Raw genomic sequence first — 576716 nt, forward strand, 5'->3', positions numbered from 1 at the left:
ATCGATTCCAATATCATCTTACCATCATAATGGAAACTCAATACAGGAAGACAGCGCAGTTTAGCGCTGTCCACTCACTGCTCGCCAAAGAAAACAAAGGGACGGCTTTGCCAAAGCCATGCTAATGCTGCAAAGGATTTTATGAGAATAGTAGATTGCAAAAGACAACGGTCAGAAGCTTCCCCAGACTGGAACACCATTTAGGAGACACCTGGAGCTGAGATGCTGGCTGAGAAATAAGACCTGGAGCTGTCACACCCCAGCATGTCTACTGTCACCTCTCTGCTTCTTTTCCTAGCCTCAGGTAGGTCTCTGCCTACCTGTAGCTGGTCTTCAGCATAGACACAGTTGTACAGGCATGACTTTGTTCACTGTATTGTTGGGTTCAATTCCAAATAGAGGAAATTGATTTCAAGGATTGACTAATCAATTTCCAACAGGTGGCTTTTCTTTATTGCTATTGGTGGTTTTATAAAGAGGTGGAAAACCCCAGTCCTCAAAAGTAGAAGAAGTTTGCATGTATTGTTCCACCCATGCATTAAACCAATTACTTCCCTTTCTGGTTGAGGAGTTGAGTTGAAAATCCAAGTGATTGGAACAAATATTGGGCTTAATTCTACTTTCTCCACTGGGACTTCTCCACCGCTGGTTTTATATTTGTCCTGCTGTGCATTGTTGGATCTTCCTGGATTTCTCTCTTCTAAAGACATGAAGTGGATTTCTATTTTTTTCAGATTCATTGTCTTTTAGGAATATGTGCAAATTCCCCATCTGTAAATATATACAGGATAAGAATCAATATGAACCAACACAGCATATTTGTGTGTAAGCGTATAAAAACTGCTATTTCTTGGAGACAGTTTTCATTCATGCATAATTTTCATGTGATCTTCAAATATTTGTTTTATCAGAGATTTTCTTTGATTTTGGAATATCATGGGAGAATATCTACTGTACTTCAACAACAAAGTAGTTCTCATTGTGTTATTATCTAACGCATTGTGAGGCAGCCTGGTCAAGAACATCTGTCAAGTAATAATAGTAATAAAATTAATAAAAACAATACTACTATTGCTACTACTACTACTACTACTAGGCTACTACTACTACTACTACTTTTACTATTGATATTAATAATTTGCTGTTTTATGAATTATGTCTCTTTGTTTCTAAATTATCAAATTGTGTATCAAATTTATTTGTATCTCAGCATGGTGCACAATGTATAAATCCATCCATAAAAATGTATGTTCTGTACAATTCTGTGTGTTATGCTGTACTGTAGTTCCTCTTGCTGAGCTTTTGCCAGAAAAACCAAGGAGATCTGCTCTGAACCAGCTCACCAGAACTCTCCTCCGCCAGTACAACTGTGGGGTTCGGCCAGTTCAAAACTGGACTGATCCAACAGTTGTCTACATCGATCTGATCCTCCAGTCTGTGCTCGATGTGGTAAAGACTCTGCAGCTCTTTTTGAATACTGGTGATAAATGTGTGACACAAAACACAAACACGTCATACCATTTGTCATAAGCAAGACTTGGATAGCAACAGGTTCAGATCCAGAGTGGGGCGTTGTTTAACCAAGCTATATAATTGAAGAAATGTGGGTCATGTAGCATGAATCAGAAAATTACACATGGCTTTCTGTTAAGACAGATATATAAGGAACATGAGGACTGTGTTCTTAGTTCATGTTAAAGTGAAATTCTCTCAAAAGACATCTTACTGATGCTAAATATACATTAGAACTGCAAATGCCCCCACCACAGCTTCACAGATGTTGTTCTTCATGATGTTAAAAACAGTGTCAACAGTTCAATTAATGGCTTTTTCTTGCTGACAGATGAAGATGAGGGTTTGTAGTAGCAGGGTACAGTGATACAAATGTACGAATTCACTTAGTGATTCACTTCAGTTTAATTAAATGAGCATTCGTAACCCTTAAAGTTAATTAAACATATAAATACAAAAATGGTCATCAGTAAATATATTTTTTAACATTTTGGTAATTAAACCTTAAGAAACATGGCTGACAAGATTTCACCTTTTCTTAAAGGATGGGCAGACCCAGAAAGTAACCACAAGCATTTGGTATCGTCAGGTTGGTAAATATTAGTGCCATTTTTTATTTTAAAAATAACATACTGGTTTAATAATAAGATCATTATGGGCCAAGCATGCATACTATTACATGAACGTGAATGCAGACAACGTCTTTTCTTGAAGTGATCACACATATTGTGTTCCAAATATACAGGGGTTACTGTTGGGGATCTAACTAAAATATGATGATTAACAATTCAGGTTGATCCAAATTTCATCATTTGTGTAATTGGATAGTGGAGATTTCCATCCGCACTTGCCTATCATGCTTAATAACATTGACTTTTCAATTTGATTAGCATTACATTTCTGCTGTAGACCACCGGCTAATTCCAAACACAGACTGAGCACATATATCTGCATGAATGGGAATATCATTGTGTCAGAAAAGATGTTCTGTCTGTCGATTGGGAAACTGCACAGTTTTGGAGATGGTCTGTGTGTTTGAGGTGTGTTCTTTTCACGTTTCATGAGTGACTTGCAGTAGCATCACTGGACTGTTGAATTACGTCTGGGTGGTTCATCTGCAGATCTGGACTGATGAGTTTCTGGTATGGGACCCTGCGGAGTTCGACGGGATTAATGAGATCTCCCTGTCTTCAGATGCTATCTGGGTGCCTGATATCATCATCAGTGAATTGTGAGCATCATCTTCCAGAATACTGATTTGTTCACACATCTATTATGTACCAGGGCTGAAAGATGAAAAACACTGGTAGCCTTCTTCAGTCAGTGTATAGATCATGACAGTCACACACAACACTACTGTAAAAGCAAACAGCCCATGTCATGGTCAAAGAGGGAAATCATGGCTCCATTCTTTTGACATGTGCCTATAGCGTTGATGTTGGCCGATCCCCGTCCCTCCCCTACATTTATGTGAACTCCTCCGGGATGGTGAAGAACTACAAGCCCATCCAGGTGGTGTCAGCTTGTGATCTAGAGATCTACGCCTTCCCCTTCGACAAGCAGAACTGCACCTTGACCTTCCGTAGCTGGCTCCACACAGGTGATTACAACATACACCAGTACCATATGCTTACACACCCACACAGTGCATACTGTATGTAACAATCATACATACTGCATTAACCGCAATGGCTCATTTTGGACTGCAGCACCAGCAGGTCTGCTAATGACATTTCAAAGGAGGTGTCTCCTCTGTGACCTCATATTTTCTTTCACACCCCACCCCCCTTTCCCTTTTGCACCCCTATCCAGTAAACGAGGTGGACTTGGCCCTGTGGAGGAGCTCCGAAGAAATAGCAAATGACAAGAGAGAGTTCATGAATGACGGCGAATGGGAGCTGCTGTCTGTGCCAGCCCGATATCAGCAGCTCCATCTTGAGAACAGAGACTACGCACAGATCCAGTTTAATGTACGTATCGGATATTTGTCAGAATGAAGGGATGAAACAGTGGGAGGCAGTATAGCATAGTGGTCAAGGAGCACTATATATATATAACCAAAAGGTTGCCAGTTCTATTCTCCACAGGAACACTGCTGCTATACCCTTGGGTAAGGTACTTAACCCAGAATTGCCTCAATAAATATCCAGCTGTATAGATGGATAACATTGTAAAAACCTGTAATTGATATAAGTTGCTCTGGATAGGAGTGTCTGCTAAATGCCGTTAATAATGAAACAGCAGTATCTGTCAATATAATGTACACCATGTGTTTCAGTTATTTCCACCTTCTATTCCATACTTATGTAGTTATGTAGTAATAGTACAGCAGTGTAGTCTGGTGTAGAATTGTATGATTTCACACAATATATGAAAATCTAAAAACTTTTAAATTGTCAATAAGCCTGCCATACATTTCAGAAATCTTCAGTTACTGCCACCTTCAATTTCATAGATTTACTGTAGAATAGTTTACCATGAACCAAATATCCCAGAAGATTCCATTCCACTATATATAAAATTACATACATTTCCTGTGTGAAAGTGACTTTGACAACGGTTCTCAGAGGACACTGAAATGTGCCATACTGTAAATTGTATCATGACAGCCAGCCCTGAGGAGGAACTGACAGATGTTGAAATGTCACTTAGCCAGTCCATGGAGTGCAAAAAGAGTGTTAAACTGATTGCCGGCATTCATGGATTGGAAGGAGCACTAATGTTAACAGATGAGGCTGCACTGCTGACAGGATGCTGAGACATTGATGGTAATGAGATGGTTTCCTCAGTACTTGATCGATGACCATCCCTGTACGGTGGGAAAAATGGGAGTCCACTCCACAGTGGTGCACTGATGGGTAAACCTATCCCTGCTGAGAGCTCCTCACTGAGAGAACAGCTGATGTTGCTCATTAGTACCACTGCAGCTGATTGCTGAAAAGAAAGTTCTGGGGGAACTCAAATTGCATTACATTTTTTGTGGGATAAATGAGGATTTGATCAGTCCCTGTTACATTGATGGCTTTTGGAGTAAAAACAACCCTGGTCCACTAATAGCCCTGGTCAACCCCATCAGCTTTAGCTGGAGAGGGAGAGTGTGGGAGTCTGTCCAAGTATATTTTTGCCCATCAGGGGTGACTGTGACTAGTTCTTAAGCAAATGGAGGCAAATCTTCCATTTTTGTTTGATACTGACAGACATTCAAAAGGGTTTTTATAAAAATATACAGAAACATAAGGCTAACCTCAAGCTGATATTTAAAGTGAATCACAGCCACAGAGCTAAATCCAGGCCTTTCCCTGTCTCCCCAGGTGGTGATCCGTCGGCGCCCCCTGCTGTACGTTGTCAGTCTGTTGATCCCCAGCATCTTCCTCATGGTGGTGGATGTGATCAGTTTTTACCTGCCCCCAAACAGCGGCACTCGCATCACCTTCAAGACTAGCATCCTTTTGGGCTACACTGTCTTTCGAGTCAACATGACCGATGAGCTTCCAGCAACAGCCATCAAAACGCCCCTCATTGGTACACCAGCTCACTGATTCTGTGTCTTTAATTCTCTCCCGTTTCAATGTTTCTGAAGGCAAAAGCGATGCAAGAGTCTTTACAGGTGTACTTTAGTCCACTGGTCCGCAGAGGTATACTTAATTTTGAATGAAGATGTGCTTACAGCTATACAAAATTGCACGTCCAGATTTAAATTTTGTATTTATGCATTACCTTCTCTTCATTCTAGTTACAATGCACTGTTACACTTGACTTTGACTGAAGTATTTCAGCAGTCACTGGTTTAAAAATGTTAATGTTAAGGACAGAGTGCACTGCGGTTCAGACTGACTGGAGGCTTTGGTCTTCATTCTCACAGGCGTTTTCTTTGCGGTCTGCATGGCACTCCTGGTCCTGAGTCTGGCTAAGTCCATCTTGGTAGTGAAACTGCTGCACCATAATGAGGAAGCAGTGAAGGAGATGTCTGTGTCGGCCTGCCTGCTGGACAAATATGGCTCCTCCAGCCACAGTTTCAATGAGAGTTCGTTCACCTCTGTCAAAACCCTGGATGATGTGGATCAATGTGGAGGTAAGAACTTTTTTGTTGAGCTTGCTGAATTTGTAATGTTCACACTGTTCAAGCTAAGTGAACTACACATCTGTCTAAGCTCAGACGAATTGCATCAGCAGTATGGGACTGAAGTGAATACTGCAAGTGTGATACTTCATGTGCATGGTCATAGTGTAAGTTATTGTTTGCCTTGTACAGCATACCATATAATTTTTTGGAATAAGTCAGTAAATATTTGAAAATTGATCCAAGGCTAAGTTTTACAAACCAAGCCAAATCACTAAGTCAATGGCTCATGGAAGACTGGTTTATAAATGAGTGCCCTTCTCTGAGGAGAAGCTAGCCAGCAATTCTCACAAACAAACAGAACACTTACAAAAAACTTACACAAAAAGTTAGGAATCAACCTGGTCAAACAGCCAAACTGTTGAAAACACTGAGCAGGTGTGGGTCATTAACCAACGGCTGGTCAGCTACAATTAAGCAATTACACAGAAAATTACTTACAATTATAAACAACTAAAACAATTAAATAATTGATTGATTTGAAATGAGCTCACCTATTGATAATGCTGAAAGCTGGAAGACAAAGATCCTTAAAAACAATTACACAATTAAACCTAACAATCAACAGTTTGGGGGGACAAGTGAATGTTCTTCTTCAGTCTAACTAAACACCTTTTCTGAGTTTTATTTACTGATGAATAAGCCTTTAATATAACCCTGTGGTTTCAGGCTTTGAACTGGACTTCACTTCAGAGGATGACCTCCTATCTCTCTGTGAGCCCAATGATGGCATTTTGCAGTTGGAGAAGGTACTGCAGGAGATTGTCTCCCTCAGGTGCTACCTGCTCCAGGTGGAGAGCGACGGCGCAACCCAAGCGGACTGGCTGGCACTGTGCTACAAGCTGGACAAATTCCTTTTCCGTCTCTATGTGCTCATCCTGGTCATCTACACCAGTACCCTCCTGTTACTGTGGGTCTCCTGGAGCTTGGTGTAAAAACACAGGCAAACCTCTCGTAAACTAATGTGTAATGCTGGGAGTATCATTTCCAAAGCAGCATAGTACTATATGCAGCAAAGCAAAAGTCAGATTATAGATATTCAGGTATTAAACTGGGCATAACTAGAGAGCAAAAACAATAGCTTGTAGGTGCTTAGCCCCAAAGAAACAATACGTACAAAGTACAAAAATATATAATGTTCAGTGACAACCAAACATTTCTGCTGTTGCTTTTACCTTCTCAAAAAGTGGAAAGATGAAGACATTATGATTTACTGTGTTGATTTATTTTTATGCCAGAAATTAAAGTTTTTTTTAACTGATTAAGACATTTACTCAGTCCAAGGCAAAGTATTGTCTTTGTTTGGCCTTAAAAAATGACAGACATTTTACAGTGTTAATATTTATCATAGTGTAAAATGTGTGTGCAATCTGAAGTAAATGTTTAATGTTTTGTAAATAGTGAAAAGCAGTGATGCTTTTTAAAATGTGATATTAAGCATTGGGGCTACATTTGCACATGCATTTGATTGTCGATTTGAACAGGTAACGGCAAAGCTGGCTGAGTTTAGCACAGGTTTTATGCAGTGAAATGTCTTCACTGTCACATTGGTAAAATGTTTCATTTCACTGAGTCACAGCAACTCAAAAATTACTTCCTTCAGTCACTCCTGAACCACTGTAACACACCAGCAACATATCTATCTTTACTTACTGCATATTGCCTGGAATTGCATCAGTGCCACAGGCAAATGTAGCTGTGATGTGTTTGAAAATCTAGCACTTGCAGGCTGAGCTGAACAGTGAGATTAAAGATTGTTGGGGTGTTTGTATTTCCACAGTATGATGTGATCCTTTCTTCACTTATTTGTGTCAACTTTTCCACTCAACATTTTACTGAAGGAAGGTGTCCAAACAAGAGTAGGTAAATTGATTCACTTGAACTGGTAAAAAAATTATCAAGATCATCAAGGATGCATCACAATGGAAACAATCAATATAAATGGGCTTTTTTCCCTGAATGTGGATGATGGGGCCTGATCTTGTTTCAGCTGGCCACTTAGCCAAATTACATGTTGAAATACAAACCTAAACGTGTGGGTGCAATTGTAGTGGAACCAAACCATTTCTAAAAGATGGAAAAATGAGTGATATATTGAGTGTGTTGGATTTTTCAGCTGGGTGTGACCCAGATCCTAAGCTTTACCTTAGAATAGAAATGGTGTCATTTCCTTCTGAAAGATGTAAAAGATAACAAGATCTGTATAGTGAGAGAGAATGATGTGCTGATGGACTATTGTTTATTTCACTCACAGAAATCTGCCCTGTTGGCAGGGCACATTTGTGTCAACTTTGCCACCCAACATTTATATACAGACCTTATTTACATACAAGCCTATATTTGAAGAGCATGATTTTGACCTTATAATAGCTTTGAAGAGCTATTATTCAGGCCTTACTCAAATCGATTACTTTCTCTTACAACTTACTTTGATTCCCATTATTGTAGATCTTTATGTCCCTGCAGTCGACACCAGCCAAACAAAGGCTCTACAATCTTATCTCTTTCTCATGGAATTAAAGTTCAGGGATTATAAACGTTTATTCCTAAGCTTATCTCTCCAACAAAATAAACTAATTAAAAGTTTTGTTATTGCAGTTGAGAGAGCTTTATCTTGTATTGAAAGTTTCTTGTCCAGTGGAATGGATGTGTACAATTTGCATGTATACAAAGAAAATCACATTTTGTAATATTCAACACCAGTGATTCTCATTAGAGCAATTATTACACAGTGGACAAATAATGTTATTAAGCCTTTCATTTTAATGTAACTTTTGCTCTAGCAGTTTTCTCTGAGTCAACCTGTCTGTAAAGGAGAATTTGAACAGTTTGTACTTTCACTGTACCTAACATGATCACAGAATTATGTTTTTGAAACATTTTTTGCCAGCCAATACAACCAGTTGTCTAGATGTCATTTAAGCACTGCTCGTAAAATCTGTACAATCACTAAAATGGGTGGAATTCCAAAAATTGGTACAAAATTCAAATCCAAAACGTGACCATTTTCAACCAAATTTAGTGTGATGATACTTCCTATGAGTCTACATTATTTTATATTAATTAAATGTTAATACTTTATTTCCATAAATGTATAACTGCTATTTGATTGCCAAATGGCAACCATACTGTTTAATGCATTTTAATGCCTTTTTTGTTTGATGCAATGTTTGATATAATTATGGGTCTCTGGACATAATAGTGTTTTGTGGGGAGATGAACCTATGCGGTCCTCTACAATATACGTGCAATTTTCACATATATTTTTAACTGGCATTTCAACTGACTGTTACAGGACCACCACGTATCTAGCACTTCGTGGCTGGGGCGAGGTATTGGCATGAGTCTCTTCTGTTTTTGCAGTCACCTCTGGAGTTTTGTTTTTTGGTACAAAATGGCAGAAAATCTGAACAAAAGCAGTTAGATTCTTTAGTGCCTGTCAACCTAATTAACCCACAGTACCAAATAATTGCTAAACATCAAGTAAATGTACTCAAAACAATAAAAATGTGAAAAGATAAGTTATGAGTGTTTAGTGGTATTTTGCAATTATTTTAAAATGACTCATTTTGCTTTTTTCCTCATTTTAGCCCTTTACCATTGTCAGGGTCAGTGGGTTGATGAGGAGAAGTGGTCATGACATGTCTTTGTATGGTTTCTCATAATATTTCCCTGAAATCCCTAAAATGTCTTACATTCATATAAATTTAGTCTGCATCATATTCTGGCCAGATGAAATTACATACTGTTGAATGTCAACAGTGTAAATGAAAATTAAACTAGGTGTTTCAAATCAAGTCCTGCAGTTGTCATTCATTACAGTTTTTCTACACATTTTCATATCTGTACACTCTTAAATAAAGCACATCTGCATTGTCAGTTGCTGCAAATTCAGACTCAATTATCTGGAGTGTAGGACATGGTAAATCTGTTTTGATTAGACCTGAATGATACTAGATAGACCACAGAGGGTTAATAAAAGAGGGTGACTGGATAATCAGATAAAGAGTTTTGCTTTAAATTTGAAGCTACAGCTACTGCCATCACTACATTTTGCCATTTTGTTTGCTGGTGCTTGTTCATGAATGCTGAAGTTTAGCTGAAAGTCTCAGCTGAAAGACAGTATGTCTAGACTTTCTGGTTTTATCCACAGTGGGTTCTGAAGGAGCTTTATCCTGAAAAAGCAGGACGTCCAGAGCAGATCAGCTGACCATGATGAAAAACAGAAATGGGCAAACATAGCAAATCTCATTCATTCCAAAAGCATAATGAACATAGTTTCTGAACGCCATCATTCTAGGTGGTGTCTTCTATGCTGCTGAAACACTGCTCTTCCTGCTATGTTACAGCCTGTATACTTTGCATAGTTTGTATTAAATTAACTTTAAAATTTAAACTTTAAAATTAAACTGACTTGACTATCACATATACACTTTTAGACAAATTAGAAATTACATTCCTCTCCTTAATAGGAGAAATTTCATGATGATGAAGAGTCATCACAGTTTCTCCAAATTTAAGCAAGAGTTCGAGTTGTGAATAAGAATGACTAGCAGCACCAATAAATTGTCTTAAACCCTCTCTGAAATATGCTTGAAAAGTAGATCTATTGGAAATTAATGAAATATCAAAAAGTCATATGATATTGCAACTATATTCAATTAAAAAAATTCAACAAAGTGCTACTGTTCAAAATGTGTAGATAGAGCAGGCAAGCAAGACCATTCAGCCACTCCCTTCCCCACTGTGAGATTTCATGATGGACAGAAATGTTTTGGGCACCATCTTGGATTTATATATAACACAAATGTCAATGGCAATCCAATAACTGCTTTGGTGAATTCATAAATAGTTGCTTTAAAGGGCAGTATTTAGGCCTGTTCAGTATGGAATATTGTAGCTCTATTCATGAATGCCTATTAGGCAGGCCCGGTGCTTTGTGGGTGCGTAGCGGATTTCAGTGCATCCCCAGTCTCCTTATATCCCGATGTCTACATTTATGAATTTTTGTGCATCCCGTGGATTGCAGTTGCACCCCCTCTGTATTTTCTCCTGGCACCGAGCCAGCTATTACAGTATACCATATGTGTGACCAACTTGGATGTTACAGCCATAGCCATACAGTGTAGTAATATCCTTATTATTCTTATTCAAATGGTCGTTCTTACAGTTTGCAGTGGTAAGTGAAAGTGGTAATAACAGCTGGAGTGAAGCGTTGGATGTTGACTTCTTAAATTATTAGTACAACGTTAATGGATCGTTGAGAGGTTTTAAGTGTTTGCTTTAAATATCAAGTAGCAGACGTCCTCTTCCCCTAACGTTACTCGCAGTCATTCACAGGTAACTGCGTCTCTTTAACATGTTCGCAGACGTTCTCTTAGGCAATACAACTCAGAAAATTCAATTCCGTCACAATTTCTAATTTTTATTTTCCGGACACAAACGTCAGAGGCATCAAGTGACTCAATCAACAGCCTAACTAAGTCCCGCCCTCAGTACTCACTGTATTATGTCTCAGTCTAATCCAATTATCGATAATGGGGGGCGATCTGGACTTCGAATATTATTGGAGTCTAAAATGCCTCTGCGCACAGCCTTGGCTGTAAAAGATCTCGAACGTTCATGGAAAACCTGATAAATATTTCACTTATGTAATATGTATTGGATGGAGTCTTTTAACTTAATTACTCGTCTACATTGTACGAAAAGTAAGGGAAGAATACTGATTTAATTTTCTATGGCATTTTAAATGCATATCGAATTAAGCAGTCTAATGACACTTAACGTGTATCAAATTGCTGTTGCTCATAAGATCTCATTATTACAATATCAATATGATGAACCAACAAAAGAGGCGTGGGTACGGCTGTACCTGCTTCTTCTACAGCATCTTCTGCTTTCTGTTTTCAAATCTGAGTTACTAAGGTCAATCATAAAACCTGAACACAATGTTTAGGTGTCATGTTTTAATTTTATATTAGGAACATGGACGTGATAGATACTACCATCAAACCAGGCAATATTAAGTTTATGTTTTGAAAACATTTGCTTTACAATAAACTAACCATCCCTTTTCAATCGCGCCAAGCTATTCAATATGAAGACTTTTTGCCATAAAAACATCGACTACTTTGGACATGTGGCTCTTTTGGTAGATTGCAAAAATGCCTAAAAACCTTGCTCCCTATTCATACAGCTGAAATTGATTTTGAATTCAACAAGGTGAAATGCCTCGCTGAGGGCATAAACAGCAACGCCCCCGTTTGGACACACCTATTACATCCATAGTGACATCAGTTCTCTCAGACTGAATGGTGAAAGAGCCAGGACTAATTAATGTCTGTCATAGTGAGTAGCGCACAGAGTGGAATCTGTTAGACAACGTTTTATGAAACGCAAGTTGTCAGCTGTACATAACTACTCAAAACAGCGCAGCCATACGAACTGCGTACAAGAATCCGCCGGTTCCTTGGCGAAATGAAGTTTTCAGCACTTTGGACAGTTCTCGGCATACTTCTGCCGGCCGCACAGGAAGGCTGCTATGGCGGCTGCACCTCAGGCAAGTACTGCTGTATTGTATATACAGGATAAAAACATGATATAAAATTTCCTCAATGCGGTGCTGTAGCGTAGCTGAGTATGTCGTCTCATACAATCAAACGAATCTGGTACTTTACAACCGTTAGCCCATGTTACGCGGTTTCGTTTATGCGATTAAATTTAGATTCTTCTAATTGTTTTTCTGACCATTTTCACGTTTTGACTCTTTCATGTTTAGCATGTTTATTTTTAGTAGTAGCAGCAGCGGCATAACAATTAATAGCGCTATATCGTTACAGTCCCAATGGAACATACTATTGAACTTTCGCTGGTGATTAACGTCATACACAGGACGTGAGCAAAGTCGACTTTGTGTTTACTTGTATGTGTTGTAGTCAGAAGAACAGGCAACACCTCTGGACGTTTTGCCAATGCCACTTTGGTCCGCCTTGCTGAGTATTTGAGTGCCGGGTACAAGAAAGGTGTACGCCCGGTGCGAGACTGGCGGCAATCAACCTTGGTGGCCATCGACCTCATGGTCTATTCCATTCTGAATGTGGTATGTAGTGTAGGCGCTTTTTACAAACAAATTACTGAACAGTAAAATAACCGTGCATAAATTAAACGCTTGGAGTGTCACACTTACATTTGACCTTCAGATTAAGATCTCATGCTGTAGCATCAGATTATGTATCCGACGTATATTGAATAGTCTTGGAGTAAACAAGACATAAATGTGCCTTGATATGGGCCCACTTCACATTATGCGGTCTAAATACCTGTGTGTTGCACAAGCACTGTACCTACACAGATACTACTGTGTACCTGCATAGTAACTGCTGTACACATATGTTGTATGCATATGCACACATTTGTACCTACATATGTACCAAAAAGTACTGGGGCCACTTTAGAAATGTGGGACTGAAAATAATATCTCTTTTATATAGCATGTCATATTTCTCCTTTTTCCTTATGTTGTAATATAGGATGAGAAGAACCAGGTTCTGACTACATACGTGTGGTACAGGCAGGTAAGCAGGGCAGATAGCAAAGCCGTATTCACTGTTCTGCTTCAAAAGCATAGGACCTGTGCAGCAGACCATACTTTATCCAATTTAATAAATGGGTAAATGCTTCCCGCACACACATTCAGCAGCTCTTCCAGCAAGCTTTCAGTTCAGAAACTGAATGAAATAGCCTTTAGCCTACCACTTAAGGAGAAGCAGAACTACTATGAAAAGAAATGTATTTTTTGTTATGAGTGTTTATGAAAAAAATAACCATTCTCAATAATTGCTTTTCTCCAATCAAGCAATGGGTAGATGAGTTCCTTGTGTGGAACCCCGAAGACTTTGACAACGTCAAACAAGTGTCTATTCCCACTGCCAACGTCTGGGTGCCTGATATACTAATCAATGAATTGTGAGTACTATGGGATGTTTTACAAAGATGAGCTGCTCAATCAGAAATAAATGAGATGTTGGGTGCTATAATTTTGCAATACTGTGAAAGGTCCAAATATTTTTAACCAGGTATTCCTTCATTTAAACTCTCAAAGCTACAGTACTAAAATAATAACCCAAACATGGATTGGAGCAGGATCAGGAAGAAATGGAGGGTTTTCAGTGTCTCTAGTAATCCATGATCTCTGCTTTCCCTTATCCACTTTCTGAGCCAGAGATTCAAGATCAAACAATTGACCTTCAGATAGTGTACACCAAAATGAAAGCATCAAAGCACATCTTAACATTCATGTGGATGTTTGTGTGTGTGTGTGTGTGTTTATCGGCAGCGTGGATGTGGGCAAGTCCCCAGATATCCCGTACGTGTATGTAGGGAGCAATGGGCTTGTACGTAACTACAAGCCCATCCAGGTGGTGACTGCGTGCAGCCTGAACATCTACAACTTCCCCTTTGATGTCCAGAATTGCAGCCTCACCTTCCAGAGCTGGCTGCACACCAGTAAGACCATTCTCAGTGTATGACTGTCACTTGTCCAAAAATAACAGAGCTGCCTCCCAGGAACATTGCTCTGACTGTAGAGATTCAATAGATTTGTATTGCTTGCTGTTTATTTTACATGTAGTATTGCAATGTGTTAGGGACACTGTGATCTAGTGACTGTGTTTTATGGTACTGCTAATTTATGGTTTCATGTGTACTTGGCTTCTGATAGTTTCTTGGCTGTGAAGTTTCAGGCCAGCACAAATTAACTTGTGGTAGTGTTTGAATGGTGTTGTGCTCATGCTCACTGGAATTTTGTTAGAATGGTCTGACACTGTTACTCGTTTAAATTGAATGGATACACTTCTGTTTTCTTGTGCTGGAAGTTGCTCTGGTTAAGAGCATCTGCTAAATGAATGTAATGTCATGTAATAGGAGAAATAAAAATACAGTATAGCTTTAACACGTTTAAATTAACTATTTATTATTATTACTTTAAAAAGTACAATAGTACTACTGCTTGTATCACTTACACCACTACTATTACAATAAGTACTAATGGCAGCTGTAAAAAAATAATAATAACAGTTATAATAATATATCATATAAAAAAACAAGTACCTAACTCGAACTCAAAAATGTTCCAAGAAGCTTAGTGGGAGAGCTAGACTGCACTTGAAAACCCCCTTGTACAGTGATGAATGTGCATTAATGGATGTTCTTTATCTCCTGCCCTGTAGTTAATGACATTAACATCTCCCTAATGAGAACTCCAGAGGATGTGAGGGTGGACAAGAGTGTCTTCATGAACCAGGGAGAATGGGAACTTCTGCATGTGCTGTCAAAATATAAGTCCTTCAGCATTGACGAGAATGATCACTATGCAGAAATGAAATTTAATGTAAGCACCACCCTAGCTCTTGCTGAAACATGTAATTCACTTGTTCTTTTATTTTGACATAATAAAAAAATTGGTGGAAGAATATGCCAATCAAAAGCCAGATGACCTCTGAAAATTAAAACTACAGAGAGCTTTTTTCTCCCAGATATCTTTTCTCCCTGATATTCTTCACATTTTTCTTGCCTCACGAAGCAAAGCAGCATAACTTTTGAATACTATGTATTATGTTTATTGCTGAAATTGCCTAGGCACACACACACATGTACATGCACACACACACGCATGAACATCATGCAACACGCACACACACACACACACACACGCATGAACATTATAATTTGTTGTCTTCCAGGTGGTGATACGACGCAGACCTTTGTTCTACACAGTTAATCTTCTCCTGCCCAGCATATTCCTCATGGTGATGGACATCGTAGGGTTCTACCTGCCCCCCGACAGCGGAGAGAGGGTGTCCTTTAAGATCACTCTGCTCCTGGGCTACTCTGTCTTCCTCATCATTGTGTCTGACACACTTCCTGCCACGGCGATCGGCACACCGCTCATAGGTAAAGCTCAGTTTTCCCATGAAATCAGTGGTATTCTAGTTAAAAACCCCTTCTTCTACAGTGATCTTCAACACAGCACATTTAAAGACATAATATTGTGTACTTATGAAACTGTGTACTACAGTGGGAGTCTGGGAGGAGCAAAATGGGGAGGATGAGAAATTACATTTAAAATGATTATGTTCCTGAGCATGTGTGTAACTTTTGTTTCATGATTAACACATACCAATACACATGATTACAGATACAGATTACATACAGCCACAGATTCCTCTTAACCTAATAGTATCTATAGTAACACTCTTACGCATGTTTTAAAAAAAATAACAGACCCTTTCTGGGTCAAAATGTTAACTTGTTCACCTCTATTTCCTGGTTTTGACCTACTGTACCTATACCATAATTTGGACCAAAAAGTAATTGACTCTACATGCTTTATTGTGAGACAGTTGCAGGTTATGGCCTCTAATGCACCTGTCCTGCTGTCTCCTCTTGGGCTGCAGGTGTCTACTTTGTGGTGTGCATGGCCTTGCTGGTGATCAGCCTCACAGAAACTGTTCTTATTGTGCGCCTGGTGCACAAGCAGGACCTTCAGCCACACGTCCCGGAATGGGTCAAACACCTTGTTCTGGAGAGAGCCACTACGTTACTTTGTATCCGGAACAAGCACAAGTTCTGTCCAATACTGTTGCGAGGGTCGACACCATCCCCCTTCATGGAGAGCAGCACAGGCATGGGTAGGAGCTACTCTTACAAAAACATGTCCTACCACACTGTGGCCCAACCGTGTCTGCTCCCTGCTGATATCAGATCAGCTCTCAGAGCCTCGCTTCTACTGATCTGAATTTACTTATTGGAGTCAAGGGCTGGTGTCTCTCTCCTTTGAGAATGAAGTGCATACCTTACTACCCCTATGTCCAACAGAACCAATATAATTGGTTTATTATTATTGGTTAATTATAAAATATTATTGGTTCTGTTTCACATCACTCTTGACATTATTTTTAAGAATAGGATATAATAAATGCCATCAAAGAAAGATATGCCATATTTCTCATTATTATAAGAAAGCCTTGTACAGTAATCTAGATAAGTGGCCACTGTAGCATCTTAATTGCTAATTACTGGTCGGGGGTCAGTAGGCAATGAGGGAGTACTTTTGTTACACAGCTTCTTTTTCGTTTTTTGTTTGCCCCAAGTCAGATGCAATCATCGCACATGCGAGGGCACCAGGGATGCAGAGAGGGGTGTGGTAGGTGCACTCTCCACTAGAGATGGAGGCCCGGTCCTGGACAGCATCCTGCTAGAGCTCTCCTCCATTCGGCAGTACCTGGACAAGCGGGATGAGTGCCGGGTTATTGCCAAGGAGTGGCTGCAGGTGGGCTACGTGTTGGACATACTCCTGTTCAGGGTCTACCTGGTGGCTATGCTGGCCTACAGTGTCACCCTGGGAACCCTGTGGTCTGTGTGGCAGTACGCCTGACACCCAGAGCAAGGGAGGGACATCAGGCTCCTATGCCTCAGCTGGGGATGACCATCCCGGCCACTCTGCACAATACTGCTGCCACCTTTTTCCACTAGCGGTGTGATCTTAAGGGGAAAAAGTGATTGTTCTGTTGAATATGCTGTCATTCTTTGGTCGTGAGGAGTTATCTATCTTGTGTTTTTCCTCATTTCAAACCAAACCAACTCCAGGGTTGCAGCTGAAGGGCATTTACCTCTGTATATAATTTAGTTTTGCATATAGATTTTTCTCTTTGCATAATCTTTTTCTGTATGATATTTTTGAAGGTCTGATTTCTTTTTCAACTTGAGGGCAAATTACTAATACATACAGCTGTATGCAAAGGTTTGGGCACCTCTGGCTAAATTACATATACAGTATATATTGTTTTATTTTTGAAGTGAAAAGAAGTAAACACAACCTCGGCAGGACGCTATTTTAAAAAATATTTTAAAAAATAACATAAGTTTGGACACCCATCCATTTGTAAAGTCTCAGAACTTAATTAACCCATTAGGCCGTAATTGACTCATTAGGACTCACTTGGCAGGTCAAGAATTGTCATTAGGAATTGTCAGCTGATGACAATTCCAGAGCTTAATAAATTCTCTGACTCTTCAAACCTTGTGCCAACACTGAACAACCATGGGCTCCTCTAAGCCTAAGCAACTGACTGACGATCTGAAAATTAAGCTAATTGTTGGCTACAGAGCAGGGGAAGGTTATAAAAAGATATCAAAGCGCTTCCAGCTTGAAATTTCCACTGTCCGAAACGTCATTAAGAAATTGCAGCTAAGGGGAACTCTGGAAGTCAAGATACGATCCGAAGACTAGGAAAACTCTCAAATAGAGCTGCATGTATGCTGGGCAAAAAGGCAAAGCAAAACCCCCATATGACTGCACAGGACCTGAAGGAAGGTTAAGCTGACACAGGAGTGGTGGTGCACTGTTTCACTGTGCAGTGTTGCTTGCACAAACATGATCTGCATGGAAGATCCATCAGAAGGAAAGCTCACCTGCGACCTCATCACATAAGTCAACATCTGAAGTATGCAAACCAACGTCTAGATAAGACAGAGGCATTTTAGAAACAAGTGCTGTGGACTGATGAAGTAAAAATGGAACTCTTTGGCCACATTCACCAAAGGTATGTTTGGACAGAAAAAGGAGCAGCAGTTGATGAAAAGAACACCTTGCCAACTGTTAAGCATGGGGGTGGATCTATTATGCCCTGGGGTTATGTGGCAGCCAGTGGCACAGGAAACATTGCACAGGTAGAGGGAAGAATGGATTCCATTAAATATCAGCAAATTCTTTAAGCAAATGTCACAAAGTCAGTCAAGAAACTGAAGCTGGCTTCTACAACAGGACAATGATCCAAAACATACCTCAAAATCCATCATGAACTACTTCAAGACATGCAAGCTGAAGCTTTTGGAATTGCCGTCACAGTCCCCTGACTTGAACATAATTGAAAATTAATGGGTAGATCTTAAACATGCTGTGCATGCAAAACGGCCCAAGAACAAGTGCTAGAAGTGATCTGCAAGGGAGAGTGGGTGAAAAGTCAAGAACAGAAAGACTCTTAGCTGGCTACAAAAAGCATTTGCAAGCTGTGCAAATATACCCAAGGGGATGTTATACTGACTTAGTAGGCTGTCCAAACTTTTGTGCATGACACAATGACTTTTTTTCTATTTTTTAAGTTCATGAAATCAAAACTAACAGTGCATTAACATTTGCAGAAAATGTCATTTTTTAAACTCTGTTCGCTGCAGAGGTTGTGTTTACTACTTTTCACGTCAAAAATCAACAAAATATGTAATTTGGCCAGGGGTGCCCAAACTTTTGCATACTACTGTGCACAATATTTTAATCCATATGAATGTGTTAATAAATTAACTGTGTGAACTAAAACTATATAAAAACAAGCTTCAGGGCAATCTACTGAGACTACTGAGAAAGACTTTTGCTGTACATTTACAGTACATTACAGTCCATTCATTTAAGTACAGCAGAACTTGTACAGAGAATATTTGATATAGAAAAATCTTAATATAATACCACACAGTCTTAAACACACAGTTTGCTTCTGCAATTCTTTATGCATTCTTAAACGAGCAAAAAAAAAAAAAAAAAAAAAAAAACTCACGACCTCTTTGGAAATGAAGGGTTGTCAGATTACATTTTTCTAAATTGTTTAAATTATTATTTTCAAAATGGTAACAGATGGGAATGGAAATTGAAAACATGGAAAACATTTGTAGCATTAAGTTATGACACATTTCTAAGGGGAAGTCACTTGTCACTTCCTTTCAAAAATAATTTTTATTGCCATCATTTTAATTAAGACATTTATCTGTGAGATAGATTAATAAATGTAATTTTAAACTAAATAGCCTCTGGATATATCCTATCATTATTGTGTATCTATTGTGTATATTTAACCTCCAGTATAAAAGCGTAGATAAGGTATTCATCCTCCTTACAGAATCATTAAATAAACCTTGATCACACTTTAAACAGTGTGGAAGTTGTCATATATGAAGCATTCTGATAGGTGTGTCAAGACTGGAAGATACTTTCAGTCAACATATTTCACACATGACTTTATGTATTACTATTCTTACACACTCCACACATTTAGGAAACATATTATACCATATCCTCTCTCACACAAATTAATTTCTAATATAGACTAATATGATGTGCTTCTGAAATTTACCTTGTCATTTACCCCCCTGGAGAGTAGTTTGTATGTTTCCCCAGCTTTTCCATGTATCCATGTGGAAAATATTATGCTAACTCTTCCACAGACATATACATGAATCAGACTAAACACTGTAGTGGCACATGTAGATATTTTTGATATAAGTTCAAAAACATTTCTATTTTAAAATCCACATTTGAAAAAACAATTGTTACTGACAGAAAACACACATTCAGTCATTCAGTGGTATGTGGGTTTGGAGACTTTGGGAAGCTTTTTAGGATATAGAAACCATCAGAGCGGGTTTGTTGTGCTGATCATTTAACTTTTTGTCCTGCTGTAGATACTGTATGGGCCTGTATTGCTTTTTCATGTTTACTGGCATAAAACATCACTCTACTCTGAAAACCTGTGTGGGTGTTTTGTGGCTACCTTTTATTCAGCAGCACCACTGAAGAGCACTTCATGATCATATTCAATTCTTAAGAAAAACCCTCAGTCTCACACTCTCACACCCACTCAAGAATGCTTCTGAATTACATTCTAACAAAACTGATTGACAATTTTTTGAATGAACAAGAGTTGAATAATCATAAAAAATACACTTTTTTAATTCTTTCAGCACTGAAGGCTAATATGTGAATGTTTGAAGACTAGTGCAGCCCCAAGTACAGTTCAACCTCATGTGTATATTTCTAAGATTGTATTTTTTAAGGTTGGGTGTTCATACATGTTCACTTACATACTCATAAATGTAGTCAGCATGTAGTCAACAGAAATTGAATCCACAGTAGAATTACATACTCAACATTCATTTGTCCAACATCCTTTGTGCTGCAGTGAGGTTTTTAACTGTTCATAACTTCATAAGCAGAATATATAGAAATATGTAAAAACGTGGATGAGACATTTCATTTTTATTGCCAAAAAAAAGAAAGCCCAGAAATACAGAGCATCAACTGTTTGGTGAATGCCCTTAATTGTCTGGGGCATGCCCTTAGTTTATGTGTTAAGATACCATTCATTTATACAGCTGGAAGTATGGCAAAATAATTCAGGTTCAGTGCAAAAGTGGCAGGCAGCGGTAACTGGTGTTGCAGTCCTCTGGTTACAAGCCTGGTTATGCCACACTACCTCCACACAAATTGATTTCACAAAACAGATTGTCCGTGATCCAGGACTACATTTGTATCTGTGTGTGCTCTCATGAAGTGCTTTTTGGTCTCACTGTATATGACATTGACATTTACTTGTTGTTTACATTTAGAAAAGTCAGCATGTGCCATTTCATTGCATATAAGTGCTAGGACCATGCTATGCAGCTCACTCAATTACATAAACTCATTTCTTAAAGGGTTAGGGTATATTTGTGGTTAGGGTTGCTAGGATTGGTGTAAGGTTTAGGGTTTGACCAGCGAAAGGGTTATTCAGATGACTTTGAAAACAAACTACATTTGCTACTATGTTGTTATGTACAATGACTATATTTACTTCTGTGGTAAGTCCTAAATTAATTATTTATTGCTATAAGACCACTTTGAAATAAAATGTGCAGAATTCAGTGAGGTGGAGCTGGGGTCCCTAAAAATGAGACAATCAGGCACCTAGAGGCAGCAGATACTGTATTTATCATGGGTATAATTATTTCTGCCTTCTGACACTAATGTACTAATTTTAAAGATTTTACCATGCTGGAAAACACTCAGCTGGTGTGCAGTGATTGAATAAATGCTATCGACATCGTACATAATTAAAGCAAAAAAATCAGTTAGACAGTAAATGGGACCATTGATCCCAGTGCAATCGATGCGGCTCCACGCTCCGATCTAAAAGGCTGTAAAGTATTAAGAGAGAAACTCTTTGCTCAGTCTGTGAAGACACTCAGAGCCTGGTTTCATTCCCATCATTTAGAGACTAAAAGTTCATTTTTACACTATATGTTGATATGGGGTGGTGATGGGGGAAAAACATGAACAATATATTTCTACTAAATGTCACAAAATGGAATGTATTTTATAACAGCTATTGCCATATATGCACCTTTCAGCATACATTGCAAAATATTATATATTTATGATATATGTAATCGTACAATATATTGTACAATGCATGCATAAGACAATCATCAATAATTGTAGCATATGCTATATGTTATCTCACATATTTAAAATATTGTACTCACATCATAAAGAGCAGTCTTGAGCAGAGAAAGAAATGAGAAGTTACAAAGTACGATATTGCAAATTTAAAACCAGTCTAATTACAAATTTACTAAAACAAAACATTTCAGTGTGTTTGTGCTTGTGTGTGTGCGTGTGTGTGTGTGTATACAGTCTGTACAGAGTGTACAGTTCACAAACAAACACACGGTGCTGGCCTGGATTCTGTGCTGTTTCCTAATCCTACTCCATATTTCCAGCCTCACATTTCCAAATGTATCTATTCATAAAGCTGCAAAGATGATCTAATTAGGGATGTTCTCATTTCAGACATGAATCTTTCTCCTTGAGATAAAAGACGTAAAGTGCTGTGTGCCTGTGCCAACAGCATCGTTCCGAGATAAGAGCCAACATCAGGCTGTGCTTTGAAACTTGTCGGCTCACTGCTCCTCTGTCCTCTATTTTATAAACTTACTGGGGAGAGGAGAATGGCAAGCCTTTAATGCAGAGCTGTGATCTTCCATTACCTTCACTGACACCAACCTATCAAAGTGCTTGCGATCTGAGAAGACCAGTTTACATACAAACCACCTGGCTTACTCACAGAAAACAGACTTGATTCAGTTCACTCAAGAACTGGGAATGCTGCAGTCAGCTTTGACAGAACATTATTCTTTGTTGTCTGAGAAGAACATATTTCTGTTTCTGTGCATTTTCCGCTAAATCTGAGATTAAATGGCATTGAAAAATATGGCCACTAGGAGGCCCCATCACTACAGTTGCAAAATCATCTGCACTGAGGTTCAAGTGCTCAATTCTCTCTTGTAAAAGACTGTTAATGTCTCTCAGTAAACTACTGCTACTACTACCACTGCTAATAATAATAATAATAATAATAATAATAATACTAATAATAATACATTTCCTTCAAAGAAGCATTACTCTGTCTGGAGCCATGACACAAACGACTGTGATACTTTCTGAGTGAAAACATCAAAACCAAGATGTGTTAATCTCTCATTGCTGTATCGCTGCATTGTCTCCAGATCATTTTTGTCTGCTCTGGCTAGTGAGTTAAACAATGTTCATTCACTGTGATATGAGAGTGTGAGGGGTGCTCCATGCTACAAACCCACATAGCCACGTCTTGGTCCTTAGATCCCTATTTTGAAACATCCAGGCTCCCCCACATGATACGTTGATTTTGCCTCAAAACAAACTATGCGTATCCTGTTATTATGTATGAACACAATGCTAAACGCTGTCAGTGGGACTTGTTCTGTTTGCAAATTAGAGCCGTGAGGGCAACATTTTTCTCTGATGAGGATGAAGTGGGTGAGGTGAAGTGTCCATGCTGTGCAATTAAGTTGTGCTGCAATAAATGAATGAATAAATAAACAGAGGAATATATAAACAATGGAAGTAAAGCATTTAGCCTATTATGTACGATTATTCGTTTTGGAGTTTTTCATGAAGTGACTAAAATGGGAGTTTTCTTTCTCAACCAAAGCATTACGAGAGACGACTTGACATCAAGAGATTTGCTGTACTCAAAATGTGTTCCAAAAGGAGTTGGGGGGAGGAAGGAAAGCAATTTACTCATCTCATGTACACAAAAAGAAAAGAATCTTATAGATGATTGTTTTCTCATGGATCATGGATTACCTTGGATTATCATCATAATCATTACATCAAAGTTAAGGTTTTAAAAGTAAAGAGAAAGGAATTCCCCAGCTACTCTGAGATAATTTAATCCACAAGCATAGATGTATGACAGCAAAATATATAAATTATAATCTGTCCTAATGTGTCAGGGTGACAAGCTTCCACGATGACATTAGGATGCTTGGATGAAAGTAGGGGCTCTTTTGTACAAAGGTAAGCTGCTGCATGCGGAACATGGCCATTTTGTTCAGGGAAAGTTTCTCTGCCTGTGTAAGCTCACAGGCCTGGCTAAGCAGTGAATACAATTGTGGGGATTTGGAGAAGACTCCCCCCCCCCACTATTCACAGTGCCACAGTCTGAACCCTTTTCTATCCATGAGATCATATTTGGGTCAAAGAGCACATAATGATGGGACCCCTGACTGTCACACAAAGCCTATTCAAGGCTGAACTCCATTCACCCACCTCCTCGCACCCATCGCCTTGGAGTCACAATTTCTGTGAGCCAGCTTTGCTTTGCTTTGCTGGCCGGGCCTTTTTAAATCTGGAAGCTCCAGCCTTAAGGTACCGAAAGGCATGCAAAACAGCGCTATCACCTTTCCTCCTTCTGCTATCTGCAAAAACCCTGAAGAGCCTCTCAAAGTGCATCCTAACGTCCCCTGACCCACCCCCACCACCCCCACCACACAACTGTCAGCCCAGATTAGAGGAAAAGCAGGCGATGAATAGAATAAGCTGCTTGTTGCTTCCTCACGATGAGGGCATATTCCTGAGGTCAGGACTCGCGCGCATTGAGCGTGTTACCCTCGGCATTGTGGGAAGTGGCTGCTTGCAGACATCAGAGGACACGGAGGGAGCCGCTGCTCCATGGTTTACACTGAACAGAAGGCAGCAGCTCATATCTTAATTAACCCTGTTAGGGCAGCTTGCAGTAACAGCATCAGAGACATCTCTCTTTAAATACTAGGAGGGGAAGTTCTGGGTAAGAAAACCAGAAAATGTGTCTTACGCAATCTATTACATTGATAGTTAGGTATTTTCCACCTCGTACTTACTCTGTTTCCCCCACCACTTCTCTTGAATGAGCAAGGCTATGTGATGTTGAGGCATTGCTCCACAGAGGAAATAGTTTCATTTGTATTTTATTACTTAAGTTCTTGCAGTAAATATTAATATTTAAAACGCATCATCTGCCTTTTGTTGCAGTGCCTTCCACACACTGCTTTCACGTGCCACCCTCTCAAGTCCCATATCGCAATGAATCTGTCCAATATAATATAGCCAGTGCTGCGGGATGCGACATCATCTCTAAGTACCTGCTCTGCCCATTTTTTTGGCAGATGCCTTCCTGGTGAACCTGAGTGAAAAGACTGGAAAATCAATAAAAGACAACAACAAAAATGAATAAACTACACAAATAAAAACAGGGCAGTTTTGTATGCCTGCCTCGTCCCCATTCTCCCACCTGCCCCCCCCACCCCCCTCCTCTGAGCACCAGAAGCTGAGCGCCCTTTGTTTCCTGGGGAATGGTAATCGAGTCGCGCACATCTGAGCCCTGCATATCAAATGATGCTCTTTATCACCTCAGAAATGAGAGCAATGCAACACTAGATCAGTATGGAGGGTCAAACTCAAAATCACTTTGACAAGAGCTTTTTATCGTTTTGTTTTGTTTTCGCTTTGTGCATGTAAACTGACATCATATATTCTTTTCATATTCTAGATTTTGATGGGAATGAACAATGGACACAAGACATCTTAAAACAATTTTGGACCTGCAACGTTGTGCTGAGAGACATCAGCATGATATAACCCAATGTGAGCAGGGGCAGGATGGGTTGCCACTTCATTTAACCTGAAATCTTTAAGTAAGGAATGCTGCAAAGTCATTCAGTCATCCAGATTGAGGAAAACATTTAAAAGATGAAGTGACCACTGCGAGTAGTACAATAAAAATAAAGTTTAAATCAGCTTCTCATTGTATTGTAAACTCTACCTTCTAATTTAATGAGGTCAATGATCATCATGAGCTGCTAATTCACCATTTTAGACATTATGCCTATTCCTGGTTAATGAAGGAATTGCTAATGTACTTACAATATGCAGGCAGGTGAACTGTGCCTCTGCTTGGTACTGCTGTCCACTTACCACAACTCACCAGCATGTTGAACATTTGAGAAGATCCCAAATGTAATGTGTAATCATCAATGGGGCACCAGGGGTGTAAAATTAAATATTATAGGTGCATGCAGCTTGTTGGATTAAATGTGACTAAATCTCCTAGTCTAAGATGAAGCTGGTGGATCAATAAAAGGAGCCACAACATTAAGGCCATCACAGCACACTTAAAACACAGCATCCATGTATTTTGCAGTGAACTCACAGTACTACTAAAATGTAACATGTTCCAGTGGCAGTTTCCAGGTCTGAGGTCTTCCATGGCCATACATTTTGTTGTAAGGCACGGTTGAGATGTGTGGATCAGAGAAATGCTTGTATCCACACACAAAAAACCTTGATCTGGGGGGGGGGGGGGGGGTGCTGAACAGGAGGGGCTGAAACCTGCACAAAGAGGTATAATCCCAGGATGCACCAAGAATCCTCATTACTCATTTTGCACCACATCTCCTCGAAACATGTTCATGGTTGTTACATTTATTTACTGAGCCATATTTTGATGAAATCACCCCAGGTAAAATATAAAGAGTGTACGAAAAGTACCCAGACTCACAAGTACACACAAAATACTACTAGTTCCTTTGGTCTAGGATGAATTGACCTTTTTTAAGGTAATTGAAGGGGAGTTTCTGCCAAGACGGTATTAAACAGGATTAAGAGAGTAGATGTGGAGAAGATAAAAGGATGCTTACAAAATCTTATGAATGCTAAAAGACTATGTGTTCTGCTTGAAACAAAATATCTTGTCAGGCAAGAATATAAAAATTATACACGGAAAGGAGATGAAAAACACATTAGAGAACAGTCAGACAAACTGGAGTCCATTTTTTATTTTTTTTCTAACTGCAGATTTCAGGTATACAACTGAACATTGTTATTTTCTTATGAGACTTATAAATAAAAATACAAAAAAATGTTCACTACAAAACAATCTACTGTTAGTAGGATGTAAAAAATATTTTTTTTCCTGCTATTGAAGGCACAAACTTCACTTAGTGACAACATGGAGAAGAAAACCTGCAGCATTAATCTCTTTTATTTCTTTATTTTTTCACACTCCATCAGAGAACACTGAAATGTTACAAAGAGATGTGTCTGATCCTACACTGAAAGGAAAAAAAAAAAAATCAAACCCAAGAAACCGATGCAGGAATTTGCAGCCTGGGACAGTAAAGCAGTGCTTCAAAAACCGGCATATTGTTTCTGTGCTGGAAAAGACAAAGGACCTTGCAAAAGCTCTAATGCAAATTAAGTTTATACAAATGAGAAAAAGAAGAAAAAATAATAATTGGGCACCTTCTAAGATTATGCTAAGAATAGGTGCTGAGGTAGACGTAACTATAACAATTCAAATAATAATAAACACTATTTTCTTAATACAGAGCAACTGGACTGGCACTTGTGCTGTCACAACAAGAAAAACAAAAATCACAGACAAGCCAAAAAAAATAAAAAAAAGCTAAGAAAAGCTTCGTTACAACAAAAAGCTTAGTTTTACTTGGTCCGACAGGGCAATTGGTCCTCAGTGCTAATATAAAAAAAGACAGAATGTCTCGGTGCTTTGTTACTCAAAAACAGTTTAGTCTAGACCTCGATGGCACATGCATGTCAACACTGCATAAAATGGCTACTCATTCTAGAACACCACATCGGAGCACAGTGGGCCAGCTGCAGGGATGCCATGATGATGATACACACACCACACCTCCTGTCACTTACTCTTCTCTAACACAGTCACAACACACGTAACCTGCAACAGTGGGTATGAACACTGACCAGTAACAACATACTGCTGCAGAACTTCTAAAGACTGAGGTTCTGGGGGACACAAGTGTTCATTTTTGTCAGCAAACCTTTTGCTAATTGTAACATTACCACCAACGGAAAAAAAACTAACCCAAGTTTCTTGCCAAACACACACAGTGCTTCAAAGTCATTCTTTACTACAAATGTATACCTTTTCATGGTCAGGAATGTTACTCACTTAAATTACTGGATAATTCATGTTCTTTTTAGCTCAAGTCTTTATTTTTGAATATTTTCTTATCTACATGCTTAATCAGACAGGGGTGCTGTTTCACTTTGGGTTGCCAGCCACTGTTTATGCAATTTATTGAATCTTTGTTAACCAGGACGATCAACTGAGTGAACCTATTTCTCTTTTACAGGGACGACCTGGGAACAAATGATATGAGAGAGCAAAACATAGCAATAATTGATGGTTTTCTTATTAAAGCTGTTCCATATCTCCCTCAATACTTAAAAATGTGTTTTCTTAAAAAAATACAGAAGGAATGCCTCGTTAGATCAGTTTAACATTCAAAATATAAATTGTATAAACACTGTCAGGCCATCAAGACATCCCCAGCAGACTGGTGACACCATTTATTTTCTTTGAAAATACAGAAACTAAGCAGATATAAATGGACATAATGTCGAACATTTTCATTTTAGGCACAAAGATATTACAGAAACATCAGAGTAACATTGTGGGAAGAACTATATCAATGCCAAAGTGTAAGTCGTCACGCATTTAGAGAAAAGTGGCTTAGAATGCTATGTAGTTTTGTACCTAATTAGTGCATTTGTCACAAACACACACACGTAATCACGCACAGAGACACGTGTACACACTTACACACTCTCACAAGCACACAAAATTAAAGACACAAAAAGTTCAGTGAGTGCGGTGAGTGTTTTAAATGACCACCACTCAAATTAAAAATAAAAATACAAAACAATAAACATGCTGACAGAATCCCTCTTGCTGTCTTAAGTGTCATGTGAATTTTTAAAAATCCTCTTGCTTAGATCTGCAACTTATATAAAAAAAGAAAAAATATCTGCCTTTCAGTATTAGTTATTTGCATTTGATTAATATCTCAAGAGGGAAACCCTCAGTTCACAGTGTTTTCAGTGTTCAGAATACCAAGTTAAGAGATAAGTCTATGCTTTTTTTCCTCAGCCATGTCTTATCATCCCTTCTTTTTTGTCATTTCAAGTAAAAGATGTTTGCAATACATTTGATTAAAAATATTTGTAATGTAATTGATCACTTATGGTGTCCTACCTCCAATTTACTAAACTGAATTTTGTAACATGGTTTTGTGGCATGACAGATTTAGTCCTTCGCCTACAATGCATTGACATCCAGAAAGCAACACTTAGCACTATTTCAACACACATTTATGTCCAACATTACAAAAAGAGGCACAGGGCAAAAAAAGTCAATCCAGAAGAAACAACGTTAAAAAAAATAAACTTTTGCCCTGCTGAAAACTCGACAAATGGAAAGGGACTGACACTTAATACAAAAATATCACAATTTTAATATACCAACCTGCCTCTGTTGGTTCCTGTTCAGGAATATGTTCTCATATCAAGACACTTTTTCAACCAACAGCATCTTACCTTTTCTTTTCATTTTTCTTTGATTACCACTTGCCAATTGTCCAACGCATTCAGCATCACTGCATATATGACTTGCTCTTGGTGGTTCAGTTATAATAAACCTTTTCACATTACAAAACTACAATTCTATTCACATATTTTTCAAGTTTAACATTGTTCTTTTTTTAAACTCTCTTAAAAGTACAATACTTTTACTAACCCACAGACGCCTCCCAGGTCAACCCTTGCCCGCTCTTTAAGGCTTTGAAAATTTCTTTTCCACCCTTAAGTTAAAAGTAAGGAGGAGACATTGAAGGGAAAGAAAAAACACAGGTTTTTAATTTTTTCCTTTTCCCCCCTTACCAACCACTACCTTTTCTAACCAGATCTATATACGTAGCTAACAAACAAACAGACAAATCCCCCCCCCCCCCCCCCCCCCGAAAATAAACACTTGAAGGTAAAGCATGAGATGAAGTTGCAAGACAACAATGCAAAACACAAACACAACAAAATGTGCTTTTGCAAACTAAACAAAACTTAGAGGTAGCTTGTTATAACAATGACCAATGCCCCTGCTCTTCAAAAAAAGCAGGGTAAATAAAAAATACCAATTTTGGTAACAATAATGCACAAAATACAAAAAGAAAAAAAATTCTCACTGCGGCACTTAACTACGTAATTCCCGAGTGTGTATCAACTTTTCACCTCACCCTTTCACAAAACACAGCCTCCAGACATACATTTTAAAAAAATAAAAAAAATAAAAGAAAATAAAAATAAGCACATGAGGTCACAAAAAACGAGGTAATTCAAGTACAATGTGCTGAAATACACCAAGTTTAAAGAAACGTACATGAAGCAACGGAAGAAAACAACAGAAGAATGTTTGTTTCTACTTTCCTATCTGGCCACCAAGGGCTGGGCAGGCCAATGCCTCATGCTGTCAGCCAAATGCTTCCAAACACTGACCATGTAGATGTGGTTACAAGTACTACATGTTAAAGTGCCACAATGTTTCAGAGCAAACATGATATGGCAACCTTAGCCATTTTGGTCTCCATCATATTGGCATCAAGAAATGATTGATTATTGTAATTTACTCATATATGTACATGAAGCCAAAGTATGTAAGTGATATATGTAATGATATATGTAATGATCAGAAGTTCAAATTAACTGTAAGCTATGCGCAGTGCAGAAATAAATGCAAAACACTAATTCAAAATCTAGTGACTGTATTGTACATAATAAAAGGCTATTTCATAACAGTAGCAGTTAGCTACCCTACAGCTTCAGACAGAAACACCAGACTGAGACAGTCAACATTATCCCGACACTGTGCAATTGTGCAATGATCAGTCACATATCCTGTGTAATGACACAGTCAAAGCTGAAGGGAGGAAACTGATATACTATAGTTTAGACTCATCAGAAATCAGGATTTACCCACTGTGGGTGAGCCTTCTTTCCAGAGAAGCCCTTGTCAAGTGTACAGCAACACATACTGTATGGTTAGGTGTATACGGAAGTGGTAAAATGCAGAGATGCCATGGCTTGTTCCATTAATCTCTTACTAAGCAGTTGAGAAAGTGTTTAAATCTCAGTGAACTAGAAATAGAAATAGGATACTGTTGCTGTATCTCCAACAATTCCAAGGATGTGTGACATCTAAGGATGTGCATTTTCCACTTTGATATCTGAATATTCTATGTTTCTTTAAACCTAACTTTTTTCTCTCTTGTAACACTGGGTGAAACTCCAGTGTAACTAATGACTCACTGCAAAGAGGTCTGCATTCACTCAAGTTCAGGCAGGAAAATTAATATCAATGAATTATGCCATTTCATGCAGGGTTCCTGGGGCTCTCCTTCATGAATATTGATGATAAACAACTGGGTTTTTCTTCATTTTTCTCTTAACAAGCATTTGAATACCGATCCAAGCAATCGATTAATGATCTGGTTGGTTATTCAAATCGTGGAACGTTCGGATTCATCACTTATCCCAGAAATGCTCTGCTGCATGTGGCTCCCAGGCCTCGAAATGAATTATTTTGGCTTTTAATCTCTGAGAACATCTGGACCTACACCATCGCCACCACAACAGTTGTAAGTGCTCTGAGAGTCCTTTCCAGGTACAGCTATGGGGAGTGTGGATTTAAACCGTCAGAGGGTGTTAGGGGGAAAGGGGTCTGTGTTTAAATCTGAGGGGAGACAGCAGAGAGGGGTAAGCAGCTAGGAGAGTCCATATCTGACACCCCAGAAGCCCTCCCCCACCCTAAATATACCACCACATAGAGTGAGGGAGGAGATGGTAATCTCATCTCCTTACCATCAATAATCTAATGGTAGAGGTGGTGAGAGAGTGATTCAAGCCAGAAATGCTGGACCTACTCTAAGATGAACCTTAATGCACTGAAGGGTCTGCCCCAATGTGGTGTGTGTATGTATGTGTACATTATATACATCTAAATATACACACACATACACACATCTGTATGGTCACATTTCTCTCCCATCTTTTCTCCTGCTCCCTCTGTCTCTTTGCCTTGCCCAGCCCTTTCACAAATGTGTCTCCCATATATTTCTCCATTCCTCCATTATTCTGTTTGAAGGCAGTCTTTCTGTAGGTTTTTTCCCCACTCCTTTTCTCTCGTAGATTCCATGCTTCTCAACCTAGTCCTTGCATCCTCGCCATCCTGCTCCTCCTACTACACCTCCTCCTCCTCCTCCTCCTCCTCCTCCTCCGCACCCTCTTTGCTGCCTGGGCCCCCCGCTCAGACGTAGCAGAGGTACAGGTAGGTCTTCTCTATCCTCCAGTCAGGTGGGATGTCTTCGGGCTTGTGTCCCTTCATGTGTTTCTGCATGGCCGACAGGCTAGGGCAGTACTCCAGGCAGATAGTGCACTGGTAGGGGGAGGCTCCGTTGTGGGTGCGCAGGTGTTTAATCATGGCCGAGTAGTCCCGGGACCTCTGATGGCACAGCTTGCACTCAAAGGGCTTCTCGCCTGTGCAACAACAACAGTAAGGTCACTCTTGTGAGGTCGGCGCAGTATGCCGCAAATCTTAGGTAATCAATACATGTGTAAATAATGCTGTCAATCAGCAGTGCAGCCACCTCCTCAGCCTGATACATACAGCACTCCATAATACAGGAAAAATCAACTAGGGATGTAGATATGTAAAGAGGGTAAATTTTGTCATATTTGAACTTTGAAACAAACAGCTACAAAATGAAACAAACAATAGTCAATAGTATAAAGGTGTTATCCATCAGAAGTGTGATGGCTGAAAATAAACAGCTGTCAGGACCTTGAAGTTCAGCTTGATGTAATGAGCAAATGCATTTCTCACCACCCATAAAGTGCTGTACACATACAGTGCTACCTCACAGCAAGTCTGTTTAACACCGGGCAGCACTGCTTTCAATTTAACAATTATTACAAAACCAGCAATAAACTGACACCTTCAATTTGATTACTGGAAATTGAACATTCAGATAGTGACCTTTAAATTCATACCTTTAAAAACCAAAACAATTGGTTTGTTGTTTTCTTAAAATAAAATCATCCAAAGGAAGGCTTCTGTCAAAGGTCAAAGGCAGCCCTCTGGCCTAACGTGTCTGAGTGCATCTGCAATGCAGCCAAGCCTTGTCCTGGTGATCAGAGCAGTGTGGTGACCTGTGATTTCCGATTTCCTGTTTTTTTCCCTAATGCAAATTGGTCTGCCGAGTGCAACGCAGTGAGCCCTGGATACACACGGCATCAGCACGCAATCACCTCACTGTAAACAGGGGGGTGCGGGTTCCCGGGCCAGTCACAAAATGCAAATGCAAGTCAAATATTGATCCAGCATTGACAGCTGGCTGCCTATGCCGATGATTCGCCCGCCGGCTCCCCTTTGTGCGTGGTGGCCTTTGACTGCAGGACTGTCACCGCTCCTGTTATCTGCACCCCTGGCCCGACAGTGAGGAGCCAATCATCTGACAGGCTTCCTTGATAGCACGGCTTAGCAGCTGCCTGCATTGAATAGGAGAGGGATGTAGCAATCCGCCCTTGTTCCACTTCACCCCGAGAGGCTGGGTGCGCTGATTCGGAAGGCCCTGCTCTTACCTGCCTAATCCCCCTCATCCAGCCAATGCAAATGGGAGCAAAGCGATATGACGGAGCAGGTGGACCCAGGCCCTGCTGATGGCTCTGTGTCACTGCAAAGGCCTGCGATCTAGGCAGCAGCAGCCAAACTACTCTGCCCAGTGTGGAATATAGTACTCTGCTCAGTGTAACTTCCGTGTCATATAGTACTCTACCCAGTGTAGCGTCAGTGTGCACTCAGTGTAACTTTAATGTAATGCATTACACTGCTCATTTTAATGTCAGTGGAATTAAATATTCTGCCAAATGTAAGTGTAATGGAGCTGTTAGCCCGTTACGGCATGCATCGATAATTGGGTCAATAAAAAATAACAACGTACACGACTGTTCATTACTTACCTGTCTTGTACAAAAACAGCTTGCAGAATTACGGCATGAGTTTGTCAGGATGCAACCGAGCGCACTGCGCATGTTTAGAAACAAAGTTTTAAATTACTGTCAGGCTGCACTGTTGTTGCTGGGGTGGCCAACTAACAAGGCAGTAAAGCGACAGGCTGTTAAAAACATAGCTAAACAGTTTTAACTTTGTTTTAAATGTTTTACAGTACTGTTCGTGTGCTAACTAGCAAACTGCTTACCGCGTGTCTGCTTGTGTCTCAGCAGCCACTGTTTCCGGGGCATCGGGGAAACAAAGGGTGATTCGTTGCGCTGGGACTGTATTTATAATATAATGTATATTGGGTGGTATATTCCAGTTAACACCAGTTTGCATATATGTTTATTTTCGGAATATGGGTAAATCTGAAAATGTGGAAAATGTGTTATAATATTAAGACTTCTTTTAATGTAAATTATTTCAGTTATTTATGGCAATATTAACAGTTTGGGATTGAAAAGAATTAAAATTGTTTTGGATCGTCCCAGCCAGCTAGGAGGGTATTTAAGGGAGTCTTTGCCCTCATTTTTGGGGTTGTTGGTTGGTTGAATGGAAGTGAAGACTGGAGTCTAAGCGTGTACAGTGAGTGGGTATTATTGGACAACCCTGTAAATAGTTTTGTTTACCTGTTTGTTATTTTATTTTTTTGTTTATTGTTGCATCTTTGTTGCTTGAGTTCTGTTTTTGTTTATTTTGATACTTTTGCCACCTGCACTGTATATAGCTGTCACCTTCGCCTGCACGCCAGGGAACCAATAAACACCCTTGCCACTTCATTTGTTGTTTGGCTCCATTTTGGAATTTTTTTTTCTGCCTGGCTGCTGCGGTTGTCCCGTCACAGTAACTTCAGTGTTATGTAGTACTCTGCTCAGGGTAACTTCAGTGGAATACAGTATTCTGATCAGTGTACTTCAGTGTAATGCATTAATCTGCTCAATGTTACATCAGTGCAATACAGAACTCCAGTCACAGTAACTTCATTGTAACTCAACGTTCTGCTCATTGTAACTTCAGTGGAACATCATAGCTTCTCTGTCCAGAGTGATCTTAGTAAATGCAGCACCCTGACCTGTGTGCACTCGGTAATGGGTCTCCAGCTGGTGCTTGAGGCTGAACTTCTTGCCGCAGCCGTTACATTCGTAGGGCTTTTCCCCAGTGTGGATGCGCTTGTGGCCCTTCAGCGTGCTCTCGTCCCGGAAGCAGCTCCCGCAGAACTCGCACTCGAACGGGTGGTCGCCTACGGCACAGGGAAACACATAAACAGTCAGAGCATGACCACGTGGATGACGATCAACAATGTGACACACACTAAGAAAGCACCACAATGATCCACTGTTCTCTGCTGCATATCGTCAAGACTGTGAATGCATTGTGACAATGTTTCATTTTCTTGTGTTAAGACAATAAAGAACCACGTCTGGAAATTGCATTATTTCATGCCATTTATTGCCAGTTGGAATGTCCGACAAAGACAATGGGATTGGAAGAAGAACACACAGGTAATGAATGAAAGATAGTGGATGTATTTATACTAGCAGTGACAGAGTACGAGTGGATGCATTGCGTGATTCCCCTTCCTGAACCTTCCGTCTAACATAACTACATTTCTCTAGAAATATAGTAGACTTATTTTCAAAAGCATTTTGGGGTTATAATACATAAAAAAAATAAATTAACAGAATTAATAGAATCCCTTTTTTCCTTCAGCACAAGATTCCTTTTCTTTTTTTAATAACCACCACCTGAAGAAGGACTTTTACATTTGTTAAACAACATACAAGGCATAAGTCTATCAACCTTACCAAATAATTTTTGTTACATACATAATTTCATGCATAATGCTATAAACATTCATATAAAAATAAATTTTCTTTTTTGCAGAATTGTCGCTAGCGTGGTTAGTGCTGAGGACCTGGTTAGTTACGATCCCTGACCCTAGACTAGGGGTCGTAACAAAGTTTTTACAAAAATAAATAAGCCAACCTAAAATTTCCATGTCCTGGCCAGGTAGACAGAGAGAATTTACCAGTAATTTACAGCAATGAACACCAGTAGACAAAACTGATCTCTTTCGAACCGCATTTCGAAACACACGGCAATGGTACAGTTACAGATCACTGACAAAGTAATGATAGGTCTTTTGCTGCATCCTATTCTTTTCTAGGTCAAGTAAGAGTACTATACTCTCAATCAGGGTAGAACTCTAATGGATATTCAGATGTCAATAATCAGCGATGGGGTGATATGTTGAGGCTCTCTTTCGTTCCTTCTGCTAATTGCTTTCCTGTGTCTGAGCACCAGACGGCCATATATCATTTACTCCCCTGTACAGACGCGAGGTGCTGCCAGGCGTGAAACACTTTCGATATTTAATGCATTTCGCTCTAGCACTGAAGGTTTAAGTCATCAGCAATGACCTACGCGTTTCATTATATGGCTGTCCAAATGGTGTCCATGCTGGGGAATAAATTGCGTTTCTCGTTATGTACTGTCATGCCTGGGCTCCCCGCTCCTCACGTAAAAGAGACAGCGTCAATTTCCTCAGGCACGCACTAATGCTACTCTCATTTGTGTGCACGTCCTGACCGCGATGACCAATGATCTCTGCTGCTCCAGTGGAAGGGACGGACCGAGAGGGGAAAAGGGGAGGAAAGAGCAAGAGGAGAAAGAAAAAAGGGGAGAGTGTTAAAAATCAATAAGAGTGACAGTGTGTATTTGTCTGCATGAAGTTATCAGCGGACCCCTGCTGTAAAGACAACGCACTCTTTCTACTGTTCCAACCACCGCAGGGATCACAATCCATCACTGTATGCGCCACACCGCTGCATGCTGTGGGAATAACAATCCTGCCAAACTCACCTGGCTCAATTTAGGGCCTGCCGCTGCGCTTTAAAACCACACAGATACTTCTGTGAGAAAACACTGACACATCTCTCACAGGGCTGCACGTGACACTCTGATATTCTGTTTACGCCATGTCATCCTCCGAGTCGCAATCTTGATGGCGTGTGCTTAGTAGCATGCTGTAAAAATGTCATATTAACATTAACTGAGCTAAATACGTCACCTCCTTATTCAAATGTAAAGTTTGACTTTTACAAATGTGAAGAGAACCCTATAATTAAATTTCACACTGATATTCAAAAGGGAGGAGAGCCAAATTTGTACTGGAAAAACATTAGTCCTAATGTAATAAAGATACAGTATCGTAAATCAGAGCACCCGTACTGCTCGAGACGGTACACTTCTCTCCCCCGCCTCTTGGCCCCAGCTGGGCGGCGTTAATGGTGGAGGGGCGCAGATGAGCACAGAGCACACAGAGAAGCACTGGGATGGAGGGGGGCTGTAAGACCGTCTAGAGACTGTCACCTGCGTCCCTCTGCTGCTCCCGCCACCTTTTGCCACCCCCCACCCACTCTCCACACACACGTGTGTGCACACAGACACACACACACATACTCTCTCTCTCTCTCTCTCACACACACGCGCACACACAAACACACACGGACACATGCACGCACACAAACACACATGCACACATCCATGCACGCAAACACACATGCGCGCGCACGCACGCACGCATGCACGCACACACACACACACACACACACACGGCTGGCACGGTGTACCTGCTGCACCAGCCCCCGGCACGACCGAGTGGCACTCGGCAGGCGGGTAAGGGATGCTGCTGGCACGCAGAGGGGCCGGGGTTCATTATGCGATAAGCAGCACAAATCAGGGATCCATCAATGCCAGGGCCCACGGCTGGCCTGTGCTATCAAACACAGCTGCGAACACAAAACAGCCGCCGCAGACGGAAAATGGGCGCCGAATAAAACGCGAGTAGGGGACAACAACGGAATATTAAGGAGGCCGGGCTGCCTCGGCGGAATGGGAGAGCGGGGGGCGGGGGGGCTGGCTGGCTGGCTGCAGTGATTATCAGCCCATAATGTATGCTAGTGTTCTCTCTGCTCCCCTGACCGTGTGCCTGTGTGTCTGTGTGAGAGACTGTCAGTGTGTGTGTGTGCGCCAGACACAATCCTCAAAAAGACGGGGCTGTCGGCACAGTTCTCTATTTTATTTAAAACAAAGGCACATCTTCCTCAGACTCACCAAGCTGAGGCAGTCTGTGTGGCAGGATGGCATGTATCAGTGAAATGACTTTCCAAACAGTGAATAGCTTATTCCTACACGCAGCAGTATGAAACATGGTACTGAATGCTGCTGATACCCTCTATTTCTCGCAGTTTCTCCTCCCCCATTAAAGATGATTTCTATTAAAGCCTCTGCACAGACCACGCCGCTAGCCTGCACATGTGATATGCAGGCGCTGAAGCAATACTACCGCAGCTCCATTGTGGTTAAAAGCTGTGACACACAAGTGAGGAGAGAGAACAGATTATGGGTGTGTAATATTATCTGGTGCCCCAGTTCACAGCTGTTATTTTGCCTGAGAGAAGGGAGGTTTTATTTTTGGCACAAAAAAGAGACCAAATTGAGTGCTACTGTATCCACAATGCAATTAATGTAAACGAATTTCAGTATTGGGGATCATTTTTTGATAAATGTGACTCGATCCAAGCTTCCAAAGGTGACCTGCTGTGAGTAAATATATCTGCATACAACACAGTCGCTGAGAGCCAGGCGTGTTTTAAACCACGGTAGCAATGAGCATGGTGCCTGTTGACTTTCAGAGACTTATTTTCAAGCATTGTTTTTTTTCCTTCTTTTCTTAAATCCTTCTATAAAGGCTCGGCACCACGCACACCCAGCCGTTTGCGGTGCTCATTGTAATGTAAGGCACGCCTACAGTAAAGTCAGGCTCAAAGGAGCGCAGCGTGGGGCTTGCCGCCTGTGTCAGCCGCGCCAGGCGTACATGGCATTTACGCAGGCAGCCGGGGACATTGGAGTGTCCTCTCGAATGTTCTGTCCTGAGCAGACAAGCGCGGCGCTTCGGTCCACCCGCCCTCACCATGGCAGACATGCAGAGAGGTCCAGTCTCTGGCTGCAGCAAGCCTCTGCTAAGCACAACAGAGAGCACGCGCACGGCTCAGAGGCTGCGACTCTTTTGGTTGCCGCACCTTTGTGCTGTCTAGTGGTAAAATGAAGTTACTTTTTTATGCTTTCCCCCCCACTATATACAGCCCTTTTTCAGCCCTGTGTCACCACGATAACCTCTGCTCTCATGCAGAAGTGCAGGGGTGTAGTGAATGCAATCCTTCATTACACCTGCATGCTGACTACGCCTGATTTGAAGATGGATGCAGCTTCAGTGATGTGATATGAGCCAACTGCAGGTACCTGACAATCACAGGTTGCCCGACAGTGACGAGACGAATAACTGTCGATACACTCAAGCCTGTCCCTGGCAGAATGCAGAAAATTTGTTCTGCTGCTGTGTGCTTTCAATTATCGGCTGATGACACGGCTGGGATTGAACCTCGCTAAAACTCAGCTTGTGCTCTAGACAAGCGCTTTAAGCACTGAGCTACTTTGAGCCAAGAAGGTACTTCTTTCCTTTTTACATTTGGGGAGCAGGTGACTCATAAGAGTGAGTGAGAGAGAAAGATACTACCATGTCTATGGCTGCTTATTCACAGCCAGAAGCCAAAGTGGAACACCAATGTACAGCCAAATGGGGTTACTTTCTTTTTCCTTCTCAGAAAATTTGATTTTGTCCAGTTGTGGTTTTATAGGGAAAAACCAATGTATTTCATCCATACATCACACAGCATTACAGATGAGGCCTCTACTTGCGCTATGCATGCTTTTTTCACATGTGACTAATCACATGAGTCGGTATGTACAACTACACAACTGCCATTACATGGTTGCCTCATGACTTGGCCTGTTTGTTAGGGACAAAGCTTGTCTTGTCTGACCATCCATTCAAGGGCCAGTGCACAAGAACAGAGTCCAAACACCCCCCCATCATGGTATGGAGGACTGGCTGCCACTTACATGAAACCAAACTGCTCATATGTAAAATACAACATGTTGTTTATACTTAAACTTTTCCTAGTCTTTTATCCTTAAATATTTCCTGGAGTTTATCTTGACTTTCTGTTGTAAGGTGCAGGAATTTTTTCCCCAGTTTTCTCCCATTCAGTCCAACTTCTGTTTTTTTCTAATTTCCTCTGGAAAAAGTGCCCTGTGACAATCAGGATGTAATGGGAGCTATACCAAATCAAGCTGACTGATGACTGAAGTGCATCACTCCCTGCCTCATGTTGTGCAGAAAGGTGCCCCATGCCTGGTTCAGGTATGATACCCGTTCATCTCTAGCATACAGCATGTGTGCTTTCCTGCTGATGTTCATGGACATTGAGCAGCACACAGCAGAGATGTCACACTCAGCCAAGAGCCAAGAGTGAGAGCTGGGATTATGTCTTCAGGAAAATGGCAGGACCTGACCCCCAGACCTCTACTGTCTTGCAGGCCTGGGCCTCTGCCAAAGTCAGAAAAGCTCCATTGTGCAAGACTGTCCAAACCGCAAGCCTTTTTTTTCTCCAAGTGTAAATGAATGTCCAAGGGGGAGGGGTTTAATCACAATTAATTGTTGCAGGCTCCCTCTCACCCCTGCGCCTGAAACTCAGCCAGCAGAAGTCCAAACTGCCAGCCACAGAAAGGGCGTACTCACACTAGGCCCGGTTGCCTTATACCGTGCCCGAGCACCAACTGTTCTGAATAATTGCCGATAAATCAACGTATGTCTGTGTTGGCGAGTGTGTGCAGCAAGTCTCTGCAACTCACCTGAATGGGAGGGCCAAAACGCAGAGAACAGGCTGTCAAAGCTCATCATTAACACCATTAACATCTCAGGCAGTACTCTATATTCCTACACTGTATTAGATTATTATACATGGTATTTCTAACTTTCATTGACCGTGCATATTTTCTGCGAGTGGGCAAGTTGTTTGTCGGAGTGAAGGAGGGAGCAATTTCGGGGTCAGGGGAGAGTGGGACACAGCTGAGGAGGCGGCGGAGGCAGGGTGTGGCCCTCACCGGTGTGGGAGCGCAGATGGCGCTTGAGGGCAGTGTGGCTGGGGAAGGTGCGGTTGCACTCGCTGCAGATGTAGCTGCGCACGCCCGCGTGGACCTCCATGTGCTGCTGCAGGGCCGTCTGCGTCTGGAAGCGCTTCCCGCACAGCAGGCAGAAGATGGCCATGTCCGAGCCTACGGGTCAATGTGCAAACAGAGAGAGAGAGAGAGAGAGAGAGAGAGAGAGAGAGAGTGAGGAAGTGTCGGCACTGGGTCATTAGTTTCTATCAGTCCATGGACCCCAGGCCCACAACAACAACACAGGGATGCTCAAAAGGGATTTTTAACATATAACAACATCAGTCTTCATGCCACTGTGCTGCTGCTAAACCTACTCGGCAATTGCCCTTTTGCAGTTTTTTTTTGGAAGTTATGAATGTTTCTGAAATAACTTTAATGTGTTAGCACTTGATGTGCTTAATTCAAACTTGAAAAATGGCATACTCCACTTCACGACCAAGAATGCCAATTTGGGTGGCTCTTACAGGAAAATGTTTCAATTGTTCTTCAAAGCCTCCGTGAGAAAATAAACAGCATCACAAGGGGGAGGTCATGATCAGCAAAGGCACAAATGCAACAGGATCTTTTTTCCCCCTTTTGATTTAATGTATAATACCTACACATTGGAATTGAAACTATTTTTTCTTTCCTTGGGAATATTGGTATTGATGAAATGAATGTAATGTAAATAGTGTGCATCTGGGAGTAAAGCTGGTTAGGATCCCGTGCCACAAGAGGGCAGTACCAATACAGAACCAATGCCAGCAAAACGGGATTATGCAGGGTACACCAGCTAACTCACCAGCTAAGTGTGAAGCACTTAACAGTCATCCTCAGAGCAATGCTCAATGTGGAAATATAACATACAGTACCATAAGGTGCACATGTTTATTCTGCCTATTCCCCCTCAAAAGGAAAGAAGTACACCAGCCATTTCTTCTGCTCCAGCCACTCTGAAACACACATACACCCACACAAATTCACACTTTTTCAATTACCGGGCTCCTGAAAACTCAGGGGGAGACTGAGTGTTTAGAGCTCGGCTTCTATTTCAGCAGTCAATAGCGCATCTTTCTTGCAAAGCTGCCACTAATTTAAAAATCCATGAGAACCCAGGGCCACATGCTCATAAATGTGAGGCAAAGAGGGAGCCTTTCCCCCCAAATCAATCAGCTCCAGCCTGAGCACAGAGCAGAAAAAAAGAAAAACATCCAAAAAAAAAAAACACAACACTGAGACAAATAAAGCAGGGCCCTCTTCCTTACATCACAAAGTGAGTCAGGAAGGCCCATTTTCCACAATACAAAGTGGCAACCTTCCCTTTTTTGGTATTGCCTTTAGCTTTATTCTTCACTGACTTCTTTCTCTTCCTCTTCATCAATGAAAGGGGGCCATTGATTGGGGGTGATTGCCATGGGAATCCCTTCTGGAGCGGAGGCATTGAAGTGGGCCTGAGTGGCAGCCGCACATCTCTAATGCAACACTGATGCTTTCAAAGTGATGCTTACTGCTCAGCTTTTCACAAAGAAAACCACGCCAAAAATGAAAATGTATTTCACTTAAAGATAGATAAAGAAAATAATCAGAGAATGAAAGTGAGTGAATCAGAAAAGAGCCCTCACCTAAAAGAGTGAGTGAGTGAGTAAGAGAGGGAAAGAAAGGAAAAGGAAAAGAAGAGGTGAAGTACAGATTAAGCGTACTGCGATGGAAACAGTGAACCTTATTTGAATTTGGAATTTTAAAACTGAATGCAGAAAATAACACATATGCAGATATGCAGAAAATAACAGAATAAAGCATTAATACGCATTTCCACAGCTGTCCTATAAATTACCTATGTCCATTACTGTCTCCAACCTTACTTTAACAAATACCCATTCTGTACTTGAAAATGAACTCAAGAAACAAATTACAGTGCACATACAATATATTATACTACCTGTATATTCTTTTGACTGGCTAGCTGAAGCTATAGCTGCAGAACAGTGCAATGGCATAATAGAAAGCTATGGTTTAAAGCATCTTCTGTTGATCTGATGCGAAGTATACCAAAGATCATTCTTTTAATGAGCTTAACAGCATGCCTTATGATTATTATTTAGTGGTAAATACATCCCAACCACACAATAAGTGAATGGCCCAGCAAATACCTGGCCCTGTACGTCTAACTAAATATGTCCCCAGTGTTTCACATTCCTCATTCAGCATTCCTGGGAGCCTGTAAAAAACATTGTTCTGACACCGAATGTTACTACTGGGCAACTCTGGCGATGATGCATGAGGATAAGTGGAAGTCACGTGCCTCTCTCTTCCAGATGGTTCCATGATCTGCCCTTTCACCTTCATTACCTTTGCTCTTCCTGTAATTCTGCAGTAATACAATAATCCATATTTCATTCTTCTGCCCGCATGCTGGATTACATGCGTGGATGCCTTTGGGTACACTGATTGCTGCAGTAAACCAGTGCCATGTCAACACTGTTCTTCAGAGGACTCCATGTGTACCACTTAAAGTCAGCTTTTTGAATCCAGACACCTGGTCACATTAGTATTTTCACTGTCTGTAATGCCTAAGAATAGACACGGACATGACCGCATAAAATACGCAGACACAGTTATTTATGGTGTGCAAGAACAATCAATAAAATGGTACCCAAAATCTCTTAGATCTCATCTACACTGATGTGGCTGAACCTTGACATGTAGCCACAGGCTATTTATCAGACATCAAAAAAGGCAAAATAAAAATGAAATGGATAACAATTACAGTCCAGTCCTGATCATAATATTCTGTTTTCTAGATCTATTAAGACAGAAAACACAGGCAGACATTTTTATGATGATTTTTGTCCTAAGAATGCCTGAGTGCATGAAGGAAACTAAGGCTCTTCTGCAAAAATCAAACCATCAAGGGAAAGTGCTTGGTTTACCATGTAATTAAAAATACATTTCATAACATGTCTCAGCATTTAGATATATCAAATGATACATGTTAATTGTAAGGTATTGCACAGACTTTTGCCAGAAAACAGCTGAAGGTGCCCTTAAAGGAGGCCCAAAAATGTTAACAGCTGTGTGAAAAACAATGCAGGAAGAACAAGCACACTCAGGTGGTGACAACCAGGAGAGCATACCTCCCCCAGGCCTATAGCCAATCCAATCTGACAGAAAAACAGAGTTTGACTGGAGCTCTAGGAATTAAGAACTACATAATGAAGCATCAGTTCTACTGGGAGGTAAACCGGCTCCTGTGAGGCCAAATGGTAGTAAGATTTTTAAGAATGAAAAGGGAGTGTTGAGAAAAAAAAGAAACACGCTCAAGTGCCGACCTCGGAAGCTATTATAGTGTAAAATCGAGTCGGACAGGGTGACACGAGAAGAAGAAAATGGTTAGTCCCGACACCCGCTCCTGTGTTTCGGCATAATTTACCTCTTCTCTCCCGTCTATTTATTATGTTGTCTGCTACTACCGAGGGGGCCCTCTCTCCCCTTGGCTTCCACTTCCAAACATTAACTTAATGGAGCTGAAGTGGCGGACAGCGTTATTTAACCATGCTGAATAGGGCCTGTTAACGGAGAGAGAGGAAGTGCCACTGCAGCACAGTCTATTTCAGGTCGTCACACTAAAAAAGACCCAGAGGAGAGCCATGCAAGGCTGCCACGTATGCCCTTCCCAAAACTCACATCCCGTCAAGACGTTTAGCGATGAGCCAAAGTTACAAACAAGGTGACAGTGGGTCGGGTATAGTGTGTTCTTTTTTTTTTTCCAGCGCCATAGCTACTCCTGCATTGCTTTTGCAACACAATCTTCCCAGCCTTCAAATCACTGTGAATGTTTCAGTATCGATGTCTTCTACATTTTTTGGGGACTTTTCATCCCTCTTTACCCTGACTTTGGAATAACTAATTCAGCTTCTCAAGTCACCTTGGCACCTCCTTCACCCGCACAACACCACTGAAGCTCTAGAGTGAGGTATGTACACTCCTCTGATACACTGGCCCAAAGCACACTACAAGTGCCACAGTGCACATACTGCACATACAAAGGCTGTGAAGGAGCACTTTTCATGCACGTCTTTATTCACCATTAATGTTAGATTCATTTCTGATTCATTTTAAATCTTCATTCATTTTTCCAGGCTGCACATGGTAAACCTCTTTACTAGTTATCTTGAGCATTCGTAAAGACATGATTCTATAATGGAATAAACAACAGTACACTCTATGTAAGACATTTCAAATGATTTCAAAAGACTGCCATCTCAGTAAGGCTGGAAAATTTTCAATCCTCTTTTACAGCAATGGAATATCTTGCTGCAATAATGAGTGCAAAATTATTGGTGGCATAAAATAACAAAAGGAGACAATGCATTAGTGCCAGATTAGAGCATTACTAGAGGAGATTAATGCCTGGACAAGAATAGAAACCTTGAGCTTACAAAAACCAACATTTTAAGTCACCTCAGGGTTCAGCTCTGTTAGTGGATGTTCAGTGAATGACTGCTGCTATACAGTATGACAAGGCAGAGTCGCTAAAATACCATTCTGTAGGAGAACCCATCAATTTCAGCAAATAGCCATATTCTGTGTCACTCATTTCAGTGTGTTATTTCAAGTGAATCAAGAGATGAGCTCAATAAAATGGAGGAGTAAAAAACTGGAAAAAAAATCCTTTGTGAAGCTGTGGAACTTCACTGCAAGGATTAATGTGATAAATCATAAATTTATATAACTTTTATGCATTGTGAAATCTGTACTAACCAATCGTTGTGAAAGTCAACAGAGTATGATCAGCTGTACAACAGAAGTGTTGCTCCACATTTTGTGCAAAATACACACAGGTTACAGTGACAAAGACTTAGCTTGTTATTCAATACTGTCCTGCTGGTGGAGAGCTAACTCCTGCTGGCTGCTCAGTAATTCTGTTGGCAGACTGTGTTCTCACCTGTGGCTTCTTTCCATTGAATAATTAGCAAACTCTTACGGCACTTTGAAATGTCGCAGAGCTAATTCATATTGTGCCTTTCTTACACCTAAAACAAGTAGCCTGATTGTTTGCTTTGCTGCAAAGCCACACTGCTACAGACTAACAGAGCTCTCTGGATTGTATATGTGTGTCTGCGTATGTGTGCACTGCACACACATAAGGTTGCATTTATGCAGATCTTTCTGTCTCATTTCACTCGCACAAAGACAAAGGATATGAGCCTAATACGAAACAGAGTGTCATTCGCTGTCACAAACCCTGCTTTAAAGGACACTGCCACGCAATGCCTAACCCATGCCCCTGTAGCGTATCTACAACAATGATACATCAACTAAGATTACAATAATGATGTCATTATCATCATTTCCCTCATCAACATTGTGATAAAAACAGAAATACAGATCATTGCACCAGCTGCAGTACAGCAGCAGAAGCCAGCCTGTGTATTTTTATTGACTACTTCAAGATGGCTACTTTGAGTTTTAATATAAATGTATAGGGTCTGAAGGATTCTTTTTTTAAAGTGTACATGGAAATGACTAGTGTGGAGATGAAAAAATAAAATGCAGAGATTGAAAGTTGTTTAATTTCATACTGTGAAAAAAGCATATGTGTATGAATCATCAGGAAGACGACATAGTAAGATAGTAAGATGATATGATAGGAGGGCTTAATGTAATTTACCAATAATGTAGCAGTGGGAGTGCAGCTTCAGAACAGTAACGGTGTGCTAGGACACAGCGTTCATTCACTTTACACCCATCAGGAGAAGAAATAGATAGATACATGAAAGGGTATGAGAGGTAGACGAGGGGTGGGAAAGTGCAGAACCTAAGAGCTATGTGCCTGTGTTTGAGAGGTTGAGGTTGACAGCAGGAAGGGGTGAGAGGTCAGGGGGGCTGCAGGGCAGCTGTGGATGGGTGGCGGGGGGTTGGGTGGGGGGTTGAGCTGAGAGGGGGCAGGGCCTTGGCAGCCCTGCTGAGCCAGGGGACAATGGGTGCAAGCGGGGGCTCCGAGGAGTGAAACAATACAGTTCGTCCAGTGCCAGAGCACGACGGGCCCTCTTCACAAACCCTCCGCCTGAATGGCTGGGAAACATGCAGTGCTGCAAGGACACACACACACACAAAACATGCGCTCGGACACACACACAGAGAAAACACATAAATGGAACACACACATACGCGCACACACACACACACACACACACACACACACACACACACACACACACACACACACAGAACACATACACGCATACATGCACATGCATACACAGACACACAGACAGACACACACACACACATAAAATATGCAAACCACAGTTTCAAAAACAAACATTCAGAGAAACTGGAACAGGTGACAACAATGTAAGATCAACACCAACTAATCCAGGAGACCCTGGATAACTGGAGTAATTAAGGGCCCTCATAAAAGTAGTGTATCAGCTATGATTTTAGTCATTATTGCCAACAGTATTTGTATTTGTTTTCTGCAAAACCCATAGGGTTCACAGCTGAGTTTTAACCATGCAAAGTAATTAGTCTGTTTGTGTAAATGAAAGAAACTGCACAAAAAAAAAATCCCCCACCTGAATGTACATGATGCAATGCCACATTGGCCACCCCCATAAGTGAGTATGCCATCAAAGGAGGCCACTGAGCACACATGCCGCATGCCTTCAACAGTGTATGTACACCCGCTGTAGCATACATACATATCCGCAGTGGCACACTGTGTCATGCACTGTATTAATGACAGGCTGTCCGGGGTTCGGAATGGCGCGCCATGCAGAGAGTTAAGTCTAATCTCAGTGTGAGCTGGCAACTCTGTGCCAGTGCCTTTCCATTTGGTGCGTTTGGCCCAGAATACAGAGCACGAGGGCATGGAGTCTGGTGTTTATTCAGTCAGAACTGCATCATGGTTCTCAGCTTAAAAAGCTGAGGGGAAAATGAGCCTTGATCCATTGTTTATTGATCTAACAGAGAGGGAGACACACAAGGAGTGAGAAACAGAGAGGGAGAGAGGGAGAGGGGGAGAGGGAGAGGATGGAAATGCATGGCAAAAAAGGGAAAGAAAAAGATGGACAGAATGGGGGAGTGGATGAGGGGAAGAGTGGGAGAGGTGGAGAAATAATTAGACGCAAGAGGGGAGAGAAAAATACAAGAAACATTTCTTATTTTAGAACAGGTCAAATTTCAAAGTTCACAGCATATTTTTGCACCATCGCTGAAAACCCGAAACTATCATGGAAAAATACATTGCAATATTATGTATAAAGAAAAACAGAAAAACAACTGAAACAAACAGTTGAAACAATTTGAATTCTCCCCATTTTAAAGCTTTAAAACAATGACACAGACCGGTTTCCATAATTCTTTTTCCTTGTCTGACTGTTGTTGCTTAGATGTGTTGTCTGGTATTGATTATGTAAAATATTTGGCAAAAAACATGAGGAAAACAGAATAATCAATATTCTCACACCTAAATGCCTGTGCAAAGAAATGGAGATTGGATAGAGGTTACCACTTAGCACAACACAAGCATCAGAATAATGAAATAACCATGTCTATTTGTGATACTGCCTTAGACCTAGTCCCAATAGAAGCTCCACATATGCCCTGATTCGAAATCAAGGCTCTCACTCCCCTTAATACTGGAGTGCTGTGGTCTGAACATAGCTTGATGTGCTGTTCTTCTCAGTTGGATTAATGCTGCCAGATGCTGTTGTAGGTGCCATATCAATTCCTCCTGGATGATGCAATGGAACCATATGGTTCTCCTCTGTAGATTCACACTTTGTAGTGAGAAATATCTAAATCTCTCACAAATTTCAAATGTAAACATCAATTAGCTATATTAATTCAGAAAAAAGAGGTAAAATCAGAAAATCGCCTATTGTGCTCAGACTTGAGCTGCCAAATGCAAATGGTAACAATCTCAATCTGACAGCTGTATTCTTACTTATGTTTTCAAGTTATTAAACGATTCATTACATATTAGCATCTAAATATGAGGCATATTACTCTAAGCGGGGTTTGGGAAGTGGCCAGCGCAAATCTGGTGCTTTTGATTCATCTGAAGCATGCTGATGGATTGAGGAATGAAAGAACATAAATGTCAAAATGTCAGATTTTTACTGCTGGAGCACAGTGCATCATGCACAGAGAAAAGGAAGTGGTGTCGCTTTAAGAGAGTGTAATTTACAGTGAGCAGCCAGCCTCAGCTTGGCTGAGGATCGTTTACAATGGAGAGAACCCCGGCTCTCTGCTCCCTCTCCCACAAATCCGATTTAATCAGACAACTCTAGCAGTGTGGCTTGAAGTAAGAAAAAGGATAATTAGTAAACAGAGAGGTGCTCCGCTGCTTCATTGGCATTCGAGCGGGGGGTTAGTGTGTCGCATTTAAAATGCGGTCTGATGAAGTCTACAAAATCAAACCATTTGTTACTCCTATTGAAGAGGCTTCAGGCCTCAGGCAATTAAATTGGAATTAGTGCAGGGAATGAGGTACGGCGGATTCATACCAAGGAGGGAACTGTCTGGGCAATGTCTGGAGTTCAGGCTAGTTTACAGTTTCCAATACTCAAATTGTAAATAATTCTTCTGTCCCTGCCTGTTTTTTTTCCCCCTCGCCATGCCAACACCATGCACCTCCTGGTTGTTGTGCTCATTTTCCCTGTGAATAGACTCTACCCGCAGCCGGCCATGCTTACCCTTCTGTCATTTACCTAGCCCTTTTATCATTACTGCCATTATTACTCTGTTCATGTTTCTTCTGTTCGCCTGTGTCTCCAGGGCTCCCGGCGCAAAAACATCCAATAAGGCCCTGAAGCATACTGAGAAAGTCCCATGGACATCTTTGTAATGGTCTCTCCCTTTCCCTCTGTCCATTTACAGGCATGTGTGTTAGCATGTAATCAGACATAAAAATGCACACATAACATGTGCGGGTGCCTGCGTGCACACACACACGCACCTAAAACAGATACATGTAACCCATTCACAAGAGCCAGGAACAGTGTCATGAAGAGTTAGGAACGATCGTCTGGCAGGCTGCAACATTTAAGCCAATGAGCCTGTTGATGCCATGTTAACAGAATTAAAACAAAGTGAGGCTTCCAGACAGGACCCTCCATCTGCTACGTTCCCCTCTCTCCACTTAACTTCTTGTTGGTCTTTCCCTTCGCAGGCCGACACTGCCTATCCACACCGAAATGGGGGTGGTATGAGGGGAATACCTGTGAGATGTGCACCGGCGTGTTACTTTGAATGAATGAAATGCTGAGATGCCATTTTCTTTTCACACTTGATTGGGCACAATGGAGATGGGGTTACCAGTGGGAGATCCTGCGGGCGTGGAAGGGGTGAGGGCGGTGGAGATGGGAGACAAATGAACTGCAAATGAGAAGGAGCAGCTCGCTGCACTACAGCTGCTTCGGAGCTGCTCATTTGGCCATGACAACCCGCAGCAAGCGGTTGCCTAGGGCGCCAGAAATTGCAACGATGCATTTTGTGCAATGTACTCTGGGATCATGCCCAGAAGGGGTCATTGCAATCCCAACGGCATGTGGATTTCAATTTCAGTCCATGTTTTTTGGAATACTCAGAAACACACCTGTCTTGTGTACCCATGTTAGCAAAATCTGGTTACAAATGGCCAAATAAAATGGACACTACTGTGTACAAAAGCACCCCCTTATAAGTATTTTAATGTACTACATTAGTGAAACACTTTACAGCTTTGGAGAAAACCCTTGCAAAATGTAATGCATGGTAATTAGTAACTGAAAATGAGGTTTTAAAAATATATGCATGTCACACATACACTATATGGACAAAAGTACACCTGACCATTACACCAACAGGGACTGTAATGACATTGTATTCAAATACATATACTTTAATATGGAGTTGGTCCCCCTTTTGCAGCTTCCACTCTTCTTGAAAGGCTTTCCACAAGATTTTGGAGTGTTTCTGTGGGAATTTGTGCCCATTCATTCTGCAGAGCATTTATGAGGTCAGGCACTGACGCTGGACGAGAAGGCCTGGCTCGCAATCTCCGTTCCAGTTCATCCCAAAGGTGCCTGATGGGGTTGAGGTCAGGGCTCTGTGCAGGCCAGTCAAGTTCTTCCACACCCAACTCATCAAACCATGTCTTTATAGTCCTTGCTTTGTGCACTGGGGCACAGTCATGTTAGAATAAAAAAGGGCCTTCCCCAAACTGTTGCCACAAAGTTGGTAGCATAACGTTGTCCAAAATGTCATGGTATGCTAAAGCATTAAGATTGCCCTTCACTGGAGATAAGGGGCCTAGCCCAAACCCTGAAAACAGGTGTGGCCAAATCCTTTGTCCATATAGTGTACTAGTTACACATGTATATATCTGACACATATCAGATACACTGTCTCACACACATTGCATATTACTAAACTACATTATGTTCTGAAGTACATACACATTTGGAAGTCTGAGGTTGGACATATATTCGCGTAACCCCATATTCTTTATTTATTGCTATATTTTTTTTTTATTATTATTTTATACTGACAGTACCTTTTCATATCGGAAATGTAAACAAGTCCCTTGCTTATCAGTTAGGCACACAAGCATCCATTTATATGTATATGTGGAAATTGTTTGAGTTATGGATGATGTGAGGGGTGTTTGTGTGTTTTCCTTATTTCTTGTGGAAAAGTTGAAAAGTGCTTTCTAAGCATGCCCTAAATCATAAATAATGAAAACACTGAAATAAAGAACTGTACTATTCACACAAAATAATCAACTGCCACAGTAAGGAGAACTGGCTTTCAAAGGTCTCTTGCTGATCCATAAATTTGATTTTAAAAGACAGCATTGTTCACTGATGGCTCTTCTCCTTCAAGTATTACGGCATGCACTTTACTCACAGAGACTTACAGGTTGTAAGGCTGTTTTTTAAGAACATACAATCACTCAGGAAACAAAGCGGCCAAGATATTATTATTATTGTTACCAGCATCATAGGACAGCAAAAAGCAATGACTGCAAGAATAAAAGACTTTCAGATTCGGACACATAATCCCTGTTCTGCTCTGATCTGCACTGGTGCAGTCTACATCTTATGGGTATTTGGGGATGCATAAAATAGCTAAGCCCACCTTGTTGGCCTGACAGAGCAAAGGGGTGCGGGGGTCACAGAGAGGGGCCGGCATCCTCAGCCCTCCCATTGTGCCTTCAGAAAACAAAGTGGGACCGATCGCATTCTTAATAGCAGGTGACAGATTTATCACTTTGCCTCGAGTGCCGTTGAGTTTGTCTGACTGCGTGTACGAGACATGCGAGCTTGCACCACGCCTCGCCGAGAAACCTCACAAGTATGACACCCCTGCCCTGTGGCTTGCCGTCTCCCACCTTGTTGGCCTTCCCCGCCACCTGCAGGGGAAGCTCAGCTTCGCTTCCTCCTGCAAGACCCCCTTTTGTGGGTCTGTGCTAAAAAGGAAAAATCAAGGAATTTCTGGACTTCTGGGGGATGCGTCTGGCTCTCTCGATAGTTGAAAGCCAGGAAGGGTCCACAAAGTCTCACTTTTATCGCTGTGCTATTGTTGTATGGCAATAAATGAAGATGGAGTGGAATCTTCACACTTATTTTTACCTATGATTTTTGTGGGTTTTCACTCCAAGAGTAAATCTCAAATCAGTGACATGATAAATCAGTTTCTAATTAATCAGATAAATCTATTTACTTATAATCCTTCTTAGCTCAAACATGGGTTATCACTGTTCTGAGTCCCATTTTTCTGCTTTAATTTTTAATTATTTCACTGGTATTGTCACTACATTGTTGAACTTGATTTCCACACTCATTTTAATGTTTCCATGACCGTTTTGCATGACTTCTCTGCAATAGGCACCATTCAGTATTCAGTGGCAATGCTTTTGTTAAGAATGCTAGTCACACAGGCTTGATTTCATCAGATGAATCAGTACAAAAAATATTTATCCAGTTTCCAGCTGGTAATAAATTCCTTACAGATAAAAGGTGTATCTGGTAAACAAAAAATACAACAAAAGCATCCTGAGGAATTTCTGCTGGTTCTGTTCCCTCCTGCACTGCATGGTGGGAAATTTTAACATGACAACAATAGTACTTACAGAAGCTAAAATGTACATTGGATCCTGTCATTGGGTCTCTGTCACAGGGGTTCCAGCATGATCTCTGATCCAAAGCATCAAAAGTACAAAACCTTCCTGATAGACTGCCAACTCAGCAGCTGGAATGGTTAGCATTTTTACTCATTAACAGATTTAAAGTGAAAAAGTAAGGGGGGCGATAATAATCTGGCTATAGCCCTTGTTCTGGAATTCATTGTACTTCTTTTGCCATGATTTATTTGTGCGGCCATCTGGGCTGGGAGCGGACAATGTGGGCTTGGTCCCTGAATGACCAGGCGCATTAGTCATAGGCTCTTAGACCGGACGCCTTACCTACTAATCTTTACACTTTTTGGTCTTTTACTGCGTCCAAATGACCAGTGCCCCTCAACCCCCCCAACCCTCCTACTCTGTGCTGACACGGTTTTTCGCATTGGACAAAGGGCTTTCTTCGCCTCTCTACTCCACGCCGTGCAACTCCTCCCCGCCCAAAAAAAGCCCCATCTGACAGGACAGGGGGTAGAGAGGGTTTGTTTTGTTTTCTGAGACGGGAGGAACGAGATGAGATTCTAAAGCTACCCTGGCTACAAAAACAGGGGCTTGATCCTGATCTGAAAAAAGTAAAGCTAATCATATCTGAATACATAAAAAAGCATGGACAAATTACTGACAAATAAAAGGTATTATGTATAATAGGAATGGCATGCCTTTTTCCAGCTTAATGTAAGCTTTTGTGGGGCTATTAGAGGAAATAGGGGAACAGAACAAGCCTGGAGCCTGCACAATCAGTTTTCCATGCACTGGGACAACTCGGCTTTTGTTGCATTTAGTTAGGGAGATGCATGTTTAGAATTCTGCACTGAAGAAAGCTCTCTCTCCAGGACAACTGAAGTGCAGCCCAGGTGACAGCTGCCTTTGCAATAGGAAGATATTTAAAAACAGCAAATAATGGCAGTCCACATACTCCAGCTAACTGGTAACTGAAAAGTTACAGAGGAACAATCTGTTCCTTGCCACATGCTTTTGATTGTAAATAAAATGATATAATCTAAAAAATTAACAGTGTTGTAATTTTGTCATTACAAATTTCTAAAGGGTTTGGGCTTGCAATTGAAACTGAAATCAAGGTCTTTTGTGATGAGAATGTTGTTATTTGAACCTGTGCCTTCTAACAAACACGCCTCAGAGAGAAACTTACTCTCTCTCCATCACACATTCTGAAGCTCACAACTTATCTACACAACTATCCACGTTTTTGAACATGACAAAATATAAATTTACAGTTCAACATCTGGAAAGGGCGATGGTAAAATTTTATTAGAGGTCAAGAACCTAGGTATTCATTCTCCACTCAAATGTCCTTTTGAGTTTTTTTTTTTTCCAAAGGAATAGAGGGTAAGAGAGTGAGAAGGGAGTTTGCTGTCAAATTTGCTTTCGCTGTTAAAGTTGACAGTTGACAGAAGCTGACCGTCTCAATTCAACTAGTGTCATTTTGCTAATGATCTTTAATGCATGTTTATTTGAAAAAGGGGTCTGTGTGTGACCTTGAAGGCAACTGGCAAACCATAAAGTCTTTATGCAGGAAGAAGAAGAAAAGACTATTTTTAGATCAGCTTGTCTGTCAATCATGTCGTCAGGTTGAGCCCAAGAACACAGGCCTGAGGGGATGCTTCTGAAGGAACTAATGTAGCAACCCTCCTCAATCACTCAATCCAACCCATTTTAATTTCATTAGGAAGAGAATTGACTTAACTTTGCATCAATCACACAAATGCAGACACAATTCACACAAATTTCAAATGGATGCATTTAATGGGGTGAAAAAATCAAACATTTGCAAAGATGATGACATGTGTTCTGTATAGAGGTTCCTTAACCACAGTGAAGACTAGGCAAAAAACCTCAAGTGTTTTCCACTTGAGAAACCTGTAATATCAACAAATGCAAACCATTTGCAAACCACACGACTTACTCTGATAAATATTTGCTTATTAAACTTGAGGTAATTGAACTGACATAATTTATTTCTGACAATTTTATGAGATTTCCTTTAGGTTACTTTATTCATTTTTTTAAAAAATGCACCTGCATTTTTTGTAATTAAATTATGTTCATCTCAAAAATATCCATAATCAATGGTCAGACAAAAACATCAACCTCTTTCATGCATCCTGCAATCAGCGCTGTACTGACTGTGATGTAGAAAGCAAGAGGCGACTCTGCCCTCATTCACATTAAGTGCACATACAGTCAGAATTCAAAGACCAGATTAATTCCATCCAGCTCGCTTTGGTCCTAAGAGCTCTGCTGTTTTGTTTTTGTTTTTTTTTTGTTCTTTTAAACTCAGACTCTCAATGATTCACTTCAAAGGAGCTCCCTTCCACCTGATAAAACTTGGGGGAGCTCACTTCAGGAATGATTCAAACATTGTAAAAAATATTTCTTGATAAAGCAGAAGCAGAAGGACTTTGTTCTTGGCAGAAATAAGGAAATAAATCATTTTTATGCCATTACAGGACTTCTTAATGATGAAACTGATGAGGGTAAAAATGCCTTGTCTTCCTTTTTCCACAGATTCAGCATTCTGTTTTTTGAGGGGTTTTTTTTGGAAGTTTGCTCATTTACTTATTTCTTTTTTGCTTTGGGCGTGCATCAAAAAATGTTTCATCAAAGGTGTGCTCCGACTGCTATGAGCTGTGATTTAAAGGCTAAATCAATGTCATGAATGACATTGTCGTGTTGAGTGCTGATAAAACAGTAAAACCATTAATGGTCTGGAATAATTACATGGCACTCAGCAGTCCCACACTGAGGACCTAAGCCATAAAAATGAAAGGATTTTGCAATGCAACCCTATTTAGATTCCACCATACTAACACCATCCATGCCCCCCAACTCCTTTTGGTTCTGCCATGCATGCATATGTGGAGGTGTACGTTTTAAGGTCTTTATCGGTTGCCCTGGATTCCTCTCCACAATGTGCACCACATCATGAACAGAGAGGACAATAGACATTAGCCAGAGTTTACTCAAGTTTATCCCCTTTTCATGTGGTGGGGTGACGTGTGAGGCCACACTGCCAAAAGGGGCTAAAACAACATGGGGGTTGGGGGGGGGGGGGGTGTTTGGGAGACTTTCTATTCATTTGCGGGCTCACATCAGGAGAAATCCTGGACGGTCCTGCGCCTAGAACTTCAGCAAGCAAGTTCATTCGATTTCATTGTGAGTGCGTGAAACAAAATTCTCGTCCCAGCCACAGAGGATGACTTGCAGAGACAGGGAATAAGGCCCTGTTCGCACCTGGTATTAATGTGTCTTGGGTGATCCGATCACAAGTGGACAGCACTAAGTACACGTGTGAATGCACCAAAGATGCACTTAGGACACATTGAGATCTGATCTCTCAGTCCACGGGCCGCATAAGGCCACATTCTTTTAGCAGTGTGAACGCAAATGCGTCCTGGGCCACATTGAAGGACCGCCTACTCAACTGACGTCCTTAGCTTAAGCGGAAGTACGTACTCATTCGCGCGCCAACGGCGTTCACACCGGTGTGATTACCTGTTTAGCGCGTAAGCTAAAAGCGGTGCGATTAGAACACAAGATTGGAAAAATTATAGCTAATTCTAGCTTTGAGGAAACAGCGATTTAATGTTAAAAAATATAACAAATGCTAGCTGACAACTATGAGAAGCTAAATAACGCTAATGAAAACATAATGAACCACCTGCGCTACATAGCATGAAAAATAAGTTACGTGCGAAAGGGTTTTAAAGTGCGATAACAGGCAACAACAACTAGAGTTCGCAAGCTAGCCTACCTCCAATGCTTCCAAGCCCCAAAGGTGTAATGCAATATATTACATGAAAATGGTATTATGGATAATATGTGAAGTGTTGTGTTCTACAAATAAATGTTAGACTATTGTGGGAGTCAAGATTTACGACATCATGAATATCAAGGGGACATTATAAACCTCTTAACGTGGCTTAATGTTCCAAAACTGCAATCAATCAATGATCACCAAATTTCTCTCGGACATCTCTTGTCAGAAACACCTCCTCCTGTCAAAAAATCAAAACCGAAATCCTAGCAGTTTGGTCGTTATTTCACTATGTTTTCCTCTCTATTGATGCCCATTATAAGGAAAAAGCTTAATGTGGCTTAATGTCCCAAAACAGTGATCAATGATCACCAAATTTGTCTGACATCTCCTATCAAAAAAGCGTCCATACTCATAGAGTTTTGGTTTTGATTTTTTTCACAGGTGGAAGTGTTTATGACAATAGATGTCCGAGAGAAATTTGGTGATCATTGATCGTTGTTTTGGAACATTAAGCCACGTTAAGCCCTTTCACATTAAGCGTTTTAGAATGTCCCTCCTTCCATAACAAGCGCGCTTCAGTTTTATAAAAGTAATCCATAGATGTATTCATAACACTAGCAAACCAGCAAACACCCTTTGATTTTAAACTACATTATGAAACATTTTCATTGCAGTGAATAAGATAAGAAACTTTGGAAACATAATATCTTGCTTAACCTATTTAATTCAACCATACTGGCAAGGAGCCAGACAAATACGGTGTCTAATTAATCTATCGTAATAATAATCTAGCGTTTATGCTAATCTAGCGTTTATGCTTTTTCCAACGATAAACAGAATTTAACAAAAGATCAGCTGCGGTGGCATTAAGGGTATTTAGTGATGAATGCAATCTAGCTTGCAAGTCAACTAGGTTTTCATTTACAGATACAACACACATTATTTCATAGTGACAGTCATAACAAGACTCGTTCAAGCAGACCTTTAAATGATGCGTAAACTTACATTTGCAAATGGAAATAATGTACATGTTTATTTGCATATAGAGCGGGGAAGTGAGATCCGATCACAAGTGGTCACTCGAGACACATGTGGGGACGCATTTTAATGCCAGGTGTGAACAGACGTATTTAGAGCTATCCGCTTGTGATTGGATCACCCAAGACGCATGTTAAGACCAGGTGTGAACAGGGCCTAAGGCTTCAAGAACCCTTAAAAGGGTGGTGTGATGTGTTAATGGGACACATGCATTATCAGTGTCCCATTGATTTGAACCAATCATAGCAGTCTGCTACGGGAAGCATAGCGTTTTGATTGGTTCACATGGGTCAGTAATTGATAAGGCATGTTAACTCCATCCATTATGGGGTTCAAGTACCCTCGCTCTCCCTCTCCAATCATTAGCATTAAACCAATGGCTGAAATCAGCCCATGACTGAACCTCACCCATTACAGTAGGCTGAAATTACAACATGGCAGTGTTCATTCTACAACCTGTAGCACTTTGCTGGGAAACTCATTTTCATACACAGTTTAGTTAGTCACGCTCAGTGGGTGAGTATACTGTTAGGAATGCACTGCACAGAGGCATATATTAAAGGGACATAATATCAAGTGACTCATGATTCACCATCACAACAAGTGAATGGAATATACAGAGGTTTTCAGAAGAGGTGCACATTACCACTTTACCAAGGACTGAAGCTAAGTCACAAAGATACCATTAACCAAATTTACCTCAGTGGTGTGATTGATATGGATTATAACAAATAATGACAATGTAGAATAAGCATTGACAAAATGCTAGGCCCAAGGAGCTATTTAAATATTACAAGCTGCTACTTATGCCTCTCATATTAAAATACAGTTAGGAGAAAGTTCCACAAGAGAAAAACTGTAAAATGCAATAATATTTTTTCTTTGATTTCAAAAAATGGGGAACACAACACTACAGCTAATTTCCAAAGGCCTGCATTTGAATGTATTCATAAACTAAAAATAAATAAAAGTAAATCACCATATGTGCCATTCAATGTTTCTCTTAACAGACTTTCTGCCTTCAATGACCTGCTGCCTTCTGCAACCACCAGCAGGGGGAGCTCTCCCAGTTACATCACACCTCCCTGCACCAGACTCTGGACTGAGGATACAAGCCATAGGTCTGTGAGGACAGCTCAGACCTCAAACAACCCCCAGTGATAAGATGTCCTATTAACATACTTTTTAGTTCAGTGTTCAAGCTATGAAAAAAAAACATTCATATAAAAAGTCCACAAAGACAGTATCCATTTTCAGCTTGGTTTGTATCAGTGAGTATGAGTAGCTTGTTCACATCTTTATTACAAATTATGTTTATAAGTACAGTACAGGAGTGGAAATCACTGCCTCTGAATAGTGAAAACATAAATATCTTTTCTAAGAGAGTGCTCTTTCATGCATACAATTAAAGATGACACACATTCTATCAGAAACAGCATTTTAGTTAAACAGTTCAACCCTTGAACAGATATTTCACACATCCATTCAACACTTACTTCAGCAAGTTTGCCAACTAAATGTTACGTAGCTCTTTCAAGATCACGTTCATTTTAGTTTGATGCAAGGATATTGCTCTTAAGGATACTTCTCAAGCCTGTGATTTTACTGTGTTATTTTGACACTGTTTTCAAGCTTGATGTATTAACTGCAGCCTTGTAAACCGGTGTGGATCAGAGCATCTGCTGAATTAAGTAGTACACAGTGATAGAGGATCGAAACAAAGCGCATGCAACTCCCTGGCGGAACCGTCCCAGTGTTTTCCCCTCTGTCTTCCAGTCGTGACACTCTCCCTCAGTGAAAAGCTGTATCACAGGCAGACAGGCGACACACACTCCAGCTTCCAGCCCCAGCTCCTATTCAGGCTTCATGTGTTCAGCCTGTTATCTGTGTTCCCTCTGCCTCCTGCTCCCCCATTTCTCCCTCTCTTCCTCTCTGCTGTATATCAGCTGCGACAGAGCCCAGGAAATTACCGCTCCAAGAAGGAGTCTGCTATCACAGGACCAAGTGTGTTGTAAATTGTTACACTTTCTGGAGTCTGCCGCTCTCCTTTGCTTGTGGTCATCTCACACACACACACACACACACACACACACACATACATGCATACACACACACACACACACACACACACACACACACACACACACACACACACACACACACACACACCAATAATTCTGAATGGTCCTTTATCAGCAGGTCAGGTTGACATTTACAAGCCTTAAGCTACAGTCATTGAGAGGTGGAATGCACTGTACTACTATAAAATGCTTTAATGAGGACTATGTTCACAACGGGCATTTCTGAATACAAATTAAATAAAAAGGTGTTACAGTCAACTTCTCATGAACTTAGCCTGAAAGGAAGGGCTTGGCCAGTGATACAGAGCACCGATCTCAGTAATGCCATGCTTTTAAAATTAGGGGATTTTTTTAAGACATGCCCTTTCACCCCACCCTTGAAACTACCCTGGGGTTAAAGTCTAATCCTATGACCACCAACCCTCTGCCCCAAGGGGCAAGGATTGGCACATTTTCTGAATTGCACTGTCATCTTGAGCCCTGACTGGCTGCACATCAAAGGACTGAGTCTCCAATGGTGAATTCACTCCACTTGAGTAACGAGGCTGGATCGACAGTGCAAACACATTGCCTAATCAATGGGCTTATCTTGGGCCAATCTGAAGTAAGAATAGACTACAAACAATTATACTTGACAGATTGAGTTTTTATGTTTTCCCCAATTAAAAGAATTACCTTTGTTCCAATACAGTAAAATATTAACCATAAACTTTCTATTTATAGTGTTGGGAAAGTCACTACACATGTTGTAAAGTTCCTACTACATTACAACTACTGGTATCCCATAGTTTTCAGAGCTGGGCATCGCCATTTCTTGCTTCACCTCAGCTAACCCTTTGCTTGTTTTTTCAAGCTGTAGCTGTCTGCTATTGTGTCTGTCAAAAGGAAATGTTCACAGAAACCTTTTTCCTGTTAACTCATAAGGTTTCTTCAATTCATTATCTTAATTTTTTATTTACTTTGTGTTTTGTAGACTGATGAAGGTGGAAAGATGGAAGAGGTAGCTTAAAGGTTTTACTCCCCTTTCCTGCCTGCCCCCTCCCCCATTTTTCCCAGGGAAGAGAGAAAATGCTGGCTTTTGTGTGCCTCCTCTCCAGGCCCTCACTGTACAAAAGGAAGCGGATTTGCAGCTCAGGTGACCCCTCGACCCCTCAGCCGGTGAAAGGTCACCGGTGGCATAAATACCACATAATCAATCACATTCCTGAGGGGCTGGTCAGTGAGGCCATGCGGCCGGAGCTCAGAGAAAGGCACTGTAAGTGGACACCAGGCCTCTAAAAGAAGGGATGGGGGGGGGGGGGGGTGGTTCCTTCAGCATTCCAGGGAAGGGGGGGGGGGGTCTTTTTTACTATGGTGGAGGCATAATGGACATCATTCTCTGAGAACTTGCCAAAAAGTGCAAGTCATGACAGAAAATATCTTATTATATCCACATACACAACAGAGTGCAACACTTTTGGGGTTACTGTTGTCATTTGGTCATGACAATTTAAGATAAAGAAAGGACACAGATGTATATAATGGCATTGTCAGTGAGGCTCAAGTTAAAGACTAAAAATTAATTTAAAAAAAGACTGGTCTTTCAAAGTAAAGATAAGACAAGAGTACAGTACGGGCGATTCTATTTAACGTCAGGGATGGACGCAAATTTGTTCCTGTTTAAGCCATTTGCTTAATATACAGAGCCCTATCCACCATATTCAGGTGTTCAAATACAAGCAGAGCTCGCACATACTTCAATGGAAACCATGGTTAACTCAAAGGAGAAAAATTAACCTACCTCTCCCCACCGTGATGTATACAGTATCTATAGATGTGTATTTATGTGATAGCTTATCTTCCACAGTGTTCCCCCTCATTTCTTTTTGTGACTTGCAAGTCAACAGGTGCCATCTATCAAAACAACCTGGGACCTTGGAAACCCGCTATTAACTGATAAGGCCAGGAGTGGTGGCAATAATGGCTCCCACCTGAGCTCACAGTTCTTCCTGTCATTATCTGCCACAGAGAGAAGCAGGCCCTTTCCTCATGGTGGGGGTGGGGGGTGGTTTCCCCCCATTCTGCAGTGAGTGGACCAGGACCAATCAGAAAGGCTTCATGCAACCAGTACAGCATTAATCAAATGCAGAACCAAGATGAGCACACAATTACCTGGACTCCTTTAAGTTAAAAGAAAAATGCAATTCAAGTTTTTTTTCCAAATTGTGGTTTGAATTGCTCTGACTTGGTAAAGGGAAGTAAATTAATGAATTAGTGAAGTAACCTAGCTTAAGAGCTGATGACATCTTTCATGTCTTCACATTGAAATGACAGAGAAAGACATTTGAACACACATGAACTCCGGACAACTGTCCGGAGAATCAGGTCCTGACATTGTCCGGATTTGCTCTTTCACACATGTAGCACACAACAGGCGTTTGTCCGTATCAAAATCCATTCTCGCCTACTGGAAATACTCCGGTTTGGTTTAGGCGAGGGATAGCACCTGGGTAGAGCGTGCAGGAGACAGGACATGACGCAAAAAGTATGTTGCAGAAATCTCAGTGGCTGTATTCGAAACCGCCTACCGCCTACCGCCTACTATGTACTGCGTACTACACAGGTATATACTGTATACTGCATGCTGTTTTTCAGTGTAGTACATTTACATTTACATTTACATTTATTTATTTAGCAGACGCTTTTATCCAAAGCGACTTACAAAAGTGCATACAGTAAGTACAGCGACAGTACGGGGACAGGATGTGTACAGTTCCACAATGAGACAGTTCTCAGCTGAGAGCAAGGTCTGTTTGAGGACACAGTACTATCAGATTTGTACAATTACAGCCTATAGGGCAACTAATACGATACACTTTCAAACGGCAAACTTCAACAACTTAAAACGGTACAATGAGCGTCAGGGTAAAGGCGGCAACAAGAGACAAATTTAAAAGCAATTTAAAAAGCACAGCGATTTACGACAGCACTGATCGGTGGGGGGGGGGGGGCAGCAATTGTGTGCTGGGTCAGTCCAGGTAGAGTCTGAAGAGGTGCGTCTTCAGGCCCCGTCTGAAGGAATGGGGTGAAGAAGCTGTCCGTAGCGAGACCGGGAGTTCGTTCCACCACTGGGGAGCGATGTAGGTGAAACGCCGATGTCTGGCAGATCGAGCACCTCCTGCCTTGACCATGCAGGGAGCAGGGAGCTCCCAGTACCCAGTATGCGACCATTAATGATTACATTTGTAGTACGTTACATTGTCGTGTGAAATTATTGCGAGTTTAGAAACGTCCAGATTTAGATTTCCTTGTGGTATTTTTCAGTTAGACGCCACTTGCATTCTCATGAGTGAAAAGTATTGACGAGTTCACGAAAAGTATTCTAGAGTTGAAGTATTTTCAGGTTTTTTCTTTTCAATGTCTTACCTTTCAGTGGTACGGGCACATAATGTGGCACGGAGGAGGAGAAGGCGAACATAGCTATTGTACTTTTGGGTAGCCTATGAAAAAATATCACACATAGCCATCCAAATGGTGCTACCGGTACACATAATAAGCGATTTTGGAAGCAGCCTTCGTCTTCGCAACGCTTCTGCTAAGTAAGGTTGCTGGTTTTTAAAATGGCACTTGTATCTTTTCACTGCAACTCTGCATCGAGATTTAGGGAATTATTACTTTAAAAAGTAACAGCGGCAGTAAAACTGTATTTCACACTATTATGGTTAAATTTTGCAATTAATCCGCTGCTCACATGCATGCCGAACCGTGGGGGGGATCCGCACAGATCACGGAACAACTACGGTCCATTACACCACTATTATAATAAATGTATAATTAACAGGAAGGTACGTTTTTGTTGTTCGCTATGTAATGTTAGGTCACCAGTTCACCTATCTCACTATACCTATCACTATTAGCTACAACTTAGCTAGCTACTAACCAGATAATAAACTACTAATCAACGTTATTAATCATTGTAAGAGACAAGTTTTGGCAGTATAGCTATAGCTAACTATCTCTGTAATGATCTTTGGACTCAAAATAACATGTATTTGGATGTATCTGCAATATCAACAAAAGAGTGGAAGGAAATATACAGGCAAGCAGAAAACAGTACGAGGCAGATGTTTGTATTCTTCCAGTTTCACGCCAGTCGCATGACAGAAACGTCATCAACACGCCCACTCGCTCGCTGTGAATTCTCCGGAAAATGACCTGCTCTATTCACACATGGACTCAATCGGACATTAGACAGACTTTGTACTAGGGAGCTGGCAGAGTGAAGTCCGTCTCATGTCCAGTCCAACTGATTCGGACATTTGCGTTCCCAGGTAATGGCTAGATAAGTTCTGGCTTTCAGTGCGTGTCTGAAAGGGGCTATAGAGAAATAAGCAGGAATGGCAGGACAAGCTACGAGGGGTTTAAACAAATTTCCCGAAACACTGAATCTCAGTAAATGCTGCAGACAACAGAATGCAATGAAAACCTTTGCAGTTTAACATGCACATCTACTGCTTACATCAATGTAGGTAAAATTATTTGCATAAATACTCACTTACTCAGACTGTTCAGAAACACCTTTTCTCTTCCCTGTTAACAGTAGCATATCATTCAAACCATACCATCAGACAATTTACGCTCCTTGAATACAAAAGGTTAATGCGTACAGACCGCGTACAAGTATTTTTTTCAGTAATAATTGCTAGAGCTACCAGCAATTTTTTAAAAACGATATGATCATTCCACATGATTATTCATGATGGCAGGTTCAACTTTCTGGGGTGGGGTATTACTAACCTGGAGTAAGGGACTTACCAATTACTTCAATAAAAATTCAGCCGTATAAACGGATAACAGGTAAAAAGTAATGTAAGCATGTAATTTACCCCAAAGCAAAGTCTGGAAGTCTGCCAATCAATAATGTAATAATGTAATCTTTTTTCCCCTCATAAGCAGGGAAAAGGGGAGCCCATGTTGGCCATTTTACCATTTGTCTTCAGATTTTAATAAAATTTCCTGTGAGAAATCCTGTGGTCTGAGATATTATGTAAGACACCCATTAATTGACCACTATGGTGAGAGCCAGTTAACAATTCCACTAAATAGGCTGGTGTGAAAATCATGTCACTAGGCAACCAGACCTGGTCAAGCCTTTTGTTTGGGGTGAAAGGTTTTAAGTGTTGCTGCTAATCCCTGAGTTCACAATTAAGTAACACTAAAGATTTCTTTTCTTTTCAAGAAACAAATGAAAAAAAAATTCCCCTTCACCCCGAATCTATAACTGTTTGCACTGTAAATTAAACAAAAGGTTCAACAATCTGCAGTTTATACAGATCCCAGCCTAAGATGTAGGCAAACAGGCTCAAATCTAATTACTGTGAGTGATTTACTTCGGCCTCTCCTGGACAAAAGAGCCTCTTCCATTGTGCTGCTCTTCCCTCCCACCCCCAGAGAGGGAAGACTTGCAATTCTTACCTCTCCTGTCACAAGGTTAATCTGCAACAGGAAAGTTTCAAGGCTGTGGAACAGAATCCCACAACAAACTGAATGTGTACAAGAGACAGATATAGCTACTGTGTTTACAGATTTTTGTAATATTCGACAATTTCTTCCCCGCTTTCTATATACAGTGTGGAAGCAGACAGGCAGAGATCCATTTCTTCCCCACACATTTAAATCTGGCGGATAATGCTTGTTCAACATGGGCCGGACGGCCTGGGACACATTGTAAAGGACGAAACGGCACATTTGGGAGGGAGATTTCTGGCCAAGTTCTTAAAATTCCTGCTGGCTTCTTTACAGGGGCATGAATCGCAGGGCCTACAGGAGTCCGTAATCTCCTCACAAAACTTTATTTTCCCCTTGGACGTGTACTGCTGTCTCTCTCACAATGGGTTTCAAAGCCACCGGCATGGCCAGATTCTCCCCAACCGTTTTGGCCAAACGGATTTAGATTTCATAATTTACTGCTGCGGGACCTGACCCCAAACAATCGCGGTGGTCACGTCTAAGCTGCGGCGATGCAGAGAAGCATGACACCCAGAGCGCCCGCTAAGCCGCTGTCCTGAAGCACATGAACGGCAGGCACCTAATTAGCCTCCTTATTGACCGCACGGCCACTGGCTTTCCAAACAGAACCACCGAAATCAAAGAACACACGTGGAGTCTCCACAAATAATGCACTGCTGAGTCAATAGAGGACAACTCCTTTGTGGGGAATTTACACTCTGTCTGATAGCTGAACATTCCAGGCGAGTAGATGATTACTTCTGGGTGCCGGCTGCATGCTTGCGCGTGGTATTTATCAGCTAGTGGAGCATCTCTGTGTCTCAGAAACTCATTTAGATCGTATCTTGGAAAAAATAAGCCCGACAAGAATCCTAGCCTGTCCTTTATTTAATTTGGTCACTGATACAGACTTTAGCCACTTAAACTGGTCTAATTTCTACAAAAAAAAAACAGGAACAAAAAGAAACACAGAAATAAGGCTGGATGTGGGGGGGGGGGGGGGGGGGCAACAGGGGAACAACATATTGGTTACAAAAGAAAAGAATGAAAATGACTACAAAGGAAATCCAGGTGACAGATTTGTTAAAAGTGTGTCCTCCTCCACATGCCAGATAAAGACATATAGTACATCTAGAGCTAGAAACCAGTGATCTGAACTCACCTGCTAAAACCACAGAAAAATTATGAGGCAGAGCATTCTACTGCTTCCATACCCTATTTGCATCTCAGTGAAAAATTTTAAAAAAGGAATATGAAGACAAGCAGCCACTGCAAAGAAACAGGAAAGTTTATGGCTGCTACAGAAATTGCACACAGAGATGAATACAGAAATTAACTACCTGTCATTGAAACACCATCATTTCATAAATTTATGCTTTTAATGTAGGTTTGACTCACAGCATTGTTTCTGAAAGAATGCAGTAATTTCTCCGAAAATTAGATTAAACATTTACAATAAAGTATTACTGTTTTCAGATCTGAAAATCCACTCTTTGGGACACATTTAAACCAATTCAAACCAACAGGCTGGGAGTACTTGCCATTGATTGTACAACAGGATCCCAGTGTAAATTAGTCCTGTTTCCTACAGCACATTTTAGTGAGGGAGGACACATTTCCCATAGGTGCAACATCATAAAATGAGCTCTTACACTTTACAATGGGACCTTAAGCTCTCCAACATGTTTTCTTCCATGTTGACCAGTCTGAAGTCCACACTATCTGGTATCGGAGTGCTCTTTCAATGCTGGAAGCTGACCTACAGTGTCCAAAGTCTTGACTTTATTCTTTCTTTTTTTGCTGTGTATTCAGAATATATGCACTCCTGCATCTGTGACCTGCAGCCAGACATGCGACTTCAAAGAGCGCTATCGACCTCTCTCTGGACCCGGCTCAGCTGTCAGAAGGGCCTCATGCGCAGATGCACCTGTAAGCCACCTCAGGTGACCTGTGGCTCTGTCATATGCTTTGCCGTGTCACCTGGGGTGAGGGCCACACCTGTACAGTACCTCAGATGATCCCCCCACCACCACCCCCGCCTGCATACCGACCGCAGTCATTCAGCAGGAAAAGTGCACAGGGTTTGGCAATCTAGCGGAGCAAGGGACAGCTTGCTCAATTATTAATGCGGTGAGAGACATGCTGCTCACATTTAGCCATGCAAAATAATCATCAATTAAACACTCGGGATGGACAGCTTCTAGGAAAACATTTCAGAGTTCTCAGAAGACACGGTTTTCAGTGTCATCACAAATAAGGGTTTACAATCTATAAAAATACATATTAAACAGACACTTGCACATGCTGAACTACACAATGATGTTTTTTTTCCCCAAAGAAGTGAAAGATCATTTACTTTGTTACTTATCTTACATTATTTAACGCCACATATGAGGATCACGTTGCCCCGTTTTGTTCAAGAGGAAGTGATACTGCCACTCCTGTATCAAGCTTTGTTTTTTCTTTTGACAGAGAGGAGATGAGATAAATGTATTGTGTCCTGCAGAAGAACCTCCTGACTAGAGGATGACAATGCTACAGTAAGACAAAAAACCCCATTCCATTCAGAGGACATTCACAGGAGCTCTCTGTGCTAACACACAATTCTCATTGTCTGCAGCCTTAATGCTCTCTGACAACTTAATATTGTTGCGATTAACTAAATGCAAAACAGACGCTCTCATTTTAGATAATGTGATTGAGATAATCGACACTTTTGACATGACCCATGTTTACTGGTGGCCCTGGTGTAATTTGAGAGACAGAGAAAATGGGGTCGGTTATTATGATCCCACCAATGTGAATATTTTCAGATGTGGAAGCTGAGCCCCCCCCCCCCCCCCCCCGACTGCCTTTCCTCCACAACAGCGTGGTGTTGTCCTCCCTTTCTCTCATTCTGTCAAAACTATTTCGGTTTACTCTGTGGCCCAGTTCGCTAGAGTCACGCCGTGTTCCCACCGAGCAAATCCACTGTTCCGTCTCCAAAATGTTTTGCATATTTTCCCCTCTAACACAATCTTTAAAACAGAGAGGGAGGAGGAAAGTGTGTGTGTGTGTGTGAGAAAGAGAGAGTGTGAGAGAGACTGTGATAGAAAAAGACGGAGAGAAAGACAGAGAAAGTGAAAGGGAGCCATGTCCATTATTCCTGGGTTTAAGGGTCTTTTTCCTGCAAAAAATATCCCTCAACTTGCCCATCTTTTTCATTTGGCCATTATATTTATTTCCTTGACAGAAAACACATGACATGGTTTATACACTTTGTTCATTCTGAACATTCCACACGTTCTCACTGCAAATTTGGAAATGTCCATCTTCTTCTTTAATAAAGGCATCAGCAACATCAGCAGGGCTTTTCTTCCCCAAACATTCCCATGATGCCTCCAGAATCCAATGATTTGTTCAGCCAGTATATTTTTACTACGGTCCAGTACAGCTCTTACAAAATGACTAACATTAGATGTTTCAGAGGACCTCTCTGGAGACTTTCAAACCTTTGATGAAGGTCTTATTCCTCCAGGCAAGAGGGCTCACTGGTCAGTTCTGTGCCCCAGTTGTCATTACTGGATTGTCAACAGTGATTTTAGACACAATTCAGGGTGGCCTGAATAAAGCCGGCCAGGATGCTGGGAGCCTAGAACATCCTGCATGTATCAAACCCTTTCTTGTCGCTTTCTGTTAACATGCAGGATCAGTGGCCTCTCTTTCAAACCTTGCTTAATAGCATAATGTAGACGTTGCAGTCATGATACTTTTGAGGCTGCGAGTCAGAAGACAGAGGTGGCTGCATTTTTGTACTTTGCCGCATGTACAAAAATAATATAAGCAAGCACAGGGACGGCACCTTTTAAGGCAACTGTATTTTGTGATCAATTTAAATGTTATTCATGAGCAAATTTTGGTCAATTTCATACAAAAGGCCCAAGTGTAATAATCCAGAGTCACTTTATATCTCTGCAGTTGGGGCTGCCCTTAAAAATAGGTCAGAGCCTGAGACTGTGGCAGCACTGTGGCCATGCGTAAACAGCAGCGCATGATGTTGTTTTTCTCAGAGTCCTGGCACCCAATGCTACCAACTACCCCCGCACCATGACAAAAAAGCTCCTCTCCGCTATCTTCCATCTACACCCCTTCTTGGGAATATTCCACAGTTCACCTTTGACAGGCTCTCCAGTGCCAAAAAAAAAAAAAACAAACAAAAAAAAAAAACAACTGCTGTTGTGTTACAGAAGGCAACTGGCGACTCTAGTTGGCATGTAATGTGTACAGGGGTGCTCTCTGAAAGAGCAACCCTGATTGTATGATTGTCGGCCTGCCGAAGGGGGAAGGGGTGTGAAATTGTCAACACAGTAAAAGTAATCAATTAGTCTGTCCTTTCTTGTGCCCAGCTGTGACTCTGCAGCAGGGACTCTGTGCTGATACAGTGATATTTAAATACATTTGTGCAATTAGAATTAGAAAATACATAACAGAGAGGGGGTTGCTACTTGCTACTGTAAAATTGCAGACCCAGCTGCCAAAGTAGCACCTGATTTTTCAGACGTCATCCAAAAAAAAAAAAAAAAAAAACCTGCTGCCACAATAGCATCCATTGAGGTGGCAGTATTACCCCGAAAAGAGCATGACACACACAACACAGAATATTGTAACATGAGACTGCTTGCTACTGCCAAGCAGCTGCTTAGAATTTGAATTAGAATTTGATAGGCTAACAGCCCTACATATTGTGTTATGCTATTCTGCAAACACTTTCCTCACCCGTTGAACAGAACTACTACTAGTTTGCATCATGTACATTACTTTTAACAAGCAGAAAATGTTCAACAGAATACAAATATACAACAAATGTATCAACAGAAACTACACTAACAACTGTGCAAGCATTAAGCAATTAAGATCACATCTGACAAGTTAATTTAATTAGTATTTTGTCAGTGCGGTATTTTAATTATTTCTCTGTACTGTAGGCCTCCCTCGTCGAGAGACTTCCTCCAGGCTGTAGAATGCAGCAATGTGTTTTTGCGGCAAAAAGCACGAATCTTATAGCTGTGAGTGAACAGGAGGAGACCTGTACTGTCTGGCCTTTTGTGCCCCTCTGCTCAGGGTGGTGCCAGCTTGAAACTGAGAGCTGGATGTTTACAAGTTGGGGAGACGAGGTTGAAAATTCCGGCCATCCTGAATGCCACCTCCATGCCGACAAGCATTAACTATTTATAAAGTATGTGTCACGCCAAGTTACGGTTCCACCCAGCCACTGTTTTCGTGCTCCATATCGTCTTTCCCCTCCTGTGAAGTAGGGCAGCATCTGACGGGCTCTGAGGAGGTCCTCTTTATTTAAAGACCTAAATTATTGAAATTCCTCCACAAATTTTTAAAGAAATGTCTTTTCTTTTTAAAGAGAGAGTCTGGGCCAATCTGATGAGAGTGTTTTTTTTTTAGATATAGTGTACCAGTACATGCCTTAATCCCATATTATATTTGCTATGAAATATGGGGCATTGGTGTGGAGAGGTGCTTCATGCACTGCATCTGGCATATGAAATAACAGTGGAATAAGAGTGGAGACTACGGTTATAACTACTCGTTGCTTGTTCCTTCAGTCAAAATATGTATGTTACAGCCAATATTCACAATTTTTTCATCACAATGAACTGGACAAATTGGGAAAGCTGAAACACCAGACAACCTAAAGCCAGTTGGGGAAAAATAACAGATAATTCTTCTGATCGCATGTAATTATGGTTGAAAGAAACTCCTACGTGAGACATGCCTGTTGTACCTTAAAGCAAGGTGGAATGCTCCTGCTAAAGGAAGACCCTCGTTCAAACCTGTCAGTTTTCTACAAATGACAAACATTGCTTACCTCTCTGTAAAATTCTCTGCTTAACACAGGCAGATGACACACATACATACATACCAGGGTTTCCGCTAGGATTTTTTCTTGCCGATCCAGTGTCTGGAAAGAATTTATTTTACCGGACAAATTTTAAAGGTACCAGTCACGTTTCAATAGCAGTCTATGTTACAAGCACAAATGTACACCTAGGTTGACGAAAGAATGACAACAATCTCAAATCAGTTTGACTATTGATGAACAGTAACAATTAAGCAAAATGAACAGTAACGATTGAGCAAACCCTCATCATTAGCCGCTAAAATGTACGCTATTACGAAACATCTGTAACCTATAACACCTGTAGCCTGTTTAAAAAAAGGCTAGGCCTACATGGCATCAAATGTAGCCTATAGGCTACCATGTAACATTTTATTTTCTCCTTTTTTTCAAGTCCTCTGCTGCCGACTTGAAATCAAACATGTCCAATATGTCTTTGCAGCTTACAATGCGCATAAGCCGTGTCACTCTCTCCTCCTCAAGATGACTTTGCAGCGCCGTCTTAATTCGATTCTGCAGATAGAAGCCCCTCTTTGCTGGCACACTTGACACAGGCAGAACACAGGCAATTTTAGCCAGTGTAGCCCAGTCGGGGTACAGCTCGCTGAACTCATAAATAAGTGAGTTTGTTAAATTGTTAAATTGTTATGGCTAAATAAATAGCCTTTGTTATAGCTATGTTTTGTATGAGCATTATTACTGAACATTTAGACCAGCAAGTTTTTAATTTTTTAGTTTTTTATAAATTTTGCCAGTCAAAAATCGGTAGTTACCGGATAACGGAAACCCTGATACATACACACACATGCACACACAGAGTAGGTAATCATGATTAGCCCCGTTTAACCCCACCCCCCCCCCGTCAAGACTATGTGGCTGTCTGTGTAAGTTTTTCAAAAGCAAAACTGAGAGCACTCATACCCAGCCAGCCAAGCTAGATACTATATTGGTGCCCAAGATACAATTCTCAATGATGGACAATTTCATCACAGCATCCAGACTCCACATTTTCTGAGTGTCTGAAGGTGTTTGAAGCTGCAGGATGCTTTCACAACAGGCCTGTGAAGGTCTTGTTTATGGTACCTTCAGCCAGCAGCCAAAATCTGCCTGAAGAGGTGAGGTAATACATGTAATTCTAGTGCTGTGAGACACAGAGGACGTCATAGGCCCCTAATGTCAATACTATGGTAACAAACTTACTGTCAGACTGTTCATCACTAAGGAGACTACACACTATACATTCCTTCCTGGTCTGGCTAAGGAGTTCATGTTGCTGTTCAAACTGTTGCACCTAGGAGTTCCAGTAATGGAACTTCTGACTCAAGAACACAGGGGTGTAACTCTCCAAGGAAAATATACATTTATATATTTATATGTAGGTAAGAAATTGCAGTGGGACTTATTTGCAGTTAACTGGATTTTTTATATGATGTTCCAAAGGCAGAATGCATCTAACAATTGAGCACAATAAAGTTGGTATCCAACACAACTTTTTTCAAACCACGAGGGTCACTAGGGTCACTTATTTGCATCTTCTAATGACCGCTGAACAAATCACTTTTGACGAGAACACCTTAGTTCAAACATAACGAGGCCACAAAAGTTCACCTCATTTATCTCTGCATCATTTGGTCCTGACAAAACGATCAAATCATTACCACGCTTTTGCTCTGACTGCGTGACCATCAGAAGCTAGAACATTCTTTTGTTCTTTTTGTAGCTTGATGCTGGGTCAGTAGTTATACAGTCAAAAACCAAATATACAAACTATTTGCTGATATTACAGCTAATTTCCACTGCAACAAGTGTGGTGAAGATTTAACCCATTAAACCGTAGGTGACATACAAGCACATTACCTGGTTATACTTTATCAGACCACACACATGCCCAGTATGAGGGCATGGTGTATCCACACTGGAGTACGACATCTCTCCATCATCAATGTCCAACAGGTCTGCTAAACTTAAACCTGGCACATCAACCAGTGCATTAAAAACAGGGACTATGCCAGATAAATACACACACAAACACACACACGCGTACATATACATGTATTCCAGTGGGGTACCAAGAGATGCTAGCGGATGAAATGGGAGCAGGCTCTCTCTTGTTCCTGGCCTAAATTAAGAAGCTAGCTCTTGCGCATGTCTGCTTTTTTTTCCCCCCCAAAGGTTTCATTCGTGCATCATTATCATCCTGGAGACGCTGATAAACAAGCGAGCTAGGCCAAGTACATTCCCCAGTATTCATTACCGCCTTCTGTTTGCTTCCTCTTTTTTTCCAAGGAGATTATGAACTGCGGGACACGAATGACACATTCCTGTCATTCAGCATGGACCTTGTTATGTTCGCCATGACACGCGGTGCTGAGCGAGTCCGAGGCGCTCCCTCTCGTTTCCTGCTGTGTTACCTGCTGCCAGCCTTACAGAAGGTTCTGACTTGCCTGCAAACAGCCCTCCATCTTACACGTGCTCCGCTTGTTTCGCTATACAAGGTTTATGAGTCAAAAGCCCTGCTGAATGAAGCAATGTCAAAGTCGGGAATGAATAGTCGAATACTGTTACAACACAAGTAGTCTCTTTGCCTATTTTCCACCAAATCATCAATGACTTCCTGTGCTTTTACCTATGCTCCAAGTGCAATTTAAGCTCTGTGTAAGGGAGCCTGGATGGCTCTTCATGAAGACATCAACATATGTATACTTAACCCCACAAACACAAAATGACAGCATGTGTTGTGGTCACACACACCAGCTGTAGTGAAACAACCTAGCAGAGACAGAGATACATAAGTGAAAGTGATTTGGACTATTTTGTAACCAACCTACAAATGGGATTTTTAACTCACTTTTGCCAGGTAGCTCTGACACAAAGTAAAGTACTTTTTTCCATTTTGTAACTTCACTGAGAAATACACTGCCATAATAGCACATTAAAATTGATGCAACTACTTGATTAACCAATGAACTGTACTGGAAGTGTATATGAGGGGTTTAGTTTATGGTGTGTGATTATGCCTACACCTACAGAATTACTCATGGGAGACAGAGCAGTTCTCAAATTGACGATAGCAAATCACAATAGATAGGTGTAAATTAACAAATATTCATGATGAATAAAATTACGTAATGGTAATGTAATGGTTTGGTTGTAATGGTTTAATGCACTCGTTAGCTTTACTGCTAGTTTGTACCTTGCCTGGCCAACCTTTGGAACTTTGTCATGCAGTACCTCTAATATTGTTGACTCTGTATGGTTTTTCCACTTGTGTTGTATTGCACCTCACTTGTAAGTTGCTTTGGATAAAAGCATCGGCCAAATGAATAAATGTAATGTAAAATGTAAATTAGCCATTACCCAATTTATCACAAGAACCATCTGAGCACATTACATGTAGCCTTGGAGCAAGGGTATTATCCCTTTAGAGATTACCACTGTACCATATGAGGTGTGTATTTATTAAGGAAAGAAAATGATCAGTAATACATACCATGTCAAAGGCGGAAAGGCATTCCAGAACACAAGAAAACACAAGTGCAAACCGAAGAGTGCTCGCATCATGGCAATGTATACGGCTTTCCCTTGTGAATGGATTCATGTAGTATGCACTTTGTTTATCCCTGACCCAGAGGCGCGCTGGTTTGGGAATCGGTGCATCATGCCAGGGGAGTGGAGGAGAAATTGTACCTGTGTGTATCTGTCTATGGGCCTCCAGGGCATCTTCCTTTGGGAACTGGGCACCGCACTGGTCACAGACAATGGCCTTCGCGTCAGCTGCAACACAAAGGGTTACAGTGGGTTATTTTAAATGCTGGGTCATCTGGATAAGCACTGGCCAATTCAATGATCAAATAACCGGAGGATGGTAGAAAGAATGTATGAATGTATAAATCTGCCTAACCAGTTATGTCCTGTCCCATTTTGCAGGGCATGCCTTGTTCAGTCTACAGATAGAACATGAGACAATAACATAATTCTCATCTGCTATAGTCAAGCTGCATTTAAGTGAACTACTTAATTAATGTAATTTGTGTTTGCAACAACATTAATTTCAACTTTCTTTTGTGTAATAAAAAGAACAGCAGAGAGTGGGTGACACTCAAGATGGAATTATATATTCATGGAATAGATACATGTGTAATTATACAGGTTGGCCCATCTGAGCAGCAACAGTGGTTATCAATCAATGAGATTTTTTTTGTGTTGACTGCTTCACAGTAAGACTGTCATGGAATGCTTACAACAAGAAACAGATGTGACTGTAATTCTGGGTAGTAATAATTACTAGGCAACACTGTAGGGGAGTTCAAATGGAATGATATTCAACAAAACAGGAGGATACTATTAAAAAGATGGGTGCAAAAGAATAAGCTGGATGTAACACAAACGTTGTGAAAAGGGATGCAGTGCTGTATTGGTGATACCTTACATCAGAAAAATCAAGCTAATGGTCATTACCTCCAGTGCATCAGGCTGACATTTTGAATGCATTACACTGTCACATGACAGCTCTGAAATGACCGGGTAAGGATCACATGCTGCAGACAAAGGCTCACGGGGCAAAAATTCAGTGGCGAGAAAGCAGTTTGAAACAACCTGCATTGCTGCAGACCCAGATGATGGCTTAATGCAGGGGTGTCAAACTCTGTTCCCAGAGGGCCACACATGTTAGTTTTTGTTCCAGCCTATTCCGCCAGCTTGATTGGTTCAATTAGTTAATTAGCCAAATACTTTTACGCCTCTGCATGTCCCAAAAATACACTTTCGTAAAATGTTCCTTGAACGGTGGGCCCAAATATGAGATTAAGCGGAGTGGTGATGGAGTGTAGAAAATGCTGCATGTCCCTTGTGATATTTACAATGACAAGGTTGTTATAAATTTGCTTTTCTCTGAAAAACAAACCTGACGTATTCTTGGTATCGTCTCCAAAGGTTACAACAGCATGAGTAAGCAAAACAGGAAGTCATTCTTCAGAAAGAACGCTGAGATCATTACAAATCATGAACAACTGTCATATTACAAAACGCTTCCAAAGCAGAAGAGGAAGAAAGCTGCTTCATTGACTTATTCAATTCACTTGCTTTACACTGCTAACAACTTCAGTATAAGTATACACTGGGGAAAAAAAGAGAAAGAGTTGTATCCTTCTGCTGTCTTTTTGAAACCAATGCTCTTATCAGAGTTAGACATGTTCAAAATGTAAATATTTCATTTATTATGTGGATTCCTTGACACCATGAGACAGTGCAATATTATGAACAATTTGTTTTGTGAGCATTACTTACTGGCCCCATTAATGCTGAATGGTTTCTGCCTGATGACCACCATATAATGGAACATAGAGCATACACATTTAATAAGTTTCCTTTTGATAAAAATTCAGCCTTGTCTTCAAGGTCATCTACAGTAAAGGCAGCTTCCATATTTGATTAATAACTGAAAACCAGGCAATGAAACATTAGGGAGACACAAAGAGGTCAAAACGAAGAATTAACAATTCTAAGGATCCTGCGTTATTTCTTCATTATGTATCTTTCAGGTTAACCTTCAGGAGAGATAAGCTCTGTTCCTGAAAACTGGGGTTTAGGGCTGGGGGGTACAGTCCCCACATATGGCCCTCCTCCTTGACCCTGCCTCAGGACAGCTGCATGTGAACCAGGTACTAAACAACCCACAGGAGTGGTACAAAGCAATAAATTCACATATTAAGCACCAGCAAGACACGGCCTTTTTTTTACCACACAGAACATAAACTCCACCTCATTCTGGGGTCATTATCCTACACTGATGACAACATGCAGCCACCCAGCCGGGGTGTGTTTCAGGCAGCAATAGTAATGAAATTAAAGTGATAAATTTTACTCCTTTGCTTTGATCAGCAGTTGCTGTCTTGTTAGTCAAGGGAAAAAAGGAGAGAACAAACACCTCCTTCAGATCTGGCAGCAGCAGAAGCGACCCCCCACCCCAACACACCAACCCCACAGAAAAGTTTCATGTTAAAAAAGCTGCATATAAAAATTCAATGCTGGAAAGCAATTCAAAGGGTTTTTCTCCAAACCCCCCCCCCCCCCCCCCCCCAGACTTGCACAACAGACTTGCACAACCATCAAATCAAACAGGCAGAGGAGAGGTGCCACGTGCCTTAACCGAGGACTTCCTCTTTCACTTCCCCCATCTGTGAAATATTGCACAACTACAGCTGAGTGACTGGGTTTTCGAACAGAACACCTTGTTTGTTACTGCACTGAGATGAACAGTTTTCATTCACTCAAAAAAAATTGTGATAAGAAATGTGAGACTACTGAGTCATGGGGCTGTAAAGCTGGGGGAAGGGGGGTGCAGGGTCACATTACCCTGAAGTGTAAGAGCGGAGGGAGGAGAGTTTAGTTATTGTTGCCCTGTCCCCTGCAGTGACTTGAGTTAGGGCACCCTTTTCATGTAATACTCAGCAGTAAACAACAGAACGTCTGGTGTGGTCACACAAAATATTAAACCTGTAATTAAATCTGTATCAGCTGCCTCCGAGAGTGCTCCATTTAAAACGGTGGAGGAGGACACACACACACACACACACACACACACACACACAAGATACACACACACTGGTTGCACAAACAAAAACATACCCTCACTAATCGGTGAGACTGCACAAATGTGTTGTTATATAAGAAAGTACACCCAGTACCAAAAACGGAAGAATCCATAAAAAAAACACTCCGTGTCATCAGAACAATGAGTACAGACACCACGCTCTCCCCTCTCTCCTCTGGCTGTAACGAGCTGTGCCTTACAGTTTTATTTACAGTACTTTCTTATCAGTCACAGAACGGTACGCACACAGCCAATTTGAAAGGACAGCCCAGAACTCAGTGTTCTCTCCCCCCTCTCTCCCTTTCAAGCAGAAGTGTACTGCAGGCTGCATATTTTTTATCAACCGAGGCAAAAATCCTGGGTGTCTGCCAAGGCTACTCTCTCATAGACACACTTGAACAGTGAACTGTATTGATTGCGTATGCAAAATACAGTATGTGCAAGTACAGTAGATCGGGGAGGTCAATTTTACTCTTCCAGACAATCATCTAACAGAGGCCAGGGAACAAATTCATGCATGTTTTGGTGTGAGAAAAAAAAATTAAACTAGAATCAAAAGCAAAAGATAAATTTAGCCTTCCTTTTGATCGGATTATGATTTAGTGCACAGAAAAGGGGACGGGGTCTATGAGAATGAAAACCACACACACATGCACGCACACACGAAACACATACGCATGTGCATGCACACACACACATATTAACTTAGAAAACACATATTTTCTTCTTTTTACATCAAAAACATTTTTTAAAATTTAAATTCCTGAAATAAACATGTGAGAGCTCAATGGCTTGTTCTTGTTTTCTGCTATGCTGTCGCTTAATCCATTTTGCCTGCAAACCAATTTGTCTCTCCAGCAGGTCAGACAGACGGAGGAGTCCCCCCCCCCCTCCTCTCTGCACAATGCAGCCGTTTCACTGCTCCCGCCTCAGGGAGATCAGGGGCATTTAAGTCCACATGCTTGCGAACACTGGGCCATCCATGATGCCTTCCGTCAGGAGCGAAACGCCATGCAGTCTATAGCACCCTGGACTTCAGCCTCATAAAACCCTGACCTGACATTAGAGAGGCTGATATCCTTACGCAGGAACAAAACAAACATACATAACCAAAACGGAGCCGGACTGAACCTGTCCCAGTGACACACAGTGCGATGCCTCCCACACTGAAGAAACAAAACGTACAAGTGCACTGCCTTGTTTCTCTTTCTTTTTTTGCCTTGAACTTTTTAAGGCCTAACGTAAGGAGTTTCCTTGGGTCCTCCCTGTGTGAACAAGGGTTCAGAGACTGTAGAGCACAGTCCCCGTTTCCTGTTCTCTCACACCTGATGAATCTGGCGTTTACTCCCAGGCCCAGCTCCTGTTTCCTACAAACTGCCTGTGTGCCATAAACCGCTTCCTAAGTCCCCACTGCGGGTCACGGACACGTCTGTCCAATGCCCCACTACCACCACCACTGAAACTGCACTGCTTCTGAAACCTGCCGTCCTAGGGGGTTTTTCACCAAACAAAGACAGTTATAGAGTGAGGCCTGTTTTTTCAATCCGAATGCAATGAATGACATTCTTAACTTCCAGTACCAAGCAAGAGGTCCTTTAAGTTTTATGCTCCATATCAGTTTGCTAATAACAGAAACCACTCTAATCATAAAACATGCTTCAGAGATGAAAAAAATTGAAGTTAAGGGTACAGCGCAATGTGGTTACACTAATCAGAGGCCTATGTAAGTGTTAAGAGGAAAGTCTTTAAGGAAAATAATTATAAGGTCTGCCTCTGAATGTTGTGTAATGGTTTACTGAACATGTGGCCTAACACTTAACTGGCAGACAGGCACACTGGCATATATGTATACACTTATGCAGATCAGAATCCAAGCTAAATGACTGTAGAAGAACATTTGAACTGGATTTATGTGCACTAGCAGGCTGTGTTTCCTTTATCGGCCTGCATCAAGGGTGGCAAGAGGACACTGCTGCACTGAAAAGCCCTGCCTGACGAGGCTCCCCAATCCATAAAAAAATCTGCCAGAGGACTAGACCCATAGCTATATCACTGGTGGCTCAATCACATGCCCCAAGGCACAGGCACTGACACTGCTGGGCCAAGTGAAACACTTCTGTCAACTTTCAGAGAAGATCAACGACTGCTGGGGTTGCTGTGTAGTGACTGCAGAGTGCCGCACCTCTGTCCTCAAGAACCTGAGGACCTAACCAGGCAGCAAACCCCTCACTCTCCCCTACACACTTCCACAGCATCGCAATTGACATGCCTTTACAGTGCCATAAATGGCTTTATGGCTAATGAGACAGAGTGGGGGGTAGCCAGTCTCCTTTACACTCAGCTGTTTTGGGGAGAGCTAAGCGGAGCAGGAAGAGCTGTCTCACATTCCCAACTGCTCTGACCTTTGGTGACCATCTGATGCCAGGAAGAGACAAAACTTACAAATAAATAAACAAATAAAATATGTTTAAGTTGCAGTACTGAGCTGTTAGTTTTGCATCATTCACCATAATCCAAATGATGAGACTGGAGTTTGCTCAGAAGCTGCCACTACAGCATGTGTGTATGTGTGTGTGCGTGTGTGTGCGCTTTAGAAAATGCTTTATGAAACTTGACATGAAAGGTGAGCTCATGTGATGGCATGGTATTGTTAAATAGAAACTGCAGAGACCCCCCCCCCCCCCCCCCACCTCCCTCTCTCTTACTCTCTCTTTCTCTGTCCAGTCACGGGAGAACTACACAAATTACACTGGGGGCGGCATGTATGCTTTCCCCACAGGTCAATAACCTGTAAAGATTTAGCATTTAGGGCCCATTATTTCCTGCTTTCAAGTCACACACTGTCAAAGGCTGTCCTTGGGTTATTAAGCCCCATGTCTGAGGTGGGGGGAAGGGTGATCAGTCAACACAATGACCTCCAGGAGGCTAAGTGAAACACAGAGATACAGAAAAGGGGAGACAGAGTGAAGGACCCCCACATCCATTTTCACAGACCTCTGGAGAGAAACATTAAAGGTTTTCTATATAGCATTTTTGATTAAGTAAATTCCTGTTTTGGCACTTCCCACTTTGGTAGAAACATCTTGCTTTGGCCAATGGGCCTTTACAGATGCATGTATGCTCATGTGTGTTCTCCCCTCACACTGCTGACATGTCTTTAAAAGGCAGTGAGGTATCCAGCCATCAAAGCCAAATAATTCAAGCCAACAGAAACAAGACAAAAAATGGCAGGACAGAGATAATAGGAAATCCAAAGATGAAAACAACAGGGAATGCTAAAAAAAAAAGCACTTTTAACAGCTCTCAGGTGCAATGATTTACACAGTTGTTTTTGTTTGATTTTTGTTAAATGCCTTTGTTTCCCCCCACTGGGTACATCTATAAAAGACACCACCTACAACTTCAAAAACTGAAACAAGTATCTATTATGGCAATTGCATATTAGTGAACGCTTTGTTAAATACTTTTTATCTAAAACTCACAAAGCCAGAAAAGAAATGGGCGGAACTGTCAATGTTATCTGCCAGATGACACAATCTGGATATACTTGCTGTTTCCATTTTGTCATGTGTTGTGCAGAGAGGGCTAAATTAGGCTTAGTCTTTTCCATGCAAAAAGAAAAACAGGAGAGAGAGAGAGAGAAAGAGATGGAGAAAGAGGGAGAGAGAGAGAAGGAAAAAAGAAAGTCACTTCCATAAACTTCCTTTCCTTACAAAAGTGGACAGTGTGACGGCCCATTAACTTCCTCACTAAAAGTTTTTACAATGTCCTGACAGGCATTCCAGGCCTGCCCTTCTCCTCTTTCCTGCAGGTCGCTCCCTGTTGCTTACCATCCCAACGGAGTGAAGGCCTGGGCCTTACTAAAAAGTCACACTGACCAACTCTGACCAACTGACCAACCCCCACATCCTCAAAGCCCATGACTGCTCAAGGAGCTCTCTGTAAAGCATTTATCTTCTCCATTAAAGAGGCATCCACAGTAAGCACAACCTCTCAGAAATTACAACCTTTACCTTTCAATCATCATTTAACATGTATGTTTCATTATCTCAACAGCAGACAAGTAGGTAGAATGCACAGAGGTGATGTGTTCACCCCTGTGTGTTTATGTCTGTTTGTGTCTGTGTCTGTCTGACTGTGAACAGACAGCTGAAAAAGGCAAAGATGGATTCAGAGGAAGTGTCATCAAATGACTTCATTCGGGATATTACATTACACTTTTGGTATATAGCAGACGCTCTTATCCAGAGCAACATCAGTTATAGTTTATTTACAATGCTTTACAATGTCATCCATTTATACACCTGGATATTTGGGGTTAAGCACCTTGCCCAAGGGTACAGCAGCAGTGCCCCAGCGGGGAATCAAACTGGCAACCTTTCGGTTATGAGTCCTGTTCCTTAACCACTATGCTACACTGCTGGGATATTGAAGAAACTGATTTGAGAAATGAGGGAACTTGTCTTTGAAATTTGAAAAAATGTTCCTTATATGGCTATTTACAATTCACAAATGTCTAGCCAAATGTCCAAATGTACATTTTCCAAGGGTTTAATCTCACAGGCTGATTTACTACATTTACTGACATAAAAATATTCTTAATGTGCATTAACTGCAATCAAAAGTGTTGTGTCTGACTGGCAAGATTAGTATTCTAAGCCAGTGACTTGTTTTTGTGACAATAATAACACAATATCCATGGTCCACTCTGCCACTCCTCCCAGTGGAATTGGTAGCATAAAAGCAGCCCTTGTGTGTCTTGGCTATTTCCAGATGGCTTCAGGATTGCTTTTATCTTTCCTCTTTTTTTTCCTTAACATGAAAGCGCCATCGGCAGATCTTTGCTTGACGCTTTATTCCCTCTTCATCTGAAATATAAAAGTTTCAAAGAGCATTTCATATGGGAGTTCTACCATAAATGGGATTCATGGCTTTTTAATCTGTGCTACAGCAAGAAATTGATCTAAAAGTTTCCCAAAGCTATCATCCAACTTACATAATGCAATAAAAGAAGTGCCTTTGGAGAATATTTACTTTTATTGCTATGACAGGGGAGAGACAGTGGGGGTTTTGCTGGTTATTGCTGTAATGCTTGGCTGATCTGTGGTTGGTCAGAAGAGGAACCAGAGGAAAAAAATGTCCAATGACCTTCGATCCAGCCTTTCCTGAGCAATGTGGTTACCCTGGACCCAGTCAATCAACTGCTAATGACTTCTGAATGAGTAATTGAATAATTGATGTATTAATTAAGCATCATTGAGCAGTTAGAAATGGCGCTTAGCTGATACTATTATAAGAGTAATGCGTGTTTGCTTTGCAACTTGTCTTGAAAGAGGCAGCACAGACGGAAACATCAATGTTTCCCACAGTAAAATTTCAGAGAGAAGTCGGGCACCTGTGGAAGTACATTCAATTTATAGACATTGATCCTCAACATCTTGCTAAGAGAGGTTAAAACACACCACATATATCACATGCTATACTGGGAACCTCCTTGTGGTTCTCTCTGCATACCTGCAGGTTACCCCATTCACCATTTTGGATGACTGGAACAAAATAAACTGCAGGTAGCATTTCACACCACCTTTCAGGATGACAGAGGGTTCATTATCTCATTCTGATGAGCTCCCGCCTAGCTGCAGGAGGATTCAATTCCTGCAAAGCAGATGGGTCAGCCAGTGTGTGGGTCAGACCTTATAGAGTCCACGTTGTCAGTGACATGTTTGAAGTCAATCATTACAGCACACAAAACAGAGCTGAACTTGACTGAACTGCTTTTCCTCAATTTTGCTGGGTCAGAGGAGGAGCTCAGCGGTGACCACAGATACGCTTAAAAACATGTGATTTCTAGAAAAAACACATTATAATTCAGAATAGACTGTGTAATCCATTCAGCAATTGCAGAATAAACCTGTGTGTCAGACAAGGGCCAGAGGCACTGCAGCTTCTTGGTCAACTGGGACCTTGCTGTATAGGCCTAGAATTTCCCAGCAGGCTGAACAATTCACAATGGTATACCATGATAATCAAATAAACCCTGGCATCTTTTGAGACATTATTACATCGCTGAGGCTTCTGCCCCTGTACCTGAAAAACTGAAAAAGAATGTTTTCAAGCACTCCTTACTTTTTCTGAGAAATTACAGCTTAATCTCAGATATGTGTGAGATTGCTCATTGCCCTGTCATTTATTCTCTCTCAGTTCAATTCAGATATCTTAATTGGCATGATATATGTGTATGATATATACTGCCAAAACCAATTAAACAATTAACAGCAAACAGTGAGATCTGAGTTGTATATAAATGAGCTAATTCTCTGATTCTTTTCGCCTTAAACTGTCCTAAAATAAGGATTAGTATCAGCCTCTATCTTCAAGCTGTGCTCTGACTTTGTCAATATTTTAAAAGTGAAAGACCCTCTGAAATCATTCTCTTATGGGGAACAGCAGAGGAATGAGTGAGCCATCTGCCTGCCCTGTGGGCTCCTGTACAGATCCTTCCACTCAGAGCAGCCTGGGGCAGCCATTTGCTCTGAATGGGGTTAGTGAAAGTTTGGAAACACGTTAAAGGGTACCTAAGGTTTTTCTCTGATGAAACCAAGGGAATGTGGGAGAACTAAGAGCAACTGAACCTTAAAAAGAGCACTTAAATATTGTGTACGTCTAGCTTTTCAGGAATTGTACTTTTCAGCATAACAAATAGCAACTCTAATGCCAATGGGGAAAAGTGATGCCTCCAAAAAAATAAAATGACTAACTTTTTTAAAATGTTGGAATTTTTTTTGTTTTGTGCATGTAACTTAAATGTGAATCTGATGTTCCCCGAAGTTTGCATGCCATGGACATTGTGCCTGAGTCCCAAAGACAGCTGGGAGTGAAACGAGAGTGACTGGCAACCAGGATGGGTCAGGCCAGGGCCAAAATGTGCTGATTCTCTCCTACAGCACAGCTCCTGTTCCTGCACTATAAACTACGCTGACACACTAAGGAAGTGAAAGGTTTGTAGACACAAACGCAGACACACACAGAGCACACATATACGCAGACTGATGTTCGTGTATGTGTGTGTGTGTGCTCGCTTGAGCGAGCACGCACACAGGCGCATGCGTGTGTGGCAGGCCACTGGGCCAGACGGAGTGGAGTATGGATGCTCCTGGCCACTGAAAAAGAGTGGGCCTGACAAAAAAATAAATCCATACTGGCCACAGGCTCCACTCCAATCTATTTTCTGCTCAGCTGGTTTTAAATGAAGTTATTATGACTCATTAAAACGCCCGCAAGCTTGTGGAAGTCGGCCAATTACAATTTAAATTTAGTCTGTCTTGCAACCCCCCCCCCCCCCCATTTCCCTCTACCACCACCACCACACCACAGCCGTTTAACAACCATCATACAGCTGCTATCAATTCCTAAATCTGTGAAAACAAACACAACTCAACAAACAATCTCTTTTTTCCTGAAGAGCAATTTTCAGAGAGAACTTTCCCAACATATCAGTGGCGAAAGTCTTTTTTTTTAAACAGTGTTGTAAAACTAAATTCACATAGAAGATTAAACAGGGTTTAAATCCAGTGTTGTATCATGTGGTTTCCTGACACCCCCCAATCTTTGTACCACATGAGATTGTTTATCTATCAGCTCAGTGTCAGTGTCATCATTCCACATGTGTCAAAGAAATTACGAACTCAAATGAGACAATGCAGTCTTTCACTGACAAAGATAAAACTGGGATCATTAGCCTCTTTCTAGGTAATACAATGTTTAAATATGTGCCTACTTTATGAAATTGGCTTTATGACTGATTAACATATACTGCTGATCAGATTATTATTTACCATAATATATCATATTATTTACCATAATGTGATATATTAATGTTTCATGTCCATCTAATACAAACCAGAGGGGACAAGCACTCCTGAACTGACCTCGGCTTCAGACACCATTACATAAAGCTCTCATTTCTAGATGGGGAGTCGCATGCAGATCATCATTGTGATTCAGCAAGACCAGAGCATCTTCAGACATCATGTCATCGCTTAGTCCAAACTGTGAAGCATATGACTCTAGAAGGACAAATCATCCTTTTGATTCATTGATCTGATTCAGAATGACACATGCTAATACACCATTTCAGCAGAGGGCACATCCAATCAGCGCATTCAGAAGACCATACTTTCGATACCTATTCCATTTTTAAACGGGGGGTGACAATAATCTGAAAACCCTGCTGCCAGATAAAAGAGGAACTGCCAAGAAAGGCTAATAAACTGCTCAAAGTGCAGTATATCAGTTGTTGTCCTCACAGCTATCATTAAATATATCTATCGGATTTCAACTTGAGAGAAACATTTTTCTAGAAAAAAGTGAAGTGTACGAGGCTGAACCTTGGGGACAGTGTTTTGCTGGAGGTGCTGAGCACACAACAAGACTCCGGGCATCCAAGCAAACACTTTCCTGAGAACTCCTTTCTTACAGAACCAGCCCTGGCATGTTTTGATGAAGCTAAAACACAACAGTAACATCAAGAAATAGCGCCCCTCAGCTAGACAGTGCCTTTCAGCGTCAGAGAATAGTTTAACAACACTGCACCCTGGTAACTGAGTGCGAAATTAAACATTAAAAAAATAAAAAGGACTGGTGATTCTAAACATCTTTATCTATACAACATATCTGCATAATGTAACCAACCTCTGCTTTATCAGAGGGATAAAGCAACTAACAATGTGAAAGTTGTCATATCCATAGCTTGAGGCGATGGATTGTCAAACCAATTATACATCCTTGACGTTGGCAGTGATTCAGTGGCATCTCCTTGAACCAAAAGCTGAATTTGCGCTGAGAATCAATGCTCATCTTTCACTGTCAGTGATCAATTATGATGGCTTAATCACGGTACTCAGAATGCCTTTTCAACTGCATGATAGGAAACAGTATCGAGACTGATTAAGGACAGACATTAAAAACAAAACAGGCACATCCCTCTCGCATGCTCATCTGCTTTTATTTACCCCTTTGATATAAGCAGTGCAGTCAAGGCCACCACGATTTCCCCCTTCACAGAGAAGCGAAAACTGCAATGATGAGCCACCTTCATCAAACAGGCTCATCTGATGTGTCCACCATAGGGCAGTCAATTTAGAATAACCCTGTCAAAATTCTATGCTTATCATCCACCACTACAGGTGCCTGTCCACTTATACAGCTGCGTGCTTGTATCAGACCTTTCACTACGATATGCCTGACAAAAGGACAGCATGAACAGCAGTGCATTTTACCTTGTTTACTTTTTTGCTGGATGCTCTTATTTAGAGTAACTTACATGACTGTCATGGCTAGATACATATGGTGGATGCCGTAAGACCCTATCTCAAAGGCTACAATATTTCCTAAAACTAGGAGCATGATAATCATTTTAATGCCCTACTCTAAACACATAGGGTCTCTTCTTCACACATGGTTGTGCCATTCATTGCCTTTGTATTGCATGGATTTTGGTGAGGCAATTCCATTTCCGGCAGGAGAGATTAGCCCACACCCTTACAGCAACGTTCTCTCACTCTCCCTCTCCCTGTTTTTTTTTTTTGACAGGAACAGCTCGGAGGGGGAAAAAAATGACAAAGCGAATCCAAATTCAATCGCCTGTGTTCTGTTTTAGAAAGCACACAGTGTACTGTACAGCCCATAAAAGTCCAAAACAGCCTCCAGACGCTGCTGCAATCACCCTCCATCAAAACACTTTGTCTCGCATACAAAAATAAGACCCGGCATTGAGCTGAATACCAAATCAGCCCATTAGAGCACAGGGCACTCGCTACTTAGCAACCAAAGGGGGGATTTAAAGCCGCGATACCCAATGACAAAGAAATAAGATTGAGATCTTTTACAGGGTATTACAGCTTGGGTTTTGGCTTCTGTTTATTTATTTATTTATTTATTGTTTTAACGGAAAATGTTAACAAGATAATGCTTTAAAAAATGAAGAGACCTAATTACAATTGATGCCCTAAAATAACCCATGTTCCAGGCACGATGCTCTGTAACAGTCATCATTAATCATTGAAAATCAATGGCTAGACTTAGAATCTCAGATGGAGGCCACTGAATCTAAGGCAAGGACAGTAAATTCTTTTGTTTATGAGAAAACAGAAAATGTACTACTCTCTAAAATGCCAAAACTGCACATGCTTACGTGTACACGTCACATATAGCGTACACAGTGCAGTACATATACATGTGCATTAAAGATGCGCATTTATTATTGCCTATGGAGAAATTACACATCAATAACTTGATATATTTGCAGTGCATTCATTCTGATGATTCTGAGGCATGAACTAATCCTCACTGTTATAACATCATGAGACATGATCTTTTCCAGGCCGTTTTCATTGAACCTCCAACCTTTTAAAGACAATATCAATGAGCAGACAGCAACTCACACCCAATAATTCCATCAATCTTTCATACGCACGCAAACTATTGTACTGGGTCTGGGTTATTATATTGTTCCAGGCAATCCCTTAATTATTAAAGTGTGATGAGGAAAAGAAACCCTCAGGTTATTATTTAAGGTCACCTTTTATTAGATTATTTGAGGTTACATTATTTGGGCTTTTACTAAGGGAAAACAACTTGAATGTTACTCAGCAAAACTCAGCTTGTGTGTGTGTGTGTGTGTTTAGGGAGGTATGTGGTTCTATTCAGTTTTCTTCCTTAAGGAGGACACAATATTTTTTATTCTCCTACATCAAAGGTTCTTTGCAGAACTCTTAGGAACGGTCTGTAACAAGGTTCATCCATTAGCCCTTGATTTCTTTTGACTTAACGGTCTCTAATGTGGTTGCATTACTTTTTGAGCACAGCACATTAAATATTTCAAATTATCTGACATAATTAGAATTAAAAGGACTTATTTCTCTATATTAATGTTTATTTTCTTGTGTTATGTCCATGGCTCTTTTTAAAGAAATGTTAGCTAGTGAGAGATGCTGAGCCACCAAATGGAGTGTCAGGGTCAGCCCACTTGGGTTTGCAGTCCCCTTGATATGCTTCCAGGACATGTATTGTATTTAGCGTTAGTGCTGGATACATACAGGATTCTCGAAGCTGAGCCTAAGGGCTGTGATCATGAAGCGGAGCTAATAATAAGCCCTTTAGATCTCCCCTGCGGACTGCATGCTTGTTTTAGAAAAGGACTTTCTGTGACGTTGTTTGAAGAGAGTGCTGCAGAGGTGCGGGCAAACTATGATTAGATTACACCTCTTCAAAAAGAGAACAATCATGTTACAGTCAAAATATAACAACCACACACACGGTGGAAACGGTTCACTCTGTGATAATGGTCAGGATTAAAAACAAGCACATCCTAGGCCCCTTAATGGATGAGGGGGAATGAAGCACTAAAAAAATGACAGCCATTCAATGAGGAGAGAAAGCGGCCGACAATTACAAATCCATTTACCATCAGGCATAATCATCTCCTCTGAACCTTATAAAGGAGGAGATTTATGTCCAGCATAATTCAAGCATTGTTTTAAACAGGGGTTTAATGTACATCAGCAGGTCAGAAAAAGTATTACAGGTTTAAACCACAAGAGAGGAGCTGGGGCAGGCAGCCAAACAGAAGCTTGGACAATTCATAAGCCATGTCTGTCACTCCCTTCCTAATAGCCTGGAGGAGGTGAAGGTTTGTGTGTGTGTGTGTGCGCATGTATGTGTCTGAAGGTGTGGGGGGAGAAGGGGGGGGGGGGGGGTTATGTTGCATCTTTCATCAACCTGTGTAAAATTTATAATTGGTATTTATCCTTTAGAGTTGTTTTAGTTTTATTTAAAACCCTCCATCCACAAACACCCCCCCCCCCCACACACACACACACACACACACCCTCACCACTGCACCCCACCCCAAAACCCTCTCAGTCACAGCCTCTCTCCTCCTCTCTATTTTGGAATATGTGGCTTGGAGAGTAGTCAAGTTTCATTAATTTCTGGTCTGGGTACAGTATGTTCCTGGACGCACATCTGCGAGCGATCATAAATGCCCTGGAATGCTGGCAGAACATCCAGACCTGCCGGCAGCAGATGATGTCATCATTCTGAGGGAATCATTGGCATGCAGCCAATCTCTCTGAGAGGGAGCGCAACGGCGGAGGAGTGGAGAGGGAGCGCTTCATCTGGTCACTTGTCCTGCCCCATTTACAAATGCCTTTTTTTCCAAAGCACAGGTATTGTACCCCAGACACAGGGAGAGCACAGGTGTCTCACACAGACACAGAGCTGTCTGCAGATTGTCTCAAAGGGTCAGGAAATGGAGAAACTTTTGTGCCCTGAAAATCTTGGTGCTGTTGTTATCTTAACTATAGTCAGATAAGGTGAATATCTTAGTTAATATTATCTTCCAGGGACCTGTACCCATTACAGGTCCCTGTCTGGGGAGCCTACTGTTTTGTATGCAGTTATTTTGCAATGGGGGGGCTACTGTACTTTGACTACCGATGAGTAACAGAACATTGTTGGAGGGGCAGGAAGGGTGACTAAACTCACTCACCTCAGCTTTGGGGACAGGGTAATGCACAGCACTGGAGCTAAATTCACCTCAGAGGCCTTCATGCAAGAACTGTCACGTACTTATGAAATGCCTGAGAACATCAGTACAGTACATTACTTCAACAAGCAGTTGCCATTTACGACTGGAATTGCTGTATTTGGTAACCTGCATTTAGAGCTGTGTTTTCCTTTCTGCCCTAGAAAACCGAAATGGTAGGGAATGTCTTGTAATTGTGAATTATTGTGTTGATAGTACTGTGCGTGCTGATTTGGTGTTTTCAGTCTGAATCTTCTAATGCTCTGTAAGTACCTTTGGGTATGACTACCTGCCAATTAATTGAGTAATGACAGGACTGTGTATCAACCACTGCTGTGTGTACAGCTCAAAAGAAATGATTTAGGAAATCATCAACACTCAGTAAGGAATCATAGCATCCTGTACTGAGGGAATGACTCAGCAAGGCTCAACAACATGTGCTCGGCATGACATGAATAGTCCCACTGACCTGGTAGCAGGGGCTTGTGTCATCTCTTTACATGAGCACACCAAATGTTAGGCCAGTAGCTTTGTGGTTACTGTGTCTGGCTTGATCCAAGAAAAGTGTGGGGTTAGATTCCCAGCAAGGTCTGGTCAAAGACTTTAAAAATCGTACCCAATGCCTCTGATTATCATTCAGAATGAAAGAGACGAAAGAGACTGATCTGATTTGTACATGGCTTTTGCCATTCTTATGTGTGCATGTGTATTTATACACTCACTTCAATAGGCAGACACAGACATACTTACACAAACACAGCAACGTGCAAACACACAAATAAATCTCCAGAGAGGAAGGCCCTTTGCAGCTGCAACAACTTTCAGGAAACCACAAATAAATGTCTATATCAAGACAAAAGACAGGTAATTGGTGACAACAGCCTTTGTGTTTCCTCCTTCATTCCTTAGGTCATTGCTGTAAAACAAAAGTTCTCAGTCAGGGTTTTTAATGCATTGTCACTATCTTTTATCTTTCCTGTGAGGAAGAATATGGCCGAGTTTTACAGAGGCCCAGGGGTGTCCAGCAAGCTTTCCCTGGCTAAAATCTGGAAATGTTCTTCCCCACAGTGACAAGTCCCGTCATTGGGGGCTGGCTGTTGCCAGAGTGCTGCCGGGCTGTAGACTGCCCAGTTAATGAAGTCAAGTGGGGTCCACTGCCTGAGCCCTCTTGAGAGCAGTCCACAGACTTAATCAGGCTGGGCTATACTCACTGTCTCGGCTGCTAATGAAAGCATTGCAAACTCATGCTTCCACACAGCTCCGTTTTTGTTGGGAGCACTTCAGCCCGCATGGCTAATTCCATCTGAGTGAGCGATGTGCAAAGTCAAAATCTCCTGCAGGTATTTCCCCCCCCTATTTTTGACTAGTAGAACTGCTCAGTTCCTTTCCTAGTTCAGAGAGAGATGTTTAACTGCCCTGTTCTCTTGTGGTCGGAACTGATTTCTGGTAATGGAGATGTCGACATTTGAATTTGGCCACACTGTCAACAGGTACTGACTCCCCCTTTCGATCACAGAGGGATCAATGGAGATGATAAAATTACAGAGAGGCACAAGGGGGAAAGCAGGTCATCCATGCCTGATGACTACAACTGCAGTGTCTTGACTCTGATGACCTATGAACATATACATACTACAGGGTGAACATGATCTACACAAGTATCTTATTTACTACCCAATATGGGAAGGAACTGAATGATTTACAGGAGCTGCATGTGACAGATTATGCTGGGGAGCACTTCAGACATTTTTCTTTCTATTGCAATACGTAAATACTGTACTTTGACTACTGTACTAATGTCAAACTGAACTGTACCCTGATGGGGCGTCAGCTCAGCTTTCAGTGATTCTGTGAGCCTAAACTCTACACAACTCCACTGCTGGGGCAGCAGTGTGGCTCAGTGGTAAGGAACAGTGCTTGTAAACAAAAGGTTGCTGGGCATTGCTGTTGTACCCTTGGGCAAGGTACTTAACCCAAAATTGTCTTAGTACACATCCATCTGTATCTCAGTACATATCCAGCTGTACACATCTGAGTACCATCCTGGTGTTGCTCACATAGGCTGTAGTGTGGCATGGTGGAGAGGGAGCTCAGATAGTGTCATTTACTGAGATGATTTACTGATATGAATTAGAGTGGCATAGGGAGGCTGTGCAGCATGGTGGTTAGGAAAAGACCTCAAACCAGAGAGCTGAAGGCTGTAATGATTATAATGACAGACCTAGGTGAGGCATGCTTGACATAAACCTACTTAGGAAACAAAAGCCTAGCTATTCTAGTCATCCCAGAGAGGGGCACCTGAACAAAGTAATAAAGACGCAAGAATGAGGCTGAGTCACTGTTTCACACCAGGGCCTCACAGTGTCACAGTGCAGCCACCCAGCCATATTGACCTTAACTATGGTGAAAAAGCAGTCCGGACAACCCTCCCTTCCCTCAGCTTCCTCTAAAGTTCTCCATACCCTTCTGTTTGCACTGCTAGACTTCAACAACCCCCCCCCCCATCTATAACTCCCTACAGCCCCCCGGGGATTCGACAACCCGGAGAACGCCACCAAAACCACTACTGTCAGACAATAATAATAATTTTAAAAAAAATTGGCACTCAACTCACTGTACATACTGTACCCAGAACAGTGGCAGGCATCCCAGACTGGCTCACTGCCAACTCCACAAGAAAATAAACACAGAGACAGCCTGAACCAGAAAGAAGGGGGGGCTGAAATGGCACACCACAATACACACTGCATACCAAATCACATTCTTTTCTCCATTTCTCCATCACTTTCTCTCTTTTTCACACTGTCTCCCCCCTCCTCCTGCCCTTCTCATGTTCTTCTCATGACGCAATGTCAGTGCAGTCATAATAAAATAGACAAAAAATACAAAAATATAATCATGGATATTATCAACAGCAAGGGTTGCTATCATAAGGTAATATGGACAAAGGGGCTCATTCGTTATGGAGATTACCATACATCTCTCATCTGTCACGTCTCCCTGTCTCTCTCTATGTCTGTCTGTCTCTCTGTCTCACTTGCAGTCTTTCTTTGTGTCCCTCTTTCTCTGTGTATCTGAATACTTGTTTCAAAATGAGTTTCATTGGAATGACAACCTAACTGCCAAACTGACATATATGTATACGTTTGTTTACACACTGTCCCTCAGGTTATGGTTAGAAGCTACCAGGTAAACAGTATTGTTGTTTTTTTTTCTCTCTCCCCATTTGTCTGTCTTTCTCGACAGTGTGCCAAAAGATAGTTCCCGCTCTCCTATAATTTTCTTTTTGTTTTCAAAAACACACTTCAGTGCTCTGCTGCCGATTTTCACTGATGTACAGAAATCAGGTTGGCTTTATGCGTCACCCTGACACCCAAAGCAAAAACTTTTTCCACTTCTCTTCTCTCCTCTGCTTCTAAAAATACACAGCCCATGTCCTTACATCACTCTTGCCAGGGACCCTTTTCTGGGGTTTACATCATGCAAAAGGAAAATTGGAACAGCAGCACTTTGTCAATGAACCAACAGTTGACAACCTTTCAGACTGCTGTCATGATGCTACGCAAAAATGAAATGCATGCAATGCCCTTCAAGTAAGGTGGAGAACTTGGACTGAATGGGCACATGCTTAATGGATGAGGGAAAATCATTTTGCCACCACAATGAAGGAGCTACAAACCCTTCCCCAGTTATTGGAAAATACTCTAAACATTTCCAGCATCTAATGTCATGTCCCACTGAGTGATTCGGTGGTTTACCTGACCTCACGTAGAGGTTGTCTGCACTTACCAGAGATGGGGAACCTAACGTAATCAGGTCCTATAAATACAGTACACACTGCCAGTCGATTGCCAAGCATCAGAGGGCTGAGAGAGCTGGCTGCGTAACTGTCTTCTGCAGTCGTTTCCTATTTTCCAAAAACAAAGGCGTGACTGACCTGTTGGCTGTCCTTACTGTGCAGTAGCTCTTGTCTTAATTAGCTTTAGCTAATTTTGCATACAATTTTGCATTGCATTTTGCATACAAGACTGTATCTCAGCACAGTAGGCTGTACCATCAAGTCAGTGGGTGCATCACTTCATTTGTACTGACTTGGGTGATCAACAAAATGGGGTTTGGTATAAGTGGGGTAAGTATACCTCTATATCAGAATGTGTTGAGCAGGCAGCAAGTACACGGCCACACTACGCCTGGGTCTGACTGAAAGACGAGAGCACTTTTTGCCCTTTAGAATGCTTTAAGGGGGTAGTTTTTAAACTAAAAAAATGTAAACCTATAAAATCATACTCTTAAATGCTTGGGAGTTTAAGAGGCAGCATTACCTACAACACCTGTGCGGGTCCGTCAACAGTACAGGCAATATGTCTATCCGACTGTATCCCCAATCATTTGAATCATTAACTTTAAAAAGGGCAACAACAGGACTGAACAGATCCTAAAATATGCACAAGAAGAATATTTCCCCAGAATATCTTTCAGCACGCTGAGTTTGGCATACAGCTTGTTCACCACCACAGCATGAGACGCTATTCATCTGTCTGCCATGACATGCTTCAAAATGCCCCAGCAACAAATCAATCCAATGCCCCTTTTCAGAAACTCTGCTGCTTTGTGCCTGAAATATTTCAAAAATAATTTAGAGCAATTAAGCCATTAGCTGTGATTTTTTAAAAAACTGTAATCCAGCAAATATTTTACATATTTCTTGATCAATTTATTCAACATTTACCACAAGAAGGTGGTATCCATACAGTTCTAGATTTCAGCATAATATTGAGATGCCAGCGGCCCCCTGGGTGGATAAGCCAGGTCTGCTTTCTCAGAACCGGTTTACAGAGGAGTTGGTTGGAAGCAAAGGGAAGTTCCCTCCCAGGCAGCACTGGGGCCAGGAGGGACCAGAGCCCCATGGCTTTTACAGGGCTTCTATAAACCATCTGCATTTAGAGCCCTAGGAGAGAAGTTAAGTTCTCCAGTAAAAAAAAAAAAAAAAAAAAAACAGTAAAAATCCGACTTCATAAACAGGCTCCAGAGTCCACAAGATGTTTCTGAACAGAGATGTGTCCATTTGGCCAAATCACTAGCCCGCTGGCATTAAATTACAAGGGTCTTTAAGAACTAATTTCACGGAGGGCTGACTTGAACTTAAATTGATCACTTTCAGCCATCTTATGAATGCATGTATGCGAACATACACACTCATTTGTGTTGTGTACCTCAGTTTAATTAGAGATATAGATATGTGTAAATGTATGAATAGGCAAATGATGGCATTCCTACCCGAATGAGATAGCAAGTGCATCCTTAGGCGTAAACTGTCGAGGAAGTGTTTCCCACACAGATCACATCCGTAGGTCTTCATTCCACTGTGCAGCTTCCTACAGACAAGACAAAGCACAGAACAACTCCATCATTTGGTGCCAGAAGATTGGTTTCTAGTATGGTGTTCAGCTGTAAGCATAGGGAGACCGCTTTTCACACTGACTTTGGGCTTTTCTGCTGCCTATCAGATTACAGCACTAATGAGGAAATTGCAGGCCCTGTTGAAATACTCCAGACCCAAACCATGTTCTTGAATGGAATTCTGAAATTATCTGTTTATAAAAAACACGGTCAATTAAACTGTTTCCAAGGAAGCTTCCCCAATGCAGATATGTATGCTATGGCTAGCTGAGCCAATGGTCCCAGTATCAGGAGAGCAATAGGTGTACTTTGTCCCCTTTTACCCTCAGAGAGATTGGCAAATACTCTGTAAATGTGTATGTGCTTGCGTGCCTTTCTCACGGCAGACAGCAAAGGGACAGCTTGAATGGCATCTGCATCTCCGGTGCGTCGGCTTTAATGCACACTCAACACTGCACTCCTCACTGGAGAGATAAGATGGCCAGAAATGATGACTGGACCAAGCCAAGGACTTCAAACAATGCTGCAATTAGGAGAGCAAGACCAGTAAGTGTGCTAAGCCAGTGACCACCATATATACGTCCCAAATTCAGCCCAAGCAGGTACGCTTTTCCACAGTTTTATTGCCACCTTTGCCTAAGTGGGACACAGTGGAGCGCTCGACTGCTCAAAAGTGAGGACGCTGGCAATTTGTTAAAAGTAGTAAGCCAAATTTCTTTTTATTAGCATGCTTACAGCACACTGTAATTGTTCCCAGAAATGTAATTAGCTCATTGTTTGCACCTCAGTGCCAAATGCATAAACGTCCCAGAACCACTTCAAGTGTTTCTATTTATGTCCCCCCTACCCCAAGAAAAAAAAATATCACTGAAACAATCTACCTCAGTGTATATTTTTCAATATATGCTGAAAAAATACAGACACTATCGTCCTCATAGAGTAGCATAGGGTATGATGCATCGAACCTGATTGAGGTTCTGTAGTAACAGCTGAGACCCACTGCAGCCATGAGCACAGCCATTTTTCAACATTGCTCTCAAATATCCAGCTGTATATATATGGATGACAGACCATGGATAGCGGTGACTGCTGAGCAAAGAAGCAAGTAATGTACAATGTTCAAACATTCATGAATAAGGAGTGATGTGTTATACTGAATAAACCTCTGGAACCATAAAGCTGAGAAGGGGATTTCTGGGGGCAGAGCAAGTGAGAGAAATTTAGTAAATTTCAAAAGGCAAGAGAAACGTGCACTCTTTTCAGATCCTGACAGCTGACTTATAGAAGGGGATCTGACAAACAAAAAAGGGAAGAATGAGGGAAAAAAGGGCAAAGCCCTTTGGCAAGCTGTAAGTGATTAAAAAAGCCTGTAAACTACTCCCAAAATAAAAGGCACTTCAAAAGCAAGCCAGTGCAGTGGTGGGGGAGCTGAGAATGCCAGGGGTCGGCACACCTCTGAGATCCTCCAAGGTGCTGACAAACACGAACACCTCTACTGTAAGGCACACTTCCACTTTTCAACAGGCTGGCCTTCCCTGTGTCTCCTGCCACTGTTCATTAATGGAATTCCCTTCTACAACAGCCTGATTTTGTCAATATTCTCAATTTACTGTACAGAGGCAGAGATCTAAATGGCTAATGGGGGAAATGGTTTTCATCGAGCATACTCGCATCTAATGGATTTATAACATGCTGTCCTGGGTGTAAAGTACACATGCTGTCAAGCAATGATCGCTGACGTCTTCACAGCTGTTAATGCTTTTACATAAAATGTGCGCTTGTTTATTTTTGGGATTTTATTAGCCTCCAGGAGCACTGGCTGGTACCTGAAACCTTACGAACACATCATCAGATGGGTTTTATTCCCCTTTGTAAACACTTCCATATATTCTGCAGCAGGGTGTGTGCTTCATTCAGCACCTGGAACATGGCAGACTGAGCTGAAAAGCCAACAAGTAAACATCTAGAAAGCTGAGACTCCATTTGTAATTTGAAACACGCAATCACCATCATTGAAACTGTCAAGGAAACAGGCTTTTGAGTACTGTTTAAGTTATCGGGGATGCTGCTTTTGGTCACAGGGGCAATCTGAAACCACCTACAGTGCAGCACCCAAACACAAACAAAACCTGGAGAGATTTAAGTGAAATAATGCTTCAGAGCTCCTAAATGAGTCAGACACCTTATGGAAATGAATAATTCTGGAGGGTGCTCTCAATCTGAATGTGTATATTATATATATATATATATATATATATGTATGTGTGTGTGTGTGTGTGTGTGTGTGTATGTATATACATACACACATGTATATACACACACATACATACGTACATACATATATACATATATATCTGTACACACACACATTATACAAATATCTTTCTGATGGCTGCATAGCTCTCCAGGCATATAATGGAAATAGTGTGGTTCACACTACACTGGTGTTTCAGCATTGCTACTCCCTACTTCTCTGAGGAAATGACATTTTTTTATGGCCACTCCTAACTAAAGGTGTCCCTTGCAGTTGATTTGTGCTGTGAAGCTTATGGCCTGCTGTCCCGGTGATTGGTGGCAGACCCATTTAACTGGATAAAAAGCAGACAAACTGGGAAGAAAACCTGATAGGGCTGGGCAATTATTACTGGTTATATTTTCTGACCAAGTAGCCACAACCTTTCCCAGATGTAACAGCAAATAAGCCCCTAGTTTGTGTGAATTGAGGCAGCCCCCCCACAACAGGCCCTACCTCTTCCTCACCCCCACCAACATACACCAGCTGCTTTCAGCTTTCTTGCTTGCTTGCCTTGCTGCAGCAACAGTAGATAGGGTGCTTGCTTTAAGCAGGCTGACTGTAGTCATTAAGGCTGCTGACATAAAACTCTCAAGCCATTTACTCACTTAATAAGCGACTTTGTCCAACAGTCGGTTTTGACAACGGCAATAAATTTCAAATTTATGTCAACAAAGCATATGTTGAACACCTCATTTCAGAGGCGAAGTGGTGTGGAGGCTCATAAATCAGGCCTCTGTTTGAAACGGGAGCAGATTACGGGCCTGCGTTATTGAGCTGTTACGGTTCGGCCTGTATAAATCTCAACTTTTTTCGCTGGAGATCGGACTTATGGCCATACATCATGCACAAGGAGTTTCCCCTGTCCTGACGGGGGCTGAGCACGGTCCCAGCAGGACGTCATTGTTGAAAATTGAATTGAGGCCACTTCCAGCCACCAGAGAAACAACAGCAAGCTAATCAGCTTGAAATATGTGTGCTCTTTTAACAGACTAAAATAAAACATCTTAGGTTGAATTTATGATCAATTTAAAAAGCAAGTCACAAAAAAGTCAAGTTATGCACGGGACGGTGAAATTTCACACTCGATATACAATAACACCTTTGTAGACTGCAAGCTGTCGGTTTTCTGTGTTTATCCTTACCCTTTCAGATGCACTTCCCAGACATGTAAGCAGAGCAACAGTAAATTCTGCTTTGTCTAGAAGCATCCACTTAATGAAACCAATCTGCTTAAAAGGCACCTTGGGTGGCATTATGAGAAAATAAAACTCTGGGAAAATGCTTGGTCTGATGCAGCATGCATTTACTCTAAACAACTTTAAATTTTCAAAACATGTACTCACTAATTTCAGGAAAACCTAAAATATACGTTATGTGGCAACTTTAAGGAGAAGGACCGAGTGTATATCATAGAACAGCCGTCTGTAAAAGAAAATAAAGTTCATTTGTTGACCACTTGCCATAATTCTCCGTCACAAAAAAGAAACCTATTTATATCTGTACCACTACAAATCTCTCTTTCTGTACATTTCCTTAAAAAGCTCCGGTAGTCTCAGCTAAGGTTGGCCCTTTTGCATAGGACATCAAGACGGACAGAGTTACAACCTACAGTACAAAAACAACCAGACAGAGGTCGGAGGCCAGGGCACAGGACAGGAAGGCAGTGTGGATTGTGAGTATGTCCGTTATTGCAGGCGTTTCCATTTCAAACATAACTGAGGAGAGAAAACGTCATGGTTGTGCCATGCTGCAGTGCATGCCCCATTAATTTGCTGTCGAAAGGTCCCCCTTAGTCAAGCGCACCCTGTCCCATGTGCAAAGTCAAATTATGGCATCTGTCGAAAGAGACAAACGGTGTAGGAGGGAGGGAGCCAGGGGCGGGAAGCAACAATCTGCCCATCTATTGCACAGCTCACACTCAATAAAACATTTCACTCAGAGCACTGACACCACCGTGCCAGAACCTTTGCCAAGACGTGTCTTGATCAGCGGAGAGATGTTTGCACTATTTGCTGCGTGCCTTTAAAATATGTACACAAATGAAATAATTCCCTTGATTTTTACTCTTTAATAATACATCAATACAAAAAAAACGCAAATAATGGCACTTATTTTCAACATAGGCTTTGAGAATGGTGCACGTAATCGTGCCATCTGCCTCACAACACAAGCAAAGAAGTGGTCATACTAACAACAGCAGGATCAGAAAGTAAGCAGAAAATGAAGAGGGTGTTTTTTGCTTTTTCTGTCTTTTCATTTGCAGAAATCAGTTGAGGTTTCCTCAAAGATCTAAGAAGCGTTAAGCTTTTTCCCAATTTTATTTTTGTATTCTTTTGCTGCGAGGAGCAGCATGAGTCTTTTTAGCTGCCGTTTCCAGTCCATTAAAAGCCAGTGAGCATCACAATGGTGAATTAAATGGTGAGGGGGGCAGATGGGAGCAAAAAAAAAAAAAAAAAAAAAAAAAAAGGGGGGGGGACAGAACAAAATGGAATTGGCAACATTTCAGAAATCCTATGTTGCATCCCATCAATCTGCATTCAGAAAAATCCATTTAGTGGAGAACTCTTATCATACCTTCTACATATGCACTGTCTGGTCTAGGCCAGCTACGAGCTAAGGTTTTGCCATTCCATTTGGCTGATACTGTTGTTCTTTTATCCCTGAATAAAACACAGAAACACATTACTGTTACATTACAGTGTTCAGATGTGGGCTAGGTGTTGATACATATTGGCTAATTGCCATTTCTACCAGGGGAAAAAAAAAAACCTGCTCCTGTCTTTCCAGCATTCCACTGTAAATCCCTGTTTCACATTCTCTTTTCCGATAACATTTTTAGAAATTGTTTTCAGTCGAAATCTATTAAATACATCCATAATTCTCAGAGGGGCAAGCTTTATCAGAGAGTCATCCAGCACATATCAATGACTCGCTCCTTTCCCCCCGGGGTGGGAAAAAAAAAATCGTATGCATTCCAGCCACACACTCTCACACGATGCAAGCTCATGCCGAGTATATAGGAGCAGCTGGGAGAGTGCTGCCTTAACCTTTTACTCTGTCACAGAGCTGTTATTTATTATATGGAGAGATTACTGCCCCAATTTGCCTGGAGGTGCACAGACACACAGGGACGCAATGTACTACAGTCAAAAAATATTAATAAATCAAATGAATCTGAATGAAACAAACAATGCTTTATAGAAGCGTTCCCTTCACAGAGAGGGATCCTGTGAAAACCAACATACAATTTATTATTATTAACACAACAACAACAATAACAACAATAACAATAATAATAATAATAATAAATCACCATATACTAGATGCTATATGCAGCAGAAGACTAGCAAAACAGTCATAATATTGGACTGTGCCTCTGGGTTCTTCCTCCAGTAAAAGAGGACTTTTTTTTAAACCCAGACAGTGAAGGTGTATCAGGGAGACTGCAGTGTTGAACAAAGCTCAATTATGTCGTCCAGGAGAACAACACAGTGCCCCTTTCATTATACTCCTGAAATCTCTTTTCTGTAGAGTCAACAAGCAGAACTGGTGCACATTAGCCTCATACAAGAGCTCTGTCAGGACCGGGGCTTAAGCCAGCACTCCTAATTGCAATACCCGGCCAGAGGCCATGTCTCCTCCTAATCCACGTTTTATACCTGCTTCCCCCTGTAGGCTTAGAGGATAGGCCTCTCCGCTAATACCCCCCCTTTACCATGGACCATTATACAGGCCATTTTATGATTTACCCTCTAATTTTGTCTTATGCCCGATTCCCTCCATTTATACATGTGTTTAGAGCAGAGCAGACTTACCCAGGAACTTTCTGCCCCCTCAATGTCATTTCACCCCTGCATATTACATGCGTTACACGTCTGCAAATGCGTTGGTGAAAACTGAATTCTGTTATTTCCTCTACGAGTTGACATGTACTGACATGTAAAATAATAGCTGTGCTGTCTAATCAAGGGTTTGGGCACTTAACTGCAAATGGTTGAGACGGGGGGGGGGGGGGGGGGGGGGTTGGAGAGAGTGAGGAAAAAACAAAACACACAAACGAACCAGTCAGGTTAACTGACACCTACAAGCCCACCAGAACTCAAGGTTGAAAACATTAGGCTACACCGTGGCTTCAAATACCAGCTGCTAACCCTTTGCCCCCCCGCTTTACATGAAAATATCAGGCTTTTCCTGCTTCTGAAAATAGCATTTATTTTCATCACAGTAGGCTTTTTTTTGTCTTCTTCCAACCCCATTTGTTGATTCTTAGATCTCTGAGGCGACCACGTGTGCAAGCAGTTGCTCTATAAAAAGATCCAGACAAGTGTTCCCTTTTCTATCCATTATTCATGGGCATCACCTTCCATGAAGAGGCAGAAACCTCAAGGATGTCTAACTTTAGGCTTATTTGAAAAGGAGACAGAAGAAGGAGGAAATATTCTTCTGTGTCTTGTATAATTTATTCCCAGTTCAGTCAACATCAAATATTTGTACCATCTGCGTGTTGCAGTTTAAATCTGAACATGGAATGGGAAAGATATACTTTCTGGCACTAACAAAGAAGCACATGTTATATTAGGGGAAAATACAGAGTAGTAAAAACCTACATCCTGAGCCTTTAGCAAAGGCTAACAAAAACAAAAAAACCCTGTAAGGCAGATTCCACATAAATGCAATGCACTCTGAATAACAAAATTAAGCAAGGCCTACATGTTTCTTTTTAAATCATTTTTATTATTTTACCATTAGCTTTATCATGCATGATAGAGTCATAGCAATCAATTAGCTGGCATACAACTTATTAAAATTACAGACAAAGCACACTGTGGTTTGATTTAATGGGGGACCTAAAACAGCTTTGGAATGACCATGGCCAAACCCTTCCAACGTTGGTACAGTTCCCCCAAACTGGAAAAGAAGTGAATAAGCACGGCTTATCACATAAGGCTGCCAGGCTGTGCACATTCCACTCCCAGTCAGTTACATCTGTTACTCTCATTTTATATCAGTGTTGCTTCCTAATACACAACTCACTGTAAATAGTGGTGTCCATCTACGCATTTATGCAACAAGATGAAGTGTTTGAAAGATCAAAGAACCACACAGCAAATGATGGCAAATGAATCATGACTAATACAATAAATACAAGAAAACTCTGTAGGTCCCATCTGAGAGACTGTAAAAAAAGGCAGAGACAGGTGTAGGGGGAAAAGTTGTAACTGCCACCGAGTTGATTACTTATGCAAACATGCCAAATCAATCCATTCATAGATTCAGTTTACCAAAATGACCTGGTGTTGTTTTGACACTCCAGACATCAGCCGTGTCTGTGGAGAATTTTTTGACGTGCCTGACCTCAGTCAGCGAAAGGGGGGTGGGGGGGGTGGGAAGCAGGAGTGTGACATGAGTCCTGTTTGTGTGCCGGGGGGTTGCAGCGAGGTTCAGGTGTTCCAACAACATTCTGCCACGCCAAGCATCTGTGTGGTCATTCCCCACGTGCCTTTCCCCAAAACATGGGGAGGCCCGAAAATAGCCTGGCTGGAGTCCACGCGGGCTCGTGTAAACAAGCTTCTCGTTTGTCGACCTCACAGGCATAGAATGTGCCGGGCACTGCTAGATGCATCGTCACTCTTCCACCAAAAAAGTCTCCCCTCCGTCAGGAAAACGGACCGTGTGGTCCTGACTGCCAGGGCAAAAAAAGTAATCTGTGACACTAGGAATGTCATCTATATTAAATTGGCATGGAAGAACAGGGCACCACATTGTGTGAAGTCAATGAAATATAATAACTCTGTGTGCAGTGATTTGCCTCTAAATTCTTTATGGCACAAAGCTGCACTTTAGCTTGGCTGAGCCAGAGATAATGCTAAACCTCATGCTCTTAAATTGCGCTAATGAAATGCAGGCCAAATTCTGGCAGTTTCGGTCACTGGACTGGAACTAGCTGTTTAATAGGGGAAAACTGCTGACAGCTTTTTGGCTGCAGGACTGCAGTGCTGTAACACCATGCTGACGGATACAACATGGTTGTTTCCCTCAGACAACAAACTGTCAGGCCAAGGGGACAGAGGTATTGATTCAGAAAGCTTGGCAAAAAACTGTTAAACATAAGACAATGTTGTTTCCTACTTGCTTGTACAAAATTGTTTCAATGTGTCTGTTCTGGACAAAATTAAAAAAAAGGATTTGAAGAAAAAGTAGCTTGATTTTAAATGAGGTTGCACAGTGCTGAATCTGTGAAACCTCCTTTGTATTCCCACTGTTGATCTAGTGGTAAATGACCTGCTCCCAGCGGTATCTGTTCATCCTAACATACAATATGCAAGTAAATGGATGAGGGGGTGATTCAAGTACATCGATGTCGGGGGGGAGGAGAGACTTTGAATGGTTGAGATTCAAATTTTACTGTTTTTTACCAGGTCATTTTTAAGTTTTACCATGTCCTTCACTACAAGTTAGGTGGACATTAAAGTTAAAAACAATAACAAAAAAATGAAAAAAAAATCTCACTAGTGTATACTGTAAGCACTTCAATTTATTTCTCAGAAGAGGCCTTACTCAGGTCTTACTTAGGCCCAATTACAGGTCACCTACTGCCTGAAAAGCCAGCCTTGGACCTGGGTGAAGGCAACAGAGCAGTGGAACAGGAACATAAAGAGAAATCAATACAGCTCCCGTGTACCTTTCGCACTCCACATTTCATAGTGAGGGGAAATCAAAAGAGACGCCGGTACAGCACTAATAACTATCACAGTCACCGGCTGGATGCGCCATTCCGCAGCTCTAACAGGACCTGCTCGCTGAGCACCAGATCTACTTCCTATGTCCCTGCAAGGCCTTTCACTGTGTGGAGCATTCACCATGCCCTGCATATTAAACAGACAGCAGGTTAAAGGAATACAGAAGAGTAGCTCAAAGTGAAAATACCGTTCCAACAATTTCCAACAACGAATCCAAAATTGTACGAAACACAGTTACCCTTTTGGCGTGATGTGTGTGAAAAATAGCTCTATTTATATCACACCAGTCAACCAAATAGGGCAACTATCCAGTCAGCAGATGTGTTCTAAAAATGAACCCATGTATAGCACATTTTTAAGATAAGGCATACTCTAAAGAGTCACTAGTCTGAAATCAAAATACTGTTTTTTTTTTTTCCCACAGCTCCGTATGTTAATAGAAATTCCTGGCTTAAGTTCTATTTATGTGAGGGAAAGCATCCGTTTCATTTTTCCACAACAAAAACAAAGTGTTCTATTTTCACCCATCTGCCATGCTTGGACTACGTTTCATGTGGTAAAAAAAAAAAAAAAGATAAAAAATAGCCAGCTGGAGGATTTTGTTTACATCTCGCCATTGCCGATCTGTGTGGCACTCCACTCCATCACATGTACAATGAATCCAATAAGTGAGGGTGGAGAATGCAGCTGGGCTCTGGGAAGTGCACCACGGGGCCAATTCAATTTGGAATTCTGTCCCTAATAAGTGTCATATCTCTCAGCAGATGCCACACCGCACAAGATTAATTAATAGTGTGTCAGCCAGAGCACGTATCTCATATGGCAGCGCTTCGATACATCTTCATTTGGGCTTCCGTGCTTCCGGGGAGGGTTTTCTGCAGGTAATGTGACAGTCAAACGAGTGACTTCTGAGAATGACACAATCCAGGGGCCTACATGGGAGGGCTTTACCATTGATTTTTATTTATCCACCCCTCACCTATTCCCATTTAGTATTATTTAACACACAGAATAAAAGTTTGAGCCAAAAAAATCTCCCAGCAGCTCCGAGCCCGACATTTTAAAAGATACATCATTTGATTTTTTCTGCACAATTAATTTGCAGCATTCTAACATGCTGGAAATTAAATTTAGCTAGCAGACACTAGGGCTAGCTCACGGAACAATCTAGATAGCAGCTGTCAGCCCCATCTTTACCAGTGCTGTGGTTACACATGGGAGAATAATGTTAGCAAAGCATTAAGCATTGACAGCAAACTATGCTCATGAAATTCCCCTGAATATTATAGCTGTTGTTATACATCTTCTGGTAAGACGTGTGCAGGTTTAAACTGTCAGTTTAGATGAGTGCAATCAGAGCTAAATAAAGATTCCTTCAGGAATTCCTTGTCATCTTCAAGCTAACTTTATACAATGTGTTCAGAAAAGTAGCATGCAAGCCAAATATGACTACTAATTTTCATGTACCTCTATATTTATCCATATCCCCACTGGACCCACACATCCATCCATATCCCCTCAGATCCACAGCTCCACCCACATAGCCCCTCAGATCCATAGCTCCACCCATACACCCCCCACCCCAGGTCCAAAGCTTCATCCACAACCCCCACCCCCATTCCATGGTTTATGCATCCAACCATATCCCCACTGTGTCCATGCCTACACCCTTGTCCCGCCTGGGTGCACAAAATAACACTACGAAAAAGTCATCCCTTGTGAGACATTGTCAAGATCGTGGATGGAAATTTTTGGGGGACTGATGAGGCACAAGTGGCCAGAAAAGTAAGTTGAATAAGGAGCCCCCCATGTTGCTCAAGACAAGCGATTTACCTCTTTTTCTTGTTGTTCGCTTGACCTAGAGAAAACAATTTTAAAAGGGTCTTCCTGTGGTTTTAACAGCTCAGCTGAACTGGTAGGCACCGGACGCCTTCATTCCCCCTTCCCCCCGCCCAGAAGATGAATTGGTAAGCTGTCTGCTTGAGACAGGGCGAGTGGTTGTGTTTCTGTAATGGGACACTGGATGTGTCTTTGATTAATGAAAGAGCGATACTGAGCTGTTAGGGACCCTTCCTACTGAAAGACCGATTGAGGCTTGGATATGTGCGGACAGATGTGAAGAGCGCAGTCGAATTCAGAGGAGAAGGGGGACGAGTCCGGAGGCATTCCCCTGGTGTGGTGTGAAAGTAAACGCATTAGTGGTGTAAGAAAAATAGCATAAGCTTGCTCGAAGGAGTGTGTGTGTGTGTGTGTGTGTGTGCGCGCATACTTTCAATCACAGCCATTACTGAAGCTTTCTGACTGACAAAAAATGATAGGGCATCCTTGAACAATGTCAGAAGTATAAACCAGCATAACATTTTAATGCTGCATTTGAACATAACGCATGAACATAAATGTGGTGTACTGAAAAAAAAGTTTTTTTTTTTTTTTTTTTTTTAAACTTTATTTGGATCTTGATAACAATGGGTTGATGTACTGAAGGACACCAAGCTGAAGAGGACATTTATCTGAGGAAATAAGCGATCTTAGTTAAAAGCATTCAGTTAGTGGTTGTTCATATGCTTTGGTTCTCATTTGTTCCACTGGGCTAGTCTATACTGGTTACATTATCTATACTGTTCACTGCACCTATTTGTTTTGTCCTTGTACATTCAAGTCTATTTCTTAGTTTAAAAAAAAAAAAACGTTTACTTGGCTTAGGTCTGTAACCTCAAAAAACATTCTGTTCAGAACCAACACACCTTCTGATTGAAAACACTCTGGAAACATTTTTGTTTACGCAGTAATAAAATGCCCAACAACACTAAGGTTTGAAAAGAAGAATGCCCATTTAAGCTGTCAGCCCGCCAAATCCTGTCCTCTTAATTTGAAGTCACTTGAGAAAAACTCAGATGCATGTCTTGCCCAAAAAAAACTTACTTGTGGGCACAAATGACATGCTTAGTAGATCTCATTTTCCTTTCAATGATTAAAAAGAAAATAATAGAATTAGGTCATTGGTATAGACTGCATTTTACAAGACAGCTGCAAAATGAGCCTGAAGTACACAGAACACCATTATTGTTCTGTTGTTTCAACTACACATATTTAATGGGCAATCTAATCATTAGGTTTTTAAGGCAGAACATATTTTTAACAAGATGACTAGTGACTTATAGAATGCAGTTGTAGAGAGATGTAATTATCTTTTTATTATTTTTATTTATTTTAAAGGGACATTCCTGTCTTTTACTTTGTATTTGTTCTGACTTTTGTTAAAACTGCAGCAAAGAGATACCTTTAATACAAAGGAAGAATGTGTAAAAAAATTCCAGTCTTTCACAAAGTATATTTTAAAGAAAAACACCTTTTGTGTATGTGTTTTTCCCCTTCCAAGTCCAGGACACTGATTGGATTATTTTTTGATGGGGGGTGGTGGCATGGGGGTGTACGGAAGAAAGGATGTTTATGTTCGCCTTGTTTCCAGGCTGTTACCCCTCCTGAGGGAATGCATTCCTCACCCAAAGCATAGCTAAAGGTATGTGAACCATCTGGACAAAGCCAGTGGCCACAATGGCCCTACAGAGCGAGTCCCTGACCGGCCATGCCTCCTCAACTGAACGCACTCATTCAGTGGCCCCCCGACCTTGATAGGCATCTGCTTGATGGAGGGTCAACCCTAATTTCCAATGTCATCGTGCCTGTTTGTTCCCTCTCTTGTCAGAACAGGGGCCTTTTTGAGCAAAGGGGGCCCGATGCAGACCCCGAGGAGCATGAGTGTTTATCTTGCACAAGTAGCCATGATTTGAGCAACTACTTATGCCATTTCAAAACCGCCATGTCAACTTTACGAAGCATAACGATGATCCTTTTCGCAGACGCGGCAGAGGTGGAGCCGCAGGGGTCCTCCACTGGCTGACGTTTCACATCCTCACTTTACATTACAGAAACATTATGGGAGCTGGGATTGACAGGATCCTTGACTGAAGTTACTGATGAGATGGGAGCTTCAATCAACAATCTTGCCCTCCATTCCAGTCACCAAAAAAGCTACATTTCTCATTTGTAGTTGTTCATATCCTAAAAGAAATAAAACAGATAGCAATATCTATAGCACAATTAGTCATCGCTGCGAGGACTTCGATGTTTAAGAATCTGTGTAGAATGAAGCTTTTTGCAAGTGTGCATTGCCTCTTTAGGTGGCTGTGGCTACTGACTGACGGTCTTGTACCTGCTTAGTTACTGTTGATTATATTCTGTATTGTTCTGTTCTGTTCTGATACTCTGTATGTCATCCTGGGTAAGGATGTTTGCCAAAGACATAAGTAGTAATAATAAGAAACAGCAAATTAATCAGGTGTTTTTTTAAGTGAGCAGTGTAAAGGGATACAGAGACGATCTGTGATCCAACATTTCCTCTCCTCGTTCTTACGGTACAATCACAGAAAGGGGGAAAAAAAAAAAAAAAAAAAAAAAAGAATGGTCTTCCCTCCAAACTCTTTTGTCTGAACTCTCTTCTCTCTGTCATCGTCCTTCAAAACTCTTCTCAATCAGTCTTTTCTTTGAATGTCTTTATCACTCTTCTCTGTAAACCAGCAAACGCTGAGCCTAACTTTCCGGTCAGTGCCCAATGAACTGTTTACAGACACAGAACCCCTTTGAAAAGGCCACGGTTTCACTGTGGGACTTATGCAAAATCTACTGGCACAGTGTGAGCTGTAACGTTCTGACAAGTCAGAGGAGTGCTCTCGCGCTAGCTTGAAATGGCACACAGGGGCATAGCTTGACTAATAGAGAAGCTGAATTTGATAATCAGTGCTGACACTCAATTTGCTAATTAAGGGATTCAAATTAATTAATCAATGTGCATTTCAAAGACAGTATTGTCAAGTGCAGTCAAGTGCAGTTTGCCCCCTCCCTCTGTCTTTTGCCATTTCTTTCAGCTATACGTACACGCCGGCACACATCACAGCCCAGAGGGAATGATAGCAGGAAGATTTTTTTCTGCACTTGCAATACGTAGCTTGCTGTTCTGGGCTCCAATTTTACACAAGTCTCTGCATCAGGGTGAATGTGTAGGGAGGCCGAGAAAGTGAATGAAAAATCAAGCATTTGTTCAAATTAAATGGGCACAGTTCAACCAATATGGGTTTAACAGGACTGGTCCTAAAACAGTTATCTGGGGCCTAGACAGACCAATTAGCTATGGACTGGTCAATATCAATTTTTCATTATTTTGCACAATTTCCTTGAGCTATTGGACAAAAACACTTGCAACATCTGTAAGTAAAGACAAGTGCCACATAGACTGACTGGCATGTTTCCATTGAAGAAATCAATGCAGTGCTGCTGAAGCAGAGACCACAGCCAGCCTAGCTTAGTGGATCGCCAATCAACTTGACTGCTGACAAACCATGCGGATACGACCCATTATAAACACTTTAAAGGAAAACTGATGTATGAGGCTTTCATCAGCATGAACAGAAGCTCCATGAGAAGCATGTCTCCTCAATCGCTAAACCAGCAAGTTTCCATAAAACTTTGCAAAACTAAATTATTGACTCCAGCGCATGTGTATCATATCCAACAGGATGACATCTTCAAAATGATCAGAGTCCATGCAAATTTACACAGAGGTCATTTATACACAGTCAATAACTGTTTTATGAAGTTTCATGGCTTCCATTAACTGGCAAGTAACATTTGCCAAATTTTATGAGCTTTGATGGAAAATTTTTAAACCTATCAGATATTTTGACAATATTCAGACCTTCCCAATCATGACTGTTTCTTTCTAATGTCCAGTTAGTATTCAAATACTGTTAATGTTTAAAATGATTTTAAAGTTAAAGTGCTAAGCTAAAGGTTTTGAATTAATTTATTGTTGCTCAATTATTGTTTTATACTTTTGAGAGCTGTTCTGTTCCTGATCAATCATGGAGCTCTGTAAATGTGGGAAAACGCCAGCTGAAATATTCATTGAAGAGTTTGTAAATTATCTCTGTCATGCTGTCTTTCTGATGATACTTTATTTGATACTAATGAAATGATTTGCTGAACTGTGAAAATGACAGCGGACAAAATTTCATAATGACAGAAAATTTTTAACCCTGCCTGTGTGACAGACAAAAATTCATCCTAGCGGACACCTTCAGTTTATAACCTTTAAACGTAAAATTTGTAATCCCTTGTCATAACACTATGGATATCAAATAACAGAACCAAAGCTGAAAAGGGAAAAATAAAGAGGCTCTTTTCAACATGGTATAACATCATTGCCACTGCATTCAACACAGGCAGGAACATCAGTTTCATTACTGTGACTTTCACTATTCTGTCTCCCTGCAACAATGAATATTAGGAGAACGACTTAAAAAACATCTACATATTATATTCACATGACAGTGGTATGGAGCATTATTAAATTATTTATGGTGTAACTATGCCGAATATGAACATAGGATAAAAATGTACTGAACTGCCTGTCTTTTGAAGCCTAATTGAAACTAATTTGAGGCGATAACAGTTAAATTCTCTGCTTAGCAGTTGCATGGTGCATAGGTGCTTCCATGACATATTGCAACCAGCAGCAGCTTTGCCTCAACAAATGAGCTAGCATTTCACATCCCTTCTCTTTCAAATTACCCAGAATTTATTAATCCACAGTGCTGTCTTTTCGCAACCTGAAAGCTCCCTCTAAAACTGTGAGACATCCAATGTTCATGTCTGGCCAGGATGTACTGATGTGACATGAGTATTCATGAACACAGGAATGCATGCAAGAGGGACAGGTAATCTCATAGTTGTTCCTTCCGTTTATGCATGTTTGGCAATACAGTTTATGTTAGATATTTGGAAAGGTACCTTATATAAGTTTCCCTGCTAAAAACACATGTTTAGAAACCTTCTGACCATTTGTGTAATGGCAGGCTGGAAATACAGAGATTTGGGGTTGCTGTTTCAGAGACAGTGAAAAAAAAGTGGCTTCACGTCACAGCACAGAAACACAATGCAGCTCTAGGTCATCTGCCGTTTGAGGAAACAGTAGAAGCTTGCTGTGTCAGAGGCAGTAGTGCCCTCTAGGCTGAAACCAAGTCCCCCCTCCCCCCTTCCCCTCCTCCCCCTCCCACAGAAAGCTGGCGGGTTAAAGCACCCACGTGGAGGGAGGGAGGCGACTTCACCCGCAGAGGGGGCTAAGTCGGCACAGACTGCGAAGAACTGGCCATTGGCAACTCAGGCTGAAACAAGACCCTTTTAAATCCTGCCTGTCCAGCAAACCAGCAAGCTCCAAACTGGCACAACTCACGGACCAGTCAATCAGCTCCCAGCCTAGGATTTTCTATTGGCAAATGAACATCAAATAAAATGTGATTACTGTTGCACTGTAGGTTGGATATGGCTAAACACTGCCCCATTCACTCCTATGAACACATCAGTGCGGCGGGATTATTCACCACTAAATAACAGTTTGTCCATATTGATCTGAAGTTGGGGTATGAAAGGAAGGTTTCAGCTAGGCAGAGAGGAGATGGAATTTGGAGGTGGAGGGGGGAGGAAGGGTTAGGTCAAAGGTCAGACCTTGCTCTCAGCAGTCAGCCTAAAAGCCCAGATAAGACCTGAAAGGGCCCTGTTAGGTTTGCTGATACAAGCCTCTAGGCAAACAGATACTGTAAAGCTTAGGAGTCCTGGACAACTCCTTTCATTACCTGTGTCTCAGAAGAGAGGGCACTGAGGAACTCCAGCCGGACAGGACTGCAGGGCCATCAGTCAGGAACTGGACAGCCATTCATCAGTTCTGATGGCAGGTTTTTATGCCATTAGTATAAAATGACCTTCACCACAAAACCCCTGCTGCTGAACAATGCAATTTTTCCCTTCTATCCTTTTTTCTTTTTCCCCAAACACAAATATATTCCAGATATGTCAATTGCATCTCAGCAAGAGGTCAAAGGGGCATTTGGGCAGTCACTAGGCACTGAAAGGTGCTTAAGTGTGCTATTTGTATATTAACTCCATGTTTGCTTAACTTCCACATGCAAGTCAGTCAGACACATAGGTCTTTATCAATGGGACGCATTCACGTGCACAAAGAGAAATACCCGTATGAATTTCTGCCTCAGGGAGGAAGTATTAAAATTTTAAGTTTGTTCATTTTTCAAATAAAATACTGAGAACAGTACAATGAAAAGAAACAGTGCAATGTCCTTAGTCCTCATTTTATTCCAAGAAAATTAAACAAGTTTGTCCTTTATTGTCCCTTAGAACTTACAAAACATTAAATGACAGAAGCTGTCAAACACAATCACAAACACCATAAGTAAAGAGTAATACTCGCTGGAATTTGTTAGAATTCAGGACAAACTGTCCAGGAGGTAGAGTGTGTAGCCCTCCCCAAATTAAGTGTAGCATCATCTTGGGAAGAGCATTCATTTCAAAAAAATGGCTGAGGCTGTGTCTGGTTCACTATAACCACTTCTTGTGGCAAAGGGAAATATATATTGTTGTTTCCTTTTTATGCAACCCATCATTAAAATCGCTCACAACTGTGCACCAGTGCTGGTCACAATTATCATTTTTCATTGTCTTTCTCTGACTGTGCTTCCTCATTTTGAAGTTGACGCAAGTCTGTCAGCAACTACGCACGTTCTAAGCCTGCGTCTCTCCACCCAATACAGGAAGCGGTCAGTTAGTATTGCACCAACCAGCACAAACACGAAAAAATGCACAAGCGGACACCGCAAAAGGGAAAAAAAAAAAAAAAAAAAAACTTGTTCATCATCAGGCACTTCTCTTTCTGAAGCTGGCCTTCTTTAAAGATATGTAAGTCAATAAAACCTCACAAGGAAACAGGCTACGCACTGTACACAACCGCACATTACACCATGTGAAACTTATCACTTTCATAATCTTAATAAGAGGGTGTCGTGTTATACATGCTCCTCTCAGGAACAGAGTGTGACTTCCAAGTGTTCTGGCTATCTGCAAAGCAGAGAGCCAGACAGGGAAACCAGAACCGATTTTGCAATTAACTTTGGCCTTATCGTACTCTTTTACTAATCATCTGAAGTACATAATGCAGTGTGTGAGTGGGTGGGATAAATATGGCCATATCAGTTTTAAGTTACAGATCCAAATCATCAAAAAAACAGCGCAGTCACAAAAGGCATTCTGCAGCTTATTCATTCTGTTTTTTTGATCTCTCTCTGCTGTTATGATGACAAATGCAGCAATAATTATTTTGATGTCTTTTAGCACCATGAAAACTGGATTCTTTTAAGAATGCTGGCATGTGTCCTATTGGCGAAATCTTTGGCGGCTTACAAAAGCAACGGAGGAGCATAATCGTGGCGGGTGTTTTAACGCTGAAACAATAGCCCTGATCTAATGGGCTTTATTCCTAATGGGGGCCTTTGTTGTTGTTGTGAAGGTAAGGGTTTAATGAGCCATAGCAGTCTGCCATCATCCCATCACTCATACATGCTCTCTGTGGCAGAGAATTCAATCAGCTAACACCTCAAACACAATGCACGTTCCTACCTTGGATACAGATCAAAAAACAAGACAAATGCATGCATTCTATGATCAGGTAGAACAATCTCTTCTGATATTAACACAATGTGTCCACATGTTAACAGATGCACATGTGCACACATACAGTACATACTGAAAAACACTCAGGTGTCCTTTCAGCTCTTACCAGGGCACATTAAACTTTTACATGTGAATAAATGCCAATCTATCTTAAATGTGACCTTTTGGGTCATGTTTGCATGAAACAGAACAAAAAATGAAACTTTTAGATCTTTGCCCATTGGTATAATGTCATTCAGGGAGGCCTGGAGACTGTAAGCTATGGCCATAACACATGCTCATTACACTAGAATGATAAACCTCCATTTTCATTCACATTAAAGTGTACATATCTGCTGTTTATATTAACCAAAGCCATGAGCTTTTTACTTAAGCATAAAATATAAGCAGAGAGTTAAGACATCCCTCCAAGGGTTTTATATCCAAATTATTTTTGATTTGGTTGGTTGTCTCCGGGTGGCTTTCCTGGAGATTGTGGGATGCATCTACCACTAATGACGTGCACAGGAGGGAAAAAAAAAAAGAGTACTTTTTGAGTGCCTTTCAGGAATTTATGCTTTGAAAGTGCTTATGCAACTCCCCAGCTGCAGGCCAGAGTGTCTCAAACACATTGATTTGCCGGTCCTCACACCAAACAACCAATAGCCACTCACCAAGGCACTGCCATATCATTCACTCCAAGTTAGGGTATATGTTATGGTGGCACCAACATGTAGTGAAACAACAGAAACCAAATATACCTTTTTGTTCATACCTCACATGACCTTATCTAAAGGGCTCGCAAAGCTAAATTGAAGATGGTAGTCTAGGAGGCCATCTACAACATATGCCTTTTGCTACAACAGGCATGATTTAGTTTGAAAAATTCCATTAAAATACCATTAAAATTCAATCTATGGATTAACAACAAAGGAGATAAATAAAGTCATTATGCATATTATTAATGTCTTGCAGGAGGATCACAAAACTATTTTTTCAGCACCCAGTTGCATCCACACCAATAGTAACATTTTCATCAATCTAAAGTCTGGCAAAAGTGTGAGTGTAACAAACCTTGACACCTGTATGCTACAGAAATTTAAGCACTGAGGGACCAAATCTCATTGATTCTATTTCTATTCATGATTGCTATTATCTATTGCACAAGGTGATTCATTTTCTGCCAACAGCAAAGGATCACTGATACTCCTTTTAGTTATACGCACTATAATGAATTGTTGATGAAATGCAACCATTCCTTTTTAATGAGCACAATATCCAATTAAATTTGATTGTTACAAATCCTGTTTACTTCAGTCACAATGCAGCCGTTTCAAACATGAATCATGCCAGCCAAAGAGTGATGAGGAATGACAACTCCATGAAACACAGATTAACTGAAACGCACAGGGTCACACTTTCACATGGCAAAACTCACAGATGGTGTAGTGTCTACCTTAATCTATTCGAAATAAACATGAGTACATTTTCATGCACATAAAGGGTATTTTGAAGGAACCACACCACAAAAAGTCTAAATATCCATGAGTGGCAGCTGTATGGCATATTGGTTTAGGAGCTGGGCTTGTAAACCCAAGGTTTCTGGTTGAGTTCTGGGTGGGATGCTGCTATTGAATCCTTGGGCAAGGTGCTTAACCCAAATTTCTTCAGTAAATATCTGGCTGTATAAATGGATAACATGTGAAAAGTGTAAGCTACACAAGTTGATCTGGATAAGAGCATCCACTAAGCAACTGTAATGTAACTTAGTTAAGCCAATGTTTTAGCAATATAATCAAATTAGGTGAATTATTTTTTAAAATGTTCATGTATTAAATTAAGAGACTCAAAATTAATACCTCAGAAGGTACTGATGACTATCCTACATAACAAAACAATAGACAATATGTTATAATGTCTACACCCCAAACTAGCTGGATCATATTTTTAAAAATAAAATGACACTTAAAATAAATTGACACTCAAAATAAATGACACTTACTGTACAGGTATTAGAAACATGCCATTTCCAGTTTTATGGGTATGATCAAAAGCATACACATTGGAACATACTGGAGAGTTCCGTTTAATGCACACATACACACAGAATGGGAGCCAAGTGCAATCTCAACACACCTCCATCACCAAGGTTTTAAAACCATACCATCATTTACAGGTCTCTGCTCTCTGCTCTCTGCCTTTGCAAGAGAAGCCAAGAGCACCATATTCAAATTGCTTCCAGCTTCACAGCCCTCACCCTGTCTAATTTTTGGAAACTTTGTTCTGCTCATAATTGCATGAAAATAAAAACAGAAGGAATGGAGCTCATGGAGTGGAAGGGAGAGAGAGAGTGTGTGTGTGTGTGTGTGTGTGTGTGTGTGTGTGTGTTGGGGGGGGGGGGGGGGGGGGGGGGTGGCGGATCAAGCTAGCAAGCTTGTGTTAATGAACAACGATAGGGGGCGGGGGTTATATGATACATTAGCCTTTTAAATGAAGTAATGTAACTATGTGGGTCAAACACAAAATATGACCAAATGATCATAACACATTTGTTGTTATGCTTCTACCCATTAAAATTTAGGCAAAACACATCATAAATAGGTCTGCACAAAGCACGGATAAGAGAAGGCATGAATATGATCACGTGACATACTGAAAAATTATTATCAATATTTCATTAAAATGGGTGCAGTCAACGACTGACCTTTGATTAAAAAAAAAAAAAAAGTGTGCCTTTCTACCCTCTGATTGTTCTGTCCAAACGCGTTAATAATGCACTCAGTTTAGATACATCCACTTCTGCCACTTGGCGGTATTCAACAGAAAATTAATGCATTTCACTGAGTTGCACATTTGTATGTGTATGTGCAGCATCAACAATAATACACTGAAGGAAACTTGCTGAATGTCCTGAGTGGGAGACATCACCTGGTAGATCAAGCTGAACAACTGGCAAAGCAAAGTTGGCAAGAGATTAGAGACTCCCTCCTCCTGATAGCATATCATCTCAAAGACAGGAGACATCATGAGGAAAACACCTTATATCGACATGTAACAGACTTAGGTAGTGTTGGAATGTTCATTAAACCATCCTATAAATTCCACATTTGAGGACTGAACAATGTTCCACAAACAGCAGGGCTTCTATATTAAGCTTAAAAAAAGCTACAGAGCTACCAACAGAGCTCATGCAAGCTTTGCATGAAATTAAAGTTACTGACCACTTTGAGCAAGACTCATACTTGAATGGAGTATCTTTTTTTCTGTATGCTTATCTAGAAAATTAAACAGCTTTCAGCTTTAATTATGAGCCTCATATAATCAGTATTCTGGATAAGAAATCTCATATAAACTTCTCTGCTTGATGCTTTGTTCAATGTTGAATTTGTGTGCACTGCAAGTTTGAGCCAGTTCATGGAGTCCTCTTACCCTGAAATAGTCAGCTGTACATTTATTTTAACAATGATAGTGTAACAAATGAACAACAATTCATAAAAAAAAATTTTTAGTGATATCATTTTTCAAAATTGTGGTTGGACAGTAAACCGTGAGTGAAGACATCAACACCCCAACAAATCCAACGCACCTGGTGCTTCACTGGTAAACTGGGATAAATTCACCACATATCTGGGTTATGAGGACTAGAAATGGGATCCAATACATCCAAAAAGATGACACTACATTTTGGTTAACAGAGGACACGACCACAGTGTGCCATTTCCCTGCACTTTAGGAGTTCAGAATAACGTCTTCGTCCTGTTCTACGCATCGGGTTTAGCTCCAGTTCCACACCTACAATGCCACTGCAGCTCCCACACTGTGGATGTGTTTGCAAACTTCACTGCACAGCTCTGTCTTCAGCCAAAAGCAGAGAAACAGAGAAGGAGTCAAAACAATAAAAAAGCCAACAAGTCAAATGGAGGGCTTTTGTGGGAAGGCTGCTTAACAAATCAGCAAAAAACAGTACATCATTACTGATAAATTGCAAGTGCCATGCTGTTGTGGGTAGGCGGGGGAACCATTTCATCTTTTATGAATAAACAGAAAAATCTCTTGGAAGGAAATCTGTGTGTGCGCTTAAGAACTTACAACTGGGCCCGAGAGGAAAAAGTGAGATTTTCAGAAACATACAGAGAAGCACTGAATGGTTCAAAATGAGGACGCAATTTGTGTCAATCAGATTAAATCAAACAGTTTCACTGGGGTCAAAATGATATGTTCTACTTTTAGGCCAGGTTTAGAGCAGATACATCACTGATTTTTATACTCAGTACAAAGGACATCACCCCAAGCATATCTATGTCTGACAGCCTTTATCAAACCTATTATTGCACCACTCGGTATTCCCTTTGTCATTCGACTTCTTACAAGGCTCATTCCAACATTGCAACAGAAATCTTGGAACCCTGTGTTGGTTTTCAACAAGATTAGATATGAACTAAAGTAATAATACTGTTCATTTAAACCAAATTCAGAGTCAAGTCTACTTAATTTATTCTAATTGCACCATGAAGAGGGAGAGCACGGCACTCTAACACCGGTGATGATTGTATTGTGTTGCAGTGTGTGATATTCCAAAGTCTGAGCCCTTGGTGAGATGGGTTTTGAGGCCATCGTCACCATTGTCGCAATCACCCCCCCCCCCCCCCCCCTCATTCTTCCTGTCCTCTCTTTTCTTGGTGTGATTTACAGACACGGGTGCAGACGGATCCTGGAGTGTTTCTCCTGGGAGAGGGGTCCGTATGTGGTGTTTATTTTTAGTGTGGCTCGACAGCACCAAAGGCCCTCTGGTTAGATTCTCTGAATGTTTTCAGACTGCCATAAATTTAATATTGACCTCCTCTCTCTCATGCTTTTCCTCATGTTTTGTCTGCCATCAGAGGATTTTTAATTTCGCCCGCTGGGTGCTTGAGGCGGAGAGGGCCGCTGTCCCTATTCACGCACTGCCCGTTTTCATGGGAAACATGCTTTCTCGGCTGCGCCAACGCCACAGGAGCCGTAGAATGCTCGCCATGACCAGCTGGATGTTCAGCCTGTAATTTAGTACCTTACGAGCACGCCACCTGGCTGGATTGCCACCTTCTTGCGAGGGTGGTGTGGCCCAGCAGCTTTCACACATGGGGAGTGAAGATAACAATCGGGGGCGTCTACCGCTACAATGTGTGCACCGCTGTCAAATAGATGCCACATCAGTGTGCACACACATATACAGGTGTGAGACAGGGAGAGACAGAAAGACAGATCCAACATCAGTGTGCGCACACGCACACACCTGTATGTATTTGTGTGTGTGTGTAAGACAGGCAGAGACAGAAACAGCCAGCCATATATAATAATATCAGATAATATTAGATCTGACCATGATATTAGAGAAGAAAAAAATAAATCGACACAGTACATTTGTTAAAATATTTAGTTTAGGAACATTTACTTTTATTTTTTCTCTCCTGTTTATATCATCTTTGATGACATGTTTGATTCAGAAGGAGGGAGGAGAGGAAGACTTTTACATCCAAGCCCTAAAATGCTCTGGGAGCTTTGCATAACTCCTGTCATGCTAATAAAGCCAGCTTGAAACCTTCACTCCTTGAGACAGAGGGAGAAATCCCAGTGTGTTGTAAAGCATACTGCATTGCTCCAATAAAATCATAAAAAGGTTCCACTTCACTTTGCAATGGCATGTTTAATAGACCTGAGAGAAAGAATCAAAGAGACCAGCTGCTGGTGACTGAATCTTCATACACCTCACTCACACTTCCGTATACTCCAGTCTACACATCATGGATGGTGACAAAACAAAACACAGGGAACATATCTGGGTGGACGTGCATATATAAATCAATCACCATGAACCAGTATGTGTTTGGATCTGCTCCAATTAGATTACAATTCCACTTTTAGAATGTATAAGTAAACTATTCCTAATTTTTCTTAGGACAGCCCGAGGAGTGCTTCAAACACAATACTCTGCTTGTGTGAGAACACAGAAAAGACACTGACAGCAGAGTTTCCAAAAGCTTCTGTCAAGTGGCCTGGTAGTCCCAAGCAAATTTCACACACAACACACAAGAACTAGCATTGCATGCATGCATTACAAAAGCAGGGTATGACAGCATGCATCCAATCAGCATTGAATGCAGCATTCTAACCCAATCTTCTTCTGGGCAGAAAGAAAAGGAGCTTTGCAAAAAAAAAAAAAAAATTGCAAAATTCATCAGTAAATATATTCTGCTCAAACATGTTTAACTTTTCTCCTTCAGGAATACATTGAAATATGAATATGCGCTACCCAAAGCTGCAAGCATGGGGCTCACAATTCAGATTTGTTTTTGTTCAGGACACAATTGGGGGGAGTGGTGAGGGGGAGCTCAGAACATCTAAGGTCTGTGATTAGTTCCAGTGCCACTATTAACGTCGTGAAGCAGAGGGCGCAGAGGGGGGTCGATCGTGCTCAAAGGACCCTCTTCTCGGCAAGAAAAAGGGAACACATTGAACAAAGGACGAGGTCGAGACCTGGAGGCCATGTGAAAGCTGTACCATCTCCCAGGTCTGAATAGTTCTGCAGACTCTGATACTGGCCTTTGGGTTCAGAGACAGTCTCTTCTGCATTTAATATGGTTCGCTGGTAAGGAAATGTCAGTATATCAAATTGCCTGGAGACTCAGACGGTAACACGCCACGGCTTCTTGACAATCATCCTTGACTTTCTTTTCTGCCCGTGGGTCCTTTCAGTGATATTTCAAGGATGTTTGGAGAGTGAAAGAAATCGGAAGCTGGGAATCTTTCGGGCTCATGCCACTTCCATGACGCTGGACTATCTGCATTTTGTATAATACATATCCTTATTGGCTAAAATTATTACTGATGATCTGGCCCACAGGTGATCTGAGAGGTGCGGTGTGTTGTGACATTCACTCGCTTTTAACTTGACAACCATGAAGATTCTTTTGGGTCACGCCATGGGAAATCAACACACTCAAACTCATCCGGCCCTCTCAGATTCTTTGTGCAAGTGGTGCACAGGTAGCTCCTGTCAAAGGCACAGGTCAAGCAAACTTCAAAATTCAACCCATGGGTAATTTCTGACAAGATCAGCTGGAGTTGTGTTTTGGAAATTTTGTGCCTACCCAGGTTTCCTAAAACACAGTGGATTATTATCACAGATATGATGAGCCTGTTATCAAGATATACATAATCCTGGTGTCACACTGTTCAGTGTGATCAGTAATACAGGTGATGTCACACTTATAGCTAGATCCTATAGCTGATCTTTTTATTTGTTTTTCTTTGAAATGACATGGATCAACCTGCTGCTGGTCTTTAAGTACATTTCAGAATGTGTTCTCCGATGATGCAAAATAAACCAGATTGATCACCATTTCCTACCTGTAAATATGCAATAAAACCAAGTTTAATTTAAAAATTGTCTGCATATCACCTTAAGACATAAATCCATTGTGTGTGATCTTCAAATGACTACTGTTGAAAAGAACATCAAACAAGTCATATGAACCACTGCCCAGTACCCTTAGATGCTTTCAGAGGGAAAGGACCCTCTGAACATTCTCCATTTTTTTGACTAAATGTTCTTGAGAATAATAATGTCATGAGTGCTAAGTTTGTTGGCAGATATTGTATTACTTTGACAAGACCCCTGTTGAAGCTCTCTTAATACATTCAAAGAGTGTACTGCCGTGGCCACAAGAATTTCAGGTGTCACTCAAGGATAGCGGCCATCCTCACACAGAAAGACTTTTAAAAATGATGTCCAGGTCAAATGCACAGATTGTACAAAAGCTTATATTCAAAACAATAAATATAAGAGCCATAGGACCACACAGGCGTGGAGTGAAAGTGTGGAGTGAAAATCATCACATTGTTTTTTTCCCTCTCCTGACTCGCAAACCTACCTACGTGCGTGGTCTCTCCGATAACCAGCCGACACATCAATTAGAACCAATGAACCAAAAACAATCCGCAGTCTGTACCATTCATGGCAAACACAGAAACACTAATACTATTGTCAGTCATGTATCTGATAATTAGCAGGCTAAGAAACTGGACAGATCGAAGTGACTGATCATTAGTAAAGTGTTAAAAACGCAAATACAGAACTTTCAAGCCCCTGCAAAATATCATGCCTTACTTGTCTGTTTCTCGTCCTCGTTTTATTTGAATGGAAAGATTGGCATGTAAAACTGTCTGAGTCCAAAACTTAATGAAGGCTACATCATACAATCCCATTACATTCCAAGCAGATCCATCACTATCTCATGGTTGCGCACACATGCGCATACATTGCTTGGCTGTTTCTAACACTCCGTGCTTCATTTCGCATCCTTTTCCTTTCCCATGGCAGAAGAATTTACTCACCCACAAGTTCCAGGGTGTTAATAACCAACTCACCAAGATGATTTAAGCTCTGTGAATTTGCCCCCACCCATGTACACACAAGTTTATTTTTAACCTTCCAACACATTAGACAACAAAACAAAAGCAACAGGTCCAGAATGACAGAGCTATTACTGCATCACAGGGGTGGGCGATCTTCTCAAAAAAATCATATCACGATCTTTTTAACATGATCTGAATTGCAATCTTTCTTATCAATTTTGAAATGTACTGTTGAGAATATCCAGACTCGAACAAGCCTATGGACGTATCTATTTGCACCATTTAAAACACAATATTGCATTAAAGACAGTTGTCAAAATGGTCATTAAAACCTGAGTTATACTTTATTTTAAATATTAAAGAAAACTAATCAGCAGTCAATACATCACAACCATTAAATAACACAGATATTTCAAGAACTCAGAACTCAAGTAGAAAAAATTGTAGTAGTAAAATGTAAACTAAAAAGGGCATAGTAAAATGTAAACAGCACAAAAGTGCACCTTTCAAATTCTGACACTTTCACACTTGAACATTCTAAGAAAAATAAACATTCAGACAGTTTCACAGTTTCAACTTCAAGTTGTAATCAGCAGCCAATAGACAACATCATAACCATAAAATAACAGACTTTTCAAGTACTCAGAACTCAAATAGAAAAACTAGTTAAATGTATATAACACAGAAGTCACTCGTCGTTGCAAAAAAATTGCCATGCTTTATCTGTGCAGCAATCATCTGTCGGCATTCTCTATCCATATGGGGAATGGTGGTACTAGAAAACTATTTGCGACTTGGCAGATCATACCGTGCATTAGTGTCTTAAATCCCACGTTGTCCACAGCTTTGAACGGCACCATATCCTTAGCCAGACAGAATGTGACTGCCTCAGTCACCTCTTTCCATCGTTTGCCACTTTTATCATATTTTTTCTACTGCTCTAATGCGTCGGTCAATGATAACTGTCTATGTTTCGGGACATATAGATGAGTGGGGTTGTATTGACCTGAGTGAAACACTCTTGGCATGTTCCTTCGGATGCTTCCTTTTAAGGTTGTTGAATAGATTTGTCGTACAGCCATGCATCGCTTAACGTCCACGATACGTTGTGTGAAATAGGACGTTATGTGATTTGGACGTTATGTGAACACCATACTATATACAGTATATGGTATACTATGTACTGTACTATTATACGCCTGGCAGCACAATCGCTTTATTTCCATGAGACATGAGATACACATGTTGTGTGCGGGAAGCGTTGCCTTCACTGCGTCCGGTTATGTCTGTTACGTCCCGTTCTGCGATCGGGATTTTTAAACTTTATTATAACCTTATGGGACTACAGACGTATATGCAAACAGACATTGTCCGAATGGACGTTAAGCGGCACATGACTGTATTACCTCTGGAAGTGCCAACTGTTGCCCGACACAGTTTACAGGTAACTTTGCTTTGAGAAATATCTGACTGCATAGCTGAATCACTGCCACACTACTGACGTTGAGTCCCTCATCTGCCATGCTGCTAGCTCACGTTGAATTGTTTTTCAAATATTGTACCTCACGCATGAAAGACACCCTAATAATAGAGACACATGATATAATCTGGCCAATCAGCACAGCCATCTAGTAGGCAATCATTCTGTTGGTTTGTGAACGTAGTGTGGATCCACAATTATTACTGGCCATCAAAGTTTTATGTGAAGTTTGGAAACATTAGTAGGAGGACATAAAAGGTCACGATCTCTACGATTCGCTTGAAAAGTAGATCGTGGACGTCTTCAAGATCGATCACGATATAAAATCGTCACATTGCCCACCCCTACTTCATCACATCATTGACAGAAAGAGAGAGGGAGCTGGGTGTTTGTCCGGAAACAAGAGAGGAAGAACAAGGGGGGATGGGGGGCACAAAAGTAGAAATAGAAGTAGCAAAGGAGGAGATACAAAGAGAAAGAGAGGGGGATGGGGAAAGAGAGGTTGAAGAGAGGGAAGGATGGAAAGAGACACAGAAAGGTAGGAGGATAGGTGCTGTTACAGCCTCACATGCCAGGTTGACTCTCTCTGGCACATCTCCATTTCCCCTACACAGAATGAAATAGTATTCCTCCAGCAAGACCTTACCACAGCGTTTTGTGTGGATATTGAGAATGATGTACTCCATATTTAAGAGTCGGAGAACAGGCAAAGTTACAGAGTTCGTTTTAAAACTGTTTAAAGAGCTGGAGCAATATGTACTACTGTCACTCCCCTCCCCCAATTCTCCTACCCCACTGAATATCTTCAGCAAACGAAGAGCAAGATAAACGTACAATAACCTGAGTTACTCAGCTCCACACTATGGGTCACTATTAATGAACACTTATACTTCTTCATATATACTGAAATTGCTGTTACTTTCCTACTTTCTTATTTAACTCAGCTGAGAGTCAGAGAGATGGCTCTTGGAACACCATTGTAAATGACTTCTTTTCTATTCTATTGGTCACTGTGCAGTCAGCCAAATTCAAAGCCTCTGTCAAGCCGGGTCTGAGAGCACGCTGGCCAGAGGATGGCGGGTCTTTGTGTCCTTCAGGACAATGGTCTCAAAGGTGGGGTCAAACTGGACCCCAAGACCTTACCACCCTGCTCAATGCTTAGCTCTCTGTCCCATGAACTTTAACCCCACTGTCATTGTCTACCCCTAAAAAATAATAAAATCTGTTCCTGCAGGCTATTGGGTTATTCTCAACATATGTAGGAATCCCGCTTCCCCTCCACCCCCCCCCCCCCCCCCACAATGTCCTCCTCATACCAAACGTTTAAGTGAAGATTACGCCAGGATTATGCAGGACTAATGACAGATGGTGCATTTTTTTCTTCTCCGCACTACCAAGAGTCTCCAATCTTTCTATTTCTTAACGAAAAAAGCAAATACAGCTGACTTGAAAAAGTATTTTTTTAAAAGGCGGTTTGTGCATGCAGAGTGACCCATAATGTTAAATGTAATTCCAACATCACAAATAAAAATGCAAACTCCTTTAAATGAATAATCAGACCATATTTAGAATTAGACTGTGATGTTAGCAAAACATTTTCCCACCAAATGGTTCAAAAATGTAGTCCATTTTTTGTTTAGGTCCTATAAGACATTTTAGGCAAAATTTTCTGAATCTCCAAATTCTGCTAAGGGCACAACAGTTGAAAGTCTCACACTCATCGATACTGAATCCCATGCCACACTGAATTACTACATGGAATCCAACCAGATTGTCACTTTCCACTGTAATCTGAGAAAATACAACCATTACTGTAGACCTTTTCATACAAAGAATGCACAGACATTTTGGAAAATTTGGTCATGCAGATCTACAGGAACAAAAAAGTTGGTAGAAACAAAGCCATTCTACCACACTGCCTGCCATTTCTTTTGTCCTTTGTGTCCCTGTGTGGTATGGGCAAACACAACAGGCTTCACCTCTGCAGCCCATTAGATGCGCTCATTCCAGTTGTGTGAGTTGTGTGACGTTGTTTTTCTTTAAACTTTGCCTATACAACAGAATCCTTTGCTGATCAATAAAGACCCCCTCTATGAAACCACTGGAAGTCACCTACCCCCACCCACCATGCACTTTGACCTTATTGAAGGCCTGACTGAGCAAAAACACTGGTCTTCCCATGAGGCCCCTGGAGGCTCCTGTTTCACTCGGGCAATGAAAGGGACTACTGTAAATAATGGGGGCCTGTTTGACCCCTGTCTTTGTCTACAGCAAGACCCCTGCATCCACTCTACTGTAACAGAGCCGACCTTTCACAATGGAGGCTCTCATGGCTCTTAGACCCCCAGTCTCCCAGCCCTACACCCAATGACGGCGGATTTAGAAAGGCACCGTCAGATTCTCAACCCTGGCTCCGGGGGGGGTTGCCCTGCTTTTAAAAGACACTCTCCCCTTTGTCCTCCCCCCCTCCCCCCACCACACACTGTTGTTTTTGCACAAGCTGTGTGAGCATGTGTGTTTTTGGAGGTGGGGCAGAAAAAAAATAATTGACCATTTTTTATTTAATTAAACTTTTTTGATACTAAGTTTAAAGTTAGTTCTTTGTTACTGTTCAGGAGAACCTGCAGTAAAACTGCATAAGGAAAATTACAGAGTGATGGTAAAACCAAAGACAGACTTTCTATCCCTACACATATGGGGAAATGTAACTTTTTGTTTTATGGTCGTAACAGCCGTGCCCAGACTAGGAAGCTTAGAAAGAAAGAGAAGCACAGCATTTTGGAATACTGTTGATGGCAAATTTCCTTTTTTTCTACCACAGCCAGCCTGCCTCTCTGGTTGGACATAGTAAACAGGGGTCAGAGGCTAAGTGAAGTATTTCCCCACTCTAAGACCTGTGAGAGGACGCAGGAAGCTGAACTTCACAGATAAGCCGTGATGCCATGATAAGCACACAAACACCTGTTGGAGATTCCAGGCCTGTGTGGGCCCGATGCCGCTGCAGAAAAACCCCGCTGAAATAACCTCCAAACCCATCCAGGAGCTGACAATCGATGTGCTTTTCCCTTCCCCGGAAGGTCAAACCGCGAGCATTAGGTGTAAAATTGCTTGCGAGGAGAGTAAACTCCGATTTGGGGAAAATGCAATCCCATTTTATACTATGTTTAATGGTCTACGGCTGATCTTGACAGCATCATCAGTATCTCCCAGCAATGGAAAAAAAAACAACAGAAATGACGCCATTTGAGTCATGGAGTGTCAAGGCAGCAAGCTCCAGTGATCAATCCAGGTAAGGAAATGTTTTCCTGTTTTTCTATAAACCGCTTGCACACACAAAACATGCCAGATGTTTATAAAAGAAAAAGCCGCACAGTAACCCAAATTACAGGGTTTACTGCAGAACATCTGAAATGAAGTGATGTCTGAAAAAAGTACAACTTTCCTGGAAGTACATGGGCATCAGCACAAATATTTAAAGAATTTGAAATATGGCCTACATTATTTTTATCAGATCATTGCTGATAATAACCTCAGAAATGAACAGGTCTAAATCATAAAAACTGTTAGTCTTCTGTAAATACGGGGTTTCAATTTTTAAAGTATAAAAAAAGAATTTCTGGGAGGGGGAGGGATGTCTGAGTGTGGTTACTTTAGAAGAAAGCTCTGCTGTCAGACAGTTCTTTGAAGACGCTGTAGTCACAGACACACTTCCTAATTCCTCAACTCAACAAGAGATACTGTGCCCTGCAAAATAATCTGCCTGTCAATAGAATGGAACACCCTGTGATGTATTTTGTAACATAAGAGGGCTGATGCCATTGCCTTCATATGCTGCTTCTGTTAGGGGTACATACTATCAATCACTCATCCCCTCCTGCTACTAATCCTTTAGGAGCTTTTGGTCAACAGATACATAAATCAATTATGGTTTTAAGCTTTATTCCAAGATTTACTCAACTGATCCCCCTGGATTTAAAAAAAGCTTAGAAAGCACATGTCTAGAACGACTGTCCAAAAGTGACGGCAGCTATCTGGGTCCCCCCGATACCAGTCTTCCCATCGGACAGCAATCATATCCCTCGAAGATTTCATTGTGGGGAAATTCTACCATGCGCACGGGTCTTCAGTCACAACAAACCCTGAGAAAGCAAGGGCAAAGACTAGTTTATGCAAGCAGAGGTGGATCATTTGTGGGACATTAGTGGGACATTACCCACAGCCAGCAAAGACGTCTGCAGGCTTCAGAAGCACTCCCTGATGACCCTGTTGGATTTACACTTACATGTTAGTAGGGATGGGCGATATATCGAATATACCCAATGTATCGTGGCTTGTTCTACGTGGGATATAGTAAATGTCTATATCGCGAACGTCGAGTACAAATTGTCACGTATTTTTTTTAAGCCGCTGGCATGAGACTCGCTTTGGCGTTTCAGTTCTCTAGCTGTCTCCTATGGCTGTCTCCCTCTCACAGACACAAAAAGAAAAAAACTCACATACATACGTCACACACACTCACCCGCCCATCCAGACCACTCTCCTGGGCGAGTGTGTGAGACGTGTATAGGTGAAACGTGTGTTTTTGTATTTGGAGGGAACAGGGAAAGAGCCTGGCGAGAGGGAAAGAAGTGAAGCGCCAAAGCGAGTTTTTACGTGCTGAGTTCGGAAACAGTAATAGAAGATGGAGGCAGACGAACTGGTTCCAAAAAGAAACTGCACTGGATCCATCGTCTGGCAGTGGTTGTGATTTTCCCCCATTTTGTATGCAAGTTTAAAATTGTTCCAATAGAAACCACTAATGAATATAAACAATAATGTTTCAGGGCTCCAGACTGCGACCATTTTTGGGGACAGCGCGACTAAATTTACAACTAGGCGCACCAGTGCGACTTGCAAATATACCCACATATGCAACCATTTTTTGAGAGTGTACGAGTTAAGATTACACGTGGTCACATTTGCATGAATGCATGATGATCATTAGGCTGTTTTGGTGCCCCTCCAGCATGAGTACTGCATTAGCCATTGTGGTTGAAAGTAGTACTTTTCCTTCTTCACTGGCTCAGTCAGCCTCTCCCTACCTGCACACGCACACTGATGATGAAATGCGCAAAACAATCCATTTAGCTGTTACCATGTTCCAAAGATGAAGCAGTCTATAGCTGATTATTTTAACCCTTTTGCACGTAACTTTTTTTATGCTATGTAGCGCGCCTTACATTACATGGTTCGTTAGGTTTTTATTAGTGTTATTAAGCTTCTCATAGTTTTCACCACCGTATTTGCTATATTTTTAATGTTAAATCGTTGTTTCCTCAAAGCTAGAATTAGCTAGAATTTTTCCAATTTCGTGTTCTAAGCGCACCGGTTTTAGCATACACACTAAACGGCTAGTCACACCGGTATGACCACACACACAAAGGGTTAAAAAACAAAATGAGGAGAGAGGAGGAGGCTGGTGGAGAGGGAGAGCCAACGAAAGGTCTCGACTCAGACACAACTGATGATGAGAGTGCAGGCTGCATAAGGAGTGCAGGCACAGGCAGGGAGAGATCGACTGAGCCAGTGAAGAAGAAAAAGTACTCCTTTCAACCACAATGGCTAACACAGTACCTGTGGTTGCGGTACGAGGGAATGTTCAGATTAAAATATTTTGCAAATTTCAAGTCTCAAGTCACTGTCAATCTTTACATCAATGCAAAACAAGGGTATGCAGATTAAGACAACTATTCATCAGCATGCAAGGTCATTGATTAATACCATGCTGTACCCAAAAAAAGGGTGCGGCCAAATCACGTGCTGGTGCAACCAACTGAGAAAGTTGGTAGGATCAGTGCTACCAGTGGAAAGGTTAGTCTGGAGCCCTGATGTTTTTAATGCAGACATATGTTGCAGGGACTACTAGAATCGTCATACTGGTGTGATTGTATGCATCAAGGGTTAAATCGAGCATTTATGAAATGCTTTAGAGGAGATTTCAAAATATCAAGATATATATCATGTATCGCAATATTATTTATAGGCCATATCTCCCAGCCCTACATGTTAGTGGTTCCTCTTATGATCAAAGTCAGTATGTGTAAAAGGGGGGTACTTCAATACAATCCACTAAGGACATTCAGACATTCAAAATGGACAGATCTATTAAAATCCATTTTCCAATTTCAAGATGTGCTCACAAAAGCATTAAACAACTTACCAAGAGAACACAGGTGATTAAGCAAAAGACAGTAACGGGGACAGAAAATACATGTTCCAAAGGCATTTGGACTGTATTGTAAATGCCTAACTATGACATCAAACATTTCTGGACCAAAGCACACAGGACTGCACAAACCATGCACGTTCCCTATCAGTGCTCGGGCACCTTGTCTAACATGGTCTTTCACAGCACAGAAATCTAACTCTTCCACCGACAACAGGGGAATTTGTGACCTGCTCCCTGAAGGAACTGGCAATCGCTCCTCGCCATTGGTGGGGGCCTGGTGGTTGGAAGTGCACTCACGGCTTTCCATGAACATAACTGGATGGGGAAGCCCTAACTGGGCACCGCTGCGCACAGAAGGGGGTTTACAAAGGGTCATTTTATGACCCTCCCACCCCTTCCCCACCCTTGCACATTCGTATCACTCCATTGGGGCCCCTGCCACTCTCTCACACTCCATTCACCAGGCAACAAAAGAGCTAATTAGAGCCCCTCTCGGTGGAAGGCAGCAGGAAAGGTGCCAACGTGACACTTCCACGGGCTCCAGAGCCGCAGCATCACAGTCACACCGCCTCTAGCAGGCTTGGCTTGGCCCTTTGCACCTGGGCTCTTTATTGTTGGGCGGCCCATAGGCAAGCACCTTAGAAGTGCTGAGGGGGGACCAACACACCTTCTTTCATGTTGCAAGACCAGAAACTGGATGCTAATGGTATAAGGACAGGATTAAAACACACCTTGCTAAGAAGGAAAAGGGTTTTATGAAGACTTTCAATATATAGTTATAACTGTTGTATCTTTACAAAAAATGTATACTTGAATGAAAAATATCGCATATTCCTATATGATGTGATAGCATACATCCATTCACTAAGATTTCTCAAGGCATTAGGTGCATTATATGGTGGGCTGCAGAATCAAAGATCGGAACATTGTGATCTGAACCATTCAAGACTTCCATGAAATTCACTGAGATGCAGGGATCTCTACAATGTACCTAACAAGCTGTCTACTTCGATTCAGAAGTAGTTACATGGAAGTAAAATATTCTCCACAAAAACCAAATGGGAATAAAAATGACAGAACACAAAGCAAAGACATGCAGAAGTGAAGTGTAAGTGACAAGCAAGGAACGTGAATACATAAATAACAAAAAAGACAGGAATTATGTAAGGAATGGTTGAGGTACAGGGAGAATTATTTCACAGTCCTCACCCTAGCATTCTTCAGGAGTTTCACTGTGAAGAATGCTATAGCACTAAAAAAAACAGGAACATTGCTGATGAAAGAGCACTCAAAACTAACTGCAACAACAGATTGGCGAACTGATAACATATCCTTCATCAAAGTCCACCACAGTTAGGAATCAGGAAGGTAACAGAGGCAAGAATTAGCAGGTTATATGATTACTGAACACTAACAGCTACTCACACTGGTGTTTCACTCTTCACTCACTTACCCCCGTCCCTCTTCCTTGACCAATGAAGTCCTAACAGGGCACACACCAGGCCTCAGGCAGCAAGTTTTGTAACCGTGTATATGACGACGAGGGTAAGGTCAGCGGCACACCAATAACACCAATAGCAAAAACAAAAAAAGAAATTTTTGATGCAGGGGGATGCAGCCATGAAAACACGATACACTGTGTTACACAACACAACCATTCTTACACTCTCCATGTGGATTCAGTTCATCTACTCTGCACAGTAGCGCCAAAGCCAGGGCCATTACATTTTGTCTTTTTTGAAATGGGGGAAAGTGATGCAAAAAAAAGCAAGGGACTTGCATGTGTATCAGGCAAACGACAAGCCACCTGGCACCACAAAGATTTCCCTCACCACCCTCCACTACCTGTAATCTAGCCATCTCACATTGCAAGGAGGAGATAAAGAGGCCTAGAATGAAAACCACTTTAAAAAGAGATTTGTGCAACGGCTGCTTCATTTTACGCAAATGCTGCCAATTCCTATCTATTTAATACCCTGCAACTGTGCCTCCTGTGTTTCAAACATTGCCCTCAATCCAAGCAAAAAGACGTGTTCACGTAACTGCAGTCTGTCTCTGGGTTTCTATGTATGGTATTGCACGTCACTCAGACCTACACAGACAGGGATTATGTCCATCTGAGGCCAGATATCAATTTATTCTGCCGCATAGAAATGTTTCAGCAACCCTCTGGCGTCTTAGTCAAGGTGTGGGGCTCCTTCCCGAAATGTGTAACCCCGTGTTAAGCATTTAATCAATATGTACTGGTGTCTTGACAGCGAGCAGGAAGCCTAGATCTACAATCAGAGGAATGGTGGTGTAAATCTTTACAGTTCAGCCCGGGCCTTTTAAAGGCTGTCTATAACTGGGAAGTCAGCCAGCGAGTGCTGCTAGCGAAAGACTGCCACTGAAATGGACGGCACACAAAACCAGCCTCAGACACACATGCGCTGAGGGTGAATGTGCTGAGGACCACGATGGGATGAGCCGTAGCAAGGGAGCGTGGAGTATGGGGACAACGTGGATTAATTAAATCCCACCCCAATTTGATCTCATTCAGGATCCTGATGCTCCGACAAGTGTCATTTTCTCACCGTGATGAATCTTTTGTCCGACTGTTATAGTGCTATGCCCATATGAATCCTCGAGTGGTCTCCGTCTGATTTCGCCCTAATTTTTTTCTGCACCTTAATGACTGTTCTCGTACCTGTCTGACTATGGGAAGGAGGGGAAGCAATCAGAGTAGTTCAGAGAGAATGGGGTAGTGCATCTCCTCCACTCTCCATCATGCTCATTACTTTAATGACCCAAATCAGCAACTGCGATAACGACCAGATCAGAACACATAATCACAACATGCTGAAAAAAGGCATATGAAGCCTTCTCAACATAATTTAGCACTATCAAGATTCTCTTCATTAAAAAGTATAACCTTAAAAGTAAACAGTACACAAAGTAGTTCATAAAGGCCTACATGGAAACACAGTTTTGTTTCCTAAAGGTCATAAAAATTCATTTATTGCAATTTAAAAGTTGCTTCCTCCATTACAGATTTAAGTTCATAAAACAAATGTAGTAGTAGATGGATGAGTCAGTAGTAGAATTGGAATGAATTTGACCCATATAGAAAGAAGCAGTTCAGGACCTTTTCTTTAGAAAACCTTCCCAATCAATACTGGAGTGGCCTGTCTCATTTTCTTCGTTTAATTCCCACGCCCACTTTTAACGATTCAATGGCATCATACTCTATGCAAACAAAACACTGCAGAGTGAAGGTTTCGGTCCTCCCCAGCCTAAAATCGAAAAACTTTACAGACTACAAAATTACTTAGAAACAGTACCTTTTATAGGTGCTTGTGATTTCTAAAGCACTTTTTACACAGTGGTCGAGTGGCTCGTTAAGTTAAATCGTGTATAACCGGTGGAGCGAGAGGGTAAGAAAGAACTAACGAGAGTCTCTAACGAGTCATCACCAAACAAACGCATGTCTGCAGCTATTTGGTGAATCAAGCAGTGTTAAGTGTGTTACTGAAACAGGCTAAGCAAGCAGTGCAGTGGTTACAGGCATCAGATACATATTTCCCATTCCCAGTCAACATTTAATACTAGTGAAAAACCAAACCATGGCAAGAAAAAAACAATTACAGTTTTCTAGATTCAGCTGTGACACTTCACACCCAATCCTCACCTTAGTGGTAATATATTGTAAACACTCCTCTGCAATGAACAGATATACACAACTGGATTAATAAACACATCAACAGAGGTCCACTGTGAACTGAGAGAGGGTGTTATGTTGAAACATGGTCAGAGTATTCAGCCAAGGAGAGGGAGAGCCAAGCCTTCACCTGAGCAGCCATAAAGAAACACAGTATGGCATGGTGGTTAGAGACCTGGCATAAAGAATATATATGTATTTAACATTAATGGATTAAATAAAATAATTAATCATTTGTGATTTTGAGTGTCTATAGTGAGAGCTGCTCGGGTTACACTAGCATCCGATGGGGGGGGGTGTTCCCTCAAGGCTTACAGGCTTCACTGAAATTGGGGTTTGGGCCCAGGACAGGCCACATGAGGTATCAGGTGCAGCACAGCACACTCCACCACAACACAGAGCTAAAAGGTGCGCATGTCACCTTATCTCATCCAGCAGCTACGTAGTGGCTATCACCCGATCTGCTCTTTGTATGCTGCAGAGAATACCGCAGGGGTTATCAGTCCTCCTGATATGCACAGATAAACGCCTGAGCTTTCTGTTAAACACGCCTGGACTCAGGGACTAACACAGCACAGACACTGCTCCACTCCAACACCTCTCCCACTTAACAGAGGATGGATGGCAGAACTTGAGGAAAGAAGAGCTCACCAGTCCACCAGCCTACAAGAATACATGTGGATTCTAGTCATGAGCATGGCTTGGAGGGCAATTATTAGTAGCCCCTCTCATGAAGCCCTTTGATGTCATGAGGAAAAAGAAAACATTTCAAGATTTAGGTTCCCCCCCCAAACCTTTTTTCTTCCATAAAACTAGAGGCTTTAGCATAAAGGTAGCTACTGTACAGGGTTCTGCTCAATCTGCTCAAGGCAATGTACATTAAGCAGACAGTTATCTGCATAACAGTGCTCTGGAACTGCATTACAGATAAACCTGAGGTCGATCCCCTTGACTTGCAGTCTGTGTTTAGCACGGGGTCCTCCACTTGCATCACCAAGGCTTCATCTGTTTATTTATTAGCAATTACTGTGCTTTGCAACACTGATTATTTTCCTTTCAAGAGGTTAGTAACACGCTGCTGTAATCCTGTCTCTCCAAAGTCACAGTGCACAAATGCCGAGTTCCGAACAGAAATAAATAAAGCCTGTCAACCACGTCGCCAGTTGCGAGTTGCTGTGAAAGTAAGATAGAGCTTTGATTTAGCCCCTGTAGGAAACCTTGGGCGATCAAAAAACAAACAAACCCATTCGTTTATGAATCCCTCAGTCATAAATCTCCCCAAAAGATATCAACATATTACTCCTGAGGGCTACTTCAAGGAAGGAAACCCCCTGCCTCCCTCCCCCTCATTCTGGAGCCAATCCACATCTCATTGAACCATTCTGAGCTTTATGACATAACCCAGGGCACAGACTGAATGGAGTGGGCCAAATTCGCACAGGAAGCAAGTACTTACCAACGCATTCATTCTAATAGAGACACACAAAGATAAAGACGGAAATACACAGGCACACACACACAAGTACACACAGACACAGAAACCTGCACACATGCAGACACAAGCAAGCACACAAACACATGGACACAGACACAGGCACAGACATACACAGCTACAAGCACACAGTTACACACACTGACACAAACACACAAACACAGGCTCCGTGCCATGTCTGGAAACAATTACAGCCGGTTAACCTGACCTGTTTGCACCAAATGAACTCCATGCAGAAATATTTTTCACATTTGTAACAGGAAACTGTGTGGCTCTGGCTCAGGGATGCTGGCAAATATTTGGTAATTAGTCACAAGAAGCATCACCTTTTGTGTGGTGAGCTTTCAGGGCCTGGCATTTCAAAACCCTCTGAAAAAAATTCAGACAATTAGCACATCTTCAGTCGTGGCCTGTGCCTAATTCAACAAAAAGGGGGAAACTGACCCTTCTAATTTCACAAAACTTTGACTTGACAGCATCCTTGTTATCCACTAGTTTCTCTGATAATTTACAATTTGTGAAGACCTAGATTTGCCCGAGTGTGCTGGGATTTCATTTGTGCCACACCCCAGGACTAGCCCAATGAAAATGTATAAGATTAAACTGTTTATCCTTAGAAAACTTTAAAGGAAACGCAGGCAATACCATCAGAAAAATCCAGTCAAAACAGGACATTTTATTCATCAAATATCATTTAAAGCAACCAAGCCCTGCCAAACAACAAGACAATTAACACTTATTGATTGAATCTGTGCTTTACCATTCACTTCTTCTTAAAAAGTGGCTCAAGTCTCTTTAAATCCTGATAAATCTCAGAGACTGGCCATAAGACATTCCCCTTAATGGATCCAACTTAAAAGCGCAGACTGTTCTTACCTCAGCCTCCTTCACATCTCTAAATAAGCCCTGCATGTACATGATGTGTGGGAGCCAGGTCTTTAATACTAAAAATGCTTTCCATTTTAACAACCAGACATCCCCTGAAAAACAAGATAAAGTCCTGAACAGCTAACCTCTTCCACAAAGGAATGCCAATTAAATCAAATTTAATATGAGACTGGAGTGCAAGGCTGCATTCACCATAATGTATACATAATCATACACATTTTATGTGCATAGTCTCTGTCCATTCTAGGTGTACTAACGCTTCTTAGAAAACAAGTGTACTACAGTTGTCCTTAGTTCCTTCTTACGAAATACTGTAAGACATGTTTAAAGACAAAGAACCACTGATGGAGACATTAGCGACACTTCACCCTATGAATTAGGAGGAGGTATTTATTTAATCAACCTCATTTTCCTACACGCTGCCGTGACATTTTGGAGAAGGAGCGAAACAGAATCCTTGTCTGAACTTTAACCGTTGTGCATTCCAATAGATTAGGGGCAGAGCTGGATCACCAAATGTCAAAATGCCAAGGGTTCTGAACCTGTGCTCTCTACAACCAGTCAGTGTGTTATTACACCCACGATTAAAAGATGCAATTAAGCTATGCAAATACACGTGGCTGTGGTCACATTACATGCTGGAAAATACACACTTGGAGTCAGAGAACTGGACTACTTCCCGGGGGATTGCGGATTCAGCTCCTTGCTGGGACAAAGCTGTCATATGCTCGCATTAGGTACTTGACCTAAACCCACTTCTGGTAAACATCTCGCAGGACAAATAGGTAATGCAAAAAATGTAAGCCACATAAATTACCCTTGGTGGAGGCATCTGGAAACCAAATAAATGAAGACCACTTTAAGATCAGCGCTTACAGAACAAGCAAAATATTGTTGTTCTCTGCAATCACACTGCTCAAAGAGCCAGTGGGTTCCACGGGCATATGACTGGGCCATCAGATTAATGCTGCTTTTCAGTCAGAATGAGACAGGAGCTAGAGTAGCAAGGCTGGAGACACAATATAGCACTTATCAGAGCAAAGAGGGACCACAGGCTGCTCTTTTAGGACAATTAGACATCGTTGCTCTGCCTGCTCAACAGCAAGGAAATCCTGAGCTCAAAATGTTTTACAGCTCCACATTATGCCCTCCTGTTTCAGCGCATAGGGGGCTCCCCTTTTGTTTGGTTTCTTTTTACCAAAGAAAATAAACCTGTCAATCAGTCAGACAGGCAGCTCTTTAGTGTCGCACACCTTGGCTGTTGCTGTTATATTCGGCTTTACTGGGCTCCATGCACCAGTACTACTGTACTGGACATATCTATTTTAGCACCAGTATTTTACAAAAAAGATGCTGGTCCCTTTCCCATCAATCTAACTCATCTCAACCCGTTTTTGAAAATGGTCATTTTGAGACATTTTTGCAGTGTTTAAAAGAAGTGCTGTCAGCTCAGCAAGCTCCCTGGTCACAAATTCTCCCCAAAGCAATCTGCTACAGTACCGGCCTGAAAGGGCACCTATAGTGGCTCTCCAAACATAAACCCAGTAAAAGTGTTTTGTTGGATGTACAAGCTTTAATGAGAACACCATTGCAAGGACCATCAACTTTGTGCACACTGTGTCCACCTAAAAACACTTCTCCTGCATTAGTTTCATTTATCTTAACTAGATTAATTAATTTTATTTTAAAACAAATGTGTGATACACACCAATTAGACATTATGCAACAATGATGAAATCAATGCTGGATGCCTTATACAGGCCTGAAGTCCACCCCCTACCTGCCAACCACTCCACTGACGAGAACCAGAGGACAACCTGGCAGCCCAGAGGTTACCCTGTGGAGGTCAGGGCCAGGGTCCCTGGTGCAGTGCTCATTTCCTGAGGAGGGCAGTCCATTTGGCTCATAAAGCTAATAAAGGGCTTCCTTGGCCTGGACAGCGGGGGGCCCTGGCTGACCCCCTCATCACTGGCCACGCCACAGGGGCAGGGGCAGCGGTGGAGGGGGTGGCAAGCTGCTTCCCATTAGCCACCCACCCCGCCTCATCCCAATCCACTGCCTGCCATTTGCCAGGTGCCCCTAATAGGCTCGGCCAGTGGCCATTGGTCGCAAGTCACAGTGATCTGGAACTGATCAGCTCACCAAGCCTGCTGCATCAAAAGCTACCACACTACCTGCCCATCGACTAGGGGGTGCTGATTTTCACTACTGATAAAGTGCAAGAATGACCATTTACAGCAAATATAAGCACTATGTCACTGTTTAAATTAATCAGTTGAACATTCATTTTAGTGTCGGTGCACTTCACCATATACAATAGTCAGCATTTCATCCTGGATGCTTGTTCTACACTTTCTAACCAAGAGAAAGTGATCACTCAGCTAACATCCTCCCAAGCATCAGAGACCAGAGGTATAATCTCATTCAGCAGCTGGATGAATAAAAGCCTCAAAAATTCACTGTCATAATTTTTCATGTTTTCAATAATTCATATAAAACATACTTCTGGCAATTGCTTATGATAAGCAATGGTTTTTGCAAATTCAAAAAATTCAATTGTAAAAATTCAACTTCTAAAATTCAATCATGGCCTCAGCATGTGATTCTGGTAATTAATGCTCAGGTAGTCTGTACTGACCCCACTGACCACAACGGGAATGTCCATTTATGAGAATCTGCACTGATCCACAGTCACTGAACTGTGTGCTTTGAATGATATTTATTGGATGTATCATTTTTAGGAGTGTACAACATAATATCATCAACCAAAACTACAGCTGTATGGACAGCTGATCTCAATTTGCACAAATACTAATGCATATCACAACAAAATCACTAACCAAGCCAAACAACTAAGACACTTCATTAAAAAAGCATTATTCTTGTCCAAAGTATGGGAAGGCACAAGACACCTGATTTCTTTGCACATTCGAAGTGATAGTTAGCTAGATACATTATCAAGAAACATAATGGGGGAAAGCATTAGAAGGACCATGGACTGATAAAGCATTCAATCATTCATACAGCTAGCAAATAACTTCCACCTGAATTTTCAAATCCATTTGAAAGGTACCACAATAACAATGGCTAATAGACTAGGTTAATACATGTATGCATAACACAAAGTAACCATGTGACTCTGTTCGCAGTATTATAGTGGGTGTATATCACTTGCTCTTTGATCAACCCTGAATTCCATACCCTTAAAGTGAGAATTCAATGTGAAAACAAGGAACAAGGTCACAGCTGGTTCTGCTTCAAACTCTTTTGTGCCTAGAGCTGGTTTGAGTGTAAATGCCACTTAAGGAATCTGTCACAGATTGTGAAACATTAAAGTGATCACAAAACCCAGCCTGTGCAGTACAATAAACCCCTCACCACCAAATGTCACAAAGAATCATTTGAGAAACTCCAGAGTAAGTGTAAGGTGCAGTCGAAGATGCTTTTCAAATACTTTAGGCTCTTGTGTGTGGTTGCATTTCACATCAAGGCTTCACAAAATTACAGTAAATCTTTTAATAGTGCTTCCTTCCATGAAACCAGAGGAGAAAGTGATTGGGTCTCTTCCACCATAGATTAAAAAACATTTATCACGATGATACACATGCGTATGTGTGAATGGTAATGATGCTCCACTTACCTGTGTTGCTCCACGGCGTCGTTGTCCGGCAGCTCGATCCCACACACGTTGCATCGCTCATTCTGGCTCCTGCTGTCCGGCTTGATTCCAGTGGCCAGCTCCCCGAGCTTGCTGAAGAACTCTCTCTGCATGAAGCTCTGTGGCAGGAGCCCCCCGTATGCGCTGAAGTCCATGGACATGGCCAGGGCGGGGGACATATGGAGGGATGAGGCCACCGAGCTGGGCATGGACAGCACTGTCTCGCTTTTGTGGTTGGGAGGCACAGAGTACAAAGAGGCCAGGTGTTTCTCGGTCAGGCCGGCCACACCCTCCAGGCCTGTCTGGACGGCGTCGCCCTGCAGGTCCACGGCCCCACCCTCTTCCCGGACATAGTGTAGCTCGCGTGCACTTGTGATCACACTGCTCCTGGTGGGCGTTCCCGGGCCATCCCTGTTTTTGTCAGGCTCTCCGCTCTTCTCCCCATTGCTGGAGGACCCTGACTCCATCACCCTGGGGCTCTCACAGCCCCCGCCCTCATCCACCTGCATCATTTCAGTCTTTACCTCAGCCAGCAGCGGCTGAGAGTTTCCCTGGGCCAGCAGGTCCCCGCTGGTGTTCTGTTGCATGCTGCTCTGCAGCAGAGACTGCCCAATGCTCATGAGGCTGTCCACTGCGGCCTTGGTGGGGCTCATGGTGGAGAGGCCGAAGGATGTCGAGACTGAAGGGCTCTGGTCAACCATGTTAGCCAGACCCAAGCCCTGCTGCGCGGAGGCAATGTAGCCGCCCTCTTCCATGGAATGCTTCTTTGACATCAATGCGTTCTTCCCATGCCTCACCTTGCGGTCCTCGTCCTCTTCCCCACCACCGTCGTGCATGGTGACCTCTGCTTCATTCTCGTCTGAGGACTGGATGGTCTCCAGGATCTTCAGACACTGCTCCTCCAGGTACTCTATCTCTAGGATCTCTGCCGCATACAGTAGGTCATCCAAGTCCTCTACTTTGGCCTGGAGGGTGGCGGTGTAGGCATACTCCAGGATCTGCTGGAAGGTCTTTGGCGAGAGGAAGTCCAGGGTGTAATGTTGGCTGTTGCGGTGGAACAGGATCTCAAACATCTTGCTGGTGCAGGCCAGCACTGTCCGGTGAGCGTGGAACTCATGGTTGTCCACCATAATAACCACGTCACACAGTGTCCCTGCCAGACGCATCTGGTTAGCCTTCTGCAGGAGCGCTGTGGGATGGGTTGGGTTCTGGAGCTGGATCATACCCATTTTAGTCAAATCCATAACTTAGCCGAAATCCACTGAACCAACACATGAGGCTGTCCACCCCCCTCCGGTGTTTGTTCAGTTATCTTTGTAAACAAGATAAAATATAATCTGGGAAGAACAAAAAAGAGCCAAAAAAAAAAAAAAAAAACAGATTAAACACGGAAGAACGTAAACCCAGCAAATAACATTTGTTTTTCAGTAACTCTCAGATGAAATTAGTATTTAGAGATTTATGAGAAAAAATTATGATGACAGAAATACTACTGCCTGCAAAATGAGCTGTCCTGTCAGTTTTTAGCATGAATGGAAATCTACTTCTGCTCATACAAAGATAGTTTAGAACTGTCTAATGTTCTGGGGCAATTTTAAATTTTACCCACTGCCAGTGGTTAAAAATAGTAAAAAAAAAAAAAAAAAAAAAAGTTTCCCTGTGATTGACACATACATGCTTTTAAAACACTATTTGCATTTGTTGCAGCAATAAAAAAATGGAGAAAACATAGCATACATAAATATTGATATGGAAATCCATGGAAATGGATAATTAAATAAGTATAAAAAGCTGCGCTGATATTTTCATTTATGAAGGAATAAATCCTCATTTTACATCGAAAATATGCATAATTTATTCATGAAAACAATATAATTAATATTACGAAAATACTGAAGACGGAATACTTGCCGATAGATGGTAATATACTAAGCTTTATTAGTAGAAAGGAACAAAATAAAGATGATCAGTAACCCTCTTCAACGCCACCCTTTCAATTTGTTTCGAAAATGAGAGCATGGACCGCTGTAAGATCACCGCACACATTTTAACGTAAAGAAGAATGCAAAAAAAAAAATGCCGGCTAAATATTATACGGTGCCACTCGATTTCCACCTCCCCAAAAACACCTTTAGCAACAATTATTTAATATATAAGGGAAGGTCTTGAAGACCTACAATGAGCGAGAAAACCTGGCAATCTCGTGGCCTTTGTTTGAACGTGTTAGTGCTCGGTTCACAAAGACCATCAACACCCATTCTAAAATGGAATGGCAATCTTATTCCGTATTCTCATCACAGACTGGAATACTGGGCAGCGCATGGAGTACACAGTGAACGGTGCCAGGAATACCCGGAACGGAGGACGTCGCAAAGGCGCCGCGCCTGTGCACTAACAAGCTAACATCACGTCCACATGTGTAGGAGAAAGCTATGCCCTGCAATACTGAATTCAAACTGAAATAGGCTACACAGAGTATCACAATGCATTGTGTTTTAATAACCCGCCGAATTGACCAATACTCTAAAACTTGCACGCGAGTAGTAATTTGCGCGGGGGACTTCGATATGTTCAATTGCCCAACTTCTTACTTGTTTTAAAGTACGATTATTTATTCCAATAGGCGAGACTGACAAGGCACACGTGAGGAAATATCACCTGGATGGTGATTTTGAATCGTTAGTTCAGGATACATTTAAAGAGCGTTTATAAATAATATAATGCGACTGCAGAACGGTAAAAAATAAAAATTAGCAAACAGAAATAGACAACTGATTCTTCTAATTTCAGTATACGTAGAAAGCAAGTCGAGACGTTCCCCGATAGCTGAATTATCAACATAGACAGGTTTGGGTAAAAAAACAAGCTTCAAATACACAAAATATCATAATTTCGGTGCGATCCACTCGCTACATTTTACACGTTGCTGTAATATGAACATAATTCTTCACAGCTAAATGAAATCAGTGCCTTTGTGCAGACTGAATCAACTTGTAAATTGACTGAGTGTAAAAAAAATCTGGTTCATAGAAAGAATGGTCTTGTATCGGATACTCTGGGCATAGATGAGGTCTTGGAACAAACGTATAAAATGAAGCACGCTAAAAATACGTTGACTTGATGAACCCACTAAGACGTTTTATGACTTGAATTTCAATTGGCTCTCATTTACAGTAACCTATGGCCCTGTAAAAATAAGACTGTTACCCATCGACTGTGATGTGCAATTTACTTAATGCCTCAAAAATAGAACCGAAAGTTATAAATGAACATGAACAGTCAAAGAATACATAACTACATAAAGAAACGACCAAACCTTCTGCCCAATGCATCCTAAAATTAAGGATAAAAGCGCCAAATCAATAATATATAATAGCAGACATTTAGCTCGGCTATACACCTATACGTAACCTTTATATCCAAATACATCATCGAAAGTCATCCTACTGTCCGTTTCGATACAAAACGCAATGACGCCGACAAAAGGCAATTAATTGAAGCCCCGACTAAAAATCCACTGTACTCTGCCATAAGCTCAGACTGAAGTGTGCCGTTCCACGGAATGCGTTCCGATGTTGTGATATAAAGAGCACTAGGCTACTACAAATTATTATAAATACATTTGACGCCAAAGTAGGCTATATTTTCTTCAATCGCCACAAATACACTTACACCACGGTACCTTCACCTCACGAACACGTCGAACAAATACAACTAAAAGTATAAGATTTCGGCAGATACCCAACAAGATTAACTCCAACTGTTTGAAAAGCTATTTCAATTGGTGACTTACAGAAGGCACTAATTAACCCACGTGAATCGTTTATAGTAAATGCCCACAGCTTGAGGGCGTCATACTTTAACATATTGACATCCTCTGGCTTGAAGAAAAGGAAAAGAAACACTTCGCTACATAACAATTCACCGCCGGTGTATCTGTATTCAGTGATTTAAATTCCCTAGTGATAGTATAGTCTTCGTAAACAATGGATGCTTCCCAAATCAAAGGATTAGAAATCGTCATTAGAGAATCAAATGGTCTCTTCTATGAACATAATGGTCCTTTAGGTGGACATATTATCAGGTTGCTAACCCCTGTTCGTGATGATTTGACGGCACGGTTTCACAAATGCATCAAGTGTATGAAGATTCAGGCGTAAAATTTAAATAGCCATGAAAGTACCTTCAGAAATCACAATGGGTTGATTGAATGGTACACAGACATACCTAAACAAGACTTCGCAAACATTTAAATAATAGATTTAAGAATAAACCAATGCATTTGGCAGCACGTCATCCTGTCTGGTGTGCAACGAACTGTGTGACCAGACCTCACGTTCCTCCTGTTGTGATCTCTAGAATACTAAAACAGGCGGCTACGTCAACGTAACATCTTTACATACTCTCTGCATTTATAAACACGTTAAGTTCATCATCTCTTGCAGTGGGCAATACTTTTTGACGGATTAGATAAAACAATCCACACGAAATTGAGGCACAGAATACTTTATGACACTCAACGAGACCATCAAAAGGCTCTATCAACTTCACTACACAGCAGAGTACTGGAAAACACCGTATGTTGTGGTTGTTTGAAGTGAAGGAGATTAAACATACATTTACTATTCATACTAATGAACACTTCCACTGTACCAAGACAACAGTCAGCATGCAGAGAGACGGGTCTGTTTAAACGCTGGATCTGTTTATTAGCTGCGCGCCCGTCAGCAACGTGTACTTACCTAGTTTGCGCGTTTAGTTCCCCAATGTGTAGTTATTAGGGCAACAGCATAGTAACGCAGTTCACAGTACCCGCTCTCTCACGCACTAACTCGCCTTCGCTTTCGGGTTAGCAAATCAACACAATGGTGACGTCAACGCACTGACTCACTCTTCTTTCTCTCTGATCCATGCAAACACTGCGAAAGTGAGACACCTAGGGGGCTGCCATCTTTAATGCTAAATGTTGAACGTGTGTGAATTAATTAGCTGGCATTGACACCTCGGCTACCGCCCAGGAAAAAAGACAGCACATTATTATTATTATTATTATTATTATCATCATCAATTATTATTATTGTTGTTGTTGTTACTATTATAAATCGCATTGCTTAGGAAATGTTATATCGGCCAGTAATGTTTTAAGACAAAAGTTAAAGTGACATCGGGTCTCTTGTACATATTCAGTATTGTAACCAATGACACTATAATAACAGAAGAATACCATTTGGATAACTTCAAACATGCATAACTTAATCGTATGCCATTATTTCATACAGTCTGCTACAGTAAGAAATCGGAAAAATTTTGTTTGACACAGCATTGCACGGTGCCTGACTCTGGGGCATCACTTTAACGATGCTGCAAACGTAATACGCAGAGAAATTTCAGGTGCTTGTTTAGCTAAATTTTAGAAATTACATAAGATTTCTGCTGTTGCGCAGGTCCATCAAGACTGCTTACATTTAAAATATGTAAGTAGTCTATAAATTTTCTCATCGTACGGTGTTTAACCTTTCAGAAACGCTGTGTTTTATACTGTGCGTCGTGATCTCATTTCCGTGGAAGAAAGGAAAACACTTCACACACTAGTTTGTGGACTCAACTACGCGGCAACATGTGGCTGTTTCAGTAGTTTTACTCGCTGTCCTTAGCATAAGACATAGTACCTCTCTCTGTAAAATTGCACGCTGCTGTGAGTATGATTACTTTAGTTCAGATTCTTATTCTGTCGCTCTCCCTTGAAATGCTGCAATTAATTTTATTTAATTAGGCGAATATACTGCCGTTATTAACAACTGTAACCACTGACATCTAATTAGCCAGGTGTAGGGCGAGTAGCGTTTGACTGTGCCAAGGCATGGCTGTTACCAGAGTTAAACACTGGCTTGAGTTTTAAATCTAATTTAAACACGAGACAATGGTTACTGGTTATTACGTTAAAATGTGCGCATGCCCAGCATTCTGTTTTATGTTAACTGCAGTTGTTGCTCGTCTACTTTTAAAATGGGTGTGAGAATTCTGCAGCACAGTCGTTATTAACCTATGATGTTCTTTACAGGAAACAAATACTACCTCACAATTAAAGATTGAATAATATAAATTGACATGTCTCATGATACATTACTGTGTCTCTCCCTGGGTCACAGAGGTATTTTATCAAAGGTAATAGCAACCTTGTTGTGGCCCATAGCAGGATTGATGGTTGATTGATTGACTCAATCAAGTCATTTTAGTAAAACATATTCTTCAAGAATCCCATTCAGCTTAAGTATATCATACCAATGACATGTCCTGCTAAAATGTGCAAAACCTGCAAAGAATGATTTAATGTAAAAGATGCCTGAAGTGTCTTGTCCTCTGCATTTGCAATGACTGTATGGACAATAGTTTCTGACCAACACATGAATGTCTAAGAGCAAATGATGTCCTATTCATGGTTCACAAGACAAGACAAACCTAAAAAGACTCAAACGAAAGTGGAACATTCTATCTCAATGTACATTTTCAACTCTCAGATGAAGAAAGAATGGTGTTGTGGAAATGTAAATGTAAATGACTCAGAGGATTAGAAAAGAAATGAAAAAAGTGCTCAGGTGAAAGGTGTAATGGCACATTTCAAATGTAAGTGAATTTAAAGTGAAAGTGAAGAGATGCCAAAAAGCGATAACATGTTCCCTGTACCATATACTGTACAAGCAGATCATTGGAGTAAAAGTTGTATATCAGAAAGTAAACATTTGACATTGGTGTGATAATGGACAAAATGGAGGCAACTGAGCATTGTCAGTATTTATGATGATGAAGATATTGATGTGATAGTGGACAAGGTTTTCAAAACTAACAATGTAATTGCAGAGGTGGTTTCTCTTAGAGGCCCTTACTCTGGTGGGAAATGATCCAATAGTTGCAGTTGAAAAAACCATTGTGAAAAACTAATAAGAGCTGTCCATACTGGAGTAAGATGAATTGACCTGGAAGCTGGAATGAAGAGGACATGCTTTAAGACACATACTGTTGCAAATGAAATGAAGCTATACGACTGAATCATCTTGGACTGTTTGTGTGGTAAAAATGTTTACAACAAGCAAGAATTCTTTGGTTTTTTGTATTAATACTGACAATTCCACATGACAAGTTTACTAAGCAAGTCCAAAATTTGCAAGTCTTCCAGTAACAGTTACCATGTTTAGCTTAGGCAAAAGCTCCTACAGGTAATATTCTGTGATGGTATTGAAATACATTAAACTGGCAAAAAAGAGGAAACATATTACACAGTCTTGTTGAAAATATGCAGTGTGAAATGATTGCAAAATACTGAAATACTGTATGTGCAGTCTGTCAGCACCAAGCATGCACCCTGTCAGATTTAGTAAGTCATCCCTGAGAACTCTGTAGACATCATTATCACAAACTCTAAAATCCACAACAACACTATCTGAGGAAATGTTGATTTCAAGTGGGGCATGTGCTGTTGTTGGTGTATGTGTCAGTTTTGGTGGTAAAGATATCCTGTGGCTGCTCTGCTGGGATAATGTTTTCCAATCTGGAGACAGCTGCTGTTAGTCTCTCATATACAATAGCAGACTTGACAGGAACAAACTGCATGTCTGTTTCTCACTGGCACTCCCATGAGGAGACTGCTGTATTACATCGATTGACTTACCAGATTCTAATGAGTACCAGACTCAGGCAGAAAGAAGTACCAATAAAAGCAGTGAGGCTTTCCTTTATTTACATTTGAAATTCATCAATAGAATGTTAGAACATAAATACTCTTGTGCCATCCATATCGTTTGGCCCAGAATTCTTAAATATGACCAATGGCTCTATGCTCCTGACTTTACATCTCTCACCCGGAGTCAGCTACAGAGGAGCTATCAGCTTCACCTGGGCATTGAATGAAACCTTTTTATTCTCCTTGCTTAATGATCCCTCTGTATTTCAGCAGTGATCAGAAACCGTGTGTACATGAATGTGCTACAGTCCAAGCATTTCCTGAGTGTTTCAGGTGAATAAGAATGATATAAGAATTACCTGTATTGTCTGTGGAGGGGGTATGTGTGTGGGGGAGGGAAAGGTATGCAGAAACCAGCACTAGATCTGTGTGAATATCCGTCTGTATGTGGGGCTGAATGGAGTCTTTTCACTTGTGTAGTCCTGGGGGCGTCCCATGTGCTGGGGCCTGCTTCAGTGACCTCTCACCCCTACCTTTGACCCCGGGTGGATTTGGTCCTGTACACAACACCCTCCCCTGTGCACTCACCAAGGACTCTTTCACTGGCTTTTATCTCCTTAAGTGGTCATACCATCGTACATTCCAACCCAAAAAGGCCATCATATTGACCCACAGAATTCACAGGTTGTGCAGTTATCTTGGAAGTTAAAACAGAATCACAAGTTTGTCTTGTTAAAATTAACATTGATATACCTGATATCTGATGTTTTTCCTTTAAGGTGAAATGTAATATCAGATGTTAATTTTCCAGGCAGAATGTTAAGCTGGAAATTTGTTTTAGTAATGATCACAGCGACTGCAACAGTATTGGGCCTTGGACTAGCTCCAACAAGACCAGCCACAGATGGCTTATGTTTTACAAATGAAATCATGCAAGTTTACAATCTTATTTTATATTCACCCCTAAATATTTTTCAATGAACAAAAATGCTATCAACAATAAAGTTGAGGAGTTGGCCTGTTAATTACAACAGCTCAGCCATATCTGTTGTATTTTTGTATTTCAAACTTGTCCCCTTGAATTTCATGAAGTAAACACCACTATAATAGCTAGCACTATTGTGGACACAGCTGCAGACAAAAGAGAGTATGAAATGTTGTCCATTTTTTGGGAGATAAATATTCAATCACTTTTATGAGCGGAATATGACACAAAGATAAATGCACCATTACAGGAGGTCATTGTGGACATTTTTATTTACACAGTAATGTAATTTTACTTCACAGCATTACAAAAAATGATTTATGTCCTGAACTAAAGCAGTGTTATATGTGGCCTCTTGTGGTTATGTGTGATGTCTAATTCATGCTAATTTATTTAGAAATCAAATCAGGAAAAGGTACCGATCCTGCAGCCCACATGTTTTGGCCACTCAGTTTGTCTTTACATGCATTAAGAGTTTTTCACAATATTCCACCACTTTCTCAGTTAATAACATGAGATACAAAGGATATTCAAATGAGAATAGAGAACTTTTTTCATATAACCATCCTTGTACCTGACTCACTATGATCATTAAAGAGCCCATTGCACTCATTACAAAAAGCAGGGGGTTCATAATTGCCTTAGCCAAATTCCAAACGTGGTTCCCTAAACGTGCCATCTTTCTCAGCTGACAGTACCCTGAAAGTGGCACAAGGAAATGAGTTAATTGCGGAGCTGTCAGTGAAGGTGGGTATCCGGTAGTTTCAATTTCAATTTCAATTTCAATTTCATTTTTATTTGTATAGCGCTTTTTACAACACAAGTTGTCACAAAGCAGCTTTACATTGTTCCCAGGCCTGAGACCCCCTGAGAGCAAGCCAACAAGGCAACAGTGGCAAGGAAAAACTCCCTATCAGGAAGAAACCTTGAGCAGAACCGGGCTCATGGGGGGGCCCATCTGCTTCTGGCCGGCACTGGGCAGATAGAGTTAGACACAATATTATGCAATGTACATTTGTGATTGACAAACAATAGCAGTTAACAGTAGAGTGATTATAAGAATGTCTCCTAGGATGTCCGGGTCTTGGAATGCAGTTGGCTTTGATGGGCAGGGCAGCGAGGTAGCAGGACTGGAAAACAAGATGAGACGCTTGGGCTACAGCTCCGGACAGGAGCCCGGAGCAGGGAATAGGAAGCAAACATAGTTGCCAGCAGAAACAGGGTGGAAAATGCTTTTTGTCTTTTTTTCAAATTCAAATTTACTTGAAATAAAATGTCCACAATTTCAATGAAATGTGAAGTGCTTTCGCTGCACTCTGTTAGGTTTATGTACTGTAAATCACCAAAGTATAGCCTAGTTTTCATTTAGTATTGGAAAGCTGAAAGCTTATATTAACTACTAAAACTTGTATTGTTTGTATCCTTGTGCTCTTCAACAAATTTTTCATGTAAGAACACATGATAATCACTCTTGGAGGATAATGGAATGTGTAGTATCCACATATATAACATAATACACTCCATAAACTTGAAAGAGTTTCCCTGAAAAATCTTATGACAAACACTGATACTGTGAATGTCATAGTAATATGGTATATTTCCTAATCAAAGTTCATAATTAAAGCCAAGGAAAAAGTCATAGCCTACATACATTTCTACACAAGGAAGCTAACATAGGCTTCTGTTTTTCTTTAATTTTAATGATAAACATATACTTAAATAGCAATCATGACCATGATTTATCATTTTAATCATTTCTTTCTCACCTTTGCTGATGTGTGGTGAGCGCTCTGGCACAAAGTGTTTGGTGCATTAGCCAGATGGGTGCTGATGGTGGTGGATGAGGTGAGTAATGATTTGCTTCTAGATCTTTGAAAAGAGATGAAATATGCCATGTAGATACAAATCATTTCTTCATTATTAGAATTTAAATAGCAAATATTACTAGCGAAGTTGGTGCTACAGAGCAGTATCTGTTTTTGCACAGCATGCACACTCAAGCTGCAGTTTTTCCTCTTTATAGATTTCATGTCCCTGTTCATACCATTTCAGTAACAGTTTTCCTGTGGGTGTAAAACATTCATGAGAAACCAAAGAGATTATGTGATAAAAAAAAAAATCTGTTTGAACACAAACTGTCCTGATACAACTTGATTTGGACCCTAAATAAATTCTTTTCAACCTTGTATTCATTCACTATGCTGTAGATTATCCCTGCTTGGACTGACTGTCACTTTTAATGAATGGGCTCTCTCCCTGCTATTATTGGGTGAACTGGTCATGTTGACTTGAGGTGTTCTGTTTACTAAAGGCATGTTTACCCCACCAAGTCTGGGGCCCACACCTATTTAGTCAGGTGATGAGCTGATCTTGTCAGGAGGGCTTTCAGTCAATACCAGTCTCCCCTGGACCAAAGACTGGGAGTGGTGCCAGCTTCTTGCTCAGTTTCAGGTGACAAATTATGGCCATAGGAGCCTGATTTTATGGTTACCACAGACCTGTCCTGTCCAGTCATACAGAATCAAACCCAGGAGAAAGGGGAAATAGAAGAACAAACTAAGAAGATGCTATTTTTATTTACAGGAGGCCAAACTTAAAAAAAGAAAAAAATTAATCTCACCACTGTTCTCCATGCAGGGGGAACTATAATACACAACTGGAGCAGAATGTTCTCTTGTTAGCACATAAAAAGTAAATATATCTGCAAAGAATAATACTACACATGAACTGATACTGGTGCTGTTGCCAGGTGCTGTGAATTAGTCCCATAATTGTACACCTCCTAACTCACAATACCCCTCAAGGCGCAACTTCAAATCTTTCCTTAGCCCATCTTCTTAACAATGCCCCCCCCCCCCCCCCCCGACTCTATACAAATGAAACACATGAAATATGAAAACTGATAAAAATACTGCATTCAACAGGTGCTCACATCAAGAGTGACTTACAAGGTTAAAACAGCAGGGCACCAAACTAACACAGCAGTGACAAGGATAACAATAAAACTGGCACAGAACAGCTAGAATTAGAGTAAATTGGCATTCAGATAAAAAAGGATAAAATAAAAACACAATAGAATCACCATGCCTAGCAATTTTCTCTGAACAATATTCTAACATTATAACATTACAGCAAAGTGAACATAGAGCCTAACAATGAACTATAAAAGCAAAATTACCTTAGGTCGTACAGTTTACTTGGTGCCAAAACAATGAGTCATAACAGCGACACTATACTGCCATACTTACAGTGAATTACATTTGAAATGAAAGAGCCACACTAAACCAAATCAGAAGTGATTTAAAGAAGTGAAATTTATGCATAGGACAGGTCCAGTAAAAAAAGATGAGAACAGTTGTATCTTAGGCAGTGGGAGGTGGTGAATATGGTGAATAAAGTGAATATTGTATTTGCAGGTGCCAATAGGTATGACCCCATTACTACTTTGTCTGAGATTCCTACACTCTGAGTCTGAGGCTTGGAGAATTAATCTCTCAATATCAATCAAAGCTGAAGCTAATGTCTACTCTGTGTTACTTGAGGTGAGGATTCATTTATGACAGTTGTGATTGCTGCATTACATTTCCATACCATGAGATACAACATTTACTGTATTCTGCTTGTAAACAGATTAATGTAGACTGTAATATTGTAAACAGATTTTTGCTTATCGTGTGCCATTTCACTCAGTTTAGTATCAAATGACATGTTGTCAGTGAGCATAAAATTATGCATAAGTGGATTGCTTCTATTTATTGCGATGTTTGCAATATTTAAAGGGGATGAATGCTTCTGACCCAATGTATTTAATTTCTGTATGTGGTAGATTCTTATATCAGTAAATTTTTTAAAAGCTATCCTATACGTGTCTTCAAGCACATGAGGATGTGTGTGAGCAGTATTTTGGGCACAGTGCAGCAGCAATGCAGCAATGCTATACTATATACTGATGAGCCAAAACATTATGACCACCTGCCTAATACACACACACATACGTATATGTGTAACTATATATATACAGTATATAATGTTATGGCCAGACGACTGGGTCAGAGCATCTCTGAAACAACAAGGCTTGTGGGGTGCTCCCGTTCAGCAGTGGTGAGTACCTACTGACAGTGGTCCGAGGAGGGACAAATCACAAACCGGCGACAGGGTGTTGGACACCCAAGGCTCATCAATGCGCATGGGCAACGAAGGCTATCCCGTCTGGTCTGAACTGACAGAAGGTCTACTGTGGCACAAGTAATTATGGGAGGAATCTGTCACAACACACAGTGCATCGCACACTGCTGCGTATGGGGCTGCGTAGCCGCAGACCGGTCAGAGTGCCCATGATGACCCCTGTCCACAGTCAAAAGCGCCTACAATAGGCAAGCGAGCGTCGGAACTGGACCTTGGAGCAGTGGAAGAAGGTCGCCTGGTCCCATGAGTCCCGTTTTCTTTTAGATCACGTGGATGGGCGTGTACATGTGCACCGTTTACCTGGGGAACTGATGGCACCAAGATGCACTGTGGGAAGATGACAAGTCGGCGGAGGGAGTGTGATGCTCTGGGCAATGTTCTGCTGGGAAACCGTGGTTCCGACCATGCATGTGGATGTCAATTTGACACATGCCGCGTACCTAAACATCGTTGCAGACCAGGTACACCCCTTCATAGCAATGGTATTCCCTGATGGCACACGGCACGGAGGACCAACAGCATATTAGGCAGGTGGTCATAATGATTTGGCTCATCAGTGTATGTGCGTGATTTATTAATTAATTTATTTAATGCAGAAATATTATATATTGCTGCATTGCTGTTGCACTGTGCCCGAAATACTGCTATTGCTCAGATAAACACCAGCTAAACAGTTTGTTTAAACTGGTTGGCTACCTTTCATCAACCCCTCACACTGGACAAAGCACTAGCAACATTAGGACAAAAATTGCAATGTGCTGCAATGTCTGCACTGTTGTAATTTTTGCAGACGTTGAATTACTAAAAACAACTGCAAGACTGGCATTGGCCAAATGTGCTGCATTTTTCCAGCATTACAGTCAGCTCTGTAGTCTGTAAATGTCTTCAAAGCCACTTACAGGAATAGTATGACAACCAAACAATGGCTACTGTAGTCCTGCTCTCATTATCTCCTAATATTATACTCTGAAAGAGTGTTTTAATCTGTGCTTTTGAAAAATCCCCACAGAAAACAGCCACACAACATCTGATGCGCTGTGTGATTTTTAAAAAGAAATGAAACTTCTACAAGCATTGTGAAGGAGAGCTCTCCCCACCTCTCTCTAGAAACTAATTGTTAATTGTGTGCACATGTTGCTAATTTGTATGGGACGCAGCCTATTGGCTAACAAGCTACACCTGACTAATTGTAGGCTGATTAAATACAGGTGTGGCTAGAGACCAGGGAGGGGGCTCATTTTGTTCCTGCTTTTGGTTTGTATAGGCTGGTTTCTTTGATTGGCTTTTAAAATAATTAAAAAAAAAAAAAAAAAAAACCCTTTGCATTTTTGGCTTGTTTTATGGGACAAGTATAGACCAGCTTCTCTACAAGCATGAAGAGAGAATGGGTTATTATGAGAAAGGGGGATTGGTAGTGTTATTGAATTTGTGAATAACATGACTTTAAGTGTGCAGTGTCTCTGAAAGTGACTCAAAAGCTAAGAAATGCATGTGAACTTGTAGCCATGCAAATTTTTATCCATAGAGATTATCCTTGTGAAGGCTTGTATCCACAAGTGGGTCGAAATATGATTAAAACCTTCTAGTAAGATGTGAAATTGATGTTCAGGGTGGCCTTAAGGTGTGTGAGAGAGAGAGAGACAGAGAGAGAGACAGCCATTGTTGGCTACTAACCCATGCATCAGTGGTCATGTCGAGACACAGTGATGACAGGGTACCACTGGGATTCCGGCAGCTGTACCCAGCATCCCATCTGCTTCCCAGGGATCAGCCACACTTGAGCAAGGCCAAATGATGCACACAAGCTCTATTGTCTGACAAAAATTCATGCAAAAGACCCTCTAAAGACTGGATATGGAAAGTATCATTTTTATAGGATAAAGAATGAATTGTTAGGTACAAAATTCCATGAAAGGCCTTTCAGTTCATCCACTGTAAAATCAATCATGTTTCATCTGAATGCAATAGGCTCTTCAAGGACACTATACCTTTTCACTGTGTTACATGTATGCCACTGTGACTATCCATAATAAAGTTTACACACTGATTGTAGTCATCCAATCCACACGCTGATGCACAAAGAAATGATCTGATACGAAGGAAACAGCAATAATATGTATAGTACCAGCTCGGATGCAAACATGTAACCATCTGGTTGGCCTTACTGAGGAGATATACATCTTAAACTGCAGTCCTAGAGAATTTTCCAGCCAATAGTGAGATAATGATATGGAATATTCAACAAATAAATTAAGCAAATACATCTCTTAGTCCACCCCATGCTGGTGACCCTTGTTTTTCTCAGATAAAACTAATTATTTGTGAACAACACAACTTTGCTTTGTGTAATGTTAAAACTAAAGAATATCATAAAAAAACAGAAAAAAATGATACATTCAGTACATTATTTCTGCAGTATCATGTTTTTGTTTCTTTTTAATTGAGGGTATGAATAAATACAGAAGGCACTGTATATAAAAAAACAAAACAAAACATGATTTCATGTTTCATTATTTAACATTAATTGAAAAAAATCATGTATGATTTTTTCTTTTTGCTTGGTATATTGGTCAATATATGTAGCAATATATTTTTATAATGAGCACACATTTTAAAATGACAATATGCAATATATTTCATTATATATTCATTTTTGAAGTTGACTTCACAAGAGTCATTATTGACTTTGGCATGTTCTGTATTGCCAGTATTGAGTGAATGAAAACAGAGCTGTCAGCAATGCAGTTATTTCTGGTAATTTGACTTCAGCAAAGTCAGCAAACATGGCAAACATAACTGACGTTACAATCTTATACCAGCACTTGTGTCTTGTCCAGTGTAGGAGGGAACAGGCCAGAGTGTGGTTGGAGTAGAGTGGTATTTTGTGGAAAATGCCAGTTTGAGCTGGTATTGTACTAGAACATTTGAAAAGGGATGCTTGATTAAAATAATGGTAAACTAAGACGGATATGGGAAAGTCATCTGCTGATGGACGCCATAGTTATATTTCAATTTCAATTACCTACTGTACATCAATCATTTCAATAAGAGATTTGGTTATTTAAAATCAAAACAAAATGCAGTGCTAGTGTGTTTTGAGACACTGTGTAATTTATTCCACTTTATAATACTCAATCTAGCAAATAGTCTTCATTTGTAAAATACTAAAATACTAAAACAGTGACTGCGCTAACTGGCTACATGGTAAGCAAGCTAAGCTGTCCCAAAGGAAATGAAGCCAGCAACCACAGAGACTACATTAGATCTATGGCTATCTGGCTTACTGGCAAAGTGTTCTTTGAATTTGTTACATATTAAGTTGCACATAATGTTAATAATGTCATGTTAATATAATACAGATTGCTTTCCATCTAATTAATCAGATAACTTGGCTCCCTGCATTTTCTTATAACCTCTCCTTGTATATCACTAAACTTGTTTATTTTATAAACTTGTTTATTTTATTAACTTGGTTATTTCACTATACATCACTACATGGCTATTTCCTTTATTCTTCTGAGGACTACATATTTCATTCAAGATGAAAATTATAAGAATATTCAAACTAGAGAAAAGTCAAAGTCTTTGACTTCTCTTCAGTTTGTGATGTCCAGAGTGTTTTATGTGTAAATGTACAGCAGTAAGCTACACCTCTCAAATATGTGCACCTCATGTTTCTTTTGGCATCCTTTCTTTTAAATCTCTTGAATGTCAGATAATCAGATAACATTGATGACGAATGAATGATTTGCAAGATAAACTCATATTTTGTTGGCCAGTGAGCCAATATGCTGGTGAGTCAGCTGCTAACATGTTTTCAGTTGGAATTGCCACCTTCTATTTTGCAGTGAAGTGTGCACCATGTACACTGTTTATCACGGGGAATACATGTTGATCATTTGATGCCATATTATCAACTGGTTTCACTTTCCCAGCATGCCTTTTTTCTTGTCCATGCAATTGGGCAACTGTCTTATTGTCAAGAATTTTTAATTAGAGCCGCTGCACACAATTTAATTTGCAATGGAAAACTGTGCACCATGATTGTTGAGCTCAGCGGATTAACGTTAGCATAGGCTATATGCCATAGACTGAATAGTTTATGACTATTGTGCTGGACAGTTGGCTGGCTAGTTTTCAGGCTAGTCAACTTTTCAAATGGAGAAACAGGTGTGCACAATAACTAATCAACACAAGTGAAAGGCATTAACCAAATGAGACATAGAGAACACAGGAAATTATGTGGCTGACCTGGTGGCCAACCTGGGAAGCAGCAGCTACATTCCTGACAAATTCAGAATACAAAGTGGAAAGCAACATTGCTCAAATATCAATTTGGCATCAAAAGGATGTAAGTCCCATATTGTTATATTTATTGTACTAGATAATTGTACTTTCCATGGAACAAATTATTTGAAATTTTAAACTGTTCACTGAATTGTTCAGTATCTGAGAGCAAAGTTTGAACTGATGAAAATTCTAACTCATGAGTGTGGTCTTGTTTTTGGACAGATGGCACATATTGCATTTAAATATTCTTTCCTTGGAATGTAAGCTTAGAACACATAGAATAAATTACCTGTAGGAAACACTGCTATCATAGTCATCATACAGTACCCACTGAGATATATATATATATATATATATATATATATATATATATATACACACATAATATTTCTGTCAGTAGAAATATACCTCTGTCCACAGCACCCCCTGCCTGTCCTGCAAAGCCCCACAATCCATCATGGGACACATCCTCCACTAACAAGGTTTTGCTCCTGCGATTTCGGAAAGGTTGGCTGGCTGCCTTTCAAAGCTCTCGGCAGGTCCATGGGCTGACGAACGTTATAATGAATACTAAATCTTTAAAAGCCGGCTCCCTGCGGCTCCCATTCAGCTCAAAATTTTATAAACTTTCTTTCATGTGTGTCCCAGCTTGAAGTGGCCATTGTTGCTCCAGCGACCAACAGATTGTTCAGTTAAAACTACGGCAATGATGATGAATGAACAGGGTAATCAAACAAACAGACAGAGTGCGTTTCTCTCACTCCTGCATCGTGGCGCTCCAAAAATACTCTTCAGGCAAAATGAGGGCGTAACCTTCCAAGAACAGGAGCTCAGTTTAACATGTCAACCCCAAGGCAATGTTTTCACCCTCTCAATTGTGTCTATTTTCTTTCTCAACATCCACACTGAGTGGCACATTGAGTGAGAGAAACTTCTTACTGTTTTTCTTGGAACATAAAACTTTTCATGTACTGATGTCCCAAAATTCTAAGCATGCAGAATATACTATATAGCAGCAAAGTTACTGTCTTTCAGAGATGAATATATAATTTGTATGTGTTTTTGATGAATTGACTGAAATGGAAGTGAGACATCTCAAAGGCATTTAGTCAGTCTCTCAGTGGAATGAGAAATTATTATTGTAACAAAAAGCGTACACTAAAAAAAGCGTCTTTTTATTATGGTTCTCAAACCACATGAGACAATGGCTTTGGGCTTTTTTCAAAGGCCCTTGGTATTGCAGGCCTACAGGAGGATTCAGCCATGAGCACTAACTTCTCATTAGCAAATGAGTGCCAATAAGGAGACGAGCATGCAGCCTGAACTAAATGCATGCTGCCTGGTGGCACCTAGGCAGAATTTGAGTTACAGCAGTTATGTTACAGAGGGATTTGGGCTCTGTTCCATGGAGCGTGTTCAATCGCACTCCCGTCTGCTTTTTGGCCCACCTCTGTCAGACTGCGGTGTTACTGAGCACAGCTGCCTTCCCATTGAGGTGCAGAGAAGAAAGGGATTTTTTTCCTCCCCCCCCCATGAGTGTAAGAACCCAGCTGTACCCAGTGAAGCAGAATTCCAAAACTTCTCTCTGAATCTCTCTCCCCTCTCTCTCTCTGCCCCCATTGTCCACCTTGGAAGGTAGTCAAGCCCACTTCACCATAGTGTTTGACCAGTGGACCGATCACAAACAACAGAGTAATCATATTACAGTGTCCCTGGGAAAAGGGACGGATATCCACGGGGAATCTCTCTTTGCTAATCCCTGCAAGGCCACAGCTCATTTTTTTTATCTGAACCCACCTTGCAGTGCCGCTCGGGAGGCGGAAGCTTCCTTTAACCGTTCAAGGGTAGCGACCCCTTTCTCATGCATTCGATTCAAACATAAATTTGTAATGAAAGAGCAGCAAATTCTACAGGAGTGACAGAGTATGAGAAGACGTCTAGGTGAACCACGGCATCAGAGGCTATTATCCAGAGAAGTTTGGAGTACAGTCAGAGTCAGCGGTGGTTTGTTTTAGCGTGAGGGAGCTGATCTCACTTTTCTCATTCATTCTGTTTTATTTTGGTTTTTTCATTATTGCTGTCACGTTCCTCAGAACCTCATTTTCTGTACTCGTACGCAATCGCCCTCTTTATCAATAATTAATATACAGTGATAAATCACTTCTAATTAAACACATTAGTTGGGGTGAGCGTGTAGATTTACTGCTCCCAAACCTTGTCCAGCAGTATTAAAATGAGGTTGATGCTCATCAAACATGCATGAAGATGCCCAAGACTGGCAAAATCAACCATGCTGTCTTTACAGTTTCTGTTTTAATATGGAAGCTTTGGAGAGTGTAGCTGGTGCTGAATGTCCCTGTTCATAAGCTTGCTAACATTCCCTTACTAGACAAAATATCCAAAATACAAAACAGCTATGATGTCAGGCCGTAAACAGCTATTTCAGAATACAACATTTAGATTAAAACCAGATTTTTAATGCAATCCTTAACCAAAGGATTTATGAATGTTTCATTGACATTTTAGTCATGAAAATGTTGTATTTTGTAAAGTAGCCAATTCTGAAGAATGACTGATCTGATGTGAACATGAATGTTCTATGGAAATACGTTCACATCCATAACTACCATCAGTATAAATATTGCAGTTCTCACTTCATCTCATTTGTGCTGCTGTCATGTGATCATCTTCTCATGTAATCATCTTCTTTATTTATTTTGAATTTGCAACATGTGGAATTCTCCGGTAGTTCTGGCACTGGCACTGTGAACATGGACAGTGATTTCACAGTTACTTACACAATACTGTCCTCCCTTTTTTCCTGTTCTCCTTTCACACACTAGAAAATCATTTTTTAGTTTTTAGGTTTTCTTGAAGTCTACTCAAAATGCACAAAAAAACAGTCTAACAATGCTTCCCATGAAACACTTCCTGTCACTAAAGCAATTGTAGGTACCAGATGATTACATTCGATATGAATAATGATATTCTCAATCCATTAACACCTAACAGGTATATTGTGAGGAGAGCAATACATGCAAATGGTGGAATTAATTTTATATCATTAATCAGTCATTAGCATGGCAGGATAAAGGAGAAAAAATATATGGATATAATATATGGATAAGCAACGAAAGTGTCATAGTATCTCCAAAGCTTTAGGAGAAATTTTGCAATATCTTTGGAACATGTTCAAAAGGCAGAGCAGAATGATTCCCCAGGGGTGCTGACTGGAGGTGAAGTCCAGACCTATAGATGGTGGTGTACATATACATTTGCTGTAGTCTTTACTTCCCATGAGCAACTCTGTTATAATGTTCTGCTTCTAATCTTGAGTGATGTGCCAGGACTAATACTGCTTTTACAGTACATGTTGTATATCATCTCAGGCCTCACAGATAACCGTGATGCAAATGTCTGTAGTCACCATAGAGATGGATAAACTGTCCCATTCACAGTTATTAATGCTGGATTTGGTCTCTTTCAAGGTTTTGTTCATCACAAAACATTTACATTTACATTTATTTATTTAGCAGATGCTTTTATCCAAAGCGACTTACAAAAGTGCATACAGTACGTATAGCGACAGTACGGGGACAGGATGTGTACAGTTCCACAATGAGACAGTTCTCATCTGAGAGCAGGGTCTGTTTGAGGACACAGTACTACTAGATTTGTACAACTACAGCGTATAGGGCAACTAATACGATACACTTTCAAACAGCAAACTTCAACAACTTCAAACTTCAAAACCTCACTTAAACCTCAAAAGTTTAAGTGTGGATCATGCTACTGTACTGTGAGTCTATTTAGAGCTTAAGTGTTTTAATAATATGCAGAGCCATATATTTGGAAATAAACAAATTTGGCAGTACTGCACGTATACAAGCTCCACTTCAATGTGATTAGTAATGTGATACATTGGACATCACTTCCCATTAGCTTTCTATAGTGCGTTCTACACACTGGATTGTTAAAGGGGGGTGAATGGTAGAGATGGGTTTAGTTGACATCAGCTAGTCATGAATAGATGGTTAATTTGAGGTGCATTTTGAAATCCACTATTGACAGTAGTTGCAGAACCTTTGTGAGAAAGTCACTCACTAGAGCATGGATTTCGGTCATGCTAATGTTGGGAATCGACTGGATGGTAGCAATGTCTGTATCTCCCCAAAATAATAATAAAGAAGATTTATTGTATGTGGTGCCCCAGTGTTCAAATGAAACCTATGTCCTCAAAAGACATGTGTGTTCACGTTTATGGTCAATTAGTTGGGTTTGTGAGGAGGTGAAGGTATATTGGTGAACGAGGAGGATGACAGAACATCTACGCCTGATCAAGTTCAGGACTTCCAGACAAACTGTCTATGTAAAGGACTAAATCACATTTAATGACAGATTCACACTACAGGAAACACTGGAGAACAACAGAAGGTTAAACATTCTTTTACTGCAGTTTAAACTGTGACAGACCCTCCAGTGTCTTTATTGCTGCAGCACAATATGAATAAATCCTTCAAGGCCTATGAATGGGTTTCTGTGTCTCACCCAGGGAACCAATGCTCTCTGCTCCAGAGGCAGGAAGAAGCACTTCCTATGGGACAAGGGTCAGCTACCCTTTCAGGTCTCCCCCCGAACAGACAGACAGACAGACAGACACACACACACACACTGCAAAGACACACACACACACTCACACACAAAGTGATATGAAGTGATACCAATTCTGCATGGCTTGATGTTGACACAAGAATTGAAATGTTACCAGTAATGTAACTGTGGGATTCATAGATTTACAAAGCAGGAGACTTTAAGTAGGTTTGCATCGGGAATGCTGACTGGCTTTAAGAACCAGTTTAAGAAACCAGTTTAAGAAATGATGGAATGATGAAAACAAACATGCTGAGTCACCAACAATAGAAAATCGTGGTATTGCTGTTCTCACAAAAGGTAAATATGTACATTCTGTACATTCTTTACTAAATATGATATGAGCAATAAAATAGAATTTTCCTTAATTATATTATAGCTCTGATATAAAATGAGTGCACTAAGCAGGCCATGCTGTCTATTGTATATTTAGAATGGTAAATTTCAAGTGCCATGACAGCCTTGTATGTAGGTAGCTACAGTGCTTGGATAAGAGCATTCAACAAACAAATAAATAAACAACTATTGTCATTATTTGTATTTATGTATTTACCTCCCTATAATTGCATATCAGATAATTGAATACACTGCTATGTGTAAATAGTCATGTTTTAATCTTAATGTTTTACACACGTCCACATTTTGTAATATTGCAGATAGTCTTCGAGAGACCTTTTTACAAAGAGAACAAAGTGCATCTAAGAAAATGGTGTGAAAGATGGCATGTCCAAATGACCATGCATCAGACCAAAACAGCGCTGTGATAACTAGCGATAACCGAAAGATTAATAACATACATGCTTCAATAAATTTGAAGTGCAATACGTAAGTGTAATATGGCAACACAATGTACCCTACCAGTGATTCTCAAGGACAGTGCCATGACACACTAGTGCACCACCATAGCATAAAATTGAAGTAGATCCACAATACACTAAAAAAACAGACCACTTTTACAGCCATAATAATGAACAATGTGAGGGTGTAGTTGTGGTGGTTGGGGGAGATGCTTGTGTACCATAGTCATTTATGGACAGTGTGCTGCTACAGAAAAAAGGTTGAAAAACACTCAACAATAAACAAAAAAGACATAAATAAGAGAAGACAACTTATGCTTAGGTTGAGGAGAGAAGATGCAGTCTGTGATGGAAGACTTGTTCCAACACACTGGGGCCAGAGCAGACAGAAGCTTCAAGCAGGAGGACTTACATTTACATTTATTTATTTAGCAGATACTTTTATCCAAAGCAACTTACAAAAGTGCATACAGTAAGTATAGCGACAGTACGGGGACAGGACGTGTACAGTTCCACAATGAGACAGTTCTCAGCTGAGAGCAAGGTCTGTTTGAGGACACAGTACTATCAGATTTGTACAATTACAGCCTATAGGGCAACTAATACGATACACTTTCAAACAGCAAACTTCAACAACTTCAAATAGCACAATGAGCGTCATTTGCTCCTGTTATGTTTATACTCTGGCTAAGTGCATAAGGTCACAAGTATCCTGAGCATATGCAGTTATCAGGAGTTGACTCTATCTCTTTGTGAGCCCCAGCCACACCCATTGTTGTGAACAGTTTCTAGCAGGGAGGGGTGAAACTAATGAAAGACTCCTAATCTGGTGGTATGTGTTTGTGTTTTTTTTTTTCAAACCTCTGCAGCTCTGCAGTCTTGTTTCTACCACAGCTAGGCTGGGTCTGAGGGTCACGGGTGAATCGTAGTGGATTTAGTTTAGGGAAATGCAGTTTATTTATATATTCATTCTTTAAATGGCCTGTTTAACAGAGGAACGGGATTGATCTGGCTCTGGCACTGAATGGGTGTCTCTCTCTGGCTATTAGTCTCAGCCTCTCTTAAGGCATGGTGTCACAAATGCTAGGAAGTCATGATGTACATATAATATATACTTATCTCTCAAATTAATGTGTTTCAAATGAGCAGCCCAACTTTCAAAACTCATTCATGCTTGTGAAAATACATTAACAAATAAAAATAATCTCACATCCTAGTAATAATTCAGTATTTGGCTGGTACCACTGGTAGATTGCAGAGTGGCCACCTAACTAAGGCAAAGGCAATTTCATTTTTGGATCAATAAAGTATTATCTACTGTATGTATCTCTATCTAACATGAAGTATCTTCTCTGTTGAGATGACTTACATTAAAAGATTGTTGGGTAGAAATGTTTTGTGTCTTGTTATTTTGTCCTAAAAGACAGAAGGTAATGTATTACACCATATATTTGGTGAGACATAAACACCTAATAAACCTGACAATTAAGTTATATCCAACCAGAACAATAATGTTACAATAGACCCAATAGCTTAAGTCAGGTCTCTTCAGCTAATGACCCAGATAGGCTTCTTCCTGGCACTTAGAGATAAGGTAATTAAGGGAAAAAAATGAATTCATCAATGAAATTATTAGAGATCACCAGAGCAACTGACCCTGGTGCAATGTTAGATGCAGATCTGCACCTGATGTGTTATTTCTAGTGCAGTAATGGATTAAAAAAGTACACACCTTTATGAAATTGCACATTTTTGAAATGTAAAGACAGAAATAACAACAATGTAAATGTCAGACTTTTTCCATCTGTAATGTGACCTTCCAACAAACAAAAATCCAGAGAAAGAAAGAGGAGTTAATTATTAGGAAAAATAAATTAAAAAACTACAACACCTTGATTGCATACGTCTGCACACCCCACCCAACTAATACTTTGTGGAAGCACCTTTTGCATTTATTACAGCAGCAAGTCTTTCTGAATAAGTCTCTGTAACTTTGCACATCTAGACTTTGGAATTTTATTCCACTCTTCTTTGCAAAAAAGTTCAAGATCCTTCAGATTGTGAGGGGATCTCCTGTGTACAGCTCTCTTTAGGTCATTCCACAGGTTTTCGGTGGGATTGAGGTCTGGGCTCTGACTGGGCCATTCCAAGTCTTTGATTTTCCTTTTCTGAAGCCATGCCTTGGTCAATTTGGATGTGTGATTTGGGTCAATGTCATGTTGGAATGTGAAATTCCTCTTCATCTTCAGCTTTCTGACAAAGGTCAGCAGGTTTTGTGCCAAAATATCTTGATATTTGGAGCTATTCATTACCCCATCTATTTTGACAAGAGCCCCTGACCCAGCTGAAGAGAAGAAGCCCCAGAGCATGATGCTACCACCACCATGCCTCAAAGTCGGTATGGTGTTCCTTGGATGATGAGCTTTATTGGCTTTGCGCCAAACATATCTTTTACAATTTAAGCCGAAAAGTTCAACCTTTGTCTCGTCAGACCATAGCACATTTTCACACATGGTTTGGGGTGATTGAATGAATCTTTTGGCATAATTTAGACGGGCTTGGATGTTCCTTTTTGTAAGAAAGGGTAGCTCCCTCAGTCTTGCTGTTGGCCTCTTGGTAGCCTCCCTGATCATTTTTCCCCTCATCCTCTCATCAACTTTGGAGGGTCGTCCTGTCCTTTGGAAGGCCTCTGTGGTACCACATTTTCTCCACTTATTGATGATGGTTTTGACAGTGCTCCATGGTACATCCAGTGCCTTTGATATTCTTTTATATCCCTCTCCTGATTGGTACTTTTCAACAATTAGCTCTCGCAGTTTCTTTGGCAACTCTTTGCAGACCATGGCTCTCCCAGTAGGACACAACCCCAAACATTCAAGCAAATCTTACAACAACAGCTGACTTTAATCTGGGTTTAATCAGAGTCACTTTCATTGATGGCAGACATATGCTATTTACCTACAGGCATGATTTTGAATGTGATTGGTTAACTTTGAACACAGCTAGAGCTCCCATTATGAAGGGGTGTGCAGACTTATGCAATCAGTGTTGTAGTTTTTGTTTAAAATGTTCCTTATAAGTAACTATTTGTTAAAAAGTCTGACATTTACATTGTTGTTATTTCTGTCTTTACATTTCAAAAACCTGCAATTTCATAAGGTTGTGTAGACTTTTTATATCCACTGTAAAATCCCTTTTGTTGTGTGCACCATTATTACACATATTTTGGAAATAGTTTTCAAAATATATTTCTTTTGCTGAAAATGTCTTGTCCATCTGTTTCATCTTTGCTCAAAATCAGCTCCCTCTGAAAAAGTAACTGTAAAGCCCTGTAATAAGCCTCTATCCAGCATTACACTAGGCCAGTGTTTTTCAATCCTACTTCTGGAGCCTCCCTGTCCTGCATATCTTCTATCTATCCTTGCTCCAAACACACCTGATTGAAACTCTTGATTAAATCAGGTGTGCTCAGCTAATCAAAAATGCCACTGATGAGTTCAGTCAGGTAGGTAGAGCAGGGAAAGATGGAAAACATGTGGAGCAGGGGGCCCCAGGAGCAGGACTGAGAATCAGTGCACTAGGTTAATAGGCACAGATCACCCAAAACCGATTCAGTTCAGTGGTACAAACGTAGTAGCACCGTCTATAACAGTGTTTCTCAACCCTCTCCTGGAGTACCCCCTGCCCTGCATGTTTTAGATCTCTCCCTGCTCCAACACAGCTGACTCAAATGATCAGTTTGTTATTAAGCAGCTTCAGGAGGTCATAACGAGTTGATCATTTAAATCAGCTGTGTTGGAGCAGGGAGAGATCTATAACATGCAGGGCAGGGAGTACTCCAGGAGAGGGTTGAGAAACACTGGTCTATAATACTATCCCTCCCCCTGGTGGAGAAGACTAATAATGCCTTGTTCATTTTTCCAAGTCACATTGGTCATTCCACAAATATTTGATGTGAACTACTTTCTGTGACCATGCAGCTGGTTGTTTGCTTTTCTGTTAAGAGCATTTCATGAAGATGTACGGCAGCTTGTGCCATCTTCGCAACTAGCAGTACCAGCAAATTGGTGGCTTCCCTTTCGTTATTAATTTAAATCATATTCACACTATCTGCTTCCACGGCAAACAGCTAGTTCACATAGTGTCATAGGTGTCATTTATGCTGGGGACGCTGGGGACATGTCCCCACCACTTTTTGTCGTGGCCCATTTCGTCCCCACCACTTTAAAAAGGTGTGAACACGTATAACCCGTTGTTGTCCCCAGCACTTTTCAAAACAAACTGATGCCTATGCATAGTGTACAAAATATTTCACATCGAAGAACAATTATATTTTGGATCATGATTTTATACATTGAATCAAATACTGGCTGTAAATATCGGCATTAAAAACAGATCCAAAGATTATACTAGGTGGATAAGCAGTTCTGTCACTTGTGTTTCTTACCAGAGAGACGGTAAAGTAGGTCTTTTTTGGAATTGCAGACCAGCTTCTTGCCTTTGTGAAAGTAATTATCATGGCATAAAATATCAGTTGGTGACCACTTTCCAGCTGAGGTTAGCTCGTACAATGTGTGTGTTGTTTGGCATTTCAAAACAAGTCATATAAACAAACCATATGAAATGTGCCTGAACAGTATAGCATTTCCTGTGCAACGCTGCCTATTCATGGATAAACGGAAGGTTAAAGTGAAGGCTAGCCAGTTTGCAGCTAGCTAAAATGTCTTCCAAATGTTTTGCTGTTATGGTGAAACCATGGTATTACGTTTAAAGTTTTGCTGCTGCTGTTGACTCTAGAGTTTGGGTCAGTTGGTGCAATGGTCTCATTGGACAGACGACACTGTCTGGAATGCACTCAGCTATAGATCTTCCATTGGGAGTAAAGCTCCCTGCTTCAGATTCCTGGCTTGATGTCACCTAAGCCTATTTCTGGCATCACTGTAGCTGTAAAAATAAAGAAATGGCTTTAGCGTATTTTATATATTTTTACTAGAAATGATCTGATCACAAGCGGACAGCTCTTAAATATGTCTGTTCACACCTGGCATTAAAATGCATCCCCACATGCGTCTCGAGTGACCACTTGTGATCGGATCTCACTTCCCCGCTCTATATGCAAATAAACACGTACAGCATTTCCGTTTGCAAATGTAAGTTTACGCATCATTTAAAGGTCTGCTTGAACAAATCTTGTTATGACTGTCACTATGAAATAATGCGTGTTGTATCTGTAAATGAAAACCTAGTTGACTAGCAAGCTAGATTCCGTTCATCACTAAAATTAACTACCCTTGACTCAGCCGCAGCTGATCTTTTGTTAAATTCTGTTTATCATTGGAAAAAACATAGACGCTAGATTAGAACATTTTGAACTTCACCGTATTTGTCTGGCACCTTGCCAGTATGGTTGAATTAAATAGGCTAAGCAAGATATTATGTTTCCAAAGTTTCTTATCTTATTCACTGCAATGAAAATATTACATAATGTAGTTTAATATCAAAGGGTGTTTGCTGGTTTGCTAGTGTTATGAATACATCTATGGATTACTTTTATAAAACTGAAGCGTGCTTGTTATGGAAGAAGGGACATTCTAAAATGCTTAACGTGAAAGGGCTTAATGTGGCTTAATGTTCCAAAACAGCGATCAATGATCACCTGTTATGACCCTCAGCCCTGCTGATTTGGTTTTTGGGCACACTGTTCGTGGTCCTCTGAAATTGCTAAAAGAGAGGTGGATGTCTGGAAAAATGTAAGCCTAGTTATAATATAGTGGATTATGTGAGTTCGTTTCGGGAACACTTTCATCATGCTTGAGATGTAGTCCATCAGTTGTTGTCGCATTCGCAAGACAAAATGAAATCGCATTTCGACAAAAATGCGGTGTCTCGAGATTTTAAACCCGGTGATAGTTTTAGTTTTACTTCCTGTTGTCAGTTCTGTGCTGCAAGCAACGTTTTCTGGCCTATATGTCATAGACCTTAAGCTTAGTGACACTGATTATGTAATTCGTACTCCTGACCGAAGGAGGAAAACTCGCATTTGTCACATTAATATGCTGAAGGCCTATGTGTCCAGAGACACAGCTGAAACTTTGCCGTCCATTAGGTCTGCTGATGCCCTCGTCATTTCAGTGTCAGTGGTTCCTCCCTCATACAGTCCTGAGGAGGATGGTCTTCGTTTATTGAATGGGGTTATTGCTCTGCACACGTCTGCAAAATTCAGAGATGTTGGAGACTCTAGAGCAGTGGTTCTCAACCTTTTTTGAACAAACGCCCCCTGACGTCATCACGATCATCTTGCCCCCCCCGCCCCCCCCCCCCCCACTACCACACACACGCACACACACAGACTCATATTATTACACTCATTCATGGAGAACTGTTTTTGGTCAAAATTAATGTCAAATGTTGAAAACACTGTAGTCACCTTGGAGTGATGTATTCAGGTTTTGAAAAGGCCTCGAATGGTTGATGTTTTGAATATGAGTTGGGAAATATTGTCTTTTGGGGAAAAAAAAAACACTTTTGAATTGATTGAAAAAATATTGTAAAGTCAGCTTGAGCCTGAGTGCAATGGAGCTAACCAAATTGAGACGGTTACGGTATTTGGTCTGCATGTGCAGAGCTTGGCTGAATCCCTGCTCAACCAGGTATGATGTGGGGAAAGCAAGGAGCAGAAGTCGTGTCTTCTCCCACAACAGCTATACTGTATTACAGTTTTAGCTAATAGCCTACGTAATTGTGCTTGTGTGCATTTTGATTGGTCATGGAATCTTAACCCGTGAAGCTGGACTGCTGGCAGAGCCATCAGAAGTTTATAGGCGTTGCTATGGAGATCATTTGCCGGTATGCGGAGAAGTCAGAGCACCGGCAGCATGAAAATATTATAATTGTACCCGAGCGTTCTGTTGTAAGCCTATACTTTTAATAATAATATAAACAAGGAGAGGGGAGCTCTGAACCGATCGACAAGCTTTATTAACTTCTTCATTCATCAGTCAAAACTGCGCAACTCATCACCATCATTTCCAGTGTGACCTTTCAAAATAAAAGCACTGAAAAATCGCTTACATAGCCTAATCATTCGCACAAAGACATCAGAATATCTTTTATTTAAAATTCAAATGAACACTGTTTGTACTGACAGAAGCTTAAAAGTTGTGATGAATAACTGTCACTAACACCCCCATTTATGCCTGAGCGCCCCCTTTTCAGCTACCTTGTTCACAACGCCCCCCAGCATTGCCCGAACACCCCCTGGGGGGGGGTACCGCCCCCGTTGAGAAACTCTACTCAAGAGTCTCATTCATCTCATTTAAATGTTTCCGCCTGTAAAGATATTGTCCAGTTAATTCAAAGTCACTTGCCTTTGTTCTCCGACCATCCCACACAAACCACTGTCCTCCAACACGATATCGAGATAAATGACCATAGCCTAATTAAACAACATCGATATCAGATGAATGCCACTAAGAAATCTGTCATGCATAAAGAGGTTCAGTATCTCTTAGAAAATGGTCTCACTACACTTAGTTCCAGTGCCTGGAGTTCACCGTGTCTCCTTGTCCCAAAAGAGGATGGTACATTTAGATTCTGTATGGATTACTGAAAACTAAATACCATCACAAAACCAGACTTGTTTCCTCTCCCCAGAATGGAGGACTGTGTGGATAAAGTGGGTTCTGCTCGATTTGTTTAACACCTTTAACACCTCGCGCCTCTGAAATATCCGCTTTTGTTACTCCTGACCACTTTATGCAATGTACGGTCATGCCCTTCAGACTTCGAAACGTTCCTGTGACTTTTCAGCATTTGATGAATAAGGTCCTAGCTGGTGTCAGTAACTGTGAAGCATACCTAGACAATGCGGTCATATATTCGTTGTCACGGTCAGAGCACTTGTCTTCACTTAAGTCGGCCTTTGATCACTTGCAGGACACTTGTCTTACACCGAATTTAGCGAATTGAATTTGGAATGGCCATAGTTACCTATCTCAGCAAACAAGTGGGCCAAGGTCATGTATGCCCCGTTACAGATAAGGTACAGGCCACTGCAGAGTTTCCGATACCTCGGACCAAAAAGGAGTTACACCATTCACCATAAACTGCGAAACCAGGAGTAAACCAAACGCTTATCTGCTTAAATTAAAGGCAGTTGGACTCGACAGTGATCCTTACAACTTACCAAAGAACCAGTGGTCCATGGACATTGACATGTGGCTAGGACAGGTTTCCTGACATTTATATGTAGGCCTGGACGCCGGGGAAATACACAGAGCAAAGCCTGAAGGCATACAAAAGCCGGGACATTCTAAAACACTTAACGTGGCTTAATGTTCCAAAACTGCGATCAATGATCACCAATGTACAATATTTGTACAAACCTGTCCACATACAACCTGTCAGGGAGCACAGGCTAGGACTCAATCGCAGACCCAAAAGAGCGTGGGTTACCGGGCAGATTAATGATAACACACGGCAGATCGAAAAACCAGTACACAGGCAGGGTCAAAACCAGAGAGGCAGTCCAAGGGAAAATCCAGAAACGGGAAAGTCAGAACAGGCAGGGTCGGTAAACGGGCAGGCACAATCGGGCGAACAAAACAAAGCGGCAGGCAAAAAACGGATCAAAAAACAGGCAGGTCGAAATCGGCAAACAGCAAAAGACGATAAACGGCGGGGACGAAACAGAGGGAAACTACTGCTATGAACTAGCAACGACTGCACAACAAACAGGGTATATAAAGGGACAGTCTGATGAGGGGATGAGATGCAGGTGTGCAGGTAATCAGGCGGAGACAGGGCGGAGAGCAGGGCAGGGCAGAAACACAAGGGAAAAAAAACAAAAGCACATGGAAAAAAAAAGAAAAGAAAAAAAAAAACCAAAACACAAGGGCTAGGGGGCGGGAGCACTGACAACAACCAGAATATCCATTAGTGTCCTCGTAACTTTAATTTCACCAACAAATCCCGCCTTGAAGTAGGTATGTGAAATGTGAGATGTCGGACAAATTTGGTGATCATTGATCACTGTTTTGGGACATTAAGCCACGTTAAGCTTTTTCCTTATAATGGGCCTCAATGGAGAGGAAAACGTAGTGAGATAATGACCATACTCCTAGGATTTCGGTTTTGATTTTTGACAGGAGGAAGTGTTTCTGACAAGAGATGTCTGAGAGAAATTTGGTGATCATTGATCGCGGCTTTGGAACATTAAGCCACGTTAAGCGTTTTAGAATGTCCCCTTGATATTCATGATATCTTAAATCTTGACTCCCACAATAGTCTAACATTTATATGTAGAACTACAACACTTCACATATAATATAATACCATTTTTCATGTAATATATTGCATTACACCTTTGGGGCTTGGAAGCATCTGAGGTAGCTTGCGAAGTCTAGTTGTTGTTATTGCCTGTTATCGCACTTTAAAACCCTTTCGCACATAACTTATTTTTCATTCTATGTAGCGCACATGGTTCGTTATGTTTTCATTAGTGTTATTTAGCTTCTCATAGTTTTCAGTTAGCATTTGCTATATTTTTTAACGTTAAATCACTGTTACGCCGTGGTTTTATCTTACGCGCTAAACAGCTATTCACACCGGTGTGAACGCCGTTGGCGCACGAATGAGTACGTACTTCCGCTTAAGCAGAGGACATCAGTTGAGTAGGCGGTCCTTCAATGTGGCCCAGGATGCATTTGCGTTCACACTGCTAAAAGAATGTGGCTTTATGTGGCCCAGACCACCTCCGAATGTGGTCTGAGAGATCAGATCTCAGTACGTCCTAAATGCGTCTTTGGTGCATTCACATCTGTACTTAGCACTGTCCAGTTGTGATCGGATCACCCAAGACGCATGTTAATACCAGGTGTGAACAGGGCGTTAGTGATTTTAATGGGGCAGAGGAACTTGGAAATTGGAGACATCATATGTTGTAGAAACGAAATTAGTTGCAAAAGTTATTCTGTTGTGGTGGCAAGAAAGCCATCTGCCAAATTATGGATTGGCAAGGCATATTCCATTCCTATACGGCATTAAGAGTTTGGCCCATTTTTGAGATTACCTACACAATGACCCTGACATCTAACTTTTCAATCTTGCAAATGACTACTTCTTTATCAGCTAGCCTCATTCAATGAAAAACAGAATTTAGATACAATCTCACATGGCCAGAAAATAAATGCCCAGACATGGACAGTGTAAAATTCCTTTAATATATTCTACTTCTGATCAGAAGTCACTTTCTGCCCTGGGTAGATGACAGCCATTTTGGTTGTGCATGAAAGCAAGCTGCAACCTCCTAATCAAAACACTAGGTGGCTAACTTGCAAAGATAAGATAATTATCATTCTAATTAAAAATGTCACTTGGGTAAGGACAATCTACACATATAAGTAGCAAATTTAATTATATTTGTCACCCACTGTACTACTTAGTGGTCAAAGTGTCTGGAAACAGGAGTTTTAATCCCATATAAAATTTAAAAACCACATCATCTAGCATAACAATGCCATTCACAGCACTCCCATGGAATTCTGAGAAATAAAGTTGTTGAATTTGGAGATGTAGGGAATTCTAGCCTATGGAAGGTGAGAGGATTGTCACTGTAAATCCCCGCTTGTAACAAAAAAATGTTCATTCTGATTGGATCAAACTATTCATTTTCAAATATTTACAGATTTTTCTGACTAACCAATAAAGACTTCAAAGTGAAACCCAGACAGTACACGATATCATCTAAACACAGAAATGCACCAAGGGCTGTCTTTATAAATTTCAGTGTAACCTGTGCACCACCTTCTGGTCATATGTGGTTAGGGCATCTGCACAGAAAAAAAGCAGAGGGACAAGAGCCTTGAAATCATGGAATGAATGCTTCAAAACAACGTAACCTGAGATGGATGAGATGTAACATATAACAATATGTTATCAGCACCCCTATCACGTTTATCAATCAAATTCATTGTTTCCCTAAATTATGAAGGATCCAATGTATATTTTAGGTCAGATTAAAAAAGGTTAACAGTAGTTATGTTGTGTACTTTAGGTTACTCAAAAAGTCAACACATTAATTACACAGAAACAGGACAGCGACTTTACCAATGTATATGAAATCATTAGTGGATGTAGTGATCACTTTCATCTTTTTAAACAATTCTTCAACTTACATTGGCTAGTTTAAGCACAGAATTGTGATCTTGAAACATAAGCACATATTATGATGAGAACAAGCCATTTGGCCCAACTAAGCTCGCCATTACAATTAAAGAGAATCCAAAACTGCATCAAGTCTGGACTTGAACACAGCAAGGGTCTCTGCCTCAACTACATGACCTGGTAACCTATTCCATGTATTGATAACTCTTTCTGTAAAAGACTACTTCCTTATATCAGTGCGGAACTTACTCTTCACTAGTTTCCATTTATGTACCCTTGTTCTACAGACTGAACTCACCCTAAAATGTATTATAGTTAATCTTATTGAGTCCTTTTATGAATTTAAAAACCTCTGTTAGATCACCCCTAAGTCTCCTCTCGCTAAGTCTAAATAGGTTAAGTAACTTGAGTCTTTTCTCGTAGCTTTTATATTTCATTCCAGGAACTAATTTAGTTGCCCTTCTTTGAACTTTTTCAAGAGCCTCAATATCTTTCTTATAGTGCAGTGCCCAGAACCGCACACAATATTCCAAATGAGGTCTGACTAAAAGCATTGTATAATTTCAATATAACCTCTTTAGATTTATAATCAATACTTTTGGCTATATATCCCAGCATCCTGTTGGCCTTTTTTTACTGTTACAGCACACTGCCTAGATCCTGTTAAGCTTGGGTCGACTATTACTCCCAAGACTTTTTCAAATTGAGCACATCTAGTCCCCCCTGAAGTAGTCTTGTCTAAGGTTCTTATTTCACACATGCAAGACTTTACATATAGCTAAATTGAATGTCATCTGCCAGGTATCTGCCCACTTTTGGATGCTGTTTAGGTCTTGTCCTGTATTACCTTAGTTGATTTTATACTGTTGGCTAGACCCCCTAGTTTTGTATCATCTGCAGATTTTACTATTTTACTACTAACCTCTGCATCAAGATCATTTATGTATATTAGGAATAGCAAAGGCCCCAACACCGATACCTGCGGGACTCCACTTCGTACAGGACCCTGCTCTGATAAAATACCTCCCACAGTTACAGTCTGCTTTCTATTAGACAACCAACTTCCAAACCACTCAGCAATAGCTCCTGTAATTCCTGCAGATTTCATTTTCACTATCAGCCTCTCATGCGGTACTTTGTACTTTGTCTTTTGAAAGTCCAAATAGATAATATCAAAAGCTTGGTTTGGGTCTAAACACACTGTAGCTTCCTCAAAAAAGTCCAGGAGGTTTGTTAAGCATGACCTCCCTCTGTGAAAACCATGCTGGCTATCATTTAAGATACCATTTTGTTCAAGGAATAATTCCAAATTGTCTCTAATGATGGTTTCCAGTAATTTACTTGTGATACATGTTAGGCAGACGGGCCTATAATTTCCTGGATCAGTCCGGTCACCTTTCTTGTAGATAGGTACTACACTGCCATGTTTCCAGTCATCTGGTATTTCTCCAGTATTGAGAGATTGTTTAAAAATAACTGTCAGAGGCTTGTAATCCACTTCCGCTAATTCTTTGAGAACTCTTAGATATATTCCGGGGAATATATACTCGTGGCTATATTGGGGCCTACTGCCTTATTTGTTTTAAGTTTTTGGAGTTTATCTAGTACTTCTGCATCATTTAAATCGATTTCCTCCGTAAGACTGCGAATTGAATGCACCTGAAGGCATATGTGAAAACACTTCACTAGTGAAACTCTCCACAAAGTAGCTACTTAGGGTATCAGCAATAGTTTTGTTATCATAAACCATAACTCCATCCTTATTTTTTATACCTCTTATCTCATCCTTAACTACCCTTTTATGTCTGTAGTATTGAAAAAAGCGTTTAGAGTTGCTCTTTGCATCTAGTGCAATCTATCTTTCAAAACTCCTTTTAGCTTCCCTTATTTCTTTTTTAACTTGAGCTCGCATATTACTGTATTCAATCTTATTACTCTCTGAGCTGTCCAACTTGTATTTTCTAAATAATTTCCTTTTTTCCTTTTTTGTTACTGTCCTGTAACAACTTATTCATCCACTGTGGATGCTTCTTTTTCAGCTTCCCTTTTCTCATTTGTGGAATGAATTACGCTGTACATCCAGAATAATCGTTTTAAATATGCACCACATTTCTTTCACAGTTTTGCCATCTAGATCTAACTTGGCAAAAAACCTCAAATGTAACTGCACTATGGTCGCTTGTTCCGAGTGGCTCCCCTACCTCAGTACTGCAAATTCGATCAGGATTATTACACAGAACCAGATCTAGAACTGTGTTCTCTCTTGTAGGTTGAGTAACAGACTGTATCAAAAAGCAGTCATTTACAACATCTAAAAACTCTTCCTCACATTTACCTTGTCTGGACACAGCTTCCCAATTAATTGAAGGGTAACTGAAGCCCCCCATTACTATTGTCTCACCCTCCTGACATGCTAGCTTAATATTATCAAAGAGCATGCTGTTAACACTGCTGTCTGAGGCTGGTGGCCTATAACATACTCTGACATTCAGACCCTTTATATTTTCCCCCAATATTTTAATCCACATGTCTTCACTAACACCAAGGGGCTCCATTCCTGGAATTTCCTGAATATTAAGATTACCTGAAACGGATTATCTGAGTGACAGTTTTACATAATGTTGCAACCATTTTTGCAATTCACATGGTAATTGCAGTCATAAACTATCTGTTCTATCTAAGGTTAAGACCATTCTCAAATCTTCTGTCATCAAAAATTGTTTCACACAACCCAATCTCTTTGTTATAATAATTTCATGTGAAGTGCTAAAAGGCAGGTAGAAGAATCAAATTAGCTGCAACAAAGTAAACATGAATGAGCTGCAACTGGGTTTTCATTATGTAAACCAGCATTTATGTCATTTCTTGCTAATGAATGCTCATGATACTCATGTAATAGAAGTAAGTTCTATGCTTCCCTTACATGTAGCTCACAGGCTGCTTCTGATGTCAGACAGTGTCACACCCAAGGACGTATGAAGAACAGTCTTCTTGGTCACAGGGCATACTATAAATGCATCACAATACCATCATATAATACAGTACAGTACAGGAGTCATTACAAGACATTGAAGTTGCAGCTTTCTTCCATGAAGAGTTGAAGCTATTGGGTCAGGGCTGTCTTCTCTTCTGACCATGCTTTTGTTCCCTGATATGTATGCATAAAGCTTGTGTGGTCTTTTCTGCATTTGAGAAGAGAATAATCAAAAGCATGAGCAGCACCTTCTTACTCGTATCTCATTAGAATGTTTCTGTGCAGTTTCTCATGCTGTTGGGAATGCTGGGTTTTGGGACTGTAGCTAGTACGTGTAGCACACATACGGACAGACTTAAAGTACTTGAAGTGTCCTCTCGAAAATCTGAAATTCATTGAACACTTTCTTACCTTGAGTATAGTTCATGGTGGAGAACGTTTTCTGAAATGCCCACTTTTCCAACAAAAGCATGTGAAATTGGAGGTTCAGTCTGGGTATCAATTCAGGATTGCAAATTATTTGTTGTTTATGTACATACAGCTGGGCCCAGGATCCAGTTCAAACATCTCTTTTGCTAAATGACTTCTATTCAGTCCACCAAAATGAATCCTTGCGATTACATGCATATACATTGTGATTCTATTGACAGTTTCAAAACATGGAGTGAAAGCATGCAAATGGCCATTGAAACCATGCCCCAGGTGTTGCACCTGAAACAGTGGAAATTCAAATAAGTAGCCTCAGCAAAAACCCCACATGCTTGACAGTTGTCCGGGGGGAGCAGTCCAAGGAGAGGAAGCACTTCACTCTGATCTGTTTTTTTTCTGTATACTCAGAATGGGTAAAATGCTCACAAATTAGATAAGACGTAAGATTTCCTGATTTCACAGCACATTAAAATTAATAACATTTTCTTCCTTTATTTGCACAAATACAAATTATCAGCCTTCAATTGAACAAAAGACACCTCATAGTTGTATAACACTTTATAGTGCATATCTACTTTAATAGCATCTTCTTTTTAACTTCTATTGAATACATATGCATCCTCATAGAATTAAGCTCCAATTGAATAATGCATAACCATTTTTAAAAAGGAAGCATAAACCAAAATTTTTTTTTACTTTTATTGAACACAAGTATTTCTGACAGAATGCAAAGTCAAATTGTCTTCGGTTAGTACTCAGTATTTACACCAGTGACAGTGGAAAGAGACGTGGTACCAATGCTTCACTTAGTAAAAATCTGTATACAAGAGAGAAGGCCCCGAAAGCTGGGAATGCTGGGATAGGAAGGACAATGGAGGTCTCCAGGAAATGTGACATGCCCTTTTTAAGAGGAATAGGGCCCCTCCCCCAACAAAGATCTGCATCTTAGAGAGACAGAATCTCAACAGGAATCTTTTTTGGCTTACAATCATAAGTGATTTACCCTTTCAAAAACATCTGACGCAACTGACTTCCTTCTTCATAAAAAAAAAAAAAAAATGATGGCACCATACACTGGTTTCAGAGTTTCATGTAAACTCACAAAGAACTTGGTCCCATATTAAATGGCAGTTGAAACACAAGGATCAAAAGCCACAGCAATCTCCAGTTTTTTTTTTTCTTTTTTTACGACAACAGAAATGCACAGGTGTCAGTGTTAATTCTCTACATCACAAGGAATGTTTTGTAATCCTTTCAGAACATGAGTCAGACTACGCTTATCTTCCCCCTTTCATTGTCCATTACACCACCTCGATGAGTAAATGCACTTGATGCCTATGTTCTGAAGAGACAACAGTATACAGAACACTTAAAAAGATCAATATACAACAAACAAAGCCTCTCTCAAAGACCTTGTTTTTCATGGACAACATATCATTCTGAACCTCTACACCAATAGTATCAAACGTAAATCCAAAATTCAGTTAGAGTACGTTTGCATGCTTGTTCCAAAAAAAAAAAAAACAGGATTTAGTATTCCTCTAACTGGTCATTTTACAATTTGGATCAGGAGCAATGCGTATGAGGTTGCTAGCGTGTGCGGCCTGAAAAGTCAGTTCTGATGAATGCAGAACTGGTTGTCCAGCTCTCCGCATCCGCTCCGCATCTCTATGTGAATTTCCTTGCAGTCATTTCAACCTCAAGATAAAAACTGGGATGAGCAATGATCTCATTTAGGCTGTTAGGGAAGGACGTGTTACGTGCGTGGTAGATGTACTGTAATCAACAATCCCCCTGTAATGAAACGCAGACAGTATTGAACACCTCCATTTTCATCCCCAGAGCCTCAAATATTCAAATGACAAGACCAGTCTTTTATATATTTATTGTTTTTTTTTTCTTCACAGTTTGAAATCACAAACCAGCAACCAGCCTTGGTGACCTCCCCCTGATCGGTACCCTCTGATACTGGACTGAAAATTGCTGGATGGCCTGTAGGCTGACCTGGGCTCTAGGCCACAGGCCCCTACCAGCACCTCCCCTCTGTGTTATTGGCTGACATGCATGCCAGAGTAAGAAGATTTTTGAAGGCACCGGTTCTTCTATTTCACTTCTTTTTGTTTGCTGCTGTGGTTGTTTTTCATTGAACTCTTTTGTCTGAACTATTTGCTAAACCTTTCACAACCAAACTATGCATTTTTTAAATCTATGACAAAGAACACATTTTATTCACACGAGGATATTCACGCATTCACAGTGCACAAGCTTGCTGTCTAAAGAATGAGAAACGTACTGTACAAAAAAGATCTGACTGAATAATTTGACTTCCCAAATTCACACCAGAGCACTATGGCTTAAATAATGTATTCATTCAGGCATTATTTTCTCTGTAGGCATAAGAGACCAAAATCAAAACAAGTATTTCAGCTCTTTAAAATCACTTTCAAGATGGGGTAAAGTGGCTGATGAATGCAACATTCATAATGTTTCCAAACAATCTAGGAAAATACCAGTAAACTGTAGAACAAAGGGGTAATTTTGTACTTCCCAGACATCATTACCTTGACAGCCAGATCTTTGATGGCATCTTTCTGACTAAGCCGTGCTGTGATTGGCTGCAGCTCAGTTGTGGACAGTGCTACAGTAGTTGTCCATGTCTACTTGCCAGCCAATAAACATGCTGCCCTGAGCTCCTTCCATTCCATCTATGTTGTGGGGGTCAAAGGTCAAGCTTTACATGCTGACTTTCCCCCACATCTAATGCAGTGCTGAGGTGCAGGTCAAATCAAAGGATTATTAGAGGAGAGAATGTAGAGACACATTTTTTATACATTTTTTTGAAGACAAAAAAATAATATGGATTTAAGCTGTGTAAACCCAACTGCCAGCCTTGACTTCCTTCAAATCTGTTGGATATATCTATCCTTTCTGCTGTCTTAATTCCTTTTTGTGATGTTTACATACAAGCACACTGTGTTTATAAAATGGAAATTACAGCAAAAGTGTAAAACAAACAAACAAAAAGCATGGAAAAATCCTTTTGCAAAGCAAGCACGCTAATGCTCTATGCTATAACTCTAGCCCTCAAAATAACAATAAAAAAAATAGATAACATAAAAGGCAGTTACTTTTCCAAATAATCTTTAAACACAAGGAAACATTAAAACAAAATGTACCCATAACCCATTAGCAGTGGACATAAAAATGACAATACTGCATTACAATAAATGACATAACTGGAAAAACTAGACTGTAAGTAATGTCATGGTACTGTGTGTGCACAACGTAAAGGCATTGTTGTTGAGTAAAGCTAAAATTTCCATGGGTTTTCTACTACAACTGATATTGAGATTTCTTTTCTTGCTTTTACTACGAGTAACTGATGTCACAGGATTTCCATGGACAGCTTGCTTTTGGTTCCCTCAAACCACTTAAGATAAAAAAACAAATCTTAAAACCAAATATCTCGCTTTTTCCCTTGAACACTGAGAATATGCTGAAAACAATGAAATGAGAAAAAATAAAACAAAAAAGCCTGTACATAAAGATCTTGTTCCGTTCTACGAATCTATAAACTCATTTCCTGATCTGAAAACTCAACAAAAGACACCGATGAAAGAAACATTTTGTAGAATGACTTTTTTTGTTGTTTGTTTCAATGTTGTGGTGTGACGTTCTGTGGGTCCCCTGGGTGCTGAATCACGCTTTGCTCTCCTGGCCGTTTGTCTGGGCGGCTTCATTGGGGACTGTCTTCACTTCCGATAGGGTCTTCTTCACCTCTGTCTCGTCGGGCTTACTGTTACCATCTACAGGGAGCTTACTGTTTAGAAGAAGAAAAAAGATGTGCACAAGCATACAGACATAGATTAATGATTTCAAAAGGACTGGTGCTCTGATAAATGGTTCTTCTGAGATTTGAGTCCTTGTTTTTTGTGCCAAGAACAACAACATAATGTAATGGCGAGCTTAGTTGGGCCGAATGGCCTGTTCTTGTCATAATATGTTCTTATGTTCTAACATGATACATTTTGCATAGAGCATGTCTATTTAACATCAAAGATGATCACAATGCCCTGATTTCCTTCAATGGAAAAATGGACTGTACCTTGCAGAGGTGGAAAACCCCGGCTTCAGAGAGTAAAAGTCCTACCATGTATTTGTTCTAGCCATTCACAAAACAAGGTGATTTCACTAATTAGCTCCTCTACCTGGCTGAAGAGTTGTGCTAATTAAATTCAGCTGGTGTAGTGCATGGGTGGAACAAATACGTGGCAGGACTTTTACTTTCTGAAGCTGGGGTTTTCCACCTCTGGTACCTTGAGAGAGCAAGAGAATGAGATGAAAGTATGTAACACCATTACAAAACAAACATGCCCAAGGACACACACCACCCAGACCGGAGAAAAATGACATGAGCATGGAAGAGGAGCCCTGGAAATCAGTATAACAAATGAGCATTTATGAGCACTCTAATCACACTGCCTGGCAGTGGCCCAGAATGGCTCCACAGTGACCACTTGAGCTACCAGACATAGACTGTTTTACTTTGCTGCTAACATGGAAGCCACCACTGTTTTGCTTAGACTACCTGACCTTGGATTTAAGAGCTGCAGGTGTCAGATAGGACAATGTTGCTTGATTGTTATGCAAGGTAATGTCGTTCAACCGCTTTGAGCAAGGCCCTGTTAAGTTATGTATAAAATAGGTAAACTGTAACCTGTCCTCAGATAAAAGCAGCCGCTAGGTTAAAAAGTTAAATATTAAATGAAGTGAAATGGTTATTGATTGTTCCGTGCTTTGTGTGTCAACAGTGGGATCAGCACCTGGACAGTAAATTTAATCCAATGATGTAATGAAAATTTGTGTTGTGTCCTCTCCAATAGGCACTTTGCTTATGCACCACTTCACTGCCTCTTAGTGAGCCCAGGGAATTCCTGCAAAGCTACAGTTCCCACACAAAGCACATTTGTATTTTCGATGACATTTCAGTGAGAAAAATGATATTTGCTTTTAGTAATGTAATACTCGGACTCCCATGACACGAAGCTTCTTTGAAGACGGCACTGGTTAGGGAAGCCTTTCTGCTTCCAAAATATATTGTGGATGCTCTTGGCAGTGAGCACCTGCCCCAAATGACTTTATCTAGTGGGCTTACTGCACAAGCCACAGACCTAGCAAATCAGATAGCAATTCCAACACACTGAGAATACTCGACTTGAGAATAACACTTAAGCAGTGAACAAAAACACTGGATGCATTTTGTTCCCTGGGAAAGAGCAAAAGTAGTACGGAAGTAAAAACAAACATTTTTTTAAATTTCTTATGAGAAATTTAAGTTTTTTTTAATTTCTTCCATTGGCATGCTCATTGTGTACATTGCTTTGCATAGGAGTGTCTGTTAAGTGACAAAAATGTAAATGCAATGACTTGCTGAGGACAATGAGATATATGACTGCTTTCCGTTATTTGTCCAAGACTTTCTAAGGAGAAAATATTGTCAGGGGTTTTCAAGGACTGAGGACACTTGAGAAACATACAATCCCAGCGAGACAGGAGAATGTTCACTCCCTGTGAACAAAGGTTTACTGCTGAGAGGAAGATCCAGCGGAGTGTACCGTACATAGCTCACACTACCATCACCTTACAGCACAATCCTTCCACACGCTCCCCTTTGTTCTCATCCACAGGGATCTCACTGCTCTTGTCGGAATGATGGCGCTCTCAAAACCAATCACGTAAGCGGCTAGCACTCATTCCCTTAATGATACTAAAGCATGCCGTCAGCCCCCCGTATCAGCGTGAGGTGAGCACCATTAGGCGCCCCTGATCCAGGCAACACTGAAAAATCACTTCCCAAAGTAAACCACTCACTTCTCAAATAAAAGAAAAGCTCTTTCTTTTTTGGTGCCACAGGCAGTGGCACTCCACAAGACGTCTTGAAAGCAGGCAGCAATACAGTGGGGGGCTGCCTGAGCACACCAGGGTGTGGAACCTGAAAGTAGATATCAGCAAGAACCTTATTTTCCAGAAACCATCCTCATCACCAGACTGATGGCTGAAAAGACGGCTGTAATTCCTAGTTCTGCTCAGCACGTCTTCCTTATAAGCACCATTGGAAGGATTGGTACAGGCTGCATACTATGTGCGTGAAACGAACTCTATGGCAATCAGCATGGACTAGTGGAAAACAATCCTCTACACCTATTGTGAATTTTGGACTGAACAGGCATTTTTCTGCATTTCTGCAATCCCTGACACAATGCTATCGCTGTACGAGCCTCCATTAAGTGATTCGATCAATGACTGAGGGACAGAGTGCTAACTCTAGCACAGCTTCATCCAGTCACAGTGAAAAACCTCTTAATGATGCAGTATATTTAACATGCCTAACACTGAAAAGGTGCTGGGGCAGGTCGATCAGCATGACAAGCTTACATAAAAACTCTCTCTATTACCCCTTTTCCACCAAGGCAGTTCGAGGACCGGTTTGGAGCCGGTGCCTAATCTCGAACCAGTTCTTTGCGTTTCGACAGCCAAAGAACCGGCTCTCGGCCAGGAAAACTGGTTCGAGAGCGGCACCAACACTTTACTGGTCTAGAACAAAGAACCGCTACGTCAGGGGCTGGGGGCGGGATTATCGTGACCAATAAAACCAACTAAAACTTTGTGACCGCCATTTTTAAATTTTTTAAAAAAATTTGTTTTAAACTTTTTTAAAATCAGAGCTAGTGTAGTTTCTAGTCTGCCTAAAAAGAATAATAAGAAGAAAAACCAGAGTTTTATTTTTCAAATGTGTCGCCTAGTTGCCAGCCAGCTATGTATTTCTTAGTTTCTTAGCTGTTTAGCGAGCTACTAATTTCTCACATCAATGTTACGAATGTAACATTGATGGCTAGCTAGCTGTTGGTCACTGTTGGTCACCTAACATTAACCACCTAACAAGCATAGCTACTAATTTCTCACATCAATGTTACGCTCAACATTCGTATCATTGATGTGAGAAATTAGTAGGTATGCTTGCTTGGGTAATGTTAGGTGACCAACAGCTAGCTAGCCAATTACCGTAACCTTGGTAACAGTAGCTAACATTAGCATGCTACTTTCTAACATTGCCATTGACTCACCTACCAATGTCACTGAACATTTGGCTTCACAAAAGGCTAACATTGTATAAAGTGTAGTGGACAAGTTTGTTTTTTAAAGCACTGTTCTCTTGTTTTTGTTGTTGTTGTTTGTTCCCGCTAGCTTGCACTATGCTTGCGAAACACCACAGATTGTCTGAAATTTGTGTGCTATTGCAAAAGCTACAGCATGAGATCGTTTAATTAACAAGGATGGCAATTTGAATAATTAAGTGGCAAGTAATCCCAAAGCTTTCTCTTAAATGTGTCACATTATAGCTTTCATGTGTTACAAAATTCAAATTACAGAACGGAGCTAAATTTATTTTAATCAATTTAAATTACTGAGAATAAACTTTTAGGTTAGATTGTGTGCAATGAACAATAACGTTTAGAACACAGACCTCACAAAAGCCGTGATGTGTCATGAGCATTTAATGTAATTTCAATCGATAGATGCCATCCTTGTTAATTAAACAATCTTACTTTGTAGCTTTTGGAAGCACACAAACTACAGACAATCTGCGTTGTTTTGCGAGCATAATCATTTACTCTATTTATGCGATTGGTGTTGATTATTCTGTGAATTATTTGTTTTATTGTAAATCAATGAGGATAAAGGGGAAAGGTTTGAAAGTAATGATGGATTTAAAGGTAGTGTTTGGGCTTCCCCTGTTTCCAGCTCATCAGCCACCACTGCTAGCTTGGCGCTAGCGGGAAAGCGGAGACGTATACAGTGACGTAATGACGTGGCTCTATGGTGGCTCTCTAGCCCGGTTCTTAGAAGGTTTGCAAGTTGAACCTACTCCAAACTAGCACTTGCACCAGCCGAGAACTAGCACCTAGTTCGCGTTGGTGGAAAAAAGGCCTATCTGAGTTTGGTTGCTGTAGGTATGATGGGGTAGATGGAACGCAGATGGAGAGAGATGCTGACACCAGAGAAGATGCCGTCAGAGGCCTGTGGTGAAAAGCAGCAGCTGGCTCTGGCTCAACATGAAAGGACAAGAGTCATCTAGATTGTTTGCCTTGACCTAATTATGGCCCAATGAGTGAGCCAGGGACACAGATGCCTCAGAGAGGGAAGATTTTGCTCGGATTCTTCACACATGGACCAGACAGTCAGTGTGGTGCCAGTAACATTAACAACACTCTGCCATTGTTGAAGCTATAAGTGTTCTGATTTGCTGGGTTGTTATCAACATTTGTGAAGACACGTGGTCTATAACACAGTGTCCACAGTCAGCATAGAAATTCAGACAGTACTGAAATCTCCTGTTGCCAAATGGAGCCTCCTAGAGAGAGGACAGAAGGAACACTGGGGCTGAATATCTGCTCATAATAAAACATCTTGAGATTTAGTTAGTGAATTTCCAATTGTCAATTTGTCTCATCATGGTGACATCCATAGTCATGCAGGGGCACAGGGTGATGTGACTGCAAATCTCTGGCTGATATTGATCTCAGGCTGTAGCGTTCTGCCTTGCACTCTTATGAGTGAATGTCTTGATGACTGAGCTATCAAGACATTCTAAGGAAATATCCTGAATTGTGATTGTGAGATAGAGGTGGAAGGTAGAAGGGAGGGACATGCCTTCCACCGAACCAAATGTGGGCTTTTAAGTGCCCCCCACCTTGGGACCTATGCTAAACAAGAGGTATCAATTTTATCAACCTGGACCAGACTGCCTGAAGACATTAAGCTCAATATATAACATTTAACCAAAAAATTCAATGGCCAGGAGACAGTCAATGTCCAAAGGCTTCAGTAATCAAGCGAAGTTTACATTGACATTTCCATTTACTCATGTGGCAGATGTTTTCATCCGAAGCCACTTACAAGGCAGAGTACAACTCAAGCAAAAGCCATACGAGGAGTCACAATATTAGAAGTGCTGCATGACCAAGATTCAATAGCTGGCAAGACGAGGTGCAAGCTAGCTGGTAGAGACACAAGTACATGATTAAAGTGATTCAAGTGATCAAGTGAGCGCGGACCAAGTTAGATACAGAGCATCTGAAGATACCGGAGGTTACTTGACAAGAGGAGAAACATAAGAGGAGAGAGGCTAAAAAGAGAGGCTAAAATCTCAGGCTCAGACAAGGGGATGAATGGTTCCCATTTTGTGTAGAAGACTGCAGGCTGTAAAATCCGGCAGCTGCCATATGAGCACAAACCATCCAGGGAGAGCTGTAATGTATTCAAGTGAAGCACAGAGATGAGACGTTCACCTACTCCAGGTGAAATAAAAAGGGGGCAGATGTGGGTGGGATAGGAAAGATGCCCACCCCCCTATTTCTTTGATGAATGATTAAAGCAATTCACAAAGGACCTTCTCCATGGTCCTCTTCTGTCAAGCCAATAAGTTAACTGCCACTGATGTTCAAGGGAGAGGGATGACACGGTAAAACAGAGGGAGAGAGAGAAAAAAATGCTGAGCCTTTTGTTCAGAGCAAAAAAAGAGGAAGGGAAACAACCAATGCTGGTAAATATTCAGAAGCTTCCCATTTTCTCCTCCTACAGAAATCTTTAGGAGTCTGTTGACATGAGTCCTCAGTACTGTATGACTTTGTCCTGGGGCAGGACATTAAAGACCTGCCATAAATGCCTTTCTGTGCAGCTGGCACGCAAAAGAACCATCAAGGATCCGACAGAATTTAAAAGTTTAGTAGCTGAAATTTACATTTACATTTATTCATTTGGCAGACACTTTTATCCAAAGCGACTTACATAGGTTACAGTTCTTTACAATGTTATCCATTTATACAGCTGGATATTTACTGAGGCAACTGTGGGTTAAGTACCTTGCCCAAGGGTACAGCAACAGTGTCCCAGCGGGGATTGAACCGGAAACCTTTCGGTTACAAGTCCTGCTCCTTAACCACTATGCTACACTGCCGAAATAGTCTCACATTTTCAGCAGGGGAATGAGAGTACAGATACATTTTCAATTTCTGCTTTTGTGGCAGGCAACTTTACACTGTCCCTAAACAGATGATAACTTTCAGTTAGTCAGGGATCCAACGGAAAACTTATACCCTGTCTTAAATCATGCCCAGACAATAACCTATTTGCCATTACATTGTTGTGTTGCCATTACACCACTGCCTCAGAAATATGATGATGCAAAATACATGACAACACGGCACATGATATATTTCCAGTACAGTGCAGGTATCCATATTCTTCAGGAGAGAAAATTGATTGGCTGTATTTCAGGGAGGGACTAGCAATCCAGGAATCCATCAACAGTAAATCTCTTAAAGATGTCTTTGCCAGATATCTGTTAGAATGAATCGTCACACTCAGCAGTCATTTACCACTTTTCAATCCTCTCACACCAAATCAGGTCAAATTCTAGATAAAGTTTCTAGTAAATGGCCCTTTTTTACTACTACTTTTTAATGACATCTGTTTAAAGTGAGATATTAAATTAAGTCCCATCATTTCTTTTTTTTTTTTTTTACCACTAATGACCTAATGGCATTTTTCTAGTTAAACATAGAGCACAGCAGGCAATTTATTTATCAACCAGTCACTCCTAGAAATCCTATCCATTGCAGTAGCTATAAGGTCTGGAGCTGTAACACAAATTCATTAGCACCTTCTGAAAATATGTTACAGCTAAAATGATTTCAAACGGCCCCATTCTATGTCTATTCTGCCAAAGATGATGCTTATCTTTCTTGTTTTTTGAGAAAGACAGATGCAGATTTTTAGAAGTAAATTCAGTCAGATCTTTAAAAATGGCAGAAAAAAGAATTTCTAGCAGTTGGAGAACAAAGACCAGGAACTCTTTGTACTCTGAAAGAACAAACACCAAACAAACTGCCTTAAGGCACTGCTTTGCATATTAGGAGAGGAAAATCTTAGCTGGTAAGCATTACCTTTGTGTCCTACTCATATGTATACCTTACCCTCTTGAAAAATTGGGTGCCTAATTACAGTACCTGAAATGTTCACATCAAACAGCTCCCATAAGGAACTCCAGCCCCTGCTTTCCTTCAAAGTGGGGGTTATATTTCGTGAGACAGGGTCTGGGGGGGGGGTGACGACACTTGGTGCATGAGTCGCCAGTGTGGTACATTAAGGTCAAGGTCTTTCCAGGTGTAACTACACGGTTAGGCCTACCCAAAAAATCTGATTTGGGCACATCATTGTTACACACGACAGTGTATAATGTATGCATGCCTGTCATTATGTTAGGTTTCAGTGCATTTGCGGGTCCACATGAATACAGTTTATAGTTTATAGTTTTTACACATCTCTGTATATATTAATTTATTAATTATCATCCACTAATCCTCTGCAGCTTCTTCTAATTAGACAGCTTACCACTTGCCTCTAGTTATTAACGAGACTCTAATGCTGACCAAACTGTTGAGATTCAGTTTTGAGCTTCGTTAAGCCACATGTCTTAAGTTAAAATCTGAAAGTTCGCTCAGAAATTCTTCAGAAGACAAAGCTGAACAACTTCAGCCTGTACTCCTTCTCTTTAACCTATGCCTGATGGCTGATCTCTGCTTAATTAAAGCTGCATGGAGCCTCTCAACAGCCAATGAATCTTGCCATTTGGCAACAAACCCCAAGCACTTCCATTTCAGCGACAGACCATTGTCAAGTTACCTCTTAATATGAACATTAAGTGAGCCTTTCAACCATGGAAAACTAAACATGTGTCTACATGCCAAAATTCACCAAAATACTTGAAAACAGAGAAAGAGTATCCAAAGGGAAAGCTTCATGGTCTAATATTGCTCATCCTTGTTCTTCAAAAACAACTGACAAGCTAACAAATGCATCTGTCACTTGTGCAAACAATCACAGAAAGCCACCACAGTAGTCAGAGTCGCAGTAGAAGAAGAGATGACCATGAATGAGTTATGCCCTTTCTGACATGATACAAAGCTTCAGTCTACGTAAGAGAAGGAGGACCTACATATCCCACTATCCGTTCTACCTGGCTTTGGTAAGTACCACAGAGATACACCATGCACCCCCGTGCCAAAGACTGCGTAGCAACAAAAAGATCCCCACGTAACCCTATATCTCCAGAAGGTGGTTGTAGATAGACAAAGCTGAACCTGGCTGAAGTGTGCTTTTGCAGATCTCTAGAACACAGATTTTGCAGATTCACTAGAACGCAGCAGTGCTGTGGATGAACCTTGATGGTCTTCCATTGACGGCAACATGGGAAAGGCACTACTTCCTCTGCTTAACCTTCCTCTGAATCCACTCTCAATACAGCTCAGATGTAAGAGTGAATTTGGACTCTGTCAATGCTCTTTGCCCAAGGTGACCGACTACAGGAGTGACAAGTGGCTTGGTGCTGATGCTAAAGCGATGGCATTAGTGAAAGAGTGCGCCCACTCAACAGAGAACACAGACAGGAAAGAACACACGTGAGGTGGGAGGTGGGGGGCTGGGATTTGTGTGTAACAGCATAGTGATGGAGGATGCCACAGACACAGAGGTGATTGACATGGAGAAAAAACCATACTCGTCCTGGGCTGGCATGGGCGGAGCAGTGGAGTCTGCAGGGGTCTCAGAGGGCTGCTTGCCCAGGGCCTCAAAAACATCCTTAGCCAGATCAATGTCTGAGCTCTGGAAGGGTCCTCCGTCTATCTGAAAGTCCTGGTTTTGGGAGGGCTTGGCCGCACTGTCAGGGGCTGTGGGGGCTTTGGTGGGCTCAGGCAGGACCGTCGCCGTGTTGGTCTGCGGCACCTCCTTCCCGGGGCCCTTGGTGGTGTCAGCTTTGGGGGGCTCGGGGGCGGAGGTGGGAGCGAGCGGGGACATAGCATCAGACACGGGCACCGATGGGGGGAGGCTGCTTGGAGCGTTAGGAGCTTCCATGGTATTGGTGGTGGGGGTGTCGCTCAGGTCAACCAGTGGGGCCACTTTAGGGGTGGATTCGGAGGGGGCGGTGGGAGGGGAGCTCGGGGAGGTGATGCTGGCTTTGGGGGTGCTGGACTGTGGGATGGGGGCAGTTTTAGCATCTGTGGCTGGTGCGCCTGTGCTGGAGGCAAGGGTGGTGGTTTCACTAGTGGGGCTGTTCTGGGCAGTGGCAAAAGTCTCAGTGACAGTGTCAGAGTTAGTGGTAACAGAAGGGAGCAAGTCCACCACTGTGGCAGTGGTGTCAGCAGCGTGCCTGTGAGGACAGGAAGCAGAAGAGAGAGAAGACAATACAGTGACAGAGAGAGAGAGAGAAAGAGAGAGAGAGAGAGAGAGAAAGGAGAGGGGAAGCCAAGGCACAAACATACAGAAAGTGAGTGTGTACAACATGCAGTTATCAAACACAGAACTACAGCAGTGATTTTTTTTCCAAATGTTAGCCAAAACTGAAGTGCACACATAGAGAAAGGAGCTGTTAGCTTGAGAGAGATCAAGCAGAAATATAAATATCTGGAAAAAAATGTAAATGTGTGTAATGCTGTGCTTTTATGTAAATGTTCTCAGGACTCACTTCTCAAATACTTTATGTTTTCACTATTACGATAATACTACATTCTTCATTAAGAATACACTGAAGAAAACCCCCACAAGCCCCAAACTGAAGCTAAGGATAATCTCCTGTCTGTCAAGTTATTCACTTGAAATAAAACTTGACATCTCAGAAACCCTTATATGAGCATAAATTGGATACAACTATGATCCATAATTTTCCACGTAAGCAAATACTAACAATCGTATGACAGACATGCACATTTCAAGCAAGATAAAACACATGTAAAGCTCTTATTCTGCCCAACTAGATCCCAGGTATACTCATCAAAGACTATGTTTTTATTATACATGGATGCACTGATTTCCTATCCTGCCAGTGTAGCTGATGTTTTCAAGGTTTTTGTTTCTTTCCTGTGGCTATGTGCTTTCCTTTCCAGCATCTCACAGCACCACTCTCACACTGTATATTGCTCCATTATGATGAGCGATGAATTGCGACTGCTCACATGACTTCCTTCTGAAATTCCTTCATGCTGATTCTCCACTCAAATCTGTCACTGACAGCAACAAAATCCCTCTCCCCATGTCCATATCCCAATTTCAGCTTCATTTCATTTCACCATTAGTATCATTTCATTTCCCAATCATTATCATTTCATTTTACTGTTGTAGTCATTTTATTTCTCCATCCAGAGACTTGGCCCAGTTCAGCTGCTGACAGTGAACCAATCTCGCCTGAGCAGACCAGCACTGAATGTCCTCAGCTCGCCTTGGTGGCATTGCTCTTTTTCCCCAGCAGGCTTTGTGCTTCTTACAGGGACATGACCTCTGTAACCCAGACAGAAAGAAGGAGAAAGAGAGATAGAGAGAAAGAGAGAGGGACAAACAGGCAGAAGAAGAGAGAGGAAAAGTAGGGACAAAGGGAAGGAACAAGAAAGGCAGAAACTAGAGAGATAGAGGAGGAGAGGGACAGAGAAAGAGAAAGAGCGAAAAAGTGATAGGCAGTGCAAAGGAGAGAGGGAGAAGGAGAGAAAGAAAGAGATGTACTTACTCAGGCTCTGTGAGAGGGGTAGTTTCATTGGGCTCTGTCTGGCCCCCTCCCTCATGGTTTGGAGTACGTTCTTCCTCTGTCCGCACCTCCACAATGGGTTCTTTGGATTCATCCTTTCTGTGGGCAGGCAGCATGACAGTGAGGTCACTCAGGAGGTGCATACAGCTAGGTGAGAAGTGAACAGTGCCGAAAGTTCCTCATAGCAAACCCAATCCACCTGTAGGCTGGCTCATCCTTACCGCATAGCGTATTTCTACAATAACATGGTGAAAGCATTAATCAAGATCCTCACGCTGGCAGGAGTATCACGCTGCATTCGACCCTTCCCATTCTCTACTTTGTTGGGCTATGAGCTATGATCTGCCTGCTGTCTCAGATACAGAACTGTGAAGACTGGAGACTTTGACTCCATATGGGGCCAAACGGCTGACATCAGCAGTGAGACAATTTAGATTAACCCACTAAATTCAGTTTAAATTTTAATATTGCAAGTGTTCACACTCCAAAAAATCCAAATCTCACCAAGCATGTTTGTCTTTTCAAGTCAAAATATCTCTTTACACTTAATATAAGACACAGTCACCAAACAAGCAAAATTTCCTTGAGCTACAAGGACTTGTTTTTAGACGGTGCATCTTGAATATCTTGTCTGGTGAAACTGTCTTGAAAACATTTGAGTTGTATATCAAATTAAGCAAGCCTTTTTGAAAAGTCAGAAGGTTTTTAAACTGCATGACACAAAAACATTTCCTAATACCAGTTAAAAATGGATCAAAATTTGTTTTTTTCCACCTAATTTTAAGATCCCTTATCTTAAAAATGCTTAACTATAACACCTTATTTCAAGAAATCTTAACAAGTGTATTTCCACTAGTTCCATTGGCAGATTTTTTCACTTATTACTAGCAAAAAACACCTCGTATTAATTATTTTATTTCTTATTTTTGAAGGGCTATTTTTTGCAGTGCACAGAAATTGTCTTTGTCTGGAACAGTGTCACAGAGCCCTTTGGAGATCACTGCATAAATGTGATGTGAGTTTTACTGGTCACGACAACAAAGCAAAGTATAAGTCACAGAGTGTTACAGTATTAGTGGTTATGAGATGTTAGTGGCTATCAGGGCAATAACTTGTTTGCTGCCCTGTTCCATTCTGAACTACAGTGAATTTGTGCAAATGTTATAAACCAGTGAGTCCCTAAGGAGTCTTGAATGGTGCTTGTGACTCACGTGAACGCTGCCTTGCCCTCCTCTATGTCCTTGCTCTTGGCGCCAGGCCCAGACTTGCCACAGAAGTTGACAGCGATGCACATGAGGAGGCCGCACTTGTTGAGGAAATAGCAGGTGACGTCCACGCCCACCAGCAGCAGGACAAAGATGATGATGAGGATCCCCACGATAGCTCCTGTTCCCAGTCCCGAACTGCTGGTGGCAGAATCTTTAAGAGGGGTGGGGTGGAGTGGGGGGAGGATGTTAGACAGAAAAAGGAGAGCGATCAGTCAAGCACATTTCAGGATCCTTTCCTCAACAGCAATCAAACATGTAGGAGAGAATGCATGTATTAACCATGTAGGTTATCAGACTAAGTGCGAACAAGCAGAATGAAAACAAACAAATAAAAGGGTCATTTTATACTTTCCATCAAACATTTATTTACTCAAAAGATCACACTTACAAACTGCTGATTGAACTGATTAGCCTTGTAGCTAACTGATTTTCATAGCACAAATGATAGCTTTAAAAAGTTGTGTTATTTGTCTTTTGGAATTACAACCCATGTCTATAGAAAAGTATTCTAAAAGAACAACTGAGAGAGAAAATTCACAGTTGTAATAATGCATGAAATCATGAAGTCAAAACAAACGAAAAATTTGTTTTCAGTCAGTGAAAACACAAACTACTTACCAGAAATGAACAAGTTTACATCCAGGAAAAGATTTTAATTCCTACACAGGTTCTAGTTATTGCTACTGCATAGAGAATGAGCATGCACCCATTTTAGTCCTTTTCTCAACACACAACCACTTACATACACCTGTAAACATTCATAAACAAAAACAGCCAGTAAGCCTTACAAATGAAACTGTAAAAACCCAACTAAACCGACTCTATTCTGACCATTTCAAACCGATCAATCCATCTCAAATCACCTCAGCATTTTGCACCAAGAGCCAGGATCTGCAGTTTCTTTAGGGTCCTTATTCTATTCTCATCAATACTCAATGGTTTACACATCAGGCATAGTTGCAAAATATACCTTTGCTCTTGACGCGGCTAACTTTAGAGAAAATAGGAACATTACTTGGAAATACTACAGATTACAGGATGACCCCAAAAATGAGGTCACTTACTGTAGGATTAATTAATTTTATCACAGACCATTAAAATCTACAAATTAAACTACAAATACACTGAAATTATGATAAACAAACTTACATTTATATGCATGAGTTTAAGATGATAAAACCAGATTATGCAGTTTATTGTCATTATTTTTCATATGTTAAGACTAATACTAAGAATTTGTGGGTAAGTCTGTGCACAATACCAACCTTTTAACTGAAATGCATGTTAAATCCCTTTCATATTAAGATTATTTCAGTGACTGATCCATTTGTTTCAAATTCCTTTTCAAAAATGGACAGTATCAAACCTTGTTCACACACATGCATTGAGTTTGACATTCAGTATGATACACAAAGTGCTCAGCACAAAGATCTTGAGGCGGAGCAGGCACTGTACAGGTAATGGGGCTCGTCAAATAAAATGCTTTCTGTATGACAGTGCAAATCAGGCTGCGCTTTGAACATAGTGGAATTGGAATAAAACACACAAAAACAAAACAAAAAACTTTAAGACATAAAGACTGGGCCAATTATTTTTCTCCCAGCCCCACTCCTCACAGAAAGTATGTCCATCTTTTTCAAGACAAATAAAGCTGGGGTCGTTGGGGTTATTAGTGCAAATTTCTGTGTTGCCTGTGATAGGAGCAATATTTGCTGAAAATGAAACAAAACAAAAAGGAAGCAAACAAAGTAGCATCCTGCATGAGCAGTGGTATTCATTATGTTTAACAAAGACAATTGAAAACAAAACTATTGGGACATCTTGAAGAGAGACTTTACCAGATACTTCCAATGGTTGACCATATCACAGTAAATATTTCACTTCTGCGCCCAATGAACAGGTGAACACATAACTAAGGGTATGACTGGCTTGCAAAGCAAACGGGCCCCTGAGCAAACACAGGTTAGTACCAAAAGTACCAGAATGCCAGGACTTTCCCTGTTACAGCAAATTAAACCACATCTGGGAAAAACACACAAAATACAAACAAAATACAGAATTGACAGAAAAAATATATGTAATATTTTACAATATACTACATACATATGAAATATATTAATTACTGACACTTTCACATATTTAAAGCACACAGGCCTCTTTTGTTAAATACACTGTCAATTTCAGTATTTTAATCATATAGCTACTCGACAATATGCAAAATGCATACAAGCACCTGCTTTAAAAGTGGCTATAATTCATATATTTTTACATGTATGATGTATACTGAGACAAATAATTAAAAATATAACATACATATTTTGCATTTCATACTCTACCATATGGTGAAATATACTTCTTTTTCATGAAAGGCAAGGGGAGAATGCCAAAATGAGAGATACGTGTACCAGGGGGAGGTTTGTAGCAGGCAATGACTAAATGAGGTGAAGAATGATGACCATGTGAGGCCAGACTGATGGGAACAAAGTGGGTAATTTGCTGAGTGGGCATTCAAGAAGATGAGCAAAGACACTACGGCTCTGTCATCTCAACAGTCCTCCAGGCAGCTGATGAAATGTATAATTATGTGTGATCTTTGTTATACATGTTTCAGCAAACAGCAAGCACACCAACCCCATCTAAGAGAACTTGACACTTAATAACTAGCAGCAACCAAAAAGTTTTGTAAAAAATGGCTCTAGAAACAGTATTTTTAGACATTTTTTCTTTCTTTTTTTAAATTGATTTGCACCACAAAATTGAGAATTGTGAACAGAAACAAATTCATATTCTATGTCCACATTCACTGTTCCCTCACCCAACACGGTGCCATCTGTAACAGCTGGCTTTAAAAGCCAGCAGTAGCAAATTTAAGATTGTTTTTATTCCAAGATCAAAATACTGACAGCTGTAAAGACCTAGACTGATTAAAAAGGAAACAGTTGTGCCTTCAGGCACTACATTGGTCCATGAGGAGTGGCCCCGACCTTCTTTTTATTGAGGCCCTGCTGGTGACGACACAAACATAGCTAATTAGGCTGGTCACAGCCTCTGCAGCTGAGCTGCCTTATTTTCTAAAGGTCGTAATATCACAGAGGCAGCTTCAGTGACACGAGGCAGACTGACAGCTTGTATCTATTATGGTCACAGCAAGGAAACTCAGAATAGCAGTATGCCATATGCCTGTGGGGCACCACCGCCACACTTGTCCTTCACTGTTTTTGTCTGCATTTTAACCACAGGTTCAACCAAATCAACTAAATAAAACAACACCATGCTTACTGTACACAGCTGCTGCAAATCATCCTATCATATATATATATATATATATATATATATATATATATATATATATATATATACACATATATATATATATAGACAAAAGTATTTGGCCACACCTGTTTTTCAGGGTTTGGGCTGGGCCCCTTATCTCCAGTGAAGGGCAATCTTAATACTTCAGCATACCAAGACATTTTGGACAATGCTATGCTTCCAACTTCGTGGCAACAGTTTGGGGAAGGCCCTTTTCTATTCCAACACAACTGTGCCCCAGTGCACAAAGCAAGGACTATAAAGACATGGTTTGACGAGTTGGGTGTGGAAGAACTTGACTGGCCCGCACAGAGCCCTGACCTCAACCCCATCGAGCACCTTTGGGATGAACTGGAACGGAGATTGCGAGCCAGGCCTTCTCGTTCAACATCAGTGCCTGACCTCATAAATGCTCTACAAAATGAATGGGCACAAATTCCCACAGAAACACTCTAAAATCTTGTGGAAAGCCTTCCAAGAAGAAGCTTGGAAGCTGTTACAACTGCAAAAGGGGGACCAACTCCATATTAAAGTATTTGCATTTGAATACAATGTCATTACAATGTAATGGTCAGGCATCTGAATACTTTTGTCCATATAGTGTGTGTATATATATATAAGAATTAATTATATAAGTTAATAACAACTATAATAATAATTAAATATAATAATTATATACATTTCTTATAATATATTAAAAAAAACACCAAAACAGATCAGAATGAGTAGAATACCTGTAACAATGGTTACTATTGTCATTTCAGAAATGGTGAAATTGTTTATTTTTACCAATTTAGGAATAGTTGGTTCTTTTAACAGTTATTTCAAGCACATGTGCAAAGGACAACAGAGCTTAAGTACAGGGACAGCAATTTTGTTTGTAGTCTAAAATGAGAATGAGCCAACTCTACAGATCCTTACAAACTGTAGAAGTGAATGTGAGAACCCCCATTATAGATGTACAGCAACCTAAACAACTAAGTAAAACAATGTTAAAACAACAGTTCAATACACAATGATAATTTGCTGATAGTTTGTGTCAATGTGAGGTTCAAAAGTAACACACTAGCTGACAAACAGTAGCTACACAAAATAACCACCTGGCTTACTGTCAGTACATGTAACTTTTCTGCTTTATGCTTATCAAAACTGGTTGACTCTCTTGTTTCCTCAAATATATGAAACAGGTAATATTTTAGATCATGTCTATATTGTATTTGATCTTTTTGCAGAATTAGCAAATTATACATTTATTTGTATATATTTATAAATCTTCTTATTTCCATGTGTTGACGTGCAGTGAAAACCAAGGCCTCTGTTTAATTTAAGTGCAATGCACCTAGAGAGCCAGCCAATTTTCTTGTACATTTTTATTAACAGCTATTGACAAACTCATGGGTATCATGAGTAAGGAAAAAACAGCCACCAGTGGTAAAACGTCAGGAGAAAGTCCATGGCAGTTAGAACGAAGCCAGTACACAGCATGCGATCTTGAGAATGATTTTGGGTTACCTGATAAAAAGTCAAACTCAATTTCTTTTAATTACCAGAATTCTATGTCAAAGAGCAATATTGACCCTTCAGTGCTGGTAATAGTTTCCTTATCTGGATCTGGACTTCAGATTACAGCAGCTTTCACTGTCATGGCCTTTATAAATAAAACGCAACTACAAAATGGTTTCACTGTCTAAACAAAACAAATACCGCTTACAGAAAATTACAGTTGGAGAGACCGTAATAATACAATGAAATTAAAAGCGAAATACTTTAAAGAGAATCCAAGCAATCTGATTGGCACATGCAAATCCAGGAGCAGGACTCCAGGTGCATCTCTTTATTACAGGACCTTCATAGTCAATCTAAAAATGTGAGCAGAGCAAATTTACCAGGGAACTCTTAACAGACACCAATCTGACTTTTATTTCTTTTTTTACATAGGTCTTCCATCACCCCTCAGGAGTCAGACTTTGGAACTCTCGCACCCCTCTTTAAATCCATTATTGAAGGGGGCGTCCAAAACATAAGACACTTTAATCCTTGAATTTACCAAGAAACAAACCGGAGTGACAATTCATCTTTGTGTGTACATTCCAGAGGCTGAATAGCCAACAGAAACAGGTTTCATATACCCGCTTTTTTAAATGTTAATGTCTCTACAGTTCTAGGTATTATTCTGTCCAAACAAACAAAGCAAAACATATCACTAAATCATGTTCTCTTAAAACCCACAATATCTACCATAAAGGGACATACTTGCACTGTATTTGCTTACAAAAATGATGTTACATAATCATAGTACAATATTGAAAATGATACTTTCAACATGTATCCTTTTGTTAATGAGTTGTAGCATTTCCATTAGAATACAGTTCATCTTCAGGTAAAAAGCAATGAAAAATAAGAAAAAAAGCCTGTTTTTAGTGTTGGGGGGAAACCCTTCAAAATAATTCTATACAGTACATTTGCCACAAAACATGATTTGAACCATTATTCCTTTTGTGTCAGCTGACAAGATTGTCCTTGCCCTTCATATACAGTTTAGTTAAAACAGTAGGCTGTGACACAGGACCATTAAAAGTCAAGATGAGGTGAGGAACATCAGACTCTCAACCAGAATTTAATCTAGAAGTAATCAAGACCCTGTCTTCTTTTTTTGTAACCCCTTCACTGAAAAAAACAAACAAAAAAAAGAAATAAGAAGAAATGATCATTTGCTCAGTGGAAACGGAAGACTAGAGAAAGTTGTGTCGAAACACACAGCTCTTTTTTCCTGTTCCCGAAGCTCTGCAGTGCATGGTTTAAGAGACATAATCAGACCATGTAACAGCATAATTTTACTTTTCTCTCTGAAAACAGCAGAACAAACTGGACTCTCAAATGCAGAAAAAAATAGCAAAAAAAAACATTCAGAATGACAACTACAGTACCACACACTTCACCTTCCCCCCACCCTCCCCACCCCTCGTTACAAGAAACTGGTATTTTGCTCCTTTTTGTCAGCACAAAGATCGAAAGGTGTACAAAAGAAACTGGCCGGCCACGGTATGAAAGGGCGGGCAGGCAGGCTCTCCTCTGTGTCTGACCGAGACCCAGTTTATGAGAGCAAGATTACAGTCAGCATAGAGAGGATGAGAGACACTACAGTGGACGTCACAGAGGAGCAGCCAAGGGTTGCTGATGACACAGATAATACAGCATAAAAACAGTCCACACAGCACAGGAGATACACAGTGATATTTCAAAGGAAAGGAAACATTTTAAACAATGACACAGAAAAAATAAATGCAAATTTGTGCGCATGGGTAATGTGATGGTCCAGTGGCATCCGAGATCACACATGAGGACAACACAAGGAGACACGGGGGGAGAGAGGGAGAGAAAAAGGGAGGACAGGGAGAGAGAAAAAAGAGAAGATAGAAAAATAGGTCATAAACACAGAAACATAAGTTTAGAAAAGGTAAATTGAAAGCAAAAAAATAAGTAAAGGAAAGTAGATTCAGGCTCAAGTTAGAGGAACGTAAGTTGTTTTTCAATGAAAGTATAAAGAAGAAAACAAAGTATAGTAAGTATAGCGAGTTAGAGGTGCAGCGAATGACACTGGGAGGACAGCAGGCCAAAGGTAAAAGGTCAGAAAAAAGGCCAAAGGTGTTATGGGAAATGTGAAGTTGGGAGATGCCAAAAATAGTAAAACAATTTTAAAAAGTAAATGAATTAAACTAAAGTAAATGAAAACATACAGGTCAACTTCCCTGATGGATCAATTGAAAAATTGATTAATTAAGATAATATGAAATGTAGACATTGATGTGGAGTAACAATTAACATCCAGGTGAAAACAGTGTGGTTTATTTAGGTCATATTTTTTCAAATGCTTAATACTTTTTAATAGGGTGCTATCTGGCTCATCTAGCTAATTGTCCACAGCAGGGAAGTTTGCCAAAGCAATCACAAACAATCCAAATGGGGGTAACAATATGCTGATGATCAAATGAATGAAGGAATGAATAAATGAATGGATGGATGAATTGCCCTGTATTGCTAAATACTGCATCAAAGTTAATTGCATGTTTTTAGAATAGCTTATCTCCATGTCACTCTTAGCTGGGGAGATCTGGACAGTAGAATTTAGTTGGAACTTGGAAGAATACTCAAGTCATGAGAGTACAGCAACTAATCTAAATGCCTGAAATTGTGATGTCAGGTGACTGAACACTCTTGTATGAGATTTTTTTTACTCTTGTTAAACCTTCCTTTAAAGATGCTGTAATATTAGTCATGCCCACCAGATTACAAAAAAACTTTACATCATTTGTACATGCTCATGTCTTGCTTATGAAAATGCTGCAGCTCCATAAAAGGACAATAAAAACTTTACAAGAGAATAGTTGTTTTTAGCCATCTTTACAGGGAACAGCTGTTGACGGCTTGTCAGTACAGATGTTACAGTAAAAGCTAGTGTGATATATATTTTAAGCAGGTCGACAGCTGTTGCTGCATTACTCAAGAAGCCAAATGATACAAGAAGAATACAGCTGCTCAAGGTGCATGGAAGTATTAAAAAAGGAAAAGGAACAGAAAAATTTGGATAACATCCATTTAAAGCTGCTGTGCCAGAATGATCATTGATCCAAACCTCCCACTGCTACAGTATGTGGCTGGTTCCCACCAAGCATATGAGAAAGCAGGTTCCTGTGCCATGCACTGGCAGAAGCCTGTTAAGTTTCAGTAGAGCATTAACACATAAACCCTGTACAAGCATTACCATGCAAGACCAGCGCGCTGCCTCCCTACTCGAGTGACCTGGATTCAGGTTGCTGCCATGTTTCAGGGAGCCTCTTGACTGCCTTTACAAGGGGCAGAGAGGCACCTATTGGTGCTTTTATCGGTAAGGAGGCAGCCCGTGTTCGAGTGCAAACTCTTTCAAGCACAAAACTGCCAACAGGACAGGGCATGAGGTGACTGTGGTGGCTGCAGAGGGAGGTAAAAGGTGTTTAGAGGGTGTGATAACCATGTGAAGTGGTATAGAACCCCACAGGATATAATACAGAGCACCACACTGTCAGCTATGCAACCCCACACAGTGTGGTGCATGACCAGGGCCCTGTGTTTTCAGTGACCGGGTATGCAATTCTGTTGAAATCTGCTCTAGATACATCAGTTGAAAACATAACAAAGTAAATGACCGAAAGGATTAGTTAAATAAGGACAGACCAATCAGAATGTATTGTGTACAATCCAGCACATTATTGCATTAACTGATTTGAATACAGAATTCTCACAATGTTAAGTCAGCATTTTAATGCATACAGCAATATCCACTTTGTGCAGAGTATTCAGATGTATATAACTTGAATTTGAACAAATGGTAATTTATCTTAAGACCATGATCAAAGATTGAGAATAGTTGAGCATTTTAAATCTATATGAAATTCCAAACAGAGGAAAAAATATATAAAAAGCCGTTGTCAATTTTCAATACAACTCAGTGGCACCAAGAGAGGCTTAACATGCTTAAATTTTCACTGCACAACATCAGCTTCAGAGATAAGAGCTGGTTAACTTATAAATTTGTACTCCATGGATCAGTGTGTAATTGTGTGTAATTAGTAATCATTTAATGACTAATTGAGATGAATTAGGTTCTGCAATGGGAAGATTGTTAATGATAACAGGTGGCTGCATGCAGAGGCTGTATAAACACCCTACCCCTGGGGGACTGGACCGCAGGCTATAAAACCCCACTCTAAAAATGCATGGCCCCACGTATAAACTCACAGGATGTGGTGCATAAGCCTGTATGCTGTGGCATGTAACCTCAAAAGGGGGAAAAATTCCTTAATTTCCAGCTCTGACGCTGAGAAAGTGCCTCATGGCCAGAGCCTGGAGAGAGAGGCTCAGAGATTGCAGACTGCAGCCGAGGCCTATGCAGACCTGCTTGTGCACCCCAATTAAAATACAATACAGCTGCAATAGGGTTCGCCTCATTCCTGCATAGTGTTCTGAGTTTGTCAATTCTGGTCCTTCCGGCTCTAAAACTCTCCATCAATCAGTCAATCAAATTTTATTTACAGTAGCACCCTTCGTAACAGGTTGATCACAGAGTGCTCGGTCTCGTTTACCAAGGATTGCTAGTATCAGCTTTTTGCGGAATGAAGGACGCTAAAATTTTGTAGAGGAGTATTCTGCTGGGGTGTCTGTTTGAGAGGAAGGGAAAATGGAGGAGTGTGTGTGTGTGTGTGTGTGTGTGTTTGGGGGGGGGGGGGGGTTGTGTCAGTGGCCCTGTTCTGTTGGCAGCATCTGTGTCTGCAGTGTTTGGGGGTTGGGTACCTGGGATGGTGGTGGGCTCAGGCGAAGTCCTTAAGGAGATGATGCCGGGCTGGGACTTCCCTTGCATGTTCTCCGCCACCACGTACACCTCGTACTCAGTGTTCCAGGCCAGGCCGCTCAGCACCACATACTCACTGCTGCTGGGCAGGCGGATCTCGGGCTTCCAGTCACGCACATGCTTCTGCGGGACACATGGAGCGGTGAGGGGCACTTAGTGCTAGCATCTCCCCACAGCTCCCTGATGGCACTGGAGTGTTTATCAGACCTTTTTTACTCTCATATATAAATCATCTACAAGACATTTGTTATCTCAAAAAGGGGGCAATCTAATTTAAAGGAAAATGTGGTCTGAGGCTGTTATGGTTTGATGCCAGCCCTCATACTCACAGCCTTGTATCTGACTAGGTAGTGTCGGATGGGTGATCCCCCATCATCCTGCTTGATCCAGTTGACTTTGAGAGCATTTCCTGTAGACTGCAACTTGGCCTCTAGTTTAGGGGGGCTGGGTTCCCCTGAGAAGAACACACCAGTGACAGAACGTTAGAACCTTTGGAGATCATTCATTTCCAACAACAGTTTCTGAACCTACACTCCTGTCATTAAAGAAATAGTTTTCAAACATTCTCTGAATTACCTGTACTTGTCCTTACCTTCAAATGCTGTAATACTAGTCTTACTGTTTTTTTAAACAGTTTCTTTGCCAGATTTGCTCTTGGTAATCTTACACAGATTATATAAAATCATACTCAACAGTGTTATAGTTTGACTGATGTCAGCAGTTAACTTCATCACAATCTGTTTTTGGTCTAGTAATATTTGTGTAGACTGTGTTCTGAAATGAGCAGAAGCCTTGTGAGGGATCCTACTGTTGTTTCCTAATCTGTCAGGTGGTCTTTCGAAGAAATGGAATCAACATCTGTTGTGCAGCTAAAAGTGTGAGGGTTTTGGGGTTGTGTTCTGCACGCCGTTTCTGTCCATCAGAGACATTGCTGCCCCCCCTGTCAGCGGAAGGGCTGAGGCTGCAAAAAAGCAAACCAGTCCTCCGGGAGGACCTCGTTATCGACTCTGACATGCTGATGAGAAGGCGCTAGAGCTAATTAGCTTCAGCATGCTCCTCGGACATGTCACTGAGTTACATTTAATCACATTACGGCGGCCGAGGGGGAACTAGCGGGGGGACAACAGGGGGGGTCTGGGTTTTAGCCATGTGTGGCTAGCACATTTACCGCTAGATGACGAATTAGTGCAGTAATTAGGTGTGCCTGGAGAGGCGACTTCCGCCCTTATCCACCCTAATCACAGAAAAGCCTACTGGAGGATAAGATGCTGGGAAGCCAAGGTTGCCACGCACCTCACTTCATCCACCAGTCTTTTCTGACTAATGAGCAAGCAGGCAACACATGTAACAGAAACAAATATAATTCTCTATGTCTGACTTCTAATGATCTGATCCCTCAGTAATGCTACATGCTACAAGTCTGAGAGGTGAAGAGGTTTTTGTTTTCTGCTCCTTATCTCTTCCACTATAAGTTAACACAATAGGCAATGTCCATATGCTTCTTTACAATGTATCCTGTTCTGTTGTTCCTAAAGGCAGTAAATAATACAACTGTGAAAAAAAGCCTTCATTAAATTCTGACACCATCAGAAAGCATTAGTATTAGCAACATGGTGAAACAACAACAAAAAAGCAATAGCCTCTGACAGTATTTCAGTGTTATCAATTATATTAAGTTTAACTTAATCATATAATTAACAACTGTTATGATCAATTTAACAAAAACATTTTTTAAAGATAATTATTAGAAGTTATTTCTGCCAATGCATCAGCTAAGCAATCTTGAGATGTAGCTAGTGCTGGAATAAAAAAAAAAGAGTTAGTGAAAAGGAAAGTGACAGTAAAACAGTATAAATAAATCTCTACATATAATTTTAGTCCAGTCATAAGCATCATTCCCAGTTAGGTGATGATTTCCCAGATACTGAGAGGGGGAAAAAAGCTATTAGGGTTATATATAAATTAGCGAGAGATACTAAAGAAGACATGCAGTGCTCTAACATGCAACATCATGATTATTCAATATGTAATGATTTTTTCCTGCTTAGTATAAATCCCACATATTTGAAATTTCTTTAATTAGCTTAATACATATGTTGAGTCCCATTTAGACCTGATTTTACCAATTTCAAGAAATTATCTGTCCCTGATTTTGGAACTATCAGACCAAGACAGGTTCATATGGAGGACCAATGTTACCTTCAGTTAGTTCAGCGCTTAACAACCGTTATTTACACTCTTAGTACTGTTGCTACAGATGTCATACATACAGTATACTTATTGAGACAAAAGGGGAATGGTTGAAGTCAATAGGCCCTGTAACAATGTCTGCTTCTCCTGACCTACGCTCTTTATTAGGTTTGGATGATATAAGGGTTATATGAAAACTCCCTGACAGGGAAACCTCTGTTCATTTTAACTCTTTGTTCTGTTTGGACATTCTGACTGAGTGTTGACTGTGCATGTTTATAGGCTTAAAGTGAGCTTTGTTATTGCTTACATTGATAAATATCCAGCTGTATAAATGGATAACATTGTAAAGAACTGTAACCTATGTAAGTCGCTTTGGATAAAAGCGTCTGCTAAATGAATAAATGTAAATGTAAATGTAAATTGATAGCCATATCCCTGTTGTCCTCAGCATTAGTTATAGCAGCTGGTTTGCTGGCTAAATTTATCAATGAAACTTGTAGATAGCCAACTGGCTGTTGGTTAAGCAGCCAGCATGAGTAAACTGATAATGTTAGTAAGCGAGCTAAATGACAAATAAAGAGTTTAAATTATAGTTTTTATCTATCTGTAAAGTTGGTGGGTGGGGAGCTGAATTCACTGTACGTCATCATTGGCTTGAGCATAGCATAATCATATACTTTTTGTCTGATGAAGGAGAAGGAGTTAATATCTCCTACTGGAATATTCATTCCATTCCATTACATTACATGCATTTAGCAGATGCTCTTATCCAGAGAGACTTCCATCACAATAGAACATAAGTGTATCCATTCAGTTTAAATGAGCAACAGTATCAGACCAGGCTAACAACACTCCCAGACCAGTCAGTGTGAGCATAACACTATTCAAGTCCTACAACAAACTAACTTCTGCACTCTGACAAAAGCCAAAATATTCAAGTACCCTTTGTGAAGTGAGTCTGTTTAAGGAATGTTCACCAAAACAAACTTGTTGTCCCCTTTTGAAATGGGCCTGTCCTGTTCTAGAACAGCCAATTAATTCAAAAGCAGGTGTAAAAGGGACTCCTTTTGGACCTTCAGCCAGGTTGACACAATTTTTTTGTGTCCACATCAATACATGTGAATAAGAGACATTTAAGGTGAAGAGGCAGGCATGCAAGACATGACACCAATAAAACACACATGCAGATACAGGAGAGAACCTTTCAGCCTGGACAGAGAAAGAAAGGGAGGAGTAAACAGGAAAAGGAAGTGAGAGAGAAAGAGCGCTAACTTGCATGCATGCTGTGTAAATACCACTGTTAGTCCGTAATAGCGGTCAAGGGTCCTGTAACGTCATACTTAAATGTATGTGGGTAAGAATTTTGCAAAATGAACAGAAGAACAAGGGAGCTGAAAACGTGATATGTGGATTGCTGATACTGATGGTCAGTGGTTTTGTCCCTCTAAAGGCTCTCTTTAAATGCTGACTGAAGGGGGTCCCACCACTGTGCTGGATCTGTCGGTGTGTGATGGTGGAAATAAGGGAAAATTCAGATAACCTTAACGTAATGTACAAAACAAAAAAAGACAAAGTAAATAATAGGAAAACACAGTAACTGAATCTAGAGGGCAACCACTTGCTTTGTTTGCAATTACTGTTCATTTTAACCTCTTGAAGAGTGGCTGCTTTTGTCATTTTTTTTTCACTCGTGTTATTACACACGGACCAAATGACAAGGTATTGAAGAAAACACACCTCTCAAAATGAGCTCGCTGAAATGTAAAGCATGCAGAAACAAGTCAAGTCAGGATTAAAGGTCATCTGTGAAGTGCTTCTGACTGTTTTGTTTTCTCTGCAATGCATGTAGCTTATTGCTACAGGATATACTCCCACATGTCCCTCTGTGACACACTACTACAAGAGAGGGAGACACATAAACTTATTTTCAATGTAATTAGTAATCATAATGACAGAATGCTGTCCACTGACAATGTTTAAAGCAATCCACACACAACAGCTGATTGTAATGGGAAATACTCAAGTGATGATTTCCTTAAAAAATCCATTTACATGAACAGCGGACAGTGAAATGAAATGGAAAATCAAAAGGGAATTTGTTAGGTGTGTTCTTCAGTGAGACATCGGCAACTATAATATATGATTATTAACTGTGTTGCTATGTCCTTTTTATGTCTTATGTTCTTATGTGATCTGGACTAATCAGAACAAAGAGTTTACCTTCTGTTCACCAGCGCGGACGACATCATCAGCACCATGCAAGAGCCACATGACAAAGTCACATGATACGCACGCACATGATTGGTTGAAAGGAAAGTGGAGTAGGTCACATGGAAAATACAAAAACAAAATAATAAAGAAATGATGAAAACATGGGCAAGGAACAAAATGACAAGAGAGTTAAACACCAAATCATCCAAACACATAAACAGAACAAAAACAAAACAAAGATAAATACACAACATAAATACTTTAAACACATTAAATACAACTGTAACATGGACAGCAGGGTAGATTCAATTAACATTTCAGATTTTCAGTCCATATTAGAAACTGCAACTACTAATAAAATTCAAAGACATTTTGAACAGGGAAACTGTATTGTCAGTTAGCCAGTAATGAATGAACCCCATCATTTCTAATTTACATTTATTCATTCTGTAACGTTCAGCATTTGTTAAAAACATCTTCACTAGAGTAACTTGAACTTTCATGAATGAAAAAAAATACTGCATACAATTGTGTTTGTGCTTTATACACCTTATTTTTGTGTGATTAAAATAATCACAGTATGACACTATTAATTTCCATTAATTACTGAGCTAAAATCTGAGTGCCATGGGACTTCCAAATGCTCCAGCCCATGGAGGCACAGGATAAGCAGATCACAGTATTTATGACTTCAAGGTAGAGCTTATGGCTACTAATGCACCACAAGACTACAGTGTGAGTGCAAAGGGAAAACAAATCTCAATCATGAGTCAAACTACTCTAATATGTGCAAGCATGGAAATGAATGGTGAACAAATATTCTGAACTGCAGTACTATCTCTGTAGTTTTGTGTGTGCTGACATAAACATATCAAGCAAGCTAGCTAAATAAATAAAACAATACAATTTAATTCAGCCTACTGTTCTGATACTTTGCCATATCATATTAAATTCCCTTTATTATCTTTTAACAAAATGCTTGGATAAAGGTCACTTAAGCATGGGGTTAAATAATGGAGTTCACCATTTAAGGCTTAATTTGGTTTTGTGAGTAGGTAAAATTTAAATAAGTAAATACGAAAATAAAATGGACTGCTCTGAAATTTCACAATGAATCCAACCCCATTTAAAACAGCATTTCCTCTGGCTGCAACTGACAAACCTGTTACAATTTTAAATGCCAGGGTGGTTAAAATGGAATGAGTAACCAGCTAAAATTACAAACCACAATAATAATAATAATAATAATAATAATAATAATAATAATAATAATAATAAACAGAGGAAACTCTGCAGTATTTACAATACTGATCATCGGAACGCTTAAGATAATGGCACACACATGCATTACCTAAGCATGGCATGTGAACATCAAACTACACTCACAACAAGCCCCGGCTGAAGAAAGCATTGACAAGCAGTTGCACATGTGTACATGTGATATATTTACAGTCCATTAACACACACCACCCTTGGAATAAAGGTCATTACAACATGTGATTTTATCCTGTAACTGTCAGTCTGTGGCACGCTGTACCACCATAGTGCCTGCAGAAAAAGTTAAACCCCCCCACACACCCAAGCTAAGGACATTTTGTAGGACGCCAACAAAACCACATTTACTCTGTGAGTGGCCTTCACTTGCAAATTCTGTTGTCTCTGACACATGAGAAATAGTATGTTGTAACATCAGAATAGTCAATTGTCACTGCTAAGTAATATTACTAGGCATGCATGATGATATCGGCACGACTTCTGGAGGGGCGTGAGACCATTTTTAAAAAACGTTTAAAATAAAGAAGACAGTCTGCGATTGCCGAGCTCGTGCTTTGGGACTTGAACGGAGGTCCTAATGGTTTCCATCGACCCCTAGCTAAGTTTCTGACCCTGGGAGGATGCTAGCTGTGTGCTGCTAAGCTTTTCTCTGCTTTTAGAGGGGACGTGAGAAAAATTTTAAATAACGCGGCTCCGGAAGCAGAGACGGCAATGGGAAATAAGACAGCCCGCGATCGCCTAGTTCCTGCTTTGCGACTCAAACAGAGGGCATAATTTTTGTATTTGTACACTTACACAATGACACTGGACAGCGAATAACGTTTTCTGTAACTTTACTGTGTCTCTGCTCATTCAAAAAAAAAAATACACACATATATATATATATATATATATATATATATATATATATATATATCACTCGGTATCGGCAATCGGACAAAATGAGTTTGAAAATATTGGCATATCGAATATTGACAAAAATCCAATATTGTGCATCCCTAAATATTACTATTACTATTATAACAGATTATTTGATAGCCAAAAGGAAATGCATTAACTTGCTCCTACATGTACTATCACCTTGATAAGAGAATGTATGATTGTGACTAGATGTAAAACAGCATACTTACTCCTGTTGCTCTGTAAATAAAGACACAATTGTACACCACTCCTATCACACTATTCAGCCATACTTCACAACTAAAGGTATGATAAGAAACAATTACAACTTTGTTGCACTTCACAAAATAAACCTAAAAAGTAGCAACACCAAATATTAACATCAGAGAAACTGTAACAGAATTCATGTCATTTTTTTCATTCAACCATTTTTTTTTCATTTAGTATGACTTATTTTACTTGCAGTTTACAAACAGGTAACCCACTTGCAGTTTGTATAACATCTAGGTCAGAAAGTAAATTGTGTGAGACACTGTGGACACATATTCAAACATTAAACAATAAATCAGAATTATTTTTAAAGTAAACCATTTTAAACTACTAATTTAACTGTTATCATATTTGAGAACCTAACTGCTATATTTTCAAAATAAGTCACACTTACTTAACTCAAAAACTTAACTCAAAAACAGTGTAACATCACGAAATGATAGTTTACAGGCGACTTTAATGTGCATATGGAATAATGAACATGGCCCTTTCAGAACAGCATTTTTGTCCATCATTGAACCTATTGGACTCTATCAAGCTGTGGATAAAACCACACATTACCGTAACCATACTCTAAATCTGGTCCTCACATATGGAGCTGATATTAACCAGGTAGAAATTATGGCACACAATCCCGTGTTATCAGACCACTATCTCATCTCTTTCAAGTTACCACTAACGTGCTTCACATACTTGGAGCCCAAATCCTCTTCTAGGCGCACATTTTCTTCATTTACAGCTAATGCTTTTATCGATGAGCTCCCTAGATCATACAACCTGTACAATGAAACCTCCTCTAGTCTATGTTCAAACCCTAGTGTAACTGAAATAAATCTACTCACAGACAGTATGGACTCTACTTAAAACTCTCGACGACGTTGCTCCTCTCAAAAGGAATAAAATCATAGAAAAAAAGCTGGCACCTTGGTACAATGATAATACGTGTACTTTCAAACAAGCTACGTGAAAACTCAAAAGAAAATGGCGCTCCACCAAATTACAAGTTTTTTTTCCCTGGCACGGAAGGTAAGTCTCATAACCTATAAGCATCCTCTCATAGCTGCCAGATCCAAATATTTCTCTACCCTTATTGAGAAAAATAAGGACAATCCTAAGTATCTGTATCGCCAGATTAACTAAGAGTCCTGCATCAGTTAACCCTAACATGCCAGCTATTTATAGTAGCAATGACTTCATGAACTTCTTTGATAGTAAAATCATAAAGATAAGAGAGACAATACAAACATTTTCATCGACTTCTGCCTCCTGCCTGGCCAGTCCCGTCCCAGACAACATAGGTACGTCTATTAGGCCTGCCTCGTGCTTTGACTCTTTTATACCCATTGAACTTAGTGACTTTCTTTTATCAATTCGTCTAAAAACTCTACCAGCCAACTAGACCCCATACCAACCAGCTTCCTAAAACAGCTACTACCTGCAATTGGCACACCGCTATTAAATCTGATCAACTCCTCCCTTACGTCTGGACACGTACCTCAGTCTTTCAAAGTAGCAGTTATCAAGCCTATTCTTTAGAAGCCCAATCTAGATCCCAATGACCTGTCAAACTGTAGGCCCATCTCGAATCTTCCATTCCTCTCAAAAATCCTGGAAAAAGCAGTATCAAAGCAACTGTGCCTTTTTACACTCTAACAACATTTTTGAAGTCTTTCAGTCCGGGTTTAGACCTCATCATAGTACAGAAACCGCTCTCCTGAAAGTGCTCAACGATCTTCTACTCTCCTGCGACAATGGCTGTATCTCTCTTCTTGTGCTACTAGACCTGAGTACAGCCTTTGATACCATCGATCATCGTTTCCTCCTCGACCACCTTGAAAACCTGGTTGGCATAAGTGGACAGGCTCTATCCTGGTTTAGGTCCTATCTATCAGAACGATATCAGTTTGTCTCCATTAGCAATGAATCTTCTGCTCGTTCCAGGGTAAGATATGGTATACCACAAGGATCTGTGCTTGGGCCTCTGCTCTTCTCGTTATACATGTTGCCTCTTGGCGATATCATCCGTAAACATGACATTAGCTTCCACAGTTATGCGGATGACACTCAATCAGTCAAACCTGATGTCCCTCTGAATATCTCAAACATGGAGGCCTGCCTAACAGATGTAAAGAACTGGATGGCCCAAAATTTTCTCCTCCTTAACTCAGACAAAACCGAAATATTAGTCATTGGCCAAAATTCAATCAGGAGCAAATTCACTCACTTTACACTGGACTTTGATGGTGTCTCCCTCTCGAGTGCAGCTATCAAAGACCTTGGTGTCGTTATTGATCCTGAACTTTCTTTTGAAACTCACATAACTAACACGTTTAGGACAGCCTTCTTCCATTTGAGAAATATAGCCAAAATCAGGAAAATTGTATCAATTAATGATGCTGCAAAATTAATCCATGCCTTTGTAACATCCAGATTAGACTACTGTAATGCCCTCTTGTCAGGATGTGCAAATTTCTCACTAAAACCCCTTCAGCTGGTTAAAATGCAGCTGCTCGAATCTTAACTAGAACTACATGTTTTGAGCACATTACCCCAATTCTAGCTTCTCTCCATTGGTTACCCATTAAATACCGGATCGATTTTAACATACTCTTACTGACATTTAAGGCTTTAAATGGGCTTGCCCCTCCCTATCTTAAGGACCTTCTTCATCCATACCTTCCACAAAGAGCCCTTCGTTCCCAAAATGCCGGGCTTCTCATTATTTCAAGAGTGGGCAAAACTACTATAGGTGGTAGAGCCTTTTCCTGTTGAGCCCCTCTCCTGTGTAACAGCTTACCTACCGAAGTTCAGGGAGCAGATTCTCTCTCCACCTTTAAGTCTAGGCTCAAAACATATCTATACAGTAAATCCTTTAGCTGAGGGACATGGCCTGGTGCTGGCATGGATGATACCGAGTCTCTGGTGGACTAAGTGGTCATTGCTGACATGACATGGACTCTGTGCCGTGAGCTGGTGTTGACTGCCTTAGGGTCTGCCTTAGGGACTATGCCATGTTCCTTGCCTCCCGTCCCCTAGTTATGATGCCATAATGTTGCCAGGGTTTTTCCTTGTTGCACACTGGCACCTTTTTCCCTGCCTCTCCTCTCCTTCTTCTCTGCTGTACATCCCTGCCATTCTTACCATCCACTAATCATTGTTCTCTATTTGTTTCCTTTCCCAGCTTCGGGCTCCTGCCCGGAGCTGTAGTCCAAGCATCACACCCCAATCTCCAGTCCTGCTACTTCGCTGCCCTACCTTTGAAGCTAACTGCGTGCCAAGAACCGGACATTCTCTAGGATACATTTTATAATTGCTCTGTTATCTACTACTGCCTATCAAAACTCAAATATCTTAAAGTACATTGTACAATTTTAAGTATTCTATGTAACTCTATCTGCCCAGTGGCAGCCAGAAGCATATGGGCTCCCCCTCTGAGCCGGGTTCTGCTCAAGGTTTCTTCCTGTAAATCAGGGAGTTTTTCCTTGCCACCTGTTGCCTTAGGCATGCTCTCTAGGGGGTCTCTGGCCTGGGAACAATGTAAAGCTGCTTTGTGACAACTTGTGTTGTAAAAAGCGTTATACAAATAAAGTTGAATTGAACTGAATTGAAATGAGACCAATTACAAAAATCTAAAATCAAAAATATATTCCACACACAGAAAAAAGTTGTAGGATAAACAACAAGCTAACCTTTTTGGCAACATTATGAATCTAAAAACATTCAAACAGGGAAAATGTGTGTACATTTGACTGCCCTCTAGCTATCCTGAATTCTAGATACCCTATGTCTAACTCACATACCACCTGAACACCCTGAAAACTGCAATTGCAGATAAGGTAATACCTTTCCTAATAACGTACCTGTTACATTTTACATTTACACTGGATAAAACTGTTCAGACATCATCCTTGACTGATTCCACATGCAAGCAGTTCTTCTTCTGTCTGCAGTTTTTTGAAAAATTTAATTCTATAAAGGTAAAGGTATATGTATAAATATTTATGTATAAATGTAAATGTCTATAGACTGCCTAAGGAGTTCAACTCTGGCAACTTAGGCCTCAGTACGAGACTACATGGAGCATAAAAGCTTTAATTAGAGCAATAGAAAGTTCAGGAATGATGGTTACAGGGTTCTAACACCTAAGTGACACCTAAGTGTCTGTGGGGGAAATAATAAAACAAAAATGAAAATAATGACCAAGAGTAATCAAATCAAGCAAACCATGACATATAAAAATGACTGCCAGGACACCAATCACTTTTGGGAAATGAAACACCACTGGCACTCATATCATCACAAATTAATACTGTTTTATTTTTCCAAAAATGCTGTTCAGCCACATTGGCATGTGCCTGACCACGGATTGAGGATAGGTCCTAACTACATATGTAATATATTCAGTTTCTACAATTATTAAAATGTTTCAATATGCATTCTGGGAGTGTATTTGTCCCCATAAAAATCTGCCTTCTGAACAGGAGGCCTGTGTCCAAGGGCAAGCTCTGAACTGAGACATCTTTAGCAAGATAATGGTCAATTTCGATCAGATGAGAGTCTTTCAACCACCCGACTCCAACTTCATTTCGACTTCATAGAGGTCACACATCAACAAAGACAACTTCTTCACCATGTCAGACGCAAAATGAACAGCCTTTCATCTCTCTTTCATCTCTGCTAAGGAGAAAACTCACTTAAAGCTGCAATCCCACAAAACCCTTAAACGTTAATGCTCAAAAACTAAAACTATACTGGGATTCATCTGTGAGCACACAAGCACACTCCCACTCGTTCTCAGCCTGCCAACTGACCTTGCAGACACAATTAATTAAGACATAAGTAAGCACAAATAGTTTTGTCTACATATCAAACATCCTTCTAATTTGAACTCTTTCTAGTTTGATAGTTTTTGCAGACATTTACTGATAGAATGATCCCTTCTTTATGCACAAGAACTGAGAAATCAAGCTGCCAAGCTGTGCTTGACTTTTTCTTGCATGGCTCAGAAACATGAAACACTGAGGCCACAAAGCACATCTTCAGCACTGCCAGAAATGTAAGTCATTGTGGAAAAGGGCAGAAAAAAAACAAGCGAGAGAAGAGAAGAACAAAGCATGTGTGTCTACTTCACAGAACCTGCCAAGACGAGTGCTCTAAGTTGTATGGGAGACTGTCAATGGTGATTGGGAGAACGTTGAGATCGGAACTGTTCTCTCTCAAATGAGACGCAATCCTTATGGCGTCTCTGTCAGGGAAAATCTCGCCCTCGTTTCCTAATCTGACAAGTCAGGTCCTCCTTAGATGGAGAGGGTGGAATCAATGCTGCCATGGACACCCACAGAGAAGGAGCTTCACTAGGGGTCGCTCTAAGGACTGAGGACAGGGGGACAGGCCAGTCAGGACAGGAAAATGGAAAAGGGGCTAATCCCAACAGTAACAATAACCAGCACATACATGCATCTAAGCTGTACTAATTTCTTTTGTTTTACAGATGAACAAAAGAAAAACAAACAGGTGAAAAAAGCAGAGATGTACACTTATTCACATAATGATCTCTGAGGGGTGCTGAGTGCTGACCGGAACTCTGTTGAGTGTGCTCATTCAGTTCAATTCTGAAAGGTATCTCTGCTTTTGACTTCTTGGTGAGGCATGCAACCCTGTTTGTTAAATTCAACACATAATAGGCTACAAACTGCATGCTGTGCAGTGCTGCAAAATGATTTTCAGATTTACTAAAACAAATTTCCATACTCAAATCATAAGTTCTAACGTCTACTTCAAAATCAAAAATCAAACGGCCTTGTCTTCAAAGGGAAGTTGTATGTGTGCCCTCTTAAACACAGCACGTCAGTAAGTTTGAGGACTGCACTGTCCTATAAAAATACACACGTGAAATGTGGAACTGTTAATGTCAAACCACATCCTCACTGCAGAGAAACGGTATGGAGGAAACAGTTAGTCAAATGGTGGACTCTGCAGGACTGGAGATGTGAGATCAGTTATTTACTTTCACTCACTCCCTCCACTAGTGTCCAAAACCAGGTTTATCTTTTTTCCTCTTCATTTCAGATCACCTCCAGTGTCATAGAAGCATTGAGTAGAGCAGGATTGAGTTTAGTGAGACAAAGGAGGGAAAAGAAGGATAAACCGCATGACACTGCACACTGCTGGCATACTCACTAATGGATGTACTGCTTGGAGCAATGGGGGTTGATGTCACGGTGGGAACTGGAACGCGACGAAAACACAGTGAGATGCAAATTCACTTGTAGCAATCCACCAATGAGAGACAAAAACCTGCCTTCAGCAAGACTGCCTGAAGAATGGGCAGTGCAAAAACTGACGCCCCGCCCCCACCCCCGTGGCAATAAAAAAGCAGTGCATTATATCACTAATTAAAAAAAATAAGCTACATGCAATCTTCTAGATGCTCTAGATGTTCGTCTATAGTAAATATGAAATGTAAGTTGTTTGCTGTGAATAGTAGACTCAAAAGATTAACTAAAAAGAAATTGCGCTTTGCCTCAGCAATTTATTACATCGTACACTACAACAGATCAAACTTCATCTTGCTAAATTCTGTGATTCCTCACAATAGACACACACACACACGACCTACTGTAATCACAACAGAAAACGGGTGTCAAGTGTATTATTACGTTTTCTAGACAAATGGCGTCTTTTTTTTCTGTTTATGTTACAGAACATTCTCAAGTATGAATCCATACTAAAAAGCAAATAACCTATAAAATCTTAAAAAATCTTATAAATCTATCACTTATTGCCTTCAGTTGTTTCCAAATTACAGTCTTAGCCCATTAAAAACCCCCTGGGAAAATAAAACTCCTACTTTCGTGAGCTATACAATTTGATTTTACATGCAAATACCATATGCTTACCAACATATTTTAGAATAGCAAAAATAATTATACAAATTAGCAACTTAACTACTTCAACTATTAAAAATGCACTATAAGTTGAGAAGGCAAATGCAAAGCGTAAATAATCAGTATAAGCAAATTCCATTGCCTTGAATTTATTTAGTATTAATTCCATTTTCACTTTGGTCCTATTCATTCAAATGTAACTTTCTTTAATGAGAGATTTTATTTAATATTGCACCTGTTGTCATAGCCATCTCCTGTAATTTGTCCCGTACAAGACAGTCTAATTGACAGTGATATTAACTACAAAAAAGAGATCTAATTAAATCACTTACGAAGAATCACATATGAAAGTGGTATGGTTAGGGTTGTTCTCTATTTTCTATTTCCATAAAGGAAAAAATAGGACACATAACTAAAGCACAATTAGCAGCAGAATATCATTTACTTTAATGACGTGAGAGAAGGCAAAGTCAGAGTACTATAGTAACTTACCGGGCTCTGTGCGTATATCACAGACTGCATGGCTAAGGGAGGAGGTTGTTTTAAATAGTCCTTTGGCCATGTCTCCATTGTGACTGAGAGGTAAAGGGAGTTATTGGTGGTATAGGACATGTAAGAGCAGGACCTACAGCACCATTGGGGGAAAGCAGCCAGTATCTATTGCCAAACGCTTCTGTTGCGTCAGCCTGACTCTGCATCAAAAGACAGCTTTTTGCTTTAAACATCACACATTCTCTAAAAGCAATTTTGCCAGTTCCACCAATAATGGACGAAAGCATTCAAAAATAAAATTTCTTTAGCTACATATGCGACTGCATGAAGCACAAACAAGCCATGCATTTTAATTTAACTGAGAAGCTACACTTTGCCAGACTCCATTTAAAATGTCATTTTAGTTATAATCACAACAAAAAAAAGAACTCACCACAAAAGTTGTTTCACTTGTGAAGAGTTCAATCATATTCTGTTTTATAGGCACAAGCCAGCATATACATCTACACTACATGGCCAAAAGTATGTGGACACCTGACCATCACACCTATATGAGCTTTTTGGACATCCCATTCCAAAACCATGGGCATTAATATGGAGTTGCCCCCAAACACCAAACTCGTCAAACCATGTCTTTATGGATGTTGCTTTGTGCACAGGGGCACATTCATGCTGGAACAGGAAAGGGCCTTCCCCAAATTGTTGCCACAAAGTTGGAAGCACACAATTGTCTAAAATGTCTTTGTATGCTGTAGCATAAATGTTACCCTTCACTGGAACTAAGGGGCCTAGCCCAAACCCTGAAAGCCAGCCCCAGACCATTATCCCTCCTCCACCAAACTTTACAGTAGGCACTGTGCATTCCAGTAGGTAGCACTCTCCTGGCATCCGCCAAACCCAGATTTGTCCATCAGACTGCCAGATAGTGAAGTGTGATACATCACTCCAGACAATGTGTTTCCACTGCTCCAGAGTCCAGTGGTGGCGTGCTTTGCACCACTCCAGCGGTCGCTTGGCATTGCACATAGTGATGTTGGGCTTGTGTGCAGCTGCTCGGCCATGTAAACCCATTTCATGAAGCTCCCGATGCACAGTTCTTGTGCTGATGCTGCAGCCAGAGACAGTCTGTAACTCTGTAGTGAGTGATTCAACAGAGGATAGGTGGTTTTATGTGCTACGTGCTTCAGCACTCTGAGGCCCTGCTCTGTAAGTTTGCGTGGTCTACCGCTTCGTGGCTGAGCTGTTGTTGCTCCTAGACGCTTCCACTTAACAATAATAGCACTTACAGTTGACCGGGGCAGATCTAGAAGGGCAGAAATTTCACGAACTGACTTGTGGCAAAGATGGCATCCTATGACAGTACCACGTTTAAAGTCATTGAGCACTCCAGTACTACCCATTCTACTTCCAAGGTTTGTCTATGAAGACTGCATGGCTATGTGCTTGATTATATGCACCTGTTAACAATTGGTGTGGCTGAAACACCTGAATTCAATAATTAGGAGGGGTGTCCACATACTTTTGACCATATAGTGTACTATTTCAGCTTGCAGGTGTTGGAAAATACACGTACAAGCCATGAACAAGCTAGGGAAAATATCTTTTGGGGAAAAAACCTTCTTCTTGAGGCAGAAAAACAAAATGTAGCCCCACATATAGCTTCTTCTGAACCTTCTGCGGGTCATTAACTTTTATGCAGTCTAAGCTTGCTGTGATTGTAGGAGGGCCTCCAAAGGGTGCTGATTATTCGGCATCTTTGGAAACCTAAAGTTCATGGAAGAATCTGTACAGTAACTTGGCACTGTACCTGTACACAGCAACAAAGCAGCAAAGCTCTTGCTGAGAGCAGCTCAGCAAGCTGCCAATGTGACCAGAGACACCTTGTGTGTGTCACACCTATAGTGTCTCTCAAAACTCTAACGAAACTTAAAGGCTACACCATAAAAAAGGCAAAAAATCAGCATGAGTTTAGAGGCACCATTCCCGCAATATCTTTTACTCACTGTCTGTTTCTCTGAGCATGTCATCCAGTTTGCTTGAAGAAACATAGCTGGAGGTTGTCACCTTGCAGTGGGTTGTGGCTATAGTCACAGCAGCAGCTGTTGTTGTGTCTACATTCTGTGGAATGGTTTCTATTGTGCTTACTTTTACAGTTGTAGCTGTCTTTGTGGCTACATTCAAAAGCGTGGCTGCTGTTATGGCTGTACTCTGTAGCAGAGCTGCCATCGTCTCTATGTTTAAAGGTGTGGCTGCCGTTGTAGCCACATCTACATGTGTGGTGGCCACTGCACCTATATCCACTGGAGTAAATGATGTTGAAATTACATTCAAAGGTGTAGTTGTTGCTAAATCTACAGATGTAGTTGCTGTTGCATCTACATCCACAGGTGTAGTTTCCTTTATTGCTACATCCACAGGTGTGGTTGCTGTTGTGACCACACTCATGAGTGTAGTTCCTGTTGTGGCCAGATCAACAGGCATAGTTGCTGTTGTGGGCACACTCACAGGTGTAGTTGCTGTTGTAGTCACAGCAACAGGTGTATTTCCTGTTGTGGGCTCATTAACAGGCGTAGTTGCTGTTGTGGCCATTATCACAGGTGTATCTCCTGTTGTGGGCACATTCACAGTAGTTGTACTTGCTGTTGTGACCACATCCACAGGTGTTGTTGCCACTGTGGTTACACTTTCAGGTGCATCTGTAGTTTCGTTCATGGGTAACAGCATGTTAATTTCCTCCGCAGAAAGGGGTGGATCGGTCTGGAAGGCAGCTCGGGACTCAATAGATCCAACAGCTTCCACAGTGACCTCCTCCTCCTCTGAGAGAACCACAGGGGCTTCTGTCAGATACCCCAACAAGGGAGCTACTCCTGTGGTTCCCACATGTCCCTCTCGCACCAACCAGACTGACTTGGTGGCACCCTCTTCTTCCTCACTGAGTGGAACTGCGGCCACATCTGTGGCATCCTCAGCAGCTGTAGGGATTTGTGACATTACTGGGATATCGACAGGCCCTTCTGTGAGTATGGTGGTGGTGGTCATCGCTCCTACAGGACCTTCCTCCTCCACAACAGACACACTTGTAGTGCTGGTAGTGGCAGCCCCCTGTAGATCTGAGGCCACATCGCCATCTGTGGCTGCTGACACCCCCTCACTTGTTTGGGCTTCCTCTGATACTGCCACGTACATCTGAGGCTCCCACATTCTGGGAGAGGGAGTTTCCATGAACCCGACTGTTGAGAGGACCTCCCCAGTTGCACCTCCCCTGGATGACGGCTCGAGGCTTCGCTCCTCTGAGTCCTCTACACTGTCTCCATCCTCAACCGTCTCCATGTATCCTACAAGGGTGGAGTCGATGCTCTGCTGTGACACGTCTCTGGGGGCTGTGGTGGTCTCCACTGCCACACTATCTTCAGTGGCAGTCCCAATCTCCCCCGTGGTGCTTGTCAATGCCCCGAGAAGCTCCAAATCCTTGTTCTCCTCACCACCCTCCTCTCTGCTGACCGATCTGAACATCCTCTGCGCAAGGCCTGTCTTCAGCCGGCCTCTCATCATATGACCCGAATGAGTATCTCTACTTGCCCTTCTAAACCTCCTGATTTCAGGGTCACGGTAGGTCAAAATAAAGGTATGTCTTCCTTCCACAATCAGTGGAGATTTGGAGGTCGCTGTACAGAGCAACGGACATGGACGTTTATGACACCTCTTAAGTATTTAGATTTGAACTTACACTTTGGAAGTTCTTTGTACTTTGCTTAAATGTTAAGTGTTCACTTTTCATGCAAAATGTGACAGTTTACAACAGGAAATGAAACTGAAACAGCACAAATCTCTATGCAACCTCCAGCAAGCACTCCACATGATTTGCCAACCCTATGTATAGTGTCCTTCAAAATTATCAGGAAACCATGCCTTTGTCTGAAAACTCATGCAAAAATGCAACAGGAAGCTCAGCTCAGACATCGCTCCCTCTTAGACTCATGTCACTACAACATGACCACCTATTGCAGTAAACTAGACCAGAGCTCCCATCAGCGCTCCCCCAATCACCTCTCATATTCAGACAACTGCTAAACCAAAAGAAAAAAAAAGATGATGCCTTTCATGCATCTTTAAAACATTTTACAAATGTTTTATTACAGAGAATGATATTGCCTTTGCTACACTTAGCTTCTTTTTGCTAACATGACAGACAAGGAAAGGAAACAAGCGCCTATTTACCCCATAGGTGCTTAATGACTAACTAACCAACAACAAAAGCAGTACATCACAGTACTAAACTAATGCTCAGCACAGTCTGTTCCAATCCATTTAATGACAGTAACTTGCATTTGAATGTGTGTAAATCTTTCTCTACTTTGGTGCTTGTTGTTATGCAGTGTGGCCACAACTAGAATACCCAACGTCTAAATAACATAACTAAAAAACTTCAAACCAGGGCCCCAAGATAATCAATCACTCTTAGGAAAAAATAAAAAAAAAGGAGGGGGGGGGGAGGAGAGACATATCTAGACTGAGCACTAAAAAGAGGTCTGGAAAGCACAGCTATGCTACTTCATGTCCATAAGTTAAATATCCTTCACTAAAACATTAGAAGTTGTTTAACAAACCTGTGTCCATCGTAAAATAATGAAACGGTATGCCCTCTAAAAAGTGTATAAAACAAGAAATAGCCAGTGAGCTCTCACGGGCCCGTGAGTATTTTACATGAGATACCAATTACTCTCAATGCTTCTGGGGAACAGGTAAGTATTAGCTTAACTGTGACCAAACAATAATGTTTCAGATCCATTTTACAAAGAGAACAAAACGATACAGTTTTCAGACCATAATTATTTAGGGTAAGCTCTAATTCCATTGCAGTACAGTCACTGCATCTCGATTAAAGTAAATATGTGAAAATGAGTAAACTAAATGGATAAATGGAAAAATAAAATGAAACAAGATACAGAGGAAGATGAGGCACTTACTTGTGAAAGAATAGCCTGTTGTCCAACGGAACAAAAAAAGATGGGAAACACAAAGAGAAAATGCAAGAAAAAAACATATCAAAATGAGAACAGAAATGCAAGAGAGGACGTTTGATTAAGAACACTGTTCGGGAGGAGTGTATGGGGCAAAGGGTGCCACTATGGAAGCAAAAAGCTCTAGTGTACTGGTGCACACGGAAGCATGGTACTCCAAGCACAACCAAAACCACAATCCGAGAGCTATGATTTATGGCAGGCCTTAGAGTAAAAATCTCCTTTATGCGCATGCAAATAATTAAAGCACTGTGTAATGAACAAGAGGTTGGAAACTTAGAACCTGTTCTCTGATTGCGATACTTCCCTTTGCTTTATCTCCTTTCTGCTCCAGCCAATGTATTACAATGTAATACATATTTTTAGTAATTCCACAAGCCAGTTTGACTGAAACTGCTGTGACAGAATAACAGTATATATACACTCTTCATTTTAAAAAGTCAAAATACAGGGAAATATATGGTTGCCAGTAAGTTGCTTTATCTCTTACTAAAGGGGACAGAACCAATAATGACACAGCATTAATCTGTTGTGCCACTGCCGCAATATTTTGCCAGCTTCGGTTTAAAAGGTGCCTCTGTAGGCTTAACTGCCATACCCAACCGTTCCATTTAACAGCTATTCCACAGTAATTACTCTGAGGGTCTCCCCATGACTGCATCCAAGTAAACTATTAAAAGTTCAATCCTTTGAGAAGGCTGCGCCTCTTAATGCATACTGTGCTTCCCTGTGTATTCACAGCCATCTTAAGAAGAATCAGTCTGCACACAATAACACCGGTTTTACATACAAATATACCCAGTTGTGACTGAAACACTCTAAACATCTATTCAACTGGCAAGAGGATTTTGCCGAACCAACAATGCTACACTTCAAATTCTGATGCACCATTAAACCTTAAACAAACATAAATTATATGCTGCTAGTCAAATAAAAAAGGCATACCTCCAACGACTAATTTTAATTGGTGCCGTAACTTGAAATAAGAGTTTTATTCCTTCTCTGAGTGTTACTCATCTGAGCCCATCCAAGCCAGATGAGGCATGTCAGAATGACCGAGCGCGCAGCAGTAGCAGGGTGCAGCGTTTAGAGTGCTGAGGGGCACAGAGGCTGTGTTGTCTCCAGCAGACTTTCTGCTCCAGTCCTTGCAGATGCAGATGAGTCGAGCAGCTCTGATTGGCCTTCCGTCCCAGCTAGAAGCAAACTATTAGCACAGACACACCACCGGCGAGGAGAGACGCACCCAGCACATGGTACACATCACAAGTGCGCAGAGGCCACCAGGGGGAGGATTGAGGGGCTGAAGAGGGCAGGGTAAAAGGCATAGGGGTAAGGGGTGGAGGGTAAGCGGGAGATAACCAAGTGGAGCCCCTGCTTGGTGGGAAGGGGTAACCAGACGTTAATTAGATAGCTGGCAGAAGCACCTTCCCTACAATCTAGGCTTGCTGATGGGGGCATGAATGCATTTCTCCCCCACGGCCCCCTCTAGATGCTGGCAGGGTCCAGGAGTGGGGTCATGCATTGAGAACGCTGAGAGCTTCTGCGCTGAGGAAAGGGTTGCAGGAGGGGGGGGAAGCACCGGGGGTCAGTTGTCATGGTTACATCTGCGAAGGAGCAGCATGGAACTTACGGACTGGCTCAGTCTTGAAGACCTCGGGGGCGCTGCTGTCCCCCTCTCCCTTGCCATTGATGGCGGACATCTTCACCTCATAACTGGTCTCGGGCCTCAGGCCCACGATGGTGATCCTTTCCATACCTGCAAGAAAAGATTTTAGTTAAGAAACAATGTAGTTACAGTATTCAATATACAAAAGATCTTGTAACTTTATCATGGTGAGTCCCTTCAATGTGATGTCGAAATGGAGTGTGAGAAGTGAGCCCTCAGAAGGCGACATCATGTTTTCACTGCTGGAGAGGACACTATGGCAAAGGGGTGAGGGGGGTTAGTATTTTGACTGCCTCTCAGTCACTCATGCGGGATGTGTTGGGACAATGTATGAGAGGAGAGTGTGATGAGAAGGTGTGTGGACCTGTGACAGAGCGCTGTCACTATGGTTGAGTATGTGCTCTGACTACCACAGCAATGAGCCTGGCTCTTTGTGGTGAAAGCTGCAGTTTGGTACCCCGTAGACCCGGGTTCGAGGCCGGGTGGGGTGACTGCTCTCACCCTTTGCTACATATGGTGTTAGAAGTAAGATGGCTTGCCGTGAGGTCATCGGAGGCGTGCCCAGTGTGTGAGCCTATGAGGGACCCCTAGGTTAGGTTGACCATGGTGTGAGGGACCATAGAGATGGGTGAAGCACCAGTGGGGCACCCTGGGGTGGGGAAATGCGCAAGGGACGCCTTGGTGCGTGAAGCGCATGGGCACTCTTCCCAAAGGGGAGAGCAGTGTGACAGAGTGCTGTCACTATGGTTATGCGCTCTGACTGCCATAGGAATGGACAAAAGTATTCGGACGCCTGACCATTACACCAACAGGGACTGTAATGACATTGTATTCAAATACATATACTTTAATATGGAGTTGGTCCCCCTTTTGCAGCTTCCACTCTTCTTGAAAGGCTTTCCACAAGATTTTGGAGTGTTTCTGTGGGAATTTGTGCCCGTTCATTCTGTAGAGCATTTATGAGGTCAGGCACTGATGTTGGACGAGAAGGCCTGGCTCGCAATCTCCGTTCCAGTTCATCCCAAAGGTGCTCGATGGGGTTGAGGTCAGGGCTCTGTGCGGGCCAGTCAAGTTCTTCCACACCCAACTCATCAAACCATGTCTTTATAGTCCTTGCTTTGTGCACTGGGGCACAGTTGTGTTGGAATAGAAAAGGACCTTCCCCAAACTGTTGCCACAAAGTTGGAAGCATAGCATTGTCCAAAATGTCTTGGTATGCTGAAGCATTAAGATTGCCCTTCACTGGAGATAAGGGGCCTAGCCCAATCCCTGAAAAACAGGTGTGGCCAAATACTGTTGTCCATATAGTGTATGTTAGGGACAGATTTTTCACTCAAACACTCCAAAGGGAAGGAAACTGTAGAAACTGTATTAAAAATATTCTGAACAATGTTGAGGTCGTATTAAACCGTTATTATTTGCCCCACTACTATTAGTCTGTCCACTAGCTGTTATACATGCATTCACAGCAAGCAGATAATCTTTCATACGTGTGCTTTATGTAATTTAACTCCCCTAGAATGTAAACATTTCCTATTTAACTACATCTGTTAAACAGATAAATAAAAAATGCTTACTAATGTTAACTCTAAGGAGTTTTTTGAACTAGAAAGCAAGCTATAAATATTTACTTGTATCAATTTAACTATCTTACCTATATTTGTATAAATAAATCTCTCTGCCTGTCTGTCTGCCTGCATACAACCACATATGGATGCATGTAGGAAGGATGAGGGTGGGTAAGACAATGGGGCACAAACTATTACACGTGAAACAGCCTTCTTTTAAAGGGACCATGTAACAGCCCAGAGTACATGTCTCTGATTCTGTGAAAGAGGAGTACTCACGTTATGTAATTAATATAGCAGTGTCTTGAGCAGTGAACTTAAGCAGAACTGAGCACAACTGAGCTTAAATGTGTAGCTGTGCAATCAATTACCCAAGCCCCTCTCCATAACCAGTACATACAGTGCTCCTAGAATCATCTATAACCCTGATTTAATAGGAACAAAAACATGATATAATAAAATATATGTGCAGGGAAATTTTTCTGATTATTATTATTTTACTTTTCTTTATCTTTTACATGACAACAAGCAAATTCACATATACACATTTTTCACACCTTTGAGGTATCTTTTAAATAAAATACAAGAAAACTAATCTGCATCAACATTCTGCTTTTTTAGAGGTTCAATGAAAGTTTATGCAACAATATAGGGGTATTAAAAGGTTTCCTGTTTCCCTGGGGAATAAAAGGAGAGAATGTATTAGTAGGACACATCATCATGGTTAAGGTCAGAGTGCTCTGAAAAGACTGCAGGCAAACGGTCAGCTTCACATGAATCTACCACTTTTCATTATTAATAATTTTATGACTACTGGTACAGTGAAAATCCTGCCCAAGATGGAGCAAATGTATCTGGCCACCACAGGCTGTGAGACAAGAGGTGCATGGGGCACACATAAATCCACACTCAGGCTACATTCAGACATCTCCAAAAGAGACTGGCATCTTAATGATCAAGTTAATGTGTCAAGCAGTGCCATTCAAAGTTGTCTGCATGAATGTGCCATTCCTGGCTGCACTGCAAGAAAGAATCCTTTTTTGAAGGAAAACCACAAACTGTATCTGTCTAACAAATGGGAGCATTTCTTGTGATCAGAAGATACCACATTGAGCTGTGTGGGCATGTTCATCATCATTATGTTTGTTAATAAAAGTTTAATCTTATGTTGAAAAAAAACATGCCCACTGTGTAATATAGTGGGGGTTTGTTATGTTTTGGGGTTGCTGTTATATATATATATATATACACACATATATATACACTCACTATATGGACAAAAGTATTAATCTATCTAAAGTATCTTAATGCTTCAGCATATCAAGACATTTTGCTTCCAACTTTGTAGTTTTTTTTTTTTTTCACAAAAAACCTGGTTCCCCCTACCAAGAAGCTCAAACTTGGCAGGAAATGGACATCCCAACATGAAAAGCATTGACTACGACCAAAAATAATCACAAAAAATTGTTAATGGTTTACTGAGCACAAAATAGGTTCTCAAAAAAGGTTCTCAACTAAGGCCATATCCACACATACACGGGTATTTTTAAAAACGGGGGTTTTCCTCCTTCATTCTTAAAAAAATATCTCCGACCACACGAGCACCGTTTTAAAAAAATCTCCGTCCACATGGAAACGCAAAAACACACTGTCAAGCGATGTCAAGAGCATGCCAAACCAAAAGGCGGCGATATAACCCTAACCGTAAAGCCATGTTGGCCAATCAGAAGCCTGAAAAAAAAGTTATTAATGGTTCTGGTAGGCTAACAACAATGGCGCATTGAGGAAGGGGGGAATCGTATGTATGGATGTATGTAACTGTGCATGTATGTGTAAACGTAAAAAGTCCTGTTAGAAAGGTTAAAACCAAAAGTATTTGGGTTACATCCGCCATTGCACAAAATCATGTAAACATAAAAGATAACGGTGCACACTCTGACGTCAAACAAAGGAGACAACGGCGCACACTTTGACGATACAAACCAAAAACTCAGTTTTCCCTGTCTACACGTCAACACTGAAAACGGAGTTTCTGAAAATCTTCACCCTGGGAGGCGTTTTACAAAAGCTCCGTTTTCAGTGACCTAAAACGCCATTTGCTAGGGACGAAAGGCCAAAACGCATAGAAAAAGCTATATTTTTTCAAATACCCGTGTACGTGTGGACAGGGCCTAAATCTCAATCAACAGACCATCCAATTTAACATGTTCATGAAAGCAGTTCACAAATGAAAACTGAAAGATATGAAGGACCTAGAACCATTCTGATGGGAGGAATGGTCAAAAATCCAAATGAACAAATTTTAATTACAGGCATGTCAACAAATGTGAACCTTGTGTTTTCTGGAAGAAAGTTATTATTTTTGATACAATTTTAAATTCATTTTGAAATGATTTAATACATACATGTTTTTGTTCATAATTAATCAAGGCAACGCACACACATGCACACACACACACACACACACACACAAACCTAAACATATACAGAAAATAAACGTGCAGGAAAATCCGCAGAAAACTGACGCTTGCCAGTTGGTAAACAGAGTTAACATAACATCTATGCTGTTGTTGTTTGTTTTATTATCTATTAAATCTCCATACTCCATGGAATTATCCTGGCAGTTCTAACAGGAGTGAGGCATGTGGGACTTGCAACTGCTGACACAGGGAACAAGAGAGAGTTATCCTTTCAAAATCGGAAATAATCTCAACGTCACCAGCTTCTGAGCTAGACCAGTCCCGATGGCCTGTTAATTTCATGGTTTTCGGCACAGTGCATTGGAAAACTGGCCTCTGCGTATCCTTTTGAACATCCTTTCCTGAACCCCATTCACCATTGCGTTTTTCAGCTCATCCTAAAATGGCGTGATGCCATTTGAAAGTGTTGACACCCCACAGAGAGCATGTCTGGCCTGCCTCGCTCCCCTGGGCCCTCCTCCGGTTCTATAATCACATATTTCTCCATGGCCACTCACCGTCCTCGGCCTCGTACTCCCTGCTGGTCCACTCCCCCTGGCCAGCCACACGCCACTCTGCCTTGTACTTGAGGATGGGCACACCACCGCTGGCGTCCGGCTCATCAAACTCCACATGTGCTGAGCTGGAGTATGGCTCCACATGCTCAATGGAAGGGGCTGATGGGACATCTAGAGGGTCCAGAAACAACACAACAATCTGACTGACAGTAGAGCACCTTGAATTCTATAGACCTTGAAAGCTGGTGAGCTAGCAAAACCGTTGTGAAGTTCCACATCCTATCAATTACTGAGTATACAGTAAACTACAAACAGTTCATTCATATTGTACATGGATGGCTTGTCAATTTAATATAAATCTCACTGAGGCTCCAGAGTGACTCAGTCAATGTAGGTGCTTGTTCCCAGTGTTAACTGGCTCCTACAGCTTAGATATATGTCCAAGTCTCATTCTTCTATCTGATTTCAAAACTGGCACAAATCATTTACTCAGATTGTAACAACACCAAACAATTGTTGCCATTGACTCTGATACATTCCAATATCATACTGTTTCACATTGTGTTCTTCATTGAATTCTTTCCTATGCAACTGATTAAATGTTTAGCAAAACGTGATGCAGAAACAGGAAAATAAAAATAAAAAGAAAGGCATAGAGGATAAAAGCTAATGACTGGGAAGGTTACTGACCTGCCTGAATCAGGAGGAACTCCTTGGACTCGGTGCCAATCACGTTGGTAGCCGTGCAGTTGTAGCTCCCAAATTCAGTCTGTGTCTCCGGGGTGACCTGATTGAAATTTAAATAACAATAAATAACATGTACACAACCTTGTTTCCTACCACAACAACCTACTGTGACTCTTTCCTTAACTCTGGCTGCTTTGTGGGGCTGCCATTCCAACGGGGTGTCTTTGATCCTCAGTGCTGGCACTCATCTCACCCAGTAATTACAGTCAGCCTGCTGTGGACCTGCTGGATTCCAGGCCTTGGGAAACTGTGCCATACAGCTACTGAGCCCCTCTGTCATGCTCATTGACCCATATTTAAATGTAATCTGGGGTCAAGTGAAGACCGGCCCCACAGTGCAACCATGCAAACTTAATTTCAAGAACACAATCCCACTGTGGAGCCAAACCCCATAAATAGTCCATTGAAGAATAGTGCGGTTGAATGAAATTATGGATTGACATAACACAACTATTGATATTTCGCCTAAAGCCAATACAGTTCTTACCAGCTTCTGGCACATGCAAATACCCGCCACCAAGTACAAGCAATCCAAGTTTAAGTGTATAAGCTCCTTATTAGAAGTGTGGCGCTCTGCCAGCATATCTTAAAAAGGTCCAGTCGTAAACGTGAGTTAAATTAAACTGCTGTATAACAGACTGTTGGATTTAACATTCTGTTCAGTCAAAGTCACTATCTGTGGAAGTGCACTTGTTCTGGGAGGTGGGCTGGCTGGTAGGTGTGTCAGACAAGCGACCACGCCATACCTCGAGGTAGCTCACAGCAGGGGTGTTGAAGATTTTGACGCTCGTGATGTTGGGGCTGGGCAGCTGCTGGCCCTCACGGAACCAGACCACAGTAGCTCCCGGGTGGGCCAGAACCTCGCAGCTGATGTTGGCCGGGTTCCCCTCCCAGGTGTAAACTGCCACAGAGCCCTGAATCTTGGGAGCATCTGCAATGGCAGAGAACCATCAGGCTGGGTCTGTTATTGCACCTCACCCTAACAGTTATCTTTACCAACACTAAGATAACCATGCTATCTTTATTTAACCAAAGAGGCCTGGAAAGCAAGCTCAGCATAGACAATCAACAACAACTGTGCAGACAAATCATGAGACATACAACAATGAAATGATAGCAGCAGACATCCTGTGACATGAGGGTAGTGCACACATATTGGCAACCAGCTTAAAAAAGAGAAATACAGCATACAGTTTTCTCCATCTACATGCATCATGTGTATCATTTAAAAGGGATTTACATTAATACGCTAATATACTAGTATATAATATACTCAATATATCTGTACTGTTACTACAAAAACATCTTTCATATAGAACATTCAGTGTGAAATTAAAAATATACTACTACATATATTATATAAAACATATATAATAAAACCTCTTTTAAATAAACATGTATTACTTTTTGTGAGGCACTTTTTGGCAATTTGTGATTGGCATGTAGGACATGTAAAACTATAAAACAGGAACAATGTCAAGGCAAACAATAAAAAAACTTAATTGCCCTTCGGGCAACCACACTACTGTTCTCGTGTGGGTTATCATATTAGTGTGGTTACCCAAAGATAGGATTTTAGAGCGTGGGCTGAAGGCGTAGCGTATGTTACGAATGCTATCTCTGCGAATTCTGGCCCTACACGCATAATACATAATAATACTTCAGAATAGAGGTACACTTCTGTAGATTTTCACGTCTTCGATTCATGATGATGAGCGATTTTTGAACTATGAGCTGAAATTGTTGCCAAGTTCAGCCTCTGCTCTAAGTCATGTAAACACATTCCTTTGTCAAAGGGAGCTCACAGCCTCAGACACAGAGAGAGGACGGAGACGGCACATGGTAACTCGAATAGCACGTATGCTCAATAATGCACACAGGCAACATCACATCACATTTTCTTCAAAAAATACACACAAAGCTAGTTATTATTATTTATTCTTTTAGGTTTAATGCAGCCTAAACTGCTCTACAGACACCAAACCAACGCCAAATCGACCGGTTCATTCATGTTTGTACTTTGATAAATTTGTAGTTGTAGCAATATTTAAAAAAAAAAACAAAAAACTGCCATTTCTCCCTCTTTTCTGGGACTACAGGCATAAATTATACATAAAAATAGAGGAAAATTTGTTCAGATTCTCACAATGTCTTCATCTAAGAGCTCTGGTATCCCCTCACTCTGACCAAATTTGACAATTGACATTTAAATTGCTGCAACAGAGCCAATCAGAGACAGCTGGTGTCAAATGACAGTTGGTTTTGAATTTTGGTTTCTTGGCAACATTCCAAATGTTCTCGTGTTCCTGTGTGGAGTAGTGTTATGAGGCAGACAGCAACTCCTCTTTCACAAACTTTTCAAACTACCATTTCTCCCTCATTTCTGGAACTATAGGCATAAATTATACACTAAACATCTCCACTCTAAGTCACGTGTACACACTGCTCACATTCCAACATTTACATATCTATCAATGGAGCCAATCAGAGACAGCTGGTGTGAAGTTACAGTGCCAGAAACAGAGGGAGGGGGGAGGGAGACAGCAAGTCCAATGCACACAAATTTGCAATTTCACTCCACATTTGACAAAAAAAAGTTTTTTAAACAACCATATCTCTGTGAATTCTGGCTCTACAGGCATAAATTATACGTCAAAATCTAAGTCAGAATCTGAAAACCTGTACAGATTCAGGTTTTTGAGTTATGAGCCAAAATAGTTGCGGAGTTCAGTCGCCGCTTTAACTCACGTGTACACATTCCTTTGTCTCACGGAGCTAGCAGCACCAGGCACAGAGGGAGGGGGAGGGAAACAGCAACTCGAATAGTGCGTATGCTCAATAATGCAAACAAGCAACCACACATCGCATTTCTTCAGGAAATGCACAAAAATCTAGATATGAGATCATTAGAACTCATGAGATTAATACTGTTTTACTGTTCCAGTGCCTGGTATAGTCTCCATCCAGACAACAGAGAAAATTGTTCTTCAACTGTTACACATAACGATGCTTATTTTTCTTACCCATGACTTCACCATTTTCGCACTATGAAGATAAAATGATAATGTAGATTGCTGGAAGCTCTACATCACTTTGAAGAACACTTTGCAATTGCAATCTTCCACTGAGATAAGAGTGGATTTATTTTTTAAGTGCAGTAAAATGAAGTGGTATCTATGAAAGAATGTGCTTTGACAGTACTGTGTAAAAGACTCTGCATACAGGCACCATTCAGTGTTGGAGATCAAAAGGATCCCAAGCGTTCCCACGAACACCTGGAACAAAAGATAGTGCTGTGCCTGTAAGGGATCGATGCTTGATCTGTGTGAAACACTCATGCCATTCCGAGATCCTCCCCTTATCTGGTAGCCACACAGCTTCCAGTCTTTAGGACGCTGTAGAGCTAGCTATCGCTCCATGTGGCCCGGGGTGTGATGCTGCACGGCCTTTGGCAACAGGCGCAGAAAGCCAGGCACTGGATTGATGGCCCCTCCTGAGTCAGAACTTTTTTTGGAGTGCTCTGAAACACCCCCCCCGATAAAGGCACGCTCTGCCTTGAATCTCATCATGAGCTTGCTCTCCGCCATTCCTCTGGGGAAGCCCACATTGAGCCAGTATCACCGCCATTCAATTACGGCCATTCATGGGACGTGCACAATGTTGCATTGATCTCGCTGATGGATTTTCCATTAAGACTAAAAGCCGTGTTGTCATTTGGCTATACAAGTTCGCCTGCTTTGGAACATAAAACACGCTCATGGAAACTCACAACATAGTGGGATTCTGCAGAATTGCACTATACAGTTAATCTGACTGTCTTTCATCTTTTCATTTTGCACCTGAACTAAGGTCAGTGCGATGTAATCATCTCATTTGGATTTATCCACGGCGGACTAGCAGCTCTGCTGAAAACAAAACTCCCTTTATTATTCTAATTACTCAATCTCTTTCCAAGCACTGAACTCATAACCTGATTACTCATAACCCAGACTCCTTCTAATTGCAAGTCTAAACAATTTTATCAAATGTTGCATTATGATGTTATCTAGTGTTACATTGCAGATTGCTCGTTTTGGGGGAAAAGCAAATTAATCTAATTACGCTTTTGCTCGTTTTGGGGGAAAAGTAAATTAATCCAATTACGCTTTTGTTATCTGACGTATGCACCCCTCCCACTCCATTTTCAAAGTATGTTTTCTGCAGAACATGATTAAATACAAGCTTATTCTAAATTCACTATGGATCTTGCTGATGGTAATGTTGCATGCACAGTGCTATACAAGCACACAGAAGGGTGTATAATCTAGTAAAACAAAGGCTTGTGGTCAGAAATTTGTTTCTCTTTCAACTCAATCACAACAATCACCATCTCTTCTCTTTGGGCAGGAAATTCAGTTCTTTTCATCAAACATCATAGCATTTTCAGTGAGAATTAAAAATCTGGAATGATCACAGCAATAACATCTAGCCATATCTGAAGCCTGCGGTTAGTGAGCTCCTAATGGCTGTGGCTGTGTTATTGAATTATCTTAGAGGAGGTGAGTTTTTGTCCACTGTAAAAAGCTTTATTTTTCACTGAATGAACACTTCAAGGTGCTTTTGTGGAATCAGACATTTACAAGACGTAGATCTGCTTCCGTAAGAGGTTTCAGAGTACAGATCATGTATGTATCACTCGCCACAGTTGACCAGCCCCAAATCCAGTGGGATGAGGGTTCATGCTCCTTGAATTTTAGTTTTGCTGAAGCCCATGATAAATCTGATCCACAAGGATGGAACAAATGACCCTATCTTTATACACATAAGGCTGTTCTCTGAAATAAGATCATCAGTTTTGTCAGTATTCCACCCCCCTAGCTGTGGTTTTTTTGCTTTTCCCTGTTCATGTGCTTTTGTTTTTCTTGTGTTCTAGCCCTCCCCCGCTCCCCACCCGGTCTCCACCCACCTGATTGCCTACACACCTGCTTCCCATCCCGTCGTCACCCCTGCCCTATATCTTCCCTACGTATCTCTGGCTTGTTGCTAGTCCGTAGCAGTGTGTGTTCTCACCTGTTTTGTCCCCGCCATTTCTCGTTCTCTGTGCTGTTCCTGTATTTCCGACCTTGCCAGTACTTTGACCTGATTCCTGCCTGCCGCTCTGCCCTGATTGCCCGATATTCTGCTTGCCCGGTTCTCGACCCTGCCTGCTCCTGTTCCTGATCCTGGATCTGCCAACAGACTGCTTTTCTGGTTTCGACCCTGCCTGTTTAGTGTTTACGATCTTCCCTATAAATAAACCCATCTGGAACCCGAAGCTCCTGTGGTCTGCGACTGAGTCCTTGCCTGAGCCGTGACAAGTTTACCCTGCACTTTTTTTTTTCATTTTCCCCCTTCACTAAACTTTAGTAGTTCCCAAATCTGTGTTTAACCTTGTCACCACAACTACTGAGCCCACATAGAGGCACAGAGCAAGGTGCATCCAATTCTACGGTACACATGCCCTCCTACCAGGCCTATGGTTTACACACATCTGGAGGATGGCATCCTCCTCAGAAGGCCAAGCGAGTCCCAGGATTTCCATTGAGCAATGAGGGAACACTGGCTGACCCACCCGCCCCTATCCCTGGTGGAATGAGGCTAATTTGTTCGAAGTGGGCTCCTGGTCATTGTTGGCTAACGATGTGGTCGATTTTGAGCCTAGCCCATAGGGCTTGGCGACCTTGTGATAATTTAATATACATCAAATTGAAACCTGATCTGATTTTTTTGGAGAAAGATTGGCAGTTGTTAAAATAACCCCCTGGGGGGAAGTGTTTAGTTGGTCGTATGAAGCACACACCAAACCAAGGCTGACCTATAAATGCAGTGTGTGTTTGTGCAGCCGAAATGCTTGTTTCCTTCCAGAACTGTCCCTTAAAGGTGCTTTTTAAGTCAGCTATGAGATGAAGAAAGGGTGTGTTGGGGGGGAACCTTACAGCGTACTTCCAGGTACATGGCCTGAGAGTCAAATCCGATGGAGTTGCGGGCGGTGCAGAGGTACTGGCCGGCATCAGTGAACTGGACGTACTTCAGCGTGAGCGAGGACACACGGGCATCGCTCCGCACCACCACATTTCCGTCCAAACTCTGGAGGGAGGGAGGGAGAGACAGAGGGGGATGAGAAAGCTGGCAACATCCTCACTTGAGATAAATAACAAAATCATAACATATTCGGTAACACGCTATATAAAACTAGTGACTCGAGGTAAAGTCGGACACTCAACTGAAGACACATCACAAAGTGTTCTAATTTATCTCCACTACGGAATTCTACACGTTTCGTCCCAGCTGGCATAAAGTAGCCAAGCCAGAGAGTGCACTGCAGACACCAACACATAAAACAGAGGATAAGAGAATAACTGAACAATGGACTGAACAAAGGAAATATCACAGTTCCTAAACAGACAAACAGCTACAGGGAACACAACAAAGAAGCACATATCACACAATTATCTTCACAAAGAGAAGAACTGAGCCAGTGAACTGTTACATAACAACCATGTACAATAATATGGAGATTTTGTGTTTGTGTTAGTAATTACATAAATATAACTCCATTCCCAATTAACTACATTAAGATCAATTAATTTACCACATATTTTACAGGTACATACATTAACAATGGGATTTTATCATAATAATTCTTACTATTATAATACAGATCATTTTGAATGTAAAGTTAACTTACTAAGAAAATTGCCAACTACAGTTTTCACAAGAGCCTCAAATCAGAGGAGGTGACATTTGATTGTGGTATGGAATGCTGTTAGAAGTATTCCCTACCTTCTGATACTCTATAGTTTGTCATGCTTGAATAATGCATGCCAATCAAAGGTTTCTAAAGTCAAAGTCATTTGTTATGTAAGCCTGCCCACTCTGTCTCCCAGTCTTATGGACATTTTTGTATTTGCCCTACATGTGTAAAGTGCACTGAATTTTTAAAGAGGAATTCAAACTGCTCAATCCCATATCTTGTTTCTATTGCTCTGGGTCTGGCAGTCTCTGCAGAGGAGCATGGCATATCAAGCCCTTTGGGATTATTATTGTTATTATTATTTAGCTTCTTACCCATAGACAGGGCAAATGACATACCTTTCACATATTATGCTATTGTTTAACACAGCTTTAATAAATTTACTGATGGAATTCAGACCACCTTACTCAAGGGCAAAGCAACAGTTTCCTATGACAGAACAAAACCTGTCATCTTTATGATCACAACCCTACATCTGTAACCACCCTGCCATGCTACCTCCTACTGTACAAGAGACAGCCCCAGCCTACTAACCTTGGCTTGTGCACATGGCTTGTTCATTGCTGGAAAAACAATAGAAAACCTAAAGTAAGGAGGAAAAATGCTAGTCTTCCTTTTCTCCACTGTCTACCTCTTACGGCAGTCTTCTACCCAAGCACACTGTAACTCACTTTCCCCTTTTTTGTAGTTTTACTGTAGGGTTTATTGTGGTACATGTATGTGTGGCACTTGTGTATTTCTTGAAACATGTATGCATTAGTTAGCACAGCACTGTTTAAGGAAATGATTCTGGATGTAGTCAGTTGTGTCCTGTATGTAAAGACCAAAAAGGTTTCATGCAACATTGCCAGATGTGCTTTGTAGCTGTTTTGTGAAGTCACTCAGGATCAGAGTGCTTCGCAAATGACAACATGTTAATGTATGACAGAGACAATTATTTTTTATTATTTCTTTATAGCATACTAAAATTAATTATTATTGCTGAGTAACTGAGGGGTAAATTGGTCCCTTGTGATCCCACATGCAAACATACACACACATACAATACACCCACACAACTAATAATCCAGCACAATTTATTTATCTGAAAGCCCTGCCTCTCAAACAACAGGAGATTAAAGCATCTTTGAAGCTTCTTTAGGAGTGAATCTGAATTGAAACTATGCAGGAAAATTATTCTTAACCAGAACATTAGACCTTTGATGATTCGTGTACATACTGTTCTGAGGTCAAAGAGGTAGTTTAGGAAAGTCTTGTAATTTTCAAAGAATCAAAAGACAAGAAAGGGAAATATTTGATTCTTAAACATGAAAGCAAATACATAAATATTTTATATATTGGTAATGCAATGTCCCTTGCAATTAGCAATATGAGCACACTAGCACAAATGCTTTAAGCTGACGAGGGGCCAGACAGGCAAGAATTAAACAGTAATAACAGTGATAATAACAAAGGCTGTCCTCAGAGACCTCACCAAAACCCTGAGCTCAATCTCACTAATGACACTTTGATGTCCTGATAAACAGTGAGATTAATTACGTGTGCAGGACTCAATGGGTTATCGCAACCTATTTTAATCATTACACATTGCCTCTTCCCTGATACATCTGATGGATTTATCAGTCAGGCCAGCTGACAGCCTATTTTTCAGCATATTAAAGAATAAATATGTCAACATCAGACATGGGATTCTTACACGTTAAACATGCTGAATATAATTACAAGCATTCACCTGCATGCAGACAACTTGTGATTAGCCAATGCATTGTTGGAGAAACTACTGTCTGTATGTAAACCCTATTGCCACCCCTTGCATTCACATACATAAACAGAGCTGAATACTGACAGAGATTACATTGACTACTTAAATGTGTGGACTCTGTAACTCATGGGGTGTTGACCCCCAGACAACTGCTGTGGGTTAGTGGTTCTACACTGTTTGAAGTTCAGATCCAAGATGATTAAAGATGATGATCGAAGATTTGGATCAGTGGCTCCGTGCTGTATGGGATGTAAGACTCCCTGATTACAGAGGTGGACTGATGACTGTGGGCTGTTTTTATGTTTACGAAAAAGCTTAAAATGTTCTTAGTAATTGAGATAAACACCACGCCTAGCTTTGTTTGCTGCTGTGTCTTTGTTATTTGCGATCTAGGCCACCAGCCTTGACCTGTGTGTGCGTGTGTGTGAGCATGTGCTTGCCTCCACACTAGTTCATTAGAGGGTCGATTTATGACAGTTTAAAATGCTGAGTCAGAGAACTGTGGGGGAGTGTCGGCATTACCACACATCTCCATCATCCTTGTCATTCACGCAGACAGCGCTCAGAGCCCTATCTCCTTGCTTTTGTTCTTTAGCCCAAGGTCTTATGAATAGCTCTGCAGTGACCCTCATTAGCTGGTGTTCCGAGTTCACCAGAATGGCATGTCTAATGCAGGCAAATCAGGACTTTGTGAAGTACATGCTTACATAATTCAGAGCCCATTCACTCACTTATTCAAGGCCATTTATCACAGCTCCCACTGTTCAGGGACATAGAACTGCCCGTCTCCACAATGAATATATTATAGGGCTATTCCACTTCACTGCCACATCAATGCTGCATACCTAATGTATCTACAGGATGTTTAGTGGTAGAGCTTGTTTCATTTTTTTCATCTGAAAATGAATGAAGAGGTCTGGATTGGTCACCGATGGTGAAAAGCCATAGCAGCTCAATTCACTCCACGCAACTAATGAACTGTTTCACTAAACCTAGTCTGGCAGGAATTATGCTGATGCCAATGTTCAGTTAAATTCCACTCAGTCCAGATCACACCCAAAATTATAATGCGTGGATTCACTCCACTTCCCCTCTCTGCATGCTGTCCTGTTCTGGGCACTGGGCCTTTTTGTTCAAGGGTGAGTGCACCATCCATTGATCAGCTGGACTTGCCTACTTCTCCCCTCTATAAAAAAAGACACTACGTAGCATCTTCGACAGCACTTAATCTGTGTTGTACTTGACGGTCAATGAGAATTTTGTTTATTGCAGGAAAGAAGGTGTGGAGCTTTGAAATGAAATCAATCCGGTAACTCAATTTAGGGCGCGAGGGCTTAGTCACGACCCGTGAAGCTGCGAGTGCTAAATAACAGTCAGGCTCCCAGACTGTAAATTCCATTCCGATAGCGACTCCCACTATCGGTCGAGCGTTAGTATGCAGCACCAGTCCTCCGCCTGTTCCTCTCCTCCGCATGGTAATTGACATTAAGCTGCACATTCAGGGCCAGTCTCATTACATGTGCTCCTGAGAGGAAGAGAAATGTCACATATACACACCCCTGTTTGCTGGAGCATCTTTCAAAGTTTAATGCAAAGCCGAGCCACAGCTCATGTCAAAGACACCTCAGCCCACATCTTCCGCTATTGTTAAATATTGAGCAAGGGACAGAGAGCAGGAGAGCGGGAGAGCGAGAGAACAAGATAGAGAGAGAGAGAGAGAGAGAAAGAGAGAGAGAGAGAGAGAGAGAGAGAGAGAGAGAGAGAGAGAGAGAGAGAGAGAGAGAGAGAGAGAGAGAGATGGCAACAGAGATATAACGGAGAGCTCTTTGCGAGAGGATGATGACGGCATTCAGCGATATTGCAACTGTGTATTTGTGCATCTTATCTTCTCTGTAAAAAACAGTAAAGAAAAGCGGAGGTGTCTTGTTCTGCCAGGCCGTTTCCTGCTCTGTTTGCTGCGAGGTGAGGGCTGACTTGCTGAGCCAGAGAGGAGGACAGACGTGTAGCCATCTATGGCCATCTAAGACAGGCTGCTGCTCCTCCATCTCCTCCTCCAACCCCAAGCCCAGAATTCCAGACATGAGTATCACATTATGGTACTGATGCTACTCTTATGGTGCAATGGCCAACACATTACTTCAAACCCACAAGCAGTCCTGACATGTGATGTTCAAAAACCAGAGAAAGCCCAAGAACCAACTCCTACAGCTCAGGTCCTGAATCACAGACATTTACAAACGCCAGACCAAAGTTCCAAAGGTATAACTGAGACCTAGGTCAATACATCCAGTTCTCTACCACAGCCCTGCACTAACTGTTATCATAAGGGGTATGAAGAATGAATGTACAGATGGCCCCAGGCCAACGTGTGCATGTAGACTGGATTCACGCCATCTGTTTTCTGAAGAAGAAATTGCAAACCGTGCGGCTGTGTGAGAAACTCACAATTCCTTTCATTCCATTTGCCATAATTACAGATTCAAATGGGAAAGTATGTAGGGATTGCATTTATAAACACTGAATGGACAGCATGTGCTGCACAGAACTGTACTGTATGGTACAGTGTAGTGAGGTCACCATCTGCAATACATCTTTTTAAAGGCTCAAAATCCTCTACATTTTCCAAATTTTGCTCTTAAATGAATGTGAGTGCACAATCATCTGGCATGAGGAATGCATCATGGCGTTGTTTTAATTCAGCAACCTGAAAATCTACTGAGAAACCCAACAGTCTATTTTACAGACTTCCATAATTTATCCCGTAGGAATGTAGGCATATGTACCATCTCACATATGCTACATCCTGTTCACTTTGTTGCAGTTAGAAGGTTACACACTTCATAACTACACTTGTTACAACTGTAATTTTACAGTAGACTTAGAACAATGTTTATCTTATTGACACTGCATGAACACATGTGTAGATGTATGCATACATCTCAACAACATCCTATAAAATTAATATATTGATAACACTGTAGCAGCATCCATTTTAATCAATGGCAAAGTAACTTGAGATGTGATTTCATGTCTAAACAAGCACAAATCCTTTGCCATCATAACTGTAATCAATCCTGATATTATTGCTTATTGCAATTTAATTTGATTCTACTGGCTAAACAGACAGAAGCGTGTTAACACAAATGATAGCCTCAAAGCAGAGTTCCAGTTTGGCCATCTACAGTTTGTCTGATTATGTTAGTCTTCTCCTGGGGTACAGCTATGCTGGCCTGGGTGGTTCCAAAGCAGAGCTACAATGGGAGTGCTGGCTCTCTCCTGCTCCAGGGGTGCTGAGTCCAATCCTCTGAGACACCACCTTCACCTTACACTCACCCTCAGACAACAGATCTAGCAAACACACAATCCAAATTCAAAATATCTGCAATGCAGATGTCCTTAACTGTACATAGCACAATTAAACAAGCAGCATTTTTCAAATTACCTACACAATATCATGAATTCAATGATCACTGAATGTCATCAGTGACATTAGCCATGATGACAATCTTGTGTAAATCATAAAACAGTGCAACACGTAATATTAACACTGCTAATATTTTTACATTGAAAATGAACAATATAGCACATTGCTGTTAGAGTTCAACTTAGCCTGACATTAATCTAACTGAAATGTGTTTTGCTGTTAAGTAACAAATTAAAACATGATTGTCAGGACTGCGGCTTCTTAGCCGGGTTTGTTTTTGTTTTTGTTTTTCCTGTCCATGTGCTTTTGTTTTTCCCTGTGTTCCTGCCCTGCCCTGCTCCCTGCCCTGTCTCCACCTGCCTACCTGCACACCTGAATCCCTGTCATCTGCCTTGCCCTATATATTCCCCGTTTGTTTCATGTCTCGTCGCTAGTTTGTCTTAGTTCATCTGTTGCGCTACAAGCCATTTGTCCTGTTTTGCCTGCCTGCCTGTTTTGTTGAATCTTTGCCCGTTTTCTTGACTTCGACTTTGGATCTGTTTTTGGTTTTGTTTGCTGTGCTCTTCTGGATTGTGACTTCGCCTGTTTTTTGACCTTGATTCCTGGACTGCGTTTGGCTTTATTAAACTACCTTGTGCATCCTGCCTCCCTGTCTGCGCCTGACTCCCTGCCTGAGCCCTGACAATGATTTACATGTTTCTTGGTTTCATAAGCAACATATTTCATAGAGTTAATCCTATGAAATGTTGTTTCATGATGTTGTTTACATGTATTGAAAATTATTTTCAACAGACCTAACATAACTGACAATGTTGCCTGCAAAAGTAATATTATTGAACTTACTTAAAAGTAAGGGAAACTTGCATTGCTGGCAGTCTGAACAGAGGTCTAACTATTAGGGTAGGCCCTTTGCACCATGGCACCCGGGCAAGAGGAAGCTAGCACTCCCCCTCTACCTTCCACACGGATGTTCTAACATTAGTAACTACAGTCTGGCTACGTGTTTAGTAGCCATACCTTGTGTTTCTCGGGTCGAGTCCAAGAAGCCTGGAGAAAACAGAAAAACAAAACACAACAGAAAAGAATAACAAAAAAAACAACAAAAAACAACTCTTAAAATGAATCCAATGTCACACAGTTAAGACATGCAGTGTACTGACACCCTCATGCATACAATCCACAAACAATGCAGCCTGCTTTTTACCTGGTACAGTCCAGTGACATGAATTCATGTAAAACAGATGCATGAGTTTTTTTGTTTTAAAAAATATGTTAACACTTATAAATACATTTAAGGTTTGCACTGAGACTTAGTTTAAATGTATTGTTTTAACAAAGGAGCTCTTTTTGTTATAATAAACCTGCCATATTATTTCCATTATAAAATATTCCAGTAAAGAGGTTAATGACATTCCATGTAGTGGAAAACAGCTTTGTATTTAAGCGACAAACATGCCTTCAAAAGAGCTTATCCAATTGCCATGTTTCAAGAATGGAGTTACTTATAGTAATATAAGTCTACATTTCATTATGTGTCAGTAATTACTTTCAAATAATATTATCTGTCTGTTTGTATTCTTTTGCATTAGAAAACCATTACTATTACTATTGCTGCAGTTACTGTATAGCATTTTTGAATGTATTATTTCTTCTTTGTTTTATTGCTCAGTCAAAGGGGCATGATGGGGTGACAGGATGTGACAGGGCATGACAGGGCATCTGTTTCCCTCAAATGACAGCTTAGATCATAGAGTAGCATTTGTCTTATGAAACTGAATATTTAACATCTATTGCTGGCCCTAAATTTAGGCTGACTGTGGACTGACACATTTTCTGCAAGTTTAAATGAAACCTGATTCATAACAAACAGCAAACATATAAAAATATAACTGGGGAAGCAAGAACTTAATTTGCTTTCATACATTTATGCACTGGTACTGGTGTTCAGAGCAATGTAGAGTGCAAGACTATCCCGCATCTTCCTCACCCCACAACCTTCTTACTTGTACACAGCAAATTGTTTTTAGTTTACTTAAGACTTCTATAGCTGTGATAGCTGAGATGCACAATCCACAATTTATAAATGTAGAGCTCTCAGCATTACTCCACACCGGTGCTCTTGCTATTGAAAATACATCTATGGGTACACTTTAGTCACAAATTTGATAGGGAACGTGGTTCTCTGTTTGAATTCTGTGGCATTTCAGCACAGCTGCATCTCAGATGACAAGTTGCTACACGGGGAATGGCTCTGCCAAGCAGGCCAAGCTGACAGGTGATTGAAACACCAAATTATACTTTCATTTTCTGTGCACAATGGGAGCCATTTACTAATTTGTCATTAAAGATAACCGATGTTTCATGGAGGAGCAGTGCACTCTCCATGCAGTCTTGGTTCATTAAAAGGTGGGGGGAATGAGCTCTGATCTTTCTATTCTATACTATGTTCTGAAATGGGCACATGGGACTGGACAAGTCATTAGTTTTACAATGTACAACCTTATAACCCAAATTCAATTTGAATATACATTTGAATTCATGCATATTTAAAATATTCCTTGAGATTCATTGCACAAAGTTCCTTTTCCCCACAAATTAACACCTTACTAGTGAAAGGTTTTATTTTTGTCAGAAAATTGTTAATTATACACCTACATTAAAAACGCTCACTTATCAAATGTGATAACCACTGAGAACCATTACTACTTTTGCAGTGACTAGGCACTGATCTACATACTGCTACCTCCTTCAGCCGATTCTGTGTCTAAACATTGCATATTTTCTCATCTTGTCTTTTCAGGTATCATGGGTATGCATACTTATGTGTGTATTTCCAACATTTATCCATAAAACATGGCTGAACACGGAAAATATATTTTTTGAAGTAGTACCAGACATGACTGCATGAAAATCAAGTTCATGACAGTTTTCTTACTAAGGTAATATGCTTTCCAGTTGTGATTTTAATGAAGTAGTGGTGACTTTAATGAAGTCCCCTTTGGAAACAGACACAGTCAGATAAAGGACAGATGACACGCTGTGACAACACAATGTGATGCTAATGTGCAGCTAAAGGGCAGTGACTTTATGTTAGTGCTGGTGGGTTATTCAAGTTAATGCTATCCCCTCTGACTGTTATTGAAGTACACATTCTACACAATGGATCATTCTAACACACTGTATGTTTGATCTTGATGGATTTAATGAATCTGCTGTTGTATCAATTTGAAAAAGAAACAACATCACCTGTAACCGTCTAACATCGGGACTCATATATAAATCTTAAACATTACATTTTAGTGTCTCTAATGTGTGCCCGATTACAGATCACACTGCATTACAAAGTGACATAGTGATCTGGTTTAATTTCACCATGCTGAATGATATGACCTGTCCAACACAGTCAGTGCAAGGTTATTACACCTATATATGCTGTGTTATGTCCATTATATAGTGGATCATTACTGCACAAATTGTGCATTCACAAAGAGCATTTCTTAAACGCATATACAATAAAATATCTATTGTTGAAAGTACAAGGCTGTTTTTCTGCCAGACTGAGATGAAATGAAAGGAACCAATGAGGTCACTGTCATATTTCAGAGCTCATTAAAAACCCCTGCGGTTTTTACACATATACACACATGTACAGCTTGTGAAAGAAAGGGGCTTGAGTTCCAATCATTATGTCTATATATATAAGTACTTATGGACCGCATACCATAAAGACAACAATTACTTGACATAACTGCTTTGATTTGCACTTTCTTTGTTTCTGTAAAAATTACAATGACAAAATTACAAATTACACAAATTAAAAACTTATGAACTGGTAATGAATTTGCTTGGTGTGGTTCAAAGATGTTCTTACTGTTGATGACTATAGCATTATTTTGTAGTAGACTTATTTCAACAGTCTCAAGGCAAATCCAGTCTCAATTATTCTAGAGAAATTTTTCTGGGCACCGTACAATTTAATCCACTTTGTCAGTTTTTGTTAAACAAACCAAAATAAATCTCTAGCTATGGCCTCAATTCAAAATTGCACATCCTCTGAATCCCCATCAACACACTGACCTGCCTAGTGCTGACAGGGGAACTACCCACTCTGTTAGCAAAGCAGGGTGTGCAGGAAGGCCTTGTCAGAACTCCCAGGTAAACGTCTATGACACTGTTTTCAGTTTCCTGTCTTTGTGGGATTTTGCCTTTGTTAACATTTTTGTAAAGTTATTGATACACAGAGCAGGACATCACATTTTAGCTGAAAAATGCACTCCATTTGTCTTAAAGCAATGGAAGCTACTACTTTGTTGAACCACTAAATGCCCATACAGAGATAGGATGAAACAAGGCAGGCATGAGAATGTAATATATCAGCTACTAACTAAGTAAAAATGTAACAAAACATTATTTTTGGTTACATCTGATTACATGACCAAAGTTTTTTACACCCTGATAAGGCAAAGCACCTGTCCGCTTCTTTTAAAGGGCAGCTTCACATAAAGTTACACATTTCGGTTTCTAAGCTTGAAATGTACTGAAGCACGTTGAGATGACATTCACTGCTTATTTTCTGTCGACTGGTTTGTGTTATGCAACACTGCCCTTTACCGATTCCGAGTCCAATTTGACCTTTCGCAGGGGAATGCTGCGGCACTTCAGCACAAATTATAACTACGTGAAAAACACAAATGATGTTGAGAGGGGTGACGAAGCCTACGGCGCGGCTCAGACTCCAGGCTAACTGAGGAAATCGTGGTGGGGGGGAAGCTCAGCGCCAGTGTGTTGTATGTCTGCAGAGTCCACTGTGGGTGATTTAGAGTTTAAACCCCAGGAACATATCAGCCCATAAAAACTCCCTGGGGGGGGGTGTCTTTAATGACTTTATTACTCATATACATGTACTATCTCCTCTCACATATTTCCATAGGCTCATTTTTATTGCCTTTTGCATGGTGTCAGGACATACATTTTCATTTTCTATATCTCACGTTTTTGTGTTTATATGATTCCCTCTGGAAATAATTCTGTGTAAAGAACTCTGTGACATCTAACTGTAAAGGGTGCTGCACCAAATAAAAGTTGACTGATTGATAGATGCATTCCCACTGACAGGAACTGCAGGATGGATGTTCACCCTTCTCTGAGCTCTGCCTGAGAAGGGGCCTTATGTGACTTAGCATCAATCCCCCATCATAGAGATATGGGGGGACCGGGGAACGCCATGGTGCCGGGAACCATTCCCCTTGCCCTGTCTAATACCAGATCCAAACATAAAAGGAATGATGACATAAAAATGCAGCTACTTGCGCACACGATATGAGAGAATGAGACAAGAGTGATGAAAGAAGGGGATGAAGACAACCCTAAAAACCCAAAACTACTTAAGAAATAAAAATATCCTTAAATCAAAAAAGTGTGCATATATATTTTTTCTTTCATCGGCACTATGTGCTGAGCCATGCATTCTAGACATGCTTGGGAGCAGCGAGTACAGGTGATGGGGCTACAGTACTTCAACAGTAAAAGGACACACAACTGTAAAGGGTAAGTAGGAGCTGGTGAGAATGTTCTAATCTGTTTCTTTCCACCATCAGCCCCCACTGTCGCCGCTATTGCTCCTGAAGTAAACCCCCATTGGCTCCCAATTCTAATTCTGGCCCTGGATGCAGAGTGAGCTCCTCTCCACACTGCCAGTTAAATCCCCTCTACATGGTGCGACAGACGTCAGAGTCACGGAAGGGTGGGGTAGCGGGTGGCTTCAGAAAACAGGCCTTTCTCGACCGCCGGTCCTGAAACACTTGCCCCCAAACTAGGCATTCGCTGTGACATCCCTCTTCACACTGGAGTGGGAGCCCCAACACCTCATCTGCATTTCTGCAAATATGCTTGAGGACACTCCCACCTTTAGCTCGCCTCCCCTCGGACAGTTTCCAGCCTGTCTGTGTGAGTGACGGCCTGACCCTAATTTGGCATGCTCATTTCGCTGGGTCTGCTCCGACACACATCGATAATGCCGGCGGTGAGAGCACAGGGCATGGTCCGGTTCAGAGGAGCGGAATACTAAAGACCGCCGCGCCTCAAAACAAAGCGCACTGAGACCATGGTCCACTCCCAGCAAATTGATCCTGCTTCAAATACATTGTTATGATAGGTGTTTATATCATTTTACATTCAATGCATGCTCTTTTATAATGACATCCTCCAGTCAGACAGCTGAAATGTGCCCTGATGCCGAAAACAGATCTGTTTTCTGACTTTCACAAAGGTCAGAGCTGTGCCATCTTTAAATGAGCAACTGTTCTTTTTCTGTAAGCAGCCAGACCTTGCGTCAAGTAGTAGACGGAGAGACAATGGATATTACACCACCGCAGCTGCGAGACTGTTTCCAGTGAACCAGCACACCTCTTTTCCATATAAATAGTCTTCCTCCCCCATTCCATCTATTCCACTCATTTCCAATCAGAGCCCTGCTAGTGCTGATGGCAGGTGTATCAAGGTTTCTGATCGAGTGGTCACACAGAGAAATAAAGGGTACAGTGGCATACTCAGGTAGGTGTCAGCAACACATCACACTAAAAACCACATGCAAGATGCAAAGAGTGATAGATTTTTTGAAGAAAAACAGAGCAGTACTTTCTTGACCCTACTCAGAACATACTCCCACATTTTGGAAAATACCAGAGTGCATTTCACATTTATAAAGTGTCCGTGCATTTATCCAAACCAGTTCCTCAAATCATATCCATTGGCAGATTTAAAAAACCCAGAACAGAATAAATACTACCAAGGGCCTTACTGGGCGGGGACATACAGTGGGCAAGTGTCTACTTTTATAGGGTCAGAATTATTTGCTAAAAACTACTTGCATTTCTGTTTCACAGAAACCTTTGCACACTAAGCAGGGAGGGTTAGTATACATGCTGTTAGCAAGATGGAGAACCAGAGGAGTGTAATCAAAAACAGTTAGCAGGGGATGAACTAGAAGTGCCTGAGTCTGGGCGGAGTTTGGTTTTTGTGACCATCTTTTAATTTCTCTCCTTTTTGTGGGAGAGAGGAGATCCAAGATGGCTGAATATTGATCATGGGTGTTGGCAGTTGCCAAAGGCAGCCTCCACTCAAAACACCTTTTGATGAGAGGCAGTGTACTCTGATGGACTCCCAGATTTCGGATTGTCCCTGTGACTTTCAGCTGAACAATGCAGGTACAATTATATCAGGATGCACCCGTGCTGCTGGCATGGTGTTTTCAATATGCTTCATCCCAATCCTCTCGTAACAAAAATGTATGAGATGGGAGAGGTGGGTGCCAGTCGTGTGTTCCAGAGGGACATGGTGACGGTGGCATCATGGGGCTGGAACGTGACAGACCCTGGTGCTGATGGGTTTTCTTTTCACCCCGACCAAAAAAACAGCCTGGTTTCATCTGTACACTTGGGGGAGATGTGTTGTAAGGGTCTGGGCTTTCTTAGTTATCATGCCACATCATTATCACACTAAACTCATGAACCCAGATAAGATCACTACTTTCAAGTCCTTACAGGCTATTGATTTTTTTTTCCTGTACAGTATCATCTCTCTCTTTTGATTCGTTATTGATTGAAAGGTCACGGGAAGCATCTTAATGCAAAACCATGTAATCTCTAGATCACTTACTTAGATTCTATCAGGGTTTTTGTTCAATCTGAATGGATATTTAGGATAAACCAACATAAATATCTTGAAAATGATTTCATTACTGTACCTGTAGACCTGATTTCATACCTGATATATCCTGCTATGAAGCTCCTGTGGAAGGAGAAGCCATGGTATGAAATGATCCTGGAGAGACCACATGGCCGTCTGCAGGATTGATGTCTTAAATTTTTTATATGACTCCACAGCAAACTGTCAGCGTGGGAGTGACTGTACTGCGCAACCCTTCAACAGCGCGACAGAAGCGCTTACACTGACCAGAGCCCCCATCCGCCACAGTGCACCCCAAACCTGCAGCCTGGCGTACCTGCTCTCCCTCGGTGAAGACATGGCGGCCAAAGCTCCAGACGATGCTTGGGGTGGGGTCTCCCGTGGCCTCACACGTAAGGGTGATCAGCTCCTCCAGCTCAGATGCAGTCTGGTTCTCCAGGAAAGTAATTTTGGGTTGCACTGTGAGAACAGACAATTGCAAAAAAAAAAAATACCTCTCACAAGGGGAAATCATATTTTAATTATGGATAATTACTATGTAAATTCACTGTTTATATGTTGTGCAACACTAAATCTCTGCATTTCTTATAAAATCATGTATGCTAAATAATATAACGACACTGTATGTAATGTGTCTTGACAAACATGAAATGAACAGCTGATACATCCTTTTAAAAATAACCAAAAGATGACTACATTTATATTACAATAGAAGAACCCCAAAATCAAAAATACTTTGATGACAAAAAAACAAAAACACTTAAACACTCCCTACGAAAAAACAAAAATGCTGTTTTCGTTTTGTGTTACTGCTTTTACTTGTAGTCTTACCAAATACATTGAGGCTGACTTCCTGCTCCTTCGTCCCTGCCTTGTTCTTGGCAATGCATATGTACTCTCCTGCATCCACTTTCTTCACGTCTTTTATTATCAGCTCAGAGCCATCTTCATTGAGGCTGTACTTATCATTACTTTCAAGGACGACATTATTACTGGAGGACGAGGGAGACAGAGCGAGGGTGGGAGACAGAGAGAGGGGGGGGGTGAAAAACAAGACAAGTAGATGAATTCTGCTGCTTTCACCTTTTTCTTTGCCTTTTTTCTCACCTATTAATCCATTTTTAAAAAGAACAAAAGTCATCACTACTGTACAAAAAGAACTCCTTAACTCATAGGTAATGATTTATATCTGGTATGACAAGCAAAGAAGATCAGAAAATATCATATATTACATAAAATGCATATGAATAGAGGGTATGCACTGACGTCACTTTCCCGCCGGAATATGCCCCCTCAGTCGGACTGAGTGGCAAAACATCCTGCAACATATCTGCCTTTAGTAGGGGAAACTGCGAAAGCGGGAGTAAAACAAACGATTATCTGCTTAAATTAAAGGCAGTTGGACTCGACAGTGATCCTTACAATTTACCAAGGAACCAGTGGTCCATGGACATTGACATGTGGCCAGGACAGGTTTCCTGACATTTATATGTACCTGATTTCGATGCCAGGGAAATAGGCTACTCAAAGCAAACCCTGAAGGCATACAAAAGCCGGGACATTCTAAAACGCTTAACGTGGCTTAATGTTCCAAAACTGCGATCAATGATCACCAAATTTCTCTCGGACATCTCGGATATTGTTAGAAACACGTCCGCCTGTCAAAAAATCAAAACTGAAATCCTAGGAGTTTGGTCGTTATCTCACGTTAAGTGTTTTCCTCTCCATTGACGCCCATTATAAGGAAAAAACTTTATGTGGTTTAATGTCCCAAAACAGCAATCAATGATCACCAAATCTGTCTGACATCTGACATGTCATAAACACTACCTCCTATCAAAAAAGCAAAACTCTCCATAGATTATTAAGGAAAAACGCTTCGTAGCTTAATTTTGCAAAAAGCGATCAACTAACACAAAAGCAAAACTGAGAGGACAGCGCTTAAAGAGTCCTTTAAGAGGACGTCGGCCTGACAACCATATTCCTTGAATTTTAGTTTTGCTTTTTTGATAGGAGATGGTGTTTATGACATGTGAGATGTCAGACAAATTTGGTGATCATTGATCACTGTTTTGGAACATTAAGACACGTTAAAAGCTGTTTCACGTTAAGGGGTTTAGAATGTCTCCAAAAGCCTTGACGCTTGGTCATAGGCTACTTCAAGGCGGGATTTGTTGGCGAAATTAAAGTGACAAGGACACCAATGGATATTCTGGTTGCATGTGGACAGGTTTGCACAAATATTTTTATTTTATTACAACTTTTATTTGGAAAACTGTAAGCTACACATTTCGGTGCCTGGATTCCAGTTGTTTCTGTGAATTGCAGTGATCCATTAGCTTCTTTTTTGTTTAGCTTTCAGCAGTCTGTAAAAAGATAGCTCCGATTTCTTGTTGAATCTATTTGTACAGTCAATGGCACAAGTCTTTCCCATTTTAGATGTGTTTTTTGTGTTTTTGTGGCATTCAGGCTGAGCGCTAACGCTGCCACTCAGTAAGTCTTTCTGCTACTCAGTGGGTGTAACCCGCGGTGACCCCGCCTACTATGACATCACGTGCATAACCTCTACACAGGTAAATAAATGGAAACATGCTAAAGGTGCACGCACCTTAACACCTAATCCAAAGGAAAATGCTACGTTGAATGTATCAAGCATTAACCAAATTGTCTGAGTCATATTTGAAGATACTGGCATATACAAACAAGCCACACAAACATTTACCCAGGTTTCATTTTCCAATGCTTTTTGGTTTTTTTTAATGAGAAAATTAAATAGTCAAAATCAATGATAAACTACAACCAGATTGAACGGGTGAAGCAAATGTCACAATATATGAGCACATGTTTCATAAAATGAAGAAACAGAAAATCTGCAATTCATTACATCTCATACGTTATGTCTTTTTCATCTTTCCTGGAAAAACTATGGGAACCTAAATCTGTATTAATAAATACAATAAATATAAGAGAAAACAGAAGAGATGACAAAATAAAGACCAAATTGACAACAGAAACATCTATTAAAATGAAATGTATTTATTTATTTATGAATAGTATAGTTAGTTGCCTCATCCTTGTCAAAACCTTCCAAACAACAGAAAGGTAAAGGGGATTCAGGTTAGCTGAACATAGGGAGATGATGCTATAAACAATTTTCTAAACATAATGTTGGTAGGAATCATATACCTATGCACTACTACAATAACATATCCAATTTACCACTTTGTTAGCCGTAGCAGTGGAAATGTCACTCCTACAGACTCTGAATCATCTGCACAACAGCACATGCAATTTCCAGGGGTCTTGGGCAGCTATCGAGGAGAGCTACTCAAAAAAACCTCTTGGCCCTGAATGCAAATGACAAATGATCACTCTTACTGCTTGCTGTCCCCTCGGGCTAAGCCGAGATGTGTCTGACCCACCTATTTGCCCACGAAAGGCTACCTCTCTCCCCCCTCTGCCCCAAAAGAGAAATCACAGGCTAGCTCAGCAGCTGAAGTTTGATTTTTGCTGCAGCATATGAAAGAGCTGTCAGAGTCACGGTGGAGCCGAGTGGGTTTGCAGGATTCATATGTGATTGGATACAATTGTACCGACCTTGTGGGTCATTTACAAAATCTCCCCTTTGGCCTTTGAGAACAAAGATGGTTCGGTCTCTTATTTCTACAGTTTAGCATACTAGGGTAAAACCTATCAGCGCTTTCAGCTCAGTGTTGTGTTGTCTCCTTGTGACCTGCTGTACGGAAGAAAGAGTGCGGGTTCCCACGCTCCATGCTTACCGTGCCCAGGTCACGTTGGGCTCTGGGTAGCCATCTGCATCACAGGCCAGCATGACAGAGTGCCCCATGTCTGCAGTAGCATTTTGTTCAGAATGCCTGGGCCTGATGCTCGGGAACACTGAAACATTGAGAGGATTCATTTAGCTGAACCTGAACACACGCACAGCCACACACCTACACAGGCACATAGTGTACTATCAGCCTTTACACAAGGACAAAAAATGAGCCCATGCATCAATTCAATGCATTCTTAACCTAGGCCATGCTTCCAAAACTCCATTTCCATTTTTTCAGCTAGGTAACACATAGTCACACTGCAGCATGAATAAAGCAGTACTTCTGACCCTTAAGAACCTCCTGTTGTTACATGTTTCAGATTGTGGAGGTATACAGAGAAGAGAGAGAATACAACACAAAGAGTGAGAAAGGGAGTGACAGACAGAAAATGGAAGATGAAAATGACTGTTTCAAAGCAGGTGACAATGAGAGAGAGAGAGAGAGAGAGAGAGAGAGAGAGAGAGAAAGGGGTAGAAAGAGATAAAGAGGCAGAGAGCGAGGAAAAAAGAGAAAGAGAGATGGGGCAGAGAGAAAGGGGTAGAAAGTGATAAAGAGACAGAGAGTGGGAGAGAGAGAAGGTGCTTACCATTGACGATAACCTTGATGATCCTGTAGTCGATCTCTCCCCTGGCCAGGATGCGGCCCTCACAGGTGTAGTCCCCTTCATCTGTCTTCTTTATGCCTCGGATCTGCAGGTGGTTGTTGCTGAGGATTTTGAAACGAACTACAAAGGAGGAGATGTGCCGCACTTGTAAGAAGATTCAAATAACATTTTCATCATTTCATACACTTTTGTTTACATGTTCAGTGACTGCCAAATTCTTGATGCTGCGCACACACTGAATTTGCTGCTGACATTAAATTCAAGAGTTACTTTTCATTTTAATATTTGTATTTTACTTTCTGTTTACGTCAAAAGAAAATGTCAGCTGTGTAGTATGTGTGCACACCTACATGCACACCATGTTGCCTCACTTCTTTTCTTTGTAGGTAATCATGCTGACCGACAAAACAGCCGTTTCTATACTAAATTGGAAGTGGACACACAGTCTCCTTGTCACTGAGGCAAAGCCAAGTTAGTGCCATCGGTATCCCCTTGGTTAGCCTCACAAGGTCAGACACCAAAGAGCAGCTGGCAGGAGCCAGCAGGTGATGCTAGTGCACTTTTCACCTGCCTCTGCAGCGGCGTCCATTTAAGCAAATAGATTCCAAAGACAAATAAAGATGTTGGGCATTCCTCAGTCCCACTCATTACCGTGCTGTTGGAAGAAATAAGTGAGTGCACGCTATGTCCTTCCGTCTGCCTATTGAGCAGGCCTTGGACTGACTGATCTTCCTGAGGCTCGGACCCACTTCAGCCCGACACTGCTGCAGGACCGTCCGCTTCGCTTTCATCACAACATCTTAAAAGCTTGCTCTGACAGCAACAACAGATCAATATCTAATAGAATAATTCTACACTGTAAGTTCAGTTTTCAATTTATGCACAGATAGAGATCTGTGGTTGATAGGTTTCTCAGGAATCTGACCTTTCAAAAAGCATATTGCAGCAGTGCTGCCCTGAGAAATGATTAGTTTAGTGATTAGCTAATGGTATGTGGGGCTCTGTACAGAAGAGGTTAACTGAAGCAATGTTGAAAATGTATTATTTACATAAGCAGTTCTACAATTAGTGGTTTCTCCAGTGAAAAACACATCTACAAACAGAGTGCTTGAAAATGCCAAACGCCAGAAAGCTGTGGTCACTTCTAGTGGTTGAAAAGGGAGAGGCTCTAAGGTTAAAGCAGTTCATTCTGAGCAAAGACTAAAAACAAAAACAGCTGAGTTACAAGACTGCCTTTCTAGAGCGGCAGTTTCAGAAAGTCACAAAAATTTCCCTAAAACTCTAAACAGTCAATATATACTTATTTACCTGAGTGCAAAAAAGATAAAAAAGCTGAAAAAATCCATTTTCATTCTGCCGTTTCCTGTTCACACACAGTTTCACCATAGTACACACATTACAAAACTGCGTGGCTGGGTTTATGAGATCAACAGTGATGCAAGGTAAGATGAACAGCATCGTGCTGCGAGATTAACAGTAACTCCTGGCTCAGTGCATGCATCTTACCATCCTTCTCCACCTGAATCTTGGAGCCTTTGTGCTTCCAGATAATGGTGGGGGGAGGAGAGCTGACAACGTCGCACACAATGTCAGCATCATCTCCCTCGGTGAATTCCTGAGGGGATGGCGCGTTTTTGAAGGTGAGCTTTTCTGCAAGGAAAAACAGAAAAGAAAAAGTACTTATTTGTCACTGCTGATGACCTTTTGTCAAAGTAGAACACAACCTTGCTGCCCCTAAGCAAACCTGATTCAGTCTAAGCCATGTTAAGGGAAGTGCAATTAATATGACAACAACAAAACTTTCCAGACAAGTATTTTTGATATGCACCATTGAGAATCATAGCTTGACCATCTGCTGGTTCACATATCTAATCAGACTCTTAAAAAGATATAACCAGATTAACAATAATAACAGGAGACAGACAATCAGCCTCAACCTCCTTCTTCTTGAAAGGGATGTATATAAATGCAACTCATCACTGTAAACCACCATCATAGAACGAGTACTTACGGAAAATTTTTACGTTGACAGTGGCCTGAGCCTCTTTGTCACCATTCTTGGCCACACACTTGTAGGTGCCAGCTTGGTCGACATCAGCATTATAGATGGTGAGTGTGGAGGACATCTCGTCATTGCGGGTGACAATGATGTCTTGTCCGTTTGGCAGAATCTTATCGCCATTTGGGGCAAACCAATCAATGTCCTTGGCATCAACATCCGCTGAGAACAAAGAGTGGAGCAGGCAAGACAGTGTAATACATGCGGCAGCCAGATATTTTAATATAGTGCCAATGCATGAAGTGGATATATAAATCCACTTTTACACTTCGTGAATTATATGTATGGAGACTGCCACAGCCAAGTACCTTTTACCCTATCATGGGATCCAGACAAGAACTTCCTGCTCAAAACCAGAGTTCTAACAGAGATGATGTTGGTGTGTTACAGAGGCCTTCTTCCCTCTTCTCCCAGGGAAACCCAATGCCTCCAGTCCATTGAAGGGGACAATGTACTGTAGATGGTGCCACTCCAGATGAATTATAGTGAGTTCTTGAACCTAACTCTCTGTGGCCAACAGTACGTGGCAAAGGGGTTCATCTTAGACATATAATTGTATAAACTGGATAAATGATCTCTCTACCATAAAGTGGTGGTGTGTGTTCTGTTCCAAAATGGCTGCTGTGCATCATTCAGTTAGCTACAGCATATCAGAGGTGAGTGAAGTGAGGTAACCTCTGTCAACACTTTCATACCCATAGATGTACCTAGTTATAAAAACAGCAATAGAAAAAACACTACTGAAATGTACACCAAATGTATATTTTTGTTTGGATAATATACTGCCAAAGACACCAAATGTACAATAATAACAGAGACACCAATTGCCCAGTAATTTCAAACCATGTACGATATATGATATAATTTTATTCTACCTGATACCATTTGTACCTCCTGTAAAAATAAATGAAATAACTTTGATGATCTGTCACATCTAACCCTTTGATGTTTCTGGGAAGGGCATGAGGCAATATTGTTCGCAATATTTTAGGTGCATGTACCTCCACATTCATAATACATTAAAAGCAGTGTTTCAATATTAGATAAAACACATTCATCATTGAGGTTTCCTATAAATCCAACTTGGCAATTTCAAGTATCAACGCTTTTAAATAACTGGAACTCGCTAGCTGTGATAAATGATTCACTTTGAAAACAACAGCTTTTTTTTTTTTTCTTTGACCAGTATGTTTAGCATTGTTGCCCTCTTTAGACTACTGCTGGTAATAGAAAAGACAGTCCCACTGATACATTTGAGGTTTTAATTTACAATTATATTAAAATTACAATTATAGTATACAAGCCTGTGATAAAAGAATTCTGAAAACCAATTCAAGTTTCTGTCAACTTACATTATTTTTGTCATCTTATTTAACCTTAGTAGATGTACTCATGGTCTGCATTTATTTAAACTGATTGAGAGGCAGACATTGCAAACATGAAAGACGACAACAATTATTTATTTACAGAATATGGACAGTATACAGTATACATAAGAATCTTGACGATTTTAAAAAGTGAGTGGGACCACATAATTTATTTATGAGTAATCTGGCTGTTTGGGATATAGCTATGCAGTATCATGTATTATTGATGCACATCAACTGGAACACCTCTCTAGCAAAGCAAGGCATGTTCTCAGGTGTGCTCATGTTCCATAGCACTAAGAGGGAAAAGGCCCTGCATCAGGACTGAAGGATTATGGCCATCTTCTAGGGATGTCCTGATCAAGTTTTTTTGCCCCCGATCCGAGTCATTTAATATTGACTATCTGCTGATACCGAGTCCAGTTTCGATACTTGTATTTTCCTAGATAATACAGCTGCACAGTGCACACTTCAAGTACATTAAAGTTATTAAAATCAATCCAATATATATGCTTGACAACTGAATAGCTCTGCAATGGATTAAGAAAAAAACTGCCTGCATCCATTTTTTTTTTTTACAAAATAGCAAAGTAAACAAACCAAATGATGTAGAGTAGAACTGTGCTGACCTGTTTGTTGTATTGTTAGAAACATTGGTCAGCCAATTTTACAGTGTTGCCAGTGCACAGGTAAATTTTGTCTTTTTGTTCCATATGTTTACACAGATTTAAAAAGGAAAAAGAGAAAACATCTGAAAACATGAATTTTCTTCTGCTTTATTAGTATCTTTCAGATGTTAGTATTTCGGTTTTAAATATGTGTATTAATGAAATTGACATTAACAGTTGGTAAAGCTGTAGTCATTCGGAACCAATGTTCCATATTTTGCAGACCTGTGATGTTTTTTATTTGCTGTCCTACCTTGTGGACAAAAATACATTGTTTGACACACAGTGTCATGTCAGTATTCATATATAATTTGACGTGTGTGTGTGTGTGTGTGTGTGTGTGTGTGTGTGTGTGTATCTATCGATTGATCTGTCTGTCTGTCATATAGATAGATAATAATGCAGTATGGTTGGAAAATATATTTGTTTCATACAACATACAATTATATTGAATTAACTTTGTTTGCACTAATTAATCAGGCTTTTCTAGCAAGTGTTACAAGTAACCCTGTCTGTTACAATTAATCCCACCCATGGGGTAAGTTGTAACACCACACACCGTTGGTAGAATTGTATATGGATGGTAGGTGCTAGAAACAAAGTTCAAGTGTTCTTTTGTAGCAGAGATGTATATGTTGCTTGTATAAAAACATGATTATTCCAACGTAAATATTTTTAAAATTATTTCGCAAAAACTGAAATGTGTTGTGTGCTGTGCCCCGCTCTCCTCTATTGAACACAGCTCTGTTACTACCGCCTCGCAAAATGCTCGCATTGCAGACATTACAAGTGGCTGTTGGACTGCTTTCGTTTTCCAATTTAAAATATTTCCACACTGCAGACATTTTAGCCACGTCCTGCCACAAATTGTGCTCTCCATTTATGACCCCTGTGTGACAGCTGATATAAAACAAAGGATCGGGCTTAGGTTGGTGCTCAATAAAGCCTATACCAATCAGTTAAAAAATGCCTTGATCGGCCCCAATACCGATCTTTGAGATCGCATCAGGACATTATTACCATTTTCACATAATGCACATTGTTTTACATATACTTCTCTTTTTATTTTTAAAACTGACTTCTGCTTTTTTGCAGTCAGGGTGATTTAGGGCCAGCATTTCTTTTGTAACTACAACAATAAACTAGAGGGATCTGTGGCCAGTTTAAAGGTCTTGCCTCTACAGCATGGTAATAGCAATTTTTCCTTCCGGCCTCTGTGGTAAAATGTTATGTCTTGCGACTTTGACATTTTCAGTACAGACCGAGGTTGACCGTTTTCCAATGGCTTCCGAATATGTAGCAGACTGATCATAGACTACTGATTAAAAAATGCTTGTGTGGTCTGTGTCTGAAATCATGTGCAGGAGCAACACCCCCCCCAGACCCACAGGGGAAGATTATTCACAGGTGGCACTGAGGGATTATTTACCTTTAGCTCCACACCTTTGAAAGAACAGCCAAAAAAACTCAAAACAACACAGTAATTTAAATGAAACAAAAAATTATCTTATATGTGACACATAAAAGACTGTATTAAAAGGTTTAAATGAGTGCAGTAATGATGCAACACGTACCTGAGCAGAGAAAGAACTTGGACTCCCCCATGCTGATCTCCCCCTGTTTCGGGGTGATTTCCACTTGCAGGGAGGCTGGAAAAGAAAAAGGAAGCGAGTGTCTCAAACTGCTGTCATGTACGCTCTCACGAACACAGCACATACTCCAGCAGTGGCTTCAACACCAAGAGACAAAACTAAAAATAGTGTGTTAGTTTTTATATGAATATTTAATAAAGGTTTTTTCTGAAAAAGGACAGACTACTGAAAGCGAAACAAAGCATCTAGGATATAGGATATGAACTTTGCATATATGTCTGAGTTTAATTAATAAAGTGCAGAGGGGACGGTGAAATAAGCTTTTTACAGCTAACAATTACAGCTAAAGGTTATTCGTCCTCATTCCAAATGGACTGTCTTCTGAACTGGACAGAAGATATCAGGGAGAAAGCATTATTGACAGTGTGTTAAGTGCTTTTAATTTATTCTTCTGAGGTGACCAACTTCATCACCCACTTGTTCTACACACTGCCTTGTCTTCTGAGTTCTTCTGGATGTCGTTTTGTTTTTATGGAGCCTTATATTTGTTGACTGAGGCTGGCAGGATATGCATGGATTCTACGGTCAGTCAGGCGTGTACATATTCTAAATGGTGGGCCTCATTTTAACCCATTAACAACACAAGAACCGTCCACAAAATACACAGCCTACAAAAACACCTTCTGGCACTTTCTGAATGATTTGAAGGGCTACTGGTCACACCATCTAATCATACTACACCCCATTCATTCATTTCAAAATCTTCTCACCATCGCGTCAACATTTGCTTCAGCATTTAATGTCAACATAACATATTGAAATTAGATTTGATTTCAAACAATACAGTAAATGAGGAAAAATGTTGAAAACAAAGGCAATGACAAGCACTGGTTGTAAAATTCCAGTTGAAAGCCGCTCAATGCTTTTCCCTGGATCTGTGCTGTTTAGGTTGATGTTCTTTACAGCAAGTCAGAGAAATGGCTGGAGAAAGCACACGCAGCGGAGCTGATGGGCTATGCTGAGCAGGGTGTTAATTACTCAGTGCCGGCAAAGCATGTCTTTCCAAATGAGTCTGAAACCACCCCCTTCCAGCCCCAAATGTAACTGATTAGGTCTCCATTTTCTTCCTCTTGACAGATCTTCTTAGCGTTCTGCTGAATGGGCAGAAAGATAAGGCCATACAAATCCCGAAAGACACAACTTTGTTTTCCCTTTTTTGTTTGTAGATAATGCCCTTGCCACAGGTTCTCCTCTCTTCTTTTTGGCAGATTTAAAAACAGAAATCACCTTTTCCACTCTGCACACACCTTCACCATAAAATGGGGGAAACAATGACTGAGGACTACAATTTAAACGTGATTCAGCTTCAGTCTCAGTCGAGTTAAAATTCTGAGAATTAAGGCCATTCTATCCATTGTAAAAACCAGCCCCCCTCCTTCCCAGCCCCCACCTGCTCTCCACAACAAAACCAACCAGAAATACACTAATGCTTTTCACTCCTATCTTACTCCATAGGGATGGAAACAATACTGTGATGGATTGATGCATCAAATTGTATTGAACTGCACTGAATTTTTTTGAGTCTGAAACAAAGTGAACTTATTGAAAAGCATAAAATGTTTGAAAGTGGCCTAAAATGCAAATCACAGCAAGTGAACTTTGTTTGTTCAGTGCCCTTAGAAAATGCCTGCATGGAAAACACCAACAGAATACTATTTTTATGAACTCATTCTTGCACTGAACATTTGAACGTCTGCTGCTGACTAATAATATCTAAATACATCCACAACAGCGCCATTCTGTTTACAGGACATGGAAGGAATTGCAAATCAAGCAAGCCACTAAAGTGGGTTACATCCCTCATTTTTTCATATAGGCGTCCCTATAGTACATTACAATGTCTGTGGTATTTATTGACCTTGACCTTGACCTTGAAACTGTGTACTTAAAAAAGCCCACAATAAAATGCAAACCTTGTAAAACAGATCATTCACTGCACAAACCACAACACTCCCATGATGTGATAATACTGCAGTGAAAATAACTGCAGTATCACAGTTCTTACAGGCCAATTATTTTTATTTGCTCTAAAAATAAACATTTCACATATGCAGATGACACACAAATGACAACAAATTAATGCATGTTAGGCCTGGATTCATCATTCATTCATCATTTGTCTTTAATTAGCCAAACAATACAAGTGTAACATTTATTTCAATCCACATGCAATTCTTTTGCACAAAAAAATTTTGTGATTAATTTGGCCAAACTGCGATTTGTTTAAGTGATGTATGCATTCAATTGTGAGTCAAAGCTATGGACAAGTGCTGACTGGTTTCAGGCCTTGGTCCAATCTGGAGTGAAAGTATGCCAGTACAGTCAAGTATGCTGAATCATTGTGAAAACTTTGTAAGGTTCAGAAGAAACAAGAGCACCTGGCAGAAGTGTCTACAGTAATGCAACCCCAACCACAATGCAAACTGAAATGCTAGACAATGCATTGCATTAATCCAAATTTTCTATTAATTATGCCAATAGAATAAGTAATTGATTAGAGTACAATAGACTTGTGTTATAAGTCAGTACTACCTGAGCTCTCTATAGGCAGAGGTGGTGCTCATTGCACCTAAGAACCTAAATTCCTGCTTCCATCACTGGTCTAGCACCTCCTGCTCCTACTGAAAGGTACAGACAGCACTAGATGGGGGGAGCGAGGAGAGGGATGGAGGGAGGTGAATCGCTGTGCAATGCAGTGGAGCAACCCGTAGCCATGGAAACCTGTAGTGCTGTCATAACCACTTACTGGGAGACCTGGTGCCAGACGAGCTGCCTCTCTGACTGGTGCTCTATGCTATCTAAAAGATCACAAATTATAAGCCTCTCGTAAACTTAATTTCCACTCACGACCACCCAGAGGTCTTCCATTACAACGATGGCCCACCAGTACCCTAACCCTCAGCCTTTGAGAGAGTTCAGAGAAAGCCACCTGTTCACAAGCAATGGTGAGGCTCTCTCTCTCTGTCTCCATGTGCAGCAGCAAAGTGCAAAGCCATAAATCAAACTAAATTAGCTTCTTGAGATGCACCTAATGCATTTCATCTTTCTGCATCAACTAAACTGAGTGGCAGAGAGGAGATTTAAATTCTATCTTAATGAAACAGCTGGTGTTTTTTCCATTATGCACTACTGGCTAAATTAAAGGAAATCAAACCGCAACTAAAAAAGAGAGGGGAAGAGAGAAAAGACAAGTAGAAACAACTCTTTCATAGCAAGGACTGAAGAGCCTTAAAAAAAAATCTGCCCACACTATACTGTCCAGATATAAATCTTGGTGCAGATGGCTAATGTGCCAAATCATTGAGCTCTTGGATATGAAATTAAATTAATTTACCAAATTAATACGATTACACATGGTTTCATGTATCAATCCCAACGTAATCAAAGCAAATGTTGAGTCCGCCTGACTAAATCTATCAAAGTGAGGTGATTCAGAAGCTCAGCCCTGCTTCCTTAGCCTTTAAATGTTCTCATATTCTAAAAGCTAGTCTGCCACTGGTGAGAGCTGCAGAACGTGTGTCAAGGGCCATTTGTTATTGTTAAAACTGAGGTATATCCATCAGAAGGCTGTGAACCTGTGCAGACACGGCGTGCAGAAAAGGATGTTCCTGCACCACTCACAGCCTGAGACAAGTCTGCTGAGCTGCCTCCGCCTCGTGTCACCAAACCACCAAACACACTCTGTCCTTAAGGCTGGAGGAGAGCATTTATTAACGACATTTTTCAATGACGCTCACATGATACTTCTTAGTTAATTTCAACCACTGGCAAGCTTGTTATAAAATGTAATTGTGGGAAAAAAGAAACTCTTAATGAACACAAAAATGAAACATAACATAATGAATCTGTTGTTGTGCTCAGGAATATACTGCAAATACATTTAAATATATTTAAAATATATTGATGGAAAGCAGAAATATATTGCAATATATACATCAATATGACAATGATTTACATATTTTCAACATGACTGACCTAAAAAAATAAATTCTCTAAAAAACATGTTCTCTAAAATATATTCTCTATAAATGTTTTTCGTATGGGATAGGTGTCACTCAGACACAGATGAAGTGTTACAGAGGTCAGACTGAATTTGTTCCCTTCAAGAGTGCTTATTTCTTATAACTAACAATTTGCAGTATTTTCTAAAGCTACCAAGAGCTGAAACTGCTGTATTTGCTGGCGCTCAGGTTTTCACCATGGTGCTTTCAGCCCTGATGCTCTAAAGCTTTGGAGCTCGGCCGTGACACTCAGCAGCCCACTTTCCATGTACAGGCCCTGGTGAGTCCTTGTAGCCTTTTGTATGGAACAAAAAAGCCATCAAGGCTGAGGCATTAATGACAAATCTGCAGCCCGCAAGAATGGGAGTCGACTGATATTGCTTACACAACACTTTCTGATGCTTGTCAAAGTAATGAAAAAAGTTACGCAGCCTTTACTTTGTTGATTTTTTTGTGGTATGGAAAAGGCTAAAAGCTTTATAGGAGATTAACCCCTCCCTCCCCCAAAAAACCCCAAAAAATCAAGTTTAATTAGGTGAGAATTTTTGGCAAACAGGAGTAGTTTACCGTTAAATTGCTTTCTCCATTTACATCATTTACTGGCTGCTGATGCCAGGCTCCAAAACTGATGACACTTTCTTGAGTACTTAATTTAATGACTAGACATTCAAACAATGATTCAGAAGTCATCTGCATGGCAAAGATTTACCAAAATCCACACAAAATCTGTCGGATCAACAGGAACATATTCCCAAAAAATCCAAGTGTTGTAAGCATGTCATCTGGAGATTCCTCTAAAGAGAGCTATTCCAACAACCTATGACAAGCCACTTGCTTTGTGCAGTCTTTTTGTGTTTTATGTTGCATGTATCACAGTTACTCCTTTTTCTGCACCAAAAGAAACACCATTAGGGTAAAACACCACCACAACTCTGTGCACATATTAGTGTCAGTAAACAATGCTGAAGTTCTGAAATCCTACAGGGCAAAAACACAGATAATGCAGTTTTGATCTTATGGGTGAATACAGCAAAAATTCTGGGTCTCATATGACATTGACCGGTTGTGTTCTCCCTGAGAGCACAAATCAAGAGCAAACAAATAACAGAAACAGGAGGCAAATCGATAGGTTTAATTGCAAAACAAATTCCAGACAGCTCTCCCTTTTCAGAGGCACTTCATTTCCTCCCCAGCAGATTCTTGGCAAGCAGGCCAAACAAAATCCCTGTGCATGAAGTGGTTCAGTTTTAATTTTCCATTTTAATGAAAGATAACTACAGTGTTTATTGGGACTTCTGACTGCTGGACACATTACAAAATATGCGTCACAGGGGACGTCTGGCTCACTGTGGGGGCTGGTGGGGTGTGTCTGTGTGTGTGTGAGGTTGGGGGGTCAAAAACACAATATTTCCCAGCTCTACCACTGATCAGTGATTCACTGACTTGCATGTAGTGTCACTGGAAGAAGCTGACCACACGCAGAGCAGTCCGCCCAGCTACTTGGCAGTTAAACACACTTTAAACTGTTCTTAAATCAGGTCTTCAATGAGTGATGTCATTGGCTGTGTTCTTGGTCTTTCCTCATTCACATGGAAGTCAAACTTAAGACCTGGCCACACTCATCTGCAAATCAACACGTAGTAATAGGGAAGATGTTTGTTACTGTGGTTTCCAAGTTACTTCAGCTGATGACACCCTGGGCAATCAATGGAAACATGTCTTATAAGAAAAAAGCATTTTATAAGTTTAAGTTCCTTATAATGATTTGTTGCTGAGCTAAATTAGAACTAAATGGCTACTTTAAAAACAATGTTTCACTACCTGCAATGTAATATATTCTTAATTGTAAAATCTATTTGTCAATGACATAGCCTTCAACACAAATTGAACACAGATCAGCCTTCTAATTTACATAGCAATATTGTGAATATGATTTGCCATACCATATGAAATGCCTGTCACAAAAAATTGTCATTTGCCACATGGTTTTTCCCAATGGTTTTCTATGTACCATACGAATATGATGATATTCTGTTACACAAGCGGTGGAATCTGCATGAGACATCGCTGGATCATATATATCTTCTGTTTTGTTCCATTTATATGGGATGTGAAGTCTTCCCATCTGAGAGTGCGCATTAATCTTTAGGTGCGAATGGAAACAGGACTGTTGTAAAAATGCAGATTCACCGAGATTACTGAGCTCCCAGCTATACATCATGGCTCTAGAACCATTTCAACTGGCAACCCAGCAGCTGCAGACACAAAATGGCTTTCTTTTTTTTCTTTTTAGTTCAATAAGAAAGACGGGAATATTTTAATTATATCGATGACGTCAAACATCATTCAGTGAACATTATTGCATGAGGTTTCAACAAACTTTGGGTGGTGGTGGTGGTGGGGTGGGAGGCTCATTTCCTAATTAGTCAATGCATGTGCCATTATAATATACCCTCCTCTTTCAGGCGACTACAAGTTTAATGGCCCCATACGGGAGTGGCTGGCACCTACCATGATTACAATTGCACATAAATTTTTTTAATTTATTTTGGGCATCGCTGAACACTGGAGACATTTTGTCAAGACCCATTAGGAAATTGAAAGTAGCATGTGTTAATTGTATTCAGGGTAGAGACATCAAAACATCACAGCACTGGAGAGAGAAGCAAGATGGACAAGGTGACTTTCAGTGGGAGGGTGGAGGAAATGCACGTGTCCTGGATTTTTTCAGCTGTTCCTTATCAATTATGTGTGTCAACAGTTTGCTATTAACTTCCACTGGTGCTCTTGAAATAATGCATCAACTGAAATAGTGTGTTTGTGACAGTTTATTTTTCCCAGTATCTTCGGGGGAATAAACTGCTTAAAATGCCACAGCAGACAGGATGTGATGTGCTGATCAAAGTGCAGGAAAGCTTTCTTGTATGTTAGCATTGGCTTGTTTTTGACAGATTATAACACAAATTCACACCTGGGTAAGATAAGGACACGAGGGTGGGTGGGGTCTTTCCAGTAGCTTCCCCAAATGCCTGTGCCAGACACGCAGATCTTTCCCGTGTTTTGAAAAGGCTGGCAAGTTATGCGCAATAAGATTCTAAAATATGCTAAACCTAATGCATTCAAATGGCGCATTTCAGTTTTATCCCTGAAGCACTCAGAGCTAAATGGACTGGCACCGCACTTTATCTGAATTGGTAATCTTCATTAATTACGGGTAAACATTGCTTGCTGTCCGATTTAGCCCAGGAGAGTGCCCTTACTTCACCAATAGTACCCTGCACACCTCTAAACCTGCAGGATCACTTCCAGTTTCACAGTATATGCTTCAGACTCTACCATTTTATCTGGGATAGTGTTTCCCCCTGAGAGTGATGGAAGTAGTTGTGCATGTGTGTGAGATGATGGAGGAGAATTATCCTATCACTGTCCAGTGTTAACTCTTGGGACATCTGAGGGTAGCAGTATTCTTACTTGTAGAATAATATGAGCTCATCTACTATAAATGGTTATAAAAGATCATGTTTATACCACTTTAAAACTACCCCTTTATTATTCATTAAGTTCATTAAGCAGCCCTCTAACCCCCAGTCACTGGCAGATTATAATAAAAGTACAGAAATTTAAGCAATGTAACCTTGACCATAAATGACCACTACCCAGCAACAGAGTAGGCAGCTTCAGAAATACAAATGAGTAGGGCCATATTTAAAGGGCTGGTATATCTGGCTCCATGTAGAGGATGGCAGGAGACACCACAGGCAGGTGAAGTATTATTGGTTTGTAGAGGGATTTTGACTGTTGGCTGAAATGCCAGCATTCCATGTCCTCCTGTAATGAACCACAGTAGAAGGTAATTACTGTTTTTCACCTATCCCATTTTAAATTATGCATGTCTAATTTTAGGGTTGTCAGTAAATGAGACAGGCCACATTAAAAAAGGCAAAAGAACAAAATCAGTGTAAAAGAGAGCAGCTGTTTTGACTTAATATTTCAGACATGCTCCTCGCTGTCGAGCTAGTCCGCCCTCTGACACAGCAGACCGCAGCAGGTGTGTATGTCGACACAGCCCTAAAACTGCAACCGACCGTGGGCGGCAGGGGGTGCCGGTGCAAGGTTACCACCACCAGGCAAGAGAAGCGCCCCTCAGGGTGAATTTTACCCAGATGGAAAGAAGTTATTAGGGCTGCGGGAACAAAGGGCAAATGAGGTGAAAGGGGTGAACCCATTGAAGGTTCGGTGTCCTTAAAAGTTCACATAATGATGTCTCTGCCAACTGCGTCTGGCCATACACTGTTTCTGTCAAGCCAGGCGGATGGATGTCACCACTCTCGTTCCAGCTTCGTAATGGTCTCGTCGTGCTGCAGTACAATGGCTCATCATAAGCATGCCAAATGTTCAGCAAGAATGCCAAATTACTGAGAACCAACTTTTTTCCCAAGGCTTTTTCTGTGCTCAGTCATGGTACAGCAGCCCTGCAGTCACCTTGAATTAGACACTAAATCCGAGCATGAAAAAACAATACAAAAAAGCAGGTCATCGCACAGCATGGAGAAGCCAGACATGGAGCAGCATGAACAGCACTACAGCCATAATGACAGAGCAGACCCTGATAAACTCTGTGGGTGCACCATTAGAATATATATATTTTCCCTTATTTTCTAGATGCTTAGTCACCACTCCACTTATAAGAAATACTAATGTAAGGATCAACCCCGTATAAAGACAATACTGGGGCAGCGACGGGCTCCCAAGAGGCTCATCCAGTAAAGGTGACTGTCCTGGCAGCAGACTCTGGGACTTGGAGTGTGAAAAGCAGTTGTACTGGCTTGCCTATGTATCGGCTGATTGCATGTGCCTTGCCCTGTGCTCCCACTCAGGTGCAGAGGTTATCCTGTTGGGATGAGCTTCACGTTCAATTTGCATTCATGATTATTTGGTAAGAAAAAAAGGGAAAAAGCTAGGCAGAATCATGCCTTTATCAACATTGCTTTAAAAAAATAAAACAACTTAAACACTCAAAAATTATTAATGTGAGTCAAATTATTCTTGTGATTACAATAACTAACCTGATTTATGTTATTTCTATTTTAATCCATAAAGGATTACACAAAAATACTGAACAATTCAAAAATATTTTGTTTGAGGTTTGAAGATTTTAGCTTAAGGACACTTCTCAATTAATTTAGAGAAAATATTGTTTAAAGAAAATTCATCCATTTTATCCTTCACTTTGCCTTGAACTTTAAGAATCAGCCTAAAGAATCCACGTATCCTAAATGCATGCGATTCTTAAAAGTGGAGTGCGCTACATTACATATACCGCATGAATTACATTACACTTCTATAGGAATAAACAAGCAACATGCCCTAAATGAGATCTGCTACCCTTGGGTACTCTCTAGAACATCATGACTGTTGTGAAGTACATTACAGAGTTGTCTGAATGCATTTTTGTTTTCACTTTTTGCCATTAAGCTCTTCACAATAAAGCTCCAGCCGTAGGCATGAAAACAGCTGTACATACAACTTTTGTGTGTTCTCCTTGCTCCATCCAAACTCTGAAATCATTTCATCCCTGACTAATTGCATCAAAGAGGAAGACTGAGGGACAATTAAACTATGAGAGATGGAGAGAAATCAATGGGGAACTGTGAAAGACTGTCATTAAGTATTATTACACTTTTTAAAAATTCCAACAGATGAAAGGGTAAAGCTTCTAAATGAGATTATCAAGGTGGATGTTTTGGTTTTCATTTACATCATTTTGGTTTTCTATTAGGGAACATTTAGCTACACTGCAAATCATGCATAATGATGCAATTTCAAAAGGTTATATTCCCTGCAATCCAGAAACTTCAAAACCATCACGTGCAGCATGAGAGAAAAGAAAATCCAACACGGCTCTCAAGGTACTGCTCAAAAGAAATGTAAAGCTTCAATTACAGGACAGTAACTCTGAGAGCCTATCAAAATGATCAGAAATCTTCCTCTTCCCAGTCTCACTGAATATACCTTTGGTCAATATACTCCGACAGGCCAAATCCAAAGCAATCTCCACTGGAAGACATAAAAAACTAAATAAAAACAATGATTCAGTGATGAGGAGCTAAGAGGTTTAAAATCATCTCTTGAAAATTGTTTTTATGCTCCTAATATCTCTGGGCAGTTCTGAGTGAAACAGGGAACATCATGTTGAAATGGCAATGATGAGCATCGAGTTAAATGATTTTTTCAGTGGTGTTTTTAACTACTATTTGATTTTTTATGTGTTTTTGTTTTGCGTTTTTGCTTTTTCAACATTTGCTGTTTAACCAGCAATCAAGTGCACGTCTTACCGGGGGGAGGGGGGGGGGGGGGGGTCAAACAAATCCTACAGCGATCTGAAATGGAGGCCGCTGACCTTATCTTCCCGTCGCTAAATGTTCCCTGCACACAGAAGATGCGCTTGGTGCACTCTGTGGAGCAGCCAGCACAAGGCCCTGGGGGGCCAGAGTCTGGATGCATCAGCAACCTTGAGATAAGGGCTCTCTGCGAAGCCAAAAGCTCCCTCTCACATGCCTGCAGATAGGCTTTCCGCCACATTGGAGTTTCACAGAGATAAAGCAGCCAGAGGCATAGTTTTAGATGTTTGCTGTTGAAAGGAGTCATTCGGGCTGAGGAATGTGTGGGAGACTGAGTGTTTGGGGGTTTGGGGGAGGGGCGGTGGATAGGGCAGGGGCTGAAATAAATGTCTGCTGATGAAAAATGACACATCAGTCTGTCTGAGTGCACATCAATCTTCTGTCTCGCCCTCAGATGTTCTGGTGGGGAATACTGAAGTAGCGGAGCAACTGAAGGCTTTCAAACATGATACAGGTCTTGCCCGGACCCCCCCCAAGATGCCTTCCCTTGTTTGACTGCTCGTAGTTTGACTGGCCTAGTGAGTGACTGCTGAAGAGGACTGCTAATCACTTCCAAAATGTGCTTCAACTTCAGTTCTCATTTACAGTGCAACAATAATTAAAATGGATAAAAAAAAACTGAATAGGAGAAATTGCTCAGAGAGAACAGTGACATCCTACTTTGTTCATTCAACCATAATGGATGCAGCACTTCTCACTAAGGGTCAATGACTTGTCTCATTATAGCTAATAGTCATTGCGCTACCTTTTCAAAACAGCAATTATGGATGACAATTGTTCTCCTCCTCCACAAGCGTGCGATATCATCATGTCATTAGCACTTCTGAGATGGAAGTTATGTCTTTCAGCCCCCAGGAAGCATTCTGTTTGACCAAACCAGAGTCTATGCTCCCTCTCTGCCCAAATAAGATGCCCCCTATGTAGGCCATCAACATGAGCGTTATGGAAAGGCACCTAAAATACAACACTGGGTAAATGTTTAGCTGGACATACTGAAAATTTTCATCAATTCCAGCTGCCTCCTGCCAATGAGGCAGTGCGTGTGTACAGTGATGTAAACTGAATTACACTAGTGTAAATTCCCAAAGACACTTTGCAAACTGTGGTGCCCTACAATTACTCCTATTGTAAAACTGTGTTTCACCTGTGATTGGGAGAATCTTTCAGGAACTCCTCCCTGGAACAGTATAAACTGAGAAATGACAATTGGAGAAGAGCTAATTAAGCAGGTGTTGGGAAAGTTTACCTACTGTAGGTAAGGGGAGGCTGATTAATTTGCGAGGCTTACTATATGCCCCGCAGAGCTGGCTATGCTGAGCACCCCACCACAGGGTCTGTAACTGAGTCGTAATTAGGGTTAATTGACCTGCCGCTGAAAATGAGGACTGGCAGCTTCACTGCACAGTCAGCAGAGGGGGGAGAGGGGTTAAATAAACCCTGTCATATTTTCCCCCGGGGAGAACTAAAATAACATGCGCCCACCCCCACGGCAATTTTCAAAACCTTGCACTACTTGGCATTCAGCATTAGGAGTGCTTTGTGCCTTAATCTTAAACTTAATTCGGGCAGCTTTGATGCTAAGAATCGAGGAAGAGGGAAGAACATCCCTGGTGGGGAAGCGGGGCTTTTGATCTCCGGGAGACGCAAGCGGGTGGCATCGCCGTGGCTGCATGAGTTTATCGTTTTTTACCCGCACAGAGACATTGTCGTGGAACGGCACATTTGGTTCACCGCAGTTTTAATCTCAGCTGCTAAACAATGTGGCAGTCCTTCAAAGGGGTCTGCTTTCTATCTATCTTACAGTTCTAAGAATTTAATGCTTCCCACAGACAGATAACTAATACAAGGTGGATGTGGATAAATCGAGTTTTTTGAGTGCTGACGAAACACATCTCTGATGGTTCTCAAGAACAGATGATTTTATATTCATGTTGATGAAAAAAATGTAATTACTCAATCTCTATCTGAGGAAGGATTCCAGAACGTTTTTCCCATGTGGAGGTGAATAATTCAGCTATAAGTACAATGTTGGGGGGTGTTGGGAATGGCATCAAGTGAAATGTGCACATTGCCAACTGTGGTCCTCTGTAGTCTCTTTGAATAAGATCTTCTGGCTGCCTCAAAGTTTAGATGGTTGGTGAACTACTGTCCTTAGCGTTTTGACTTACATCTCATTACTGAGTCAGTCTAAGGAGTCCCTTATCCAAGGCAACCTACATACTGTACATTACAACTTAAACTCTGCCAGTTTATGCAGCTCGATATGCACTGAGCCACTTCAGGTGAAGTACCTTGCTTCAGGGCATGATGACAGTGTCCTACCCCAGAACCCAACCTGTAGCCCCCTGCTTACAAACCCAGCTCCCTAACCGTCACACCAGTCTGCAGTGTATCATAAATCACACTTAATGGCCCTCTGTGCGCTTCCAGGCTGACAGCTTACAAAGCCAGACATATTAATTGCACACAGCCGTATCCACACTAAGCCCAGGCCATGGATGAGTGAAGGGCACTGATGTTGCTCCATGGGCTTATGTTTAACACAGGACTACTGCCATGATAAATGTCCTGACACCCAGCCCATTGGCGGAAATGAGGAAACAATGGTGAGCACTGTACCTTCCTCCTAGATACACCATATAGTGCACAATGAATGGGGATGGTTATCTATGCTATTCAGATTATGTTTATGTTATTTAGGGCATATCAAATATTTTTGGAATTGTGACAACACACATACAGAGTGAGATTCACACAAAATCATATACAATGTTTTTTATTGATCTTACAGCTTGGAGACAGAACTTTCTGTCATCAAGTCCATTTTTTATGTGTCCACGTGAGCCTTCACAGCATGTAGAGCTAGCTTTCCTCAAAATGAGGACATTTTTTAGCTGACACTGAACACTAGCATAAGTCTTCTCATTCAGTCCTACTTTGCCTCCAAACACCAGAGCGTACTGCAAATCTGATTGCATCATCCCTGTCAGACAGCATGTGACTGGCCATTTTCAAAGATGGACAATCAAATTCCTCATAGTAAAACACATTTAACCAGTTTAGCTGTTTTTATGAGCATTATTTATCTGCAACTTACATACGTAATTGAGTCTGTGGCTATGCCCTTAAGTGACTGAAAACATCTGCAAATAAAGTTCATACATTGTAGGGGACAATGGATTCTGGGTGTTGTATGAAGGTCAGACAGCATGAATTTGGGTAACAAAGCACTAAAATATATTACATTATTTTGTCTATTTAGTTAGTGAAACAAATGGAGACACTTTCAATATGTATACCTTCCACAGAGGGAAGGAACAGCATATGACATTTGATTTCTCAGTGATGTTGCTGTATAATGCAAGCTGCTTGCTTGCTCTGTAACATCTGTCCCAACACACATATTATTAAATCCTGTATCATTTTTACTGGCCTCATTTAATGAATGTGTTACTGCGTGCTAACTGCAGTGGTCATAATTTGAGTTAGGCCTTCCAAACACATCCCAGGGTGGAGTGATGGGGGAGGATGCTCTAAAATCTGGGCCACTCTATTAACTCTGTGTTGCTTCCTGATACCATTAATGACTATGGTTAGCCAGGGCTATCGATTCTTCCTCCAAAATACCTCGAAGGCCATTATTTATCTGTGGGGACACTTTCTGTCCAGACCTCAGAAAATCAAGTCACAGTTCAGTAATCAAACTGATCTGAAAACTCGTGATGTCTTACCAAAAAAAAAGCTACACCTTTAGCAAGAAGAACTCCCCATTTAGAGAATGTAAGCAACACTGCATACAGAATTATGTCCTTATATCAACACTATTCTTCAAAACTCAGGCTGTATGTATCCCCCACAATGTACCCCAACTACACAGCTGCCACAAGAAATCTCTGACAACCACATTAACCCTCACAAGTGCTCACTGTCCTCACATCAGTCACGTAGACAAGTACGCACCAACACACAACCACAAACCAGCACAAATGCACACCATATGTGTGTATACAGTATACTTTCATTTTTACAATTTGCAGAACCAATTAATTTGATGTTTTTTTTGTTTTTTGCTGCAAAAGTGAACTAATGTTGATGTATCTTGCTTCAGAACACCATGACAATGGCAAATATGAAAAAATAACCCCCTGGACAGAGGTCTGTACCCCCAAGCTTGTGTTTGGCATGTGTGCTATGTGTCAGCAGCATGAAAAACACTATAATATGGATGGGAGTGGGGAAAAGGTCATAACCTGGGTTTTTTCACAGATGCATTCACTCAGGAAACGCTCAAAAGGGCACAAAAAGAAAAGAAAACAGAAACACAGCTTGGGGTTACACATAATTTGTGTTTGCAGAGGGAGATAACTGCCACTGAGTTAGTTTTGTAAGTTTCAGCTGGGGGACTCTGGAGTCCTGGTGAAGCTACCTGTCTCCAACTAACCAACTCTGGTACATTCTGTGTTGTACTGCTCATTTTCCAAGTTCCAAGCTCAAAGAATCAATGTGTATGACACCATGGTGTGTATGACTCTTACAGTTAAGAGGTTCAGCTTTTCAGGCAACGAACATCAAATCGAAGGAAAGCATAAACACTGGACTCTTGAGCAGAAGCATTAAAGACTGTGTTACGACCCCGTCTAGGGTGGGGGTGAACATAAACTCGACGTCCTCCGACCCCTGCTACCTGAACAACACACGCACACACCGTGTGCTTCTTTGTCATAGGCCCCACACTTGCAGTGACTGGGTTTTATAGCCTGCAGTCCAACTCCCTAGAGGCAGGGTGCCAATACAACCAGCCACCTGTTTTCATTAACAATCTTCCCATTGCAAGACCTGAATCATCTCAATTAGTCATTAAAATCATTACAAATTGTGCACAACTGCATGTTGATTCACAGAATGGTGCTCATATTTATTCATTTTATCCAGAAGTAGTCACAATTATGTACAATAACATATATGTTTGTCATTAACAGGATGTGATATGAAATTTGTGATTTTGGGCTTTTTACTTATTACTTAGAGTAAATGAACACAGTAAATTGCAATGTGTGCAAAATAAGTTCCTTCTGAATAATATCTAATTAAATTCTATGCATGGATATTGCTAAATGTGTTTGTTAATCTAAAAGATATAAGTAATTTCCTTTTGTCAGAATTCAATAGTCTAATCCACTCAAATAATGCAAGAATTTGTTGGGGGATTTCACCAAAACCATTATCTTGTTTTATGTAATTTATCACTTAATTATTTATCTTAATCACAGTCAATTACCTTGTTATAATGACATCAGCTCTGTACAGACTACAAGACCTGTTCACCAAAAGTTCAGACCCCTATTCATATATCCTTACTTCCTGCAAATAACAATTTCAGTACATTTTTGTATATCATATCACTTTTCACAACATTCCAAGAACATAACATGACTGAAATCAACTTGTGGTGAGCTTCAAATTCTTGCATATGAAAATCAGAAAGATAATTTGTGTGCTCTTTTTAGCTTCATGCTTACAAGTCAAAAGTATTTTATAGTCTGGTGCTATGACAGTCTGTGACTTACCTCTGGACTTTGGGTTTTATCCTTTGGTAAATACTTGCATTTAAGATCTGGGGCCTATAATCTCAATTAGAACAATGTGAAAGAGTTCAAAAAATGCATTTCATAAAACAAATTGGTAACTGAACCACACGGTGTCCAAAGCCTTGCTGTAGCTGAGCCAAGCAGACAGATTCCTGTGAAAGCGCTTTTCCTTTGATGTCATTCATCGAAAAATCAGCACACTTCTCTTTTATCAGCTGCAACCGGCCAGTTCAAAGACCCTAACCAGACTAAGTCTTTTATTACTACGAGACATATTTTTCCAAGCTGTGTGTCTGCCTCATTATTTCATTTGCGGGTTTAAAAGGATATACCATGTATCTGTGTGAAATCCCGGAAGCCTCTTTATTCTGAGGTTTTTGGGAGGTGCTATTTTTTGGTGTGTTATTGACAGGCAGAGATTCACACTTCTGTTCAATGGCCTGATATGTGGCACGTTTTGGTTACACACACGCTGAGCTGCTGTTGAGACAAAATCCAGACAGTTAAAAAAGCACTGCTGAAACTGAAAAACAGGCATTAACGTAAGCACTGCGTGATTCAGAGGGCTTCACACTAAAGCCAGTCTGTCTGTCCCTCAAGTATTTAAGCTTGAGAGAGGTGTATAAAGCCATGGTCCTGGGTAAGTATGTTCAATAGCGAAGATGCGAGTTGGATGATCATTTCAAAGTTGTTTCCATGGCAGTGGCACATACAATTCACAGGGAAATCAGAAGTGTGAAAATTCTGTCCATCTTGTCCCCGGCTGCCATCGCCTATGAAATGTCTTGTGATTTTATCTTCTTAAGCTTCTAGTAAGTATTTATGCCTGTTAGGGGTGCAACGAATAATCGACGTAGTCGACTAAAATCGATGACCAATTAGATGCCAACAAATTTAATTGTCGATTAGTTGGTGACGTCATTGTGTGTTTTTCGTGCTGACTCGGAATGCTCAGACATGTAGCCTAAGATACGCTGCTTTACTGGAGTGAACAAGACAGATGGCAACACCTTCACGACCAAAGACCTCAAAAGTGTGGCAGCATTTCACTCTTAACCCTTTCGTACGTAACTTATTTTTTATGCTATGTAGCGCGCATGTTATGTTACATAGTTTATGTTTTCATTAGCGTTATTAAGCTTCTCATAGTTTTCAGTTAGCATTTTCTATATTTTTAATGGTAAATCGCTGTTTCCTCAAAGCTAAAATTAGCTAGAATTTAAATTTAATTAATTTATTAGAAAATCTAGTTTTCTAATCGCACCGGTTTTAGCATACGTGCTAAACAGCTAATCACACCACTGTGACCGTAGGCACGAAAGGGTTAACTCTGCCAAGAAGGTTGTGAACGGTAACATTTGCAAACCTGACCTTGCCTGGCATGGGAGCACATCAGTTATGCTTGAGCATATGGCTCTCTGGATGATGAAGACTCGTCTCGTTAAGTTAGTTAGCTAGCTAGCATAGCCAATGTTAATGTTAAAAGCCATGTTACTTCACATTATAAGCTGTAACTTTTTCTATTTTGAAATACATTTTCTCTTGATCAATAAATTATTAATGACGTTGAACATACAGTGTAGCAAATAATAACCTCTTATTCACAACGATCCTGTTCACATTCCGAGAGAGAGAGAGAGAGATTTTTTTTCCCCACCCCAATTGTTTTAATATTGATAAATAATTAAACTGATAAATAATTTATTTTTAGATCGGTAAAATAAAACAGCCTAATGATATTAAAGTAATAATAATAATAATTATATACAATTATAGGCTATTTGTGCAGTAATTACATTGAACTTGGTGCAGTCTGTTGGTCCTCTTCTCACCACTCCAATATCACTGTCACGCGCCCACAACAGTTTACAGATTTTGAACTTGAGTAACGCGCGCGCCGCAAGTTCATCACTTAGGCTACTACAGTCTGCGTGAGCTGTGGTGCCCGCAATCTTTGTACTAGCTAGCTGACATAAATAAAAAAATAATTAAAATCAAGGCTGAATATCCTGAGACAGCCACAAAAGCACTGAAAACGTTGCTTCCATTTCCAACATCCTAGCTCTGCGAAGCGGGGTTTTCTGCAATGACAGCAACAAAAATGAAATTACGGAGTAAACTGGGCATCAGGTACACACTTCGGGTGTCACTGTCTCCCATCACCCCTAGATGAAACCGTTTGTATGGAAACAAGCTCAGGGCTACTACTTATTCAGCGACATGGTGAGTTGCTATGCTTTTATTATAGGGCCATCCGGGAAAAATATGCACTTTATGTTTTTATATCATCACGTTAGACCTACTTTAACTAAAATGTTATGAGAAAGCAGCTATACTAAATTTAAAGGCCTAATCGATATTATAGTCGTTTCATGACCGCCCCCGCCCCCGACGGCCGGTCCAGGAAAATATTGTGTATATGAAACCGGTCCATGGTGCAGAAAAGGTTGGGGACCGCTGTTATAGCACAAATACACAATGACATCAGGTCTTAATTCGAACGAGTTATGGGTTTGTTGGATCTCCATGGATGGCTTTCTTCAAAGGAAGCAGTACTTGTACTCCCCAGCAAGCAAGTGCCCTCACTGAGTTAGACCAACCTCAAGCTAAATTTAAAAGCCGATAGATAAATAAGAGCCATTGAGTAATTGTGTGCTTTATAATCCGAATAGTTGATTATTCGTTTCAATAATCTATAGATTATTCGACTATCAAAATAGTCGTTAGTTGCAGCCCTAATACCTGTAATGATTTTGTTTTTAATCCAAAAACAAAAAAAAAGTTTGTCTGAATTTTTATTATGAAGCATGTTAATCTCAGTCTGCTTGAACTGCTGCCACATTCAGGTTCACGTTACACTTTGTTAATTAATATTCACTGTCCAGTATTCTTGTTACAGATTGATTTCAGCAGTTATACGGAGTTAGAGGATTCAATGGTTCAGAGGTTTAGTCTAGAGTGACAGAGGCCCAAACCTTATGAAAATGTAAAATTTGTGTTAGAGTACAAAATTGAAATGTATGAATTTTTAGAGATCGTGCTACAAAACTCGATCAAATGGGTGCCCTCATGTCTTTATGCCTCAGCAAGTGAATATTTTCTTCATCATTTACGTCTAAGAATATATGTATGGAAAAAATTAACAAAGGTATTGCACAGATCAGAAATATACTGTTTCCAGTGCTTGGAACTGCAGAGTTACATAAACTGTAAATAGGCTTTCCAGAATTCAATGTATTTCTTTTTCAAGTTTGGTATGCAATACTGACATTTACATTTCTTTTCATATTCCCACATTTAATCATTTATTTAAAGTATATCGTACAAACAGATGTCATTGATTAATCAGTCAAAAATAGGATAGTGGAACAAAGATCTGTAAACCTGTGGGGGCTTTATTAACAGTGGTATCCTTTTTAGTAGCCAGATTATGTCAATATGAAAATATTACCATCTAACCCAACAGAGTGCCAGTACATATCTATATTTCCATTTTAGGTACTGATGTGAAAGATTGACAAGAAAAATGTAGAAATATGTATGTGGATGTGCAAGTTGCTAATAATTATAATCTGAAGTGCACTCCATATTTTTTGGCGCACACTACAAATTACATTAACATATTAGGCCTATCTCGCATATTATAATGCATGTTTATCTCAATTCCTTTTTACAGGGGTTAACCATACATTTCTACTCTTCAAAGGCCAAACAGTAAAGGGGTTAAAGATCAGACAGGATGAATCCCACTTCTGTGTGTGAGTCCACTCTCCCTGCTCTCCCCCTTGGCGATGTGAAAGCTGGTACAAACTAGCATGTCTGAGCAGTCTCCAGCTCTGCTCTCCTAATTAATTGGGAATAAAAAAGGCCTGCCTTACTCTGGCCTGATATACACTGTACTATCATGTAACACTACTCAGAAAAGATCAGCAGACAGCCCCACTACAGCCCAGCAGCCTCTGTGTCTTTTAAAATGCCTGCCTTTGATCAGCTCCAGCCATGCTTGCTCTTTTTTGGGTCATGTACTTGTCAAAGTCTGAGAACATTTCTGCTCTACTAAAGCTATCCTGGATGTCCTTGTTTAAACTGAAAACAGAATTTCAGTAGCCTGTTTTTTCTCTATTATTGAATAAAAAACTCTCATATAATACTGAGATTGGCTAACAAATCCATTTTAATGTTTCTTTAAAAAAATGAGGCACAGTTGATTCCAGTACATGTTGTGTCACATCTGGCTGAAAGACAATCTGCTGTCAGCTTGTGTCCTATGACCGGTGTGAAACGGGATGAAGTATTTTGTCTATACACAAAAAATGAAAATTTGAAGACTACAAAACTAACAGACCCTTAACTGTAGCAAAGATAGCACTTACTGAAAACTTGCCTTTAAAATTTCTGGTGTGAATACTCAGAGACCCAAAAGAGTCTGAGACTCTAAAGACCCAAGTCAAATACACTGAGGGTGTACTTCAAAGAGAAGCAAATTACCCGTACTATCCTAATCCAACTGTGAATAGCCAGCATGAACTGGCACCATTTGTTCCAGCATTCCAATGATATCCTATTGAGCACAATTGATATGTAAGACAAGATGCCATTTTGTCACCATTAGTGCTAAACAAGACAAATTACAAAGAAACCAGTATATTCCAGATGTATAACTCTTAAACCATTTAGGCCCGTGCTCTATCAATACATATAAACTGCTGGGTTTTCTTCTCTAGCTTTGACTTAATTAACTGCAAGTTAAGACATTACTTATTTTCTTAACAAACACAGTCCAGCTACAACCAACATGAATAAGATAGTATTTCTCCTGAAAAAAAAACATGACTTATTTGCTTTTGAAGGCCTATATGTGGGCAAGTTAAATGAGCAAGTCAGTGATTCCCAGAGGCAACACCTCCCACAGCCTATGCTAGGCCTGTGAAAGACTTCACAATCAATGTTCCCTCACCTTGATTGGTGAAATGCAGAGAGGAGGAGGCCAGGCAACATAGAAAATAAAAAGAAAAGAGGACTGTTAGTATAGTATTCAAGGAGGTCATGCTAAATCCTCCGTGTCTGTTACTGAGTACTGGGAAGTGCTGGGAGTTCTATCAGAGATCACCTAAGTATTACCAGGTCCTCACCCTGTAAAACTGCTCAGATGGCCTGTGACTAGAGGAACACTGTTGGGAGTCAGACGCTCACTGTGAGATGCTCACCGTTCAAACCCAAAGGGTTATAGTAAAATACTCATCCTCAGACATCAAGAGGATTAACTTTGTACTGAGGATTGCATGGTATTTTGTTGCATTTCTACAAAGACCTTAAGAGGACATGGTCAAAACAGAAAACAGAAGAAAATTCCCCCCATACTTTGTGCCCAGAAATTGCTGATCTGAAGCTTCTATTTAATCATTGAACAGTAAATTTAACAATTGGTACCCTTGTATGACTAATTGGAGCCATAAAATGACAATTTCAAACCCTCAATTTTATAATTTGAACCCTTAATTTACTAACTTGAGCCATCAATCTCATAATTCATACCTTCAAACAACTAATTGGAACCCTCATTTGAATGAGCAATTCAAGGGTACAAAATAAATTGAAGGTTCCAGTTTGAAATCCCAGGGTGCAAATTATGAAACTGAAAGATCAAATTAGTACTTTGAAGGTTTGAAATACAACAAATTGGAGGTGACGTTTGTTTTACATGTTTTGTTTTCACTCTTAAGTGAATCCATACCATATTGTTTCCTGTATATTGTTTTTTACTCGTTTAGAAAATATTCTCAAGCACCCCCTGTGAATATTCGCAAAAGTCTTTGTGGAACTGTTTAAGTTCTCTTTTGCAGCAAATCAGACAGACATCCCCATGTGTAAGTGTTAACAGAAGGCCCAAGCCAGGGCAGGGCATGCGTACCATCAGTGTTTGCCTGCTCTCTTTATTTTCTGCCAAATCTGTCTCAGGGAAGTCTCCAGGCAACCATTAGTATACAATGAGCAGTTCTGCTGACTCACAGAACAAGCACATTATGTATGAAAACTTCCTATGACACATGAACATTGCCTTTGTCAATTTTATTGACAGCAAGTAACCCTGGCCTCACAAGACACAACCCATTGTTACACAACGCCGCCATAGTAATTTATCTGGAACAAGGTTGTGTCGTCTGTAAAGCGTAACATGCCCAAGTGCACAACCTTCTTCCCCACTGGTAAGCAAGAATATGTTCTTTAGCAATGTGTCATTACATACTGCTTCCTGCGACAACTTCAATATTATGACACTTGAAAAAACAGACACAAATTTAAAGCATAAAAGTATTTATTTCCTCTTTCGTCTCACTCATATATTCCTCTGGGGTCAGAAGACTTCTCCATTAGAGAGAAGAGGACAGATTTCTACCCCAGCTAGCCCGCTCAGAAGAGGATGGTCCCCAAACCATTTTTCTTTCCTCCGTTACCTAGTAACGTGCAGCACAACACAGCAGGGGCTGTGTAGTGGGTTTGTACAGGGCCTGTATTGATGATGGTGTCCACAGCCTCCAGGGGTCTTAACAGTGGACACATGCCCCTCCGGGGAGGGAGACATGGGCAGAACCAATGAACACTTAAGATGCTCTCTGCGTCCCCATTACAGACGGCAAAAAGGCTCTACTTTGCATACTGACATTTTAAGAACTGCTCCTGATTCGCCTCCTCAAGAGATATCACCTTATGGGGAGAAGTGCTCTACTTCTGCCTGTGCTGCTCCACTGAATTGAGAAATCGTTGAGAGCTTGTGTTTCTCCTATATAACACACAGACACACACACACACACACACACACAGACACAGACACACACAACACAATCATAAATACACACACAGTATACTGTATATTTGAATAAACAGTATATATATTCAACAGCATCTTGTATGTAAAGATAAAGACTGAGGAAATATAACCCTGCTTTGCTTTCATTTTTATGTCTCAAAGCCTATTCACAAAGTCCTAGGAAGAAAAAGCTAAAAGCCAGGCGATCGGACAATGATGTGACTCAAAGCGCAGACTCAGGGAACATTTCTCCTGCTGTTGCAGACTTATCTGAAAGAATTTCTATCATATCTCACCAGGCTGGCATAAAGCTGCAGCAAACAGCATTGTGGCTTAATTTGTGCACACAATGATTGCGGATGTCATAAGCCCACTATAAGGACTTGCCTGATCAGTTTAATACCACTCCTCTACAGCATATGCGCAGGGCTCTCTGTGCGCCTTTCCACAAGGGGGAATTGACAAAAGCAGGGCTGTCAGCAATGTGCCTTCAAGAAGAGAAGCAGGCCCACGATGAGGGTTGAATGTGCTGGATAGAATGCAGAAAAGTACATGATGGTTGAAAATCCATAATGAATGATTGTTATAGCAGAAACCATTAAACAAATTGTTCTTGACTGGATAATGCTCTACTTTAAATCTCTGGCCGCGGACCACAAAACACAGCGAGTGGGTTCGGTCTCCCAGCGATGCCATGGAAAGCCAGTCCCTACACTCCCAATCATTGATGCACTAGCCCATTTTAAAGCAGCCTCCTGTTCTTCTTCTTTGTTTCCTACCACAACCCAAAGTTTCAGAGAGGATGGCCCAGAAAACTATGAAAGGCATTCTGTTGAAGTCGCTACCAAAGAGACAACATCGATATCACTCGCGAACAGCCTCACGCCTGATGTCCCTTGGCTGTCCGATGCACTCTTAATCCCTGTCCCTTTGCTACAATCACATCAATGTTTCTGGCATGACTGCCAATGCATGTGAAGACAAAGAGCACTCTTAAAGCCCTGCTTCAAAGAACAGACGACAACATTTTTTATATAAAATCTTTGTGAGAGATCCCAATGTCTATAAATGCAGTTGTTCAGTTAACACACTGGAAAATTATTTTTGTTGACTGCATACCACTCCTTTAACTCTGATGAAATTTTATTTCTTCACAACCAACAAGGAGTTGATCAATCAACACACAAAAAGGCTTTTAGCTTACAGCCTGAAAAGCAGACAAACACTAAAAATGTCACAGGTGGCATGTCATTGAAAGGAACACTCTGGAAGGCTGATCTGCCTCAGAGCTGGACTCATTAGGAACACTGGCCTATACTGGTAAGAAGCTGTGGGGACCAGGAGGAGAGAGCATGTGACAAACAGCAGGTAGTCTGCTTTCATTCTGGAAGATGAAAACTAACACAGCAACTTCCCTGTGTCGTGGCAGGAGTTCGGACCAGCACCCCTCTCGACTACAATGCATGGCGAGAAAGGGATCTTTCAACACTCCCCATAAACCCAAGTGGAAGACACAGATTAGCAGATGATCTATGCGAGGCAAAATAAAAGTATTTCCCTGAGTGCACAGCATGCAGGAGACAAACTGTATTCAAGTGCATATAAATATATATAAAACCAGTGCTTTGCCTACATTCCATCATGACTCACTTCCATACCACCACCTTATGTAAACAACATTATCATGATGAACTCAGAGTAATTTAGGATGTCCCCAAGGGAGTGGCTCTTGACTTTTTTGAGTAGATAAATCAGGAATGGTGACATGCCAACAAGTTAGTATCAGAAAACACTTGTATGTTATTTTTTCCCCTGCAGTGAGAGATTTGTGGCCTCAGCTGCAGCTGATCTCCATACAGCCCCTGCCTCCTCTATGGTGATTTCCAGCATGATTTGCAGGACTGTTCTTTAGAATGATAGCTTCCCTTAATCCTACCCACATGTCATCAATCAGCACCCCTGAATGCTGGAGATCAAGCGCCTGGCCAAAGTCCAGGTAATTAAAGCACCAGGGCTTTGAGAAAGAATAGGCTAGGTGTGTGCAATGTTTTCTTAAGGGCTCACTTGAAGTCTGTATTAATGCTACGCTGTGGTCTGCTACATTCCAGTGCTTCTAAGCACCTCTAGCAAAACCACTTACCCCTTGGTAAAAAAAAAAGATGCAGTCAATAAAAGGGCACTTTATGTTTGACGCTTTCATGTCATCATGACAGCTTTAGCCCTCTGCCTTCCAAGTACATGGGAAATCAAACGTGCCAACTTTGATTTACGGGCAAGGTTAAACAGGATTCCAAGTGGCTCAGCTGACAAAGGCGCAAGCTGAACCTTCCAACCCAGACATCACAAGTTAAAATTCGAATGTGCCAGGGTTCCAGGGTGCTTTGGCAAAAATTCCCCAAGCTGCACCGCTATCAGCGCCTCCTAGTGTTGTTGTCAGTGACAGATTCACGAGTGGTGCTAATTCTCCACAGCATACTGCATGGCCTGTAGTGTGAAATAGTTGTTGTCATTGCAGGTGAGTATATCTGAAGAGTGCATGCAGTTTGCTTCAACTCCTGCACAGGTGCAGGGAGGCCTATATGAACTGATCTGGACCAACATGAATTGACCAACTGCTAGCTCCAAAGCTGAGACAAAAAGAGGGATGGGGGTTAAAAATCAAGTGGCACAGAAGGGACATCAAATTTTGGTATGAAAAGCAGAGACAAGCCCTGAAGCCAATCTTCTTTATTGTTCATTGAGCTGGACTTCAGCAAAATGAGACAAAAGACATTCTCGCTAAAACCAATTCAATCTGACAAACGCATCACTGGGCAATGCACCCACTGCAATGCAATGTGCTCAGAGATATGGGCATGGGAAATGTAAGTCATTTGTGGGTGCCCTGTTGTGTGCTCTTTGTTTTCATATTGGTCCACTTCTGAGCATTGCACAGTGATTCAGAACAAAGAGGGCATATTAGCATCGTACCTATTACTCTGTTTCACTGTTGAACTTGGTTCTCCTTACCGCAGGTATATTAATCTTAAAACTTCCGGTTAATAACTGGGGTTCTGCTCTTGTTGTCAGTTCTAATGTACCTGAACTCATGTCATAATCAAGCCTGATTGAATACTCAAATCCACAGTGTTGTATATTCTGACCACATGCATATACAGTATGTATGTATACATACACACATCCACACACACAGTCCACTCTGCAAACATGAATCAAATCTTTCCAAGAAGACTTCATTCTTGTAAGCAACTGACTTTTAAAAGCAGAGCTCCAAATGAACAGATAAAAGCCATGTTTATGTTTTAAACTTTTTTCCCCTAGTTAATTTAGAATTGTCCTTAGTTAAATCCTTCTATTACGGAAAAATGTCCTTTTTGATTATTTGAATATTTGAATGTCATCATGCAAATTTCTAACATTGTGTGGTTTCAAATGCCATGGTACAGTCAATGTCTTCAACTAAATTCAAGAATGAAGTAATAATTTGACTTAATTTTTGAGTGTCTGTAATAGCTGGAGCTATGTAAGCTAAAAAGTATCTTCCCAGTTCACATTTATTGTCCTTCACTCTTTAAGACACAGGGCACTAGAGTCTCAGACAGTGTAGGCTATGGAATAGCCATGGGTGCATCTTGTCAGTAACTCATCTTAAGACTTAAGCTTCATTGATCTGTAGAAGGTGTCTCCTCTTGTATTCTCTTGTCAACTGGCACCAAGAGACATTGCTAAACAAAACAGGCAATTAGCCAAATGCATCCCCGTGCTTAGTAACACTAATTGTTTTCTCACAGTATTTTACATGCTAGGTGCTGAAGTTATTATGGTAAGAAACAAATTTGAAATACATATGTATTTCAATTTTAGTCTAACTCGATCGACCATCGGATTATGTTTGTGTGTGTGTATGTGTATGTGTGTGTGTGTGTGTGTGTATTATAAATATTATATATTATATATTATTATTATTATTATTATATTAATATTGTATATTATAAAAAGCATTATTTCTATTTTCTAAAGACAGTGATGAATGGGCTGAGGCTGTGTTCGGTTTGTGTATACCCACGTCTTGTTGCCTGCCTCGTTTTGAAAAGGTGCTTATTCACAAATCACAACAAATACTCTGTGGGCAGCTAATAAGAAAAACATCAGTTTCTTAGGGTGCTGGAGGTTACTGCCAACTCTTTGTGAAAATCAGACTGCTTCAATAGCCCATCTTTAATAACTTGATGGGGAAATTTCACTCTGCTTGACTGGGATTACCACATCCCTCCCTCTCCTCCATAAGCATGCACACACACGATATGGCCAAAAGTATATGGACACCTGACCATCACACTTATATGAGCTTCTTGGACATCCCATTCCAAAACCATGGACATTAATATGGAGTTCCTCCCCCCTTTGCAGCTATAACAGCCTCCACCCTTTTGGAAGGCTTTCCACAAGATTTTGGAGTGTGTCTGTGGGAATTTGTGCCCATTCAGCATTTGTAAGGTCAGGTACTGATGTTGTACGAGAAGGCCTGGCTCGCAATCGGCGTTCTAATTCATCCCAATTAGAGTGTTCAATGGGGCTGAGCTCAGGGCTCTGTGCAAGGCCACTGGAGTTCCTCCACACCAAACTCGTCAAACCATGTTTTTATGGACGGTGCTTTATGCACACGGGCGCAGTCATGCTGGAACAGGAAAGGGCCTTCCCCAAACTATTGCCACAAAGTTGGAAGCATACAATTGTCTAAAATGTCTTTGTATGCTGTACCATTAATGTTACCCTTCACTGGAACAAAGGGGCCTAGTGGTTTTTGGGTCACGGTAACGGTATGGTTTCGGTATCTTTATATTTAAGAAAAAAATAAAAACACATCACCCTTTAAACAATGAACTCTCTATTTAGCCTACAAACAAATAAAACTTTCCATTCAAAAATGGCAGCATGACTAACTAATAGGGCTCCTTGATTATGGCAAAAATAATAATCACATTTATTTTGGTCAATATTGAGATCACGATTATTTAACACGATTACTCACTGACTTTGGAAACATCATGTATTTATTGAACTGTTAACCCTTTCGCATAGTAACTTATGTTTATGCCATGTAGCGCGACTGTTACGTTACATGGTTTGTAATGTTTTCATTAACGTTATTAAGCTTCTCATTGGGCGGGTTTCCATTACCCTGCTTAATTCACAATTTTAAATTGCTAACTAAAAAACGAGTAATGGAAACACGTGAATTTCGAAAAAAACTCAAATATTGCAAAAAAGTTTATACGCTTGCATGAGGTGGTTTTTCAGACGATTCGACAAAGCAATATTTCGCAAAATTGTAAAGGAAACACATTTTTTCGCATTTGAAGTCACAGGACATGACATGAATTAGGTATTTTGTGTACCTCAGAATTGCGCTGTGTGTACGTATATCACTTAAATTATTCAATGTAATTATACTAAACCTTATAATTTCCAGAATACCATTATTTTACATTATGTTTGGTATAAAAACATTAATGTAAAAACATCAAACACTATCACACGTGTACTGAACGTTTTATTTATATTGAACGTTGTGAATTAGCGTTTCGCTACAAACACTAAACACAGTGCATCTGTCCCTTGTGCATAAATGTATGTTACAATGCTAACTTTCAGTCAGTGCATGGAATACCTGTGGCCGAGCAGTGTGGCGAAAAGATCATCCTAATATCCTATCTTGTATTAATTAACAAGAAAGAAAAAAGAAATCGGCTCTCAAACGGGAGCCGGCTCCCATCGTTCACGTAAAGAAGCCGGCTCGAGCAGACTCGTTCGCGACCGACACGATGTACTGCCTCATCAGTTTTGAGCATATGGCCTGACTCACCCCATATACACATCTGTGAACGGTGGTTTTGCTCACACTAAAAGTCTCAGCTACCACCCTGTACTCTGCACAGGTAGCAAGTTTATAGCCTAAAGACCGATGGCTATGCGCTTCTCGGTTGGAACGGGCTCCCTCGGGCATGATACAGCAGGGGGGTCATTCTGAAGTTTTGGATCCACAGGACCTCTGTAAAATCATTGCGGACAATGACCTCCCAGAATACGTGACTGCTGCCAGATATAAGGGGTTTGCATTTTATTGCATGCATCACATGCCCTCGTCGCCTTCGATTAAACAGCTATTGCGGTGGATGCAATCGAAATCACCGTGCCACACTTATCAGGTCTTCGAGATCTGTGGCCGCTATCGCGAGAGGAGGAAACCCATCTTAAATCACATAATATCACTCAATGGAAACACAGACCATTCGCAATTGTGTTTTGTTGACTTTTTTAAAAAATCGCGGAAAATTTATACCGTTGAAAAATCTCCAGAGCGCTATCACTGCCTTCCGCCATGTTTTCACTGACGCAAAACAAACCCACGTTGCATGCTGCGCCTGCGCCCCTGCGTCTGGGAGACTTGCTAACTTTGGTTGATGCTAGGCAGTATTTACATTTACATTTACATTTATTTATTTAGCAGACGCTTTTATCCAAAGCGACTTACAAAAGTGCATACAGCAAGTATAGCGACATGTGAGTAATGTGAGTTTTTCAAAGCACGGTAATCAACCACGGTTTTAATGACAATTAAAATTTGAAACGGTAATACTAACCGTCAGGAATTTTACCGGCAACCATTGCGTCCCTAAATCGCACCGGTTTTAGCAGACACGCTAAACGGCAAATCACACCGGTGTGACCGTACGCGATAATGTTTGTTTTTAGTTTCCCCTCTCTCCTCCAGCTCGTATTTGCATACAGAGCGCTGATAGTCTCCAGGGAAATTCTGACTGGCTCCTGAGATGTTCTGTGGATCTGAATGTACAACGTGCGTGTAGTCTGCAGCGCAATAAGCAGGCATATAAATGTAAATGTAAATGTAAATGCATATCGCATTACCGCGGTTCACGTGTGCGTATTGAACTGTAGGGGGGCGACAAAATACCGTGTACCGTTGCATCCCTACTGTCAATCTTTATATCAACGCAAAACTAGGGTATGCAAATTAAGACAACTATTCATCAGTATGCAAGGTCATTGATTAATACCATGCTGTACCAAAAAAAGAAAGGGTGCGACCAAATGAGAAAGTGGAAAAGTTAGTCTGGAGCCCTGGTATGGCAAGGAAGACATTACGGTTATCTGCAAAATATGCAGCAAAACCATTGCCTGGTTTGAATACTGTTTTGTTAAATTTAACTTGGTTGTGATTTCCCCCTTTTTGCATGAAAGTTTAAAATTGTTCCAATAGCAACCACTAAGGAATATAAACAAAATGTTTTAATGCAGACATATGTTACAGGGACTACTAGAATCATCATACTGGTGTGATTGTATGCATCAAAGGGTTAAATTGAGCATTTATGAAGTACTTTAGAGGAGATTTCAAAATATTGAGATATATATTGTGTATCGCGATATCGCCTAAAAATATCGCAATATTAATTATGGGCCATATCGCCCAGCCCTAGTGACAGCTGTCTTCTTAAATATCTACATTTTATCACCATTATTATTTGATGTCTACAATTACAATTGATGTTTACAGTACAATTTAAAACAATATCTACAATTAAATTACAGACACCTACAATTAAAGGGTTATATCTACAACTAGGTTGTACACATATCTGTAACTCAGCTGATGATATCTTGCGAGCCATAATCTGTTTTATAGAGGCCATGGTCATTTTAGAGGGATAAAATTAAGTTGTGGATACAGTATCTGTAATTTAACTAATAATATCTGTGACTAACTTGAAGATATAAACCCTAATATAAATATATATGTAATTCAAGTGAAAATATCAACTAAATATAGATGTCTATAATCAATGGTGGATATCTAATAAAAATATAATAAGAAAACAGTGTAAACATCTAGGGAAAGTAGGTGTTAATGTAAACTCAGCATTACATGTACAGGACTTGTGAGCTTGTTCACAGGCAGGACAGCACTATAACGATCGATTATCAGGAAAAGAGTGACCAAGGCAGGAGCTTTTCAGGAAGTAACCCAGCACCCGTGTCAGGTGTAATTGAGCCTGGAGAGCGGGGTGTCCCGCCCTCTGCACTGACTGGATATGACAGGTAATAATATACCTGGCACTATATCAATATTGATGTGGAGCTGAGCGGTCGCTCAAGTGGAATGTGTCCCCCCTGGGTGTTTAGCGGTTCTCCCATGACTGCCTTCGATCTCTCACAATTCCTCACAAGCAAACGTTCCGACGATCGGATTATTGCTCACGATGGCTTCGTTTGTCCTCTGTCAACAAGGTTGAATTGGTTTGAGCACGGATGGGAACAGAATCTAAATTTCACATCTAAAGCCTGCTGCAGAATTCACCAAGAGAATCAACAGGAATTTCCTCTGAAGAACAGAGTAGAGTGCAGTGCTATTTAATGTGTCCTGAGGGGTTGTTAGAATAGCCATACAATATGCTCATGTGAAACTTTAATTTCTTTCAAAACGGAATAAAACCGCAATTTTTTTCATTTTGTTTGGCTGTAGCCTGTGACAATAGTCATAACAATAGTGTCATCTGTCTCAAAGTATGATCTACATAAACAGTTCCAATGTTCAAACTGATGTCATGTCCATTTTGCAACAGTTATCTGGTAAGATTAAGAGCATACCAGTTCTACATTAATCAATGAAAGTAATGATACTAATGTTCTTGTAACCTTTGCTGAAAACACTGCCATTTTCCACTGTACACTGATTCAGAAGCATCTCTTTTAAATGAATCTCCATCTTAAACACTACTTCTCCACGTGTGTTCTCAACTCACACACACTCACACAAACAGTGAAAATGGCACAAGGTAGCTAAAGATTAAACACTGGTACGTAAAATGTAAAGGCAGTTTATACATTTACATACAAGAAAACTGTAGGCCAGGCTTTTAGTAAAGGCAGGTATGGCCTCCCAGATTCTTTAGTGTCTCTCCTTTAGTCTCTGCCATTGTTCTTGAGCGTAAAAATTTAACTGGATAAGAGCACCTGGAGGAGCATAATTACTTTAATTTTACTTGCTGGTCCAAACCCTGACTGATTTGAAAAGCAAGAACAGCACACCAAAAGCAATATTTCTTTTTCTTTTTATGAGGCAGTCACTAAATTACGGCCTACTCTGAACAGGAAATGACCAGCAATATGAGATCTAAACTCTTTAATCTCAATCTTTAGTATTCTACTGTCTGTCTTGCTGACTCCAATCTTTGATTGCTGAGGTCATCAAAAGATTTTTCATGAATTTTTTTTCCATACAGTTCAGGTAAGCCGGCAGTGTAATCCCAGCTGATTGAAGGAAACATATTTCCCATTCAATTATTAGTGGACGAATACTCCTTGCCATCTAGTCATTAAAAATGATCTTTTTGATGATTATAAAATTTTCATCACTTTACAGCATATTATTTAGGCTTCTTCCCAGGACACAGGCAAGTTACACTTTGTGCCTTCTGACAATTCCTATTGTGAATCTCACTGTACAGAAATAAATTTGAAAAATCCAAATAACCACACTTCCCGACTCCAGCATAAGAGGCATGCTGCTGCTTCAGCTCCTACTCTTCAGTGCAGTGAAACAGCTGATGCAGAAATAAAGCACCACCAGTGTGCAAGCTCTCCCCATACTGCCCTGTGCGTTCGGCCTATATAGCCATGGGCACTGGAAATGTATTGAAATAACTCGCTGAAACCAATCGTGACCTACTTCCTGGATCGCTCGGACGCTCTGCTATGTTTCTGTCCTTGTTGGTGATCGTCGCTGCAGATGCGACCTCTGTGGATGCAAAGCAGCTGCAGTGAAGGGCATTTTATAATTTTAATCATTAATTTAAGAAAGACTGATACATCATCAATGGGAGAAACTTTTTTTTCCAGGGAAAATCAAAATCTAAAGCTAGTTCTGACCAGCTAAATTTGACCATCTTAGTGAACCAGCACTCTCTTTCCACGCTTCCATTAAGGTCTGTTTATAACCTGGCATATTGTTTAACTGTTGGAAAGTTGTTTCTACATGAACACATCAACCACCACCTGTCGCCAAGCACTGGATCGGGGGGCACCTACAAGCCTGACTCATAAGGCATCTGGAGCCCTCCCTCAAGATAATTAACCCAGGGAAAGTATTTAGCTTTCATGGACGTACAATGTAATGCCCCTCACAAAGCAAGTTAAGCCTTACATTATATAAGAGGCCATTTAACATGGATTATCTGTATGTCAAAGTCCAATTAGATATACATTTTACATGATCACTGCAAAGTAAACTACTTCATTTTTTTCCAGAGAACAGTCCTTACAACCTTTTGAGAGGCCCATGGGACAGTAAGCTACAGAAAATCATGTTCAAGTCCAAAAACACCTAGTTAGCATCACGTGGATGATTACTAACTGTACACATGGGGGATTATCTCCATGTTGATATTAGGCTATATTTATGCAATTGAGAAAGCTGTCAACAGTAGTGCACTCTAGTCAACACTCGCTGCAGTTTGCAGAAATGTCAGTCCATGTATATATACACAAACACCTCCCCAGACAGCAAGCCAGTAACAACCACCCAGCCAATTTCCCCTTTGTTTTTTTCCTACTCTGTCACCTGAGGGCGGTTTTATATAAACATTCTTGAAAGACTATGCAGTACATTATTAATTTCAGCCAATTGTTCTTACAGTGCCATGATGCATTTCAGCACCTCACAGGTCAAAGTGCCCTTAGGTAATTATCTACAGATATGCAACATACTGCCATAACAGATTATTCTTCACATTACTTGAGAGTTAGAGCTGCCAGTTGCTGAGCAGTGAAGATGCTCTCACATGTTAAATAATGTATGACATGAAAATGTCAGAGAAACAACAGTGTGGTGACTGGAAAGGGCCCGGGCGGGGCTGGCAGTGTGTGTGCGACATGCTGTTTACTGAGCGCTTCGCCCCTGCAAAAGGAGGCTGAGGAGTATCGCATCAGTCAACTGAGCATGTGCAGCAGAGAGCTGTTATTTGTCCAATTACCCATTCGTTCGTTACTTATTCATCTTAGAGCCATGACATCAGACTACCGTTCTATGTTAGTTTTAGAGCTTGAACAGTTGTTGAATGTGACTAAATACAAAATAAATCAAATTCGGCTCTGCCTCAATTCCACGATTGATGTTTTCAACATGATTCATACACCTCACAACACTTACAACTCAAGTCATGTAGTGAATAACAAATGTTTGTTTTCCTAACTCTAAAATCCATAAAGGAGTCTTTAGTTAAGAAAACAACTGAGAAATTAAGTACACATAAAGTGTGACAGGTTTTGCTTATTTCACAATACTCACTCTGTGTTCAACAGAGTCTAAGGCACTACCAACAGAGATACAGCATGGCTACAAATCAACTCTGCTGCAAACAGCGCATGAAATTAGATCTGGTGCTACCCACTGGTGCTTCATCCATTTCCAGGTAGAATTTAGATACATAGAAGAATTCGAATAAACAAAAGACTCACATTGTTATCATTCAATACCCCCAGTACCGAAAGATACTTTCGAAAAACACAGAACACACAACTATTTCTGCGGCCTTGAGGTCAGAGAAGATGCTGGATCAAGTCTGTGAGCATAAACCAAAGACACATAAGAACAGGCTCACTGGCTCTGTGCTTGCCTTTCTGCCTTTAAATAATAAGCTGGGGGGTAGTGACCCTGCAGTGGACTGATCTCCTCTCCAGGGGGCGTACTTGCACACAAAGCTCCTGCTCCATGCCACAGAAACTGGGATAAGCTTTGGCTGAGCCGCCCAGGCTTAAACACAGCTTTCTGCTTCCAGGCATCAGCTTACAGTACATATATAATCATCAATGGTTTATGTGGCAATTGCCACTGACAATAGATTTTCAACAACAAAAAAAATGCTGAATTTATTTTGAAAAATCAGTGCTAAATTTCTCTTTGGGTAGGAAAAAAAACCTCTGTGGTTGCACCCTTTTTCCACCTCCTCCCCAACCCCATAAACTGCAATGTGACTGGTCGGTTTTATGTTCCTCTCAGATCCCAGTGGGTGACCTAGGCAGAAGCATGTATAGGGAATAACAACACTGAAACTTTTACATTTTTATTAACAAAGCAGCTTGCGTCACAGCTGGGGGTAATCTTTCGTCCCCAAAAGGTTGTCTTGCCAAATGAACCAGTTAGCATGCTTTAAGCTTTAGCTTGCAGCACCTAGAGTGGGAGTGCTTCATTACCAAGAAAGAAACCACAGGGAAAACTATTTATCACATGGTACTACATCAAAGATAGCAGCAGATGGCACAGTAGAGAGTGTAACAGGGAAAGCCTTTTCTATGGTCTTCCACATCCCTAACTCCTTAGTGACCAGAGTCACATGTAACAAGATGTCATTCATGGCTGTCGTATATAATAAATGAAATATTCAATGAAAGTGTTTATGGTACAATTAATATATGTAATCTATGTAAACATTAATATCTGAAATTGCAGAATTTACTATATCACTGAACAAACTCTTTAACCGCAACCCCACTGACTGCAGTAAATTTTTTACACTTGAACTTCCTTGGATCACCATGTTAATATTCTGCCCATGAATGTGCTGCTAATGGATCTGCACTGAGGTCACAACATGAGCGAATACAGTCAGCTAGCTGTGTGTTTGAAACCGTGTGTTAACGCCGTGAGGCCTGGAGCGTTGCACTGGCTGAGTGCAAAAGTGAGCAAATGCAGTAGTAGCTCAGTAGATTAAGTGTGTCCATCAAGTGGCTGACACCAAGATGGCGCAAACCAGACTCACACAAGGAGTCCTCAACTGTAATTACTTCTGAAGGCTTACTCACTGGAGGCTTGGATGTTAGTCCAATGTTACTGTCATGTAATTCCAATGTTAGACAAGCTTTTGGACATTGCCTCTATCAATATCTGCTCCTGTTGCTTTTGCTTTTTTACTTTTTTCTTGTGTCTTTTGAGGTAAAGTGCAAACAGTAATACTTCCATAAAGAAAAGACAGATGGCTGTATCAGAAAACCACAGGCCTCTGCTTAAGCTAAGCACAATTTTCTTTGTGCCTAACTTTGAGCAACAGGGTTAACCAAGTGTTGGGCAGTAGTGCTTCCAACACAGCATTTTCAGCTGAGAATGACAAAACGCTGTGTAAGAAAAATAGCTGAGCTAAACTTGAGGTCTCCCTCTCCGAGCTGAGGCTGAGGTTGAGGCGCACCACACAGTGCTCCCCCGGATGCTGGGGAAGAGAGGCAGATGAATGAGGCCGGCTGCCTCCATGCAGCCACAGCGGAGCTGGCACTGAGAGCAAGAGCGGCAAAAATAACAAAAAAGAAAGAGGCAGGGAATGCTCAGTGACATAAGTTAATTTTCTCCATTCATTTTCAAGCCGAACGCATTTGGCGACGTGCATCATCGATACTGTGCTAGTGAATTAGAGGACGCACGTCAGCTGAATGAAAAGAATCAGTGAATCAGATTGAGCAAAAAGGGCCTGACAAAATCAGGCATCACTGCTCCCCATCCTGCAGGAAAAAAAATGACACAAAACAAAAAAATCCATCATGAAAATGTACTGCAGCTCCACGTCTGTCTTAGTGTGGCTGTTTTAACAATTAAAGAGGAAATGCAACAGACTATTTGTCCTACCGCATCTGTTATCAATCTCATACAAAAAAATTTCAAATGTTTTTTATTGAATGCTTTCAATTCAGTTGAATGTGAAATATCTGTGGTTGCTGATTCTGCCATTTTTCCTTCATGTTGAAAGGGGGATTCTTACTGCTGTGATAAAGATGAGAGGAGAGGGGAGAAGGGGAGGGTTCTGTTACGACCTCTTCCTGCCCTACCTTTGTCATGTTAAAGAATGTGCCCAGGGAACAGGCTGTATCAAACTGCCATTGTTTCTTGCAGCTGGAGGCAAAAAGGAAGGCCAATCCAGATGTACACAAGAAACGCTAAGGACAAAAGCTGACCTTAAGCTCTATTCAGATCTGGATTTGAAAGCCTCTTGTCTTTTCAGAGAATAAACAACCAGACATACGTAACTAAATCAGATGCATTGAAACAGTCCACACTAGCTGCTGACTCCTAATGCATGTGACTAACAACTCCCTCTACCCTATAAGATACCACACCTAACTGCAACATGTGCTATGGATATGGATACACTGTGAAGTTTCTTATATACTGTATTACCATGAAATAGTAAAGTAAGAAAAATTCAAACTTAATCATAATATTCTTGGCATTGAGGCATTATCAAAGCCATTTCCCTCACACTGTGCTGAGAGGATGAATTGGGTCTAATTAAGTGGCCAGTGCAATGCAACAGGCCCTGTTATGGCCAGTTGAAAATGACGACTGCTGATGGATAAAAGCAGGACAATAACAACAACAGCAGTACTGCTGTACTGCTGCAGCTGTGAGCTTATGAGCAAACACTGACTGTAATGCGTCATCATACCTGGATCAATCACATCCAGGACTTTGCCTGGGTCATAATGGCCATTCCCACACTGTGTGCATGTGTGCACGTGCCTGTGTGCGTGTGTGTGTGTGTGTGTGTGTGTGTGTGTGCGTGTGTGTGTATAGTTGCATGTGTGAGGCTGTCCATATGTATGTGTTTGTGTGTGTGTGAGAGATAGAGAGAGAGAGAGAAATTGCCTGAATATATGAGTTTGCGTGCTCGTATGCATGTATATGTGTGTGCATAAATGTATGCGTGCATATACATGCATGTGTATGTCACAAGATTAGTCCAAAATCAGACAGAGATGCTTGTGCCCACAAGGGAGTGTTTGGGTTGTCCTTTCTTCATAGAGTCTCCTATCTAGTAAACAGACAGTAAACTAATTTTTCTAGCAAAGCCCTTTGTACCATGTGCTGTCCCCCCCCCCGTTCAGTCTGTGGTATTGGCTACCCTTCCTACCTCTGTGTTCTAAATTTACCACTTTCTGTGGATATGTGAAGCACTCCCTAAATCCCAAAGCCATTTATTCAACTTGCTGCTGTCAGAAATTACTCCAGGTCATAGCAGTTGCCATGGCAACCCTCTGCACCAATTAAATATGTGTACATTTATAAGAAGAAAACAGTTTTTTTCTGCACCTAAACTGTATTCCCAGGATGGAAATACCATGCCAATAAGAATGTGAGCATTTCAAAAGGACCCTGTAAGGAGTGCAGCACTTTTAGCGATTTTATTCACACTTTTTTTTTTTGCTTCTTTTTTCTTCCTCATTTTGTTCAGACCTTTATACTGCTGCCAAGTTGCTGTTCACCCATTAATCCATAGGATAAATCTTTTTGCAAAATTAAATGATTAGCAAATGGAAGTCTATGCAATATTTCTAGAATAAGCAACGTTAAGGGGTTGATGCCAACCCTGTGGCTTGGACCTGGGAGTTGTGTTCACTCTGATAGTAAATGTAATCCATTTTGTAGGTCATAAATTCAAATAAGCTCATTGTGAGGCTTGGAACTGACGCACTGGGAGTGCAAATTAAGGCAGACATGTCTCCTGCATTTCTATTAGTTTATTAAGAGAGCTGGCCTTCCTGAGCTCAAGTGCATTTCAAGGGAAGCTCGGATGTTAACATGAAGAAATATCTGTAATAAAGGTAAAGGGGATCTTGCTTGTTCTTTTTTCATTCTTTGCACTTCTTTTTTCTCCAGGTATCTGACTGTTGATTATCAAAGGAAAATAAGAAAAAGCAGCTGTTTTCCTGACTGAGGTTAGTCAGACAGATGCACCTCTCCCATCTCTCATTATTGAATGCTGGACGTTGCACATATATACACACATTGCAGATTGGTAGATTGTGTTTTTTCTGGGGCTTTTTACTGAATGAATATATAAATAAAAGGTGTTTATGGAGCATAACAGGGATATACAACTATTTTCAGCATGCAACACCCTGTTGTATTCTTATGAAAAGACACCACATGCCAATTACAAATGATAGAAACACACTTGTTCTCAGTTTTCAGTAATAATTCAATAATTCTTTTTTTTATATTTAATGAACCAGCACCACCAGTTGTTGACTCTGTATTTCTGCATTCAGAAACAATTCAGAAAGAACCTTTTCAGAGGGCAAAGCATGGTGCAGAGTTTACACAGAGTATTGCTTGTGTTCCCAGAAGAACACAAGCCCAGTCAGGCGTCAGCAGACTACCACCAGGGGTTAGGAAGTGCTATTCTCATTACCCGTGTATAAGGCAGCTTCTCTTTTAGCTCTAACAGAATGTTAGCTAACTAACATTCTGCAACTCAAAAAACCTGCAATATTTCACACTTCTTTCAAACTTACTGTAGTAGTTGTCTCATTTCATGGCACCTAGCAACAGCTACTTTCTTTGTTAAATTGCCAAATTCCTTCAAAAGAAATTATTTTATTGTAAATGTTCTTTTTTCAATACATAATTGTGTGACTTAAAATTTGAGCCATGTTTATTTCATAGCTACTGGCATTAAATCATCCACCTCAAAAGATATACGATGCCATTTTCATCCATATTGAAAATCTGAAATCCATTTAAAAACTTTCCTCAATTTATGACTGTACTGTATTTCATAATGTCTTGTCTAAACCTGGGCTTAATGAAGACAGAGGACCGGATGAAGAAGAATAAGAATAAGAAAATAAATAGTGATTCAGCAGAATTCCGTAAGTTCCACAGAAAGGAAAAACTGGCACGTGTGCCTGCCCTGTGTCTGCCTGATAAGCGTGTATGGTGTACATGGTACCCTCCTCCAGGGAAAGCAAAGGACATTATGTTTTCACATTAAAAAACTGACATAAGCTTCACTGCAAATTCACCTGAACTCACTCCCATGTTAACTTCATCTCCTGTTCAAGAAAAGATTCAACACCAACAGACACAGCAGTGGACATTAAGTCAAGACTCTGCTAAGCTATATTTACAAAAAATGACATTACAGCACAAATAAACAATATGCCTATGCATATAAGATCCTCCATAAAGTATATAAGAAGCTTCTTTTGCATACTGCTATAGCATATCAAAGGTTTTACTTTGGACAGGAACAGCAATGTATTTTTGTTTTAAAGAAAGTGTGATAAATAGGAGACAGAGAGATGACGATAAGGGGATTTTGGTAAAGGGATGTGGATTCATTGTAAGGACACACGTACGCACACACACGTAAACTGCATCGATTCAAAGCACAGGTGTGTGGACTGCATGCACAACAACAGAACGTTAGTAATGCTGCCCGCTTGTTGGGAACACTAATTCTTGTGCTGCTGGAGGGGCACCCTCAGGATAGAGTTCTTTTCCCCTCTGACATTGATCTGGGAATCACCCCTCTTATGGCATGCTGCGCAAATCTAAGACGATTATCCAAGTATGTCTGCTGGAAGTGAGTGACCCACATCCCAGCCAATGAGGTGTCCATCAGGAGTCACATGACAGTGAGCAGGGCACATGGCTCCACACAGGAAGAAGGGGACAAGATTGAAGGAAAAAATTTGCATGTGACAAACAACAACCAGCACTTTGTAACCAGGGGCTGAACGAAGACAGTGCCACACATGATCATTAAAGTTAATGTATTATTAAAGTTAAACTGATACACAACAAACCAACCAAAACAAGCAAGTCAGTTTTCTCAGAGTGCTGCAGACACTAACTGCAGCAATAACATTTTTTCAACATTATCAAAACGTGGCCCTATCATTTCTGTCACACCCGCTCCCAGTCAGCCAGCTCAGCCACGCCCAGTTCAAACCGGCTCAACTACACCCACTCATCAAGCGCACCTGTGACTCATTCCTCAATCAAGCCATGGCTACATAAGGACTCAGTTTCAGTTGCCTCATTGTGAGGTATAGTTCCTGCAACTTTACCAAGCCAGCTCTCTGCTATCCTGTGATTCCTGTGTTCTGACCCATCGTCTGTTCTTTGGACCTTGCCTGTGCTTTTTTGGATATGGTTTTGTACTGCTTCTTCCCGTTGCCGACCTGTTTTGTCCCTGACTACGTCATGGCTTCAGTGATTAAAAACCTTGACTGCACTTGGATCCCTGTCTGTTTCATTACAATTTCACTGTCTCTCTGTGTTTCATTATTAAAATTATTAGACTATACAAGCTTCCTGTTGTTCATTCCTTTTAATTTTGCTTCCCTGCAATTAAAAGAGCACTCTCGAAGAGAGAGAGAGCGAGCATGAGATGGAGAAAGAAGAATTGAAAACAAGAACAAGGGAGCATGGGGGGAGAGAGCAGGAGGAAGACCTGAATAAAGAGACAGAGAAAGAGAAAGAGAGAGAGAACACTTTCCTCCAGCTGCAGGGCTGACACTAACATTGGCAGTGGTTGCTAAGACAGGCCCTCTGTTCCTTCCCGATGCTGTCAAAACCGCAGTCATGCTCCCTACTATCAGTTGCTATGGGAACCCCCCACCATCCCCCCCCAGCCGCTCCCTGGTCACCCGCCTCCTTGCTCGTAATCCTACTATGAATAGGATGCGAGCATGCAGCTTTAGGGAAAAACAGCTTAACATGGCGGAAGGCGGAGGCAGAGAGCTGAAGCGTGTCATATTCTCGGGAGGCGCCCCCATCACAAGGCGCTGTAATTTCTTTTTTTTACTGTAAAATGTTCAACAAGCCATCAAAATACAAACGCTAAAGAGCAAGGAGGTGGAGAGAGAAGGTTTGAGGATGTGTGATTATACAGAATAATGTCTAAAAAGGCTTTTTTTAATACTTGCGTCTTTTTCCTTTTTTTGCCATGGAGCTAGTCTTCCAGTGGCTTTGTACGATGGTGTTATGTATTGTGCAGTAAACGTAATTCAAACAGAGCATTTTAAGGAAAAAAAAATAAGCCTTCCTGTTTCTTGGAACTGAGGTTCTAATGAAATATAGCTGAGATTCCATACAAGCATTATGGATAGCTTTAAGGGCTGTATTTGCATTGATTGCCTAAATCTTGAGTGTCTACATTCACTGTAGCTGATAATGTCATTAGTAAATCAGCAAAATAGTTTTTTAAGGAATGCCCTCCATCCACACATGGGCTATACCACAAAGGCTGTGAAGACCTATCTGTAACAGAACTGCAGAAATCTTTCAGAATATTGACAAGTAACAATCAGGTTGTTCTTAATCCTGGTGAAGTTAACTGGCCACTTCACCTGTGTGTAAAGTGTGTGCAGCAGAGTACTGTAAAAACATGCATAAATGTACACACACACACTCACTCACTCACTCACTCACTTGCATACATACACTTAGTTGTGTGCATTCTTGATAACTTCTTGATAACATTTTTGATTAATAGGAAAACATAATTACTACTTTGAACCAGTAACAGGGCTCTGTCCAATTCACAGAGCCCTGTTAACAGTTCATTAATGCGTCTATCCCCTCAAGTCTAGCTTGCAGTTACAGGCACTTCTGAATCAATAACTCCCACTCCAAAACTGTTTTTGCATTCAGTGATGTTATTACTCTGTGCTTAAATATTTTCATAACACCATAAAGTAGAGAAGACACAATGAAGAGGTTTTCCTGGAAACACAGTGCCAAAAGCATCTAAACACTACATAAAGACCTCACTTTGTTTACATGTGGAAAATCACATTGATATCAATGATACACCACATCACTCCAAAATATTCCACATATTTACAGCGTGACCAGTACCTCTAACTTCATCTTATGTAGCGATTATCCAATTTATCAAGACATTTCAAAACATTCTCTAAGATCCTGTTGCATGTATTTGAACGAAGTGATGGAAAATTTGTTGTAGGAGCAACTGTGAAAGTGTGATGCCTCAGTAACATCCATACAACGTTGCTGAGAGCCAACAGCACACACCAAGATTGAGAGGTAAACCGCCAAGTGCAAGGGAGTTTTCTGCTGTAATGAAACGCTGGCGGCAGATAAAGAGCACCTACAACTGTATTATATGGGCTTGATGTTACCACCGGAAAGGGCCCTGGTTAGACAACTCCTTTCCAGCACAATACCAGCCAGGCCAATAAGCTTTGGGGAGGGCTGCAGCAGCCTCTTTACTCGACTTGACAAAAATACACACCCTCTCCACTGCAAATGTTCTGAACAGCGGGTAAAAGGAATGTGACTGTCCCTGTGGGTACATGCTGGCTTTGCTGAAATTTTGTACTCTCAATGTGCTATTTTGTTTTGTGCAGATTTCCCTAAATCGCAGACAGAAACAAAAACCAAACAAAAAGCGGATTAAGGCTGAACTGCCACACTGAACATGGGGAAGGTAAGGTACAAAAGAAGACAGAATCTTCTCTTCCCACTGGCATCAACGTCAATGAGGCGTCCATTTGCTTTTTCATTATGTCGTCTATATTGACAAGAGAAAAAAAAAAATGCTGACAACCATGTGACAACCATGTGGCCCTGCCAAGTGTGAGTAACTGCTTGTGGTTTGTTGTTTTCATTTTTTTAATTATTGCTATTCATTTCCAGTCAATGGCAGTTTGGAAAAGGCAGTGAGGTTTAGGATTTAATTATAAATTCCTGACATTCTTCATTGCAATATAGATGAACACAGTGTAAATAGTAAACAAGCAAAAAGACGCCTGAGAAGTATACTACTTTAAAAAGCCGTTTTTGCCTTCACAAACACAGGAAATTTAAAAGCAACTCTGCTTTGAACTTTATTGTTTTTGGAATAGTATCTACCTAGCAAATGACATAATTCTTTTACACCAAAAGACTGAGGAGAAAACATCAAGTAGTATGCTCTATCCAGCTTCCTGCCTCTTTCCCAGTGTTACCAGTCTCCTTCTCAGTCAACCCCCACACACAGTCCACACACTTTCACCTGTAATGTCACATTCTGTGTCAATAAGTTCATGTTCTTACCTTTATGTGGTGAACAGGTCAGGACCAGAGGATGAGGTAAGGATGATGGTTCAAAAAAGAGGGGAGGTGTGCATGGCAGGTCATCCAAAACAGAACATGAGAAAGAAAGAACAATCATTATATACTGTATAAGATATGTAGTTCTTACAGCTGGATCAATATCATCATCTTACCAAAAATGCCTGAATTCCAAGGGCTGATTTCTCAGATAAATCCTCTGAGGATCAGTCCTCATGCCCACGAAGAGTTTGCAACAAACAACTGATGATTAGTGGTTCAACGAATAATCGACGTAGTTGACTAAAATCGATGACCAAATTAGTTGCCAAAGAATTTAATTGTGGATTAGTTGGTGACGTCATCGCGTGTGTTTTTCCTGCTGACTCGGAATGCTCAGACATGTAGCCTAAGATATGCTGCTTTACTGGAGTGAACAATAGAGATGGCAACACCTTCACGACCAAAGACCTCAAAAGTGTGGCAGCATTTCACTCTGCACGTAACTTATTTTTTATGCTATGTAGCACGCGTGTTATGTTATGTGGTTTGTTATGTTTTCATTAGTGTTATTAAGCTTCTCATAGTTTTCAGTTAGCATTTGCTATATTTTTTAATGTTAAATCGCTGTTTCCTCAAAGCTAAAATTAGCTAGAATTTTTCCAGTCTAGTTTTCTAATCGCACTGGTTTCAGCATACACGCTAAATGGCTAATCACACTGGTGTGACTGTAAGCGCGAAAGGGTTAACTCTGCCAAGAAGGTTGTGAACTGCAACATTTGCAGACCTGACCTTGCCTGGCATGGGAGCACATCAGTTATGCTTGAGCATCTGAAGAGGTGGCACGCTGGCTCTCTGGATGATGAAGACTCGTCTCGTTAGTTAGTTAGTTAGCTAGCATAGCCAATATTGATGTTAAAAGCCATGTTACTTCACATTATGAGCTGTAATGTTTTCTTTTTTGAAATACATTTTCTTGATCAATTATTAATGACGTTGAACATACAGTGTAGCAAATAATAACCTATTATTCACAACGATCCTGTTAACGTTCCAAATGCGCCCTAACTTTACAATGTTAAACCAGAGTCTGTCTGCTATTTAGAAATTCTCTGCTTAAACGTTGCATCGTTGTCATGGCAACATTTATGGCTGGAGATATTGTTGCTGCCGAGTGCACAAGTTTAGAGAACACCAGAGAATCTGATACTTTGTAAATCGCGAAAGATTTCTACAACTCATGTCTATGCGTGCGTGCCCAATGTGGGTTGCATTCAAATTAACTCGAACAAGTAATGGGTTTGTTGGGTCTCGTAATGCTACCACTGAGGGCTTTCTTCAAAGGAAGCAGACTTGTACTCCCCAGCAAGCAACTGCCCTCACTGAATTAGTCCTAGTAACCATTCATTAAAAGAAGTATTTTTGAATGAAGTTCTCATCTTTATTGTTTTTATTGTTAGTTAGCACATGCCTAAAACAACCTGAAGCTAAATTTAAAAGCCAACAGATAAATAAGAGCCATTGAGTAATTGTGTGATTCATAATCCGAAGTCGATTTTTCGTTTCAATAATCGATAGATTATTCGACTATCGAAATAGTTGTTAGTTGCAGCCCTACTGATGATACACAGCCATTACTACTTAATTGGTGCATATGCCAAACGTTATTGCTCTGTAGGGGCATAGCTGTCTTACAGAACCTGCTAACACGTTTATAAATGAAAACATTATGACATATATCTGTACATATGCCATTATTTTTGCGATTCACGGTTCTTAAAATGGCTCCCAAGTCTAAACAGATAAGACCCATGTCACATTACTGATGCTCTCATTTACAGAACAGGAGCTCAGCTGGTGGCCTCTCTAGCCCATGGTGCACTAACATTAAGTGTTATAAAAAGAAGAACATGCTTGTTGTTTTATTTGTGGCAAATTAATAACTGTGTCAGAGTACAAGCTTGTGAGGATTTATTCTGTTTGCTCAAAACTACTTTTACTATACAACTCCATTCATTTCACTCCCCACTCTCCCTTAACAATAAATAGATGAGGTTCCCAGGAAAGACATTATTGCATACCTTTCCAATAGCGTTTTCATAATGATCTTGTTTTCATACATTCAAAAACATTCTCCTCTCCAAGGAATGTAATGCTTTCAATTTCACATATTACATTACAGAACATCTAAAACCCAAGGGCTACTTAATTTGTTGTTCTGAGAATACAACAATTTGTTCACCATCAGAAAAATAATTTTAGAATTTAAGTCCTGGGAAAAAACAACAGAGACAAAAAACACTTTTCAGTAAATTCCCAGACACTGAAATACAAATCAAGTGATCTGATGGAGCGTTTTCGCAGGTTTGCAGTCAGTATATAGAACACTGTGTGCCTGACTCCAGTTGTGTGTGGGCTCCTCAGTTATAACAAACACAGAAGAGGACAAAGTGAAGACGTCCCCTGTCATATTTGAGTGACATTATCTAGAGGAGCTGTCCTTGTGATTGTGGCACTACTTAACAGAATGTATAACATCAAACTGGAATGCGTTAGAAGCCCCTCCCCTCTCACCTGTTGAAAACCTGACAGGCGAAAAGCTGCTTGACATAACTGCACTATTTATACAGAAGGGGGTTTAGGAAAACAACTGCAAAGCAATACTAGTAATCCAGCAGAAATCCAATTTATAGTTATGTAATCTACACATGGCCTCATCGGACAGAGCACAGAATTAACAGCTTGCATCAAGAGCATTTCCCAACAAAGATTATATATCAGCTTAGCGTATATCTCTTTCATGCGGCAGAGTCAAATTAACAACAAAGGAACATCTCAACTGAGAGGTGAAGTTCTACAGAAACAAAATGAATAAATAAATATATGAGCCATTCAAGGCTATTAAAGGAGAGTCTTGCAACTGGGATAGTTGACATACTGATCTATGACACTATGAACAATTCATTTAAATGAAGAGGCAACACAACTCCCAGTTTTTCCCCTACTGTATGAAAAGAAGTTGTTAGTATTTTTGAGAAAAATACTTATAAATACTTATGCATGAACGGGGTCATCTTTTCTGAACAATACAGGTCTGGTACTTGAACCCCTGAACATACTGCACTTCTATCAAATGCCAATGACAGTCATAATGAAGATCTCCTTTTGCAGGCAGTGCCCACTCATGTCTTAGCCTTTATTTATTTGTCCAAACCAGACACCATATTTCAAAAAAGCTTTAAAGGTCACCAAGAGCTGTTTCAACTTGATCAGTTGTTAATCTTACCGCTGTCATTGAGCACCCATATCTGAGTAAAATCTTAATTTGAATGTTTCAAGAAAAAAAGAAGAAGGTATTTGAAGGTGAAGTTCAGAGAAAACATTTAGTTTCATACCCTGTACCAAGTGTAAACTTCACACAGGCTTCATATGTCCAGCCAGATGCTTGTATTGTTGTATTTTACAGCCTTTCATCTTTGGTATCTCCTACTTTAACCTCTTTGGTTAAAAGGCCACTGTCATTTGTTGAGCTCCCATACAGACCAAAATGAATACAGCAGAGTAGTAAGAGGAAGTCGATACACAGCATAGTGCATGTTGTGTGAAATGGCCTTGATTTACCTCCAGGCGATGCACATGGGGTGGAGAGGAGCATTACATCACTGACCTCTATCTGCACATGACAGATGACACACTGAGTGGGGGAGGTGTAAGACATTGATTTTTGGGTGTAAAAAACGATTCCATTACCCTCAGAAAAAACCTTCCACAACCTTCTCACTTTCACACACTCATTTTTTAAATCTGCAAAAAATTGCAATGAAAAACACTCTTCCAATTGTGCGCTACAGTAAAATTACTTTTACTTCAGCAAGGAGACAGATAGACTGCATGTGTAGAGTAGATGGTAGAGAAATCAACTAAGGGTTTGAGCTAAATCATAGATTAACTTCACTGCTTCTCCATTTTTTCACCTATTTCAGCAAATAGCAATGTTACATAATAATATGTAACTGGACATGTTGTTTTTATTACAGTAAGTAGGTGGTATAACATTAGCCATTAAATGTGCTTATAGACAAACCAGCTCATTCTAATATATTGCATTTAGCTTGACAAATAACACTATGTATATTGTATCTTGTCCCGAACTGCAGAAGTGCACATGCACATTGTCACATGTGGAAACTTGATTTTGACATTCCCATGAAATGGTGAAGTAGAGCTGGGCGGTAAATCCGGTTTTAATTTCCCGTACGGTATGAATTTTTCATATACCGCCATACCGTAGCATAGCTGAAACAAGTGTGCATCTGTGAATCTGTAACGCTTCAATAGGCAGCAAATTATATAATATTGGTCGCCGCTAGAAGCGGTACGGAGCGCTGTGCAGAGTGTATTGAGGGGAGAACCCTCTTACTAACGGTTATAACTTTATAACACAATGATCAATTACCCACAATTTACTCTCTTTAACAGGGCAAAACACCATGGCACACAACAATTTGTGACACATAAACAATTTGTAACACCAGTGGCGGCTGGTGAGCTGGAAACAGGGGAAGCGGAAACGCTATCTTTAAATCTATCATTAGGCTACTTTCAACCTGTTCCCCTTTATCCTCCTTGATTAACAGTAAAACAAATAATTCACAGAATAATCGACACCAATCGCTTAAATAGAGTAAATGAATATGCTCACGAAACAGTGCAGATTGTCTGCAGTTTGTGTGCTTGATAAAACCACAACGTGAGATTGTTTAATTAACAAGGATGGCATTTATCGATTTAAACTACATTAAATGCTCATGACACATCACAGCTTTTGTGAGGTTTGTGTTCTAAACGCTATCGTTCATTGCACTCAACCTGACCTAAAAGTTTATTCTCAGTAATTTAAATCGATTTAACTAAATTTAGCTCCGTTTTGTAATTTGAATTTTGTAACAAAAGAAAGCTATAATGTGAAACATTTAGGAGAAAGCTTTGGGATTACTTGCCACTTAATCATTCAAATTGTTAATTAAACAATACTTGTTTAAATCCTTGTTAATTAAACATTCTCATGCTGTAGATTTCGCAATAGCACACAAACTACAGACAATCTGCGCTGTTTCGCAAGCATATTCATTTACTCTAGTTACAAGATTGGTGTCGATTATTCTGTGAATTATTTGTTTTATTGTTAATCAAGGAGGATGAAGGGGAACAGGTTGAAAGTAGCCTAATGATAGATTTAAAGGCACTGTTTCCGCTTCCCCCGTTTCCAGCTCACCAGCCGCCACTGTGTAACACTAATTGTGCGTTTACACAATTACACCGCCTAACGGCATACTGGGTACAGCTCGCTAGCTAGCCAGGTAGCATAGCAGAGGATGAAGCAAGTGAGACCGGAGTTGGAATGTTTTATTTGTTAAATGGAGAACCAAGGGAATTGTGACTGATCGACAGCCATTTTACTACCTGAATATCTTGTCTTGAAGGATAACATATTGTGAACTAATATTAAGCTTGTTTCTTTCTTATGCAATAGAAAGTTTGAGAAATATCTCTTGGAATACTTAAACACTGAGTATTTTAGGTCAGTTTATAGTGTTTATAGAAAAGTTGTTAAAGTTGTTGGCATATCTATTTTTTCTGTTTTTACTACGTTGCAGTGTGCACAATAAAAATTGTTAACATTCTGCAAATGTTTCATGCATACTGATTCCTTCACATATTGTGTCATTTTGTGGGACCAAGCAAACCCTATAGTAGTCAAAGCCTTCATTATTATACATGATGAAATTAAAATGTTTTTATATTCTATGTCTCCTGACAGTAGAATAAGCCACAAACCTATATAAGGGTGCAGTCATGCAAAAAATAAATAAATAAATAAAACCGTGATATACCGTGAAATGCCAGAATCTTAAAAAATACCGTGATACAAATTTTTGGACATACCACCCAGCACTATGCTGAAGTGATGTTTTTAGTACACTGATTATTCAAGATTTGTTACTTTCTTTATTGTGAACTAGCAGAGTGCACAGCCATAAGAGTAAATGCTAAAAAACAACCTGTCCTGCCTTGCCTTCCCATTGTGCGCTCAAAATGTATAGAATAACCTCAAAAGGATTCAATTCACAGAACTGCCTCTTCACAGAAATCAAGTATTAGTACCCACTGGTCAGTACCCAGTATCTGTACCATTATGTTCCTGCAAGCACCTTGTCCATCTTAAATCTTTGTGCAGTACCATTCAGAATTTCTGCTGTCATTGTAAGATACTGTACAGATGCTGTTGATAATGAAGATACTGTACAGGCACTGCATACAAAGAATGATGCTTTCTTTGAGGATTTCAGTGTTTTGATTACCTGGGTGTGTTAACCTTCCTGGTCTTTTTGCAGATTTGTCTGTGAAGTTTCAGCTGAGCTGGGATTAAGTAAAAACTCCTGAACTACCGTATAACAGACCATCCCCCCCCCCCCTTTAAATTCCAGCAAGACAGCAGACACAAGGAGAGAGCGTGACCACCGAAATCAAGCCCTTGACTGAAACTCTATTAGCACAGATGTTATATTAATCATCTTAACCACCTCGCTGAATGCAGATGGTAGATCTTTGGAGTCATAATACCCTGCATTATTCAGATTCACTTCACAGCATAAATGTCCCTCTAAATTATTGAATTTGGCAATTCTGAGATCTACATCCTCATTCATCACTGAAAGGATAAGCCTACTTTAAAGTCTTATATGCCATTAGAAACAAGTCACTTTAAAAACCAAAGAGCCATTACCAGGCTTGCAGCAGTCGTCAAAAACGTGCATTACTTATTACCCTTTATTAAACATATAATTAGGTATTTCACACAACTAAGATCCCTGTATAGCATTAAATTAACAGTTACTTTTACTATTAATCTTGTGGTTGATTCAGGAGATGAAAATCTTAGCATTTTCATAATTTCAGTGCTACACTTACTGACTGCAGTTGCCATGGATATCTTTGCTGGTCTGGTCTGTACTGGATATAAGCACACTACTGTCTTGTGTTTCAGTGTCCTTCACTACATCGAGGGTGGAATAATAAGGGTAGTACTTTGTTTTCACAGGAGGCATGTGAGCATGTAAATGATTGGGAAATTGCGCAGTAATTATAGTTATAATGTTAAAATACCATTATGTCTGCAAATAGCTGTGTAATTACCATACTGTAATAATCAGCTGTTTACATTGAAAATGACAGCTCATTCACTATTGCAAATAAAACCCATCAATTTATTTATTTTATTTTAATTAATTTTTCACTCCTTCCTTTGTTTCAACATATGTAGTTTGTTAGTTGCTCAGTCTACAGTTTTCTTGCATGCTTTCTCCTTCCTTACCTCATGTGCAGCATGAGTATGATACTGCATAAAACAGCAGTGTTGTGAAAAAGAAACCACTGTATTCCACAGCAAGCGGGGGGGGTTGGTCATCTATGAAGTCACCTAACAAATGAGGGGCACTCGGACTGGATGTCCTCAGAGAAACAAATGGATTCTGTCTTTTCACCAGGAAAGATATGGGAAAGGAGAGCTAGAGAGAAAAAACCCATTGCTCTATGAATGCTTTTACTGCTAATTTACAGCACAGGATCCCCTTGGATCCCCAAGTTCCTGGTTAGTCAATGAACGATGGTGGTTCTGATGCTCATCCAGAACCAGCACATTCTGACTGTACTCAAATCGACTGTTCACTGGCGTCTGCCGCAGCCACACGGTTAGCTGTGAGGAAATGCTCCTGTCGGGAGAAGATCTGAGGGATACCACGTTCCTCCTGTGGAGCAGCACAGAATGCTGAGGCAAAGGAGGCCACAGGCAGGAGGCTGCATGTGCAACTCCTCCATAAACAGCCCTGGAGCCACACCGCTTTCTGAGCGTGGGGAGGGGACGGCACTCAGTGTTAATTAGGCTCCATTTCCCTCCACCTCCTATTTTTCTTTAGCCTGCAAATTCCTCTGTTCTTAAGTACACCTTTCAGAGCAATAATTAATGAATCAGGCTGATTAGAAACAGTAAAGTCCTCTCACATGCTTCCAATTAATTTTCCATCTCGTGAACACCTTTCCAAGACAACAAGTGAGGTGCGCTGTCAGTCGCCCTTTTCCTCGCCCCGCTGGCCCGCTCAGCTGTGGTTTCAACCCCTGTTAAACCATAGCAGCAGTCTAGACATTGTGTTGTTTTGGGTTGGGTTATTCTTGGTGGATTAACCCTTCCTTTGCTAGTGCACTTGTGCTTCTGGAGTGTAACTGTTCTCCCCGCTGTGCGTCTACCACATCCCGCTGTCTCACACACACATTTTGCCTTGTGCTAGATTCACAGAATCATTACGTCAGGGTTTGATTGTTGTGATTACTGACTAGACGCCCCATCATTCAGGAGGTTGCTCCCCCCATCCCTACTCAAATGCCTCTATTAACTCTGATATCTGTGATTCTTTTCTCTCCAGGGTATAAAATTAGTTTTTATTTCACGTTCCCTCAAAAAAGTGTGTTGTGTGTGTTATACTGACCTATTTGGTTTTACAAGCCCCATGATGGGTGGAGCTCAATGTGCTATCAATCACAGACTCATGTGCACCAATCATAAAGTTTAGTGAGTCTGACAGCACATGACGGCTTCACCCATTTGGGGGTTCATGAAGCCTTACTTTGACGTGACTTCTCATCACTGCTCAAACCTCTTGTGGTGTGCCTCCATCTTCTGAAACATCCTGTTTGGAAAACAGGATTTTACAGTCTGTTGGAGGTTTGTGGCTCTGCTTCAATAATTCATAGCAAATGAAACATCTATTAAATGAATTATTTGCTGCTTCAGGCATTGTTTCAGTAGCTGCCATTTTTGTACTGATGATGTTTACGCTTTTTTTCTTAAGATAAGATCTTTAACACAATATCACCCCTTTAGTCTGTGATATGCTCAGAGGACAGCTGTGGTCCTCAAGGATAATAGTCCACATGTAGACAGTGCTTGTATCCCTATCTGTTTTTGTTCCTCAATATGTCTCAAAATAGTCACATCCTTGTTTAGCCTTTTTTACGTCATTCTGCAGGAAAGTGCGTAAGTGGAAGTAATGCTGTTAGTGGAAGCACTCTAAAAGACGATATGCAATCTAATTCAAATTTAAAATTCAAATAACACATATTTGTGCTGAAGTGGGCACATACACAGCGTCCACATTAAGTTATGGGGGACACAAAGGCAGGACAGCAGCTAAGCAGAACCTTTTGTATACAGCTTTCATTCAGACAGAAAGTGAAAGACAAATGATTGGACTGACATTCTTTATTTAAAGAACAGCTAGCCATCTTGCCATTAAAACAATAAAAATAGTGCAGTGCCAAACCATGCACTACTGAATATGAATTGGGTGGGCTCTGCACATTTGCTTGACACTGCAGAGCATGTTTTCTTGTGTCACATCCTGAAGCCCAACTCCAGCTTCACACAGTGAGCCCATGCTTCACCAATTTTTCAACGCTAACTGTGAACACTATGGGGCCTTGAACTGTGGCCTTCGTGCTGTGGTCCCATGCCAAAAACCAAAGGCGAAGGAGCCACGACATCTCATGTTTACAATCCGGTCATCTGTGAATACATGGGCAAACATGTTTAAAATGCCAATGCTTTCTGCACAATACACACTCTCCACCTCTGTGTGGGGAACATCTCTCATCTCGTAGTGTACCCATCTTTGCCCACACCTCCCAGAACATGGCCAAGCATGTATGCCTTTTGCATGAAAAAGATTTTTTTTTTTTGTTTATCACACTAATATTTTAACACTGGTTGATCAGAATCCTGCTCAACATGTCAAGATAGCTGCACATGCAGCTGCAGTCTACAACAAATAGCAGAAACACAGTGTTAAAGTATTAAATGTAATATCCATTTTGTAGTCTGTCTATTTGAATTCAATCAACCACCAGGTGATATCACCATCAATCTGACATAAACCATCCAACAAGACCATTCCTGTCAGACTATTGTGTTTCCCCTGAGTTCTTCAGAAATCCCCTCTACCTTTCAGAAATCTGTAAGACTGAAATCTAGGAATGCTCCATTTTCTTCTGTTTTCTTTACCTGGTCCAGACCCACACTAAACTTGTCCTTTCTAATTTTCAGGGGTAAAATCTTCTTGGTGCATCTGTTTGTAAATTACAGAAAAAAATACATAAAAAAAGAACAGAATAACAACACTCACAGATTGCCCCTGCTCTGGCTAAAGCTGTTCTCGCTAAACCTGGGCTTTTCCTCGGTGCTAGCAAATAAAATAATGCTAGGATTGTGTCCCGTTGATAGGCAACAAGCGGGCAGAATATGCTGAGGCGGGAGTGGGATAAGCCGTGCTGGAAACCTGACAGCGGAGAGGATCAGCAGGAGAGAAACCCCATTCCAAACCTCTGAGAGGAACATTAAGCTCAAACGTGCCCTTGGTTGAGCGGTCATGATGGAGACTGCCAAAATGCATCACTGCCCAAACAGACTGTATTAACACTATAATAACCAAGACTGTTCTGATAATGCTCATTCTTAAAATTTGCTGCTGTGAAAAGCACACCCACTTGTAACTTTTCTGAAATACATGCAGCATGCCACTTGACATGGTAAAATCACACACAAAGTTTTAATTGTCTCAAACTTAAACTGCCAAAACACCAGTTAAGCGATGGCTGCTACTTCAGTGGTTGTCTGGCAAAGCTAACCCAATTCACTGTGTGAAATAACAGCGTACCTTTTTTGGTCAATTGTACTATTTCACAGCACCTGGCATCCTTCAATTGCTTTGTTGTAACATCTGAAAACAGCCTGCCTGTCAGCACACAGTAATCCTGTGCCATTCACCCCATTTGCCAGATTTCACATTTTATTCGGCAATTGCGGTGTTTTGAAAAGCACAGCCACCTCTTTGGGAATTTCATTTGAATAATCACAGGTGTAATCATCAACATTTCTCTGGTTTGTTTACATTGATCCCTGATTATGAAATGCTGACACATACCGTGCTTGTCAGACCTAGCCAATGAAATCCAATCCTTTTGAATAGCAGTACTTACTGGAGAGCGTCAGGCTGTGCGTAAGACAAAGAGACACAGTCTGGTAGGAAGGTGAAGCAGAAACACAACTGCAGATGCGTGCACTAAAAAGACATCTGCAGATATGCAGTGGAAGTGCAGAACCTTGTCACCTGTGTTATATTGGAAACCTAAAAAATAAATTAATGTTTTTGTTAATTATTCATTTTAATTTACAATAAACAGACTACATACTAGGGTTGGGCTGATCGCTGATGGCTGACAGACATCACAATGTTGAGCCGGCATCATGATTTAACCCCCACCCTGCCACACACACACTATAATTCCAGTGTCTCTGCTACAACATAGAAAAATATATTTACTACTTATTTGCGGGGATTTCCCAGGGGATCAACTTCAGCCGTAGAGCTGATGAATATGTATTTCAAGGAGTGTCAGCCAGAGAATGCAAAAATGAAGGATGGGTTTATTCTAATTACTATATTAGTTCCTTCCACCTGATTTAAAGGAAAAACAGCTTATTTAACCCTTTCGCACGAAACGTATTTTATGCGACAGTGCGCATGTTACGTTATGTGGTTTGTTATGTTTCCATCAGTGGCGGCTGGTGGTTGTAAAAGTAGGGGAGGAAGGAAGGTGCGCTTAGTGAAGTTTGGTGGTGCTGGTGGTGGGGTTAGTGAGGGCATATGCAGGCATGTAAAACCCAGACACATTTAAAGCAGCAGTAAGGAGTTTTGGTCTACAACTGGTGAGCTAACTACCTAAAAGACACAAAATACAACAACAGCACAGTAAGCACTGACAAAAGCTTACTAGCATTCTGATTGGTGTCTTTTTGGGATATAGTTGGCAATGTTGTGCTGTGAAAGCAGTTATTACATTTTCAAGGGGTGGTCTGACCACAGAACTACATAGTGCATAGCCTGGGCGGCTAGTGGGAATGACAGTTGTGTTCTGTCCTTCACATGACCATATAGTATAAAAATGAATTTGAAGATGACACCATAACTAGTTGCCAATAAAAATATACCTAAAAAGTGGTAAATTGCTGTGTTCTGTTGTTTTAAAGCCAAATTGCTAGAATTTAAAAACAGATTGTTATACTGATTGAAACAGATAAATTGTAGTCTTAGAGTGAACGGGACATGCCAGGTATAAACTAATTACTGAGGGTACATGGGCATTCATTTGAAAAAGAAATCGACAACCTTGACCAACGACTGTGCATCTTGCCCCCTCAGAACGTCGAAAACACCCAGAAAATGGTCCTGAATAGTTCCCTGATGGTCTACATATTTGACAATGACTGAGAGCTGTGAATGACAGCTTATGTCTGCCGTTTCATCAATCTGCCAAGAGAAGAATGGAGCCTCCTCTAATTCCTGCTTGATTTCGCTTTTAAATGAGGTGGCTATTGCTGAAATCAAATCGTTTTGGATGGTTTTAGACATGCCGGTAAACACTAATGAAGACTGTAAATGCTCTGCAAGTAAATCGTCATAGCGTGCAATCACCTCCGCTAGCTCTCTATAGTTTCCCTTGTCTGAACTGGCCCCCTCCATATGCCCCCTGAATGCCAATTCTTGCATGCCCAGATAAGCAGTGGCATCAACGAGACACTTAAGAGTATCTCTGTGACGATGCACTTTTGCATTGTGCTGCACCGTTTGCAACCGTACACCCTCATCCACAACTTGATTGATTGGCATCCTGCCCAGCAATTTCAATCTAACTGCAGCACCAACGTGGTCTTTACATTTATTGTGGCGTTTTGTTGCCCCACCCAAATTCTTTCTATCACTAAATCCCTGAATAGACCATGTTTGAGATTTCCCCATTAGCAGGCAAGGCCTGCAATACAGACGGTTGCTCGTTAGGCTGCCAGTGAGCCATCGGTATTTCTCATACCAAGTGATGTTGAATCCACTGACTATTACGGATAGGGATGCACCTTAGCTTAGACACCACACTTCCAGTATCACACCTCATGCACTGGGGAGGCAGGGTGAAGTTTGCCTCCTGGAAGGAAATGGATAAAGAGGGTAGTGGTGTCAAACGGCAAAGGGGGTGGAGTCCCGAGGAGAAGCTGAGACAGGTGTTCGGGGGAAGGACTCCTCAGTTGTTTGACCCGTTTGTTTTTTTTTTCCCGTTTGTCACCGTGATTAAACTATCGTCTAAACGACATTAATAATAATAATAATAATAAATAAATAAATAACCTGAACGACCCACAACAATTCAAGTCCTACCTGACTGGTAGATCCTCCCAGATCTACTGGAAAGGCTCCACCTCTGCACCCACCCCCCTCACTACAGGAGTTCCACAGGGTTCAGTACTGGGACCCCTACTCTTCTCAATTTATATCAACTCTCTTGGCTCAGTCATCAAATCACATGGCTTCTCCTATCACTGTTACGCTGACGACATCCAACTCTTTTTCTCTTTCCCTCCCTCTACCTCCCAGGTCAACGAAAGAATCTCTGCATGCCTGGCTGACATCTCCAAATGGATGTCATCCCACCATCTAAAGCTGAACCTCAGAAAAACAGAACTGCTCTTCATCCCAGCCGGCCCTTCCCCCCCTGCATGACCTCTCCATCACCGTCGATGGCACCACAATACCATCCTCTCAGTCAGCAAAGAGCTTGGGCGTCGTCCTCGACAGCAACCTGGACTTCAAGGAGTACACTGCCCCTCAAACAGACCTTGCTCTCAGCTGAGAACTGTCTCATTGTGGAACTGTACACATCCTGTCCCCGTACTGTCGCTATACTTTCTGTATGCACTTTTGTAAGTCGCTTTGGATAAAAGCGTCTGCTAAATAAATAAATGTAAATGTAAATGTAAACAAGGAGAGAGGGCTGGCCGACTCTGGCGTCACACCAAGGAGCAGGCCCAGTGTTTGCCCAGGTGGAGGTAAGCTCACCTTTTCCCCTCAGTGCTACACCTTCAACATTAGATTCGTACATACTGACGTCCATGTTAAAGCACACATTAGCTTAGGTTACAACCGAAGCTCAGGCAGGGCGGCTACCGCATCCCCTAGACCAGCGTTTCTCAAACCTCTCCTGGAGTACCCCCTGCCCTGCATGTTTTAGATCTCTCCCTGCTCCAACACAGCTGATTCAAATGATCCACTCGTTATGAACTCCTGAAGCTGCTTAATAACAAACTGATCATTTGAATCAGCTGTGTTGGAGCAGGGAGAGATCTAAAACCTGCAGGGCAGGGGGTACTCCAGGAGAGGTTTGAGAAACGCTGCCCTAGACTAATGGAGTGCAGGCTAGCAAGAGTCCATCTAGGCCTGTGAATTTTCTGCCCTTGGGTCTTGGGTTGTAACACTGACCTTTACCATTTGGTTTGGTAATCTCCATTAATGGAACTGGTCTCTCTGCTGCTTTGACCCTAACCTTCTCACTGTAGTCCAGTGAGTGAAATGGTGTATTTAATAAAACATGGACAATGTCCGCTGTTTCCATTGGGGCTTTATTAGCAATCAACTAAGCTAGCTTCCGGCAGAAAAAAAAAAAAAAACTTCTCGACTAAACACGACAATTGTTATTCTTGCTGTATGACTAATGACACAAGACAAGATTCTTGCATGATATAATTGATAACGTCCTCCCTCAAAACTCTGATTGGGTATTAACCAGCGCAGTCAGCTCTGCTGATGGGTTCACTGATGTTAGGCGCTAAATCCAGAGCCTCTGGCTAGACCCGCCCAAAGGGAGGTTCGTCCTCCCTTACTGCCATTCACCCTCATGTTAAAAGCTAGGACTCATGAGCCGCTGGGGTAACAACCGTTTAAAATGGACATCATATAATGGCTTGGGGAGGTCGGACCTCTGTACAGTAATAGTTTTCACCGCCGCATTTGCTGTATTTTTTAATGTTTAATCGTTGTTTCCTCAAAGCTAAAATTAGCTAGAATTTTTCCAACCTCATGCTCGAATCGCACCGGTGTTAGCATACGCTTTAAACGGCTAATCACACCGGTGTGACCGTACGTGCGAAAGGGTTCATCACACTATACCGCCCAGTGAAAGCATGTTTTAATTTAGGCGCAAACATAAAAATTATTTTTAAATCTACCTGGTTTGCACCTACCTCAGTAAATCAGGGGGCAAATCTTTATTTGTATCGCAAAATTGACACAAAATTGGATTAAAACTTACATACAGAGCAAACTCTCCCGTTCTCTGCTATACATGTCTTAAACAAATAATTCCTAATCGTTATATTGTTACTAACCCCTGTACCACCATGTCTAGCCCTGCACATTTAACTATATTTTATATTTAGGAAAAATATAATCAATGAATTAGCTATTAATATCGTAATGACTAGAGAAAACTCTTGCTGATTTATTGTCACATCCTTGCTGTTATAATCCTAATTTTCCACACTGCATTTGAAGCAGCCCTATTTTAGGCTAATTACCTGGCCGGACTTCAAATAATTAATTACTTGTTTTCTGATTATGTAATAATAGCCATGAAAGACAAATAAAATGTTACTATAAATCGAAATAAAAGAATGAAGTTGTTCCCGATCACACCTTTATTTGGAAAAGGAAAAAAAAAAAAAAAACAGAACAAGAGCACCCTTTATAGGCGAAAACTCGGGATTTCCATTTTACATCCAAAAGGTTAAATTAACACAATTTAAACAGTCACGACTTTACTGTGCAAAAAATGCAAAAAGAGAATTACGCAATTACCTTAAACGAATTATACTAGATCTTACACGAACGAAACATGCAAAAACAATTCAAAATTCAAAATAATTTGAATGGACCTGGTTAAATTAGATTAAATAGGCTACACCAATGCTTTTAGATAGGCCTACTTGCTTCATGGTTTTACATTTATAAGACTGGCGGATTCCCCCGCCAATTTGACTTACCAGAGTCACTACTTCATGACTCCTCGTGTTGGCGCTTATCCATTGAATGAGGGTAAACTTGCGGTGAAGAAATGCGCACATCTTCTCTTTCTCAGTCCTCCCTGGAAATGAGACCTGTCCAACTCAATTTCAGTAAGTAACGCTGACTCAATGCTTTGGATGGCAGAGACTGATGTTTTATATAAGTAGCTAGCTTCAGTTAAGTAGTTAGCCAACTTAGCTAGGTAGCTCCTACTTACAAAATTGTCTAAAATGGAAGGTATTTTACAATTATATCGCTAGTATTCTGCGTGATTTAGCATTTAAACAAAAGCTTATCTACTTCATTATCCAAAAAACATAGAGTGGTTAAAGTATCACAGTTTCACCTCGAATTCGTCGTTGGTTCCCGTTAGCAATTATTTAACTAACAATACCTGGTCTTTTCCCTGACCACCCTGAACGTAGCTCCAGACCCTCACCCCAGTGGTAAGAGCTAGCTAACGGCTAGCTCGTGAATTTACACCGTTACGTTGTGTAACCGGTGGAATGGAATGACCATCGCAGCCACCGTAGTGCTTGTTTGCGATCACGCCCCCTGCTATGCTGCTGCGGAAGTTAGCCGGCAAACAATTAACTTGCCACACAAGGCAGGTATATATAGGCCAGGTAAGAGGCACGGAGCTGAACTGCTCCTCTGCATCCCTTTGGTGTCTGTGCCATCATATTCCTGATCTGAGGTAGGTTCCTGACTTGACGTGTGTTTGTCGATCGGGTGTTGTGGGCAGGCTTCCATTACTTTCACAGTAACAATATACTGCACTCAACAGGTCGTTGCTGGTATCCTGAGGTTGAAGAGTTTTGCGGTGGCTGTTCTCCTTTTCCTACCCCGGTTCATTGCCTCTCTCCATAGGAGCAGCTAAGCCCATCGGGCAGGTAAAACTTCAATTTTATGAGTGGTTCAACAGGTAGCCGTTAGAGCAGTAGTACCATGAGTTGTTTGGCGCCTCCTGTTTTTACCTCCTGTGTAAGTGATGTTGGTGTCTTAACAGGAAGACTGCCACTGCTGCTTTGCCTTCTGTTAGTTTTCATGCCCTGAATATTGCCCTTGCTGTTAGTGTTCGTTGCTATTAGACTGTGTCCTTTAAACAAACTGCCTTTGTGGGTCGGTCGGTGTATTGTTTTGTTTGCGTTTGTTCGTATTATTTTTTCCCATTTTCGTATATGTGCCTGTGGGGTCGTTTTGTGTTTTGTTGTGCTTATTGGTTAAACCCAATTGGGCTGGTGTGTTCGGCAGCTCGTCTCCTCCGTGTCGCAGCGAGTGCATGGGGGGGAGAACTCTTTCATCGGAGCAGCTAGTATTTCGGTACTGGTGATCGCAACTGTCGGCACCTAAAGAAAAAAAGGGGTAACGATAATTACCTTGGTTAGCTGGGTCGGACTGTGTGGGTACCCCCCCCCCCCCCCTAACAACATTCTTGACCTTATGAAATGGTAACTCCCGCAAACACGGAGCTGTGAGCTGATTGGTATTTTTTTTTGGAGTTTCTGTTTGAGTTGTATTATGTTGGGTTTGTTCTTGATTTGGTTTTTGTTTCTTTCTTTTGAGTAGGTGCTGAGGTTCTCCTGTGGGGGAGGCTAGGCACTCGGTGGTGAGATCCTGGCACTGCATGGTTTGCTTATAGGTTGCACTGGAGTTCACAGAAGGTACACCTGTTTTTTTTCTCTTTGAAGCACTGGCGTGAGTATTTCACTTCTGGATACACACTACTGTAGTCTGCCTCCCCGTGGTTGACCGAGGCCCTCTCCGCATTGGCATTTTAATGTACTCTTTTAATAAAGTAAAATTTTAACCTTGTACCATAGCACGAACAAATAAAAGTGTTGTATTTTGGAAACACGTCTCTGTCCTCTCTCAGTGAGCGAACTTGTGTGTCTGGTATGTCCTCCTAGGATTGGTTGAACTGGTGTCGACCCCGGTGTATATTCCCTGGGTAGTAGTCCCAGGGTGGCGTAGTTGGTACCTCCCTGGTCATACTATTAAATCCCCCCCCCCCCTTTGTACTCGCCACAGTTGCATAATCCTTAAACTTGCAGACGTTCATTTTAATAACTTGCTTTGTGGCTAATTTAATGACCTACTTATCTTATTATCGGACAACTGACCACCATCAAGACGTAACAACTGTAGGTCAACTAGCTAGCCAGCTAGTTGGCTAGCTGTAATGTCATTGGTTAATGAAAACAGGGCATCGACTTAACTGAGATAAGTTAGCTAACGTTTCTTCGCTGGCAAAGTAGTAACATTATGCAATTTAAAGAGGAAAAATATATCTCCCTTTATGGCTGTCAAGTCGGCCAACTGGTCCCTCATCACACTTCTTTTTTTCTACCAAAGTTGGTGCTAGCTAACGTTAACGCCCTTTACGATGTAATCCAATGTCTTGGTACTATTTCCCAGAATAGTTGAAAGTTGAAAATGTATCCACACACATCGGTTGTTGTATACGGTGATTGTCACGTTGAATTTTGCTGTTAACTTTTCACTATGTAAGGATGAAAAGCAATGCTTTGGGCTTTCAGTGGTTTGTGACTTCTCAACTCCTCAAAACTAATTTGAACTGCGGCCTGGCCTCGGAAACGCCTCTTCACACTCACGATCGTCCACACCCACCATCACCACATTAGTGGAGAACGGAGAAAGTGGGTATTCAGTAAAAACAGTTTCGTACCGATGGTGTGGGGTTGTGTAGCGCTCTAATACGGAAACTAGACTGAACGATGTAACCATTACAAGCCGAAAGAAAAAATCCCCAAGTCCAGGTGTGTAAAGCTTGTCGCATCATATCCAAGAAGACTCGAGGCTGTAATCACTGCCAAACATGCTTCAACTAAGTACTGACATATACATATATACTTATGCCAATATGTTATTTCAGTTTTTTATTTTTAATAGATTTGCAAAAATTTCTATAATCTTGTATTTGCTTTGTCATTATGGGGTATTGAGTGTAGATTGATGAGGGAAAAGTTGAATTTAAACGATTTTAGAACAAGGCTGCAACATAAAATGTGAAAAAGTGAAGGGTTCTGAATACTTTCTGAATGCACTGTATCCACTGACAAAAAGAAACAAACACCCGGATCATAGCTTGAATTTTACATGCTGTGCATGCTCTGCTCCCGCTGAGATTTCCGTTTCCACATTAAATTTTCATGAAAGCATGCACTGTCCCAATAGAGAGGAGTCCAGTAAACATCTTCACTGCATCATATGTTCCCTGATTACTGACAGCGCTCCATCAGAGAAATGTGGACATTTCTGCTCCCCAAAGGCCTTAAACCTGTTGAGTTTGTATTATTCTGAGCAGTCAAATGCTTTCAATCTAAAATAACATGCAATTTGACTGTCACTGTAAATACTGACTTCAGTTAGGGTAAACAGGTCTTTGCTGTCTTACAGGATTAGAAAGGCCTAACCACCAGCAACAGTTTTTACAGTAAAAAATACATTGTCACACTTCAAACTTTTCAATTTTGTAGTATGTATTAAATTATTCAATTAGCCTACTAAATGAAAGGTTATATCCGGTAGAGTACAGTTTAATTACAATGATGACATTTCAGAAATCCTTCAAATGCAATTATTATAACTCACATTATATAGTGCCTGGGAGGCTTCAAGGGAGAGAAAATGAAGATCTGAGCCAAGGATGAGATTTTTAAATGAAAGGTTTTTAATTTGAAACAACAGCATGAATTTTCATCCAAAAGAAACATTGTGAATCCAATGTGTGAAATTTTCGTAACTGCTTAATCAAGCCAGTTTGTAATTTATAATACTGTTACCAATAAATATACGAACACTGTGATTGGAGTGGCCAACACAACTGTGATCTCCTTGCTTCTGTGCTGTGTATCACTCTTCACTTGCACTCTTCAACAAGATGCTGCTCTGCTGACCAGCTTATAGTTTTCAGCCTTGTCATCAAGTGAATAAAAGGTTCTTGTCACCTACACATGAAAATCTTGTATATTTTACTGTATCAAATCTATTTAATTAGAAGAAGAGTACAGTATCGACTGCTTTGCGTTAGTAGCTCTGAGGCTGAACTGTGGCATTAAGTCAACCATGATTCTGGCAATAGCAAGCAAGCTAGCTGGCAAATGTGCATATTGTTTGCTGCCTCTCCAAGACAGAGGCAGCAGGTAATTATTTAGCGTATTGGCACTGTGACAAAACAAACTTGTTTTATTTAGCTCGCTAACCTGATTCTAGCTAGCTGGCTAGTTAGCTACCTTTCATTCAACTTCATTCACACTTTGTAGATCTTTGAGAAGTACGTGCATATACAGATGAAGTTATTTGCAGTGGAATGACGTCTCCGACAGGGAAAGCACTACATACATATTTTTTGTTTCTTTTTTCACAAAGGCCTATATAGGCTAATACCTAGGGAATAGCCAAAATATACAGGATTCCTTTTACAATGTTTTAAGCAACTGCCACCTTGTGACCTTGCTTTGTATGATTTTAAACCACGTTTCAAAGTAAGCACTGAGCTTTCAATTCCATTTTACATATCACCTCTTTATAAAGCGAGGCATCAAAGCTCTGCTAAGGTTACATATGTTGCTAATGGTATAACAGCCCATATGGAATTTGAAACTGCAACCCCCAGAGCCCTCATAACTAAATCATAGTACAATCCCAAGTTTAAAGATAACTGGTGCATCCATCTGGATGAATTTACTGTTTAGCTGGAGGATCTGTCTGCAGCAGAGACTACTGCACATATATTGTATTTACAAACAAGGGGAAGCACACTGAGCCTTCAGGGGTAGTAGCCTCACAGGTTTTCATTGTCTTTTAGTAGATGTAGCAGCAGTGGACATGAAGAAATTACTTAAAATGAACTATAAAGAGAATTGCTGCAAAAACAGTCAACCCTTCAGCCCAAGAACAAGAACTGCACATCTCTGAAGTTAGTGACAGGATGAATCACCTCCACTCCAGAAACACCACTGTATAAACAAGCCAAGATGTCCTGGCAGTGGTTTGTGTTCTGTTTTAGATCCAGGAACAATTGAAAACTAATGAACGTTAAAATACCTTATCAATCACTGTGTAAGTAGTGTTCTGGCACTGTAATTTAACACAGATGCTCCCCACTATTTCCACAAAAGTTCAAAAAATCTGAGAAGAAAAAAAGAACTTGAAAAACAGAATCCAAGCTGAAAGTTAAGACTCGTTCATCTGGGGGGAAGTTCAATTAGAAGCCTTGCATAAAAAGTCAGGACTGACATGTGTACTCATAAAAGTGATCCATAATTCATAGTGACAAAAAACATGCCCTGGAACTTGGGTGCCATACATTTCATTTAGCTCTTTAAATATCTTAATCTTTGAGGATTTATTACCGTTTTGATAAAACATATTTCTTTCATTTGAAATATGAGGGGGGAAGGAGTTGAGAGACACTTTACGACTATTGAGGGACAGCAAGTCTCATGGCTGGGTGGTTCTATCTGTTCCAAATACTGCTTCCTCCGCATACGCTTTAAAACTCCACTCCAGCAGCAGTGCGCACCCGGCCAGCCTCATCTGTATCTAATTAACCTCACAATGCCGAGGATACTACTTTTCGGGAGTGAGATTTCCATCAGCCATAAACAAGAAATGGATACACCGAAGCTTATTGGCTTTCCATTCTCCCATGTGTTAACAGAATACAGGTCAGGTCAGGTCCGGATACAGATCAGCCCAGGTCCAGACCCACCCCGACACCCATACATACACACACACGCCCAACCTCCTGTATACTCACACACTTGTATACGCAGGCACGCACGCACGCACACACATCCCCACACCCCTATTCTCACATAAATAATCACACACACACACACACACACACACACACACACACAAGCAGATATAGGCAGATGCACATAAATACACATACACACAAATACTCAAATCAATCTATGATACAACACATACACACACGCACATGCAGTGGTGACAAATTCACTACTGACAAAGCGGCAATGTAGCATAGTGGTTAAAGAGCAGGACTCATAACCGAAAGTTTGCCGGTTCGATCCCTGCTGCGACACTGTACCTTGGGCAAGGTACTCAACCCACAATTGCCTCAGTAAAATATCCAGCTGTATAAATGGATAACAAAATGAACAAATGTAAATAAATAAATGTAAATGTAAAGCAAATAGAACTCAGACACATATACACACTTAAGACATTTGCATGCATGACCCACACACACACGACAAGATCACATGTACCAATGACAGACACTATTGTCATTTCACATGTCAGACATGCACATATACACTCTTCACTGACACACATACACACGAACATACACACAAAGCATGTTCCTGGACGCTGGTGACACTGCTATCAACCATCTCCTGCTCCCACATTGAGCCTCTACAGTTAGCTACTGGAACATCCTGTTAATGACTGCTTGCCTAGCCACAGCTCTCCATTAGCAGATTCCCTGAACTGCAACTCCCCCTCCTCCTGTGCCACCCCAGGATGTCGCAATAGCCTCTCAGTGTTTGGCATCTCTTTGTCTTACCCTCAGTGTGCTGCGTTTCCTCATTGGCTCTCAGGGAACAATGGGAGGCGGGTATGTCTCCACCCATTTGACACACATGCAATAAAGGTTAACACAATAATGTTCGGGCTGCCGGCACGATTCTGCCTTGCCTGAGCCAGAAGACGAGAAATCTGAAACTAACATCAACGGCAGCAATTTCCATATGGTTTTGCTGCACAAGAAAGCTACTTAAGTATCCACTGTTTTATTTTATATTAAAGAAAAAAAATACCATATGAGTAGGAGTTATGCTTGAGACATGGTAAAGATGTAGTCCATAGTCGAACAATGATTTATGACTTTCGGGAAGCATACGGGTGTATACAAATTAACACACACATGCACGCACATCAGGTCACAAATCACATTAGCACAATTGCCAACTATTTATAAGTACAGTCTACGGTTGCAACATTCCCTCTCAGCAGACACAGAAAAATGTGTAAGGGCTTAGATCTGCTGGCATGCTGCCACCACACATTCCCTACATCTTGGTTGTTACAGGCAACCAGAGCGTTACATTTAAGGCCATCATTATTCTAATCGTAATTATTTTCAAGTGCTGCGAGGGCTAGCATGCTAAAGGAAACCCATCAGGGCGCTGTGTTCATCCGTCACAACAGCGATACTGCCAGCCCTTCAGGGATCTCGAAAGTGGCCCACCGCACTAATGAACACAGGGAAAACAAAGGCCTTTCATTGGACCCAGGTCCCCCCTGGGACACGGGAGCCGAAGTCATTGTGTGGATTCTGTCACTACGGCAGGGCCTCACAATGCGCCATGGCAACAGAGCTAATTATGCCAGCTAAATTAAGGAAGAGTTGTTTGAGCAAATACACCGGCATTTTGGGCACTTCCTGGTCACGTGCCCCCCCCCCCCCCCCCCCGAGGACAGCAACACCACTGAGTGCTCTCCTGTGTTAGACTGGAACTGACATACGCAAATCAAGGCACTGTCACTTCAAAACCTTTAAAATATCTGCTGTTATGGTTTCAGGGCTTATTCCACATGTCTTTGAAACCCTTACACTAAAAAGGTAGTGTTTTTCTGCTTATATGGGAGAATATTAGTGGTGCCTGGTCTAGGGGTTATCCAGAGTGCTAAGTGAACGGGTGTGACCTTTTCAGCTCAACAGTAATTCCAGTAATGTTGTAATGTTGGCCCTCTGTGAATGCACAGGGGATGATAACTGTCAGTGAAGGGCCATTCAGTATGACACCAATCAATTCTCTGCCACTTAATATGCACTATATGGACAAAAGTATTCGGACACCTGACCATTACATTGTAATGACATTGTATTCAAATACATATACTTTAATATGGAGTTGGCCCCCTTTTGCAGCTATAACAGCTTCCACTCTTCTTGGAAGGCTTTCCACAAGATTTTGGAGTGTTTCTGAGGGAATTTGTGCCCATTCATTTTGTAGAGCATTTATGAGGTCAGGCACTGATGTTGGACGGGAAGGCCTGGCTCGCAATCTCCGTTCCAGTTCATCCCAAAGGTGCTCGATGGGGTTGAGGTCAGGGCTCTGTGCGGACCAGTCAAGTTCTTCCACACCCAGCTCATCAAACCATGTCTTTATAGTCCTTGCTTTGTGCACTGGGTCACAGTCGTGTTGGAATAGAAAAGGGCCTTCCCCAAACTGTTGCCACAAAGTTGGAAGAATAGCATTGTCCAAAATGTCTTGGTATGCTGAAGCATTAAGATTGCCCTTCACTGGAGATAAGGGGCCCAGCCCAAACCCTGAAAAACAGGTGTGGCCAAATACTTTTGTCCATATAGTGTAGTTTGACAGCTGTGGGGAAGGCGCACTCGGTATGCAAAACCTTAACTGTTAATTCTTATTGAACAACACTGTCATCATCAGTCTACATAATTTAGAACAGAGATAAGGCTGACGCCTTACTGTTACCATACTGTTACTTTTACCGTACTGTTGTTTATGTGACGTAAAAACTGCAAAAAATAACTACTTGAATCAATACAAAAATATTGGGCCAATATTAGATAAATGTGTATCAACATTAGTACTAGTGCAACAACTGAGGCATTTCATAAGAAATCATCACAGTTCAATGATCATAAAGTTCCGTAGTAAAAAGCTTCCACCCACCACACACCTATCAAGGACAGAACACGGACATAACTAAGATGGACGACCCTCCGAGGAACAGCTCTCACGAGGGGAGCCAAATGCCTCCCCCTCCGCGTCTCACTCCCCGCCACTGATGCTGACAGGGCAGAGGACGCACTTCCCACAGGCACAGGCTTTTCATTTACCCAAAAGCCCGGTCAAACTTTCCCTGTGTTAATCGTTTTCTCCATGTCCTCTAGGGCAGTCTTATAAGCCGGCTTTTTTGGCTTCGGTACAGAGCTTGTGAAGAAAGAAAAAGAAACAAAACGGGCAACTCAATAGTAGAACCAGCTAAGGAGTTCCAGCAATGAAACTGTGCACACAATGCAGTGCAGTACTACAAACCTGCTCTTCAATTATATATTTAAACCCCCTATAAACTGTCAGCTTCCATCACAACAAAGCCTCTACCTACAAAACACTTCTGTTTTCATCTAAACCGATTCCACATGTGAAGGTGAATGCCTTGGGAAACCTCCACAGGCGCTGAGGCTAGACCATGGCATCAACTCTGGAACCCTCTGACGTGAAGCTCCTGAAGAACTGGCCTCAGTCAAACACAAGCACATTCAACAGAAGACAAAAGAACTATGGTACTCCTCCAGTATGTAGGATTGACTGAAACCTGACAAGAGTTGTATGTGTTGTGTGTGTTGCATTGTTAATACACAGGCTGCAGAGTCTGCCTTCATTATGGTATGGACATTTCATATCTTCATTATTCTAATCAGGTGAATAATTAAGAGTAATGAAGCAGCAGTGTGATGGCGGTCTGCTTTCCATAGTCTGCTGCCTTGTGCATCTTTATCTCACCAATCGGAGCTTCCACATGTATGGCTGCAAACAGAAAGGCAACCACTTATCATGAGATTAGAGGGCCCATCCAGTGGCATTCAGGTCTGGGTTCTTAGCTGTGAGTAATGAATTTAAGTACATTGTCCTTTTTTCCTTTTTTCCCCTGATAAATGCAGTGTCATGAGCTGGATGCTGAACAATTGTGAAAAACGTGCGAGTGATAAAAAACCAGTATTCTATTTTGGTGAACTCAACTGTGGACCTTAGGCTTGGACCTAAGTGATCCTGCTGGTTTGTGGAATGAGGAAAGAGATAAAGTCGTGTTCCTAACATCTGATTTTGCAATCATGTTTTCCTGTTCCCCAGAGTTGAGCAGACAATAACAGCCTGTCTCGACCACTCATATAAATCCTGTTGGGTGGGTGACAAGCAATAACTCAGGAACATTTTTCAATCACTCTCCATCAGGTTGTGGTTATTTTTACAGCACCCCTCCCCCAACACACACATACACCTTGTCCCCTCATAAAATAAATACACTGAAAAACCAACCCACTCTCCTTTAATGACAGCTGGCAGTCAATTTTTTTTCTTCTGTTCACTTTTGCTTTATGTTTTCACATTTTTTTTCTCTTTCTTACCAGGATGGGATGAGCATTTAGCTTTTTATGTTTGTGGTCCTTGGGAGCTGGAAAGAAAGTGACATCTGATGAATGAAGACAGTGCAGATTATTGCTTAAGTGCACACTCCACAGCTGCAAAGACAGAGCAGAATGGGAAAATACGTTCATATATCATGATTCTTCTGATGACTAGGCAATATGTCTGAAAGTAAATTCAGCCTTTCGGCAACTGCAAACACAATGGGTGACAAATCGCACATGCCACACAGTTCATAAATAAATGCACAAACTAATTGGGTAACAACTTGCAGTGCACTACTTAACAGCCCCTGACTCTTTTAACAGTAGAGTGAACATTCTCTGTCTTTCTCTGATCTGATATGAGGCCTATGTTGCAATCCAGGAGAACTTCTACTCCTGGATCCAAAACGGGACACTTCCAGCCAACCTGTGTCAACAGTGTGCGGCATATCATACAGTGTGCCCTGTGCTTACAGATTAGTGTTGACTGTGCTGAACAGCTCATCTTTCCAATATGAGGTTTATTGCATGGCCAGGTTTTAAGAATTTTACTGCACAGCCTATGTTTACAGATTGCTTTGTAAAGAATACTCCATGCTTACAGTGTTTATTGTACAGCCCATATGCACAGTATGTTTATTATATAGCCCATGCTTACAGTATTTGCATTTACATTTATTCATTTGGCAGACGCTTTTATCCAAAGCGACTTATAAGTGAGGTACAATACAACACAAGCAAAAAACCATACAGAGTCAACAATATTAGAAGCACTGCATGACCAGGTTTCAAAGGTTAGCCAGGCAAGGTACAAACTAGCAGGTAAAGCTAACAAGTGTGGTAAACCAGTTAAACCATTAGTTTATTTTTTGGGTTTTTTATCATTTTATTTTATAGTTTAGTAGGAGACAGTCTGAGTCATGAGATGTTCCTTTAGGGGGGAAGTGTTTCAGGTGCTCAGGTGAGAGCGGAAGAACTGCGTCTTCAGAAAACAGAGAGGGACTCAGAGTGGATGACGTGTGAAAGTTCATTCCACCATAAGGGAACAGCAGCAGAAAAAGTCCTGGATAGTGATTTTACGCCGTGATGCAATGGGACCACCAGGCGCCGTTCAGTGGCAGAGCATAGCGGTTGGGAGGGAACATAGGGTTGCCACCAGGGTTTTCCCTAGGTTTTCAGATTAGTATTAGTATAAGTTATGGTAACAAAGGACACTCTCAACTGCATTTTGGAACAGCGTTTTTTTTTTTATATGAAAAAACGCACTGACCAGCGGTTTTCATCAGAAAAAGATGTTCCCTGTGAACACAGCCTAACTTTGTTTAGCTACCAAGCCACGTTAGATACTAACGTTAGTCCAGTCAAGGTATCTTTATGTAACGTCAACTAACAAACTTTGCTGGCTAATGTAACTTAATTCAGTACATGAATATCTATGTAAGTTAGCTAGGTTAGCATTTTCTTTAGTTGTAAAATAGGCTACATTAGTTATATCTTCTCTCTATCTGCTATCATTATTGTTAACATCCAAAGTAATTACTCCCTAACAAAAAAAGTTAATACTTCATTTATTTGTTAAGGCTTACTTTATAGATGGCTTGCAACTTGCTTATCCAAGTCGATGGTTGTAACTACCATCACGAGTTGATAGTACAGGGAAATATCCAATCAGCTGTTTGATTACCTTGGGGATGAGCATCTGTGACACACCAAGCACACAAACGTTCGTCCAAACATTGATTGTTGATTGGGAGGTCATTCCTGTTGCCAGCTTACCTTTCCGTTTGAGATCAAGCCACCTCTCCATTTTTTTTTTTTTGTCAGCACATACAACTCTCACCGTTGTCTTTACATTCATCCTGATATGTCGCCGAAATGCCTTTTTACGTTCGTAAGGCGCTTCGCAAAAACACTAAACCTTTCTATGGTAGCAAAAACCCTGGCAGCAGTGAGTTCAGGTAGGTAGGTGCACCTTGTTGTTGTTGGTCACCCTGTGTGCAAGCATCAAGGCCTTGAACATGATGCGGGCAGCTACATGAAGCCAGTGGAGTGAGCCGTTTTCACATATGAACTCTGGACAATGTCTGGAGAATCAGGTCCAGACATTGTCTGGAGTTGCCCTTTCACACATGTAGCGCACAACAGGAGATTGTCCATGTTAGACACGTTCTCACCTACTGGAAATACTCCGTTTGGTTTAGGCGAGGGGTGGCGCCTGGGAAGAACGTGCAGGGGGCAGGACAAAAACTACGCTGCAGAAATCGCAGTGGCTCTATTTGAAACTACTGCATACTGTGTACTGCGTACTACACAAGTATATACTGTATACCGCATGCTGTTTTTCAGTGTAGTACCCAGTATGCGACCATTAATGATTACATTTGTAGTATGTTACATTGTTGCGTGAAATGACTGCGAGTTTAGAAACGTCCAGATTTCCTCATGGTATTTTCCAGTTAGATGCCACTTGCATTCTCACAGGTGAAAAGTATTAACGAGTTCACTAAAAGTATTCGCGAGTTGAGTATTGAGTATTTTCAGGTTTTTTCTTTTCAATGTCTTACCTTTTGGTGGTACGGGCACATAATGTGGCATGGAGGAGGAGAAGGCGAACATAGCTATTGTACTTTTCGGTAGCCTATAAAAAATATCACACATAGCCATCCAAATGGTGCTACCGGTACACATTTTATTATTAATTATACATTTATTATAACAGGAAGGTAATTTTTTGTTGTGCACTATGTAATGTTAGGTCACCAGTTCACATATCTCACTATACCTATCACTATTACTGAGCTACTACTTCTCCTACTCAGCTTAGCTAGCTACTAACCAGATAACTGACATTTATGATGATTAATAGACACAAGTTTTGGCGGTATAGCTATAGCTAACTATCTCTTTAATGATCATTGGACTCAAAATAATATATTTGAACGTATCTGCAATATCAATATAAGAGTGGAAAGCAATTTACAGGCAAGCAGAAAACAGTACGAAGCAGATGGTTGTATTCTTCCAGTTTCACGCCAGTCGCATGATAGAAACGTCATCAACACGCCCACTCGCTCACTGTGCATTCTGCGGACAATGACCTGCTGTATTCACACATGGACTCAATCGGACATTACACAGACTTTGTACTAGGGAGCTGGCAGGGTAAAGTCCGTGTAATGTCCGGTCCAACTGATTCGGACATTTGCGTTCTCACATACAGCTCCTCCAGGTAATGTCTAGATAAGTTCAGGGTTGCAGTGCATGTCTGAAAGGGGCTCAAGAGAGGTGTAATATGAGCCCTTTTTGGTTGGTTGAAAACCAGACGTGCAGCCGCATTCTGTATCAACTGCAGAGGCTTAATAGTGCATGCAGGTAGGCCAGCCAAGAAAGCATTGCAATAGTCCAGTCTTGAGATGACCAGTGCCTGGACAAGGAGGAGCACAGCATACTCAGATGTGCTAATTGTATGGTCCATACTTACAAAATACCTGTATAGCTAACATTTACAGTATGTTCAAAGTAAAGCCACATTTTCAGTATGTTATTGTAGAGCTGATGGTTAAAGTGTGTTTACTTGTATGTTTACAGTACAGCTATGTTTACAGAATGTTGTATAGTTACAGAATGTATTGTATAGTCCATGTGTATGGTATGTTTGTGGGGCGTGGACTATGCAATACATGTTTGCATTTGTCCCAGCCTTTTATGGTTTTATACAATAAACTCTCAGAAGATTTGAAAAGAATGAAGTCGTGTGAATGTTTTCAATGTAAGGTAAATGTATTTGCTCTAAAGTCTTCTTTGCAGAAAGCGCTGACTGCAGACAAGTGAGACAACATCAAAGGCACAGTGACCAGAGACGGCCGCCATGCATCCCACTTGCTGAATTAATAGGCCTAGACCCGATTTCTGAAGTCAAAAACGAGCGAAAATAGGCTGGATGTGCTTCCAATTTGAAGTCAAACAGAAGCAAGCTGGAAATCCAGACTTCCCTCAGATGAGGTCATTTCCCTTGTATGAAACTCAATCCCACTGGGCTCTTGCATGCAGTAGCCCAATATTTTGCTGTCTGAAATTACTCCTTTTAGTGGAAGCCCCTGACAGAACTCGTTTATACGACTTTGCATTTCTTAAGGATGAGAGAATAGTTTCACTGAGTATTTTCCCAGATCTGTCCACAAGTCGACCCACTCGAGTTTCACTCTTCTGCCAGCCACACTGGCCTACACAGCTGCAAAAAGAGAGAGAGCTTTTTCCATGAGTCGAAGTGTTTAAAGGTCAACAATGATTCCAGTTCATGTGTTCTATCCTGTTCACATCTACAATAAGGATGAAAAATGCCAGCACTGCAGGGCACTTAAAGTGTTTCTTTGAGAAAATAAGCCTCAGTGGCAGTGTATAGTGATATACCGAGCTGCTATAAATTAGAATTTTAAGGGTCATTCCCTTGAGGTGGGCAAGGTACAGTACGGTCAACTAAATACTTTCCCTGGGGTTGGTTTTCAATTATTTTTTAAGAAAACCTTGACCTGACTCTATGATGCTGATGGACACGTTCAAAGATATTTTCAAGATAAAGTTGCAACCTTTTTAATGAACAGCTGTGGCTGCCTCCTCTCTGAGATAATCCCAGTGCAGTGCATGCACTACAAACTCATACCCTACACTAAAAGGACCATGTCAAGCTCTTTGATACAGCTTAGGTTTCTTCTAAATTGCACTATGCCTGGGTTTTTGGTGAAGGAGAGCCCATCAGTTTTTGTGTACTCAGATACTAGGAAATGACTCTGACCTATTTCAGACTTTCTCCCAACTCTTTAATAAACCTAGGATATCGACTTTTCCCTGATCAAATAAAGGAACAGAGGAACTACAAACCGCAGAACAGCAGTATCTGTGGCTAGTCAAACATCCATGACAAGTAACTTGTTGCAAACAAGATGGACAAAACTAAGGAGAAAGAAGGGAAACTATTGCTACTTTCCATTTATCCCTGTCCTTACACGACCAAACCACCAAACCTCACATCTTGTAAGGATCCTATGTGAGAATCAAACATGGAATATGTACCTGCTATTGTTAAATTTGTTTCTTAATGTAATGAATAAAGCATTCTGCACATCAGCAGTCTGCGTCCGATGGCTGGAAAACCCAGTTTATTGCCCAGATGGTCCATGCCAATCTTGTGTCTGGGATCAGCGCTGCCTGATATGCTTTCAGCAGAGTTTATCTCTAAAATCTGATGGTGTCATCCCTGTGACAACATCAGCCACCAAATTATTCCTACTATTCAAATTTGAGACATGATTTGATACCAATTTGCATAAATGGAGGGAACTAAAATCAGCTCTTTTATTTATTGGTCCTACACTATGGGACCTATTTCCAGGGAAATTAAGTAACAATCTGAAACATGGACAGGACCTGTGACACGCTCAGTTTCCAAACCAAAAGAGTACTTAAAATGTAAGTGAAACTGGCATGTGAAATATGGATAACAGAGGGAGTTATGTGACTTATGTGCAGCATATAAAATACAAGGCCAAACACAAAAAAGTAAAATCTCTACATCTCCAGATGTTACAAATAAACACAATACCTCATATGGACTCCATGTGGGCCTCAAGCAGGAAACAAAGAAAATCCTCCTCAGTTTAAAAAATAAATGGAATGGGGAGTCACAGTAGAAGGCCTTTATTTCTCGACAGACGTGCAGCAAACATAAACAAACAGAATACATTATCCCTCACTTATCCTCGCTGATAAAAGGCATTCTTTGTTTCGGGATTAGGTTCTCTCAGCCTTCTGGATTATGTTCCCGCAACTCACCAATTCGCGGGGTTTGTTTTTAATTAACCACAGCTGCTTTCTATATACAGAAATTTATATCAACAAAAGCTGGAGCAAAAACAAAACTCACCGAGCGGTATTTTAACAGATGGAGGTATTAGCTGCGTGGCAGCTCACCCGAGCATATCACCGACAGGGAGCGGAGGGGCATGCGTTTTCACACATGGCTGACTGGAGGGGTCCCGTTACTCACACAATACCACTGTAGCTGCAGACGCTTGTGGGGCTGATGTGAGCAGAGCACCGGGATCCAGTGAATGAGGAGATGAAGTCATCAGTACATTTTTGCACTAACTTAATGACATCTCTCATTTGTTTCTGCCACTGCCAATAGCAGTGATGTTATGTTACAACAGAGAAGATCTGGCAGCTGTCTAATTAAAGGACAAAGCACAACAGTTAGATCAACTCTAGATCTGAGTCTTTAAAATCAGAGTTTTAGTGGAAATCCTTGTAACTCAGCTTTATGAAATTTGTAACCTTCACAAAATGACAGCAGGAGCTGTCACAAAGAATCTGCTATTCTACTGCATGTTTTTTTCCCCTTTCAAATTACAAGATCAAAATTGATCCTTTCTCAGGACAGCCCATGTAGCCTCCATTAGGTGAAGCATTTCCCCATTGTCATCAAATGCCAACACTCATCTACATCAGCACACTGGTTTTCAAAAGGGACCAGAATTCATTCACTGTGGCCATTCCCTGCAAAGATATTTTAATGACTGCACTTCTCTTGTTCTGTCTTTTCACAGACAGAGTGTCTATTGTCAGATACCAGCAGTTCTGAGACATCTACTCCTTCAATCAATACGAAAGGCCAGGAGATGAACTATTTTAAGGAAGGGTTTCTGCATTATCTTACGAAGAATAATATAAAACAAAAAACCTTAAGACAACAGAGCCAGAATGTTACATTACATGCTGAAAAAAGCAACTGCAAGGTTTTGCTCAGCAAAAGCTATTAGGCTTAAAGTCACATTAAATCAAGACAAAGTGGAACAATAGGATATAACAATCAATACAGTAATGATTAGCACAACAGCCTCTGCTCTCTAAGGTTCCCCAGGTAAAAGGGTCACTACAGCTGAAGATTAATATAAACTTTATGAGCCATCAAAAAACTAATTAAATTATCACACCAGTCAGAATCAGTCCATACCAGGAAAGAGACAGTTTACACACAAACACTGAAATCTAAGTAAATATCATATTTTGATTTAATCTCAGAAATTGGTATTTTCTCCAGAGGAAGGTATGTGATTTTCTCCTGTTCATGTTTTTCAGTAAAGAAAAAACTCTAGAATGAAATATTGTTTTTTTTATTTTAAAGTACTTTTATGCTGCTCACAACAATACATTACTGGTGCCTAGTGGGTGGCATTTGTGGACTATGGACTCATTTGCTTGACTGACTCAAGGCAAAAGAAGAAATAAAAACATGTTCAATAAGGTTTTGGCTCCTGTGGGCCATTAAGTTTAGACAGCATCCCCAACCCATCTCTCCTACTGCTGAAAAGCACGCCACGCCTTCACCACTACGCACTGCTAATTCATAGGCATTGTCAAAGTATACAACTGAAGAGACAGTTTACTACCTTCATTACTGCAGATGGCTGATTCAGAGAATAATACAGAAATCCTGATGCATTGTGTAATTTTATTTTGTAATTGTTCATATTAAGGGTCAGCGACTGCTTTCATCTTGCCCTGCTCGTTGCTCACTCTTTTTCAGACCTTCAGACTGCGGTTTAACTAGTTCGTTTCAAGCATCAGTCCTTTTGCAGAGCACTATTTTGTCAGCTACCTTCTCTACGCTCCGTTTATGTCTGCATAGGGAGGGGAAGGCCATGGAGCCAGGTATGACCCCTAAGACCCCCTGCTGGTACAGGGGTACTGACTCTACTTTGGCTCAGGGCACTTCTTGATTACTTTGTTCTCCCCTGCGCAGAATATTGTTCTGTGGGAATGAATTAGTGGCAAGATAGCATTTTAGTAGGAGGCAGTGATTCCGGGCACTTACCTCCATGGTAAAACAGGGAACATAAAATTGAACTTGGAGAGAAATGATAATTATGGTTAGCATTAACAAAATGTTTTTAAGGTATTACAAAAGTTGCAACTAATTTCAAGGTCACTCAATCATTATTATTGAATTAAAAAAAACATTGTCATCAGATACATTTACATTTACATTTATTCATTTGGCAGACGCTTTTATCCAAAGCGACTTACATAGGTGACAGTTCTTTACAATGTTATCCATTTATACAGCTGGATATTTACTGAGGCAACTGTGGGTTAAGTACCTTGCCCAAGGGTACAGCAGCAGTGTCCCAGCGGGGATTGAACCGGCAACCTTTCGGTTACGAGTCCTGCTCCTTAACCACTATGCTACACTGCCGCCCAGATATATAGGACCATTCACCAAAATGATGTCTACACAACCTCAACAGTCTTTTCACACAAGTAAGGTTTTCAGGGGATAAAAGACAACAATGCAGGGTTAGTTTTCCTACCACTACTGGTTTGTTAGCATCCATTCTGAATTTTTGTGTAACATCCCTTCTGGCATTTCTGTGTTTATTCTGGAGAATGCCTCCATGGAGCTCACACTTTTATCCATGATTTAATAAGTTCATCGATTCATGGGCCCACCGGACAGAACTGACCTGCCCCGGTTGCACACAGCACCCAGCAGGCCTTTGAGACTTAACAGTTGCAAAAGCAAAACAAAAAGCCATCACTTCAAAGTCCAGGTTAAGGTATCTTTATCTCAGACAGCCTGACAGTTTTATAAAAACAAGGCATTTAAAGTCATTCCATTTGGGTGTCAGAGCTGTCCATCAGTGGCCGAGCTCTCCACACAATACCAATGTCGATGCTAATGGAAAGTATTGATCTTCCCCTCTCCATATTTAAACTGGGAAAAGAGAATAGGAGGCAACTGTCCTTGCATTTATTGTGTGTTTTTAATAAAGTGATAACTGCTTAACTCTGAGACTGACATTAGGCTACTGTCACACAACTTTTAATGGTCTTGCTTTCAGTGTAGCCAAGAAAAAGTAAGAGCTTATTCGCCTCAATCATCGCTGTTATCTAGCTCAGCACTTGACGAGACCTGTAATACTTAGGTTTGGAGTGGTTTTAAATAGAGTTGATATCATGCTCTGCTTGTTTAAATAAAACTGTTATATTTTCCATAAATGGGGTGCAAATTCAGAGGTGTAATTAATCAATAAATTTTGCAATCCCTTACTTTTCATTAACCACTTGCCTATCAGCTGTCTCTTCTCAGCTGCCTGATAAATAAATAAAAGATCACACCCCTGAGTTATTGCTGAAATGATCTGGCTTTTGGTGCTGGAAATGTGGAACACACCGTTAGGGAGCTCAGTGCCTTTGCAGGGATAGAGAGAGAGAGAGAGAGAGACCAAGAGAGAGAAGAGAGACAGAGAGAGAGGAGAGACTGTCAGAGAGAAAGGGGGAGAGGAAACCAAGGAAAAGAGTTTCACTCTAGAGGTGGGGCGTGTAACATCAGAGTCAATCACGGCATTCCTGCTCATGCTCCTCCGCTCTAAAAGAACTAAAAATCAGTGCATGCCAGTGTCAGCATCTGACACAGCTCAGCTTCTGTTTGGCAAAAACACACACATACCAAACAATAGAAAATATACAAATGGAAACCAGCTCTCACTGTGCTTTCTTTCAAAGACACATGAAGTCACTACATGCGGAAGGAGGAAACCTCATTCCTTCCTCTCTGCCCTGCCTTCTTATGTGTTGCTTTTCCTCTCTCATCACTTCAAAAGGGAACATCATAGGATCCATTCAGTATAAGTAGTATAAACTGTTATTATATATGGTCAGACTGAATGCCACTCCCCCTCTCCCATTCTCCCCACCCAGGGTCAGAGCCTCTGCTAATCGGGTGGGCATGACTCCACATAGATGCTTTCCAAGGGCAGGGGGATGTAAGAAGACTGACACAGAGGTAAATAAACATCATTAACTATTCCTGCAAACCCTCCATGTTGTTTCAGGTGTCCTGGCTAAAACCACAATCCTTTTGGTCCTTAATGGAGACAACAACTAAGAAACGCTGCTTTCAACTCCCAAAAGGGTGCCCTGTGTGATGCTGGTTTCATGAAAAAGGAAAAAAGATCTTTTAAAGCTAGGAGTATTATGTATCTTTTTTTTTTCTTTTTTATTGGGGGGGGGGGGGGGGGGGGGGGGGGGTATGACCTTCACACAAACAAAGGAGGCATTCCTCCACAGGGAGCAGATAAGGTCTCTCCCACGCTTTCATTGCAAGGCGGACCAATTGTCGAGGGGAGACACCATGGAGGCAAATGAGCACACATGCAGCTGTTTCTTGTAGCCTGCAGAATTTAACCTTGAACGTGTTCTTGGCCCACTGTTTAATCTCTTCAAACAGATGCCAGCATGTTTTCTGTGTGTCTTAAGTTTCAGTGTAGCTTTTTTTCTGGTTGTCATAGCCTGCTAACCCTTTCAAATGACTGGAAAAGCACAATGGAGAGCCCTGATCAATAAGGGGTTGAAGTCTTTAGCAAAACACATTTATCTACTTCCCACAAAATGCCTGATTGGCAACAAAGGTGTCCATGCATGTATACACACACACGGTTTTCACTGACAGATCACATGCTGATGTTGACTTTTACTCTTTACTGTCAATCGCAACGCAATTTGCATTTTAAATTAAATTTTTTTTTTAAACATTTCCTTCAAATGCATCAGGATCTGTACTTTTGCCAATGTGGTCATATTACATGCACTATTGTTCCTTACCTTATCATGCTTTAACTTTGGAAAAGAAGATCTAAATGAGTAAACATAAACGTGTACAAAAATGTCATGGAAAATGCTTTTAAAAACACCTGCAGGCTTTTCAGCTTAAAGGTACTACAAGCCCGCTAAAAATGACCTTGGGTTAGTTTTTTCTGTGGTAGTTTTCTGTTTGTTCTTCTATTGAAAATGTGGCCCATATGTTTGTCCTATTTTCAGAAAGCTAATCTCCCATTTTGCCATGCATTAGCAGTCTGGAAATCTGGCCTGATTGACCATTATGTTTCCCAGTGATGGCGCTGATGACTGGCTGACAGATGGTGCAGGGCGGCAGCAGGTACCCCGGGTGGCGTGGATGCCCCTACGCCGCTGCTTCCCATTCTGTGTAAACATTACTGTGACGTCTTGGCTCTCTCAGGGTGATACATTATGCAGTGACATGGGGTTCCTCATATGCAGGAGGAAAAGGGGTAGAAGTGCCATTGCATTTCACTCACCCTACGATCCACTCATACCAATGGGCACAGGAGAACAGTTAAATCAACATTTCCCAACATTGCAAAACGTGTGTAACACAGATAAATACAACATTTACAGGAATTAAAACAATGAATTAAAAACCCACTACGCCGGCAAATTATCAGGGCAAATGTTTTTACACAAAGTATAAATGTTGCATCTAGAGTACTCCGATTTGCAAATGTTCTGAAAAAGAAAGAGAGAGGACAACTGTGTAGCCCACTTCTCTTTACCATGAAATCATTGGCTATCGATTGTGCCGACGGATACAAATACATAAATGAATCAAATGGACAGACTGAGCTTTAATGAGAGAAAGGAGCCACTGGAGATCCATTAATGGACAGTACTCCCCTATTTGCATTGATTTCAACAGGGAGCCAGCAAATGGTAGCCCTCAGGCCACATCCTATGCCAGACATGGCCGTATATGCCCGTCCAACAAAGGGAATTGTCTGCAAAATGTTTCACATACATGCATTTCCCCTACAGTGATATTATAGCTAGCAAGATGTTTGAGTTCTTTATGTATATATAACCCTGATTCAGTATATCCCCATCAAGTTTGCTGAATCACCCTTTGAAACAGCTTTAGTTAACTTCTGGGACTAGACTGAGAAAATGAGCCTTTGCATTTTCTCTTAGCTACACTAAAATCACAGAGGGACTGGCAGGGCTTTACATGCTTTTTGTTAGTTCATCACCTGAACATTCCCTTGTAACATGTGGCTGTTCTATCTATTCACAGTGAAACAGGCTTGAAGGAGCTGAGAGGATGACGTCTTCGGCTCAGTTACTGTCATTATACATCAGCTCCATGAAAATGTGATAAGACTCATTTGAAAACTCTCCCCCAGCAGAGTTTGTGAAATTTGGCACCCCATCCTTGTTTCCAAGCACTGCTCTGGACAGTATCAGCCACATACAGCAGTAAAGATGTTGAAATCCCAGCATGCATAGCACTCATCAAAAGCATCTCTCTGGTTCTCTCTATCTTGCATATTTTCTGGTGATAGATCGGGCCTCTGCATTCATTCAGTGCTCCTACGATCCTCCTCTTTTAATCGCTGGCGGGGGAAAAAGTTATCTGGATGTAAACAGGCTGCGGCTCAGCATGCCTTTCTTTTATCTGTTATTTACTGCATGTTTGTTGAAATAGGTGGATGAGTGCGAGGCTGTGTCCTCGAACAGAGCCAGGCAGTACCACTCTCTCCCAAACAGCACAAATCACAGAGCAGAGGAAAGAAAGGACATGAAAGCACTCACCCTGAGGAGAGCCTGTTCATCCAGACAGAATGTCATGAACCATTATAATTTGTAGTGGAAATCTTACCAAACTGTAATGAACATCACTTTCGACCTCTTTAAAACTGGATGTAAAAACGCAAGGTTGGGAGAAACATGTCGTTCCAGTTCCAGTGAGTGAGAACATCTTGAATAAACAGACACAGCAGGGAGGATGTTGATTGCTTAAATCTGAACCTACACCAAATCAGCGTCGCTATTTCAAGATATTCAAATGTGTTTACTTGAATTTATGTATGAATAAAAAAGTCTGACTTTGACCACAAAAGGCCCCATTTGTGAATGTCTCTCCTAACTTTAGGCTAATAGTCTTCCACAAGAAATGGTCCTTGCAAATGACTAAATACATAAGGAAGACGTACCAGAGGTAAATAAAGTGGATTAATGGTGACCAGTCGGCAGTGAAACAGGCTTCCCCACAGAGATAAACCCAGAACAGAGGGCTATTCCCCAGGCACAACATGGCTGCTCTAGTTTTATTGGGTTAAAAGGGCATAAATCAGACTGATCTGCTCTTATTAGCTGATTCTGATACAAAACTACAACCCTGTAAAACCCTCAGATGGGGCCAGCTTTCACAATAGCCAATTCAGGATAAAAAGTGAAAAAAGCAAATACAAAAAATCTGCATACAAGTCTTCATACAAGTCGTGAAAATGAAATGTGTAATTTACAATGCAAAACATCAAATGCACTGTCGACATCCTAACTTGCCCCTTGCCAATAAGTCAAAGGCTGCCAGCCACTGCCAGAGTCAATAGGTTTTTTCTCTCCCTCTTTCTCTCTCTCTGTCTCTCTCTCTCCAGATTCTGTGTGTTTCTTTCCAGTGTTAATGATCCGACTCGCCCACACCCTGCACCATTCTTTTTCTTATCCTTTTTTTTTGTTGGAGGAACCTAATCCGACATTGGTGAAGACATCAATCGTCTTAGATCATTGACAATCAAAGTGGTTTCGATGGCCCTCCCACTGGCTTCCACTGGCTGCATGGAATAAATCCCTCACCTCTCGCTCACACAGACGGGTCTTGATCAACATCAGCAACAGGAGGCTCACTGGTTGCCATGACAACACGTTCTGCAGCCAAGAGAGCTGGGAACACACTCCCTGAATAACAATGGCATGGCAAAGACTTCAGAGCAAAGTGGACATTTTTTTCAGAGGGGCTATTTTTCTGCTAATAATCCTGGGAATTTGCAGGATGATCTCCCAATGCTCCCTCCCGCTTCATCACAATATAAGAGTACATCACAAATATGTGAGATCACACTTAGCTTATCAGGTGCAAAAATATACTGTATGATGCACTTACAAGCCCAACACGTCATACCTTCGCCTTTTACGATAGCAGTGTGTTCTCGGATGCACTGTGATATGAATTAATAAAAATGTGGAATTCCATTATACCACACAAGTGGAGCAGGTGATTACATTGCTAGCAACTCTCACTTCAAACAGGGCTATAGTCAGCTGAAAGCACACCTGCAAAATGATCTAACAGCCATTGTGTAGCATTGTGTCTCACTGCATCGAAGATTATCCTTTGGAACATACACTTGCCTTAAATGTACACAAAATAATATTACGTCTCATTTGAACAATGACTATGAGGATCTAGAAGTTGCTGGACCTTGGACTTAGCCTCTGAAGTGAATACATTTTAATAGCGGTAGGGGAGGAGGAGAGAGCACTAAAGCAGGCCTTTTCAAATAAAACCAGGTAAGTGAAGTGTATAAATGAGAAGAAAATTGTACTGTGCAATTTCAAAGGCTACAGATTCAAGAGCCACTGTGCGGTAACACAGAAAAAAAGTAGGTAGGCGATGCAGGGTTTATAACTCCACAAAGTGCTTTGGCAGACGTGGTGACAGGGACAGTGTCAGGTAGCACTTAGGTTAATAAGATTTTTAGAAGGTGGAAAAGCCAAGCTCTGATTTAGCGCACCAGTGAATTACCAGTACATGTCCTTACACCTTGTTTGAACAAGCGGGATATTACCCTTAATTTTTGTGGACACCACTTTACCCAGCACCTCCAATGAATACACCATCTTCATTCGTACACAAGTACCTATTTTACCCAGGTTTTTTGTCTGTTTGTTTGCTTGCTTGAAATTATTGCGACGTGAGCTAAAGAGGGATGCTCATTTTCAAACTGAAAGGATTCTGGAATGTAGATAGCAGAAAATTCCATTTCCTCCAAATATTTGCATTGAGGCATACGCTTTGATCGACGCTGGTTGCTGTACCACTAAAGATATGGCCTGAAAATAATTCTCCCATGTCTTTCCAACCTTGAACTGAATCCATCCAGCTAATGCACACGTAATAAATAATGAAGAGGCTTTGTAAACCCATGATGCATAAGCAAGTCTGTAACTGAGAGATAATTTATCACCTTGCTCTGACAGAGAAACTGGAACTACTATGATTGGAAGGTGGAGAGAAACCAACATAGCCACGGTGAAAACACAGGTGTGGACACTGATGTTTAATCTGTCAAAACGTGCTAACTGCATTAGGAAGCCGATAAATGACTGTCACTCAGTGTACTTGTATGCATGTTTTCTAAAGAATATTGTAAAATTACAACACACTGTAAAATGTAATCTACATGCATAAAACTGCATGCACAAAGAAATTCATTGATACATGCATATTTTATGGTGTGTGTTCTGTCACTCATTAAAAATGGATTGGCGTTACCCAACCCCTTCCATAGATGCATGGCAGCGCTGGCTCTTCCACTACGCATATCACGCACTGTGCCACCACCACCAGATATGTCATAAGGCACTCACGGTGTCATAAGGCACTCATGATTGCTGCCAAGACACTTGTGACTGACTGTACACTACACCCCTCGAAGTGGGTCCTTTAGAACAGAAAATAACAAAATGGCATCCAAATCACCCAAATAGGAGCGAAAAAAGAAAACTTGAAAGTGAGAAATGCGCCAAAGATAAAGGTAGTAATGTAAATGTAGTAGTTTTTTTGCTATAAAATAACTTGCTCCATGCATGCAGGGCATTCTGCATACAGCAGAATATTGTATTCATTTCGAGTGAGCTGTAATCCAGCTGTATGATAGCCAGCTAGCTAAAGGCACTGGTAGCTAGTTAACGTTTGAGCAGTGGATCAGTAAAGCTGCACAAAACAGAAGGACTGTCAGTCATATTCTGCAGGAAAACAGCTCACAAACTAGGGCCAGTTTATTTGTCTTGTGACTAATGTTAGATACATTGCTACACTATCATATTATCATTAATTAGTCAGGTCGTAGGCTTGACAAGCAACAGCCTTATTATTATTAGCCAATCATGGCTAGGAGCAACCAGTTGATGTGCAATGTTGCAGCCAGCAAAGCTGTGATACCAAACAGACTTTCAATCATATTTCGTAGCTACAACTAATGCACCAACTGGGGCTTGTTGTGTTTTTTTAGAGGGAATATTCGAATGTCTTTTTTGGCAAATTTTGACAGCACTAGTGTATATCAGGGCAGATGATCTGTGATATGTGATTTTCTGAGCCAGTTTAGCAGACGTATATATACAATTTAAGGCAGCAAGCTTCATAAGCACTGGGTCTCTGTGCTTCATGAATTTGACCTTGTATAGCTAACATGACCTACCTATATGGCTTGCTGTAAATTAGCTTAACATTTTACTTCAACAAACGTCATCCTCATATATAGCCTACAGGAAGCTCAGAATCTCTGCACTCCAACCATGACTGTCTGTAATATAATTTTTTATACAGATCTATGTAATTTGCTCTTTAATCAGTAGTTTGTAATTTGCCTTACAATATTTTATAAATTGTACATGGTTTAAAATGCTTTAAAATTGTACCTTAAACTTAAAATGTATTTAAACATTTCATACATATTCAACCAACTACACTGAGCAGTGAATAGATGGTTAGATGGTATCCCTTGTGTTTTAAGTTTTACATGAAACATTCATTAGCATATATTTCTTCTTCATTAGAGAAGGCAGGCATCAAGAACAGCACAGAGACTTGGGAACTTGGTGTGTAGGTATTTCAGCCATGTAGAGCCTTAGTGCAGACATCAGACACAGCCCCTGCTCTCACCTCACCCTTTAATGAAGTTAGACCTTTTTTAACATGTATGCTGCAGTCCTGCGGAAGACAGCAGGGCAAAAAGAAATGTACTGGTACCCAACCCAATTTCAGCACTCAACACATCCCTTGGCAGCTATGGGAACTAGGGCAAGATTTTTTTTTTCCAATTTCATCACTGAGCCATGATGAGAATGTCTTGTTTATGGTTAAGCAGTCCGAATTAGCCGCCCACATTTTGAGATGGCCTGCTGTGTAGGAGGGAGACTAATAGGGTGAGCTTCTCTCCTTTGGGTTGAAGCAATTGGGCACAGTGCAGGAAGAAGTGTGTGGGAAGGAGACCACAGTTCAAAGCAAGCATTGGCAACAACTTAAGACTGTATCCAATATCCTTAAACATACAAAAAGTCCTTGTTTCAATATCAAAGAACCGGGTAAAGCCCGCCTTGGCGAACTTGCACAGGACTGACCTAACCCTTGTTTTTAAGTCTCAGATTGTAAATCCATCATAGAGTAATTGGATCGTATTAGCAATACCCAACCCAGAGTCAAAAACACTATCATGAAAGGGGACCTTAATAAATCATTGATTATTGCCTTCTTGGGGGACGTCAGTGTACTTTGTTCTTCTGGGTCACTCCCACGCAGTTCCTGACCCCCGAGGAGACGCAGGGAAGAAGAGATGACATTAAAATGGACAGGCCATTTCCGGCATGGTCCCTACTGTCTGTCCAACGGCCCTTTTAACAAATGAAGTATGGCTCAAGTCTAGCCACCAGGCTGCATTCCCCCAACCCCCGCTGGAGGAGCAGAACAGCCAGACTCATCCCACTCTGGCCTACCTCATCACCAGATCCATCAAAAATGGATTTAAGGGTTTACACGTGTGTGCTTCACACTGGCCTTCGCAGGCAGTGAAGGATGTCAGCTGCTCTGTTGCCGCTGGCCTTTCATTTATGACCAGATTGAGGCTTTCCTTTCTGAGATGCCCATAAAAAGAGATGGGGTAGTCAGTATATTAGTATAGTAGCAGTATAACGGTTGTTGCAGTGACATGAACACTGCTAGATTCTTTGCGGCTTTAATTTCAGCGCAATGCCTATAAATGACTGTAGTACACACTCGCGGCGATGGCAAATGCAGTCTCAGAACACTCCAGTGGCCATTTAGCAGTCAAACAATGTTCCGTGCCTTCCCCAAAAGGGTCAATGACTGTTAAAGAAACACGATTCTTTTTCTTTTCACCCTCCACTCTGCATGTATTTTTCATGGGAGTTTGGATCTAGGGCACCACCAAGAGAGAGAGAGAGAGTACAAAAGAAAGAGACGGAGAAAGCTCCTTTGTGTAATTCCCTCTTGAAGAAGTTTGCCAGCTCACTCGCCATTCAGTTTGACTAAGCATGTGTTGTCAGAGGCATGTCCAGGAAGCAGGACACCGATAATTAATCCAGCCAGCTCTGATCCCAGACATCCATTTTATGAGCTGTCCATTACCAACCAGTAAACATGTCATCTAGGTCTGCTCAATGGCTGTATCACACCCAGCTGCCATGGAAATTATCACTGACCTCATTTTTCAAAAAAGTATGAACTTTTTTCATTTCTGTCCTGAGTGACAGGGGCTGTGTCAGCTTCTAGAAAGGTTCAACAGGAAATACCTTGATGTAGTCTGTGTGAACTGAGGTTTGGTCATCCCCTAATGCGGTCTGTGTAAAGTGAGATATTGAAATACCCTACACTACCATGGTCTCCATATATATCCATATATATATTCATTAAGAAAAGTTTCAAACTTTTCATCAAAATTTAAAGGGCTTTTGATCTCAATGCCATCAATACTTCAAAAGAGAGTGAAATAATAACAACTGCCTATAACTGTAGATCCCTGCTACAAATTTCAGCAACTCCTGGACCTACATTAATTTCTTTTGGGCCAGATGACCCAGCCATGTGTGACCCAATCTGAGGACTGTGTTGAGTAATGGAAGCCAGTGGTGACAGCAGTGGCTCTTCATGGGTTAAAGTACTCTCCCCTGGTATTACAACTCTAACCAGCCGGCAGCTTTTTATAGTTGAACGTGCATGTTCACTTCCTGTTTACCATGATTCAGTACAGTTACCCATAACCAGTTAACAGTGACAGGGGTCACAGCATAATGACTGTCCCCTGAAGGAAAAAAGGAATGTCTCCTATCCCCGTAGCATAGCTTCTCCTGGACCCAAGTCCTTCAGTTAGCTGCTGAGGGATACAGCATCAGCATCCACTGCAGAGGAGACTAGCTCTGACACTCCGATCCTGGGAGGGGTTAAGACTCTGCTGCATCTGCCATTCCATCCATCCCTCTTTTTCCAGCAAACAATTCTGAAGCCTGAGACTTCACTTTAATTGTTGATAATAAAAAAATTGAGTCGACTCCCCAGGAGCCTGATTACGTGCAGATTGTTGAGCAGGAGGGGTGGGGAGAGGAGTCCCCCGCTTTATAAAGTGCCTTAATTTGCTGGTATTGCATTACGAATGTCTTTGTTCTACACCTCATGTTGCTGCGTTAATGGATTCTGCCTTACTGGTTTTCTTACACACCCTGGGGGGAGGGGGGGTGTCTGAGTGCCCGGGGGCTGCAGAGGGGAAAGATGAGGTAATGCCATCTCCATCATCTCCTGGGGGTTGAGGGTGTTTACCAGCCATCTACCTCCTCCCCTCCCTCCCTGTGTCTGACTAGGCCCGTTCCCCAGATAACTCCACCCCACCCCACCTCAACGAGCTGCCTTCATGATAAACTCGCACTGTGGCACAAGACCATAATACAGAGGGGCACAACATCTGCATCCGGGCCCAGCCCAGCCCACTGGGTCGCCGCCCACCTCCTGTTCACAGGGACAGCGGCGGAAAGGTGACTCCTCTGTGGAGAGACAAAGCCGGCACGTATGGTCACACAATCTTTGTGCCTTTGTGCTTCCCAGACTGGAAGACAAAGACCTGCCACAGGTTCTGAGATGTTTGCATCTCTGCTTCAGGCTCCTCTGAGAGATGCACACAGGCAACCCCGTTCCAGTAACACACAGACAAGGCTCATTTTCATAATACAAGCATGTGAAGGGCAAAAGAATTGGAAGGGCTTTCATTTTCATCATTTGTGTGCAAACTTGGAATGCGGTTCCATACTTCCAAATGGACTGATCATGTCTGCTGCGCCTACAACACTGCCTCCCTTTCAGCGGCATCAAGTGGCTTACCTTTAGCCGTTTAATAGCTATCTAATTGGCTCAAGATGAACTGGGCTGCCACCAAACCCCATGGCCTGGCCTTGCCCGTGCACTCTCTGCCCCTCTCGCAACGGGATCAGTGCCGGCTCCCCCCCCCCCCCCCCCACCCCCCCCCGCCTGCCCCTGATTACTCAGTCCCTGGAGGTGACCCCCTCAGACACCTCCCCACTTCTAATCGTCTTTATCATTCGGAAATAATGAGAAAACCCGCTGCCTCTCAGCACCGACATCATCTCTTAAACCCCCGCACCGGTCTGTGTAAACACCCTTGCTAATGTAGCAAATGTTCTGTCATAAATCTTAGGGCTGAGAGAGGGGGTAAATAAATAAATCAGCTTCTGCCGGAGTTCATGCACTAACCGTGGTCTCCGCATGCCTTGCATGGCAAGCAGGCTCAGCCTGGAGCAATAAAAACAGACAGTCGAAGACAGTGTCCTTTGACAATTGCCAATCAGGTCAGGCCAACCAATCAGGGCAGGCCAGAGAGACACTGATCCCTAGGCCTCTCTTTCGATTCAGCTCCTCCACGTTGCATCTCGTTCTCTCCAACAGCGAACCTGACCTTTTCCAAGTGTCAGAAATGACAGGATTTTCAGTAAGAAACTTCAAAGTAACAGAGGTCAGTCTGACAGCCACAAATGTCACTCTGACAGACAAATCAAGACAACCTCATCTTAGCATAAGTGACATGAGTTACATGACAGTCCAGATTAAGACGACCTATATGGCAATATCTATGTATAAGTACTGCTGTAATATAGTTGAAAGTCAGAACAAGCAGTACTGTTGACATTCTAATAACCAATGGCAACATGTTCTTTTAGGACTAACAATACCAGTATGTTTGACTGCCTAATCTTGGGATAGGTTCAGATATGTCAGAGTAGTGTGGAGGGGAGAAGGGGTTTCCTACATCTTTCCCTCCAAGCTAAGAATGGTTTAAGACTTACCAAGGAGAAATTAAAATGTGGAAAGATTCATACTAAAGCAATAAATCCTAAATACAGATAGATGAACAGTAAGAACATTATCCCCTTGAAAACTATTATCTTTGAGCCCCTCATCAGAAGGAAACAAAAAGAATCTGTAGATTAATGCAAGTAATGAAAGCCAGTGGTGATAGCAGTGGTTCCTCATGGGTCAAAGTACTCTCCCCTGGCTCTACAGTATTACAACTCTAACCAGATCTGTCCACAATGTTAACTATCAATTAGTTCCCCTGTCAGATCTCAGTGAATAGCCTAATCCTTTCTCTGATAAGACTAACATTTGGTAAATGTAGTCATGAATGAATGCTGTGAACAGCTGTGTGAAGGGAAATCTCACTGAATATGTTTTGAACCCCCACATAAACAGGCACATGCACACATAACACAAACACATCCACACTAATGAGTTTTTCTGTTGAATTATCCTCGCTGAAATAACCATATAACCACTGCCTCAGAAGGAAATCCATCTTCTTGCAGCAGACAGCACTAATAGGAATGACCACGCTCCCTTATAAAAAGGTGTATTGAATTTACACCTTACATGTATCTATACTAACCCCCCCACCCACTCAAAACAACTAATGCATCACCTTTCCACCCACTGGAAATAGGCTGCATTGCAGTTCAGCATTAAAGGAAGTCAGGTAGTAATTGGAAGGCTCCAGGTTTGATTTCTAGGTGGGTCAATGCCAGTCCATCCTTGAGAATGGTACATAATTTGCATCACTCTGATAAACAGAGCTATATAAATAAAGTGCAAATGTACCCAATGTACATCACTCTGCATAAACACATCTGCTGAGGATGCAAATAACGATGATGATAAAATGACATGACATAAAACGATAAACCCATCACTGTGGATCAGAGCTCTGCATGTGACCTGAGCTGCAACAGCCTTATTGGAGAAGCAGATGTAGAGCCTCCCCTTTTCCACTAGCAGCAATCTCAAAGTCACAGTAGCAGCTGAATGAAACGGAATTAGAAAACACTCACACTGTAGAAGGAAGCCAATTCCATGATAATTTTATCAAGTAAGAGGGGAGAATCTCTCTGTGCATGAAAGAGTCCTACATCTGTGAGACCTTGACTTTTGAAAAAGACCTTGAAAACTAATCCACCATGCTACTCTCATTACACAAGGGCCTTTGGGGAAGAGATGAGTGAAGGGAGTGGACAATCTACAGGCATCCACAAATTAAATCTGAAGTCTCAGCATAGTTATTTTTGTTGTTTATGTCATTCTTTCCAATTTTGCATATTGTAATTGTAACATTAATGATAATATAGGTAAAATGATGCTTAACTTTAATAACACTCAACTATACTGTAAGGTGTCTTACCTTTAGAGATGTGCAGATACACAGACAAAGTTCAATCAACACCAGATCAACAGGAATCCGAGGGGCAAAAACAGGAAAAAAGGACAAAAAATATTATTAGTTTCAGGGATCATTACCAGGTTTTTTTGTGAAAGCAAGGAAGTATGCACATAACAGATTTTCTTTAAAATGACTTGGCACTTGGCCTTGTACTCCTCCTTCTTTTCACCCTTCACCCATCTTGACAGTTTCCTTAACAAAATACAGAATGATCTCATGACTCACTCACACAACCTCAAAAATACCTTTTCCAAAGACCCTGTACCACAAGCCTCTCACAAAACACACAAACACACACACATACACACACACACATATAGGCACGCACACACAGCTCAAAATACCTGACATTAAGTTGGGTGGATTAGGCCACCCGATACAAAGGTATGCGATCAAGTGTGAAATTAAACAAGACCAACGGGGTGAGAGTCCAGGTCTATTCAATTTATCTTCTAGGTCTGCTGGGGGATTTTCCATGATTTGCTTTGTCTTTGGGGCCATTTTGTCTTGCTACGTTCTGACACCACACCGCAGCGACCCCGCAAGGTATGAGCTTCAAACCTGCTGCCATTCCGTCAGCTCTCATCCGAAATGTCCAATGAACAAAGGCCTTTGTTACAGAAGTAATGACTACATTAGCATTAGCACTGTTCCTTTCCTCAGCATACAACCTCCAACTACTACGTTTTACACACTTCCCATGTACACTGTATAACTAGATATTTACAGAAGCAATTTGGGTTAAGTACCTTGCTCAAGGATACAGCAACAATGTCCCACCTGGGAATAAAACCTGCAGCCATTTGGTTGTGAGCCCACTTTCTTTCAGGGTGCTCTACACCACTCCCCATAAACTTAACTGTTAGGCATATGAGTCACATGGCGCTTAGCTTGCAGTTTATGAACTAGCACACAGAGCACGAGTCAGCAGTGTAAAGAGTACAGTAAGGATCTGTGTGTAATGCAATGTAGTGTATGAGTCTTGTCCACAGGTAATTTGGAGCAGCTGGATATTAACACACATACATTAGCACTACAAATAAACACATATTATTAGCAATCATTATGGTACCTATTGACTGTGTGAGAATAAATACACACAGTCCTGAAAATACCTGAAAATATGTACAAATGTGATTGCTAAAAATCTTTAAAAATTGCATTATTTTTCTCTGAGCAAGAGAATCTGGAGATAACACCAGCTTCAAAGGGCATTTTTATCCAACCTGCTCAGTTTGCAAATTCCTTGGCAAGTCATATGCATATTCCATTAATACATTGCATATGTGTTTGTGTTGGGGGTGCAATAAATTTTCATTATTAATACACATATACACACACACACACACACACACACACACACACACACACACAAATTACAATAACAATGTCAAAGCAAAAACTGCTTCATTAGCATTCTGTCTTAACAAACAAAAACGACTATGTCCTGAAATTCTGTCCTGTCTGACCCTCAGAAAGATTTCATAGCCCCCATTAGTTGTACAAATCTGATAGTACTGTGTCCTCAAACAGACCCTGCTCTCAGCTGAGAACTGTCTCATTGTGGAACTGTACACATCCTGTCCCCGTACTGTCGTTATACTTACTGTATGCACTATTGTACGTCGCTTTGGATAAAAGCGTCTGCTAAATAAATAAATGTAAATGTAAATGTAGTGGGGATACACAATCTATCAAGCAGAATGACATCAAAGAAGCTCCCCCCACCCCACAAACTGAGACAAACGCAGCCAAAGAGAGGGAGAGGAACACAGAAACCATCTTTTGTCTCTTCCTTTGGTGTCTTTTCTCCCAAGTCTCCAAGCAACTAACTAGCCCTATAGTTTTCCTCAAATGAAATGATCTACATTATTTTCCTTTCCTATCATTTTTTTAAACAGCACTGATGCTTTATGATTTTTGAAGAAGGTGCAAAATGGATGGGGCCTCTTATGCAAAAAACGCACTTTAGGCACTTTAAGCCCTTAAAGAAAGTGCTCAGTTTATCCTTAGTGCAACAAGATCGGAAAGAGAAGAATAAAAGAGAAAGGCAGTGGTATTCATAAAAGCAACAGGCTGTCATTCACCCCTCCCTTTAAAAATGTGAAGCCTATTAGGCCTCATTTCTTATTGAAAGACAGGCAAAATGCAGGGGAATAAAAGGATATGTTGAATAAATTTGATTTAGTACGGCTACTACCCTGGAAGCGCCATGAAAGGGCAATTATTAGCACTCACATGAGCATGCACAATGACTCCCAGCCCTAAATCGTAGGGAGATACACAGCGGGTCTTTGGAGTGGAATCCTCAGTGTCTGGTTCACTCTGAGTAACAGATTATATGAAAATAAAATACACTTCAAAAGTAGGTCTAAGCTTTCTGCTGAATTTGTACGTATTTATTGTATAAGGTTTATACAGATTTTTTTTTTTGCTCTGCAGGGAAATACCCTTCAAACACGTCCACTATAAAGTAATTTACAAATGATTCAGCAATGTTTTTAGCATGCTCCACTATGTCCCTTTCTCACTTCCTATGTGGGTCCTAGAGACTGGCTTTATATTTAGGCTTACACCCACTTTCACACCACAGCAGCAGGTAAAGAAACCACAACAAAAAAGAATGCATCTTTCACCACTTCTTCCCAAACAAAATGTTTATTAACTCTGGCATGAATTAAATTTTACATAATAACTGTTGTCTCTCCTGTCTAAATAAATCAGTTATTCTTTAATGAATCAATATTCATATGTATGCATTCTGTCTTAAGGTAAACACAAGCTGCCAAAAAATTGCCAACAGTGTGTCTGATATGATAGAAATCACAATGAACTGAGGCCTTCCACAGATGATTATGGGAACTGTGGTTCTGTATATGTCTTTCTGTTCAGTGATGGCTAAGATGGATAGTCCACAAATCACCTAAGTGTCAATGAGGCAAGGAAAATCACAAAGCAGGGACATGTGCCCTGACCTCAACAGCGTATGTGTAGCAAAAACAAAAAAAAAAAACATCCTATGTTTTCTTTGAATGATTAAACCACTCATGAATGAAAAGAGCCCTTTCAACATTTTTTAACAGTGGAGTTCAGCAGTGTAATCCATAAGGACAAACAGAAGCATCTGAATGCACTGCTCAGTGGAGCAGATTCAGGAATGAAGGCAGTGAAATTCTGACAGTCTGGGCTTAGCAAACTTAGCAAAAACCTTTACAGAAAACAAACAAAGGCTGAAAAATAATGTCAGTAAAAGTCTGTTTAGAAAGGAAATCATTTTTCTTCCAAGTCTGTTTGACTTTTTACTCTGGGATTCTGAAACTTATCCCACTCTGAGAATGGGCATTGGCCTGCTGTATAATCTTCACAAATAAATAATTTCAAGTTCAATATGAGAGTCTGGGGTTTGACATAATTACAGAACTCACTCAGTTAAAAACCTGTGCATTATGAAAGACAATAGGAGCCATGCAATGACTGTACATTCATCCAAAAAAATGTTTATACAGTCAATGAACTTTCTTTGGCTATAGCCGTTATACCCTACAGGTAGAATTTGGCGTTGTCTAAAGGTTATCCAGTGTGATTAGAATCAGAACATTTTGCTGCTGTGGTGTTTCTAAGCTGAGGAATGCACCAGCAAGGGAAAAAAAGAAAATGATTAGCTTTATTATTTTCAGGAAAAATATTATAAGCAGGGTCAAAATTGTTACCAGAAAGCAAACAAAAAAAGCACCTGATTTTATCAAATGCACCAAAAATGTAGATGCAGGGTGGGTCATTAATAATAATAAATAAATGCGTACAGTACATTTACTGTTATTAATGTATGCACTGTTCTGCTGGATCAGTGTCCAGTCCAAACAGTGATTCAAATACCACACACCAAAGTCACACCAACATTTAAAATTCTGCCCCTGCTGCCTGTCTGCTTGGCTCTCAGCATTAAAACACATGGGATAATGGCTCCATGACAGACCTGTATCTTGTCCAGAGGTACACATTAACCATTTAACACCACAGAAATCTGAAATTTTTCAACTGTTGTAGCCATTTAGCTTCGACACAGCTCTGTAATGAGCTGCTTAATTGTGATTACAAAATGAGATGCAAAGAGGTGTTGATTTACAGCTGCTCCAACATTTACATGCTCCACCCCCTCATTTTAACCTTTAGCTCTCAGTCTTTTATCTCTGTCCTTCTATTACATATACAGTGCATACACAATACACCATTTGATATAATGCCAATGTCAGTTTGTACTGGGTTACACATTGGGGCACTGTTACCGAAATGTCGATATGAAAACAAGTAAGAGACTGAGCATTGCTTCATTTGAGAACTACATCACATGTAATGTTATGATTACCTATCACTATATAAAACAAATCTTCCAAAGGGTACTTAGTCAATGAACATAAAACATCAACAGCTACCAAGCTACTTTATGTAAGCACAGACCAATAATGGAAAACACTCAGAAACTAAAATTTAATTACATGAAACATCTATATAAAAGAGCAAAACAACAGAAGCTTGTCTATACACTATAAAGTATCTCTTTATTAATGATTACTGGGACAGAACTTCCATTTCAACCTATTCAAGCTTGAGCTGGAACCAGGCAGTGTGAGTCTGCAACAGTTTTGCAGCAGGGGGCTTGGCCTCATCACTGCTCACCCATCCAGAACCTTCCTGTCACTAGAGACAGATCTGCCTCCAGGTTGTGTGTACATGCCACTGATGGCGAGTAACAGACTATATGACTCCCCGATACGCTGAAATATACTGCTGGTATCCAACTTGCTGCATCATTCAGTAGGCCAAAGTTCCAATATATAAACTGGCTGGGCATAACCCATTCCTGGGTGCTGCAAAGGCAGGTCAAGCAGCTACATGACAGGCACCATAACACCAAGAAAACCAAAGTTCTACTAAATTGTCTCTTCTTTTTCCCCTCTCTCACAGGTGCTAGAGTTGTGTGCATGCCTAATGGGAAGCCAGTGATGTCACACCTTTGCCGCCAATTTTCTGAACAATGCGAACGGTGATCCTGATGCACCAGCTGGGATCAGATCATAAAATCTGCCCTCCTGACCATCTAAAACCTGGAGCCAGGGAGATGGGGGAAGAGAAACAGAGAGGGAGGTGCTTCAGAGCGTCAGAGCTTCGGGATTAAGTTCAGTCGCACAGAACCTCTTTAGAGTTCAAGTAATTACAACTGGGCCTCAGATTGGGATAAGAGCCATCATAAACACAGTGACTGGGAGTTCATGCTTACCCATCACGCAATGTGGAATCATTCAGGATGAAATACGACTGGCAGTCACAAGTGGTCAGATCAACACATCCCACAGGTATTAGGTGAACAGGGGAACTGTACCATCGAATAAACATGCAGACCAGCAACCCTACTGACGCCATGCAGGAATAAAGGAGAGAACCTCAGCTGCTTAAAGTAGATGTTTTTTGTTCTTTGTCCGGCTCACATTGTGCTACATAACCATGTCCATCCAGTTGTGATATGGGTAAAAAACAGTCAAAGAAAAGATGTGAAAAAAACACAAAACATAATTTACTGTAACCTACACCACATGTTTCTTTAATTTCCATATATCACAGTGTGTGCTGCTGTATAACAGCCAATAAGCTTCATGTTCTATTACAGGGATTCTGGGCTATTTGGTCTTCTGGGTTTTGGTCTATTTCAGCACTGTGATTAACTTGGTGTGAATCAATGTCTAATTGAAAGGCAACTCTAAAACTTGCAAGATCCCTGGCCCTCCAGGACTGGAGTTACTGTCTAATAAGTTAGAAAACAGACTGCCTCGACTGAAAAATTGCACTGAAGTAGCCACAGACCAGCCCACCAGATTCCAGGGGGGCGCTTTTTGCACTGAATTTTGGTTTTGGACTGAAGTAGTTTCTCTGCTGGGCTGAAATGCTGTTGAAGCTTCAATTGGTCCTTAAACAAAATCTGTATTCATCTAAAAGCCATTCATGTGATCATTCATACACTCCAATTATCACTGAGATCATTTAAGCACATCAAGTCCATTCACGAAGAGCATCACAAGTATTGATCCCCTGGATTATGTTTTTAGCCAGACACAAAAACTATTGACAATAATAGGGACATGAAATCCTCACAGACCAGGGTCCCTTCATAAAAGTGGCCCCTACATTCAATCAAATCTCCTACGTCATCTTACTGAACAGTGCTATTCAATTCAAAAAACAACCCTTCACAAACGAATGCATCCTCGTATTACAGCAGTCACTTTACAGTCATATTATGAGCAGGCCCGGTTCTAGATTTCCCCAGTGGGGGGGGGGGGGGGGGGGCAATTATAGTTTTGGGGTGGGCAATTTTTATTCACCAATGCATAATTTTCTTTTTACAGCATATCAAAAAATGCATAGTACAGCCTATAGGCTACCAACAGCCTATAACTTGACAGAAATGTAAGATATAAGGGGTGGCAGTATCTCAGATAGGGAATTGAATGGTTTCTGGTTCAAATCCCGCTTCATGTTGCATCCTACTAAGGGTGTTTGAACATGGCTTGTCTGCCAATATTTGTTGATGATAGGTAATCTGCTACAGCCATTCATTTAGATTAAAAAATGTTGGAATGTCGATGTGTTATTACAGTTTTTCTCAATTACTTTGGCTTAACCTTCAAAAAGTGAGTTTTGCACTTGTTGTTTTGAAAGTATTAAATATCATTAGCCAGAGCAATTGATAAAAACTGTAAATACCAGGCTACCTGAAGTAATTATGAACTAACTATATATACGTGAACTATGAACATCATGTGTCAATACGGAGTGGGCATGGAAAATGCACTACTTCAACTCGGCACTTCATGCGAAGGCGCCGGACCCAGTGCCTTTGATTCTGGAACAGCTGCTGTATTAGCAGAAAGTTGTTTAGTAGGACCCAGAAATCGCTGCTTGGCTGTTCGACTGTAACTATGCAGGATATCAGAAGTTCTCCACGTAATTTAGTCAGGTAAGAAATTATTTAAATTGAAAGCAGACTAGCTCAGAAAGCAAACATTAGGCAATAATCTCTAGTGAACTACGTCATCTAATTATCTTTGACACTATTCACACCTTGGAATTATGACCAGACACTTTCTAGGTAAGGAATAAAGCACGACTGGCGGTGCAGTTCTATGGAAATAAACCACGACAGGGTGGTGTGATGCGGCCCCACAGGGCCAAGGGGCTGTTAACCACCCTGAAGTGAAATAATGAGGAAGGGAATAATGCACACCCCTCCAGCCAATCAGCAACAAGTATTTAACCGTCTTAAAGCCGTGGTATAAACCTGTTTAAATAAAGCCATTTGAACCTGCAACTGTGTGTCCCGTCTCTACAGACAAGTTCACAAAATATAACGTTAAAGGGTTAAAAATGATTTCAGAAAATACTAATAAGTTATATTATTATTATTATTATTATTAGGGGTGCTGTGATGAAATTTAGGTGTCCTAAATTAGGTGTCGCCAATGTCCTAAACCCCACCAGAAACGCCCCTTATACTGTACAACACAAAACCAATAATAGTAAAACTGTCAAAAAATAAATGTACAATGATTTTTTTAATATGTCAATTTTAAATTACATATATGAGAAAAATGTTGCTATGATCTAGTCTTCAATCAGAGCCATGTAGAACTGTCAGTTAATTTTTCCGTCTCCAAGTTTTGTAGTGTCCATCCAACCAATCAGAAATCGGAGCAGTTTGAAGTGAAAAAAGTGATTCGTCTACAGGATTCCAAACGAGCGTAAGTACTCTGACAGATATAGCCTACACATGCTTCTGGCCAGAAAATCTGGGTGGGCAATGCCCACCCCTGCCCACCTCTAGATCCGGCCATGATTATGAGTGACTTTTTCCTTCAGCTTGGAGGTCTGGATTTGAACCAGGATCCGTGCTCTGCTATGTGGCGTTTCGATGGCTGTGCATGCAAGACCACGGGTGTGGCTGAGCATCAGAGCAGATGAGTGTCATGCAGTAGCTGACAGCGCTGGCTGCATTCAGGGTGTCTTTTCATCAATGTGGCAAAAAGCTAGCTACCAGTCATGAATCACTGTAATATTCGCCTCCATTCTGCGCCGCAGTCTGGATCTGCTCACCAACACCCTGTTACAGTGGCTGCCACAAACATGAAAGTGTCGTCCCCTGAAACATGTGATGCCCCTTGAATTATGTGCCTTTAAGCCTTTCTGCAACTGATAGGACTCACCAAAGCCAAACCAAACAGTTTTATGAACTTATGAACATCCACAATTTGTTTCTGTTCCCTTTAAAAATGAAATCACAATTTACTTCCTGAATAACAAAATCCTACCTCTCTATTTTACCACCTTTCAGTCACTTTTTACATGATTTTTTATACTTGATTTTCTTGCCGTAACACAAAAAACAGCTCTAAAACCAACTAGGTTTAACACCTAACTGCTCTGGATTGCATTCTTTCCATGTGGGATATAACCAGTGATGACTAGGACAATGAACATGAGAAAAGTCATTAAATATTTTGGTTGGCAGCCTAATCCCCGGGGCTCTGAAATATGCTGACTAACCTGGCCATGTTTCTCCCACATAGCCAATGAGTCACTGCAACATGCCACGCAAGTTTAGACTTACACTTGTTTGGAGCAGTCACCTTTTGAGTGCCTCATTTCCCAGAAACTGTCGAAAAGAGGCCCCTAAAAGTTTTCCACAGATAACAACTTCTTTTTTTAATAACCTGGTTAATCAGTTTCCATGGTTTTCTGGGCACTTCACAAACCAAAACAGAAGAGCTTCCAGCAAGTAAAAGTATTACAGTAGGAGTACAGAGGTGACTTTTGTACACAATTTTTTTGTGATTTCATATGACACACAGTCACTATTGTAAGCTGTCTGTTTGGGTATCAGCTGGACAGCTCTTCCTATGGGATTTCCATTCTGACCTTTTGGTAACCCCTCCTCCTTTCTCCTTCTCCTCCTCCTCTTCATTGCTCAGAGATTTTTTATAGATGACAGCTCCTTTTCCAGCACCAGGAGGCAAAAGGGAAAGGAGAGGGGGAGAAGCAGGGCAAGTGCAGTCCAAATGCAGCCTGTTTTAGTTTCTGCTGGCAAATTGAAGGGGGTCAAAGGTTAAGTGTGACACCACTAATGTTCCTAGGAACTCTTTAACTTCTCAAAGTGTCCTATTTGCTACCATTCCATAAATGCTTAAGGACACAAAACCTCAATAATCTGCCGCAAAGGGATACTTTAAAACCGCCCCAAGATCCCAGCCTGAAATTACTGTGATCTACCATTGGATGGAAAAAAAACATTAAGGTCAAATTCAAGTCTATATGAGATAGAGAATTTTTTATTTAAATTCAGTTTTAGAATTAGATCTCTCTTAGTCTCATTCCACTGGCTCCCTGTAGCTGCTTGCATCATGTTCAAGGCCTTGATGCTTGCATACAGGGCGACCGACAAAACTGAACCTAAGTACTCACCGCTGCAACCCTATGTTCCTTCCTGCTCGCTACACTCTACCGAACTGCCACCGAACGGAGCCTGGTGGTCCTGTCACATAGCGATGTAAAATCACTATCCAGGACTTTCTCTGCCGTTGTCCCCTGATGGTGTAATGAACTTCCACACTTCATCTGTTCTGCCAAGTCCCTCTCTGTCTTCCAGAAACATCCAAAGACACAGCTCTTCCGCTCTCACCTGAGCACCTGAAACATATCCCCCCTAAACTTTTCATGTCACAAACTGTCTCCTACTAAACTATAAAAAAACTTAATCTAATGGTTTAACACACTTGTTAGCTTTACCTGCTAGTTTGTACCTTGCCTGGCCAACCAGTCATGCAGTGCTTCTAATATTGTTGACTCCATATGGTTTTTTTGCTTATGTTGTATTGTACCTCACTTGTAAGTTGCTTTGGATAGAAGCATCTGCCAAATGAATAAATGTAATGTAAATGTAGATGAATACGATTTGGTTTTTTTTTGTTTTTCTTGACTTACGTGTGATGTCCAGAGTGTACTCCTGATCGTTATGTCAACAGAGCAAATCCAGCTGCAGGTTAAAGACAAATCAAATCCAAGAGCACAGCAAGAATGTGTAGAATCACAACTCTTGTCCTTCTGTTCAAATCAAGTGCACATTCCTATTTAAACAGCCAGCCTGTATCTAATAGGGTAACAAAGTCATGTAACAACTCTCAACATGATCACAAGCACACGTATATTCCAGATGACACTCTTGCATCAGCAACTTTGATTCTGTCTAGACAGAGGTTAGAGAAGGAGCAGTTGTTAGCCAAACTCTCCCTCTGAACTGCACAGCTCCCTGTTCCCCTATTGCTGGTCTCTATTCTTTATGAAGCATGAGAGCCAGGCCTGTATTTGCAGATGGGGGCAGGGCCCATGCAGTCCAGCAGCCAGTCGCCATACTCTGTGAATCTGGAGAAAAGATTACAGGGCCCTCCTTTTGAAGTCCCTGCGCCACTGCACCCAGACACATACTTTATTTCCTTGTCATCTTTTAGGGTCTTCATGTCATTATGACCTTGACACATTTATTTCAGTTGGGATATTCCATGATCCGTGATATAAAATAAACCACGTCTGTATCGTCCGGTGACACCAAAACCCAGTACGTCTGCACAGCTTTTGGAATCTTTTTTAATAAGAAAAGCTCTGCAAACAATACCCCCATCACTAAAGATAAAACAGGCTAGTCTTTTTTTGGTACTGTGTCTGTCGTAACGTTGTTGGACCCAACAGCACTTGAGCAGCCATTAACTTTAGCCAGTGCGTACCCAAACAAAGCATTATTGAAAGCCCATGACTTACATCTGAGGGAAAAAAGATAAAATCACTGACAGATGGAATCTCTACAGAGACAAATTACTGTACAGTGCAGATAATTTCAGAAGTGAGTACCTCTCAGCTTAGCTCTATAGAAAACACATATGCAAGATCCTGCCTGCTCAGTCAGCCCTTCTGATGAAAGCACTTTTATTTTATGGATACAAGCTTGTCAGCAGTGCAGAATATAACAAGCAAGAAGGAGTGAACAAATGGCAGGATTTATTCCCAAAAAACCCCTGACAGATTTGGTCCCAAGAAATGACATGGTGGCCTGAGAAGCTCTTGTAAGAGTGCAGTGGCATAAGAGTGGTGTAAGAGTGCATGATTATGCTCTTGAAACACCGCAGATTGTCTGTAGTTTGTGTGCTATTATAAAAGCTACAGCATGAGATCGTTTAAATAACAAGGATGGCAATTTGAATAATTAAGTGGCAAGTAATCCCAAAGCTGTCTCTTAAATGTCTCACATTATAGTTTTCATGAGTTACAATATTCAAATTACAAAACGGAGCTAAATTTAGTTAGATCGATTTACATTACTGAGAATGAACTTTTAGGTTAGGTTGAGTGCAATAAACAATAACGTTTAGAATACAGACCTCACAAAAGCTGTGATGTGTCATGAGCATTTGATGTAATTTTAATCGATAAATGCCATCCTTGTTAATTAAACAATCTCACGTTGTGGTTTTATCAAGCACACAAACTACAAACAATCTGTGCTGTTTCGCGAACATAATCATTTACTCCATTTACGCGATTGGTGTCAATTATTCTGTGAATTACTTGTTTTATTGTTAATCAAGGAGGATAAGGAGGAACAAGTTGAAAGTAATGATAGATTTAAAAGTAGTGTTCTGTTTCCAGCTCACCCACCGCCACTGTAAGAGTGTAAACAACTGCAGTGCTACTATGTCTAATGGCCCACAGATATGCAAACAGTCGGCCCTTTTGAATGATGTCTTTTGTCATTTGTCAGTGATGCCCAATTTGAGGGCGACAGAACATTGCTTCAATGCAATTTTCCACTTCAAAATTCTAACTAGATGTACAAGTGGATGGAAATAACCCTTTTGCCAGAATTTGTTAGAAAACACTATCGCTGAAAGTGTGTGTGTGTGTGCACGTGTGTGTGTGTGTGTGTGTGTGTGTGTGTGTGTGTGTGTGTGTGTGTTTGAGTGGAGAGGGCCGTATGTGTATTGGATACTGGATAAGAATGTCTGCCTTGAAAGCATATCGTATCAAATGGAAGTGCCAGAGTGAGGAGTGTTGACAGTAAGTGTGTCCTTCATCCACCTACAGAAAGTATAGGAAGGGCATGTATAGTACACTGAATTAAAACAGGCCGCACTGCACCCATAGGGAAAGCTGCTCTCTTAGGCAAGAGCTGGTATAGCCACACAACCCATAATATCAGTCTTTCTCACTGTATTCCAAGAAGCCATAGAATTTTCCCACAAAAAAAGTCAGGACTGGAATTATGAAATTATCTGCATTACATCAGACTGGTCTTAAACTGTGCAGAAGTGACTGTAATGGTTTGGGCCTTGGTTTATATCAACACAGAGAGCACGGTATTTGAGTGAATTTAACTGTATGGTCTACTTTTTACACAAGGGCAAATGAGGCCAGCTTGAACCTCAGAGGCTGAACTGGCAAGAAGTACCAGAAGAAAACCAATGAAACCATGAAATATGCAGAGAAATAGCTGTAACCAAGCAGCTGCTGAGGGGGGGAGGGATAGTGAGCCATGCTGGGGATATGAATAATGCGTATCTTTCAACGCAAAATGGTCACAGAAAACCTCAAGCTCTCAGAGGAACGCATTTCCAGTTAAGCTGCAACTCCATGGTGTCTTTCCCTCATAAAATACTTAAAAAGTCTGAATGGAGCCCCATGAAAGAGGACAAGTCTTTTATTGTAAACATCCTCTTCAGAAGGTCAAGATCAAGGTTTCTGCTGAAAGATAAACTGTCCAGGTGTGTTGCCAACCACATCCTTCCTTAAATCAACAAGTTGCAAACTTCAAACTGTCTCACACACAAGCTCTAAAAAATGTTTTACATCATTCCATTTCTATTGGGTAAAAATGAACAGATACGAAAACAGAGAGCAACAATATAGTCTTCTGTCTACTCATGCTAAAGAAATAAATTAAAAGTAACACTGATAACATGCATACTACTCAAATTCATGCTAGTCTGTTTTCATGGTGCCCTAACCAAAGCCAGGCAGGTCAGTGTGAAATACAATCTCATAACCCAACCTTAATTGTAAATCATTAGGCCTCCTGGGTCTTGATTGCAGGGTATGTTGGTTTTATTACTGAGAGCTTGGTCTCTGGTAATAATTCACCATGGAGGAAGACAATGCATCTGACAACTGTTTGAGTCAGGAGGTCAGTCTCCTGTCTGTTAATGTATGGTACTCAAGAATTGAGCACAAAGGGATGTGCTTTAGACAGCTGTCTAGACAATGGCTCACAAAATGGAGGGAAAAGCACATACAGTGAACCAGACATCAGCCTAATGCTGTGCAAAGAGAACATTACCTCACTCTAAACATGTAGCATAATATTCTGAAAGGGCCACACTTGAATTATTCACTTGGAAAGAAAAATACAATTCTACCTTGATAATGCCCTCAAGTTTTAATTTTTGAGATTCCTACAGAAAAATGTACTAAAACTCATTTTTTTAGGCTCTAAATCCAACAGTCGGCTTTACAGTTCCTTTAACTACCACTGTTTGTAATGCAAACTTAGCAAATGTAAGTAATCAAGCTAAGCATGGTACCGATTTGTTTTGGTAATAAGCATTTCAAATCTGAAAAGGTAAACACACTGGCAAAACCATAACGAAAAGCAGACTGGGCTTAACTACATCTACAATACGGAGCTGAACATGATATGAGAACTTCTTAACCTTGACTGTGGGTATGTTCCTGGTGAAACAATAACTGAAAAACCCTTATATTTGAACATCGTGTCCTTTGTCAAGTAACAACACATTGTATTCTGAAGATGCCAAAAAAACTATTTTCATTCTTCCAATTGAGGTATAAGAAACAACATGTTCTCTCGAGTGAAAAATGCTATCACGAACTCTGAGAGAAAACCATAGCAATGGTGCGGTCATAGCAAGCCACGTCTATGTGGGCATTAGCTCTCTCAAATGTTCACTAAAGACAAATTTGATAAAACTCGAATCTGAAGACACAGACTGTTAGACAAAGTGCATGGTAAAATGAATTAAAATACACCAGACAGGTCAGACGTAATTTAATTTAGTGCCCTGGGCATCCAGATGCATCTATATTAGCCATTATGGACTACAACTGAATGCATTAACAAATCCCCCGGTGTATGTCCATTACCTACATGCAGTCTACTGGCCAGATAACTCTAACAAATGACAAGAGCAGCACAAAAAGAACCACGCCAGACATTTAATTTTATAAAGTAATCCCCCACCTCCCTGCATTTGAGTGCCTGTTATACGGCAATTTCTACGAATTATCAAACATTTGTTTGTCTCTTGGCAACAAATCATACATTTTATTTTTGTATTACCAAAATCGCTCATTTTGGCGGAACAGCTCAAGCGCCTTGTCCCTAAGTCAGTTACACTTGAAAGACAGCTGACACTGAAAGTGACCATTCAAGAAAAAAAATGACGAAATGAGTCGAAATAAAGTGAATTTAGAGATACCACCCCCCCCCCCCCATAAGCATTCACATGCTTCTTTTGTAATTACTTACATTTCCTGGAGGTAAGCAAAAAAATTTAAAAGAACCTAACGACTGAGCCCCACATCAATTAAGCGCCTAAAATGAGTGTTATCACTTTTGCATTTGTTTTCCTCTCCACATGAAAGCATTCTCTGATGCTCTGCTGAAATTATTCAGTAGTGTTCTTCACTGTGCACTTTCAGAGTCAAACTACCGGGCTATTGAGGTTTTTGAAACACAGCTTTTATTGTCTTTGTTCACAGAGCCAAAAAAGAAAAAAGACTGTTTCTCTACTGGAGCACACAGAGAAGTCTCTGCGCAGGAGAGTTTGAGACCACAGCTGGTTGAAACACAGCACACATGAAAACATCTCCACCTGTCTTCTGAAAAGACAGGTAACTCATGACAAAGGAATTTTAGTCTTGATCTGACATATGCTTTATGTGCACAGTTCTTTCAGTTGGTGCCCAACCTTACTAAAATGCCAAAAAATATAATAGTAATATAACCTAAAATATGAGGAATACATTTTTAATTTGCCAAAATAAATCACACATCGGGAAATATATCATTTATGACTGCTTCATATGTGTAATTGCATGCATATATTGCACTTTAACATTCACTGTAAAATGTACTGGAAATATAGGTGATAATTCGTATAGCTTAAAATGCGATGTACACAAAATGCATTTTTACCATGTAGACTGTGTAGACTGTGTACTGTGTAGACAAATTACTTTATCAAAGCTCTCTGGTCCTGTCCACCCTGACCCAGTCACATTATGTGTCCAAGGACAAATGAGACCCTCATTAATAAATCTGTTTCAGATAACAAGCAGGGGTTGGCTTACATCTGAGCACATATTTTCCATGTTAAGCTGCCCTTACTAAGTGTGTAAACCTACAGCGTACTGTGTCGAAGTCTACTACCATATCAACTATCTTTAAAGAGCTGAATAAGTTAAAACATGACTACTTTAGCAAATTAGCAGCATTTTCCAACAGTCAAAGAGGCTGTTAGACTTGTTAGGGCATTCCTCATACGAATGGGTTCAGGGAGTGCTGACAAGGCTCTGAGGACTGACTTTCATGGATCACAGGGACTAATCAGACTCATTAAAAACAGAATTTCTCAATGTGGCCTCCTGTAGTGTAGACAGTGTGGAACAGAATTAAAGGAAGACCAAAAACTGCCTCGCTTTGGCGTCACCGCTCAGACAGAATGTATCCACGCTACAAAGCTGCCACTCTCAGGGGATCTTCTAAAGGGAGCCGGTGTTATTCTCTCCCCCTTGCCCAATGTTATTTTATTTACTCTTCAAGGACTCTTAACCCTCTGAACACTGTGTGCTACTTTGTCTGGTATTCAAAATATTGATACACGAGCACTTTAAATAGATGTGTATAGTGGTATTTTACATGCATGGTGTGGGTGTTTGGCAAACTATGGGAGCTAACTTACCCATGCTGTTCATCTAAAAAACTGTCCCGGATGTTAAGTCAGCCAAATTCCCTTTATTCGTTTGTAACCGCTTAAAGAATCACAATCAAAACTGAATACAGAGCGTTAGTATGAAAATTACATGGCTAACAAACTCTGGTGGGAATTCAGTCTGCTTTGTCTTTTTTGAAGAATAATGCTTTCATTTCTCATATCTCTCCCTGCATAGATAACACCAGCCAGATATTCTCTTCCATCTCATCACTGTTTTATTGATGAAAGAAATACTGATATCAGCAGAAACCACACATATTCTCCATCTAATCCCACTGGGGAAAGAAGACCAATACTTTCAGATCTTCAGTTTCCAGCAAACCTTGTGTTGCTAGGTAACCGTGATGAGTTATCATAACCGCTAGTGCTCCGTTTCCTGAAAGTGCCACCCCTCACCCACCTTGCCCCTCACTAGCAGACAGTTACAGCCACTCTAATGGGGGCACCTTTCAACGCTTTTTGTTGCTGAATGTATATTCCCTTTACTAGGCACCGTAACTATAACTGCCAGCATTTGCAGTTACCTCAGGCTTCCCAGCATGAAGTGTAAGATCAGGAGAGGGAATCCAAACAACTCTCATCCAAACAGATCTCTCACACAACAGTCAGGCAGTACTCAGTGAGCCAAAATGTACCCCTTTTAAAAGCAGGGAAAAATATACTAAATTACATTAGATACCTCAGAGGTCAAACATAAGGTTAGATGGCTGACAGGTGGTGGCCACCCAATCAGAGCTCATTATCTTAGAGTTTGCCATTAGGTCAGGCAAACGAGGCATTGCAACCCATTCATCTAAAGCTGGAAGTGTCAAATTTAGTTCCTAGGGGGGGGGGGCATGTGTGTATTGGTTTATGTTCCAACCCATTTCACTGCCTTAACTTCACCAAGGATTTTCAGCTCCATACATCTATATTGGTGCATTTTTTTCAAAATACATGGCAGTAATATATGGGGTACTAGGGCTGTGATGGTAATGATTTTTTTCTTCCCGCGGTAATAAAGCAACAAATTACCGCGATTTTGCGGTGTACCTTTCGCGTGTACGGTCACACCGGTGTGATCAGCCGTTTAGCGCATATGCTAAAACTGGTGCGATTAGAACACTAGATTGGAGAAATTCTAGCTAATTTTAGCTTTGAGGAAACAGCGATTTAACTCTAAAAACATAGCAAATGCTAATTGAAATCTATAAGAAATCTATAAGAAACTTAATAACACAAATGAAAACATAACGAACCATATAAGGTAACATGCACGCTACATACCATAACAAATAAGTTGCATGCGAAAGCGTTAAAACGAAATTTGCCGTTCAGCACATCTGCCACGCCTTTCAGTAATTCAGCCAGGTAAATATCTGCGCTGGAATTAGAAAAGAAGTTGCAGTCAAACTTGATAATATGATTAATTTGCGTTAAAACATTAACGCGTTAAAGTTTCCAGATTAATTGCGTCAACGCGTTAACGTTGACAGCCCTAAAATAAATAAATAATTGTGGTGATGCGGTAATGAGCTCAACCCGGCGGTAGGCATCTCATGACCGCGGTATTGCGGTGATGCGGTTATCATCACAGCCCTATGGGGTACAACTATTAACATACAGATTATCTGTCTACACCAACATGCAGAAATGTAATGAGTAACAACTTGTCTAATTAAGTAATTTAGAGCAGAGCACCGATACCGATACCGATACCAGAGCTCTTTTTCTTGAATATTGTTATCATTATTATTGTTGTTGTTGTTGGTATTATGTGTAAAGTTACATGAGGCTGTAGTAAACCACACAGCACTTCTTATTAAAAGAGCCACGAATACAATGCAAAAATGCATTAAATTTAAATATATTCCAAAGCAATTTATTTTTAACTGTAGTTTAACCCTTTCGCACGTTCTTATGCTATGTAGCACTAGCGCGCGTGTTAGGATACATGGTTCATTATGTTTTCATTATCATTATTAAGCTTCTCATAGTTTTCAGTTAGCATTTGCTAATTTTTTTAATGTTAAATCGCTGTTTCCTCAAAGCTAAAATTAGCTAGAATTTTTCCAATCTAGTTTTCTAATTGCAGTGGTTTTAGCATAGGTACGTGCTAAACGGCTAATCACACGGTGTGACTGTACGCCCGAAAGGGTTAAATGCTCAAAAATATGTTCCCACGACTCTGTTGCATTTGACTATGTTAATGTGGTCGAAATCATCACTGAAACTCATGCTAATGGATTTTCTGATTGCCAGATAGTCTATATAAAAAAAGGAACGAATAGTTGAATCTTCATATTGAGCAGCCAAATCCGATTGGACTGACAAAATTCTAAGTCGGGTACAGCCCTAGAAGCCTATTATACGATGCAACACAACTTCCACCTCTCAGACTGTTGGCTTTACACACATTACAAGTTTCGGTCTTGCTTTTCTGTGTTTTGGGACTAAAATATCTCCAAATTAAGGACACGTTGAGTTGATAGCCAACAGTTAACGTTACTAGCTCACTCAGTTGGAGACTAATGGTCCAGCGCTCTGCCTGTACTTCTAACTCATAGAATTCTGGAGGACAAAAAAAAAATATGGACTACTGGACTACTGGATCTTTGTAGAACTGTTTCATTACTAATTAATTAATTTGTGCTACAACATTTTGGCTGTGGGCTTACAATTGCATTATTAGGCTACATATTTTCAATTCATAAAAACATCAGACTTTGGAATCTGGATCGGTATATGGATCGGTAACGTCAGTCCGATATCCGACGCGTGAATTACGTCAGTATCATCACCCAATACCGATATTGGATCGGATCGGTCCCAACTCTAACACACACTGCCCTCCAAGAACTGGTTACTGATTGATAATGTGACCATTATGTGGTAGCCAAAGATCAACATCAGCAGATGGACATTTAAGCTCCATTTGCAAATGGTAAATATGGCACATATCAATAAAAACCACAAGAATCAGGGCATTAGCTCTTCTTTATTTACATTAACCTTTTTTTTACTGATTCTTGGCCCTCTGACATTTTTATCCCGCACCATAGGCCTCTTGAGATATCAGTACAATTCATTTTAGGCTTTATCTATGAGCCCATTACATCTAACTGCCTGAAACAGCTTTGTAATTCTTGCTGTGAGCCAAACTTCTGACAGCAAATCGATAAATGTGGCATTTTCCACTATTATAGCCATCCAGGGAGGCTGAATATTTTAATACACACTGCAGTTCATATCCTGTAAGTATCAAACTTATCAGCCGAACAAATGTCTGCAGCCACAATGCAGCCAGAGGTGCCAGAACTACCATCTGACACAGGCAACCGCCGGGCCTCAACCTCTCGCTCCTAGTAAAGAGGCTGAAAAAACCTAACATAATTGGTCTATTGGAGTCCATTTGCCACCTAAGATTATTATAACACTGGGGAAAACCATACATTTTGTCCATCGTGATATGTGCGAACTGAATGTAGTTCACCCACAAAAATGACTCCATGTGTTCTTTATACTGTGCTCTACAGACCAGACACTAGTTGGTTTTCGTAAGGGCCCACAAATGCGGGGCTCAACTGAGAGGACTGGAACATTTCAGACATGCTTCCACTGGGATGGAGGAGGGGTGGAGTTCCCACACATGATGGTACAGCCGCCAATGCCCAAGTGTTTGTCACTGGCTTATGCACAAGGAAAGTTATCCTGCTGTAACAAAGATAGCAGCTCCCATGAACTAGACACGTAGCTAAGCAACTGCCAAATATTCCATTACAAAAAACAAAGTTTTCAAATGTACCCCAATTCAGCATACCGATAATACTGTACACATCGTAAATCATGAACATTATTACTACATAACCCACATTTGTTAAAATTTAATTAAAGATTTTCTTGTAAAGTGAACTGTTTTGATGTGTCACAGTAGTAACTAAGTATACATAGCATAGAATTGTGGTTCATTGTGATTTATGGATCAATGAGACATCACCTTAGATGCAAACACATGCTGTCCACACAGACAGTAGATAGATAGTACTTCCCATACACACTGCTGTCATGAACACAGAAGGCCCATCAGTGAATTCTGGTTTCCTGCCAAAAACCTCACCTGCAAAGCACAGCCCACCAGAGGGAACACTCTCCAAAAACAACCTAAAAAGCCAACAACCACCAGCTAATCAACGCCCTCCTCTAAGCACAGTTATTATAAATCTTTCTGGTTTCATTAAAGAGAAGATAGTATGTGGATCTGACACAAAATTAATTACATTCTCATTGACTGTGTGTGATCCGGTTTGGCTGACAAAACTTGTGTTGGCTGTCAATGTCCTTCAAATAATTAGGTAAAACTACGTGTCCCCAAGAGCATCTTTCCTACATCCTGTAAGGCAGCCAACTTGATCTTGTTTGTTTGTGCGCTGTTGTTTGAACTCTCCATCGGCACCAACTGCTTCCGAACAGAAAAATCTTCAGGCTCTTGCATTAATTGTGGCCCTTACACCCCCTCTAATCCATAATTACTGCAAATCTAAAACAGCGAGCCCCGGCAGGCTCCAAAACATCTTCTGCACGTACCTGGAGAATATTTTCATGGCATCCACCCACAATCCCACACCACCACCAGCATCTCTGTCAGTTCCCATCTTACCTGTCTACTCACAGATGGGGAGAACAATTTCAAAAAGTATCGATCTGTGTGAGTGTGTTTATGGTGGTGGGGGGGATTTATTGGATCAAAACAATAATAAATACATAAACAAATGTTGTGGCATGGACATTTTCTAGAGGCTGCCCGAGAGTAGTGTGGTAAGAGCCAGAGACAAAGGGAGGGAGACAGAGAGCGACAGAGAGGGAGAGGGAGAGCCTATAAACGCCCATGTCAAACCTTTAATCAACTTTCCGTAGCACTTTGGAGGAGATCTGATTAGATGCAGTGGGAGCGGCGTGATGGATGAGACCCGCTACTCCGGCTCCCCTTTGGGAGAACGTAAGATGGCAGCATGTCGCACCTCAGCTCATTGATCTATCCCTCTGCTGCTCCCGCCCGGTCGCACCATATGGTTTCTGCTCCCCAGTTCATCTGTAAACCGGCACGCTTCCTCTGGAAAAATCTGCCCACACCTCGGTGGCAGGTTTTTGCATTCATGAGTTGTTGATTTTTTTCAGCTTATTATTTGTTTTGTTAATTATTCATTTTGAGCAGAGCAGCAGGAGTGACAGCGAGCCAAATTAGAGGACTGCTTGAGTGAATGTAGCAGACATCTTTAGACTGTCAATGGCCACTCCATGCAAAGCATAATGAAGCAGTCCTTATTTTTGTAGATAAATTGACATTATGAATAAAATCTTGAATTGCTTTTGCTCCCAAGTGTCTATCTATTCAATGCCATATCTTATCTTATGAAATATTTTATATCTGTTAGAGTTCATATCCTTTTAAAAAGATACTTATGTACCAGCTGGAATGCAATTTATTGAAATTTATGAATCTATATATGCACCAGACCATTTCAAATATGTGACTACAGACACTGTTTTGCGAGCATAATCATTTACTCTATATACGCATTGGTGTCAATTATTCTGTGAATTATTTGTTTTATTGTTAATCAAGGAGGATAAAGGGGAACAGGTTGAAAGTAATGATAGATTTAAAGGTAATGTTTCAGCCTCCCCTGTTTCCAGCTCACCAGCCGCCACTGCACCACACGCTAAGCCATTTGAGTGCTTGTGTTTTCCGCCTGATGGGAGAGAGTTCTCCATATGTCTACTCATCGGGACGCGGTTCTTTGCCAGCAGTCAAAATAGAAACTGAACACCATTTTACAAGACAGCCGGCCAGAGACAGGCAGAGGATACAGTTCAGCCAGTCCTGTGGTCTTTAGGGTTGGGTATCGTTTGAATTTTATCGATTCCAATTCCTTATCAATTCCGATTCTTATCGATTCCCCGTTTCGATTCCAAAATGGTCAAAAAAGGGGTCAAATGTAACAAAAAATAACAAAAATATCATTATGCTTTTAAGCATTAACTGAACATTTACAAAGTAAACAGTATGTACTATTTACTAGTATTTACTAAATACATACAATACAAACGTATGATCCACAGACATGTGCATTAAAAAGAAATCTTAAATAATAGATAAAGATCAATCAAGAGCAGTTAATTAAACTAACTGCTAGTTGTTTCGGAGAGACTATTTTAGTGTTCTGGTGACAAACACATGCATCTTTATTTGTCCTATATTTTACTAGTCAAGTACATTACACACTATCCCCACTATCAACAAATAAACACCTCATCCAGAGGTAATTTTAACCGTCAAAACAAGCAAATGTAAAAGGGATTATACTTAGGGTTGGGTATCATTCAAATTTTATCCATTCTGATTCCGATTCTGCTTATTCTTGCTTATCGCAACACTGTACAGTCTTTCAGATCAGCACCGTGCTGCCTTAAATGTTTGGTCAGATTTGATGTGCAACCTGACTTGCAGTTAATAAGCTTCCCACACGCACTGCACTTTGCCTTGTCTTCGTTTTCTTTTCTAAAGCGAAGCCACACTTTTGACCGTTTACTGCAGTCCATATTTCACACTCTTGTGACGTTAGCCATGCATGCTAGCTCGTATTTACCTCTTTCGCACGTAACTTATTATGCTATGTAGCGCGTGCTACGTTACATGGTCCATTATGTATTTGTCAGCGTTATTAAGCTTCTCATAGTTTTCAGTTAGCATTTGCTATATTTTTAACGTTAAATCGTTGTTTCCTCAAAGCTAAAATTAGCTAGAATTTTTCCAATGCAGTGTTCTAATCGCACCGGTTTTAGGCATACGCACTAAACGGCTAATCACACCGGTGTGACCGTACACGTGAAAGGGCTAAACAAATGGACACGCTGTTGCGTTGATGCGTGACATAGTCATGTAGACAAGTCCTTGCAGATATGTAGCCTTTGTTTGCAGTAATAAAGGGATATAGTGTTTAGGAACTGATAAGCAGAACCAAAATTCATTTTTTTTTTACAGGTACTCGGTACTTGGCATTTTGGATTTGGTTCTAATTTGGAACCAAGTTTCAGTTTCCAGCCCTGGTGGTCTTTTCAGTTTTTTCTTTTTTTTTCCACAGACAGTTGCTACATCCATTCTAGAGAGGGGGATCTTCCAAAAACTGGTTGAGTGAGACAGGCCACACACAAGTTAGGCTTCAGCTGAGGACTGCATCTGACGGTGTCACAAGGGTGAGGGGTTAATGTCATCCCACTGCACACCCCTTGGCTCTGGGCAGCTGCTCCCAAGTAGAGTGGCATCAGCCTCGAAACTGATCTGAACCCGCACCATGCTCAGCCCAACCTCTCACCAAACACAAACGCACACACCACTTGCTTCATTGTGATGCTACAGCAAGTGCACAAAGACTAAATGCTTCACTTTGTGTGGGAAACTGCATGCGCACCTAAATGAAGCTAATAAAAGGCACTTCCCTGGAGCCAATTAACTAATCTTCCCCTTCCCCAACATCACTAAGTCTTAAAGAAAAAAAAAGGAAAAAATATGTTGCTGGGTACAATTGTTAAAAAAATTTCACAGACTTCTATTTAATCGCTCATTTATCCTTGGAAATGAAAATACGCAGAGTAATGCCATCCCATTAAGTGACAGAGAGGACTTTCACTGCTCCGGTGGAAACCTGGAGGTGACAGCGACCCTTCTTTCACAGCATATCCACAGCGGCAGCCTGGTAGACATGTCAGAGCTGAGTGCAGCTGCAATCTATTCAGAGAGACAGGAACAAACAGAAACAAGTCTCCCACTCCGACTCCATCCTGATCAGAGCCAGCTCACTAAATAATTCTATCAAACGTATAATATGAACATCCATAAACATACCATAAACATCTCTAAACGTGTAAGTATAGGGTTCTGCATTACAAAAACCAAGCTGACCTGCTAACTCTTATTATTATATCGTATTATTACATTGCATTGTCGTTACATCGCACGCGTATCATCAAAAGCCTCTTCCCCTTCTGTAACCTGTGGTACAGCACATTCACATGACAAAATAAAGTGGAACAATTCCTTAACATTGCTCAGGCCAGAACAGGTTCCTCTCATGTTATGGTTTGTTACTGTTGTTGGTATGTTGGCCCTCTTGGAATTTCTTTCTGTTAAACAATTTAGGTTATTGAGGAAAAAGAAAATTTTAATAGTGAGAGTCTGAGGCAGTATACTTTTACATCAAGAGAAAGCAAACAAAAAAAAATTAAGGTCCTAAAAAATGGAATTTCTCAAAGTTTATTTTTCACACAAATTACTCAATGTCCAGTCAAAAAACTATTGTGCTGAGATGTGTTTAAGATATTTTGTGTTGAACCTAATCCTGTCCATTTTCATGAAGTATACAAATGAGAAGCAAGGTTGCATTGGATGTGTAAATTAGGTGTTTGAAATGCCCACAGCAAATGAGTTATGTAAAAACAATTACAACGCTATTAAAATTCCTTGTACTGACTAAGGTCAATTTCCCATCATCAATACATCATCTCTTTTCTCTATTTACTCTTTACGCTGAATTATTTATTTTGGCGCGAAGTTTGATAAATATTTAGCCTGAACATGAAGCCCACAGACATGAGGTTATGAAATACAATTTTGGTGGAAATGTCACTGAAAACGACAGCTGGATAAGAAGGCTCTCAGTCAAATGGATCCCTGATACAGACACACTGTGCGTTTTTGGTCATGTTAGTTCAGTCTCCTTGCCCTTTTTAAAACCCAGTTTTGCTGAGGCTGTAATTGTGGTCGGATGGAGTCATTTCAAGGGCCACGGTCTATGTTCCTTTTTGCCCGAGAGTGTGGGTAAGCCTTGAACCAAGCTCCACCCACTGACTGTCACTAAAATTATGCACCCCAGATGCCACAAGGTCTTTCTGCATTTGACCTCCATTTTGGATCTCTGTCTGCGAGCCATCATGCTACATCACAGAAAATGCCAGACAGTCTTTTGGTTACATGAGTCCTGCCTAAATCTGCTGTTCAAGGGGTCAAAGCCTTCTCATAGCAGGTCAGTGCAGGGTAACAGATGGCTTGTGGAAGGCTGACCAGTGGCCAGTGACCTCCAGTTTCTGCCCAATCAGGAGCTGGCTTGTGAAAGCAGAGAACACTGGGAACACTGGAGTCAGGTAGGCAGCCTTGTGGTAAACAGCATCACTGGCATACTGGCGCCAGAAACCACATGTGAGGGGTCTAGCAGCACCACCAGTGCCGGCACACTGTTAGAGCAGGCGAATCCTGTGTGGCATTCAGCCTTTGCAGTCCACTTGCATTCTCCCTCCTTGCAATTTCAGCTGGCTCATATTACCACCTCATGTAATGCAATGTATTGACAAAATTTTATTGTAATGATACTATGCACTGCCACAGACCTAGACAGAAACAACAAAACAACACCCAAGGAAATAACTCAGAAGGGCCAACAACATGGTGTGTGCTTGGGCCATCCAGCTAAACATTAGCTCTGGAGTTTATTTTCAAATATTTATTAGCTTTTCCAAGAAAACCTGATATAAATTCAGGCTCCACTTAGATCCACATGGTGTTTAATGATAGCTGTAAAGTATACAACTTATTCTTTGCAGAGCACATCTCTGGATATCCTTCAACACAGACATCCACAGATTGCCAAGATGCAGAAACCACTCATGCATTCCTAACACTTTAAACTGTGTATCTAAACTGAACTGATTACCAGCACATAAATGGGACTGAGTGAGAGAAACAATGCCCTTTTTGTACTAGTTCACGGTGTGCTATCGTCCTTTTGTTTTGAACAGGGGTCTGGCAGAATATTGAGGAAAAGACATAGACACTTAATTCTGACTGCCAATGCCATCAACTCAAGTTTTCCAGCGTTGGTCTAATTGAAATGTCATCCATAATTAAAAAAGCTTTTCAGACTACAAATTACAATAAACCTGCATGTAAGCCCAGAGCTGTGCCTCAGCTACTCCGCTGTTGATTGCTTTTACCTTCAGTGCAATACACCGTGCTTTTTTCACAACAGCATTCTGAAACTCAGCCAGTGGCCATATTAAACTACAGTGCACCACCATGCTAGGTGTGCAATGATGCAATCATGCATGAAGGCTATCAAAACATGGTGACTGACCCCATAAACAAGGAGCCAGCTGAGTATCACACTGTACTGTATGGTCAGTGAGGCAGGGCTGATGTTGTAATAATCGACCAATCAGACAGGGTCACCACATCTCCCGGGACCAGTTCACCAGGCCCTGCGCATGGTGACGGTGCTCGGCTGGATGCGCCTGTACTGCATGGCGGGACACCTGACATGGGGGGCGCCGTTCTGAAATTTGCCTCCACACGTTCTGCTGATGATGAACGTCACGCTGGCTCTGGGCCACTGCTGCCTAACAGCCAAGAGCCTGCGGTTAAGAAAGGCATTCTCTCGGATAAGCGCCGCACCAAGTGTGGGATATCGGACCCCTCCCTGTGGCCGGACTTCCAGGAGACAATTTCAATCGATGAGGGAAGGGAACAAGACGCAACAACAGAGGGAGATGAAGAGGGAGAGGGCAAGGGAGGGAGGGAGACAGCAGAAGTGTGTTTGCAAAGGAAGATTAATTGAGAATAACTGGTGAGGCTGAGTGTGTCTCAGCTCAGTGTCTGCAATGGGACCATTCTCTCATTCTCTACTTGCTTCTTCCATGCGAGCCCTCCATCTCTCCACCCCCCTCTCTCTCTGTCTCCCTGTGCCTGCTATCATCCCAGCACAAGCTCTGACGCACTCTCCTTGGCCGGAGAGTCCCGCCTCGCTCTCATGTGAGGTTTAGTCACTGATCAAATTTAATGGAACCCAATAGAAAAGATATCCTTGCGTCTTTGTTGCTCCAAAAAGAATCACCACTCTCCTCCTGGCTCCTGAAGATGTCCTCATTTTGCAGCAACAGCCTCTATTATCGCGTGGGTCCTTCAATGGAGTGATGAAGGTGAAGCACTTTCAGTTACTACAGCAGCAGCAGCAGCAGCTTTAAACATGGACCTAGCTCAGGGATGCTGCAAGGGCCCTGACTGCCACACCGCCTCCTGACAGACGTCCACTTTGCTCACTCTGACTGTGGTGCTGTGTGGCGTGTTGCTTCATATGGTGACTGAATTAGGAGAATGATGTAAAGCAATTATGTGCAGACCAAACGTGATCCGGAGCAGCATACAATCAATGGGTTTTAGAGAGCACGGCCCCCTCCCCAAACCTCCCTCCCCTCGTCCATCATTCACAGCCTCTGGGCCGCAGCCCAAGGGCTTAGCACAGAAGACAGAGGCTCTCTGGAGGACTGTGCAATAGCCAGGCAACAAAGCACGCTGATAGTAGCTTTTAAACAGACAAGCAGCACATGGAAGACCTCCAGAGATCCTCACTGTGACGGTTTAATCAGAACCAGATCTGGAAACATGGAGATGCGAACAAACTCCAAAGCTTGCAAAGTTTAACGGGCTTTAGATGTGCGTATACATCGTCTGTGATTGGTATTCACTCTAAGCTTTGGCCAGACATGAGAAAGTTGCAGTTTCAACTGAAAACTGAAAACTTTCAAAATTCACATTGATGTTTTTGTGTGTTTTTTGGCAGAGAATTCACCCATGCTTATTTTCATTTGCCACTCTCATGTAGCATGTGACTAATTAAATATGTTGGCTACACGTCTTGGTTTTATTCAGCTACAATCATAATGCTAAAACTAAATACACATCACGGTGAAACACAGTGACTGCTATATTTAGCAAAGATTTTCTCTACTCTTAACTAACTTCCAAGAAAAACTGCAACTACAAAAATCTTTTGGCATTCATTTATATGGAGAATTGATCGAAACTCATGCAAATGATTAGCAGGATGAAAATATCTATTCTCTCCTATCATCATTACATAATTCTCTTTCATCATGTCATTTTGCTTTACTTGTAACACAGCTTTTTTTCTGAAGGCCTTGATTACTTTTGCAAAATCGTGATAAAACTGCTAATATTATTTATTCATACGAATATGCTCTTTGGCCTTCAAAAAACATCATCCGTAACCTGACCTGCACACTTATGATTAACTTTCAACCCACTACTATTACCATTTTTGTTTTTTATCCAGAGGACTGGCTTCCAAATGTTCTCAAGAAGGAATAACCTGTTCCCTTATTTTCCAAATGTATCCACACATTAAATCCCTCTGTTACATAGAAGATCAAGTAGAGGTGGATGACATAAGTAACCCCCCAACACTGTAAAGCCAATGACCTCAAAAAGAAGGATAAGCTATATAAATGCAATTTTTTGTCACAGTAATTTATTCATGTATTAGATTCATTTTTACAAACACTATGGTTTAGAAACAGATGTTTTGATATCAATTAATGCAATCTCTTACCTTTAAGAGAAACACAAAAGGCAATGAAGAGAATCCATTTTGAATTCAGAAAGAATGGCAGCAACAGTAGGAGCAAAGGAAAAAAGAAAAAAACACTGGATTAGTCTTCATGAATTTACATGTGAATGAAAAATCACATTGTTCTTATTCTGTCTGAATGTGACACCTTACCGGCCATCTTAGACTGTATTGTCACACATTTAAACCCAGGGAGCGAAGCTGCTTAGATAGAACCAGCTAAAAAATATCCACCACCAACATTTAACAGTCTCCCTTTTTTAACAAACCCCCAGCTTCAGTTGACACTGGTGCATCATTTAGCCTAATAAGTAAATGAAAGATTTGTCTCTTGATACAGATTCAATTTTTTTTTCCATTTTGGTGGTAGATGCACTTCCCAAACTGTATCTCTGAACAAAAAAGAAAAACCTGCATTTCTAGGAGAAATGCTGGAAAGATTTGATGAATTCAATGGTTCAGTTATGGCTGATGACTACATGAAACACAAATGATGTATTACCCATCCTTCTTTGAAACGGAGAAAATACTGTGTTTACTGAAAGACGTTTACCAGTTACTGTTACAAGAATTTGTCAGCGTCTGCCTTTTCATGGAGCCCTACTGAGGAGTTTCAATGATGCCATGAGTAATGGCATGTGAAATGAAAAAAGGCTTGAAAGCCATTCTCCTCTGGTGAAACGAAAAGTAAATTTATTGCAGCTAATCTGACAGACTGTCATCTTTACTTGTTAATGTAAAATAGAATGGAAATCATTCCATGGAGTATGAACTGATATCACGCACCCATTCACATTTTCATTATGTGAATAAGATTGACTATAAAGCCTGCACACTGCAATCAATCCTATAATTTTTACTTCTATTATATTTAATACGGCCGTATTTTCACCCAAATCTCACTGATGTCTAGAAACAATGCCTTTAATTAAGTTAACTTTTCTACCGAAAGACAATAGCAGTCAAGTTTTCTGGCTATTCTATGCCTCGGTTTCTTAGCATGTACTATGCATTTTGCTAGTCTACTGACATGCTCTTCCTGCATATAAATCAGGCATAAACAAACATCATATGGAGCATTCAAATCACTCTGCAGGCCTTTTTTTTGCTCTGAGATAATATGATGCTTCAAATAAATAAACAGATCCTCCAATTCCTTGTGAAGCAATCTGAACCTCTTCATTACAAAGAGCAGTGTAAGAAAATACAGCATTCTGCCCCAGAATGTGTATTCCACCAGGCATGATCTAATTTGAATAGCCACGTTATCTCAAAGGGCTTGAGACCCCAACAGGATAGTCCTTACCTCTGCCAACACCCTAACAATTGGGTTAAGCGAGACGGCCAACAATTATAGATTGGGACCAGGAGCGGGCGATCGAGAACCTTCTCAGACAAAGGGTATTCGGACTTGCTCAAACAAATGGTATCCTGTCTTACTCAAAACCAGCATTCCAATTTCATTATCATACAGGCGACAGATCCGGTTCATTTACATCAAGAACAACCTAAACTGTATATACTGGAATTGGTCTGAACGATCAGGGCTCACTCCGACACCGCTGAATGCAAAGTCAGTGCTTTTCATGTGCTTCGATACCGTTTTCTTACTGAATTAAAGACAGACTTTTACATCAACAGGCATTGTTCTTCTTCATCCTCTTTTTTTCTTATAGCAGTCTAATCATACAAGGATACGAGCACACAAAACTGAGTTCGTTTTATTCTCCTTGAGATATCCTCCATCACACTGATGGGTCTGCTGCGGCTGTAATCCACTAAAGTGACAAACACTGGAGGTGGTGCAAAAATGACTTTCTGTGCACCAAAGCGGTTATATAATCCCATTTACTGCTATGCCGAGAACAGAAGAGACAATGAAAACAAGTTCGGCAGGATTACAGTGGTGCAACTTTTTGAAAACTCTAAAGGGTGTTTTCGTGCCTTTGCTGGCTAAGATGCTAATGACGGTAGATGGAATGCTATTGTGTTTGCCTGTCAGTAATTGAATTTGAGTTGGATTAAAAGATTAATCATATCTGTGATTACATCTTTAGTAGGGTCATGACATAATCCAGGTTGCAAGCATTAAACAAATCAGGACATTTAGTCTACATATGAAATCATGTGCTCTGTGCTTCACTCATTTTTTCTACATTCAATAGTATTCACAGTGACCTGATTTTAGGAATGTTTCTCATTTTCCCATGAGGAGGAAAGGGTCCTTCTCATGTCATTGAATTGCCAATTTCATAAATCCAAAGAATGAACGGCCTTTTTTTTTTAACTGTAGGGCAGTGTGGGTTCCCTCTTCCTCATTTGTCCTTTTGTTTATTGATTGATTCATGAAAATAATTCAGATGGCCCTGGGGGTCAGCCTGGCTGTACATGAGAGAACACAGTGTGTCTCTGTTAGACCAGGGAAGGGAAAGAGCAGGGGTGAATATGGAGCCGGCAGCCAACAACTTTGGCCCCCTCTGCCTGCACTCAGAATTCCAGCCGACATCGCCACAAAACCCTTGCTCATTCATCCTTCTAATGAAGTTCAAATCCACAATGGGGTGGAGAGGGGAGGGCTCCAGTGAGAGAGGCACCAGCAGGACACAGCCAGCAAACAAACAGGTGAGCACCACTGAAGTGGCATTGATCTACGCAATACTTAGGTAAAACAAAAAATATTAAAATGTAAACAGTGCCATTCTGAATTCTCAAGTTAACATGTGGTGTACCAAGGCAGTAATGTCTGCATAGCTCAAGTGCCTGAGCTGGCCTTTCGTCCTCAGCATTGCAGTTTTGGTTGGCTTTGGGTTTGCCAATAGGCCAGCACAAAAGGTAGGAAAGACATGCTGTGAATCCACAAAGCTGACTAAGCATATCCCGCTCAGTCAGAGTGCAGCAGGTATTCACAATAAAAGCACTTTGAGGACTTCCTGCCATCCTGATTGCACAGTGCAAGCCACAACCTTGCAGCCCTACAAGACAAGCTTTTAAAGCGAACTTTCAAGAACTTTTAAGAGTCCTCATACAATGGGTCCTTGATGCTGTTATGCAGTTATTTTTTTGGCAGCTTACTTTTTCAGTGGAGCCCACCCCCAACAGCCTGAAGAGAGTGTAAGTGCAGCCAACTGAGTAATGCAAACCCCCAGGAGGGATTCAGCCCAAACTCCAGCCTCCATCGTGTTCCAGTAGTTTATGACATCTGATTGTGCTACAGGCAGAGTCCACATGTTGTACACAACAGTCAACACTTTTGAACTTATTAAATCAGTCATCATTCTGACTGCAGTTATCAGTAAATATTTGACTTGTTCTGGTATTATTAGCAGTGTTATTACTATTGTTGTCATTGTTTTTTTCATGCTTTATTATGTATTTACTAGACAATTTACCTAAGCGTTTTGGGTAAGGTGGAATACCTTGCTCAAGGGTACATCTGCAGTATAATTGTAGTGTATTATCTGGGCTTCAAACCTGACCCCTTCTGGTTTAAATTCTCTGAGCAGTATTCCATACATTCGGTGGGGATATCATTGAATGGTGTTTCTAGAGAGCAGCTCGGCCTTCAGGGAGTGGGCTTTGACAGTGCTGAGTGCGTGCTACGCTCCTTGGACAGGGAATGAAGGTCCGGGAGGTACAGAGAGGCTCCCTGTGAGCCAGTGTTTTGCAGAGGGCTGTCTGGGTATGAACCCAGTCCCTCTGAGGAACACAATGCACACCGCTCTGTCTTTTCCACTTTGCTTCCTCTCAGTCCTCACATCCATCACGCTCTGACGTCGGATCGCGGCAGCAGAAAGCCTCATTCGATGCCTCGCCACTTCCCTTCGAATCACTTCAGGCCAGGCTAACACTCCCAAAATGTGCAGGGAAAACCAATTACTTCATGACGTTTGACAGTTTAATGTAGCAGAACTGCACAGACAGAGTGACACACAGGCACATATAAATGGCACTTGTTTAATATACACCCGTATCTCTTAAGACTCAAAGAGACGAATTAGGCCGATATCTGGGTGAGTAAGTAGGTCTCTCGGTGTGAGCACTGCTGCAGCGGCGGTTCGGATCCAACCAATGAGAGCCGTCAGACAGGGTGGGTGGGCTCGGCGCTGCCCATTTGTACCTGGGGACCGCTCCATCATTGAGCTCACGTTACCAAGGAGGAAGGAACAGGACACAAGCCCAGCACGTTCCCATGTGCCTCAATTCGCACAATCCCGCATGGCGGCAACAGCGGCAGCGCTACCAACGTGCCGCATGACCGGAATTTAAATGTAGGCTTGGGACAAAAACAACAACTCCCCCTTTCAGAATCAGAGCCTGCCACGCCTTACACCAAGCCCTGGATCTGACATACAGTCTGCTGATGTGCCATATTTCTCTCTCTCTCTATCTCTATCTCACTCCCCCTCCCTCCCTCTCTCAGAGTGTTTTTCTGTTTTCCACGCAGCCATAGAACACTGACGCCTTCTGACACCCAGTGCTTCTGGATGCAGTGAATGTCATTGGGCTAACACATTCAGGGGGTGCCGGGCGCATAAAAGACAAGGACGAGACAGTGGGAGTCAGGACACGTCCCACATCATTGACTCCTCTCTGTAGATGGATGACGGGGGAGGCATGGAGGGGGGGGGACCCAGACACTGGGGGTCAGTGAGTAACACATAGCTTTTTTATCCCTCTGAATGGTGTGGACGGAGGGACCAACCAAAGCAAACAATTGGGTGCTCAAGTTACATCTAAATAAGGAAAAAAGGAAATCTGTAAGATATACACCAGTCTATGACAGAGGGATGGATACAAGAATTACATAAATAAAAAAATCAATAAACTGGATCCTGTAAGTGACAGCACCCACTCAAAGTTGCCTCTCAGATGTCTTATTCAGTCTGTTGTCAGCTGTTGTTCCGGCTCAAAAGGAGGCCACTGCCCTCTTTTACAAATAGATTAGAGGTGAAAACAAAATAGCACTTCAAAGGTTTGATTTCAAAAGAATTCAGGGAGCCATTTTGTCTGGCTTCCAAAGGCCATAAGCAGACAAGTTTTGAAGACCTCGGCTGTGAAGATAACTGCCACAAAATACAGTCTGTTCTAGGCGATGAAAATTATTTGGACACAATGCAATTTTACTATGCCAACCAATAATCATTGGAAATGTTGAAAGAGAAAAACTTTAAAGCCAGATTAAATATCACAGTGCCGTTAAAGCAATATTAAATGGTGTCATTGTGGTGGCCTGACGATCCTGAACAAACAGATAAGTTTGACACCTTCCACTTAATTTAAAAAGGCATCCCGAGCTTTCAAGTAAAGACTGTTCCATGCCAGCACTGGCAACCTGTCAACTCAGCACTGGCAACCCCATCAGCTTTCAGTGAACCAGCCCTTTCTTGCCACTCAGTACCTCCCCATGAAAATCCCCCCACCACAGTCGTGCCAACAACTGAACCTGTGCAAGACATGACACAGTCCGTGCAGCACTGCCTGTAAGATAAGAACCCTTTCATCCCATCAGACAACTCATACAATTGTGCACTGTGCACAAAGACAAAATCAACATTTAGAGGCAGGGGCTGTGCTCAGAGATGGTGGATCTCCCGCCCACAGCAGCCTCTGTGTATTCAGCACATGCTGTCAGATTTAATTCGGCGCAGGATATGGTAGGAGAACAGAGCAGGCAACGGCATTACGGGGAACAGTAACATGCTCTGTCTGACCTTCACAGTCATCCGTCCACTGGGGTTCTATGAGGAGCTGCCACTGCATGGCATGGCTCGGCCCGGCCCACCATGCGTGGGTTATCACCTTTCAGATCGCATCAGTATTTAACACCCACTCGTTTCAAAGACACTGATACTCAACAGAAGGTGGATCACTGACACATCCAACACGTAAAAATTTCATGTTTAACCCTTCGATGTCTACCCGAGTAATAACGACATAAGCTCGTACCGAGCTGTGTTATTGCTAGTGACACAACATAATGTTGATCCTGAAAATGGAACACTGTAGTGAATATTAACACCCTGAAATCCTGCCTGATACAGCAGACGTGGAATATTTCAGCAAGCTGTCCCTGCAAGCTGTCCCTTCCATCCCTTCTGCAAGCAATGGTTCTCACCACATTCCAATACCACTCCAATGTGGGCTTCAATATGTTCCAGTGGTCAATGAGTCTTGTCCGCATCCAAAACACAGGTTATAGCAGCCAGCCTTGGCTCCCTGTTCACTGTTTCCCTCTATTCTTACTTTGCTTACCCTTTACTTTTATTTCATTATTTATCGCTGGCTATACACATGCACCTCACACAGTTTCTCTCCTCTGCTCATGGGAGAAGCTCAATCTCGTCTCCCCTATGAATACTGCCGAGATGAACAAGGACCGCGCTATGCACAGGACTTCATAGCGCAGTCCTTGTTCATCTCAGTTTTTGAGATGGAAAGCTATGCATTTTGAAAGGTCACATTTTACAGAATTCCTGAAATTAAATAGGTAGGTAATACTGAGGGGTGGAGAGAGCACTTTTTTCATCTCAAGCTGCCCCCACCTCTGCCTGCCCCACAGCATTCTGGCCTCACAAATGAGCAGCTAATGACGAGCCTTGGAAGAGATAAGGCAGAATTAAAAGCAAATATATTAGACGCATTGATTACTGGCCACCAACAGTGCAGTACGTCAGTAAGCACAGCTCCAGTGAGGCAGTATTTCAGCAAGCACGGCTTCAGTGGGGCAGTATTTCAGCAAGCACGGCTTCAGTGAGGCAGTATTTCAGTAAGCACAGCTTCAGTGGGGCAGTGTTTCAGTAAACACGGCTTTAGTGAGGCAGTACTTCAATAAGCAAAGCTTCAGTGTGGCAGTATTTCAGTAAGCACAGCTTCAGTGAGGCAGTATTTCAGTAAGCACAGCTTCAGTGGGGCAGTGTTTCAGTAAGCATAGCTTCAGTGAGGCAGTATTTCAGTAAGCACAGCTTCAGTGGGGCAGTATTTCAGTAAGCGCAGCTTCAGTGCTGCAGTATTTCAGTAAGCGCAGCTTCAGTGAGGCAGTATTTCAGTAAGCACAGCTTCAGTGGGGCAGTATTTCAGTAAGCACAGCTTCAGTGCTGCAGTATTTCAGTAAGCACAGCTTCAGTGAGGTAGTATTTCAGTAAGCACAGCTTCAGTGGGGCAGTATTTCAGTAAGCACAGCTTCAATGAAGCAATATTTCATATGGGTGGTATAAATAGGTGATATGTAAAACGAAAACTGTGTAATTCCTCCCGGAGAAGGGAATCTGCTCAGTGAATAAATAATGTAATGTTATGTGTCATCCCAGAGAGCAAAAATCAATATGGAATTGATAGTTCAGAGCCAGCCAAAGGCATGGACAGTTTTGTTTTCTGTTTAAAGGTGTGGGGGGAGCGAGGGGGGTGGCAAGATGAGGCTATCCTGTTTTCCAGAGTACATTTCTTTTGTAGTCTGGGGCATCACTCTGAAAGGGTTTTTCTATGCATTCTTTTAACCAAAGTCAGAGCACTTCCTCTTGATATAACTGCCCAAAACTCACTGGAGCATGAATAATTTATGAAGTCTGGAAGCCAAATGAAAGTTAAAGTCTGGCAGGCACGGGAGTCATGCACAGAAATATGAAATATGAACACTTTATCAACTCTAAAAGATCCCCTTTCTCTGGGACGAGACTATGGTAGGTCAGCGCATGTGTGTGTGCATGTGTGTGTGTGAGCCTGTCTTCTCTTCTCTCTGTACAAAGGGATGTACTGTTCCCAACACACAAAGAGTGGTAAAACAGACAACTATGACAGATGTGTTTTAATGCACAGTACGTTATGACAATGAACACAGGGAGCATTAACAGACATCATATAAAAGGATGCCGTCTTCATCTAACTTTTCCATGTTCAGGCTATTTTCATGGTCCTTCAAGACAGAGGACCCATCAAAACCATCCCTGATTCAGTGACCTATTTTCAACTCTCACAATTTGTCAGAACAGAACATGAGTTGTAACCAAGTTAATGTTTCAAATCTGAGAACTGGGTTCTTAAGGTAGATCAACATATCACATGTACCATATCTGCGGTACGGTGGGTTATACATTGAGAGGGGGAAGTAAAGATCTTATTTGATTGACCCAGAGTAATTCTGCCAGGAGGAATCACAAAAAATCCAGCCCCTCTCCCCAATATTCTGAAAAATTACTAACTACAGGCATGTGCATGCATGCGATCATGTTTTCTGGAACAAAATTCATTACTTTTGAATTTTTGAAAGATTTTGCAATATGCAATACTGTTACAAATAAGATAAGAAAGAACTTTTAAAAACAGTATTAAAATACAATTTCACATTCCTGTTTCTCCTGTTGCATTAAATTTTACATTCCTCTTTCTCCATAATTTTTTCAATCACCTGAGACCAATGCATATGCCCACCATAGTTCTTAAGTTAAAAAAGAGAAAGTGGAGCTCTACCTGAAAAACAGCTCCACACTGAAAGAGGTTTGTTTAAATGTCTCAGAAATTACCGTTCACTTGGACGCCACACTATTTAAAACCTCCCAGAGATTACTGGACAATTGCGCCCACTTTTATCAATTCAGCAGTGAGTTTTAGCCTGCAGCTCAGATGCAGACAAGCGTTACTGCAACGCACTGCCAGCCACCTAACGAAGAAGGTCTATCTCCTGGTCCATCTGTTGTTTCAGCTGCCTTTGAATTGAATTATGACCATCATCACGTCCTCTTATCTGTGGTTCTTTCATGGTCCCGGTCCACTTCTGCCATGGCACCAGACACCATGTGTACAGTACACTATGTTTTGCCCTGAGGTCCAGATCATATTCCTGTCAATGTTTTCTTCTCAAAGATAAGGTGGGCTTTGATTTTATTAGATATGTTCATAAGTACCTGGAGGCCCATCATACATTTTGGCTTGAACTGGACACTGAATAATTCTGTCTGCAGTTCTGTCTGAGACAAAATTTATTCCACATTTCAAAAACTGGTTCACCTGCACACTGTCATAGAGTGTGTAGCCTATGGTGTGTAGCCTATGTCATGTTATTGCATTATTTTAGGAAGGAGGCCCACTGCTAAAATTGTACAGAATAAAAGGTAGCCAGTTTCATTGCACAGACACACACACATACACATAGACACCACCCCCAACTGTGCGCAATTTGTAAAATTCTACTGTCAAGACCCACTCCTCTAGCCTAACCAAACTGATTTCCTTTAAAACTGTATTTACAAGTCCCCTTCCACATGCAAGTTTACATTTCTTTAAACAGTATTTAATGAACAAATCTGTCAAATACATACATGTTGGCAGGTCCTCAACGGTATTCTTTCTTCCCTAAATTGCTCACTCTTTCATAAGGAAAAATCAAGCACTGAATCCTTTTTCTGGTAAAATAGTAAAATGATCCCACAGTAAACAGTCCCAGACACTTGACTGACAGCAATTCTATTCTTCAGTCACTCGGGAAAAAGAAATTCATGGTGTTCATTATATTGTCACAAACATATTCATAGGACAATAATAACGGAATTACGGAATTACTTACTGTAGTAATTACTAGACTATCGTCACTGTAAAAAGACAACAGCTAACATTAGAATTTGTCCCATCACTGATTATTTGTGTCACAGATAGGGTCATTGGTCTAGATGAGCACAAAAAATGGAGAGAGGAGAGATATAGATACAAGTGTTGCACCACAAGGGACCAAACGCCCTGATTTTCTTCTCATTATATTTTCACACTTGTATTAGAGAACTTTGGGATTTTTGCTGGACTTTGTACAAAATGTGCAGGAATTGAGAAAAGAAGGAAAACAAATAATAGCAGTTTCGAATTTGCCAAATATTTGGAGGGCAAAACGAAACCCCTGTTTCCCTGATGGATAAAAGCAAACTCTTGACTCTGCTCTCCTATGGTTTGTTTTGCCAAGGAGCTTGGCTTATGGAGATAGAAGTAATATAAACACTACACAAATACCATGTTACAAAATCAAGGAGTGCCAATGCTCAAGGCCCCACTGCTAAGGCCACATTGAGGACAGCAGATTCTGATTCAGTGTGGTTACAATAGGTGCTTTCTCACACTGTGAACAGCATTATCCAAATACCTGTCTGAAGCAAACCCAGTCAGAGAGGTGACTCCTTCACTCTAGGCCGTGTTTTTGCACTTTGAACACAACAGTTTTTGGTGTGGTTTTTGGCTGCTGATTGGTTCTCACCAGCATGGTACTCATGACCTCATGTTGCGGTCAGGCCTCAAAAACAGCACTCCGGCTTCTTTTGCTCTCACATTGATTGTGCACAGGAGGTAGCCGACTCCATGTGGATTTGAAAGACAGAGTGACAGGCAGAGATAAATTTGTGAGCTCACAGCTTTGTTCAACTTAGAGTTGTTATGTGGTTGAGGTTTTTTATAGCACACTTTTGCTAGCTGTACATCTATCAACACCACCAACAATCTCCAAAAAGGATGTCCTGTGTTCAGAGTTCACAGTTCAGAGTGCAGTAAGTTTGATAAAAAATATATTCTCAGACCACCTGCCAGAGGTATTTCCATCTTACATGTTAACACCTGGATCAACACACCCACACACTTGCACTGTGAACTGGATTGAGAGAGGTCAACCTGGTATTCATTTATTTTCAAGCACGAGGTAAATGCCTAGTGTTTACCATTGTGAAAGTCTCATTTAACAAAAGCTCTCCTTTCACGACTCCTCAAGGAATAAAAAAAAATAGGAATGCATCTTTTTTATCATGTTCACACCAAAGGAAAGCACTGTGCTCTTTTTCCAGGCTCCAAAATGTCTTTCCTCCGGTCGACTGGGAGATTGCTGTGATTCGCATCCGTCAGCTGTCATGTAAAATAAAGAGAGCAGCTCAGAGAACCTTGTGCGATAGCATCACCTTCCCCAGCACGGCTGTCACAATAACCCTTCTATTGCTTTCAAAGTGCACAGTTTATACTCCCTGTTTTAACAAGTTTTTTTCCTGTGACAAACGCTCTGTTGTCTCACAGGAAGATGGCGTGGCAAACAGGCAATATCTGCCCAACGCAATTGCTGGCCTCTCTGATTTAGTGCTATCATCACCCAGTAACTGTTGTTCAGCAAAGCAATTTCAGCCTGACTGCGCTGAGTGCCCACATAATACTTTATTAGGAAAATCTTAAACCCAGCAAAGTTTCCTATCCAGGAGGGGAGAACAGGATTATGAATGAGAAAAGCAGACGGCAGGACCTGAACCGCGAGGGAAATACTGCCAGCTGGGTATTCACCCGAGTGCCTTCACACCCTTTGTGCAAAATATCTCTCAGATCTCACAATTCTGCTTGCACAGAGCACTCTGACTTGCCGAAACACTTCCTACAAGGCCTTTTCTATTCAAATCCAGCTTTTGTAGGACTGCCCAAACCATTCCCTTGGGACACCACTCTCACAGCTTCTATGCTTCTTTAAAATCCATCATGGGGTTAATTCTCACAGTCTTATGCTCACCCTTCTCTATCCAACAACTTTCTCATAATCAATTCATCTTCCTCACCTTGTGTGAGCCTTGTCCTCTATCTCTGTCGCTTACAGTAAACAGTTTCTCAATCTGCCTCCCTTGGTTAATCTTGCCAAAACTCTTCAATTCATACTTTCCTTACTTGCTTTACCTTGTTGTCTCCCAGGTCGGTCTACTCTCTGCTGTTCAAGTCAGAAATTTTTCCAAATATCATCAAAGGTGGTAATTAGCACCTAGGTCAGTTAAACTATGAAAAACTGCCAAGCGTCATCAAATAAACACTGATAGTAAAAGAAAAAAAACAGATGACGTGAACTCAAATACTCAAATACTCAAAACTGCTTATAAGAAAGTGTTGGGGTCACTGGCATTAGACTGAGAAGAGGTTTATTTATATCCACTTTCTCCTTCATTCTGAAAAAAAGCCACAGCATGAAATGTTTGAGTCAAACTCTCAAGAACCCTCTTGTCTTTGTCTCAATGGCTCACAGATGTCTGATTCCCCTCTCAGGATATTGTAAATAAAAAAGCCGGCTGAACTTCAGCCAGTAAAACAGAAATGCAGTGCCGCCTACTCTGCGACAATCGCGTAGCTTTTTTTGTTTTATTTCAATCCGTGACGCCAAGGAAAACATCTCATTTGATTCAATAACACATTCGACATGGTTTTTGTAGCTTGCAGCTGAAGAAAGCAATCAATTGTACCATTCAACTCCTTTTGCACTCACATATTTCTGAAGGCACATCCAATGATGAAGAAAATATATATGAGGGTTTCCAGATGTTGATGTTGAAGTTTGAAGTTCCACAGTGAAAGGAAACACCAGACAGTAAACACCCCAGCATCGGTTTGTGTCCTCTGTAAGTACCATCATTCACATCTCATTACATCCTTCTCCTGATGCATTCTAACAAGGTCACAGATGAGAGCATCAAGGAGGTGGAATGACTCTTCTAAACCCCACAGGACTTGCATCTCATCAGCTGAGGTCACTGGAGGTGGATACTGGCACCTGTAATTGGATCTTGGACTTCCTGACACAAAGGCAACAGTCAGTCAGAGTCGGCAGCCACACATCACGCACCATCTCAGTGAGCACAGGCTCACCCCAGGGATGTGTCCTGAGCCTGCTGCTGTTCACCCTGCTGACCCACAACTGTACAGCCCAATTCAGCAACAACCACATCATCAAGTAATGGTAATATGGTAAAATGGTGAAAATGGTAATAGAATAACACATACCAATTTCAGTGGTATGAGGGGACTTTTTCATTAGTTATGATAAGAAACTGTTACTTAATGGATTTACAATCAAGGCAACTACCAGCTTGACTAACATCACAATCATGACTTTCCTCTAATAGAAAGGATGTCACACAGCACCGCAATTAAAGATCTCAATGGAATGGGTGGTCCAGAAACCACCTGTGCCCCAATTACAACTAAGAAACAAAATCTTGCCCCACAATGGACAATCCTGTAGGCCACCAGTGCCCTTTTTCCACCAACGTATTTCGAGGGCCGGTTCGGAGCCGGTGCCTAATCTCGAGCCAAAGAACCGGCTCTCGGCCAAGAAAACTGGTTCGAGAGCAGCACCAACACTTTGCTGGTCAAGAACAAAGAACCGCTACATCAGGGGCTGGGGGCGGGATTATCGTGACCAATAGTTCAACTAAAACTTTGTGACCGCCATTTTCAAAAAACCGGAGCTAGTATAGCGTCTAGTCTGCCTACAAAGAAGAAGAAGAAAACCCAGAGTTTTATTTTTCAACCATAGCTAGCCAGCTATGTATTTCTTAGCTGCTTAGCGAGCTACTAATTTCTCACATCAATGTAACATTGATGGCTAGCTAGCTGTTGGTCACCTAACATTACCCAAGCAAGCATAGCTACTAATTTCTCACATCAATGTTACGTGCGACGTTCATATCATCAACAGCTAGCTAGCCAGCTACCGTAACCTTGGTAACAGTAGCTAACATTAGGATGCTACTTTCTAACATTGCCATTGACTCACCTACCAATGTCACTTAACATTTGGCTTCACAAAAGGCTAACATTGTATAAAGTGTAGTGGACAAGTTTGTTTTTTAAAGCACTGTTCTCTTGTTTTTATTGTTGTTGTTTCTTCCCGCTAGCTTGCAGTGGCAGCTGCAACCACACAAACTACAGACAATCTGCCATTGTTTTGCGAGCATAATCATTTACTCTATTCATGCGATTGGTGTCGACTATTCTGTGAATTATTTGCTTTATTGTTAATCAAGGAGGACAAAGGGGAACAAGTTGAAAGTAATGAGAGATTTAAGGGTAGTGACTGGGCTTCCCCTGTTTCCAGCTCACCAGCCACCACTGTTAGCTTGGCTCTAGCGGGAAAGTGGAGAAGTATACAGACGTATACAGTGACATAATGACGTGGCTCTATGGTGGCTCTCTAGCCCTTGGAAAAGCAAACCCGTTCTTAGAAGGTTTGCAAATTGAAGCAACTCCAAACTGGCACTAGCAGCAGCCCAGAACTAGCACGTAGTTTGTGTTGGTGGAAAGGGGGTACAAGAGAGAGGGAGACAAGACATAATGGTCTTCCCACTCCATGTCTTCAAGCCTTTCTTGCAAATGGGGTTACTAATGAGGCAGACACTTTAAGTGACATGACTTAATGCATTTCCTTATTAAGCTCTGCAAATTAAGCATTCAGTTGAAGCGACACTTCTTCAAAGATAAGTCAGCTTAAATTTTTAATGTGCAGTGGGCATCTCCCTCAGTTATGAAGGCCTATAACTTTAAGGGGTGTGTGTGTGTGTGTGTCTATGTGTGTGCGTGTGTTCATGTGTATAATCAACTCATGCATTTTGGACCACTTTTTGAATTCCGTTAAAGAAATTCTGTTCTACTGTGGCTGCCAAACAAAAGTTCTGAGAGCACTTGGGTTACAACAGAGAGAAAAGTGCTGAAAATTGATAAGAAAAGGACTAAGCCTTAGAGCACACCTCTCTGCTGATTAATTAAGAGTTGCAGAATTGGAAAAAACTAGAGCTTAACTGTCCTGCCCTATAATCTTCCCACAATGCATTCACTGTCTTCTTCCGCACTGCAAAACGCTCACGACCGGGTTTTGGAGGATGACATTGATGGTTTGATCCTGTAAAACTGGTGATATGTTCAAACAAGAGCTGAGACCAAAAGTTTCTCTCAATTGTGTCCACAGCAAATAGATTTTAATGGCAATACTGCAAAGCCAAGCATTTTAATAGAACCAGACTCAATGTCAAAATTATGATCTCCCTGTTGCGGGTTGCATGAGGGTTTGATGTCTTACAAAGGACAAAGAGATAGAAATGCTGCACTATAGGTGAGGCCAGTGTCACCTGAGTCAGCATGCAACACTACAGCATTAAGACTAGAAGTTCGCAACCTATTTGTCTGTGACGGGCTGCCTCTGAGCCACTGTCCTGTGATGTGCCGTTGCACACAGGGCAACACAGCTGTAACAGAAAACTGTCTTTTTGTCCTCTGATCAACGCTGCAATGCTGCAACGTTGCACCAAGTAGGCTGAGCCTCTGTGCTGACCAGGCAGCAGGTCATTTGGGTACCTTCCAATTATGCTTATCACCACAAAACAATGTCATTGTTTGGAAGACATGCAATAGCCTGTGACAGGCACTCTGCATGGCAAGACTACCCCTGTGTACAATGAGTCTGTGCCAGGAGTTTTGAAAGCCAAAGTCAAGAACCTACAACCCAGTCACCAGCTGTCAATCACGGGGGTAGAGACTGCCCACGGAACGGGTCAGGGGCACAGGCCAGGAAAGCCCTTGCACTGTGATAAAGCATATGCATTGACACCACAATGTGTTTATATGGACTGACACAACTTCATTCTAGAAAGACACTTTTTGTGTGGGAATGCTTCAGAAACAGCCTCTGCTGCTTACAACCTGTAGTCTGTAATATCAATAGGCCAGCTTCACGCCTCAGAACTTTACACATCATATCTCTGAGGAGATCAAGGCATCAAAGAAACTCATCCATATGAAAATTAAATATATTCCCTAAAATATATTCTCAATATATTATTCTGCTTGTATGGGACTTAGTGCTGAGCTTTCTGAAGTAGAACAGAAGCACAAAAACTTACCAAGCTTACCAAGTATCTCCCCTCTATTGCAATTTGCCATCTAGGCCATTCTGTTGAGATGCTAAGAAGTTAGCACATAGTATTCAGTGTAATCATTACAATGGTTTGTCCTCAGGTGTGAGCCACAAAATTAGGCAATGCTACAACCCAAGACCCAAGTGCAGAAAATACACAGGCCTAGATGGACTCTTACTAACCTGCACTCCGTTGGTCTAGGGCTCTGATTCTCAGTCCTGCCCCTGGGACCCCCCTGCTCCGCATGGTTTCCATCTTTCCCTGCTCTACCTACTAACTCATCAGTGGCACTTTGATTAGCTGAGCACACCTGATTTAATCAAGAGCATGTTTGGAGCAAGGATAGATAGAAGATATGCAGGACAGGGGGGCCCCAGGAGTAGGATTGAGAAACACTGGTCTAGGGGATTCGGTAACCGCCCTGCCTGAGCTTCGGTTGTAACCTAAGCTAACGTGTGCTTTAACGTGGACGTCAGTATGTGCGAATCTAATGTTGAAGGTGTAGCACTGAAGGGAAAAGGTGAGCTTACCTCCACCTGGGCAAACACCGGGCCTGCTCCTTGGTGTGACGCCAGAGTCGGCCAGCCCTCGCTCCTTGTCGTGGTTCATTCAGTTTTTTTATCTTTCAATAAAATGGGCTAAGGTTGTTTAGCCGATAGTTTTAATTAAGGTGACAAACAAAAAAAAAACGGTTCAAACAACTGAGGAGTTCTCCACGCAAACACACCATCTCAGCTTCTCCTCGGGACTCCACCCCCTTGTCCTTTGACACCACTGCCCTTTTTATCCATTTTTTTTCCAGGAGGCAAACTTCACCCTGCCCTCCAGTGCATGAGGTGTGGTACTGGAAGTGTGGTGTGTAAGCTAAGGTGCATCCCTATCCGTAATAGGCAAACACTCCAAAAAAAGAGGAAGCACAATATTAGTAGCCAATGAAATTAAGAGATAAATACTATGACAGGAGAAGAAAGCCACTAGTTCCTTTATGTTGTGAGTCAAAGTTACAGGCAAAGCACAATGTGTTTACAATGAATGCCTCCCTGGAGGATGCTTTCACTGTCAGGAGAAAACAATGCTGTGTCTGTAATTTTCTATTTATCTTCTATGACTTTAACTAGGGCTGGGCGATATGACCTATAAGTAATATTGCGATATTTTTAGGCTATATCACAATACACGATATATATCTCGATATTTTGAGAATTTCCTCTAAAGCACTTCATAAATGCTCAATTTAACCTTTTGATGCATACAATCACACCAGTATGATGATTCTAATAGTCCCTGCAACGTATGCATTAAAACATTCTTGTTTATATTCATTAGTGGTTTCTATTGGAACAATTTTAAACAAAAAGGGGGAAATTACAAACAAGTTAAATTTTTTTTTTTTGGTACAGCATGGTATTAATCAATGACCTTGCATGCTGATGAACAGTTGTCTTAATTTGCATACCCTTGTTTTGCATTGGTGTAAAGATTGACAGTGACTTGAGACTTGAAGTTTGCAAAATATTTTAATCTGGACATTAAGTTTCCCTCGTACCACAACCACGGGTACTGCATTAGCCATTGTGGTTGAAAGTAGTACTTTTTCTTCTTCACTGGCTCAGTCGGTCTCTCCCTGCACTCTCATCATCAGAGTCGGGACCTCTCGTTGGCTCTTCCTCTCCACCAGCCTCCTTCTCTCTCCTCATTTTGTTTTTTTCAAGGTTATAATAGTTTTATATTTTCAAATTTGTTTTTATTTTGATAATATGTTTGTATTCAGTCTGAATTTCCATTTAGTTTTAGTTAGTTTCACCAGTATTTTCATTAGTTTCAGTTTAGTTTTTATTTCATGGACTCATTTCTATTTCGTTTTAGTTTATTATAGTTTCAGTTTTAGTTTTAGTAATTTTAGTTAAGGACAAAAAATTGTCTAAGATTAGTGAAGCGTGAAAAATATTCTGTTTATCATTGAGGATATCAACATTTCAAGACTAAACTTAACTAACATATGCGATACATTTGTTTCAGACTACACAGAATTTTGGGAGTGTGACCAGTGGCAGCTCCTGCCAAATCTCTCGGGGGGAGGGGGCAATTGTTATGATGATGGCTAAGCGGTGACCCATTCAATGGGTAAATTAACAGCTAGCTAACTTGACACTGTCACATTGAATTGAACAGGGGTAGCAGAACAAAACGTTACCTACTTCGCAGCCTGCTAGCCACGTTTTCCGCTCATACTAGCTCCACAAAAATCCCCAGTTATACGATTACCCCCCCGCCCTTTGTAGATACTTGCGTGATGTTCTGACTGAACTGTACTTTTTTAATGCCACAATCGAGTTGCTCTGAGTTGAGGTAACATTAGCCATGTTGACCTTGAATGTGACAAGATCGCTGGCTGCCCCAGCGATCCCTACACCAGGTTCCGTATGACGAAAGCACATTAGTGCAAGCCCACCCGGAACCCATACAGATTGCATTGCAGCGCCTGCAGTTCGAAAAAATTGCCTCAACATGAGAGTCTATCAAAGCGATCTGTGCGATTTTCAACCAGACTGAAAACGCCCGAAAGGGGCGGTACTCCACGGAACATGACTTGACGCTGATTGGACTATGATATTCAGCGTAGCACTGTGGTAGGATGTGTGATGTGAAAAATTCCCTCCCTTTCCTCCTTTGGTGGTGCGTCACCCGATCACCCTAAGGAACAAACCGCCCCTGAGTGTGACACCCGCCGCCTTGAATGGATACGACCTCTGCCGTCTTGAAACGATAACGACAATTATTTTTTGTCTTTTCTTATTTTATTTTTATTAGTTTTTTCGCAATCATTATTAGTTTCGTTTAGTTTTAGTTTTACATTTTCTTCGGGTAAATTATTTTATTTCAGTTTACGAAAATGTCTAAAAACCATTACTTTTCGTCTTAGTTTTAGTTTTAGTATACGATAATAACCCTTGTTTTTTTAACCCTTTTGCGCATATGATCACACCGGTGTGATTAGCCGTTTAGCGTGTATGCTAAAACCGATGCGATTAGAACACGAGGTTGGAAAAAAATCTAGCTAATTCTAGCTTTGAGGAAACAGCGATTTAACATAAAAAAATATAGCAAATGCAACGGTGAAAACTATGAGAAGCTTAATAACGCTAACGAAAACATAACGAACAATGTAATGTAATGTGCACTATATAGCAATAATAATAATAAGTTGCGAAAGGGTTAAAATAATCAGCTATAGACAGCTTAATCTTTGGAACACAGTAACAGCTAAATGGATTGTTTTGCGCGTTTCATCATCAGTGCGCGTGTACAGGCAGGGAGAGTGCAGGTAGGGAGAGACCAACTGAGCCAGTGAAGAAGAAAAAGTACTACTTTCAACCACAAAGGCTAACGCAGTACCCGTGCTGGAGGGGCACCAAAACAGCCTAATGATCATCATGCACTCACGCAAATGTGACCACATGAAATCTTAACTCTCAAAAAATGGTCGCAGTCTGGAGCCCTGGATACCCAAACCACTGCCTGACAATGGATGCAGTGCTGTTTCTTTTCGGAACCAATTCATCCACCTCCATCTTCTATCACCTTTTCCGAACTCAGCGCGTAAAAACTCGCTTTGGCGCTTCACTTCTTTCACTCTCTCCAGGCTCTTTCCCTTTTCCCTCCAGATACAAAAACACATGTCTCGCCTATACACGTCACACACACTCGCCCAGGAGAGTGGTCTGGATGGGCGGGTGAGTGTGTGTGACGTATGTATGTGAGTTTTTTTCTTTTTGTGTCTGTGAGAGGGAGACAGCCATAGGAAAGAGCGAGAGAACTGAAACGCCAAAGCGAGTCTCATGGCAGCGGCTTAAAAAAAATGTGACAATTTCTACTCGATGTTCGCGATATAGTCATTTACTACATCTCACATGTTCAAGCCACAATATATTGAGTATATTCGATATATCGCCCACCCCTAACTTCAACGATTGAAATAAATACAGGATAAATATGCCATGTTATACTACTGCTACAAATGAGTGTGGCCAACATTTGCAACTCAACCTCAGGGTCTGAACTGGTCACTGCTGGCAACATGTAAAAAACCCCTTTCTTTCAGTGTTCCATGAGAACATAATACCTCAGTTTGACTGGTTGGCAAGCACTTGAGACGACTTGTTTATTGTGCTCGGTGCATCCTACTAAACACTTTCCCAAGGCTTGAACACTTCATGCTTTTTTCCTCAAACCTTTCAGTTAATTCCAAGCTTCTATTAGATACACACAGCAAATAATAATTGTAAGGTGAACTACTGATAATTTTTCAAAGGACGGCCCTAGGTGCTGTTTAAACTTAATTTCACTCAGGCTGTATGCATTACTCAAAATAACTTGCAATTAATAGCTGCCTTTAATGAGAATTAGGACTGCAGGGGAGAGGAGCACTTAGCTGAGACTGTCCTCTGTAAGGCTCTGGTCAGAGCCTTGGCACATTCTTCGAGTTTTTGGAGGGGCGTTTGGTCACAGGATGGGGCACAGGGGTCAGGTGGCTCCGATTCCCTCTTGCAGTGACAGCTTGGCATACATAGCAGATTACAGGCAGATCAACATGGACAACCCCATGATCGTTAATTAAAACTAGGGAGAGAATAACCCTGCAATGCAATGCCAACCCCCCCCCCCCCCACATCACCCCACTCCCAAGGCCCAGTTTAAAAATAGGTCAATGCTCTAAATCCAGAGGATCCTTAGAGTATGTGTGTGCTTGCGTATGTGTGTGTTTGGAGGGGGCATGAGGGTTGTAAAAAAATTATTTTTCTATTCCCAGTCTATTGCTAGCTCTGTCACCTGAAGAGAACCAAGCAAAAAACACAGTGGCCAAGGGAACCAAAATGTGTGTTTGAGGGTGTGTGTCTGTGCTCACAGAAATCATGGTGGCAAATACACACCTATCTGTCTGAGCTGTCTACCTGGGAGGATGTGGGGGGTTATTGGTTGTCAGTGGGTTGCCCATGGGACCATGTACGCTGTTGCTGGGCCTGACCACTAACAGGTTCCATGCCAGCGCTGCACAGTTCACACTCTGCCTCTGAGGTCCAAACTCCGGTCACACTGATTTGCGGGGGAGTAGGGGGAGTTCAGGTCGACTTCCCTCTTTCTCCCCCAATAAATCCTGCTGCACCGAGCAACCACTGCGGCTTTTAGAGGTGTCGTCAATCCCACTCTGAACCCCGAGACAGAGGACATTGGAGAAACGCACCGAGTGAAGTGTACTATTTCAGTCTCTGAAGTCAGAAAATAAGCATTAAACTCTTTTACAGCCTCAGCAAACCAAACTCAGCTGTCACCTATGACTCGACATCATTCCGAGGGAACAGAGCGCTGTGCGGGGGCTTGTCAGACTCATGACATGAGTCATGGAGAGAGTGCGCTGAGAGAGAGGCCAGGCTCCATCAGTGCGCTTTGATATCTGCACTGTAAAATATCACAGCCAGAGACTGGTGGTCTGAATCGTGAGGGACATCTCCTGATACCCTCCATGTGTCTAATGGAGTTTTCCATGTGTCTGTAATGTAAGGTTATGTTATGTCCAACTTGCCTCTCTGCCAGGGGCTGCTAGCCTCATGGTATCAGTATGTTAGTGACATTGGTCACCAGGGCAATGAACACTGCTGCACACTCATTCCCCTGCTCAGATGCCAGTGTCAAGCCCCACTGCTCAGAAAAGGTTCTCATATAAAAGAGTAATGTGGTGAATTCTCTGTTCAGAATATAGGCTAGTATCCAAAATGTGCGCTTGAAATTTGTCAAAATATACTGCATAGTCATTCCTTCTTTAGATAATGTTATTGCACTTTGCAAATTACAAAAAATAAAGTAAAATTGGACATATTATTAGATCCCATATCTTATGTGTTAGATCCCATCCCATCAGATTGTATCAACACATTAAATATATGCCATGTATTTTCACAAACATTTTCAGGTTTAGTTCTTACATTTTGTACTTCATATTGTGCAAAGTATTGCCTCCTTTCATAAAATACCTGAAAACACATAAAGACAAGAATCCAAGTAGGACAGCTGTGTTCACCCATAGTCCTGTTGACAAATCAGTTTTATAACTGCCCTCCTTGTGTGACACATCTGATCACATCCGATCATGGGTACAGCAATAAGCTATAATGGTGCTGTGTGAATTCGTGTTCCTCCCCATTAAGCCTGATTTATGCTGCGTACCCCTCCGCCGTCGCCTAACGTGCACCTCCAAAAAATTGTAACTTCACGTCGAGGCGACGCAGACCGCAAGGGCTGTGATTGGTCCGCTCAGTACATCATTTCCGGTATTTAGCTTTTCCGGTTTCTCCCTCGCCATTTTTAAAGTGCTCGTATCGGAGTTGTTTTCTGCGCGATAACCATGGATCAAGTTGAGCGTTTAACCGAAGAAGTTTGAAAATACTAATAATAAACATTTGCAATAAAAGCATTTGTTGTTCTACATCAATCATCTCCAGCTCCAACAACACTCTTTCCCTTTCGGTCGCCATTGTTCACTGTGAGCGGAAAAACAAAGCAGGAAGCTAAACAATCAACGAGTTTCGTGATTGACTCTTCAGAAACCACACATCCCCTAGCGTTATGGCGGTGAATTGCACAGCGACGCAGAGCAACGCATTCAACCCCGAACACAGACCTTCGAAAGGTTCACGACGGCGTCGAAGCGACGGCGGGGGTATGATGCAGAAGCTTAAACCAAGCTTTAAACTGCCCTCAGTAGCAAGTGCACAATGTTTTTACCCTTCCCCAAGTGATTCATAAGGGCTCTGTGTTGACAAATAAATGTATAAAATGATCAGCTGTCGGTGCATGAAATGCTTGGCCGAGGAAACAAGCCAATGTAATGTGAGTTTTAAAGATGACATAGAATGGATGAACGTGGAGTATTTTACCTTGTTCTCTGATGTTAACATAGAAGGTATGCAGCTTTGGTTTGTCACAAAACAGCTCAGGTGATAAATTAAAAGCCCATTTACAACCCTATGCCTTGGAATAAAACGGCCCATTTTCTCCAGTATCTGGCACCCATATTAATAATTAAGTTCCCTTTACGCTGATTGGCTGCCTTTCATGCATCTTTCGTGCTGATCTGGCATCCACATGAATAATTAAGTACGCTTTACGCTGATTGGCTGTCTAGCAGCCAATGACCGCTCACAACACGCTCTAGCAACTTCAACCTGAATCTCCAACTCCAAGTGGTAACATAGGATAATTTTATGCTATACTGGAGTGATAGAAGCATGGAGCGCGCACACATTGACCCATACAAGTTTGAGCCAGAGTCAGAGGAGGAATCAGAGACTGAAGAAGAACCCTTACACACCCTTGCACAGCACATCGAGGAGGAGCGCGATCCGCCATTTCGCCTGAAAAATAACAAAACTGCTACTTCGGAGATTTGCTCCTCTCTTTACCTCAGTGCGTGAAAGTGGGCAGGCATATGCAAATTACTTTGGAGGTGGAGGTGTAGAAGGGGCGGTGATGAGAGCTAACAGTCTGCGTCACAGTCTGTATCAACGTCACAGTCTGTTGATGTCTCGTCTCGCCCATTTTTTACCCCTCGTTTCAAAGTACAAAATTTTCATATGAAGGAGGAAGCAACATTGTTTCAGGTTCACGTAGTGTTGTGGCCATGCACCAAACTCTCCTTATTCAACAAAGCCAAGGTAAAAACGGATTTCCATTCTAGGTCCCCTTTAAATAATATTAATGTGAATTAATTCATCATAGTTTTCATGAAAAAAATTAATTTTTCCATTTCTTTCGTCTGATTCTAAACACGTGTTGCCATGGCAGCCATACATCACACCCTCCCCTTCCTTATTTCCTGTCTGTGCACTTGAATTGTTTGTGATGCAACTTAGAGTATAGCTAACAATACACCACAGACAACACAAAAATGTGTTTATCCAATAAATCCAACAGATCCTTCTGCTATAGCTTTAGCATGCTGATAACTGTATTAATTTATCTTCTCCGAAATGTACTTCCTCTTTTTCTGCATTCATCATTGAGACAATATTGACAAAATAACTACAACAGTACAACAGACCCACAGTGGCTGTACCAAGCAGAAATACTGGAGGCATTTCAATTGTATGCATGATTAATTACTGCTGGCAGGAACTGTAAGGATTACAAACCAAATCCAAACTCGTTTAGCTTCAGTAAACTCAAGACAAGGAAGAGCACTTAATTCACGCTCGACTGTTCAGTGTTTTGGGGGCAACAATATTCTGGTGTTATCTTCAGTCAGCAACACTGCTGGGAACTTAAAACTTACATTATTATTATTTGTTTAGCAGACACCTTCATCCAAAGGGACTTGCAGGGCTTGCATATGGGCGAACATTATCCATTTAGCAAGATATTCACGGAGGCAATTCTGCCTCAGAATCAGACCTGCAACAGTTAGAAGGTTCATTCCCGTTCCACCACAGCACAATGCCACACTTTCCAATGAAGAAGAACATTTTAAGCAAGCATGCACGAATGACACACAACCTCCCCCTTCAAGCCCCTTCCACCCACTGAAAGCCCACTGTGGCCTTTTCAGCAGCTACAAGAGACTGCCCTTCTCTCCAAGTCACATTTTCCACAGGGGAATCCTATCATTGCCCACAAGGGAAAGCAGGGCTGAGGACGTAGGCAAGCACACCCTCCAAAAAACAACCATTCCAAAAGACTATCAGCACAATGCAAAGTCAACAAAAATGCCAAAAAAGGACTAGGCTGAATTTACCACACAGAGATGTTCCTATCTAAAATCTTTTGGATTGCCAAGGTCTGATTTTCTGATTGGTGTGCAATTAAATTCTCATTAGGATTCCTATCAGCTTTGAGTATAGATCTACTGTATATTTTTACTGCTACCAAGGACTGGCCCAAAGACAGGTGAGGGGATGGAAGGTGGTGGGGGGGGGGGGGGGGTACTGTACCGATTCTCTAGCTGTCAGGGAATACTCTCCAGGCCTCAGAAAATTTCAGAATCCTATCGCGTGACTGCATCTGAGTTGAGGCGGTACCTATGGATGCATTTCTGTGACATCTCTCTGCACTGCCCTGATAGACAATCTCATCAGATGGACAGTTTTTGCAATCTGCAGCAGGCAAAGAATGGGTTTTGTGGATGTGTGGAATGGATTGTGGATTCTACTGGAATGAATCCAGGCAAATTGGAGAGCAGATTCCTATGAATAAAACATGTCTATAGAATATCACTATGATGAATATGACATGTGGTTTCAAGCGCTGATAGACAGAACTCCAAGAATCTATAGCATACCGTAACTATGACGCCAACTCTACACATTGTCATACCATGAATGATCAAAACATACGTGGGGATGTGCTGAGTAATTGCACATCCAAAACCCAAGCTGACTACCACAACTCACACCACCCTTCTCCCAGCAGACCATTATGGCCCCCCCATTCAGGGATTTTTACAGCCAGACCACCAACAGTGACCCTGTCTCTCCATACAGTTGTCCCACAGACAGTTGTTCAAATGTACCAGACACTTTTTTTGGGTGACATTTTTGTAATATCAAACCCCCCCCCCAATATCAACCCCCACTGGACTTTTTGCAGCCTAACACAGGCAAGCCTTTTCTGACTGAGTAATTCCCAAACAACTGCAGTTCAGTTTGAGGCCAACTTCTGACCAGTTGGCTTTGGGCCACAAGAAGTAAAGGGCTCTTTTGGGCGATTACTAAATTAACTGGAAAAAAAGTACAATAAGTCAGCAATGGGTGATAGATCACCCATAAAATCAGGGGTGATTAGTGACAGGATTGTGTGCCATTTCCAAACTGGAAGTCCCTGTAGAAAATAAAGAAGTGCACAAGTAGATGGAGCACTTATGTTCCCATGCACTGTGTACAGCTGGAACAAACACTGGGTTCAGTAGAGCATGGCCTTTTTCCAACACACTCTGCTTGGGGACCAAGCAGCTTCTGTCCAGATGAAAGCAACAGAGGTGCACGACAGTCAGTATTAATGGTGTCACCGGTACTAGTGACTCGCCAAAGAAACAGATCCCTGCAGAGCCACGGAGGGCAACTGCCATAAGCAGCAGGGAAAACCACAGTACAGAACTCCACACTGGCTTATGCTTTAAAACAGTTAAGAAGATCTTTTTGAGCAGACTGATGACAGATTGAGTAAATAAATAATGTTCCGCGTTATTTCCATTTTATGACTGGGAAAACTCAAATGGGAAGTGCTCCTTTCAGTGGAGAAAGAGGGGAGCTACTGTGTATTCCCCGGCCCTGCCGTAAAGGTCGAAATCCCACAGCCTGGGACTTCCCAATACATCTGGCCATAAAGAATAACATCCATAAAAACATCATTAGAAATATGCTAGAGGCAGCAGTTCGGCATGGCGCAGTAACAATGTCATCAACAGTTTACGGTTTAGTGTCAGCGTCCAAAAACACTCTCCTCCTTGTTGTCAGCGATTTCCTGTAACAGTGTTTTGAGAGCTACCCCTAAAGTCTCAAAAAATCCTTGAGGCACATTCAAGTTTACTCAGAATTATTGCCAGTCTCTCTGTTGTCTGCTCCAGCTGCCATCAAAAGTAATTCAATCAAGCTAGAGCATCCCATAGGACCACACCAGTAAACTATCTCAACTATTGCTGTCTTCAAAATGTGTCGTACACAGCCATTCCATGAAACACAATCAGGGGGTCAAAGTGAAAATAAATACAGCCGACAGCTGCTACCTTAACACATTGTCCAGCAACTCAGACGGAGTAGCATATGTTGCCCTGGGGTATGGCGGGCAAACTGTAAAAAAAACTGTGCAGAAAAGTTGCCAAACGACGCAGCGGCGTATGCTTGCAGGCAGCAATCCGTAAAAATGCAGAGAGCTGGATTTTTATAAATAGTCATTGTCTTATTCACCACTTGACCATGAATATACCACTACTGCTGCAGGCGGGCTAATGAGGAATGACAATGATTATTTTAAAAAAAGATAGGAATAATTTGCAGGACAATTGATGATGTGTATGTATATGGGCTTCATTTGGCAGAGTGCTGGCGCTTCTGAGAATGAGCAATAAGTCACTTTTTTCATTACAACCTGGCGAGCAGATGCTCACTTAGGCCCACGCAAACGCTCCACTGCCGTACTGAGCTCCCACATGATTCATTGCCTCTCCTAGGAAGGGAGGGAAAAAAAAGAGTCACGTTTATTAATCTCAGAGGGATGACACCGTTTCGGTTTATAACCTTGACACATTTTTTGTTTTCCCTTTCACGCTATTTTAAGCTCAAGGAGTAACGCTGCAACACAGAAGTGCCCTTGACAACCAAGGACTCAGAAGGATTGAGGAACCGCGCCTTCTTTATCATGCCTGGGGACAGCAGCTGATAGGAGATGAAGTCCAGATCTAGGTTAAGAATTCTCAAAAACCTTTAGCTCTGGAGGAGTCTTCTTATATCTATTCAGCACACACACTTCTTGGTCCTGATCCAGGCTACAGGCTAAACCAGCCTGAGTATGCAGAATTGGCATGAAATTAACATGCTCACTTTGACATTCTTGACCCCAGTAGTGACCAGAGGTCATTTTGAAAAGTTTACTATAAGCTGTCGGAGGACCCTCCTTATGGTACAATGTCACTGTCCTTTTCGGATCATGCAAAGATGACCCTCACAAGGTTCCCTTAATTCTCCTCACTATAATCAATCATTATCTGCATTACTGGAAGAAAACTATCCATGAAAAGGTGGTGTCTCTATAAAAATGGTATTGTGAGCATTTTTCCCCTTTCAGAACAGAAATGGAGTATGTTTTTACGATTACTTAAGTAGATATGGCACATTTTTAAACAGAAGCTGACATTAATGCCAGAGGAACAGTCCTGTAGACTGATTCACGACACTCTCCTACTGATAACAAGCACCAAGTGCCGCCGTAACAAACAAGGTGGAAAAAACCCACAAAAACATGTCTGACTCTGAGATTCATTACGGTGCCAGTGTCTCATTCCAAAAATACACAGCATACCCCAGGTGAAAAGGCTCCTATCCTGAAAAATGGTATAACCATTTGCTGTCAGAACAACTGACAAATCTGGGACTTACAATGTAAGAGACTATTATCCAGGTCTCTTAAACTTCCCTAAACTTTGAATTAAAGACATCAACATTTTCACTTGGAGAGGCTTTCCATCTTTGTCTTCACCCATGTCAAACATTGTCATTTATAACTTTTTGAGTTGCAGCCTCCAATGCAATGCATGTGTGGCTGTACAAAGGTGTGTATATGAATGTGTACACATCTGAGAGATAGAGTAGGAGTGAGAATAACAGAGAGAGAAAGAGTGAGAGAGTGAGAGAGAGAGAAAATGAGAGGGGGGGGGCTTTGTTGTGCTTGCTTTCCTCCTATTTGGCTCTGTATCACTTCCAGCATCTTCCAGGCCTGAATCTGCCAGTCTGGCTCAGCATCGCAGGTGAGTCCAGACAGAAGAACTCTTCCACCTTCCGCCTGTCTGGAGGCAGGTCCCCTCCAAACACACCCCCCACGCAAGAGCCTGGCGCCGTGCCATATTCCTCCCTCCTGAGATAACTCTCACCAGACCAAAAGCCACCCTCGCACCCAGCAGCCCCACCCCTCCTCACAGAACACTTACATCTGCCCCTGCAGAGTGCCCCCCGTCACCCCATTTACACCCACCCTATCCCCCCCAGCCACCAAACCAAAACCACCAACACCCGCCCCCTTAATGAAAGCAACCTTTGGCAAAGGGAACATTGAGCGAATTATTTATTATTTAGTTATTTGCTTAATTATTCATTGAAATGAGGCTTTTCCTGAGCTGCTCCGGACAGGCCCACACACAGGCACCGCCTGGTGTCTCAGCGGGTTTCCAGGCACCAGCTTCACAACCGCCCCACCCGCCCCCTGGGAGCTGCTACACCTCATGGTGTCATTTTTTAAAACTGTTTGTTATTATTATTTGTGTTTGCCATTTTCTACCCTCTACAGTTTTTCTTTTCTACTTTTTTTCCTTTCCTGAAATGTCAAGTCTGCCTCCGTATGTTTATTTAGGCTGGCATCTGTTTGCTTTAACAATGATTTTACAACTTTCTGAGCTTTCTCTCTCACAAACATACAAACACATACAAAGGAAAGAGATTAATGAAAATGTTTGTCTGCTCCTTTTTCTTCACCATCACATGCAATCTGAAGTTCTTGTGGCTGAGGGGGCTGTTCAACAAGATCTTATCTGCTTTGGACAGATGGCTCCATAGCCACACAAGGTTAAACCATGCATACAAAACTCTGTCCGTGAAGACAGAGCTTCACAGTTGCATTTGCTGAGGAGAGAGGAGCATGTGTTTGTTTTGCCGTGTATTTAAATGACCATGGATGCTTCTGAATTAAATGAGACCTTATTTTGGTCAGAAGGTCAATAATAATTAATAAAGCCAGAGCATATGCATTTTCCATTTCAATGTCTATTGATTTGTTTGTTTGGGGTGCAAAGCAACAAACATGTTTCAATTCATATAAATATATACAGAAAGAAAGAGAAAAAAAGATTGATAATTTCTTTTTATTACTCTTTTGTTTTTATTTTTCGTTGGCTTATGTTTAAAATTCAGTATAATAATTCATATACTTGTAATGTACATCACTTTTGGATGTAATTAAAAATGTATTTCTTCTTCTTTTCATATTTAGCATATCAATAGACTTCAGCCAGAACGCTCATCAGAGCAGACACTCAGACTGAGTGGCTGACCCACGGGGCCACGCCCTTCGGGGAAACAGTGCATGGATGTGGCCAGATGGGCAGCACCAGAGAGGCTGGCGATCACTTGATCCTGATTGGACTGAGCAGGGTAGCTGTGCTTAATGGAGTTGTCAAACAAAAGCCAGATGTGATCCACTCAGTATGGGGTTACTCCTGCACACTCCTTACAGGGCGTCCCGCACATGAGCGGGCTGAAGGTCAGCCATTAACAAGCTCTTCTTCCTGGATTGGAGCGTGCCTGTGTGCTCTTTGCCACTGTAACAAGACAGTTCTGTTCCAGTACAAAGCAGACGCAGCGCTCCACCAGGACAAATGCTTACTATCGACAAAATAGTGAGGATGAGACTATGTGACTGGAATGAGACCCAGGTCCCCAGAAAGAAGCTCAGGACCCAGACAGGATGGGCCAAGATGGGCTGGTTGCAGCCGGTTTGCACTCTGGGGACGTCCTCCCCAGTGACTGCGACAGGGTGCTGCCTTCGTGATTAATGGTACTATTACCCAGTGCACAACTCGTCATATGAGCTGGGAGAGGGACTGAGGGAAAACTGCATCCAAGTAAACTTGAGGCAAAACATGTTCATTGACTCCTCTCTTAAAATCATTTATAAGTTCATTAATCAATGCCCTCTGATACATACAGGGCATTTTCTAGAAATTGGGAGTAGAGGTGCAACAAGAAGGGCTACAGCCACCACTCAAAGCTGCAAATGCATGTTTGTTTTTACTTTACTCTGAAGAAACCAAGAAGTCTGACACAATCCTTAAGTTTACACATAAATTATATGTATAAACACTTGTATGTGTCTCAGACTCATAATTCCACCATCCCTTAGATTCTCATCAAATTGAAGTTAGCTGGACTGAATTCCTGGCCGTGGTTCCCTTGGGCTCCAGTACTTTTGTTCAGCCATCACCCAGCCACAGAGACAAACTCTGCTGGCTCTCCTTGTTGCTGGGAAACTGAGAATCAATACTTCATTTCAAGGAAATTTCAGAATTACAGTTCAATTCCATCCAGTGATCCGATTCCACCCACCTCTCCTGCATACAGTGTGCACCCTTGCCACACTCCCCTTCCTCCTCATCTTGAAGATTCTGAATTCCTCCATTCAAGCACCAAGACAATTGTCATGAATCATGAAGTCCCATGAGATTTTTCATGCACAATCCTCGACACATTTCACAACACTAATTACTGTACTTTTCTTGTAGTGTCTTGCAGCGTATTAAGGGACATAAACCTGTTTACGTTAGTTAGTTAACCCTATTCCACACTACCGTGCTAACCTTAGAATGACGGTCTGTGTAAGTGAATGTAATCATTTTTGTAGGAGCTTCCACATCATGTTGCAATGTTTTGGGCACCATTTCAGTTTATGTGATTCTGACTTTGAGTAACCCAAGAGGCATTACAATTACTCAGTAAACAATTAATAAATCATAAATACTCACTGCTCATTAATAATGCACTGCAGTAACTCCGAAAGAACAAAAAATAGCAATGAGAAATATCTCTCCAAGATCATTAACGAGCAATGATCTTCTGACCCAGGAGGCACTTTCATACAAACATGGAAGGGTTGGTTTCTGGGCATTTCCAATAAAAAGCAGTGTTATTTCCAAATAGGCACCTGTGTTTTCCGCTTCAACTCCTCTCGGTTTTTTTTTTTTTATTTCACCCTGATCACGGAGAAGCTGCTCATTAGGATTCCCAAACAATGGAACCGTGACTCTCTAATGAGAACGCCTCAAAACGGACTGTCCTTGAGAACCCAGCCATGTCTGCTCATCTCACTGTCATTTACTTTAATAATCATTGTGTTCACACAGGAGAGGATGAGCTGCATACATCCATGCCCCCATACGATTTTCTTATTTCTCACAGACACCTTCAAAAAACTTTTGGGGGTAGATTCAGATAGATTAATTCAAGGCAAATTATTAGCCTGACAGAATGATTTACGAAGACAGGATTTTCAGATGGCCCTGAGAGAAGGGGGCCACTCGGTGGTGGGGTCGAGGGCAAGCTCTACGGTTTCTGTGGGCCCATGGTGCTCTGTATCTGAGGCCCTTGCTGAGGAATTCATCTCAGGACCAGTGAGCACACACTCCGAGACCTCTGCAGCCAACTCGCAGGCACTGTGTGTTTGAAGAGAACTCCTGAGGATTCTCACACCACAGTTTGTTTTAGCTGATGAAATATTTAATGAATCAGCATGTGGAATTCTGAGTCTCTGTATCTGTAAACTAATAGCTGCCTTCCGAAAACATGTAAGTAGATTGTTTTTCTAACTTTTTTTTTTGTTGTTTGTCATTCAAACACTTTTAACACTTTGAATGTTTAACCTTGTGCACACAGGCTTCCAAGTAAGCTCGATACATTTTTACTGTTGAACTGTAAACGGAACAATCACTCAACTCAATGCGTGTCACAGCACGCATCAACGTATACATGTGCCAGTAACACAAAGTAGTGCCATTCAATTGTACAGTACATAACAACTCCTCCCCACCAGCATTGATGTCCAAAAACACAACAGGTATTTCAGATATAAACAAGTACTTCAGCTATGGCCATAAGGTGACAAACTGTAACACAAATATGGCACTATTACAACAGTTTTTAACTTTTTTTTTTCTTAAGTGAACTGAAGTCTTTCTGGAGGTTTCCTAACTCTCACAGGATAACGCGGGGCAGGGGTACTAACAGAACCCTGACTCACAGGCCCAACAGTCTCTGGGGCACCAACACCCTCAGTACCACTGGTAATGTCTTGTGTCGTGGTGTCAACTGTGACGCTCAGGCATGTCAATGCTTTCAGTCTTACATGTCTGCGCAGGTCAGGCTTCAGCAAATCCAGGCCGGATCTCAGGAGACGTCCCATGAAAAGCACTGCTGGTGTCTGACCTGTTGTGGAATGTGCACTGTTCCAATATGCCAGTGAGAATTTTGCGATTTTGTGTTGCAGAGACGTTCAATCCTTTCCCATAGCTCTGATAGCCTGCTTGAAGGACTGAATGAACTGTTCAGCAAGACCATTTGTAGCAGGATGAAAGGGAGCGGAAGTGATGTGCTTTATGCCGTTCTTCCTGATGAAAAATTGAAACTCCTCTGAAGTGAACTGACTTCCGTTATCACTGACTATTTGTTCTGGTAGATCTGTATGGGAGAACAGGCTGTGAAGGAGGACAATGGTCTTTGTGGAGGTTGCTGTTTTGGTACAGAAGTCCTCCGGCCACTTGGAGTAGGCATCAACCACCACCAGATACATCTTGCCAAGGAAAGGTCCAGCATAGTCAATGTGAACACGCTGCCATAGTATAGTGGGACACTCCCATGTGTGTAAAGGTGCAGTCAGTGGTTGCTTTAGTGTCTGTTGACATCCGCTGCATGTCATGGCCAAGTCTTTCAGTTGATGGTCAATGCTGGGCCACCAGACATAGATGTGAGCCAGGCTCATCATCTTTACCACCCCCAAGTGCCCTTCGTGGAGCACTTCCAGCATCTTGGAGCAAAGCTTGGGAGGGATGACAACCCCTGTGCCCTACATGACACAGCCGTGGCTAACTGAAAGCTGGTCACGGCGAGCAGAGTAAGCTGGCAGAAGTGGGTCACCTTTGGTCGGCCAGCCTTTCACCGTCAGTTCACGCACCTTAGACAAAGTGGGGTCCCAACCTGTCTCTCGTTGGATTTCGGCACTGGTGAAAGGTAATGGCTCCATCTGAGACACGTGGAACATGTCCACTGGCTCCTCTGCTTCCTCTGGATTGGATGACTCTAGCGGGAGTCGCAAAAGACCATCAGCGTTTCCATGCTGTTTCGTTCCCCTGAACTCAATGGTGTATGTATGAGCACCAAGGAACAATGCCCATCTCTGCAAGCGTGCAGCAGCCATGGATGGAACACACTTTTGTGGGTTAAAGATGGACACAAGGGGATGGTGATCAGTGAGTAGGGTAAAGTGTTTACCATAAAGGTACTGATTAAACTTTTTAACTCCCCATACCAGATGTAGGCCCTCTCTATTTGTGCATAGTTACGCTCTGCTGGCGTTAAAGAGCTAGATGTGAAAGTGATTGGATGCTCTGTGCCATCAGGCATCTGGTGAGACAACACTGCTCCGATTCCATATGGTGAAGTGTCACAGGCAAGCTTGAGAGGTAAATTGGGGGTTATAACGAGTGAGAACACTGTCCGATGTGACCAGTAACTTTGCCTCTTTGAACTCACAGTCACAGTCTTTGGACAAGCACCATTTGCTTCCCTGCTGTAGCAAACTGTTCAAAGCGTGCAGAACAGTTCAGAGGTTTGGAAAAAAACTTGTGGTAATAGTTTACCAGACCCAGAAAAGAGCGCAACTGGGGTACATTCTGTGGCTTTGGCACTGTCAGAACTGCCTCAATTTTGTCTTTGGACTTATGCAATCCCTGTTTGTTGATTGTGTGGCCACAGTACTCAATAGAGTCTCCGAAGAACTCACATTTGCTTTTGTTTGCTCTTAATCCAAGCTCAGCTAATCTGGTGAGAACCTTCTCAAGGTTTGCGAGGTGTTCCTCATCATCAGCTCCAGTGGCAATGATATCATCAAGATAACACTGTGTGCCAGGAATGCCCTGTAGAACATAATCCATTGTCCTCTGCCATATTGCTGGTGCGGACGCGACACCAAAGACCAGGCAACTGTATTGGAACAAACCCTTATGAGTATTGATTGTAAGATACTTCCTGGACGACTCTTCCATTTCCATCTGGAGGTAAGATCAATCTTGGAAAACCGCTCACCACGTGCTAATGATGCTAAGATGTCCTCTATGCGCGGTGAGGGGTACAGCTCTGCACACAGCACAGGGTTCACTGTCACCTTGAAGTCGCCACAGATGCGTATATCGCCACCGCTGTTCACTATCAGCACTATGGGAGTTGCCCAGTAAGACCAGTCTACTTTTGAAAGGATACCTTCATTTTCCAACCATTGGAGCTCCGTCTCCATCTTGGGGCGGAGGGCGCACGGTACCTGACGAGCCTTGTGAAACTTAGGTGTGGCATCCTCCTTCAGTACAATCTGCGCCTTCAGATGCGTTAGGGTACCAATGCCCTTCTGGAAAATCTTTGCTGACTGAGAGAGCAGGTGATTCAGTCTTTCAGTTGTAGAGCCACGGCTCTGTCTCAATGTGGCTTGCATGGCTTTGATGGATTGCCAAGTTGCACATTTCTCAGCCACTCCCGTCCAAACAAGGATGCACCTCCCCGTCGAATGACATAAAGAGACAACACATGTGCTTTCCCCTCATATTTAACATTGACTGTGAGTTTTCCCACTGGAGCCATTTTCTCACCTGTATATGTTTTTAACATCACAGGGGTAGAGTGCAGCTTTAAGTGAGAAAAATACTCATCGTAGTCTTTGTGGGATATCACTGATAAGGCAGACCCAGTGTCCAGCTCCATTTTAAATAACACCCCCTCTACCTCAAGTGTAACCCAGATAATTCTCCTGTCAGCCTTTTGAGTGAGAAAAGCTCAATGCAAGCCAAATCCCCTTCATTAGAAACTGAATCAGAGTCAGTTGTATTCACTTCATGAACATTCGTGGTTCTCTTTTTGTATTTTTGAAACTTTTTGTCAAGTGGTTTGGCTCTGCACACATTCTGTATGTGGCCTGATTTGTGACACTGTCGACACGCCTTGTCTTTGAACCAACAATCAGCCGGATTGTGGGACTCCTTTCCACAGCAAAAACAAGCTGCAGTTTTCTCATGTTTCCTCACTAACTTGTGAACGGCACAGTCCACTGTCATTTTATACTGCAATTCAACTGCGTCTTTAGCAGCAGTATCCATTGAGATAGCGATCTCCATCGCACGAGTTAGAGTTAAGGCTTTCTGTTAGAAGCCGCTTCCGTATGCTCTCGTTCTGCAACCCACAGACCAGCCAATCTCTAAGTGAATCTGTCAAATTCAGACCAAATTCACAATGCTCCGCAAGCCTTCTGAGCTCCGCTACGTAATCCATTATTCTCTCGTTCTTTTGTTGACTATGCTTATGGAAGCAAAAACGTTCGCCAATGACCAGAAGCTTCGGATTCAAATGGTTTTGTAGCACATCGACAATTTTATTGAACGTCTTTTCTGCTGGCTTTGCTGGTGTCGTCAAACTACGTAACAAGTTGTAGGTTTTAGCCCCCATTAAGCTAAGCAACTTTTTTTTTGTCTCTGATGTCATTAGCCAATCAATACTGTTCAAGTCTCTCAATATACGTAGCCCAATATCCACCGAGCTGTCAAAACTGTCCATTTGTCCAACACATCCAGCCATTTCCAATGAGTTTTCCATTCGTTTGTTCAATTATTTTAAAGTCTCTTTCATTTCTTGTACTCACATCCCTTTTTGTTAGTGGCTAGCATGGATGCTCCTCTCGCTCATCCAATCCTTTTTTTTCCAGACGAAAGTCCACTTTTCTCCCCTCATTGGTGAAATGATGCACACTAGGGTTATTTCCTACTATTGCTGCCAATTGTTGTGTTTTTCATTCAAACACTTTTAACACTTTGAATGTTCAACCTTATGGACACAAGAATCAGCCATCCGAGTAAGCTACTGTTGAACTTGAAGTAAACGGAGCAATCACTCAACTCAAGCATGCATCAACGTATACATGCACCAGTAACACAAAGTATATTCAATTATACAGTACATAACATTTTTGTTGTCACTTAATTGTAATTACCCTGTTTATAAATGATGTATCTATGTAAATACCTTAAATGAAGATATAAATAAAATAAGGAAAATATCAGAGATAAATGAAAACATTACATTTACAAAAGTTTTAGTGTATTACGACTGGTTGCCACTGCATTCATGACTGGAAATGTACATGTTATTCCTCAAATACAACATAAACAACAAACAAACAAAAATGTAATATTCCCAACTGCTAACTGATCAGGCATTCAAACGAATATCATCAACATTTCCACTTAAATGTAAAAGCACTTAGGTCTGAAGAGATTTAAAGTTGCAAAGCTTTGGTCACAACCCTCAAAATACTTCTTCAAATATTTGGCTAGCATGACTTCATTTTAGAATCTACAGGAGTGCCACAACTGTCCTCCTGCCTTGCTGTGTAATAAGTCATGCTTCATCATTATGAACAATCCAACCGAACAATGCCTTCCGTAGCTATGACGACAACTGACCCCCAAAACAAATAACAATTCACTACCTTTTACAATGAAATAAATTTCACATTGTAATAACAGTAAATTATTTTAATTTGTATATCAGCACTGTCATCTGTGTTTTCTTTTAGAGGACATTTCCTTTATTACTTCCTTTAGAGGTCTTTTCCCTTATAGCAGGAAACTGTGTTCACATCCTGGACCTGGTTACAAATGAATCAACTGTTGCACAATACTGTTGATCGTATGCATTCAAATCTACTTTAAGTTGATCAGCATCTACTGCATGTAATTATAGTGTAGCCAGATTCATGTGCCTGTCACTTAATGTGGGAACATTTAGATAATTCAGTGAAGCTTGTTTGCTTCATTTCATTGCTTTCTATTTTCTTTTTTCCCTAAAAGCTAGCTTACCCTTGTGCTCACAAAAAACATGACAATAGTCAATATTATTGATTCATTTAAAAACACAAATCCTTTAACAAGGACAAAAACAAACAATGTAGACAGATTTAAGTACAGTGCAATAACACTAATAACACATGCCTGAAACATACAATGATTCTGGTTTTACAGAACACGCAACTTCTGACTGGGTCAATATTAATTATTTTAATGTTAATTAATGAGATGAGTCCAATACTTTCAGTTACATAAAAAGCACAATTCCTTAACTGTGCAATAAGGCTAGTCCAGTTAATTGGCCTACATGGAAATGAAATATATTATACTGTAATATTCTAAAAAAAATGTTGATCAGCCCAAAGGTATATTCAAAATACAATGAAAACATATTGATGCAAATCATAATGCAATAGGCTATACCAAAATAGCAACATTTTTCATATTTTAAATATTAAGCGAATATTGAACATTTTCTCTAAAATGCATTGTCAACATGCAGTCTTTGTATTGGCCAGACTATTGTATTTTAATGGAAAATTGCCCAAGTAAAGGAGGTCATTACCCTGATTTGAGGAATACTGGTGAAAATGTGACTTTGTTGAAATGCTGAATGTTGAAAAAAAAAAAACACTGGTAACAATTCCTGCATGTAACTGAAAAATGCAGTACGTCAGAAGTTGAAAATGCAGTAAGAAAGTCAGTAGTTTATTGACATTGTAAATGTTAAGAATTTACAGTTTACAAAACAAATGTATTATGTGATCATTTCCACCTGTGTTGTATGCTAATTACACTAACCACTTTTGTGAAAGTATTTAGAGTGGTATGGTTGTACTTGCCCACACAATGTTACAGTACATTATGAATGAATGGGAATATCATAGAGTAGTAAAGAATCAATGGCATGCTAGAGAATAACAGATAACATTGCTAATCATGATAACGTTCTGCATATTTTGTTCAGTAAAATTTATCTTCAGTGAACACTCCAAGAAATTCCATATAGGAGACACTAATTAATATTAATATTAATTTGTTATTATTAATTAATATTAATATTTCTTAATATTAAAGAACAATTCATTGCTTTCAGCCAGTGATTAGCTTCATATTCAATTTGGTTGACTGATTGATTTCAATCTGAGTATCAATTAGATACTAGAATTATTTAGCAATATCTGACACATAGATCTATGTATCATAAATAAACATAATAAATAATCAACTATCAGACATCACTCATTAGAAACAGCAGTGGTCCAAGAACTGAACTTTGTGGAGCAGCCCACGTTATGTCAATGAGTGCTGATTTCATTTTTCCACACAATGAAATATTTCTTCCAGATTAGTTGCTTTCATTTTGCCTCTATAATGCCACAGAGGTGTTATTTGTTTACAAGTATTTCATTATTTACCATGTGAAATTACACCAATGAAGAAATATGCCAACTTTAAATGTGTCAGAAAAATTACTGATCAATTCTGAATTGCCACCAAAGCCACAGGAGAAAATAATACCAAATTTGACCCCTACAAATATGTTTCTTTAACACATAGTCACTTGGGATTCAAATTTACACTTAAATGAACACACCTACAGTAATAAAAACCTTACACTGCATGGAGGATGTGAAAGAAATTGCAGACTGGTGGCGCTTAAACAAAAGCCCAGATTCAACATAACCACAGTACACTCAGTTCTTCAGCTGTAATAAAATTAAGCAAATATTACTTCACAGCATACACAGAGTTCTCTGCCAATCTGATGTTTACGTAAAGAGGAAAAGCAACACTTGCTTAATTTAATTCTTATTCACTGTTAAGGACACCGTTCTTTCACAGACTGAAAGCAATTCCTGCTTAGGCCGCTCTTAAAGTAGCATTCAGTGCTGAGAATGGATGTCTGTGCATTAGTGTACAGTGCCAGTGTTTGCAAATGAGGCAAAAGCGGACTTCAGATGAAACAACATAGGACTGTCCTGTTAACATCACTGTGCTCAGAGAGGGTGACTAACAAAACAATCATAGTCATTACTCGACTGACACAGCCTACATTTACTACGCAGCATCTATCCCCCTAGAGAGATAGATTAACAAATTAACAGCCTCTGCCAGGCTAAAGAAAAACAAACCCCTATGGCCTTTTACTGCTTTCTGCTCCAGATTCATTGGCTTTGCCTTAAATAGCTGTCGATCTTGATTGATTTTCCTCAAGTGGACCAAGCCAGGCACACTCACTCCTCATTAAAACCTCAATAACACAGCACATATGGACATACTATGTCATTTTCATTAAAATGATCCACGTCCAGGATGCAGTCAATTACTTTCGTGACTATTAAACTTCTGTTAAGCCCACTTAAATCTTTTTTTTTTCTATTCAGTTTGAGGATCACAATTTTATCACTTGGGAAAACATTCCTTAAAATTCTCCTTTCCAAATTGAGCCTGCCTTTCCAGCCCAGTGGTTTCAAAGCGTACCTTTAGTACTGTTCAAATAAGCAAATGATTGTGCTCCTGCTTGCCAGCTATTCCTCTCTTTTTAGACAACTTTTCCCACAATTAATTTTAATCTTCCTCAGCAAGTTAAACCAGATTTTATACTCCAACATCTTCACATTAACTGAAGACTTTGTGAGATTTCTTCCATGCCAATGTTTATGTACCCCCTGGCCTGGGGGTTAACGTTCTTTAAAAAGGTCTTAAAGACATAATTGCAAGTGTTTCACTCATATTAAGTTGAGGATGGGGAAAACAGCACCACTCTCATCATTATCAATCACCACCCAACCCCACTGGGTACACAAAAATGCCTTTAACCACATAGTTTGCATGGTTATATGTTGCCAAGAATTCTGCATACAGTTGAAAATTCAATAACCATCCAGCCAAATCCAATCAAGAAAAAAAACACTGTGTGATGTGGCCTTGTGCCTTCTGCTCTTTGGGGATGGTGCTGTATGATCAAGCTCAAGTCATGTGATGCAGAGATTCACCACAAGGCCACTGAATCGTGCCAAGAATATTTGCGTCTTTGGCTTGGGGTCCATTTGGCTGGATAATGCATGCAGACCTTTTCGAAAATGAGGAGATGTCAGCCCCCCATAACCCCAGCATTGACTCCACTGAGTGCAGCAACTAGGTGTCCATATTGAGGGACTCTTATCAATCACACCCAGTTTACATTCCTTTTCTTCCCTCAATGTAAACAGATGTCCTTGTTAAGGGGTTTCATTTGTGCAATTATCTTATTGATGTTTTCTCTGCTACCATTTGGTAATGTTTGCTGCTAATGTACATATGAAATTTATGGCCCTGTGAGTATTTTTTTGAAACCTTCCCCCAGTACTAGCAGTTTTGCATGCATGTCTTCAGACATCAACAGTTGCCAACATATTAAAGAGCCAAAAGCGAGGGAGACATCAGAAAAATGATGAGAAAAAAGTGTATCATTTTTCCCAAACCTCTGCTCCTATCATTTTTGTGTAGTTGTAGCATTTCACAGTAAAGGCACTGCCAACGATTTTTATTCCTAATCCATTTAAACCGTTAAACTCCTGGGGAATGATACCTCCTTGAGGTATGTGACACTCACTCATCTGCAGCACACCTCCACCAAAGCCTCCCACCAAAAAAAATATGGAATAAGATACAAAAAGATGATAAAGGAACAGATAAAGAATGCTTGTTTTGGCTTGAGGCAAGATTAATGCCCTGAACGTTATTCAGACTGTGAGGCACATGTGTTGGGGGGTCATCACCTCAGTAGTCCTTTAATCTCTTTCAAATGCATACACGGGCCCAGATCATTAAGAGGCAGTCACAATTACTCTGCAGTCAAGAGTTCAGTCTTAATTTTTGAAAACAAACAGAAACATGTAGTCAGGCTGAAAGCTCATGCTACAGCATTCCCTGGACTCAACCAATACCACCAAGCAAGGGAAGTGCTACGCAATCAAAAAAAAATTAAAGACCCTCCCAGATGAATCTGACACCTAGAAAAAAAATAAGCATTGGACTCAATCAACACTGATAGCAATCTTAAGGAAAAAAGTAATCACTGTCTTGTAATACGGAACCAGATATATCGGGAAGTATGTTATTGCTCATCGAATCACACTTTTGGTTGGTTTGGCAGTTTTGACTGAATCCAGCAGTATGACCCTTTATATAACAACAAAGAAATTTGGGAAGACAGATATTAGATTAGATTAGATTCAACTTTATTGTCATTGTGCAGACTACAGGTACAAAAGAATATTCTTTTGCACTTCTGGTTAGATGCTAACTGCATTTCATTGGCTTTGCTGGAGTAAAGATATGTCTTTGTTGGAGTAGAGCACGCACAGTGACAGTGCAGAAGTACAAGAGGAGCTATCAGAAAAAAGATTTTTGTTCCAAATTGATGTTTGCTGAAGAGAAGGCTGATGAAGTCAATATAACAAAATAACATTTTAAAAACTCTGGCAAAAGGAACACTAGAGTGCTAAAATAACTGTTCAGTCCTCAGACCTCATTCCCTCATTTCAAACAAAAGTAGCAAACGTCGGGTTTGTCTCTAGGCATGAAGCCCTTGACATGAAAGAGATACTGACATTAAACTAAAAGAGATCTTGGTCCTTGTAGAGGATTCAGACGAAATGAGTCAGAGTACCTTAAAAGTGAAGTGATTGTGGTCGCTTACCAGATTGCCATTATAAAAATAACTATGGATAACTATGGGGAATTGTTGAGAGCAGGTTATGTTACACATCCATACCGGTATGTCTCTATGGCCATTACATATATTCAAAGCTGCATGACAACAATACACTCTACTCAACACCCTGTTGAAATTACTCACAGGACCTACAACTACTTCACAGGGACAAAAATGACTCGAGCAAGGGAAGTTTGAATGATTGACACTACTCTCAAAATTAAAGGACTAAAAAGCTAAAATGAGATCATCTCCATGCAGTTTCTTTATCTATTAAAAGCATCACTTTGGTGTGTGTGTGTGTGTGTGTGTGTGTGTGTGTGTGTGTGTGTGCGCGCACAAGATTCCGATGCTTTTTCCCATTATTAGATGTAAAACCTACTTAATAGGCACACATATACTCTCTTAACCTCCAATGGGAGTGAGAATGAGATGGTAATGAAGAAAATATTCGCTCTGTGAAGAGACAGAATGATGATGTGTTTGATCAGCAAATGCCACCCTGCTCTACTGCCAACACGGATTAAATGAGGGACTTGTCACTCATTCCATGGTTTCCAAACCCCTGTGCTGTGACCAGAATGGATGAAGCAGCTTTGGAGTGCAGGAAAATCCATCATCCATCAAACCATAGCATGACTGATGACTGATGATAATAGATAATAAACGTTTTTTTTATTCAATTATTCCTGAGCAAGCCAGTAAGCTATGTTTTTTTTATCTCTTGTCACATTCAACTGGCAAGTGCACTACTAAAAAAATCTGATCTTGAAAACTAATTATAGAATACACAATGTAGAATTGATCATAGAATATAAAACAGATTTCTTTAATTCATAACAAAATATACTACAGATATAATATACTGATTGCCGCTTTCATACATATACATAGGCTGTGCGATATGACCAAAATCTCATATCCCGATATAGGTCATTTCATATCCCCATAACGCTACATATCACGACATAGCACATTTTCTGTAAATTCAATGAATAAATAGTTTACATAAAATGACCACATGGAAAGGCCTATTTCTTATTACATTTTGAATTATATACTTGACAAATAAAAGGTACTTACTCACATTTCATTATTATTCTCCTTTTATTTCGAACCTTTGTGCAAATTTTCAATTTACGCCTCGTTTCCATATAGCTCTGTGTACGTATGCAAGTCAACCGGAAGTCCATTCATTCCTATGGGAACCTCCGTGATCTCCGACGTGTTTTCGAAACTCCTTCTTGCATTTTTTAGGTCCAGAATTTGCCTTCCAGTGCGTTGGAAAAAAAAAAAAAGAACTTTTGCGGCGGATTTCGGAGACCGCATACACTGTGTGCCAGGTAGTTAATGGCACTGGAAAAACAAATTAGCTAACGGGCTATTTCTTTCAATTCAGTTGCTTGACTAGTGGTCGAAGTTAAATAGAAGTGAGAGTTCCTTAAACATATTTTGAAGAAAGAATTTGCGTAATCAGGCAACCTTTTGCATCGACATAAACACTGTGCTTTAACCAATAATCTTAAGAAATACAGATCATCTTTATCACAATCATGAGGCGTTAAACCCTTTCCTGCGTACGGTCACGCCGGTGTGATTTGCCGTTTAGCACGTATGCTAAAACACTAGATTGGGAAAATTCTAGCTAATTTTAGCTTTGAGGAAACAGAGATTTAACGTTAAAAATATACGAAATGCTAACTGAAAACTATGAGAAACTTAATAACGCTAAGGAAAACATACCGAACAATGTAATGTAACCCACGCACTACACAGCATAAAAATAAGTTACATTCAAATAAGCATGTAACAAAATATAAAAATATTGATGTATAAAATATAAAAAGGTAAACAGAAAACACATTTCAACTACAGTTCTGTATCGTGTTCACTCTCCACGTTTGTTTGTGTTGCCTTAATGGAAATTTCCTGCCTGCATCTGTGCAGTGTGGAAGAATGCAAAGCGTCGACCAAATGACGAAAAATATTGCCGTAAAGTGTGTGATTTGCGACACAACGAAATAAACGATAGAGCATACTATGAAACGATAGACATTTTTCTGTCATCACACGATATGTATCGTCATATCGCACAGCCCTACATATACATATATTTTTGTGTGCTGGCTGTGCTGTACAACACAACATAGTGTTGTTAGTAAATGTCCCAAATACCAAAATGTGTTTCGTTCCGATAAAGAAGCAGATTCGATGTTCGTAGCAAAGTCAGGAAGGTTTATTTGCACAGCCGGCCATGGGAACATCAGCATGGAACAGAAGTTGAAGTTCAACAAGTATAACATTTCGTTCTTTTTTTACAGTTACATTTACATATGAGTTATAATGACAAGGGGGGGTGCTGTTTCTGATTGGTTTTGTGGAGCTGTGCATAGCGAAACAGCTCCCTCTCTAATTGGATCTTTTCCTGAGCCTTGTAACCTAATTGGTTCCGTAGGGTTCAAACTCAAACTTCAGACGGAAATGAGGTCCATATATGGTCATGGGGAACCCCGTGTTCCCGCAGACTGTTATCGTCATGAGGCGCCTGTTTTCAAGCTCACCAGCCGCCACTGATGTATGTGTGTATATATATACAGAGAGGTACACCTCTCTAATACTGGGTGACCCCCCTTTTCCCCCAGAATTCCCGCCTGAATTCTTTGTGGCATGGATTCAACAAGGTGCTGGAAACATTCCTTAGAGATTCTGCTCCAGGCTGACATGACATAACCAATTTCCCCACGGGGACGAATAAAGTTTCTGTTCTAATCTATTCTATGATAGCATCACAGCTATCACTGCAGAGTTGTCGGCTGCACATTCACGCTGCGAATGTCCCATCGCACCACATCCCAAAGATGCTCTTGGATTGAGATATGGTACTGTGGAGGCCACTGGAGTAAACTGAACTCATTGTCACGTTCCTGGAACCAATTTGAGATGACGTGTGCTTTGTGGCATGGCGCGTTATCCTGCTGGAAGTAGCCATTAGAAGATATAGATAGACAGGGTAGACCGTGGTCATAAAGGGATGCACATGGTCTGCAACAATACTCAGGTAGGCTGTGGCATTTAAACAATGCTGAATTGGTATTAAGGTGCCTGATGTGTGCCAAGAAAATATTCTCCACACCATTACACCACCACCTCCAGCCTGAACCGTTCACACAAGGCAAGATGGATCCATGGATTCATGTTGTTTACGCCAAATTCTGACTCCGCCATCTGCATGCTGCAGCAGAAATCAAGATTCATCAGACCAGACGATGTTTTTCCAATTATCTACTGTCCAGTTTTGGTGAGCCTGTGCCCACTGTAGCCTCAGTAGCCCATCCACCTCAATGTTCGACGTGTTGTATGTTCAGACATGCTTTTCTGCATAGCACTGTGTGGTTATTTGGGTCACCTTTCTGTCAGCATGGACCAGTCTGGCCATTCTCTTCTGACCTCTGTTATTAACAAGGCATTTTCGCCCACAGAACTGCTGCTTGCTGGATGTTTTATGTTTTTCGCACCATTCTCTATACACTCTAGTGACTGTTGTGCGTGAAAATCCCAGGAGATCAGCAGTTTCTGAGATACTCAAACCACCCCATCTGGCACCAACAATCATCCCACAGTCAAAGTCACTTACATCAGATTTCCTACCCATTCTGATGCTTGGTCTGAACAGCAACTGTACCTCTTGACTATGTCTTCATGATTTTTTGCATTGAGTTGCTGCCAGATAATTGGCTGATTAGATATTTGCATCAACGAGCAAGTGTAAAGGTGTACCTTATAAAGTGAGTCACTGAGTGTGTGTATACTACTTGTGACCTTAACAACAGGTCTACCTTGTCCTGTTCTTACCTCAGATTGCATGTTGTCACTCTCCTCCAATTTAAGGGATTTTTGTATATATATATGTGTGTGTGTGTGTGTGTGTGTGTGTGTGTGTGTGTATTCAATGGGTTAAACATACAAATACAGTATATTTGATATGTTTAGAAAAATATTCCTTTTTAGGAATATGCAGCCAACATGACCTCCTGCAAACAGTCTGCCACACTGAACAAATAAAAAATACAGTAGCTAACAGTGTTCAAAGCGGGATTATCCAACCAGTGGTTTCCTTTCCAGATATTTTAGGGAAGAAATTGCTGTATAAATGAATAACTTGTAAAATGTATAACATGTCAAATTGTAACCTATATAAGTTGCCCTGGATAAGAGTGTCTGCTAAATGACAATAATGTAAAGAAATTAAGTGACTACACAGTACACTAGACCATTTTATCAGTGAAAACATCTGCCTGGCTATCGTAATGGGCGTTTTCAAGATCAAATCTTCCTCCAAAAAACACTATTAAAACCATGTGACACTTGTTGGCTGGTTAGCAGATTTTATCTCCAGAACAGCTGAAAAAAGAAAATACATTTATTAATAGGTCGGTATGTTTCTTTGTGTGACGTAACAACCATAACAGCATTAGTTTGGATTTTCTGTTTTACCAGCAGAGTGGATGAAAGAGGCATGTGCTGTGTGTGCCGGTTTGTACCTGATGTAATCCATAGCTCCTGCTTAAGACGTGCCAGGGGGCTTGGAACACTGGAGTGAGAGCTCTAACACCTGCCACCTCATACACCACACATCCCATCACTTGCCAACTTTCTCTCATCTGACACACTATACTCACAAAAACAGCTCTATGAAGCTGTCTACTAAGTCCACAACACTTGTGCTTCATAGAGGGGGGAGTATGTCTGTTCACGAGAACGACATGATGGCAATCATTCGTATCACTGAACAATTTTTTAACCTGTTGAGCGGATGCTGTTACTTTGGTCGGCCTACAGTACCAAGGTAATGCACTGGTATATCCGATGCTCTAATCTATGGTGGCTTCCAGTGCTCACATTTTTTTCAGTGTTATCAATTTATCATCTGGATGTTTAGGCTACTTAAATAGCAGTCTGGGAATTAAACCTGCAACCTTTGCATTACAGTTCTTGAAACAAAACACCATGCTGCATCTATGCTCTACCTTGTATATTCTGTGATCCCATTTTTACATTCTGATGGATTCTTCTCAGAATTAAGACCTTTGTAAAGTACCTTGCTTAGATGTACAGAAGCAGGAAATGTACTATCCAGGATCTGAACCCATAACCTACCCCAAAGTAGAGTCCACTTGTCTCTGAGCTCTCCTACATATCACCCCTGTACCCCTTTGTCCTTTATCCATTCAAGCTTTTATTCCAATGCCATCATCATAACTGCATTACCATCAGTCTTAAGAATTAAACCATCCCTACTACAAAATGACAAGGGTAACAACAGAATCAAAATCTCACTCCAAATGAAACAAAATAAATAAGTAACTTACTATGATTCTCACATGCATACACAGCTTCAACACAATCTATTTTGTTTAAACTCCTCCTTCACCTCCTTGGCTATCCACTGCAAAAAATAAAATTAAAATCTAACAGAAAAACAAATGGAAACACTGGCTACGGGTGCTCAGTTTTTAGCACAGTAATGAGTCCCACGAGTCAAAGTCACAGGAGAGCAGTTGGCCCATATTTGTAATAATCTGTATTTGCTTCAGAGACTGTCTGTAAAGCAGCCTTCAAGATGGATATTTCATAACTGTGAGCTACCTGTTTTCAACAGCTTTACTTCTAGAAACAGCCTTCACTCTGCATGTACTTAACCATGTACTGTAACCATAAATACACAGCTGAAAAACAAACAGAATTTTTCCTCTACGAATCTCTCCTCACACACACCACTGAGAGTGAGTAAACTGAATATTCAACCATTATATGCCACATGTCTGTTCACTACCTGACTGTTGTTTAAAGGGTGATCCCTTTCACAGAGGACAGTTACTATCAATGACTGGTTCTCCAACAACTAGGCCTGCATGATATGAGGAAAATCTGCGATGTGCAATAATATTGTTCAATATTGCGATGACGATATGACTCGCAATAAATTAGCAAATATTGAAGTATGCATATTAGCTATACAGTTCCTATGTCTTTCTGCTTTAATAGGTACACTGCTAACATAGACCCCAAACATTGACTAGCCTATGCCCACTGAATAAAGAAATGAAATAGATTATTTCGAACATGGTTTTATTGAACAAATTGCACATGAATACCCAGCCAATTAAAAAGAACATTAATTTAAATAAGACATTATAACTATAAGAAATTAAAGGTTAATTTCCCCTGCTCCTGTTAAAATATTTTCTTCTAAACCAGTGTATGTGTATGTCTTTTGCAATGTGTTTATTGCACATGTTCATATCGCGATGACGATGAAAATGCGATTTATCGGTCAGCACTACCAACAACCCTCTGTCATCTTATTCAGAAATTAAGTTCAAAATAGTTTGAAATTTCCACTGGGAACAGCCAGCCCCATGGTACTACAAAATACCATGATGTAGAGTAAATAAAACATAAAAACTCTCATTCAAATGCAGCACTTTTGTTTTGGTTAGGAAGCCATTTAGCCCTTACAGACTGACCCCTGATAATTCTGGCTTTCAACAACTGCTGCTGTCTTTGAAATTCATTTATTTTCATTAAGCTGATTCCAATAAAAGTGTTTGCATTGGCAGTGGTGAAACATCTTCATTGCCATAACATGGTTTTCATGGTAGAATGTGAGTCTCAAAGTGCCTGTAGTCCTTCTCTCATGTTCTTTCTTTGTCCCAGTCTCTCTCTTTCTTTCTCTTATTCTCTTTGTCTTTTCCTCCCTTGCCCTTGTTCTGCAGATTAAGAGCAATGTCAGAAGGGCATTTTTAGAGCTCTTCTTAGTCTGAGTTAGGTGCTTAACCCCAATAAATCACATACTCTCCCATTCTGGGGCAATACAAAGGTCTTCACCTAAAGTGGCATAATAATGAACCCATGTCAGAATTATTTTTGCTGTAAGCGGTCAGATGAAATAGCTTGTTGCTCAAACCACCTCAAAGTGTGCATTAGAAAAATAATAATAATATAATTTCATTCAACACTAAATGTGTCAAATTACAGTCTAAAAGTCAACCCTGTTTTTAACTCTAAGAGCTTTTTTTCTGCAGTATTAGGTCTGGATGTATAAAATATAAGGGCATGCAAAGACCATATTTAAATGTGGTTTTCCACTAACTGAAATCCTTAGCGAATTTTCCACAGCTTGACAGTCTCAAAAGCAGCAGTTAACCCAATAAGTAGAAAGCACCAAGTCATCTTTCAAACCATCCTCAGCAGAGAGAAGCTCACCTCACATGCATAAATGTCAGCTATTCAACAATAACAAATGCAAATAAGCACTGTAAAAACTGCATTCTAACTGTCTTACACTTTCACTGTGTACTGTGCAGCTGACCAACATTACAACATTGTTTATGGATGCAGCTAGCTACCTTGCCTTTTCACCATATTCTTATATTTAACAAAGCTCATTTCAGCCAAACTCCAAAATGTATGTATTGTAACTTTATCATTGGGCTACCATTTGATCCAGAACAGTGCAAAAAGAGCTGGAGTCAGGTGACTCTTTTATGTTATAAATATCCAGTTTAACATCATGCATAAATCCCACACTGTTTGGCCTACCCACTTTACCTAAACACCAGCCCTAACATCTGGAAGTTGAAAGACTTGCTCCTAATATGTTGGTATCCACAAGACTTGCCTGAGGCCTTTAAAAACACAACATTTGCTCGCTGTTCTTCTAATAATGGGTCATGTTTAGCAAAAGACGTGTACTGTTGTTCGATAGAAAATGTTTACTCTCTTGACACAAGTAAGGCATTGAGAGCAAAATCAACCTGCATCCAAGGTTTTGCAAAACAGAATGATATAAAAGTGCTACTCTGCCAGAGACCAATTAAAGAGCATGAGTTGTTCTCTGAAATGTTATCAGACAGCTTCCAGTTATCATGTAGCCTGTTTATGTGACTGGATGCTGAAGCTCATTTTTAAGAAAATTTTGAAAAGTCAGTTAACAGTTCAAATGAACCCCAGGTTAACTGCTTAGTTGGGTAATCCAAGAAAGCAACCAAGTCAAGTGACTGATTTATAACTGTTTTGTAGGACCAATCATTTTTGCCTTTTAAGACACATATATTTTACGCTGTTTTAGCACTCATTTTCTGACACCTATGTACTTCACCTTTGCACAGGTGCTAGGCGCAAACATTACAAACTCACTTCACATCTCCATACTAGATTAATAAACAAAACAACTGTGGCTACTTCATTGGTCTAGCAAGCTGCATGAAAAAAAAATGTTCAGAATTCTTAAAAACACAGCATAAAAAATCTAACTGAATAAAATGTTACTTTCAATGGATAAACACAGACTTAAAACACACAAAGGTGCATGTATTTTGCTATAGTGCTTTGATAAAAATAGAAAGGGATGAGTTCCCTGAAAATATTCATTGTGTGTGTGATTCTGTGTGTGTGTGTGTGTGTGTGTGTGTGTGTGTGTGTGTAATCCCTATACTGTTGCCAACAATGTTTGCGTAACCACCCTACAGTGTTGATTTCATCAACAAAAGATATGACTAAAACTATTCACCAACAACTTGACAATAACTAGACAGAAAACCTTAAAAAAGAAAAATAACTAAACATCTTTTCATTTTCTCAGATGAATATGTAATAAGATGAAAATTATAATTATATACTTTGAAAAAAGTATATAATTCTCAATGTTCTTCCTTAGTGCTGTTCTTCCCCACTCAGCTAGCTCAATGACACTGGCTGAAGAAACTATAACCTGAGTTATACTCTGCTGCTGAGATGCTGTTCTCTAGCATATATTTACATAGACTGCAAACACATCTAAATTTATACGGTTATGGGGGGGTGTTGAAAGTACAATATGATCATTGTAACAACACAATACATAATTTGGAGGGGAAACGTGCAGCAGTGTTAACGGAGTACAGCGAGTGTTGTCATAGTCTGCTAGCAAACCATCCAAGTTACATGCTTTCCTCCATGGTTGAACTTCCTTGCATTCAGTCTAGCATGCTGTAGCTCAATATATTCATTTTAGAGGCCAAGTCACCTGTTAGCGTCAGAGGCTAGATGCAATACAGTATACTATAGCAACTCCCTAAACTTGCAACAAAATCAAAACTTGAAGAAGACAAAACAAAAAAGAAGACAAAAAATTTACTAAGAAAGGTGTGACTAAATATAGACTAAAATGTCTAGAGTTTTCGTCATCTCAAACTAATATGTATTTAAGTGAAAAGACTAAGGCCAAAACTAATTACTAAAACAGCTAACAAAACCAATACTGCCACCCTATATAGGTTAAAAAACAGCTCAATTTCCTCCAGGCAAGAGACATCGATGTTGCTGTTTATCTTTTCCCTCATGAATGAATGGGTACAGTGTGGGTCACTGTCCATGTTCCATCCTAGGTGTTTTTAAATGCCATTCCTCCTCTCCAAAGTTCAGATCAAGATCTGCTGGAATTCAGATGCTAACAGAATTTTGGTAATAGTGAACAACACGACACCCATGTTCCACCCTCCCCAACTGAGTCAGCAGACAAGCCCAATCTCAATATGTCCTGGCATCAGCAGGAGATATAACCAGTGGTAGGGAACAATCAAAATGAGCCAACATTAAGCAGTGTTTTAGTGAGGAAAAACAGTTTTAATATGCTACTCAATGTCATTTAATAAAAAATACACAGCACTGTTTGGAAAAGGCTAACCTCCGTGGCATGTTGTCCTTAACTTTAACCCAGAGATTTCAGCAAATATTAACTTTTTAATGCTTACACAATATTTTTCATTCATTTCTGTAGCCACCACACTTGTGGTAGTATGTTAGAATCTATATGCCTAAATGTGTTATTCAAAGTGAAGGAAACATGCCAATGGCTACACTAACACAAATCCCTTACTTATGATGGACAGCATGGAGCCCTTTTTCACACCACAGTTCCACTGCATGGCAAGCCAAGTATTTTTACCATGATTCTGTTTTGTGTACAAAGCTGTTCCATCTCATATGGTATTATAGAATGTCATATGCCTACATTCATATCTAGGGGTGAATGCTGAATCACAGATGTCACCGCAAGGAGCACAACTGAGTGTGTTTCCAAAACACATTTTCCGGACTAGTCCTCTGATTGATATTATATAACATGTTTGTGACTACTGAAGAACATAACAAAATCTCCCCCAAGGTATAGCTACATTGTGTCCAACCAATTCTGCAGCATGACATTTCTAGTTTACCATTACTGTCTCTTGCCAGAAGTGTATTTCTAAGCCCTAAATATCTATCAACAATCTCTGGCTCCCAGTAATAAAATTTGAGCTGCTATGCCTTGTTTCCCAGGAGTAGGGCTGTTTTTACAATACAAATGCTGCAAATACCCTGGGCACCTGCCACCAAAAGGATGTACAGAGACAACTAATCAACTGGAGGGCCTCCCAGCCCCAAGATGAGCTAAGCACCATTGCTGGGGATTACATCATAGGGTGATGAGTCACTCCAACAGTTGGAGGGGGGGTGACAATAATGCACTTGCCCAACCTGCCCCTCCCATCCACCACACACACACACACACACACACACACACACACACACACACACACACACACACACACACAGTGAGGGATCAGTGTTGGGCGCAATCTCTGCACTATACATGGCCACCCTCAGCCCCTTCCATTCAGATGCCTTCCACTTGAATTGAGAGAAATCCTTTCTTTTACAGAAAGAGAGGTGGGGGTGGAGAGGTTGGGGTGGGGTGAGAGTTTTGCTTTTCAGCGTGACAAACCCAGTTCCCTCCTTTTTTTCTCAGGCACTCTCTGTATGGGAGGCCTACGGCACTCACAAAATACAAATCAACCCAGTGTCCATTCACACTTTGATTAATATGCAAAGACACCACATGGTTATCAAACAGACCCTAGGAAACTATGGTACATGTTGAAATATGAACAAATACAGTGAAATGGCCAATGTCAAGTTATTTACCTGCTAGCAGTAGTGCTAGCATGGTGTTAACTTCATTGCTGAAAATCTTACATCACACTATCCTATTCAGTCATTTTGTCTTGCATTACAGTGGATGTAACATATGACAAAGAGAACCAACAAGTAAATCTTTCTTTTCAAATGGAAAACTTCATCATATGAAATATTTGGCAATAGAAGGTATAATATAACTGGACATAACATCTATGGAAAAGATTTGTAAAAGAACCTCAGAATAACCCTAAGTAACTGAATCATACCAGATCAACCACCATACATAGACATAACACCAGAAAAATGTTCCCTGATTTTCTTACACTGTGTAGTTCACTGACCCAGTTACAGTAAATCCATAATTCCGTAAGGTTGTCCAGTTCAAAAATCTATGAATTTCACATAGGTCTATAAGGATAATACCAACACATTTCTTCTTTACCCTCAGTTATTTGAAAACCTTAAAAACCCACTATTTAGAACAACGATTGGGCAAAGAAATGGAACAAACGGCATTCTTCAAACAAAGTAGTGCCAGCTAAGAGAATCCATGAGAGAGAATCAGCCTGAGGAATTATTTAAACAGGACGGTTTCGAATCAGTAAAAGTGCTATCCCTGAAAAACCCTTCAGATAAAACCTGTAGAAATTTAATCAGTGCTCAGTCTTCACTAGTGATATTGAAATGTTCACACTAACAACATTTTAAATGACAAACTCACAGGTTGTTATAACCCATGAGAAACAGAATACATGAATGGTGTATTTACATCACAGGAGAATACATAGGTGAGAAGTCATGTTTGGTGGGTACATCCACTCCATTTTTGTTTTCTGACAACCAATGCTAACAGTTTTGAAGAGCAGTAACAGCAGGCTTAAGGTACATCCTATAAGGCACACTCAATGGCATTGCCAGCACAGCAAACAACACACAGTGTTGATGCCAAAAAAAACATGTATTCCCCATTACACACCACTCCTACACCACCATCTCCCTTTCCCAGTAAATAGCAATGTCAGACCAGTATTGCGAAAAACACAGTCTCAGTCACTGATTTTCAATTGAATTACTCTGAATGAAACTTCACACAGGCCTGTGCCCTCAAACATTTGTAATTACCAGCATTACAAATGCAATGCAAGTGATCTGCAAGCAATATGTAGTAAATATAAACAAATAGCATACGAACAGCTTACCCTAAAGTTTAAGCTGTTCTCAAGCAACCAGTGTAGTTTGACTCCACTGAGCAGCCTACGTGGAATAGTATCACTTTAAATCCTGCCTTCTGAACCAGGACAAAGTTTGCAGCATCCAACAGCTGGATCTTTTATTCATATTCTTTCCAAGCAAAGGACTCAAAACCTTATAATTTTCTCCTGTTAGGTCTTTACAATTTCTCCTTCTTAAAAATAGGCTATTTTATTTTCACTGTGGCTTTGAACTTCCCACAGAAGTTGAAATCCCAGATGTTATCCATCCTGGATGTGTTTGTTTTTTTCCAATTGTTGACGATTCTAAAACTCCTGCCCTACACCGAAGCAAGCATAAACTGCACACTCAACACTTATAAACAGCCACCCCCCCCCCCCCCCCCCCGAGCATTCTTCTCTATGTCAGTTCTACAGAAGACGTGGCTTTCTGAATCACCATGTTTACTTCTGAGTGTTTACTGAACCACTTTGATTTCCCTTGATTTTTTTGTACTGTAACCTCCCTGACAATTATAACAACATCCACCTTATGCCATCAGGCATACTCTAGCCAGAAGAATGTAACCGCGCAGCGCCAGGAATCCTATGAATGCGACGCCTGTGGAACACCAGTCCCGCATTCATCTGTCATTCATGCATCTAATGTCAAGTGCATGGCCCAACAGCTGCATGGAGACATTACATGTCAGCACTGAACAGCCACATTTGCCACACTCCATATTCTGCCACACTTCTCGGAAACAAATCATAGACAAAAAATTCAATACATCTCAATGAATAAATGTGCAGCCCTTAAGAGAAACAAAACAACACCTGCATGAGATTAATCACACTGCAACTGAGTGTGTCCAGGCTACTTGTCAGAACAACATGATAAAACATTAAATGAGCCAACAAACCAGAGGCTCCTTCCTCACTCCAGTACTTCAACACCTCACTACCAAAAAGCAAGCAGCTTTGCATACCGACAATTAATATGGACACTAACAGAACTGCAAGAATTCATACTATTTTGAAATATCCAAGCCTAAATCAAGTACAAAAATGTGATGAAGGCTAGTATCCATAACTATGACATGACTTTCCCGTTGATTCATTATTGTATTTGTTAACAGCTGAACTGAATCTGACTAGCTCTACTATATCTGCTTGGCTCCTCAGTATCCATTATGTCAGTTTGAGACTGATGGTGGCAGGTGTGGAATGTTTTCCTCGGATAGAGCTGCAGGCCCTTCAAGCACAATATTGTCTGTGTTCACCAAACCCATCAAAGCTTTTGTCTTCCTCTAGAGATGAATAAAACAGGTCTATTTTCTGATTTGTTCAGGAACAGTCAGTGTTTCATTGTAAATGAATTAAATGCCTCCTATTAGCAAACAATTTGAGATATACAGAGACTGTCTGGTTTTGGAGCCATGTTCATTTTAAAGCTGCAATTCGTTAGTACTGGTTTATTTTGAATTTCCAGTGAACAGACACCAGAAATTAATGGATGTAATTAGATTCATTGTTAACAATTATATAAAATAGCTTTCTTAAGGCAGAGTACTGGCATCACATAATATTAGTGTCATTACATTATATTAATAAGGTATACCGTGTTCTTCATCTCATTCTACAGGGTACATTAAGAATTGTTCTATTGGTCTGTATAAATACATCTAATTGTATTGAAGACTTATTGCTATGTGTGTTTGTGTATACATACGTATCCATATCCATATACGTATACATATACAGAAAGTGAGAGAGAGCGGTCACGATTAAGTCACTTCTAAATGCAGGATTCATATGCAGGTTCGCCAACCCTACGGACATGTGATTCCTCGGAATAAAACTAACGGGTCATTCCCGCCCGATCTCCCTGCGCTCTGACTGGACGGAATCCTCTCCACCTTGTACATAGGAACATAAATCTCTATACCAGATGGCTTTACCTTCAAATGCTTTGCTCCAGGTCTACTACAGCCAGCGCGCTTTACGTTAACAATAGCATTTTTGCTACCAATGCTTGATTCAGAACTGGTCGCCGCTCGTGATCATAAATAACTGTTATTGTTCTTCGTGATTTTTCCCACCAAGATACGTAGTAGCTTACCCTAGGCTAACCTATTCTACAAATCTGGGTCGGCTATTAGCCGAGCAGCAGTCATAATAAGACCCATAGCTATAATAATTGCCAAAATAAAATCATGAAATGATATTCACCGTTGGTTTGCTAGAACTGCAGTTTACCAGCCACAATAAATAAACTGAACGACAGCCAGGAAGCTAGCATTCCTCATGACTTAGATGCACCAGCTAGTGCACACCCGGGGAGTAACTTTATTCCCTGTCGAGCAATGCAGCTAGACAGCGCGATTTTTTGAAAATCTAAAATACCGATTTTTGTTTTATGATGAAGACGGAAACGATGCTCTGTTCGCTTTCGATGGCAACCCACTAGAAGCCATCTGAATTTTCAAGCGCGCCGAAGCGTACGAGAGACATGCAAAATGAACCACTAAAATTAAAACAAACGGTGCACAGTCGACTGTGCAAATCGAAGTTTATTTCAAACAGTGCCTTTTGATGTAGATAACGAGCGCGCAAGCTATCTCAAGACATATGCAGCCATAGCTGGATAACTAGGTTGCCATCGTCCGCTAGCTAGCTCTCTGTTAATCTGATCTGTTCCAAGATTATGAAACCCTATTTCAATTTGCCCTGGTCGATGTCTAGCGAGCTCCCTGGCTAGCTACTCTGGCAACTGATGCCTTCTAAATTAAGAGCATGCATTTATTTGCTGATAATGGTGAAAGATCAGCCATGCTTTTCGGTAACTCCAACAAAAGCCAAATCCATTTTAACACAGCAAAGCTCAGTGTTGGCATATACTTGTGTTTTGGCATTCACGGTCTCTATCGCACACTGTGCGTCTCACGAACTCGTGCAATTCAAGGAGATAATATCGCTTCGAGCGCAGATCTCTCCTGCTGGCTAGTGACTTCAACTCAATTCGCGAACTAGTTCTTACAGAATACCTTGCAAAATGTCACACAGAATGATAGTGAGTGCTAACAGTATGATCGTCCAACTCCTCGAATGACAATGTGGCAGGCGCATCATGCACCCATGTTCGCATCGCAGATAGGATGGCTTGGAAACTGGTAAACCAAGGCATGATAGGCAGTGTGCGTAATCTAAGAGGAACGTGATGGTTTGCGAGAAAAAAAGAATATATACAGCGTTTCCATTCATTATAGTATATTCGGAAAGGACAGCTCCCGTCTGATTAACCAAGCAGATGGCTGATACAGCGCGCAATAGCCTACAATCAAAGGATGCTATGCAATACTCCACAGTTAACTATTAGAACATGCGATGAAATCTACTTGTTTTCACCATTTATTTAAAACGAACAGCTTGTTTAAAAAAACCGATCTTACCTGCAGTGCTAAAGAAAAGCAATGCCCAGATCAGGACCCTGGTTTGAAGCATCGCAATCTCTTACAGAGGTATGTTCCTTGAAGAATGCAGAGAGAGGTTTCAGTGGGTGACTCTTTTCGTGAATTTCAGTTTTTTTTTTCCTCTGTTATTTTTAAATTAATTTTCAGAAAGGCTCCTCAGTCGCTTTCCGGGGACGCTCACAGGCTGCTGAGAGAATGACTGACAAGAAACAGCCGTAGCACACACACAACGCGAATTAATCCGCCCGGGCGAAATCACTGGCGCTCGGTACACCTCCACAAACTAGTGCGCCGAGCTTTCAGCAGCTCAAGTCGACCCCCGATGTTGCTGTAGCCTACCTCAGAAAGAGAACACGTGCCTTTGGAAAACCTTGACATGGATCCTCGCTCGAATTCGGATTTGGAATCACACACGCTGGTCATAGTTATTGCTCTCAAATTAAAAACTGCATTTCAAAATGATTGTTAACTATGCTGAGATACAAATAAAGTGCTGCCCAAAAGCTTTGTTTTGAAGATTTGCTGTTGTTATACACAGAAATATCATCGGTAGGCCTACAGTGTATGCAGCGACATATCAGCACCTAATGTGAGATTGTGTGAACCGTGTATAGCCTATAGTTAACTGTTGTTAACCGTGAAAGATGTGTGTCGAAGTGTCTTAGAAGAAATACAATTCATAGTAACGGTTTTGGATTAATACTATAAACTGCAGAATCTCAAATGGTGTGTGAAGTCATCAGCTTTTTAGGTTGTGTGTGTGTGTTTTTTCTTTTTTTTTTTTTGCATTTATGTCATGCACATTATGAATGGCCTTTTGGTATCTTCCCATTGGTACATTCAGACTGATGCGATACAACTTACTTTCAAACTACATGCAAGCAGGAATTACATTCGTGAAAAGTAAGGTCTGAAAAGGGACAGCACGCAATGTATATGTCAATTTCATCCAAATATATATGTTAAATCAAGGTCTGCTGATCCTCCTACAGTAAAGTGAAAAACAAAATGCCAGTACTTGGCGATGGTCTGTATTCCCAGTTAATTGCAAACTGGCTCATAGTTATAAAAGCACAAGAGCTTGGCTTACCTTGGATAAACGCTTCACTAGGAAATTAATAAATTCACATAGTATTTTCAATAAAAATCGCAAATATAGATACAGAATTTCCCTAGGTGTAGAATTCTTAATAAACTTCGAATTTATTAATGAACGAACCACAAAGCTACACTGCCTCATTTTGATACAGCTTGTAATAACACGGTGTTTAAATAAAACACCAGTGAGAGAAATGAAAACAGGAAACCATAATGTTCCTTTAGGAACATACATATTGATGCCTTTCCAGGTGAACTTTTTGAACGATTACTTAACTGTGTAATATTTACAGTATATTTTCAAGAAAGTATGCCGATATTCTTCCTATTTCCAGGTGTTTTTTTATAACTGTTTTTAATTTCACTGTGATCTTTTCTGTTGTACGTGTTAAATATATTTAGATATTCCAGGGACGACTGGGTTTATAAGCCGTTCCGTATTTTATGGGGAACAAACTAAATGCTCTCATCATCTAGCCTGGACAGCGAGACCTTCATACCATCCTAATTAATAAATTGTTCCCCGGGAAAGTAGGGCAGCCCCGAGCATGCGCACCAAAAGGAAAGGCCCACGCTAACGACAAACATACAGTAACTGTTCCAGACTTAATTTCAGGGGAGTGAAAGAGAATTTTTATAGTTTTTATGAAGAAAGGTTTTTTTTTTATCTGATGAGTAGGCTACTGCCTGTGTGACAAATAAATGGACAGCGACAGAACTTATTCACGCTTCTGCTGAGTAAATACTGATTGTGCGCGAATTGTAAGCCTTCACTGAAGTGATAATTGTCTTGCATTACAGCACATAATTGATTAATAAGATCTGTCTTGGAAACGAAATTCTTTCGAGAGAAACAGGTTAATGCTTCTTCGGGTGAAAAAGTCTGTGGAAACGTGCTCTTTTTTAATAACTGAGGCATTCCTGTAATGTACTATAATATTTATTCACATTTTAGTGCAGGAAAGATCAAATTCTATTTCTTCTATTTTTTAGATGACTAGAGAAAAAAATATTGTTGCGTATTTAGGACAGGAAGTAATTTCCATTGTAATGGATGAAAAATCAAAAAGAATGTTTCACATCTTTGAAAATTACAGTGGATATTGCTATGATGATCAAGAATCTTTCTGCTGTTGCCTCAGTTAAAATGTTCAGGTTGTAACAGTCAATTTCAGATATTCAAAGCCTTTTCAAAGCTATGTTTGCCTTTATTCACTCATAATTAAGAAAACAAGGTAATGTCAAATTAACATAGATATAACATCATACTGTATTCGAAAAACATGGCATCCACTTTGCCTACTTTAATGCACACACGCACATTTAGTCACCATTCAGATTAGACTACCAGTTTTGAAAATATACATGATGAACTTATTTGTTTCATCCGCAAAGCCAGTTCTTTGAAGAGGCCTGAAAACTGGAGAACCTTTTGGTAGCAATGCTTATTTCAAAGTTCTCTGCTTCTCTTAAATCTATCATACCAAACAAAGGGACATATTCATGTATTTGACATCTTGTGCAGTACTGAACAGCCCACAGGTGGAGGTAACAGGAAGAGGAAAATCTTTGTTCCAGATGCTGTTTTTTTCAGGTAGTTGACAAGACTTGCACCGAAGTAAAAGATTTGTGTTTGATTTTGTGATCAAAATAAAAACTGATGTCCCTGTAATTAGTAAAACAGTTATCATTTTGTCTCACTGGTGACAGAGGATATTTGTAATAGCTGTGCATGGGAGTTAATAACATGCCCACCTATCCCCTTACATTATATTCTGTTTTGAAACTCCTGACTATGTAGGTTGTAGCTCTCATTTGGGGGACTGTGAAGAAGAAGAGGTTTTGGTAAAGGTGAAGGTAAATGTAACACATGAAACACATTATGCTCATTCTTGCATTGAGCACATTTCTTCATGACAGTGTTTCACTCTGAAAAGTTTATTTGAGATATGACAAGGATAAAACATTCTGTGCTCTGTGCAATATATACACAGGAAGCATATAATGAAAATCAGAAATGCATACCACAGTTTCAGTTCAAACAGTTGAAATGCATCACAAATGTACTTAAAATGAATACAGCAAATGTTACTTATACGTGATAACAAAATCTGCAGAATACACAGCACACACACATAATTCTCAGCTGTAGATCTGAAGTGCATGGTAGTGTATTTCAAGGTAGAGTTAGAATTATGGTGAAATATGGGATAATTTAGTTCATACAACTTTTGAGACTATTCCTGCTTATGTTGTGTGTAACTTGTTAGTATTGTTATGTTAGTATTTGATATGCACACCAGCTGGATGACTTTATGAGCAGTGCTTTTTCCCTCATAATGCGAATGGCAGTTTATCATTTCTCCAAACAGGGGCTTTTCCTCATAGCCAGCATAAGCCTGTACACTAAAAAGATGTAACAGCTAACAGTAAGCCGACAGACCCATGGCACTTCTCTACCACTCTAAACTATGCCATTTCATTTGAAATATTTGACTTTTTTACATCATGATTTTTTTTAGATTTATACCCTGTTAGATAATCCAACATACATATGTTCCATCCATTTCTCCGACTGTTTGACATAATACTTAAATGTCAGGTAACAGAAAGTTTGCTTCAGTATGTTCACTTGTTTACTGTCTGCTAAATTTACAAAGTAATAAAAATATTGAGGACACCCTTAATGTGTACCATATAACGTATTGGAAGTGCCGTGCTGCATTAATAACTTAGTGGGTGCCTTTGTACAGGGTGACTTATACAGTTTACATTATATCCATTTATATAGCTATATATTTACTGAAGATAATTTAGGCTATATATACACCTTTACTCAAAAACACAGCTGTGGTGGTTCACCTGGGTTTGTAATCTGCCTTTACCAAGTTACGAGTGCAGTTCTTGTGGCCATGGTGTTGGTTCGGTGGTCACAAAAAATAAACAGACATTACACCACATAACATGGTTGATTCAAATATTGTTGCATCTTGTTAACAATTGAATGGTTGAAAAAGACCTGAAGAAGGAAGTTTATTAATTGGAAATGGTTAACAGACAGAGGACCATTGCCAATGAATAAACTTCCTTCTTCAGGTCTTTTTCTAATTTCCTGAAATAACAAAGCAAAACATACATAATTTTTATTTGCACATTTTTTCTCATTGTCATCAAGTTACTGTATCCCAAACTTGTGTTTTTCTTAAAGCTAGTATTACATTATTTTCAATTTTTAAACAGTCATTTCTGTGAATAATCATTAAAGTTGTGAAGATGAGACTAGTAAAATGTATTACTTGCTTCAATTTGTAAGTAAAAATAAAGGTAAAGACACCATAACAAATACATTTTATGGTATTAGGTCAACATTTCCAAACATTTCATGCAGGGTACAAGTCTCACACTGCATGAGTATGTCCTCAAGTGCATTTTTTGCCTCAGTAAAAGATAAAGCATGGACTATTTTCAGAAGCCTTCAATCCCACAGAGGGGTGCTATGTACAAACATTGAAAGTGGCTAAACACAAACCAGAAATATAAAATGCCCATTGTTGTACAAGAGAAATGTGTGACAGTAATTGTTTGATTCTGTGCACTGGTGGAGCGACCCCTGCCCTCTAGCTGTACCAGCAAGCTTTTTGTGATATGGTGAATGTAATTTGTATGATGATGAGGATATAGCAGTTGTTCCCACAGAGATTGGGAATAAACTCTGAATAAAGGATCAAAGTGAATGTGCTGCGGGATTGGAGGATTGTCTTCCCTTAAATATTATGATTTAAACACTTCTCATTTTCTTCAATCATGGTACAAATTGTCTCTTGACCCACCACATAAATTGCACCTCATTTAGTGGAACTCAAGATCAGTTTCATAATTCATAAATGATGGAAATGAATCTGTCAGTAATGTTACATTTGTTCCTTTTTGGTTCAGTATGAGGATACCTCACTATTTTTATCTGTCTCTTCCTGGAGAAAAAAACATTTCCACATTCCTCCCTCAAATGTCTTGAAGAATTTGGTCTCTTGGGGTCCATTGAAGGTTATTTGAGGAACCGTCTTCCTGATATAACTTGGCACAATGTACAAGTTACAGTATATGTGAAAATGGCAAAGTGTACCATTGGCAAACACATGAGACACAGACATCTTTTGCCATTTTCAAGTTTGGTTTGAACTGAAATCCACCTCTCAGACATCTGTAAAAGAAATCAACAAAAGCAGCAAAAAACAACAGGAAGACACAAATAAACCCCAACAGGATATTGACTGATGTGTTACTCTATAGCCATGGCAAAGTCTGTGTGCTTTTGTCTGTGATGTTTACTAAACCAGCCACAGGAAAGTCGCATGAAGTCTCTGCAATATGAGCCAATCTAAACTAAATGAAGCATGCCTTCAGAAAAACGTGCTTCCTGACTCAGTCCATCTCAATGGTAAATTTATCTGTCATTGTCTTTGCTTATATGATATCTCTCTTAGGGAGTATTTGATGTAACAGTGCTATTGTGCTTAACAGTGTTCATAAAATGAACACATTTTTCATCAATTACGTGACCAGCGAAATCATGATGATGTGCAAGTATTGAAAAAATTTAGTACATACTCACAAAGCACCAGTTTCTTTGAATTCCTTTCTACCCTTGAAAGTATGAAAACAAGCCATCAACAGAAGAAATGCAATCATTGAAAACGTAAGGCTGTTCATGTTATAGCGGAATTATGAGGGGATTTTCTCTCTACATTTGCTTAGATTAACACTGATTGCATTGTAATTGCTAATATTGTGAATATTCACATGCCTCCTTGCATTTTGTTTTGGAATTTAATATGTCTCCTAGATTGTACTTTAAAATAAGCATGCACTTGAAAGGAAAGACTAGAATGTGTTAACAATTCTGACTGACCTAACCTGTCAGATACCTGTAAAATACAGATGGTGGACTCCCTGTGATTTACTTTGCAATTTCAGTCCCTGAATTGTTGAAATAAAAGCTCCATCACTGGAACTCCTCGAGTCCATTTCACACAAAGCAACTTACAGACAACTTGTATCACCTGTAACCAGATCCACCCTGCCATGCCTCATTTAACACCCAATGTGTTCTGTTGGCAATGCACTTCAAAGTCTGTTCTGCCTCATCATAGGGTGGATAGACATCATTCCTGTTTCATGCAGCTGGTGTTGGACAATATCCAGTGAGTTTACTTTTGTCTAAATGTATTTGGCACCCATTTTTCTCTCACTAATTTCTAGGAGATATAAAGAAACTAAAGCATTTAACACCTACTTTTCAGCTGTCACCATTATGTGAAACTGAAAACTGACAGCAACATATCTAACTATCTTCATTTCTATTTTAGACATTACATTACATGCCTTTAGCAGATGCTTTTATCCAGAGCAACTTCCAGCACAATAGAATACATAATATTTTTGGTATGCTCAAGTGTAACAAGGTCACAACCTTTCAGAAGAAAATGTCGTATTTCTCCCTTGCAATTGGATATTGCATTGGTATTTTTTGTGCTTCAAACTGCATATGAACTGCTGAAAAATCATATTGTGTGACAACAGAATTGTATGTGATCACACTGCATAGTCTATTTATGCTGTTTTCAGCATGGAAACTGTTGTCTGTAACGAGAGCTTTATATTTAGAAAATTTAATAGAAAGCAGAAACCTCTTAGCTGGACCAGGAAGGAACATTGCTGAGTCTCCATAGTGATAAGCAGTCTCTGCAGCAATTGACAGACAGGTAATGTCTCCTTCTTTGTACAGCTCTGGAATTTTGATAGTGAGAATGCGACGAAGCAAAGAAATGGTACAGAATGATTCTAGTTTAAAGGAAATTGAGTTGTTAATGCAGGTATTCATTTTCTGTCAAACATATTGGCTGGTAGGTTTTTCATTTTTAATTTCAATAGTGAATTATGTAGAGCAAAAATCACTGCAACATTCATGAAAGAAATCTGAAACAAAGGAAGAATAATAATCTAGAAGAGCCATCATTGATTCAGTGACAGAGCATTAACTCACTGTTGAACATCCATTAATCATTACCACTTAATTATTTACAGTCAAAAGCTGCAGTTTTTCTTCTTGTGATGTTTTCATCCCTCCCTCGTAGACTGTTGGAAATGAGTGGCACTGGTGTTGTGAGTGAAATCAGATAACAGGACCCTTAATCTGACAGGGTCACATGTCACCCATTATCTCCTGGCAGGACCATGGGGCCTCTCTGGTGCCTACCCCTCACTGGAACCCGACCAAGTCTAGCCTGTCCTCTCTGACAGTCCAGAAGCATCTGCTTCTCTGAGGTAGAGGTCCTTGCAAGGGTTTCCCATGATTAATTTCAGGATTTGCACCCATATACAAAGTCAGAAGAAGCCGTCTTGAGACTGTCTGTACGTGTGTGTGCGTAAATATATACACACACATTAAATACCAATTTATTGATACAATACTAGGTGTGCTGGTGTAATCTGATGTGTTGTGTTATTCCACTAGTTTAAACAATCTTAGATTACTGTCTGTCTGTAGCCTCAGTGCTGTCCCAAAGTAATCATGTGACAAAGCAGAGTAAGGCTGGATTTACCCATAGGAATTGCTCATCTATTTGATTGAGAGAAATGCAGTTCTTGTAGCCTTACAGGGAACATCTTGGAGATATTAACCTTGAAAGCATGTTGATTTGGCTCTGCCTTATGTTGAATAATGAAATGCAGGGTAGAGTGAAACAAGCCATTCTAGTATACTGGAGACAGCTATAAAGATGTCCCATGTCTGATTTAACAAATGAGGGTGGTTTCATCTTTTCAAGAATGCCATTTCTGAGTATTGGGGTTGAGGTGAGAGTTAATGGATCAACTTACAATCATGGAGATGTTTCCTTTCCGGCTGCACATATCAAAGCAAGACAGAGCTCATAACGAGACAGCATTGCCATTAAATGATTCTGTTTGATCAAAACAATTTTACATAGTTCACTTCACATTCCAGTAAACTTTACATAGCTTGCTTCACATTCCAATCATATCACCCTATTGGATAATACAGTGAACGAGGTGGCAGGTGTGTAGATATTTTTCATAACAAAGGAATCTAAACTATTACCACATCTATGTGTATGTCAGTTAAAAGTGCTGTACAACTTATTTCTGTGCACTTCCTGATCTACTTTAACTGGTAGTGCACTTAATTTAGATGCTGAAACCAATTACATATTTGTTTTGTCAATAATGTCAATTTGTCAGTTGTTTCTGTCAATTTACTGTCAGAGCTCTAGATTACACAGACCATAAGTCTATTGGGGGGGAAGCCTGTTTTGGTTGTCATGGCGACTAGCACTTACACTATAGTAACTCACAGGAGTGGCCTGCAGTCCACAACAAACTGTGAGGGCTGCACTCTAATGCAACATCTCCAGCTTCCGCGGAGGCGAAATAAGGGCTCTGATTTCATTACCCATGCCTGGGGGTGGTAGGGGGAGGTGGGGTGTCTCTCCTCCTTCTTAGGCCGTGTACTCAGCACTGCACAGTGTGTTACAGAGACGTGCGGTCAACGTCAGCATTTAGCCTTTCGCTTGTTTGTTTCAGCCAGTCCCCGCTGGTTGCACTGAGTGACTAAGAGTGCATGTTGGCCCGCGCGGGCCCCGGCTCCTATTATGAAAACAGAAGCCCAGAATGTCTTGGATCCAACAGGCCAGGAGAATTTTGGAGAGCAGAGCCAGCTGGGCCGTGTCGATGAGGGGCTATTGATGAGCGATGGCGTCTGTCCATATCTCTGCAGCACGTGCCTCTCTACTGTCTCCCGACTGGGCTGCACTGCTCTCCCTGCCACACGGCAGAGAACAATTCAGCAGGAAAAGCCCCTGTGCCGTGGGGCTTGCTGCTGTTACAGCAAAGGGAGGCATAATACTGTCTTGACCCCGTGTCTCCAGTCAGCCCAAAGTGGAGTTATTCCAGTCACATTGAGCACAGGGTCTCCATCTGCTCCCTTTCATCCCGTTGTACTTTTGAACCCACTCTTCATGTGTTCCTCTCCTCAGTATGCTTCCATAATAAATGACAGAGAGAGAAGAAACAGAACAAATGACACAAATTTGGTTGTGAAATAGAGAGTTGCAATTTGTGTTTGACAAATATACACTGTTGAACGAAAGTTAATGAATCAAACAGCAAGCTTCTTATTGTGACTGCTTGTAGAAAAGTATGCCACTCCATACACAGCTGCACTACAGCAGCTACTTCCCCCACAATAGTGTGGTTCTGACAGAAAAGTTTTGATTACGTGTCCACTCTGTTAAAACAAAACCTCCTTTGTCCATTAGATCATATAACAGATTGCCAAGGGATCAAGGGCTAACATAGTAACTAGACTAAGGCGAGTGAGAGCATTACAGCTGATGAGTAGATTGTTAATACTGGGTAAGGCAGCATCCTACTCATCAGTAACTAACTGACACATACCTGAAAAATATGTTTAAATTGCTTCCGTGTGGTATGTACTTGTTTCCAGCCTCATTGTACACTATATAAAATGTTCCATCCATTGAAATATCCCAAGGATCTGCAGAGAATTTTCACCTGGCACAATCCAAGAAACAAAAGCTGAATTAAGCCTATATTCACATCTGACTGCTTTTGAAACATGCAGTGTGAGCGCACTACAACACCTACTGGGTGGTAACTATAAATGTATCAATCATTCAACCAACTGGTCAACCACACAATGAGCCAGCCAATTAGTCAGTCAACAAACATACCAATCATCACACTGCAAAATATAGTTTAAATGACATTTTCTTTCACAATGAGGTTGTCCTATACATTTTTTGGTTTCAGAGAGCTCCTTGAATGTCACAACACACCTTACTGTAATAAATAACTTTTATTTGCAATGTCCTAAATGGGTACCCATAGTGTTTCTCAACTTTGAGCACAATGTCATTGCTGTCCATCCTGACGGTGTACACACAAGGCAAACAGCTTGTGCAGATGCAAATAAAACATCTTGAAATGATTATAAAAGCAACAGTGAGAGCTGTCAACATGCATCCACGTGAACATTCAGTGATCTGAAGCAGTTCTATACAGAACATGCTTCTGGGCTGACGCAATAATTGCACTACATGAATGATCATGGGCAGAGGCAAATAAGAGGCAGAACATTTGAGAACCGGCGATTAGAAGGCCATGCTGCCACCATGCCCTTCTTCTACATGTGGCCTTGTGCGTCTGTTGACATCACACCATACAAACTGCTGAGAGCCGATGTGGAAGGCCATAAAAGTAATTGCTATGATACAGAGCTGTGAGGCCAGGGCACATCAGCAGAAAAGGTTTTTTATTACAGAAGAGGGAGGCACGGTAGTGGGGGACTCACACTGCTCTTCATACATTTAAATGGCATGGCTATAGGAAGAGAAGGGAAACAGCATTTAAGAGAGATCTACTGTACTGTGTTATTTCTCTGCAAGTCACATAACCCTTTCCTGGGGAAAAAAGCCCTCAATTGGCCAACTGGTACTTTATCTCCCTGCTGGGGAAACAAACATGTTGTGAATACCTGAGAAACAGAGGTATCTTTTTTATGGTGCCAGGCTCCTAAGTATACAGAATGAGGTGGAGAGAAGATGATGTACCACAAAGTAAAAGAAGCCATCATTTTGACTCGGAAACCTTCCTCCAAACATCATGGTAGGATTATTAATAAGATAAATCTGAGGTTATTTCGGAGCAAATTCATGCACTGTAGAAATCTCCAGTGATTCAGTTAAGTATTTTGTCAAAGAAAAGTCACTATATACAATATACAGTATTAGATACAACAGGATGTTATCAATACATACAAGAAGTGTATTTACTGTGTGCTCTAATGACACTTTCAGATTTCAGAAACCAATGGACTATACTAAAAATGAACACTGCTAGAAGGATTATAGGGTCTTAAAAGCAATTAGCTACTGCCTTATAAAAGCCTGTGTGGAGTATCATTGTGTCAATGCTATATTATAATGCCACATTTTTATCGTTAGCCATTACTGTTAACAACATAAGCAAGATGGAAATGATTTTGTCATGACCTGATTAATTATAATGGACTATCCCACATTGAGACATTTTATTTTTCCTCCATATGTTTACAACTTGGTGTTGAACTAATTGGCTTTTAAAATGTATTTCCACTCTCAAGGACACATGATTAAACCTGCAATGTTTCAAGTACAAACAATGACTACCAGCAGCATATACCTGTAAGTGAGGCTGGTTTATTTACTCTGATGACAGAATTAATGACTTTTCTGTCAACATGTCCCTGACAGAGAGGGAATGCTGTTGAGACACTGATAGAAATGAATGAAATTGTTTTAAAATTTACAAATGACACCCTTAGGCCAGCCAGTGTCTCAATTAAATAAAAAGGTGTTCCCCCGTTCCACTTCACACCACATCCACTTAAACCGTCCAATAATGGATGTGGGTTTGCCCCACTCTCCTTCAACAGCAAATGCAGTTTCAGCTTTTAAATGCCACATTTGAAATTTAAGTCCACACAGACATAGTCACAGACAGCATTCGTGTCAACAGCCACGGTATTGCCATCTGTGAGTAAAAAATATGTGGACATGAATTGCAAACTAGAAAGGGTCACAGTAGTTTTTTATCACAAGGCACCACATCTGACAGAAATTGAGAAAAGCTGTAATACAATGCTGTTCTCACACTATGTCCTAAGAAAATAATGCTGCAAAAAAGAGGGCAGCTGTGCTGATGCTTTTATTGCAGAGCGGAACAGGTTTTACTGTGGCGATAATATGATGTAACAGTGGCAAACTGGAACAAAGGAAATACATAAACAATGCAACAGGCTGGATGAATTAAAAAACAGCTTTGCGTTTCAGCACACATACAGTACATCTCTCTTGATGTGACCGAATGATCAACAAAAAGGCGAGGTACTGACATTCAGCACACAAGAGCAAAAATGAATGACAACCTAAGAATAATTACATGTAAAACCATTTGGTTCAAGTTACATTTTGTAGACAGTAAAGCCATCATGGAGCAGTATATGTTAGTACAACAATCCCAGACAATCCCCAGTCCCTCTACAAACCTCACATTATGACATGAATAGTATATGCATAACTTGAGAGCAGATGAAGAACTAGCTACTGAAAATAAATGAGAAATCATTTAAGCATTTTTCAGAACTGCAGGAAGAAAAGGGATAAAGTAAATTCACTCCAATATTTTATGAATATTTGTCCTTGACTGATTCAAAATTAAATGCAAATGTTTTTTCACAAACTGCCATATAATTTTATATATAATATATATAGCAGTATGTATATGTACAGTGGGGTCCAAAAGTCTGAGACCACTAGTCAAAGTACCTCTATTTTGCATTTGTTTCAAATGTAATACTAATAAAAATAATACTAATAATAAAATAATAATATAATAATAATAAAATAATACTAATAATAAAATACTAATAATAAAATAATAAAATAAAATAATAAATAACAGCTTGATTTGAGTGAAAAAGTTGAATCTTTGAAAATTTACATGAATTTCAGAATCTTAGCATTTGGTGTGTCCCCCTTTTGCTTTAACGACAGCATGCACTCGAGCTGGCATGGACTCCACAAGTTTGTGCAAAACCTGATGACCCATGTTATCCCAGCAAGATTTGACAATGTTCCAAAGAGCTTCTGGTGATGCCACAGAATGCTTGGCTTTCTCAGTCTTCAAGTGCCCCCATAAATGTTCAATGGGGTTGAGTTCAGGTGACTGGAGGAAAGTCCATGACAGTCAGGACTCCTTGGTCTTCTTTGGTCTTCAAGTAGTTCTTACAAAGCTTTGAAGTATGTTTGGGAGACAATTCTGGCACTCCCTATTTCAAGTCTAGTGGAGGAATTCAAATGTACCAAGGCAAGGTTAGTAATGTCATGAACTGAATCCACTGATGCAGCATCAGGAGTGGTGGTACCCTGTTTGTCATCAGGAAGGAAGTGGACTCCATCTGTGGGGGTAGAGAGTACAATATCTGCTCTGACAGAATCATAGGGTGTGTGTAGTATGGAACAGCTGGCTTTGGACTTGGCACAACACCCCCCTCACAGCATAAAGCAACACCTGAACTGTGTTTCCTCAAATGCAGTATAGCTGTATTAAACTACATCTGAGTATACTGTGAAAAATGGCAAATCAGGATGGAAGTTTCTATGGCCTTGACCTCCAAGGTAGTTATAAATACAATTTTTAGACGGTTATCAATTGCCCGACTATGCCACCTAAGGACTTGCACTTTAGGAATCTAATACCACCAAACCAATAACAGTCTTAGAGGTTCCCAGTACAAGGGTACGTTTTCTAATAAATGACAGACAAGCATTCATGTTGGATGGGCAATTTTATTGATAAATATTGAAGTAAAAGCTTAAGTGGATGAAGCAGTAAAAAGTCACCTTATTTAACTAAGCAATCATTAAAAGCTACAATAAAACAGGACTAAAAGTGACTAGAATGGGATAGGGTATGCGGTCAACAAGGGAATGAATGAATACAAATGGAGTGGTTACCTGGACTGGCTGACACACCCAATTCACACATCTATGCTCCCAGTGCCTAGAATCACACAACAAATTTGCAAAGTAAATGAACACAAGCTGAAAAACAAAGCCAAGTAGAGCAAAAAACAGGCAGAACAAATAGCAAAATAAGAAAAACATCAAAAACAAGCTAACAAACAGGCTGTACAAGGCAAACAGGTAGAACAGTACAACACGCTAAACCAAAAAAGTCAAAACCGAAGCAGGTCGCACAAGGCAAAACAGCAGTGGGAAACCCCTGCAAATACAAACAATTACTGTTACAATCGATGCAGTTACAATGAGTTCTCCACACATCTGCTCCAACCTTGTGGGCTGTAACCTACGTGCAGTGCAAGTTGAGAAAAGGCATCATGCTCCCTACCTGCAAGGTGGAGTAATTGCCTGCACACCAAAGTCTGTTGCGCTCATGAAACTGCATCAGTCTTTCTGCAGCAAGACCCTCTCCAGTGAGGACCAAACAAACCAACCAGAAATGAGCATACTGCCTAGGGCCACTACCTTAGGGGTTTAAATATGCTGCCATCCAATCAGCTGATTGTGTGTCAGCCAGGAAGTAAAGGTGGCTGAGAAGGCACAAGTAACGCAGACAGAAGGCAAAGCCTACTTCTGGCCAGTTACATAGCCAAATGCAAGAAAAGTCAAACCAAGTAAATGGGGCTACTATTAAGGCCACACACAGGGGATTGAATAACCTGTATATTACATTCCCATGCAGATTTCACATTACTTTTTGGACAGGAAAAAGTCCAAACAAAATCTCCAAATTCAAAAGGTATTGCAATTGGGAACACTGATATGCAAGTGCTCAGCCTCATTTAATCCCAGTTTCCTCTAGGCTGGGGCATAACAATGACTTGATTATTGACCATTTGATCTTCGGCTCAACTTTTGTATTGCATATGTTAATGTCATACAAATTAGATTTGATATTACCAAAGAGAATCTTTTTACTCATTTTACTGCATATTGTATTGACATCATTTCAGACAGAGCAAATGCAATGAGTGATCCTCATTAATACAGAACAAAAAGGGGCACATGCTTATTTTTCCTTCATTTGTACCAAAACACTTTGATATCCTATTTTGAGAGCCAGTGAGGTTTGAAAAATATTTGAAAGTTCATGACCCATATCAGCATAATTAAAATGACCTTCCCCTTTACATGTTAGAAAACTAGTGCACTAGTGTGAAATTTGATATTTTAATGCAATTACATATAATACAGTATATTTGTCAGGAGTGGACAGTATGCCCAGCCCCACCCCAACCAGTTCATTCCCTCCAAGGGATCCGCCTGCCACAAGGACACCAGGACAAGGCGAGTAGGATAAGCACCATTTTTCAGATTAACGAAGAAAGAAAAGTTTAGTCATAAAAACAGACACTATACTTCCTGCCCGCAGCTGTTCCTTCCCCCACCCTGCTACCCACTCTTGTTCTCCCCTTCCTGGATCCAGATAAGAAGGACAACCCCCCCCCCCCACACACACACACACACACACACACACACACACACAAAATATCCTCCCGCACACGTGCCCCACTGCAGTACAGTCTGATGTGGCACCCCTGCCACCCAGGCACGGGTAGAGAGAACCGTTCTCATCCATACCGGGGGGGGGGAGTCCTACCGCCGTGGGGGAGGCTCCACACTCGCACGCGCACACACCATGTAAGACACACACAAAACAAAAAGGAAATGGGGGGGGGGGAGAACATAGCGCCACCGTGCCAGGCCTCACCTACGTCCTAAAATAAACAAAAGACAAGCCCTCCACGTCGCTCTTGTGGACGGGCTGGCGGCTCCGGCGGTGACCCACGTCATCCTCTCACTAGCTGCTTGTACCGGCTCCGTGGGGTCTCACTGAGGGAAACAGTTCTGCAGTCGGTCCGCCCTCTTCCACCTCGTGCCGGGGACTCACGCACACAGTCGCCGATTGGCGGCGTTGCTCCTCTCTCCCTCTCCCGGGAACGCACTTTCGCGGGGTGGGGGCTCTCCTCGGACCCGGCTGCGTCAGGGACTCACCGCGGTACTCTCCTCTGGTCGCCGCTTCTTCATGGAGCCGCCTAAAACAAACAAAAAAAAAAAAAACACACAGACAAACTTGCATCCGCTCACTCCCAAAAGAAAAGAATTTACTAAAAATCCCCAAAATCCACCCAGGTCGCGACTCCCGGGGCTCAAACCAAAAAAGAATGAACAACCCAAACCGAAAATAAGCAACTCAAAAACCGCCGTGCCGGCACGCTCAACGAAAAATAAACTAAAAAATAATTCCCACAATAAAACCCATGCGCTCGGCCTCCCAGCATCTCTGCCTTACAGCTCCCAATCACTTACCTAAATAGTCCTGGCGTCCCCTTAACCAGATAGGCAGCAGGTGCGGAGCATGCACTAGGCAGCGAATCCCGTCACACAACACATAATTCAATTATTGAATTATCCCTGCCGCACGCCCGAGCCCCCTTGCTCTCCTAAGGAGTACAACGCGACCGATTACTGCTGTCAGGAGAAACTCCTGACATACTAACTATTGCGCCATAATGTGTTTTATAACTATCAGATATATTTTATTGTACAATATTTGCACATTTCTGATGAAGTCACAGGCTGTTTTGCCATACTAAAATGCACTTTCACTACATACTGTATGTGCCTGACATACGCCATTTATCCAGTGATAGCTGGTGCTGGTCCTGCCACAGGAGCTGGGAGAACTCTGTTCTACATTCTCATTAAACAATGTTTTCAGAGGGAATGTGGACAGGTAATGATGCACCTTGATTTCAGTTCTTCCCCATATGAAAGTACAGTGCACTACTTACTAATGTATAATGTATATGAACTGTAGATCTGTAAATTGAGGTAAGGGACTCAGCATGCATGAAAAAAAGGAAAACAAGGAAATTTTTATCGAAGGTGATAATATCAGATCCTGGATTGAAACTTTTACAGAAGTCCTTGAATCACCAGCGAGTACCACTGCTGTGCTCTGAGGCCATGCCAGCATTTATGAGTTAAAGCATTGGAATCATTTAGTGTGCCTCGTGCTTTGAAGGACACTGAAATAAGTACGTAGAGGATATGGCAGCTCAGGCATGTTTTGAAATGGTAATGTGGAGGTTATGGAAGGGACATGTTTCGGAATGTAATTAAAGTGCAGACCTAGAAAACGCTCCCGGCCCATAAGATGTTACAATTCCCAGAGTGCATTGCGCTTTTTTAAACATGTGGGTAGCTTTGAACAGGGTGAAAGCTTTGTTTACAAATTTAAAATCTAAATAGAAAAAATGCAAAGCAAACAAGATTATGGAAAATTGATTAAATATGTTTCATACTACTGTGCTTTTAATGTTAGCATGTAAGAAAGGGAATATGCTCTTTTTACATAACCTCCTGCGATGTAAGACGGACCTCAATGACATGAACAAAAAAAGAATTAACACGGATAAATCTCCAAAAATGCAATGTGGTGAAAGATGATAATGCAAAGGACCTGCAAGAATATCAGGACATGTGTTGTTTTCCATTTCTACATTTTTTTTTGTTTGCTGAGGCACTCTATTCTGAAAAAAAAACATCATAACAAACTGTTAAATTTTGTCATGTTAAGAAAATATAATGATGCTTCATTGACTAACTGGTCTTGAGCTCCCACCTGAAACTGGATGTTTTTGTGTTTGTGTCTGAAATTAATCCAAATAATAATAGCAAGGGTCTCAGACATGGTGCCCACAGCGTCACTGCCTTGGCGGCTGATACAAATTGGGGTTATGGCCCTGTGATGGTATTATGTCTGGGGATTGTCGCTGTGTAGCGTGCCCACCATGTAAAAAAATCTCAGACTGCGGCAAACTTCTTAATTAGCACATTCTTTGTAGTATATCTGGTCTCAAGACGATTTGGTCCTGTTTTATTCACTGTCATAAAGATCCCCCCAGCCTTCATGGTTTTGATTAGCTGAGGCCTGGTCAAAGGAGAGGCCTTTATTTTGTTTGGGAATTTTTTTTCCTGTCTCAGGCCCTGCCGTCTGCCGCTGTTTGAAAAACCAAATGTCAAAGGCGCCTCTGATGGACACATGGGTGTGTGTGCAGAAGGCATTCTCTGACTGAAGTGTGTCTACCTTGTTACGGATGCACAAATCCTTGGCAAACACCCCTGGGTCTCTGCCAAGCATGTCTCAGACTCTGAATCCATCCCGGTGCGCTTCTGCACCAGAGTCTGTTTGCCTGCTCTGGAGGGCCCCGTTATTTGTGTGATACCCACGTACTCCTGAGTGCAACTTCCCCCTCATACGTCACTCAAAAAGTATTAACAGAAAAGGAAAAAAAAAGGAAAGTGGAGAGATCATTTTCTTCTCCTGCAGTTTGTCCTGATTGAGAGGCAGAGGACTCATTATGTCAGACAGGTCGACCCTCACTTCTAATAAAAGTTTGTACCAACATGAAATGAAAGGCTGTTTTCTGAGAAGTGAAAATAAATCACACTGAAAAATGTTCATTGGTTGAGCACTGAGTGGCTGTCTCACACATTTGTATTGCCACATTTTGTAAATTGCAGTTTCATCAGGAAGCGGCATATACCCTAATCTTTGATGTACAAATTTTTGAGTGTTACTTTGTCTGTAACATTGAATTTATCTTACAGCAATTCATAAGATCACAATTGCTTTGCAGACACTCTTCTCTAAAGCAAGAAACTTAACTTGAACTTTACATGGTGTTATTCATTTTATACAGCTGTATATTTACAGGGGCAATTTGGGTTAGACACAAGAGAACGACGTTAGCAGCCCCCCTGGGAATAGAACTGACAGCCTCTGGGTTACAGGTCTTGCTCTTAACTACTACTGTTAACCAGCTGAAAACAAGGCCAGATTCAGTGTTGAAGTCGTCATCCCACAGATATTGGTGTGGCGGTTTAGTCGGCTGTGGGCATAATTTCTCCTCCATTTCAATAAGAAGCCATGTGCTTTGTATCTGCACAGATTGCTCCTCTGATGAAGTCTGTATCACTCATTGTGCAACATCTGTACTGCTATCATGAGTCTTGAAGGCTGGCCACACCACACAGGTACAGCATGTCGAAGAGAAAAAAAACTGAGACTGACAACACCACTGCAGTGACAAAATAAGGCAATATGTCCATATGTAGACCTTACACTAGTGTAAGAGCATTATAGTAATTTGGAGCCTGAGTGTAGTAACGCATTGCTATGTAACAACTTATAAACTAATGGAGAACAGAGGGTGGGTTGTGGAATATCATAATACTTACAAACTCTGAACTCCATTAGTTATTATGTGGTTGTTATGTAACAATATGTTATAACATACTTGTTCCTAAGGTGATTAAAATATACTTGAATTGGTATAAGGGCAACTTACTATAAAATGTAACAAAAAGGAATTAAAAGAAACACTGCTAAAGTGAGGAGGTACATAACACAGAGGCTATTGAAATACAAATGAGGTCAGTCTTTCTTTAGAAAGTTTTAAATGAAATGACTAATTATGGCAGGAAACCAACATTGTAATGCCAGTGGTAGAATAAAAAACAGAAGTATTTTGCTCTTTTTTAACACAATGTAATTACACACCTCTACAAATTGTGATTAGCACTAAACATCTTACTTAGTTCTTCTCAATCGCCTTTCCCAGAGATGAGAACTTCACACAAGATTTATGACAGTCATTTATTTCTGGGACAATTAAGAGGCTGGATTTTGCATGTCTATTTCCTGTTTTCTCACACTGTTTTCTCACATTTAAATACATGATCCGGAGTGGTGCCTCCTTGGTTCTTAAAATTGTGCATGAATAAAACAATAAAACAGTCTGCAAATGGTGTTGACTAATATGTGCGATAGTAATAGTGTTCCAGAATAGTAAATTGATTCATTTTTTCGAATTAAAGAACACATTTTAGAAGCCAGCGCACCCCTTCCTGCAATTAAGTGTTTAAATATTAATTACTTGTCAGATGACACTAACTTCCCCTGAAAGCAGACAGAAAGACGGTGAGTACTATGGTATAAAAATGTTAAAGTGTGCATTATTGAGCTGGGAAACAGGATAAGTTAGAATAACGCTGGATAATAAGCTTTCAGCATCCTGGTGAAAAACCATCCATGACAGGATGGTAATTACAATGAATTAGAGGGATTGTTATTTTTCACTACCTTTGCTCACAGTGGATCTGCTCTGTGTTTGTGGAAGACCTGCTCACTGGGCTGTGAGATTGGGTCCATCTGACAATGTTCCCACATGGAGATTCCCCTGCACATGCCCACACACACACACCCACACACTCACACACACACACACACACACACACACACACACACACACACACACACACACACACACACACACACAAATGCATCTACATACATGTTTCAGTACAATTGAGATATGTTTCCTGCATGTTTCATCAGGTACAGGTACCTTGGTGAGCTAATGGCCAATGTCCCTACCCCCACCCTTGTTCTGTCTCAAGGGAACAATGTCATTGTCTATAGTAAATACTCACAGGCACACACAAGAACAGGGGCCCTTGCATTAGCACACATGCACAAACATACATAGGTACATAAACCTACACTTCTGCACTTTGTGATGAAGTATGCAATCCCTTGAATTGTGTAGATTTATGCAAAGGGATGCTACCAAACATTCAGTCAGAATGTCAAGTGGTTTGATTGGAGAGACCACTTTTAAACCTTATTGATGTATGGCAGCAGAAAAGCCAATTTCTAGGTCAAGTAATTCAGCACTGTTTAATAGCCATTAAATGAGTTTTTCTATGAGCTGTAGGAGTGGAGCTGCCTCCTTGTGTGTTCCTTCATGGTACACTAAAATAGTTGTCTTTACAGTGATATATAACCATATGACCATAATGGTCATATTTATCATGTTGCATGCACATTTTTTGTTTCTTTTTTGTTACGATAAAACAGATAACCTTTACCAGTAACACTATAAAATACCATGTGGAAGATAAAACAATATGCATACTGTATACAAAAGCTCCCATATCTTTAATCAGAATATTGTCTGAAAACATCCTGTTAGCTTCTGCAGCCAGTCGAAAGTTCAATCCCAAAGAGTTACACAATGAAGCAGTGTTGGATATGACAAAGGGCACATTGTCTCCCTGCTATTACTAATACAGGAGCAGCAAGTTGTTTGATTAATGGCTGCAATAAAGCATGCTTGTTTAACCCCATGTGAAACTCAATGCTCTTTTGGAGACTATTTAAGCATGGCTGGTGTTTTTTTCCACAAAATAATTGATGCCACAGCCATGAGGAAATACCACATTCTTTTCATGTAGTCATACATTCAAAAACCCAAAACAGAGGCAAAGCATTTTATATGTTAGAAGCTTTGTGAGGGGAACATATATTCACATAAGTATATATGTGAGGGGATTGCATATATACTACAATGGCACTGTGAATTCAAAGGGAGGTCAAATCAAAAGGGAGAAGAGGACAGTAGACATAGTCATTAATCATTTTAAATTCTTCATGTCACTATGCCATTTGTAGAGGTAATGGTGGAAATGCTAGTTGCATCTCCATCGTAGTGGGGTGTGAGGTCACAGGATATGAGCACACAGACACTGTACTGTCCCTGTTTCTTCATGGATAAAACAAACGGTTGTAGTCAGTACAGTGTGTAGAGTTCATATTGAACAAGCACAGAATATTCTACACAAAAGTGCCTGTACATCCTATAGATACAGTAAAACACATATAACCTCAATCAAATCATATCCTATTGAAATAATCATATAAATTTGAATCATTCAAAAACATCTGATCTGAATCAATCAGTCATAATGAATTTGTGCCTCAATGGATTATATATACTTCTCAGAAGAAACTGATTGAGTGTTCACGTTCCTGAAATCTAAACCCAACATCTTCACTGAGATCCTGACCACATCCGGTCCTCTGAAAAAACTTCATGATGAAACCCTGTTAAGAGTGGCAGGGCTGCTCTTATGAACCCCAACTAAAACCATCACAGTAATTTTTCATATTGAATGTGCTGTGCATATTTAATCAGCCCTTACTTTAAAAGAAAGACCAAAACTCAACATATATTGTCACTTCTGATAACAAAAAGCAAGCTAGCTAACTTAAAAAATGGTAGCTACCAGGTAGTAGCTACGACACTATCCAGACATCTTTATCCAGTCAGACAGCTAAGCTCTTGCTAATGCAAAAAACTAATTTTATGAGTTGACCTAATTTTATTAAGGCTAATTAAATGAGAACAAATACTATTGAATATCTTCACAAATATAAACCCACCCTTGCAGAAAGCTAGCCAGCTTTGCAAAAAAATATATAGTTTATCAAACTTAGACTCTTGTGCTCATGATCGATGTAATACTTTGCAATAGGTATAACACATTAATCTTCCCCTGTCTTATTCTATGGTATTCACTCCCTGAGTAGATGTAGTCAGAATTAAGATGACAGACAGGATGGCCAACTCATCAAATCTTGAAAACAAATATGCAAAGAAGCACAGCGCTAACTACAACGAGATTAAACATGTCACATACCTCGAAACAACTTAATATTGGTAGTGCTATAGAATGATTACTGACATAATCTAATTGGAAATTTAATTTCAATAAAGTGGGTGATTAAAGAAATCATTAATTGCAATTTTTACTGCATGTTAGCATTACATTCTACATGAATGAATGAAAACGAATACAAAACAAAGAGATTGTGTATCTCTAACTTTTGTTTAATAACACATTCACTTTGCCAACATAAGTGCTTTTCATGAAGATTTCAATGTCATGATTTTATACATATTCATTACTACTTATAATGCTTTCATAAATCCATTATCTAGCAGTTGAGGCAATTTTTTCATTAGACTCATTCATAACTATAGACAAATCCTCCAAAATCCAATGGAACATCCTTTAAAGTATGAGTTTGAAGCAACATTGAATAACAAAAACTGTTGTAATATTCAAATTTTAGGAGTTAAGAACCAGCCTTCTGAATAAGCTAGAAAATGCTCACTGCTGAACTTTGAGGAAAAGAATAACCTCCTGACTCAATGCACATCACAGTACTCATCAATCTATTCATGTGCCTGTGTGTAACACAAAGTAGTACTATTAGATTATGCAGTGCATAACAAAAACTCTGATGAAACTGACTACATTCCAGATCACTAGCATTGCTGGCATTCTGATGATCAACTAATGTATGTTTGGCTCTGAGGTGGCACTGCTGAATGAAAATACTTTTATGATACTGAAATTTGACCAGTACAGTCAAGAACAATAGATGCAAAGGACCTTGCCCTTATCTAAAGAACCACGTACCATTTTCAAGCCTGCTATGTGATGTGCAGACTGATTCTTCCCTGTGGCAGTGGTTGCTTAGTCTCCTATTAGTCTGTGGACTCATTAGTGGTCATCACTGATGGTAATTGCATCTGTGGGGCATTGTTATGCTCAAAATACAGGAGCACAATTTATTGTGTTCAAAACACATATGATAATCCATTTTAAGTTAATTGCACAAGTGGACATGTTAATGTTGACAACCCTAATCATTAATACAGTATGTATAGATGTTAGCTCTGGATCAGCCATAGTCCCCATAGCTTAGGTTTCTTTGCAGCATGGGCTTAAGAGGAAAAGTGTTATCATTTAATTATGCTGAGTATGGGGTCTATACAATTTGCCAATTTGTTGAAATGGGCCCCATATTTCTATCTCAGAATGTGAAATTTGAATTAAAAGAAATACTACACACAGCAGCAAAGACTTCAAGAAATTCAATGGTGCCATTGCCTTCAAACAAAGTGTAGGAATTTACGGTGGGTTCCGAGGTGATTAATGTACTCGCAAATAAGATGGATGCAGAGAGCTGCCCGCCACACTTGAAAAATAGCACTCTGTAGGCCTGTGACTGAGAAAGGAATGAATCAGGGACTCAAATGTGACATACAGGAATTGCTGAGCAGAAAGGGAAAAGGGACCATTTTGCATAATACATAAATTAACTCTGGGCTGCTGGTTCCAGCTTGCTCTCAAGTGCAGTGCAGTGCTAAGCAATTAAAAAGGGACCATTGGGCAGCTGCTTTCACTTAAATCGTTATCTATCTATCTATCCATATATATATATATATATATATATATATATATGTATATATATAAATATGTATATCAAAAAACCATGAAGAATTAAGGCAAACAAAATCATGTATCATGTAATCATCAATCAAAAATGTATTTCACTGACTTTGTTTGTGACGGTGAACAATTATAATGACGACACTGTACCTGGGATAGTGAAGCCTTTGGTAGGATATTAAATAATATGAGCCTGTCAAGGGGACAGTGAAACCTTTAGTTTAAATGTAAGTCTTTGTAAACGTGTTCATAAGATTAAAAATGATGAAGGGTGTCAGGAATGCTGTATGAGGTTGAGGCAGACTACCGTGTGCATGGAATAGGCTGTGGCTACTCCAGGTGGCTCACAGGAGATGACCTGAAAATGAGGTCCGGGAGGCCATGAATAAATCAGGAGGAATGCTGGGAATCCAGGCAGTTGGGACCTGATAGAGTACTGGGGCTCCGGCACTGCAGCCTGCATGTGCAACAGTAGCTCAGGGCCAGCAGGGAGCCCTCACAGCAGCTGCGGCCTGTCAATACAGCGGGTTGGAAACTGCCAGCCCCCCCACCTCCCCACCTCCACACTCACACAAAGCAACCCCCCGCATTTCTTCCTGCAGATGTCTCAGGTCCTGTCCCCCCCTGGGGTTCCCTCCATCAGCATGCGAAGTAACCCCAACACCAACGCTGGGGTGGGGGGTGGGGGTGGGGCACTGCTTGGAACTGTACAGCAGAGTAGCCCAGGTCATTTATGAGACAGCGCTCCAAAATAAATTGCTGTTCAGTTTACTTATGTCTCTCTGCGGGATACAATTTTTTTTTCTCCCATTTTGTTCCCATTTCTCATATTGCAAAGTCAATGCTTTGCACCCCCACCTCGATCCCTCTAATATAACTTCCATCTGCTCTGACCAGAGTGGAGGAGAAAGTAAAACACGAACAGCTATTACAGTATCTAACTAATGTATACAACAATTTTTATACACACATTAGCCTTATTTCTTCTTATTGTTTTCTATTTCAGTAGGTTATCAGTAGGTTAAAATAGTTCCAGGATGATTAATTGGCATATTTTAATAATAATGAGACTGAATCTCTGAGTTTTGCATTAATTGCAGATGGACCACGGTGTATAATTAAGAGCAAAAATAAAACTCATCTATTATGCACGCAAACATATCTAAAAAAAAATAAAAAAAATCAAACTGAATGCAAGAAGTGGAGGACCATGGAAATGACTTACAGGTCATGTTTGGCTTGGCAGAAATAAACAGAATTTAAATATAATGTGTTCTTACTTCAGAATAGAAGTTCTGTATGGACAATCATGTTAAGGAGAAAGTCAGATTGTTGACAACTGGTTTCAATGTACTAAATATATAATCTAACAGTGTAGTGTTGAAAGAACCAGGTCTTGTAACCAGAGGTTGCTTGTTTGAATCCTAAGTTGACGCTCTGCCGTTCACTTTTAAAAGTACTTGACCTCAATTGCTTCAGTATAAATATCCAGCTATACAGGCTTCCCTGTATAACACAATCCTTAGAATAAATCAACAATAACTATGTACCACCTGATCAGAACTGCATACTATCAAATTTCAGGCGCAGTTTGGATTTGGGTTGATTTCCAAAAACATGATTTTAGGTGGTATAAACACAAACATTTTTTGGAAATAGTCATCTCTAAACTATTCATATCACTTTATTTTGTGAACTGGAAGGTCAAATGAAAGTGACAAAAAAAAAAACATATTCCATCTGTATTTTATCAAGGATAAGTACACTAAGAGGAATTTGTGAAGTTAAAGCTCAATGTTTTACAATGTACTGTGATGCCAATATCATTTTATCAACATTAACAATATTACCAGTTTTAGACGACCTACCATGCCTACATAGAAGATTAAAATTGCTGCTTATAGTATCGTGTTACTGTATTGCGACAATGTCAATGATAAACATCACCATTAAAGGATTTGGTGTCACTCTTTAGGAAACTATTATCCTTTATGTGCAAGTTCATTAAAGATTCATTCCTGCCTATCCCTATGTCCTAATAGGTTCATTATAGTCTAGAATAACACACCAGAGGAAGCATTCTTCCAGCCGCCCTGGCAACAAGTGAGACCCTAGGTACAGCACCTGAGGAGATTGAAGAGCATTGAAGGGATGTGGAGGACTAATTAGCCCCTCGAGAGAAATCAGGGAGGAAGAGAACACTGTACATCTCTGCCTGCCTTACCAGCTCTTCTTGTTGCTGTCTGCCTATTTCACCTCGCAGTTTCTTTCTTGGTTTACAATGGGAAGTTATATGGCAACATCTGTTATTTTTACATACTCTCTGTTTCTAGCCTGCCACAAAATGTAAAATAAATCAACCAGATTGCACTGAAAATCATACTGCAGGTCTCCTCAACCCTGAACATTTCCACTCTTAACGTCTGTGATACTGAGCGCGAAGTCCATATTATTGCTTTTGATCTGGAGTCCCTCCCATCATACCGTTTTTGAAAAATTGCCCTTAAGGTGTTGGAAAAGTGGCTCAACTGCTGTCAGAGAGTGTGCATCCCAGTTGAGTTAAGTGCTCCAGATGATGGTTGCTATTTTTCAATGTGAATATGGATGTTCCACAATGTTATACCATTGAATGCACTGTTTGATCAACCATGTCATTTAAACTACAACCAGCGCTATCTTTATATTTTCTTGGTGTATGAGGAGTAGAAGTGAATCTCACCTCATCTCACCTCAGATGCCAAAGAGCTCTGAGATCTGACAGATCTGACTTGGCCTGGATGTGTGATGGCGGTGGTCATTGCTGGAAAACCATTGAAATACTGACTGAAAAAACCTGTTGCCAGTTTTCTCTCTGTTTATGTATAAGTCAACTTGAATCTGAAAACAGGAGAGTAGATCTAGATCCATGATTGACTTTTTTGCATTAATGAATTGAACTACATTACATGTAAGGCTATAGGATTTGCACCAAATCAGCAATGTATCTATGCATTTTTGTTCATAGTTAGCAATTCTATTTAAAACAAAACCTCCAATATCTGCCAAATCTCATACCAAAGATGAACCTCTAAATGGGGTTCAGACATGCTTGTATGAAACAATGAACATGGTGACAGCGAGTCATCATTCTTCCAATACAAGCAAAAGAGTAGCTTATATTACTTTGAGTTTGATTCTGTAGCAGCCAGCTTCCAAAATTTGTTGTTTGTGGCATAACATCAACAACTAGTATCACTAGTAGGAAGACCACAATCCTATGAGGTGCCAAATGTGACATAAAATGAAGACATCTTGGACCCTTTTCCACCATCTATGTTACATATAGCATTTTATCCTGCATTCAACAGATATGTGAGACAGAATTCTTGTATGAAATGCACCAGAACCTTTCAGCAGAGATCTTTAGGCATGCATGCTTGGTGTAAATGGATTCATTAAAAAAAATCATGGACAGTATATACAGCAAGTTGCCCAACCACCAGCATCTATGAGTGCATAAATATATATTTGGAGTGTGTGTATGTTGGGGAGCATTTTCAATTGATTTAATATAGAGGTTTTATTATCATGTCATTTGTTTGCTACAGAGAGAAACTGATGGCTTCCCATGCAATATCAATTATAAAAAAATTAAAAGGATTGTAAATGTTATGGAAAAAATGAATATACCATAAAATTTATTTAAACTTGCCAAGAGGTGCTGTATAGCTGAGCTCTTAAACAGAACTTTTCCACTGGCATGCAGCAGCTTTCCTGATGGTCTTAATTCAGCACTTAATGACAGTTCTGAGGTATTCCATCTGTCTTTGTTCTTTTGAATTCCATTTAATCACTTACAGCCATTATATATAATTGGTGTTGAAAGGCTGTCTGGAGGGAGAGTGTAGGGAGCCTTGGATTAGGTCCCAATTAATATGGTATCTACAGATTTATGAGAATAAGTGTGCAAGGTACATCAATTTGGTAATTGATTTGTTTCTTGTGTGGCCAAGAAGAAGATGCTGCCTGCATACGGCATTAGCTCTTGCTGTGCTCTGAGATGGTTGAGTGGGCCTTTAGTGGAGAGGTTTTAAACTGATGGATGAAGGGAATTTAATTTTACTCTTTCATTAACAAGGAGTAATATTCTCTGAGCAAGTGATGACCCATTCCAATGAAGAAAAAAAAAAACACAAAAAAATCTTTTTGATGATGCAGAATTGTGTGGACATTATCACAAATGTCATGCATTACAGAGAGATCATGTCCAAATTTAAATGTGCAGTGGTACTAGCACTTGTTGTTCTCATCCAACAGCAAGGATAGGCAATTCCAGTCCTTGGAGACTACAGGGTCTACTGAATACCGTATTTAAATGTGTTTAAATGAAGTAATTTCAATTTGCTCGGGTATGTCCAGAACAAATCAGTAGCTAATTGATATGCGGCTCCAAAACCCACAGGACTGCAGCCCTGGAGGTCAGGGACTGACCACTTCTGTTATTGAGAAAGGCCATGCATGATAGGCTGGGGCCAGTGCCAGCCCGGTAATGGTTCAAATGGTGACCACAATTCAAATCCAATTTTCACCCAGGAGTAATTTGCACTTAAGTGATGTTGGGTCAGACTTGAGAGCTTCCTTGGCAAGGAGAGAGGAATCCTCTTCTGCAACTGTCTACATTAACCAAACTGCCACTCTGTGCAGTGTTCTGATATTTTAGAGTACTCTAAATATGTTATAAAAATGTAACTTAGGCGTTTCTGTAAAACGGAAGCCTTTAGAATTGCTGCAGCAAAATATTCTATGTGTCCTAATGGTTAAACACTTTGTTTATAATGGCACTTACCAAAAAAGCAATTCATAAATCATTAATAACTGCACTGTAGTATTAGAGTAGTATTGTAAAATTCAGTATATACCAACTGTACTTATACCTGGACCATATTAGAAAGTGTTACCAAAAGTTTTCGCTTCCTGTACATGGACGTGGTCCAACAGTAATGCAGTGATTCCACGCAAGCTGAATATCCAAAGTGCAAATAGGATAATGCACTGCAAGCCACCAACCCCCCTTGCAAACATCCTCAGGTCAGGATTCATCCTGAAGGCAATAAATAATACATCATTAATCTTATTCAATTAGAATTTCATACCTGTGATTATAGGTGTACGGAGAAAGTGAGGTTCTGTATTGACATTTAGCCTCCTGCTCCAACTGACATTCTGAGATTTATCCCAGCCTTTCCTCCCATATTCTTTATACCTTTCTGATGAATTATGAAGGAGACATGAAAAAGTAAATATTTAAAATAAAATGACTACAGTGTGTGTGTGCATAGCCTTTCCTTTGCCTCATCCTTTGCACATATATGTCTGGATACAATTTGAGGTTGCTCTGCATTAGTTTGCCTCTGGATCTTTGTGGTGGAGATGGTTTTCTTTGGAGCTAATGTGAATATTGACTAGTTGCCCGTTTTAGTCCTCATTATTAATGATTCCAAAATAATGAGTTCAGAATTACCACCATTTTCCAAAACAACACAAACAAATAAAAAGTTCACAATTTAAGATATTGAATTGCAGTTAATAAAATACATTTAATGATAGTATTTGCATTTTTATAGATAAGAAAAACAATCTGGGGGGGGGGGGGGGGGGGGGGGGGGATACAAACCACTTTAATGATTAATTGTGCATTTTTTCTGTTAAAAATGTTCCTCCAGACATGTGGCTGAATGATTATTGCAGTTCTAGATGCCAAAACTAGAGTGTTTCCATGGAATCCTACACTTATGTGAGATGAATGCACACCATCATTGAAAACACATTTATAGGCTTGTAATTTCAACTGGTTATTAAATTACTTGAAAAAAAAAAACTAGAGAGCGACATACATGATTGAACAAAATGACCAATATGCAAATCGTATGCCACATACAGGTAGCTATTACCCTCCAGCACTGACAGAATTACAATCAACCTCATGAGGGTCTTTCACTATTAAATAAGCAAGGCAACAAGAAAGGCAATAAAACCATTGGTTGTTAAAATTGTCATAATGACTTTTTTCCATTGCTACTGTTGTTAATTTAACTAGGAAGCTGAAATGAGAACTCTTTTGTTTTATTTATAGTGATGACCTGGGGACACAGGGCTGGTGGGGAATGCAAGGGACATATAAACTGCTGTGGGGTTACTAGGCAACAAAATATGAAGAGTCAGTCTGGAAATATATCAGGGCACATGTATTAACCACACTGCTCTTTCTGTAAGTGCTATGGAATCATTACTGACTACAGTGTTTCCTGCTACACGGTGCCCTCATGACAGTATTTTGGCATTGAATTTAATTAGCTCACCGCTTTCAGCAGGAATCTGGCTTTTCACAGGAGGTCTCCCATCCAAGTAAAGACTAAACCAGTCCACTTAGCTGCCGCCACCAGGCAAAAGAAGGCTATAGGGCAGCATGCCTGCTGGCAAAACACCTTCTCTATGTGGAAGACAAGGTATATTGCTGCCTATTCATTTACAAATGCATTTATCCAGTTTAAGACTACACCATGCAAGTGAGCAATATGAGGCAGGGCTATTTCATTTATCTAAGAACCCATGTGATTTCATTTATTCATTCACAATTTAGTCTCAGGAACTAAATAAAGAAATTCATAATGACCATGGAAATCTGTTGAAGTGGGAAAATATCAACAAACAACACTGTAAACAAATATATTACATAGGTTTGCAAGTGATTTATTCCACAATTGCTAACTGCGAGGGAATCATATAACTGGGCATCTTCATTTGAAGAAAAAAGCCTGCAGTCTGATCATTCATAATGTATCATCTTATAGACTTCATCAAATTCTCTCCTGCATCCACTTTGACTCTCAACACAATGCTGTATGTTTATTAGTGGGTCCTACATGTGCTGTCACTGATTTACCTCTGATCGGGAAATGACCCTATTCTTCCCTTAACGTTTTTGTATGTTTTTTTGTAAATTACACTGTATAAGAGCATCTGCTAAATGACTAAATATAAATGTTTCAGTGTTTGCAAACTTCAGCCAGCTTCAGCAAGCTTCCTCACTCCCTCAACATGTGCCATATTTCTAGGTGTTAATGGATGATATCACTGAGCCCTCCTGTAACAGAAAGGGCTCCTTTGGCTCCTCATTTCTTTTAACTTACGTACCTCCATGATTTGCACAATCTGTCAGCCATTCATTATTATTTGCAATATTAGAATTGAAATATTGTAATTATATGCAATAGTACAGTAATATAGCCTACAGATGGCAATTTTCATTGAAAAAGGATGAAGGCAGGACTTATGGCTTTAAAACTACATTGAGAAGTGAAATAAATTTCAAAAATAAATATTACTGGTTTGAAGATCTTTTGTTATGAAACACAGTTTTTACTTTTTAACTTTTTATGTATCATTGCATGATTTCATTAATTATTTTACTTATGTTTCAGAAAATGTAGACCTTCAAAATGTAAAAAATCTGTTTACATTTGTCTGTAAATTAGTTTGCATCTCTAATACATTATTATTCATTTCAAACTATGGGATGCATTCATTACATTATTTATTCAACACGCAATTTTTATCATAGCATCAGTCATATTTTAAAAGTAAGGCCAAAAAGTATGTCTACCCCGTAAGGGAGACATTCACAATTGAGTAGGGTTGAACATTTTAATGGAGCTGAACTGTAAAATGTCTGTAGAACAAGAAAGATAGCCTCTGGTGGCTCATAAGAGCATCACAGATGTCACTGATGTCTTCAATGGCACGAGAAGTCCTTACCTGTATTTCGATATACATCAACATTTGAACTTTCACAAATGTAGGGCAGGGACTAAAATCTGCATGAGCTTTTATATTTTTCATTTCTGTCAGAATTAAAAAGTGTAATAATTGCCTAAGATAGCTACACAAAATTAGCAATAGCATACCACTTAGGCTGTATGCCCCTATCAGTGTGAGGATTCAAACTAGATAAAATCATGAAATTCAGTTTGATAACCAATTAAAAGTGAGAGGGCTCTGAAGGTCCAGAAGAGCTTGCTCCCTCATGGTGGCTCCCCATCTTCAGCACTATTCCCAGATTAGAGGTTAACACAGACCAGTAAGGGGGAAAGAATGCTGCACTGCTGGAATATTAAGGTGTAAACTCAAATGAAAATGTGATATATAGTGTGTAAATAAATGATAGAATGTGAAATCCATAACGTAAGGTATGCCTTTTGTGACAGGAAATACTAATATTTCAATGTAGAGAGAAAGAGGAGAGGAATTTCCCATGTGAACTTGAGCTTTCTTATGCACAAAATTTATAGCCTGCATCTGGCTTGCACATATCCCCCAAGCAAGGGTATGGTTATGCCCTCCTAACCTTTTCAGGTTAGATCTTCTGTCTAAATAGTTCACTGTGAAAATTAAACCCAAGGAAAGTATTTGGTTGTGCATACTAAGTAGTTAGAAATCAACCTTGTAAGGACCATAAAATTTGTGTGTGCTTGGTACTGCATGTCAAATTAAGCACTGTCCCAGGGGTTCAGTTTTAAAAACTCATTGAGATTCTCCAGAAGGCCTACAGTGAATGAATTATACGTACAGAGAGCAGCGGTAGTTGTCCTTTAAGTAACAAATGAACATGCATACACCTGGCTCAATGAATGTCCTAATGTGACGGTGCAATCTGTCTTAATAACTGTATTATACCACTATAATTCTTATGGATCCTGGGAAGTATGAATTAAGAGAAAATGATTATCTCCTTGTACAGGTCAGGAGTCCCATACTCATGTATAAAAGTATATACTGATAGTATTATAAAAAATATTTTATAATAAACCTAAACCTGTTTTACTTGCTTTGAACAATTAACAATTATGCCACTTTAAATGAAAATCATCCATTAACAGCTGTTTACCAGTCTATCAAGCTGATTACTGATTACGTTTACATTACGTGCATTAAAGTTACCTTGCATCACATCTATATCACAAACAATAACAACTGGTTGTGAGGCTGAAAACAGATCGTTGATCTCTGGGTTCTATTCTTGTTTTATCAACGTTTTCAATTCATTTTGGGAGAAATGCTCAAAGGCACTGTGATTAATGTAGTTCACACAGTTAACAATAGAGATAGATAGATAATACTTTATTGATCCAAAGGGGAAAGTTCCTTGCCAATAGTCAAGCATGTTGGGAACAGAGGTACAAATTTTACAACATAAAATAAAATAAACATAAAACAATAAGGACAATAAACAGATAAATAGAATTAAATAAATAGAACAATAAATACTGCAACTGCAAATGGCACCATGAAAGTGACATCAGTGCTTATTGCATGTATTATACTTAATGTATTGCACATGAAGGGTTTCATACTTGTTTGCAATGAGTTGTTGCACTGAGGAGAATCAAATCTCCCCACAGCAGAAGGGGGAGAAGTTCAACAGTTTTTTCGCTGCTGGTAGGAATGATTGCCTGTGATGCTCCGTGGAGCATTTTGGAGGGATGAGTCTATTGCTGAAGGTGCTCCTTTGGAGAGCCAGTGTGCCACAGAGGGGGTCATCAGGATTGTCTATGATACTCAGCAGCTTGTGGAGCATCCTCCTCTCTGAGACCTCCACTAGGGAATCCAGCCCTGCTCCCAGGATGGCACCAGCCCTCTAGGAGCTTGTTGACCCTGTTGACATCAGCTGTTGTCACACTGCTGCCCCAGCACACCATAGCATAGAAGATTGCACTGGCCACCACAGTCTGATAGAAAATGTGCATCATTTTCTTGCAGACATTAAAGGAGTGGAGCCATTGGAAGAAATACAGGCAACTCTGTCCCTTCTTGTACAATGCCTCTGCGCTTCTGGACCTGTCCAACTTGTTGTCCAGGTACACACCAAGGTATTTGTACTCTTCTACTTCCTCCATGTTCACCCCTTGGATGGAGACAGGGGTCAGGGGTGATCTGAGTCTCCTGAAGTCCACCACCAACTCCTTTATCTTTTTCATGTTGAGCTGTAGGTGATTCAGCCCACACCACTCAACAAAGTTATTTACAACACTCCTGTACTCTGCTTCCTCCCCTTTGCTGATGCAGCCCACAATTACAGAGACATCTAAGAATTTCTGTAGGTGGCAGCTTCCAGAGTTGTAACAAAAGTCAGAAACAGGTACTGATGGGTGATCGTAAGTTATAGTGCCTTGAAAAAGTATTCAGACCCTTAATCAATTCTCTTAGTTTACTGAATTACAAATGATACATTCTGTGTGATATTTTATTTAAAAAACACTGAAACCCAGAATTAATTATTTTAAGGCGATATGGTTTTATGTTAGAACATGTTTCTAAGAAAAACTGAAGCATTCAACCCCTGTGCTCTGGGAGCTCCGCATTTGCACAGATTTAAAAAAAAAAAAAAAAAAAAAGATGAGGGCACAGCTGCCTTACCATTTGCTTCTACCTCTGAACCATTAAAGTAACTCAATGTCTGAATAAAACCCTCACACTGTTGAAGGATCATCATTCAGGCTGTGAATCTAAAGAAAAGGTGTGGAAATGAAGACTAAATGGCATTCTACAGAAGCTAGAGGTAAAGTAATACGAATGCATAAACAAGGGAAAAGGTTACAAAACAATATTAGTGTTTGGATATTCTAGTGAGCACTGTTGGATCAATAATCAGGAAGTGGAAGCATCACACCAGCCAGACACTGCCTAGAAAAGGCCATCCCTCAAAACTCAGCATCCAAGCAAGAAGACTTGTGAGAAGCCACAGGGAGGCCAACAATGACTACAAAGTTCAGTGGCTGAGAGTGGAGTAAAGGTGCATCAGTCAACAATATGAAGAGCTCTGCATAAAACTGGCCTGTATGCAAGAGTGGGAAAAAAGGAGCCATTACTCAAAAAGATCCCAAAGCGCATTTGGAATTTGCCTGAAAGCATGAGAGTGACCCAGCTAATGTGTGGGAAAATATTTTGTGGTCAGATGAGACCAAAACACAGCTTTTTGGCCAAAATTCAAAGAGCTATGTGTGGCACAAACCTAACACTGCCAATGCCTCAGTACCATCCCTACAATATGGTGGCTATAGCATCAAGTTGTGGGGATACTTTTCATCAGCAGGGACTGTGTGTCTTGTTAAAACTGAGGGAAGAATGGATGGAACAAAATAAAGAGAAATACTACAGGTGAACCTGGTTCAGTCTGCTAAAAAGCAGAAGCTTGGGATTAAATTTTCCTTTCAGCAAACCACTGATCCCAAGCACAAGGCCAAAGTAGCACTGGAGTGGCTCAAGAACAAAAAGGTGAATGTGCTGTTGAATGTTGAAATCCCGATCTCCATCCCATTGAGAATCTGTGGCATAGATTGAAAATTGTGGTCTACAAGCATCATTCAATTAACCTGAACAACCTGGAGCAAATCTGTTCCAGACAACTGAGCAATCATCATTCCCAAACAGTGTACAAAACTGGTAGATGCTTACCCCAAAATACTTAAAGTTGTTACTGTAGCAATAAAAGCATAAAAACAATGTCACCTTAATTTAATTTTGAGTTTCAGTGTTTTATAATAGAATACTATACAGAACGAAATTTCAATGTGTCATTTGTAATTCAGTAAAACGTGAGAACTGTTCAGCGATGTGAACACTTTTGCAAAGCACTGTACATGTGCTAGCTTGCTAATTATAAAAATCAGTCAAAAACAGGCTCAGGAGAGTTATTAATTTAAAGGTAGGTTCTTTTCTTCTTTGCTTATTTATTACTTGTGGGCCCCCACCTCCGCTACACTCCTTGATGTAGATGTATAAAGGAAAGAAAAGAAGTCTTTCATTTCGCTCTCCTAGTTATTTGCACTTTTACCAGAAATTCAATTCCACAGTACAGTTTGCACATCATCTTCCATCTTTCCCTTTTACGGGTTGATGTGTTCTGACACCTTAAGCCATATACTTATTTCATCACATGAGTTCTCTGTGGTGCAGTGGACCTTAATGATGAAAGACACAAAATGTGTTTCACTTGGCAGCTGCCTTGGGCCTATGTACTGTCTATATGTACATTGAAATTGGAAATCTTTATGATTACACAGAACACAAGTTCTCGGGGCCAGCTCAAGCCGCCGCTCCGCTGGCGAAGAGCTCCACGTCTTTGGTGTTCAACTGTAGTTTAATTTGTATGAGGTAGTTTTCTAAAAGCACGGCAGTCGCAAACGGAAGCAAAACAAAAAACAGCTAGCCTAGACGAAGAAAGGGGGGTAGGTGAGCTTCTCTGACGAATAGGCAGGTCCCAGGTGCATCCCAACACAGCCCTGTTTCCCTCTGTTCTGGCTTTTTAAAAAGAAAAGCCCTCCCCCACGACTGACCAGCGCCCAATCAGGAGACAAGGCGTCGTCCCAATTTCCTGTACCAGCCATCATTCCAAGAGCACAGCTGCCATGCCACTAAATGAGTGTTATATATTTGAATATTCTATTAATAAAGGGCATTAGGAGTTCTTATGCCCCGCTCACTAATGCGTGGTCATAACGATATGGAAAGGAAAACAATCAAAATTTAGGTTTTTCTGTGGGTCTGGGTGCAGAATGAATTTGAATCTGTATAAAACCAAATTATTTTCCCCCAGTTTTTATTCAGGTGACCACTCAACAGGTTTAACAGGTCACTGCTCAATAGATTCTGACTGATGAGCAGTATGCAAATTCACAAAACTAAGCAAATATAACATATTATACATAGAGATTTGCTTTTTATTTCCCTCTTTATGTAGAGGGAATTTGATAAAGACCAGTTTTTCCCAACAAGTGATGCTGGCAAACATGAGAATGGAAACTGGGTTATGTTTTATTTATCCTTGCTGTGTGTTTAGCAAATATGGCCTCCACTTGGCATTAAACATAGGAGTGTGTGGGCAGAGGAGTGGAGATCATACCACATGTGCAGTGCTAATATGGAGGGAAAAAAGAAAAAAGGAATCAATGGTTGTTACAGCCATCTCTTCTCAGCATTGATATATACAATGAATATTCAGTATGATATCCTACTGTATGCTGCATCTTTACTTGGACTTTTTGCACAGGGTATTTGAGCTTCTTGATCTCTGTCAAACCTGAGACTGAATTCTACTGATCTGGGCACAGTGTACTGTACATGCAGTGAGAAGCCCCACACTACATGGACATCCTTTATGCCTTTATGTCTTTATGCCTTTATGCCTTATCTTCAGCAACTCCCATGTCATGTCATTTGCATCTTAAATGGACCAAAATACTACCTTCAAATATCAGAGCCCATCTCTTGCTGATAGACTGATAATGACAGGTTCCTCTGGACTCTAATGATGAGATGTGAGAGTCATCAGTATATCATAATTTTGACACCATTATTCATCATTATACATCATTCAACAATTTGCATGAACATTGGTCTATGCCTCCTGAGACATTCACAGGTCCAGAAAGCTTATTTTCTCTAATGTACTCATCAGGTTATTATATATTTATATTTATTAAGTATTCTAATTTTATCATAGTTTGCTTTATTCCAGCAGTGGATACATGTCACTAACAGCTAAGCTAAGTCACCTTTCCTTGCCTTTTTAGTATTTTCTCCTGTCAGAATCATGTCTCTTGCTTTATCCCCTAGGACATATGCCAACATCACAATATATGAGGAAAGCATTATCTTTAGAAATACTGTGTAGTACGTAACTTTCCCATGCCCCCAAGTGCAATTTGAGTGCCAGGAATAGGCCACACCAAATCTAACTCCCACAATGAATCCTTCTAATGCCTTTTAATGCCCTGAAGTTTGATTTTTGGCTTTCCCTCCAGCAATGTGTGACAGCACAGTGAAATCAAAGAAGTTGCCATCTGTCTCATTACACTAATCAAAGAAAATGTATTCATTATAAAGCATATTATGCAGCCCTCTCTGGTGGAGTAAAAAAAAAGAAAACAAGCTCACTCTCACCACTGAAAAATCACAGCAATTTAAAAACCATCAGCCGTAATATAAACAGCAATGTCCAAGAGGGACTGTTCTGGCCCTGTTAAAGTGCCCAAGAGAAGGCATATTTCTTGGTGATGTTATTTTGTTTACCCCCCTGTTCACAATCCTCCTCCTCTGGTGTGATGTTGGGTGCTGGTTGTGGTGGTTGGGGCTTAAAGGGACAGCAGCGCCTATAACGGGAGTCTCGACGGGTGGGCAAGTTGCCGTAAACAGCACACTTTGAGGGGAATAGCTGTGTGAGCGAGAGGCAGTGCGAAACCTGGGAAGCATCTCTGAAGCCCTAGGGAGCCGTAGGAATTGTCCCGATAGCAGTTAAGGGGGGGATGGGGGGTTGGGGAAGAGGAGGGGGGTGACACAACTGTGCGCTGCCTATCTATACTGTGCCAGCCATTTAGATACGGTCATCTTGGTTCCTATCTCACTGAGTGTCCTTGTTAATCAAAGGCAAGGCACAGACAAAGGGATCTATAAGGCTAGTGGGGTGAGGAAAGATGCTCTCTCTGTTTACTATTACAATTCTAAAATAGAGAGTCTCAACAAGCCGGCCAATTGTATAATAATCTACAAATGTATAATTATCTATCATTTATTTTTCAGTAGAGGTTCATGCCTTTCTTTGCAATGCAATCACTTCTGCATCCAACAACTATATGTGGCAGGTTGGTAGTTAGTTAGCTATGTTCGACAATGTACACATTTTTGTTCCTGTGCAATGATGCTTACATAGGCTAAACACCACTGATGAAAAGTCACTCACATACCATTAAATATATTTTTATTATTTGTTTGTATCTAGCTTACAAGCTAGTGTAATTGTCATCAACTAGTTAGGTCAGTTACTTGCTAGTTAAGTGACTTGCTAAGTAAGCTGCAAGCTACTGCGTTTAGTGAAACAACATATTACATGATTAGCTGTGAGATACCTTGACTGCTATCATCCACTATTCTAACTATCTGTATCTTGCGTTGTGTTTAATATGATGTTAAGTGGGTCGGCGAGCGAGCGAGTTTCGAGCCGAGGTTCTCACTGCTCACTGCCAACCCCTTACAGCCAGCATCGTTACCAGTTGAGCTGAAGGCAAATTGCCCTTAGCCTGTCGGCAACAATGCTACTTAACCAGGTCTGGGGGAGTGACGTAGCCGCTGCAACTGCTCGGCTACATGCTACCTGCTACCTAAAGCTTTACGCAGGACTCACACAAGCTAATCACTTCAGCTCTGCTACATATCCATTGATCCATCCAACCATTCTGCAATTCTGTTCTTGCCAGATGCAGCACAATAATATACCTGTTACTATTCTTTGATGGGTAGGCACAAAGTAATATTTTTAATCCATTATTTCAACACTTTTCAAATGATTAATAAATTCGATAAATTCGACCCCCCCCCCCCCAAAAAAAAATCCTGATCCTGTTTTTAATAAAATACATTTTTGTTAAAACTGAAAGTTTACATAAATGATTCATGAAACATTTAAAATTAAAATGTTATTGACTGTTCAAATTATGTTATTCTGTTCTATATAAACTTACTTATGATATTCAACTATCTAGAGGGCTATGGCTCAACAAGAAATATAAAGTTAATGGTCTGAATGTTACAGTCTAGTTGGAAATAAATGGGATAACGAAGCTGTTAAAAAAAAGCATAAAAAATCTTCGGGGTTACTTCATGGAATGCATAAAACCTTTTATTCTTCAGATCCATCTAAGACTTTTAAAGGTAGACATCTCACATCTGTGAATCATTAAGTCGATTAAGTGTGTACCTTTTATTATAAAAGATCTTTGCTCACAAAATATATCATCGGAACAAATGTACCGGGAGCTGATTTAAGTCTGGAAGACTTGGTGAGTTGTGTGGTTAAATGATCAATCTGTTTTAGCAGGGCTGCAACAGCACAATATCAAATTATGGGAGTGTATTTGCTCAAACTACAATGGTGCTCTGACCTTAACTTTAACGAACAAATATTTGAGAATTCGGAATTATGTTTTTTCTGTCTTTGCACAACATCCTTTCCCCACTAATTTCAATGACCTCCAAATGTTTGATTATTAAGCACAGTTTCAAAGAAAAAACGCAAAATTAAGTATTCAGACTTGTAAACAACAGAAGTTCATTTGAATCTGGGCCTATTGAACAGTTCAGGCAGTCCCTTCTGGTCCAATGCAGATCTGGTTTACAACTGCATTGATTGTGTTTCAATTAACGATTCCCAAGAGGGGCTGGGTTGTGAGGAAAAGAGCAGGAAAAAGGGAAAATACAATAAAAAAATAGAAAATCCATCTGAAGTAATAACATTTCTTCATTGGGGGGTTTTACTTTGTTGTGCCTAGTTTCTTGCTTTCAGTGAACCCTTAAGGGGGGCTGAAGGAGGTTTATTCATTTTATCCTCAGAGTTGGTGTTCCATGTTGCTCGCCTGATCAATAAACATTGGTCCAAAGACCATCTGCTTGGTCACAAGATCTGCCTTAGAGCATATGCTGCACAGGTAAACAAATCTGTATATAGCCAGGATGAGCTAAAACAGGCAAATACATTACAGCATTCATATAATATAGGAAATCCGGGGCCCTTAATTAGGCATTCATACTTCAATAAATTAAAAACACTGAGGGAAAAGTCACAAGCTGTGCCCCTACAAGGCCACCTCTCCCCTGCCACAGGAAGGTCCACCCCAGCCCAGCATGCAGTCATGCAAGTGAATAGATGTGATAATCCAATAATCATTATTAATTCATAGAATGGTACACACCAATCATTCAGTCTTATGCTCTTTGTCTTTTTGCCACGCTGCAATGGCTGTCCAACACCACCCAGATCCCTCTTGACCCAAGAGCGCCCAGGCGTACACACTACACGCATATTTAATAGGAACCACTCCCATGCAGCCCCTTCTGGCTAAAGTAACACACACTCCATGCTTAGCTTCCCACCATGCACAGCATGACGGAATAAAATACATCTCGCCCACCTTTAAGCCTAAATGAGGCCCAATTTCATAGGCTGCTCAGAGATCTTACCCCCTGCTTCTTCTGTGGGAGACCTTGGTCCAGGTAACTCTGCTCCTTGTCTTGCTTCCCCCACGCTTCAACCTGCCTCAAGATTCTGTTATGACAGATAAAAAAACACCAATAATAATCCCCTGTCAATAATAAACAATCTGGTTAGTGAGTCAGCTGCCCTACTAATCCCTTTTGTTTCCCTGGACAATTAAATTAAATTATTCCTCACCGGTTTCTGTGGCCAGCCATATGTACCTTGTTAGTAGTCAGTGCATCCCAAGACCCGCCCCATTCCTCTCTTCCCCTGGTAACCTCCCAGGTTCTCACAGAAACACTACACTTTCAGTGAAGCTTATGTCATCTACACAACAGGATAGGAAGATCTGTGCAATGCCTGCTGAAAACTGATGCTTGTGAAGATGCAGCATAATTTGTACGGTTTGCTATTGTAATTCTGATGCATCATCCAGTACCTGTCACAATAATAAATATTTATATTGTACTATATCTATTTAGTATTAATATCTTATGAATATTTAATCCCTTAGCTAGGTTGCCTTTTGTAGAAAAAAAATCTGGTTGCTACACAGTAACACAACCGCTGCTTATATCTGTGTGGCGGCTGAAATGAGAGAGTATCAACTGTGACTCGCAATAAAAAGCACAGCCGGTTTTACAAGCTTACTGCCCCTTGCAGGGATAGTGAGAGACCCTCATGTCATTTGTCACTCAACACAACCCTCACTGCAATCACTACATGGCCTGTAACTCCCGTCTGTGAATAAGGAATTTAAGAAGACATTGCATTTTTGTCTTGCGCAATGTTTTTCCTTTAGTTTTTGGTAATTTCAACACACCTGAAAATAACTTTAAAGGGATTTTGAATTTTTCATGGTTATGGTTAGCAACACAGCATTATGATTAACAACACTTTCACTGATTAAAAAAAAACAATAAGGATGGCAAATTGATCTCAGCAAATCATGTTGTAATTTCCTTAATGTCAATGCAAACCAGATTTTATTTTATTATTTTGTTATATATGCTATATGCTATGTTTATAGTCAAGAAAAGAAAAAACCTGCTTAAATATGTTTTTCTATGTTACCAATTATAGTGCTACTTCTGAAAAGTAGGAAACATTGTGATTCTGGTTGTGAGTTGTTGATGACAAAAGGATTACATATGTTGTGCTTTGTATGAACGTCAGTGCACCGGACGTGCATACTCCAAATTCTTTCTCTTGAATAAGGAAAGTGGAAGATATTATCTTTGAATTAGTCATGACTGCCTTCAGAGTCAGTCTTTAGTCTTCATGTGGCAAATGTGTTTTGTCACTTCATTCAGTTCAGAGTGAGAAGCAAGTCTCAAGCAACCTGCAATATTAAATGTGCACCATGGGCATGAATCACAATAAGGAGTAACAAAAAACCCAACAATTAAAGAACACCTGGGGCTGTTGTCTAAAACAGAAGAACATTTCCTCTTTTTCGTTTCCGATGAATACAAAAACTTTCATAGATGAATTGAGGATCCCTGATGAAGGTCAACGACTGTTTGAAAATGAACCCAAAGGAAAATTATCATTCTTCCAAAATATGTTAGTCATGTGTGAAGTTAACAAATTGTTTGAGTGCTTTTTGTTTTTATTGATATCTTCAAATGTGTTAACAGTGATTGGGCCATAACTAAGTGAGAGAACAGTAAGCCAGTTGAGCAGGATAAATAGCTAGAATTCCATTACCTGTTAAATGGGACAAGATCACAAAGAGGTCACTGCCATTTTTGGAGTATACATGAATTCAGTGAGTGTCTTCAATGCATATTACTTGATTAGTGAAATACAAAACCAATAAACTCTGGTGCCTACCTGCACAAAGCATTTTCCCAAAACACAGTCATAATTCATAATTAACAGAAAAAGTTAATTGCTGAAGTCAGTGGTCAAATTGATGTTAAAATAATGAACCAATGTGTTTACAGTTTAAAAGGAAACTTGTAACCACAACTTTTTGCTTTTGCTTTGTTTTCACAGTTGTTTAATGTGTGTGTGTGTGTCTGGAAGCTGTTTTGCTTCTCCATTCTTTAGCTATGATCAGGATTCCACTGTGAGTAAGTCCCTCCTTGGTGCATTCACTTTTCAATACAATAATCATGCTATGCAAATGTCTCACAACTCACTCAGAATTCCTCTATCTCATTCAAAGTCCTGTGTGCTCCGATTGTTAAACAGTGTGCTGTTAAGCTGCTAGACCCAATAATGGTGAATTTCCTGTTCTGCTCCTACAAAACACTCTTTAGGGGACACTAATTACCGTCATGCTACCCTGAAAAACCTCCTGGCTGACTTCATCTGGGTGAATGAAAATATTTTACTGATGCTTCCTTATTGCCACATATTTATATAAGTGCTGACAGAGATCTAACTTAATGTGGAAAAACTCAATTCTCTGCTCAATCTTCATTTCATTGGCTGCAGTGTTTGGCCTTTTGACACACCAGCATGGTTTAAGATTTCATCCCCTTGGGCCTGACACCATGGTGGGTATGGTTTAAATAATTCAAAATGGAGTATGAAAATTGCTTTCTTCTCATAATTTCTCATAATTTAAATGCTGCCACTACAGAGAGGCCCTTGTCCAGTTTATTAGCATTGATTATTCCCTATGATAGTGTGGCCACAGAAAAAGTATTATATACAGACCTGAATCCTTTTCAATATTCAAAATTAAATTCAATTTTCAATACACCCATGAGGCCCATCCATTGAATTAAAGCCAACAGCTGTATAATACCATTTATTGACTTCTTTTTGTCTTCGGACCTGACTTGGCTTGTTTAATTGTTGTGGGCATGTCTATGCCTGGTCACGTCTCTGAACAGAAATGCACATTTAAATAACGTTCTGGTCAATTCTGCATTTGATTTTAAACTTAGGCATCAAAGAAACAGCATAAAGCCTAATTATGTTGATAACATGTATATCTTTGCAGTATTGTTGGACTGCATTTGCACTTTTGACACCATTTCATAATTTGGTCAGAATGTAGTTGTAAGTAGTAAGTAGTAAGAAGTAAGATCATAATTAGACAAATGCAGTTGTCTCTCCTATGTTATTGTAATACACCATTTTCGTGTGAGTGACTTTAAACATGTATGACTACAACAAATATTTTTCCAACATGATTGTTCTATTTCCATACACAATTATTCTATCCATGTAAAAGTACAGGATGGCCAAAACACATACTGTGTGGGAAAAAAAAGTGAAAAAAAAAATTCTTCACAAGTAAGTGATGACTGCAAAATTAATACAAGAAGAAAGTGAAGAGTGAGTCTAGTTCTTATGTATGAAGGAGAGGGTGCTTCACATCAATCTGTTGCTGTAGAAATCAATGAACGCAATCCAAGAAAGCCACCAATTCATCACTGAACCATACAAAGAAAAATTACTTTGTTTGATAAACAGGAACATTCAGGCATTATGCATTCTTTGAAAACAGGTTAGGAAGTTACAGTATTCATTGACTGCATTTTGCATTTTTCATTCTGACTTCATTTTTTTCTTTTATGTTTTAAAATCCCTACTTGATGTGACTTTCTGGGTCATTCTTTATACCATTGCTCATATAATTACAGATTATATTTGTAATGAAACATACATTTCCAGGTCATTCATTGTGTACCACAATATGATAAAGTTCATATGAATCTATGTCAATGAATTCGAAGGCTGACTTGAAAAAGTTTTTTTTAGAGCGAAAGATTTGTTATTTCTTGTAATTTTCAATTGCAAGTGCAAGAATGTTTGTTTACATGTGTATTGATGATCCTCATTTCCCATTTGTTTGAGTTCTGCCCACCAAATCATAACAACCTGAATAGCAGTGTGTGGTTAGTGAGCAGTTAGTTTTACTGTGGCTCTGCCAATCCTAATTCCGAGTGTTGAATTGTCAGATAAATTATTTGCTTTTGTAAATGTCAAATTTCTGTGTTTTTCTGGCCGGTGCATCAGCCAGTACATATAATGTCAGCATATCCCTTGCAACCTTGGGGTGACATGCATTTCCCTTTGGTAAATAGCAGGGTAATGGATGGATAGAGAATACTCAAACCAGATGAGCTGTTGAAAATATGGCAACTGCTGAGGACTTGAAGGGGACTGCTCTAGTTGCCTTTGCTGGCCTGTGGTGCCTGGGAGAGGGAATGGCTCTGGGGGCGTTGGAGGCTAGCAAAGTCAGGAGACAGATCTGGTGTTAAGGTGCAGCTGGAGGGGAGCAGTTCATGGGACTGGAGAAGAAAGGCCCAGAGTCCAATGAGAAATCTGACCTCTAGCCTGGAGTGGAGGATAGATCAAGAGCCCCAAGGTTAGAGCCATGGAGGAAAGTTATTACTGGCTCAAAGTAGCAATAGGGGGGACTGGCTGTTCAATTGGCTACAGGATAGAATTCCTGGTGTCAGGTGGTCCAGTATTTGGAAGCCACAGTGGAGTTGCTAGTGACATCTCTGGGTCTGTGCCATGGATGAGCCTCCATGTGTGAGTAAAATAACTGAGCTGACTGTGAAAAAATGCTCAAGTCAAGCAGCATGTGTTGATCACATTTTAAACTGACTGAATATGGTCATGTTTGTTTAAATGCTTGAACTGAAGATCATTATTTTCCACTTGCCAAATTAAACAATAATAGATCTTTGAGTCATTTTATTTTTACACCAGATAATTGTAATTGTCATTGAATTTGTGAAAGGAAGCCATTAGCATGACTTAAAAACAGGTTTGCATGGCTGTGAGTGGAGCAGTTATTTTGCTGTGGCCCTGTCAAGGCTGTGTCCCTGTTTTGGGTTGGATTTTAAAATGTGCTTATTTTTGTAAATGTTTCTCACTCTGCTGTATTTTAGGGGTGGTGCATCAGTCAGCACTGTCAGTACTTCGCCCCCCTAGCTGGTGTTTCTCCCTGTCTGTCAGTGCCTTCCATGTGCTTTTCTTTACAGTTCCCGTGTGTTCCGGCCCTGCCCCGCTCTCTGCCCTGTCCCCGCCCAACTGATTTCATGATTGTCTCCACCTGCCTGCCTGCCCACCTTCATTCTATCTCCTCATCAGCCCAGCCCTTTATATACCCTGCTTGTCTCTGTCTCGTTGCCAGTTTGTCTCAGTTTTGTCTGTTGCTTATATGCCTGATTACTTGTTGTGTTGATCCTGTGCTGACATCTGACTTCGTCCCTGCCCGCTGCCCTGCCTTGGTTGCCTGATCTGACTGCCTGCCCGGTTTGACCCAGCCTGTTCCTGTTTTTTGACCCCTGGGCCTTGTTTATTCTGCCTCGGACTGCCTTCCTGGTTTTTGACCCTGCCTGTTCTGCCACTATGAACCTGCACTGCAATTTCAATAAAGCCTCTTGGAACCTGAGTACGTCTGGTCTTTGTTTGAGTCTGTGCCTGTGCCCTGACAAGCACTATTACGTACGCATAAAACTACCAAGTAAAAGAAATAAATGGAAGCAATGTTGAACCCTACTGGACTTCAATTTAAAAAAATTGCACAATCTGGATCTGGTCTGTATCTGAAAATGCATATCTACTATAGAAAATGTGTTGTCGGTACTGAGTACCAGAGAGTACCACCTTACTTGCAACACTGTGTTAAAGTAAATGTAATGTTAAACCTTTGTGTTTTTCTGCATTCATTGTGAGCAAATGCTTTTCCTTTAATGGTGAATTGCTCCCATAAATTTAACTATTGTTTTAGTTCAGACTCATACTTTTTGTTGAGCTTGTATCTACATCTGAAATGTACTGAACCAATTTGTCTGTCCCACCCATGATAGTATGATGAAATGTGCTTGAATTCATTTGAATTTTACTCATGAATAAATATGGATCTTTGAGATTACATGAGCCACTAAATTTGCTTTATATTTCTGTTTGACTGCAGCTGATTTCCCACCTAAAGTCTAGTTGCTTATTATAATTGTGTCACATGGCCAGGCAATGCAGAACTCTTAATAAGATTGCTGAGGATGCACACACCCATGACACTGCAGCTAAGGAGCTTAACAATACCATCAGAGTTAGATTACTGTCCTAAATAATAATTTGGGGGGGGGGGGGGGGGGGGGTTTAATTTTTAAAATCAGTTTAATCTTTGACAAGTAGCTCAGATTGCACCTCACGAATGGCTTCATCTGCTCATTTGAGGTAATGATGAAAGCTAGAGCTTGCCTCGCCACATTCACCCTACTGTGGCTGTCAGGTGCTATGTGTGGCTGGTATACCAGCACACAATGTCCTAATTGGTTTTGTATACAGGAGAGAAGCAGCGTAAGTGCACAGCTGGGTTAAGGGTTACAAGTATCTTGAACCAATGTCATATCGGTATAAGGCACTTTCAAAAGAAAATTCTCACCCTTATAACTAATGATGTTTTTTTTTTAAATACCGGTGCAACAAATTAAATCCCTGCAATAAATGCAATATTAGCAAGTCAGAAGGTGCGTTATGCACTATATGGCAAATGGATTTATGAATGAATATACTCATTAATCTATGACTGGGGAATGTTCATCAACATTTTTTCATCAAAGTTTTTGTAGCGTATTAACCAGTCTGAAGTACTATAGGAGTAAGAATGGGCTTTTATTTTCCTATTTTTCATCTCATAGTTTCCTATTTTTCATATTATATTTAAGTTTGATTTCTTAGGCTTGCCTTTAGAATGTAGCCTTATCACGTTCAGGAAGTATCATCGGTTCAGCGGTGTCGAAGTGAACCCTGATCATTCAGACTATTTCCCTATATACAGTTTAGATTGTTCTTGATGTAAATGAACCAGACCTGTATGACAATGAAATCAAAATGACATGTTTTTTTAGGTAATGCTTTTGATGTAAATGAAGTGTACCTGTCACCTGTCTGATAATGAAATCAGAATGCCAGTTTTGAGTAAGCCAGGATACCATTGTTTGGGTAAGCCCAGACACCCCTTTGTCTGAGAAGGTTCTTGATTGCCCACTCCCTGTCCCATTCTATAATTGATTGCCATCTCACTTGACCAAATTGTTAAGGTGTCGGCAGAGGTGTGGACCATCCTTTCGGAGTCTCTATGATCTCAAGCCCTTTGGGATGCTGTGGCTATTCAAATTAGATCATGCCTGGTGGAATACACATTCTGGGGCAGAATGCTGTAATTTCTTACATTTTTTATTTTACATACATTAGGCACAGCTGTTCTAACAACGTTGAGATGTTCAGCAGTCCAGTGATTTAAGCTTAGGATTAAACTGCTGTTAAGGTCACTGTAATTGGCACCATGTGTGTTCCCTTCATTCTAGTGTCACCAATGTACTATTGAAAAACATGGCTAATGTATCATATTATAAGCATTATTACAAGCTTTATAAGCAGGACGACTGTGACTTACCTCACTTACCACTCTGGTCACTTTAATTGTATACATAACACACTCTACTTGAAGAAGAAAGGTTGGATATTTGTACACACACACATACACTCACAATTAAATTAGGCAGGAAGTAGACAAAACTGCCACAATGAATTCTATACAATGTTTCAACATCTGCTTGCCATTTTTTCTGTATTCACTTCACTGAACCCCAACTTCAACCCTGCCAACAATCTTTTACTTGTCTATTTTCACTGCCCTGTGAATGGTAGCCTCATTTGGTAAGAGCCTTGAAGGATGAAAACAACCACAGCGAGGTTTTTATTCATTTGAAACATTCAATAGTTTCATCATTTATTTAGTCTCTGACTTGGAGCTCTGTCTCACTGCATTGACACAGGCTGTCATTTTAGAAAAACTTAATTCTTGAGTACAAATGCAAGGGCTTGATATGAATCAGAAATTTAGGGACATTTATGCATCTTCTTATTCGAGATGAACTGCTGTTTCATATTTTAATACGTTTTCGAGAACCACTTTCTGTGTTAATTGCTGAATCATCAGGAATGTCAGCAGGATAAGCTCCAAGACCCTGTGTGTCTTTAAGAGTACAGTATTATGCTTCTTACACATCATTTTCATCAGCAGTTATGCCTTAACATACAGACATGTGTACGTATTAACTATACAACTCCTCCCCTCTCCGCTGCAACATGGGATTGACTGGCACCTGATGCCCTGTGCTGTCCCCCCCCACATAATCATTGCACATGGGACAATAACTGTTCTCTAGCCATCTGGTCAGGATTTGCACTATACAGTTATCATTGTTTTGCATATTGTACAACAATAACTGTTTTTCTACTGCACTTCATACTGTATAACAGCAATAACCTTACCCTTGTTTATTCTTGCTTCATAATTCATTTTATACTATGTATATAATCATAGCACATGCATGATAACTTCTCAACACATAATTGCACAAACTTCTTTCTATTTGTTGTATTTTATACCTCTTTATTTTATTCAATTTATTCTTTTGTTGTTTTGATGTGTGCCGGACGGTGCAGTTGTGACACTCAAATTTCCTTCGGGATTAATAAAGTATTTCTTATTCTTATTCTTATTCTTACATACTGTAAGTAGCTCAACTTTCTGCCCAAGATGGGACTCCTCACAAATGTATCACCTTGTGAGGTTGTATTCCATTGGACTCAGGTCTTGTGGCCCAACCTAAAACATCTCTGTCCCATCCTGAATACTCTTTCAGCAACATGTTCATAGAAATTCTATTGAATGGGGTCTCAAGTGGCTCACTCAGCAAGGCAGTCCTCTTCAGCACAGGCCCAGGTTTGAAACCAGCTCTCTCATGCTTTGACAATGATCAGAGTCCACAGTGGTGGAAAAACCAGCTTCATTTCTCAGATAATGTCAGAGGAGCATTTTCCTTTCCTCAAATGAGCATCCACGTCATTGTAGTGAACTTACTCTGTGAAAAATAGCTGTTGGGCTGCTCACAAGTGTGTCAGAGGATTGCATCTGTCTCTAAGGGATCCCAGAACTGTGGTGATTTGGTCTCACTAACAGAGCAGTTAAGGTATTTCAAGGATATAAAGTAATTTCTCGTGATATTCAGTAGCGATTTGTCATTTTGTGCTCATGAGAAATACTATCAGGCTCTTTGTGTCCTAATGCAGCATTAGAAAGAGCAGCATTTTCATTTTACTTGCAATTTCTTTGGTCCAACTTGTAATATTTTCAGAAAACATCTTTATACAGTTGGATGAGCCGTGATATATCACTGTTAGCAATTTCATTCGGCCTTAGCAAACTGGCAGATACAAGTATTGTTGGAAATGTTTTGATAATGGAAATGTCCATTTTAATATTAATATATTAATGCCAAATTTACATGTTCCCACAATGACTTTTGGTGGAAATTCAACTTTTCTTACATGTGCTCAGACATTCACATACACCACTTGCTAATGAGATTAATTGTGCTCCTCTCCTGTAGTATCATCATTCGACGACAAAGAAATGTTACTTCACAGGGTCTGAGACATGCGTGGAGATACAGTGCATTCAGAAAATATTCAGAGCCCTTTATTCACATTTTGTTTTGTTGCAGCCTTATGCTAAAATCATTTAAATTCATTTTTTTCCCCTCATCAATCTACACTCAATACCCCATAATAACAAAGCAAAAACAAAATTAGATTTTTTTTTGCAAATTTATTAAAAATAAAAAACATATCATATTGATGTAAGTATTCTGACCCTTAACTCAGCACCTTTGGCAACAATTACAGCCTCGAGTCTTCGTAGATATGATACAAGCTTTACACACCTGGATTTGGGGATTTTCTGCCATTCTTCTCTACAGATCCTGTCAAGCTCTGTCAGGTTAGATGGGGACTGTCAGTGGACTGCCATTTTCAGGTCTCTCCAGAGATGTTCAATTGAGTTCAAGTCCGGGCTCTGGCTGGGCCACTCAAGGACATTCACAGAGTTGTCCCTAAGCCACTCATGCGTTGTCTTGGCTGTGTGCTTAGGGTCATTGTTCTGTTGGAAGGTCCACCTTCGGCCCAGTCTGAGGTCCTGAGCGCTCTGGAGCAGGTTTTTATTAAGGATATCTCTGTACTTTGCTCCGTTCAGCTTTCCTTCAACCCTGACCAGTCCAGTCCCTGCCGCTGAAAAACACCCCCATAGCATAATTCTGCCACCACCATGCTTCACCATTGGGATGGTATTGCACAGTTGAGGAGTGGTACCTGGTTTCCTCCAGGCATGATGCTTAGAATTGAAGCCAAGAGACCAGAGAATCTTGTTTCTCACAGTCAGAGTCCTTTAGGTGCTTTTTTGCAAGCTCCAAGCGGGCTTTCATGTGTCTTTCACTGAGGAAAGGCCTCCGTCTGGCCACTCTGCCATAAAGCCCAGATTGGTGGAGTGTTGCAGTGATGGTTGTCCTTCTGGAAGTTTCTCCCATCTCCACACACATCTCTGGAGCTCAGCCAGAGTGACCATCGGGTTCTTGGTCACCTCTCTTACCAAGGCCCTTCTCCTCCAATCACTCAGTTTGGCTGGGTGGCCAGCTCTAGGACGAGTCCTAGTTGTTCCAAACTTCTTCCATATAAGAATTATGGAGGCCACTGTGCTCTTGGGAACCTTCAATACAGCAGAAAATTTTGAAGCCTTCCCCAGATCTTGACACAATCCTGTCTCTGAGCTCTGCAGGCAGTTCCTTCAATCTCATGGCTTGGTAATTGCTCGGAGATGCATTGTCAGCTGAGAGACCTTATATAGACAGTTGTGTGCCTTCCCAATCATGTTCAACCAATGAAATTTACTACAGGTAGACTCCAATCAAGATGTAGAAACAGCTCACAGATGAACAAAAGAAATGGGATGCACCTGAACTAAATTTCAAGTTACTTATGTCAATGTGATATTTCAGTTTTTTTATTTTTAAATAAATTTGCAAAAATTTCTAAAATCCTGTTTTCACTTTGTCATTATGGGGTATTGAGTGTAAATGAGGGAAAATGAATTTAAACAAATTTGGTGTAAGGCTGCAACATAAAATGAAAAAAGTGAAGGGGTCTGAATACACTGTACAAACATGCTCACTCAAGCTTGTTTTTGATAACTAGCATACAATGTAAAAATGATCCTGTGCTATGTTCAAGAATAAATTTGTGCATTTGCATGGTAGATAAAAGATGTCCATGGCCTTCTTGCAGTGGCCACTAGTAACTATCAATATGTAATGACTGAATAGCTGCGTACTTAACCAGATCAATCATTCCGTTACTCGACTATACCATCTTCTGTAGAAGGGCAGAAGAATCCCATTTAATTTGTGCACGACATTATTGCTAGGACTCCCCGCGGAGAACAAAGTCTCCGAGGCATGTATAAGAAAACAGTTATCCTTTATTACAATAAAAAAGTACTGCAAGGTTAAAAATATCCAGCTCGACCAGCGGTTTGCAAAGATTTTAAAGCCAACTCCCCTGCCTTTGGAGTGGTCGAGGTCCTCCCGACGCCGCCGGCCCCGCCCCCACCGCGAGTACCTGCAGAAAGGTGAAAGGGAAACACACCGCATGCACATGCACCCAACTTGCATTCAAGCAGTCCAGTCACACCTGTGCTCAATCACTTACACTCCCGTCTCAGTACCGTGCTGCACACCAGTGTTCGCACAAAAACGACAGGACACCCAACGGTGAGAAGAGACCCACGCACCGAGGCGGACCTCGACCCACCTCACAGGTAGCCCTCTAGCACGGCTAAATATCCCATTTGTTTTCACGGGGGGAAAGCGACGATGAAACTGGAAGATACGATAAAAAAGTTTTGTGTTAAATAGTCGCTAGAAAACAGCACAAATCCTTTAAAACAGAGACTTAGCATTAGTATCAACTTAGCCAGCTATGCCAATATAAACAAAATGTACATATGACTGTCATAAACATACTTCGTAGCGGCATGCTTGTAATTCAGTTTCCCGATGATGTACACAGATGGCAGGACGCTACAATAAAAACGATCATTAGTATAAATTACTGATATTAAAAGGAGAACATGCATTACCGGGTTAAACTGCGGTGCACCAGAATGGAGCTCGTTCCTCTACCCGACGGGGAGGGACACTGCTATAAAAGATAACCGGATAAGTATTTGCAGCATAAAATCAGTTGTTTGTAAAATAAACGCAATGTGCTTTACCCTTCCTTGTCAGCTTTTGGGTCCTCCTGCTGTGCTGCGGTTATAAACCTAAAAGGTAGAATGCCATGTTAAAATGGCTAAACTGCGCATTAAAGAATTTATCTTGCAAATTCCACTCGCACACAATTAAACAAGGAAGCACACCTTTTGCAGAACAAGCACATTCCCTCTCAGGCAATCAGGACCGTGTTCACTGTGCAGACCGACAAACAGTATCTTCCTTCCATACGGGTAAGCGGTACGCTTACAATTAAATAGCTCGAGGCCACTCCTACCCCACCTGTTCCCGATTAGATAGCTTAAGGCCACTCCTACCTGTTCCCAATTTACATTTACATTTACATTTATTCATTTAGCAGACGCTTTTATCCAAAGCGACTTACATAGGTTACAGTTCTTTACAACGTTATCCATTTATACAGCTGGATATTTACTGAGGCAATTGTGGGCTAAGTACCTTGCCCAAGGGTACAGCAGCAGTGTCCCAGCGGGGATCGAACTGGCAACCTTTCGGTTACGAGTCCTGCTCCTTAACCACTATGCTACACTGCCGCCCAAATTAATTGAGCCACTAGGAATCCCCATTCCCCACAAATACTTTCTGTATCAACACATGAAATTTCAATTTCGTTGAACCCCTCCATGCAATGACAATAAAGTCTATTCTGATGCTGATGAATTGACCCCCAAACACATAGTTGAACTATTGAAAAACTTCAGCTCAGAGATCATTGAACAAGGATCTACTCTGTTTCAGCTAGTCGGTTAATAAAGAAAGGTGATGATCTTACGTTGCCAGTACAGGTTGACCCTGAACTGCCTCAACTGAAAACATCAGAAACACAAAGCGAGTGTCTACATATTTTACAGAACTTATTTAAACTTATGTTTAATTCTGTAATGGTTTTGGCATTGGTAATCTGTTTCATTATTGCATTATCTGACTCTTGCCTATACGCCCCACTATTTTTTGTTTTGACTTTATCTTTTGTCTGTTATTTTTGCACTGCCTCCCATATTATTTCTTATTTATTTTTCAGAAAGCCCTTTGAGGGCTTTTTAAATGAAAAATATTGTCTAAATAAATTATTATTACTGCTACTACTATTGTTATTAGGAGCACAAGGACTGAAGGTTCATTTTTGTATGATGAGTGTGTAGCTAGTCAACAGCAATAACAAATGCATAGAGGATTTTCACAGAGGGGATGTTTTCCCCAAAGCTTAGTAATAAAATATTAATGAAAGCTTCTAATACCAAAAATATTTAGCTTTACCTTATGGAACATGTTCATAATTATTCCATATCTCTGTCAGTAGCTTTGTGTTGTGCCCATAGATACTTTGAACTTCAGTTTTCATAATTTATGTGTTTGATGAAAATACAGTTGGAAAAAAACATGGCCTTTATCATGTCACCATTTTTATCTGTGACTGGTGTCCCTCATTCTCTCAATGACTGCCTTAAAGAGCAGCTCCCTCAGTAACGAGTAGTACTACTAATTTTTACCATTAGATGATGAAATACCTGCAAAATAAGCACAGCCCCTGAACAATATGCTGCCTTTTGTTAGGATTGGAGCTACACACACCCCTCACACACACCTGTGTTTGGTTTGGTTTGCTTGCATTTTGTTTCTTTTCTTTGAGCATGCACTGCTCATGTCATTATGCAGTGAGGCAGACTGCCCTCTCAGGTGATAAAAGTGGGCCCTTTCACCAGGACCAGGAGGAAGAAATACGCACAGCTGTAGTGTTGAATGCGATGAGACAGGACTTGACTTTGGACTATTGTGTTTATGATTCACTTCTTGTTGACACTCTTGGGAAGTTTTCCAATATGCTATCTTTTTTGCATTTCCTCTTGGTTAAATCAACTAAAAAAAAAAAAAAAAAAAAAAAAAAAACAAACTGGATGAAAACCAAAGAAGATGCCATGCTGGCCTGAGGCTGTGGGCTGAGAAGACCATGCTGATCCAAGCTACCCTCCCATCCGTTCTGTCCCATCCATCAGCCAGGCAAGGCACTTGTACAAGTTGGAGGGTCCATCTCAGAAGACATGTCATTTTTCTTTTCTTTTCTTTTTTGCAGTTACACTGCACTTACACAACACACGTAGTTTAGGCCTTTTCCCTCTACAGCTGGTTAACTGGTTCAGTTTCCAAGGTTATATAAAGACTGCACACTCACACTGAGGAAACAGGATTGTAACACTGTTCATTTCTTATTTTCATTTAACAAAAGGCTGATGAAGCCTATCAGTTTCGTGTGTCAAGTTATTACCCATACATGACCATGTGGTGGTGCTTTGTAATTATTGTTGTTTGGAAAGACTGGTAACCCAGCAAAGGGATTGCTTTAATACACCTGACTCAGCAGGCCCAGCAAGCCTGTGCTCTCATTTTGTCAAATGACACAAATGAGCCCCTCATTCAGACCTCTCTTCTCACTGGATTACAACTGATATTCTTTGAGACCTACTCAGGCCTGAGAATCAATTACATGTTGTAACCTTTGTAGGGCATCTTCTTTTTTAATTAGGTTATATCTAAATGGACTTTGGGGAGTGTCATCTACTGTTTTACTAATTAAAAAAAGAGGCTCCTAGATTGAGCTTGCAGTCTTTTCAACATGAAGCCTTCTGATGAGGCTTAGCTGAATTAATTATTGTTAGAGAAACCTGCATTTCAATTTGCTCCTTGTGTGATTGTGTCCCTGTGCTTGGCTACTTACAAAGCATTAATGAATCCACAGAGGAGTGCGTGAGTCAATAATTATGTCAATCATGTTCAGTGTAGTGGTGCATTTTTTCACTTTACCAGCACTTTTCATTTCCTGAACTTTGAATATTAGTTTCCTGTACTCCAAAAACACTACATTAGATAGGATATTGGTCCATACTCAGACAAATCAAGATCTATGTAGTCATAGTATATGAAGTTGTGACACATACATCCACATTTTGACATGCAAGCTACTCAAAATTATGAATATTTTCAAATTGTTTAAAGATCAGCCATACAATTGTCACTGAATGGTGCTGCTTTTGGTGGACCATGACCCATGAGATGTTTGGCTTCAAACTAGTGAGCTTCCACATTGAGACGTTGTCACTGCCTGATCTGCCAGCATATTGCTGCTTCAGCAGCTGGCCAATTAGGTGCTGTTAACTAACTAGCAGCAACAAATTTCCTAGCACAGCGGTTCTAAAACGGGGGGCGCGACTCCTCGGGGGGTCGCCCAAAAAATGGGAGGGGTTGAGATGATTTTCTGTCTGAATGTATTAAACAAGTTTTTTTTATCATTTTTTAATTATTCAGTAGCCTAGATGCACAATTGAGAGTGTTTCCATACTGTTCCTCCGAGAGAAAGAAATGGACTGATGTTCTGCCATTTTTTTGCATCCTTACATCAGATTTTGCTACCGGTTGCAGGAATTTATAGCGTAGTCTGTAAACTATTGCTACCTTTTCAAAAAATGCCACCGGAAAGCAGCAACTTTCACATGATTTTGACATGTTATAGAAGCAGAAACGTTAGCGATAGGAGGCACGTTTTGATAAGTCAAACGTTAGTAAAGTCAGTGTAAGATAACTAAATTATGTAAATTGTCAAAGTAACTGTATTTGCCTATTTGCAAATCCCCCCCTCCCCCCCAAAAAAGAGAAGGCTTGGTAACGATCGGTAGGACCATTTAATAACTTTGATTTGAGTTTCCTAAATAATTTGGGTGTTCTGTCGTTTTGTCCTACCTTGTTGAAATGTCCTATCTGCAGCCATCGATCTTTACTACCCTAACTATACTACCGCGGGTTGCATACCATTTTTAGTAGGCAACAAATGGATCTTGTCAGAAAATGCTACCAACATGATATTATACTTATCATATTTAAATATCTAAAATGACAAAAATATCGAAAATGACCATAGAAGAAAATTATACTACCATAAAATGACTGGTAGCATATTTCGATAGTGTAGATACTCATCAGAAAATGCAACCAGTGTTTTAGCTATAACTGTGACATAGGCTATAGCGCTGAAAACATTAGGCATCTCATTCACTTTGATCTAGAATTGCAGTAACGCAAGACAAAGTGCAAAAACGTTACCTAGCAACATGTCATGAGATATGCACAGGTACATCAGCTAACGTATCTGACAAGGTAGCCTATGCGCGCCATTAATGCTAAGCTAACTAAGTTTTAGACCACACGGTCACACAAATGTAAATATCGCATAATATGTCAAATGTGTAAACATACAACGGAGAAACATTAAATAGCTAGATAGATAGTAAAGTAGTAACTAGCTATGTAACAAACTATTGTTTAAAAATAGCAAGTAAGTGAGTGGCTACATTCATGCTACATGCTACAATCTGTTGCACTATGAAACACTCTGCACTTTCTTACACCATCCTGTGGAATTTATATTTTTATTTTTAAACCTACTATGTGCCTTGATGCCCTTGTTGTAAATATTTGTAGCTTGTTTCTGTCACAAATGTCACACATTTTTATTTATGTCTGTGTTATTGAGCCATTTGTGTTTATTGTATATCTGTGAAAATTCTTGTTCTTGTCTCTCAGTGTCAGTGTGTTACGTCTAACTGTTGTATTGTTACCGTGGGCCTGAGAGAAACGCAGTTTCAATCCTCTGTATGTCCTGTGCATATTGGAGAATTGACAATAAAGTTGACTTTGACTTTGGTTTCCAAAAACTTGTCTACATTTCTAAAGACCGTCTCTACCATTTGAGGAAGCAAAAAAATATGTGCGGGCATTTGGTACTGTCAGCTGTACCGTATTTGCATGCCTACGCATGCAATATACATAGACCGCATATGATTTTTTGCATTGCACTTCTTGTTGTGAACAATAAACCCATATAGGATACCTGTTGCATCTTAGCTTCTGCTTTCCGTTTTATGTAGTGGTTAACACTTGAGGGAGGTTAGCCATGACAGTATGCTGTCAAATCAGTGGGTTGGGAAAGAAGGGGGTCGCGAGACTTGACCAATGTTTTTTGGGGGGTCGCCAGACAAAAAGTTTAAGAACCGCTGTCCTAGCATGTAGCTAGTGATAGAGGTGAGATATTGGTATGATGACTAGTTAGATATTGTTTTGATCACATATATTGATAATATTTTATTTTATTGTAAATATTGCCCATTTCTGATGTCTAAATGCTGCATGCTATTTCTTAATGGATAAAGCTGCGTAATGCTACAGAGCTCTCCACTAGCATCATATTTTTTTTTCTTGTACAACATTGCATGTAGGTTGGAGTGATTTGGATCTGAATTCAAATATGAATATTAGGGACAAATTGACGTTTTTTTTTTTTAAACCTTGGAAATGCGATTCAATTTTTTGCATTCACTTATGTTTTAGACTCTACTCTGCTCAGTTTTCAGTTCAGAGACTGACAGTATACATTGTTTGAATTCTATAAATATAAAAGCCATGCCAAAGTTTCATCACAAAGCCCCAACAATATGCCATCTCCCAAATTATTTAATTTTTCAACTTTAAAAACGCATTTTTTACATCATTGTGGGGTGTGTTTTACAATGCAACAGAATCTGAAGTGCTGTGACTACATGTCATTTCAGGCAATTATATTTTTATTAAATCAAACACAATTTGCAGTTCAGTATGTCTTTGCATCTTACAGTATACTCTGCAAGTGAAATGTAGCATGAGTCAAAAACAAAACAGAGAATTCCATCAGCTAGTCCCTCATGTAGGCTAAATTTAAAACATTCAAAAACATGAACAGAATGAACCATGCCATACTGAAGTTAAACATGCACTGCATGGTTTACAATGAACAAAGTAAAGAAGTAACTATCCCACCTTTGCATGATGCTAAACACCTAGTCTGCTAATTACTTCAATCTAAAACAATAATTCTTTAGATATATAAATGGCAACCACCTTCAGAAGAGTATGACAAAAGACCTTCAATCAAAGGTTGGACAAACACAGCTTTATATCCTGCTTCAGCGAATGGGAGTATCAATAGAATCCACATTACAAGAAATAACATTTTTGTCACTCTATTTTCGAAGCCAGAACTAATTTCAGTCTAAGTAGACAGATCTGTGCTGGTCTAGGACAGCAGGTATTGACCCTAGAGGCCTGGCGTGACTCATGCATCTGCCAATTTTCAGTTCCAATTTGCATGTCAGATGATAATTGTATGGTAAAATAATCATACTTTTTCTCAGAACAGCCTTGGATGCTCCTAAAGCATGCTGATGTATACTTCAGACAATACAAATTAAACTGTCTATACTACCATTAATAAGCAGAAAGCTCTGAAGTTCAGCAGCACCTATTTTATGTTCATTCGTTTCAGAGGAAATGGACTTTCTACACCTACTTGTGAGTTCTAGGAAGAATTTTCTGTTGTTAAAGTCTGCTGAGAGGAACGATGAGAATAAGGCAGAATAGCAGAATAAGGAATCTGCCTGAAGAGGATGAGATTTTCAATACAACAAAAACACATTTTTTGTTCAATGTCAGACTTAGCCAATGCTTGACACAAACAAAGACACTTCAATGATACTTATTGGAATACGTACCAGTCATACAAAATGTTATATGTATTATATAATTAAATTGTAATTTGTTCAGTCCAGTTTCATATCAACTTACTTATCAATTTGTAATCATCCATTTCTAAAGAGGTTTGACGATCACTACTAGCTTCATTAGCTAAAACAATTAAATAGGCATTATGTGTTTTTTGGAATGCTGCTTGGCCTTCACTTATGTTTCCACTATTTGTGTTGACTAAAATAGCTGAGCACCCGTGACTGTTTTGTCTGAAATCAACACACAAAATAAAGCCAGTTAAAAAACAATTGGAATTTATTACTGTTGTAAAGCCACATCTGGCTTTTTATTGGTGCATTGTGATGGTAATGTTTCATCCAATTGTTTAATCTTACAATTGAGCTGCTCTGCATTTTTTCTGAAAAAATTGTTGACAGCTGGCCTCAATTAAGTTGCAAAATTATGCCCATGGACATAAGCATATAAACACAAAATGCGGGAGGTAACTGTTGCTCTTTTTACAATTTGGTTTTCAGTAGTTGTCCCTGTTTGAGCTGCCCATTGAGCTAGCTCTGTGAGTGATGGATGGATCATCTAAAAGGAAATATCCATTTTACAGTGATTCTGTCAACATTGATCCAGTTAATGGCTGACAGCAAAATGTATTACATATCAGTATAATATTGAGAAGGGAAAGTACTGTTGTACCACCCAAAAAACCTTCCCAGATTAACCAAATAAAATATTACAACAATAACATGACCCATCCAAATAGATCAAAACTGCAAAGCTTTCATTACAAATTCATTTTGTTGTAATGTGGCTGAGGAGGGTTTTTGAATAACATTTCTCCCTTCAGACTAGGTAGCTTTGATTTAATCCAGAGATGCACTCATTTTGTAGAATGGTGAGTAAGATAGAAGGTCCCTCCCCAAATTAATATGTTTGAGACTGAAAAGCAAGTGTGATAATGAACTCCTTCAGGTGAACATCAGAAATGCTACATTATTCGGTGCTAGTAAAACAGAAGAGGCAGAACCCTTAATGTTGAAGTGTATAGCTCTTTTTTAATTTTTAAACTTTTAGAACATTCCCAAAGTATTTCTCGGTGTCATGTTTTCATCATGTCACCTCTGGTGCCAATTTAAATATTTTCTATCCCAGCAGTGCATTTGTTGCCTGGTTTATACAGAAAACAGCAGACAAAGCCTGAGAATGTGAACACCCACAGATTCCTTGCTTTGACCAAGCCTTGTGTCTCAAAAAATGTCTCTCTTGGCATGTGGGCAGTGTGAAGTGTTCCCGACAGGGAGCAGAAGCGCTACAATGCTAGTTGCTTCCAAAGTAAAGAGTATTCTAAGCAAGAACCTTGTGCATTGGAAACAGATTGATGCTAATTCATTCCTCAAACGTATTTTGATGAAAGAAAAGCTAAATCCATTCCTGCACATACAGATGTGTTGGGAAGAACATGTGCATCCTATACACACACACACACACACACACACACGAGCAAGGATCACTGTCTTGTTGGAAAGCAATTTAAAGTTGCCTCTACACCACTGGACCTTAAAATTAGATGGTAAAGCATTTTCTTTGTAACAATGTGGTATACATACAAGAATCAAGGCATGTTTGACTATTACCTTCTGTTGAATAACACTATGAGCAGTAGTATTAGCTGTGGGAGAACGGTTTTTCTTAAAATTTACAAAGTATGCTTAACAGATATGTAATCTGAACAAATTATTTTCAAATCTTGTTAAGTAAGATGATAATCATTAAACACATATAGCACAACTTAAAGCAATTTTATGTCATTGTATACTGAAACTTTACTTATGACATTTGTGAAAACAAATAAGAGATAATAGTTTGCATCCTGTATATTTGAAAGGTTGGTTTATCCCCATATTTACATGCAAATTAGTTTACTTTGAATTTTATGGGTAGTGTAGTTCTAGAATATTTTGGGTGATGGTGATCATTCCATTTAATTTGCTCAAAGTGTCACTCAAACCAGAGCAGATAGGTCAGGTACACAAGATATCACCAAGGTCAGTAATCCATTCTGAGCATTTGGTTCTGAGACATTCATTCATTGTTATCCCCATAGAAAGAGGGCATGACATGTATAAAACACTAAACTTCCCTTAGTACAAAATCCACAATAACATGGCCCAGGAGTTGTCTGGTAAAAACTTGATATACTTGTGAGGGTCAGTATGTTCACATGGAATCTTGTACGTATTACAGCCAGGAACAGAAAGCATGATGTAACAGGAAATATACATATTGGATGTTTTTCCTGCTTGTACAATGTAATAGCATTGCACAAACAAGTTCAACATATTCACAAATTATACATTTTATTAGAGAAAACATGTATAAGCATTACCTGTTTCAGGTCAGTCTGGTTTATGATAAACCACATTTTGGAAAAATTCTTCTATTAAATATGGCACATGTACTGCTGTATACTTTAAAATATATTCAACAATATAGTCCTTTTCAATTAATCATTCCTCCAGACTTTATTTGTCTGCATGAGACAAAGTTGTGTATAGGCCATCGGTAAGTATGTGTACAGCTTTATTACTGTAAATAGTCACAGTTCAGACATTCCCAATTAATGATACCAACAACTTTTCACATGGGAAATTTTGCAAGGGGAAACAGCTGCAATGTTATGGACATCCTCTCCCCCTTCATCTGTGCCATCCACTCCTCTTCACACACTGTGCTTACTCTGTTTACCTGCAGACTGGAAAATGCCAGAGCATACTGCAGAGCCACCATCACTGCTAAATCTACACTGTGGGTGTGGCCTGAGGAAAAGCCATGGCTGTACAGGCCAATACACTGGCCTCACCAAGCATTGTATTCCATGACAATAATTTATGACCGGCCATACGTCTTATTGCCCATCTGACCATCCAAATACAGGGAGCCTCCCAACTGGTCTTGCTTAAATACAGGAGCCAGCCCTTTTATTAAGGGTGGAATCATAATACTCTATATTAGTACTGACATTGCTATTTACAGCATAGTGTGATTGTTAAGTGAGCAAAGCATCATGAATCAAAGCCAGAGATGGTTTTGGAAGTTTGTGCATGGACTGCCTTGGATTTGGAAGAAGCAGTGAAGGCCAGAGACAGACATGAATTCTCCCCAGAGAGGCCACCTGTTCCACAAGCAAGAGGTCTTGCAAGAAGATTAGCACAGATAGATGGACCCCTCAGGGGGGCAACATGGTCCCCAATGCAGAGAGGGAGTGAGAAGTGGGGGAAACACTGTCTGCTCGAGAGAACCTAGCTCACATATTTTCCTACATGTCCTCTCCTGGGTGAGCTGTGAAACCAATTCAGTCTTACAGAACCACAGGGAATTGGCGAAAATACCCCCCACTTCACAGATGTCTATACAGTTTTCATTCCTGGGAATTTCAGTGTCAAGTTGTAATTCTATTTCAGAACGGTTTGAACTGAGAGTAACATTGATTTTCATAGGAAAAAATGTTCACACAATTTACGATTACTTTATGACTCACTGTTAAAAAAGTAAGGATACTGGTCTAACGTGTATTGCAGATCCGCTTGTAATAAAAATGTAATACATTGACTTGCATAAAAGCAAACCTGATGTTTGATTAGTGCTTGGGGAGACATGGATTGCGCTTATGTTTAACCAGTTTAAAGTGAGACCACTTTGTGAAGGGTGAGTTTTTAATCTGAGCTGAAAGATGGGAGAAGACTATTTACATGCAGGATCACCCCCTGCTCCAGCCTCATCTGCAGACCTTGTTTTACCCGCATACGGTTATAGAGCCTGGATCAACCAAAGTCCAGTGAATGACAAGCTAAGGCTGGGGGTGGGGGATGCATATGGGGTCACGAACAGTAAACCAGCTCCACATGGGGCAGATCTGAGCTTCTGGCTTTGAGTGACAATTAATGAAACTTCCCAAACATGACCTTGTTGTGAACCTCACAACCTGCTGTGGTGACTGTCCTTCAGCTGAAATGATAAAATGCCACCAGGCCTGGATTACCGTACAGGCCTATCGGGCACAGGCCCAGAGGCCCAAAGGTCACAGGGGCCCTAAAAACCTGCACCAAGTAAGCCCCGCTGCTCCAGGGTTGACCCTTGAGAGACCCTAAAAGGCCCGTAGCAATACACAAAGGGCTACGTGGGCCCCCATCCTGAATGCAAGTGGTTTAGAGCTAGTCTGATCATTATAGACATGTACTGCTTTAAATGTATGTTTTGCACATATGTGAGGTCCTATATGTCCTTGAATGTCTAGCGTGTGTGTGTCAGTGACAGGGGCACTGCCAGGAATTCTGGGCCCCCTGACAGAATTTTCATGTAGGCCCCCCCAGCGAGATTTTTGTGCCCTCCTCCAGCCAGGGCCCTAGGAATTGTACTCACCTTTCATGCCTTTACGGCACCCATGGTCAGTGAGTACTGTGTGTCACAATGTTACACGTTAATGTGTGTCCAAGTTATTGTACCAAGTAAAATTCTTTGTGTGTGCTTGGTGAATGAAGGAAATTCAAGGAATTCAGTTTCTGAATATATTTCCAGTTTCTGATTATAAGGGTTTCTGAGGGCCTCTAGCAGTGATCGGGGATCTTTAGATTTGAAATATCCTTTTTCCCTATAAAAGTCTGGTTAATGAACATTTTATAGTAGGGATGCACCGAATCCAAGATTTGGTTTTGATTGGACAGTAAAAATGGAAGTCAAAACCCAAAAAAAGTATTGTGTGGCAATATTTCAGGTCAAAAGAAGGCAATTCAAGCAGAGCCATATGTATAATTTGTGAAGCTGATTTGTCTCGTGGTGGCAAGGGCCCTAAACAATTCTGGAAACATCGCATGGGCGAGAATGATTAAAATACAGCTATCCATATACTCACATCCTGTGCGAGAAACACACCACCAATGACAAGTTCATTAAACACTGTACTGTACCGCAACGGCTCAGAAACAGCCATGTCAGATGCGGAGATCTGCGCTTTCTTTAGTGAACCTCTAATTTCCTGGACAGAGGATCCATTTCAGTGGTGGAAGGCACACCATCACCGGTTCCCATTTCTTGCAAAAACAGCACAGGTTTACCTGTGCCCACTGCTGACCTCTGTGCCAAGTGAGAGACTGTTCAGTACTGCTGGGGACATTTGCTGCGACAGTCGCAACCGACTGTCACCAATAAATGTGGAGCGTCTTATTTTCCTAAAAGGAAACGTTCATTTCCTGTGTTAGGCTAGATGGACAATAGTATTAAGGTTAGTTTTTGAGATCTAGCAGATTTCTCGTGGGACAAACTTTTCAGTTAATGTTTCTCTCAATATTGTACCAAATGTTTTTGTATGAATGAAGAAAGCATGTATCCTGCAGTTAATGACGACTTTTCAACATCATGGTGTTTCTGAGTGTGAGCATCCTCTTTTTTATTATAATTAAAAATGATAACTGCAATAAGCATTTATCTGTGATTATTTATTCTATGGTTGTTTTTGGTGTTTTCTGCATTTATGTGTGCATAACTGAAATGAGTGGGATTCGGTATTCGGTTTCGGATTCTGCCAAATCTTAAGCACTGGATTCGGTATTCGGCCGGGCCCTAAAAATCAAGATTAGGTGCATCCCTATTTTACAGCCTATTTAGTTGTACTGTGGTTATACAATACAGCTAAGAAATATATAAGAAAAGAAAAAGAAAGAACTAGCATTATTAGAAAGTGTGCCAAGCATCTCAAACTTCTTTAGCAAAAATGCTAATCCAGACAACGCTAACGTTAGTGGTGAACTGGCTAGCTCTGCTACAACTAACAACGACAACAACAATGTGGTGGAAGGGCTAGCTAGCGCCACAGTGACTGGGATCAGCGATGCTGTTGCTTCAGATCGGGCAGAGTCGATTTCAGTAAGGTATGAGATCACATTTTTGTGTTTTCTGTGGGCATAGCCTAGATGTATTAAGTTAACAATGTGGGACATTAGTGATTAGGCTAATGCTTCTGCCTGTGGTATTAGTCTCGTAAATCCTGTATGATGGGCTATACAGGTGTCTTTTTATTTTGTCCATTAATGTGCTATTTGTCGGCAATTCAAATACATTAATATAGCTTATTGCATCATGTGTTGATGTGGTGTAAATCCTGTAGGCTATCTACAGGTATTAAATATGTCACATAAGCACAAGGTGATTGGACTGTGAGTCGCTTCTTGCTGTGCGCACGCGCCTGGGGGTTGGGGGGGCCCAGGAGGCTTTCGTGCCCAGGGGCCCTTGATTTCATAATCCGTCCATGAATACCACTGCCTCAGTCTGGAACAGAGGAAGAGAGGGGAAATGCATAATTTTCACCTTTATTGTGTTGATCCTCTGTTAGGTATATATGCACAATCAGTGTTTTGTTGTGTTACATGGGGCCAGAAGATTTGCAAGCAAGTTTGCAGTGTGAATGGTAGAGTTTTCTAGAAGTCTGTGGAGCAACACACAGACCTGTTATCAGGTTCTTACTAGGTCCGAGATTAAAATCTTCTTTCATTCTCATTATCACAAAACCTTATGGCAGCCAAGATGATAATCTGCTCACCAACTGTTGCTAGCAGACTGATAAACATGTTTGTGTTGTTAAGACAGTTGGTAGTGCACCAGAGAGTATAGGGAAATTAGCTCATGAACACCTGAAATAAATAAAAAAATGAAGGAAAGAACAACAATAGGAAAAAAAACCTGTGCGGAATGTAAGCGAGGATTCATACTGTGAACTGCTGCACAATTTAATTAAACTCTAGTAGTAGAAAAGAGCTTTTATGCATTCTGTGGGCATCTTTTATTCTGAGGCTCCCCACTGATAGAACCCAGTAACTGTTAATCTTCCCATTGCAGTTTGAATATTTCATTTTCTAGTGTTCATTTGCTTCCAGCTGGCTGCGAAATATGTATCTCTTTTGTCAAAGTGCCCAGCTCGAAAATGTAGGCATCACCTCCAAGGCATACTGTATAGTCCACCATATGTTTATCTGTCTCTGTTTACCTATTGCCTCCTTCCTCCTGCATTGAATACATGCCTTTCATCTGTGTCCTCAATAGGTTTTGTGTCACTGGTGGGCATTGGAAATGTGTATAGCGCAGGAGAAACCAATTTCACTGACATGAGTTATACACATCATTAGTTTTGTTAGTAAAAGTCCAGAACACCAAAAAGTGTTTCGTTACGACAAGAAACAGATTCGATGTTCGTAGCAAAAGACAGGAAGTTTATTAACACAGCCGGCCGTGGGAACATCAGCATTGAGCAGAAGTTCAATAGGTATAGAATTCAGTTCATTTTTTATACAGTTAATAGCAGTCACATTTGCATATGAGCTATGATAACCAGCAGGGGTGCTGTTTCTGATTGGTCTTGTGGAGCTGTGCATAGCTAAACAGCTCCCTCTCTAATTGGGTATTTCCTGAGCCCTGTAACCTAATTGGCTCCATAGGGTTCACAAGAGGCGCCATTTGGCTCCGGTCGGATGTAGCCACATCGCTTTGTATTCAAATACACATCGCTTGTCTCCAGCGTTTGTATTCGAATACACATCGCGTGTCTCCGGAACAAACGCCATGCCATTCCACAAAACTGTCTCCTAACAGTTTATCCAAGACTTAAACAGGTTGCTTGAACTACATGGATCCTCTAAATGCAAACAAACAAACAAAAAAGAAAACACCCAGGAACACTGGAGAATTTTGTTTCAAAGTTGACCATTGGCTGCCATGAGGAGATGCAGTTGCTAGAGATTAATAAGCATTGAAAGAACATTATGTGATCACTAACTAATAAACCATGCAAAAGAGATGATTTATATAAATGCCTGGTGGAAGCATACACATTACTTAAATCATTTTTTAGTTAAAAGGTAAGCTAGGATGTTTATGAAATATCAAAAAGTAATGCTGCTATACAGTTGTCACTTCACTGGTGCTGCATGCACATCGTTACAAGAGGCAGCGAAAAACATGGGACTCAGCCCTCCTGCAGGTTCCAGAATGGTTTATCTGGCTAATGCACAGGACTGTGTGTGACTCTTGAACAAATGTCAATAACTTGTAGAACTTGTTATGACTGTAGATGACTAGAAAGCTATGTTATTGGTAGAATTGGTGCAACATGGTTAGCAACAATAACACCAAATGCCATCTTGGATTGTTGTGCAAAGCCAAGCTTTATAGAGCTCCTCTTTGATAAGCTGATGTAAGTGCAAATACTTCCCAAAACAGGATCAGATGGTGGAATTCACATGATATGGAAGTTTATATTAGAGTCAACCGATTGATCGGCTGGCCGATTAATCGGGCAATTTTTGGCATTTTAAAAAAATCGACATCAGCCGATTGTGCTGCATATTAAGCCGATTAATAGGCAGGCGCATCTGCGGGCAGCTAAGTGTTGTTGTTGTAGAACACGTGAGACGCTGCCTCTTGCGGCAATCAGATTGCCATTCTACCAGCATACCCCTGTGATGTTCCCCTCTACATGCTAACTTTTTGAAGAAAAGTTCCTAAGTAACTTCCTAAGAAAATGGTAAGACTTAAATTCTTATCTTTTGTTCTTAATTAATAAGCCTTATATGTTTTATTGGTTAAATATGATATGTTACTTTTGGAGAGAGAATGCGAATAACATCAGGCTACTTTGGAACTGTATTGATAGCAAGCCTTCAACCAGCTGTAGTTTACAGGTAGGTACGGGTACCAAAACCTGGTAATGAGCCCTGCGGCTAAATTATTAAAGTAGCCTGCGTTGTATAGATAAGCTCTGACGTTATCAATTCTGTTTTTGTACCAGAGAATTTCTCTCTCTCAGAGGCTGCGTGTGAGGCGGAGCAACTCTCACACGCTGCAGCAGTGCCTTGTTCAGACACAGAGCTTCTGCTCTTAGTAACGACGGTGGGGAAAACAGACCATTTCGAAAGTGTGATTACATTGTAGCCTACTGTATGGAAGCCTGTTTCCGCCACTTAAAAGAAAAAAAAATCAGAATCAGATCACAACTCGTTATTTAGAGATATCATCTCATTATTTACAGATAGTATCTCATTATTTAGAGATAATATGTCGTTATTTTGAGATACTATCTCGAAATATTGAGATAGTATGTCGAAATAATGAGATATTATCTCATCGTATGGGGTTAGGCTACGCGCAACAGAGTTTAGTGTGAATGCCAGGCCCTTACTGTGTCTGATCTCTGGTGCCGCTTATGGTAAACAGCAGAGAAGGGTGTGTAAATATCTCTGATCTGCTAAAATGGCAGCGCATATGGACGCAGCGGCTCTCTACTTCAGCGCACTCTTTTGTGTTTTTACTCGTTGCTTGTCTTGTTTTGTCACGGAAACTTAACCTACAGTCGCCAGGAATTGATAGGCATTGGACTTCAGCTTAACACTGAAGTCACAAGTGCCTTCACACGGATTTATAACATCCCACTGGAGTTAGCGAGACCGCCGGGAGCTCCGTGGATCGTTGCTGGGCCCAGCAGGCGACGGAGGCGGCGCAGAGAGAGGAAGCAAAAGCGGGGATGCAGAGCTGGACTGCTAGCTCAACTAAGGAAGCAACCGCACAAACCTCCGCTACCATCTATTTATACCATCTAACATTAAGCATGCTTACAGAGCGATGCCCCTCCCCCACCTAGGACAATCCGACCATCTCTCTCTGCTCCTCATTCCGGCCTACACCCCCCTCCGAAAACAAACAAAACCGAGCACACAAACCATCAGAACCTGGCCTGAAAATGCTCTCTCTCAGCTACAGGACTGTTTTGCTTGTACAGAATGGAGCATCTTTGAACAGCAGGACCTAGAGGCATACACAGAGACTGTGCTTTTCTACATTAAGAGCTGCGTAGAAAATGTCACAGTGGACAAACGCATCCGGGTTTTTCCAAACAGGAAACCGTGGATGACAAATGAAGTCCAGACTCTGATCAGAGCTCGTAACTCTGCCTTCAGGATGGGAGACAGCTCACTGTACAGCATTACCAGAGCCAACCTGAGAAGAGGCATCCAACATGCCAAGGAGGTCTACAGGAGGAAGATGGAGGGCTACCTCATGGACAACAACCCTTGGCAGATGTGGAGGGGCATCCAGGCCATAACCAACTACAAAGGCCAGAGCCCAACAACCACCGGCAGCAGCAGCACGCTGGCAGAGGAGCTGAACAGCTTCTTTGCCCGCTTTGAGACCACCACACACCTGCACTCACTGCCTCCCCACAACTCCAGCACCCCCCCTCTCTCTCTCCAGGAGCATGAGGTGAGAAGGACACTGAGAGCAGTGAACCCCAGGAAAGCTGCTGGACCTGACGGCATCCCGGGGACTGTGGTCAAGGCATGCGCAGACCAGCTGGCAGCGATCCTCAACAAGCTGTTCAACCTCTCCCTGACGCATGTCACCATCCCTTCATAGACAGTCTCAGTGACTACAGACCCCTAGCCCTCACGTCTGTAGTCATGAAGTGTTTTGAGCGGCTAGTCTCTCAGCACATCAGAGACTGCCTCCCTCCCTCCTTCGACCCCCACCAGTTCGCTTATAGAGCGAACTGATCTACAGAGGACGCCATCGCCATAACACTTCACAGAGCGCTGAGTCATCTGGAGAACCGGAAGAGCTATGTGAGGATGCCCGGACATATTAGTTACAAAACTGTTCAAACTGCGGATCCCCCTCCCCACCTGCACCTGGATCAAACTTCTTTTCTCACAAACCGCCCACAATCTGTCAGACTTGGCCCCCACCTCTCCTCCACGCTCACACTCAGCACTGGTTCTCCTCAGGGCTGCGTGCTGAGCCCCCTACTGTACGCCCTGTACACTTACGACTGCGCTCCGTCCCACCCAACCAACGCCATCGTTAAGTTTGCGGACGACACCACCGTGGTTGGGCTCATCTCCGATGGGGATGAGACGGCATACAGGGCTGAGATAGAGAAACTGTCTGTGTGGTGCTCAGAAAATAATCTGTCACTGAACGTCCTTAAAACAAAAGAACTTATCATGGACTTCAGGAAAAACAGACAAGTCTACGCCCCTCTCCTCATAAATGGAGAACAGGTGGAAACTGTCACCACCTTCAGGTTTCTGGGCACCCACATCTCTGCAGATCTCTCCTGGACACCCAACACCAAGGCCTTAGTGAAGAAGGCTCAGCAGCGGCTGCACTTCCTGCGTGTCCTCAGGAAGAACAACCTGGACAAGAAGCTGCTGCTGGCCTTCTATCACTCCTCTGTGGAGAGCATATTAACATGGGGGTGTGGTACGCAGGCTCCACAGCTGAGGGCAGGAAGGCTGTGTGGAGGGTTATTAACACTGCCCAAAAAATTATTGGCTGCCCTCTGCCCACCCTGGACGACATATCCAGATCCCGCTGCCTCAGTAAAATTAAGGCCATCACAGGAGACAACTCACATCCCGCCTATCACCTGTTTGACCTGTTGCCCTCTGGACGGCGCTTCAGGTCAATCAAGCCCCACACCACCAGACTAACAAATAGCTTCTTCCCCTGGGCCATACGGACTGCAAACAAACACTGACACCCCCCCCCCCCCCAACCCTCTACCTCAATACAACTGTGCAATTCCAATGTGCACTTTAAGTAGTATTTAAAAAAGGCCATATTAATGCACAAGTTTTTCTTTATATTTCCTTTCATTTACAATGTGTCTTTTTTTTAAATTTGTAAATTTGTATTTTACTGTATTTATTGTATTTTATTGTATATTTTTTCTCCTATGTTGCGTGCCTTATTTGTACTTTGCGTACATAAATGTTCCTCAGTGCGCTGCTGTTGCAGACCACCAACAATTTTGCTGCACCCCCACCGTGCAATGACAATAAAGTCTATTCTGATTCTGAGACACATAGCTATCCAGAGATTCCGATTGAATAAAACGTAGCTGTCAATATCATTTATAGTCTCTCCGAACACTGAAATACCGAGATGACATACAGTACATTGACTATTGTCACAACAATGTCAGTGTGACTACCATAATGTCAGTGGATCTTGTAGCATTCTTTCTAGGGTCGGAGGCTTATTTTCATACTATGTATGTCATCTAAAAGCCCTAGAATTTCACGATTTGTGAATCCACGTCTAAAATAGCTTTCAATGATTGAATCTATTATTGTTCTAGGCCAGGGGTCTCCAACCTTTTTTCATCTGAGAGCTACTTTGAAAAAGTGAAAGAGGTCAAGAGCTACTCATGTCTTATATTACTCACACTTCACATAATGTATCAAAACACTCACATTAACCAGCTGAATTAAGCTACTTTTTGTATATACATGTATCAAATGTGGATATCCAAAGTTCACATTTTGGATTTGTCGAAACCAGGTGATTATCGTCACACCATCCTACAAATCTTTGTATTTCTGAGTAATACTCTACAAGATCGCTGTCCGTTTTCATTAAACCCAAGATGGCAGTATCATCTGAAAATTTAATTATGTATTTATTAGGACTACGACTTCTACACTCATTAGTGTATAAAGTTAAAAGGACAGGTGAACTGACACTGTCAGGGCTCCGCCCCCCTAGCTGTGGTGTTTTTGTTTTTTCCCTGTCCATGTGCTTTTTGTTTTTCCTTGTGTTCCAGCCCCGCCCCGCTCCCCACCTGGTCCCCGCCCTCCTGATTGCCCCATTACCTTCACCTGCCTGCCTGCCCACCTGCATCCCATCTCCTCATCAGCCCAGCCCTATTTCTACCCTGCTTGTTCCTGTCTTGTTTGCCAGTTCGTCTCAGCGTTTTCGTACCTGTTTCGTTCCCGCAGTTTTTTTTGGATTTCTGTATTCTCCGTGCCTGACTCTGCCTGCCCTTCGTCTTCGTTTTCTGCCTGCCGTTTTGTCCCTTTGCCTGATCGTTTGCCTGCCCGGTTCCTGATCCTGCCTGCTTCTGTTATTGACCCTGCTTTTGTCCACGGACTGCCTTCCGGTTTTCGACCCTGCCTGCTTTTGGTTTCGCTACGTTCCTGCTGTCATTAATAACCCCGCCTCAACCTGAAACTCTCTTGGTCTGCGACTGAGTCCCTGCCTGAGTCCTTACAGTACGAACTGGCCACGATGGACTCAGCAGACCTACCCCAGCTGAGGACTGCACTGGAGCTGCAAGGTGCATTGCTGGGGGACCATCAAAGCCAGCTGGAAGCCATAGGCCGGTCCTTGGAGAGTTTCGCCACCAACCTTGCCGGCGTCACGTTCCAGCTGCTGCAGTTGCAGCAGCCTAGCCAGGAGAACCGCCCCGCACCGCCTGCGGCAGCTCCCCCGTCTGCCCCACCAGCTCTCCCGAGCCGGGAACCCCGATTGCCATCTCCCGAATGTTACGCGGGGAATCCAGGAACCTGTCGGTCGTTCCTCTCCCAGTGCTCCCTGGTTTTCGAACTCCAACCCTCCACGTTTCCCACGGACCGGGCGAGGATCGCCTACGTGATTACCCTGTTGACGGGACGTGCCAGGGAGTGGGGCACTGCGGTCTGGGATGCCGACGCCTCTTTCTGCCACTCCTTCGCCGCCTTCGCTGAGGAGATGAGGAAGGTCTTCGACCGCTCCAAACACGGTCGCGAAGCCGCGAGGGAGATGCTCCTGATCCATCAGGGGCGTCAGTCGGTGTCTGATTATGCCATTGACTTCCGCACCCTCGCAGCCTCCAGCGGATGGAACACGGAGGCGCAGTACGACACCTTTCTCCACGGCCTTTCGGAGACCATCAAGGACGAGCTGTCCACTCGGGAGTTGCCGGTCAGCTTTGACGCCTTGGTGGATCTGGCCATCCGCGTTGACCAGCGCCTGTCACAGCGGCACCGGGAGAGAGGAGTCAGTGAACCGCGGATCCCCTCCCGTGAACCCCTGCCCACGCCAGCGACGCATAGCCCTGCTACACCGCCGCCTCTTTCCCCGGAGTCGATGCAAGTCGCCCGCACTCGCCTGACTCGTCTGTCCCCGGATGAGCGTCAGAGGAGGATCAGTGCTGGGGCGTGCCTGTACTGTGGTCAGCCTGGGCATTTCGTGGCAACCTGCCCAGCAAAAGGCCAGCGCTCACCCGTAGCTAGGGGATTACAGGTGAGCATCACCCCCTTAAGCCAGTCCCCTGAAGTCCGTCCTCTATTTTCTGCCACCTTGCTCGTCGAGGATCAGCCTCACGCGGTCTCCGTCCTGATTGACTCGGGGGCCGATGGGAGCTTCATCAACGCTGACCTGGCGGCCCGCCTGCATCTTCCCCGTGTCCCGCTGCACTCACCTCTGGAGGCCCATGCCATCACCGGGGCCCCGCTGGTCCGTATAACCCACGCCACTCCCCCTGTGAGCTTCCTCATCTCCGGCAACCATCGCGAGGAGATCGTTTTTCACATGTTAGACACCCTGCAAGCTTCCATAGTCCTGGGTCATCCCTGGCTAGCGCGGCATAACCCCCACATCGACTGGCAGGGCAACAAGATCCTGGGCTGGAGTCCGTTCTGCCACTCCCACTGTCTGCATGAGGCCCTAGCTCCTGTGTCACCTGTCGCTTGCTCACCAGAGGAGTTTCCGGACCTTTCGGCAGTGCCGCCGGAGTATCTGGACCTGAAGCCTGTGTTCAGTAAGTCCCGTGCAGCCTCGCTTCCCCCGCATCGTCCTTATGATTGTGCGATCGACCTCCTGCCCGGCTCCTCACCACCTAGGGGGCGTCTGTACTCCCTATCCCCGCCGGAGAATGAGGCCATGAATCGCTACATCCAGGAGTCCCTAGCAGCTGGAATTATTCGTCCGTCTTCCTCACCTGCCGGGGCCGGCTTCTTCTTCGTTGGGAAGAAGGACGGCTCTCTTCGTCCGTGTATTGATTACCGGGGTCTCAACGCCATTACTGTGAAAAACCGCTACCCCCTTCCGCTCCTGTCCTCTGCTTTTGAGTCGCTGCAGGGGGCCACCATCTTCACCAAACTCGACCTCCGCAACGCCTACCACCTGGTCCGTATCCGGGAGGGAGATGAGTGGAAGACAGCCTTCAACACCTCCACCGGTCACTATGAATATTTGGTTATGCCATTCGGGTTAACTAATGCCCCTGCCGTGTTTCAGTCACTGGTGAACGATGTCCTACGGGATATGCTGAACCGGTTTGTTTTCGTCTACCTCGACGACATACTCATTTTTTCTCGCTCCCTGTCCGAACACGTCCGGCATGTCCGTTGCGTTCTCCAGCGCCTGCTGGAGAATCACCTCTTTGTACCTCAGCCTGTCCGATCCCAGGTCCTGCAGTGGGGGCACTCGTCCAGACTTGCCTGCCACCCTGGCACCCGACGTACTGCGGCATTCATTGGTCAGCGGTTCTGGTGGCCCACCATGAGGGAGGACATCTCCAGCTTCATTTCCGCCTGCTCTGTCTGCGCCCGGAATAAGACATCCAACCAGCCGCCCGCCGGTCTGCTGCAACCCCTGCCGGTTCCCCGACGACCCTGGTCCCACATCGCGTTGGACTTCGTCACCGGCTTGCCCCCATCAGATGGTAACACCACTATTCTCACTGTCGTTGACCGTTTTTCCAAGTCTGTCCACTTCATTCCGTTGCCCAAACTTCCCTCCGCCAAAGAAACTGCGCAGCTGTTGATACATCACGTTTTCCGGCTGCACGGCCTGCCCTCCGACGTGGTGTCTGACCGGGGCCCCCAGTTCACCTCCCACTTCTGGAGGGCGTTTTGCAGATTGCTGGGCGCTACAGTCAGCTTGTCGTCGGGGTTCCACCCCCAGTCCAACGGCCAGACCGAGCGGGCGAACCAGCAACTGGAGACGGTGCTGCGATGTCTGACTTCCCAGGAGCCATCAGCATGGAGCCAGCACCTGCCCTGGGTGGAGTATGCCGTCAATTCCCTGCCATCTTCTTCGTCGGGGCTGTCCCCTTTTCATTGTTGCCTGGGCTACCAGCCCCCTCTGTTTCCTGCCCAGGAGGAGGAGGTCGGCGTCCCCTCGGCAGCTGTGTTCATCCGGCGATGTCGCCGCACCTGGAGGCGTGCACGGCTCGCCCTGCTGCGAGCCTCAGCCCAGGCTAAGCGCTTCGCCGATCGCCGCCACTCCAGAGCCCCTCGTTATCGCCAGGGTCAGCGAGTGTGGCTCTCCACCAGAGACCTTCCCCTCAGAACGGACTCCCGCAAGCTCGCCTCCCGCTTCATCGGGCCATTCCCCATTGCTAAGGTGATCAGTCCCGCAGCGGTCCGGTTGAAGCTGCCGCTCTCGCTCCGCCGTATACATCCCACCTTCCACGTCTCCAGAATCAAGCCTGTCTTCCGCAGCCCGCTCTGTCCTGCACCCCGGGCGCCCCCGCCACCCCGCCTGATTGACGGATCGGAGGCGTACACCGTGCGCCGCCTGCTTAAGGTTCGGCGACGGGGGTGCGGACTCCAGTACCTGGTTGACTGGGAGGGCTACGGTCCTGAAGAGAGGTGCTGGGTCCCTGCCAGGGACATCTTGGACCCCGCCCTCATCCGGGACTTCCACCGCCAGCACCCTGGCGAACCCGCTGTGACGCCTGGGGGCGTCCGTAGGGGGGGGGGTACTGTCAGGGCTCCGCCCCCCTAGCTGTGGTGTTTTTGTTTTTTCCCTGTCCATGTGCTTTTTGTTTTTCCTTGTGTTCCAGCCCCGCCCCGCTCCCCGCCTGGTCCCCGCCCTCCTGATTGCCCCATTACCTTCACCTGCCTGCCTGCCCACCTGCATCCCATCTCCTCATCAGCCCAGCCCTATTTCTACCCTGCTTGTTCCTGTCTTGTTTGCCAGTTCGTCTCAGCGTTTTCGTACCTGTTTCGTTCCCGCAGTTTTTTTTGGATTTCTGTATTCTCCGTGCCTGACTCTGCCTGCCCTTCGTCTTCGTTTTCTGCCTGCCGTTTTGTCCCTTTGCCTGATCGTTTGCCTGCCCGGTTCCTGATCCTGCCTGCTTCTGTTATTGACCCTGCTTTTGTCCACGGACTGCCTTCCGGTTTTCGACCCTGCCTGCTTTTGGTTTCGCTACGTTCCTGCTGTCATTAATAACCCCGCCTCAACCTGAAACTCTCTTGGTCTGCGACTGAGTCCCTGCCTGAGTCCTTACAGACACACCCCTGGGGGGTGCCTGTGTTCAAGGTTCGGGGTGCTGAAAGAATACCATTAACACTGACCTGTTGTTTCCTAACTAATTGATGTGGCTGTACAGTATTAAAAGCGGAACTAAAATTTACAAATAAAAGACGTACATAAGAAGCAGAATCCTCTAAGTGCTTAGATATAGAATGTACCATGGCTGTAACAGCATTGTCTGTACCTCTGTTACACCTGTAAGAAAACTGAAAAGGATCTAGTGAACAGCTGACTTCTGTTTTCACTAGGTTGATAATGATTTTCTCAAAACATTTCATAACTACAGAAGTCAGAGCAGTCAGGTCAGTAGTCGTTATTTTCCTTACAGCATGCTTTTTTGGGAACGGGAATAATAATAGAATTTTTCCAGATGGAAGGTACAGTATGTAAGTCCAAAGACTTCTGGTAGATGGGGCATCTACCAGATTTTTGGACAGTCAGATGCAGGTAATATATCTAGAGCCCCTTTTTGCTCTTGTGGGAAATCTGCTGTTTCAAACCTTGCATAAAAATCATTTAGTTCATTGGCCTTTACAGCCTCGTTTAGAACCCTTAAAGACTTTTTAGCTGGGACCATGTTCGTCATAGATCTCATAGAATCCCGCAGTTTTTTGGTATTCATTAATGAGCAGTGAGTTTCAAATTTCTCATTCTGTTTCCTCCTGGCCTTCATTAAGTTTTGATTGAGTTCTCTCTGAATATTCCTCATTTCCACAAGGTCTCCATGCTTCAATGCCTTTTTCTTTTGGACTATGCACTCTTTAATTTCTTTGGAGATATAGTGTTTGTTGTTTGGGTACATGGTTATTTTCTTCTGACTTAGGACATTGTCCCTGCAGAATTTAATATAGTCTGTAATGGTGTCAGTTGCCTCTTCTAAGTCCAGGCTGTGAAAGAGATCCCAGTCAGTACAAGAAAGCAACCTTTCAGAGTTTCAATGCTGTCATTGTCCCAGACATACACAGTTTTTACTTGTGGTTTACTGCTCTTTAGCAGGAACTTGTAGGTGGGAATTAAATGAACAACATTATGGTCAGAGGTGGCTAGAGGGGGTTTAGCCTTGGCTGTGTAAGCGTCTTTAATGTTGCTGTAACATTTATCGAGAATTCTGTTGCCGCGAGTTTTACAGTCCACATATTTCTTTAAATCCAGGTAGCGCGGCTTCAAGCTTGCAGTGGTTAAAATCACCAACAATAAAACAAGGCGCTTCTGGAGTGCGTAACAATTGTCTGTGCAGACAGTCTGAGATTAAGGTGGCCGCCTTTGCAGCATTTCCACTCGGAGGAATATAAACAGAACATAATAAAACATTCCTGAATTCACGGGGGAGATAAAAGGGTCTGAGACTTAGACATACCGACTCAATGTCGGGGGTGCAAACAGACTCCCTCAGTGTAATTTGGGAGCACCACTTTTGGTTGATAAAGACACAGATGCCTCCTCCCTTCCTCTTGCCTGAGTTGTTATTCCTGTCGGAGCGCACCAGAGAGAAGCCATCCAGGGCAACGAGCAAGTCGGGTACATCCCCCTGTAACCAGGTTTCGGTGAATACAAGCAGGCACGAATCCCGATACTCGTGTCGGACTCTGGTATTGACTCGTAGTTCGTCAATTTTGCTCTTCAAGGAACGGGCATTGCAGAGAATCGTGTAAGGTAGAGGTGGCCTGTTTGCTCTTCGATGAAGTCGCTGTCTCACCCCTCCACGCTTTCCTCTCTTCTGCGGTCATACCTGTTTTCATGGGGTCTAAGCCCACAGTTCTCTTGGTAGTTGGTCAGCGGTTGGGGCAGAGCAGGAGAAGTTGGTCTCTGGTGTAGCGTAGAAACGCCGGGTTGCTTTCCCAACAGGCTGGAGTCGAGTGGCATTGTGTTATAAGTTTCAAGACGATTAAACTCAGCAACAATACTATCACAAGGACTCTCACCATGTATTCAAACTTGTCAAGTGTAAAAAAAGCTAAAAACGCACTACATTTAGCGCTAACAAACATTAACGAGACAGCAGCATGGCAGCCTGGGTTGCAACAGAGCAGCGCCACCGGAAGTATAGCAAAAATAATGAAATACTATCTGTAAATAACGAGTTGTGGTCTGTTTTTATTTTCTTTTAAGTGGCGGAAACGGGCTTCCATAAGAATTGAAAGTAGAAACACGTGCAATTTTGTCGAAACTTCTGGCTAAAAAGTGCACCTAACTTTCCTCATTAAATGTGTCTGTGGATCCTACCTAGCCTCCATGACGTCATCGCTCGTAGCCCGTGTACTGTCAAGCAGATATGAGCAGCAGGCTGTGTAATATGAGTAAACTTTTTTTTTTTTTGCTGTCACTCTTGCTATAACTTGTTTATTTTATTTATGTACGTTTTTGTGCACTAAAACTTTATTTTTTTAGATTTTTGATTACCTGTTTTGTGCATTTAATATTTAACGTATACATTATTTTTATTTAAAATATACAAGTGCACTGCAAAGCAAACGGAAAATGCAGACTGGAGAGGCAAGCCGTAAGTGTTGTTCAATAAATGTTTAATTTAAGCAATTTTCTGTATCACTTCTTATTACTTAACTGTTACATTTTATCAGATGAAGGAAAAAAAAAAGAAAACCGGCCAAAAAAATTGGCATCATATATCTGTCATCGGCTGCCCTGATTTCGAAAGATCTGCATCGGCCAGAGAAAAACCCATATCGGTCGACCTCTAGTTTATATTACTCAGTGTTACTGTCAATGACAAACTCTCTTTCACAGAAAAAATTACTTCAGTGAAGTGATCCTGTAAGTATCTGTCCATTTCCTACCACCAGCTGTTTCCAGCTTCTGGTCCAGGCCCTTGCACTATCTCTCGTGGGCAAACTGTAACACTCTTTTCAACAACATCTCAGCCTGTGCCACCAGATCACTTCAACTCATTCAGACTGATGCTGCTAGACTGGTCTTCAGTCTTCCAAACTATAAGTCGCTTCCATGCACAAGACATCCATTTAGCAACCTTGGCCATTTGGCAGTGCCCCTGCTCTGTGGTCACATGTCTTTAGCTTTTTTTTCATGGTCACTGTTCCCCCAGTGGTGTAATGAGCAACCTGCAACTGTAATAACTGCATAGTAGCTCATCATCCTCTGAAAGCAACTAAAACATATCTGTGTACACATCACCTTTGCGCTAAACCTATGTCTAGTAACTTATCTGGTTGGAGTGAAAATCTCACAGAGCCCCGAGTGAAGTCTGACCTCATAAAGCGTTGATTTTACAGATCATTGTACGGATGATGAGTGTGGTATGTCACAAATATATATTTTTTGCCACTACCTGAATGCTGTTGTATAGTACAAAGGTCACCATATTTTAACACAAATCTCCCAGTAATGTGTTCTTGCTACTTTAATAGCCTACTAATGAACCCAACACAAAATTGTTTTGAGGGCCTTGTTCATGAGCCTTTTTCTGTTGTCTCAGAAATATTTCTCTGGAACAGTGAGCCAAACAGCAGCATCTATGTAATGTAATACTATTTAGCTGTTGCCAAGCAGTTCTCTGCAACAAAACATGTGTGAATTTACATGCTTGTATAAATATTCAGTGCAGACTGAAGAATTGAATGATATTCTGACAACGATCTTTGTTACTGAAGGTTTTTTTTCTGGCAGTAAAATGTTGAAAGAGGCAATGAGACACAAAGGAATGAAAGCTTCATTTGATCTCTATTAAATTTATGACTCTCAGACAGTTTCAAAAGGTAAAACAGAACTGTAAAATCCTCAAGGTGACACTTGATACACCTACTGCCAAATAAAAATTCAGTTTCATTCTCTTTTGAAATTTTTTATGCTATTCTTTAAAATACTGCAAAAGGAAGAAAGCCAAATCTGTTGGATGAAACATTCAAAGGGATCTTAAACAAAGTTATAACTCTCATTACAGCAACTGATAGACAATGCAAATTTGTTGAGATGTCACCAAGCCACCACAACACCTTTTCTGCAGCAGTAGTAAGGTCATAGGCTAAAAACTGCATGCAATTTATCTTGTCCTACACTTAACCTCATATGGATTCTGGCATCAAGCTGAGTTCAGCTGCAGACATTTTCGGTCTATATTTCTTACTTTGTAATTATGTGGAACTGTTCCACAGTGATGAGGTGTCACAGGGTTGTAATTTCAGCCTCACACTTAATTAAGCTCTTGGGTACATCCAAATCACACATCCTTCGCAATGTCATCATACATTGTTTTCCTAGTTTTCTGTTTGATCTTGTTAACTTCAGCATGTGAGAACAGCAGAAAGAAGTTTGTTTCAAAGGTGAACTGTTGGTCACAAGTGGCTCAGTCGGCAAGGTGTTCGCTTTGAGGAACCCTATGGCCTGGGTTTCAAACTGTTTGTGTCATTTGCTGGCAATGGCAGAAGAAATTGGCTGCATTTTGTAAGGGGGTGGGTAGTAGGGATGTACCCGAATCCGAATACGTTATTCGGGAAAGCACAAATAATGCGATGGAAACAGATATTTCTTCTACCCGAAGCTGCTCGTTATTATTCGGAAAAAAAAGCCATGATTGACATGTCTGTGCGTTAGCCATTATGCTTCTTCAAATCGATTCATATCTTTGTGGATGGCCACAAGATAAAAATGCCCATTCTCTTTGCAACATAGGACTTTTATTTCACTAACTAGCTGTTTCAAGTTCTACACATTATTGAAAAGTGATCATTATGTAGTTGCCCCCACCAAGGCAGGTGTGGGAGCTAGTGAGACAAAAGCCTGGTGTGGCAGCTGGATTACCCCCGCAACCTATACATCAAAATGAAGCTTAGAACCTTAGTTTTTAGCTGTATGTGTTAATCTCCTCCATTTAAAAAAACCCAGTCTTAAGTCGTTTCATTTATTACACATTATTGAAAAGTTGATTGCTATATTCTGTAGTCGCCCCCACTGAGTCAGCGCAAAGCAGGCAGCGGGCTGAGAGCTGACCGTTCCCGGCTATCACTCAGGGAAACTCTTGCATCGAGGAGGTGGTGAGACAAAAGCCTGGCGTGGCAGCTCGATTTCTTCCAAACCCCTGCAACCTAGACATTAAAATCTTTCGATTTATAAAACTTTTTTTTTCTTCATGTAACCCCTTTTTTCCTGCCGCTATACAGTACTTGAGAGTCACACTCGCATATCAAATGAAACAGAATCCTGGGTTCTCAGCTGTTGTTGGGGAGCTGGCTGGACTTCCTGTATACCACTAAATTTAGGAACTTTAGTATTAGAGTTAGAGAAGGTACGTATTGTATATATAAGTACTAATAATTGTATATATGTACTAATAAGTAAATGTGAATGAACTAAGTAGGTAGGGTGGTGCCTCCACTGAAGAAATACTATACCAGAGTAACTGGCAGGAAATATGTAAATCCTCAGATATAGTTACAATGAAAGTAGTAAATGCAAAGAATAGTTCCTATTACCAGTATTTATATATACTGTTGTAGCAAAGGGTGAGAGCAGTCACTCCACCCGGCCTTGAACCCAGGTTTACGGTGCACCAACCATGCCACTTTGACCGCAACGCCAAAGAGCCAGGCTCATTGGTATGGCAGTCAGAGCACATACCCAACCGTAGTGACAGCACTCCGTCACACTTCCCTCCCCTTCGGGAAGCGTGCCCATGCGCTTCACGCACCATGGCGTCCCTCACGCATTCCCTTGCCGTACTTCTCCCATCCCAGGGTGCCCCACTCACCAGTGCTTCACCCATCTCTGGGGTCCCTCAAACACCAGGGTCAACCAAACCTGGGGGTCCCTCATACGGCTCACACACCGGGCACGCCGCTGATGGCCTCGCAGCAAGCTATCCCACTGCTGACACCATTTGCAGCAAAGGGTGAGAGCAGGCTCTTTGGCGTCATGGTCAATGTTGCATGGTTGGTACCCCGTAGACCCGGGTTCGAGGCTGGGTGGGGTGACTGCTCTCGCCCTTCGCTACAACCGTAAAATCTCAAATAAAAGCCGAGTCTCAAATAGACGCTGGTCCATTATACTGGCCTGGTCTGGCTACAGATTTGAGCAAATAAAAGCCGGTTTCAATTAGATGCCAGGTCTATTTTCTGTGCAAGTTCTTGTGAATGTACAAAACCTCTCAAAGCCCACTAGATTGCCTGTTTGAGCAGTTTCTAAGCTGCTTCATTCGTGCATACAAAAGTTAGGTAGACGGAACTGCTTAAATTGCTCTTTTTCCCTCTGTGCCACTGTTATAGCCATCTGTTAAAACTTTTGTCAATGTGGACACGCTACACATCGTTAGATCGGTTAGATTCTCCACAATTCAGTTGTTCAGTTCATTGTAAAGAAACGAACTGGTCCTTTCTGAAGACTCCCTACCTTTGGTGAAGTCCAAATAGCATTCCTTGATTATTCATATTCATTTAGTCGCAGGGTCTGCTGATCAAAAGAATCAAATAGGCTACCAATAAACAAGATTTATGCTTGTCTTGGGTTTGATTGTTTTTGTTACCTTGCTGGCTATAAAACAAAAAGGTTCACAACCTTTGTTTAGTCTTCATTACTGTGCCACCATGGCTGTGAAGAGGAAAAGCTACGATGTGAAATTTAAGCTGTCAGTAGTAAAATTTGCCAAAGAAAATTCATAGACATTTTTCCGTCAATCCGAAAAGAGTGAGGGAATGGAGAAAAAATAAATCTGAACTTAAAAGTCTGCTTGAGGAAGACAGCAAGAGGGCTAGACTGCGTGGCAGGGTGAGGAAGAAGGCCAGCGAAGAGCCTGAGGTAAAAATGTACGAGTGGATCCACAGTATGCGGGCTCAACATCTCAGAGTCTTCCGCAAAATGATAAGGATGAAGGCGAAAGAAATGTACCCAACCGTGAATGACAGCAGAGATGGGGAGAACTTTGCTACCAGTGTTGGCTGGCTTCAGAGATTCCTGGACCGCAATAACTTTTCTGTTAGAAGACGCATAACTGTTGCCCAGAAGGACGCCAGGCACTTCACGGAGAAACTGGTTAATTTTCTTTCATTTACATCACAGATTATTCAGACCAGGAAAATACAGCCACATAACATCATAGCTATGGATGAGACTGCGGTGTGGTTTGACATGGTCGGGTCAACTACAGTTGATACGAGAGGTGTGCGCAGTGTTCCACTGAGAACTACAGGCCACGAAAAGTGCCACTTAACCACGGTGTTGGCTGCAAAAGCGGACGGGACAAAACTGAAGCCGCATGTGGTGTTCAAAGGGGGTATTAGAGAAGTCAAAGCAATGCAAAACATCAGTGGAGTGGTGGTAGCCTCCACTAAAAACGGCTGGATGAATGAGGATCTGACAGCAGACTGGCTGCAAAAAGTGATGGGAAAACTTAACTTCGCTCCTCGTCTCCTAGTCTGGGATTCTTATCAATGTCACATCAGCACTGCAACCAAAGCAGAGCTCAAGCGAGGCTACAACATATCCACGGCTGTCATACTGGGAGGTTGTACAAAATACATACAGGCATCTGACGTCGTATGGAATCAACCATTCAAAGCCAGTCTGCATGAATCATATGATAATCATATGAGGGCCCCAGCTCGCCGCTTACTTGTAGCCTGGTGGGACAAGCTGGATGCAGAGCTGGTGAAAAACTCCTTCAAGGTGTGTGTGTTTGTGCGAATTAATTTGCGGACTATTGTCGTTCAAGGTGTGTGGCCTGACAGTGGCAGCTGATGGCAGCGAGGACAACCTTTTCCACTGTTTCAAGTCAAGGAGGGAGAGCCATGTGCATCAGGGCGAGAGCTGTTAGCACAGGCAAGGCAGGGTGGGTTGACTAAAGTCGGAGAGGGAGCAGAGGAGAACGTCGACGAGGAGGAGTTCAACAACGAACTAGTAGTTGAGGATGACAGTGATGAGGGAGATAGTGATGAGTAAGAGGATGCTTGCCCAGTTGTTTTACTGGTAGCCTTCATTCGTATTTTTATAGCCTATATATTTTATTTTGATGAGTTTCAGTCAATAAGTTTCCAACAAGTTTTAGCTAGTTCCGTGGCTAGTATCTAATACTGGTATTGTTCAGCCCATAGCTATCAACTTTTTATCTGCCTCACCTATGAACAGGCATCATGTTCTTTTGCTCTCTTACCTTTTTACACTAATTCAAATAAAGGTTGAGATGATCTCGGTAACCTTTGGCTTTCATCCTTTCTAAGTAGGCTGTAGGTATTTTGATAACAGGCTCTCGGAGCTAGATCAAATGAATTATTCGTAATTAATTTCTAATTGGTTATCCATTTTTAGGCAGATAATATTAATAGAATATGATGGGCCACTTCAACCGACTAACCCGAGGAAAGAGCCGGAGCACGCATTCATTTAGAAGAAGTTTAATTGGCACCGATTAAACTTCTTCTAAATGTATGCGTGCTCCGGCTCTTTCCTTGGGTTAGTCGGTTGAAGTGGCACCAGAGGCTACAGTGCAAGTGTTGTTACATTCACTTTGGAAGTAATATTCTTACTCTTTTAATCGATTTGATAGTATTTTCCCATCTTTGCTGAGCAAAAGTTTTGTGCAAAATGAATGAAAAGCCTGTTCCATATAGACGCCTGTCTCAAATATAAGCCAGTTAGATTCGGCAGTTGAAGCAAACAGCCCGGGCTTTTATTTGAGATTTTATGGTAGTTAAACAATAGTGATTCAATGAATTTAACAAATAGGGGACATTTATTTTCCCTTTACATTCAAATTAAATAAAGAAAATGCGTGAGTGTGTGTATGTGAATATGTGTAAAATGTATGTAAATAAAATGTAATTGTCTAAATATAAAATATGAAATATGAAGTTTCAACTCAATTTTGTCACCTTAGTACACACTTGTGTGATGAACTGGAAAAGTATGTTATCCAGAAAAATCTGGCAACTTAATGCTCTCAACAAACATGCCAAATTAGGCAACCCACTAAATACAAAATGGCGCTATTAATCCCGCTAAGGGAAGAAAAAAAAAACTGGTCAGGTTGCAATGAACACCAATTACAATGCAAAACACATTTAAGTACACAGTCAAAATCAGTTCAGTGAGTCTCCATTAAACTTAGCAAGCTTGCAAAAAAACGTTGGGGCCCTTTACGTTGGTGCTATTTCCAATAGCAAATGTAATCCAACAGAAACAAAATAAAAGTTCACTCAGACTGTTACAGTCCTTCTCACCCCGGTGGATGAAACGTTAGTTGGACTTCACAAATAAAGCCATGCAGGCTACTCACGGGTTCAGCAGATGCATGGCGAGCAAAATAGCCACTGCAGGGTAAATTCCTGTAGTGGCTGGCAATCCAGATGACGATGCACCTTTAACGCACGGGCTGTCCTTCCAAACGCGGCTTCGCTAGCACTGTTAAAGTTCATTTTCACTCCGTCTGATATCTTATTGCAATAACTAAAGTTTGAAACACGACGATTTTACTTGCATTTACCACTATGCTGCAGCACTCGGTACTTCGCGAATGAAGAAAAAAAAACGTGAAGGTGATTAGCTTGCTAGCATACTTAACAGACCTCAGACAAAAAAGGAAAACACCCTCTGGAACATATCGCTACAGAACTAATTAACATTTGGGCCCGTGTGGTCTCCAAAATGTTAAATTAAACCTCCAATAACAAATTTACCAGCTTACGCTCCCAGCTCTATGACCGTGAACTCCGTAGCCAAAACTCCTTTTGATCTTTCTTCCACCTCCGTAGCAGGGGCAGTCCATTCTAGATTAATGCATCCCAAATTCTAATTGGCATGATACACATCACTCCTAAACTTGCACAGGATTGGTTATAACATAAAGTTTTCTCCCTCAAAAATTCCAGCGAGAAACATACATTATTACTAAACAAAAGAAAAAAGAAAGGGATTATGGAAATTGTAGTCATTTCAGTATACACAGTAGATGGTGTTGATATCAATTAACATATTATTAATATTGGAAGGCATTAATAAAATAAATCCTTTTTTTATTAAGTTTCTGTTGTTCAATGTCCCCCAGTTAAAGGGAGGGGGGCTTCAGACAGTTCATAAAACTTAGTTTAGTTAAAAGTAAAAATAAGAGGGAAAGATGAAAAGTACAGTATGAGGATGTGGAAATATATTTCATAATTAATTATATGCCAATATTAAATCAATTTGATGGTTTGAAGACACAAAAATTGCATTGCCAATGAATTAGGTTAGAAAATACATTTGCCTGATTTAACGTGACTTTATACTTTTATATTTTCACATATAAACCATGCCCACTTCCGGTCTACTCTCCGAATACAGATACAGAGACAGATTATTTTGTTGGTTGAACAGATACAGAACATAATGACGTCTCTGTACACCTCTAGTGGGTAGGTTGGCCAGTGTTTCTTCATTCCTCCACTCTCAGCCACCCTGCAAACTGTCCATTGCCTGTGAGTTGCATGGCTGATGTCAACAGAGTAAAACCTATCCTCCAATGAATGCCCACTTCACTGTGGCGCATTGTGTGACTTGTAATTGCCATTGGTTGCATGCAAGTGTATTGGAGGATTGCATTTGTTGTTGTAGTGGGAATTGGAAATTCCAACACAGCATTGCATAAAGGGAAATATGCATTTAAAAAGTGAACCATCAATATCAAACAACACACAGTCTTCCAAAAACTAATATCCCCAAAAATATCCAAAATCCAAAAACAGAAATAAGTGCACCATAAACTCACAGGTTGATGCATGCAAACATTACCATACTAATTTAGACAGCCACCAGATGTAAATGGGACACTCAAACCTTTACTAATCATTCTGTCTTTAGCTTGGCTTCTTGAACGAAGATCTAGAAAGGTTGTCCATGCTGCAGGCTAGCTGGTGGCTGACAAGTCCGACTGGCAGGTCCGGCCACAGCGGCCGCAGATGTGAAGGTCTGGTCAGAGGAGATGGGGGCCGTGCTGCTGCGCTGATTCTGCCTGCTCCTTTTGTCTTGCAGTCTGGCTCTGCAAATGTCTTCGAAAGAGGAGCCAGCCTGGTGGACGATGCATCTCCAGTCCTCGCGGTCAGCAGCCAGAGTAGACTAGTGATGGGGCAGGCATTGAGGGAATACTTGAGGCAGTCTTTGAACCTCTTCTTGGGCGCCACTCTGTTGTGGTGTCCAGAGGACAGCTCGCTGTACAGAACAATCTTAGGTAGGCGGTGGTCTTCCATTCTGGACACGTGTCCTGCCCAACGTAGTTAGGTCTTCAACAGCATGGCCTTGATGCTGGTGACCTCTGCTTGCACAAGGACCTCGACATTGGTGACGAAGTCGCTCCAGTGGATGCTGAGGATGGAACGGAGACAGCGCTGATAGAAGTGTTCGAGGAGTCACAGGTGGTGTCGGTAAGTGACCCATGACTTGGAGCCATACAGGAGGGTGGTCAGCACGACAGCTTTGTACACACGGATATTGGTGCCTTTCTTCAAGTGCTTGTTGTTCCAAGTTGTGACTTGATAAATTGGGTCATAGACTGACTTCAGGGCTTTGTAAAAGCCTCTGTAGTCTCTGCTGTCGGCGCAAATCTGAATCTTCTCTGCAAGGTCCATCCACCACTTGTTCTGGATCACTCGAAGCTGAAGATTGCTGCATGCGACACAAAAGGCTGACTTCTTATTTGGACAAAGTGGCTGGGCCAGGAGGGCCTGGTACGCTGATCTCTTCTTCACCAGCAGGTTTTGGATCTCCAGGTTGTTTTCGTCATACCAGTCTCAATTTTTCTTGGATGTGTAACCAAGGACTTCTGCAGTTGACTGCTGGATGGAGGTTTTCAACTGTTCCCAAAACACTTCTGGCGAACTATATGTGAGGCAGCTTGATAATACAAGGCAAGACTGAAGACCTGCCTGGAAGGTAGCTTTCACTTCAGCTGACTGTAAGCTGCCAATCTTGACCTTTCTCCTGAGGGCACCTCCCTTCCTTGGTTTTGGCTTGAAATGGAGGTTCAGTTTGCAACGGACAAGGCGATGTTTGGTGTGGCATTCAGCACTGGGCGTCACTCTGGTATGCACAACATCTTTTAGATTTCTTTGACGCGCTAGTACATAGTCAACATGACACCCCATAGACAAGTTGCTGCTCTGCTCAAAACTCCAACAGTAAGTGCCCGTTGTCATTGCAGTTTCCAATGCCGTATTTTCCAAGTACTCCTTTCCAGGTGTCTGAATCTTGGCCCACACATTGAAATCGCCACGGATGAAAACTTTGTCGTCCGCTGGGGTGTTCTGTAGGAGGCCGCATAGATCGGAATAGAACTTATCTTTATCTGCAGGTTCTCTTTGAAGGGTTGGGGTGTACACACTAAAGAGTGTAGCATGTTGCTTGTTTTGTAGTGGGAGGCGCAGTCAGAGTGACCGGTGGGTAGGTTTACCAGTCTGGAAGCGATGGAGTCTCTGATCATGAAACCGACACCCAAAAGGCATCTATCCTCCTTTGGTTTGCCTGACCAGTAGAGGGTATATCCAGCTCTCCAGCTCTGTGTTCCTTAAGGCTGCCTTCCCCTGAGAGGCGGACTTCAATGAGTGCAGCGATATCGATATTCAGCCTATGAAGTTCATATGCAATGAGGGCAGAGCGTCGCTCAGGACGACCACTGTCAACTGTGTCTAGCATGGTCCTGATGTTACAGCATGCAAGTTTAAGTTTTTTTCCCAGTTTGAGGTGAGTGAGAGACACCTTAGCTTCTGTGATGTTTTTCGACCACAGTGAAGATGCCCGTTGACTGCAGCAAGCCAACTGGGAGGTGAGGAGACGAGCTTTGGTTAGGCTACATTTTCTAGGCCCCTCTCCTTATGGAGCAAGCAGTGCTGTCCCAAGAAAAGGCTGCTTAGCTGCTCAGGGTGCTGCTGGGTGATGCTGTCGCCTCCAGGTCAACATCAGACGACCGATACTCCTGAGCCGCCTGCATGCAGGATTGGGACTGCAGCTTCCAGTGACATCTTCCACCTGCCATTTTCTCATCGCTACAGGACTTGAAATGGTTGGTAGAAGGTATGGACGTATGCCTTCATGCCTGTGCAATGGAGCTTTAAGGTGGAGAGCAGTGTACGCAGAGAGTCTGTCGTTGAGGACTTGTAGGTTGGATCGTTCTTAGTCTGGACCCTCATCCTCGACCTTGCTGCCATGGGTGACCCTGCCAGAAGTTAACAACGGCATTGCTCTCGGAATCATGGGGACATGCAAGCCTTCACCACGACAAGGTAGATGACCCATAGAAGAGGACTAATCATTAGGAAAGTAGTAAAAAAACGTTTTAATTCTGTGCTTGGAACTGCCCATGTCAATGAATTATGTGTAACTGGCCAAAAGTAGGCTTTGCCCTCCCAGCCACCGTATTTACTTCCTGGCTGACACACAATCAGCTGATTGGATGGCAGCATATTTAAACCACCAAGGTAGAATCTGTAGGCAGTACACTCATCTCCGGTTGGTTTGCTTGGTCCTCGCTGGAGACTGCCCTGCTGTAGAAAGATTTACACTGTTTTGTGTGAGTGCAACAGATGTACAGTATGTGTGTAGGCAATTGCTGCAGCTATCAGGCAAAACACAATAGTGCATTGTGGGATCCTGAAGACATTGGTGAAGGAGGCATCTACACTGCAACCCGCCTGAGACTAATTAATCTCCCTCCTGTGTCATGACCATGGCAAATGAGCTGCAAGAACTGAGGGACTTGGTGCAACGGCTCCAGGCTGACAAGGACCATCTTTTATAGGAGCAAGCAGCAGCCCAAGTGGGCTCAAGTAACCGTACCCTTGGGACTTCTGCCCAATTGCCTTATAATTCTGCTCCTATTGATCGTTTGTTATATATACCCGGAGAATGGAAGTGCCCAGTATTTAGGGAAAGTTCTGGTATCAGCATTGAGGAATGGGAAGAAGAGGTAGAGGCAAGCATTACAGAATTAATCTTAGAGACCACTCAATACAGGGCCTCAACAAGACTCAGGATGCCTGCGGCTCCATTGTTTACAAGGTTCTGCAGGCACCCAGTTTTGGTGGTGCAGTGTATTCAGTGGCACCAGTGCACGACCTGGAGAAGGTACGCCAGGTTCATCGGTCCATGATTACGCCTGCCCTACTGAGCCTTCAGCCCAAACCCATGGAGGATGAGCTACAGGTGTCACCAAGCGGTGTTATCCATGATGAAGAGGATAATGACCCAGTCCCAGGAGTCTTGGCTTCTTTCCCAACTCAGCAATACCCTGACCAGGCCAGGCCCTCTTCGTCTTCACTGCCCACATCCATACTGCCATCCCCTACCAACAACACTGGACAATATTGCATTTATAACCATCTACTCTGAGCCTTAGGCCACATATAGAAGGGGCAGGGTAATCACCTCAGTAGTATTGAAAGTCATTTCTTCTCAAAAGGTAAGGTCTTTCAGTTCTCCCTTGAGTGTGTCTCTTCAAACAGAACTTGATATTACAGCCTCTGAAATGTCACAAATGAGGATCAGTCACTGTCTTTGCAGGGTTGCCTGCAAAATTGACATAGAAGTTAAGAAAGAAGTTAAGCCATTTATTTAAGAAATGGCTTATTATTAGGAACGCATCCTCTCATTATATAATAAAAAATATTATTCTCTAGTAGCTTGTCACAACAAGAATGTAAAAAAAACCAATCTGAACAGCAGTTGTTAATTAAATTTCTTTGAAAGGATTTTAATTTTAATTGCATGTAGTTTTGTTGGAAGAGAAAAAAGTGACTTGTCTTGAACTATCTTTAACAACACACAGTGATGGACTTAAATCATTATTCTTTTTTTCCCAAGAATACTTTATTAGGTTCAATAAGGGAATTGTATTTTTTCCATCTGTTCTGGCACTGCTAGAATGATCTAAGATTAATTATGAAAAATTATACATTTGAGTATTGTACAGAAACATTAAATGTGTGGACTGGAAGGGGAAGAAAAAGGAATCCATCAAGATGATGGCTGTAAAGATTTTTGAGGACTTACAGCAGAGGAAAGGAAAAAAAATCAGGAAATACTGTGAAAAATTGAGTAAGAGGAAGAAAAAAGCAAGAATCAATGCAGGAAAAGGTCAGGAAAGGGCGATTACTGGCTTGCAGTGAATAAACTGTTTGAGATGACAGGGAGTGACACTGCTCCTGGACAGGAAAAAGATGAGGGCTCTCACCTACTAGCTTGCTGAAAGCCCAAAGCCATGGTGCATTCAAATAAGCCATGTTTTCACCAGCCTTCTATGCCACTGTGCTGTTAACAATGTCGACATGCAGATGGGGGGTTCTGGGCTGTCTGTCTCTGCAGAAGTATGGTTGTGTGTTTTGATTGATTGTATTATTCGTTGATTGTCAAGGTGTCTCCTTTTTTAGTGGCAGCCTCGTAAATATTATTGGATCATTCAAAATGCAGTTCAGTCCATCCATCAAATAATCTGTCCTGATTCTTAGACCACACAAATTGTTCTTTGGTAAGATTATCTTGTGTTTCACCATTTCTCGCTTAATTTCTGAAAGCTTGGAGTATAACTGAAATATCTGAACCTATGCTAATGTTTGCAGCAGTGTAGCGTTATAAACTAACCACATATGTCAGGAGTGGACAGAATGCCCAGCCCCGCCCCAACTGGTTCGTTCCCTCCTAGGGATCCGCCTGCCACAAGGACACCAGGACAAGGCGAGTAGGGAAAAGACTCTTTATTTTGGTAGTAATAATAAAAATACACACCAAATTTCATAAAACAAAGACGCTGTTACATTTCCCACCCGCAGCTTCCGCCCCCAAACCCCCCCCCCAAAAAAAATAAACCAAATAACAATTCCCACTCTAAAACCCTCTGCACTCTGCCTCTGTCAGCGTTTCTCTCGTGCTACTCCTACTCACTTGCTTAAATAGCCCTGGCGTCCCCTTAACCAGATAGGTAGCAGGTGAGGAGCACACACCAGGCAGCGAACCCCGTCAAAAAACCAATAATTGACTCAGCCCTGCCGCACGCCTGAGCCCCCTCGCTCTCCCAGGGAATACAATGCAACCAATTATGGCTGTCAGGAGAAACACATATTTGTCATTATACAGCCAATATTCAGTAATTGTAGTACACTGAATTAGCAAATGACACACAGAGAGTGCTATTAATATTTTGCTCAAAATAAATTTGAGTATTGACTGACCTGCATATCTTGATGTCTGTTTTCCAGTTAAACATTATACCTCAGTCAGCACACTTCAACCACTTTCAGCCCCAGTCTGGCAATGATACTGCCAGACGAGGGATTTGTGATACCCAGAGGTATACACACTTTTTAGCAGTAGCTTCTCCTGCTGGTGGTCTGCTAATGCACAGTGGAACTCTTCATGTGCCCATGGGCGTAATGATTCCTTACATAATTCCTACTATACACGCACAAGATCACACTACACTTAACACATTACTAGTGCATTTTACACTTTGAAATCTGAATCCCTAGTTCTCCCTATATACACCAAGATATAGCCAGTAAACACTACACCTTCACATTGTCATGTCATGATCGTAGAATGACTCGGTGATTTTAAATATAAGAATTAAAAAATAAAAAATGAGTGACTTCCTTTGAATCAAAGTCAGAGCCCTTTGAAAAGTAACACTTCATAAAACACTTCCAATTACAACTTGTCTCTGGTAGGTTGAAAAGTGAATCCTGTCAGTACAAATCAAAATGTAACAAAGAATGACACAAATATATTATTTGTAGCCCATGGAACAGACCGTCCTTGAGTTTTCTTTGTCAGTATGTTTTTTTTCTTTTAGTTCTACTCTGCGTAGGTTGTGTGTGTGTGTGCGTGTGTGTGTGTGTGTGTGTGTGTGTGTGTGTGTGTGTGTGCGCAGGCGTGGGGGGAAGCATGCTTATTGGTAGGGGGTGCCTTGTTGATTCTGTGGAAGGAAGGGGTCATAGCTGAGTTTGGACAGAAAGAGGGAAAAGAGGGAAAGAATGGAAAGAAGGCAGGGGGGTTACTCCAATGTATGCCTGACTGAAGCTTTCTGAATATGAATTGCTGCATTTGAATCATTTAAATTATATAAAAAATAAAGCTGCATTTAATCGCCACTTACCTTTGCTTGCATCTTGGTGTGATGTTGGGTGGTAATCCAGTAGGATCAGGCGGGGATTGTCCAGGTACAGCCTGGACAACTTTTTTGCCATTTTTTTTGCAAAATTTTGCCATTTATTTTAATCATCCCTTCACTTGCAATAAACACTCAATCACTCACTTCTTAGCCATTCTGTAAAGTTAGATGCATATGTCCTCATCCAGACAGCGAGGCAAGGTATCATTCCGCAGTAACCAACAGGCAGTGTGTTTCTTTGGCTCAGTGATCCTTTCTGGCGGTTAACCCCCACCCTGTGGCTATTGGAGATCCCTTCATCAGACTCCAAGTCAAAGATCAACCCTCATTGACAGTGACACATGTTTCTTGTACTGAAATTTATGTCTACTGAATTGCCAATATGTTTCTTCTATATAAAAAATAAAATCAACACTTTCATATGTGAGCCTCTAAAGCCATTTAATGTGTCATGGGGAACAGTGTCGAAAATCATGAAGTCATATGCCAAACAAGGAAAATCTACATCAGTAAATAGGAACTGTCATTGCAAGGCAAAGCACACTGATGGGGATATAGGGACACATGAGTACAGGATAGCTGGTAAAACAAACAAAACAGCAAAAATTACCACAGAACTAGGGCTGATGTTAGGAAACTGTTTTTAACCTAGGCCAATGTTATGGTATGGGTAGCCATCTTGTGGGAGTCATTGGGTTTGACTATTACTTTGCATAGTAGAATCAATTAGTTAATTACTACTCGATTACTTAATTACTACTATATTGTATGGTGTTTCCATTTTTCTACCCCCCTGTAACTGAGAGAGGAGGATAGGATTTATCCTTCTGTGAATAAAGCCCCCTCATTTTATCTAAAAATAGTGTAACTAGCTAGCTAGCAAGCAAGTGCAAAATGTAGACTATGCATTTTATTACAATACATCACATTTTAATGTTGTTGTGTTTCAAAGCAACATGCTGATTCAATAACATTAACACAGTAACATGAAACAGTCAGTAGATAGCTTGGCTGTAATGAATACACTTTATATTCTCATTCATATTAATGAACCATAACGGTTCTGTTATAGAGACTTTTTTATAAAGTTGCAAATGGACGAGGCGCACAGTGTCCAAAATATGCTCAAATATTGCAGTCCATGTGCTTTTGCTGTATCACCTGTATAATGTTTTCCAACGAATATGAAAAAATGAACCCTGTGGAGTTTGAAAAATAAATTTTTAAATGATAAATAAACCTGTTTGATACTGAATTACGTAACTTGTGCCATTATCAATACTGAGAAGGCTCCAGTGTCGCTGTTCCAGACATGCTTCATTTTTTTTTGAGTGTCTGCTCAGTTTTCATAATTAAAGTTGTAAGTGTCTTAAAGCTGTGCTCTGCAATGAGGATTAATAACTCTGTCGGAAAATCTATTGTCTACCAGGCTATAAGCAGGGAAGTGTGATTTTTCAGGGAAATTTACTTGTACTACAGGCGATTTTGTTCCGCCCATTTTAAGAGATGTGTGGGTCGGTAAGTTAAGTCTGAATCCCGAAAACTGACAAACATGCAAGTTAGGGTGCACAAATAAAAACTCAGTGCATTTAAGTCTGACTCAGCCTCTTATTTCTGCTCTTTCCCAGGTTTTTATTTTTTTTTCCAAAACAGAGCATTATGTGAACCTGCTTGGAGTGAATGGAGCACCAGGATGTTTTTGTTCAATAATTCACACAAAATAACCATGCTATTCCATTGAAAGCTGTAAGAAACATTCATCAAATTAAAAATAACAAAGTCAATGTGGCTTTCAATTAAGATAGATCATACGGTATACAGATAATATACACAAATCCTTTATAACATGAATGAGCAGTGTGTACAGCTGGATGAGAGTGCTGCCATGTTCAGATGGATATAGAGAATACCACACTTCAAACCACTTTGACTCAAACTCAGGCTTGCACCATTAAACAGAATCAACAGCCATGTGGTTGACATATATTGAAGCACAATATTATTCTTCCCTAGCTTGCTCTTCAAACAACACTATTTGCTTTAGGAAGAAAGAAGTTCAGCAGGGCAGTGCTTTTAGCATACGTAAGCATTTTGCAGGAAACTCACAAGACTTACAGTAGATAAGGTTCGTTTTAATTCAAGAAATGTTTTGGAAGAGGTACAATTAGACATTGTTACATTTTAAAAACTGCACAGCTATGAAAATAAAGTTTTGAGTTTGGATAAACTTTGGCTTTGGATAAACTCTTGATAAATATTTCCAGGGGAAGATACCATACATGTATTTTTATACAAATAACCACAAATACTTCTTGTGGCTGGATATAACAGATCACTGAGAAATAACAGTATCACAGTCAGAACAGACATACATAGACAATCCTATAGATCTCTTAGAAATATGCTCATAAAGGCAATTCAGCACTATACAGAAGATATGATTGCACAAGAAAACATTACCACTATATTAACAAAAAATTCACATGAATAGGAGGTAGTTCCATCAGCAGGCAATATGTCATACTTCCATATACCTTAAGCAGCAAAATAGACCTGAAAGTAGCACCATGAAGATGCCATGAGTGACAAGGATAGTAAGACTTATGATTTTTCATGTCTGAGCAGTTTGTTATCTACTGTTTATTTAAAGACTGGTTTGACTGTAGCTAGACTGAAGGTCTGTGGATAGGTGTCTGTTGGCAGGACAGCCTCAGCACCTACATGTGAATAATAAGAGTCAAAATAATAATAATAATCTTTCTGGGGTACCCACATGCATTTGCCAAAACAAGCTAACAAACTAAAAAATTTGCCAAAACAAGCTAACAAACTGTACTAGCCAGTGACTATCCATGTAAATGCATCATAACCACAATGCATGATTAGCATATGAATCAAGCTCCAACAGAGGTTACTAAAAAACGATATCCTCCAAAAGTTAAATCATAATATGTGGTGATTTACCCGTTTGCAGAAAATGTTTTGACTGTGAACTGTTTAAGTGGGAGAGAGAACCTGAATCACAGTCACTTCATTCTGCAAAAAGACAAGAGCTCAAGCGATTTCTGGTTATTATCACACAATGAGACAGGAATCCACTTTTAGGCCAAAGCAAGGCCTCCATTCAAAATGCTGCCAGGCTACAATCTGGCTGAGGAAATGTAGCTGAAATCACTAGGAACAGACTCTCTGGTTCCTTTGTGAAAGCACTCATTATACCAAGGACTGGGTGAAAGCACAAATACTCCTCCACAAACACTTGTGCTCAACTCAATTGTGGCAGTCTTCTGAATGCTCCATACAGTATACTGACACGTATGCCATCCTGGTACGAGTGATACAACTGAAAACAGAGATTCAACACAGATGCACATTAGTAGTCTCTAGGTAAAGAATCAGAATTCTCATTACAACAACCAATTCCTATTACCGTCATAGTCACATGAAAAGAGCTATTCTTTTTTTTCAAGGTGGTGGATGGACCTTGCACAAATGTTATAGAGCATATACATTCAAAGAAATGCAGCACATTCCCACTTGAGTTTCCTTTTTGAAATCTTTGAGATCTTTTTGAAGCTTTGTTAGGTGCAGCATAGGCTGCAGAGACATCATTTTAGTTAAGAGTTGTATATGTGCTGAGGACAATAAATGGGCAAATGTGAAAAAAATATATTGCAGTTCTTTCCATTCTGGTATGTTTCACAATAAGTGGTAGATGTTGTACCATGACTGCCATAGTTCTTACTTAAATGCACTGAAAACAGTCAGTGAATCATCACTGAACCATGAACAATGGCAGGATCATGGCTAATGAAATAATTCAAACACATCAATACCACACTATTGAGTGATCAGCTGCAGTGTATCAGATTGTTTGGATAAAGGAGATAATGTAGTTTTCAAGGACATGCATTTGAGAGACTGTCAGGGTTTGCTGGGAAAGGACCCAGGCGCAGACAATATGGGCAGTACGAAAAGGCTGTTTTTTAATAACTCCAAAATTCACAAGCAAAATTGAAATCAGAAAAACAGTCCAAGTCAGTAGCCAAAAATCCAGTGGAAAACAGACAACATCCTAAACAACAGGCAAAAGAGTAATCCAGGACAGGCAACAAGCAGAAACAGAGCAGGCTTACAAACAAAAGAAGGCAAAGAACAAAGAAAACAGCAGGGTATATGTAGGCAGGAAGATAATGAGGGGACGACACATAGGTGTGCGAAACAATCTTCAGGTGACGGGTGTGGGTGTAGCAGCCAATAATGTAATAACTACCTTTATTACAGTATATTATTACATTAGCGGCTCAAGTTAGTACATTTTTATTTTTTTAACCCAGCTAATAATGTAATAACCAGCTAATAATGTAATGACTTTTTACATTATGCGCAAAAAGTTATTACATTATTGGTTCAGACATTTTATTACATTATTGGCCAGTTATTACATTATTGATTTTTATTACATTAAGAATGGAAAAATTATTGAACATTAATGGTAGTTATTACATTATTGGCTGCTACATGTGGCCAAGTAACAGGATGGTGGGATGGCAGGTGGGACAAGGAAACACAAGGACCTGTAAATAAAAACAAAAGACAGTCCCACACAGACAGACAAGAAGAAACCAAGCAGCTCAGGCCGAAGTGCTGACAGAGACCACCATTTCATTGAATCTTTTTTGTCTCCAGTTATCATGACAAACAAAGTTTCTTCTGGATCAGGTGAATTATCTGTGGAGAGCGAGTCACAGCATTAGAATCACATTATCATATTGGATCAGTGTATCAAGGTGGGCTTACATAGTGTACATTTTTAGATTTATTACAAGTGTTATCACTTTATGCAGGTTATATTTTTCACAAGGGTACACAAGCAATGCCCTACCTGGGAACTGAGCCATCATCCAGAGCCTTAACTATGACTGCAGGCTGTCACATCTGGTAAGGACAATTCACTACTTGATATACTGTACACACAGTTGATCAGTGTTTAATGAACTGGTCCTGTTTTGTGCTCCACTCAAGGACAAAGCCTCTATAATAGGTACATAACAGCTGCAGGTGCCCAGGTAACATGCCTGGGATGACCTTACAAGTGTGTGATGAAATCAAGCTTAAATTCCAGTTTTCCATGTGGGCTGATAACTGTCAGGCTCTCTGCAGTACCAGCTTAACTTACTTTTAATTACTTGCCACATTACAAGCCTTTCTGAAAAGTGATCACAGTATTTTTATTAAAATCTGGGAAAGCACTGATTAAAAAAAATAAATAATAAGATAAATAAATAAAAATACATACAAAACACGTCTGCTCCGTTGGAAGGTTGAAAGTAGCCTGTTAATCAAGGCTGCCCCAGACAGGCCCATATATCCCATGGCAGTGTCTGTACTTTAAACAGAAGATATGAATTATTTTTATAGTTACATCGTCCAATCTCAAGGCCTAATTTGACACTCTGTTTTATGCTATCACAGTAATATTTCACAGATAACAAGTTGTCTTTCCTTGTGACTTATCTGTGTTTGTGGCAGCCACATTTGATAGTGGTGTGGGTTCAGTCTTTAAAATGCAAATTGCCTCCTCTGTAGTTTGCATGTGGGAATTTTTAATTATCGACCTCTGCTTCAGAAAATCCACTTGCAAGCAGCAGTTGCCCCAGCAATTTCCAAGGCTTTACAGGTCTCTTATTTCCTGTTCATTCATTTACACCCACCTTTTTACCCCTAGCCCCCTTTCCCCCAACATGCACATGTGCACGCGCACGTGCACACACACACACACACACACACACACACACACACACACACACACACACACACACACACACACCATACAGCTTTAAGACCCATCTCATCTGAAACCACCACAGTCAGAAAACATGTGAATTTAAAGCACCTTGCTCAGAAATGTAAGATCAGTGGGAAGACTGCAGCAAAGATATCAAAAAGAGCATGCTAAGAAAGGTCTTGGAGGGTGATATCAGAAAAGGAAAACCATTGATAAAATGCTCAGCTTTCTGACAGTGGCAGAAAGTTTTAGAGACCTGATTTAAACTTTATAGTAATGACCCCAGACCCCAGGTCCTGACAACATACCAGCATTCATCTGGAAAAGCCATCTCTTTCAAGAACCGCTTTTACAGTTCTGTAATGAGACTTACAATGGAAACAAACCTGATGCCTTCTTGAGGTCCTGCATCTTTCCTTTACCAAAGAAAGGCGATCTTCAACTACTTCAAAACTACAGAGGTATCACACTGTCTCCCATTGCTTCAAAGATCTACAACTCAATGCTCCTTAACAGGATCACACCACTTCTCGATCCTATTCTTCGACCCAACCAGAAGGGCAGATCAACTTTCCCTTCCCAACATCCTTTCCCTCAGTAGAATCATTGAAGAGATGAAATATTCCAAGAGAAGGGCAACCATTGTGCTTGCAGATTTTTCAGAGGCTTTTGACAGTGTTAACAGGAAAGTTATGCTGCACATATGTCTGAATTAAGGCATACCTGAGGAGATTATAAAGGCAATTGCTATCATGTACAACAACCCCTCAGGTTTCGTTCAGGGCATGGATGGTCCTACCAGGGAGTTTCTAACTACTGCTGGAATCCTCCAAGGAGACACAATGACACCCTATCTCTTTTAACATGTAATCGACAGCAATGACAGACAGTCCATGGACCCTGACCACACCAAAAGTCTCACTATTGAACCTTCAAGTCCAGGAGACACAAGAGTAAGCATCTCACAGATCTTGATTATGCTGATGATATAGCACTAACAGCTGATCAACTCCAAGCATCACAGGATCTTTTACCAGGATCTTACCATCACAAAGAGGAGGGACACCAGGTTATTGTATCATGTGATGGCACACCTATCAAAGAGGTGACCAATTTCAAATACCTAGGCTAATATGTTGCAGATAGCAAGGAAGACTTTATAATATGCAAGGGACAAGCATGGAATGCCTGCAACAAATGACACCACATCTGGCAGTCTGACATTTCAGAACAAACAAAAGTAGCTTTCTTCAAGGCATGTGTGGAGAGCATTCTGCTTTATGGTGTGGAAACATGGACCATGAAGAAAAATTTTCAGGATAGGCTTGATGGCACCTACACAAAACTTCTCATGAAAGTCAAGAACATATCCTAGCAAGAACATTGAATGAAGCATGAAATCTACAGTGATTTACTACCAATTTCCACCATCGTAGCACAATGCAGAGTTAGATTTGCTGAACACTGCTTGCAGGCCAAAGAACAAGTTGTCTCAGACCTTCTATTATTGAGGCTCCCCTACCATAACAGGAGTAGGAGACCTCTCAATTACAACAACGCCATTGCCAGAGACCTTCAGCTGCCAGCAGATGATCTGGCCAATTGCAAACTGATGGCTGATAGGGACACCTGGAGGATTCAAGTGACTTTGATCTCGGTTGTGGCTGAAGGATGATGATGACAACTTTCAAAATGTTTAATAGCAGCTTCAAAGTTTTCAACTCATTTTTGGTAGTCTGCATTGGTAGTTTCCTAACCTTTTTTGTTGCAAAAATGTCCTTTCTAACACTGTTGAATTCTGATCGGTTAATTCAGGATAAATAGGTAGCAGGGCCGGTGCCATGGGGGTGCTTAGGGGTGCATTGCACCCCCAGACAGACCTCAGTGCACCCCCAGTTGTCTCCTCATATCCCAATGTCTACATAGTATTTATAAGGTTTTTTTTAAGATATGCTCCCTGTGGCTAGAAATTGCACCCCTTTGGGCTCTGAGACCTGCTAGGATGTCTGATTGTGTAAGTCTTTCAGGTTTGTTGCTGAATTGATACTCAATTTGAATTTGATGAATTGGTTATTCTTGGTGTTCCTTTGACTTGCTGAGTCACATCAAAAAGTTGTGTTATTTCTCTAGGATGGTTTCTGCATGATTTATCCTCTTTGCTTATTCTAAAATTGCTAAAAAGTCATGATATCTTTCCTGGGGCTGGATACTTTGACACAGGCACTCATGGAACATATTACTGGAAGATGGACGTTGATATGAACAAACTGGAACAAAAGGAAATGACGTTTGGGAAGATAATAATATCCCACCCATTCCAGTCCATTTCTATTTGATCAAATGCGTTCAACAATTTTGGGAAGGCAAACAAAGTCCAGGTTATGGTTGTTCAAGAAATGTCCCAATTTTTGGCCTTTGTTTGCTCTTTGAAATGATCCTGTGGATGTTCTCTTGTCCCTTGAATAACCAACTTGGTTTTGATTGTGTATCCCAAAGAATCTTAACTGACAGTCTGGTGGAAGCTACATTTTTATTGTTTCCACCTGGCTGGGTTACAAATATTTTAATTTTAAGAAAGATTTTTTTTTCATTCTAGGTTTTTTCCATGCTCCATTGTCCCTGAAAATTTGTGGAGTTTTGTTTTTGTTTTTTTTTATTGACAGAACACTCAATGGGAGCTCACTATTACAAACCAGTATTGTTCTTAGTGGTATTACAGTATGTTTATTGCATTACAGTAGATGCCAGTGTTGCTCATTGGGCTGATCTCTCCGACGCCTGTGGATTCAGGCATTGTAAAACCACGGCACGCACACATTGGAGCTGATGTTTAGTAGATGAATTGGTCTACAGTTTATTTCTGTTTGTTGCATTTTGCTTATTTTACCAGGTCTAAGGTTTGGGTAAATGTCTCCCGGCAGCAGGAGAAAGAAATTTGTGGTCTGTTACCTAGAGGTATGTTTGCCTGACCTTTTTTCGGGATCTTGTAACAGGTGGTATGCTGACCACATCCAAGTGAGGCAAGACATTTGTGTCTAAGTGGGTATAACAGGGGTATGAAGGTGTATTGTAGTGTGTAGCATTGTGTGTTTAGTCAAAAATGTAAAAGAGGTCAATCTGTACCTCTCACTTGTATGTATCTTCTTGATGAGACATGTCTTAATAGGTGTGTTCCCCATCCTTTATTATTTTTACAGTAAGACAGCTGTCACAACTGTCCCAGAGCAGTTAGTAAGTTAATTTCAGCCCATTGTGGGAGAATTATTCCAGATCTGGATGTGCTGATTTAACTTTTTTTTTGCTCTCTCTCTTTACGATGTAGTGTTAAGCAATGTAACATTTCCCATCTGTAGCACATTTTAATATTAAATGAATGAAGGCTCTCCCTTTTCAGATATGACAATGTGAAAATAACATAAACATATATAATTAAAAACACCTTTGTGTGTACTAGGTAGTTGTTGCATTTTCAGTGAAAAGAGGCTAGGTTTATTCATGGACAGGAGTGTCCTGGCCTCGTGTACCAGCAATGTGTTACATACAGAGCATCACAATAGCAAGTCTGTCAAAAATATGCAAAGATGTAAATGCCTGTGTGACATAGAGGAGAGAGACACAGCCCTGTTGTGAGGCAGCTGGCACACTGCACCATTTAGAAAGCCCATGGAGCTGTATACAATATGTAGGCTATACTGAGGATCAGAACAGGAGGCTTTGCAGCTGCAAATGAATATTGTTGTATTCCCAGTAGAATGAAAGAAGCATAGTACAGCTGCCACAAGTGACCTTTTGAAAAATGGTTTGGAGAAGTTTTCTAGCTGGCTCATCACAAGAAAATGTACAGAATTCAGAAAAATCAGAAACTACTCTATGCTTAACTGTTTTATATACAACAAAAGGTACAATTTTGTCAACATTGAAATATGTGAGCTGCCTCATAAAACACAGTCTTTGTACATTACTGTACATGCAATATCAAAGCAACATATATGTTTGGTTCATCATTACTACATTAAATTAATTTTATGAGCCCAAATTTCCACAATTACAATTTACAATTTGGCATTTCGCAGACGCATTTAAAGGCAAAAGATTGCAGTAGTAACGCAAATTAATTATTTACAGTACCATGCTCCTGTATATTCTGCAACAATAAAACAGAAATCTGCAAACAAAACCTGCAACATAGAGACAGGGTTAGTACAGAAGTTTTTTTTTTTTTTACATTTTATACCATGACACATATATACATAACAGAAAGGTTACACAATAGGGGTCAGGTGGATTCTGAAAAGGTGGGTTTTCAGGCTCCTGCAGAAGATCGCGAGTGATTCTGCAGTTCTGTTTGGGTGAGAAAAGTCATTCCAACACCACGGAACGAGGGCAGAAAAAAGACGTGGCTGAGTGGAATGGCTGCCAGGGTCCGCCAGCTGCCCAGTGGAGGTTGAGCGGAGAGATCTGGTTGGAGTATATGGAGTGATCAGAGACTGAAGGTAGGACAGTGCAGAGCCTCTAGTGGCTTGGTAAGCCAGTACCAGTGTTGTAAACTGGAAGTGGGCTGCTACCTGAAGCCAGTGAAGTGCAGTGAGTAGTGGAGTGACATGAGAGGTTGGGAGGTTTTGGGAGGTTGAACACCAGGCGTTCAGCAGCATTCTGAACTAGCTGAAGCGACCTGATAGTGCAGGCCGGTAAGCCAGCTAGTAAGGCGTTGCAGTAGTCAAGGCGGGAGGTAACTAGTCCTTGAACTAGGAGCTGGGTTGCTTGTTGGGTAAGGAAAGGGCAGATCCTCCTGATGTTGTAGATGGAGAATCTGCAGGCCTGGGTGACCGCTGCAATGTGGCTTGAGAAGGTTAGCTGGTCGTCCAGCGTCACGCCCAGTTTTTTTTTTTGCCTGATCTGGAGGGGGTCACCACAGAACCTGCAATGGTGATCGGAGCGTCGATTGTTGGGGAGTTCTTTGCTGGAACAAAGAGAAGCTCAGTCTTCTCCAGATTGAGCTTAAGATGGTTAGCGGACATCCAGGAGGCAATGTTGGCTAGGCAGGCTGCAATGTGTGGCTGGACCTGAGAGTCGGAAGGGGAGAAAGAGATGAACAACCGTGTGCCATCTGCGTAGCAGTGGTAGGAAAGACTGTGGACAGAGATAACCTTTCCAAGTGATTTATTGTAAAGGGAGAAAAGGAGTGGGCCACATACGGAACCTTGTGGGACCCCGGTCTGGAAGGGACGGGGGCAGAGACCAATTCCCTCCAAGATAAGTGAAACGCTTCTGTGACTGCAAGGAGGGCAGTCTCAGTGACATGGCCGGCTTTGAATCCCGACTGGTTCGGGTCCAGGAGGTTATTCTAGAGGAGATAGGGAGAAAGTTGGTTATAGACTGTGCGTTAGAGAGTTTTGGAGAGAAATGGTAGAAGAGATACTGGATGGTAGCTTCTGACATCAGCTGGATTTAAAGTGGGTTTCTTTAGCAGTGGCAAGACATGTGCCCTCTTCAGAGCAGAGGGAACTAAACCAGTAGACAGAGAGCTGTTGCTTAAGGAAGAAATAAAGGGAAGGATGTCCTTAGAGATGGACTGAAAGAGAGAAAAAGGGATAGGATCAAGAGGACAGGTAGTGGGACGGTGGGATTTTATTAGTTGTAGAACATCAGAGACAGTTAGGAGAGAGAAGGAGGAGAAGGTAGTGGGAATGACAATGGGTGCGGGATCCGAAATGGGAGGAGACGAGAGGAAAGAGTCGCAGATGTTTTTTACCTTCTTCTCGAAGAAGGAGACAAAGTCATCAGCAGTAAGGGATGAGGGAGGAGGAGGAGGGGGGGAGAGGAGGGAGGAGAATGTAGAGAAGAGTTTGAGAGGGTTAGAGGAGGCAGAGTTGATCCTGGAGTGGAAGAAGGCAGACTTAGCGGAGGATAGAGTAGATGAGAAGGAAATGAGAAGAGAGTGGAAATGGGATAGGTCATCTGGAGATTTTGATTTCCGCCATCTCCTTTCAGCTACATGAAGTTTGGCTCTGTCTGCATGAATGCAGTCAGTCAGCCAGGGACTGGGAGGGGACAGGTGAGCAGAGAGGACAGTAGAGGATTTCTCCTCAACAGAGAGAATTGAGAAGGATTCAGCAGAAGGGAGAGAAGCGCATACAGCAGAAGAGAAGGCACTTGGGGAGAGGGTGCGAAGGTTGCGTCTAGCTGACACTAAAGGGGTGGGAGCAGAATGTTCTCGCTGTAACACACAGGGAGGGGGGTAATGCAAATGTAATCTGCTTCTACTCTACTTGTAAATAATGATGCCCTTCCCTGTTCCAAGCAAGTCAGTTCCATTCCTAAACCAATCAAATTAGGTGTTTTTTCTTTTTTGGAGTATGCTGGAGGGTGTTCTGAAACTTGAAACAAAACCCTGTATGGTGCGGATAAAAATGACTAAAATGATCTTACAGATTTAAGGTGAGTGGCTCCTACCAAATATTACGCCTTTGCCTTCATCATAGTCAGTTGAAGTCATTGTCAGTTCAGTTGAAGACTTACTACTAGCTCACTTGCTGCTGTCGCTTACGCAATGTGCACCATTATGCATATTAGCATCATTAAAATAGCCCAACTGATTCAGGAACTCTTAGAAAAGAGAGCTGTATCACCACTTTTGTGGTGTCATTTTCACCATTTTCTTTCCACTGTCCCAAAATACCAATATTACACAAAGCAATACTGTTTAATAAAATTTGGAGTCTTGTTGGAGCGCATTGTATACATTATGAAAAAGGCTGACATGACCATTGTTAAAATTAGGTCCTAAATCTTAGCACACATAATAGTGCTACCCCAAGCCTGTCTAAAAAACCATTCATTCAATTAAATTTTAATTTGTGCACATTTGACATTTCTGAAGTGATATTAGAATGGCTGTTTTTCAAATGAATATTTAGCTTTTATGTGTTTTAGAAATTAGTGTTTACTAATTGTTCAACAATTGCCCTGAAAAATAGATGTTTCATAAACTAAAACAGAGGAGGAGATTGCTGTATTCCTTAGGTAATTAAAAGGTTTGCTGACTGCAGGTGAGAGACCTCAGAAAATAATCCAAAACAATAACCTAAATAATTAAAATAATCATTCCCTATTAAGTTTGGGTGCTAGTGACTAATTTCATTGCTGATGGATAGTGCACCATTCATCAGCCTCTCCTCTGCACAGCATGATTTAAAGTTTCCTGGCTGGGGAAAGCTTCACACAGTTTGTGTGGGCTCTGTTTTCTCTGCATTCTGCAGCATGCTTTCCTTCTTTGCTTTTGTCATAACTCACAGTGTAGGTTTGGAGCAGATCGATAGGTGAAATTATGCGACGACATAAGGTTCTATACCACAGGACTTGAGCCAATGTTGTTCTCTCGGTGTTGGAAGACTCATGATGAGAATTAATAGTCCTGTTTATGGGTATCCACTGCCTTCAGAGTGCCTCTCTCATTCACAGCCTTTCGATAAATTTGTTGCCTCTTGATGCCAAAGCAATCGCCTGACAAATGACATCTTTCTCTCAACTTTGTACAGATTGTTTGACCAGATCCCAAAATTAATGTCTTTGATTTTCTTTCTGTCATGCTGATGTAACACCAAACATCAAGGTGGCTGCTTAACAGATGAAGCTGAAATGCAGAAGTCTGGAGCAGAGCCTTGGGAACTGGGCTGGTAACCAGGAGGCTGCCCGTTTCACTTTACATCGCTGTGGTACCTATGATAAAAGTGTGTGTGTGTGTGTGTGTGTGTGTGCGCACGTGTGTGTATATGGCTATTCATAATCCACATGATAGAAAATGTCTTTTTTTACTCAGGGGTACAAATAAATGTGGAGCACACTACAGATAACACATTTTGACACTATAGACATAATGTGCATTATGGTATTGACTTAAAATATAAAAAAAAGCCATGCTGCAAGTGACATGAATTATGAAGCATTATATTGTCATAAATCTAAGTATAATTTTGTGTACGCCTTTGACATTAAACCTCATAACGTGAACACACACAACTCTTTCATCATCATAATAGCCTTATTGCATTCTGCACTCCACTTGACAGAATATACCAGAGAGGGGTTTACCTGAACAACTATGCCACCATTAGTGAAAAAAACCTTCACTCAAGAATTGGTGAGGAAGAACAATGTGGACAGGTATAGTTTTTGTTAAACTCTGAAAGAGTCAGCTCTCTTAATTCTGTTCACCAAGAGAAGTTGGAGTCAACATGCTGAATGCATTTGCTTGGATCAATATGCTGTTCAAGTGCAAGCGTAAATGTAATGGAAATATAGTCCCATTGTAACAGTTGAGCATGAGGAATTCAGTTGCAGAGATCACGCAAAAAACACAGAAAGGTTATAAAAGACACTGAATCTTTACTCTGGCTAGAGACAACCACACTTAATGCTTGGGAAAACGCATATTGCAGGGTAGCTCAAGACTGAGCATTGAACAAAGGAACAGGCAGGACATTATTATATTGAACACAAAACATGTGACTAGACTAACTACACAGGTGAAAACGTTTAACTAGATTAAGCAAGACACTGGAAGATGGGCCCTCTAGAGGAAGACTGGAAAAGTAGCAGGCAACAGGACCCAAAAGGCAGTTATGAAGATATCTGCTGGTTATTGCGGGTAGAAGTCTCTGAAACCCTGACACCCATGGTGGGGTTAAAAGGGTTTTTTCTGGTCTTTAGTTAAAAGATAAGTAAAAACAAAGTTGGAGAATTGAGCAACAGTCCCCCCCCATATTCTTTCAAACCCCTGAAGACCAACGCCAGTCTCAAAGAAGTAGTTCTAAATGTATAGAGTTGTCCTTGAAAGGATATGAGTAGATGGAAGTCAATAGTGGGTGTATATTCAAAAAAAGGTGCCAGAATGAGTCTAGGTGAAGGCAGATGTGTCCACCTGACACAGCAATACCGCTACTAGCCATCTTCACGTAACACTTGTTTAGCTTCAGGCAGATAAAATAGATTATTAATCAAAGCTTGGGGTTCACCCAAACTCCTTTACAAGACACTAAATTGGGTCAATGAACTAATCTGTATATATACCAAACAATCCCTTTCTGTATATTGATGAGGAATAGAAATTCAATCATCCCTAACCCCATACCAAAAACACATGTAATGCTTTTGAGGCATCCTGTTTTCACTGTCATGCAGTAGACCAAAAACGATTACATTTATTCACTAGAATTAGGCAAAAGAATCCTGTTTATTTGTCTGCCTGTGCCTCTAAAATGTGTGGTCTTAGATAAGGTATGTTGTGTAGAAGAGGGCATACCTGTGTTTAGTGTGAGGGAAAATTATTTTCCTTGTTTTTCCATGCAATAACTTCACTCTCTTATTCATTATTGATATGAAATCTTAAAGACACAGTCCAGGATGAGTCATACACTCCCAGAGGCGAACAGGCAAACTGTACAAACCTGAAAGACTTTGCATGGATTGCTGGCAGAGCAGAATATAGAGGATCTGATTAAAGACAAGCAAAGGGAAATCTCACTTCAGTTTCACCCAGCCATTCCTGAACAGGTAATTCAGCCCTTATAACTCCCAAAAAAGCTGAAAAGAAAACAGATGTAATAAATAAATCCAAGAAACTACAGAAAATACATTATAAAGGATTATGTGATTTTTAAAATAAAATCTAAAAAAAGCAAACATTAAATTGCTTATGGGATTGGTTATATACAACAAAAATGCATTTTTTGACATTTCACAGCTGTAACCTTGGCATTACGGAGGGGCTTAATTTGGAAAATGGGGCAGTTCTGAAACGTTTGATTGGTGCATCCTCGCACCTGGGGTGACAGAAATGGGCTTTTAGAGGGTCAGAGGAGGGCAAAGATTCTGACAACTGACAACTATGAGGAGTTAGTGAAAGTAATTGCCCAATATAATGAAGTGTATGTCAGTAGTATGTCAAAATCACCTCAGAATGGTCTGCCTCCATTTTGCTGTGGTGGAAGAGAAACCAAGGTTATCACAGCTCCTCTTCTGCATGGCAGATAGATGAATGTACTGACATTGCTTGTCATGCCCAGCTCTTCACTATCCCACATTATATAGAAATTACAGGAATCATTCAAGAAAGTTCCATTGTTTGTTTTTGGATGGTCACAATTCAAGTATTTACTTTTGTGATGCATTATTTGGCTTAACCTTTTTCGTGCCTTGAATCCATATAAGCGGCATTTGTTTTCATTGGCAGCAGGCAATTTAGAGTGAGGGGACCGTATTCAATTCAGAGGAGGCACAATGCACGGGAGCATGAGCTAGACAGTTATTTCATATGTAGAGCAGGACATAGGGAACCCCAGCAAGCTGATTAACACTTTCAATGCTTATTAAATTCTCAGGTTGTAACAGTTAAGGAATATTATATATGGTATTTTGTGTTCAAAATGAAGAGTTGAATTTTGTGTCACTGTCCTCCTTCATCCTTGGTTTCCTTCCCACTGTCTTGCTTTCATAGACATTAAGCATTTCACAATATATGAGAAAATGTTTATGTAAATTAATTAAATCTGAGTTTAATTGAAAGTAATGAACATGTATTATATTCCACTAGCCCCCTAGTTGATTATACACTTAAATAATTAAGTAATTAAGTAAAGTAAGTAATTAAATAATTAAGTAAATGAATAACTGTATATCCTCTCCCCCATGAAGTCACCAAACCAAATATTTTTGAGTGATTTTTTTTTCTGCCTCCTCCCCAGTTTTACAGCCCACCAGCCTTCACTCCCAATGACTTACTTGCATCATGAGGTGTCTGTCATCCATTGGTCATCCATCAGCTGTCCATCTGTCATTCATTCAATAGCAACTCAATCTTAGACATGTGTATTAACTTGAATGACTGTTCTTGATTGTGGGCCAGTACCTCTAGATGCAAAAAAGCCAAAAATTGAGCCAAAAGGTTTTGTAAAATTTGCAATGACCAATGCTTTTCTGCTTTTTTCTATCAATTGGGACTTCCCAATTATGTTCTTAAATGCTGCCCTTACTTTTGCACCCCCTGCTGTCAATGCAGAAGTGCACAGACAAAGATTTGCGCTCCTCCAGAACACATGAATTCAGCCACTGCCTCTTTACACACTGCAGCTCCCATGCTAAGCTTGTGCAGACTTGAATTGGAGGAGGACACTCCATACACACCTCTATGCAGGAAGAACTACAGGGGCCCAATTGAACAGCAAGGGTTGATGGTAGGGCAGACCCCTGGTTCACCCCTGGCCCCTATATCCCTCAGTGGAATGAAGCCAATTTGGTCCACCTCCATGAACTCCCCGGTCATTGTTGACAGATGACACGGCTAGAATCGAACCTTGGTTTTAGTGCTCAACCAAGCACTTGAGAATTTGAAATTATAATGATTGCAACTACAGGCACCCAATTTACCAGCAGGCATTGCTAATGTGCAATGGAACAGACCCCTGGCCAACCTACCCTCCCCTATATCCCTCAGCACAACAAAGCCAATTGGTTCTGCCTCTACGGACTCCTGTTGTCATTGTTGGTGGATGATACGGCTGGGATTGAATCTAGGCCATAGTGCTCAACCTCTTACCAGTTGAGCCAATCAGGAGCCCTCCTATATTTTAATCTGAGATTTTAGCTATTTTTCTTTGAGAGAAATGACAGAGACATAGGAGATGTTGCAAAATGTTTCAATTTATATTTGTAATGATTGCAATTTGGTCTAGGGGAAAGGCAGCATAACTGAATGAGATCCCAGTGGCCTTTCTCCACCACTATGTAAACACACTACACCCTGCAGCAGACGACCTGCTGAACAGGTACTTGACACACATATGGGACTTTGATGTGCTTCAGATTAATGTCAAAATGTATTGAGCGCTCCTTACTTGAACTTTTGACATACCTGCCCCAGAGCTCATACCACGACTTATTACTTTCCTCATGAAGAATACCTCCTCCAAAAAAGAGGCCCCTGACCGTTGTGCAAGGTTGACGGGACCTGACCTCTGATCTCCAGAAAGCACTGGCTCGCCTCTCTTCAGTGATCAAATAAACACTGTCAGAAAATCAGTTACTGTGGTAAAAAATAGCATAAAGACCAGGGCAAATCCAGTGACGGATGAGTCTGCCTGGAAACACAGGCCTTCCGTCATACATTTATTCATCACAGGATAATAAATGCCATGCATTATGCAATGAACAGACATTGCATTGTCACTGCCTCTTTTCCCAGTGGTATCTTCTCAACTATTTACAAGGGAAGGCAGATACTTACTGCATACATCATGCAGAAAATACAGCTAGCATACATAATATTATAATACGTATGTGTGCACACATACATACACAAACATATACATATGTATTTAAAGTAATGAACTGCAGATATATTGCAGTTTTGTACTTTTGCTTTTGGGGAAAATAAAATCCAACAATTGAAGTCCTACAATAACTAGTAACACTTTACTTGGATAGTCCACCCACAGAGGGTTTACGGAGTATTTCTAACATTTCAACAACTTATTAGTTGAGATTCAACAATTCAACTGTTTCACTCTGTCTGTTGATGTTTACTAGATTATCTATAGAGTATATGTAATGATTCATGAATATACCCACATATTCTCAGAATAAGTTAGTTGAATTTCAACAGCTCACTCAACCTATGGTATACAAATATTCAACAATGTAGATATAAATATTTAACAAACAATTAGTGAACCATTTCATTAATCTTTGTTGAATATTCTAATATTAACAATGTAGATTGTGTTTAATTGGTTAAATTGAGGATCCTCGTTGTCTATATTCCATCTTGTAAAATAAGTGCTTCAAATCAATCAATTACAACTGAAACAGGTTACATGTTTGTCTTTAATGATTGTTTAATTGTGGTGTTAATTGTTATGTCTTTGTCTTTGAGACCCAGTTAATTGGTCACACCAGCTTAGACTGATTAAATACAGGTGTGTGGCCAGAGGAAGGGGAGATTGCTGCAAGCCATTTTGCTGTGCTGGAGGTTTTAGACTGGTTCTCCTGTGTTTGTGAGTGTTTTTTTTAATAAATTATTGTGTTTTTTGTGAAGTTTTACTCCTGCTAATTTATGTGCAGAGCATCGGCCAGCTCTGTTACATAGATACAAACATTCAACAAAAAAAGTGTTTCATTACTCTTTGTTCTAATTCTAAAGCTCAACTAATATTCACTATTTTATATATATATATATATATATATATATATATATATGCATGTGTTTAAGTTATTTCTTTTATCCATGTTGAACATGAGTAAGTTTTTGTTCCTACACTGGTTGTGGTAAATGTTTTTTTCTTTCATGTAGTTAATACATTCATCTGTATCTGTAACACATTTATCTGTACATGCAAACTCAGGAGATAGAGGAGGCGTCCAGCAACAGGAAGGTTGTTGGTTCAATCCCGATTCCTCCTGACCCTGTCGAATTGTCCTTGAGCAAGACACTGAACCCCAAACTGCTCCGAATGTGCAGGTTGGGGCCTTGCATGGTAGCCTCCACCATCAGTGTGAGTGTGTGTGAATGGGTGAGTGTGAGGCATGGAATTGTAAAGCGCTTTGAGTGCTCAGAGTAGAAAAAACACTATATAAATGCAGTCCATTTACACAATCCAGTTTTCGGTTTATAAAACCACTCTACCTATGAAAACTTTAACATGACACATGAAGCAGAAACACAATGTTATATGTATATAAAATACACTTGGAATTTCCAAATAGTGTACGTTTAAAGCATCACAGAATAAACTCATTAAGACGTAACAGTGTCACCGTCATACAAAAATACAATGCTCACTTTTTTCTATGTTTGATGTCTTTGAACAGTCTTCCTAGGATCCCAACCTTGTGCCTTCTGCCCAACCAATAAGTTCATTCAATGAAGCAGAGATGCTTCTTCAGCAATTGTTGGGTGCGGTTTCCCCGCATTCTCCAAATTTCTCACTTATAGGACTGCCAGGCCCTCTCCAAGTTTTGTGTGTGGAGGCCTGTTGCAGGGTCCACACAATTTTGGCTGTGGTTGACCATAACATGTCTGTAGCCTTGTTTTGAGAGTCGAGCATAGGCGCTCCATTCATCACTCACGACAACAGTGTTCTTCCTGATGTGGCGCTGTATAAGAGGAATAAGGGTTTCCCTATATCTCTTCCTCACCATCCGAAGAATGGGACGTCTGCGTGTCCTCCTTATTTCAAGCATCCCAAATACCCATTCCTTCCTCCTCCAGGTGTTGCCAAAACGCCCTCTCCCATACTGTAAAAGATCACATAAAGTTGCACTGCCATCATAAGCATACTACAAAGTGGTGAGATTGAACTTTTTTGACAAAGTAGACATTGGTGTGAAATCTACACTGCCCTACATTACACCCATAGACAGTAAAAAAAAGAAAAAAAAAGAACAGCACAACATGCACAAGACTTTCCATAGGAAACCTTGTAGGTTTCGTTGCGAGTCAATGATATTGAGTTGGATGTTAATATAGTAGATGGCAGACAGCAGACACAGGTAGTTACAAAGACCATTGGCCACTGGACTTATGAAATTTTCACAAAATGTTACCTGTGTATGTATTTCATCCAGCTGAAAAGGCTACAGTGGGACCTACAAGCATGCCCTCACAGCTACCAGATCCAAATATTTCTCTACCCTTATTGAGAGAAACAAGGACAATCCTAGGTACCTGTTTAGCACTATCGCCAGATTAACCAAGAGTCCTGCATCAGTTAACCCTACCATACCAGCAATTTATAGTAGCAATGATTTCATGAACTTCTTTGATAGTAAAATCTTAAAGATAAGAGACACAATACAAAAATTCTCATCGACTTTTGCCTCCTGCCTGGCCAGTCCTGTTCCAGATTATGTAGTTATGTCTATTAGGCCTGCCTCACACTTTGACTCTTTTATACCCATTGAATTTAGCGACTTTTCTTCTTTTATAAATTCATCTAATAACTTTACCAGTCAACTTGACCCCATACCAACTGGCTTCCTAAAACAGCTACTGCCTGCAATTGGCACACCGCTATTAAATCTTATCAACGCCTCCCTTACGTCTGGACATATACATCAGTCCTTCAAAGTAGCAGTTATCAAGCCTATTCTGAAAAAGCCTAATCTTGATCCCAATGACCTGTCAAACTATAGGCCCATCTCGAACCTTCCATTCCTCTCAAAAATTCTGGAAAAAGCAGTATCAAAGCAACTCTGTGCCTTTTTACACTCTAACAACATTTTGGAAGTTTTCCAGTCCGGATTTAGGCCTCACCACAGTACGGAAACCGCTCTCCTGAAAGTGCTCAACGACCTTCTACTCTCCTGTGACAATGGCTGTATCTCTCTTCTTGTGCTGCTAGACCTAAGTGCAGCCTTTGATACCATCGATCATTGTATCCTCCTTGACCGCCTCGAAAACCTGTTTGGCATAAGTGGACAGGCCCTATCTTAGTTTAGGTCTTATCTATTACAACGATATCAGTTTGTCTCCATTAACAACGAATCCTCCGCTCATTCCAGAGTAAGATATGGTATACCTCAAGGATCTGTGCTTGGGCCTCTGCTCTTCGCATTATACATGTTGCCTCTTGGTGATATCATCCGTAAACATGACATTAATTTCTGCGCGGATGACACTGCCTAACAGATGTAAAGAATTGGATGGCCCGAAACTTTCTCCTCCTTAAAATTCAATCAGGAGCAAACTCACTCATTTTACACTGGACCTTGATGGTGTCTCCCTTGCCCTGAGTGCAGCCATCAAAGACCTTGGTGTTGTTATTGATCCCAAGTTCTCTTTTGAAACTCACATAACTAACACCTCTAGAACTGCCTTCTTCCATCTATGAAATATTGCTAAAATCAGGAAAATCCTATCAATTAACGACGCTGAAAAACTAATCCACGCCTTTGTAACATCCAGATTAGATAACTGTAATGCCCTCTTGTCAGGATGTGCAAACGTCTGATTAAAACCCCTTCAGCTGGTGCAAAATGCAGCTGCTCAAGTCTTAACCAAAACTAAACGCTTTGAGCACATCACCCCAGTTCTGGCTTCTCTCCATTGGCTACCTATTAAATACCAGATCGTTTTTAAAATACTCTTACTCACATTTAAGGCTTTAAATGGGCTTGCCCCCCCCTATCTTAAGGACCTTCTTCACCCATATCTTCCGCAGATAGCCCTTCGCTCCCAAAATGCCGGACTCATCATTCCAAGAGTGGGCAAAACTACTGTAGGCAGTAGAGCCTTTTCCTATCAAGCCCCTCTCCTGTGGAACAGCTTACCCTCCGATATTCGGGGAACAGACTCTCTCTCCACCTTTAAGTCTAGGCTCAAAACATATCTATATAGTAAATCCTTCAGCTGAGGGACATGGCCTGGTGCTGGCGTGGATCATAGAGTTTCTGGTGGACTAAGTGGTCATTGCTTTCATGGACCCTGTGCCGTGATCTGGTGTTGACTGTCTTAGGGTCACCCTCATGGCTATGCCGGTCCCTTGCCTCCCGTCCCCTAGGCATGCTGCCATAATGTTAGCCTGCCAGGGTTTTTCCTTGTTGCACACCTTTTTCTCTGCCCCTCCTCTCCTGCCTCTCTGTTCTACATCCCTGCCATTCTTATCATCCACTAACCACTGTTTTCTGTTTGCTTCCTATCCCTGCTACGGGCTCCTGTCCGGAGCTGTAGCCCAAGCGTCTCATCCCGTTTTCCAGTCCTGCTACCTCGCTGCCCTGCCCATCAAAGCCAACTGCATTCCAAAAACCGGACATCCTAGGAGACATTCTTATAATCACTCTGCTGTTAACTACTATTGTCTGTCAATCGTAAATGTCTTAAAGTACATTGCATAACTTGTCTCTAACTCTATCTGCCCAGTGCCGGCCAGAAGCAGATGCCCCCCCCCTCTGAGCCCGGTTCTGCTCAAGGTTTCTTGACAATGTAAAGCTTGACAATGTAAAGCTGCTTTGTGACAACTTGTGTTGTAAAAAGCGCTATACAAATAAAAATGAATTGAATTGAATTAAAGAAGATTGAGCCTAATCTGACACTCCTCCTCTGACATCTGCATTTCTTACGTCGACATTCCCTCAAAATGACAAAATATAAGTGTTACCTCATGCTCATGGATGTCTTCTTTACATTCAGTTAACATTAATATTTCTAAGCAAATGCTGTGTGTGTGTGTGTGTTTGTGTGTGTGTGCGTGTGTGTGTGTGTGTGTGTGTGTGTGTGTGTATGTGTATGTGAAAGAGATGATGTATGTACATATAGGTACACCAATGTAAAGTAGCCCATAGGTAACTTTAGGTGAAGTAACATGTGTAACACGTAATTAACATATTTCATATGAATGCTTTCTACAATGCTTTCAATGAATAGGCCAACCAGCCTACTACTACCAAAGATATTGGTATATTTTCATAAAAGAACTACAGTAGCTAGCTAATATTAGCTCTGCATTGTAGGGGTGGGCGGTAGACATCATGCAACATTTACAACAAGCCTCCAGGTTATCAAAGGCTATCATTCTCTGCTGGTGTAGCAGTTAAACGATGTTGATCCAAATAAAAAATCCCTCACATTTCCTATAAGAGGAAATGCCAGAAAATAATGCTAAAAATATTCTAAAAACTCGGAACATTAAAATTACAATACCTCAACAATCCATGTAGAACAGTACCACATAGTGGTAATTAATAACAGCAGCTTGTACTTCAAGCCATGACGAATATAGGTGTGTAGGCTATACATTCTACCATAACAAATAGAGCATACAGTAGCTTATCATAGGTCTATCACTACCACCCCCCACCCCTATCCCCCACCTTTATCGTTTCCTATCTGTTTGCACACAAGCCTATAGACTGACAGGTAGATAAGGCTAACGTACATAGAGAACATTAAATACATATTGTCACTGATTCTATTTGCAGTCGTAAAGATACACATAAGCCTACTGATTGTATTGTAGCTGCATAACAAGGCTAAGGTTACTTACCAGACAAAGTTGTCAATACATCAGAACTTCGCCATTCTCATTTTGTGGTCACATCATTCATTTCAGCAGGCCTTTCTTCTGAAGCCACACAATTAACTTCAACGCTGTTTTGTCATTTTCATTTACATAAACTTTTTTTAACAGTTGCTGATGCAACCCCATCTCTCTCTATCAAATGCGCGCCCGATTTATTTTGAAAACAGCAGGGGAAACATAACGGTACAATTGTTCACTCGAAAGCTCTACCTTCCGGTGTGTAGTACTACATGAGGCGGTTGCAACTTGCATCAGAGACATTGCATCGAGTTGGTGCACAACCACAGGTCTAATTTGCGGTAAGTTACCTTAAGTTAAATAAATTAACATTAACAGTATGCTGATAGATGATTTTAGATATTCGCAACATTCCTTTCCAATCTGAAATGCATCCTTTTTTCTCTGGTCAGGGGATGAACGAACACCAGACAAGAGCACGCACTCGAGCTGCCAGTGATGACTCACAAGGTATTAAGTTTCTCATAAATCACAGATTATTGCTATGTAATGTTAACTAGCCAGTTAACTTACTTAAATTACAGTAACCAACTTTTTGGTTGGCTTGTAAGATAGCGTTACTTCACAGTTCTCGCCATGGGGTGCTTGATAGCTATTTAGCAATCATTAAGTTGCCTTTATTGGTATTTTCCGTATGAAAAAATGAAAACGACAGTGTGTAATTACACCCCGAATTCGATAGCTAAAATTACATTGTAGAGAATCCTTCATTATCCTCAACAGAGCTTGAAAATCTAAGTCTAGTGGGCCAGTAAGGATAGCTAACTTAGCTATGATAGGTACATTAGGTGGCTTATTTAGCTAAGTAGCTAGCTACAGTTGAACTCCAGTTATCTTACTAAATTAACACAAAAGTGAAATAAATATTCTCAGTAGTTATTAGACCATAATTAATGATTAACTGTAGGCCTACTACGCTGTCAGACAGACCAGAGCTGATGTCTAGCTATGGTTAAAGTATTTATTCACTCCACGTCCCGGCAGTTTCTCTACCCATGGTCCGCCCCACCTTGATTGTAGCTTACTTGCACTGTCTGGAGCTTGATCCAAACCAGGCTGATGTGGATTTTTCATAAGTGACTTTGAACAGGTTTTGTTCTTGGTCAAGTTCATAAACAAATAAAAATAAGCCTAATTAAAATTATATTTGTAGCTTTGCAAAAGGCTAAGAAGCCAATCAGGGAGGAGATGATGAGGTGGAAGAGCAAAGCAGAGAGCCTGCAAAGGCAGGCTGAAGAACTGACAGCAGAGAATGCTTCATTGAAACAGCAGTTGGAGGAGATGCATCAAGATTGGTGTTCCACTAAATTTATACTACAGTCTGTCAATTAACATTAAAGTACATGTACGTTTAGTCATCCGACCTAAAATTTGGTAAGCGGTGAAGAGGTGACTTGATGTCAGCATTCCAGTCTGGACATTTGAATTCTTGTTGCCCTGCTGGGCGTTTTATGTATTGTCTGCTATGAGTTCTCTGTTTTTGTTTTCCTTGTGCTGTGTGCCTCTGTTGTGTTTCTGACCCCACCCTCATCTCTCATGTGTCACCTCCTGTCAGGACTCAGGCACGGACTCAGATGCGGACCACGAGTGCTCCAATCACAGGCGTTTATTAATAGAATCGTCAAAACAAGCAGGCAGTCCAAAAACAGGCAGGGTCAAAATACCAGGTAGGCAGTCCAAGGGCAAAACAGGGATCAAAAACAGAAACAGGCAGGGTCAAACCTAGAAGGCAGGCAGATCAGGCAATCAGGACAGAAGGGCAGGCAAAAACGATGTCGAGGAACAGGCGAGGCAAAAACCAGCAAAATCCAAACAGGGAAAACAGGCAGGAAACGAGACAGGCAGAAACACGGACACGATCTGGCAAACAACACAGAGACAAGCAGGGTAGATATAGGGCTGGGCTGATTAGGTGATGGGAAGCAGGTGTGCAGGCAGGCAGGTGGAGACAATCAGGTGGGCGGAGACAGGGCGGAGAGCGGGGCAGGGCTAGAACACAAGGAAAACAAAGGCACATGGACAGGGAAAAACAAAAACACAACAGCTAGGGGGCGGGAGCCCTGACACCTCCTGCCTTTGTTTACTTTTTATTGTAATATCATTAACCATACCTCTCTCTTACTGTGCCATGTAGAAGCCAAATCTAGGGAGGACTACGTGGATGATGTAGACTCACCAAGTTCTGATCTAGACTCTTCAAGTTCTGACTCTTCAGATGAAGAGAAAAAAGGAAGAAAAAATGCAAAGCAAAGAGTAATAAATGCAAAGCAAAGAAGGAGAAGAAGAGGAAGAATCACAAAAGAAAAAAAGGAAAGCTAAGAATTGTAATAAACAACAGGGAAAATAAGGATAGTTTGGGGAAGAAGTTGATTATTGAGGAAGTATGGCCCTTGGGACTGCCCTACTTTTACTGTTGTCAGAGCAGTAGCAGATCCTCTGCCTGTGTTGTGGACTGTGTGCTTGTTTCCCCAGTTATAACTAAATAATACAGAGCTATCCCAGCAGTATCAAACTATTACAACAAATCTGAATCTATTTTCAGATGAAAGGAGTAGGCTACTTCATATAGTTGTAATGTTGTAACAGTATTATTATGCCAATATTGTAGACACATTGACATCCCAATATCTTGACAATGTTGGAATACCATTGCCAAAATATCGGCAGATTTGTGTCAGAATTGTTGCCATGTTTGGTGCCTGCTTGGATTATGTAAGAAAATAGTATTTGTGTTTGCTTTGGTCAGTGACTTAAAGAAACATGCCAACTTTTTGGGAAACAGGGTGGCCGTGGGTCCTTAAAAAGTCTTAAAATGTCTTAAATAAAGTTTTACTAATATAAGGTCTTATAAAGTCGTAAATTGTCTTAAATTCAGATTCGTTTGGTCTTACATATTTTTTAGTCACGTCACTGCGAGAATTTGTGTAGTCTGCAAGACCAAGGCACATCTCAAAAGTCCTGAAAAACGAGTTATTTCGTTTTTGGTGTTGTAAAACTCGCAGTCAAGACAATGCCAAAGATTCTATAGAGTACCGAGGTGGGTACGTCATTACTGGTTCTTCGCTGGTGTCGGAAGTTAATTCCCTATGGAAAATTACAATGGGCTTCGCATACTATCCATCATTACTCAAGTTCGGATTCATTTCAGGAGCTGGGAATTTCCTCTGTTCGGTGTGAGGATATATTTGGATTCAAAAGAGGAGAATATGGCTAAGCGACACCATTGCTGCTAACGACGGGCATGCAAGTTAGCTGCTATAGCGATAGCTGATAGTAATGATTAGACGCACTCTAGCTAGCAAGGCCAGAGAGCGGGAATGAGAAAGCTCCATGGTTTTATGGGACGTGTAGTTTTTAGGCTGTGGTTGTACTAACATACAAGATAAAAAAATTAAATGATGTAAAAATTAGCTTGAAACAATTAAAATAAACAATATAACTCGCAAGTTGGGATCACAATATATAATCCGGAAATCGATGTGACGTTCTATCACAGATTTGGCATTAAATTTCATTTAAAATGGTATTAAAAAGGTCTTAAAAAGTCTTAAATTTAACTTGTTTATACCTGTAGACATCCTGGGAAATTAGCTTATTTGTCATCTTATTTGCCGTCACAACACGTAGACAGGAATATTTTGGAGTTGATAGGAGGTCTATTTTGTCACTTTTGGGGTCTATAGGCTAGCTGGTGGTACCCACCTCCAGTGAATTATGCTGACCTAGTCCAATGGTGTGGGTGTCAGACTGGGTTATTGCATATGCAGAGAAGAGAACGGTATGTATCCTCTTATCTAACTCTGGGGTAGACAGCAAATAAGCTAGTTTCCCAAAAAGCTGGCATGTTCCTGTAATTGTTCAGCCCTACAGTGCGCACACTGGTCAAGTTTTTAAATAGCCTGTAGAATCTCAGCTAGTTTTCACTTTACTTTGGTAGTCCAAATGAATGTCTAGAGCTACTAACTGGTTATGCAAGTGATAGTCGACTTCCATATCTATTAATATGTTGTTGAGTTTGCAGACTCTCAGTTAGTTTTCGCTTTACTTTGGTAGTCCAAATGAAAATCTTCAGATGCTAACTGGTTATGCAAGTGATAGTCGACTTCCATGTCTATTTATATGTTGCTGAATTTATAGATTCTCAGCTATTTTTCACTTTACTTTGGTAGTCGAAGTGAAAATTTACAGAAATTAACTGGTTATGCAAGTGAGAATCAACTTCATGTTTACATATGTAGTTGAAATGCTGGGATAAAAGATAAGGTGTATGAATGTTCTACATACGTGAATAAGTCAGTAGTCCACAGTATTCTGGTTAAGTAAATGGTAAATGTTTATATAGTGTTTTTTCTACTCTGAGCACTCAAAGCGCTTTACAATTCCATGCCTCACACTCACCCATTCACACACACACACACACACACACACACACACACACACACACACACACACACACTCAAACTGATGGTGGAGGCTACCATGCAAGGCCCCAACCTACACATTTGGAGCAGTTTGGGGTTCAGTGTCTTGCTCAAGGACAATTCGACAGGGTCAGGAGGAATCAGGATTGAACCAACAACCTTCCTGTTGCTGGACGCCTCCTCTGTCTCCTGAGTTTGCATGTACAGATAAATATATTACAGATACAGATGAGTGTATAGACTACATGGAAGAAAAAAACATTTACCACAACCAGTGTAGGAACATGCAACCGAAAACTTACTCATGTTCAACATGGATAAAAGAAATAACTTAAACACATGCATATATATGTATATATGTATATATATATATATATATATATATATATATATATATATATATATATATATAGCTTTAAAATTAGAACAAAGATTAATGAAACACTTTTTTTGAATATTCAACAAAGATTAATGAAATGGTTCACTAATTGTTTGTTAAATATTTACATCTACATTGTTGAATATTTGTATACCATAGGCTGAGTGAGCTGTTGAAATTCAACTAACTTATTCTGAGAATATGTGGGTATATTCATGAATCATTACATATACTCTATAGATAATCTAGTAAACATCAACAGACAGAGTGAAACAGTTGAATTGTTGAATCTCAACTAATAAGTTATTGAAATGTTAGAAATACTCTGTAAACCCTCTGTGGGCAGACTATCCAAGTAAAGTGTTATCCAATAACTGCTTTGATTCACAAAACATGGAAGTATTTGATAGCATGCAATGAATTATAGTATGATAATCTTTTGGGTTTTTTTTTTCATCTGCGAATTATAAAAATGACAGTGCAGTTCATGTGTCTTTACTGTCAGTGTTGCCGTCTTTGTATTGGAAACCTTGTACTGGAATGGATACTATTGGTCACTGGATTAAAGGATGGAGTAGATTACAGTGCCATGCTGAGAGGTGAGTGTGAACTTGTGTACAGCTGTACTAATGCAAGGACACTGTTTATTCTGAAGTGCAGGTAAAAGGAAAGTGGTAGAAATGAAAGAGTGGAATCATTCTAGAGTAGTCCTTGCGCACTGATATGAATAATCCAACAGAAAAGTGGACTAAATATTAAAATGTTAGACTGGTATAGAGTGAGGTGTTACTTCCTGCCACCCCAGCCCCTTTTACGGTAATACAGTATGTCCAAACCACTATACTTTTATCCTAAATTCTTACAGGATTATAATGTTTTATTACAAAACCTTCATAAATTCACTCTTGTGGAAAACATCAATATATATATATATATATCATGTACATTTTTGTGCCCCTCATAATAATGTAATGTGAGGCTACACATATAGCTTTTTTTTATTTTTACATATAGCTTATTTTTTCTACTTTGAGTTTATGGGATCAATTGATTACACATGATGAGAACATTGCTGCCATTTCTGAAAGAAGGCTGAATCTGCTAGAGCTGTTTATGTAATGCTTCTGACAGCTGCTGCAGTTTCCCCTGGATGCGAATGCTGAAGTCTCTGGAGGTCACAAATCAATCATATTCATATCAGCGCCGTTCGATACAAGGATGCTGATGGGTGGCACAAGAGAAAGAAGACTGGAGTATCCATAGAAACAAAGAGGGCGTAAGATTGCGGCGTTCAAGATGGTGACGTCTCCCTTGCTGTTGAGATATAGCACCAGCACAGCAGTGACATGGCTCCTGGCTGTTGAAGAGTCAAAGTTCCAATTCTGTGAATTAGGCAGAGCGAATGATGACTTGTGTGCAACATACGGCAAGGATTCAAGCAGCTAAACGACAAAACTGGCAAATAGAGAGTTCCAGAGGGAATTAGTAGTAGATACAAATCAATTGGTAAGAAAAGGGTCACATTACCACCTGGCCAGTTCTTGCTTTCTAATTCCACACTCCACCCAGGCACATTGTAGAAAGAGTCCTTAACACAACAGTTGATGTCTACAATAGGAACAAAGGAGTAATCCTTTTTAATCCTCTCTGGGAGAGAGGTTATCCAAAAGAATCTGGAACCGAAGGCCCATGGCTTTAAAACCCAGGGGTTATGCTGTTGTAACCTTGAGCAGAGCTTCACTATGAATGCAGCTGAATAAAATTATGTAAAATGATAAAATATGGAAAATTGTTTGTTGTTTTGGATAAGAGGCTGTCAAGATAGTCAACCAATATTTAGACAGTGTGAAGGTTATGCCAAGGTCTGGGCTTTCCTGTACCATCGCAGACTCATTAGGTTAGTTGATACTGTCAGAAGTACACGGTGGCCCAATTAGAAACATAATGACCGCCATCAGAATATCGTTCTAGACGAAGAGAAAGCATATGTACAGAATGTATTGAAGATAATGGGCAAGCTCTTCAAATAACTTAATTGCAATTAGAAGAGCTTATCTATGGGACAGCGAAAGCAGGTCAGCTCTGAGTGATGGCAAAGGTAATTTCAGGAAGAGGGGCTTATCAACAGATGTTGTAATTTCATGATCAGGTGATTTTACTGGTGACCACAAGATAACTGCCTGTGGCCAGAAAATCCATTTTACTGGGAATTTAGTGTCAGGGGCTGAGCTGATGGATAGTGTTTCAGAGAGATAACTCTGTACACCAATCATGCTAATGATTTAGCTTCCCTCGAGTCAGACAAGAGTGCTTCCTAATGCTGTCCTCAGACTGCAATGCACAAAGCACTCCATTCCTCCTCACCCCCAATGAAAAAGAAATTTATTGAAAAAACGGGTTATATATAAATAATTAATATATATAAGGCATTTGTATTCTAAAACGTACAGCAAATAGTCTAAACTGTGTCAGTTGTTGCCAGTTTCCTGTTGCCTGTTTTATGCATATATCATACATTGTACAATATATTTTGCAAAGTTAGTAAATTAACACATTCCACTATCTAGAATATGCATACTATTACATACATAAAAGCTGAAGTTATCTGTTGGTAATATATACAGTATATGCTGAAGGATATGTGAAAATAAATTCCTTAACATGGAAATCTAATTTAATTCACAGGAAATGACTGTACTTCCCATTCCCCTGCTGAGCCCATCTAGATATTTTTTTCTGCGTGTCAGCAGAAACAGTTGTGGGTGTCCCTGAGCCTCACTGTCAATCAAAGTGACACCCACCTTCAGCACACAGAGTGAAAGTGTCAACTCATAATAGCATCTCTTCTTGTGTCTCACAATTCCTCCATAAAGTTAGTTTATGCCCTGAAATGGAGTCGCACACACACAGAATGACAGCAGCATTGGCTGAAAGGAGGTGGGCCAAAGCTTATTGCTTTGATGATGTAATACAATTGAACCATCCATGTGAAATATAAAAATAACACCCCTGCAATTCTGGGTTCACCTGCTCTTCACACAAACCACTTGTTCAGGAATCTGCAGTTATCTTGTGACGACAACGATGACAGGTTTGAACACAAAGAAGACCTTGTTCATAATATAAAAGCAATTGTGTTGTGGAAGGGGATTTACTTTACAGCACAATTCTTCTGTGCATTTGTCAGGAGTTCTGACAGGGTTAATTGGCCAGGCTGGATTCCCTGGAGGTAGGTTGGTAGATGCCAGGAGCACGCATTCCAGGGCAAATGGAATGATTGTTTGGCTGGAGTGTGGGCTTGCAGCTGCTCCTTGTTTCTGATTAGGGCGCCGGGCAGGTATTTAGTTGCGAGGGACGCCAGGGACGAAGGCTCTGCGTGTGGGGAGTTTTAGTCGGGGTTTAGTTTTTTTTTGTTGAGAAGCTGGCTACTTTGGGAATCAGTTGGAGTTTTCTTTTTTTTTTGTTTCCTTGTCTGGTTTTGTTTTAAGTTCCCGGAGGTCCTGGACCAGGAACTTTATTTTTGTTAGTTTATCAATTATTTCGTTTTTTTTCCTTTTCCTTTTGGTGCTCTTGGCTGTGTGCTCTGTGTTGTCTTGTGTTTGTCGGGGCGGAGTGGACCACGGGCCTTCCTGGTGGCGGTTCCTGAGATGGGCAGATGACAGATAAGGAAAGGTGGACCCAGCAGAGTGAGCAGAAAGTTTGTGAAAGAATCAAGGGGTAGGAGGGAAGTGTCAGGGCTCCGCCCCCTTAGTCGCAGTGTTTTCGTTTTTTTTCCCCTTACCTATGTTTCCCCTGTGTTTCAGCCCCGCCCCGCTGCGTGTCTGCTCACCTGCACCCCATCGCCTCGTTACCTCTGCCCTATATCTCCCCTGCGTGTCCCTGTCTGATTGCTTGTTCGTTTCAGTGAGTTTCTTCCTGTCTCGTCCCCGCTCTAGTTTCCCTGAGATCTGATTGCTGTTTTCCGAATCCTGCCTGTCTCCCGACTTCGTCCCTCGCCTGCCGACTTGGTCCCGTCCGACACTTTTTGCCCGCCTGGTTACCGACTCTGCCTGCCCCGACTTCCGATCCTGGATCTGCCCCCGGACTGCTTCCCCGTGTTTTTGAACCCTGCCTGCCCCTGTACGACGAACTGCCCGACGATTATTATTAAACGCTTGGTTCCGTTTACCCGGTGGTCCGCGTTTGTGTCCCGATCCCCGTTCCTGACAGGAAGCAAGAACTGTGGAAGAGAAAGCTGAAGGTGAGAGGTTGCATAGCTTATGACAAGTGACAGAGGTAGGCACAGAGGAAGGTCATACAGAAGAAAGTAGAGAAAAAGAGACAAAAAGTAGCAAGACAAAGTAGTGGTCAGAGAGGTTGAGGGGGTGACTTTCAGGTCTGAGGTGGAGCAGTCTGTCAGGGAGACCAAGTCTAGCTGTTTGCCTGCCTTGTGTTTAGGAGGGGTCTGCATTAGGGGGAGGTCACATGAGTGGAGCAGGGGGAGGATTCCAGGAGCTTGAGAGGTCTTTAGGTGAATGCTGAAGTCCCCTGGCCCATGGGGGGTTCCATCCTCTAGGAAGGCACTGACGACTACATTCAGTTTCTCAGGAAAGTCCTGAGGGAAAGGACCTGTGATGTGATGGAGACACATGGTGTTTGGGGGTTCTTTCTGATATTCTTCCTCAATGGGCTCCAGCAGCTGGAGTCCCTTGTCCTTGGCTGATTGTGTTGTTGTCCAACAAGGCTCCTGCTGTACCTGCTACTTAAATACTTCACCTAATCAATAATGCAACAGTGGAGACATTCTTCCTGTTACCAATAAGGTAAAAAAGCTACAAGCTATAGTGACGAAAGACAAGATAACACCAGTATTAACCTCAAATAATGTTGCTAACACTAATTGACTATCAACAGTAAAACTAACCTTAGCCAGTTGCTCCTTCCACACCTAATGGAATACAATCTTCTAATCAGCTGCTCTGTAAGCTTCTAGCGAAATAGCACTGACACTGAAACTACCATGCCCAGCTAATTAGCAAAACAACAACACTAAAACGGCACTAAATATGGAACGAAAAACTAATGGAGGTTACCAACAAAGTAAAAAGCTACAAGCTATAGTGACAAAGCACAAGATAACCAGTATTAACCTCAAATAATATTGCTAACACTACTTGACACTGAAACTAATCTGATATACTAGAACACTGGTTGCTCCTTCCATACCTGCTGAAATACACTTTTCTACATCAGATCAGAACCAATAAACATCTGATAATATCTGACAAATCAACTCATTTGGGATTTATGAAGCTTCACTTATACATATACACCATATACATAAACATTTACGAACCATATACATTACCAAAATGAAACAGTGAGACTTCAGCAGATTCTTCATATTTTAGCAATTTTTACGTGAATAAAACTCCTTGTCATTACTGGCTGTCACTTTAAAGATGAGTGTTGCATAAACAAATTCCTTGGTTTTACTGAAAATGGTAGGCAAAGGGCCATTGCTTAAACAAAAAAGATTCTGGTATTTTGTACAATAATACTGACTGTACAAATGAAAAACTGAAATGCCGCAATACACAGTGCTCCGTAAAAGGGCAGCTCTCTGCAATACTGTGGCAGTGCACAGCAGCGTGTTTAATCAACGTTGCTTGCTTTATTAACAATCGCTTTCATATGATGTTACCAAATGACCAAATATCCTGAAAGTGTGCAGTCAATAAATTGTTTGTGCTGGATGTTCAAATTCCCTTCACTTGTTTAAGGCCAGATGTGACCACATGTTTGATTTTATTGGCAGTGTTCTTTCATGCATCACTTTGATGACATGCAAATCAGTAGTGGGGGTGTTTTTGTTGAGGTTGCTGTCTTTGATGTCTGGACAACCTCCCAGTACACGCTTTTATGCATGGCTAAACGATAGTGTCAGGCTTAGTTTCAGGATGAATATTTATGCATAAACCTCATTATATACATTAATGTAAAATACAAGAGCAACCAATGCCAGCATTGCACTGCACTGCCTCTCATTAGTCTGGAGCTCAGCTCCTCAGTTAATACCTTGTGCAGCAAAGAGAATGCACGTATTTTCCTAAAGTCTGACTTCAGTTCATTCTTCAACAGTCGCAACTATTAAACAGCTTCATAGCATATCCTCTGCTGCAGCAATGTTCATTATAATACACTTAACAGTTTTAGCAAACATTCACTCATTGCCTGAGCCTGAGATAATGCTGTGGAAAATCCATTGCTGTGTGTTCTTATCATATCTAAGATTTGCAGTCATGTCTGTTGAATGCAGTGGATTTGTTTACCTGCTTCATTCTATCCAGACGGCGAAGCCACTGTAGAAATGTCTCAATGACAACTGCACCCTCATCATGTAGATCACAGCAAGGCAGACTGAAACAAACACATAATCAGGTGAGGCGCAATATCAGCACACACTTTGGTTTAAGGCCCTATTTAAACAGCTGGAAAACTTTAACAGGTTCATTGTTACCTATGTGCTATGACAATTCAAAAAATTGAAGAAACAGTGAGGAAATACTAAACGGGTACAGAACTGCCAATTCAAGAGTATGAAATAATTTAGATATACAGGGACCCCCCACTATTTGGGGGATAGGTATGTTCTTAAGAATACTGTCCTCTACCAATTATAGTTTTGTGTGCAAGGATGGATTGGTTCTTGCAACAAAATACAGATTAAATGCAATGTAATAATACAATAATCATGCAATTTATTAAGAAAATATACAGTAAGTGTGTAGGTGTTGGTGCAGATGTCAGTGACCCACGACCAAGAAGTGCTGACTGGCATAAATCAGAAATTGTGAGTATAACAATATAAAGTATCTGGTAACATTGTAACTGGTAACAAGTGTTGTAACTTTCTGAACAATGTAAACAAACACTTTTGAAATCATGCTGTTTATTCTTTCTATTTGTTTATTAAATTCTTACTATTTTAAATAAGTAATACCTACTCCTTGACCTCATTGATTCAGTCAACATTTGTCCTTAACTTTGAAAAATGCAAATGTTACATTTTTTCATCACAAGCATGATTTTACCACTGAATTGTTGATGGCTAAACTGTACTTTAAGAATTTACATATTTAAACATTTGCCAATGGGAAGGAAATATATTGAATGAACCCATGTTCACATAGTAAGGTTTCCTTAGACTGTATTCTTTTCAGGGCAAACACCCTCATTGTGTTTTTGTCAAGATACTTTGAGTCCTGTGTACCATTTGAATGAACTTGAAACCTTTGTTCCTGTGTGGTCAGTGGTTACTCCATTTGACCAAGCACGTACTAGTATACTATTTATTTACTGGTATTGATGTAATAGCGCAAAATCAACACTCACTCTTTCAGATATGGCTCTGACTCTTTATTTTGCATAGATATTAAAAAGCAGGTTTTGTGGGGAAGACAAGGATTGCTCTGCAACAAGCTCACGTGGAATTAACTAGTGTACTCACGAGTCAATGGCCATATTCTACAACAGTGTGCAAAGCTGTGGTCCTTTGCAGCTGAAATCCACATTGTTCCACCTAATTACTGTGCCCAGATTGACAGATTTTACATGTTTCTGATAAGACAACGTTTCATAATGTGTGAAGTGTTTTTGAAGCTGTGAGCTGTAGTATAAGATAGTATTGTGATTGGCCCCGGTGCAAATATTTTTTGTTCCCCCCCCCCCCAAACACAAGTGCTGATGTTAGCCCCCAGCTGCACTTCAACATTGCTAACGTTAGCATTTTATGAAGCATGGATAAAAAAACCTAAATCTAAAAAAACTAATTTCATCAGTTTAGCAGTACACTCAACCTGTTCTCTTTTTTCCTTCCTTTTTTGAGTGCTGCTTTTTTGTTTGGGCTTGCTAAACATTATTTATGCTGTTAACTTATCGTCCACTTGCTGAAGAACACTTGGTTGAACTGTTGAGAAAAAATTGACATCACAACGTCCACACAAGTTATCACAAATGACAGGGTGCAAGGTCTTTGGACAAATTAGCATTTCCCAGCAATCCTTTGTAACTTTTGAGAAGAAAGCAACCAAATTAAATATTTGGTGGGTAGAAATAATATTTATTTTTAAGAAAACATGCAGTTTTGGAACATTTCAATAAGAACAAATAAAAATACATAAAAATAGGCTATGACTCAAAACCATAAGTGTGATACACAAGGTAGGAATGTGGTATGTATAGTTATCACAATTACAAGTAGTTTTAGTGATCGTTGAATGGTTACTTTGAAGACTGCGTGAAACGGTCAATGTGCGAGAAGGCCACCTACAATAGTAAAGCAGCAAAAAATCGCCCTGCTACATGGGCCCTTGGAAGCTTCTGGGCCCCGGTGCGCTGCACCAGTTGCACTGTTTGATATTTATGCCAGTGGCTGTGAGAGTTTAGTGTAAGAGTCAAGCTGAAATGAGACAAATAAGAGATAAGGGAAACTGATGATCCACCTGCTCTTTCACAGCGGACCAATCCCCCTTTTTTGGCTCACCTGTGAAACAGAAATAAATGTTAAAGCTGCAAATCCCTCTGTTTAACTGGCAATAATAGGACTTGCTAGTGTAAGGTTTAAGAGTTGTAATACAAATTATATACAAATTATTGTGTAATGTCAAGAGATAAATCCATGTTAACAATGCCACAGTGAAATGCATTGCTTCTGTTCCTTCATGGTAAATGCAAATGACAGAGCTCATCCAATATGAGTGTCCCCCATATTACTGTCCATGGTAATGTTGTTTCCATTGGTCTACAGGTATAGTATGGTGATACGCACTTGTAAAATTATTTGTTTTTAATTCCACCCTCCTAAATAGTGTTTGACTTCAGATTTAGGGACCCTAATATGTGTGGTATTACCTCTATAGTGCACATTACCTACTTTTACAAGCCAAAATGTGGTAGCACTTTACAGATTGGTGATATGTGGGTAATATGGTAATGAGTGGGTAGTCTCATGGTAACATCAGTCTCAAACTACAAAGTAATTACCAAGTTGTTTCTAAACAATAACCATGCAATTGCTATGGTTTAAGTCTATAACAAAATGGTAATATCTTGTAGTTAATATGTAATTATTTAAGAATGAAAAACTCAGGGTTTACTTATTATCAAATAATATTTCTGTAATTGCAGCAGTATTATGGTGGCCATAAAAGAGTAACACATTTATAAGAACATGATTACATTTAACTGTTATAACATAACACACTGATCAGGGGGAGTATCAATGTAGTAGTTAGATGGTGAAATTCAGTATTTTTACTGTTTAATTAATTCTATATTACAGCAATACACACCAGGTGATGACAGCGGTCTTCCAAAACAGTGCAGGCAGTGCAGGTAGTGGTTTCTGTGCTACATGATTATGTGAAATAGGTAATGGTATGAAAGCTGGAACAGACAATAGCTACCTTGATTCTAAATTATATTAGAGCTATACAATTCAGATACACCCTTTCCATGTTGTTTTTGTGTTATGTCATCTTATATGACATCAGTTACCCAAAATGGTGAAGGCCATAGTTGCACTGAAAATATGAACCTCCTAATCAGGATTATCTGTTCCTTTTACTTCAGGCTACCTCCAAGGAAGGAATACCCAGGTTGCACAACACCAAGTTTATTTTACAAGAAAGATAATTTATTGTAGATCATTTTGTATCACCTTTGTTTCCCTTGGGTAAAAGAAAATGTGATTCAAATCACACACTATCTCCTACTTCAATGTAAAACCAGAACAATAATATCAATGATAACATTTTGTGCTGTACAGTGTATGTTTACACATCACATTACATATCACATGTCCCAAACAATCAGACCATATATTTAGCTCTGTCTTCCAGGAGCTGACCAAGAGCACCACTCCTATGTTTCATAGCCAACCAACAGAGCCATTCTATGAAGGTCAGACTATCTTTCAGTTTTTTCACCGTCATCTTTCCCCTGTAATGGTACACATCCCTTTTGAAAGTTCTCCATGCCCTTTCAAGATGTTGAGTGTGAGCACCAGTTCTAGGGTGCACAAAAAACCTATGATGATTAACCTGATAGTGTATAAAACCCTCCTGTTGGAGCCTTCGATATCCAGGCCAGGAGTCAGTAAGAATGGTACTTGCTGGTCTTACATATCTTCGTATAATGGGCATGAGGCGATTTCGAGTCCTTCGCTTGACAAACTTCAATACTGGACGTCTGCGCTGGTCTTTCACCTCCAGCAAACCAAACACCCACCCTCGACACCCAACCTTCTCCATGTCCCCCTGAAGCGTCCACGTCCATACTAGAAATGTTGAAAGGGACTCTGAGCTTGCCACATAATTTAAGTTGTCCTGAAACTACCCAACGATTAATACAAGCAGAATTCAAAAATGACAGAAATTATGGTGGTACTCTTACCTTTCTCTTGAGGCAGAATTTTCTCTCATCAATAACGACAAATGAATTCATTCCTCCAATCCTCTTCCTTTCCTTCTCTCTAAGTGCCTTACAGAACTGGTGCACACTGATTTGAGCTTTGCTGACATCTTTGTCAGAGTGCGGCTGCTTAGTGCAACACCTTCCTGGAGCAAATCAATTTGTCTTAGTCTGAGGACTTGTGAGAACCTACACAAAAAATAATACAATTAGACAACAATATTAATGTCTACCTTACTGACTAAAGTCAATTCTTGAAGTTCCACTAACCTGAGCATGAATGTTAACCAGGAAGACAATGTTATGTGTGACCGTGAGAAGCTGGAATTGGCTCTAACTGACTTAGAGAGATATAGAGATATATTGTCTGTGTCTCCGACATACCCTGGAAGACACAGAATGTTAGGCTGGCTAACCTCAGGCTTGCATGAACTGATATTCATGCTGAATCAGTCTTAGACTTCGCTCATTAGTTCTATGAAATTCTAGCTCATTCAGAACAATTTTAGCTTAGATAATTATGCTTTTGCGTAATATTGGCACTGTAACCACACTGCAAAAGTAGTAAAGTTATGCTGATAAACAAGTACCTAATTTCTAGCCAGCTGTCTTACCATCTGTATCCATCTTTGGTGCATTGCTTCTTTTCAGTTTCATTCGCCGACCACATAATCCACATAGCTTTTTTCTGGACAGCAATTTTACTTTCTGCATCCAATGAATGATTTTTTTATTCCCCTTTCTTAATGTGTCCACAAGCCTCTTTGCCAGATTTATGTCCGCTAGCTTGTGCACCCATCAACACTTCTGCTGGTAGTGTGACTTTGACACGAGCACAGGTTGCCAAGCAACCAGAGAGAGTTTGCCAACAAGCGTGGCCTCCATTCAACAACAGTTATCTTGGAGCCATGACAAGGTAAGCATTAGGGATGTACTCGAATCTGAATTTGTTATTCGGGAAAGCACAAATAATGCGATGGCAACAGATATTTCTTCTACCCGAAGCTGCTCGTTATTATTCGGAAAAAAAAGCCATGACTGACATGTCTGTGCGTCAGCCATTATGTTTCTTTAAATCGATTCATATCATTGTGGATGGCCACAAGATATGCCCATTCTCTTTGCAACATAGGACTTTGATTTCACTAACTAGTCGTTTCAATTTCTTCACATTATTGAAAAGTGATTGCTATATTCTGTAGTTGCCCCCACCGAGTCAGGTGCGGGAGCTAGCGAAACAAAAGCCTGGTGTGGCAGCTGGATTACACCTGCAACCTATACATCAAAATGAAGCTTAGAACCTGTAGTTTTTAGCTGTATGTGTTAATCTCTCCACCCAGTCGTAAGTTGTTTCATTTACTACACATTATTGAAAAAGTGATTGCTATATTCTGTAGTCGCCCCCACTGAGTCAGCTCAGGGCTTCAGACAGTTCATTAAACTTAGTTTAGTTAAAAATAAAAATAAAAAAACGAGAAAGAAAGATGAAAAGTACAGTATGAGGATGTGGAAATATATTTCATAATTAATTATATGCCAAATTTAAATCAATTTCATGCTTTGAAGACACAAAAACTGCATTGCCAATGAATTAGGTTAGAAAATACATTTGCCCGATTTAACATGACTTTATACTTTTATATTTTCACGTATAAACCATGCCCACTTCCAGTCTACCATCCGAATACAGATACAGAAACAGATAATTTTGTTGGTTGAACAGATACAGATACAGATAATGATAATGACATCTTTGTACACCTCTAGTAAGCATGCACTTAGCTATCTCAACAATGTTCTAAGCAGATCACATTTGTCAGAGAGCTTGATTTGATTAATTTGTTAGTCACCCGTTCTCTGATTTATCCATCTGACAACATGTTAGCTGTATGTTTCGTGTTGTTAGTCAGGTATTGTAGGCTTTTAAATAAGCTAGCTAGCTATAGTTAGTGAACTAGCTAACGTTACCTAGCTGGCTAGTTACATGACCATCAAAATAGTATATGAAATTAAGCTAACTAGCTTCTTTGGCAGAAAAAAGGAAAATGGGCTAGCAAACTAGCAAAATGGGCTTCCACAATAGGTCTGGAAGCTGTTGAATAGTGGACAACTGTAGATCATAAATCTATAAAGGTGGGCACGTTCTGACATCCTTCAGTACAAGTTAGGTAGTTGTCCATAATGGTGGACAAGGTAGATTCACTATGAAAAATGCATGCAATTTTGGAAGTGGAGTAGCCTAACTCTAAAGGTGTGTAGCTACGAGTAATGTTATAAGTTTTACAGTTACAGCTTTTAAGTGCAAAATTACTCAGATTCCCTCTTTTTCACAGGTGTGGTCCAATGTCATCAAGAGGCTCCAACAGCCCAGGCACAATTGAAAAAATTCCAGGAAAAATTCCTAAAAAACAAGAGGGATTTTCTCAGGGAACAGATGAAAGCTGCACTGCAGCATCCAAATGCTGGTCCTTGTCCTTCCTGTGGTAAGTGGATGATGCATGGAAAATTTCCCCACCTTTTTGGGTACTGTAGTTTTATTGTGTTCTATCATTCTATTGTATATTGCCTAAATAATTTTTTTATAGTGTTATTGTCAACACATTGTGGTGTTTACGGCATTGTGCAATATTTATTTTTGGTAGGCCATGTACATTGATAATTACTGTTCCTATATCCGCTCCAGAAAGGAGACAGTCAGACATAATTTCTTCTTTGCAGTGAAGACATAAAAAAGATGTGATAAACCGCTATCGGGCGGTATTGTGGACCTTCAGAAAGACCCTGTGTTCGCCGAAGCTGTGAGCATCACAATGTGGATAGGAACACAATTGCAATGACAGTGGTCATTGCCGAAGTCTTCATTGCTGCCCACGAGGAGAGGGAGCGCATCCCCAAATTCACAGGCTCCAAACTCATGTCTATGCAAAGAAATGTAAAACATTCTTAGACAGTGAGGCACAGCTGCAGGAAAAAATGAAACAAAAGAAAGAAAATGGAGATCTGTTGCCTGTGGCTTACAAAATAATCACTTAATTGTTCTTCTGATTTGTGCTGTTTTTTTTTTCTATTCTCTTGACGTCCCTTTTCTTTGGTATTTTTCAGTAATGAACATGATTAATAGCTATTTTCAGTGCAACCACTACCTGCACTGTTTTGGAAGACGGCATACAGAAGCAGCTTCTAACAGAGAGAGCCTTAACTCTAACTCATGCGATGGAGATCGCTATCTCAATGGATACTGCTGCTAAAGATGCAGTTGAATTGCATCATAAAATGACAGTGGACTGTGCTGTTCACAAGTTAGAGAGGAAACATGAGAAAACTGCAGCTTGTTTTCGCTGTGGAAAGGAGTCCCACAATCCGGCTGATTGTTGGTTAAAAAAAATCAGGTGTGGTGTCACAAATCAGGCCACATACACAAAATGTCCAGAGCCAAACCACGTGAGAAAGTTTTAAAAATACAAAAAGAGAACCACGAATGTTCATGAAGTGACTCTGATTCAGATTCTAATGAAAGGGATTTGGCTTGCATTGAACTTTTCTCACTCAGAAAGGCTGACAGGAGAATTATCTGGGTTGAGCAGGCTTGGGGAGTAACGGAATACATGTAACGGTGTTACGTAATTAGGATACAAAAAAGGTAACTGTATTCCGCTACAGTTACAGAAAAAAAAGACGTAATCAGATTACCGATGCATTTAGTAAAAATGGGGATTATTAGCAGGATTACAATTTTAAAATACATTTTAAAATAAAGAATGATATACTACCATGCACATGCACACACATTACAACACTTAACGAGTCTCACAACACTCTGGTCTCGAGTGAAACCACAGGCAATCTTACAGTTGCCATTTCATTATCATGGCCTCTAGTGAAAAAAAAATGCTCTCAGTGGGTGGAAATTTCGCCATTAGTTTGTCTTTAAAGCAGAAAAGGGGAACAACATCACAATACAGTGCAAGTTATGCCATACAGCTGTGAAAATGCTGTCATCATCCAAGGACTCGACATATAATTTTAAGAAACAAATATAGGTAAGACCAACCGCTGATGTTAACTACACAGAAATCCAGTTAGCTAACGTTAACGTTTGATAGTTAGTAGAGTGCTTGAAAGACTGGACCATTGACTATCTCTGCACATTCAACTGAACAGTACAAATACCATCTTACAAAGACAAATCTAGCTAGTTGGCTACAATACAAACAAAACAATACACATAACTAGCTAGCTACTATCACATTCTGCTGACAAATACAAATATCACCTTTCAAACAAACACATAGCTAGCTTAGCTAGCTACAATAAAAAAACAACACAGAAAGCTAGATAGCTTGCTAGCTAATTTGGCTTTCACGCACTTTCACTCCTCAATTGTCATATAACTAATAGCTATCTCGCTAGCTATCAAACTAATACAGCCTCATCACGTCTCTTCTGACCAAATAGTTAATTTTACCACAGACACTGCAAGCAACCTGTTCTGACAACTTTAGTACTGTTAGCTAGCTAGCTAGCTACCAAATTAACATTATAGTTAGTAAATTCACATAGTTACCGCCAGTGTGCGAAATACCCAGTGGCAATCGGGGGTCCCCTACTCATACCTGCCAACATTTAGGTTTCAAAATACGGGAGGTTTTTTCGGCGGGGGGCGTTGGATAGTAAATAATTGTAGTGTGTAGATTGTGTTTCATAGACGATCTGGCAACTTGGGTAACGTCAGACAAACATGCAAAACCTATGGGTCTGTGTATGACGATTGATCATAATAAAGTTTGCCATGGAAATTACGGGAGTTTCCTGGGAGAAACAACAAAACGGGAGGGCGCTGGGAGATGGCTTTTGACTCATTGCAATGAAAAGCAAATACATTATTTTGTGTTTACATTTGTGTTTACACTTTGTACGAAAAATAATGTCAGGCCTATGTTGGAGACAATGCAGAAATTTGCTGTGATTTCAAAACCCGATTACTTGACGACCCTTTGTCACACAGAGAAATAACTACCATCGGAAAAGGTAAGTTCTGCTGTTTATTTTGATATGGGTACGTTGTGAAGCAATAGGGACTTCATGACTTATTCAACCGAGAAGCACAAGTGTGAAAGTGGGTGAAGAAATTAGTAAAGATATTAGCCTGCTTTGCAGAAGTTTTATCTGTCTTCATAACGTGATTACTTAGGTATGTACAAATATGTGACTAGCATCATTACAAAGCTCCGGCTCCGCCCTTTCTTGTGACATGTGTTCCATATCTATGCAATGACGAGTTCATGAGTAATTCAAACAAGAGTAATGGGTGTGGAGATGGATGCAGAGCTGTACACAGATTGTAACTATGATTAAATTTGATGTAAATTCAAAATTATTTTTTCGCCAACACTTCGTCGCATAGACAAGCAACAAGCATCGTTAGCGATGGATACTTCGTGAGCAATTCAACCGAGAAGAAGGGATGTGAATTTGGACGCAGGCTGCGTCTGTCAAGCTTTAATGATTAAAAGACCTTTTTAGTGACAAATAATTTTTAAAGATTTTTCCAGAGCCCCCCACAATTTTTGCTGTTGAGGCTTTCAGGGGGTCTTAAGTGTGAATCAAGGGGTCTCGGTCACCTGAGTAATCAAGTAATCAAGTTACATTACTTTAATATTGTGATACTTGGATTACTTATTACATTTTTAACAGGTAATTACTAATTGTATCAGAATACATTTTTAAAGTAACCCTCCCAACCCTGCACCTGAGGTAGAGGGGGTGTCATTTAAAATGGACTTGGACACTGGGTCTGCCTTATCAGTGATATCCCACAAAGACTACAATGAGCATTTTTCTCACTTAAAGCTGCAGCCTACCTAAGTCTGGTATGGGGAATTAAAAAGTTTAATCAGTACCTTTATGGTAAACACTTTACCCTACTCACTGATCACCATCCCCCTGTGTCCATCTTTAACCCACAAAAGTGTGTTCCATCCATGGCTGCTGCATGCTTGCAGAGATGGGCATTGTTCCTTCGTGCTCATACATACACCATTGAGTTCAGGGGAACGAAACAGCATGGAAACGCTGATGGTCTTCCGTATGGGGCGCCAAATGTAAGACATTTTTTTGTGGACAGATGCCTTCTGTGCTACGAAATGGATGCTTCTGTGCTACGAAACGCATAAATTCATTATGAAACCATATAACACTGTAATGCCTTTTGTCCACGAAAAACACAAACTCGTTAGCATTGTGTACACAAAATATTGAAGAGAGCACATACTTTCGTGGACAAAATGAACATTTGGTTTTGGCCACGTAATGATGACAGTATAAGCGCATTCTGTATTTCATGCCACAACAGCATGAATGCTGGCTATAGGACATCTATTACGTGGACAGAATTATTTTTGTCAACAAAAAGAGTTTCTTCCGCCCACATAGTGCGAAGTGCATTCAGCCTTTTGTCCACAAAATGAAAAGCGGTCAATTCAGTGCACGAAAGGAATTATCTGTTTTGTTTTCTGTGTACGAAAGTATGCACTCTCTTCAATATTTTGTGGATTAAATTAAGTAGAAACAGGCAATTCTGCATTTTACAGCCCTGATACCCCTGATATGATGTAGTTTCCTTAAAACTTCTTCATTTGTTTCAGGGTAATAACAGTAAAATACTGAATTTCACCATCTAACTACTACA

The 576716-nt window shown here is 40.9% G+C and overlaps 4 protein-coding genes across 11 annotated transcripts; 2 read left to right on the forward strand and 2 right to left on the reverse strand.

The window, feature by feature from the left end:
- The first annotated feature begins 264 nt into the window (after positions 1–264).
- Positions 265–6681, forward strand: htr3b (5-hydroxytryptamine (serotonin) receptor 3B). Its single transcript, XM_036523194.1, has 9 exons — positions 265–304; positions 1286–1449; positions 2057–2101; positions 2634–2743; positions 2943–3112; positions 3325–3482; positions 4824–5034; positions 5375–5584; positions 6302–6681. The coding sequence occupies exons 1-9, from the start codon at positions 265–267 to the stop codon at positions 6565–6567; spliced, it is 1374 nt and encodes a 457-aa protein (XP_036379087.1). The 3' UTR covers positions 6568–6681.
- Positions 6682–12173: 5492 nt separating this feature from the next.
- htr3a (5-hydroxytryptamine (serotonin) receptor 3A) lies at positions 12174–17066 on the forward strand. Its single transcript, XM_036523195.1, has 9 exons — positions 12174–12195; positions 12568–12731; positions 13162–13206; positions 13488–13597; positions 13968–14137; positions 14860–15020; positions 15373–15583; positions 16087–16320; positions 16783–17066. Exons 1-9 carry the CDS (start codon positions 12174–12176, stop codon positions 17064–17066), a joined length of 1401 nt encoding a protein of 466 aa, XP_036379088.1.
- Positions 17067–29635: 12569 nt separating this feature from the next.
- Positions 29636–145013, reverse strand: zbtb16a (zinc finger and BTB domain containing 16a). The gene is made up of 7 exons (XM_036524678.1): positions 144927–145013; positions 140167–141521; positions 95657–95754; positions 74889–74975; positions 40723–40893; positions 34787–34954; positions 29636–32198 (listed from the first exon to the last, which is right to left on the reverse strand). Exons 2-7 carry the CDS (start codon positions 141426–141428, stop codon positions 31969–31971), a joined length of 2016 nt encoding a protein of 671 aa, XP_036380571.1. The 5' UTR covers positions 141429–141521; positions 144927–145013; the 3' UTR covers positions 29636–31968.
- Positions 145014–178104: 33091 nt separating this feature from the next.
- Positions 178105–437352, reverse strand: ncam1a (neural cell adhesion molecule 1a). 8 transcript variants are annotated; one of them, XM_036524997.1, is made up of 22 exons: positions 437018–437352; positions 258892–258966; positions 255235–255444; positions 254730–254873; positions 253206–253343; positions 252563–252680; positions 249615–249775; positions 249100–249242; positions 242115–242144; positions 235094–235244; positions 229886–230070; positions 229083–229179; positions 228393–228563; positions 223812–223937; positions 222128–222142; positions 218832–218834; positions 203262–203386; positions 202875–203055; positions 193179–193386; positions 191950–192066; positions 189955–190602; positions 178105–181155 (listed from the first exon to the last, which is right to left on the reverse strand). In XM_036524997.1, the coding sequence occupies exons 1-22, from the start codon at positions 437067–437069 to the stop codon at positions 181035–181037; spliced, it is 3219 nt and encodes a 1072-aa protein (XP_036380890.1). In that variant the 5' UTR covers positions 437070–437352; the 3' UTR covers positions 178105–181034. The 8 variants fall into 8 exon arrangements, with proteins under 8 accessions (XP_036380890.1, XP_036380891.1, XP_036380892.1 ...); XM_036524998.1 differs by lacking the exon at positions 222128–222142; XM_036524999.1 differs by lacking the exons at positions 218832–218834; positions 222128–222142.
- Positions 437353–576716: the final 139364 nt, after the last annotated feature.

Source organism: Megalops cyprinoides, chromosome 3, assembly GCF_013368585.1.
Source record: "Megalops cyprinoides isolate fMegCyp1 chromosome 3, fMegCyp1.pri, whole genome shotgun sequence".
NCBI lineage: Eukaryota > Metazoa > Chordata > Actinopteri > Elopiformes > Megalopidae > Megalops > Megalops cyprinoides.

Coding starts and splice junctions, on each gene's coding strand:
- htr3b (XM_036523194.1), top strand. CDS start 265: ATGTCTACTGTCACCTCTCTGCTTCTTTTCCTAGCCTCAG. Junction 2,102..2,633: donor CAAGCATTTGGTATCGTCAG/GTTGGTAAATAT, acceptor GTTCATCTGCAG/ATCTGGACTGATGAGTTTCT. Junction 3,483..4,823: donor ACGCACAGATCCAGTTTAAT/GTACGTATCGGA, acceptor CTGTCTCCCCAG/GTGGTGATCCGTCGGCGCCC.
- htr3a (XM_036523195.1), top strand. CDS start 12,174: ATGGCGGCTGCACCTCAGGCAA. Junction 14,138..14,859: donor CCAGAGCTGGCTGCACACCA/GTAAGACCATTC, acceptor CCTGCCCTGTAG/TTAATGACATTAACATCTCC. Junction 16,321..16,782: donor GGAGAGCAGCACAGGCATGG/GTAGGAGCTACT, acceptor GTTTGCCCCAAG/TCAGATGCAATCATCGCACA.
- zbtb16a (XM_036524678.1), bottom strand. CDS start 141,428: ATGGATTTGACTAAAATGGGTATGATCCAGCTCCAGAACCCAACCCAT. Junction 95,755..140,166: donor GACGCCGTGGAGCAACACAG/GTAAGTGGAGCA, acceptor TCTTGTCTGTAG/GAAGCTGCACAGTGGAATGA. Junction 74,976..95,656: donor GCACTTGCTATCTCATTCGG/GTAGGAATGCCA, acceptor TTTGTGTTGCAG/CTGACGCGAAGGCCATTGTC.
- ncam1a (XM_036524997.1), bottom strand. CDS start 437,069: ATGCTTCAAACCAGGGTCCTGATCTGGGCATTGCTTTTCTTTAGCACT. Junction 258,967..437,017: donor GCTTTTCTTTAGCACTGCAG/GTAAGATCGGTT, acceptor TTTCTTTTCCAG/CCTCCCTGCAAGTGGAAATC. Junction 192,067..193,178: donor GAGGGCAAGGCAGCGTTCAC/GTGAGTCACAAG, acceptor GCCTGCCCACAG/AAAGGATGAATCCAAAGAAC.